The sequence below is a fragment of the Acartia tonsa genome, chromosome 8 (assembly GCF_053477335.1).
Source record: "Acartia tonsa isolate MP-2025a chromosome 8, ASM5347733v1, whole genome shotgun sequence".
Lineage (NCBI taxonomy): Eukaryota > Metazoa > Arthropoda > Copepoda > Calanoida > Acartiidae > Acartia > Acartia tonsa.
The window spans coordinates 22,047,514-22,624,229 of record NC_137267.1 but is presented as its reverse complement, the minus strand read 5'-3'; the positions used below and the strand labels follow the sequence as shown (position 1 = coordinate 22,624,229).

The 576,716-nt window shown below is 32.0% G+C and overlaps 16 protein-coding genes and 1 long non-coding RNA gene across 28 annotated transcripts; 9 read left to right on the top strand and 8 right to left on the bottom strand.

Moving 5' to 3' along the window:
* Nucleotides 1–22,713: 22,713 nt before the first annotated feature.
* Nucleotides 22,714–33,694, bottom strand: LOC145326311 (uncharacterized). Of its 2 annotated transcripts, none has more exons than XM_080169596.1 (17): nucleotides 33,621–33,694; nucleotides 32,957–33,022; nucleotides 31,977–32,063; nucleotides 31,569–31,655; nucleotides 31,312–31,407; nucleotides 30,923–31,012; nucleotides 30,666–30,753; nucleotides 29,681–29,734; nucleotides 28,978–29,114; nucleotides 28,533–28,682; nucleotides 28,080–28,166; nucleotides 27,801–27,869; nucleotides 27,354–27,452; nucleotides 25,009–25,098; nucleotides 24,614–24,692; nucleotides 24,052–24,105; nucleotides 22,714–22,813 (listed from the first exon to the last, which is right to left on the bottom strand). In XM_080169596.1, exons 1-17 carry the CDS (start codon nucleotides 33,657–33,659, stop codon nucleotides 22,749–22,751), a joined length of 1,437 nt encoding a protein of 478 aa, XP_080025722.1. In that variant the 5' UTR covers nucleotides 33,660–33,694; the 3' UTR covers nucleotides 22,714–22,748. The 2 variants fall into 2 exon arrangements, with proteins under 2 accessions (XP_080025722.1, XP_080025723.1); XM_080169597.1 differs by having other exon boundaries at nucleotides 33,574–33,665.
* Nucleotides 33,695–46,332: 12,638 nt separating this feature from the next.
* On the bottom strand, nucleotides 46,333–91,682 carry LOC145326310 (sodium-dependent proline transporter-like). 3 transcript variants are annotated; one of them, XM_080169594.1, is made up of 26 exons: nucleotides 91,530–91,682; nucleotides 89,444–89,481; nucleotides 88,937–89,020; nucleotides 88,603–88,658; nucleotides 86,706–86,787; nucleotides 86,123–86,234; nucleotides 85,960–86,002; nucleotides 85,698–85,808; nucleotides 85,214–85,280; nucleotides 84,160–84,200; nucleotides 83,959–84,042; nucleotides 83,427–83,501; nucleotides 83,113–83,231; nucleotides 78,571–78,640; nucleotides 77,842–77,956; nucleotides 74,799–74,884; nucleotides 71,312–71,420; nucleotides 70,960–71,017; nucleotides 70,624–70,678; nucleotides 69,743–69,842; nucleotides 69,050–69,135; nucleotides 50,763–50,821; nucleotides 50,287–50,404; nucleotides 47,932–48,007; nucleotides 46,989–47,062; nucleotides 46,333–46,642 (listed from the first exon to the last, which is right to left on the bottom strand). In XM_080169594.1, the coding sequence occupies exons 1-25, from the start codon at nucleotides 91,601–91,603 to the stop codon at nucleotides 46,998–47,000; spliced, it is 1,983 nt and encodes a 660-aa protein (XP_080025720.1). In that variant the 5' UTR covers nucleotides 91,604–91,682; the 3' UTR covers nucleotides 46,333–46,642; nucleotides 46,989–46,997. The 3 variants fall into 3 exon arrangements, with proteins under 3 accessions (XP_080025720.1, XP_080025719.1, XP_080025721.1); XM_080169593.1 differs by lacking the exon at nucleotides 46,989–47,062 and adding an exon at nucleotides 46,915–46,966 and having other exon boundaries at nucleotides 46,333–46,610; XM_080169595.1 differs by lacking the exon at nucleotides 46,989–47,062.
* Nucleotides 91,683–96,318: 4,636 nt separating this feature from the next.
* Nucleotides 96,319–109,780, top strand: LOC145326309 (uncharacterized). Its single transcript, XM_080169592.1, has 9 exons — nucleotides 96,319–96,473; nucleotides 96,856–96,894; nucleotides 97,395–97,481; nucleotides 98,617–98,688; nucleotides 99,012–99,107; nucleotides 99,324–99,413; nucleotides 100,905–100,986; nucleotides 108,299–108,352; nucleotides 108,841–109,780. Exons 1-9 carry the CDS (start codon nucleotides 96,444–96,446, stop codon nucleotides 108,906–108,908), a joined length of 618 nt encoding a protein of 205 aa, XP_080025718.1. The 5' UTR covers nucleotides 96,319–96,443; the 3' UTR covers nucleotides 108,909–109,780.
* A 7,745-nt stretch (nucleotides 109,781–117,525) lies between these two features.
* On the top strand, nucleotides 117,526–138,500 carry LOC145326265 (uncharacterized). 2 transcript variants are annotated; one of them, XM_080169474.1, is made up of 14 exons: nucleotides 117,526–117,877; nucleotides 122,008–122,165; nucleotides 122,690–122,747; nucleotides 123,222–123,278; nucleotides 124,894–124,968; nucleotides 125,857–125,978; nucleotides 126,555–126,623; nucleotides 133,557–133,703; nucleotides 135,302–135,372; nucleotides 136,160–136,199; nucleotides 136,406–136,444; nucleotides 136,843–136,873; nucleotides 137,529–137,581; nucleotides 138,052–138,500. In XM_080169474.1, the coding sequence occupies exons 1-14, from the start codon at nucleotides 117,847–117,849 to the stop codon at nucleotides 138,127–138,129; spliced, it is 1,029 nt and encodes a 342-aa protein (XP_080025600.1). In that variant the 5' UTR covers nucleotides 117,526–117,846; the 3' UTR covers nucleotides 138,130–138,500. The 2 variants fall into 2 exon arrangements, 1 of the variants encoding a protein (XP_080025600.1); XR_013881807.1 differs by lacking the exon at nucleotides 136,160–136,199.
* A 694-nt stretch (nucleotides 138,501–139,194) lies between these two features.
* Nucleotides 139,195–148,451, bottom strand: LOC145326266 (uncharacterized). The gene is made up of 6 exons (XM_080169475.1): nucleotides 148,354–148,451; nucleotides 141,565–141,619; nucleotides 140,989–141,099; nucleotides 140,587–140,639; nucleotides 139,733–140,102; nucleotides 139,195–139,382 (listed from the first exon to the last, which is right to left on the bottom strand). The coding sequence occupies exons 2-6, from the start codon at nucleotides 141,608–141,610 to the stop codon at nucleotides 139,306–139,308; spliced, it is 657 nt and encodes a 218-aa protein (XP_080025601.1). The 5' UTR covers nucleotides 141,611–141,619; nucleotides 148,354–148,451; the 3' UTR covers nucleotides 139,195–139,305.
* Nucleotides 148,452–183,170: 34,719 nt separating this feature from the next.
* LOC145326307 (putative ammonium transporter 1) lies at nucleotides 183,171–200,482 on the top strand. The gene is made up of 19 exons (XM_080169591.1): nucleotides 183,171–183,240; nucleotides 183,625–183,732; nucleotides 184,346–184,401; nucleotides 185,752–185,796; nucleotides 186,078–186,157; nucleotides 189,893–189,923; nucleotides 190,259–190,377; nucleotides 190,966–191,005; nucleotides 191,242–191,340; nucleotides 192,276–192,407; nucleotides 193,039–193,108; nucleotides 194,827–194,882; nucleotides 195,263–195,371; nucleotides 196,715–196,814; nucleotides 197,491–197,585; nucleotides 198,390–198,472; nucleotides 198,833–198,952; nucleotides 199,691–199,732; nucleotides 200,152–200,482. Exons 1-19 carry the CDS (start codon nucleotides 183,194–183,196, stop codon nucleotides 200,247–200,249), a joined length of 1,530 nt encoding a protein of 509 aa, XP_080025717.1. The 5' UTR covers nucleotides 183,171–183,193; the 3' UTR covers nucleotides 200,250–200,482.
* Nucleotides 200,483–201,136: 654 nt separating this feature from the next.
* On the bottom strand, nucleotides 201,137–263,345 carry LOC145326306 (uncharacterized). 2 transcript variants are annotated; one of them, XM_080169589.1, is made up of 23 exons: nucleotides 262,987–263,345; nucleotides 256,940–257,103; nucleotides 245,141–245,227; nucleotides 241,839–241,912; nucleotides 239,956–240,023; nucleotides 235,696–235,800; nucleotides 224,541–224,621; nucleotides 224,165–224,259; nucleotides 219,619–219,740; nucleotides 218,672–218,714; nucleotides 217,888–217,974; nucleotides 217,012–217,087; nucleotides 212,708–212,773; nucleotides 212,399–212,483; nucleotides 211,627–211,712; nucleotides 210,946–211,028; nucleotides 210,131–210,196; nucleotides 207,420–207,564; nucleotides 206,950–207,018; nucleotides 206,508–206,646; nucleotides 205,918–205,980; nucleotides 204,084–204,192; nucleotides 201,137–203,876 (listed from the first exon to the last, which is right to left on the bottom strand). In XM_080169589.1, the coding sequence occupies exons 2-23, from the start codon at nucleotides 256,997–256,999 to the stop codon at nucleotides 203,811–203,813; spliced, it is 1,875 nt and encodes a 624-aa protein (XP_080025715.1). In that variant the 5' UTR covers nucleotides 257,000–257,103; nucleotides 262,987–263,345; the 3' UTR covers nucleotides 201,137–203,810. The 2 variants fall into 2 exon arrangements, with proteins under 2 accessions (XP_080025715.1, XP_080025716.1); XM_080169590.1 differs by lacking the exon at nucleotides 205,918–205,980.
* Nucleotides 263,346–279,667: 16,322 nt separating this feature from the next.
* LOC145326264 (uncharacterized) lies at nucleotides 279,668–281,122 on the top strand. The gene is made up of 3 exons (XR_013881806.1): nucleotides 279,668–279,921; nucleotides 280,419–280,498; nucleotides 280,925–281,122. It is a non-coding gene; the product is annotated as an uncharacterized LOC145326264 (long non-coding RNA).
* A 141-nt stretch (nucleotides 281,123–281,263) lies between these two features.
* LOC145326263 (speckle-type POZ protein-like) lies at nucleotides 281,264–286,323 on the bottom strand. 3 transcript variants are annotated; one of them, XM_080169471.1, is made up of 6 exons: nucleotides 286,217–286,323; nucleotides 285,446–285,555; nucleotides 284,347–285,041; nucleotides 283,788–283,889; nucleotides 283,304–283,382; nucleotides 281,264–282,564 (listed from the first exon to the last, which is right to left on the bottom strand). In XM_080169471.1, exons 3-6 carry the CDS (start codon nucleotides 285,029–285,031, stop codon nucleotides 282,411–282,413), a joined length of 1,020 nt encoding a protein of 339 aa, XP_080025597.1. In that variant the 5' UTR covers nucleotides 285,032–285,041; nucleotides 285,446–285,555; nucleotides 286,217–286,323; the 3' UTR covers nucleotides 281,264–282,410. The 3 variants fall into 3 exon arrangements, with proteins under 3 accessions (XP_080025597.1, XP_080025599.1, XP_080025598.1); XM_080169473.1 differs by lacking the exon at nucleotides 286,217–286,323 and adding an exon at nucleotides 285,979–286,206; XM_080169472.1 differs by lacking the exon at nucleotides 286,217–286,323 and adding an exon at nucleotides 285,830–286,116.
* A 2,842-nt stretch (nucleotides 286,324–289,165) lies between these two features.
* LOC145326262 (sodium channel protein Nach-like) lies at nucleotides 289,166–393,655 on the bottom strand. Of its 2 annotated transcripts, XM_080169468.1 has the most exons (29): nucleotides 393,442–393,655; nucleotides 391,494–391,560; nucleotides 383,029–383,080; nucleotides 381,073–381,141; nucleotides 378,447–378,532; nucleotides 348,342–348,403; nucleotides 343,137–343,190; nucleotides 337,720–337,809; nucleotides 336,471–336,503; nucleotides 328,392–328,481; nucleotides 328,028–328,118; nucleotides 325,004–325,114; nucleotides 318,257–318,319; nucleotides 315,570–315,671; nucleotides 314,683–314,729; nucleotides 311,859–311,936; nucleotides 307,773–307,902; nucleotides 307,023–307,078; nucleotides 306,583–306,675; nucleotides 303,287–303,347; nucleotides 302,972–303,101; nucleotides 301,736–301,829; nucleotides 301,134–301,218; nucleotides 300,323–300,385; nucleotides 298,281–298,513; nucleotides 297,038–297,129; nucleotides 296,058–296,125; nucleotides 294,529–294,846; nucleotides 289,166–293,575 (listed from the first exon to the last, which is right to left on the bottom strand). In XM_080169468.1, exons 1-29 carry the CDS (start codon nucleotides 393,462–393,464, stop codon nucleotides 293,435–293,437), a joined length of 2,682 nt encoding a protein of 893 aa, XP_080025594.1. In that variant the 5' UTR covers nucleotides 393,465–393,655; the 3' UTR covers nucleotides 289,166–293,434. The 2 variants fall into 2 exon arrangements, with proteins under 2 accessions (XP_080025594.1, XP_080025596.1); XM_080169470.1 differs by lacking the exon at nucleotides 391,494–391,560.
* Nucleotides 350,129–363,601, top strand: LOC145325454 (uncharacterized). The gene is made up of 3 exons (XM_080168440.1): nucleotides 350,129–350,200; nucleotides 350,343–350,506; nucleotides 360,763–363,601. The coding sequence occupies exon 3, from the start codon at nucleotides 360,764–360,766 to the stop codon at nucleotides 363,014–363,016; it is 2,253 nt and encodes a 750-aa protein (XP_080024566.1). The 5' UTR covers nucleotides 350,129–350,200; nucleotides 350,343–350,506; nucleotide 360,763; the 3' UTR covers nucleotides 363,017–363,601.
* Nucleotides 393,656–398,999: 5,344 nt separating the features above from the next.
* Nucleotides 399,000–473,872, bottom strand: LOC145326305 (uncharacterized). Its single transcript, XM_080169588.1, has 18 exons — nucleotides 473,849–473,872; nucleotides 445,241–445,309; nucleotides 443,435–443,533; nucleotides 442,158–442,241; nucleotides 415,682–415,749; nucleotides 415,152–415,223; nucleotides 414,633–414,678; nucleotides 414,037–414,114; nucleotides 413,490–413,591; nucleotides 407,814–407,877; nucleotides 405,789–405,825; nucleotides 405,404–405,467; nucleotides 404,885–405,049; nucleotides 404,536–404,609; nucleotides 402,688–404,390; nucleotides 402,268–402,426; nucleotides 400,332–400,381; nucleotides 399,000–399,750 (listed from the first exon to the last, which is right to left on the bottom strand). The coding sequence occupies exons 1-18, from the start codon at nucleotides 473,852–473,854 to the stop codon at nucleotides 399,718–399,720; spliced, it is 2,973 nt and encodes a 990-aa protein (XP_080025714.1). The 5' UTR covers nucleotides 473,855–473,872; the 3' UTR covers nucleotides 399,000–399,717.
* A 17,432-nt stretch (nucleotides 473,873–491,304) lies between these two features.
* LOC145326261 (uncharacterized) lies at nucleotides 491,305–494,837 on the top strand. Its single transcript, XM_080169467.1, has 4 exons — nucleotides 491,305–491,704; nucleotides 491,918–492,046; nucleotides 492,244–492,437; nucleotides 492,723–494,837. The coding sequence occupies exons 1-4, from the start codon at nucleotides 491,308–491,310 to the stop codon at nucleotides 492,912–492,914; spliced, it is 912 nt and encodes a 303-aa protein (XP_080025593.1). The 5' UTR covers nucleotides 491,305–491,307; the 3' UTR covers nucleotides 492,915–494,837.
* Nucleotides 494,838–495,547: 710 nt separating this feature from the next.
* LOC145326260 (uncharacterized) lies at nucleotides 495,548–498,840 on the top strand. The gene is made up of 4 exons (XM_080169466.1): nucleotides 495,548–496,731; nucleotides 497,027–497,193; nucleotides 497,613–497,783; nucleotides 498,154–498,840. Exons 1-4 carry the CDS (start codon nucleotides 496,189–496,191, stop codon nucleotides 498,359–498,361), a joined length of 1,089 nt encoding a protein of 362 aa, XP_080025592.1. The 5' UTR covers nucleotides 495,548–496,188; the 3' UTR covers nucleotides 498,362–498,840.
* A 1,384-nt stretch (nucleotides 498,841–500,224) lies between these two features.
* LOC145326259 (uncharacterized) lies at nucleotides 500,225–517,726 on the bottom strand. 4 transcript variants are annotated; one of them, XM_080169462.1, is made up of 19 exons: nucleotides 517,083–517,726; nucleotides 515,776–515,818; nucleotides 515,224–515,330; nucleotides 514,741–514,814; nucleotides 514,355–514,414; nucleotides 513,373–513,435; nucleotides 513,073–513,166; nucleotides 511,507–511,582; nucleotides 508,983–509,042; nucleotides 506,953–507,072; nucleotides 506,582–506,626; nucleotides 505,906–505,977; nucleotides 505,178–505,270; nucleotides 504,705–504,845; nucleotides 504,115–504,180; nucleotides 503,932–503,997; nucleotides 502,653–502,703; nucleotides 502,155–502,254; nucleotides 500,225–500,399 (listed from the first exon to the last, which is right to left on the bottom strand). In XM_080169462.1, exons 1-18 carry the CDS (start codon nucleotides 517,181–517,183, stop codon nucleotides 502,159–502,161), a joined length of 1,428 nt encoding a protein of 475 aa, XP_080025588.1. In that variant the 5' UTR covers nucleotides 517,184–517,726; the 3' UTR covers nucleotides 500,225–500,399; nucleotides 502,155–502,158. The 4 variants fall into 4 exon arrangements, with proteins under 4 accessions (XP_080025588.1, XP_080025589.1, XP_080025590.1 ...); XM_080169463.1 differs by having other exon boundaries at nucleotides 502,181–502,254; XM_080169464.1 differs by lacking the exon at nucleotides 504,115–504,180.
* A 28,278-nt stretch (nucleotides 517,727–546,004) lies between these two features.
* On the top strand, nucleotides 546,005–561,203 carry LOC145326527 (uncharacterized). Its single transcript, XM_080169898.1, has 6 exons — nucleotides 546,005–546,550; nucleotides 557,914–558,151; nucleotides 558,524–558,610; nucleotides 558,977–559,044; nucleotides 560,489–560,578; nucleotides 561,006–561,203. The coding sequence occupies exons 1-6, from the start codon at nucleotides 546,005–546,007 to the stop codon at nucleotides 561,201–561,203; spliced, it is 1,227 nt and encodes a 408-aa protein (XP_080026024.1).
* Nucleotides 561,204–561,384: 181 nt separating this feature from the next.
* LOC145326257 (uncharacterized) lies at nucleotides 561,385–575,292 on the top strand. The gene is made up of 14 exons (XM_080169461.1): nucleotides 561,385–561,448; nucleotides 561,691–561,743; nucleotides 562,071–562,173; nucleotides 562,470–562,510; nucleotides 562,957–563,060; nucleotides 565,140–565,200; nucleotides 565,842–565,916; nucleotides 572,116–572,181; nucleotides 572,656–572,752; nucleotides 572,990–573,044; nucleotides 573,807–573,875; nucleotides 574,051–574,123; nucleotides 574,399–574,471; nucleotides 574,715–575,292. Exons 3-14 carry the CDS (start codon nucleotides 562,072–562,074, stop codon nucleotides 574,769–574,771), a joined length of 873 nt encoding a protein of 290 aa, XP_080025587.1. The 5' UTR covers nucleotides 561,385–561,448; nucleotides 561,691–561,743; nucleotide 562,071; the 3' UTR covers nucleotides 574,772–575,292.
* Nucleotides 575,293–576,716: the final 1,424 nt, after the last annotated feature.

Below are 576,716 nucleotides of genomic sequence, written 5' to 3'. Positions count from 1 at the left end.
AATGGATTATTGAGTGAGGGTGAGGCCAAAATTAAATTTTGATTGGAGGCAATTTAACGAGTTGGTGAAGAGGAAAGGGGGGGGGGTGGTGTACCTAGAGTTTAAGTTTTTTCGACCATTACAAAGTACTAGTCATTTTTTGATTCTTCAATTTATCAAGTTTTGATTTTAGGTCCTTTTTTCTTACCTTAAATATAATTTTATACCAAGTAAAACAGAAAAAATGCGTTTTGTTTAATCGTTTTAGTATCTAAATGTTTGTCTGTCCTGTTTTATTTTTTAGACAGTTAAATGCGCGTTTTTTTTATCATGGATGGCCAAATAAAGTATATCGCGCAGTAATATATTTATAAATGCAATCTAAATAGATACTATTTATATGGTGAATATACATGAGCTTTACTTTAACAAAGACTATTATATCCAAGATAATGAAGTGCTTACTTATGAAAATAATGAATATTCATTCCCATATAAACGACCCCTTTAATAGTGGATGTAAATATTCAATTATTTCCCCGGTATGATCATTTATATCCCTGGTATCATTTTTAGAAGATTTTTAATTTTTTTTGGAAGATTTTAGAATTTTTATTAATTACTAAAAGAAAGAAAAATGATACCAGGGAAATAAATGAAATTTAAAAACCAAAATTAAACCACATTTTAGCATAAAAATGAGTTTTTGTTTAAATGAGAATGATTTCCTATCCAGTTTTTAAGTTAGGAATGAATATTTCATATATAGGAATACCCCATTTCATGTGAAATGTATACGTTAATCAACCTATGCCGTTGGGTAAGTTGATTATCAATACATCAACACGAACTTTATGTATCAGGAAAGTAGATTTTGAGAAAAGTGAAAAAGTATTGGTACAAGGGACCAGGATTCTGGCGAGTAAATTAAATTAATTTCTTATTTCTTTGTTACATCTATAGCCCAGGTATAAGGTATAACCAACAAATGCAATAAATCTTAAATGATATTTGGTGGGCAAATGGAGAGGTCATCAATTTTACTATATGTTTCCCCCCTACGAAAGTTGAAAAAAAAACTTTTAGGTTTTGTGATTTTTTTGGAATTAATTTCGTTATTGGTATAAGCTGTCTATAATAAGTGTTATCCTTAGTTGATCCCGAAAAGTTGTCCAATTTTAAGATAATTTAATTGCTGTATCACACTAGAAAAATGCATTGAAATAACATAGCTGTATTTGTGTGTCATTTTGAAAAAAGTGAGGGGGGATTATATCAGCAACTTTGAGAAAAACAAGTAATGTTACCTCAACTGAGTACTTTAAAAAAATATATTTGGGATAAAACCCTCTAGCCACTTTTTAATGTAAGCAACTGATCTGCATAGAATTACAAAATAAGTAAAATGTTACAGTGTCCACTATTATTTATACATATATACTGGAGGCTGCAACTCTTAATGTTCAAAATTGATGAATATTTTTGATAAGCATATCATCTACCTAAATTATTAGAAGCCCTGCTACTCAATAATTTAATGTAATTTTCATCTGACCACAATGTTTGATTGCATGACATTTTCTAGTTGTCCTACCTTTGGTTATTAGTGAGTTGTAACAAGAAAACTAAATTAAAATTCAGCGAGGTAATGAAGTTAAAACTTCTAGATATTTTTTTAAAACGTCAGAGTTCACTCTTCCCCTCCCTCCCATTTTTATCCCTTTAGACAACTAAAGACTCATAGGTAATTTTTTGCAAGATATGCTGTTGGTTCATAATTAATTAGTTTTTTAGCTGCGCTACCAATATAAAATTTTGTTCTTTATTATGATACTTCAGCCCAAACCACTATAAGACAGATAAAGATTATTTTAGGCTTATAAAACTTACAGAAAAAAAATACGCTAAGCTCCTCAACGGTAGAAGAAAGGGTTAGAAATATTATTTTTAATTATAAGTATATTAATTTCACTACTTTTGTCTGATAGTCTTCATAATAGTATAGGGGTTTAGTCTTCTTATGAAAACATTTAGATAACCAAAATTTTCACATTTTTTGATGTCCTTTGTTATGACGCAAGTTAGGTCGAAATTTGAACAACTCCTGGACGAAAACTGTGCTAGAAGTCTATTATGTTGATCAGCAAATTTAAAATTCTTTTAATCAAATATAGTTTTTAAAAGCTCCCCCCCCCCCCCTTTCAGAATAAATATTATTTTTATATGATTTATTCTAGCTAAGCCTTTTAAATCTATTTGTTTTGCCGTTATTAAATTAGAAATATATCATAAAGAGGAAAATGCTTGTTTTAATACAGAACTAATGAAATAAACCTTTAGTTAATGAAGAAAAATATTTATATTCCAAAAGAGAAAATGTCAAAGCATAAAATTACAACTAAGCACTGGTATCTAAAAGTTCTGTTTCAAGTTAATACATTTTGAAACAAGTTTTTCTGTTAGTCTGTCTATAATTCTCGAAGAATTAAAGATGTATTTTTTTTACTATTATCGTTAGCTGTCAGAGAGGTAATAGGACCGAGTCTTGGGGAAAACCACGACAAACTAGAGGCGTTACTAATAGTTCATTTGTTGATATGTCAGGCTCATGACAATTATCCTTTTGTAATAGGATCGTGTCTGTCTGTGGGTGTACCTTAGGATCTCAGAGGCCTCTAGGAGCATAGTCACTAGTGTTAAATAAAGAAATAAAGAGAAAAGAAAGAGAGAGTAAAATTGAGAGAAAAAGAGGTTTTCAGAATAAGGCTTAATTGAATATGAATTTCCAATGCCTGACAAAAGTTAAAACCTTTGCTAACTTTGAACGTAGGTGTCCTAGTTTTGAATATTATAATACCCATTACATGCCTACTAATGAATTTAAACTAATTATACTTATCTAATAATTACATATATGGTTTAAAAATATATAGAATATTTGAATTTAAACAAAAAAGTTAAATTAAATTAAAGCAAAGAAGGTGATGTTGGGTACCACCTCCTCCCCCTCATTTTGATTGTAACCCCTCCATATAAATTTACCTCTTCCTTGTGGGTGACAAAGAAAATACTTATATTTTTTTGAAAGCTTAAACCCCCAATTCCAAATTTTGTATTAAAGGTTGAAGCCATTAGTTTTTTTAAAAATCAGACCAACTTTTTAAACAATTTAACCTGGCAGAGTTTCCATGTAAGCCATGTAAGTAATTATCATAAACATAGCTGTTTTCTATCAAGTATTCTTTGATTTTATTTTGGACGCAGTAGCACAACAAATTCAAGTTTTTGCAAGCAACGGGATCTATAAGGCGCGAGATTGCATACGCAAAAATGTAATATTTGAAGAAAAAAATATAATTTCGCAAGCATAATTAAGATATATTTAATATTTACCTTTTATTGTAGGGTATAATTTTACAATAATAAATTTACATTAATATGTAAATTACACAGGAACCCAAAAGTAAATAACCACTTTCTCTTATATGTTGGCTCAAAACCGTTTGCTACTTTTATCATAGAAACTTGTTTCCAAAATGAAAACTATTATTGTCGGAACTTTTTAAATTCATAATTGGATATTATATTAAAAGGGCAGTTTGTTTGTTTTGTCTACAGTCTCAATTAAAATTTCTTAAATTGCTTACAGATATTAAAAATTATATGCAGAAGAGATGACACACCATAGGAGACACCAACGGGGGATGAGGATTAAGGACATAAGGAAAGGGACCAAAAAAGGAGAGAAGGATTTTAATCGCAGTGTTCAATAATTTCAACATATTATCACATTTGCAAATTGTTTTATAATTGTAAAATGGCAAATTTATTAGATGACGGTACAGATTAAGAAAAGCTTGGAAGAATAGCTAGTTTATTTTGTCATAATGTTCTGCGGTTTCTGTTAAAACAATACCTGCGCGGAAATAAATAAACACCTTTATTTGAGTGGGTCCGATGCAAAGATATTAATACATATTTAAGTAAAGTAAATGATGATTATTTAGGACAACGCGTAAATGTTGCATACAAACGTCGTTGGGGGAGGCTTTAGGTTTAAATCTTGGCCAAACTATGTCAAAATATCTAACATTGTACCTACTGATTCTTTAGCAGATGTACAATATTAAAAGTATTGAGTTGTACGGGAAATGCTTTGACCGATAAACAGGAGCAACTCATTATAATGGTGAGTAAGAAGTTCCAGGAAAAAACACGTGCAATAAAAGGATTAGTTGTCTACAAAAGTAGGGATGTTATTGCCTTTAGACCTTCAAAAATGGTTATCAGCAATCAAAAGGTTAATATATATTATTAGGTTAAGTATGGAATGCAAAACAACTTTAAATTTATCACTAGAAAGTCTGACGTTCATTTCAGATATGATAAGTTTTAGCTTTTTGATGAATAGTTTACATGATTATTAGTCTTGAAATGTGAGTACTTCCATTTTCATTCAGATTACCATTGGATAAAAAAAGGTATCTTTTTTGATATTGTATTTATTCATTTTCGACTTCCAAAAAATCCAAAGACCTCTTCACAATCCGTTTTTGCAAACGTGTATATGTTAAATATTACGCAAAATATAAAATGTCAAATTGCGTATGTATTGATGTAAATGCCCCGCAGGGTCAGGCTTCCCCCGCAGTAGCTAGAAAAAAATAGTTCAAACCCTCAATTGATATTTTTCACAAGTAAGGTGCCGGGGTTTCTGTGGTCGATAAGCACTTTTAGGGAAATCGCCAATTTGAGATTTATAATGTCATTTAATGGAACACAGTAATAGTGTCTGACTGATTATGACGTAACAAAAAAAAATAGCCAATGAGAGGCCGTTATTGACCAATGGTAAAATTTATAGTGGCCTCTCATTGGCTAATTTTTTTTGTTACGTCATAATCAGTCAGACACTATTACTGTGTTCGATTTAATGCCATTATCAAAAAAGTTTCGCGATTGATCATGATATATAGAAATACTTGATAGTGTTGGTCATAGGGTCAACGTTAATATCAGACAATCGATTATTTTCCTAAGTTAGCACTGATTGCCTATTTGTTTTTACCTTATAAAAATGTTGAATGTATTTCTATTTTTGATAGGGAAGGGACACAATGCTGAAAGTTATAAAAAGTGTGCGAAAATAACAAAATTTAACGGACTGGAACATAAGCTGAATCAATTAAAATATTAGAATATCTATCCGACTGTCCAAAATCCTGATTTTTTCTAATGCTTCAGATTAATCTCAAGATCTTTGATTATTGAATTTTATGGTTTTTCAGTCCTTCCTAATTCGGTATCTATACTCTGAGACGTGAACTAAATTTGGGTCGTATGTCAAAATTTTACCTCCAACACTAATCAAATTCATAAATGTTTAGTGCTTTCTAAATTTACTTTTGACTATAAAGACAATGGACGATAAATTGATGTAGACCCATAATTATTCCTTCTTAAAATTGAAAATTTGGGTATAGTAACATCGCGCCTTATGGAGCGATTCTTCGTATTTTTCACAGTAGCTTTTCTCCTATTTCTAGCGCCTGCGGGGGGCTCTAACCCTGCGGGGCCAATTACCTAACCCTGTGGGGACATCACCTAACCCAATATAACCTAACCTAACCTAACCTATAAAAAACCATTTTAAAAATATGACGAACCGCCCCTTATGGGGAGATGTTACAAAAGGAACTATTCCCGAAACTTTTAGTGAAAAGGAATGAAGGTTTGTACAACCCAATTAAGATTTGATGAGAGTCCCAAAATTGTTTACGCCAACAAATAGTGTTTTTTTTATAAGTTTGGGGACAAGTATAATTTACAGTCAAATGTCCTAACTCTTCCTGTTAGTTTTTAACCTTGGACGTCTTAAGAAGCACAACCAATCGCTTGGTAATTGGTTTGAGTCTCAACCTTGATGATTGCAATAAATGCACCTATGTCAAGAGCGTTTTATAAGTGGTTAAAAAATTGGCAATGCCTTGGCAAGGTAAACAAAAACAGCATATTACTTTTAACAGCAACGTTGCAACTTCCAAAAAACGATTTTGCAATTAAAATTAGTATCACATTTTATTAATGAAAACTGACTTTAAAACATACAAAAAATTATGATTTATTGAGATTTAAAAAGCAAAATATCTTCTTTGCTTATTTTAAGATTATATGCAAAACGTATTGCGATTTGAAGTTAATTGCAATGTACTACTTTTCAGTTTTATGCAATAAAAGGATATGCGCAAAATTATGATTTATTTTAAGTGCAATGATAATCTTTAGAAGGTGTCCGCAAAAGATTTTATACTGAGGGGTAATATAATAACCCTCTAACATCAGGTCTAACAACCTTTTCTGTCCAAACACCCGGGGTATTAGGTTAAGTAACACCCATCAGACAACCAACTAACTGTGCATGGTAATGAGTTGCGCCTATTTTGGGTCAAGGCATTCCCTCTACTCTAACTATTTATGTCGCGCTACTGACATAGCAACAGTAGGAACCAATTTTAAGATGTACATCAATTTATTGACCATTGTCTTATCCATTGGGTCCATATTTTGTAATTCATACGTCTTATCGCGGCCATAGCTGCAGTTTCTGACGATCCTGCTTAAAACAGTAAATAATTTAAACATTTTAAAAAGGTTAGCTTATAAAGTCTTGAGATATCAGAATCAGATGATCTTTATGTCAACTCATTATTTCTAGCCATTAAAATAGTTTTACGTTGCTACAAATTTAAATAAAAGAATTTTTCGTAAGCTGAATTTATAAAAAAAATAACATATTTATCATTATGAAAGAACATATATGAATTCAATATTTGTCGTAAAGATCTCTGAAATTTTAGCAATCGCTCTATTATCAACTTTAAACTTAAGCCATTCACACATGTTTTACATTTCTGTGCCTTGCTACCTATGGAATTAATCACCATTGTTTAATTTAACCCTTAACGGTCGGGGGAGGGGGGGGGGAATTGAACGCCCCCCTCCGGTTTTTTCTATCTCATTTTCTATGTGTGAAAGATAAAGAGCTTAAACTGCGTGACTTTTTAAGTATGGATATGACACATAACTGAGAGTTGGAATTTTTTGATTATCTCCATCCTGGCGGGCACAGAGTGCCAGCAAACCTGGCAGGGTCATCCATGTAAAGAGCAAAAATATTTTTGACTAAAACAAAGCATTTTATCTTACCAAAATACTAAAATATCCTCTAGTAGTACATCTTCATATGAAATACAGGTGTTTAAGTCAATTTCAGATCCTGCAGGTCCTGATCCTCTCCAAAAATCTTTAAAAAGCTCCAGTGGCCTCAATTTTTAACTTTTCTTACATGTCTACATAACGTATCAAAATTTCATAAAGATCCGCCGCCGTTTTCCCGCCGACCGCCGACGGCGGCAGCTGCCAAGTACAGCTGCGGCCGTTGAAATTTATATTTTGATATTTCTAATATAAAATTTACATAAAGATAAACATTTTCTGTAAAATAATTGTTCTTCTAGTTTCAAAAATAAGAAAATTACAGCCGATTGAAATTTTTAAGTAAAAAAGGACCTAAAAATAAAGGTTGTTAAATAAAGGGTGAAGGAAGCTAAAATTGACTTTGACTTATAAAAGGGCGGAAATTCATTATCAAACATAGGAACTGAGATAATAGGGGGGGGTGGCATTTAACGCCTCCACCCCCCCCCCCCCTCCGACCGATTAAGGTGCGGCAAGGGGCACGACTGTTCAGGGTTAATAAAGACTGCCCAGTTCAAAAAATAAAAGTAAATTTAAACAGATCTATTATACTATGCATTAATGTAGCACAACTTTGATAAAAACATATCCATAAAAGCGAAGCTCTGAAACGGTAGGACAAACGAACATTAACACTTGTAGAGTGTCAGAACTGAATAACCAGAATATGAATGTATAAAAGTTAAACAAAATTGTAAGTAAATTTTTAAAAATGTTTAAGGACATACCTACATTTTTAGAACTTGATTATTAAGATGCTTCGCTTGTAAAATTGTACTTTGTTGTCCTAGACATCAGTATTCCAAAGATCAGATCAATCAGATAATTATATCATATAAAAAATTATTGTAAAAAAAGTTAAAAATCAACATGTTTAAATGGACGTACGGACATTCTAGTAACGATTATAGAGTTGCTACGCTTTCTAAATCGTACCTAACTACTGCAAGAATCACCATGCAAAGTTTGAAGTCGATAGAATAATTATAAAATAATATAATAATAATAGAATAAAATATGCCTAAATTGACGAAAAAGCTAACCGTTCCGGACGTACAGACGAACCGACCTTAATTATAGAAAAGCTTTGCCTTTAACAAGAAAACTGAAAAAGAAAGTAGCATAGCTACAAAACTTTTATGATAGAACATTGATGTAATTAAAGTTTTTTAATAATTTTTTTTGTTCAATTAATTTGATGAATACTATTTTTTGTTTGTTTTATAATTGATCTTAAACAAAAGATAATGTTTTTATTGCTTTAATTAATTTTTTTCTTTTAATTAAGAATTAATGTAAAATTTGAGGAAGGACAGGAATGCCGCAAGTAGCTTTCATTACAGATGGACGCTTAAATCCTATATATAGAGTTACTACGCTCCTAGAAATTGTTATCACTTGAATTGTTTCTACTTAGCAACACCTTATTAAAGTTTATTTGGTCAGATAAGCAAATTTTAAAGTTCATTTAAATTAAATTATTTCTAAAACAAATAGTAAAATAACAAATTATTCATTTTTTTGATAAAGTTAAACTAATTTTAATTAAGTAAACGATGAAAAAACTATAACTACTCGATTCAGTAGAAAATTCGACAGACAAATTTATAAAATTTCGTCCATTTGGTAGATTGTATTTATTACGCGAATTTTTTTTTTTAAGAGTGCATTTTCCTTTGTCATTTAACCAAGAAATTTCAAGCTTCCAAAAGCAGAAAAATGTTTACCTTAGGGTAAGCCAACTTTATAAACCCTTTCTCTCTTACTTTACGAGCTTTTTTCTGCACTATTACATAATAGTTTTTTTTATAAACTTGATTTTAGTAAATGTTAAAGAAGGGTAAATACGTTCAATCAAAAAAAAACTCTAAATAAAAACAAAATAGTGCAGGTTTGAATAAATCCAGCTGATACATACACACACCTGATATAGCAGCAATAGATGCTATATAAAATGTCTTTATTTTTGACACCGTTTTGGCTAAAATTTTAATCCAAAAATTATATTATGTTAATCCTAAAATAAAAGTAACAGGATGTATGTCAATCTTTCTATGTTCACATTAAGATCTCGCAAACCGCTAGAGCAATATCTTTCTCATTTACAGTGAAGCTTTGTATAGGTTCAGGGAAGGTTTACAACTATTTTAGGGGAGGCTAACTCCACCCTTCCAAGAGTAAATGTTATATGAAAATATTCTTCCCCCTTAAATAAATTTTATATTAAAAAAAAAATTAAAATGGTAGGGATCTTCTCCTTCTCAAGTGTCTTTCAAGGAAAGTATACGCTAGTTTGGATATATAGAACAACCCTTGCGTGTTAAAAGCTTAATATAGAAATCTTGTAAATTAAATAAGGTCACTTTGTATATGTATGTGTGTATGTATAATGTATATATATTTTTATGAAGGGTATAATTTAAGTAAAGGTCAGACTGACAGACAGATACATGCTTCTTTAACGGTTTATACGCACTCACCCAAGGGTATTTATAAAGATAGACACATGAATGGTTAAAAAAAAGGATGATGAAACTCATTGAATTTAAGTCAACACAATTACTATCTTTTGTGACTAAGGGAAGTGTAACCCTGCGGGACAACAGCACAGAAAGCTCTTCCAGCTCTTATTTTGCCTTAACCAAAATAACATCACAAATACAAATCCTGAACATGCGTGGTTCTAAACCCTACATAGCAACCCTCTCATTTCAAACAATACAGTAAAGGTTCACATCATAGAGTCAAAACTTTGATGAAGGAGGGGGATTGTTATTTGATTCATAATAATGATAATAATTTTGAAATACAATAAATATAATGGGGAGAGGCATATTTTAGCCCTAAACACTGAAGGGCTACCCAAACACATAAAACTCTTACAGAATTTTAAATCAGAAGGCAAGGGAGGTTCTGCGCTCCACTTGGCACTTGGAGGGAAACGACCAGAATATTTACATAACCTTGAGGAGCGCAGCAAGAATACTTGACCTGGTGATAGTTTAGTTTTACTGATATGAACATCGAGTAGGTACACGAGAATTTTCCTGAAATTTACAAGTTGTGACATGACATTGCCACATTTCTCTCAGATAAATAACTTAAGAGAGGGCGGAGTTTGGGGCTTACAATACTTTATTCTCCCATTTGAGTACTTTTTAAAATCTTTATTGGTTTTTTAAAGTCGAAGTGTCCAAACTTTTCAACCAACAATTTTGTTGCACAGAATCAATTTATCTTCCATTGTCTTACCCCTAAAGAATACATGCTTTTCCATGAATTTCCTACTAATAGAAATCTACACTAGTATGTATAAAAAAGTAAATTGTAAGTATAACCATTCTAACATGGTAATATATATCTAATTAAGGGTATCAAGACCTAGTTTAAGGGTTGCTCAAAACTTTACTTTTTATATAACGTCAGATCCCTATGTGTATTTAAAATTTTGCCTAGTCCTTAGATAGGTCCAACTTTCCGACAGATTCAGATCTTCTATATACAGATTTCAAAGGTTGTTTGTCTTTAAAAAATTTGTTCATTTTCCTTCAACTTTTTTTTGCTCATATTTCATCATCATATATAAAACTCTTATCATAATATTATGTAATAATTGTCCTTTTATGTTTATAAATTTACTGCAATTGATTGTAATATCTTTTGTACGACGTAGCTTGGAAAATATTTAAATGCAATACATTTTCCTATTAGCGAAATTGGATTTTTTTGTCATTTAATATTGGAAGCTGGCGGTACTAAAGCATAGGTGAAATATTCCGAAACAAAAAAATCTCGAGTCTGGAGGGAAGTCAAAATTGTCTTTATGGCCAAATCGTCTGAATTTTTGTATACTTTATTGACTTCTCATTAAATTTGGGGGATTTTCTTATCTTTAAAATAGTGTTTTTGGTTGTACAGATCCAAAACAGTTATCTTTAGATAGGGATCTAAAGGGATAAGACAATGGTCGAGAAATTGATTTACATCCCCAATGATAATACACAAAATTATCCTTTCTGTAGATTACAATTAGCGGTTGAAATATTGAATAAAAGTCTCTAAAGTTGTTAGAAGAAAACGTTGTAAAAGTTTGGAGACTAGTGTAATAAAGAGCACAATGTCTTTAGGTGAAATGTCTGTTGTCTATCAAATGTTAAGTGGCTGTATGTTTGACTTTATATATTCCCATTAAAATCTTTTAAACGGCTGATAGAACCACATTTTTCATGTAAGCTTGGGTTATACATAGGTTATTTTTATAGTAGCATATTAACCACTTGAAAAAGGTTATAGGCGGAAAATTCCTTATAGGCTAGACGCGAAACCACTTATAATAAAAATGCCAATACTAGCTATACTAACCTTCAAAAATAATAAACCAAGAATAAAAAATTTCATAAACGTGATTCAGACAATAGGACTAACGAACATTAACAAGTATTTAAAGAAGAACCAGACGTCTAGCCAAAAATGACATTGAAATATAATTATTCAAATCCATTATCATATACTTCGTTGTTTTTACAGGAATACTCATGCAAAATTAATTTCAATATGACAATACTAACTTGCGTTTATTTACAAATCGGATGGACATACCCTAAATTTGGAAAAGCTTCGCTTTCCAAAAGGGTTGTTGTTACTTGTTTGCCCTTATCTGATCAAAATATAACAAAATTAGGAAAACTGCTGAAAAAAAGCGGATTTTGATTTATGAAAAAACATTACTGTAAAATGAAAGAAACAAATATCTCGATTTCAGCTATTTGAGGGGTTCTGACTTTGCTTTACCTTTTTATAGAAAATTTTACTTATCGGTAGTTTATATTAAAGTACACAGTCGAGCATAGAACGCCCCCCCCCCCCTCCATCCCTTTAGTTCTGAATAACTAATTTTAAAAGAATGGGGGAAAACTGTGCATGCTAGGCACATCGATTGATAGCACTCACCAATAAATTTAATCTTATGGGTAATTTTTTTCTATAAATGGGGATGTACATTAATTTATCGTCCAATGTCGTATCCATTCACTCTGGTTTGAAATTTGTGCAATTTCTGTGCTGATTACGGTCCTTTCTTATTTCAACTTTGATATAGGAGAATCCCTTAATTCTTGCACAAAAATACTGCAAGTTTAACTGTTAATTTTAAGGTCAAGTTTGATTATTTACTAAGTATATTTGCGATAACTTTTATTTAATGAAATCTTCCAATTTTTAACATGTACAAAACGGCCTGCTTAATTGCTTCAAGATCCATGTCAGATCTATATAGGAAATAAATGTCTATAAACGAGCTCAAGTTTTCCAAGGAATATTTGTTTAAAACTCATAGTGCTCCAATAATCCATAATAAACTCTCATTGCCCAGAACGATAACACCCATTATTTTACTTTATTAAAAATAAATTCCTTTTTTTAATTTCATGTTGCTATTTACCTTATATCAATGTATTTAATTTCTAATCATAAAAAAGAAAATTTAAATTTATAAAATAATAAATGTAAGAAAACTCTGTTTTAAAAGAATTCGATTGTGGCGACACTTTGTGTGTTCAAATATTAAACTAAAATTGTAATCATCATCATTAACCCTTTGGTGATGGTAATGTAAAGAAAAAATATAATTAAAAAAAATCTTTTTAAAATCATTTAGATTATTAAATATTTACTTTCTTTTAGATAGTAATGCCGGGTTAGGAAAATATATTTATTGAGAAATAGATATGCATATAGAAAACTAGCCAATAGGGAGATAATTATATCGAGCCAACTCTAGTTTATTTATATTGGTTTTGTATTTTTTTCGGAAAATAGTTACCAAATAAATTATTGTTTTTGTAATTTTCTAGTAGTAGAGCTACTCTATTAGTTTAAAATTGGTACCTGTTTGGTAGTAATCTACTTGAATGGAAATTGTGTGATGTATAATCATTTACCAGAACATTTTATATTTTAAAAAAGCATAGAAAACACAAAACTAGTTCTTAAATATATAATCAAATATGAACAAAGATTACAACATGTGACAGGAGGCGACACCACTAGATGTTACAAATAACTTATGTTACATTCAGGTGCATAACGATGCCAAGCTGATAACCATGATAAGCTGTCAAATTTTTAAAAAAGCAAATATTTTATTTTTGAAATTAAACTGATTGATAATAAAATTATTCTCAAGAAAGATATTTTACTTACTTATTACTTACTTTCTTAAAAAAAAAAGCAAATACTTTATTTTTTCTCTTCCTCTATTTAACAATTTTTTGTTCTAACTAAGTTTCTATTCGTATCTTTAGCCCTCGACTTTTTGTAAGCACTTAATTTCTATACCAAAAAAATAATAAAACAGCATTTCTTTAACCTCAAATCTCAACGAGTAGGTTCCGTAGGAACCGACATACATACCTATGTATAGAGTAGCTTTAGCATAGTTTGTTTCTTATCCACTTTATTCATTTTACATTTTATATTTTGACTTTGACTTCTTCTATTATATTATATATTTTTTATCAAGCAACTAACGAATCGCGCAACCTCTACCTCTATTTTATCTAATAAAAAAATAACAAAGTTTTTTCATAATTTTGACCAAAAATATATTTATTTATTCAAATTTAGATATCGAAAATTTTGTTTAATATATGACTATCGCTGACTGGACTGGTTAAGCTCATGTAGTGGGCATAGCCATCTACTCGTCGTAGTCGCTGGAGTCATCGACGTCGTCGGGTTCCTGTTGGAGGAGCTCCTCCACAAGGTCCTGCTGGACGGTGACCAAGCGGTCCATGGTGGCGATGGAATCCATGTTGGCCTGGAAGGAGCGGGCGTACGTGGGCATTACTGAAATTAGCCTCACGACTAACCCATAGTTGGAGTACATCATGCGGAGGATCTCCTCATCGATGGCATCTTGGCGGAATCTCCTCCACATAAGTCTGTCGCCCTCGTACACGACGCCCATTAACCTCCTCTTGACCATAAACCAGAGGTCCAGACAGCGCCTGTCTACCCCCGGAAATGGGAGTAGATCAGGCACTGCCGCGAGGTTCAGCAGCTGCTGGACGCCGTGCACGGGTGCAGGATCATCGATTTCATCGCTTGAGTTCAACATGGCGATGAGCTCCTGCACCTGGTCTTGGAGGGGAACATCTTCTTCTCCTCCAGCCTCCTCCGGAACTTCCGGCGCCCCATCCGGTAAAGCACCTTGGCCTTGTCCAACTTCCTCTTCTTGATCTGACATTTCTGAGACAATTGAACTTTGACCCTACCCACCCCCATATTTATACCCCCCTTGTGTCTTAATACCATACATTATTCAATCTTAATTTAACTTATTAATTAATAAATAACTTTCCCTACTTCCGATTTCCCGCGTATTCCCCCTATGCTTTACAACCAATTGTCTCCCCCCCGCCCCCTCTTTTGCTTTATTCTTTTGCTTTATTCTGCCGTGCTTTACCGGAAAACCACTCTTCCCCCCTCCCCCTATTTTTCTCCCCCCCAGTATATACCAAACGATAGGCGCCGCTCCGTCTGTCTAGCTGGAAGTCACGGCCGCGCACAAACCACCCACCACTCCCCTTCTAGTTTTTTCCCCCCCTCCTCCCCCTAACCTGTTGAATTCCCTGACCCATCTCCCTTATTTTAACCAGTTTCTCACTTCACTTTTTTTTATGCTAATGAAAATTAATCCATAGCGAAATATTAACAGACATCCTATTACTCTATACATCCTTCATAAAAAATAAAAGTTCATAGCAAGATATCTAGGATTTATTAAACAAATCAATGAATTTATGATAATTTATGATATTTTAATACTTTTACTTTTTGGATAAAACTAAACTGTATTATTCTTCAAAACAATTTTATATTTCAATAGCCATATCAGTAACTTTTGCAGTTTTTTTCTGTTGATTCATTGTTGATTTTTGTTGATTTTTGTGAACATCATGTGGACATTTCCGCGGGTGTTTTTGCGGATATTTTTGCGGATATCTTGTATATAAAGTCGTAGAGAACTTGACCGTAACTGGTTCAAACCGGAAATGGCCAACTTCTGGAACTATAGCTGGAGACAGGCCCCCTCTTGAGCAGTTATCCGCTCAGCAATTTCACCCAATTTAGCTTCATGAAACTCCATGTCCTTGTTTGGGTTGTATAGTGTGAGGGCCAACTCGGTTTCTAAATAACCCTGTTGGTATAGAAGACGGGCTACCTCACGACGTACTTCGTCACTGACATTGTCACCATTAACTATATTGAGAAGTCGTTCATATGTTATTGTCAATCTATTGCGTAGCGGCTGCCACATTTGTGGTATTCTTCCTCTCCGAACATTTCGTGTCTAAACAATAGTAAGATTTAAACCTCACTAAAGCAAAGCTATAACCAAATTACGCGCGCAATAGCACGCCACAGTCTTTTTTAACATGACCCACTTTCACCCTTTTACCTTCAAAAAGGGGTGGAATCAATGGATTAATGATACGTTTTCGCCTTCCCTTAAAACCCCCCCTCCCCCCCCCCCCTCTCCTCTCCCATTTTGTTGCCCCATTCACAGCCATGCTGTGACCAGTTCTCAAAACACAAAAATCAGATTCCGGAGGAATCGAACCATACATATTTAGGGAACACACTCCCATTATCAAAATACCAAAATCAGATTCCGTAGGAATCGCATATGACCTATTCTTAGGATTTTTTATATCCATTCTCAAAAATAAAAATCAGATTCCGTAGGAATCGAAACCAACCATTACACCTTGTTCACTTAAGTACACGATATGATTATTATTAGGGTATTCTTGTCCTTTTTTGGACTTTTCTTTGGTTTTTTTTGGATTTTTTGGATTGGACCAAGTGTTATCGCGAAATTTGCCGTTATCCTGTAATTATTGGTGTGGAGATGTCCTTAAAACCCGGACAAAACTCCACTCTATAATGAAAATAATTTGATATAAAGGAAACTGTCTATTTGGAGCTGAAAAGGGATCTCAACGGGAATAGCGACTCCTTATGGAGGTTTTGGTTCCTTAATTGTTCCGAATTCACGCTTGGAGAAGTTGCAACTGATAGTAGGAGGATGTCTGAAATACACAGCAAGATATTGTTTCATTGTTAAGATTATTATTTATTTGCACATATAACATTGTATCGGCTTGGCAAGCGTCAAAGTACACCAGTGGCTCCACAACCCTTAAAGGGTTATGCCAACTATCTGGTACAATGTTGCATGGAATTTTTATTGTAAAATATTGTCTCCATTCAATTTAAACTGGCCTGGTAACTAGGTGGAGATGAAGTTCGGCCAATTCCATGCTAGGTACTTAATAATTGTTATTATGTATATTATTATCTAACCTGCACCAAACACAACAAACCAGATGAATCAAACAAATCAAGCATAGTAACATAATTTATAATATATATCTAATAAAATATGTTGTACCTTTGAGGAAAATAAATCTTATCTTATCTTATCTTAAGATCCATGCTAAGCAGTCAGGAGATACAAGTCATGATGATCATGTTGAAGAAGTAGAGTGGGAAGGAGACTTCTTCATTGTTAAATAAACTAGACCCCTCTCCTGAGTACGAAATTACCTACCCATGTGACAGGAGGCGACACTAGTGCACCCCTCTCCTGAGTACGCCAGTACCTACATATGTGACAGGAGGCGACACTAGTGCACCCCTCTCCTGAGTACGCCACTACCTACACATGTGACAGGAGGCGACACTAGTGCACCCCTCTCCTGAGTACGCCATTACCTACTCATGTGACAGGAGGCGACACTAGTGCACCCCTCTCATGAGTACGCCACTACCTACACATGTGACAGGAGGCGACACTAGTACACCCCTCTCCTGAGTACGCCATTACCTACCCATGTGACAGTAGGCGACACTAGTGCATCCCTCTTCTGAGTACGCCAGTACCTACACATGTGACAGGAGGCGACACTAGTGCAGCCCTCTCCTAAGTACGCCATTACCTACCCAAGTGACAGGAGGCGACACTAGTGCACCCCTCTTCTGAGTACGCCACTACCTACACATGTGACAGGAGGCGACACTAGTGCACTCCTTTCCTGAGTACGCTATTACCTACCCATGTGACAGGAGGCGACAGAGTCCATTCTAATTGGACTTTATCTTCACATTACAACTTACACTAATTGGGTCAGTTAATTTACACCAAGAATTGCAGGGAAAGGACAATGTACAGGAAATTGTTCGTATCCACTGTTATTTATTTAAAATATTTTATATGGGATATTGGAATTTTAAAAAATCAATTTACTATATAAAAATTGTTATTTTACCGTAAACATATTTATTAAGTTGGTTAAAATAGCTAAAAACCTGTAAAAACAACAAAACTTTTAGAAAGATTATTTAACATTTTCTGTAGATTCATAGATCTTACTGAAAATACAAATTAAACTTAATTGCTATTTTATAGTTTTCTACTAAATTATACGAAGTAGAATGTACTGAAATCCTGTTAATTTAACAAATCTTTTAACAAATACGGATACAGATTTTTTATATGTAGGCAAATTTAATGTATTACTCAGTTAGGGCGTGCTAGGATATTTTATAGGAGATGGGGATTTTAAACTTAGGATAAACAGAATTTCCATATTTCTTTGTATAAATTAATTTTCAAATAAACAATCTATAATTAAGAGCAATTTTCTAAAAATTATACACATGCATCGATTTAGCTGTTTTTATGATCTTAATTGGCAGTAACAGTAAATATAATAATAAGGGGATGGAATTTCTCAAAATATTATGTGGAATTATCCCCCGTGGTTAGAAATAGGCTTAAAATCTATTTTTAATAGACTGTTAGAGAGAAGTACATTTTTAAATAAGTATTATTCTAAAGTTATTTTCAAAATATTACTCTATGATCAAATAATCGATTAAATATATGGGATAATTATAACATTTTTGAAAGAAGCAAGACAATTATAGAGCAGATCTTTAGTGATTAATTAAAAATGTATTGTATCAAGTAAATCAGGAAACCCTTATTACAGAAAATTAGTTTAGGTCTGCTATTGCATAACCGACTGACCGACGGAACAAGTTAATTACTTACTGGATGCTTACTTGTCCAGGGAATCTACAATAAAATTTAACCCTTTTGATTTTAGCAATCAATTAATATCAATTTTCAACTTACTGTGTATCAAGCAATAGTAACTTTTACAAAAGTTTTCCCTTCAATATTTTTATCCTCAAATATCTATCACTCCCAAATCTAAAATAGTTGCTACCAGTATCCGTATTTAGAAAATTTACCATTTAAGGAGAATTAGAACAAAAATCAACTCAAGTGACGGCAACATCCCATAGGTATAAGTTAAACATTCCTAAGGCCCAACCCCTGAAAGACTTATTGAAGATTAGCTTCATTGTGTTGCCCATGCAACAGGGCAGGCAATAGGCTATTTAAAGGCAGATTGCATCCCCTTGGTTATTTTTCTTCATTAAGAAATAAATCAGAAAAAAAACACATTTCATCATATCTATTAAAGGAATCCTGCAAGAAATACCACGCTTTAACTGCTGAAAGACTGCCACAAGTAGACCAAATACCCCAAATTTGAAGCCTTCAGCTTCTATAACAAAAAAGTTCTAGGCATTTTAAAATGACATTTTATGTACAATGGAAATTTTGAAAGAATTGCAATGCTCATGTTGAAAACTTTAAAATTAAACTACGTGGCCTAGAAACAAAATTATAAGCTTATTTTTGTCATAAATTTAGGTTTCCAGTAACTAATTATATTTTTACAATAAAAATACCCATTTTTATAGTCAAAATCATTTTAAAAAATTCAGTTTTACTTGCGTTGTACCGAATGTACTGTAGCCAATCAGAAGGATGAATCAGCTTAACAACCAATCACAGCTAAGCTTGTATTTGTTTACCCCTTTGTTTCCGCTATGATTTTCGTTTAAAAATGCAATTTAAATCGAATTTTTTTCATAGATTTTGACTATGAAATGTGGTGTTTTTATTGTAAAAATGTAATCAGTTACAGGCAATCTGAGTTTCTAACAAAGACAAGGTTATAATTTTATGTCTAGGCAACGTAATTTAATATTGTTATTTCTTTTATGAGCATTGGAAATCTTTTAAAAATTCCATTGTACATAAAATGCTAAAATGTTATTGAAGCTGAAGGCTTATAATTTGGGGTATTGGGTCTTCTTGTGGCAGTCTTTCAGCAGTTAAAGCGTGTTATTTCTTGCAGGCGTCCTTTAATATATCCTCTAGAGACTACGTTTGAACAACTATGAGTAAAATAACTAAACAAACTACCTTAATAAGATATTCATTTTTAAAAATAAAAATAAAAAACAATTAAAGGGGTTCAAACTGAAAAATAGAAAAACTATAAAAGTCTGAACGTGAATGATGCCCACAAACTTAATCTGTCCTAAAAATATCGGGGAGGGGGGGGGGGTTGATAGGATATTACAAGATAGAAGATATTATTTTTTTGTGAAGTACAACCTTTGGTAGATAATAATTTTTGTACAGGCATGATTGTAAATTAATGATATTCTAGTATGGTCCCTTTCCTCCCTAGAATATATAATTAGAAGCGAAGGTTATATAGTTAACCAGTCAATAAAGATTCAGCTTTCACTTAAAAATAGGTTTATCTATTAGAGAGGAAGGGAGCATGGAATTTAAATCATACTGTAGCATCCAGTCTTGGAAGTGAAGAGGCTATATAACTCACTCAGAGAGGCTTGCCTTACTACAATACCATATCTAATTATATGGTTTAAAACTTTGGGGACATTATTAAATTTATATTGGTTTGTACAAAACCAGCAGTATCTGAACTTGTCCTTCAGTTGTCGGACATATTAATAAAAGGTTCCTATTGTTGTTATGTAAGTTTTTTTTTAAATTTATAAGAAGTGCATCAAAAGAAAATCTCTAAAAATTCTCTATTCTATATCTATCAAATATTATCACCACTGAGAAAAAATACCCTCTCCCATCCATTTTTTTTTTCAAAACAAAGATAAATGTGGTCCAATGTAATTATAAAATCCATAAAGGACCTTTCTATTGAATTAGAGTATAGAGCAGACACGCTATTCTATAAATCTCAAACCCTTCTATCATAGACGTCCATGGGGGGGGGGGGTAATGGGGCGATTACCCCCCCCAAACAATTTTGGGGGGTAAATACCCCCCCCAAATACGAATTACCCCCCCCCCCAAAAAAAAAAAAAAGCTTGGACGTATATGCCTTCTACTATTGCAAATCGGCACATGCATATTCTGTTAAACTTCAGCACAATTGTTGTATTATTATTATTCTTTTCAGTAGAAATGGCATTATTAGAATAAGAATTATTTTATATACCGATTTCCACATCAAGTATGAAGTGTTTATTTACTCTAAGAATATGCATTATAAATAATATTCAAACTTTCAATAATATTAAGTGTCAACACAATTCCTCCAAGGTTAACATGATGCATATCTGCCAGGTGTCCAAATTTGTGACGAGAATGTCAAAAAATGTAAAATTAAACAAATGTAAAGTTTTATCAGAGTGCTTTATGTCAGATGTATCTACAGATATCAACTTTAGCAGTACAAAATTAATATTTCAAATATTTGGTACCAGGGAATAATAAGTTGTTAAGTTTGACTCCAGTAAAGACGTGCAAATTAATGTAGATCCATTAGTCAAGCCATTCTTGAGATCATAACAGACATTAACAAAGAGAATAATGTAGTTAAAAAAAACATATATGACAAATAGGAACCAGGACCAAAATCTTAAAATCAAAAATAGTCCTTTTTAACTTAAAATAATTCCTAATCTTGCATTTGCAGCAAAACTGTAAACTTGTATTGCATAATATATAGCCAGAGATAAAGGGGCACATGGACATGGATCTTGCTAACCACTGAACTGATTTGGTTCTACTTTACAGTGAAGCTTCTTATAGGTCTAGGGAAGATTATAAAACATAAATATTGTAAAGTTATACTCTCTTAATCAGCCAATAGGATAGCAGTGGAGGAATAATCTTGTCATTTTATTGCTTAGAAAGCAGGGGCGTCCAAGCTTTTTTTTTTGGGGGGGGTAAAAAATTTTAGGGGGGGGGTAATTCGTGTTTGGGGGGGGTAAAATGGCGCGCGAAGCGCGCCGAAATTTTTTTTTACCCCCCCCAAAATTTTTACCCCGGGGGTAAAATTTGATTGGGGGGGGTAATTACCCCCCCTAAAGTCTGTTGGGGGGGGGTAAATACTCCCCCCAAATCTGTTGGGGGGGGGTAATTACCCCCCCCAAAATTAATTTACCCCGGGGGTAAAATTTTTGGGGGGGGTAATTTAATTATGTAAAAAAAGCACCTACCTAATCTATTAAGTTAATAAGTACTATCTTATAACATAAAGTAGTAAGTACGGTTTATTTGACTATAGCTTCAGATTTCATTACTTTTAAATACTGAGTTCTCCTTTTTAGGAAAGCTTCACATAGATCCCATGATGGTTCCACACTATTATAGGTCAATCCTTTGAGTGGTTTTAGGCTATTTTTCTCCTCCCTTTTTACCCTTTAGAAAAAGGGCGCCACTACTATTCAAATATATAGTAGTATCTCATTCTTTAGAACATAAAAATACAATAATTAACTCACTAACCAATGAACCAATATGATTTTACTTTAAAGTGAAGCGTCTTATAGGTCCTGGTAAGTTTTATAACTAGTTTTGAGACACCCTGACATCCTCCCAAAAGAAATCGCCTATAGAAATTCTTTTTCATTATTTAATGAAATATTTAATTTAGTTAGGTATCTATTTTATGGAATCTTCAGTGCTTTACAATTACATCATAGATCCCCGGGATGGTTTTAGCCCTTATAAAGGCCTAAGCAAATAAAACATGATCAAACTATTAAATTTTTTGTTATCATGGTTAAGAACTGTTTTAACTGGTTGGACAGTAAAATTTTTTTTTTAAGAACATTCAATTTGGGGGGGGTAAATACCCCCCCCAAAAATTTTTTTTTAAAGAACATTTATTTTGGGGGGGGTAATTACCCCCCCAAAATCGTTTGGGGGGGGTAATTACCCCCCCAAAATCGTTTTGGGGGGGGGTAAATACCCCCCCCAAAATCGTTGGGGGTGCCTACGGCACCCCCAAGGTAGGGGTAATTTTTTTTGGGGGGGGTATTGTTCACAAAATTTTGGGGGTGCCTACGGCACCCCCAAAATCGTTTGGGGGTGCCAAATGGCCCATTACCCCCCCCCCCTTGGACGCCTATGTTAGAAAGTGTACAGACTACAGTTAAAGGACGTTTATTCATTTTATTTGCTTAATGAGTCAGATATAGATAGTCGCTAAACACAGGACATAGCTTTACCATCATAAATCATATTGTATACAAATTATTAACACTTAATAACAAATTATAAATATTTATTAAAATTATTTATTCTAATCATGACACATTCCAAAATCTGTTTCATAACTAACTATTCGGTTCACACATTTTTTTTCTCCTAAAAAACAAATGCAAGTACAATATTGGACATTTTGTGAACATAAATCCTTATAATATAAAGTAACAGGATGGCTGTCTGTTTGTATGTACCGAATGATCTCACTAACCGCTGAACCTTTTACAGAGGAGCTGCTAAAAGGTACTGTGAAGGTTTTTTGCTATTTTGAGGGAGGGTACTGCCATCTTCGAAAGAGAAATGGCCTCTAGAAAAAAAATCAGTGTACCTTGTTGTAATAGGAATCAGTTTTCAAAAAATCAGAAGAATCAGATAATTTTAATATACAAATAATTTGTTGTCAAATGGACGTACGGACATTCTGGTATTGTTTATAGAGTTGCTACGCTTTCTAAATTGTACCTAACTACTACAGGAATTATCATGCAAAGTTTGGAATCGATAGGACAATTCTAACCTGTTGAAATTAACGAAAAGAGCTAACTCTCTGTGACGGACGGACGGACGGACCGACCCTAATTATAGAAAAGCTTCGCTTTTAAAAATAGTTTAAAGATTGGTACTGAAGAAAATCAAGTAATTATCAAATGATACACCTTTTTTCAGGTTTACTGCCAATATTGCTGTTTTAACGAAAGATAACTGTGCTGTAGCGGTAAAAGTTATTTTAATCTTGAGGATTTTTAAAAGCGAAGCTTTTTTATAATTAGGGTCGGTCCGTCCGAACGTCCGTAACGGATAGCTTTTTTCGTTAATTTAGGCATGTTAGAATTGTCCTATCGATTTCAAAGGTAGTTAGGTACGATTTAGAAAGCGTAGCAACTCTATAATCATCACCAAAATGTCCAAGCGTCCATTTTAAACATGTTGTTTTTTAATTTTTAAAAACAAATTTCTATATGATCATAATCATCCGATTGGTCTGATTTTTGGTTTACTGATTACTGGGACAACAAAGTATAATATTATAGGCGAAGCAACTCTATAATCAAGTTCTAAAAATGTAAGTATGTCCATAAACATTATCCTTTATTAAGCAGTTTTTCAACAAATGTACTTACAATTTTACATTTATATTCTAATTATTCAGTTCTGACACTACACAAGTGTTAATGTCTGTTTGTCCTAACATTTCAGTGCTTCGCTTTTATGGATGTTGTCATTCTTGTTTTATCAACTTTAGTTCAAGATCTCTTAAGGTTGGTTAATAGAAAATGCAATACAGACTTACTGACATTATATTATATTATATTTGCTTTACACGAAATAAATAAACTTACCATTTCCAAAACAAGAACACCTTTGTGGCTCCTTGTCATACATTACAAAATGAGCTAAATAAATGTATCATAAAATTTTTAAACAAGGGGTTCTTCTATCTACTACTTTGCATAGGTAGATAGTTTTTTTACTACTAAAAAAATTGTAGGTTTATTAGATCTTTTACTACTTTAAATATTTTCAGAAGTCTTGTACGACATAAATATGGCGTTAATGATAAATACTAATGAAACTTATTGTATGTAGTATTATATGTTCAGTGCATTTATAGGTCTTTAATTTCCAGGGAAGCTTCCTTCAAGAATGTATGTGAATTTGTATGGTGGTACAGGTGTACACATGATTTTCAAGTTATAATTGAAACAGACGAAAGATGAGGAATAAACTATTTTGTTAATATCTTGTCTGATAAAAGTAAAATTGAAAGATTGAGCCTTAAAACAAAAATTTGAAGTTCATGGACAAAAAAAATATTTAAAAGGCACAGAAGGAAAAAACAATCATTTCTTATTTGATAATCTAATGTTAACTTTTGATAAACTATACTATGGAAATGTTTACCTTCGTCATAGTCAGAACAGGATTTAATACAATCATCTAGACCAGTGACATCAAAAGAAACTATCTCACCCTCAATTTCCTATTCAAAACAACCTATTTGTGATTATATCTTCTTAGACAATTTTGGAATGTTTTAAAGATATATCTATTAAACATCAAAATTATTATTAGGTACTTAGATCTTAATATTCGATGGGGTAAAAAGCATGAAAGTCGTCTAATATCATATCAATACTTGAATTTAAAATCAAAACGTCTAAATCCTTCCTGGTACATTTGTAAAGCTTCCATAAGATGTAGAACTGTAGTTCAGTAATTATCAAATTGCCTGTACTACTTTCTATAATAGAATGAAATATATATAGCTATGTTGATGAAAAAGATAGTTTAATTACCTCACATTCAGTATGGATATATCCACCACATTCTTCGTGCAGACAATTTATACATCCTGTACACACTTCTTCTATATCTGTACACTCATCCTAAATTAAATAATTTATACATCCTGTACACACTTCTTCTATATCTGTACACTCATCCTAAATTAAATAATGTATACACCCTGTACACACTTCTTCTATATCTGTACACTCATCCTAAATTAAATAATTTATACACCCTGTACACACTTCTTCTATATCTGTACACTCATCCTAAATTAAATAATTTATACACCCTGTACAGTGTACACACTTCTTCTATATCTGTACACTCATCCTAAATTAAATAATTTATACATTAGACTATAAAAGTTTTAAAGATTTTTAATCAATATAATAGATTTGAAATCTGCATAAAATTTTAATAATTTTTTTAAAATTCGTTTTTTATATAATTCTTTATTTAAAGGCGCAAATACGATTTAAGTTAATAAATTTTGACCAATAGGATAGCTGGATTGGAAACTACCTACGCTCTAATTGGTTGAATGATGTACGTCACTTAAGCTTCTCCAATCAGAGCGCAGATAGTTTTCAATCCACCAATCACAGATCTCAAAATTATTTAACTAAATTTGTATTTGCGCCTTTAAATAAAGAATTATATAAAAAACTAATTTTATAAAAAATCCTTAAAATTTTATGCAGATTTTAAATCTATTATATTGATTAAAAATCTTTAAAACTTTTATAGTCTATTATACATCCTGTACACACTTCTTCTATATCTGTACACTCATCCTAAATTAAATAATTTATACATCCTGTACACACTTCTTCTATATCTGTATACTCATCCTAAATTAAATAATTCATACACCCTGTACACACTTCTTCTATATCTGTACACTCATCCTAAATTAAATAATTTATACATCCTGTACACACTTCTTCTATATCTGTACACTCATCCAAAATTAAATAATTTATACACCCTGTACACACTTCTTCTATATCTGTACACTCATCCTAAATTAAATAATTTATACATCCTGTACACACTTCTTCTATATCTGTACACTTATCCTAATTAAATAATTTATACATCCTGTACACACTTCTTCTATATCTGTACACTCATCCTAAATTAAATAATTTATACATCCTGTACACACTTCTTTTATATCTGTATACTCATCCTAAATTAAATATTTTATACATCCTGTACACACTTCTTCTATATCTGTACACTCATCCTAAATTAAATAATTTATACATCCTGTACACACTTCTTCTATATCTGTACACTCATCCAAAATTAAATAATTTATACATCCTGTACACACTTCTTCTATATCTGTACACTCATCCTAAATTAAATAATTTATACATCCTGTACACACTTCTTCTATATCTGTACACTTATCCTATTTAAATAATTTATACATCCTGTACACACTTCTTCTATATCTGTACACTCATCCTAAATTAAATAATTTATACACCCTGTACAGTGTACACACTTCTTCTATATCTGTACACTCATCCTAAATTAAATAATTTATACTTCCTGTACACACTTCTTCTTTATCTGTACACTCATCCTAAATTAAATATTTTATACATCCTGTACACACTTCTTCTATATCTGTACACTCATCCTAAATTAAATATTTTATACATCCTGTACACACTTCTTCTATATCTGTACACTCATCCTAAATTAAATAATTTATACATCCTGTACACACTTCTTCTATATCTGTATACTCATCCTAAATTAAATAATTTATACACCCTGTACACACTTCTTCTATATCTGTATACTCATCCTAAATTAAATAATTTATACATCCTGTACACACTTCTTCTATATCTGTACACTTATCCTAAATTAAATAATTTATATAACCTACATACAATGTACTGTAAGTCTACCTAACTGTAGCTAAAGATCTCACTAACCGCTGGATAGTTATAGGTCGATAGAAGGTTTATAACTATTTTAGGAGAGGATACCTCCATCCACCAACCAAAAAGACATTGTTTATGGAAAAAAATAGAGCCCCAAAAATGTATGATTAAAAGTAGAGGGTCTTCTTAAGCTGGGTTGAAAGTTTGAACGCAACAAAGTTTCTAGAGTAGATTTATACTTAATTTGATAAAATAAAAATAATAGTTTTTGTTTATTACTTTATTAGATATATTGGCATTGAAGGTATAGGTCCCCCCACAGGGATTAGGCAAATGAAAAAAAATTACCCAACTTATTTTCAATTTATTGAAGAAAAAAAACAGATGGGGGTGAGGGGTTCAGTGCTCGATATACACTTTGAGGTAAAGCACAAAATATTTACCTCAACAGCAAAACATGATCCGGAGTTGGAGTCAACAAGAGGAAGACCAATTGAGTTACAGTGTTCAATTAAATTTTCCAATGAATCATCAGCAAATATCTTAAATTAAACAAGAATCACTTCCAATATAAACTCACTGGTATTAGTTAGTCACTCTACACATGATTAATGTATATGTTTGTTTGTAATAATATTGTATATCATCTAAATAAAATTTAAAAAAATATTCAGAATAAGCATTGATGATTTTGAAATTTCAATCAAATATTTTGTTTAAGTCCAAAGATCACTAAATGTTAAATGATTAGTCAATTTGATGATCCTGTTTACAGTGAAGCTTATTGTAGGTCCAGGGATAGTTTATAAATGAGATAATTATGCCGTTAGTAAATAATATAGAATTGATAATGCAGCTTAATATATTGTCCTGTATCTCTCTAAACTTACCTCACAATTTTCGTCAATTACAGCTTCAGAATATTTATAATAAGAACAGGACCCAATTTCACCTAAGATCTGCAAAAAGATTAGAATGTTAATTTCTGTTAAATGTTATAAATGACGAGGACATCAAACAATGTACCCTTCAAATAGTGAGTGGCAGAGTTCTGTGTTTGGTTTGGCACTTAAGAAAACCTCTAATATTTAGTTTCTTTCTATCATATCTATTTAAGTAGTCCAAACGACTTGTAGCGTAGCTTTACTCCAATTTCATAATTTCATAACCTGACAATTTTCGTTACACATTTCCATAGTAGGAGCGTGTATAGAATCATACACAGGGGGGTACTTACAATCATTGAAGAATATATCCTAAAAAGATGAAAAAAATTCACTAAATATTATAAATTAACCAGATAAATAACTATAAATAGTTAAGTTAGTTATAACATTGGATTTTAAGGGTTAGGCGCTTATTTAGGTCTAGGAATGGATATATTACTTGGATCTAGCACCAGATTTTAATTTTCTTTAATAAAGTGAAACTGACCACTAAACGAGTTTCATGTTAGAAAGCTAATTTGACGACAATTTTTCCCCAGTCATGATATATTCTACATACATTGGTCTAGACAATATATTTGCCGTTATGCGGACATACCCCTGAAATTTAAAAAAAAAATACATATTAAAAGATATTTAAAAAAAACTATTATTCAACTTAAAGAGAAACATTACCCTACAAGAGTAAGACCCAGGTGATGATGGCGATGTTGTAGTTGATTTCTCAGCAGTTGTAGATTTCTCAGAAGTTGTAGTATCTTCTTTCTTGGTTGTGGTGACTTCTTGTGTTGTGGTGGTTAATTTTTCTGTTGTACTCGACAATTCCTGTAGTAAAAGGGTAAAAAATAGAAGGGGTAGTAAGTAGACCGAGGACCCTGTCCCGATAATGTATTGGGTTTTTGAAATCAGCGAATTGCGTTGAAATTATGAAGACAGCAAATTCACTATAAAATTAAGTATTACTCACCCCACCCTAAAGTTGAATACCAATGCCACTAACTTGATTTTTAACCCCACTAAAATCAAAACTTGGACGTCATTAGTTTTATTTCTATATTTTGTATTGAAACCCTGCACAACAGCAGTTATACTGAGCATAGATTAACTGTTCCAACTAAACCTGGGTGGTTGTAATTCTCTCAGTGGTTGTTGTTGAAGTTTGCATTGTGGTTGGTTTCATTGTTGTGGTAGCCTCTTGCAAGCATTGATCATAATCAGTCTCATAACTTATCACTTTGTTCATACATTCTCTTGAAACTAACACAAAATAATCATTGGATTAAAGAGCAACAAATCTATGGTCAGAAGATAAATTCTTTCTTATAGATTATTTGCAAATCATAAAAACATATCTTTTTTAGGTTTTTAGTAAAAAAGTTCCAGGACAACTTGTATACAGTAGCGGACAGACTAACTTGAAGAGTAGTTATGCGCTCTATAATAATTATTAATAATGTTCTTGTATAAATCCTGTGTAGATAAATCATGACTATTAATAGTAATTCAATTTTTGTATTTGCCATTCCTTCCACAAAAATATATAAAGGGAAGGAATCAATCGTCATCCTTTTTAACCCATCCTAATTCTGTAAATATTGAAATCAATATTGTTTTGTTTGTGTATAAATAAATTTGTATATATAACCTCGGTGCTATATTTTGAATTGAAGCGAAGCTTCTCTACAGTTAAACTGAGTATATTACGTCCGCGTGTTCCACCACTCACGCTCTGCAATCTAGATATACCAATCAGTCCGGCCCTTGATGTATTTTATTTGAACATACACACATCCTGCTACTTTAGGATCTATGACATTGTTTACCATTTTCAAAGCAGATACATTTCTGAGTATCATGAGCATAGGTCACAAAAGATGCTAAAATAATAAAGTTAGGTTATGGTATGTAAAAATTATTTAGTACCTTAAATTAGAGAATGATATTTTAGATCTTCAGTGTTCATATAAATTAAAAATTATGCCGAAAAAACCGGTTTTTCCAAAGTACTATTTTTGTTTCGTTTCTCTTGAAACACCCTGTAGTTAACAGAATGACAAATGATTAAAAAATTTTGATTAGTCTGTTCAATTTTAATCCATAGAAGGGGTAAATTTGTTAATAATCAATGATGGTGTTCATATTTATAATTCATTGTCTTTTCCCTTGTAAGATCTCATTCAAGCTACAACTGATTTTTTTGCTGGTAGTTGTCTAAGATGTTTTTTTTAATGAACCAGACACTTAATTTTTTCCTCTCTTATGTATATTGGCACTCCCGGACAGCTAGTGGATCATTATCATGTCCACTTAACTTAAAGGGGACTATGTACGAACAGGAGCAATGCATTTTATTTAAGCACCTTCCAGCAGTAATTATAAGTATTTTTTGTTGATTTTACTCGGTTTCAGTTTTTCATAGCTATATCAACTAAAAAAATATGCTTAACTATGGTTTTATATGAAAAAAAAATCAAATGTTAAGTATTTTTGAAGCAAGTCTTCTAATGTTTTGTTGAGTTCCAGGTGCAAAATAAATAAAAGGCAAAACAAAATCAAATGCTGTAAAATGTCAAATTACATAGAAAACGTATACTCCTGTGTCAAAGCATTTGATGGTTGTATTCTAATCTTGTTAGGTATAAATTATAAAAATTTTTACTTAACTTTTTAAAATCACTTAACCCTATATAGCAGAAACCTAGTATATCAACATAAAAAAATGCCCTATATCACTGCTGGAAAATAATTAACATCACTTGCTCTCATTCGCACATGGTCCCCTTTTAGGGTCACTGAATTTGTAATTACCTTCCTGGTGTCTAGTATGGCAAACTTTAATACAGGTATTTAATGTTGATGTTGTATAATCTCCTAACACATTGTCATGGCCAGTATCCTAATAATTACAATGAGAACATTAATTAATGTAAAGCTTGAAAATCATACAATTTGGCATACAAACATAAACACTTGCAGAGAGTCAGAATTTAAGAGTCCAGATCTGATTTATTGCATAGGAAATTATTGATTTTTTTTATGAAAAACTGATTTTCAATTATGTTCACCTTGCAATCAGACTGTACATAACCTCCACATTCTTCTTCTAAACATGAGGTACATGTAGTACATACTTCATCTATTTCTGTACACTCATTCTAAATTTAGATACAATTTAAATCACAAAATATGAAGATTTGAATTTGAATGCATCACTTATAGCCATATTACTGGGCTCCTGAGAAATGGAAGCTCATTTCTAAAATAATGACAAAATGATAATTTAATTGAAGTCAACTTTTGAGAACATAAAAGATGATTCAATTTTTCAAGGATAGGATTACAGTGACTAATGCTTATTATTACACAAAGAATTTATTTGATCAGTGCTCTGTCTAGGTCATATAATAATTTGCTTTGGTTTGTACATTCTAACCTTTAGAATACATATATTTACCTCAAAACTCAAACAGTCTCCATCTGTATTTAAAATAGGTAAACCAATAAGATTACATTTCTTCACAAAATCGGTAAAAGCCTTTTCTGCAATCAGCTAAATAGACAAAAATATTAAAGAATATGATAATTATAACTTAATTATTTGCACAATATATTATCTTTAAGCCTCTTATTAGACACAGTATTATAGAAGACTATTAAAACTTATTCTATCCTTTAAAATATCCTCATTCAATTACATTTTTGAATTGCTACCTTACAATTTTTCTCATCTATGTCATCTTGGTTGAATGGTTCATGGTAAGTATAGAAAGAGCAACCATTGTCTCCCTCTTCAAGGATCTAAATTTAAAATGATCTTAAGTCAATTTATTAGGTTAAGTCAAAGGTACACAAAATATTTTAGTTCTCTTGAAATTGTTTACAGGTGTTTTAGACAAATACTCCCAGTATGGCTTCAAACCAATTTATGTCCTGTGGATTAAAACCGGTTCTCATGTATAGCATCATGTTGCAGACAATTTTTCTGGAAAAATAAACTAAAACTTATAATATTAATAACAGTTTTATTAGCCTGGGACTTAAGCCCTTCGAGACTATCAAAACTGGATGTAACTTTTATTTAGATATTAGCGGAAAGCTGTGTATAATTTCCAACTATACCTGACAAAGGTTATGACAATCCTCTAGGTTGACTGAGTGGTGAGAAAGAAATGGTGTAGGTACTTCACATTCATTAAAAAATATGTCCTAAAAAGTTTATTTAACCATTGGACTTTGTTTCTTTAAAAATGCTTGAATATTTAGGGACAATAGAAAATGCATCTGGAGATGAAAATTTTCTTTCTTAATCTGAACCCTACTCTTCAGTATACCTACTGGTCCTGTGGTGGTTTTGAGCTATTTTCTTTGGGGGAAGTATACCCCTCAACTAACCAAAAAACAAAAAAAATCAACCCCTCTCCCCCCAATTCTTTAAAATGCAACTTAATTTCCTATAAAGAAACTTATTAACTCTAGTTCATTATCGGTTATGGGCAAAGCCCCTAGAGGCTAGGGGAGAAGCTGCTAGTAGTTATTATATTTTAAACATACATTTTTTTGTGTAAATAGCTAAAACAAATAAAGAATCAAATAATGATATAAAAAGATTTTTTGTTTAAAGTTTTAAGAGGAGAAATCTAAATATTTTTTTTGCTTTCTAACTTAATGGATATAGAATATATATAAAGGATTTATGACAGGGGGAGAAAGATTGTCGGTCAAAATATGTTGCAATAAAATTTACATCAATAACTGGTCACCTCGTTTATCTATTAGGAGAGGGGGGATGGGGTAAAGGGTGTGGATGGAGAAGGGGGTATCATTATCTTAGCCAGCTACAAGTTTCACTTTATAAGAGCACATGATAATCTGGTGTAGGATCCAAGTAATAAATCCATTTCTAACTTTAATTTGAATGAGTTTAAATTTATGTTGTGAATCCTGTGATATTGAAGCTATTTTGATTTTCAATTTGTTAAGGAAAATCTAGATTTAATGACGTACAAATTAAAAAAAAACTGAACCACAAGCCTGATAGATGTTACACAAATTGTAGGTATACCTAAAACTTTCTCTCCCTTAACTAAATTAGGCATTACCTTACAGGAGTATGAATGGTCTTTGTTTGATGAAACATTTCCATTGGTACTAGTGAACAATATAGCCTAGTAAAGAAATGAATATGACATGCACACATTAGCATGGAACCTTTAAGTAAGATCTTGAATTTTAATACTATTGGAAGGTCAAATTAATTCAGGTATATTTGTGGGTCTGCCTAAGCAAAAAAAATGAGGATGGCAAGATACAACTCCAAAGAGTTGCACCAAAACAAAAATACTGAAAACAGCTGATTTAGGCAAGGACATAGGGAATAAGAATAACAGCAATTATTTTTTAGAGTTTTAGCTGAAAGGTCATGAAAACCAGATTTATCCAGCAAATTCAAAAAATTTAAAAACAAACCTAAAAAATTTGTATTGATTATTTTCAATGAATAGGGTCTGCTAGTGCTAGCAATGTAACAAATTCAGCGGCATTATGTGCATTAGTCTCCAAAGTCTTTAAATTAACCAAAATAAGAGAAGTTGTTTCAGTCATAGGAAACTACGTCAAAGACAGCCAAGGAAATTAATTTTAGATTCATTGTCACATCCCTATATCCCTGAATGTAAGCCTTTCTCAGTCTTTAACTATAAGCAATTAACTACTTAACTATTTTTGATATCATTGCAATGGCTGTGAGATTAAAAAATGTTATACCAGATTACAACAGAGTAATGTAAAGTTTTTGGACTTCATTCTCAATTAAACTAAAGATAAATTAGATGTGAATAAATAAATGCATTATCTTTTGAACAAAAAAAAACTTATCTTCTGATTAAATACACCATGACGTAATGGAACTGTAAAAAATCCGAAGATAACTTGCTATTAAATCAAATGAATTTTGTCTTAGCATCTCCTTTGTCTTATTCTTTACATGGAGTTCCAAGTGAAAAAAAAAATCTGTAGCTGGCGGTGACGGTTGAAAGGGGACTATGCACGAATGATTCTAAGTGATTCTAAGCACCTTCCAGTAGTGATACTAAATATATTTTTGTGAATATACTAGGGTTATATTTGAAATAGTTAAACCAACTAAAAAGAATTAAGTTTCACCATGGTTTCCTATGAATAAACTTTAGTCTTTAACGGTTAAGCTTTTTTGATGAAATATCAAAGGTTCAAATATTAAACACGCCAAATATAATCAAATGCTGTAAATTACGAAAGTACACTTATAACGCTGTTTACAATATTACAAGTTACCATTCCTTTTCCTGAATTAACATTTTTAATTGAAAAAGTTTACTTTTGTGTTACAGCAGTTTGAACTCAACAAATCATTTGATGTTATCAAGTTAGAAAATGCCTGAATTTTAAAGTTTTTTCATATAAAACCATGGTGAAACTTGTTTATTTTTAAAATTGATATACTGATATTAAACATAGTCCAAGTATATTCACAAAAATAGAATTAGGAGAGAAGAAGTATAGTGTGAACCCCTTTATCGTAAATCTGACAAAGGAACTCCTCCAGCTGACAAACTTAAAATTTTTTCGAGTATATAATTTCTAGAAAGCTAACTTTATATTAAGGAATTCAACAATTCATAGCTAACTTATTAAAGGATTTGTAATATGCTTTACACTATACTAGAAAATAAATTTTAACACGATATAATTTACGTGAGAAAAGCTTTATTTTAAGAAATGCGACTATTTACAGCTGAATCTTTATATGAACAAAATGAAAATAATATGCCCTTTAGTACAACGCTAGGTCCTGTTGAAAACGTAACGAACGTACTGTTGTATTGCTATTTGTTGTTATTTTATTTTTATATAATTTATTTCGAGGTAAACATGAAACAAACTATAAATTTATGTATTTTAAATGTTTATTTACTAAGTATATTTGCGATTACTTTTATTTAATGAAATCTTCCAATTTTTAACATGTACAAAACGGCCTGCTTAATTGCTTCAAGATCCATGTCAGATCTATATAGGAAATAAATGTCTATAAACGAGCTCAAGTTTTCCAAGGAATATATGATTAAAACTCATAGTGCTCCAATAATCCATAATAAACTCTCATTGCCCAGAACGATAAGACCCATTATTTTACTTTATTAAAAATAAATTCATTTTTTTCATTTCATGTTGCTATTTACCTTATATTGATGTATTTAATTTCTAATCATAAAAAAGAAAATTTAAATTTATAATATGATAAATTTAAGAAAACTATGTTTTAAAAGAATTCGATTGTGGCGACATTTTGTGTGTTCAAATATTAAACTAAAATTGTAATCATCATCATTAACCCTTTGGTGATGGTAATGTAAAGAAAAAAATATAATTTTAAAAAATCTTTTAAAAATCATTTAAATTATTAAATATTTACTTTCTTTTAGATAGTAATGCCGGGTGAGGAAAATAGATTTATTGAGAAATAGATATAGAAAACTAGCCAATAGGGAGATAATTATATCGAGCCAACTCTAGTAATAGATACGAATTACGAATTAAAGATTATAAATCATGTACATTTGAAGTCCGAGATATTATTTTTTTGTTTTAATAGAAACTCAAGAAAAAAAATATGATTTTTATTAACTTAAATTCATAAAGGGATTTTTATTATTTTAAAACGATTGCAATAGATGAAGCATATTTTTTATTAATTCACAAATAAAACATAGTTGTGAAACAACAATATAAAGGCAGTACTTCATGTGATGGACTTGATTCGAGTAAAAGTTGAAAGAACAGCTCTAATTAACTCTAATGAGAAAACTTTAGTTTAATTCAACCAATGAGATTTCATGTATGCTCCGATGCGATTCATTTATTGGCTCAATCAGACATTACCTCTCTTTCTTAGAACCTTTATTTTCACAAAAAAAAACATTTAAAATCACTGCTGGAAGGTGCTTAGAATCACTTGCTCTCGTTCGTGCATACTCCTCTTTAGAAGAGAGAAAAAAATCGTCAAGATATAGTTAAAAGAACATCATCTAACTATAGATGTAGTTTAAACTATTGAACAGAAATAATATGCAGTTCACAAAATTAAAGATTAAATGCACTTCGTGCAACTACCACTCCATAGTACCCTAGCTGCAGGAGTTAGAATTTATAGATGCACTAAAAGATTTGTGTGAAAAAATACCCCTTAACCATTACTTAGTCACGTATGGGCCCTCAGATGTCAAAACTTTATTTTAGTGTTTGGCCAAAATGACTTAGCAATTGTATCTGTAAGTACGTCTAATAACATCCTTTGCTATTTTTAAAATCATAGAAAATTTTTTTTGCAAGAAAATTGCATAAATTCGCAACCTTTTTTAGAACCACTACATAACTCGAGTTTTAAAACTTTTTATATAAAATCCTTTTTACAAAAAATATCAATAATTACTTAAAATTAAACCTGAAAGAAAAAAAATCTCATTACACGTGTTAATTTGCATGTTTTAGGTCTTTTTTTGAGGAAAGTATAACTTCCACATTTTTGACAATAATATATTTTTTTAACATTTCAAAGTAAAATATAATAAAACTTAAACGATTTTTCTTGAATTATCAGTTGAAAATTTCATCAAACATGCAATTTAAGTGATGAAAATTTAATAAAATCATTTTTAGAATGTTTAGAATTACCAATTTTCTACATTTAAAACAAAATGTTAACATAATTTAAAAACATTTTAACATATAACTTCAAAAATCATTAACATTTAATAAAAAGATGTTTCAAAAAATAAATCATTAAAAGGTATTAAAATGCATTTGAAATTACTTAAAATTAAAACGAGAACATCTTTTTACACTGTATTCTATGTAATAGAGTTTAAATGACATGATTAGTGAATGAAATATTTCCTAAACTCATTAAGCCTTTTTGTGACTATATTAAAAATAATTTATTTTGTTTTATATTGCTTTTTTATTCAAATATTTGACAAAATTTTCCCTACGTCAATAAAATAAAGTCAGTTTTTTACTGTTTCCAGGTTTTTCTTTATAATTATAACAATTAAATATAATATAAATCTTCATTATCTTTTATTTGAATTATCATACACATTAAAATGTAAAGTATAAGCTAGAATAGCACTTTTTTCAACGAATATTTTAATGACATTATATCAAAATAATTCCTCTTAAATATCACACAACATATGATTGGGAAGTATAGCCATTTCTTGGAGGTATAATATTTACAAAAATACCATTAATTCTGTTTTTATCAGAAGTTAAAAAAATTGAACAATTCTAAAACAATGGTTGGCTGTCTAGATATTGAGTACACTAAGATTACGTCTCTGTTCTATTAAAATAACGTTGCAAAAAGAGGGGTTCTGAAAGTAATCTACCTAATTTTTTTTAAAGAACCAACAAGTACTGTCAGTATCTTTTTTCTTGTAATCTAGCAGACAATCAAATCATAACACAATTTTCATGATAAAATATTCAGGTTTCTACTTCACATTTTAAAAAATATACTGATCAATAAAATGTTCAAAATTTTACTTTGTACTAATTGACAAAATATGTTGTAATTCTTATTTTAAAGTTACATTTTTATCCCTGACAAAATCATAGACGACTTTTAAAGGCATCTTATCTAAACTTTTTGAAGAAAAACTTAAAAACGTTAATTAAGTATGAAAACTATTTTCTTCGATTTTTCTGAAGTTATTATCGCATTCTATGGGTTTTTTATTATCATTTACTTATATCGAAAGTGCCAAACATTGTACCCTAACTTATTCATTTAATAAAAAACCAGCCGTGTAGTATATATGAATGTTTTTTTAATTGACAAACCTTCAACCAGTTTCCTAAATATTTTGCTAAAACATAAAAAAGCTTACCATTATAATAGGACTAATATACCAGGAATAAGGTATAACAACAAGCGTTAGCGAAATAAATCTAAAATAATATTTGGGGGGCAAATGGAGAGGTTTTCAATTTTACGATTTGTTGCCCCCCCCAACGACAGCTGAAAAACACGTATAGGTTTCGCGATATCTTTCCGAATTAATTTCAGTGTTTTTAATTATAAGCTGCTAGTATACACCTCATCCAATTTGGTTGTCTTGTTCTATCCTGTGCTACTAAAGATTAACTTTATCCTGGTTAAATATTGTCCCCAAATTGAAAAAAAAAATAAAAACTTCTGGCTTGGCAACTTTTAGAGTGGCGTTAGTATTAAAACTAAATTGTATTTTACTTCTTTTCTAAAATTTTCTATAATACGTGATATATAGAGAGTTGATCAGCTATTCTAGATTTCATTGAAGTTTGTCTTTCTGGTACTATTTGAGGGAATCTAAGAATAAGAATGACAACATCAATAAAAGCGAACCTCTAAAACTGTCAGACATACGAACATTAACACTTGTAGAGTTTCTGAATAATTAGAACATAAATGTATAAAAGTCAAAACTAAATTTTAAGTAAAGAAGCACGTACATCTTGATTAAAAAAAAATATTTTCCCTTATAAGCATAGAACAGTTAATATTACAGGTTTTCTTGTACTTATTTTTAGCGTAGATTCAGTATTTCAAGTTAGATATTATGCAAGATTCGTTATTTTTGAGATATAAGACCTAATTAAGACAGGAATAAGGTATAACCAACAAGCAAAATAAATCTAAAATAATATTTGGGGGGCAAATGGAGAGGTCGTCAATTTTACGATGTGTTGCCCCCCAACGACAGCTGAAAAACACGTATAGGTTTCGTGATTTTCTTCCGAATTAATTTCGTTATTGGTATGAGCTGTAATTAAGAGCCCCTTATCGATAATTAGGAAATACCAACAAAACCTCATAAAATACACACTACAATGATTTAAAATTAGAAAACCGCATCCAATCTGAAGGATAGATAGATAGTGATCCAGAACATACAATTTATCTGAAACTTTTTCTCATTTAGTAAAAATATCATACCTTGCCCATTTTATTTGATGGGAAGGAGATTGAAGATTAAAGTCATCCCAAGTATTTAACCCTTACAGATCGGGCCCCTATTCCCACCTTAATAGATCGTGGGGGGGGGGGTCATATTGACCCCCCCCCCTCTATCTCGGCTTCTGTTACAGATAAAGACGTAAAATTTTTTTCTGGTGGTTCATGTGTATTTTTAGAGAAAATTACTTTTTCTAGACATAGCGGTCAGGCCGCTCCTTAGCCGCTTTTTAGCGGCCAGCCGCTAAATTTTAAAACAGCTGTAGAGCGGCCAATTTTGCAGCTAGGATGACCAAATTTTAGGACAAACTTTTATTTTTCATAACAAAAAAATTACTTTTTCTGATCATCGCCGAAAAACGGCAAATAACGGAAACCGCCATTTTCGGCGGTTACGGCGGTAAAACGGCGGTTGGCGGCGCTAATTAATATTTTTATCTGTTTATTGTTGCTCAAGGATTTACCAAAAAAAATTTTAGGTCTCTAGCTGTAATAGAAGCCACGATATTCATGATATATGTCTGTAGTAAAAGCCGGACAAAAATCGGTCATAAAGTCGGTCAGGGTGCGGTCAAACGGTCATAACACCACATTTCTCATAAGGTCATTGATATCTCAGTATTCACTAAAAAAAATTTAGGTTTCTACCTTATACACAAAAGTCATAATGTAGAAATTAAGATTTATTTAGAATATTTTTTTAAGTTTGGTGCTACCCAACCGACTTTGACCGGACACCACGACCGACACAGACCAGATATCCTAATAAAATCAACTCTTGCCGACGTATAATTACTAAACTTAAAAAGTCATGAAGTCACAGCTCTCCATCTTACCTACAAAAAAAATGACATTGAAAAAACTAGAGGGGGGGGTCAATATGACCCCCCCCCCCAATCTGTAAGGGTTAAAGGTCAAAGCTTCTATCCTTTAAGGGTTCTCAGTATTGTTCATATAAATTCAACTATTTTTCTACACTAGACCTAACAATCGGCCTCAAATTGTAAAATAAACTCCTATTTTGTGAGTTTGCAAGCCTATTGGATGCAATACAGACTGGAGTTGTGCTACTTTTCTATATTTGCTGTTTCTCAAAAAAGTATGTACTGTTGAACTGTTGTTAGACTTATATTTTACTGTAATTCTAATATTGAGGATGTTTAAACCCAATATCACGCAGCAAAAGCTTATTGTAAAGTAAACCAAATTATAAATATTATTTTTTTAATTGATACCATTAACTTAATAATTTTTACATCAAGCCTATATTGTTGGTATTATACTTAGTAGCTTTTTATTTTTTTATTAACCCTTACAGATAGGGGGGGGGGGGCTCAAAGAGCCCCCCTCTCTAGTTTTTTCAATCTCATTTTTTTTGTAGGTAAGATGGAGAGCTGTAACTTCATGACTTTTTAAGTTTAGTAATTATACGTCGGCAAGAGTTGATTTTATTAGGATATCTGGTCTGTGTCGGTCGTGGTGTCCAGTCAAAGTCAGTTGGGTAGCAAAAAAAATTAGAAAAAATTCTAAATAAATCTTAATTTCTACTTTATGACTTTTGTGTATAAGGTAGAAACCTAAAATTTTTTTGGTGAATACTAAGATATCCATGACCATCTGAGAAAAGTGGTGTTATGACCGTTTGACCGCTCCCTGACCGACTTTATGACCGATTTTTGTCCGGCTTTTACTACAGATATATATCATGAATATCGTGGCTTCCATTACAGCTAGAGACCTATAATTTTTTTTGGTAAATCCTTGAGCAATAATAAACAGATAAAAATATTAATTTGCGCCGCCAACCGCCGTTTTACCGCCGTAACCGCCGAAAATGGCGGTTTCCGTTATTTGCCGTTTTTCGGCGATGATCCGAAAGAGTAATTTTTTTGTTATGAAAAATAAAAGTTCGTCCTAAAATTTGGTCATCCTAGCTGCAAAATTGGCCGCTCTACAGCTGTTTCAAAATTTAGCGGCTGGCCGCTAAAAAGCGGCTAAGGAGCGGTCTGACTGCTATGACTAGAAAAAGTAATTTTCTCTAAAAATATACATGAACCACCAGAAAAAAATTTTACGTCTTTATCTGTACCAGGAGCCGAGATAGAGGGGGGGGCTCTTTGAGCCCCCCCCCCCGATCTATTAAGGTGGGAATTGGGGCCCGATCTGTAAGGGTTAAGGGGCTTCTTAATAGGTCAAATACAGGAATAAGGTATAACCAACAAGCAAAATAAATCTAAAATAATATTTGGGGGGCAAATGGAGAGGTTGTCAATTTTACGATGTGTTGCCCCCCAACGACAGCTGAAAAACATGTATAGGTTTCGTGATTTTCTTCCGAATTAATTTCGTTATTGGTATGAGCTGGGTCAAATATCTCAAAAACTACAAATCCTCTATTTAATTTGGCTTCAAATATCGAATCTACACAAAAAATAAGTTCAAAAAAAACCTATAATATTAACATTTCTATGCTTTTAAGAGAAAATAAATGTTCCAAAATTAAGATGTACATGGTTCTTAGTTGAAAAACTGCTTAAATACAGGATAATGTTTAAAGACATACTTACATTTTTATGACTTCATTATAGTGATGCATCGCTTATAATACTATATTTTGTTGTCCAAGGAATCAGTATTCCAAAAATCAGAACAATCTGATAATCATATAACATAAAAATGTATTGCTAAAAAAGTTAAAAATCAATGTTTAAAATGAACGTATGGACACTGGTAATGATTATCAAGATGCTACGCTTTCTAAATCCTACCCAACTACTACAGAGCTGGATCTTTAGATCGTTTAAAGGTGCGCTGAATCGGGGCGATTCATTTCAGCGCACCATCAGATTATTAATACCAATCTTTAAATCAAAATAACATGGGCGGTTCAGCACGGCCAGTGGCGCAGCAGGAATAAGGTATAACCAACAAAGAAATTAATTCGAAAATTGATTTGGGGTGCAAAATAACGCAACCTTTATTAAATTGCCTTTTTCAGCTGTCGTTGGGGGGCAAAATTTGAATTTCACCATCAAGAAATTCAAGGGAAATAGCGGCATTTTCTAAATATTGTGCTTTATTTGTAATCAAAAATCTAATTATTGCTGACAATGGTTTGTAAAGTTTTAAAAAAGGACTGTTCACAAGGAGAAATTTTTTTTAAATAAGATTATCTGTTGACATCCTCAAAATTAAAATTTTGAACTATTAGGTTATCCCACTTTTTTTTGAGCTCCTTTTGTGTTGTAGCTTTGTAGTTTTCTTTCCTATTTTTGCCTCTTACAACGCTAAATGCGCCCAGTGCACACTGGTCCGGAGGGGTCAACAATTCAATTTTTCCTACCCATCAATTTAGACAAAAGTTGACCTGCCAGCCTTCAAAGACATCCTGGGCCACCTATATTTTAAATATCAACCCATGTTGATAATATGTTTTTTGAAATAATTTGGGGCCAAAGCTGCAGAACTCTAAAATCTAAGAACGTATTATTGACATTGTTAAATTGGCTATACTTGCTTAAATCTGATAAAATCAAATATCCGCATGTTGGAAATTGTCCAACTAAAAGAAGTCCTATATAAGTTCAAAAATTATTTATAACACAAAAAATGGTACAAAATGCAAAAATGTGTTTTTTTTCTTAGTTTTTAAGTTAAGGGTAAGTTTGGCAAAATTTTCTTATTGAGTACTCTCTGAGCTTTTCGCATGTTTATTAAAGAGAATTTGTTGGTATTGCAATTAGCTTCATATTTCACGATATATATGGCATCCAGTTTTGTTCGTTTTTTGCATTATCTTAAAAACTAATAGATCGATTAAATTTCATCGATGTTGTAATTTAGAATTATTCCGACGCACGTAGAGGGGGGAAGGATCTATTTTTGCGGAGTAATATCTAATAAACAAAATGAAAACATACGAAATAGCTAAATAGTATAAAAATCTGTTATATTTCATGTAGGTTAGTTAAAATAAATTTTTAAATGTCAATTTTATTGTTTTATATTCATATAATTGATATTATTCTTTCAGCCTACTCTTTATGTTTCTTCGTGTGGTGTGTGTGTGTGTGTGTCTGTATGCATTCGCGCCTTATTATTCGCGTTATTTCGTAGCGTAGAGTGAGGAGAAACAAGAATACACACACACACATTCAAACACACAAACAAATGCATCCTTATAAAAATATGCCATAATTTTATTATCCTCTAGTAAGATGAAATAACAATGATTTAAAATATTTTCTAAATGGATAAAATCAAGAAAATTTAGATAAAATAATCAAGATATTAAAAATTAAAAACGCGCAAATTTGAAATTTGCAGCTGGTGAAAAACTGGTTATACTTACAAAAAATTTTACTTCACATGATATTTAGCTAATGCAATTGTCTACAAAAAAGTATTTCAGAGTCTTCTTGATTTGACAACTCCTTCCCGCCCTAAATGTCCAATAAAACCTCGGGAACGGCAAAAATCAGACTTTAAAGGTCATTTTAACGGTCTTTGACCTTCGAGGTCATGTATTTTTTTTTTCATAAATGGACTCCCTGACCCATAAAACCCCTAATTTGCTGTATTGGGCATTAAAATCGGCCAAAAGACGGCTGAAAACGAATTGTTGACCCAAAACTGCGTTTTCAGACCAGTGTGCAGTGGTAGAATAGTTAGAGGTTTAATTTTTCAAAGGGCTTCAATTGCCATGCTGTCATATAAAATCTGCTTAAAATTATATAGAAAACATAAGTTTTAGGAAGAAGAAAAGATTATTATAATGTCATTTTTTTTAATTGGACACTTCTTTAAAAATTAAAAAATCTAGTTATAGTTTGAATAGGCATAGTAGATCTAGATGGACATTCTTGCCTTTTAATCCGTCAAACTCAAAAACCTTTTTGTTAATTTATACATATATAGGATTCGTTCCATTAATACAAACAACGAAAAAGCTATATCATATGCCCCTTATTATACGAGGGAAGAAATGTTTACATAATATATATACCACAGCAAAGTGTTATCCTGACAAATGTGAATATTTACACAAAATGAAATTAAATAAATAACTGCCTTTTCGTATCAAAATCTGTACAGTTTCTAATCATTAATAGTCTGATTGTCCTTCAACTTGTTTCCTATTGTCTGATTTATAGAGTATTTATCTAGAACATATCCGTTATAGCAAATCTTCGCTTCGAACAACAAATGATAACTTACCACGTACATCATAATTCACCATAATGGATATTTATATGTGGATATATTGACAGGGGAAAATTGTCGTCATTTTTTTTTAGATTAGATTATATTTATAATTTTTGGGTGTACCTACATAAAAATAACAACAATAATAAATGAATTAATGAATATTATCTACATTTATGTATACAGTCAAATTTTATTGATTTTGTTATTTTATATGAAAATTTAGTTTTTCTTATATGGTACTCATTTATTGGGCAGTTTGTTCATTCAGTAGAAGAGGAGTGGATGTGATTTAGGATGTGGATGGGGAGTATCGTTATTTTAGCAAGTATTTTATTAGAGTACATGAAAATCTGGTGCAATATCCATGTAATAATACATCGATTACAATAGTATGAATGTTTTGGTACTAACAATTGTATCATCAAAAAAAACAGGTTTTATGCAAGTATGGTGAAATAGGGTTAAATAATTAATTCGCTTGTTGGTTATAGCTAGCTGGTGGCGCAGTACCGGCGCGCCAATCGTACTCAGCGAGTGGCATTGCCGGGCCAAACCGGGGTGAACTGTATTTAATAAATAAATATTTTTTATTATTTTATTGCAAAACTATCGTAAAAACATTTTTATAGTTATTTTTAAAGTAAATTATATATTGGTTTATATAAAACTAGCGGCTACGCTCCTAGAGGCTTCTAGAGGAACTTGAGGAGGGGAGAGTCGAATTTGTTAACCAAATTTATTATTTTACACTGTGGTCTAGAATTGAATCAAGACAAAAGTAAGTGCCGAGCCCTGGGACCTATGTATGGTGAAAATAGACATAAAACCATGATTATTCCAGGTAAAACCAAAATATTTCAGCGGGGCTTTTTGAGAAAAACAATTTTTTAGACATTGAATGATTGAACGAAGACAATGAAATTTCAACACAGAGTATACAACATAAGAATTCAAAATTTTAAAATTATTATTTTAGCCATTTGTAAGAATTTAAATATTAAAATGTCTAATACAACTTAAATCCATTTTCGTTGCATATTTATTAATGCATCTTTTTAGAACTGTGTTAGACATTATACAAATGGCTAAAATAATAATTTAAAATTTTGAATTCTCAAGTTGTATACCCTGTTAAAAACCTTATTCCATCTTGAAGATCAATGCCCCGTACGATTTTAACAGAGTATTCAACTTGAGAATTCAAAATTTTAAATTATTATTTTAGCCATTTGTATAATGTCTAACACAGCTCTAAAAAGATGCAAAAATAAATATGCAGCGAAAATGGATTTAAGTTGTATTAGACATTTTATTATTTGAATTCTTATGTTGTATACTCTGTGTTGAAATCCCATCGTCTTCGTTCAATCAATCAATGTCTAAAAAATTGTCGAAAAAACGCGGCATCTTTCAAAAACCCATCTCAGGAATCCCCAAGTTAGAAATCGATAAGACAATTCTAACATGACTAAATTGACAAAAAAGCTATTCATTTTGACATACGTACCCTAATCATAGTAAAGCTTAGCTTTTAAAAAATACATTCAAACTAATAATCTTTCTTACTATTAGAAACGTTTGTCAATTCAACTTTTAGCTTCGCTGCTTTTGGATGTCGTCATCCTTGTTATGAAGATAAAATAACAAATAACCATGCACCATTCTAATTGAATAAGTGATCTTACATTTGTTATGATGCGATGTTTTCAATAGATATCGTACATTTTTATAAAAAAAAAACAAGGATGACAACATACATAAAAGCGAAGCTTTCTAAATCGAACCTATATACTACAGGAATCACCATGCAAAGTTTGGAATCGATAGGACAATTCTAACCTATCTAAATTAACGAAAAGAGCTATCTATCTCTTGGCGTACGGACGGACGGACGGACGGACCAACCTTAATTATAGGAAAGCTTCGCTTTTAAAAACTACCCCATATTTTGTTTTGATTGTCCAACGTTTCTTTTAACTTGTAATTAAAACTAATTCACAAAAAACTAGCGTAGATGCCTCTAGGGACACTTATAAATATTGGTGGACGTGGTCCACTTTACACTGCAGTTTTAAATAGAATTTTTATTGGGTGGGGGGTGGGAATTTGCGATTGCACATGGGATGGTAGATTAGAGGAATCTTCACCAAATTAATTAAAAACCTGACCTAGGAGAAGCTTTAGTACAAACAAACAGACATCCTGTTACTCTTTTATAAGGATTAAACCTAGTATAATTTAAGTATTTTATTTGTGATCTAAAATAATACATAGAACTGTATGACTTATTTTTTTCATTCATAATGCATCTCTATATGACACCCTTTGTAGGGGATTGAGAACGGAGTGAAGGTGGAGGGGGTGGAGGAAAGGGAGAAGGGGGTGGAGGAAGGGGAGAAGGGGATGGAGGAAGGGGAGGTTTAGGGGCATTAGAAGAGCCAGGTGCCCGTGCCGGTTTTGGAATTTCTTGCTGCACATTTGGGCCAGGGCTTGGGGGCTGTATTTCTATAAGGCGTGTCAGTTTAATTAAATGTGTTTGTACCTTAAAATTAAAAAGTTTTTTTTAAAATCTGTTGAATTTATTTAGCTTTAAAGTTCTCATTCCTACAGTTACCAAAGCAAACCCAAGTGTAAAAAATACCAAAGACCTTCTAGAATAAAATGATAGTTAAAGGGTTAAAAGAATTTTACAAGAAATGTAAGCTGTGATATTATTTAGAACATACAGTATTAAAACACAACGCCTTTTACAAGAAATGTAAGCTGTGATATTATTTAGAACATACAGTATTAAAACACAACGCCTTTCCTATAGATGGCATACCAAGGTTTCCAAATATATCTTTGAAGGATTCACCCTTCAGAGCTAGAAAATATAAAAAAAGTACCTAATGAATTTAATTAACAGTCTTTCCTATAGATGGTTTTGTGGAAGTTTTCACATAGTAGAAATCATCGCTAGCTGAGGCAAAAGAAGGAATAAATGTTTTTTAGTTTGTTAAATGCAACCATCTCGTAATCACTGAGTAAATGGCACTTAGAATTCGAATTTCGATCTGAAATTTTGCATAAGTAATCCTTGGTAGGTCTATTTTCCCTACATCAAACAAAAAGTTGGAAAAGTAATGGCTGGCAGCTCACCCGTTTAGCTGGTTTTTACCTATTTTCAGGGCAAATGCATCATTAATCATGAAGGAAACAACTTTTTAAAGCATAATTTTGGTTTAATTCATGTTAAATGATAGCAATAACCATTTTTAAAATTTCTAGTACCAACAGCTACCAGCTAGAACCATTTGATAACGTTTTGGAGCGGCAAAGAGTATTATGCGATTAATTTGCCCTGAAGATGGCAAACGGCTGAGCCATTAGCCGTTACTTTTCAAACTTTTTGTTTGATTAAGGGAAAATTGACTACCAAGGATTACTTATGCAAAATTTCAGATCAAAATTCGAATTCTAAGTTCCATATAATCATTGATTACGAGTTGGTTGCATTAACTCCCCCCCCCCCCCCCTTATATCATGATAACATTGTATTTCATTTTTAAGGAGAGGAAGATAATTTTTTTTTTATATTTCCTTCCTGTCAGGCGCAGTATGCAAGCAAACCTGACGGGTTGATCCATATAAAAATATTTAAATTTTCCATTTGCAAATACCAGGGTTCTTTTACTGCAACGGACCAAACACTTATTGTTAGTGGGCAAATATTACAAAACAAAACAGCCAATCTAAAATAGCAGTTGAGTTTTTTTGCATTTACACTTCAGGACGGATGGATGGTCAGACAAGATGGTGATTGACTAGCTTCGCTACAAAAAATCTGACCTGAGCAATAAGGCGGAGGATTACCATCAAAGCTGACAAAAGAATTGTTGTCCGGATCAAGCGCCTTTAGATTTCCCTGAAAAATATAAGCGAAGCTTTTCTATTATACAAGTAGATCCATCTGTAACTGATAGCTTTAAGTAAGGTTAGAATTGTCCTATAAAAATTTCTGTAATTTAGAAAACTTAGCAAACCTATAATCATTACCAAAAAGTCAGTTAATCCATTTAAAACGTGATGGATTTTTAACAATTTAAACAATAAGAGAGGGGTAGGTTTCTGATAGAATCCGTAAAGGTTATGTGTTATTAGTTAAAAACAGTAGTAGAATGATAATAGTTATTTCTCGCATCGTATTATAAACGGCTTTCCGTGGATATAGAATGTACAATTATAAGATTAAGTCTAGTTTTTTTAGCCCCGAGGTGTCAAATGCTGGATATAATACGATGCTAGACATAGTTTTTTTTGTATGGATGAGAACCGGTTCCTATCCACTAGATTCGAATGAATACGAGAATAGTTATTTCTCGCATCGTATTATAAACGGCTTTCCGCGGATACAGAAAGTACAATTATGAGATTAAAACTAGTTTTTTTTAGCCCCGAGGTGCCGAAGGCACCGGCTAAAAAAACTGGTTTTAATCTTATGATTGTACATTTCTATATTCGTAGAAAGCTGGATATAATACGATGCTAGACATAGTTTTTTTGTTTGGATGAGAACCGGTTCCTATCCACCGGATTCGAATGAATACGAGAAAAAGGGGGGGGGGGGGGGGTTTAATGCAACCATCTCGTAATCAGTGAGCAAATGGCACTTAGAATTCGAATTTTGATCTGGAATTTTGCATGAGTAATCCTTGGTAGGTCTATTTTCCCTAAATTGAACAAAAAGTTGGAAAAGTAACGGCTAACGGCTGGCGGCTCAGCATTTTATCCATTTTTAAAACTATTTTCAAGGGAAATCATCACGAAATCTATCTCTACATAATACTCTATGCTGCTCCAAAACGTTTTCAAACGGTTCTATCCGCTAGTTGCTGGTACTAGAAATCTAAAAGTGTTTTTTTTTTGTATCATTTCACATGATTTAAAGCAAAAATATGTTTCAAAAAGTTGATTCCTACATAATTTATGGCAGATTTGCCCTAAAAATAGCCAAAAAACTGCTAAACGGCTGAGGCATTAGCCGTTACTTTTTCAACTTTTTGTTCGATTTAGGGAAAATAAACCTACCAAGGATTACTCATGCAAAATTTCAGATCTAAATTCGAATTGTAAGTGCTATTTGCTCACTGATTACGAGATGGTTGCATTAAACCCCCCCCCCCCCTTTATGTTAACTTATTGAAATTTTTTTTTGTCTACAGTTCTTTTCAATGAGAAATACACATATTTAGTGAATATTATCGTTCTACTTCTATCTATTTTTAAGCCTTAAAACACACACCTTTACGGATTCTACCAAAACCTACCCCCTTAACTTTAAAAAAAGATTTGTCTATAGTACTTTTCAATAATAAATACACATATTTTGTGAATATTATCGTTCTACTTCTATTTTTAAGCCTTAAAACACACACCTTTACGGATTCTACCAGAAACCTATCACTCTCTTTTTTTTATTATCCTATTAACCTTAATTCCAGAAAAACAAGGTACAAAAGTATAATCGATTTATCTCTATAATCAAGTACTTGAAGTGTGTCCTTAAACAATCTCCTTTATTTCAGCAATTTTGCAGCGTATACAATGTTGTTAAGACTTATAAATTATACTCTGACATTTTAAAAATGCCCTGCTTTAATCATAAAAATAACAGTTAAAAAGCAGAAAACAATAATTCATATCAAAATACTTTATCTGTAGAAATGTGGGGGGGGGGGGGGGGGTTAATGCAACCAACTCGTAATCAATGTATCAATGGCACTTAGAATTCGAATTTAGATCTGAAATTTTGCATGAATAATCCTTGATAGGTATATTTTCTAGCTGGTAGTTGCTGGTACTAGAAATCTAAAAAATGTTTTTTTTGTATCATTTCACATAATTTAAAGCAAAAACATGTTTCAAACTGTTGATTCCTACGTAATTTTGACAGATTTGCCCTAACAATAGCCAAAAAAAACAGCTAACCGACTGAGCCGTTAGCCGTTTCTTTTTCAACTTTTTGTTCGATTTAGGCAAAATAGACCTACCAAGGATTATTCATGCAAAATTTCAGATCGAAAATCGAATTCTAAGTGCCATTTATATTTTATACATTGATTACGAGATGGTTGCATTACCCCCCCCCCCCCCTTTATGAAATGAAAGGTAATTTTTATTATAGCCTTTCCATGAATAACTAACCTTTTCAGACTGGATTGATGCCTTTGGAGTCTTGAAAATTCCCGCAAACCTGCCCTGTGGTTTATCTTCTAATTTTAGGTTTTTCTTCACACAGGAACCTGTCATCTTGGCATCGGTTCTACAATTTAAAATTACTAGAATGTCTAGGTATGTTTTAGCGAAGATTCTCGCTGAACCGATATAGTTTCTCTCACCGTACAATAGGTCCAGGGCAGGTTTATAACGATTTTGGAAGAGGGTTATTCACCCTCTCAATTTAAATCGCCAAAATAGACCACTACCTCCCACCCCCCCCCCCCTCAATAAAAAAAATATTTTCACCTTTTCTTTTTTTAGATTAAAATCGAAAGTGGAGGGTCTAATGCATTATGCAACTCCCCCCCCCCCCCCTCCTCCCGTAGAAAAAAACATAACTCTTGTATTAACAAAACACGCACAGACACTTAAAGAGCAGCTTTAGTGTTAAAATAATTTACTTGGATAGCCATTCATCTGTTGTAGAAAATGCTGACCAGAAACCAAGTCCCAAGTATGCCTAAAATATAATTTAAAAAGCTTTTTATAGTGCATATAAAAATGACGTCATACTGGCCTAACATTGGTCAAAAAATGTATACTGGCCTGCCATTCGTTATTTCGTCGGTATATTTGTCTATCATTGGTCATTTGTATTGTTATAAGATTATTTCTGTCCTCGTTCATACATATTACAATTGAATATGCTTTAATTCCGAAGCTCTGAATAATGGCTATAATAAAAATAACGTCATACAATACAAATGACCAATGATTGACAAATATACCAACGAAATAACGAATTGCAGGCCAGTATACATGTAATTGACCAATGCACATTGGGGCATATCAGCTAAAAAGGGGATTTAATTATTTAGAGCCCGAATTTCTTGTTCAAAATGTCAAATTAGAATGTTTGAGGTCAGGGAATGCATTTCTTAACTTATCAGAGTAGTATGAAAATTTTTCAGTAGCGCAGCTACTCTATCACTAGCTTTTTGGGCCCTTTAAAGTGTATCTATTATGTCAATTGTAGTCCGATTTTAGTGTTCCAAGTGTCAAACTAGGGGTTGTTGGGGCCTGGGAATTCATTTTGGTAGAAGGGGAGGGGATGGTGTAAAGGGGGTGGATGGGAAATCCTTATTTTAGTCAGCTACAAGTTTGTTCAGTGATAATAAATCCATTATAAATGTAGGCATGATTGACATCAATTTTTATAAACTAATCTATATTTATAATGAAATTATGATTCTTGTTTACTTTTTATCTGTATATTAACCCTTAACAGTTAGGGGGAGGGAGTCGTTTCTGACTTAAACAAAGCCTTTTATCTTACTAAAATATCATAAACCCTTATGTAAAATATAGGTATTCAAGTCAATTTTAGGTTCCAGTTATGATCTTGAAGGTCCTGATCCTCCAGGTCTCTAGAAATCTTTAAAAGCCTCCTGTGACCGCAATTTTTGACTTAGAGACTTCAAATTTTAAATTTAAGCTTTTCTTGTATGTCTACATAACGTATTAAAATTTCCTAAAGATCCGCCGCCGTTTTCCCGCCGACTGCGGGGGCTGGCAGCTGCCAAGTACAGCTGCAGCCGCCAAAATTTATGTTTTGAGATTTATAATATAAAATTTACATAAAGATAAACATTTTCTGAAAAAATTGTATTTGTAGCTTCAAAAAAAAAAAATAACAGCTTTTTGAAAGGGGGGAGGCGGATGTGCCACTTTTTGAAACCAAAACTAAAAGTCAAAGGAACTCAACTAAAAAAAAGAGTTACAGGTCTGAGATTTTGCATGGCAGTTGCTTTATAGGGTTACAATATGGAACAGTGAAGAAACAGCGGTGCAACCGCCGAAAACCACCGAGAAATTGCAAAAAAAAATTCGGCGGGAAACGGCGGTTTTCGGCGGTTGCGCCGCCGTTTCTTCACAGTTCCATATTGTACCCCTATAAAGCAACTGCCATGCAAAATCTCAGACCTGTAACTCTTTTTTTAGTAGAGTTCCTTTGTTGTCTTTTAGTTTTGGTTTCAAAAAGTGGCACATCCGCCTCCCCCCTTTTTAAGTAAAAAAGGACCTAAAAACAAAGGTTGTTGAATAAAAGAGCGAAGTAAGCGAAAATTGACTTTGAATCACTTGTAGTCGGAAATTCATTATCAATCAGGGGACCTGCAAAAAGAACCCCCTCCCCCCCGACCGATAAATGTGCGACAAGGGGCCCAACTGTTAAGGGTTAATTAACAAACAGAAATCTAAGGGACAAAACAATGACCGATTAATATATGTATCATTGTATATTGTATATACCTACATAATATTGATACATCAAATTATATTACGAAATTGACTACTGTAGATGACAATTAGTGATTAAAATATTTCAACAATCTACTTAATGAACCAAGCAATAAAAAATCAATAAAACTTCCTAAAGTTTTTAGGCCAAAAAATATAAAAAATTTATTTTAAAACTTTGGGGACTAGTGTAATAAACAGCCCAATGTCCCCTCCCTTCCTCAATAAAACTGCAGATTTTAAAATGAAGACCAAGTAATTACATCATTTAAAAACAAAGCATTACCAATAGACAGACACATAACACTTGCTAATTCCAATTTCAATTAACTATAAGAACACCACGTTATTTGGATATTAACTTAACCTTTGGGACATTTGGCTGTTTATAACACTAGTCGCCAAAGATTTACAGTTGTGTGTTAAAATGTTTTGAATACTAATTTTTATCTATACAAGAGGTAATTTTGTGTTTTATAATTGGGAATGTACATCAATTATATTGACCTTTGTCTTATCCCTTTAGATCATTGATAATGGTAATAATCCTTAGAAACAATTATTTAGTTACATTAAAACTTTGAACATAAAGAGGTGTTGATTTAGGCTTAGCCCCTCCCCACCATTTAGTGCAATATCTATCATCTATCCATCTATCTATTCATTTATATATCCATCTATCTATCCATCTATTTATCCATATATCAATCCATCTATCTATCTATCCATCATCCAACTATCTATCTATCTCAACCTCTAAGGAAAACAATAAGGATGATACAATTCATAAGTAACGAAGCACAAAAAATCTACTGTGATAAATTGCGAATATGGTCAATTAAAGAGCAAATGCTTAAATTTAATAGTAAATTATATACTAAATAGCTTTTATAGTGTTTCCAATTTATCTAAAAACTCTAAAATAATAGACATAATATACATGGATATTATAACTGGGTAAATTTTGTTGTCAATTTAGGTTGCTAATTTAGTCCTCATTTATCGGTCAGTTCTTACGTCCAGTATGAGGGGAGGGGATATCGTTATATTAGCATGCTGGAAAGACCATTTCATTTTAGTTGGAGAAAATATGGTGCAACATGCAAGTAATTATATATCCCTTATTAAGATTCTAATTTCGGGTTGATACAATATTGACAGGAAGAATTATCTAATAAATTAGCGCAGCAATATCAAACTTGAAAAAACCCATATATTTTAGAGGTAAAATAAAGCAGGGATTTAATGAAATAAAACAACTATGTTATTAAATTTTGACTTTAAAAGCGCCTTTAAAAGCATTTTCTTACAAAGTTTTTGTGCACCCACCTTCAGAAAACAAAAAACCCCTACGGGGGCGCGGGGGGGTAAATGAAACCAGTACTGGCGATTATAATATGTCTTTTGGTAATCAAATATCGCCTTTTTAGCCGGTGGCACCCGGTGAAAACATGTTTCCTGATACTGTCTACTTAAATGTTGATTTTAAAACAAACAAAAATAAACTAAAATCTTGACTTCAACTAGAATTATGTAGGACTAATATCTTCAATTTGTGCTTTTTTCTTTTATATTCTCAATATACATGTAATGCATGACTCAACAAAAGTTATTTTGTCTAATTACGTTAATTCTAAGAGATTTTATAATACTTTTAAATTGTTGGTGAAACACACAAAATATGCCTTTTTCTGTAAGAAATTTTTTGCATTTCTTAACTTCCAGGCATTAGAAAGCTTACTTAAAAAGCGTAATTTTACGATTCCTTTGAAATCTGATGTAATATGGATATAATAATACTCATAGAATGATTAAAACTTGATTGGGGGGTTGTGAATAAAATCCCCTGGTTGCCCGTATGTGCAATGGTAGGCCAGTATGACGTCATTTTTGATAGGCACTATAAAAACTGTTAAAGGGGGATGTGGAAAATAACCATTTGGGCAGGGGGGGGGGGTTTACTCGAGAACCCTTAGAGCTAGAGGGAGCTAATTTTGGATTTAAGCTTCTATGGGGCCAAAGTTACTTTTAAAATTATCGTCGACCCCCCACCCCCCCCCAAAAAAATTTTTTTTTTGGGGGGGGGTAAAAATTTTTTTTATTGCATTTCTCGCCGAATTAGGCAATTTGAAATCATTTAAGACCATGTTATTTTTTTCAAAAATTTTTCGCCTTACAAGCAACCCTGCGGGGGGACTTTTTTTCATTTTTTTCAAATTTCTCGTTGAAGGTATATCTTAAATACAGTATGCTACTCTCTTAGTTTTAAAGATAATTGGATGAAATCTTTTTGATTGTGTCACTAATTACCCCAAGTTTTGGTATCTTTAAAAAAAACGGCGGCGGGACCGCCGCTCCCGCCGTCCGCCGCCGTTTTCCGCCGCCACCAAAAAAGAAATTTTTTATTGCATTTCTCGCCGAATTAGGCAATTTGGAATCATTTGAGACCATGTTATTTTTTCAAAAATTTTTCCCCTAACAAGCAACCCTGCGGGGGGGACTTAGTCATTTTTTTCAAATTCTCGTTTATGAAGGTATATCTTAAATACAGTATGCTACTCTCTTAGTTTTAAAGATAATTGGATGAAATCTTTTTGATTGTGTCACTAATTACCCCAAGTTTTGGTATCTTTAAAAAAAAACGGCGGCGGGACCGCCGCTCCCGCCGTCCGCCGCCGTTTTCCGCCGCCACCAAAAAAGAAATTTTTTATTGCATTTCTCGCCGAATTAGGCAATTTGGAATCATTTGAGACCATGTTATTTTTTCAAAAATTTTTCCCCTAACAAGCAACCCTGCGGGGGGGACTTTTTTTTTTCAAATTCTCGTTTATGAAGGTATATCTTAAATACAGTATGCTGATTGATTCAGTTATGTTTAAAAAAGTATTATTTAAAAAAATCAGGTTGATATCTTTAAAAATAAGCTCAGAACTCATATTTTTAGCGTTTGGGGGGTTTTTGTGCTCCACAAGCCCTAAGAAGGAAAGTCCCAAAATGAATCTGTAATGGTTCGTTGATTCAGTTATGTTAAAAAAGTATTATTTAAAAAAAATCAGGTTGATATCTTTAAAAATAAGCTCAGAACTCATATTTTTAGCGTTTGGGGGGTTTTTGTGCTCCACAAGCCCTAAGAAGGAAAGTGCCGAAATTTAATTTTCAAAGTTTTATGTGTACATCCAGTCGTATAAGAGAGCCTACAAAAAGAATTAGGTTGATAACTATAAAAATAAGCCCACACGGCCTTCCCAAACTTTTATACTGAATTTCATTTCCTATAACTGTACAAACTTCCCCCCCCCTTACCCCAAGTACTAAAGTTTGGGAGGGCCGTGTGGGTTTGTTTTTAGAGTTATCAACCTAATTCTTTTTGTGAGCTCTCTTATATGACTGGATCTACACATAAAACTTAAAAATTGAATTTTGGGACTTTCCCTCTAGGGGCTAGTGGAGCAAAAGACCCCCCCAAACACTAAAAATTTAAGTTCTGAGCTTATTTTTAGAGATATTGAGATTATTTTTTTTTCAGAAACCTTTTTTAACAAAACCAAACTAAGTAATCATTGGAGATTTCATTTTGGGACTTTCCCTCTAGGGGCTAGTGGAGCAAAAGACCCCCCCAAACACTAAAAATTTAAGTTCTGAGCTTATTTTTAGAGATATTGAGATTATTTTTTTTTCGGAATTTGGAATCATTTAAGACCATGTTATTTTTTTCAAAAATTTTTCGCCTTACAAGCAACCCTGCGGGGGGACTTAGTCATTTTTTTCAAATTCTCGTTTATGAAGGTATATCTTAAATACAGTATGCTACTCTCTTAGTTTTAAAGATAATTGGATGAAATCTTTTTGATTGTGTCACTAATTACCCCAAGTTTTAGTATCTTTGAAAAAAAACGGTGGCGGTACCGCCGCTCCCGCCGTCCGCCGCCGTTTTCCGCCGCCACCAAAAAAGAAATTTTTTATTGCATTTCTCGCCGAATTAGGCAATTTGGAATCATTTGAGACCATGTTATTTTTTTAAAAATTTTTCCCCTAACAAGCAACCCTGCGGGGGGGACTTAGTCATTTTTTTCAAATTCTCGTTTATGAAGGTATATCTTAAATACTGTATGCTACTCTCTTAGTTTTAAAGATAATTGATGAAATCTTTTTGATTGTGTCACTAATTACCCCAAGTTTTGATTCAGTTATGTTAAAAAAGTATTATTTAAAAAAATCAGGTTGATATCTTTAAAAATAAGCTCAGAACTCATATTTTTAGTGTTTGGGGGGTTTTTGTGCTCCACAAGCCCTAAGAAGGAAAGTCCCAAAATGAATCTGTAATGGTTCGTTGATTCAGTTATGTTAAAGAAGTATTATTTTTAAAAAATCAGGTTGCTATCTTTAAAAATAAGCTCAGAACTCATATTTTTAGCGTTTGGGGGGTTTTTGTGCTCCACAAGCCCTAAGAAGGAAAGTGCCGAAATTCAATTTTCAAAGTTTTATGTGTACACCCAGTCGTATAAGAGAGCCTACAAAAAGAATTAGGTTGATAACTATAAAAATAAGCCCACACGGCCTTCCCAAACTTTTATACTGAATTTCATTTCCTATAACTGTTTAAACTTCCCCCCCCCTTACCCCAAGTACTAAAGTTTGGGAGGGCCGTGTGGGTTTGTTTTTAGAGTTATCAACCTAATTCTTTTTGTGAGCTCTCTTATATGACTGGATCTACACATAAAACTTTAAAAATTGAATTTTGGGACTTTCCCTCTAGGGGCTAGTGGAGCAAAAGACCCCCCCAAACACTAAAAATTTAAGTTCTGAGCTTATTTTTAGAGATATTGAGATTATTTTTTTTTCAGAAACCTTTTTTAACAAAACCAAACTAAGTAATCATTGGAGATTTCATTTTGGGACTTTCCTTCTAAGGGCTTGTGGAGCAACAGACCCCCAAAAACACTAAAAATATGCGTTCTGAGCTTATTTTTAAAGATATCAACCTGATTTTTTTTAAATAAAACTTTTTTAACATAACTAGATCAACGAACCATTACAGATTTCATTTTGGGACTTTCCTTCTAGGGGCTAGTGGAGCAAAAGACCCCCCCAAACACTAAAAATTTAAGTTCTGAGCTTGTTTTAAGAGATATTGAGCTGATTTTTTTTGTCAGAAACCTTTTTTAACATAACCAAACTAAGTAATCATTGCAGATTTCATTTTTGGACTTCCCTTCTTGGGGCTAGTGGAGCAAAAGACCCACAAACACTAAACATTTAGGTTCTGAGCTTATTTTTAGAGATATTGAGTTGTTTTTTTTCAGAAAACTTTTTTAACACAACCAAACTAAGTAATCATTGCAGATTTCATTTTGGGACTTTCCTTCTTGGGGCTTGTGGAGCAACAGACCCCCAAAAACACTAAAAATATGAGTTCTGAGCTTATTTTTAAAGATATCAACCTGATTTTTTTAAATAATACTTTTTTAACATAACCGAACTAAGAAAGCATTACAGATTTCATTTTCGGACTTTCTTTCTAGGGTCTAGTTGAGCAAAAGACCCCCAAAACACTAAAAATATGAGTTCTGACCTTATTTTTAAAATATCAACCCGATTTTTTTTAAGAACACTTTTTTAACATGACCGAACTTGGTAACTTTTACAGATTTTTATTGTTTTTAGGGTCTTTTGCTCCACTAGCTTATAGAAGGAAAGTCCCAAAATGAAATCTGTAAAAGTTACCAAGTTTGGTTATGTTAAAAAAGTGTTCTAAAAAAAAGGAAGTTGATATCTTTAAAACTAAGCTCAGAACTCATATTTTTAGTGTTTTGGGGGTCTTTTGCTTCACTAGCCCCTAGAAGGAAACTCCCAAAATGAAAGGGGGGGGGGGCGAAAGTGACACTTTTTGAAACCAAAATTAAAAGTTAAAGGAACTCAACTAAAAAAAAGAGTTACAGGTCTGACATTTTGCATGGCAGTTGCTTTATAGGGGTACAATATGGAACTGTGAAGAAACGGCGGCGCAACCGCCGAAAACCGCCGAGAAAAGGCAACAAAAATTACGGCGGGAAACAGCGGTTTTCGGCGGTTGCGCCGCCGTTTCTTCACAGTTCCATATTGTACCCCTATAAAGCAACTGCCATGCAAAATCTCAGACCTGTAACCCTTTTTTTAGTTGAGTTCCTTTGTTGACTCTTAGTTTTGGTTTCAAAAAGTGTCACTTTCGCCCCCCGGCCCCCCCTTTGTAATGGTTCCTTAATTCGGTTATGTTAAAAAAGTTTTCTTTAAAAAATCAGATTGACATTTTTAAAAATAAGCTCAGAACTCATATTTTTAGTGTTTTTGGAGTATTTTGCTCCACTAGCTCCTAGAAGGAAAGTCCCAAAATGAAGTCCCAATAAAAAATCAGGTTGATATCTTTAAAAATAAGCTCAGAATGCATATTTTTAGTGTTTTTGGGGGTCTGTTGCTCCACAAGCCCCTAGAAGGAAAGTCCCAAAATGAAATCTGTAATGGTTCGTTGATTCAATTATGTTAAAAAGTATTATTTTAAAAAAATCAGGTTGATATCTTTAAAAATAAGCTCAGAACGATATTTTTAGTGTTTTTGGGGGTCTGTTGCTCCACAAGCCCCTAGAAGGAAAGTTCCAAAATGAAATCTGCAATGATTACTTAGTTTGGTTATGTTAAAAAAGGTTTCTGAAAAAAAATCATCTCAATATCTCTAAAAATAAGCTCAGAACTTAAATTTTTAGTGTTTGGGGGGGGGTCTTTTGCTCCACTAGCCCCTAGAAGGAAAGTCCCAAAATGAAATCTGTATTGGTTCGTTGATCTAGTTATGTTAAAAAAAATTTTATTCAAAAAAAATCAGGTTGATATCTTTAAAAAAAAGCTCAGATCGCATATTTTTAGTGTTTTTGGGGGTCTGTTGCTCCACAAGCCCCTAGAAGGAAAGTCCCAAAATGAAATCTCCAATGATTACTTAGTTTGGTTTTGTTAAAAGGTTTCTAAGAAAAAATCATCTCAATATCTCTAAAAATAAGCTCAGAACTTAAATTTTTAGTGTTTGGGGGGGTCTTTTGCTCCACTAGCCCCTAGAGGGAAAGTCCCAAAATTCAATTTTCAAAGTTTTATGTGTAGATCCAGTCATATAAGAGAGCTCACAAAAAGAATTAGGTTGATAACTCTAAAAACAAACCCACACGGCCCTCCCAAACTTTAGTACTTGGGGTAGGGGGGGGGGGAAGTTTGTACAGTTATAGGAAATGAAATTCAGTATAAAAGTTTGGGAAGGCCGTGTGGGCTTATTTTTATAGTTATCAACCTAATTCTTTTTGTAGGCTCTCTTATATGACTGGATCTACACATAAAACTTTGAAAATTGAATTTTGGGACTTTCCCTCTAGGGGCTAGTGGAGCAAAAGACCCCCCCAAACACTAAAAATTTAAGTTCTGAGCTTATTTTTAGAGATATTGAGATGATTTTTTCTTAGAAACCTTTTAACAAAACCAAACTAAGTAATCATTGGAGATTTCATTTTGGGACAAGTCCCCCCCGCAGGGTTGCTTGTTAGGGGAAAAATTTTTGAAAAAATAACATGGTCTCAAATGATTCCAAATTGCCTAATTCGGCGAGAAATGCAATAAAAAATTTCTTTTTTGGTGGCGGCGGAAAACGGCGGCGGACGGCGGGAGCGGCGGTCCCGCCGCCGTTTTTTTTAAAGATACCAAAACTTGGGGTAATTAGTGACACAATCAAAAAGATTTCATCCAATTATCTTTAAAACTAAGAGAGTAGCATATTGTATTTAAGATATACCTTCATAAACGAGAATTTGAAAAAAATGACTAAGTCCCCCCGCAGGGTTGCTTGTAAGGCGAAAAATTTTTGAAAAAAATAACATGGTCTCAAATGATTCCAAATTCCGAAAAAAAAATAATCTCAATATCTCTAAAAATAAGCTCAGAACTTAAATTTTTAGTGTTTGGGGGGGTCTTTTGCTCCACTAGCCCCTAGAGGGAAAGTCCCAAAATTCAATTTTCAAAGTTTTATGTGTAGATCCAGTCATATAAGAGAGCTCACAAAAAGAATTAGGTTGATAACTCTAAAAACAAACCCACACAGCCCTCCCAAACTTTAGTACTTGGGGTAAGGGGGGGGGGGAAGTTTGTACAGTTATAGGAAATGAAATTCAGTATAAAAGTTTGGGAAGGCCGTGTGGGCTTATTTTTATAGTTATCAACCTAATTCTTTTTGTAGGCTCTCTTATACGACTGGATGTACACATAAAACTTTGAAAATTGAATTTCGGCACTTTCCTTCTTAGGGCTTGTGGAGCACAAAAACCCCCCAAACGCTAAAAATATGAGTTCTGAGCTTATTTTTAAAGATATCAACCTGATTTTTTTTAAATAATACTTTTTTAACATAACTGAATCAACGAACCATTACAGATTCATTTTGGGACTTTCCTTCTTAGGGCTTGTGGAGCACAAAAACCCCCCAAACGCTAAAAATATGAGTTCTGAGCTTATTTTTAAAGATATCAACCTGATTTTTTTAAATAATACTTTTTTAACATAACTGAATCAAAACTTGGGGTAATTAGTGACACAATCAAAAAGATTTCATCCAATTATCTTTAAAACTAAGAGAGTAGCATACAGTATTTAAGATATACCTTCATAAACGAGAATTTGAAAAAAATGACAAAGTCCCCCCCGCAGGGTTGCTTGTTAGGGGAAAAATTTTTGAAAAAATAACATGGTCTCAAATGATTCCAAATTGCCTAATTCGGCGAGAAATGCAATAAAAAATTTCTTTTTTGGTGGCGGCGGAAAACGGCGGCGGACGGCGGGAGCGGCGGTCCCGCCGCCGTTTTTTTTAAAGATACCAAAACTTGGGGTAATTAGTGACACAATCAAAAAGATTTCATCCAATTATCTTTAAAACTAAGAGAGTAGCATATTGTATTTAAGATATACCTTCATAAACGAGAATTTGAAAAAAATGACTAAGTCCCCCCGCAGGGTTGCTTGTAAGGCGAAAAATTTTTGAAAAAAATAACATGGTCTCAAATGATTCCAAATTCCGAAAAAAAAATAATCTCAATATCTCTAAAAATAAGCTCAGAACTTAAATTTTTAGTGTTTGGGGGGGTCTTTTGCTCCACTAGCCCCTAGAGGGAAAGTCCCAAAATTCAATTTTCAAAGTTTTATGTGTAGATCCAGTCATATAAGAGAGCTCACAAAAAGAATTAAGTTGATAACTCTAAAAACAAACCCACACAGCCCTCCCAAACTTTAGTACTTGGGGTAAGGGGGGGGGAAGTTTGAACAGTTATAGGAAATGAAATTCAGTATAAAAGTTTGGGAAGGCCGTGTGGGCTTATTTTTATAGTTATCAACCTAATTCTTTTTGTAGGCTCTCTTATACGACTGGATGTACACATAAAACTTTGAAAATTGAATTTCGGCACTTTCCTTCTTAGGGCTTGTGGAGCACAAAAACCCCCCAAACGCTAAAAATATGAGTTCTGAGCTTATTTTTAAAGATATCAACCTGATTTTTTTTAAATAATACTTTTTTAACATAACTGAATCAACGAACCATTACAGATTCATTTTGGGACTTTCCTTCTTAGGGCTTGTGGAGCACAAAAACCCCCCAAACGCTAAAAATATGAGTTCTGAGCTTATTTTTAAAGATATCAACCTGATTTTTTTAAATAATACTTTTTTAAACATAACTGAATCAATCAGCATACTGTATTTAAGATATACCTTCATAAACGAGAATTTGAAAAAAATGACTAAGTCCCCCCCGCAGGGTTGCTTGTTAGGGGAAAAATTTTTGAAAAAATAACATGGTCTCAAATGATTCCAAATTGCTTAATTCGGCGAGAAATGCAATAAAAAATTTCTTTTTTGGTGGCGGCGGAAAACGGCGGCGGACGGCGGGAGCGGCGGTCCCGCCGCCGTTTTTTTTTAAAGATACCAAAACTTGGGGTAATTAGTGACACAATCAAAAAGATTTCATCCAATTATCTTTAAAACTAAGAGAGTAGCATACTGTATTTAAGATATACCTTCATAAACGAGAATTTGAAAAAAATGACTAAGTCCCCCCCGCAGGGTTGCTTGTTAGGGGAAAAATTTTTGAAAAAATAACATGGTCTCAAATGATTCCAAATTGCCTAATTCGGCGAGAAATGCAATAAAAAATTTCTTTTTTGGTGGCGGCGGAAAACGGCGTCGGACGGCGGGAGCGGCGGTCCCGCCGCCGTTTTTTTTAAAGATACCAAAACTTGGGGTAATTAGTGACACAATCAAAAAGATTTCATCCAATTATCTTTAAAACTAAGAGAGTAGCATACTGTATTTAAGATATACCTTCAACGAGAATTTGAAAAAAATGACTAAGTCCCCCCGCAGGGTTGCTTGTAAGGCGAAAAATTTTTGAAAAAAATAACATGGTCTTAAATGATTTCAAATTGCCTAATTCGGCGAGAAATGCAATAAAAAAAATTTTTACCCCCCCCCCCCCAAACAAAAATTTTTGGGGGGGGGTGGGGGGTCGACGATAATTTTAAAAGTAACTTTGGCCCCATAGAAGCTTAAATCCAAAATTAGCTCCCTCTAGCTCTAAGGGTTCTCGAGTAAACCCCCCCCCCCTGCCCAAATGGTTATTTTCCACATCCCCCTTTTCCTCTAAAATTTTCACTGAAAATGGTACCTCCTGCAAAACGGCTGCATTTTAGATTTTAATGAAAAGTGAAATGATGTACCTAACATAGGGTAATGAAATGCACTATGTCCCAATTCAGGTTCTGACACAGCTAGCTTAAGCCAGGTACAGGTTTACCTGAGCAGGCCAAAGAAACTAACTAGCAGGGGTGTTCTAGGAAGGTATTGTGAGTTCATAACCACTCTTACTTAAATTATAGCTATACCTTCCCTACTAAGATTTTTTTCAAAATTCATTTTCTTGGCTGCTGGGTTTCAATTTTTCTTTCTACTATAATTATGAAATGAATTGTTTATTTCAGCAAGCTAGTTTACAAAGTTTAAAGAGCAAATCTAACTGTTAACTGGATATTTCAATCATATAATCCAATCCATCAATGAAAAATGATAAAAAATTCATATTCTTTAACTAATTATAAAATTTTAAAATAAGATACTTTCAAAGTTATACAATCTACATTTAGGCTAATAAACCACCCTTATCTTTAATTTAATTGATGAAAGCAATGATAAAAGATTGGTGAATCTGTATCAGATTGTCCCAGAATATTTTTGAGACAATTCTGAAACACCAAGTCTATTTTTCATTTCTCTACTGCAAATTATATCTTTTAAGTCAAAGATATATAAGATTATTTTAAACTTAATCATTTAAACTATAATATGTCTGAAACAAGTAAACTGAAATAATCCTTACACTAACATTCAAATATGGCATAGTCTGTGTCCATTGTGGCAAAAAAGATAAGGAGAGTAGGTGATACTGAAATAGTTTACATAGTATAAGGGGGGGGGGGTTTAATGCAACCATCTCGTAATCAGTGAGCAAATGACATTTAGAATTCGAATTTCCATCTGAACTTTTGCATGAGTAATCCTTGGTAGGTCTATTTTCCCTAAATCGAACAAAAAGTTGGAAAAGTAACGGCTAGCGGTTCAGCCGTTCAGCCGTTTTTTGCCCATTTTCAGGGTAAATCCATCATCAATTACATAGGAATCAACTTTTTAAAACATATTTTTGGTTTAATTCATTTTAAATGATAGCAATAATCAATTTTAAAACTTCTAGTACCAACAGCTACCATCTAGAACCGTTTGAAAGCATTTTGGAGTATCATGTTGAAAGAGGTTTCGTGACTAATTTGCAATTTAGATATAAAAAAAATAGCAAAACAACTGAGCCGCCAGCCGTTAGCCGTTACTTTTCCAACTTTTTGTTTGATTTAGGGAAAATAGACCTTCCAAGGATTACTCATGCAAAATTATAGATGGAAATTCAAATTCTAAGGGCCATTTGCTCATTGATTACGAGATGGTTGCATTAAAAAACCCCCCCTTAATTCTCAAAAAATGCACTGTTAGAGCTATACTACACAACAAGAACAAACTTCTTAGTAGAAAATATATTTCACTTTATTCAAGCCATCTCAATTTTAATCATTTGAGAGTTTCTGTATATTTAATGAAAGTGAACTATAATATTAACAACCCTGTGTTTCCAACTGGCACATGCAGTACATGTTGAAATATCTTAAGTAGTGCCAAAAAATACTGGTAATTTAACTAAATTACTTGCTATGCTTAATTATGAAGATCTTATTCTGCAAAGAGATACCTGCTCAGATGATAAAACAGAGCAGAAATGCAATTGTAATATTTGATTGACTGCAAGATCCCAAAGATTGAAAAAAATACAGGTCTGAATAGATCATCTGAATTGATATATCAGATTCTAAATAATAAAACAAGAAATAGGTTTTGGTATTAATCATCAATGTAATTTGAGCCAATTATCTGATCAAATTGGTAACATGCACTGATATTACCTGTCAGAAACTCTCAAATGATTAGAATTAAGAAAGTTTAAATAAAGCAAAATATAATTTCTACTAAGAAGTTTGTTCATGTTGTGTAGTATAGCTCTAAAAGAATATGATTTTTTTATTATTTCATTGATGGATTGGATTATATGATTGAAATATCCAGTTAACAGTTAGATTTGCTCTTTAAACTTTGTAAACTAGCTCACTGAAACAAACAATTCATTTCAGAATTATAGTAGAAAGAAAAATTGAAACCCAGCAGCCAAGAAAATGTATTTTGAAAAAATCTTAGTAGGGAAGGTACAGCTACGATTTAAGTAAGAGTGGTTATGAACTCAAAATACCTTCCTAGAATACCCCTGCTAGTTAGTTTCTTTGGCGTGCTCAGGTAAACCTGTACCTGGCTAAAGCTAGCTGTGGACTCAAGTCAAAACATCTTCGAACGCATTGTGAATGATAATAAACAAAGAGGAATTGTAATTATCTTAAAAATCTCAATATCAAAGTATTTAATAATAAAGATTTTGACAGGGGAAAAATTGTTCTTAATTGTAAAAAAATTATTTCATTAAATAACATAAAGATCAAATAATTTTCATCCAAATACTAAACTTAATGAAAGAGATACATTCTCAAAAGAACATATAATGTAGTGAAAAAGTATGGGTTAACTTAGTATATTTAAGTATAAGAAGTAAAGAGGACTCTCCACGAATGAGAGCAAATGATTCTAAGCACCTTCCAGCTGTGATACTAAATATTTTTGTGTGAATATACTAGGCTTATGTTTTTATATATTTATACCAACTAAAAAAAAATAAGTTTTACCATGGCTTTCTATGAAAACAAAAATTTTGAAATGTTAAACTGCTGTGACTTTTGTGTCGCAGCAGCTTGAACTCAACAAAACATTTGATGATAAATAGCAAAAAACCATTTCATTTAAAACCATGGTGAAACTTTTTTTTTTAATTGATATACCTAATGATATTAAACATAACCCTAGTATATTCACCAAAAAAAATATTTCGATTCACCGCTCACGGTTAGACGCTCAGATGTCAAAACTTTATTTTAGTGTTTGGCCAAAATGACTTAGCAATTGTATCTGTAAGTACGTCTAATAACACCCTTTGCTATTTTTAAAATCCTAGAAAATTTTTTTTGCAAGAAAATTGCATAAATTCGCAACCTTTTTTAGAACCACTACATAACTCGAGTTTTAAAACTTTTTATATAAAATCCTTTTTACAAAAAATATCAATAATTACTTAAAATTAAACCTGAAAGAAAAAAAATCTCATTACACGTGTTAATTTGCATGTTTTAGGTCTTTTTTTGAGGAAAGTATAACTTCCGCATTTTTGACAATAATATATTTTTTTAACATTTCAAAGTAAAATATGATAAAACTTAAACGATTTTTCTTGAATTATCAGTTGAAAATTTCATCAAACATGCAATTTAAGTGATGAAAATTTAATAAAATCATTTTTTGAATGTTTAGAATTACCAATTTTCTACATTTAAAACAAAATGTTAACAAAATTTAAAAACATTCTAATATATAACTTTAAAAATCAATAACATTTTATAAAATGATGTTTTAAAAAATAAATCGTTAAAAGGTATTAAAATGCATTTTAAGTTGCTTAAAATTAAAACAAGAATATCTTTTTACACTTTATTCTTTGTAATAGAGATTAATCATCATTTGCTGAAAATGAAACATTTAATAAACTAATTGAATCTTTTTGTGACCATGTTTAAACTTTTTAATTTTTACACTAAGGTGTTTTTTAATGAAAATCTTTGTTGAATTCTCTTTTGCGACAAAAAAAGAAAGGGAATTTTTTACTATTTCTAGGTTATCTTATGTAATTTAAACTATATAATATGAAATAATTTTTAATTGTCTTTCTTTTGAGCCACAAAACACTGTAAAATGTAACATATATGCAAAAATAACAATTTTTTTAATGAATATTATAATATCCTTATATGACATTGCGTCAGAGCTTATTCTTTAGATCATATGTTCATGAAAAGTAGTCATAAACTTGGAGGGTTGCGCTATTTATTAGAATATTAAATAAACTTGAATGGTAAAAATATAAGCATAGTCTTTGTCAATTTAAATGCTTTAGGTATATTATTTGGAAAGTTAGTTAAAAAAGAGAGAATTTGCTGTGTATACTAGACTGGCCCAAAAAAAACATGAATTATTAAATCTTTACCATATCAATTTGCGGTTACCTTGAAGTTGTTACCGGCTCAAATGTAGACCTTTTAGTGAAAACTAGACGTCTCTACAATGAAAATTGATCTCGAAATTTCAATCTTAAGCTTTTTATCAAAAACTTCATATTTTCATGATTTTAACAAGAAATAATTAAAGAACTGCCAACCTAAAGTAATGTAGCAAGAGTTCAAATATGAAGCAATTATAAAAAGTAGGCAGAACCGCCATTCCTGTTGAATAATTCCGAAAAAACGTCTAAAAACATTGTTTTATCTAAATTGATAATTTGTGTAAGAAATTGAACTAAAACAGTAGCTATTAGTCTATGAGAAGAGAAATGATGAAAAACTCTAAAAAATATACATTTTAAAGACATAAAATAGGAAAAAGTGTTTTTAATAAATTTCATGGCTCAACAGACATTGTCGCCAATAAAGAGACAATTTACTAAAATAAAAAATTAAATGAAGGTAAAAAAATATGTAATATACTTATTCTCATATTTAACTTTAAAAAAAAGCATGCTAATAAAAAAATTAATATTGCAAAAAAATAAAAATAATTTGATTGTTTTTTATTAATCCAGGAATAAAGAGTAAGGCTTATCTTTAATTATTTTTCTTCAATGATTTTGCAGTGTGAATTAGCTTCCCCAAATTATTGTAATTGTACAAAAATAAATTTTTATACTTTCTTTCTTCATATGTTTATTCCTGGTGATTTTAATATTTTATTTTAATGTTTGTAAACAAACAGACAGAAAATTTGATGCTTTGCTTTATATTTGGTGTAAGGCATTCTTAATTTGGGGAAGTAAAGGTGAAAATAAATATGCATTTGACGAGATAGCGATAGATTTTTTCTTAAAATCAATTATAGGGCTAAAATCTACAAACAATACATAACCTATTTTTACATTCCGCACATTGAAAAGCGATTTAGACCTTTATTTGGGCCACACTAGTGTATACTGTTGAAAGACTTTTAAAAAATGTAAATTACAAAGCAATCCTAAAAGATCGGGTCGTAGGCGAGTCTTAGTCGGGGGTTTTCTGATAGCAAATATTGCGTTATTGGTATACAATGTAAAAAAAAAACATTTTAAAGAAATTCTTTAAATAAAACCCAACGTGTATTGGCAGTACAAACATCTTAATGCTAGCAGACATATGTTTATCAACATTTGCAGAAAACTATTTCCACAAGAAAAATTATTCAGGTTTCTACTTCACAATTTTAAATATTTCTTTCTGATAAAATGTTTGACATATATCGTATAATCATTTACCAAAAACAATATTTTGATAATTTAGATTTCAGAGAAGATTAATCCTTTCAAAAAACTAAGACGACATTTTGCATCTTCTGTCATGACATTTTAGAAAAAAATATAAAAAACCTAAATTTAGTATGAAAACTATTTTTATCGATTTTTCTGAAGGTATTATCGTATTCTGTGGCTTTGTTATTATCATTTACTTATATCGAAAGTGCCAAACATTGTACCCTAACTTATTCATTTAATAAAAAACAACCGTGCGCTGGAAGGTGCTTAGAATCACTTGCTCTTGTTCATGGATAGTCCCCTTTTGTTATCTCTTTGGCTTAAAAAACGAGATAAAGCTATTGTATTATTAAAGTTGTAATTTAAGATTACCTTTTTACAGCCTACCATTAAGAACCAGAGAGGTATTTGAATGATGGACACGAGGGCCAGTGCCATTCCAAATCCATGGGCCCAGCCTTAAAATGATAGAATGACATGTTAATATTCATAAAAGCTAAGCCTAACAAAGCAGTATTCTTATATACTAGTAACAGTATGTCTGTCTGTGCCAAAGAATCTCACAAATCTCTGAACTAATAGGATTTTCCTTATCTGTAACTATAGAAAAAGAGAGCTTTAAATAGTAAAGAAAGATTTTTTTATTCATAAGTCCCACCAAAAAGATTATGCTAATGCTATGCTAATAATGCATGCCTAATCGTCCTGGGCACTATGATTTCAAATTTTGTTAGACAATTGGCACAAAAAAATGTTGAATGAAATGAAATATCTACAAGGAATTGTCGAAAAACAAACAAATTTCAATCAGAGAGAGAGAGAGAGGAGACTATGGGATGTTTATTAAACTAGTCCCTAAAGTTTTATAATAACCTTTTTCTATTTGTTGGCTTCGCAACTTTGGAGACTTGAATTTTGATTGGTTAGATCACTAAGATGAGTGTTCAAACGTTTCAACCACCAATTTTAATTTACAGATGGGATAATTTTGTGTATTATCACTGCAAGAGATACATCAGGTATTCATAATTTGAACAATGTTCAGTAATAATAAAACAGGCATACCTGGATATTGGATACTTCCGTAGGAGGGCAGCTGCCAGAATACACAGGCAGCAACCAATATTCCTGTTAGTAAAAAGGGACAACAGAAAGCCCAACATATCTATGAATAAAGTTTACATTTTTGTTTGAAGATAAAGAACTCGTAAAAATGCTTTCCGAAATAGATTTTACTTTTCAGTGAAGCTTTTTTTATTGCATTGAAATGGTAATCGAAATAGTTTTTTTATTACTTGGATGTTACACCAAATTTTCATTTACTCTAATAAAATGATACACACAGCTGGCTCAAATAATGATATACCCCATACAACCACTTTACCCCATTATCTCCTCTCCTACAGGATGAACGAACTGACCAATAAATATGGTCCTTATTAGCAACCTAAAGGGGTAGTTTCACGAAATGCATTTGAACTTAATTTAGTGAACCGCATATTTTATCCTTGTTAAATGGTTAAACTACATTTATATGGCATATATTTGAAAGAATTTCAATTTTCTACCACGTAGTTTTTAAAATATCAAGACTTGAAAATCGTCTTTTTAAATTGCATATATCACAAAAAGATAATTTTCAAGTCTTGATATTTTAAAAACTACGTGGTAGAAGATTAAGTTTATTTTAAATATATGCTATATAACTGTAGATTAACCCATAACTAGGAAAAAATATGCGGTTCACTAAATTAAGTTAAAATGCATTTCGTGAAACTACTATTTACAATTTTCCTAAGTCAATATATCTACGTATATCCAGTATATTTGTCTATTTTCCTGCCCTCCTTCGCCCTACCATCGAATCTAGGAGCGAAGCAACTTTTATTTAATATTTAAGAGGTTTTTTGGCTATTCATCACAATTATATTATGGAAAAGTAATACCTTAAAATAATAATTTGGAGTAAAACCCAGCATAACATTGATATCCTCACAAAAACTAAAACAAAAATAATAACTCGAGTTAATTCTAAATCTTACCAATCTGGCCCATTTCTAACATTCGTGTTAGCGCTAGATTGCTAAAAAAAAATTCTATATGTTCGGATAGATAAAGAATTTCCGACTATTTTAGTCAAAGTCATATTTTGATCAACCTTTATTACAATATCTATGTACTTTTTAACCTAAAACTTTTCAATAGCTGTATTTTTCTATGTTTTGAAGCAAGAAGAATATTTACTTCTGGAACATGTTTTAATAAATAACATCTAAACTTACTTTTTAACTCCATAGATCCACATAACTGTTACCATTTCAAATACAGCAATCACCATTACTATAACAGAATACTTTTTTATTCATGTTAGATATTAATTTACATTATTAAAATATAAAATGAAATTCTTAATAATACCGATAAATTTGAAGAAAAAAATTTAATCAAGCGGATAATTTAAGTTTTCGGGAAAAGTTAAACATTGGTTACTACAGAAATATTTTATTATGCTAGCTCAAAAACCCTGGAATAATCCTAGGAACCAGGAAGCATTCGTTACCAATATTTCACCATGAACTGCGCTTGACCCTGTTTTTTCACATGACCCACTTACCTGGCAAAATATATATCTACCTGAAATGGAAGCACCATAGGTATCCATGATATCCAGAACAAACTGGCCTCTGGAGAAAATACATGGCAGACCTAACAGAAAACAGGCAAAAGAAGCTGTGGCTGTAACCTAAAATGCAAATAAATTCACGAAACCTTTCAAAATTATTTTACTTCATTGTAAACTCGAGAGAAAAAAATGGTTGGAAGATTATTGGGGATTAAAGGAATTTAACTAAAGAGGTTTATTATGCACAATTGTGCACACACAACCAAGGGGGTGGGGGGAAGTTTTGCCACTTTCGCTTACTCCGTGATTATTAGGCTTGGTATTAATGTGAGACTATAGGTTATTTGGGATAAAAGTTTACTTTTGGGTAGTACTTAACGTATATTTAATTATTTTTTGGATAACCCCACCCCCTAGCCCCCCGGGGCTCAAAACCCCTAAAAATGAACCTAACCTTAATTTTCTCAGAAACCATTTGACCAAGACAGATGATTTCTTAAACTTAAGCTTTTAAGCTTATAAAGAAACCCTAAAAATGCAGAACCTAACTTATTTTTCTCAGAAACCATTTGAGCAATAGACATGATTTCCTTATGCTTATAAACTTACTTTTAGTTTAGAAGTCACCCCTCTGCCACCAACACCTAGCCCTCCGGGGCTCAAAAAACCCTAAAAATGAACCTTACCTTAATTTTCTCAGAAACCATTCGACCAATAGAGATGATTGCTTAAACTTAAGCTATAATGCTAATAAACTAACTTTTAGTTTAGAAGTCACCCCCCTGCTGCCAACCCAAAGCGCTCCGGGGCTCAAAAAAACCCCTAAAAATGAACCACATTACCTTAATTTTCTCAGAAACCATTTGATCAATAGATATATTTTTTATACTTAAGCTTTTATGCTTATAAACTAACTTTTAGTTTAGAAGATACCAGTAACCACATTATTAAAAGTTCAGATATTTTGGACTAAAGCTTTTATGTGTATAAACTATTTTTGTTCGGCAGATATATGGTTATTGGTTATAAACTAACTTTTAGTTTAGAAGTCACCCATCCCATAGCCACCTTGGGCTCAAAAACCCCCTAAAAAATATACTTAAACTTAAATTTCTTGATAATTTTTTTATGTAGACTTTCAAAGGAATAACCTAACCTCAGTTTCATCAGGAACAGCATTATTAAATATGCAGATATCTTGGGACTTCAGCTGTCATGGAAGAAAATTAACTTTTTGTTAATAAATTAATTAGTAAAGATTAATTTTACTATTTTAGGAGAAAAAGGATGTCAATCAATTTTGTAAGAGTTGGGACTTTTTAGGGGGGTTTTGAGCCCCAGGGGGCTAGTAATTGGCGGCAGGGGGGTGATTTCTAAACTTAAAGTTAGTTTATAACCATAAAAGCTTAAGTTTAAGAAATCATCTCTATTGGTCTAATGGTTTCTGAGAAAATTAGGGTTAGGTTCCTTTTTTAGGGTTTTTTTTGAGCCCCGGAGGGCTAGCGGTTGAAGGCAGAGGGGTGACTTATAAACTAAAAGTTAGTTTATAAGCATAAAAGCTTAAGTTTAAGAAATCATCTCTAATGATCAAATGGTTTCTGAGAAAATTAAGGTTGGGTTCATTTTTAGGGTTTTTTGAGCCCCAGAGGGCTAGGGGTTGGAAGCAGGGGTGACTTCTAAACTGAAAATAAGTTTTTAAGCATAAAAGCTTAAGAAATCATCTCTATTGGTCCAATGGTTTCTGAGAAAATTAAAGTTAGATTCATTTTTAGGTTTTTTTTGAGCCCAGAAGGGCTAGGGGTTGGCGGCGGGGGAGTGACTTCTAAACTAGAAGTTAGTTAATAAGCATAAAATCTTAAGTTTAGGAAATCATCTGTATTGGTTACACGGTTTCTGAGAAAATTAAGGTTAGGTTCATTTTTAGGGGGGTAGGAGTAGGCGGCAGGGGGGTGATTTCTAAACTAAAAACAAGTTTTTAAGCATAAAAGCTTTCTATATTGGTTAAATGGTTTCTGAGAAAATTAAGGTTAGGTTCATTTTTAAGGGGATTTTGAGCCCCAGGAGGCTAGGAATTGGCGGCAGGGGGGTAATTTCTAATCTAAAATTTAGTTTATAAACATAAAATCTTAAGTTTAAGAAATCATCTCTATTGGTCAAATGGTTTCTGAGAAAATTAAGGTTAGGTTCATTTTTAGGGTTTTTTGAGCCCCGGAGGACTAGGGGATGGCGGCAGGGGGGGGGGACTTCTAAACTAGAAGTTAGTTTATAAGCATAAAAGCTTAAGTTTAAGAAATCATCTCTATTAGTCGAATGGTTTCTGAGAAAATTAAGGTTAGGTTCATTTTTAGGGTTTTTTTGAGCCCCGGAGGGCTAGGGGTTGGCGGCAGGGGGGTGACTTTTAAACTAGAAGTTAGTTTATAAGCATAAAAGCTTAAGTTTAAGAAATCATTCCTATTGGTCAAATGGTTTCTGAGAAAAAGGGGGGGGGGGTTAATGCAACCATCTCGTAATCAGTGAGCAAATGGCACTTATAAGTCGAATTTAGATCTGAAATTTTACATGAGTAATCCTTGGTAGGTCTATTTTCCCTAAATCAAACAAAAAGTTGAAAAAGTAACTGCTAACGGCTCAGCCGTTTAGCCGTTTTTTGGCTATTTTTAGGGCAAATCTGCCATAAATTATGTAGGAATCAACTTTTTGAAACATATTTTTGCTTTATATCATGTGAAATGATACAAAAAAAAACATTTTTAGATTTCTAGTACCAGCAACTAGTGGCAAGAACAGTTTGAAAATGTTTTGGAGCAGCATAGAGTATTATGTGGAGATAGGTTTCTTGATGATTTCCCTTGAAAATAGTTTTTAAAATGGCTAAACTGCTGAGCCGCCAGCCGTTAGCAGTTACTTTTCCAACTTTTTGTTCAATTTAGGGAAAATAGACCTACCAAGGATTACTCATGCAAAATTCCAGATCAAAATTCGAATTTTAAGTGCCATTTGCTCACCGATTACGAGATGGTTGCATTAACCCCCCCCCCCCCTTTTGGTTAGGTTCATTTTTAGGGGGGCTAGGGGGCGGGGTTATCCAAAAATGATTGAATATACGTGAAGTACTACCCAAAAGCAAACTTTTATCCCAAATAACCTATAGTCTCACATTAATACCAAGCCTAATAATCACGGAGTAAGCGAAAGTGGCAAAACTCCCCCCCCCCCTTAAATCAATCCTTTATCGTAGAAAATGGTAATGGTTTTTTTGTCCGTTAGGATCTTGCTAACTACTTACCTATCTGATCAGGGAAGCTTCACAAAAGTCCCGGAATATTTTATTTCATTTTAATATTAAGATTTCCCCTGATTCATACAATTCCTAATTTGTATGAGACTGATACTGCATGCCAAGGCAATATTTAACTCTTGATATCACAAGCCTAGCATAGCAGCAATGGGTATTTCATTTTTAGGTATTTTTTATAGTGATATTTTTTTTTTGCTTACCAATGGCTTTTTGCTTCTAAGTCTAGGTAAGGCATCATAGATAGAAACCAGAGCTGTTTCGAACAATGCAAATTCAGAGTCTAAACCTGTTACATAATCTATTATTTTCATTTTCAAGAATGTTACATTAAAACACAATAATAGTATTAAAAATTTCTATCCACATACAGAAAATGTTTAAGGGGGTAGGAACCAGTGGGTTATTTTTGTCTTTCAAGCGCATACTATTATTTGAAAAAGGTACAGTTTGGTGCAACTTATTATTTCATTGTTTTCAAATTAAGTTTGCCAAAATATTGAATTGACAAAAGAAATCTTCATTAATGTTTACAACTTACTAATAACAATAATGTACACTACCCCGTCCCGGATTTGAAAAATTTTGTTAAAATTTTTGCCCCCAGCCAAAATATGGTTGATTTATGCATAAAAATGACCCATGCAAAATATTTTTTCTGTAATGCAAAAATTGCGAAGGTACAAGCACTGCAAAGTTTTTAAAATCTGCAAATAACCCTGTTTTTATGGCTTTTTTGGGGCTTTTGTACCATCCCAATTTTAAAGATTTAAGATTTTTACAAAATTTCAATTCAAGTGTGTTGATATTTACCTGAAATTTACCAAAAAAAATGGGGGCAGTCTCAATTATAAGATATGAAGGTGTAGCAAGTAATCTTCCAAATACAAAATCGTCAAATTGCATACATATATAATAGGGTTGGGCTGATACTTTTTTGGACGGATATTGGATATCTGGCTGATTTATAATGCCGGATATCCGGCATCTGGCCATATATCTAGCAAACATCCGTTAATTTGGCCGAATATCTGGTAATTTGCCGGATACCAAATATCTTGCATTATAAATCATCCGGATATGCGGTATCCAGCCTACCTCTATTATATAAGTATGAAATTAGTTTGATACACAAAACTATCCCTTCTGTAGATAAAACTTAGCGGTTGAAACGTTTATACACTTAACTTAATAAACCAACCAATCATAATTCAATAAAATTCTCAAAAGTTGTTAACCTAATGAATTAGAAAAACAATTATAAAACTTTGGGGACAAGTGAAATAAACAGTCCAATTTCCCCTCCCTCTCTGAATTATACCAGAGTGTACCAAAAGTCTAATAATAACTAGGGAGGCAGAGAACAATGGGCTGTTAATTACACTAGTCCCCGAAGTTTTAAAAACTTTTTCATTTGTTTGCTAAACAACTTTTTAGATTGTTTGAAATTTTAATTGGTTTAATAAGACATTCCAACCACCTATTGTAATCAACAGAAAGGTTAATTTTGTGTATAATCATGGGGTATACACGTCCATTTATCAGCCATTGTCTTCTCTATCTAGATCCCTGTACCCAAAGTCTAATAATAACATTAACACTTTCATTTTTATTACATAAAAAGAAATAATATGTTACTCAAGGATGTTACTCAGGGATAAGACTATGGCTAATGAATTGATGTACATCCCCATTAATAATACACAAAATTAACCCTTCTGTAGATTAAAATTAGTGGTAGAAACGATTGAACACTCAAATCAATAAACTATTCCATCAAAATTTATTGAAAGTCCCCAAAGTTATTAAGTCAACGAATAAGAAAAGGTTATTTTCAAACTTATGGGACTGTATTAAACGACCTATTTTGTCCCATCTATTTATGATACTTATTAAAAGCAAATCTTTTCTATAATATGAGTCTGAACGAACTCCGTAAAGGTTAGCTCTTTTATTTAACCTAAGCAAGGTAAAATTTTTTAATTGAAAACTTTGGTTGATGATTCCTGTAACAATAAGGGTTTAGAAAGTGTAGCAACTCTGCAATCGGTACTTCTGCTTTATAGCATTAGTTTTTGATATATAGAAGACGTAAGTCTAATGCAAATTATTGCCAGTTTCCCAAGTGCCAAGTCGAGCACATACCCCCCCCCCCCCCATCTTCCGACCTTGAAAAAAGGATGGGATACTTTCTAGTTTGTTTCTTAATTATATAAGGTCAGGTTAGGATAGTTTATATTGGGTACCAGGGACCCAGTTAATATAAGGAGGGAGGGGTTGTCAGTGCTTAAAAGACACTTTGAGGGAAAGCACCGAACATCTTTTATAAGCTAAAACATCTTTTATAAGCTAAGACATCTTTTTCCATAAAGTCAATACAAAATTAACAGAGATAAACAATAAATAATGACACATAAAAAGAAAATGTTAAAAATTATCTAATTTTCACAACAAGAGCTTCTCCATAGTACTTTCTATCTAGCGGTAATGCTCCTAAAGGACTCTTGGGCACCTGAGAGAAGGGTCGATCCTCTAATTTTATTTAAGTGGTAATAACTGAAACATTTCCTGGATCTATCAGAAACTTTACTGTAAAGAAGAAACAATTGCATACATATATAATAGGGTTGGGCCGATACTTTTTTGGCTGGATACCGGATATCCGGTTGATTTCTAATGACAGATAATCGTTATATGGCAAATTACCGGATATCTGGCTGAATAAAAGAACATCGGCCGAATAACTGGATATCTGGCCAAATAACATATATTTGCCAGATATCCGGCATTATAAATCAGCCAGATATCCAGTATCCGTCCAAAAAAGTATCCGGCCCAATTCTATTATATATGTATGCAATTTGACAATTTTGTATTTGGAAGATTACTTGCTACACCTTCATATGTTATAATTGAGACTGCCCCCATTTTTTTGGTAAATTTCAGGTATATATCAACACACTTGAATTGAAATTTTGTAAAAATCTTTAAAATTGGGATGGTACAAAACCCCCCAAAAAGCCATAAAAACAGGGTTTTTTGCAGATTTTAAAAACTTTGCAGTGCTTGTACCGTCGCAATTTTTGCATTACAGAAAAAATATTTTGCATGGGTCATTTTTATGCATAAATCAACCATATTTTGGCTGGGGGCAAAAATTTTAACAAAATTTTTCAAATCCGGGACGGGGTAATGTACACATATATTTGTTGGAGCAGAAGCTCTATTGAAGATATAAATGTTTACCTAATAAAAAGAGCATGAAGAAGAAAATGACGCACCAGAAGTTAGCTCCAGGTAACATTGCTAAAGCCTCTGGATAGGCAACAAACGCCAGGCCTTGTCCTCCTTTGGCGACTGTCTGAAAAAAAAGGGATAGTTGCATGAAGTGCATTTAACAAGTTTGATTGCAAGCATAAGTTACAAGATCTAACATATATAATTTTGTATTACAATAAATAGCTATCAATTAGGCACCAACAAAATAGTATTCATGCTGTTTTTGTGAAAAAAGGACATATATATAAGTTGCATGTATCCAAAAAATAAGATTATTAAACCTATTAAAAAATATTGAAATTCTTTTAAATATATGTCCTAATAGATAGTTTATGTAGTTTAAACTAATGAACAGAAACAAAAACAAGACCGATTGTGTCAGAATGTAGCATTGCTGTTTAATTCATCCTTAAAATAAAGTAAAAGAATGTATGTCTGTTTTTCTTTCAGTGCGTTTGTATGTTTGTACCTAAGGATCTCCCCCCTCTAGTGGCGTATCCGCTAGTATTGAAGAAAGAAGAGAATGATAAGGAGACAAAGTGAAAAAAAGAGGATTTTGTATTATAAAAAATATTTAGAGTTCGATTCCTAATCTGGAACTAGCATAGATATTTCCCCCTTATGCAAGTAATGTAGACCAACCAACACAAGTGACATGTCGTATGAGTGACCATGCTACAAAAAAAGGTTAAATACCTCAATAGGTACACCAAGATTGTAGGCAGTGTGTCCAAGAGTTGAGAATATTACAACACTCGCAATTATACTAAAACAAGGATGAAACATTATAAACAGCATCCTTAGAATCCTTATAATGAAGTCAAAGGATCTCTGTCTGCTTGTCTGTCTGTATGTACCAAATGATCTCGCTAACCACTGATTAGAAATGGTTTTCCTTTACAGGGTAACTTCTCATATGTCCTTGGAACGTTTATAACTATTTTAGGGAAAGGTACAGACAATTAAAAATGTTGGGTCGACTTTCCCCTCTCTCAAGAGCCCTAGAAGCCTCTAGGTGCATAGCCGCTAGTAATATTTAAGGCATTATAAAGGCTGGACAAAAATTCCATGCCGATCAGGGCAAATTTCTACAGAAAAAATAATAATGTCACCAGGAGAGGGCATAATGTACTTGAGTGTGGACCTTGATAGCCTTTGTAGAATAATTACAGAATTTACAACTTTATGTACTCTGAAAGTATAGTTAAGATCAAAAGCGTGCAAAAGGTTAGTGTAGGGGTTGTTTACACCACCCTTGTAAAATTAAGGGGGTTGGATACACCTCCTTAGGTGATCACCCATGTCCACCCTCTTGACAAGAGCCTACACCCTCTGATACACCCCTCTATAAATTCCAATGGGGGTGTAAAGGCAATAAATTTACACCCCATAAAATGAAGGAGGGTGGGGGGTGTTTAAGGAGAGTGTATATAAATAAGCCACTGATTAAGATAATTATATCTATTTTTAAATAAATGGGGGGGGGGGGTTAATGCAACCATCTTGTAATCAATGATTAAATGGCACTTCGAACAAAGCTGCTAAAAAACTGCTAGAAACGGCTGAAAACGGCTGGCAATGGTCAAGAGTATTATTTTTAGATAGGGCTTGTGATGTGTCTTTAGGTAGGTTTTCAGGGGTGCTGAGCTCAAATATACCAACAAGAATTGTAACCGACTATCCATATGGCAGCTTGGAAACGGCTGGCGGCGGTCAGGAGTGTTGTTTGTAGATAGGGCTTGTGACGTGTCTTTGGGTAGGTTTTTAGGGGTGCTGAGCCCAACAGGAATTGTGACTGACCATCCATATGGCAACTGGGAAATGGCTGAAAATGAAATAAAATATTAAAATCACCAGGAATAAACATATGAAGAAAGAAAGTATAAAAATTTATTTATGTACAATTACAATAATTTGGGAAAGCTAATTCATACTGCAAAATCATTGAAGAAAAATAATTTAAGATAAGCCTTACTCTTTATTCCTGGTTTAATAAAAAACAATCAAATTATTTTTTGCAATATTAATTTTTTTATTAGTATGCTTTTTTTAAAGTTAAATATGAGAATACGTATATTACATGTTTTTTTACCTTCATTTAATTTTTTATTTAAATAAATTGTATCTTTATTGGCGACAATGTCTGTTGAGCCATGAAATTTATTGAAAACACTTTTTCCTATTTTATGTCTTTAAAATGTATATTTTTTAGAGTTTTTCATCATTTCTCTTCTCATAAGACTAATAGCTACTGTTTTAGTTCAATTTCTTACACAAATTATCAATTTAAATAAAACAATGTTTTTAGACGTTTTTTCAGAATTATTCGGCAGGAATGGCGGTTCTGCCTACTTTTTATAATTGCTTCATATTTGAACACTTGTTACATTATTTTAGGTTGGCAGTTTCATGAATCATGAAAATATGCAGTTTTTGAAAAAAAGCTTAAGATTGAAATTCCGAGATCAATTTTCATTGTAGAGAGGTCTAGTTTTCACTAAAAGGTCTACATTTGAGCCGGTAACAACTTCAAAGTATGCGCAAATTGATATGGTAAAGATTTAAAAATTCATGTTTTTTTTGGGCCAGTCTAATGTCCATACATAGCTGTTATACATCCAAAACTGCTAAAAATTGGCTAAAGAAATGGCTATGAAAATCTAAAAGTTTTAATAGTAGATAAGCTTGTAACATGTCTAGATATAGGTTTTTATGGGTGACAAGCCCAAAACTGCTACCAAAAATTGTGAGTGCCTGTCTCTATGTCAGCTGGGTAACAGCTACAGTTCAGCTGTTAAACCATTTTTTTGGTATTTTCCCGGAAACCTAAACATAGAATATTGCAGTATAAGTACACTTTTTCAATTGAAATTTTAGCTTTTTTCATCAAAATACTAATTATAAACCTGTTTAATTCTATATTTAGCTGTTAAATATTTGAAAACGGCTTACAATGGCTAGGTATAGCCAAAAGTATGAGGTGTATTTAGGGCTTGTGACATAACTATGGGTAGGTTTTTATGGGTGCTGAGCTCAAATATTCTACTAATTTTTGTGTTGGCCCATCCATATGGCATCTTCGTAATGGCTACAGCTAGTTTTGGTTATTAGATAAATCCTTGAATATGTATGTCAAATCTACCTTTCTTCAATAGCATTGAAAAACATGTTTCAAATAACCTGTACCAGTTGTTGAGAAAAAAGCTTGTCATTTGTCTATTTGCTAGTTTTAGCTCAGTATTGTGACAAAGTTAATTATCCAGACTAGTGTTTTCATATGTTCAACAGCTATATAGCAATTAAACAGTTTTATAATAAGTATTTTGATGAAAAAAAGCTAAAATTTCAATTGAAAAAGTGTTCAAGAATAACTGAACTGTAGCTGTTACCAAGCTGACATAGAGACAGATGCTCACAATTTTTGGTAACATTTTTGGGCTTGTCACCTATAAAAACCTATATCTAGACACTTCAACAGCTTATCTACTTGTACAACTTTTAGATTTTCATAACTGTTTCTTTGGCCATTTTTAGCAGTTTTGGATGTAGAACAGCTATGTATGGACTTTTAACTTTCCTATTATTGATATTTTCAACAATATAGGGTTAAAATTTTAATTGATATAGTTTGATTCTATAAAAATATTTGATGTTCACATATCCTTAATTTTCCACAAAACATGGCAAACAGCTGATCTGTAGCTGTTTTCCAGCTACCATATGGATGGTCAGTCACAATTTCTGTTGGTATTTTTGTGCTCAGCACCCCTAAAAACCTACCCAAAGACAGGTCACAAGCCCTATCTACACATTATACTCCTGACTGCTGCCAGCTGTTTTCAGCCATTTCCAAGCTGCCATATGGATGGTCAGTCACAATTCTTGTTGGTATTTTTGAGCTCAGCAACCCTAAAAACCTACCCAAAGACATGTCACAAGCCCTATCTACACATTATATTCCTGACTGCCAACAGCCGTATCTAGCTGTCATATGGATGGTCAATCACAATTCTTATTGTTATTTTTGAGCTCAGCACCCCTAAAAACCTATCCAAAGACACGTCACAAGCCCTATCTACACATAATACTCTTGTTTATCGCCAGCCATGTTCAGCCGTTTCTAGCTGTTTAGCGGCTGGTACTAGAAATTTTAAAAATGGTTATTGCTATCATTAACCATGAAATAAACAAAAAATATTTTTATTTTTTAAGTTGATGCCTACATAATTAATGATGAATTTGCCCTGAAAATAGGCAAAACCGGCTAAATGGCTAAGCCACCAGCCGTTAGCCGTTACTTTTCCAACTTTTTATTCAATTTAGGGAAAATAGACCTACCAAGGATTTCAAATTCTAAGTGCCATTTAATCATTAATTACGAGATGGTTGCATTACACCCCCCCCCCCCCTTAATTTCAAGACTATAATAAAAATAATCTTATTCTGTGCAACTATACTGTACAACTTTTACATAGTAAAAAAAAGTGATTGAGACAGGATAGAGCTCTCATACATATATATTAACTAATTAGAATTAGGCTATGCTAGATGAATCAATGAAATCCGAAAAAGAGGCAGTTAGACAGATGGACAGACAAGGGGAGGGACATACAGACAAAGGGGTATTCTCTAAAAACAGTTTTGCTGCAATAAGAATCATTAAAACCCATCATAAAAAAAGAAATTTACATTAGTTTCTTTATTTCGATACTCAACGTCCCTCCCCCCCCCCCCCCAATCTAAGGGGTTTATTATTTCTTAAAACCAATAAGTGACTTCACACCATAATAAAATTGAATATACTTTTATTTCATCAATTTATCTCAACTAGAACTTAATTTATAATCATTTTATCGTCTACATGCAATATGCTTTGAGTAAAACTCAACCAAATTGTCAGTAAAAACGTCATATTTATGCAAATTTAAACAGTAAATAAATTTTAAAATTGTATTTTATTGTAATGAATAACTTAAAGGGGGTTGTATGATTTATTAAAAACCTAAAAAAACTAATTTGGTTAAATTAGTCCAAGTAATGATAGATTTAGTACAGCACATATGAATATGGTATCAATTTCCTATCAGAGTTGCTGTGGGTCCAAACACTAAGAAACAATGGCTACACACACTCAAGGACTAAAAAGTATAAGGAGTATAAACAAAGTATAGAGTTCATTTGTTAGTATAAGACACAGAATGTGATAACATCCTCCCCCCACCGCCCTCACTTCTTTACCTAGTTAGAAAGTCTGCAGCTGAAACGATGTGAGCATCAATATGAACTCTTGCTGAAAAGTTATTGTAGCTTCCAAACATGATTATTCCTCCCCATGATATTCCAAGAGAGAAAAATACCTAAATAAAACAAATTTTTCATTATATGGATGGGGGAACAATAACTTTGATTTTAGAATTTATCAAACATGACCCCTCAAAATATTCTAAGAGAGAAAGCTTTCTCATAACAAAAATAATTATATGAAAAAATAGATAAATCATGTTTTCCGAAATATTAATTGCCACCCAGAGCAGCCAAATCTTTTTATTTACCTGACCAGCAGCAGCTCTCCATACGCTGATATCAGCTAATTTGGACCAATTAGGCACAAACAAAAATCTTAAACCCTACAAAAATATATCAACCAAGTTTAAACAGTTGCATGAATAGTCTAACATTATCCTTGATGACCCTTCTTACTCCTAAATTTTGATAAGCGGGGGGGGGGGGGGTATGCAACCATCTTGTAATCAAGGTACTTAGAATCCAAATTTCGTTATGAAACTTGGTATGTCAAGATGCAATATGAGGGAACAACAAACTAGTTTTTTATCGCTTTTTATAATTGAATTGAAGTTCAATTGATCTTTCCATACATAGGTTCAGAATAACCATCTATCTTTTTTCTTGGTCTAATTCTTTTTACATTTGGCGTATTCTTTAATATATTTTTCTTCTTAAGTCTTAATTAGGTTATATGTTTTTGTTGTGTTCAACCAGACTAATCATGATAATTGTAGAATGATTACTACTCTTATTAACCTTGCTTAAATGTATTATTTAATATTTATAAACAAATAAAACCTGAATTGCCCCCTCCAGGCATAGTCCTTGGACCAGAAGAATTAACAAGACAACATAGGGAAAGGTGGCAGTGAAATAGACAACCTGAAATGGTCTAGATTTAAGTATAAAAGCATATCAATAAAAATTTGAATTTTATTTCGCATAAGCAAAATTAAACATACAATTACGTGAATTATAAATAGACAATGTGTTATTTACCTTTCCACTTGATTTTACTCCTTTCATTACGCACAAACTAACTAAAAATATAATTGATGTCTTGTTCATATAATTCTAACTTGATATATGGGCATAAGGAAAAAGGATAAGAGGATGAATACTCACCCCTCTTTCATGGTAAAATACTACTTCCCCATCCCTAAATTTAGAAGCAGACGAAAATCAAAAACCGCCCAGGGCTTTTTGTAAGTCAATCATAAATAATAATGTGAATAAAAAGAAAAGCGATATTTAGCAAACAGCCGTGGGCGGTCAGAATCAGCTGAATGTTCATTATGAAAAAAAATTCCCCCTTTTTAGAAATAGAAGGATTCATCTTTCATGAACAATTTTTTTTAAATAAAAATAAAATTCTATGTAATTTTTAATTAAAACATTAAAACGAAAATATCTAATCTAATATTCTTGCTCTAAATATGGAAATAGTAAAAAGTAAAAAAACATTTTTAAAAATAATTTTTAATCCTCCCATTTGAAAAGTAGTGGAATAGCAATAAATTTTAGCACGGCAACAGCGCTAAGTAGGCCTCTAGGCCCACTGCCTATTTTCGTCTTCTAGTTGCTTCGATTCCTCTCTTATTTTTTTCTCTATGTATATGGGGTACTAGATCGATACCTAGATTTTAAGTTTTCTTAATTCTCTCGAATCCTATTCAAAATAGAGTGCTAAACTCTTTAGGGATTAAATAAGTTCATATTATACATCTTAATACAGTTTCATAAAGGCTTGTCTATTAATTGCGGTGCTAGATCTATTCATAGATTTTAGGTTTTGTGATTTTCTTTAATTATATTAAAGATAGAAGACTGTAATTTTTAGAGATAATATAAGTTCCCATTCTAAATATTCCACCAAGTTTCATTGAGATTTGCTTATCGGTTGGGTTGTTGATTTGGTTTAGATTTTTTAAAGGTTTTGTAATTTATTATAGTTTAAGTTTAATGTTTATTTTTTATGACATTACTCTTTTTTTTCCAGATGTCCATCCAAAACGTTTAAGCTTCGCTACTTATAGATGTTGTCAAGACTTACCTATAAACCAAGAAATCGCCAGACAGAAAGCAAGATGATATTGAAATTGTCCAAGATCCCCAAATTCCTACAATCAAACTATGAGAAAAAAAATTAAACAGTAAACAATTGTTATCTTTTAGTCATTATCATTTTTAAATTATTGAAGCCCATTTAACTTTTAGGATAGATTTTTCTTGTACCTTTAAATAAAAAAAATTGACTCAGGCAAAACAACACTCATAGAGTAGCTTTACTAGTATTCGGGGAAAAGGGATTGTGATTCTGACAAACAATTCTAAAAGAAAATTTCCCCTCTACACCCTAACCTTTTTTCTCTCCCTTCTTACCCACTTCCCTTTCAGTTACCCTAAGAACAATTTTTACTCCATCTTTACTCCAACAAAATACTTAATTTTCGGCAATTTCAAATGGAATTAATTGGCTGAATAGCAGCCCCTGCTAGTATTAAAATAGAGTTATGAAGAAAATAGATGAACGGTACCTGTAAGCCATTGTGATCAAAGTTGAGCACAGCTTTCTCCCAATATTGTTCAGTAGAGGTTTGCAGATTAGATTCCATACAACCACCAAGATCATCAATTATGCAATGCCCCTGGATGCAAAAAAAAGAAGAGTATTTAAAAATCTTCTTCTATAAATGTTGTGCAGAGTGAGTACTAAAATCTTATAGTTCTCCATTATAAATCATTTAATAATATATGTAGATAAATGACAATCAATATTTTAATACAAAATTTGTACACCTGTAAGTCATCTAAAGATGTATTTGAAGTTCTAACGTAACATCTGAAATTTGAAATTACTAATGTTATAAGCATCCTTTTTAGTGATATTTTTTGTTTGAAATGTTAAAATGAAAAGGAACATATTAGCCAGCAGTCTAAATTATACGTTTCAAATTCATACCTGGCATCAGCCCCCCATTCTTTGTTACAAACAGTCCACGGAAGAACGGGGTTTAATGAGTTGAACATGTAGTACAGGCAGTAAGCCATAATCACATTGTAGTAGATAGCAACTAAGAAAAGATTATATAAGTATGAACATTCATCTGTTAGATTTTTAAAAACGAAATGTACTTTATACTTGAATTATATGATAAATTCAATTATATTAACATCCTTTATCAATTAGTTGGTACATTCACATTGGTTTAAGGTTACAGTTAAAGGAATTCTCATGCATGGATAAGAACTTATTAAAGTAGTCCATAAATTGTTATAATAACGTTTTCTTATCTGTAGGATTAAAAACTTTGGTACTTTTAAGCTGAGAGTTCAAACGTTTCAACCACTAACTTTATCTATAGAAGGGTAATTTTGTGTGTCATCATTGGGGATGTACATCAATTTATCGGCAATTGTCTTAATCCTTGTAAAGAATGATTAAATGTTGTGTTTGATAAAAGCATAATGGTACACATGTATCTTGAAACTTGCATAAGATCTCTTCATTAATCCTGTAATGAAAAAAATTGGAAGCATCTTACCTATCAATGAAATTATGATCATAGCAGCTCCAATGCCCACGCTTCCAGGTAATAGTTGGCTCCACATGGCTAAAGGTCCAACCTTAACAGTTACAAATAACAATTGGGGAGGGGGGGGGGGGGTGTTAATGTAACCTAATCATAATCAATGCGCAAATGGCACATAGAATCCGAATTTTGTTATGAAACTTGGCATGAGTAATCCTTGGTAGGTCTATTTTCCCTAAATCAAATAAAAAGTTGAAAAGTAACGGCTAACTGTTGCCGGCTCAGCCGTTTAGCCGTTTTTGGGCTTTTGTTAGGGCAAAATTATCTATATTAATATAAATAAACTTTTAAATAATTTCTAGTACCAGTAGGGTTGGCAATCTGTATCCAAATCTGGGATCCAGAATCCGGAATCCGCCCAATTTTTGGTCGATTTGGAATCCGAATCTGAATCCGGAATCAGTTTTTTAATAGCGGATTCGGATTCTTACTATGTAGGCTAAAATTAGCATCTTGAGTTTTTTCTTTCAACTCCCCCTTTTTGATGGCAAAGATGATCATCATTAAATATAAAATCTTTTAAAATCTGGTTCGATTCTTGGAAGTGAATTATAGAGAACACCAAGAACATTAATTTCAAGGACATATGCAGCACTTAATTTTTTTAAGAAGTCTTTTAAATATTGCTAGAATCCGGAATCTGCCAAAAATAAGAATCTGGAATCAGTGGGAATCTGCCATTTTTCTGAGCTCGATCTTTAAATCGTTTATAGGTGATTTAAACCGGGGCGATTCATTTGGCGCACCATCAAATTATTAATATCAATCTTTAAATCGAATTTGCATGGGTGATTTGAATCGGGCAGTGGCGCGGGCCCGGCGCGCCAATGCCACTCACAGAGTGGCATTGGTGGTTTAAATCGGGGTGATTTATTTAATAAATAAATATTTTTTTTTAATTACTTTAATATTTTATTGCAAAACTATCGTGAAAACATTTTTATAGTTATTTTTAAAATAAATTATATATTAATGTTTTATATAAAATACTATACTGACACGGTATTTTATATAAAATACCTTACTGACACTGCTTAAGTAATAAAGTTGTACTGGCGCTGATCGATATTTTAGTGAGTGCGCAAGCGATTTAACAACACCGCACCGAAAATCTTTTAAAAATCAGGTGCGCTGTGGCTTACCACCAGCGCGCCTACGGTTTACCTCTGAATCGCCCCGATTCAGCGCGGCATAAAAACGATTTAAAGATCAAGCTCTGGACGGATTCTTGTAAGAATCCAGAATCCGCCATTTTTTTGGACAGATTATTGTGAGAATCCGAATCCAGTCCAAAAATTTGACGGATTCCCATTCTTAGGTACCAGCTGCTTAAGAGCTAGAACCGACTAAAAACAGCTAGTAGAAGCTCTAAAACGCCATGAGTTTCTTTCCAGACATTACTTTTCCTACTTTTTATTCGATTTAGAGAAAATGGACCTACAAAGAATCACTCATGGAATTTAATAAAATATATCTAAAATCTTTATTTCTGAACAGATATTAAAAAAATAAAGGTCTAGCAGCCTAGTTATAGGACCTGGAAAACGATTAAAGCAATCATTATATGCGTAGAATGAATCATAACAAAGATATTTAAAACCGCATGAAGATTTAGGGTTCGCAGAGTTTATAATTATTTTTTGATATCGAGGAAATAAACTTTTTAGATAAATGGCAATTAAAACCCTTAATTGTATTTATTATTTATATTCTTAGTTTATAAGATACAGAAAAATACCTATATAAGAAAATAAAGTACTTACTTCCATTTTTATAGATATATAAGACAATTGTGTCAAAGTAAGCGAAGGATGATAAACTAAACAAATCTTGAATAGTTAAATTATACCTGGGCATATTGGCCTAGAGATGCTTCCATAAAGTACATTGGCTTACCAACTAAGACTGAAAGAAAAAAAATATTACTAGCCTTTTATTCTTTGATTTTTTGCAGTTGAATGGATATTTTGAATGCGTTTAGCAGGTAAAATAAAACCTGGCTATTTTTGACAATTACACCTATTTTATGTTAAGTTTAAGATTTAGGATTTGAATTTTAATATTCTTAGAAAATTTTCTGATATATGATGTTATACATGATTATTTCATTATGGCTGAGAACAAGTTCTAAACCAGCAAATATTAATTGGTTTTGAAGCCATACTGAAAATTGAATAATTTACCTAGAATGATAATGTATGGGATGAGAAAGGCTGCCCCTCCATTTTCATATGCTAAAAATGGAAACCTCCACACATTTCCCAAACCTAAATCATTAATGACGTTACAGGTATTACATTAAACTTGTGGTATATATATACACAAGCGGCTTCGCCCCTTGCCTCTAGGGGCTTTGCCCCCAAAAGATGATAAAAAAAATAAGGTGAAATTCATAAAAAAAATAAGGACCAAGGAAATCTTCTACAAAAAAAAATGGGGGGGATTTTTTTGTTTTTGGGGAGGTTGGGGGTGTCCCACCTCCCTAAAAATAGCCTAAAACCACCAAAGGACCAGTAGGTATATTCCCTGAAGAGTAAAATCTGATCGGTTCAGTGGTTACGGAGATCTCAAGCTTCAGACGGACGGACGGACAGACATCAAGCTACTTTGTATTATAGATATAATGTATAAGAATAAGATAACTATAGAATAGAGCTACAAAGAATTTGTTCTCAATTTACAATATTTACCAACAGAGTAACCAACACAGGATAGAACAAATTCTGCCCTTAAAAACAAGAAAATTATTACAACAATTTAATGTTTGTCAAAATAAAAAATTTTTCAATCCAAACAAAATTAATTCAGGCGCAATTGATGCAGAAAGGGAGGAGTAGGTTGCTCTAAAAATCCGTAATGGTGTAAGTTTTATAGTTAAAAATAGTAGTAGAACAATAATATTCACTAAAGTAGTAAATATGTGTGTGTATTTCTTATCAAAACTCTAGTCAAAGTTCTTCATAAAACGACTCCTGAAGGGAGTTAATTAATGGCCATTTTTTATGGAGTGGAAACAAAACAGCAAATGTTACACAACAGCGAAATTACAAAACAGCGAAATTACAAAACAGCGAATGTTACAAAACAGCAAATTACAAAAGAGCGAATGTTACAAAAAGGCGAAATTACAAAACAGCGAATGTAACAAAACAGCGAAAAAACAGCAAAAATCTGCAAAAAATAATATACTTTATATATAATATAAAAAAAATCTACAATAAAAAAAATGTCCTAAATTTTAAATGAAAATCTTCCAAATTTTACAAGAGGGGGGGGGGGGGGGGTTTTAATGCAACCATCTTGTAATCAGTGAGCAAATGACACTTAGAATTTGAATTTCGATCTGAACTTTTGCATTAGTAATCCTTGGTAGGTCTATTTTCCCTAAATCGAACAAAAAGTTGGAAAAGTAACGGCTAGCGGCTCAGCCGTTCAGCCGTTTTTTGCCTATTTTCAGGGTAAATGCATCATCAATTACGTAGGAATCAACTTTTTAAAACATATTTTTGGTTTAATTCATGTTAAATGATCGCAATAACCAATTTTAAAACTTCTAGTACCAACAGCTACCGTCTAGAACCGTTTGATAGCGTTTTGGAGTAGAAAAGAGTAGTATGTTTAGAGAGGTTTCGTGACTAATTTGCAATATAGATATCAAACAAATGGCAAAACAGATGAGCCGCCAGCCGTTAGCAGTTACTTTTCCAACTTTTTGTTCGATTTAGGGAAAATAGATCTACCAAGGATTACTCATGCAAAATTATAGATGGAAATTCGAATTCTAAGTGCCATTTGCTCACTGATTACGAGATGGTTGCATTAAACCCCCCCCCCCCCCCCTTTTCTATATAAAGAATATCGAACCACTCTATCTACTCAGTTTCTACTGGGCATGCCACCAATCCTAACCCATTGAGAAAGGACAGGGGGACAGAGAGGCTGGACATGTTGAAATATTCTCTCAAGAGTTATAAGAGGGCAAACATGAAAGAGTTCCCAAAGTCATAAATTGTTCAAAGATTCAATGTATAATTTGTTTTCTTTTTGTTTGAATAATAAATTGAAAAAAATGTAACATTCGCTGTTTTGTAATTTCGCAGTTTTGCTTCCACTCCATTTTTATCAGTTGCTTTGAAAGGTTACAGAAATTCAGCCTCAAATGAATTATATATAGAGAGGTTTCATAAAAGACTTTATAAAAGCAAAGAAGTTCAAAATTTTAAATAAATAATCTTTGCTTTTCTTGTCATGATTTTTCGGTAACTTCCAGGGGATGAAAATTGAACTCTAAATTTTCAAATCTAATTTTCTCAAAAAGGCCTCATTTTAAGATTTTCGTTTATCCACTATATTTACATGTTCAATGGGACATTTTAGAAACAGTTGGCTTTATGTCTGGGAAATTATTTTTCTCTGACTGTTGCTTCAAGTGAACTGTAAAGACCTTAAAATTGTAAAAAAAAACTGAAAAATTCGCAAATACTTTGATTAGGTCAAACTGACAAATTCACATTTAACATAGCAAATTAAAGCAGATTTTTTTTTTTATATTAGAGACATTAAAGTAACAAATAACAACATATCCCCCGACCCCCCCCCCCCCCACACTAGCTCTCAGGGGGCACACAAATCCTAAAAATTGAACTAACCTTCGATTTCTTAGAAACCAATTGATTATCAAGATAATTTAGACTAAGGTTTTATGGATTCAAACTAACTTTTTATTTAGGAGTCATTAACTGCCCATCCAGTCTTAAGCTATTTGTAAAATTGTACCTGGAGCCCCAATGACCTCTTTCTTCTGTTTTATCAGCTGGAATTTTCATCATGGATTGCTTCTCCATACTCATAGTGGCTATTTTTTTGTGAAAAATGCAGTCATAACAATAAAATATGTGTCTGAAATCAAAACCCTGTTATGAAGGGATCTTCATATAAAAATAGCAACAACAAAAAATTATTTGCATTACCGACAGCAAGAAAGGTACTGAGAAAGACAGGTAATGTCTGATTGAGCCAATAGGAGAATTGCATAGGTACATACATTTAATCTCATTGGTTGAAATTGTGTACACATTTTGTTACGAACGCATGTTTTTTTTTCATTTCATACATAGATAAGTCAGCTGCAAACAGTATATTTTCTTAGTAGAAAGCTTTGCGGAAACAGAATTAATTGCCCGAAAATTCTGTCTTCAATTTGAAAGCTTCAAACAAAGGTGGATTCTTAAAAAAATAGGCTGGCTACTCGCTGGTGAGGCAAAATTCTTTGAGAAAAATCCTCCAAAATCGAATAAAAAAATTTACAAAAATTAAATAAAATCTTAAAATGGTTATTAACATATGATTTTGTTTAATTTTTGTAGATTTTTAATGTGCTTTTGGATGATTTTTCACAAAAATAATTTTGCCTCACTATCGAGTAGCGAGTATCATTTTTTAAAGAATCCAGCTTGAGTCGAAAGTAAACAATACTTTTGTCTGCTAGAAATGTTCCTTCTTAGATTTGACGAAAAAAAGGGTTCAGAATATGCTTCTATTCTTATATTTCCATTCTGACAGCTCAGTAGACAGAATAAGTTGTATATGTATGCGTAGTAGGTACTTGAAGGTATGTTTTAGCCATTTATCTAAAAAAGCAAAGTAAACTAATTTCTCTGTATAAAGGGGGAGGGGGGGGGGTTGGGAGGGGGTAATACAACCATCTCGTAATCAATGTATAAAAGGCACTTAAAATTCGAATTTCTATCTGAAATTTTGCATTAGTAATCCTTGGTAGGTCTATTTTCCCTAAATCAAAGGTGAAAAAGTAACTGCTAACGGCTCAGTCGTTTAGCCGTTTCTTAGCTATTTTTAGGGCAACAAAAACAAGGATGACAACATCCATAAAATTTCAAAGCAATGAAATGAAATAAACATAAGCAATTATATGAGTGTCGGAACTGATTCCTGAATAAGCAAGAAGTTGTTACAAAACTGCTTAATTACAGGATACTGTTTATGGAAATACTTACATTTTTAGAACTTGATTATACATAAGCTTTGCCTAGAACTTGAATTAGTATTCCAAAAATCAGATGAATATATATAATTGTATGAAAAAACAAACGTATAGATTTTCGGGTAACGATTATTGAGTTTTTGCGCTTTCTAAATTATACCTAACTGTAAAAGGAACATCATGCAAAGTTAAAATTATAACATGTCTAAATTTAAGAAAACAGCTTACCGTTACGGACGGAAGGACCGACCCTAATTATAGAAAAGCTTTACTTTTAACAATAGGCAAGACACATTCATAGAAGCCGCAAAATAATTGAATAAGGGGGTTTGCAATCAACAGAACCATCAGTAACACATAACATTAATTTAATTAACAGCTTTCTGTACAGCACCCAAACCAATACTAAACACAATTTTGTACTCTTTCTTTCTTCCAACCATAGAACAAATAGAAAAGAGTCGACAAGATTAATAATTTTTTCTTCCAATTATCTATGTTCTAAAAAAGTTGAATTTATTGAATGTAAGGAATTTAATTACATAAAAAAATATTTAAAAAGACCAAGCTTTGGATTTTACCGCAGGAACTTAAAATAATATATATTCCTATAAAATTATATTAGACAGAATGTACGTTACTCGGATTTTAAAGAAAATTAACCATTTTAAAAAGTTTGGAAATGAATTAGTGAAATTTTAATTGATCATTTTTTTTAAATTCCTCTTATTTTCTTTCTCTTTGAATTGTAGTCATTTATTGGTGAGTCCTTTATGAGTTTCAATGTTTTTTTTCTGTTTTAATGCATCCAATATTATTATTATGTATACATGTAAAGTTGTGTGTGTTTGAAGAACTTTCTAACCGCTAAATAGAATGAAATCTCTATTTTGGGAAGATTTACATAGGTCCCAGGACAATTGTATTATATTTTGCATTTAAGTTTAAGCCGTGTGATGATTTACGGCTAACGCTAACTACTTTTTTAACTTAAAACCGGGGATGGATTTTGGATATTTCATTTAAAAATGTAAGTCTTTAAGTTGGATTTTATACTAATTTTTGCCTTTTCGATGCGAGTATTTTCTAGATGGATTATAAGGGGAAAACAGAGGTATTCTTCTATTGAAATTGATTTTAAAAGTTAAAACCTTGACAGGGTGAACTATAGGTCTGTAAAGAAAGTCTCCATATGTCCGCCAAGTGAAATCTGTTGAGGAACAACACACACACATACATCCAACATTTAATTAGGAATACTAAGATTCAAGCTCAATGAGATAATTGGGACAATGGACTGTTTAATACACTAGTCCCCAAAGTTTTATAGTAACGCTTTCTTATTCGTTGGCTTAACAACTGGTTCATTAAGTTCGTTCAAACGTTTCAACCATTAATTTTAATGTACACAATGATTATCATTTGTTTATTTTTGTTTATCATTGTCTTATCCCTTTAGATCCCTGTTTAAGCTAGATTAATTTCCAACTTCTCCCATTTCATAATCAACATTTTTTGGAGGTTGTTCAAAGACATTTTTTGTGTTTATCTTATCATCAAAAATCACGAAACCTTGCCTTATTATCAATGAAACAATGACAAGTATATAATAAAAAAGGTTTTTGCATAAAGTGACAGTGTTGCAAATAATCTGATGCACTTCACGGTAAAATTTTCTTGGTAAAATTATCTCCGAAGATATATTAAGTTTTAAAGCTGCTAGCTGCCAAACAGCTGAAGTACATATTATGTCCTTACATCTAATGATGCACAGTGAAAGCTTGGCTTAAGAAAACACGCATAAAATAAGTCTTTTTGTGAATTTATATGAACGGTAAAATAACTATGCTTTATTGATTTTTGGCTATTAATTGTAGGCTTTCATTTATGAGAACATAATTTATACATATAGCCGTTTGGCCGCGAGCAGCTTTAAAAGTTTCTAGATTTGTCATTTTGGAGATAATTGATCTCGGGAATATTTACCGTGAACTGCAATAATCTCAAAAATCCTTTGCTGTAAAATTTTGTGTAGGTTAGATGTTTTCTTTATAATCTTGCCCAATTAGAAATAGAGAAGCGTTGATATTATTTATTAAAAACATTTAGTGGTAAAAACGCCATATTATTTGAATACCCTTGAACTACTTTATAAATATTTTATCTAACATTCAAATACGACTATATACTATCTATTTATAGCAAAACATCTTTACATTTATACCTAGTCAGTTGGTCCCTCCGTAACGTATTTTTCAAATGTGCGATAATTTAAGTTTTGGAAACCATTTGCCCTGAAAAGGGGTATCTCAATTCCATGCAAAACTGAATTTCCTTTTCCCTAACATGTAGAATAATTCATATTTGACAATGACAGTGTGTGTGTTTGATTTGGAAAAAACTCTTCGATTATGTTTCGTAACGTTGATTACTGACGAACATATCTATAATACAAAGTAGAACGATGTCTGTCTGTTTGTCTGTCTGTCTGTTTGTTTGTAGCGAAGGATCTCGCTAACCGCAGAACCGATCGGGTTCTCCTTTACAGGGTAGCTTCTCTTAGGTCCCGGGAAGGTTTATAACTATTTTCTTGGGGGGTGGGACACCCCGAACCTCCCAAAAAAATTAAAAATACCCCCCCCTCAAAAAAAATTTTTCTTTTTAAAACTAAAATTTAAATAGTAGGGTCGACTAATCCCCCCCCCCAAAAAAAAAAAAAAAAAATTCTTCCCCCCAAAAAATTTTTATTTTATTTTTTCTTTTAAATCTAAAATATGAAAAATTTGTTTGATTACACCTCTTGGGGAAAAAGCCTCTAGAGGCTAGGGGCGAAGCAGCTAGTACATCTATAGTTGAGTAGTATCTTTACTTATGCAGGAATACTATTTATAGCTCACTGTATGTTAAAAACAAACAAATAGTTTTTATCTTTAATTTCTTGAAACCCGTTCGTTTATGAGGAATTAGTTATTTGTTTCTTTCGAAATTAAGCTCCTCCAAAGTACCCAGCTCTTATCAACAACGAAATTAATTCCCCCCCAAAAAACACGAAACCTATACGTGATTTTCAGCTGTCGTTCGGGGGCAACACATAGTAAAATTGACAACCTCTGGTCTACCCACAAAATATTATTTTAGATATAATTTCACTTGTTGGATTTACCCTTTTCTGCAAAGAGGAAGTATAATCCTTTATCTAATATTCTTATCCGCAGAAACCTTGCTGCTAAACTCTGTAGTTTTATATAAAACACAAAAAAATATTGTTAAATTTCGTTTAAATGCACAACATTAGTCTGATATAGATATAAATATAATATAATATAAAACATAATATAATATAAAATATAATATCAATATAAATTTAAAGATAACCTTAATTCGAACTATATAACAATTTGATTTTTATAAAATACACTTCTATGTATAAAAAAAACCTATTATTTTTTTTTTTGGGGGGGGGGTTGAAAATATTATATTTTTGCTGCGCTACTTATGTACATAGTTATGTGTTTTTTTCTTTTTTTTAATTAGAATTTTAAGGACAATGTTTAACCAGTTCTAACCCAAAGTGTGAAAGATAAGCCTTTCTTATTAATCACTAAACGGATTATAGAAAAATAGGATTTAAGTCGAAGTAAAAACATACACAAATCAGTATTAAGAACCGTTTTAACATAGAAATTACAATGAAGAAATCTGTATTAATTTTACTTTTTGTAAGTAAATTGTTATTATTACGCTTTCTATAATATTAATAATGATTGCAATTCTAAATATCTTTAAATGTTTTGAGGAAAGGTTATTTTCTTAGTTGTTTCTAAAGTTAGTGTCATTATGATTAATTTATTTTATGATTGCTATACGGCTTTATTTTTAAAATACAATTATTAATTTTTTGATTTTTTTAAAAGCTAAGCTTTTCTATGATTAAGGTCGTCAGTCCGTCCTTCCATAACGGTTAGCTTTTTTCGTGTAACAGTTAGCTCTTTTCGTTAATTTAGAATTATTCTATTGATTTAAAACTGTGCATGATGATTCCTATAACAGTTAGGTACTATTTAAGAAGCGTAGCAACTCTATAAGCGTTAAATATTTTAGGTTGTTAACTCAGTATTTGGTGAACGACTTGGATGTCAGGTATGTTTTCCTTAGGGAGTTAGGGGACATTGGTCCGTAAATTATTCTGGTAACCAAAGAATAACACACTCTCTTATTCAATGGCTTAAAAACTTGTATTTTACTTTGATTAGTTGGTTCACACTAGCAGTTGCTAAAATTTTCAATCAAAACTTTAATTTACAGGGTATTTTTGTTAATCATCATTAAGGAAGTTCATTTATTTATAGTCCACAGTCTAATCCCTTAAAATCCCAGGTTTTCTTGTTTTATCAGCAGTTTTTAATTGCAAATCTACTCTGCAAGTATAAATGTATGAACTGTTTACCATAACTTCAATGTGTTTCTATTTAAAGAAATAAAAGTATTGCTCAATTTAATCCACCTATCATTGATATAAATTAGTAATCAATTTCTTATCTACTCCATTGCATTGGCTTGGGATATTTTTTTCTCGGTTCTTAGCGGCCACTGAACGCCAGCAAGCAATTCATGTATTGATGTTTCATGTATATTTTCAGGATATCTTTTTTAATGATTGTCATTATCCTTACGCTATGGACTCAGTACACAGGGAGAAGATTGAGCCATGCCATGAAACTTGTAAGGTAGGAAAAAATTACATAACCAATGACAATAATGAAGCTTTTTTCACATGATAAACATAGAAAAAGTATTATAATTGGAGAAAAAGAGGATAAAAGGGATTGATATACAATAACTGTCACTATTAGAGTAACTTTGCTTATAAAAACCGAGTGCTATAGTAGATAGTACCCAGTTGGCCTGGTTAGGTTAGGTAAAATTGGGTACTGGGTAACCCCGCAGGGGTTAGGTATAGAAACCCTATATTATTTTCAATAAGGGGCACTTAGAAATAACCAAAAATCGAGTAAATCCTCTAAAATAATGTTTTAAATTATCTACCAATAAAATATTAGATTACCTTGACAAATATTTTGGCATTTAAATCAAACTTATAAACCACACTTATATTTTTTTTTCTTATCGTTTCAATTAAAGACTTATCATAGTAAAACAATTGGAAAAATGTTACATGTAAGATAAATTTCTTTATTTGTTTTACTTATTGTTAAAAGCGAAGCTTTTCTACAATTAGGGTCGGTCCGTCCGTCACAGAGAGTTAGCTCTTTTCGTTAATTTAAACAGGTTAGAATTGTCCTATTGATTCCAAACTTTGCATGATGATTTCTATAGTAGTTAGGTACAATTTAGAAAGCGCAGCAACTCTATAAACAATACCAGAATGTCCGTACGTTCATTTTAAACATGTCGATTTTTAACTTTTTTGACAACAAATTTTTGTATGTTAAAATTATCCGATTCTTCTGATTTTTTGAAAACTGATTCCTATTACAACAAGGTACAATGTTATAAGCGAAGCATCTCTATAAACAAGTCCCAAAAATGTAAGTATGTCCTTAAACAGTATAATCTATTTATGCAGTTTTGCAACAAATTTTCTTAAAATATTGTTTGTACTGATGCATTAATATTCTGTTAATTAAGTTCTGACAATCTACAAGTGTTAATGTTCGTTTGTCCTTCCATTTCAGAGCTTCGCTTTTATGGATGTTGTCATCCTTGTTGGTAAAAATGTCGATAAGAAAATCAGAGGAAAATTTGACATTGACTAAGTGCTTAAGTTTTATTTAATCAGATATAGAGTACTTAAATTAATACTTAGTATTTTATAATTAATCCTACATTTTATCATTTTAGATATATGCAGACATAGGATACTGTGACCTATATTTATATGAAGAAAATAAAGTTGAAGATGAGAATTGTAAGGTAGAGTAATTTTTCTTTTGTGTACTGGCGGATTAATTTTGTACTAAATTTATAGATTAACTAAGGATAAAGTAACTCCTTTTCAGTTTACAAATTTATTTCCAATCAATGGTCAAAATCGTTTTGTACATAAGATTTTTTTAAGCGAGGCATTATTCATTCATTAAACAGTAAAATAGGAATGAATAACATTCCAGTAACACACCTTGTCTGTCCATCTGTAAAGAAATCTAGACTGCTATAAACTATTTTAAGAATTAATTGTGAAGATTCCCACCTACAATCGTGCTTTGCTACTTATAAAGTTTATATTCTTGTTATAGATTTATTCTGACGAAGACATATCCGTATTCAAGCGAGGCTGCAACCTTATTGGGATGCCCATTAGAGATGATCAAGACAATTGTCTTAGCTACTCGGTAAGCTTTGTCATGATTTGTCCATTGAGATCTCAAGTTTGGCTAAAATCTTGGAGATACATGGTCCTAAAAACATCTTTTTAGAATGATTAACCGTAAATTACTATAGCTTAATTTTTGTTGTTGATGGATTTAAAATTTTTAAAAAATATGTGAATTAAATGATTATTATTGATTTACTGTTTTTGTTGTTGATATAATTGATCCAATTTTTAGGATGAATGTTCCCCAATAGATGAAGTGTGCACAAACTGCATAGCTTGCGCCTCGGAGCCCTGTGGGGGTTTTATTAACACTGAATGCACGGTAAAACATGACTTATTCTGTTTTTACTAAGGCTCTGGAACCCCACGTCAGTAAAGAAATAAACATCCTAAAACTTATTAAAAATTAGCTGTAAGTAAAAAACCTTTTCACTAATTTGATATTCTGGTCGTTTTACAATTTTAAGCAACCAAATATGGGTTGTTATTATTATTATGGGTATATACACGACTGACTCGCAGCTAAACAAAATTAAATTAATTTACATCTTTCTTTGTGAATTTACATAAGACATTTTTTTATAACGTTAATTGCCCTCTGTTCATTCTATTATAACAAGGATGACAACATCCATAAAAGAGTCAAAGCAAAATTAGAGTAAATTTGTTGAAAAAATGCTTGATACAGGATAATTTTGATGGACATACTTACATTTTTGAACTTGATTATAGAGTTGCTTCGCTTATTACATTATACTTTGTTGTCCCAGGAATCAATATTCATCAATCAAAAATCAGATCAATCCGATGATTAGATCAAAGTTGTTAAAAAAGTAAAAAAATCAGCATGTTTAAAATGGACGTACGGACATTTTGGTAATGATTATAGAGTTGCTACACTTTCTAAATCGTACCTAACTACTAAAGGAATCACCATGCAAAATTTGAAATCGATAGGACAATTCTAACATGCCTAAATTAACGGAAAAAGCTATCCGTTACGGACGTACGGACAGACCGACCCTAATTATAGAAAAGCTTCGCTTTCAAAAACGTAGTAAGCTTGTTTCTTCGTTATCCTCACAGATACATTTTTTTCAATTTTAAAATTTTTTATACTCATAATACCTAATATGCCCCCCCACGACAGAACTAAGACTCTGGCAGAGAAGAACTATTTTAGATTAGGTTAGGTTATAGGGTAGGGAGCCGAGGGCTGCGGCTAGGCAGGCTAGGGGGCCGAGCTCTGTGGCTAGGCAGGCAAGGGTGCCGAGCGTCGTGACCAGAGGTTATAGTTCTGTCGGGGGGGGGGGGGGGGGGGGGAGTGTCATATTAGATCTTATGAGTGTAGGTCTTATGCCACATTAAATCTTATGTTACATTAGGTCTTATGAGTGTTGGTCTTATGAGTGAAGGTCTTATGAGTGTAGGCCTTATGAAGCAACACCCTCAATAAGTTCAGAAGTTGCTGAAATCTAAAGCTTAAGACAAAAAATTGTTGAATTTGTTTTATAATAAATTATACGTACTATGTCTTTAGGTCTTATGAGTGTAGATGTTATGTCATATTAGGTCTTATGTGTGTAGGTCTTATGTCATATTAAGTCTTATGAAGCAACACCCTGATTGAGTTCTCCTTTTTTTATGAGGCCTCACTTAGATCCTGGGTTGGTTTAAGGCTATTTTGACCTTGGAATGGTATAAGGCTGTTATTCAGCCTTCTTATTACCCGTTTGAATACAGAGGTCCTAGAGACTAGGGGCGTAGCTGCTTGTGTTTTGATTTTTTATGCATAATTATAACAATATTTTAGTATAGTGGACATGATTTGGAATCCTTTGCAACAACAAGTCTAGAAGAATGTATTCATACTTGCTTTACTCGTTATCAAAAAGGTATGTAATTGTACAGGGTCTTCAAAGTTCTAAAAACAGCATTTATTTATCTAAACAAGGATAACAACATCCTTTAGTAGCGAAGCACAAAAATCATGGATAGATAAACGGGTAAAGTGAAGTTATATAACCAATGATAAATTATCATAAAACAAGGATGACAACATCCATAAAAGCGAAGCACTGAAACTGTAGAACAAACGGACACTAACATTTGTATAGTGTCAAAACTGAATAATCAGAATATAAATGTATAAATGTCGAAGCAAAATTGTAAGTAAAATTGTTGAAAAAGTTATTATTATTATTATTTGATTCTTTATTTGTCTTTATCATTTACATACAAAAATTACATTTAAAGTTTATCAATATTATTTTAAAAGTCATTCCCAATATAAAAAAAATGGATATAAATTATTTATGTACACATATATTAAAGAATATCATATCAAAATTACATTGGTTATAAGAAAAGATTTTTACATACTGTGACATTCCCTTTGTTCAGTCATAATTTACGTCTTCATAAAATAATAATGGATCACATTTAAGATGTGATTAGCAGACTGAATAAGTAAGGGAGGGGCATGGACAGTTTTATTAACACTGTTAGGTACAAGGGTCGCCAGAGGATGACTGGTCCCTTACCTTGTTATTGCCCCTTTAATTTAAGTCAGATATCCTGTGGTATTCCCTGAGCCCAGTCATCAATAAAGCCTCAAAGAAATAGTGTATCACATATAAGATGTGCTTGGCAGACTGAATTAAGATGAGTGGGGCAAGGACAGGTATTCTGATAGTAGACAGCTCTGACCCTGTTAGGTTTAAGAGTCGCCAGAGGATTAATGAAGGATCATTATCGACTGGTCCCTTACCTAGGTATTTACCCTATAGCTGAATAACAGACAGAGTAGGAATAAAATTTATCCAGGGTCAAATTGAATTGTTGTTAATTTTTCATATCCTTGTTTATACTGTTTGTTTTTAAGCAAAAATTTCCTTTGAAAGGAAATAAATTCAAGTAGATTTGAATTTAATGGAAGCTTTTTTTTCAGTCTTGACTGAAAGATGAAATATAACACAAGTATAATTTCAATATTTAAAACAGTTATCATTTTACTTGTGAGCGTTTTTGGAACTCCTACTAACAGCCAGCTTGCGTCAAAATTGAGTTGAATATTATGTAGAAAGTCTGTAAAGTAGTTGGTAGTAATATCAGTTGTGACAGGACAGTCCAGATAAAAGTGCTGGGCAGTTTCTTTGGGTGCGGGTAGATTCCGGTCTAGTATACAAAGTGTACAATCTGGAGACTCTGGCCTAAAATTAGCGATATTAGCATTAAAATAGTTATAATTGTTTATAGATTTAAACGAGAATTCTCGTATATTTATTGGAATAAAGGACAAAGTCCATACTCTCTGCCATTTACGCTCTCTCTCTATGTCAAATTCTCTGATTTTCGCCCAGTTATACCTATTTAAATAAGACTTACACTTTTCTATCCTCTGATCATCATTCGATAAGAAGTAACGAAAATGTTTTGACTTTACTTTTGGCTTTAAAAATAGTGAACTAATTTTAGTTTGGGGTTTAGAAAGTTTACACCTATATATAGCAATATTGTGCTGAACAAATCCCCTAAGTCTCAAATATTCCATGTAATTGAAATTGACCTTTGATTTGATGTTAAAGTTTCTATAATCTAGACATAAATTATCAGTATTTAGAAGGTCTCCAAAACAAATTAACTTTATATCATTTTCATAGCGTAACCATGTTGTTTCTGTAAAAATTACCCTACTTACAATTTGTTTTTCATTATTGCAAAAAAAGTTATTTTTAAAAATTCTCATGTCTTTTATGTTGTCATGGTTTAGCCAAAATGAATTTGAAAATATTGTATATGATTCAATGATTCTAGATAAAATGGGATTAATATTCTTATCTAATTTTTCATTGAAATAAAATGGATCATTTGCTTGACATCTCGTATTTTTTATTTCTAAAGACCAAGTATCTACTATAGATAAAGATTTTTTATACATTAAAATATCTAAAGAGCGTAAAAAATCTATTACTTTTGGTATTCCTAAACCTCCATTTTCAACACTTGAAAAGATTTTAGATTTTGCAATTGGTCTACTTTGACTTAAGAAAGAAATAATGATATTTTCAATTTGTGAAATAATTTCTTCAGAAGGAAAGACAACTGCCCCTACATAATTCAGTAACGGTAACATGAATCCCTTAATAATTGCAATTTTTCCAGGTGTAGTAAGGTAGAAAAGTGCCCAAAAATTTCTAACTTTTGACATTTTAGTGACAATTTTGTTCCAATTATCTTGCATATTAGACAGTTTTGAATCAAAATGTAAACCTAAAATATCAAAATCATCAACCAATTCAATACCAATTGAATCCAATTCAAGAAAAAAATCATTTGGTGGCTTCCTACCTATAATACAAATTTTAGTTTTGTTAACATTGGTTCTTAAATTAGAAACTTGAGCAAAGTAGGTAAGAATTTGAAAAATAGTTCTTAAAGCAATGGCTGTAGGAGTAAATGCAACATTACAATCATCGGCAAATGCTGATTCAGGGTCTGGCTGTATATCTGTGTCGGTCAATTTAAAAGGTATAGCTCTTGGAATTGCAATTTCATTGTTAATTGAAATAGTAAGTAATAAAGGGGTTAGGGCAATTTTAAATATGTTAGGACTAGGCCTATCACCTTGCATATAACCAACTTTCATGGGAAAGTTAGGTGTTATTCCAGTGTCAGTAAGAATGTGGGCAAATCTATCATTCATGCAAGTTAAAATCATGTTTATCATATTGGGGCCAAAATTCATAAATTCTAATACATCTTTTAAATATTTATGTCCAATACAGTCAAAGGCTGAGTGAAAGTCAATTAATGCAATTGCTAGAGACGAGTTGGAAGCTAAAGTTTTAGAAATAAGTTCATAACTTTGAATCAAATTTTCCTGAATAGTGTATTTAGAAGAATAGGCTTTTTGTGATCTTATATTTATTCTGTCAATTACTTTTTTTAACCTATTGTCAATAACCCCAGAGAAAATTTTATACACAGTAGATAGACAAAAAATTGTTCTCCAAGATTTAATTTTTGAAAGGTCAGCATTTTTTTTGGCTATAAGTCTAATTTTACCACATCTTAGCATGCCTCTTAACTGTTTTTTATTAATCATCTCTTTAAAGCCTCTCAGTAAAGGATAGCTTACAATGTCCCAAAACTTAATCAACATTCTATAAGGAATACCATCTGGTCCTACACTAGAATTTAAATTAGCTGAATTAAGTGACTCTTTTAATTCATTAATAGTGATGTCCGCCTCTAATTTTTCTCTATCGGTATTATTTAATTTATGTTCTACTATTTTTGGGTGATTTACATTATTGCCTAAAAAATCAAAGAGAGAAGAATTGGAAATAAAGGCTGTGCCAAATTTACTTTTAAAGTGATTTGTTAAAAACTCATTTCTTTCTTTTTCACAGGTAAAAGATTCACCTAAGTCATTCTTTATTTGTGAGATAGAGTCAGCTTTTTTTGAATTTTTTAGCAAACTACTAAATGCCTTTGAAGCCTTTTCTGCATTTAAAATGTGGAAATACCCAGAATTCTCTAACCTACGATAATTCTCTTCATCCTCCATTTTGCACAGACTATTTTCAATATCAATAATTTTATTAAGTACAGTTTCATCCTTGACATTTCCACACTTCAACGCGTTTAATGATTTTGACAAATCTTTTTGTATTCTTCTACAGCTCTTAAGAAAGTTGGATTGAAAGCTTATTATAGAGTTTTTAATACAGTTTAATAACACTTCAAGGAAAGCATCATGACTAATATTTAAAGGCATTTCGTACAAGTCATTTAAAGGGGGAAGTAAATCAAAGAGATAATTTATAGCCCTATCTTTTTGTTCAATCCAGAATAATATTAGCCTATCGTTTTTAAAGTCTGTCAAACTTAGGTCATTCTTTAAAGGGCGAATATAGGTTCGATATGATATGAGCTTATATCAAAGGTGCCATTGCATAGTTTTAGAATATCTATGTTAAATTTAAAAATTCAAAAAAATCCTTAAGTAGATTTTACAATTTTCGTGTTTTCTTCAACATATAATAAATGAGATGGCCTACAAAATCGTTTATTTTAGCCCTTTACAAGACTTTTTTTGACTAGTTTTCTTAAGTTTAATTGATTATTTCATTGGCATGCATCTTAAATGATAATTAAAATGTTTATTTTATTTAATTATATAGTATTTTATTCAAATTTTAAATAGCGTCAAAAATTTTGCTTTATAGTGCATCATAAAGATAAATATTAAATTTTTAAATTTATTTTCTCTACTAAGATTTTAGATTTATTCATGATGAATACAATTTATTTATATAAAAATATATAATATGTAAAATATATTTACCCTTTGTAGCCTGGGTAAAGACACAAACATGATGCAACTTTTAGCAAACAAACATAATATTTTAATTTTGAAATATTTTTTTAAAATTAGTTTTCAGCCCTCCCTTTTTCAATGTACTTTTACAAAATTATGTTATGAAAAATTTATTTGATCAAAAGTAAAAGTTGCAGCATCCTTTTTTTTCCCATTCCTTTCGTCTTCATTATGACTATGATTGAACAAAAGCTTTATAATACAACCTTCCGACGCACCCTTGTGTGATGCAGGGATGTTTGGATTTCTTAGGGAACCACACAAGTTACGCGAAATGGCGTAATTATATCAACGAATCAGTTCGGTTTTAGGCTAGAAACGGACTTATACAGTTAAATATGTCAATGTCTTTAAGTTACTTATAATCTATATAATTGCACGCTTGAAATAAGCCCATATCATATCAAACCTATATTCGCCCTTTAATCTAAATGCTAAACTTATCTGAGAAATGATGTCTTGTAGATGTAGCTTGTTAGGAACATCACAGTGTTGTAGAACCAGCTCGTAAACATCGATTCGGACACACTCAGTAAGACCATCAATATCTAATAATGAAGAATTTATAGTACATTCACGTTTAGAAGTATTTTGATAAGTGTTGAAAAAAACTTGCTTGTGGTCAAATATAGACGCTTTTAATGGCTCATAATAACAACTTTTAAATATATTTGCAAGCTGTGGACAAATTAAAATGTTGTCAATTCTACTTCTGTTTTCCTTTGTTTTCGAGAAAGGAACATAACTGAATTCTAATTTAGTCGGATGAAGCAATCTAAATAAGTCTACACAAAAATTTTCTTCTACCCACAAAGAAAGTTCTTTACAATGCTCAAAATTTGGCAATGATTTTGTATTTATCAAGTCTATGTGCTCGAGACCTTGTTCTGGTTGAATAGTCGTAGGTATTGCATTCAAATCCCCTGCAATTATGTAAAATGTATTTCCAATGCTCAATATTTTTTCCCTTAATTGTTTAAAGAAATTTTTGTTGTTATTTTGAGTTGGCCCATAGCATGAAATCAATGAAATTCTACATTCATTTATTTTTAAATCTAAAATCAAAATATTTTCATCAGTGGAGTAAAAGCTTTTAATTATTTCATATTTTAGTGTTTGTTTGATTAAAATTGCTACACCCCTCTCCCCCTTTGAACTATTGCAATAAGATATATAGCTACCAGCCATATTAAAACGAACTTCTTTGCTAAAAATAATTTCTTTATTATTTAACCTAATATCCGATAGCCTGATATCTAGTTGCCGAATGTGTACGCAGTTTCCTGAGTGTTTCCTCATCCTAGCTCAATATTTACTACTAGCTAAAAAAGCTTCAAACTTCAAAAAAAAAAATCAAAATTTAAAAAATTCAAATTTATAATGTATATTGTATAAATCGTTTACACGTTCAAATTTTGATTTTTTTAAGGGAAGTTTGAAGATTTGTAGCTAGTAGTAAATATTGAGCTAGGATGAGGAAACACTCAGGAAACTGCGTACACATTCGGCAACTAGATATCAGGCTATCTAATATCCTGAATGAACAATATATCAGGTTTAGTTTTAAGCATTGCGTTAATTTTAAGTTTAAACTTGTTAATTGATGCTTTACCTACATTGTAAGTACTTATATTAATTGAATTGCAATTAAGAGAACTAAAATAAATATCCTTAAGTAAAGAAACATCTTGTGTTGAATTAACATTTTGAATATAAATCTTTTCAATGAAGCTTAAATTATTCATTAAACATAAATTTATAAATCTTAATAAAAGATAAGCAAGTAACTAAATAAAAATTAACTGAATTTAACCTGTTGTAGATAAGACTAAACCTTGTATAATTGTTAGACGATGGTTTAAAATAGGGGTAGAGAAAAAGAGGGGATAAATTGTTTGAAAAACAGAAATTTTAATTTTATTAGAACTTCTGTTCAATATATGATTATTGAATCTTACTAAGTTTATTTTAAGAGTTGAAAAAGTGCTTGATACAGAATAATGTTTATGGACACACTTACATTTTTAGGACTTTATTATAGAGTTGCTTCGCTTATAATATTGTACTTTGTTGTCCCAGGAATAAGTATACCAAAAATCAGATCAATCGGATTATTAGATCACATAAAAATTTGTTGTTAAAAAAGTAAAAAAATCAACATGTTTAAAATGGACGTACGGACATTCTGGTAATGATTATAGAGTTGCTACGCTTTCCAAATCGTACCTAACTACTAAAGGAATCACCATGCAAAGTTTGAAATAAATACTAAATAGGACAACTTTGACATGCCTAAATTAGCGAAAAAAGCTATCCATTACGGACAGACGGACGTACGGACGGACGGACCGACCCTAATTATAGAAAAGCTTCGCTTTTAAAAAGAGAAATAATATTTGATTATTATATAAGTATAAAATCACAAAACCTTTCCAAAAATAGATATTTGATTGTTTAACTGGATGATTTTTTGGTAAGAACTGGGGTCACTTTATCATTTAAATCTGTTGTCTATCCTTTAAATATTAGAAGAGACAATCAAATTTTCATCATAGCGTTACGGACAAACGGACAGACACTTGGAATTATTGAATAGTTTTCTACTGAAAATATCTAAAAAGAAAAAAATAAGTAGAAAAGAATGTTTTAGACGAGTCTACACTCTATTTATTCACCAAACCTCTTTATTTAGTTCTACTATAAAAACAAGGACGTTTAAAAGTAGCGGAGCTTTTCGAGATTACAAGCTTGACCTTAGAACACACATTCAGAGATAGAGAACGAAGGGAAAACAATGAAAATAATCTAATGAAATATTTCAGCTCAATTTATGACATACACCCGCGAGGAACAAATTTGTACTTGTTTGGAAAGTGGTAAGTTCTTTTAGATAAAATCAAAATAAAATTTATTTTGATTTATTATCATTATTGGCAACTAATTATAGCATGATGTTTTTTACATGATGTTTTACAATTGATTTAATAATTCAAATATTTTCTTGATTATGCACACAAAAAAACAATTGCAAAAAATATTATACAAAAACCGAGTACAAAACCATAAAAAAATATGTCCTGAATGATAAGCAAGATACATCATTTTGATTATCTTTTAATTACTTCATGTAACTTCAATCCTATGATATAAAGCAGTAAGATTTTTTTTGTCTGAAGCTTAAGATTTCAATATCTACAGATACGATTGGGATCTCTATTTTAGGCAAGCTTTGCATAGATCCTGTGAATTTTTAGACTTTTTTTGTTGTTAGCTAGCCGCTCTCTGCCCCTTTGAGTACAGGATCTCCTAGATGCTAGGGGTGTAGCTGGTACTCTGAAAAAACTAAAATTCTATAATTGTTTAGGTTCAAGAAAATGTCAGAACAAAGTGGTTTTGGAGAATACAGATTTAGAATTGTGTAATCAAATTTGAGCATTTTCAAATTCGAAAAAAGCACATATGCATTAGAAAAAACAATATAAAAAATATATAGCAATTTTTTGACGTTTTTAAGTTTTTTAAGTATAAAAGCTTAAATATAATTTCAATATCATAGAATTAAAACTTCTTAAACACCTTATTTGTTGGTTGAGTGACAGAATGATTGAGCGAAAGCTCATAATTTTTAAAAGCTAAGCTTTTCTATAATTAGGGTATGTCCGTCCGTCCGTCCGTCCGTCACAGAGAGATAGATTTTTCGTTAATATAGGCATTTTAGAATTGTCCTATCGATTTCAAACTTTGCATAGTGATTCCTTTAGTAGTTAGGTACGATTTAGAAAGCGTAGCAACTCTATAATCTTTACAAGAATGTCCGTATCTCCAAAACATGTTGATTTTTTACTTTTTTAACAACAAATTTCTATGTGGTCTAATCATCCGATTGATCTGATTTTTGGTATGTTGATTCCTGGTACAAAGTATAATGTTGTAAGCGAAGCAACTCTTTAATCAAGTCCTAAAAATGTAAGTATGTCCAAAACATTAGCCTGTAGCAGTTTTTCAATAAATTTACTTACAATTTTACAATACATTTATATTCTGATTATTCAGTTCTGACACTATTAAAGTGTTAATGTCCGTTTGTCCTACCGTTTCAGTGCTTCGCTTTTATGGATGTTGTCATCCTTGTTTTTATTGTAATTAATATGGCTCATAACCAGTTTTAACCCAGCGGATTCGTAGCCATATTAAAATAGATTACTATGAATCAAAGCATGTTTATATTATTGTGATATTATTTATCTTTCTATTTATTTAATATTTAAACATATTTATTAAAATAAACAAATCAAAAATATTTATGTTTTCTTAACCAAAGGTGAGATAATTGTCGCAATATGATAACGAAACACAAATACAATTTTACTTCAAGTATATTGAATTTAACATACAAATTAAAATAATGATTAAATGAATAATAAGATTAATAGGGTTAAAATAAACTAGGGTTAAATACAAAATAAAGATAAAACAAACTACAATGAATTATGGTCTGAACACCAGTCAGCCATAGCACAACATCTTGATCCAATCACAGCAACTGCAAGTGTAGGCCTCAGTGTCAATTCACAGGCAGGATCCACTCCTTTTACCATGAACAATAACACAAGACTCCAGGAAGCAGGCATATTTGTGTGCTCTGCAACATTGATGACGTAGGTATGTTTCATTATTTCCACATAATCATTAGCAGATAAATTTTCCGTACCCTAATTGCCTTTTTTTCTTAAATAATACTTATCTACCAAAGGCATAAATTTCACAAAGAAATTAGATTATCTTAGTTATACTTTTTAATAAAATTCTAGAATTTTCTAAAAATTATTTAATCATTAATTGAATACAAAATTCTACAGGGTTTATCGAATAAGAAAATTTAATATAAATTATCATATCGTCCTTATTATTATCTAGTATTTCATAATTAAGTTACTTTATAATTTAAGTGACATTATACATAGATAGATTCATCTATTAATTAAATAATAATTTTATTAAACAATCCAACCCCTGTAAATGTTCAGTGTACAGTGCCAGACGCATGACAATTGTTCTAAAATTAATCATCTGACCTCAACAATTAAAATTGAAAATTTTGTTATTGAATTAGACAATTAGAAGTGTTCTTGTGATTTGGCGAATATGTACATTGGTACAAATTTTAGCATGGCTTTAGTTTAAAAGTGACGCTTCACTTTTTAAGACATGTCCGCGTATCAACTCGTATTTTCTTCTTTAAGGATGGTTAGCTCTAAGTGCAAACTTAGGAATGTTAGAAACATCCTATTGATTTGAAAACTTAATCTATTAGAAAGGCTTAGTCAGGGAAGCGTAGAAACCTTTACAGCAATAGTCTGTGCGTCAATTTTAGGTAAGTTGATTTAAAGATTCAGATGAGAAAAGTCTGCTATGAAAAAAAAACAAGAGCTTTGAACTAAGATCCAAATATATAATTTGAGGAATTTCGAAGGTTTTACGATCAATTTTGTTCTTCAGTTTTGACAATTTTGTATAAACATATAACATATACGACGCTGCTAAGCAATTATAATGACCTAAACCGCATTTGGAATTTTCCTATCTATGAGGAACTAAACCACCCTGTGAAAAAATAACAATACTAAGTCTGTACATCATTATTGGGTCAGCTATGACTACACAAGAGGCCTCTAAGGGCATTTAATTTTGGATGGTGGGCATTTCTGGGCCTAAGAGAAGCTACACTGTAAAGGAGAGTGATAACGGCTTTAGCGGTCAGCAAGATTATTCGGTACAAGCATCTACAGATAGTTACACTACACACCTTGTAAATTTTTTTGAAAGATTTATTTTATTAAAAAACATTAATAAACAAAAATCCATTAAAATAAAAGTAAAATAAAGTTATACTGGGTGGTTTATGTCCAAAGGGGGGCTGGGGTTAATTTACTCCTGCAATAGGAATTTCCTACCGCACTATTTATCTTGATTGTTGGTTAGTAAACCAAGAGGAACTGTCACAACTATCAGGAATCTAAGGGATGAGAAAATGGTCGATAAATTGAAGTACATCCACAACTATGATACACAAAATTACCCCTTCTGTAGATTATAAGTAGTGCTTGCAACATTTGGACACTCAACTTTACAAACAACCAATTATAATTCAATAAAAGTCCCCAAAGTTGTGAAGCCAACAAATAAGAAGACGTTATTATAAAACTTTGGGGACTAGTGTAATAAACATCCCATTGTCTCCTCCCTCCCTGCACAACTGCAGTGATCATTCACTTTCACACTATATCACATTCGCACAGTATTTAAAAAAAAGACACAATAGAATAGTTATTTATCGCATCGAATTTTAGACAGCTTTCCGCGAATATTGAAATAAAACAAGTCATGTAATTAAAACCAATTTTATCAGATCCGAGGGTCCAAAGGCACAGGCTAACAAAACTGGTATTGATTTTATGATATATATTTAAATATTCGTGGCAAATTGCCTGTAATACATTAAAAAACAGTAAACTGAAATGAAGAATAATAAATGCCTCGGCAAAAAATCAGGCACGCACAACTTATTACCATGCACAGTTAGAACTTCCAAACAAGGGATTTGCAATCAAAGGGTTGGTTATCTACCGTAGTACTCAGATGTATAATGATTGTGAAGCAAAGGACAGTTTGTGCTGTTGAAATAAAATGCTGTTATAATCATTTGGTCATGTGATACGTCACTACGTGTTTGGAAGTAAATGGTCACTGTTATTTTTTTCAACAATAGAAGTTTTATCACACCTGCTATCATTCCAAGTATCACAGAGAAAATAATACAAGAGTAGACAGTATAATTCACTTTGTCCGTTGGAAATGAGATTTACTCAATTGCTATAAAGGCTAGTCATCTAAGTTTGATTGTCAAAATTTACATCAATTTGGGGAATTTTGATTAAATTACATCCATAGCAGTCAGACTATTTTACAGCAGCCTTTTAGCCATTTTTTCATCATATCTATGGTGTTTTTGGTCCGATTTTCAAATTTTTGTGCATCGCATGAAAAAAAGAATGCATTGGAGCGCATAATACTCAGCCAAAGTTCATCATTTGAAAAGAGATTAATTTCTCTTCTTTTCTTTTTACTCTATGTATGATGATATATTTCTTTATAAATGGTATAACATCACTTTATAAATAGAATCAAATGATTATAAAACTTATGATAAGCGCACATTTTAATACTTCCTTAAAATTTTTATATAAAAGAATTTGTCTTCCTTTTAAGAATGTTTTCTATAGTTAGGGTGAGTCTGGCTGTTGAGTGTTAATATAGATTTTTTTGTTATCAATTAAATGAGTATTTATATTGATTAAAGTGTAAATAATTGAATGTATCTATAAAATTCAACTTGTAAATACCTATATGTTTGATAAGCATACCTTTTTCTGATATGGTTGGTATATTTATACCTTTTTATGATTTCAGCCAATACAACTGCTAATGACCATGACAAAACTTACTTGAAAATTTTAAAATAATCGGTTATTTGTTAATTAGATCTTAGTTTAAAATTTATTTAGAGGTATCTTCTAACTTTAATATTTAATAATACAACCAACGATCCTATTTAATTTTCGGCTTTAATAACAAAAATTATGCATTAATTTCTGTATTATTAAGAGTATTGCTATTGCTTTCAATTATATTGTGATCCTTGTTTTGTTTTACTTTTGTGTAGTTCCTATTATGAAATAAATAGCATGTAATATTTTAATTGAAATCTGAGAGTGAGTAACAACAGTTGTTCTCTACATCTATTCCTCAAAAGTAATAAATTAGTATCAAACGTCTTTAAAGTCATATTTCACTTCTTCCCATTTACAGGCCTTTCTTTACAAAAAGAACGAGGACTTTTTTGCCTTTTTGTAGAGTGGCGATGCAGCTTATAGTGCCTAACAAAAGAAAAGTCATACAATACAAATGGCCAATAATAGGCTGGTATACATTTTAATTGGCTAATGGTAAAAAGAATACTGGCCTATCATTAGTCATTTGTATTGCCTGACATAATTTTTTATTAGGTACTAAAAGCTGCTTCTAGCATGGTTGTTTTATTTATTAAGCTAAAAGGAAATATAAAGATATTTGAAAGGAAGAATGAACAGATACGATCATTTACAGAGTTGATTCACTACTTAACAGATCACTTACGCCTTATTAAATTGGAAATTTATAGAGAAATTAAATAAAAGATTGTAAACACATTTTAGATTTAAAAGGATTTACAAGTCTTTCTTTAAATTAATGCTCGTTGCTAAACTTGTAGTAGTTTCGGCTTCGGCTGCAGATTGTTTCCGAAAGGGGATATTGATTGAGTTTTCAATTCAAGGGAAGCTTCAAAAAGGTCTCGAGATGGTTTTAGGCAATTTATTTTGTTTTTGGTGCTGGGCTATTTTCTATCCTTCGATTATAGGGCCCCCATAGATGCTAGGGGCACATCTGCTAGTTTTTTGAGTAATATAAATCTATTTAGACAAGGCCTCATAAGATAAAAGAAACTTAGTGGAAAATATATTTATGTGCCACAACCTTCTTTTTCGCCCCTATTGCAAAGAAGATCCTGTTAGAGTAGAATTATTATTAATTTGATCTAATAAAGTGAAAATTGTGGCTGGTTAGAATAACGATCCCTCCAATCCACCCCCTTTACCCAATCCCATCCCTTCCTACTGGATTAACTAACTGACAAATACGTAATGTCCAAGTTAGCAAGCTAAATTGACAACAATTTTTCCCCTTTCATAATATCCACGTATATTCTATATCCATTGCAGAAACAATAAAAGAGTTGCAGTTAGTTGTGATTACATTTTGAGTTTTGTGTGGATACTTCTAAAATGCAAATAATATGCAATATTCAAATACAAATAGAGAGTTTGGCAGATAAGTATCTTTTCATCAACTTAAAAAGCTAGATATTTACATTAAGTTTCTCCAAAATTGTAACTTTTTTCATCTAATAAGATGGTTTACTTTTTCAAATATAAAGCGATTCTATATTTCATGGTTTCTACGTAAAATGACTAAGTAGTATGACAAAAGATTCTAGAAGAGTAATACTAACTAATATATCAGGTAGGTTGACGAAAACGCACACCACTTCCCTTTTTTTGCTCTTATGTTTTTTCCATTTGACAAACAGACTCCAATATCAATGAGCTTTTAAGTTTGGCAATTTGCAGGAATAAGGGATAGGAAACCTGGCCATTAGTTAGGTCCCGGCCTAGATTCTAAAGGGATGTTGCAACTTTTACAAATTCCTAACAAACTGGCGGACGCTCCCAAGTAGCTTTCGCTCTAAACCAATAAGAATCAGCCTGTTTTGTATCAACCAATCACCAATTGGCGGATGAGAATATAATAAAACGCGGCAATGAAAAAAATTTATCTTGTCTGCTTCCTAATAAAAACAGGAATTAATAAGAAAAGGTGTTTTATCACTTCAACTTAAATATAAAATCTGCCCAGAGTTTACATTAAAAAATACCATATATAAAAAACAAAAATAGAGTGATTATTTTTGGAAAGTAGATAGCTACGAATTTATTCATTTGGTAGTTTATAAATGAAATGTTGTATTTTAAATTTTAAAACTTTATACGGAATTGAATGAAACAACTAATGTACTATTAAATGCTAAAAAGTACAAAAAACATTATTCTACTAACATAGAACAAGATTATTGATAGAAGGTTACCCAAGTACTTATTTACTTTTTGTACTAAATTTATTTATTTATTTCGAATTTTAATAAGAAATGATAAAATAATATTTTTAAATAAAATTTTTACTCGTTAATAAAAATGAAAGAGACAAAAAAACATCATAACTTGATTTTAACAAAAGCCATTAATAAATAGACTAGCTACCTGAATTTTATTCTTTACTTTATCTACACACACGTCACACACACACAGCTATTTCATTACTGTTTATAATGAACTACTGCGCCATCCCAAAACTAGTTTTTTAGGCCTAGGCTTGAAATAGGCCTAAAATAATATTTTCCTACGTTTCTTATCCCTTATCCCAGGGCAATTTGTGAGTCAAAATTCAAACTACAGAGGTAATTGTGACCGATTAATGATACGCAGGTGTCAATAAAGGGTTCCTACAAGCATTTTAAGCCAAGAAAAAAGTCAGTATCCACATAACTTTTTCAAATGTGCAAAAGTGTCAACAATTATTTTTCTTCCTTATACTTACAATGTGAAATAAAGTTTGTATATAATGTTTCTTATTTTTTAGAGCTTAGCAGTTCTATAATCAAATGTATACCCTATAATAGGTATAGAGTAGTAATTTTTTTTGTGTCTGAAGCTAAAGATCTCGGAAACTGCTGTTTCAGGAAGCTTTATATTTATCTTTGGATGTTTTTCCTGACCTCCTACGCCCTCCCCTAAAGCTAGGGGCAGGCATAGCAACTAGTGTTTAATATAAAGAACCATCTAGCTTTAGGCTCTTTAAATTTTAAACTTGAAAAAATTGTATATTTAATCCAAGGAATCCTTAACTATAAAGTAGCAAGATTTTTTTTGTCTGCAGCTTATGATAACTACAGAACTGATTGAGTTGTCCAATTTGGGGAATATTTACAAATTTTTTTGGTATGATTTTAGGCTATTTTCTGCTCTTCTTAACCTTTTCGAATACAAAGCTTCTAGATGCTAGTATGGTTAAAACGGACAGTATTTGGTCAGGGAGGAAGGGACATTTGACTATGTTTTATAACGACCCAAAATTTTATAATCACGTTCTCTAATTTGTTGGCTAATAACATTTAGGGCTTATGTTAAATCCTGATTGATTTTACAAACCAGGAGCATTCAAACTTATCACTAAAGATTGTGAGTGATAGTTTTGTTTATCATAATTGAAGGTGTATATGATTTTTTAGTTGCGCAGCTACCTTAGAATTTTTTTTTTGCTTACATGGCCTGGTGCATTCTAGGACGAATAGCTAGGAATGATGTTATACTCGTCACATCATCACAATTAAATTTTTTTACAACAAAAAAGCAACCTTACTCAATATGTGATAATTTGCCCAGCTGTATGATTTGTTTTGCTTCGCTTTCATGGATGTTTTAGTCCTTGTTTTTTATTTGCTGTAGGATATATTTGATCTAAAATTTGCCATTATCTATCATTGTTTTGCAGTAAGTTTTGCATCTGTAATTATATATTTTGCAAACTTGTTAGTATGATAACAATTTTCTTCCTTTTTCTTTATTTTTCATTCTCTCGCTTTTATATCTTTTCTTCCAATTATACATTTATTTTTATTTGATATCTATAATAGTTATTTATCGCATCGTAATGTTGATAGCTTTCCCCGGATATTGAAATAAAAAAAATATTTTTATTTTAATGTTTGTAGAAAATTGTCTGTAATACGATGTTATACATGATTTTTCAGTATGGCTAAGAACCGGTTCTAATCCAGCGGATATTAATCGGCATTGCAGTTATACTAGAAAAAAATCTTAATTTATGAAAACCCTTGGTTGGACGCTTGACTTTAGAGCAGTAGGGTTACAATCATCTCTTAGTATGACGCGATTTCTGCTAGCGGCTAAGGGCTTTAGAGGTGGTGGGGGGTTGAATTGCCCCCCCCCCCCCCATAATTTATATTCTAGATTTTAAAGAAAACGTATAAAAGATTTACGGGGTGAGTTTTTTTTGGTGGGGGGGTGCTGGTATCCTCCCAAAAATAGCTATACACCTTCCCAGGACATTAGCGGTTTGCAAGATCCTTCGGTACAGACACACAGAGATCTTTTTACTTCTATTACTTGGCTATTCATTGTCAGCATTATGATTTAAATCATTTACTTAATATACCATAATATTTATTACTGTCCTTTTAACCAATAATATTGTTAGCTTATTGTTGCTGCGCTACTTATGGTCAAAATTGCCACTGTTGAAATAGCATACAAGTGTTTTAAGCGGACGCTAAACAATTTTAATGGCTTACGAAGTTACGAACTTCAGTTGACGCAAACCATTGCAAGGGAAAACACACGGGATATCTCTCTCCCCACCCTCCCATATACATACAGTTCAACATATAATAAGACAATAAAAACAATAGTAAAATATTAAATAATAACAGTTATAAATAAATACAGACACAGAAGCATGCAATTAACAATTAATCGTTTTTAAATTAAAGCTGTGTAAGTGTTTGTGGTTTTCTACTAATTATTTGTGCTTAAAGGGTTATAAATTAAATCAAATACTAAATAGTTAACTAAAATAACACATAGTTAAAATACTAAAAATCTATTGATATACTGTGATACTTAAGTGATATGGAAAAATGTTGTTTTTTGCTTTTATCATCATTTTAGGTAATTGTTTTCTTATTATAACTTTGATTTTTGTCTTTTATAAAGATCATTGTTATGGCTGTTTGATTTGTGCTTTTAAAGGAAGCTAAATGAATGTCTTTGTGCTGTTTTATTCTATTTTCATGATCCCCTGTTTTTTAAAGCAAGGGGCGAAGCGCTAGTGCTAACATATTTCGCTAGTTTTAGGGAGTGTGATGCGTTCAAATTTCGACCTTAACCACTATAAATATGAAGACATTCAAATGGTTTCCACAGTTGCTATATCAGATGTTTTTAATAATTGCGGTAATGCTTTAGCTCACAAGCAGCTACATTTATGACATTCAGACAAAGGTCGTGGAAAGAAATTGTAAAAATGAGAAAGCATTTATTCAATTAAATGCTAAAAACAAAATGATTCAAATACTCAGTATCTACTCTAAGTCAAAGCTAATACGATTATATTAATGGAGGTAGAATATACGTAGATATTATTTGCTAACATGGAACTCATTTATTGGTCATTTCGTTCATCCAGCAGAATGGAAGAAGATGGGGTAAAGGGAAGAATCGTTATCTTGGTCCGCTGCAAGTTTCACTTTATTAGAGAACATCAAAATCAGGTGTAAGTTCCAAGTTATAATATATCCATTAAATAGATATTATCTATTATTATATTCAATTGTCAATTAACTTTTTTTTAAATAGGAAAAGTTGTTAATTACGCGACAAATGCTCTTGTACTTCTTATGTATCCTTAAACTTAATTGGGTATTTTCATCCTGTTTTGTTGTTAGATGAAATAACCTTTTTTTTAAATTGCTGAAATGGTTACAAGTAAATTCAATATTGTCATTCATGTAAACTTCCTTTTAAAAGTGATTAAGTTTTTCTACATTTACAAAAATCACTTAACATGGTAAATGAAATTAGTTACTGTTTTTTATGTGGATAAAAAGTCTGAAGAATATTTTATTGAAAAAAATTTTATCTTTTATTTTAAACTAAAATTTAAAGTGGGAGGAGGGTTACCTTCCTCTCCCCTTGAGTGCCTATAGAGGCCTATAGAGGTCGTAGCCGCTAGTATATATTGTAGCAAAGCTCCAAAATCAAACGGTAGGACAGACAAACATTAACACTTATAAAGAGTCACAACTTGAAATATATATTTTTAGGTCTAAACCAAATTGTATGCAAATTTTTTGTTTAAGACATTCTTACATTTTTAGAATTTTATTTTAGAGATGCTTTGCTTATATCATTGTACCTTGTTGTCCTAGGAATCATTATTTCAAAAATCAGATAAATGGGATAGTGATATGAAAAACTATTTTTGAACAAGGATAAAGTTGGTTTTTATTTATAATAAAATTTTTTTTATTAAAGAATAATTGTTGGTTTCTTTTTTTACCAATGCAAGCTCTTTAAAAGCAGCCCAGGCCTCTGGCCACTCGGGGCCAACACAACTGGTTTGAATTTTTGATTTTATTATCCTCGGTAAGCTGTCTTTATTTTTTAACAGTATTCTAAATTATTAAGTTATTTATCTTTCGCTGTATCCTTGATTATTATATGTCAACAATAAATGTCAACAGTTGATGTCTGACCTCTTACTTTACCTCTAGGCTATGGGTTTTTATAATTTTTAAGTAAGTATAATCAGGGAGGGAAAGGACATTGGCCTGTATATTACACTAGTCCCCATAATTTTTATTAACGTTGGATTAATAACTTTGGGGACTGTTATTGAGTTTTGATTGGTTGGTTTATTAAGTTAGGTGTCCCAACGTTTTTACTATTTATTTAGACTTTAAAAAGTGGTACTTTTGTGTATCATCATGTGGGATATACACCAATTTATCCATTGTCTTATCCCTTTAGACCCTGAGGTATACTATAAGAAAGACTCGACAGCCGCTATTAAACCGCCGCCATGATGCCGTAATGATTTCGATATTTTGTAATTAACTGGTTTTAATGTTTATCTTCCCCTTATGGCGGTAGGCGGTTAAAAGCCCTTTAAGTAATTTTTTTACCCGGGATAAAAAGATGGGAATAGAGGTAAAAAACATTCAAGTTAAATCAACTGCCTTATTGAGTATTTTTTTACAAAAAAAGAGAAAAGCTTGTTTTACTTTTGTTTTATACTTTTGATTTATAACATACTGGCATTACGTAGAAAATCTACGAAAAGAATCAAAATTTCAACCCAAAAAATTGTTTTTCATTCTCCTTGTCATCTAATTGTATATTATTTCAACTATTTTGGGGACTTTAATTTCACAAGAAATCATTTGTTTTTATTGGACTTTTAAGATTAAATTTTGTAGCAAATCTACCCTATAACTCTTACTAGGACAGTAATTGCAAATCGTGAAAAGCTGTTTGTAATGCTATTCATGATTTTTCCGTTTGGCTGTGAACCAGTTCTAATCCAGCGGATACCAATCGGTTTGAACCATAATGGAAACCACTTTTCTTTCTTCTGTTTGATAATACAATCCTTCAAAAAACTTAATTGCTGAATTTACTAAGGGACACATGCATTTATATTTCAAGTTATAGAGAAGTTACAGTTTAAAGATACGGGAAAAATTCTTAGAAGATAACTAGGTAATTTCCCTCAAAACGCCTAGTCGATCACAACACCCATGCCCCTTATTTTGAAATAAGTTTAATATAAGGAGTGTTAGTTTTTCATTTGTTTTATCTATTCCTTTCGGATAGGTTAAGTTAGTTTATAAGGGGGTTCAGAACTAAATAGGCACTTTGAGGGAAAGCAATGTGTGTTGTTTAAAAACAAGGATGACCTTTAAAACGAATTTTCATGATAATTTTTTACAAAGGTTTGCCCTTTAAAAGACCGTTTTTTACCTTTCAAGGCACAAACATAGAGATATGACGTCCAGTATGCGAAACACAACAAATCATGGATTGATAAAGTGTTCTATAGAGCAGATTTTCAATTGTCACAAAAAAAAGAAAAAAAAGAATGTCGATGTTTTTTGAAGCATCACCTACAAATTGACGGACAAAGTAAATTGTACACAGTATGCTCATTGGCATATGAAATCCTTATCCCTAATTTTAATTGTCTATCTTTAATATCCTCCGAGAAAATCACGTTACCAATAACATTACAATAGAACTGACGAAAAGACAAAAATAATCACAGAGTAGATTCGCTACCAAAAAGCTAACGTTCATTAAGAGCCCGTGACCTTATTGAAAAGTAACTCTTATCATATACAAGCGAAAGTTTCAAAAGAAACCTTTAAACAAGGGTAAATATACCCAAATAATTTTGAAAGAAAATTGTTAATAAACTAAATAAAGTTGATTCAGTTTTAGATTGACTGAGTGTATGACTTTAAATTGATCTAGTTCTTGCTTATAAATCAGTAAAAACAATTGGTTATTGACAAATTATGTACCTCTTTTTTTAATTTAAAGGAATAAACCAAACAAAATAATTATCCGCCTCCCCCTTCAACCCCCAAAAAAGAAATTTTTAAATTGAAAAAGAAAAGCTATTCTTAAAGAATCATTAGAAAAAGTTTTTGAATTAGTGAATTATAGAAAAGCTACTCTACTATGAAAAAAAACTCGCCCTACATTTGCATCAAATCTAAGTCTTATCCAAGGATATAGGAATATGCAAGTGTACCAATATGTAAAATAAAAAAACTATAATAATTAATGATATGCTTTATTTTAAGCAATATTCTTTAAGAAAATAGAATTGTTTCTAAAAAATGAACAGGAATCGACATTTATATCATAAAAGATCAATAAACTACTCTTAAAATTCATAATACTGCTGGAGGAAATAATTATATGGTTATCTTTCCTTATAGCTTATAACTAGCAAACCTTACCTCCTCCCCCTTTGCTGTGTGCTGGGGTGTTAGTTTTTTTTTCTTTTTACCCATCCCCTCCTGAATCCTAACCATGCTCTTTACATTGTAACCGAACTTAACCTAAAGTAAACATGAACCTTACAAAACTGCCCCCTTCCCCAATTGCTATAAATATAGGAATTCGAAAGATGATGGTACTGTGCTTAATTAGAAACTTTGAGGTGAAACCACCAATGTATGTATTTTCTATTTAAGTATTCCTGTATCCCTGCTTATCTCTCAACATTTCAGGCTGTATTTGTCAAGTTAAATCAGAGACGGACAAACAGACCACAGACAAATGGGTTACTGCTGCTAATTTGACAGTGAAAGCAAGCAGGCATCAGGACGTGTGTCCCCTGGCCTTTCAGAGGATTGGAAATAAGTGCTATTTTTATGGATATTTTAAGGTAAATCATTTTAATTCATTCTTAGTAGTTATTCTATAATTATGGTGAATGCATGTCAGTTGCAATTGTTACCATCTGTAGCTATAAAAGAAAATATTCTAACTGTGTAGCAAAGCCATATTAAAAAAAAGAATAATACGTATATGTTCATTATCTCTAACAAATTTTCTTTGACTTTTGTATGTCTCAGTGCAGCTCCTCTATAAATAATTCCCAAAGTGTGCTATGTTTATTTAAATATAATTTATTTCATCTTTTTTGCACGACTATACAATAATGATGTAATATTTTTGAGAAAGTGGGTAATTTCCCTCTAAAGGCTAAGCAAGCGCAGAAAATCTCCCGCCCCCCTATTTATTTTCGGAAAAAGTAACCTAACCTGGCATATAGTAAAATAAGTACATTTTACAAAGATTATTTTAAAATAAGATTTTTTTTCTGCTCTGCTAGGAACTTTAAGGGAAACCGCCAAAAAAAATATTTAGATCTCTAAAATTTTGCCTAAAAAAATTTGAATGGTTTAGTTAAACTGGTGGAGAGCTGCTGAATTTTGTCATAGCTTTGGTACTGGATCTGCTCTAGGTATTTATTATGTACTTTATGTAAATTTAGGCGATAGATATTTGAAATTGTAGGGTAGGGTAGAAAAATAGCCTAGAACCATCCCAAGCCATAAGTAAAAAATAAATAGCCTGGAATCACCCCTGGAACTTTGTAAAGATTCCTGAAAATAAAGAAATCATCGGTACTGTAGTTATCAAAATCTTAAGCTTCAGACAAAATACCTTACTACTTTATATGAATGGATGTATTTGCCCTGCCCGAAATGTATTTATTTTGTTTTTATTTATATATCTTTTCTATCTAAGTCAATCGATTTTCCCATTTTTGGGGTCTAATTTTATACTTGCTAGTCCCAATCGCCCCCCCCCAAAAAAAAATACATAAATAAACCACTAAATATGGAGAACTCCACCTGTCCCTCTTGGATTAAAGCTTCGCCTTCTAGTAAGTATAAAAAGTGTTTTGATTTATAAATTGTTATATATTTTTTAGCTTGTATAGAGAGTGAATCAGAGAATGAGATTATTGAAAAATTTCTACGAAGAGTAGGTATGCCTTTTATCATAAACAGCTTATAGTGCCCAATAAAAAATGTTGTCATACAATACAATGACCAATTATAGGCCAGTATACATTTTAACATTGGTTAATTAAAAACTATACTGACCTACCATTGGTCATTTGTATTGTATGACGTCATTTTTTGTCAGGAACTATAAGCTGCTTCTTGTTTATGTAACAATTTTTAAATTGATATTAGGGGTGCGAATGGGGTAATAATGTATGTCAAAGTGATTTTACCAAAATTTCTAAAGCTGTTTTAAGATAAATTTATACTTGCAACGCCCAAGGAACATTATTTGAATGCCGTAATTACATAATGAACACTTTATCTTACCAAAAGATCTACATTTCTACATTTTATAGCTGAAGGGATTGAGACATTTATTATGAAACCACGACAATTGTGTACATAAATAGCCGCCAATGAAATTATGAAAGGGGTTTCTTGTCAAAAGATTCTTAATTTTCCAATCAGTGAAGTAATCTACCACAATCTAATTTATCTCAACCTTTATCTAAATGTTCAAACCGTGCAGGATAGTTATTTTTAACTGCAACTGTCGCATCCCAGCTTTTTTAACCACAATTTCTTATAAACTGGCTCTAGAAAATAGGTTATTCCTACAAGTATTTCTATATCTTTTCCTAATTCCTATCTCAGTTTCTAATTGTATGGGTTAAACAATTTCAAGGTGACATATTTCTAACGCACGTACAACCATACACGTACACACACATCCGTACACAATACACATACACATACACACACATCCGTACACAATACACATACACATACACACATACAAACACCCAATAACAAATAAAAAGAAAAACTTCTTTACAACTTGGTTGATGAGCATCTGTCTGGTACTAATAATGATAATGTGATAGGTGATCCAAGTACTGGTACATGGGTTGGAGCATCTGTCTGGTACTAATAATGATAATGTTATAGGTGATCCAAGTACTGGTACATGGGTTGGAGCATTTGTCTGATACTAATAATGATAATGTTAAAGGTGATCCAAGTACTGGTACATGGGTTGGAGCATCTGTCTGGTACTAATAATGATAATGTGATATGTGATCCAAGTACTGGTACGTGGGTTGGAGCATCTGTCTGGTACTAATAATGATAATATTATAGGTGATCCCAGTACTGGTACATGGGTTGGAGCATCTGTCTGGTACTAATAATGATAATATTATAGGTGATCCAAGTACTTGTACGTGGGTTGGAGCATCTGTCTGGTACTAATAATGATAATGTGATAGGTGATCCAAGTACTGGTACATGGGTTGGAGCATCTGTCTGGTACTGATAATGATAATGTTATAGGTGATCCCAGTACTGGTACATGGGTTGGAGCATATGTCTGTTACTAATAATGATAATATTATAGGTGATCCAATCCAAGTACTGGTACATAGGTTAGAGCATCTGACTGGTACTAATAATGATAATGTTATAGGTGATCCCAGTACTGGTACATGGGTTGGAGCATTTGTCTGGTACTAATAATGATAATATGATAGGTGATCCCAGTACTGGTACATAGGTTGGAGCATCTGTCTGGTACTAATAATGATAATGTGATAGGTGATCCCAGTACTGGTACATGGGTTGGAGCATCAGAAAATGGCCACCAGGGCCTGTGGACATGGTTTTCTACAGGTAAAAAAAACACTTTGGTTTGTTGGTATTATTCAACTCTTCAAATCAATTGTATTTTTTTCAAGAGGCTCTGTCTTGCTTTATTTATTAAATTTTATGTATAAAACAAGGATGACAACATCCATAAGTTGCACGGTCCAAAGTAGTCATTAATTACAAACGGACCAAGTGAGTTGCGTTTTAGATATTTATTCATAAAAATGAGTATCTGTGCATTTCAAGCATGGTCGACAGACCAGTTATTACTAATAGTAGGTCATAAGTAAAGGGAATCAGCACCAAATTACATATAAAATAGCAGCCAGAAAATTTTATTTTTACCATAGAGTTATAGACCAATTTACAGACGGACGGACAATCAAAAACATATATTAAAGAGTACTTTTACTACTATTTGTAGAGACCTTAAGATATAAGACAATGGACTATAGATTGATGTACATCTCGATCCATTGATGATAAATAATTACCTGTTGAAATGTTTGAACACCCCTAGTTTGAATCAACCAATCACTATCTAAATGTTTTAAGCAAACAAATGAGATAAAGGGTTAATAAAACTTAAGATACAAGTGAAATTTACAGTGCTCATCCTCCCTGCATTATTGAGTATCAAAATTATGCAATTTTAGAACTATTAATTCTAAATAACAGTAACTGGACCTGTGTTTGTCTGTGTGTCTGTACTGAAGAAAATCACTAATCGCTGAACTGATATGGTACTCCTTTACAATGTAGCTTCTCATAAGGCCCTGGGAAGATTTAGTACTATTTGGGGGGAATATGCCATCATTAATACAAGAGAAATCGAACCTTAAAATTTATCACTAATTAAAGAAAAATTATAATTCTTTAATAAACTAATCTTACAGACATTAATTTATGAAGGTACTCTGATGTCATGGACAGATTGGGGACCAGGTCAACCCACAGGAGGAGACCAACATTGTATGTACATGGTGGGCGGAGACAAGGGATTTCAGTGGGCGGATTTTCATTGCGGTTATCAGGTATTATATGTACTTCAAGTACCATATTATATTATGGTAAGCACTTAGGGTCTGTCCGTCCGTAACGGATAGCTCTTACCGTTAATTTAGGCATGTCAGAATTGTCATATCAATTTCAATCTTTATTAGTTAGGTATAATTTAGAAAGCATAGCAACTCTACAATCGTTACCAGAATCCGTACGTCCATTTAAAGCATGTTGATTTTTACCCTTTTCGACAAAATTTTTTTAGTGGTATAATTATCCTATTCATATGGTTTTTGGAGCCTTTTTCCTACTACAATAAGGTACAATGTTATGAGCGAAGTATCTTTATAATTAAGACAAAAAAATGTATGTATGTTAAACAGTATCCTATATTAAACCAGTATTGCAACAAATTGACTTTTAAGTTTTTTTAGACTCATACATTATATTCTGCTTATTCAGTCTGACACTCTACTGAAAGTGTTATTGTACGTTTGTCCTTTTGTAACATGCTTCAGAGATCCGCTTTTATGGATGAGAACATCCTTGTTTTACTAGGATTTCCATTATATCTTATCATTCTTGTTTATTATTTGTTTTAATTTCAGATGACGTTTCTGTGCGAATACTCACTTCGTCCTGAAGTTTTATGGGATTCAGAACCACAATATTCAAAGGAAAACAATTCTTTTTTTAAGTTAAGTAGGTTAAGTAGTCTAACTTAATCAGACTTTTTATACCATCGTATGTCGATGAGACTTTGAGAAATTCAAGATTTAGACATAACTCAAAGCAGTTTAGCTTTATACTGAGCTGCAATAAGCTGCTATATTTTTTTCCAGTTTGGCTTCGAAACCGATTAATATCCGCTGGATAAGAACAAGTTCTAAGCCATACTGAAAATCATTTATATTATAGTATTACAGACAATTTTTAACGAATGTAAAAATCAAAACGAGTTTTGTTAGCCCGGGCCATCGTCCCTTCGGGCCTAAAAAACCGGTTTAAATCTTACAATTTTTTCATTTCAATATCCGCAGAAAGTTGTCTGTAATACTCTGCGATACTGTTAAGTAACCCGGAAAGCGTTATGATAAGTGTGTAATTCATTTATCTACTACTCCAACATGTAAAGTCATTATTGTGTTGCGTACGTCGGAAATCCTAATCTTTTTTGGCTTTTTATAAACTTAAAACGTTTGTCTAATGTAACAATTTTTTTTTAAAACTAGCACAAGTACCAAATCTTTAGTATGTTCAACTGACAAGTCAGCCCAAACGTTGAATATATCAAAACTGAAAGTTTAATGAAGGGTTGTGAAATAACATATTTCTGAACATTTGTCTCAAAGTTCTAACTTAGCATGAAAAAGACAGCAAGCTGTACCTGAAAATAAACCAAGGCATTTCTCCAAGTTTATAGTCTACATAATGCTACTTTTAATAGCAACTAGTCGATAGAATGCTCTGGGATATTATTTAATCGCTTAGTCATATTTTTAAACTTAAAAAAAATTGTTGAATTAATCAAACACTAAAATCTCCTTAACTGAGTGGTTAAATCATTGAATGATTTGAAAAAAAAAGCTTTTTTTTATTTTTATTTCATCACTTATCTTTTTTATCCTTATGTAATACTTCCTTGAAAAGACACTCCACGACTTCAGAAAAAAATATTTTTTAGGGGTTTTCTTTCTCACTTCACCTCTCGTCTCCCTCATTTTTATGACGTCACGTGTCTGATTTTTGAGTGACTTTCTCCCCCTACTTTTTCGTAAACCAAAGAAGTAAGATTTATTATTGTCAAAGTGTGCATCCGATAAAATGTCGCAATATTAAAGTTTTCAGGGAAGTTTATTTTTCGTCCAGGGGATGTTTTTAAGCTATTTGCAATCCAACTGAAGTTTGTACATGATTGATTTTAACTTGAATTTGCTTACAATTGATTCTAGATTGTATTATTAAACTTTGAAAATATTAAAGAAAGCTTTTGACTACTTTTGAACGTAGTTATTCAAAACAAATATAAAAATAGTATTGTCCTTTTAGCGTAAAATATAAGTTCAGTCACGTCTGCAAAAGTGAAGTATTTAAAAACAATTTTACATGTATCAACTAAACTAATAATCAAATACTTGCAGAAGCAAATAATTAAGTCCTACATATTCCTTAAAATATCTAATACAATGGATGGCCAACTCCCTAAATACCATAGAAAAGTTTAGAGGATTTTGAATCAAAATATTATAATATGGTTTAATGTAGTTTGGTTATGACAGTGAAATATTTACAAAGAGAGGGGTAGGTTTCTAGTAAATCCGTAAAGGTTATGTGTTATAAGTTAAAAACAGTAGTAGAACGATGAAAATGTAAGTTAACTTTTAAAATTTTTTTTGTCTAAAGTTCTTTTCAATAAGAAATACACAAATTTAGTGAATATTATCGTTCTGCTACTATCTTTAAGCCTTAAAACACACACCTGTACGGATTCTACCAGAAACCTACCTCTCTCTTTGTCGCTGCGATATTAGAAAGCTTCTTTGAAATTTGATACATTTTAATTTGATAATTTAAATATAAAGTCTTTTAGCAGATACACATAAACACCACACAAAAATGATTTTAAAGATTTGGTCTTTTTTCTATCTAACTGTCCAATAAAAACTGAAATGTCAACTTTAGGACTGCTTGTATTATGATAGATTTAGCGGATTAAGTATTTTAAATAATTTTGTAGTTGCAGGATTTATAAAGTGAAGCTTTTCTGTACTTATGGCCGTCGGTCCTTCCGTCCGTCCGTAACGGATAGCTCGTATCGTTAATTTATGCATGTTAGAATCCCATATTGATTTAAAACTAGGCCTAATGATTCCTGTAACAGTTAAGTACAATTTAAAAAGCGCAACAACTCTATTATCGTTACCAGGATGTCCGTACGTACGTTTAAAACATGTTGAATTTAACTTTTTTTTTTACAAAATTTTCATGTTATATAATTATCCTATTCTTCAAATTTTTTGAATACTGAATTCTAGGACAACAAAGTGAAATGTTATAAGCGAAGCATTTCTATAATCAAGCCGTAAAAGTAAAACTTTAAGTATATCCTTAAACAGTATCCTTTATTGAACAGTTTTGCAACAAATTTACTTTCAATTTTGTTTAGATTTATACAATTATATTCCGCTTATTCGGTTCTGACACTCTACAAGTATTAATGTTCGTTTGTCCTGCCGTTTTAGAGCTTCGCCTTAGTGGAGTTTGTTACATTTATGTTACGGACAAACTAAACGACACGATTAATTCGTAGAGAAGCTACGCTACTGATAATCTGTTATAGAAACTAATTATTAATTCGCCGGTAGCTAACAAAATCTTCCATTATAAACAATTGAAAAAACTTATTAGTTATGCACTGACATTATACCACATTTTCGCTTTAGATTTTTTAAATTAATACCTCTTAAAACCTATGAAACTCTTAAAAATGTTGTCACTTTGCGCCATGGATTAATGACTTTAGTTTTAAAATTCATGAAAATTATTTAAATTTTACACCCAAAATTTTACACCTTCAAAGAACTTATTAGGTGTTTTGTTACCCCCCATGTAGAATTTACCCCAGGTTTTATATTGTAGGGACGGGGTAAAAATGTTTCTAACTCTTACAGAAATGTAGAAAAGCTTCGCTCTTAAAAATCATCCATCAAAAATATTGAAATGAAAAATGAATTAATTTTTGTTAATGATTATTATGCAGACAAACCGTATTTGTTGCATAACTAATATTTACAATTTTTTTTCATGGGTAAGGCATTGCAAAAAAACACCCGGTCATATTGGTAAAAAACACAAAGAAACAAGTAATAAATCGATACAAAATGGTATAAAATATGATATTATCCACATAGCAAAACCAGGGGGGGGGGGGGGTGAAGCGCACTCTAAAATCTTAACACACCCTAACGATTTTCAACACTCCTTTAAACCAAAATCGAAGTGGGTGTAGAGGTGTGTGAGCTTGACATCTCAAGGGGGTGTATTCACCCACCTTAATTTTGCTAGGGGATCCAAACTCCTCCCTTATAAAACCGCTGAGCAAAACTTAGTCAAGGGAGAGGAGGGGGGGGGGGGGCGGAGGGGGTGGTAGAAGCGACAAAAATATCTGATTTTTTGATAAATTTATTATTTGGAGAGGTTCAAATTGTTTTATTTTAAAGCTGCCTAGGATTGATTTTAAATTTTGTACCTTAAGAATATTTCATTATCTATCCTTCATCCCGTTAATTTTGTAAATGAAGCATAACATTATTGCAAAATTCACCATCAAACTGTGCCGTTTATTTTATTTCCTTCTTCTACTAATCAGGTATACGGATAGTTATACCGAATTTCAAATTACCTTAACATTTTAAGTAGGGCTACTACTTTTTAATAAACTGATCCTTATAATAAAGTAACATGATGTATGTTTTTGTATGTTTGTACCGATTGTGTTCTCCTTAACAGGGTAGCTTCTCATAGGTCCCGGTAAGGTTTATAACTATTTTGGGGGAGGGTACGACCACAATCCTCAGAAAAATCGACAAAAATAAAAAAAAAATTGCTAAAACCATAACTAACACCAACTATTGGCGAATAAAATATTTTTGCTAAATAGCTGATAGATACAATTTTACGTGTCCCTGGATACCTTAGCTTAATTAATTTTTTTGGGTATAGTCCTTTTCACGACATCCCTCCATAAGGAGCGATTCTTCGTATTTTTAAAATGGCTTTTTATAGGTTATTTTAGGTTAGGTTAGGTTATATCGTGTTGGGTGATTGCCCCACAGGGTTAGGTAATTGGCCCCGCAGGGTTAGAGCCCCCCGCAGGGGCTAGAAATAGGAGAAAAGATACTGTGAAAAATACGAAGAATCGCTCCTTATGGAGGGATGTCGTGAAAAGGACTATACCCATTTTTTTTAACTTGCAGTATCAGCTAGGATGGCAACACCCATAAAAGAAAAACTAAACAAATCCGTAAGTTGGAAAACGACCTTATAACATATTAATTGTACCCCTTGGTCATAGGAATCACCATTAAAAATCAGGATATTTAGACAATTATACAATGTGAAAAAGGACGTAAAAACAACTTGTTGAAAAAGGTCATACAGACTTTATTGTAACAATGTATAGTTTGAAATTGATAGGACAACTTTCACATGCCTAAGTTAATTGTCAAAGACGTCAAATCAGACATACGGACAGAAACTAAACTTTATTTTTTGGAATATTTTTCCCTACTATAGTTCGCAAATTAATAATTGGTCAATTAAAGATTATAAATTTGAATTAACAGTAAGTTCTTAAGATTACAATGCTTTTATTATGGAGTGGCTTTTCCATAATTAACTTAGAATGTATTATTATACGTCTACATTATACAATACTCTATCCTTCTGTATATTTAATAGGATTTTTATGTTTGTCCGTTAAGATTTTCCTAACTACGAACCCATTGAGAAATTAATTTTAGAGAAGCTTTATACATAAACTGGGAAGGTTTGAACCTATTCTTTATGATGCAAGTGTTAGGATGGTTTATTCTGCCCTCCCAATCCACTTCCAATTTAGGGGCGCAGCGGATAATTATACACCATTAATTCCGATTGCAGTTTTATAAAATTATAAAAAGTAGTAAGCTTTTTTTGTCTGGAGCGAAGAATCTCTGAACCGGTATGGTTCTCCTTTACAGAGAATCTTCATGTCTTACTTTTTCTTCTAAAACTTAAATTGAAATTGGGGGATGCAGGGATGTCGACTTCTCTCCCTTCCCCCCACGTTAAGTGTACTTAAAGGCTTCTATGGGCGTAGCTGCTAGTGTTGATGTAAGATATTAGAATACTTTGTATAGTTATACCCACATAAAAACACAAAGTAGTCATAAAAATCACAACAATATATAAATATTTTTATTGCTGTGCTTCATACTAAATGTTTTATCCTGTTTTTATGCAAAAAAAAAACAATGAATTATTGCTTATTTTAAATTTTTACGATGCGGAAAGATATTTTAATTGTTTTAATTATGCTATTATTATTATTTATTTATGTAGTGTACTGTTCGTGTATTTATACATTATAGGAAATAGAGAGGTCCATAAAAATCTAAATCCGTAAGATCTCGTAAAAGTCAGAACAAGTTCTAGGCTAAGTGGCGACAATGTAATTAAGAAACCTCTTATTTACCTAAAGAGTAACTTTCAAAGTAATTATTTTGTCCTGATTTTAAAATTCATAAATGATTTGTTATGATGAACCTTTGTAAATTTACCATTTGCTTCCGGAATCAGTAGTATTTTCAATTAGATATGTTTATACCAGATGGAAACTGTTTAATTAACTATTTAAACCACTTATTGCCCAAAATACTTTTTAAAAGGAAAGCTTTCCTATAATAGGGATCAGCACGTAACGCATTGTTCTTAACGTTGTTTTAGGCACGTTAAATTGTAACAATTGGGTTCGATTTAGAAAGCTGAAATCTCTATAATCATTACCAGAAAGTCCATACTTCCATTTAAAACATACTGATATTTTATTTGTTTGACAAACTATTCATTTCATTTTTGTTACATTGTTTCCTAGGGCAACAAAAAATGTTAAGCAAATCAAGTCCTAAAATTATAAATCCACATTATAAAGCCACAGTTTAATTTTTATTCCCTTATCCGCCTGTCTTTGCTAAACCGGAGTCGTATATTTTTTAAAAGGCGTTTGAAATTGACAGAGCAATTATATTACTTATGAACGTTTGGACCCTTCCTAATCAAGAAATGCTGTTACTGATAATTATCAACAGACTATTTTTATTTTATTATAATTTATAAATTCTTAAAATGTAAAAGTCATGATTTTATAAATAATTATGCTTTTGACAACGTAAAATATAATTAGAATTAATTTTGTCTGTAGACGGTGAAGATAATTAATACTGTGTCTTTGCAATTAGTCTTTCGTAAAAGCTAAGCTAATATATAATTAATGCATGTGTGTCTTATTCAAGGGCATTATAAAGAGGCTCCTGTTTTTTATTGGAGTTCCGAGGCTGGTAGTAGAAAACCCAAAACTATTAAGATATTTTAAATAATAAAATTAAAAAGCCTTAAAACGACCATGGGAAGGGTAGGGGTTTGTACTCCCAAAATATTACTAGTATCCTGTGATTAGATAGTAGGAGAAGCATATCGGTTCAGTGGTTAGCATGATCCTCCAGACATACTTCTCTTACTTTATATATAGACTAGCGGCTTCGCCCCTAGCCTCTAGGGGCTTTACCCAAAGAGGTAATTAAAAGAAAAATTAAATTGGAAATGCAACCACTAATTACACTAACTGATTTTAAAAAATTGAGAGGGATTTTTTGTTTATTTGGGGTGTTGGGGGTGTCCCACCCCCCAAGAAAATAGCCTAAAATCACCACAGGACCAGTAGGTATATTCCCTAAAGAGTAGAATCCGACCGGTTCAGTGGTTACAGAGATCTTAAGGGACAGACGGACGGACAGACAGACATCAAGCTACTTTGTATTATAGATTGTTTTGAAATGATTTGTTTTTGGTAGAACCGAATAAGAAATAGACACAGAATAAAACAGGAAGAAAAAAATAGAATAAAAAACAAGGACAATGAAATAAATGTGGACAGAGACAATAATGATTATGATGTTAAAACTGTCAGTGTTAATGGTTTTAATATTCATAAACCACAGGTGACTAATTTCTTCATAAAATTAAGAATTAAAACACCTATAAAAGCCAGGGATAAGGGATGGGAAACCTGACCGAAAATTAGGTCTCAGCCTCCTTTTTAAAGTGATGGGGCAACTTTTCTTTTTTGCCTATAAAATCAACTCATTTTCGCCAGTTCATTATTGGCTGTAGGCTAATATCCAATAGCCTGAAACTTGCTTTTAGCATTAACCAATTATTAATAACAAACGCGTCCCCCAGTTCATTATTGGCTAAATTAATTCAAGCAAACATAAATTTCTGCTATTAGAAAGACAACAATGGAAAGTTTCTGCTATCAGAAGGACAACAATATATATGACGTTCAATCACATCAACTTATTATTAAATCTACACATTAATAAATGTCCATATAGCAAAACATAAATTGAGAGATCGTTTTTTGAAGACTGAGTAGGATTCAACATTTTATACTTTAGAACAATGTGAAAAACTCATTGTCTTTAGACAATTTAAAAGGTACATTTCATGTGGAATTGATAACCCACCTAAATGATTACAAATACAAAACTAGTTCAATATGTAAATAAAAGTGTACTGTGTTTTGTTAAAAAAAAATTTTCATTAATTTTGGTAAAAATTATTGCACACTTAATTGAACTTTTCTGTTAATATTTAACGTAAAATAAATTTTTTTAAAAATTCTTAATTTATATGTATGCTATGGAACAATTAGTTGATAGAATGTTACCCATGTACTTATTCAAATCTACTTAATTTATTTATTAAAGCTGGGGGGCTAAAGCGGTGTTTATTTATAAATACAAATTTTGGGATGAAGTAGATCCCCCCTTAAAATGTTTGAAAATAAATCAGATTTAACCATCTCAAAAAAAACTTTTTTTTTAAATGGGGGGGGGGGGGTTTGCGAAGTAATAACGGGATTCTACTTAAAGCCACTAACATATTGGTTCTTTGAAAAGTTTTTATTATATTTTATGATTGGTGAAATCAACTACCTGAATTCTATTCTATACTTTTTTTCTTTGCATTCATATAATAGCTATTTCATCATTGTTCATAGTTTTCAAATCTAACTACTGCGTCATCCCGAAACTAGTTTTTTAGGCCTAGTTGGAAAATAGGCCTGGAATAATATTTTCTTACGTTTCCCATCCCTTATCCCTGATAAAAGCTTAGCTATGAATTACAGGCTTTTTTTGTACAGTGTCAATTTATAAGTTTTAGCGCTTACAATAAGATATAAATAAATTAGATATTTTGATGCTTTTGTACTTGTCATTTTAGCGAATCTACTCTATAATTAACCTTTGTCTGTTTACAAATCTTCAGCTATTTTAGATAGACAAATGAAAATCAACTATGACATATATTAACCGTTTGTTCGTTCATTAACCTATAGGATAGCATGGATTTGTATGATATAAATGTTATGTTATGATCTACAATTATAAAATTTTGTGTAAAAAGTCCATGACCAACGACTTACTTTAACCGTTAGTCGTCCATCTTTAAGACCGGTACTCAGGAAAATTTTATATGATAATGAACATTGCTACTTTTTAACTTTAATGTGCTTATTTTTAATTTATCATAGATAAATAATAATAGAAGACAAGATGAGTATGACATAAATACAACAACAAGAAAATATGACCATACAGTCAGGTACTTTATCATGTTATTTCCATTTTTAATGTTCCTTTGAATAAAGAATAAGCTTAAGAAACATCATGAGAAAAAATCTCCGAACGTTGCTTTTAAAAAATATCTTAAAGAAAAGATTCAATAGTTAACTTCTACTAAACTAGTTAACTATATAATATAATACAATTTAACGTACACAAATATCATTTTTGCAGAACTTTGATTCATACTTATACAAGTTTTGCATTATTTTAATGTTTATTTTTTGAAATAATCATATTTAGGTACTTAATACCTCTTATAAGTGTTTTGTTTGTTCGGGCCTAGGGCCAAAAAAACTGGAATTTTACCCACAAATTTTCATTATACTCTTTCAATGCAATAAATAACTATTACATTTTAATTCAGGTTGCGTGATTATTTTGATTTAATGTATGTCTTGTCCTTATATAAAAGTAATAGGATATCTCTCGGAGTATGTCTCTGTACCAAAGGGAATAACTAACCAATGAACCGATGTGGTTCTCCTTATAAATATCAAACTTGGAAGGCTTTTAATTATTTTTGGGGGAGATTAATACCACGATAGATTGCCCCTAGAAGAAAAATTATCCCCCCTTACTAAATATTTTTTTCTCTTTTTTCTTTGTTAAAGTAAAATTATAAATGGCGGGGCTCTAATTTTCCCCTCCAAGTGTTCCTAGACACATTTAGGGCGTGTCCGCAAGATGCTTATATTTCATCGTTATGTGGGTGCTTTGTGTTTGTTGTTTTCTTTAATGTATACTAAACATATACTTTATTTTAGAAGTATTACAGAAGAAATTCCTGATAAATTTTACACCATGGTAGGAAATCAATTTTTAAAAAAAATCATTAATTATTAATGGCCTCGCTCCTAGACTTTATGCTCATGCAGTGAAGGGGGGAAGAATGTTGCTGTTCAATTATACCTTATAAGACTAGACATATACGATGATATATTTCCAAGATCATTTGTGTCGCATGTAATACAATCTTTCTACTCTAAAACCAAAGGATAATTTTTTTTCAGGACACATTATCAAAAAGTTCCAGCGGTATTATACTCAAGGTTCCAATTCACATATCTAAAAAAATCAAAGGAAAACTAACTATGTCAAAGCGTAGCACAACAATAACAAGCAAAAAAATATTTTCTAAACATTTCTGAATTGTTGTTAATTAATTTATGTTCTTACATTTTAAAAGTAATAATATTTAAGGTTATGACAAAATGTATAACTCACAATTAAAAATTTTAGTTTAAAACCAACATTAATACAAGCGAAAATCTTAAGAATAATAAGATCCGGCATTTTCTGAGATCTTAAACTTTAGACGGACGGATATAGAGATATCGTAAATATTAGCATCGTGCTTGTTGAGAAAAACATCATATTTTTTGTCTCTTAATTTAAGTTAACTTTTGTTAATTGTATTGAATAGTTAATGTGAATTATTTTGGAATAGAATCGAAACAGCGTAGTTTTAGATACTAGAGGTAAAGTATAATTTTTACTTTTATATAGTTGGATGAAAGGGCGTGTGAACAAGATTAATTAGGGGGGGGGGGGGGGTGTTGATGGGTGTTACCAAATTCAATTTTAAGTGGGCTAGCTGATAACCTTTTAAAACCCCCCTTTCGCCTGCCAATGTAGGATATTTGTGTCAGCTTGTGTCATATCAAATTTACTATGGTAGGGGTGGTTGTTACCTCCCAGAAGCCGAAAACTAGCTTTGAAATTAAAATCAATCTTTTTAAAAGATGCATTACTTAACATGGAACCTAATGACTGTAGCTTTAAAATATCTTCTAAAAAAGTTGTGCTGTTGAACTGGTACAGTTGCCGAAATTATGGTGCCTTTTCTAAAAGTGCTGTTGTGAAATTAATCAAAAAATATATAGGGAGGTTTATTTTCAACCCAAACCCATTTTTTTTTTTTTTTGGGGGGGGGGGGGCTAACTCGCCGTTGCACTACCCTGTAATCATTATAACCAAACCTTATTTGATCTAAAGTAAAATCCAATACATTCTTATTTTCTATTTATTTAAAAATAAGGCGTACTAAAAGTAAAGCCATCGCAAACTATATTTGACTCGAAAAAAGACTATTTTCCATATAATTGGATTAAAAAAAATTATGTTTATTTTCAGGAAAGGAGTTAAAATGGGATCATAGCCAATTTGATAAAGATATTACACAACAGGTCAATCATGTGAAGCTACTCATTAATACACTTTTCCTTCTGTCTGCCCTTTCAGCTAAAAGGATACATTGCTACATAATATAGATTTAAGAAATTTCATGTAAAAATAATCTTACCAAGGAATATTTTATTTTAATTTAGATTTCAACTTTTCCTTACCACTCTACCTATATATGTTAAGTTTTTGAACTAGACTATAGGAACTTATTCGCTATCAGTGTAAAAAAAATATATTTAAAAAAACAGGAATGAATTTGATTATTTGTTGAGGGTGGAATATAAATAAAATAGCAAATATTCCCGGAGAATCATAACAAATTCATTCCAGCAGTTTGCGAAATATTAAGCTTTATATGGACATACATCGTACTACTTAGTATTCAAAGTATAATTTTAAATTATAACATTTACCAAAGTTCTTTTCTTTGTACAAAACTTGCTATAAATGATTAATTTTCTTATTTTTTTAGGGACCTGAGGAGGATATAAAATCTCGAAGACACCAGTCAATACTCAGAATCATAAAACAGATGATTGAAAAAAATTAAGAAATTTTAAGCAAGGACAATTGCGTCATATTGCAGCAAAGCTTTCATATCAACACAAAATTGTATTGTCCATTTCTGAGCTTACATTTACGTCTTTTTGCATTACCTTAAACGTAGAGTGCATGTTACATTAACCTACAGAAAAAAAATGCAGAGTAGCTTTACTGCTAAAACTGTTTTTTTTTTACAAATATTTATTGAAACTTAGAGGCATTATTATTAACTATTATGACTGTTTTATGTATATTTTTTGTTGATTTTATTGTTATTGTTATTTATAATTATTTGTTATAAATTTTATTTTGTTTAAAATTATTATGTACTGTTACTTAGTGCTCTGTTCTTTTATACAAAATAAATAATTACATTATTATGATACTACAAATAATTTTAGTCGGAAATACGAAAGCATTTTTAACTTATTTTAGAAGCTGTTAGCAATCAAGAGGCTGACGTCATAGAAAATATTTTTACTTCATTTAACCGAATGCCAACAAATAAAAACAGGAATGACTTTAATCGAAGATGCACAAAACCCACAATAAATGCGGATTTTTTTTTAACTTTGCGCTTTGCATGCATCAATAGGCTTTAGCTATTCCAGAAAATTCGTAGTTATTAATTTTCCCATTCGAATTATATTGTTCGAAGCTAGGTGGACAGGTAGCTGTTTGAAAATAATTTAAAATGCCTTCAATTTTCGATCTAAAATATAAATTATAAAAATGCACAGAATGGATTAAGTTAAAAGCAATACGTTTAGGTAAAAATGTAAATAAAAAGATAAAAAACACTATACATAGTGAAAACAAAAGGGCATTATTATAAGCAGAAAACTTAATACTAATTGAAAGCAATATCATTATCACTGTATTTACATTTATTGATAATTGGTTTTAAAGAGGAACAATTTTTTTTAAACGTAAAAAAAATCTCAATCTGCTCTCTAAATTATGATTTTGTTGACTTACTTATCATTTACTTGATATTAACCTTATTGCAACTTCTTTCTTGTACACTTGAGAATAAAGCTGACTTAATTGGAATACAGTTAAAGAGGTCAAATAAGATTGTAGTAGTAATAGTTTATATTGGATATATTGTCGACTTAAATACCAGGCAAATTTTATGAAAACTATGTACATACATTATATTATTTTTCTTTTCACTGAAAAATTAAGCTGTTGGAGTAGTAGTTAATTCTGTTGATATTGAACTAGAAGTATCCTCGTTCTCTGCCACTGTCGAATTTTCTAAGTATACAAATAATAATGATTGATATGTTAGCATCGACGATTATGGCCAATGGTGAAAAATAATTATAAGATTGATTAGGAGTTAATTGATAGAACAATGGAAGATATATGTTTTACCCCCTAAAAGTTTCATGTGTGTAAATTTTAATTTAACATGGGGGGGGGGGGAAGTGTTATGAATATCTATTTCAGAGTCATTTTTTTAATGACTTATTTTAGGACACCAGCCTGCCTCAATTCTATCTAGGTTCATTGAAATAACAAGAATATTCATTAATGAGTAACTCTGCGCGGCTAACTCTATTTCAGGTTCAAATTTTAAAATAAATTAAAATTCTAAATTTTACCTGAGGAACTTGAAATAGTAGCTTCACTTGAAGACGCTGATACTTCTTCTATGGATGCTGAACTTGCTGTTACTGAGCTGTTGGCTGTTGCCTCACTGGATCCTGTTCCTTTATCATCATCAACAACTGCGGTTGAATTATCATCGGATGATTCTGTGCTTGTATCAAGAGTCTCATTGCTACTTGAATCAGATGTATCATTGACCAATGTTGTATTATCAACTGTTAAAGTATCTATAGATGTTTCATTGGCTTGTTTGGTAGAGTTGTCGGGTATAGCTTTGTCCAGGTCATCAAGCAAGGCAAGAATTTGACGGCGCAATTCTTCTTTTTGCCTCATTCTGTCAGTTAAATCTGAATCTGTTAGATTCTAAACAAAAGCATATCTTAATGTGTTAGCAAGGATAAATACATTTATAAGTAGTGAAGCTGCATTTAAATAACAATACAAGTGAATTTAGATAAACAAACAGTATACCTATACTTAGAAAGATTATGTGCTTATATTGTAGATAATAATATAAGTGAATTACTATATTTAAAAGGGGAAGGGTGTAAAGAATTGTTTACCCTCCCACCCCATCAAAAAAAAAATAGAAATAAATAAGACCACCTCAAAAAAAACTTTGAAATCAATCATTTTATTACTCTACCCCAAAAAGCTTGGATGCCCTTCTATAATTATTATTTTGCTTTACAAAGCCATTTTAGGTTTCTATCAAAAATGCTGAATTACGTAAAAAGCATTAACATATATGCATGAAGCTTTAAAAAATAGAAATGGGACATATAAAAAATAGGATAATAGTTACAAGATTTGTAAAAACTAACTATTTGTTCACAAAAAAATATACCTGGTTTGGTCCTATTGCAATAATTGGTTCTAATGTAGTTCCATTACTAGAATCTAAGATAAACTTCAGTTTTAATTTGCTTTACTTCAAAACTTAAAAAATATATTGAATCTTGATTGACATGTTCAAAAAAACAGTGTCCAAACTTTTCAACCAATAAGTTCAATTTACAGGGCTAATTTTGTTTATCATCATTGTAGATGTTCATCAATTTATCATCCACGGTTTCTCCTATAGGTTCTCTTGAATGTTGGTGAACATTAGTGACCTCCCCCCCCCACATACCTTTTCCTCTAATTACAATTAATTAGAATTGATTTAGCATTTGACCCTCTGTTATGTAGCAGTAGTTCTCAGAGGCTAAAGGTAAATGAAATCAAATTAAATCAAATTAAACTTAACCTGCTGATGATATATCAGTAATATTAGAAGCAGAATCATTTGACTCAGAAGTATTTGTTGATGATGGAGTAGATATATCTGATGAGGCTTCTAGTGGCACTGCTTGTATTCCTGGATAATAAAGACATGCATTATTATTTTCAAATCTCATTGAACTAAAGGAATGGATTGAGCATTGAATATAAAACAACCCTTCCCTCCTTTTTTAAATTCATTTTTACTTTATTTTAAGTTACTGTTGAATTAATGTAATATTTCAATAAAGATTTCAGTTTGACAGGTCTAAAGTCTTTAATTATCACTTTGTATGAGCGTCGAGCGATAACTACATTTTTAAATTGAATTCAACAACAGACCACTATGTAGCAAAATGACATAAACTTGTATAACGTCATCGTTACAAGAATTAGTACAACCCAACTCGGGAAAACTTTCGACAAACATCAGTCATCCATTTTACCCTCCCATCGAATTGAAACTGCACAAGCATCTGATATAGCAGCGGTATGTGCATGTCATTACTATAATTGGATATGTTTTAATTGGTCTTAGAGAATCCTAAAATAAAAATAATACCTGTTTGAAACAAAAGAAAGAGTATTCCAGATATAATGGTATTCATTCTAAACTACTGAAAACAAATGTCATATTATTATATAGAGTAGTTTTTTGTCTGTCCCGAAGGATTTCGCTAACCGCTGAACCGATATTGTTCTCCTTTTCAGTAAAGTTTCTTATAGGTCCTGGGAAGGTTTTAAACTATTTTTGGGGAGGTGTCTTGACCCCCCTCCATCCCAAAAAATATTTTTTTTTACAATTTTAAAACTCAAATTTAAAATGGGATGGAGTCGAATTTCCCCCCTCCTACCTTAAGTGCCCCTAAAGGCTTCTAGGGGGCGTAGCCGCTACTATTACAAAAAGTAGTAATAACTCACTAATAATAATAGGTTTTATGTAAGATTCACATATGTTCTAGGCTATTCTATTTTTAAGTCAAAGCCTAGAGATGGTTTTATGCTATTTTCTTCCCCTTCCTCACCTTGGTGGAAGAATGAGACCCATGTTACTTGGGCAAGGCCACTTATATTAGTTTTAGTTTTGTTTCAAGAAAGAAGTCATAATTCCTCAGTTTTTAAAGCATCTGAGAAAATCCTATTAATATGGGAATCTTCGCAAAAACTGTAAATATTTACATTAACTAGTGTTGACATTTCGAATTATGGAGTAGCTTTGCTGAAAAAAAACGTTTCACTAAAGTCTTTTTTTCCTTGAATAGAGCTACTTAAATACAGTATGATATCAAATGAAGGTAATTGTTGAAACTGAACTACTATTCAGGTTATTTCATATTTATTGCCGATTGTTCTATTTTTATTATCTACATTAAAGAAGATACATTTCAAGAGTCTGCAGCCGCGCGGCAGCCACCTGTTTAGGTGCCAAATAAGCCGTATTTTCTGCAACTATAAAATCTGTGGGCTGCTGTCTAAACTTGTTAATACTTGTCCATATAATATATTTTAAGGCTACTAGTCAAAACGGGTTATAGTGGCTTATGCGCGGTTGCCGACCCCTACTATGTATTTTTCTTTCTTTGATCATTTTCCTAGATGATTGGAGCATAAATTAACAAGGTTAAAAATATTCATAAGCAGCACAGCAATGAAATCATTGAAATAAAGACGAACGTTTTTTCTATGATACAATGTAGCTTGATGTCTATCTGTCCTTCCGTCCATCTGTTCCTGAAGATCTCGGTAACCACTGAACCAATTTGATTCTTCTCTTCAGGAAATATATCTACTGGTCCTATAATGGTTTTAAGCTATTTTCTCGGGGGTTGGTACACCACCCCCCCCCCCCCAAAAAAAATCCTACTCAATTTTTTCTCATTAATTTGAAATTAGTGGTGTCAGCACCAGAGGTACTTCATTTATTTATATTTTTTTGTAAATTACCTCTTGGGGCAAAGTCCCTAGAGGTTAGGGACGGGGCTAGTAGTGTTATAAAGTAGTTTCGGAGAAAAGTAAGCAAACTATTTGTTTTTGAAATATGAATTGTTATCAATGCAGTGAAAAGTGTAAAATGGAGGGACATCTAGGGATTGAACTTCATTTTTATATATTTAAACTAGCGGCTACGCCCCTAGAGGCCTCTAGGGGCATTTGAGGAGGAGAGAGTCGAATTTAATAATTCAATTTCTTATTTTAGATTTTAAAAGAAAAAGTAAAAAAAAATTTACGTTTGACAGTTAGGGAGTTGAATCCATTTTTATAGAAGCAGAAATATAATCTATGATTATGGTTTGGACCCTCTAAAACTGTAATCTACCCTTCCACTATCCCCTCTCTTGGTGAAGATATCTTCAACGCCGATACGATTTTTGAAATATAAGATTCCACTTTTGTCTCTCTTGTTAAAGATATCTTCACCAAGAGAGGCAAAAGTGGAATCTTAAATTTCAAAAATCGTATCGGCGTTGAAGATATCTTCACCAAGAGAGGGGAAAGTGGAATCTTACATTTCAAAAATCGTATCGGCGTTGAAGATATCTTCACCAAGAGAGGGGAAAGTAGAATCTTACATTTCAAAAATCGTATCGGCGTTGAAGATATCTTCACCAAGAGAGGGGAAAGTGGAAAGGTAGATTACAGTTTTAGAGGGTCCAAACCATAATCATAGATTATATTTCTGCTTCTATAAAAATGGATTCAACTCCCTAACTGTTTGATGTTTGTTTTTCGTTGAACTCTCTTTCTAAAATTGAGAAATTAAAAAAAAATTTATTTCTCTAGGGAGGGTGGTGGTACCCTCCCCCAAAATAGTTATAAACCTTCCCGGGACATATGAGAATCTACCCTGTTAAGGAGAACCCGATCGGTTCAGCGGTTAGCGAGATCCTTCGGTACAAACAAACACACAGACAGACACACAAACATCCTGTTACTTTAGTATAAGGATAGCTATTATAACAATAAATTCTAAAAAAAGTCACGAAACCTTATCAAGTGTTTCATGTAACTAAAGAGGGGTGGCAAAAAAGGGGAGAAAAAGGGGAAGGGGATTGTGGGGAAATTTTCCTTTTTGAATTGTTTATCAGAATATCATTCCCTGATATTCTAATATCAATTTTGAATAATTCTAAATATTCTATGTATTTTTTACTAAGTATATTTGCGATAACTTTTATTTAATAGATTCTTCCAATTTTTAACATTTATAAAACAGCCTGCATTATTGCTTCAAGATCCATGTCAGATCTATATAGGAAATAAATGTCTATATATGAGCTCAAGTCTTCCAAGGAATAAATGTTTAAAACTCATAGTGCTCCAATAATCCATAATAAACTCTCATTGCCCAGAACGATAAGGCCCAATATTTTACTTTATTAAGAATAAATTCATCTTTTTTATTTTATGTTGCTATTTACATAATGTTGAAGTATTTAATTACTATTCTTAAAACAGAAAATTTAAATTCATAATATAGTAAATTTAAGAAAACTTAGTTTTAAAATTAATTGATTCTAGCGCCTCTTTTAATGTGTTCAGATTTACAAACAAAAATTAAAAACATTTTAACCCTTTCGTGATGGTTATATAAAAAAATATATATTGGAAAATAAATTCCATAATTCAAATTGCATTTTTGAAAGAATGAAAAAGGCATTATTATAAATACGTATCTGAAGATCAAATAAAGAAATCAAAAGAAAAATGGAAGAAAAAGCAAGTGTGAGAGAGAGGTTTTAATAAAAAAGAAAACGCTAAGGCAGAATGTTATTACGTTCATAGTATCAAAGGCTTTTATTACAAAATAAATAACTAAAATCAACCGGACAGAAATTCTAACGTAAGTAGTTGAACTTGAAGTAATCTTTATGTGCAAGTTAATATATTTTTATTTATTTTCTAATATTTCCCCTGTGAATATACAGTGAACCCCCGCCCCCCCCCCCCCCCAAAAAAAAGGGCATAGGAATTGTCAGGGAAATTTTAACAAAATCCATATTTCTAATTCTGAATAAAAAAATGCATACCTAACGGATGCGTACCTAGCATCCAGGGGCTTTTTAATTAAAGGAGCAGAAACAGGCTAGAAAAAATAGCTTAAAACCATCTAAAAATGAAATAGCCTTATGCCCTCATGGGACCTATTTGAAGCTTACCTAAAATTGAGAACCCAATCGCTTTAGTAGTTATTGAGATTTTAACCTTCAGACAAAAAAACTTTATATATTATTAGCGTTTGCCCCTTTATTATCTACGGACTAGAAAAAAAGCTTAAACCCATCCCAAGACTTAAATCTAAAAATTAAATAGCCTAAAACCATCACGGGACCGATGTTAAGTTTATTTAAAATAGAGAACCCAATCAGTTAAACTGTTTTTAACCTATTTTTAAAACGTATATAAAAAATATACTATGACACCAGTAAAATCAGACTGCAGAGCCTAAATTTGAATTAAGTCCCCAATAAACTTTTTTGGGGGGATTTAAATATTAATTTTTACTGTTGCCGTAGTCATTTTGATCAAAGCAAAAGGTCTTTTTTTTATTTGGGTAAAATTCGTAGCTTTTAGAGTGTTTTGCTTCATAAATATTGTATTCTGGTATAGAGTAAAATTAGGCCTTATGATTTTACTATAAAAATTCACTAAAAAGTTAAATCTTTACAATATACCAATGAATTAACATTAACATGTTTGTGTTCGTTCACCTATTTTAAACACATAAAAATTGGCTGTAAAGGGTTAAATTTGATGTCAACATGACAAGATGTCAACAAATGTTTATGCAATACAACAAAATTATTTTTGACACATATACAAATATGATATAAAATAAGATTATTCAAACTTATTTTTTTTAAATATTTTTAAAAATTATGTATCTTTTACGTGTATAGTTTTCATTCTTTTCATTTTAATTAAATAAAAATTATTTAACTACATTGTAAATAAGTCACTTTGTGAAAACACTCTTTTTTGAATTGTAAAAAACAGAAATGAAACAAGACTTGTAATTGGTTCAGACTTCAGAATAATACGTTTTATTTTAATGTTAAATTTCTTCTATATAAATTATTGTTTTAGAAAAAAATTATTTGCATCGAACAGAGTAGAGTTTTTATTATTGTATTGATATAATCTGAATCACATCAAATTGTTCTGTAAGAAACAATTTAACCCCAAACTAAAAAATGCTTTTGCTTCCATCAAAATGATCACAGCAACATATAAAATTGATTTTTAAATCCCCCAAAAAAAGTTTATTGGGGACTTAATTCAAATTTGGGCTCTGCAGTCTGATTCTACTGGTGTCATAGTATATTTTTGATATATGATAAAAAAATAGGTTAAAAACAGTTTAAGTAGATTAGATATTAAGAATGAGACATTGAAATCAAATTGACAATATATTTACAAATAAAAATATTTTTATTAGTTATTTATTGTTGTATGTTGTAAATCATACAAAACTTGAATAGAAGATAAGATAATAAAGTCTTCCCTGGAAATACTAAAAGCTATACTGACAGACCGACGGCATATAAAGGGTAAAAATACATTTTTAATTTAAAATTAAAGCCGTATATCTTTAATAGCAGATGAAGAATTATGTTTTACCCTCAAACGGACAAGGTGCTTCGCGTATAAAATATATTTAATAATAATTAAGCAAGTGAGGTTTAGGGTGCTTTCCCATATTGAGTACATATCAAGCATTGAAAATACACTTCCATATTTTATAAACTAGCGGCTTCGCCCCAAGAGGTTTAATCAAACAAATTTTTCGTATTTTAGATTTAAAAAATATTTTTTTTTAAATTTTTTTTTGGGGGGGGGGGGTAATTGACCCTACTATTTTAATTTTAGTTTAAAAAAAAATTTTTGGGGGGGGGCATTTTACATTTTTTGGGGAGTTGGGGGTGTTCCACCCCCCAAGAAAATAAATATAAACCTTCCCGGGACCTATGAAAAGCTACACTGTAAAGGAGAACCCGATTGGTTCAGCAGTTAGCGAGATCCTGCGCCACAGACAGACATCGTTCTACTTTGTAATATAGATAAATTGTAAATTAGAAGGGATAGTTTTTTCCCATAAGCCTAATTCTTGCAAGGGGCCCTAACCCACCGAGGTTTACACTTGATGTGCCTTTACTCTTGATAGGATTAATTATAAGAATTTCTAAGAAATTTTAAAGCTTAACAAGGATGACATTATTTATAAGTCCTTAGTAAAACTAAAAAACATGGAAAGGTTTACAATAGATTTATACAATATCTTTGATAGTAGATGCATATCAAAGCTTTCCAACAGACGGACGGACAAAGTAAGTTATATACTGGATGTTCATCAGTATGGGGATGTTTTCTTAATTCCAGCCATTTATCTTTAATAACTGAAGAGAAATTCACGTTTACCCCTTTACGGTTTCTTACTGACAGACAGACATTTCAATTAGAGTACAAAGAAACATATGATAACATCCATAAACTTTGGAAGTTAATAAAAATCTAATAAGATAGACAATGTGGTTAAAACATTAGATTTCAATAGAAATATATACAGTAAACTTTAAACATACATCTCTAAAACCATAAAATCTAATTACTAAAACTTTAGCATAATGGACGGACTGACTGACAAAGATAATTGAATATATGATGCTTTTTAGTCAGCGAAATCCTCACAGACAAATTTGCTTTCTATTTTTATTTTAGAGTAAATCATAATTCTGAGTGTGTACCAGACAGACATATAAAGTTCATGTAAGATTTTCTGCTAAAATATTTTTTAGTAGAGAAGCTACTCTATAATTTGAAATGTCCCTCTGTTTTTTTCTAATAACTCGGACCCTAAGGCGGCCTAAGGCCGCTTCGTGACTAGTAATTAAATATAAGGCTTTGTAAATTGTGTGATTAGTTAGTCTGTTATTCTAATTATCAAACTTTTAGTGATCATAAAACACTTGCCAATCATCCATTTGACAACTTTAAAAGGCTTTCGCCTCATATTCTTGTTTGAATACGAAGAATTTATTTGACGAAGCCCAATCTGTACCACTTTTGCACCACTTTTAATTCCTGTGACGTCATAAAATGAGGGAGATGAGAGGAGAAGTGGGAAAGAAAACCCCTAAAAAGAGATGGAGAATATGACGTCAAAAGTGGTACAGATTGGGCATCGTCAATTATTTCTTTAAGTCTTAAGTTACAGCCAGAAGAGAGAATTAAATTCATAATTTATCTTATAGTTTTCACAGACACAATTAAATTAATCATCAATAAATAAATGTGAAAATATTTATAATCATATACCTACACATGCGAGAAAAATATAAAATAAATTTCTTACCTATATAGTACCAGGATATGAAACTATATTTCAAGCCATTATGCTGAGAAGGATATTGAAATTTAAACTACACACACCAATGCTTTATGATTCATTTCAAAAGGAATATCATATGCTCATAGAATATTAGAGAGAAAGATTATTTTAAAAATAAGTTATCATGACGATGGAGTAAAAGGTTATTTATATAAAAAATGTATCATTATTATGTCAAGAATAAGCATGTAAGGCTATTTTTATCATGTCATAATTCATTTCGACATAAATATTGTCAAAAATTTCGTTATATCTACAGTATGCCGATAGTTTGGACAGGGATACTTCTGAAATTATTAGAACCAATGTAAGATATCATTTTATTTTATAAAAACGATAGACGTTGATATTATGACAAAAGAAAAATTGTCGATAATTTAGGTTGCTATTTATCCTGTCATTTTTTGGTCAGTTTGCTTATTCAGTAGGTTGGAGGGGATGAGGTAAAGGGGGCGGAAGGAGCGGGTAGTTGTTTTAGACCGCTACAAGTTTTGCTTTATTAGAGAATATGATAATCTGATGTTAGATCAAAGTAATAATACATTTTAAAAAGGTACCTGACTATTTATCTCTAGTTGATAATAATCTATGGGAACAAAAAGAACTAGGATGAAAGTGAGAAGGATCAGTTTACATGTCTTACAAATCAATACAACACGTACAATTTTTTGCAAAGAAGGAAACCTTAAAAAGTACATTTTACTTCAGAATTTTGCAACATTATAATTTTTTTGCTTTGATTGGAGGTGTAGAAGATTAAAAAGCACCATGACAAAATTGAGGTTGTGTAATATATTTTTTAAACCAAGCAATAAGTTAGTGTTGATTAGGGAGCCATGATCCAAAGCTCTTGATTTTTAACATTTTTAACACCGAATTTGGGTTTTTCATAATTTTTTATTTTTTTATATTTATAAAATATATTTATTTATTGAAAAAAATATCTTATTTAAATGTATAAGAAGGCATTTAAAATATAAATATTTAAAAAAATAATATTTAGATACAAAAAATCAATAATAATATTTGCAAATCACTATGGCATAACCTATTTTTTTTTATAAAACAGTGATTTAGAATTCTAGCCTTTTGTTCAGAAAGATCTCTACACACCTAAAAGATAAAAGACACCTAAAATAAAAGTAGCTTATTGTCCTGTTATGAATAGAGTGGAATATAAACCTAAAAATACATCTTTAAAAAATAGTTAATTGTCCCTTTATGTATAGGGGGTGCCAACACCTTCCTTGAAATTAAAATTGGCAAGGCTTACTTTATAACTATCCCTAAGCTAATGGTTCCAACCCCTGGCGAATCGTTGTGTACGCCACTGCTTTCAACCTAAAAAAACCTGCTACTTCAATAAATTAATAGAAAATAATTTATTTTACAATTCAATATCTTTATTACACTGTCATAGCTGCTTAACATTTTAAGGTCATTATTTAGCAATGAAATTATTTATCCATATTCATTTACCTGGGTAGTTTTTGAAGCAAGTTAACCAAAGTTTCTGAATCCTCACTTGTGCTCGAGAATTGTCATTACTATTTAATATAAACCTGAAAAATAATATTGCAAGGTCAATAACTATCTCATATCTCATATCAGGCGAGCAGGGACATTGAAATGAAAATTACTCTGATTACCATAGTTTTAAAAACATGTTATCTTATACATTAACTTTAAAACTTTGGGGTTCACTATTTAAAATTTTTTATTGATTAGTTCCAAACCATCAGAGTCAAAACTTTTCAACAAATAATAACAGTTCCAAAAAGGGGTTATTTTGTTTATAATTCATTACTCGGCAAAAGTGATATCCAGTAAATGTTTTTTTTCCCACAGGCTCAACTGAAACACAGAAGTTGTTAAAAATGTAAACCTGTTTAAAAGAGTGAACAATCTCTGTAGACTTTTAGACTTTGCAAATGGCGATGATTTCGGCTGAACCAAAAGTGCCATCAAACCTTAAAAATAAAGAAAAATCATTTTCTAAGTTATATCCCCTTGGTGTCATCACGACAGGACAAAATGTAAGACAATAGCAATAAAGTTTATTATTATTGGGAGTTGTAAATTACTTTTCTGTAAAAATGTAAGCATTTTAAATTAATTGACAATACCTGCAATTCCAACTGCATTAGAATACTTACACAGCAAATTAAAAGATTAAGAGTAAACATAAATTTATTTTTTTCCTTTCAAATATTACCTACCTATTTGTGTTTTGATAGCCATCTTTTTCTTTTTTGTTTCTTCAACTGTTCCTTCCCGGCTGTAGGGCCTCACAACGGAAACTGGCTTTTTACCCTGAAAAGAAAAAGTGTTATTTAAATTCTAACCGAAGGCCTAGTGTATTTCTACTATTTAAGTACTATATGGTGAATTTACCTTTTCTTTAACTCTCTTTTTCTTTTCTTTGTTCATAACTTCATTAAACAATCCATCAATGTCAATGTTATCTTTTTCTTTTTCCTTAAAAATTATATTCTTAAGGATATTATTTTATATAAATAATAGTTATTTCTCGCATCGTATTATAAACGGCTTTCCACGGATATAAAATGTACAATTATAAGATTAAAACTAGCTTCTTTAGCCCCGAGGTGCCGAAGGCACCGGCTAAAAAAACTGATTTTAATATTATGATTGTACATTTTTATATTCGTAGAAAGCTGGATATACTACGATGCTAGACATAGTTTTTTCGTATGGATGAGAACCGGTTCCTATCCACCGGATTCGAATGAATACGAGAATAGTTATTTATTTCATCGTATTATAAACGGCTTTCCGCGGATATAGAATGTAAAGTTATAAGATTAATACCAGTTTTTTTAGCCCCGAGATGCCATAGGCATTGATAGTACTAACATTCATTAACTCATCAATTTCTTTGTAATCTGTAGGAACTTTATTGACTGTTGGGTAATTAGATATTTGTTTTTGCATTTGAAGATAATCATAGACAAACCTAGAATAATTTTAAAAATTGGTTAGAATTTAATTAAAAGGTCATGAAAATGAAGAAGTTCGTCCCTGAATTTTAAAATCAAAGCAAGGGGTTAGGGGGGGGGGGTAATTAATATTATCTAATCCCCCTTTAGCAGAATTCTGATACTTATCTGTGGGTGGGTGGGATATGATTGTAGAATAACAAACGAGCATTCAAAAGATTCACATATGTAGAGCAGTTTTTTTTTAAATAATAAACCCGTGCCCTTCATCATCTATAATACAAAGTAGAACGATGTCTGTCTGTTTGTCTGTTTGTTTGTAGCGAAGGATCTCGCTAACCGCTGAACAGATTGGGTTCTCCTTTACAGGGTAGCTTCTCATAGGTCTCGGGAAGGTTTATAACTATTTTCACTGTGGTAAAATATATAGCGGCCTCTCATTGGTTAATTGTTAATGTTTTCTGACGTCATAGTTCGACACTTTTACTGTTTTCATTCTCCCCCCCCCCATTTTTTTAAAAAAAAATTTCCTTTAAATCTAAAATACGAAAAATTGGTTTGATCAAACCTCTAGGGGCAAAGCCCCTAGAGGCTAGGGGCGAAGCCGCTAGTTCTGATTATATAGAGCTCCAACACTTTCTGGAATTTCTTGAACTGATGAAATTTCTTCAACATAAAATTCTGAATTTTTTCTTTGTCTGATGGTTTAGGTTCATTTGTGTTTACTTGGTGCTCATTTAAATTTGTAGTATTGTCATTATAATATATTAGATGCATCAAATGACTATCCTTTACCTAAAAATGATATGTTTTCTCCCAATTCTAATAAAACGTGCCAAGTTTCAGATTAAGAAGAGAATATCAACCAAGTTGAAGCCAATCTCCAACTCATATGACAAAGCATAAACTTAACTACCAAACTGAATAAGTTAAACGCAATCTTGTCAAAGTTTACAACATTTAGCTGGTTAGACTAAATTGATTCAAGTGATAGATGTGATAAACAATTCAACTTTGCCAAAGAAAAGTAGTTCAATTCAATACTTTAAACTTAAACTAAAATTATGTTATGAAGTACTTATAAGCTATAATTTGCAAGAATATTAAATAAAGCTAGATTTTCCAAGAATAAATAAAATAAAGATTTAGCCAATGCTTAATTAAACTCTAGCAAGCTACCAGATGTATTTTGCTTTTCTTATAACAATAGAAAATCAGAGTAAACTGCATAGTCGTCTTATACAAGTACAACTTGATGCGCTACCGTACCCTTACTCCAAGAATCTAAGCTATTAAGCTACAGAGCTGTACTAATCAGTGTCCCAAAATCTAATTTAGCATGTATTATACAACTTAATATTTCTTATCAAGCATCCTTAAAGAGAGGTACAACTATAGAGGTTCCCATGTTCCGGTGTGCTCTAGGGCCTCTAGAGTGTCAACCGGTGCGAGTGTCCCCCTAGGGCCGCGACCAATGGCCACAAATATACTAGCATTCTCTAGGGCCTCTAGAGTGTCATCTAGCTGCAATTGCTTGTACACAAGGTTCTCAATTGCATTTGTGTCGTGCGTTTCAGTCCCTAAAGCTCCAAACGCCTACAGATAGCTGTCCTTTAATCTCTAGTAATTCTACAAGACTTAAAATATTTGTATCTACTATATATGTAATTGCTAACCACGTTGATTCCTAACCCTCAACTAAGAATGATTCTATTTTTGCACTTGAATAATTCCTAATCAAGTTGGAGGAAAGAACTCCACTCTTTACTAACGTTTTCCAAAGGTACTAGGGCTTTCTAACAAGCTTTGATATTAGCAACTACTTTGAATTTCTAAATAAAAGAAATCATCAAAGTATTTTTGAAGTTACTTTATATTTAGACAATATAGTAGCAAAGGTCCTTTAATAAGTTGTACATGTAGACTATCATAACCTAATGAATATCAACTATATACATAATCACTAATCACGCTATTCCCTCCGCAGGAATAACTCCGCTCTTTACTAATCGCTTCCAAAGGTACTAGGACTTTCTAACAAGCTTTAAATTAGTAATTATTTTGCTTTCTAAGAAAAAGTCTATTAGATAAAGAATATTTAAATAATAAACATTTACCAAGATAATATAGAGGCAAAGGTCCTTTAGTAAGTTATGATATGCTTATAAGTTAAGTTTTTAAATTAGTTTTACTTTTACTCTTAAACTGCTTAAGTAATGGCAAAATTAATACAAAGACCTAAGTGTTGTAAACACTTCCACGCGAAGATCTCCTATTATTTATTAACTTTTGTGCAATAAAGAACTGTTGTCTCACAACTTCAAGTTCAAATTATTCAATATATACCAAAGTGAAAAATGTACTAAGTGTTTATTGTTTATACTTTATTGTTGATTAAATGTGAGTATCATAGTTTAGTATTGTATTCTAACATAAGTATAATAATGTTTTTTAAGTTATTTTCAATTATTTTATATAAGGTTAAATATGTTTTATGACAGTTAAAACATATCTTTGGATTTGCAAAGTGTAAACCATAAGTTCTTAATAAGAAAGTAAACTTTAAACTTATAATATTTGATTCTTTAAGATTTTCTTTACACTTGACATGTAATTGTTTGTTATCCAAATACTTTGAAAAATAATCATCAAACTTCATTATGTTTTGTAAATTTACAAGTCCAAAGATATAATAGTTAAACTTAGATAAATTTGCTAAAGATAATTTTTTTTAAGCAGCATAAGTATCTGATTTTTCAGAACTTAGACTATTTCTCTAGTTTTGAGCTTCATTTGATTTTTACAAGTCCCAACAGGGAACTTGTAAAATTTCTATAAATCTCAATAAGAGTAAAACAGAAATTAAGATAAATGAAAAATTGATACACATAAAAATAAACACCATTCTTATCAAAACTAACAGAATGGTTAGGAAAAGAGATAGTATACAGATAAACACATTAGATAGGTTAAACATTAAGAGATACAGAGGTTAAATAAAAGATTACGAGTGAATGAGTGTGCAAGGCTCATTGAGAACCAAATACTTTGCTGCTCTATTTATACTGAGATCTTAGAATGTTCTAGAATTTAGTTAATGGCATAATCTGATGCAATCCTAGTTTTTTGTGCAATAAAAAGTATAACAAAAACTTCTACATCAGTTTTTGTCATATAATAAAGAAGATTCTGGAAACTTACACATGATGCAATATTAGCTGTTTATGTCATAATAAAACTTCTACATCAGTTTTTGTCATATAATAAAGAAGATTCTGGAAACTTACACATGATGCAATATTAGCTTTTTATGTATGACAAAAACTTATTCATTGGTTTTTGCTTGTATAATTAAAGTGTTTCTAAGAACATTCTAGTATCTATATACAATTACATAATACAAAATAATGATGAAATTATTGAATCACAGTAAATAACTATACTCTTGTTTCCTACAAAAAGTCTAGAATATTCTAGATATAAAACACAATTATATAACTTTGAATTGTTGTGCAATCCTAGTTTTTGCTCTTGTAAAATTGTAGCAAAAACTGCACTTTCTGTGGGAAACTCAAAATATACTAATACTTGGTTTTTTTTATGTATTTTAAAACTACAATTCTTTTTATGTTTTTTTTTATTTTTAGAACTTTTTTTATTTAATTTACTGGACATTAGTCAAATTGATTTTTTGTGTATTTTTTAATAAAAAGTAAATCATCCTTCCCTCTCTGCATAAAAAACAAAAAAAAAATTTTCAATTGACGAGGGTGAAATCATTTTGTCTATGTTTCAAAACAAGGGTAAAAATTAGAGCAGGAGTCAGTCTCAGGATACTTCCACTTGGAAGAGAGACAAAAAGTAAGTTGAATCCTGAGTCACTGAACAAATTTCTGATATTAACCAGAGATAAATCCAGAAACCTATCAACGTTCATTTTTCCCTCCCCTGAGAATTTAGCTCTAATCTTTGAGCGAATCTCGTCTCTTGTATGGGGCATCCAAAAAATGTCCTCAGGGAAATACCCATACAATTTGAGACACTGGGCACTCATGTACCCAGAGTCCACGAGATATAACTCTTCCCCTTGACTAAGAAGCACATTCAAGTCTCTAGGATTGTCCACTGGTACAATCCCATAGACCTTATCCACGAAGGTACATGAGTCAAGAATTTCCTGATCTTGTGCTCCAAGGCAAATATATTGGGAGCTGGGTATTGTTGTAGGACAACCATACACTTGGATCGGGTTTGTCTTAGTCTCATACAACTTCTGGTAATAACTGCTTCTATAGTGCTGTCTAATTATTAATTGATTACTTTCAAAATCTTTAGCATTAAAGAAACAATAGTGGGGTGGGGGTGGTTGAGCAAAGAGATGGATATACTTCTTAGTCATGCTTTGTAATGCTGGCCTAAAACCCCCGCTACTTATGCTTGCCTGTTGAACTCTATGGATTCCCCAAGTTTCCCTAAACCTACTGAGAAGATTGAGTTCAACATTATTTTCGTCAATTCTGAGCATGCAAGGAAGTATAGCTGCTCTTTTTTCAACTGCCCCTGTGAGTACAGCAATTTTATCGTAGTAGAGATTGTGTTTGAACAATGTTTCACTATCTATGTCTGTCAACTTATAATTGAACTTTTGTGTACAAGCTAAATAGGGAGTTAGAGAATAACTTGCTTTAAAAATCAATGATGTGTTTGTAATTTCTGACAGTGTTGATTTCTCAGAAAAGGGGAGTGAGAAGTAAAAAGGTGAGTAAAGAGCCCGCCTATTCTGAATCTTTCTTTCAAGAAGATTTTTCTCAGCTGGGGTGGAAAAAGACGTATTATAATTATCGCTGATGAGGACAGGGAAGGTTTTTCTAATCAATCTTGGACTATCAAACTCCTCTAAAATTTCGAAGTCGTCGAAATCTTCAGCTACCTCATACGAATTTTCACTAACCTCCTTGTTCTCTGACTCTCCCTGACCATTCTCCTTGTTGACAACATGATGACCGTTTGTTGTTGCAGGTGTACAGACCTCCATGTCTTCAGTCACATCTGAGGCTTCAACAACTGCTCCATCCTCTGCATTCTCACCAACCTCATCAGCTTCTTTGCTTTCAGTAGGGTCACCCTTATCCTCAGCAACCACTTTAGAATCTGATGTCTGTCTTCTCCGTTGCCAACGTCCACAACTTCGCCTCCATCATCAAGAATGGTCTCATCTCCGTCCACCACGATGATTACTTCAGGTTCCGGTCTCTCAATTATCTCTATGTCTACCTCCACCTCCTCCTCTCTCCGGGTCTTGGAGGCAGATTCTGAGGAACTTTCTGAGCCTGAAATTCGAAAAAATTTTAGGACCCAAGAAATGGTTTCAACTCCTTTTAAAGAAGTGAAATTGGATCCTCTAACCACTTATCTACCAAAAGTTCCTACCACTAAACTACCTTCTCCTAAACTCAGTGGTAAAGTTACAAAAAAGCGAAAACTTAAATCTGGTCCTCAAACCCAGGTTGGAAACTTTACTACAAAAACTTATAGTTTACCAAATATTCCCAGTTTTACCCCAAAACCGAGTCCTGCCTATAACAAATCTATCCACCGTGATTATGGATTGGCTGCCAAGAATTCCTATCAGTCAATTTATGAAATAATCAGCAGGTAAATTTTAAAAGAAAAAAATTGTTTTACCTATCATTTTTAATAAAATGTATTTTTTTTATAGCCCAGGTTATTTCTCCATTTTGGTTATTGGTGGTACAATTCTAGTGGCCCTATTTCTTATCCTAATATTACTTGCTTTGCTTGCATTGGGTAAGATTTTATTTTATGCTATTTTATGAAATTAATTTGCAGACTTTTTTATTGGGTGCGAACGATTTTATAGTCTGTTAGTCTATATAGATTATATATATTTATGATACTATTATCAAAAAGATCAAATTTCAATTTTTAAAATGGCCAATATTGATCGCGTGTGTCCAAAAAAAATTGTAAGAATAAGATGGAAAAAATAAAATTAAACCAATAGATATTATTTTTAGACTTTAATTTGGTTTATTTTGCTTTTGTTATATTTTCTTTTACTTTAATTAAATTTCCTTATTCATAATGTCGTCTTCGTGTATAGGTTTCGCAATTTTCATTTTTCAAACTTCATAATTATCAGCGGCATTCTTAATTTCTATTGCGTATTTACTAGAACGGTTAAATTTAAAAGAAAACTTATTATTTTTGTTGTTAATTGATTTTTTATTCGTAGGTCAAAAGTGTACTAAAAAGATTAAACGGCGTTCCCAGCAGAGTCAAACGGCTAACTCAAGAGTTCATCGTGCTACCCAGAAAAACCTTGATCCTACCAAATATTTTAATACTACTAATTTTGGCCCCAATTTGTCTACTATCCCTCCTGACTCTGTTGTGAATAATCTGCAGAAATCTTTTTCAGTTTAATGTTTACTTAGTGTTTCCTATTGTTCTTGAGATAAACTAAATTCATACTTTCTATTACAGTTTAGAATTTTCATTTCTTGTGTAACTGAAAAGTACCAACTGCTAATAAGTTTTTTTTTACAGTAGTGTCAACATAACATTTAAGCCATGCAAGAACTATAAAAAATTGCCAACCTATGTTTTAACAAGGCGAATCCCCCTATTATACAGTTGTATATTATCCCAAAAAAAATGTTCTTTAAACACTATTATCTCTCTACTAATATTATCAATGCTTAAACTAATAAACACAAACATCAGTATGGATTATGCTTACCTATATATCTTTACTAATAATGTCAATAGATAAATTAATACCTATAATTATTGAGTTTAGATTTACTTACCTATTACTGTAAAAATTTATGATTTCAGATTTTTTTTACAACAATGAGTATCCCGGATGGAAGTTCCCAGATTATCTTAAATAAGATTAAAACAATTCTCAATTCCCTTCTGCAAGAAGAACGCGATGAGGCTACGACCGATAAGTTATTTCTTGGTGCTGTTGCCCTTGGACTTTTGGCTCTCGGGTAAGTTTATTATTTTATTCTCCCCCTCTATTTCATTACTAGAACCAAATCTCCTTTCTCCTCTTTCCTCTCTTAAATATTTTAATTCTGACATTTGCTTATTTGCATTCTCAGCCCCAAAACTGCGTATGGTTAATATTTTTGGATAGCAGCTTTTTAGAAATATCATTTGACCTATTTTTTTCACCCTTTTGGATGACATATGTTTTCCCTGATAAGTTATGAAGTATGAAATAAACATTACCCAAATAATCAGGATCTATGATCCCACCAGTGCATATTATATTTTTTAAACTTAAACTTGATCTATCCCTAAGCATAGTAAAATGACTTTCGGGTGCTTTAATTTGGAAACGCAAATCTATCTTGACGCAATTTCTTGGTAAAATCTTTATGAGTCCAGGACTATAAAAGTCCAGGCCTACAGATAGCTTTGTAGCCCGGGTAGGCTTTTTGATACTAGCATCCGAAGTAATTACAGCTGTCATTTTTTTTAGAACGGCGGCGGTATTGAGGTTATGTTTTAAGAAGAGAAGACAAAATATTTCCCAACCAGGTAAAGTTTTTTTTTATCTCCTTTCTAATATGTTAATGACAATTATAAAAAATATGAGTATAGTAGTATAGATTATAATTAGATTTTTATTTAGTTTATGGTATTGACAGCTGTTTTAAAACCCAATATTCGCTATAAGTGATGTTACAGGGATGTAAATATTCTTTAATAATCATTTAATATAGTTTAGTTAATAGTCTTTTTATATTTTAGATCCCGAACGAGTTGAGAGCCAAGAACTAGAGTTGCGTCACCATCACCAACAACCCCCTCGGACAAATCAGGCGATTGAAATGATGCCCCAACCCCCTGAGATAAATCTAGAGGTATATTAAATAAGGCTTTTATATCTTCTGAAAGAAATTATTATTTTTACTTTTATAAAAGTCATTCTAAACTTAAATAAACTTTGATATACAGTAGGCTATTTTTATTTGATTGCATAGAATCCCTGCTAATTATTTATAGGTGTATTAAACTAATTATTAGCTACCTAATTCATTAAGTTTTACTTCGCTTCTGTAACTTCAATATACTAAAATTTTATACTAGGTTTTTGGTAATTAAGTTTCTTAAATTCAAATGATTTAATTTACTTCCTTCTAATTTACTTTAAACTACTCAAATCTTAAATACCCTTTCTATAATATATACTGACTTTTTTTTCTGATCATATATACTTTCAGATATTAAAACATAAATTCCTACCTAATAAAAATTTTTATTTATAGGCTCGTCTATCTGCGGAACTGGGACAGTCAAGAAACCCTTTCTTGCTGCCCGTGAATAGAGTAAGAAAAGTTTTCCTTATAAAACAAATCTTAACTACAGTACCTAGCTTACTATATGTGTAATTACAAATTTTATCAAAGTTTTACAGTATTTTAAAATTAAACTTTTCACCTATTATTTTCTAACAAATTATTTGGTAAAGCTAGTATTGTTTTTAAGTTTTTAAAGTTTTTCATTAAAGTTTTAACTACGCTAAGAAGCATTGCCCTTTGTACTTGCTTAGCTAAACGCATATTAACTTCAATGTATTCAAAAAATGTTGATGACTTATTTAAATCATCAACTTGCTTATTCTTTCTAATGCAATATTTACTTTTTTCCTTATTCTTTAAGTTACTAATTTTCTGCATTAATCTTAATCGGGTTTGTTGAATAAGCCATAATAAAATTTCTTCCATGAGTCGTAAATCTATGTTGGAAGTCCTAACTATAATTTCATCCCTTCCCCTTAAATTAAAGGAGTTATTTCTAACTATAAGTTTATAGTTCTTTAGTTTGCACATCTTAAAGTTTTTTTTTTACTGAAAAATTATTTCCTTATTACAATAAATGAATGCTAATCAATTTTAATTTTGTTTCAGATGGTTCCAAACCCCAATATACACAACTGGTAAAAAAACTCTGCTTTTGGACCCACCTTTTCGGACTTTCAACTTTCGGACTCAATCTTTTCGGACTTTCAACTTTTGGACTCAATCTGTGATAAAAATTGTGATATACAAATTCAAAATTCTTTAAATTTCAATATTCATAACTGATAAAAAAAACTCTGCTTTCGGACTTTTTTTTATTCGGTCTTTCAACTTTTGGACTTATTCTGTGATAAAAATTGTGATAAAAATATACAAATTCAAAATTCTCTAAATTTCACCACCAAAAATCTCATAAAATTAGTGAAAAAAAAATTTCTTAAATCAAAAGAAATTCTTCATAAATTGTAACTACTCTAAATTTCACCACCAAAAATCTCATAAAATTAGTGAAAAAAAAAGTTTTTTAAATCAAAAGAAATTCTTCATAAATTGTAACTAAACATTTCGGTTTAAAGTTTCTGGCTTAAGTGATAAATATTATTTTTTTTAACTACCTCAATAATTCAAACATAATAAACTACCTCGTGTCTTTTCGTGATATTAAGTAAACCAAGATCTCAAAGTTTAAATACCTATTATTCTATTTTCTTATATAATTTGGCATGTATAATAAAGATTTCAAAATTTCAAAATTCCTCCATCAAATTCTTATAAAAACAGTGATAAAATTATAAACTAATTCAATTACTATGTAATTTATGAATAATGTTTTGTTTTAAAGTTTTTGGCCTAAATAATAACTATATTTTTTTTATTAACTACCTCAGAAAATTCAATTTTGATAAACTACCTTATATATTCTTTACTCAAATTTATACTTTAAAATTGTACATAACTTTTTTTTTTAACTAAATCTTTCAAAAATTGTAAATAATATTCAAACTTAACTTAAGTACAGTGTTGTTTTTAAAACGTGATTCTTCTTTACAAATATTTGACCTCCTCAGTGGTAAAAACTTATTATTTTTTTTAACGCAAACTTATAACTAAATGTTTCGGTTCAATCTTTCGATATAAATTTTAAGTTCCTTTTAAATTTAAAATTCCAATCATACAAATAATGTTAATTATGTAATAATCTTTTAATATACATCTTGTTTATAGGAAAAGTCTTAGTCTAGATAATTAAAGAATTAAGTTAAGCCTGCTAATTGGATAAATATGTTTATAAAATCTTGCTTCTTGATAAAATTTTCCCGCTATAATTATTCAAAATCTTTTTTTCTGTACTTCAATTCTATTTTAATTACCCTTTTATATCCTAATATATCTTAACCTAATCTTAATCTAACAAACTCAATATATAAAGTCTTATTTCAATAAACTTAATTAAACTTTCTTTTGGGAAGGCATTTAAGTTCAAACTAATATTTCTCTTACACTAGAATTTAGTTTTTAAAGTATTGTCCTCTCTCTTCCTTGTAGCATTTGTTAAGATCTTTACAACCTAGGTGTATTCAATCTTAAGTAGGTATAGATATTCTACTACGGCTAATCAATTTAATGATTATTATATAGTTGATTTTCATTTTCGAGATATGTGAACAATTTTATTTAACTAAAGGTCTTTACATCCTGGTGTATTTAACCTATAGATAAATGTCATTCTTTTTGTTAGGTATTCTTTTTGCCATTTTTAGAGGGAATATACTTGGGTTCCAAAATTGTACTGCTTAAAGAAACACTAGAATTTATACTTTCATTGCCTCAACATATAAGAGTTTAATTAAGATGCTTAAAGGTCCTCTATATATATCTATTTATTTAAAATCTTACTTTAATAATTACTTAGAAAAAATTCTTTTTATGTTTTCAACTAAAACTCAACAGTTATTATATTTGGAAAGAAAAACTGGCTTTGTTAAATTTAAATGAAATAAACTTTCCTATATTGCTCTTTAATTTGTTTAAGATCATAGAGAATATTACATTAAAATATTTTTCTAATTTTACCTAGGAATCTACAATTTTAAACGTAAATCTAAGGTCTTTTAATTAGGAGAAAAAATTAAAGGAATTTTAATAATATTTCAAAAAAAATTTCATTATGCAAAATTATGACAAAACTTAAGGCAATAGTTCTACAATTTTGTGTTACATATATCTAGTTCTAGACTCCTTCCTAAAACATAAGATTCTATCTAATGTAAGCTATATACTCTATCTTATAAAATTTATTGAAAATTTAGTTGATATTATAAAATAAAGCCTACCAAAAATTCTCTTCATTCTTTAATCACTTAAAGTTTTATGTTTCACCGACAAAAGTTTGTTGTAGACATAACTGCTTAAATAATTTTTCCGCCTTGTATATTAAAACCAAAATATGATTGAAACAAAGAAAAGTTTTTATTTGTAGTCTCTCTTTAATCGAGCTGGGTCTTTAAAATTCTATTACAATGTTGAAAACACATATGATATTAGTTTTAAAGTTACTCAATATTTCTGAAAGAAAACTTTTAAACGAAAATCCGAAAACGCTGATTACTAGTTAATAATAACAGTTGTTTCCATGTATAGGGATGAGATACACTTTACTTTGAATATTTTAAATGCATTGGAATGAGATACACTTTACTTTGGATATTTTAAATACATAAGGATGAGATATTTTCACCTTGTTAGATTACCTATTTTAAATCAACTGGTTTTTTTTTAATTATATTTTATATTTCAGAATAGATAATTTGCTTTTTAGGTTATCGACTGGAAGAAGAATTCTACTGGAAGGAGAATAACAAATGGTTAAAACATTGTTTTAACTAAAAGTTGTCAACCCCCCCCCAAAAAAATATTGTAAAATTTACTTTTAAAACTGATACTTAGAACTACTGTTCAACTATAACATTGCTTAAATTTTAACGTCTACTTCTAGATCTCAAAGGTATTGTTTCCAATCTGTTTATTATAAGTTTTTTAGAGCTATTTCGAGGCTTGTAATGTGCTTTAATTTTTTCATATAATTCCTTGGATCCAACTCCCAAAAACGCTATTGTGGTAAACACAAAAATATTAATGAATATCTGATAATATGAATTTTTGAAGTAGTTACTTATATGTTTAATAATTGTAGCTTGTTCCAGATTACTTCTGGTATTATTAACTTTTAATTCCAATAGATGTCTTTGATCAGATGTTAACGAGGAAGAAATTACTTTAAAATTAGATTGTCTTTCTATTACCACATCTCCTTTGTGAGGTAGATTAAATTCCAATTTCCCATTAAACATAATATGTACCGGGTAATTTGAACTATTTAAATCCTTTTGAAGCCCTAACACAAATGCTTTACCTATTGTATCATCATGTTTAAAAAGTAAAATTTCCTCGTTTGTAATTTGAAATAATTTTGTATTGCTAATAAAAGGACAATATTGAATAATAAGGTCAAATTTCTTATCATTTATGATTTTTAAACAAAAAGTTATAGCTTCATTTAGTCCTAATTGTTTTTCATCCTCAGTGATAAATTTAGCAATCTTTTGGTTTTCTGTATTGTAGTAATAATAAGCATCCAAAGAAATTCCCGCGTATGGTATCGCAATCAAAGAATTATATTTAATTTTGTTTGATAAAATATTTAATTCTAAATAGAATGTTGGTTTACTATCAACCAGACCTGATCCTATAAAATTGATATTTACTAAGTCAGAGTGTTTATTTTCAGGAGTCAATTTTCTTCTAAGATCATTTGTTACAACCCCTTGGAAACAATATTTGAAAGTTACAATCCAATTTTCCAGAAAACTTATTAAAATTCTTGCAGGAATATAGAGATTATTAAAAGTAAGATCTACCCCTCTAATAAAAGTATTATCTTTTCTCATTGCTTCAGTTATGGAAGGTATAGGTTGAAAAGCTTCCTTTAAATATTTTTGATGCATTTTAAAATTATCCAAATGAAAAGATTGTTTATTTTCATCTATTATATAATTTACTTCGAAATCTGAGTTAATTTGTTGATCTAGAGCTGTCATATGCGAAATTATTATATCAATTTCTTTTGGTAATTGGTCATATCTATTTGTAAGTACAAGAAATTTATTCAGACTAATAGCTATATTTGAACCTTTTGCTTCAATTTCAGCATTATCAGTATTTAGTTCAGTTTTTAAATCATTAAAAGATGTTCGGAAGAGTGTGTTTACATCCTTCATATTTTGGTTGTAGTCAAAAATAATCTTTACCACCGATTTAGTTGAGTCTAGGTATTTATCTCGGTTATTTTTTTCATTCTATCACATCATTTTTTTCATTCTATCACATCTTCCGAACATGAAAAAGTTATAAAAGTAGCTAAAAATACAAGATTCTGAATGATTGAGTTTTTAAAATTTATTTTGAGTCAAAAATATTAGTTGCTATTATGTTGCTCGTATGGTTAAAATAATTATATTTAAAGCATGACGCAATCTTAAAGGAAGTTTAAAACAAGAAATTGACACTTGTCATTTCCATTTCTGGTTTGTGTCTACTAGAGATATCACAAATAGAATGAGCAACAAAAATTTTAATTTTATCCTATTTTACTTTAATAGAACTAAATATTTTAAATATCATACAATGTACTTTTATTTACTTACTGCCTAAATTAAAACCTTTATTATTACTTAAAATTATAAAACTAAAATTTTGGACAGAAATTTAATTAAATTAGACTTAAGAGTAATGAACCTACTCTATACTTTTGCTCGTCTGTTTGTATGTCAAATGTTATTTGTTTTGGTGTTTCTTCAGTCTTTACAGAAGAAAGTAAATTTTGAATTAATTAGAAAGAGGTATATTTTTTAAATGATTAAATGGCCTGATAATAGTTAATTAATCTATAATTCTAGATATCCAGGCTGAGACTGAATTTAATTTTACAATAACAATAATATATGATGATAATATGTTTTAAGTGCTACACAATATTTTATTCATATCCTCAAAAAATTACATCTCCTGCTTGAAACGCTCTAGTGATTTTATTTCTATTGGCCTTTGTTTTATAATAAATTTTCTTGTAGTTTACAAACTTTTTGTCAAGCTTAATTGTTGTTTCACAGAATTGTACACTGCGAGAAATTATAGGATGAAATTTTGGTACTAAAGGTTAATATACAAAGAATTTACTAAAATGTGACTCAATACCAAAACTAATTGATTAGGTGTAAAACCTGTCTTTGTTATATGATTATAGTTATGTAATTGATCGATTATAGATGGTAAAAAATGTCCAATTTGAATTAGGCTGATTATATAATATCTTTTTCATTATTTATTTAACTAGCCCCACGTAGCTTCCTGCTGTTCAATTAGGCATTTTAAAGAAATTTGATAAATAAATAAATTGACAACCCAAAAGAGCTAATAATTTGATTGTTTTATTTGAGCTAAATAAACCAGCGTTATTTGCTGTTCCTAAACTTTTAGTAAAATCCATGTGTATCTATTTCAGAACTCTAGCTGTTTGTGGGAAAACCGTTAACTTTTTGCCCTTATAAAAACATACATGCTACACATATACTTGCATATTTATGACGCAATTTCTGTAAATTTGGATTACAGTAATTTATTTAATTGTCAATCATTTTCTTAGGACCGTCATGGTTTACAGATGTATAAACCATAGCTAGATATTTATCCAAAATACTATCAGGCATATCAATTCTGGAATTAAATACTGTTCTAGCATTATGTTCAGCTAAATTCTTTAAGAAATGCTAACCCAAAAAATTAAGAATCTAATTCATTTCTTATTATATTTTCCATCTATAATACAAAGTAGAACGATTTCTGTCTGTCTGTATAAAACTTAAGATCTCAGTAATTACTGAACCGATTGGGCTCTTTTCTTCAGGGAATAAACCTAATGGTCCTGTGATGGTTTTAAGCTATTTTTCTTTTAAACTAAAATTTAAAAAAGTTGCAGCCCCCACCGAAATTCTAAAATGCAAAGAATTATGTTTATCAAACTATTTAGGACAAGGCCCCTAGAGGCTAGTGGTGAAGCCGCTAGTTGCTTTTAAACTACTAATTTTATAATTAACTAGAAAATTGTTAAATTTTATTTTCTTCCCTTTTCTCTTATTTACTACATTACTTTCTATTGTTTTTCATTATTTACGATTTTACTTGGAACTGGGAACTGTTTTTCTGTCAATTTTGATCTGTCAATCTCAATAAATGGCAAATTATTTTCTACCCATACACGTCACTCTTTTCCAGTCATTATAATTTGTTTAGACCTGTAGTCATTTAAAGAATCTTTTAACAATATATGGCTATTTAATATGAGCAATGTCAGGTTTACTAACTTGAAAAACGCGACTTAGAAAATTCGTTGGATTATTTTCAAACTTTATGAAAACTAAACCTAAATTTGTCTGGTTATATTCTAGCTTAACCATCCTAATTACTAATTTTAGTATGACTGTCTTAGACATCTTAATTATACAGATAATAAAGACATTTATTGTCACAGGCTAAAGTAGTTCATAAGAAGTTACTATTTTTCTAGTGGCTTGTAATAACCCTAAAATTGCATATAAAATAAAACAATAATTAGAAACTTTTTATAGTCATTATGAAAATTGCTTTATACTGCCCTATCATTGGTCAATTGATATGTATACTGACCTACCATTGGTAATAAAGATAATAACTTTAGAAACCTTTCACAGTCATTATAAAATTACTTCATACTGGCCTATCATTGGTCAATTGATATGTATACTGGCCTACCATTGGTAATAATAATAATAACTCTAGAAACCTTTTACAGTCATTATAAAATTACTTCAAGCTGGCCTATCATTGGTCAATTGATATGTATACTGGCCTGTCATTAGTAATAATAATAATTTCGTATTATACTTATTGCCATTATGCTCAGTATCTAAAATATGTTTGTACATAATATGTTCTCTAATAGTTCAATACAAATGTTCTCAAATTTTGTTGCACAATTTTAGAGCTGCAACATTTGCTCCAAACATAGATTATTCTTGATACCCTATTATTATTGAGTAAATTTAGGTTATTTTGTATCGTTTTTTCAATAAATTTGTAGGAAAGGGCTTAATATCATGTACTTTAGTAGATAATGAATTTTCATAAAGTACGCTCTCTCTATTTCGTTTTATTAATAATACTTTATTGGGCTTTAAAATAATTGTCATTTGAGTTTTTTGAAAAGATTTGAATAGTAAAGAAGATTTTTCAATATGACTTTGATAAGCGCTGGTAGTAACCCAAAAAGGAATTGAATTTTCATCAAAATTAAAAATATATTCTCTATCTTCAAATTCAGGATAGATACCATTAAGTCTCATTGCTATATTTAAGGTATCTCTAAAATATTGGGCCTGTTGCCTTGGTAGTTTTTTCCTTTGTAAAATAAGGTCAGTCAAATAGTTACATACAGTTTCAATTTCCATTTTAAGGTGATACATTTCCATGTTTCGTTTTTTTCTTGATATACTGTGTGTGTGAGAGTGTATATAATTACTTCCAAGCTTGAAGATATATACGGTTTTATATATTACAGTATTAATTATTCATTTTCAAAGACTAGCATAGAATTATTAAAAAGCTACTATAAATATGGCGAGGACTTGGCCAATGGTTCCAAAAATTGTTAAAATTTTAATTTAATTGATAATGGAATATCATTCCAGTTTGTTTAGAATGACAATTGAACTGAATGTTCAACATTATAATAATCTTTAAGTTCATATTTTGGTATTACTTTTTCTTCAATGTTTATCTGCTAAAATGATCTTTGGATAATTTACAATAATATTTATTGCTGTATAATCTAATAGATCTGGCGAATAATTTGAAAAACTAATATCAACCTTATAACATTTTGATTTTATCTTTGACTTTTCTTTGAAAACTAGAGGTTCATTTATGACAATATTTTTAACTGGAACCTCTTTTTAACATTGGGTAATTTACTTTGTGATATAATAGATACTTTATCTTTTTTAAGTCTTTTCATTTATCATTTAACATGTTCTAAATTATCTTTAATAGGATACAATGTGTATTGATTATTGAATTAATCAATTATTGCTTTAATTACCCAAGAAAAAGTTTTATTACTTAAATTTTCAACTAAGGCATTTACTGCATACTGATATTGTTATAAATTTTTACTAAAGTTGCTATTATTTTTAGTCTATCCATTTCATTATATAGAACTTTATATTGTAAAACTAATGATTTGATTTTGAAAATACAGAAGCATTTAAATTACCAAAATATCTGTAGCATATGGACTGTTTATCATCCTATTCCCATATTTATTACGTTGAATTACTTTAATAGTATTTTCTAGACTACTAGGCATTAGTATAAGACCAAATAATGTTTGCATTCTTGATGCAATAGTAAAGGTGATTCAGTTAGAAATTGATCAAATTAATCAACTATAAAAATTCTATACTAAGTACTGGCCCTCTCGTAAAAAAAACATGGACATATAAACTGAGCCAATAACATCAATATTTCTATTTGTTATACCAGATACTTCATAATTATTTTCTTTTTATTTAAGACAAGATTTTTTGTTTACTTTATTCAGAACAAATTCTTAAAAATATGAGAATCTCATCATACAGGTGTCAGCTCCTGTATCATACATGCCTGTGGTTTGTTTAGATTTTGAATCTTTAAATGAAAATTTACATGATATATATATTTTTCGTCCTATATCTACAGAAATATTTACACTTTTCAACTCCCCAGAGGGTGGGTTTTGAAAAGATTTGTTTTTTAAATTTAGATATTTTTTTTGCTAAATTACCCCCTAATTGCTTACTAAGTTGCCACCTCTTTTCAGCATTAGGATCTTTCCATCTACCCTGCATTTTAAGTTGTTTTGCAACTGGCCTTATAAAACACCTGTAAGATGGATGAAATAAAGTTTTACCAATCTCATTTTTACAGACAAGACAAGGTTCAGAAATTGGGACCGTAAATTTTATAATTCTTTCATTATTTTTCATCTCATAGCAAAAATTGATGCTAGTGTGGGTGCCTTTACCACATAAATTACATTTTAATCTACCATTTTCTTTAATATGGTTTCCATTACCTTTACTGTTAGTATTTTTATCATTATTTCTGCTATTTTTTTTCAGAGCTATCTCTTAAAGGAATATGATTAGGATTTTGTATTATGTTATCTTTATATCTTTGCTGACTATCATTATTATATCTAGTGCCTGCAGGGCTTATATTGTTAAAAGACTGAGAATTAAAGTTGCGATAATTTCCATTCCCTAACAATTCTGCTTGTGATTAATCTTAGATATTTTTGCATGCATATTGTTTCTTGCAGAAAATATAGGTGCAGGGATATCACTTACTTTTGACTTCTCAACCATATTATACCGTTTTCTATTGTTATCTCTTTTGTAGTTTAAATCAATAGCACCAGCATACTTTCTAAGTGCTTGTACTAATTCAGAAAATGTTGGAAGTTTACCTAACTCTGAAACTAAATCAGCTCTAATCTTTACCCCATCATTTATTGATCCATCGGGTAATTTTTTTAATAAGTATCCAATAGCAGTTAAATTATAAATTTGAGTCCTAGCAGGCTCTTCATGTTCTAAACAAGCTCTTTGACATAGAGCCAAAATTTTACTAACAACTTTATTAAATGTAGGATCCTTAGGCAAAACAAAATTCTCAAGTTCTAATTGGGCATGCTCAGGCCTTAATCTTGTATCATATTTAGTTAATAACGCGTTATATATTTCAAAAAGTGGTATATTTCCATCTACCATTGTAGCTACACTATCATATACTTCTCCTGTTGTGCATCTTAGGAGTGTTTCTTTAAATGTATGCTCAGATAATTTACATTGAGCTTGTGCCGCATTCATATTTCTCAAAAATTCTACAACGGAAGGAGTGCCAAAACCGCTAAATTTATGTCTAGTAGGAAAAGTGTGATTGATTAGACCTAGCTTTTCATCAGAAATAACTGAGATAGAATTGCAATCAAAACTTGGGGGGAAAATTGTTTCAGCATGATTGATATAGTTACTAAAAGCTTTTTCTCTAACATGTTTCTGTAAGGCCTCATTAACACGTTGTTCTACTAAGTCTTCAATCTTACCCACTCTCCTATTGACATTATCATTAATACTAGTTTCTAAGTCCTTTAAATGTTCATTAAAATCATTTATTTAAGCAGTTAATTCAAGCAATATACAGCCTAAGTTATTATCAATAGTATTATTAAACTTAATATCTTGTTTTAGTATCTCAACAGTATCATTCATATCATTTACTAAGTCTATGTCTTTTGAATTTCTAGACATAACTTTTTCAGTAATATAAAACTCAGAGCTAGTTTCATCTTCTACTAAATCCTGAGATGAGATTGGTAAACTTTCTAAGTCCCCTTGTCCGTCAGACTTAATAAGATTTGACATATTTCTCAAATAGTCAATATATTTTTCCCTACTTTTACTATGTTTTCTTAGTGATTTCATTTTGAATAAGTATAAAAAGATCCTTAATAGATGTTAAAATATGACTGACTAAAACCACTATTGGTTTAAAAATTGTGGGGTCAAAAATTAATAAAGTAATGAAAAATATAGATGTTAATAAAATTATTAAACTTGAGATACAAATATAAAAATTAATTTTGCTGGCTAAAATTTCTTTTAATTAAAACTTGAGATACTAGATTTTAAAACTTGAGATACAATTATAGAAGTTAGTCTAACTGATATAAAACTTCTTATTAAAGCTTATTAAAGAAGCTAGTCTAGTTGATATAAAACTTCTTAAAGGATTCCTCCCAATTTTCTTTGGTACAATAATGCAAAAAGAACCCTTTACTTAAAATTCGCCGCGGACTTAATATACAAATGTAAAATTACTCTAACTGATATCAGAACTTTTTATAAGATTCCTCCCCAAAATTTTTTTTGGTACAGTAATGCAAAAAGAATCTATCTCAAAACTTGCGGACTTAAAAATGGAAATATAAAATTATTCTAATTGATATAAAACTTATTAGAAGATTCCTCCCAAAAATTTCTTTTGGTACAGTAATGCAAAAAGAATCTATCTACACTCCTTTTTTAAAATATTCTTACCAACCATCTGGTACAATAATGCAAAAAGAATATATCTATAAAAATTGTACTCTAGAAACATTCTTACCAATTTTCTAGTACAATAATGCAAAAATAATATACCTGGAAAAATTGTACTTTAGAAATATTCTTACCAATTTTCTAGTACAATAATGCAAAAAGAATATACCTGAAAAAATTGTACTTTAGAAATATTCTTACCAATTTTCTAGTACAATAATGCAAAAATAATATACCTGGAAAAATTGTACTTTAGAAATATTCTTACCAATTTTCTAGTACAATAATGCAAAAAGAATATACCTGAAAAATTTGCACTTTAAAATATTCTTACCAATTTTCTTGTAAACTATTGAAAAAAAATATATATGTATAAACTTCACTTTAAGATATTCTCACCAATTTTCTAATACACTATTCACTATTGAAAAAAATATATATGTTAGAATTTGCACTTCACTTTTTAGTTATATTACTTTGCACTTCACTTTTTAGTTATATTACTTTGCACTTGCACTTTAACCCTTCTGCATCTCCTTATAATGTAAAACCTGTTCAGCTTTAGTTTTTTTTTGATGTAAAAAACAAACTAATATGCACCCCCCTTTACACCAAAAAAAATATTGAACAACCCGATGTTGCACCAAATGATATGTTTTCTCCCAATTCTAATAAAACGTGCCAAGTTTCAGATTAAGAAGAGAATATCAACCAAGTTGAAGCCAATCTCCAACTCATATGACAAAGCATAAACTTAACTACCAAACTGAATAAGTTAAACGCAATCTTGTCAAAGTTTACAACATTTAGCTGGTTAGACTAAATTGATTCAAGTGATAGATGTGATAAACAATTCAACTTTGCCAAAGAAAAGTAGTTCAATTCAATACTTTAAACTTAAACTAAAATTATGTTATGAAGTACTTATAAGCTATAATTTGCAAGAATATTAAATAAAGCTAGATTTTCCAAGAATAAATAAAATAAAGATTTAGCCAATGCTTAATTAAACTCTAGCAAGCTACCAGATGTATTTTGCTTTTCTTATAACAATAGAAAATCAGAGTAAACTGCATAGTCGTCTTATACAAGTACAACTTGATGCGCTACCGTACCCTTACTCCAAGAATCTAAGCTATTAAGCTACAGAGCTGTACTAATCAGTGTCCCAAAATCTAATTTAGCATGTATTATACAACTTAATATTTCTTATCAAGCATCCTTAAAGAGAGGTACAACTATAGAGGTTCCCATGTTCCGGTGTGCTCTAGGGCCTCTAGAGTGTCAACCGGTGCGAGTGTCCCCCTAGGGCCGCGACCAATGGCCACAAATATACTAGCATTCTCTAGGGCCTCTAGAGTGTCATCTAGCTGCAATTGCTTGTACACAAGGTTCTCAATTGCATTTGTGTCGTGCGTTTCAGTCCCTAAAGCTCCAAACGCCTACAGATAGCTGTCCTTTAATCTCTAGTAATTCTACAAGACTTAAAATATTTGTATCTACTATATATGTAATTGCTAACCACGTTGATTCCTAACCCTCAACTAAGAATGATTCTATTTTTGCACTTGAATAATTCCTAATCAAGTTGGAGGAAAGAACTCCACTCTTTACTAACGTTTTCCAAAGGTACTAGGGCTTTCTAACAAGCTTTGATATTAGCAACTACTTTGAATTTCTAAATAAAAGAAATCATCAAAGTATTTTTGAAGTTACTTTATATTTAGACAATATAGTAGCAAAGGTCCTTTAATAAGTTGTACATGTAGACTATCATAACCTAATGAATATCAACTATATACATAATCACTAATCACGCTATTCCCTCCGCAGGAATAACTCCGCTCTTTACTAATCGCTTCCAAAGGTACTAGGACTTTCTAACAAGCTTTAAATTAGTAATTATTTTGCTTTCTAAGAAAAAGTCTATTAGATAAAGAATATTTAAATAATAAACATTTACCAAGATAATATAGAGGCAAAGGTCCTTTAGTAAGTTATGATATGCTTATAAGTTAAGTTTTTAAATTAGTTTTACTTTTACTCTTAAACTGCTTAAGTAATGGCAAAATTAATACAAAGACCTAAGTGTTGTAAACACTTCCACGCGAAGATCTCCTATTATTTATTAACTTTTGTGCAATAAAGAACTGTTGTCTCACAACTTCAAGTTCAAATTATTCAATATATACCAAAGTGAAAAATGTACTAAGTGTTTATTGTTTATACTTTATTGTTGATTAAATGTGAGTATCATAGTTTAGTATTGTATTCTAACATAAGTATAATAATGTTTTTTAAGTTATTTTCAATTATTTTATATAAGGTTAAATATGTTTTATGACAGTTAAAACATATCTTTGGATTTGCAAAGTGTAAACCATAAGTTCTTAATAAGAAAGTAAACTTTAAACTTATAATATTTGATTCTTTAAGATTTTCTTTACACTTGACATGTAATTGTTTGTTATCCAAATACTTTGAAAAATAATCATCAAACTTCATTATGTTTTGTAAATTTACAAGTCCAAAGATATAATAGTTAAACTTAGATAAATTTGCTAAAGATAATTTTTTTTAAGCAGCATAAGTATCTGATTTTTCAGAACTTAGACTATTTCTCTAGTTTTGAGCTTCATTTGATTTTTACAAGTCCCAACAGGGAACTTGTAAAATTTCTATAAATCTCAATAAGAGTAAAACAGAAATTAAGATAAATGAAAAATTGATACACATAAAAATAAACACCATTCTTATCAAAACTAACAGAATGGTTAGGAAAAGAGATAGTATACAGATAAACACATTAGATAGGTTAAACATTAAGAGATACAGAGGTTAAATAAAAGATTACGAGTGAATGAGTGTGCAAGGCTCATTGAGAACCAAATACTTTGCTGCTCTATTTATACTGAGATCTTAGAATGTTCTAGAATTTAGTTAATGGCATAATCTGATGCAATCCTAGTTTTTTGTGCAATAAAAAGTATAACAAAAACTTCTACATCAGTTTTTGTCATATAATAAAGAAGATTCTGGAAACTTACACATGATGCAATATTAGCTGTTTATGTCATAATAAAACTTCTACATCAGTTTTTGTCATATAATAAAGAAGATTCTGGAAACTTACACATGATGCAATATTAGCTTTTTATGTATGACAAAAACTTATTCATTGGTTTTTGCTTGTATAATTAAAGTGTTTCTAAGAACATTCTAGTATCTATATACAATTACATAATACAAAATAATGATGAAATTATTGAATCACAGTAAATAACTATACTCTTGTTTCCTACAAAAAGTCTAGAATATTCTAGATATAAAACACAATTATATAACTTTGAATTGTTGTGCAATCCTAGTTTTTGCTCTTGTAAAATTGTAGCAAAAACTGCACTTTCTGTGGGAAACTCAAAATATACTAATACTTGGTTTTTTTTATGTATTTTAAAACTACAATTCTTTTTATGTTTTTTTTTATTTTTAGAACTTTTTTTATTTAATTTACTGGACATTAGTCAAATTGATTTTTTGTGTATTTTTTAATAAAAAGTAAATCAAAAATTTATGATTGAGGCTACTTTGTCATATAAAAGATTTTGCCTTCTAATAATACGTCCTTCCCCCCTCAAAAAAGGGCAATAACACCAATTATGATAAACAAAATGCCCAGCTTACCATTAATAACAACTTGACCGTCAAGATTACTTGCTGATAGTGGTAGGAATAGTTCATTAGTTTAAGTTAGAGGATTCATGATATAAAAATCAGGTTGATTTTCATTATCTTATATTAAATTTTAAAAATGGGATGGTTATTAGCCATAGTCATAGGGATAATATTTCCTTAGTTGTATGTTTATTTGTATATTACTTTTCAACAAGTAAAAAAAGTCTAACAATTTTAAAATTTCAGAGATACGACAAAGAACAAGAAGTATACCATAACCTTTCTCTTACTGTGGATTTATTTGTGATCCATATAATTTTTATATTGAAATTTTGTCCATTTTATTTATGAAAATAAGTCTATATTATGTATTAGAAAAGGTTTTTGTTTTTGTAATTTGTAGAATATTGTATTGGAAAAACTTGTATAATTTAGACTGCAACAAGGATGACAATATCCAAAGTAAAGCAAAGCTAAAAAATTATGAATGGAAATCAAGAAAAAAATTACTATAGAGCAATGTTATACAATAAACATTAAACTTGGTAAAATATAGGGAAATCAAAAAACATTTAAAATCACGCAACCTTTAAAATCATGAAAACTAAAAATCTAGGAATCGATCTAGCACCACAATTGATAGACAAATTTTAATTAAACCACATGGAAATATGTAGAATATGAGTGAGCATCCCGGATTATTTCAGCCGTCAATCCTAAAAAGGAATAGAAAAATTCCGAAAACAAAAAATCTAGGTATCGATCCAGCACCCCAAACAATAAACAAATCTTAACAAAACTTGGTGAAAATATGTAACATGTAAAATTTTAGCCATCTCTCTTGAAAAGGGAACTGAGAAAATTACGAAAAGTTGAAAATCTAGGAATTGATCTAGACCCTAAAAATCCTTAAAATTTGGAATAGTTGGGCAGGTGAGCTAAGATCATTAAATTTATCCAAAGCTGTTGAAAAATATGTGTATATCAAAGTACAAAACATTTTGATGCAGGGAGAGAAAGTTTTGTCCCTGTGAAAAAACCTAAATAAAATCTAAATATCGCAACCAGTAAGCCTCTTTAATGTCATACCCTGTAAATAGCTAGTATTATTTTATATCATTTGTGAAACTTGTAAATATATTAAAAAATGAATGAAAATTGTGCCGAAGGACAGTCAAGATTGCCTTTAAAAGCCCTGTAGTTACCCTAGTTTTGTGAAAGTAATGGAATTAATGTAATTTAAAATGTCAGGGAGGAAGGGAGGGGACAATGGATCTAAAATTCATATTTCTGATAGTCTTGGACTTTGGGTACCAGAACACATGCAACTTTTATTATTTTGGCAAATTTTCAAAGACTTTGGGTACCAGTGCAGCGCAAAGAATGCCGCTAAAATAATTATTCCCAAAGCAGACAACTCTTACTGAATTAACCAATACAAATACTAGCAGACTATTTGAAAAAAAAAATTTGAAACAAGTTTATTGGGTTTTTAAACTAAATAGTTTTCTTGGTAGTGCGAATGGGGGCGCTTGTCCAAAATCTGTGATATGGAGATCGCTCTTCTATGGTTACTACTTAAATCCTACTTTTACTGCAATACACATAGACATTCTCAAAGTCGGCTTGTCAGTGAAGAATGCTTTTCCTTTTATTCCCACAAGTATAATACGAATTTGGTTGAACCTGTGGCAGTCCAACAAATACCCACGCATGGTATTATATTGCTTTAAACTAAGAATAAATGGCTGGTTATGATGTTCGATCTATAAAATGTAAGTATATCAAGTATAAATTAAGGAAGATAGTTTAATAAAGTGTATTTACATTACAAGTGAATCAATTAAGTATGAAAGATACAGGATAGGAGATAATACACACAAGTAGTGTAGGACAGGAGATTGCCTTAAGTCCAAAGCATCTAATTGTGCATAGTGTTAGGCCTCTAACATAAGACCTATGCACAATTCATGCTAAGTACTAAGGAACCTAAATTTAAACCACAATGCATGCTAAATTAACTAAGTTCATTACCTTTAAGCCAGAAGAGGAGAACTTTTTAGTTCAAGAGTTAGTAAATAACTGACTGATTTTAGAAGGTACAAGCTATAAAAACAACTTATTACCCAGATTTAATGTTCTGTCTGTTCATGACAGTGTCTGTATGTTAAGCTTATGACATAAATGTAGCAGTGGCTGTAGGTATACTTAGTTTACATAATTGTTACATGGTTATTTTATCAATAGATACAAAGTTCAATATAAACATATAACATTAGTCAATCACATATAGATTACCATAAATAGGCTAGTATTACCCATATATGGGAGTATATTGGTAATAATAGGCCTGAAAGTGCATAAAAGTGCATTAAAATTGCCTAAGGGTTGACCATTTTAGCTGTGTCTTGTGCCCTGAAGCACGAGCGATAATTACACTAAACTGTCAATCAAAGGTGGAATAATATCTTATATAGTACCAATCTATAGTAGGGTATAAATAAATTGATCTAGATGCGAAGCATTTCTATAAAAGATTTGTCTGTACGTTCAAAGTATTTTGAAACTTAGATCTTGCATCTCCATTCTTCTGCATGAGAATGGGTGGGATAAGCCAGAAATTCTACTGTGATACTTCTGTAATTATCCATTCTAATCAACCCCTTGTCAAATATGAAAACAAATTAAAATTATGGTATTATTTGTAAGAAACTGACAGTACTCAGGTCATACCTTTTATGATAAATTACAGACTATTTGCAGGGAAATAAGACAGAATAACCTAATGTTAAATACTTTTCTTTCAGTGTTTAATAATTTCTTATTATACAAATCTAATAAAGATTGCTATATCTAAATTTTTTGAATTTTCCAGATATATCTGGTTTTGAAGATATTGAGTTAGAACTCTAAAATTGAATTAATTGCCCATTTTCCCCTCCCTTACTCCCTGTTAGAATGTATTAAATTATTTGTAAAATTAATCTGTAACTTACTGCTAATAAATCATATCATATCATCATATTTGTATGATAAACAATCTAAAAACCCTAATATTTCAAGCTAATGTTTTTTGAATTTTAGTAGCAGTTATAATTTAATCATAAGGGGTAAACAAGTTCTAAGGTCAATTTTTCTATTGATAAATTACTGAATTTTACTTCATTGTGATGTACTGGTAACTTAATTGACAGCAATCAATAATTCGCCATTTTCAACAAGTCATACCCTAAAATTATAATTTTCTACAGCATATTTCTATATATATTTTAGAAAAGTTAATGGACCAACCCTGAATTCAAGGTCATTATTCTTACCAAATAACTTTAAATGCAGCTAGCTACCAAATTTCTGGCAGCACACACATCATTAGAACTGGAATTAAAAGATAAAAACAACAAAAAATTTGTTTAGAACTAAAAATTCACAGGAATGGCATTACAAACAAAAATATGCAAAAATGTAAAAATTTGTAAATTAATATTTCCAAAATCATTTGCTATGGAAAAGCAGGAATTTGGGGTTGAAAAATTCAAAATATTTGTTTCTTAAACAAAATGCTACAAGTCAACGAAGAAAGTAAGATATAAAAGAAAAAAAGAAATTTTTAAAAATTTCATAATAATCAGAGACTGAAAGATAGATTTTAATACAATTATTGAAAATATTATGATTTAATTTCTGTACAAAGCAAGCCTGCAACAAAATTTGGATATTTCCTAAAAATGAAGTTAAGTGTATATTTGAAATTAAAAATTAATTTTTCCCATATTTCTATGAAACTGATTAATATCCGTTGGATTATAATCGGTTCTCATTCATACTGAAAATTAAATTATATATAGCATCATATAATTTTAAATTTTTATATTCTTGGATATAATATGATACTATATATAATCTGTATACAACGAAAAATAATAATTTCAACCATGTACTATGGAATTTTTAGTACTTTAGTAAAGATAACTGGAAAGTTTTAAGACTTTAAACAAGCAAGGATGATAATATCATTTAAAGGGAAGTTAAACAAGTTATATTGGTAAACAAGGATGACTACATCCACAAAATGCCCATAGATCAGGAAAATCATTAAAGTCTTATAATAACGTTTTCTTATTCATTGGCTTAACAACCTTGGGGACTCGATTTGTTGGTTCATTTAATTGAGTTTCCAGATGTTTCAAACACTAATTGTAATCTAGGGTAATTTTTTGTATCACATCAATTTATCGGCCATTGTCTTATCTCTTTATATCCCTGCAATGCATTGCCAATAGACTTACGTACAGAAGGACATTACTAATTATAGAGTACCTTCGTTACTAAAAAGAACAATTTTAAATTCAGAGTAACAACATTTATTTAATATTCAATATAGTCTGAACCTAAATTCCTTAAAGATTTTTTTCCAAAATTACGTACTTTCCATCGTAATGATTATAGAATTGTTACTCTTTCAAAATTATACTTAACTTTTACAGGCATTGTTCTATTGTTTTGACTCTTTAGCATATTGATTCCTAGAATAATTAGGTACAATTAATCAAGTGTTATAATGTAAATGATAAGTATGTACAAATTAAGCATCCAGTATTTGAGTCATTCCGGGATAGATTTATAAAGAATTTTCTTTCAGAAATCTAAATAATTTCTACTAGTATATGCATTGATAATCGAAATTTTTAAATGTTCGCATATGTGGCCGACTTTTGTAAAACAAAATAGATGCATTTGAACGATTCGTCCGATTAGGTATTGCTTTTCAGGGAAGTGTGTATCTTTTAATGGTTCGACCTGACCTCCTAGAGGCTGTAGGCTCAGCCATTTGTAGGTTTTAATTTAAAGTTTGAATAAAATGCTAAGCGTCTAAAATTACAGAATAGTTATTTATCGCATCGTATTATAGACAGCTTTCCACTGATATTTAAAGAAAAAAATATATGCAATTAAGATAAGTTTTGCTAATTATAAAAAAAATGATACTTTTGCTCGTTAGATTCAAAACGCAAAACGAAATTTTTACAAACTAAAGAAAAAAATCTGCAAATGAAAGCAACAAAATCTAGGAAAACACGCATTGAACTCCTGATGCTAATTTGATTTTGGTAAAAGAATCATGAAGTTAGCTCATGATTGCTAAGGGTTGCAAGCGTGCTACGTGCTACTTTTTCTTAAACTGTACTTTTGGTGTCGGTGCTCTTGCATTCTTGATAAAATATTCTTTTCCATTTTTAAAAATATTTTCATACAGATAAAATACTTTTTCATAATCCTCTATGGTGAAAAACTAAACTTTTACATGAGACTTTGAAAATTTTATTGTAGGAATCTAAACTCGAATCTTTGACCAATTTATTGTTTTTTTTACATGTAAAACCTTTGAAGTATATACAAACATTTGTCATTTTGATAAAAACCGAAGTCTAGCTTTAATATTTTGAATAGGAAAAAACCCCAAGTATTTTAAATATTATGAAAGCTATAAGTATGTTATATTGATGAAAAAGTGTGGGGAACATGCCTGATGTACAATTTATTTTAATTTAAAGTTCTTTTTTTATCTAATTGTATTGGACAACTTCTGAAAACACCAGGGAGGGAGAGGATATTGGGATGTCTCTTGAATTTTGTTTGGTTGCTTTATTAAGTTGAGTGTCTAAATATTTCAACCACTATTAGAAATCTTCGGACTGTGTAATTTAGAATATCATCATTGGGAATATACATGAATTTATCGGCCATTGTCCTATGCTTGATCTCTGGAAAACACGATTATGGAAAAATGCAACTGCCGTCCTTTATAGGGGGTGCTATTCAGTTCAGGGTAAACTTTATAATTTATTTCTTAGTCAGCGCTGGAGAGTTGAACGGACAACATGAAAGGAGCTTTGTGAACTGAAATAAATATTTCATTGGTGATAATTTTTAGTTCAAAAATAGTTGGCATATTACAAAAAATCTTTTTATTTTAACATATTTACTTTATTTATTGACTTAATTAAAATTGATAAATTAAGAAGATACAGAAAATGAATTGAACTATAACTTTTAGTTTCATCGATTCTTCATTTTAAATATAAATAATTAATGTTTATATTGTTATATTATATTTGTTAGGATTTTTTATTGTTGATTTGCTATCTTTATATATTTAGTTATAAGCCGAACTAGGGTCTTTTTTTTAACTGCGTCTGCGGCCCTAAAGGTTTTAGGGCAGTAAATAGCCTAAAACCATACCGATTCATTTCTGGCCAGTAGTTATCGAAATTTTAAGCAACAGACAAAAGAAAACCTTACTACTTTATTAAACGGGATTACAATCGTTTGAAATGAATTGTATCCTATTGTATAAACTAGGATCTCGCTAACCGCTGAACCGAAATGGGTCTCCTTTACAGAGTAGCTTCTTATATACCCAAGGAAGGTTTTTAACTATTTTTGGAGAAGGGCGTGTCCACCATCCGAAGAGAAATCAACCCTAGAAACCCCCCCCCCCCAAAAAAAAGTCTTTCACTTTATAGAAATAGAATTGAAAGTGAAGGGTAGACCTATCCTAGAGGCCTCTAGGGGCGTATCCGCTAGTATAATGTACAGTACAATTAGTTGCAGTTTACAAAAGGGCGGTGATAGTGCTGTGGAGAAGAGGGTTATTATTACTATAAAAGGAAGGGGACTGGTTATTTCAAATTGTTATCAAAACGTGCATGTATGTCAACCAATAATAGAGTTTCTAAGTTAGCAAAAATCTTTGATTAAAATCTTAAAATTATTTATATAGTTTTTAAAAATTAAGTGCAGCTACTCTACATCTAGTGTTTGACAACAAGTCCGTAAGTTCGACTGTATAAACTATTTCTCATGTAGTTTATACGTATTTTTGAAGGAACATAGTTATCGCCGCGTTGAGCAATAACTTGTTTCAAATTCCTTCCATTTTCATCAGTAAGTCGGTATTACTTAACAATTATGCTACATTACTGTACTAAAATATAGTTTATTAGTTGTTTCCTCCCTTTTCTTTGGGCAGGGTACCTCCACCTTTCAAAGAGGATTCGAATCGACATAAAGGTGAAAAAAATACTTTTCTTAAAAAATGTTTTTTTTTAGTAGCAAAGCTACTCTTTAATTTGAAATTTCCGCCTGTCCGAAAGAAACATTTTGGTGGGAGAAACGTAATTTTCTCGGCTCCTATAAATAACTGAAATTTTTAGTGAAGATTCCTATGACATATGCCCATCTAATCTATACATTGTTTTGTTCATCTGTCTGTTATTTGGGTTGCAAGATTTCTAGATTTTCAAGTTTTCATGATTTTCTTAACTCCTCTTCAAGAGAGAGGGCTGAAATTATTAGGGATTAATCAATTTTACATTCTACACATTTTCACTAAGTTTCATTATTTAGATTTGTCTATTAGTTGGGGTGCCAGATCGATTCCTAGATTTTTAGGTTTTCGTGGTTTTCTCTATTTCTATACAGGATTTTCGACTGAAATCATCAGGGATTGAATATGCTCATGTTCCACATATTTCCATAAAGATTTGTCTTTTTATTGCGGTGCTAGATCCATTCCTAGATTTTTATTTTTTTGTGATTTTTAAAGATTGTGTGTTTTTAAAGTTTCCGTGATTTCCCTATTTCACAAGTTTGATGTTCATTGTATGACACTGCTCTATAGTAAATCTTCCGATATCTTTTCATAATCTTGGAGCTTCGCAATTGATGGATGTTGTCATCCTTGTTAATGAAAAAAAAATTAAAGCTCCTAAGTACAGTAAAGGGGACAGGCCTCAATTCTAAGACGCTATGCACGACGTAGTACAATAATGAAATTATCAAAAGTGAAAATCTGGTGTATTCTAGAAAAATTGACATTAAACGTTGGGCCTTGTTTCTTTGTCCAAAATGTATATAAATAAATCTAAGTTTTCTAAACTGAACTTAAAATCTGATCAAAATCTTACTATTAGTTGGATTCAATTGAGTGCACAAGGACTTCCAAGCTTTAAGAAGTCATGGAGTAGACTAAGCAATCAAATATAGCCATTACAGATTTTCAAAATACTTTCTTAGTTTCAGAGGAAAATCTTTAAAAATGGCTGACTCAACGATGGCTGCTAATATTACTGCATTAAAAGAGGAAATTCATTATTTTACCGTTTTATGTATGTAATAGTTAGTCATCAGATCTATTACAGACAGCTTTTCACAGATATTAAAATAGAAATTCTAAGATTAAAAACAGTTTTGTTTGACCCGAGGGGCTGAAGACATAGGCTAATACAACTGATATTAAGTCTATGATTTGTATTCTATTATTCGTAGAAAATTGACCTTAATACGATGCTATACATTATATTTCAGTATAGCTGAGAACCGTTTCTAATCCCAACGGATATTTATCGGTTCGAAGCCATACTGTAAAAATAATTATTTTTTAAGTGGTAAGATTTATATTTTGTTCTATTTTAATTAAATTATTTTTGAAAAATTATCCGAAAAAATAATGAATAAAATTGTACAGGATCAAGCTTTATTTCATGCCAGTGTTGACAGCTTTTTTCTCATTATTATATCAATTATAATTTTCTTCATGCAAGGAGGATTTGCTTTTCTGGAAGCAGGCTCTGTAAGGTCAGTGAATTCCGCGACTTTTGTGTAATATGCAGCTCACCTGTGTCTGTCATTGCGAGTTCGAATCTTGGCCAAAGCTTAGTCATAGTGAAAGACGTTAAAAGTTTTACCTACCGCTGATATTTAATGTTAGATGCACGACATTATTTGTATTGCGAAACTCATTACCCTGTATAGTTAGGCCCTCCAGACAAAGGTCATAAAATCAAAGTATCTGCAATAGTTGGAATGTAAATGCATTGGGACTTACTATAAAGGTTGTTTAGGAGTGATGCTCCTCTTTACCTAACCTAAGTTGCATTTTCTCTGTTTTGCTTGTTATCTTTTATTTGCCATCCACTTCAATTACTTTTCTCTCCTCTGTATCTCTTTTCGTTGTGGTGTTAGATCGGTTATTAGATTTTCACCTTATAAATGTAAAAGGTTTCGTGATTTATTTTAGTTTAATGTTTTTCATAGCACTGATCAATAGTTCGTTTTTTTCTGGATGTCTGTCTATAATTTTTTAGCTTCGCTACTTAGGGACGTTATAATCCTTGTTTCTTTCTTCTTAGATAATTTTAACCCACGAATACCAGTTTCATTCTTGTATACATTCTAATTTTTGTTTTAGGTCAAAAAATACAGTAAATATCTTAATCAAGAATATATTAGATTGTTTTATTGGAGGTAATTTTTGCCTTTATTTTTGTCAAAAATAAAAATACTACAATTTGATTTGATATCGTTGCTTGACACTTAATTATGCCCAGGTTGAATTTTCTACAACTTAAAACGTAAATTCGACAGAAAAACTAGTGAAACAGTAAAATTTTATGATTTTCGTGATATTTTATGTAAAATTAGTAAAAAAAATAATTAGCAACTTTTTAAATATTTTTTTTGTCGAATTTTACTATCATTTCTTTCAAATTCTACGGACAAAACTTATGAATTTAAGTTTTTTTAACCTCGTTAAATTACCTAGAGAATATTTTTGTTCAAATTTTACAATATGTTTCTGGAGGACAAGTGTCAAAAATCGGACTTTAATAAAAACAAAATTATTGTAAATAGAGTAAATTTTTATTTACTTTGTAGAATTTGAACTATTTTTAAAAAAACTTTTATTCTTTTAATTACATTTTTATAAGTTTCCCTTCTTTTGATATAATAATTTGGACATGTACTTGTATAAACTTATTATATTCAAGCAATAAAATAGTGTTTTACTAGGAAAATCTCAGAAAATGTTTAAACACACAAAACTTATATGTAGTTCATAATTTTGCCGCCAGATGATGTTTTTTAAAATATAAATATTTGTCTTCAAATCAGAATTAGATCAGAGGTGCCAGATATACCCTTTTGGGTGTAATTTACTAATTAAAAAAAATATTATATTTTACAGATTTTTTTTGTAAAGTTTTAACTAAATCTTTTGCGAATTTCAATTAAAAAAAAATTGTCTAATTTGGAAACAGATTCGACAACGTTAAGATTGTATAAATTGTCTAAATTTTAGAGCATTTTGTCTAAATTATGCTAAAAACGTTGTAAATTTTCCGACTTGGGTGGTAATTTTAAATGTACCTTTTAACTTTTTTTTTCTATTTAGGCAGAAGGAAATGTTGTTAGATTTGTTACTTTTTTGCTCTCAAATCCACGGAACAAAGATAACAACATCCATAAATTGCGAAGCATAATAAATCATGGCAGAACAAATAGACAAAATGAGTTTTAAAGCAGATATTTAGTTATCATGAAAAAATAGAAAGCACTCGTGTTAAAAAGAAATTCACAAAACCTTTATAGTAAATATACATTTTTGTCTTTGTCAGCTTGACAGACAGACCAACCGACTAAATGTATTAATACTGACAAAAATTATCAGCTGCCTTACACAGAATCCTAGACTTTTCCACAATATCTTTGACTGAAATACAGACTAACATTTCTAGTTATTAAGTAGCTTTCTTATATACTAACAACAACAGATATTGACAAATCATATCAAATAGGGAGCTCTTATCTGTTTAGGTGTGAGTTATTGGGCAATCGGTTGGGGTCTTGCCTACGGCCCAGGTATAATTTTAATTTGTTTAATCGGTTTTTTTAAACTAAAGGAAGCCTGGGCGTTCTTCTTTTAGAAATATTTTTTTCAATTTTGAAAATTCTATTCCACAGGTTTTTAACTGTTTTTTTTTGGAGGTTACCTTCACCCTCTTAAGAGAAACCCCCAATAGAAAGAATACCCCGCTCACAGTTTAGATTACCTCTTCTCTTTACCTAAAGTGCCCCTAGAGGCCTAAAGAGGCACTGGGTGCTGGCTAGTATTAAAACTAACAACTATTACATTTTTGTAGGAGGAAATCCATTTTGTGGCGGTTCCCAGTTTTTCAGTTATGCCATGCCTTATGATCTCTATCCGAAATGGTTCTTTCAGGTATTTACCAATAGATTGTATCAAGGAATTCAAAGCTCATTTTTTTGGATGGGATATGAATCAGCTTATACCAATAACGAAATTAATTCGGAAAAAAATCACGAAACCTATACGTGTTTTTCAGCTGTCGTAAAATTGACAACCTCTTCATTTGCCCCTCAAATATTATTTTAGATTTTTTTTCGCTTGCTGGTTATACCTTATACCTGGAGATGAATGGTAAAAACCCTTACTTTAGAGTAATGACCCAACAGATAAGGGATTCAAACCATGACTTAGACCATGGTTTTGCAGGTTTAGACCCCCTAATATCCGCGAAAAAATCTTTGGGGTAAATTGTTATGGGGGGAGGGGTGATAATTTATTTAACCCCACCTTCTTCCACACTCCCTCCCCCCGCCCTCTTAGATTTACTTACATGTCAAAACTGATAATATCCTTTAAAAAATATTTAGAAACAATCTAGAGCCTTTCATGACAGCATTTCTTTTGGCTTGGGGCAATATTTTATTACAGTTTTTAAAAATTTATTACTTGCTTAAAGTTTTGTAAACAAATAAATTCATATACAAAGTTAACAGGATGTATGTTAGTAGCTTAAAATCTCATCAACTGTTGGACTGAAATGATTATCCTATAGAGTGAAGCTTCTAATATGCACAGGGGAGATGATAACTATTTTGGAGAGGGTACCTCCATCCAAAAAAAGCTTCTAGAATAAAATTACCTCCTATTCAAATTTTTTCGTTTTTTTTTTCTTAAAACTATAATATAAAGTGAAGGGTTGAATCCTTACCTTCTTTCAAGTACCTAGCAAGATACCTCTAAAGGCGTAGTCGCTAGTAAATAAAATTAGAATTTTTCAAATACTACATGTATTTTTAAGTTTGAATAATGCAAGGAAAAACAGTCAATTTATATAACTTACTACATGGCGTAGTTGCAACAAACTGGGGTCAGAGTTCAATTACAAGTAAGAGTAAAAAGTTTTAAAAAGAAATAGTAACACCCAAGGGGGTGCGATGGAGATATCCTCCATAAAAAAGTTATAAACTTTTCCTGGATCTATATGAAGCTTCACTGTAAAGAAGAACTACATCAGTTCAGTGGTTCACGGGACTCTGCACTACAGAAAATAAACAGCTTTGTTACTTTTACAAAATAATATTTTAAATATATTTAAAAACCTAGCCTTTATATAATCCAAGATATTTTGTGAGAATATTGATTCCGGGTAACATATAATTACCAAATCTATAATTGAGCTCCAATAAGGAGAAAGATTCTTGAGAAAAATCACTACATGGTATTTTGATAATTAGATTCAGCAATAAATTAGTCTGGACCAAAAAAGGTCATTTAATTGTGTGTAGGGGGAAAGGGGGGGGCGTGGGCTGGGGGCGTAATGGTGCCCAAAGTGCGCAGAAATTCCTCCACCCAAAGAAATTGTTTAACCCAAGGGTAAATTTGCTTGAAGTGGAGGGGGGCTAATTACCCCCGACAAAATTTTGTTTTGGGTGTAACAAAACATTTCACACTCCCCTCTAGGGCGTCACTGGTGCAGCTACTTTAAAATTAGTTTATGTCAGTTACTACTGGACTTATAATACAAAGTAGCTTGATGTCTGTCTGTCCTTCTGTCTGTCCCTTAAGATCTCGGTAACCACTGAACTGATTGGATTCTACTCTTCAGGGAATATACCTACTGGTCCTGTGGTGGTTTTGGGCTATTTTTTGGGGTGTTGGACACCCATAACCCCCTCCCCCCCCCCCAACCTAAAACAAAACAATTCCCCGCCCATTATTTTTCTCTTTTTTTAATATGTGGTTGTTGCAGCACTAGAGGTTTTTATTTTTTTAATTATCTCTTGGGGCAAAGCCCCTGGAGGCTAGGGGCGAAGTCGCTACTAATAATATACTTCTTTATACTGTAAACAAATTGTCACTGCTGTATTTAAATTTTTCTTTCTTTTTATATTATCTTTCCATGTCCTTTGGAAGAGAGTATCTGTCAGTCAAAAAAACAGACTGGCTTATATTTAATTTTAGGCTACATATCCTATCTATAATACAAAGTAGTATGATGTCTGTTTGTCTGTCCGTCCGTCTGAAGCTTAAGATCTCAGTAACCACTAAACCGATAGGATTCCACTCATCAGGGTATATACCTACTGGTCCTGTGGTAGTCTTAGGCTATTTTCTTGGGGGTTGGGACACCCTTAACCCCCCCAAAAACAGAAAAATCCCTCCCAATTTCTTTGCTGAAGATTTCCCTGGTCCTTTACGAATTTCGCCTTAATTTTGTTTTGATCACCTCTTGGGGCAAAGCCCCTAGAGGTTAGGGACGAAGCCGCTAGTTAAATAAAAAAGTAGTAATTTTTATTTGTCTGATGTTTAAGATTTTATAATACTCCTGAACTGATTCGCGGTTTCTGTTCAGGAAAGATTTACATAGGTCTTGAGTTGGTTTTAGACAATTTTTCCTTCTAACCCTTTTGAATGTAAAGTCCCTATATAATAGGGACATAGCCGCTAGTATATTATAAATTAGAATGTTTACTGTCTAATGTTTATGACCATCCTCCAGAGGTGAGGGCCGAGACCACTTTTTGCAATAAATAGTGTCGTAATTCTACATACATTTTTTTGCGCGAGACTTTAACTAACGTACAGACCTATTGATTATAATTCTAAAGTAGCGAAGCTAAAAAATATCTCAGAGATTGCTTGCAAAATTAATAATCATGCCGAGTTTCAAATCGCAGACAATTCTTCCTTGGCTAAAATCTAAAATATCTAAGAGATGTTATGCCTTTAATGATTTTATTAACCCTTACAGATCGGGGGGGGGGGGGGGCTCCAAGAGCCCCCCCCTCTAGTTTTTTCAATCTCATTTTTTTGTAGGTAAGATGGAGTGCTGTGACTTCATGACTTTTTAAGTTTAGTAATTATACGTCGGCAAGAGTTGATTTTATTAGGATATCTGGTCTGTGTCGGTCGTGGTGTCCGGTCAAAGTCGGTTGGGTAGAACCAAAATTCTAAAAAAATTCTAAAAAAATCTTAATTTCTACATTATGACTTTTGTGTATAAGGAGAAACCTAAAATTTTTTTGGTGAATACTTAGATATCAATGACCTTCTGAGAAAAAATGTGTTATGACCGTTTGACCGCTCCCTGACCGACTTTATGACCGATTTTTGTCCGGCTTTTACTACAGACATATATCATGAATATCGTGGCTTCTATTACAGCTAGAGTCCTATAAATTTTTTTGGTAAATCCTTGAGCAACATCAAACAGATAAAAATATTAATCGGCGCCGCCAACTGCCGTTTTACCGCCGTAACCGCCGAAAATGGCGGTTTCCGTTATTTGCCGTTTTTTGGCGATGATCAGAAAAAGTAATTTTTTTGTTATGAAAAATAAAAGTTCGTCCTAAAATTTGGTCATCCTAGCTGCAAAATTGGCCGCTCTACAGCTGTTTTAAAATTTAGCGGCTGGCCGCTAAAAAGCGGCTAAGGAGCGGCCTGGCTGCTATGACTAGAAAAAGTAATTTTCTCTAAAAATACACATGAACCACCAGAAAAAAATTTTACGTCTTTATCTGTAACAGGAGCCGAGATAGAGGGGGGGGCTTTTGGAGCCCCCCCCCCCCCCCCCCGATCTATTAAGGTGGGAATTGGGGCCCGAGCTGTAAGGGTTAAAACTGAATTAACTATTTATTTATTTTTCAGTTTGTATTTGCTGCGACAACTGCCACTATAGGAAATTATTCTTAATATTAAAAACGTCTTTTTTTTGTTGGCTTCCAATTTACTTAAGGGAACTGTGCACGAACGAAAGCAAGTTTTGTTAAAACACCTCCTAGAAGTAAAGTCAAGCTTTTTGTTGTTGAATATATATACTAGTTTTCTGTTTAATGTTGACAATGTGTACCATCACTGCAGGAAGGTGCGTAACATCACTTGTTTTCTTCTGTGCATAGTCTCCTTTTTCTTGATTTATTTGGTCATAAGTAGTAACATCTTGGCCTTTAATACTGAGAATATACAAACTTTTGTATATTATAAACAAGTTAAGAATAATTGATCTGTAAACAGTGTCTGGTTCAGTAGCAGAGAGATGTCAGTTTGGAGCATATTTCACTTATTCTATCCTGCTGACCGCTTGTGTCTACCCGCCTGTTTCTCATTGGGCGTGGGACTCGGGAGATAGTGAGGTCAGACCTTTAATTTGATGTATCGCGGCTGATATATAAGTTTATGCATTTGAAAGATTATAAACTAAAAAAACACAGGATATAACGGCAGGCCTAGCATCAGAGTATATCAATGAAGAGCCAGGAAGGGAAGGGACATTAGCTGTTTTTATTTTTTACAATAGTTGGCAAAGTTTTCTAATAACATTTTCTTATTCGTTGCCTTAACAACTTTCAGGACTTTTATTAAATTTTGATCGGTTGGGTTGGTTCATTAAGCTGATTTTCCAAACGTTTCAACCACTAAGTGTATTCTACAGAAGGGGTAATTTTATGAATCAAAATTGGGGATGTACATTGATTTATCGTCTTTTGTCTTATCCCTTCAGATCCCTGATGAAAGGCAAAGTATACTTGCCATTCCAAACTGTTATTATTAATGTCACTCGCCTAACATTGCAGCAGAAAGTAAAACTTTTAACTCTAGTATAACAAAGTGTGGCTCGGACTAGAATGAGACACCTTCCCGACACTAAGCCGACACGTTCATTTGTAAAATTATTTCCTTTGATATTGTGATTTGTTAATTGAACATTTAAAAATATTTAGGGCTATGGACAAGGATGGCTAAACATGATGGGATATACAGGTATTGTATTAAAATTTGATTACTTTATGTTATTCTCATGCATCTAGAGGCCTTAAGGGGCAATTGGGAAAGGGGAAGATGACCATTTACTTTCAGTTTTAGCTCTAACAGAAAAAATATTCGGAGATGTTTTCTGTGGGCGATTTCTCTTTGGAACCAAAAATAGTCCTAAACCTTCCCTTATTAACATTTACTCTATATTTGTTCTATTGTTTTACATTATTTGAACATTTTAGATTTTGCTGGATCTGGAGTTGTGCATTTGCTGGGTGGTGTTTGTGCTCTTGTTGGCTGTGCTTTCATTGGACAGAGAAAGGGAAGATTTGATCTTAATGGTAAGATTCTATAATTAAAGTTATTAGGATTGGCAATCCGATTCCGGAATCCGAAATCCGCCCATTTGTATGACCCATTTGGGACCCAGAATCTGAATACGCAATTTGCAATTTAAATTGCGGATTCGGATTGTTAATTTTTTTTGACTTATGTAGCACTTAAAATGGGTAACATTAAAAGATTTTTTTTGTATTTTATTTTCACAGTAGCTTTTCATTGTTATTTTAGGTTAGTTTGGGTTAAGTAAGGGTTAGAAAATGGCTAGAATTTTTTTGATTTGCAAAAAAGACCTTTAAAAATATACTCAAAAAGGTATACATTTTCGCATGGCTTGACAGGTATTACGGCCAACTGTTTTAAGCAATTACTGCCATATGACGTACGTCTAGTCATGCTAATCAACCACAAATATATCTAACAAAGCTAGAACTCTGGACCCCTTCAAATTCTCAAGGGATCAGAAAACGGACGATAATTTGATGTACATCCACAATGTTGATAAACAAATTACCCCTTCCGTAGATAATATTTATTGGTTAAAAAGTTTGGATACTGAGCTGTTTCTTTGGATTAAGCTTTATTAAAAGTATTCAAAGTTTTAACCCTGCAAAGTTATAAAATCAAAAAATATATGTAAGATACAAATACAATTAAAAATACTATAGCAATAAACAACCTAAATCAAAATCAGTTCTGCCCGGGTAGCCACGAATAGATCACTGTGGATCTGGCTACTTTGCCCGAAATAGATTAATTGAAATGCTCGCCGCCTCTAGGTCTGTCTCAACAGTTTTGTATAAGTATAGATGCATAACTAGGGTCCCCTCCTCGTACGCGGACATACAGTAATTTAACCCCTATTCACCCCATTCTCTTTTTTTAATGTCACAGCCTTAATTAAAATTATTATGTTAAGATATATTTTATTTGTCAGGTAATGCTATGGAGATGTCTGGTCACTCGGTCCCTCTGGCCGCCCTGGGAGGATTTATTCTCATCTTTGGATTCTTTGCTTTCAATGGAGGCTCTCAGGGATCCATTTCTAATCCTGGAGATGGAGCTGTAGGTTTGTGCTTTTCATGTTTTTTTTCTTATTAGAATTTATATAGAATATACGTGAACATTATCACAGAGGAAAAATTGTCGTTAACAATTGCGTATCTAACATGGTCAGTTCGTTCATCCATTATTAGGGGAAAGGATGGGGTTAAGGATGTGGACGGGGGTCGTTATTATTCAGCTGCAAGTTTCATTATAATTAGAATACATTTTAATCTGGTTTAAGATCCAATCAATAATAAATCCATTATTACTAGTGGCACTATCTATTACAATAGATTTTCTCTGAAGATTACCAAAGATTGGACACAACGTTTTTAAGCCACAACGAGTAAGCTATCGTGTTTAATAACTTTGGTTACTTGTTTAATTTACAGCCCTTTGTCCCTCCCTCCCTGGAATAGAGAGACAGGAACAAATCATTAGGCATATAAACTAGTTAAACATCTCTTTGCTTGGTAAAAAATAAAAAGATTCTGATTATAATATTAAACCAAATTAGTAGCCGGGGCCACCGGTCGCTCGGGTCGAACAAAACTGGAGTTAAATTTATATAATTTATTTGTCATTTTAATATCCACGAAAAACTGTCAATAACAAGTTGCGATAAATAACCATTATAAACTTTAATCTTTAAGTTGGTTTGGCCATTGTGAATACAGTGCTTGGAGCATGTTCTGGAGGTCTTACTGTTCTTTTTGTTAACAGGTACAAAATAACAAGCATGAAAACATCCATAAATAGCGAAAAGGTCATGGATTGCAAACGGACTAAGTGACAAACCTATACCTAAATATATGAAAAATATATGATTTTGATTAAAATATATTTATATTTATATCTGTTTTATAGCATAAACTTAAATAGCAGCTGCTTTTGGTTACAAGTTTCCACTGTTAATTTTTTATTAATCAGCACCAATGAAGCACAAGATCTCAAAAACAGCATTTTGGGTAAAAACTGGTGAACCAAAAAGATATGCAAATCCAAAACAAATCAATGGAAAAATTATTTTTTTTGCACTTTTCTCCTGTTTTAAAGATTGATTCTGATAAATTAACAATTTTTAAGGGATTTATGCATTAATTATTATGAAATGTAGTATAAGGTAGATATTAATGATTTTTTAAAATAAGAAATATTAGAAAAAAAGAAATTCGACCCCTATCACTTTAGAGGACAATTGCTGACCTCCAGTCTTATGGATGAAGCTAAGTACATATTAAAAATAATAATAACTCCCACAAGTATACAAAAATGATTTTTAATGTGTTAAAAAAATCCATTTTAAAATCTTGATTTTAAGGATGATGGCCTTTAAGATGCTCCTATGGGTAGTGATGGTGAGCCAAATGTTATCAAAGTGCATGACCATGATGACAACTTATATATTGAACTATGGTCCAATTTTTGTATTCATAGCAGCCTCCAGCAAAGCAGTATTAAAAAAGAAAAAAATTGTAATTTTAATTACTCCATTGCATAAGGTAAATACTGTCGTTTTTAGAAGATGTTTATATTTCTTGTCATCAGGCTCCATTGGAGATTGCTATGACTACAAAAAATGGTACATAGGTTGATAGACAAGTTGTTGTAATGGGCATGTACTTAGATAACATTTGGCTCACCATCATCACCAATAGGAGCATCTGAAAGGATATCATCCCCAAAATCAAGATTTTGAAATGGTTTTTTTTAACACATTAAAAAGCATTATTGTATACTTTTCAGAGTAATTTTTATCTTTAACATGTATTAGGCTACATCCATTAAACTGGAGTCAGCAGCTGACCTCTAAAGTGACAGGGGTTGAATTTCTTTTTTTCTAATATTTCTTATTTTAAAAAATCATTAATTTCTACCTTATACTAAATTTCATAATAAATAATACATAAATCCCTTAGAAAATTGTGAATTTATCAGAATCAATCTTCAAAACAGAAGAAAAGTGCAAAAAAAAATCGTTTTTCCATTGATTTGTTTTGGATTTGCATATCTTTTTGGTTCACCAGTTTTTACCCAAAATGCTGTTTTTGAGATCTTGTGCTTCATTGGTGCTAATTAATAAAAAAAACGGTGGAAACTTGTAACAAAAAGATGCATCTACATATTATATTTACAGTAAATTCGTCCCAAATGAATAATGAAGCTGACATTCTGAAAATTCGGATTTGCCTATTTTTTTGGTTCGCAGTTTATTAATCATCTAAGAAGAACATTTTATTAGAGTAGGCGAAAAATTTGGTGCAATTTCCAAGTAATTATATACAGATTTTTAAAGTTTTATTTTTGATTATCAAATCATAACATCATTAGTGATTCTTTTGGTAGGCTAACCAACCCACTGAAATGCTTTCTTTTTTTCCGTTTTTTTTTAAATCAAAATGTTGCATAGCATTTTTAATATGATTTTTATTTAAATTTAGATTAATTCTGAATCAAACTTGGAGTTTTCTGTTCACCTTGAATGGAGCTCTAACAGGTAACAATATTCTCCCCTTTATGTTATCAACCTAAATCTAGAATAATCTTTCTGATGATATAAAAATATAAGATTAAAGTTAGCCTTAAGGGACAGAACATTAACTATTAATATTATGATTATCATTTTGATATTCGAAATGTGGCGATTCGATACACAATTTTTCAGTATGGCTTAGAACTGGTCCTAATTCAGCGGATATTAGGCAGTTTCGTAGCAAAACTGGAATATTTTTAGAAAAAAAGTACGACGTAATTTTCAATATTAGTCAGAAAAATTGTGAAAAAATGATTGGCCGAGGCATATTCATATATTTTTAGATGCGACAGATTGATTTAATTTTAATAAGGTTTGTATTAACTCAAGATTTTTCTTGCAAGGTATGGTAGCTCAGTGTGCTGGCTGCAATTTTTATGAACCCTGGGCAGCTTTGGTTATTGGTGTCTTTGGTGGACTTGTTTATATTGGTGTTCATTATCTTATGTTAAGGTAATTTTAAATATTTAATAATTTTAATTTGTATGTTTTTGGTGGACTTGTTAGTAGCGAAGCTACTCTATAATTCGAAATGTCCGTCTGTCCGTCTGTCTGAGACAGAGTGGGGGAAACGTGATTTTCTCGGCTCCTATCAAAAATAGACAGCTGAATTTTTTAGTGAAGATTCCCATGACATATGCGCATCTAATCTATATATTGTTTAGTCCATCTGTTTGTTAATTGGGGTGCTAGATCGATTCCTAGATTTTTTGTTTTCGTAATTTTCTCGACTCCTTTTCAAGTCAGACAACTGAAATTTTCAGGATTTAAGTAAATTTGCATCCTACATGTTTTTACTAAGTTTTATTAAGATTTGTATATTGATTGGGGTGCTAGATCGATTCCTAGTTTTTTCAAGTTTTCATAATTATCTCAACTCCTGTTCAAGATAAACTCCTGGAATTTTTAGGGATTAATTAAGTCAACATTTTACGCATTACTATTAAAGTTTTTTTTTTTCAAAAAATAATAATTGGTTGGGGTGCTAGATCGATTCCTAGTTTGTCAAGTTTTCCTGATTTTTTCGACTCCTGTTCAAGATAAACAGCTGGAATTTTTAAGAATTAAGTCAACATTATACATATTTTCATCAAATTTGATAAAGACTTGTTTTTTGTTGGAGTGCTAGATCGATTCCTAGAGTTTACGTTTTTATTATTAGCTTAATGCTTCAAATTCATTATACATTTTAAAAAGGTTTCGTGATTTATTTCATTTATATCTTTTTACCATACCCAAAAGATTATTTTTTCCTGATGTCCATCAATAAATTTTGAGCTTCGCTACTTATGGATGTTGTCATCCTTGTTTATATTGGTGTTCATTATCTTATGTTAAGGTAATTTTAAATATTTAATAATTTTAATTTGTATTGATTATTATAAGTAAGCTTGTCTTAATAACATGTATTTCAGGTGCCCTCTTACCTGATATTTAAGGCTTTTGTAAATTTTAGTTTTCTTTTAAGCACTAATGCACTAAATGGGTACTCTCCTTCCCTCAAAATGCCTTGTCAAGCACATACTTTCCCTCCATCCATTTCATAAAATTAAATGAAAATGAGGGGGTTTGATTGATTGATAATGTAAGGTCATGTTTAATTAGGTTCTTTGGGTAATGGTTAGCCCCACGGAGTTTGAAACAAGAAAAATTATCACCCCTTTACTTTATCTTATTTAAAAAATAAAGTGGTAAGGGAGTATTGTTCAGTGCTTGATAGGCACTGTGTCGGAAAGCACCAAAAACGTTATGAAATCATTTATTTTATATTTAACCTAACAATGTATCTTGTTTAGATTACGCCTTGATGATCCCTTAGATGCTGTAGCTGTCCACGGTGGAGGTGGTCTTCTTGGGGTTCTATGTGTTCCTTTCTTTATGGTAGCCAATCTTGAGGTAAACTTTGTTTCTAACACAGATGTAATTTATTCAGGGATCTAAAGGGATAAGACAAAGACCATTATATTGATGTATTTCCCTTAATGATGCAACATAAATTACCCCTTTCTGTAGATTAAAATTAGTGGTTGAAACATTAAAACACTCAACTTAATGAATCAACCAATTAAAATTTACTAGAGTCCTCAAAGTTGTTAAGCCAATGAATAAGAAAATTTTATTATAAAACTTTGGGGACTAGAGTAAAAAACAGCTCATTGTAACCTCTCTCTTTGCATTTATTGAATATAACATAATATCAATAACAGTTTAGTTTAGTTAGTGGATACTCTAGGGATGGATTTACCCCTCATGTTATTTTTTTGAGAGGGGGAATGCAAAATCTTCAACTTCTTTTTATTAGCTGAAAACCTTTCTTCAAAATAGTATTACGAACGATGTATATGTTTACAAAATCTAAGCAATCATACATTTTGGACTTATATTTTTTTACATTTATCCTACTATAATTGTAGCATGTCCTTCCGTCCAAAAGTAATTTAATGAAAATACCTGTATGCCTAGTATCTAAGCAATTAGTATGCTCCTATGTAGTGAAGATTTTGCTACACTATCTAACTATGCAAATTAGACTTCCTCAAATATTTCTTAATATACATATATATTTTTTCAGGTGGGATCCCGTGGTATTCTATGGGATGGTCATCTTTCCAGTCCTTGGGTCACCCTGGGTTACAATATACTTGGTGCAGTTGTCATAGCTCTGTGGTAAGTATTTCAATTTCATATAATGATAGCTGTTTCCCTAGTATCTGGAGGGGGGGGGGGGGGGGGAATAGTTGTCATAGCTATGTGGTAGGTATTTTATTTTCATATTATAACTGTTCTTTGCATCTAAGGGGTGGGGACATTGTCATAGCTTTGTGCTTGTTATTCTTTTTCATTTACTGGGGCAGTAAAATAGCTCAAAACTATCCTAGGACTAAATTTAAAAAAAAATAGTCTAAAACTATATTTAATACATATGAGATGTTTGCTTAAATAAATAATTAGATTGGTTAAAAAGATCTGCATGGACAGACAAACAAAAAACTTTTTTTTTCATTTAAAACTAGTGGCTACGCCCCTAGAAGCCTCTAGGGGCACTAATAGGAGGTGGATAAGTCGACCTCATCCTATTTTAAATTTGAGTTTCTAAAGAGTTTTGAAAAATATTTTTTTGGGGAGGGTAGTGAAGACATCCTCTCCAAAAATAGTTTTAAACTCCCCAGGACCTATAAGAAGCTTCGCTGTAAAGGAGAATAATATCGGTTCAGGAGTTAGCAAACTCCTTCGAGACAGACAAAAACGATACTACTTTATATAATAGGATGATTGTATAAGTAAAAATTCCCTACAACTCATATTGCTCGTCGTCTATACATTATCCTGTCCATACTTATAATGAGGAAACTAAGAGTGTTAAGAGATGTTTATATTATATCTTAAATATCAGATAAAATGAAATATAAAAAAAATTGTTAAACGCCAATTAGGTGTAGTTATTTTGTTTCTGATTTTTCTAAATTTCAGGTCCACCTTGTGGTCAGTAATGATCTTTGGTACTCTTTATTTTTTCAAATTGCTGAGAGTTTCTGAAGAATTAGAACGAACAGGTTTGATATGATTTATTGTAGTTTTATTAGTAGCAAACCTACTCTACTGTATCGGTCTTCTTAGTTTAAAGAAATGAAAATGTTTTTTTTTCAATCTTTTTTAAGATCAGCTGTTTACAAAAAATTATTTTTTGCCGCTAGATTGGATTAGTTATGTTTTTTTCCTTTCTTTGCGATTTCTCTTGGAAGTGTGGTGGTTCATTCCCCTAAAAATTCCAGAACCTATGAGAAGCTCTACTGTAAAGGAGAACTATATCGGTTCAGCGCGGCGGTTAGCGAGATCCTTCGGGGTACACACAGACAGACAGACAAACATTCAGAGATCCTGTTACTTAATCATGAGAATATTTTTAATAACAGGTATGGACATCCTGAAGCATGGAGAAGCTGCTTACCCAGCACAAGCTTGGATTGAAGAACAGTACAGGAAAAGACAACAGTCCATGTATGACAGAAAACCCTCTCATATGCAGGGTCCAGGTATTACTGTTCAATTAAACCAGCTGTAACCAACAATTGAATTAATTCGAAAAACTATTTGATAATTTCAGCAGATCTGAGTAAAGACCTTTTTATCTGCCCCCCAAATTTTACTTTATATTTTTTCGCCTGTTAGCTATACCTTATTCCTGAATTTAACTGACTTCATGGATCCATCGATTTTTGTTGAGAAATATTAGGATCTTAGATTGGTTAGAATCAGACAGAGCTGTGTGTTAACTCAAGACGTTTAAACTCTGCCTATTGCTTAAATATTTGATACATTACATTAAGAGTGAAGGAGGGAGGAGGGGGGGGGGGGATTCTGGCTCATGAAAAAGACTCAATTCACAGGAATCTAAAGTGATAAGTCAATGGCCAATAAATTAATGCATATAGCCAATGTCCATACACAAAATTACCCCGTAAGTAGATTAAAGTTAGTAATTAAAAGTTTGAACATTTAACTAATTGAAACAAGAAATCAAAATTTTATAAATGTCATAAAAGTTGGAAGGCAAACGAATAAGAAAACGTTATTTTAAAACTTTGGGATTAGTGTAATAAATAGCACAATGTCCTCTGTCTCCCTGCTCAATTCATTACCATGCAAAAATATAATTAGACTTTAATTCAGAGAAGTGTGTAATATTAGTGTTAGCTGTTTTGGAGTTAAAATGCAAATTAATTAACCATGAAGGTCAAATCCAAATATCCTCAGAAACACTTTTTTTTCAGGTTTTGAAACCCCGAATAATAATACTTCAACTGCAGATTCAGGTATAGTTTTTTTCATTTTTTTTAATGCCGCTACCATATTAATAGATAATGTCAGCCTGTCGATGCATAAAAAAAAAGAATATAACCTCTTCGCGTATTTCCTAGATTTTTAGAGTCCAATTTTTTAATGCTATAGAAGGAATGTGATTTTCTCTGCTACTATTTAAGATAGATTGCTATTTGTTCTGTAAAAATAATATTACTCACTAACAGCATATAACTTACTTTCGTCAGTCATTCTCAAAATACATCTAAATATATTTTATAAAGGTTTCGTGACTATAATCTATATTCTTACAATCCAAATTTTTTTTTGCCAACTAAATTTCCTCTGTATTTATGTTTGTCCATCCGTGATTTTGGGAGCTTCGCTACACATGGATGTTGTCATCCTTGTCAACAACACTTTGATATTTTAGAAAATGTTGAACTTGGAAAACTGAATGGACATGGAAAGTTGATTTTAAAAGAACAACAAAACGAAAGCGGCATCGATAACAGTGGCTTTTCTCATTAAATACAATATTTTAATATTTTAGAACTTATTTTAATATTTTTTATTGCTCAGCTGTTAACAACAAATCAAAATTATTTGGAAATTGTATTTTGATATGAAATATCATATCATATAGTATTTTAGTATGTATAGCATAACCCTGATTCTATGTACCTTAATAATGTATAAAATACCTCAAACACAATCATGTTAAATAAAAAAGTAATGAAATCAAATAAATTTGTATACTTATACATCTTAAAATGTTATTTTTTCATCTAATTATGTAAATTGTTAAGGATTTTATCATGTGCAAAAGAAATTCTTTATTTTAGAGAAGCTTTATTTAGGTCCTAGAATATTGGCTTAAGGCTCTTTATTCTTAAATTTAAGTCCTGGGTTGGTTTTAGGCTATTTATCTGTTTCTTTTCTTTACATACGAATAAAAGCCTCTATATGATAGGAGCGCAGATGTTAGTCTATAATACAAAGTAGAACGATGTCCGTCTGTCCGTCCGTCCGTCTGAAGCTTAAGATCTCGGTAACCACTGAACCGATCGGATTCTACTCTTCAGGGAATATAACTACTGGTCCTGTGGTGGTTTTAGGCTATTTTTTTTTGGGGGGGGGATACCTCCAACCTCCCCAAAACAAATAAATTCCCCCCTATTTTTTTTACGAATTTTGCGAATTCGTTATATAATCGCAAAAGTTTTTCCTGCTGGGTAGGGGCGAAAATTTGCGATCCGTTGTGCTGGGTAAGTAATAGAAGATGTAATTATACCTCTTGTGGCAAAGCCCCTAGAGGCTAGGGGCGAAGCCGCTAGTTTATTCATAAAGCACAAGACCAGTAGACAAAGGGACATTGGTAAATCATAAAATAGCTTTGCTAAAATAAAATAACACCATTTATAAAATATTTATTTATTTTTATATCGGACAGAAAAGAAACACTACTAAGAAGAAAATTAAAGCAATAAATGCGATTTTTTGAGCTTACAAATCATCAAAATCATACAATACACACATGGCTACAACTTTAAATGGCTTTCTATTTGGGTTGGGCCGGATATCTGACCAACGTTCGATATCCGGCAAATTATCTTATAACCGGATATTCGGCATTAAAAATCAGCTGGATATCCGGTATCCAGCCGGATATTGAAAATGGCCGAATATCCGGCCAAACCGGATCAACCCTAGTTTCTCTTTAAATAAGTCTTTATAACCCAAGAAGAATGGTATAATTGTAGAAATAAATGTATTCAAAGTCAAAAGGAGTCCCAAGAAATTTTCAGTGGCTGCAATTTCAGGGATCTTAAGGGATAAGACAATGACCAATAAATTAATCTACACAAAATTACCCCTTCTGTAGATTACAATTTATATTACACTCAACCTAATGGTCCCCAAAGTTGTTAGGCCAATGAATACGAAAACGTTATTATAAGAATTTTGGGCCTAGTGTAATAAACAGTCCAATGACCCCTCACTCCCTGCTACAAATCACCACCCCCTGAATTAGATATTTTATATATTTTTGATCAACATAAAGAAATCATTGCTATTGAAACTTTTAGAAAGCCAATATTTAGTTGAAGCCAAGTGTGAAAAGGTCGGATCTAATAAATATTATTATTTTATCAACTATCTGTCTTTTATACTCATTATTAATGTAAAAATCATAATAAGTTAGCTATTTTGAATTAATTAATTTCTTTTTAAAAATATCTTTTTATAGGGTAAGGTCAGAAAATCCTCTTTTTAAAATCATCTCTTTTGAAAAAAAAAGTTTTATTCCACTGAAATTTTATGTAAAAAATGTTACTTTGAAGAAAAAAGGGCAGTACCGCCGAAAAAAACTATTATTTCTAACCACCGCCGTTTCTTCATAGTACACATCAAAAACATTCAAATAACTGCCATGGTAATTCTCATTGATTTGTTTTGAATTTATAAGTGTTGGTTTCAAAAAGTAACATTTCCGCTGCTCCCCCATTGTTTTATAATCTTCTAATCTAAACAACAGATCTTTTTAAACAACAAAAATCAACAAGTTTTAAGATATGAAAATAAATTATATCTAACCCCTACGGTCATTGATCATAGTTTGACAAAAAGTTCACATAACAGTTTTATAGAAATTTCGGATTAAATGTGTGGCCGCGCAGGCTGTGTCCGCAGCTTAGACTTGGCGGCCGACTACATGGCCCTCAATATTCATTGAAAGACGGCCTTTCATGGCAAAGGCTTGATCCGAAATTTCTATTCGAATTTTAGGATAAAGCTCATGACATTTCTTACATACACAAAATCCTGACTTTAATAAAATTGAATAATTAAGAGTAATTGTAAATCAAAATAATCTAAAAAGGCTATTTTCTCAAAAGTTAGACAAAATACATTAGGTAAAGTAAAGTAGTGCTGTTTTCATTTAATTAAGTTTAAAGGTTATATTTATAGACACTTTTATAGTTTGTTAATTCAAATTTATTTTTTCAATGATACAAATTTATTTTCTTTGAAAAAAATCAAACTTTAAATAATATTATCAAACACTATTTTAATGTTAAAGTTACTTTAAAAATCAAATTCTCAATCCATTTTATAACAAAGGATATCTAAAAAAAACTAAATTTTCATTGCAAGCATCTTTTATACATTAACTATTAGATAAACTATTAAGATAACAAATTAAATTTAAATAGATATATACACAATAATTCTAAAAATATATCACCAAGTAGTGTCTAAGATACTATAATAATAATAATATATGTAGGACTAGGTATGGTGTGTATAATGTAATATAATCACAAAACTAAAGTGATATAAAATTTCTTGCAAAAATGAAGAAATACACTAATAACTACAGGATGGATGGATTAAGTACAGTATTACATATTTATACCATTAAACAAGGACGAGCATTTCCTCACATAAGATTTTATTCACACAAAAATTTATTGGCTTAAATTTTTGATTATTCATTTGAACAGTTACTAAAAAAAAGGACTGTGCAAGAATGAGAGCAATGATGTTAGGCATTTCTTAAGGACCATACTTGGATAAGATTACGATAGACCTTATTTTTTTCGTTGATTTTACCATATTTAACAGAAACCTTAATAAATCCACCAAAGAAATGTCTCACATTATTGGGGAAAGATGATTAACATCATTTGCTTTTGTACTTGCAGAGTCCCAATAAAATCAATTCTTCTTGATGTAATTTTTTTCCTTTAATTTTTTTTTTGGAAAATTCATCTTAGAAAATTTTCTTCAAAATATTTTGAACTATAATTAAATATGAAATTGAATATTTTTGAAATGATATAGTTTTTTTCACTATTGTTTTCACTTATTTTAAAAGAATTTTTCGCATTAACCTGTTTAAAATTGGAAAGTAAATTGTTAGATTATTATGAAGAAAGTAGTGTTACCAAATTATATGAAAGTTAATTAATTTGGGTACTACCAAAATTATTTTTCAGATATAACTATTATGTTATCAAGAATGAATTTATCATTTATTTGTTGACGAAGTTTCGTGATAGATTTTCAATATGACGGAAAATATTTTTAGAGAACATGGAGTTGTTTAGCAGATGTGGATGAAAGTAGATTGCTGCTGGCTAGATTACTCACCTAAAAATATTTCTCATTAGGAACACCAAGAAATTAGTTATAATTATCTATCAAGAAAATGGTTTTAATATCATGATTGTACTTTTCTTATCTTCGTAGAAAACTGGATATAATACGGTATGATACATGATTGTTCAAAATGGCTTAGAACCGGTTATATCCAGCGGATATTAATCGATGTCTAAGTCATACTAGAAATGTAATTACCTGACTACTGGTGCTAGCATTGCCACCGTTTAACTGTACAGACTGTACATTCTGGTTGAAGGGGGGAGGGGCTAGCATACCATTTGGACTCGGTTGGGGAGTGCAGCTACTAAAATAGTATATACAAGATTATATATAAATAGAAGAATATACATGGATGATATGACAGGAGAAAAATTGTCGTCAATTTAAGTTTCCAACATGGACCACACTTTTAAGCCAGTAAGTCCATCCAGTAAGACGAGATTGGGTGGATCTGGGGATCGTTTCTTTAGCCAGCTACAAGTTTCACTTTATTAGATAGAATATCCCAACTGAGAGAATATATTTACTTGAGATGAAATATCCCTACTTAGTTTCATCTATATAATTGTATAAGCATATCTAAATCACAAAAAAACTTATGAAATCAAAATATTGTAGCAAAAATCAGGAAAAATTTGCAGTTTAGAAATTGAACAATTTTAAAGATTATCTAATTTTGTTGATAGTAAATTGGTTAAATTGCTGTAAGCTAAATGAAGTTGCTTCACAAAATTTGTTAGGAAAACACAAGGTATTTGGAGATAGGGCAATGCAAGATTTCTCACTTTTCCTTAAAAATAAATAGTTTGTTAGCTGGTAAAATGTCGGTTTCCCTAGGAGTGTCTATTCGAGCATATAAAAACCTCTTTTTTGAAAATTACATTGAAAATAATAGGGGAGGCAGTTTTTTTGTGTGTTAGTTTTTTGCATAAGGTGAGGCTAGGTTATATTGGATACAGGGTAGCCTAAGAGGAATGTTGCACTTTAGGGGTGTTTGTAAGGAATAAAAAATACCCATTCATCCCCCCTCCAATGCACCATTTTTGGCTTCTGTAAGGCAAATGGGGTAAGGGTTACTGTGCTCGCTTTGTACTTTGGGGAAAAGTACTCTTAATGTTTTGAAAAGTTGAGAATTAATATTATGTAAAAAGGTACATATATATAAGATTAAAACTAGTTTTGATATTATAATTGTACATTTTTATATTCGTAGAAAACTGGATATAATACAATACAATACATAATTTTTTCAATTTGGCTTTAAACCGATTCTAATCCAGCGGATATTAATCGGTTTCGAAGACAAACTGAAAACATATTTACTTAAGTTCTTAACACAAACTAACAAAGGGTAAACACAGGTTTTTAAGGATGGGTAAATGGAAAATATATAAATCTCCCTCCGAATATTCAAACAAAACGAAATAATTTTTACTTTTGAATTCGAGGGAAGCTTCAAATTCCATATGACATGGGTAAAAAGGGAAGCTTTACAAAGTGACTCAAAACATCAGCTTTGTGACGTCATAAAAATGAGGGATTATCCTTCTCTTTTTAAAATTTTTTTCCCCCACTTCTTCTATCATTTTATGACGCCACATTGCTGATTTTTTAGACACTTCGTAAAGTTTTGTAAAAAAAGTTTAATTAAAACAGATTTCTTAAAAAAAAAACACTACGTCTCATCAACATATGTAAAATATTCTGGTTTTAACTAGATAGGTTATTTTAAATGTTAGTAAGGGTTTGGTAACTTAGGTTTTTTATCTGAAAATAATTGTTATGTAATACAAAAAGGTTTTTTAATCATTACAGCGCAGTGGTAATATTTTAGCATAAGTAAGGGTAATAAAAGGATAACTTCCAAGGGATTAAAACCTTTATATCATTGAAAAGCTTTTTTGAATAGTTTGTTTCAAATATTTTTCAAAAATATATCATTAATGAAAGAAAAATAGTTAATGAATAAACGTACATAAAACTACTGTTAAAAATCCTTTTCAATGATTAAACTTTTGGTGGAACATACGTTAGAATGATGAGAGGTGGTTCACCATTGACTGGAGTTATATTGATAGCTTCAGACTGGTTGCTAAATTTTGAATATTTTTAGTTAACCTTGTGGTTGATTCTGGTAATAATAAAAAAAAATTTAAAATTTAAAATCCTTTCTTGGAAAGAATTTTTAAAAATAATCAGTTAAAATCAAAGAATATGTAATCTTTTTTCTTAAAAATCTTTGAATAGGGCGGAGAGACAGACAGACCTATTAAATAATTTAAGGCAAATCATCAAATGCTTAGACTAATTATATTCAAAATTGCTATATTTAGTATATAAATTTCAACACATGATGTGATTTTTAATACATCATTAGAAAAAATAAATTTCTAATTGCATTTGTTTATGTTTTATCACGATTTAGTCTATTAGCACTTTGAACTTAACAAAACATTTAATGGTATTTTTACTCAAAATCTTGTTTTCATTGCTATTTCTTTTTTCTTCAAAAAAACTGGGATATAACTATATATTTTCGTTTTTACTTGCCCTCATTCACGCACAGTTCCATTTTCTTAAATATGTTTTTGCGTAGAAATTATTTAAGAAAATACTTACAATTTCTCTTTATCCAAATGGAAGGCAGGTGGGGAGTTGACAATGACCGGGGGTTGAGGGGGAGGTTGCTTGGTTTGTTTACCGGGCGAGGAGGGACGGTCAGAATGGTTACCTAACATCCCACCGGATAACTTCTCTTCTACAAATTGAAAATTGTTAACCATGGATTTTTATAAGATGTTAAGAAAATGAACAGTAAATTGATATACATCCCCTATGATTATAGAGTAAATTACCACTTCTGTAGATTAAAACTATAGGTTTTAAAGTTTGGACACTTCTAGTTTGGAACCAATCAATCAGTTAATACAACATATTTAAAAAAAGATATCCTAATCTACATATAAAGTAAAAATCTTAAGTAGCTTTGTTTCAAAATTATAAGGAAAGATCTGAAGTTTTAAAGCAATTAAATAAATTGAAGGTAAAAGTAAATAAAAACCTGGAACACCATTGGGTTGATTAATTTCTGTCTGAGCCTTCACTGTTATACAAGCTGCTGAGGTTGCTCCTGAAATGATAGATCATATTAATATTTAAGTTAAAGCTAATTATAGGGATAAGACAATGGACCATAATTGAAGTATATCCCTAATGGTTATAAACAAAGGCACCTTCTGTAGATTAGCTTTATTAGGGTACGAGTGCTTTATTCAATGTACCCTCCCTCCCCTCCTTGAGTTAATTAACTTTTATAACTATAGCACAGTGATAAATAATATAGCATTATGATTATTTAAGTTTCATATTGTCAACAAAAACATTGTATTTGTATGACTACACTTGATACCAGTCTTAACAGTATACACCTAAATTTTCGAAGGATTGAAGCTTTGGAGTTGTATAACAATTATAAGCAATCACTTATAAAACATTATTATTATTAGCAAGATGAGATAGATAGATATTAACCTGTGGTTGTAGCAGCAAAGTTGAGCAGCTGTTTAGAGTTAGTTTCATCCTCAGTATTCTCCTTGGTACCTCCGTTAGCAGCATCTCCCACCTTAGCTTCCTTCTCAGGACTTCCTGTCTGGGTGTCTCCAGAAGGTCCCTTCTCCTAACAATAAATAATAATTAGTACTTTCTACCAGAGTGCCTGTAGAGCATTGAACTCATGATACCCTGCAAAAAAAGAATTTAGGATTTAGGTTTAGAGACAAGAATCTATGAGAAGTTAAACTGCAAAGGATAATAATTTAGGTTCAGAAGTTATTCTTTACACATAGACAGTCTTTTACTTTTATAGAAGGATAAAGAAGAAATTGTTACTTTGATGACGGAAAATGGAATTTTTTTGTGAAATCATAAACATGATAAACTGTATTGAACTACAAGCAGCTGGTCCTTTACAGCTTTATATAACGAAAACCAGTTTTAATGATTCATAATATCATAATGTAAAAACTAAGTATAACTTTGTCATAATTTACTATTATCTTTTTTATGCCGCAATTTAAGTACTTTTTTTCCAGCAAAAACTAAAATTTTAAAAAAGGTGACCTCATCGACTTCAACAATTGCAGATAGCTTTCTGTCAATCTCTTCTGAACAATCATTGTCATTAGTAGAATGTTCATCAAATAGAAGCTTATCAATTCCCAAACTGATATCATCAGTGTTGCTGTTGTCCCCTGTGGGTGAGTGGCTGCAGTCACTTGTGGTTGCTTCCTTGTCCTTGGATTTTGTCTCATCAAATGAATCTTCCTTTGGAATATCAGCTTTGGAATCATCTGCATTTTCAGAGCCACTTTTGGTATTAGAATCTTTTTCTTCAAAATTTTTATTGGTTGCAATATCTTTAGTATCATCTTCACCAAGATGAATATCAGATTCACGGATTTCATTTTCATCCTCTTCATTAATTTCCTCCATAACCTCTTCGATGATGTCATCAATGGTATCATAAGATTTCTGTCTGGCATGATAACTTTCACATCTTTTATTGTTGTTAACTTCGCTGTAGGATGCACTCTTGTCCTCACTGACTAAATTGGAAAATCCACCTTCGCCAATGCCACCACTAGCAGACACATCGTTACCACCAGTCATGTCTTCATTGGATCCGGTAGAACCTCCATGGTTAGAATCCCCGCCAAATTCAGATTTATCTGACTTATGCTCATTGATTTCATTGTCATTTGCGCTCTTATTATTGAGGGATTTTTTGCGCTGCTGGGTCTTGGCGAACGTGGCTGTTTCTGAACAGTTTTGATCGCCGCCGACATTCTGCAAAATAAAGAAAAGGATCAAGCAATGCACACAAATTGCTTCTATGCAACTTTATTTTAAAAAATATATAAGATCTACATAAATACAGATTAAAAATATTTAATTTTTCTTCATTTTCAATAATTGAATAAAATTTCTAAATATTTCTTAAATCTAATCTGTACTTTTAATTAAATCTGTACTAATATCATTAACTCTTTTCATTCTAGAAATGTTTAGAGTTAGGTTTAAATTAGTAACTGTCAAGTATTTTGTGTGTGTTTCATTTAAGCAAAGGTTACATGGGCTTGAAAGATAATAAGCATGACTTTAAATATGTTTCATATGGTATAAAGGGGAATTTGCTAAGCCTAAATTCTTATAAAAACAGAAAAACAGAACAACTTTAGACATAATAAGTGCATTTAAAAGATAAATTATATTTCAGGATACCAACTCTATATGGAAATCTTGAAATAACTGACTTGAAACTTGAGTTAAGTCTGTTAGAAATTCAAGAAATCTGGAGACAGGTATATTCAGGGTCTGATCTTGTACAGTATACAATTTTACAATTTTCTCGAGTTTTATAAATATTTCTAAAAATGGTTAATTACGAAAAAGATATTTTAAAACCAAACATTATTAGAAAAAGTATTGAAGTGATTATTTGCCCTTGTACTCTTTGATAAACTTGTGTACATTATCTGACTCGTGGGTCCCTGTCACCAGATATCTGTTACAAAAAGAATGTTTGTAATTGATTAGTAAAAGTGATAAATGTCCTTAGCTCAAATATTTGACTCAAACAGGATTTATCCTGAATAAAAAGTGGAGTGCTTATATGGGTCCGCAAATTATTTTTTTTTTCTAGTAAAATTGATCACATTGAAAACTTTAAAAATGACCATAAAGCAAATTAGCATTTTGATTATATTGATAAAATAAATTACTAGGTGGATACCCATTCATAAATCGATTTCTTTGAGAAACCATAAAAACACCAGAAAATCCGTAAAAGGTTACTTTTCAATTATGTCTCAAGTATCAAATTTGTTAAAGAAAGCAAAACTGCATTTTCTAGTATGGCTTCGAAACCGATTTATATCCGCAGGATTAGAACCAGTTCTCAGCCATACTGAACAGTCATGTATAGCATTTTATTATAGAAATTTCACATGAATATTAAAATAAAATCATAAAACTGATTTTAATCTTATAATTTTTCATTTTAATATCCGCTGAAAGCTGTCTATAATACTATGCGATAAATAAATATTCTCATTAAAACTTTACTTTTTATATTTCAATATAAATCAAGTTCAAGCTTTAAAACCAAGGACATGTCAATACAAAACAAAGAAAACTAAATCTAAAAAAAACATAATCCAAGCACACAAAATATAACAACTCACGTCTTTTAGAAGATTCCAATCAAAGACATAATCATAGGTAAATCCTTGACGGTAGAATAAATTTCTACAAATTATCAAATTTAACTTTATCCTTTTTTAAATACTTTTGAAATATTTGTAATATTTGGAGAAGATTTTTTCTAGTATGGCTTCGAAACCGATTAATATCCGCTGGATAAGATACGGTTTTAAGCCAATGAGGATGTCTATAATACGATGCGATAAATAACTATTTTCATTCTTAAGGTTAAAGGTTATTTCCAAATTAAAATTTCTTCTAATTTTTAACCAAAATGAATGTAGAAAGTTGAACAAAATTAAAGACTAGTTGGTCTGATGAAATTAATATCATTTACATGATAGTAAGAAAAATATGTTACTGTTTAAAAGCACAGCTTCTTCACATTTAAGGCCAGTCAGTGTGTCTCTTATTACCCCCGTTAAGTTAAAATTATCGTTATCAAATTTGTAATTGTTTATTAGAAATTAATTTAGAAAGCGTAGTTCAGTGATCAGACGAGAACTGGTGCTTTCAACATGGTATGGCCGTAAACTAGAAAGCTTAGTTACTTTATAATCATAATAACAGGAAATCCGTATGATTTTTAGCTTTTAAATTGTCCCAGTTAAGCTTCCAGTATCTAGGTAAGTAATTTTGGTACAGTTTTATTATTTTTGCTGCTATTTCGTCTAGGTTGCTACGATTTTAAATGCGTTGTTACTCTATGATTGTGGAGCTTCGCTTTATGGCTGTTGTAATCCTTGTTAATGAGTACAGAAAAATTCTAGTTATTGGTGGATAAAGTTAAGTTCCTGATAAGTTGTCTAAGATAAGCATAATCTGGCTTTTCTTCAAATCTCAAGGATCTCACGTAGTTCTGGTAGGTAGCAAATTCAGCTAAATAGATAGAGAATTAGTTAGAATCAGGGATCTTGGGCGATAAATTAATATACATCTCCAATGATGACAATCAAAATGATAATTGTAGGTTGAAAAGTATAGACACTTTTAGTATCAACCAATAATACTTTAATAAAAGTACCCAAAGTTTTAATGAGTATGTGATTATGAAACTTTGGGTACCCGAATAATTTAATGTCCAATTTCCCTTCCATCCCTGGTATATGAATAAGTATAGACAGTGAATATTATGTGTGTGTATCCAGTAAGATCATGAAAAATTTCTGAAACAATCAGCCCACAGTTAAAAATTACACCTTTTTTCGAAATTCGTGGATAGAGCAAAATTTTACATTTTCTCAGGGATCTTAAGGGATAAGACAATGGCCGATGAACTGATGTACATCCCCAATGATCACAATGAGTTGTTGAAACACGTTTGGACACTCAAGTTAATGAAACAACCAATCAAAATTTTATTAAGTCCCTAAAGTGGTAAAAGACAAACAGCTCAATGTCCCCTCCCTCCCTGACATTTTGTTTACCTGGGGCTCCATCACATAATTCTTCAACAGGAGTTGATAATTTTGTTTACCTGGGGCTCCATCACATAATTCTTCAACAGGAGTTGATAATTTCGTTTCACTTATCTTCTCATACTTCTGTGCCTTCGTCTTAGCTCTAAAAATGAAAAAATATAAATGTTGGCTGGAGGAAAACTAGAAGGCAAGTATTTTTTCTTATGTTGAAATATTTTCCCCGAATCCTTTAATATAAAGTAGTAATGTTTTTTTTTGTTTTAAGCAAAATATCTCAGAAATTGCCGGTTTGAATGTATTGAACTTTTAAGGGAAGCTTTTCATATGTTTTGTTGTGATTTTGGGCTATTTTCTGACCTTCCCTGAATGAATCAACTAGTAAAAAAATATTATATAAGATTTATATTAATAGTTATTTTTCATCTGTTTTTAGGAAAAATATGTTTTTGAGATTGGAGTATGGCAATGATTAATATTACTTATGGAAAAAACAACTTCTTGACATTTTATAATGTTTCAGAGCTTTTTACAACAAAGATTGAAGCTTTGTAGATACATAATTTATTTTAATAGCATGGCAAAAATATATAAAAGAAATTCTAAAAAGCAATTTAGTTTGAGGTCATACTCATTCATATAAAAAAATCACGAAACCTTTGTAAAATAAGCATCTCTGTAATTTAAAGCATGCCCAGCAGATAGAAGAACCAATTGAATAATATACGAGATGCTCATCTGTACAGGAAATCACCACTCAAAATTCAGCCGAGAAAATCATATTTCCCAGACAAAGTAAATTATAGATTAGCTTCGCTATTAAAAATGTACCTTAGTCCTTGCCAGGGAAGCGTCCCCTTGAGGAAGTAAATAAGAATATACCCCAGGGCCTCCATGTCATCACGACGGGATTGTTCTAAAATAAAAAATTGAAAACAAACATTTTCTAAACTATAATTTGATAGCAGTTTACTGCTATGTATTTTTAAATATATTGCTTAATCTCGTCCTTGAATATTGACTTAGTTAGTTTGACCATAGCAAAGATTTGATACAATTTCAAGTCCTTTGTGAATATGAACCATCTTGGTTGATTTTCAATCAATAATCTTCAAGATTTTAAGAAATTTTAATATTTACCTATTCCTAGATGTGTGTTGATACTGGTATATCTAGCAGTTCCTGTCAAATTCTTATTTTCTCTGTTATAATATAATCATTATAATTTGTTATTATCGATGGAATCGTTTGGTTTATTTGAAACCTACTTTAAACACCAATTATATGTAAAAATCTTAATAATATATTATGTTCAATAACCTTTGACATTTAAGAACAGTAATTTTAAGGCAAATTCTTTGAAACAGCTGAAGAAAATTAACTTGAAATCTTTTGCGTCAAACATTTTTTCCATAATTTTGTCTAATGATTCGTCTCTTGACATTCCAAAGTTTGTGTTGTTGTGACGCACTACATATATCTTTACAACTTAATCCTTTACCTGAAACATAAATGCTTACTTTGATTAATACAAATTAATCAAAATTGTGGTTAAATGACAACTAATTTTCATATTACAAGTACATTGTATTTTATTTTTATTTAGGGGTATTTCAGGCACTATATTTTGTAAGGGGGATATAACCCATATTAAGCCTTTTACCTGTCAGTAAAATATAAAGACTTAGATACAGCTTCTAAAAATAGTACTATAGAGTTAATTGATTTAAAATTTTAGAGCGTAACAATCCCCCCCCTCCTTAAAAAAAACTTGAGATTTCTCAGCCAAAAAACTTCGCGGATAACATTAATTCTTGATTTTATGATACAAAGTAACATAATCAAATTTACTAATAAGTTAGTACAAAAGGAATTATATTTTTCGCACCGTTCTATAAATTAAGATACATATTTTGACACAAAAACATTAAATATAAATCAAACATTCAATTAAAATTCATAACTCTAAAAAGATGACGTATTTGTCTTATATTTTAGTTGAAGTAAATCATAGTGCATATAGGAAACTTTTTTTGTGAAATTTGTGGAAAACTACAGAAAATCATTTACCAGAAATTATGTATTTTTAGGGTCCCGATGATTTTGTCTTAAAGTAATAAACAAACCAGACCATGCATAAAAAACCGCAGAAGTTTTAAGGAAAATTGTGTCATAAATAACAATTTTAGGGACTTTAAAAAGACAAAATCTTTTTATTTAGATAACTATGCTACTAGTGATTTAATCATCAAATTTTGTATTCAGATTTCTTTACTGCAACATGTCAAAATCCATGGACCTTCTTATCTGTAGTTTTGAGAAAAGTATTCGTTTTTGAAGCAATGTGTCCAGTTTAGCCCAGGTTTGTTCTTAAAGGTGTCATCACAGTTGCGCTAATTTTGACAAATTTGCATAAAATATTTGTATTTAGATCAGGTTACGGCCTTAAGATAAGGGTATATAATTTCAAGGGAAGCTCAGTATTTGTTTTATTGTCTAATAAGGGGGGCGGGGGGGGGGGGGCGGTGAATACTTGAGGAAACACCAAAAACATATGGTTTCAAGGTAACCTGCACTAACGCCCCATGTTTTTTTTTTACTGTTAGTAGCGATGCCACTCATTAAGTTCAAATGTTCGTTTGTCCGTCTGAGAATACGTCAGGGGAAAAGGTGAATTATACGGCTGCTATTTTAGATAAACAGCTTTAATTTTTTTGATGTCTGTCAGTGACGCTTCATAAAACCAATTTATAGAATTTTTATTTATCTGATTCTGGGTATATGTTAATTGTTTTATTACGCTAAATAAATGCTCTTTAACTCACTATATGTTAGTCCATACACTTTTTTGTGCTTTGCTACTTATGAATTTTGTCATCCTTGTTTTTATCTTTTATCCAGATATAAATATTTAAATTCTCATGGTGCAAACCTTTTATTTTTAAAATTAATATCAAATGTTGTTAATTGTAACTTTTGTTCATAAATTCCAGCTGTTTTAAATGTTTCCTAAGTAATGACGCAAATCTGAAATACACATTTTGTCTCTTTTTTCGCTCTCTCTCCATCCATCCCCCAACCAAATTTAAGTCACCCACCCATCCCCCCCAAAAAAGTAAATTTCTATACTTCCTTTCTCTTAGTTTTAACCCCATTCTACTTTTTTTGATGTCGGAATGATGAACTAAAGTCTGTTTATTTGTATTTGTGTGTGTGTGTTGTTTGTGTGTGATCGTGTGTGTGGATGTATGTGTGAGTTTAAGTGTGTGTGTGTGTGTGTATTTGCTTGTGTTGCTAAGAAAGGCATGATTAGTTGATGTCATAAAATAACAACAAACTAATAATTTCATCTCATATTTCTTTATATTTTAAAGGTTTTGCTATAACCTAACTAACGTTGCAAAGCTTCCAGTTACACAGCAGTATTAATTATCAATTTATGTTAAATATTATGCTAAAGTCTAAACACCACAAATTGCTTTGATTTCTTTCCAGTCCAATTTTTCGAATTATTACTTTAAACAAATATTGGCGGCTATTTCACTCTTTGGAGAGTGTTGATACCATCCCTCTAAATAGTTTAAACCTTCCCAGAATCTATTAGACACTGTAAAGGAGAACCATATGGGTTCATCGTTTATATAGATCCTTCCATTCACACAGACATATAGAGATTTTATTACTTTTTTATTGGATATATTCATTTCATATAGGTAAAACAATTTAAAAGATAGATACATCCATGCGAGGATATTTAAATTACACATTTAAATATGATTTACATCAGCCGAATTTTCGATAATTTTATATAGACAGCATTATGAATATTAGATTATGATGCAATTTTTATCTTGTAAAAGGGCTTGTTCTCTTCAAGATTAGAAGTAAGATAAATTTTTTAACTAAGGCTTTTTAAATGAAAAAGCATAAACCTTAAAAGTTAATGTTACCAAACATACTTTTTAATACTTATATTTTTAAATATGGAATCCTAGGACTTTTGTTATTTTGTGTTTGTTAATGTTCGTTTGTCTGTTTCTTTACGCTTTAATTTTTTTCATCCTTGTTAATTGAAGTAACAACATTTTTAGAACGCATCTATTTTGACTCATACTTTCGAGTTGGTTAAGCATAAAGATTACTAAAAGATGCATAATCAAATAATATTTTAAAAGAATATCATTATACACATAGTAAATCTAAGATTTGTCATAATGTTGACTACAATATCAGGTCCTACAACAGTTATTTTCTTTTATTATAACAATACCAAAGATATAAAAATTAGAAGCTCTTTATAGTGCCCATAAAAATGACATCAGACAATACAAATGACCAATGATAGACTGAATCATAGACTAAACTACAAATGGCAGGCTAGTATACATTTTAATTGACCAATGGTAGAACAGTATGACGTCATTTTTTAAAGGGACTGTAATTAATTTTAATATCTTTTTCTGCAATTGTTTTTCATAATTTATATTCCCAGCCTCACAGGAAGTAAAGTGATAAAAAAGTATTGTTGTTTACCCACCAAATTTATTTTTCTATTTACGCGCATTTTACGTAGGTAGATGTTTTGTGTGTGTGTGTATGTCTGTCAGTCTGCAATTATTATACTTGTGTTGGCATATGTGTGTGTGTGTGTTGGGTGTGTGTGTGTTGCAACACGTATATAGCGCAGGTCGTTTCAGCTCAAATTTTCAACTTAAGACTCATAACCCAAAATAAACATTGCTTGACTTTAAAAGTTGGGATATAAAACTGCAATTTAGCTAATAATCTGAAGCCGTTTATAGTGCCTGTAAAAAATGAAGTCATACAATACAAATGACCAATGATAGGTTAATACACAGACTAAATTCCCAATGATAGGCCATTATACATTTTAATTGACCAATGGTAGGCCAGAATGACATTATTTTTTTATACGAATTACTTAAAATGCTTTAAATAGTATATTTTAAAAATATACGTTTTCGTACGATAATTTGTTGTTTTACAAAGAAAATTAAGATAAAAATGTATACTTTAAGCAAATTATAGACCAAGTAGTTCCATAATTGTGTTTAGTTTTCATCAATTAACTTTGGTAATAAATAAACTCTTTTTACAAAGACAATTACGTTCATAAGTAACAACAAAAAGCAGTAAAAGTAAAGTTTCGCTTAAAGCATTATATTTTGTTGTCCTAGAAATCAGTATTTCAAACATCAGACCAATCGGATAATTTTATTATACAAATATTTATTGTAAAAAAGTTAAAAATATTTTAAAATGGACTGTTAAAGAAATCATGATACAAAGTTTGAAATCGAAAAGACAATTCTAACATGTCTAAATTAACGAAAAGAGCTAACCGTTCCAGACGAACGGACAGGGCATGCCCTAATTATAGAGTAGCTTTGCTAATACAATATTTAATTTGATTATATTCCTGTAGGGTATGTGTTGATGTGTTCTCTGATCTCGAAACTTCTTGGCCAGACCAAAGTCAATCACATAAACTAAATTTCCCTGAAAGAAAAAAATAGGTAATAAGATAACATTAGATAAAATATGATTTTGCAGACCCGTTTAAACAAATAATGATTATAAAATATACAAAACCACTCCATTCAAAGAGATATTGCTCAAAGCAAAAATTCTTCTTCTCAAAACTTAAACTTAAAAGTGAGGCTCCCGCTTCATTATCTTTGAAGTGCCTTAGAGGCCTCAAAAGCCGTAGCCAATAGCTTATGATAAAGAGGGTATAACTGTTGTTTTAGAAAGAGTTAAAAGGGTAAATTGTGTTTGAACGTTTTTTTAGGATCTTCAATTGTATTATTTTGGCCATTGGCAAGACAAGCTAAAAAAACGGAGCCATTTTTACCCCGCAAGGATAAATAATAGCAGTTAATCTTATTGTTTGTATGGCAATTTTCAATCGTTTTTCCAAACAGGCGGCCTAACATAAAGTTACTAGGCCATTGGAAATTAGAACATTCATTCAATCCTTAGCTTATAGTTATGTGTGAGAATTAATTAGAGTGTCTGTATGTTTAAACATTTACAACAGGCAGATTTATCGTGTTTTCTTTAACATTCCCGCACAGAAATTTTGCTCAAAATTGCTGGGACTACATGGAAATTTTTTTGTTTCTATTTAATTTTGTTTTCCTTACCTCTTAGGCCAAGTTAGTAACAATATTACATACTTTTAAATGTGCCATTTTTCCATTTGTGAACCAAACAACCCACCATAACATTGGTGTTGAAGGTAGAGGGGGGGGGGGGGTTGTCTTCTAACTAACACATAAGAGATATTGCTGATTTACCTTTTTTCCGAGGCCCATGAGAAAATTGTCTGGTTTCATGTCTCTGTGGATGAAATTCTTCCCGTGAATAAACTCAATACGGCTTATCTAAAACATTAATTCATTTTCTAGTTTTTAAATTGATTTCAGCAGTAAACAATTTTTAAACTGTTATGTAAATTGTGTCTCCAGAAATCTTTAAAAGGCTCCTGTGGCCGCAATTATTGACTTAGAGACTTCAAATTTTAAACTTAAGCTTGTCTTACATGTCTTATAAAGATCCGCCGCCGTTTTCCCGCCGACCGCCGACTGCGGCGGCTGGCAGCTGCCAAGTACAGCTGCGGCCGCTGAAATTTATATTTTGAAATTTCTAATGTAAACTTTACTTAAAGATAAACATTTTCTGGAAAAAAGTTGTTCTTCTAGCTTCAAAAATAAAAAAAAATTACAGCCATTTGAAATTTTTAAGTAAAAAAAGACCTAAAAACAAAGGTTGTTAAATAAAAGGGTGAAGGAAGCGAAAATTGACTTAGACTTATAAAAGGTCGGTAATTCATTACCAAACAGGGGACTTGCACAAAAAAATTAGCCCTCTAGCTCTAATAGGAACTGAGATAATAGGGAGGGGGGCGAGGAATGCTCCCCCCCCTGTCCCCGACCGATTAAGGTGCGGCAAGGGACCCGACTGTAAGGGGTTAATAATGATAATAATATTTATTAGGTGCTGCAAGGTACCCACATTCATAAGAGATAGATATGCAATACAATAAATTGCTTCTATCCATCGACAATTAAATTTACTTACCAATTGATCAGCCAGAAGAAGAACTGTTTTCAAACTAAATTTTCTGAAATAAGAATAATGTTGAAATAGTTATTACAGACAGCTTTCCGTAGATATCAAAATGAAAAATTGTAAGATTAAAACCAGTTTTAAAACATAACGGGTAATAATTTAATGAATTTAGTTTTATGTTGTTGGAAATTGTCTGTAATACGATGCAATACATGATTTTATGGTATAGCTCAGAACCGGTTCTAATTCATCAGATATTAATTCTAGAAATTAAATTAATTTTAACTCTTAAAAAAGGTTGAATTAGTAATGCATTTCTTTGAAAGATTCTAAAGAATTGATTAAAGCAAACGAGAAAAATTTAATTATAATCTTCAAAATCTAATGAAATTTTAATTTAGTTTGTATTTTATCTTCACATAATCAAAACATTCAGCAGTTGTGCTTTTGTAGTTATGTAAACTTTGAATGATGAAATTAGCAGCTCAGCAGCCGCCATATTTTAGTGCATCAGCCCTTAGTTGTAGGCATGGCTTCCATGATCTGATTTTAGCTGTTTTACATGTGCATAGTAATGAGTTGCGCCTGTTTATGGGCCAAGGCATTCTCCCTACTCAAACTATTTATGTCGCAAACCTGACATAGCAGCATTAGAAATATGACGCGGTGACGGACCGAGATTCAAACCTTCCCGACGACGAGCAGATGAGCTGGATTTAGCAGTTAATTAATAGCAGACATCATTAAAGAGACAAAACCGATTTCCATCCAAACTTACAGGAAGAGAAGGTATTGCCAAAAGGCGAAATAAATATAAAAATATTTTGGGGACAGACAACAAGTTCGTTTTTACTATAGTATGTTACCCCCCCCCCCAAAAAAAAAAAAAAATAACGAAACCTTTACGAATTTTTCCTCGAATTAATTGAGCGGTTGGTTACAGCTGCCATATTTACCTGTTGCAGAAATTGAACAAATCCTCTAAGCTGGGACCAAGTAGCTCCATAACCATAACATTATAATCTCCTTCATTGCCATAATATTTTACAACAGGTATACCCACTCCTCCTTGCATCACCTAATAATATGATAATCTAATTAATAATTCAGTAAGTTTTTAGTTCTCCATGTTCTGCAGGGTATCTTTACAAAGGTTCTGGGGTTGTTTAAGGCTATTTTACTGCTCTTCCATACCCCTTTCAAATACAGAGTCTCTAGCACAGCTGCTAAATTGAAATTTACATTTTATTCCAATTAATTTCTTATCTTAGATTTTTTATATTCTGGTGTAAAAATATATAGAGTTCAAGGTCTTGTGCCTTTTATAATACATGAAAAAACAAAGGCTACAAACTCTAAAATATAGAACATACTACTATAAAAATTGAAATTTTGTAATAAATATTTTTGTTGCTTTAAATATATGCCAAAGCAGTACTATAAATTTTATTCCCAAAGTAATAACCTTAAATTTCTGATATGGTCCATAACATGTACTTGTACATACATATATATAAAAGATTCTAGGTCAATTTGATAAAATTCCTGACACATATAGAAAGATATTAAAACTTTGTAACTTACTTAACTTTGTCCTTCCCAATTGCATAACCCAAATTGCAGTGGTTTGCAAAAATGTGCAGTCATAATAATTTTGCGACTGCATTTACATACCATGGATATAGGCATAAATAAGGGTTTATAAAAAAAACCTTGAATGAAACTTAAATTTTGTAATTTTTTTTAAAAAGTACTATTTGACTCAACCAATTTTTAATGCTAAAAGCAATTTTTTTCATTTTTTTTGGCTTGAAAATGTCTCACATTAAATCAAAGTTGTCTACTAATATTTATTTCAATTTAATTTGATGTAAAGACAACTTTTAACATAAAAAAAAACAATATTGTCCACTATATGAATATTATTAATTTAACTATCACGTGTAAAAAAATAAATAAAACAAACCATACATCATAGTTTTTAGTTAGTGAAGTAACTACTTATACGACCTTTCAAAATATACAATAACATGAAATACTTTAGATTTGCTCATCCTTGAGAATATTTATTTTTATTTGTTATCCTGAAACTCAAAAGTTTTGGTATAAATTGACAAGATAATGTTTGTAACAAAAGCTAATAACATTATAAAAGATAATGCATATATGTATTGTATTTGTATTGAAAAAAATGTGCATTTCCTTTAGTATGAATATTTTTATTTTACCCCAAAAAAGACTGGGAAGCAACAATAATTGTATAAGTATAGACGTATAACCCAGACAAATACCTAGCCCAAGTGGAGGGAACATTTCTCGTCTGCTAGGAAATCGTTATTGGCTTATATGCAAAGACCCTATTAAAAGTAAGCACAGGATCCTAACCCCGTGGATAGTGTTACAAACAGCTCAGTCCCTCTACTAATCTTCTATGAAACTACCAATATGAATAGGTGAATAGTGAATATTGAGGTTATATAAATATTTATCGCATCGTATTATAGACAGCTTTCGTCGGACAATAAAAAAATATAAGATTAGTTCCAGTTTTGTTAGCCCCGAGGGACCGAAGGTCCTAGCTAACAATATTGGTATTAATATTACGATTTTTATTTTAATATTCATAGAAAACTAGCTATAATACGATATAATCCAAGATTATAAGTATGGCTGATAACCTGTTTTAATCCAGTGGATATTCATCGGTTTTGAAGCAATACTGGAAAAGTTTGTAATATACAGGGACGTCATAGGGGGTGGAGGAATAAGGGATGATTACACCCCCCCCCTAAAATAAAAAATATAGCTTGGACGTCCTTGCCTATATTATCTAAAGATTACCCCCCCCCTCCAAATGAAAAAGCTTGGACGTCCTTAATTACATAGAATGTTCCAATTTACTCATATTGATGATATGACGATAATGTTCTAGTATTTATGTTATTAAACTTGTATTCAAATATTAGCAGTGCATATAGCAAATAAAAAGTAATGACATGAAAAATTGAAATTACATTTTACTTCTGAATTTGTATTATCAATTTGTCCTACATAAACGTAGAGAGGATCTAATGCAGTTTACGGTTTTCGATATTCCTAGCAACGTTTTCAAAAATCTTTAAATTTAAAAGGCTGCTAAGTCTAACGGCCAAACGGTGCAACCTATATATTTTCCTCGCATAAAATTTAACCGACATTTGAGTGTCTACGAAAAATTTTAAAAATGTTATACTGCACAGTTATCTGGTAGTGCACATAAATGCGCGAAAAAGACTTATTTTTTCTTCCCTAAAGTTTTCCCTGTGGATCTTGGCTATTATAAGGGAGTGTGACACCCTTCGCCACGCCTACAGCCATTGAATTTAGTTTTAGAGGTTTGTCAAAACTGTGGGGTGCTCTTCGTGCACACTCCTAGCAAAACCCTGAGTGGATATTAAATTTTTGTATTAAATTGTATTTTTTTCACAAGATGTGTGACTTTTGCCTCATTTACTAAGTATATTTGCGATTACTTTTATTTAATGAAATCTTCCAATTTTTAACATTTACAAAACAGCCTGCTTCATTGCATCAAGATCCATGACAGATATATATAGGAAATAAACGTCTATAAATGAGCTCGAGTCTTCCAATAGTAAAGTGTTTAAAACTCATAGTGCTCCAATAATCCTCATTAAACTCTCATTGACCAAAGCGATAAGACCTTTATCCTATTTGTTTATGGAATGAATTAAGTTTTTCACTTCATGTAGATATTTGAATTACATTGAAGTATTTAATCCTTATTTCATAAATAAAAAATATACGCTCATAATAGAGTAAATCTAAGAAAAATGTATTTTAAAAGAATTCGATTGTGGCGACACTTCCTTTGTGTTAAAATATTAAAACTAAAATTTTAATCATATTAACCCTTTGGTGATGGTAATGTAAAAAAAATAAAATTGAAATAATCTTTTTAAAATCATTTAAATTAATAAATATTTACTTCTTTCTTTTAGATAGTAATGGCGGGGGAGGAAAATTGATTTATTGAGAAATAGATAAATAGATATGTACTTATAGAAAACTAGCCAATAGCGATATAGTTATATTGAGCCAACTCTAGTACTACATATATGTGAAGAAAGCATATCTATGTTAATTTGATATATTGATTTTTTGTGAGCATTTGTATACTACATGATTATCTGGGTCACTGCTCATTAATATTTGGTCAGTCTGCATCATATTAATATGCTTTAGAATATACTAGCGGCTATGCCCCCAGAAGCATCTAGGGGCCATTAAGATGGTTAAGGGAAATTCCAACCATCCCCCCCCCTTTTTTATATATTTTTTTGGAGAGTGGATATATCCTTCCAAAAAATAGTTAATAACCTTTCTTACACCAATAAAAAGCTTCACTGTAAAGGAGAACTATATCGGTTGAGAGGTTAGCGAGATCCTCCACTACAACCAAAATAAGCTTACTACTTACTACAGACAGACATCGTTCTACTTTGTATTATAGACTAGCGGCTTCGCCCTTAGCCTCTATGGGCTTTCCCTTAAGAGGCTTGATGAAACTAATTTTTCGTATTTTAGATTTTTTCGGGGTGGGGGGGGATTTTTTTGGGACTCCACTATTTAAATTTTAGTTTTAAAAAGAAAAGAAATTTTTTTGGGTGGAGTATTTTTCATTTTTAAGGGGGGTTTGGGGGTGTCCCACCCCCCAAGAAAATAGTTATAAACCTTCCCGGGACCTATGAGAAGCTACCCTGTAAAGGAGAACCCGATCGGTTCAGCGGTTAGCGAGATCCTTCGCTACAAACAAATAGACAGACAGACAGACATCGTTCTACTTTGTATTATAGACTAGATGCTACGCCCCTAGCATCTAGAGGCTCTATATTCGAAGAGAAGAAAAATAGCCTTATACCATAAAAAGACTTATTTAAAAAAATAATCAAATAGCCTAAAACCATCTCAGAGCCTATAAGAGGCTTCACTGTTGAGAAGAACCATGTTGGTTCAGCTGTTAGCGAGATCCTTCGCTACAGAAAAAAAAGCTTATCACTTAATATTATAGGATGATGATACATACATAGTGGACAGGGATCTTCAGGGATAAGACAATGGAAGGTAAATTTATATACATCCCTAATGATAATAAACAAAATTACCCACTCTGTAGTTTGAAACCAACCAATCAATAAAAGTATTCTAATATCTGAAGCAAACGATTAAGATAACTTGGTTATATAACTTTGGAAACCAGTGTAATTTGTAGGTCAATGTACGAAGGGTACACTGCATATTATAGGACTTAAGGATAAAACAATGATTACAACATCAATACGTAGGGAAGCTCCGACTAACAATAAAATAGACTATAATCACTATGGGACCTATGTGCAGCTTCCTAGATGTTGAGAACGCAATCAGTTTAGAAGTTATCGAAATCCTAACACAAAAAAACCTTACTTCTTTATAAAATGGGATACCTAACCAAAAAAATACCTTATAAAATTTGCACTCAATGTGTAGTTGAGGATGTTTGGTTTTGGTTTCTTCAAGTTTCACTGCCGCATCCTCGTTAGAATTCAGGTCAATGGCTGAAAAGAAAGAACTTTAAAATATTTCGTCCTAATACTTAGTATTTATTGTTTTACTTATATGACCTGTATGAAAACAATGTGTGAATACACATTACTGCATACTTCCTACCTTGTAGGAAATTGTCATTTGGAAAGATAATATCAGTTTTGTTATCCCGTGCCTTCGGCCTCTCGTCGGGGCTGACAAAACTAGTCTCAATATTATTTTTCTTTTTAAAGTCCGCCAAAGCTGTCTATAATAATTATAAAATTAAAATGCGATAAATAATTATAATTACCTTCATAAATATCTCCAAAAGAACCGGCACCAATTTTTTTCTTCAGTTTGTATCTTCCAGCTATTCGAACATCCAATTCATCTGAATAATATCAATGTTAAATTATGTAATAATAGCGACTAAGGACTTAGAATTTAGAGGCTCGTCATTTAAAGGTTTGATAAGGGGACAGGGAAATAGTTTAAAACTCAAAAAATAAAATATTCTATTACCATTCCGGGACCTTTGTCATTATCCCTCAAAAGGCGAACTCAAATAATTCAGCAGCTACTGAGATCTTAAGATTCAGACACAAAACCTCCTACCTTATATAATAGGATAGTATATATTAATTTTATGGAAGAATGGTGGCAACCTTCCAAAAAATATTTAGAAACCTTCCAAGGATCTTTGAAAAGCTACACTGTAAAAAATTACCAATAATATGATTTTAAGTTGGCAACAAAAACAGTTAGAAAAACTGTTCTAACTGCAAACCAAAAAAATCAGCCAAAACCACTTGCGGTAGTCTAACAACCACGTTGTGCTATCCTTACCTAACTTTAATAAACCCAACCAAAGGACAGACAACGACATTTTGTATTAAAAAGTAGCCTCGCTGCAAAAAATGTATATCTATCGCAACAGCATAAATCCGCGGAAATTCCTACTAAAAATTCTTTATCTTATTTGAACAGTAATTTACATTTAAATGGAGAACAATGAAATCCTTGACGAGATATGAAAGTTTCAAGTTTTTAAAAATTTATACAAACTAACAAAAATGTTAACACTTTATGCTGTCTTTATATCAAACTATTCGTAATAGCCGTTACAATTGCAAATCATGTAACATGATAACATCCATTAAAGCGAAGCCCAACGAAAGTTTTATAATAACGTTTTCTTATTCTTTGGCTTAACAACTTTTGAGACTTTTAATGAATTGTAATTGGTTTGTTCAATAAGTTGAGAGTTCATACGATTCAACCACACATTTCAATCTACAGAAGAAGTAATTTTGTGTATCATCATTTTGGATGTACATCAATTTATTGGCCATTTTCTTATCCCTTTAGATCCCTGAGTTGAATGTAAATATGTAATATATCCTTAAATTCATATTAGGACAATTTACCGGATGTTTTTGTCTAATTTACATTCCATACATGATTTTACAAACATTCTTATACAAGTTACGCTTACTTATTCTGCATATTTAGTTTGTAGATACTGCTTGAGTACACTCTAATTTGATTTACTTGTAAATATGAATTTGTTTAAGGGTCGCACAAAAACTATTTTTGATGAAACATTTAACCTTAAACACACTTTACTAACCATATTATTAATTCATTGGATTAAAAACTTAGAGTATTCTATAAAAAATAGCAAAATGTCCAGTCAATAATTATATTCTACAGAAGAGGTAAATTTGTTCAACAACATTGGGCATGTAAATCAATCTTTTGTTCATTGTCTTATATCTTAAAATGACTGTATTTTCCTCCATCCCAAAACAACAATAAAAAACCTTCGACGATATTTGCTAAATTTATTGATTATTGAAAAAATTAATGTAACTATCCCTTTTATTTAATTTCATAAAAGTAAAGTTATTTAAAATCTTAGTGTTTAAACAATAAAGTAAAATGATAGAGCAGGCTTTATTTTTGTAATGGGTCTTTAAAATCAGCTAATAGCGAATGAAATAAAAACGGAGCCTAGTCCCTACAAAAGACAAAAAGGGTCTCCACCGCTTGAGACAGGTAGTATCTCAATTTTACATCTATACTTTACATTTATTGTAAAAACTCAACATGTGCGCAGCTTTAAAATGAAATTACTCTTTATACTTCGAGCTAACAAGTCAAAAGCTTTGCAAAGGTCAAAGTGACTAAAAATAACAGGAAAGCATATGTGCAAATTTGAACATCATGTGTATTCATATTCATACTGTGTCGAAAAAATAACTTTGCAAGCAAAGTAGCTGGTGTTATGTCGACATTATATGAATATTTAGATTATTGTATTATAAGAATAGCGATATTGTAGATTTCTGGTAGAAAAATGTAATAATAGACATTATGTAAATTATAAAAACCAGGACGATTTTTCGCATAAAGGTATTATAGTTGACAAAACTATTGAAAGTGATTGTGAACAATCTGACTCCAAGTACAACATGGAAGTTTGTCTAGCCTTTCAAATAAACATATGTAAATTATCAAAATAATAACAGTTTAGCACAAACAGTATAAAATATCAGGAATCTTAAAAGGCAATGGACGAAAAATTTATAAAAATCCCCCATTATAATAAGCAAAATTACTCTTCTGTTTATCAAAATTAATTAACTTTGACACTGCTAATGTAAAGAAAAACATAATTCAATGCAAATACCCAAAGTTTTTAAGCCAACGTATTTATAAAACTTTGGGCACTGGTGTAAATTACAGGCCAATATTTCCTTCTTCCCGGATAAAATAGTGTATATGAGTCATGACTATATGAAACATATTTATAGAATGTACAGTATACAAACAATTTCTGCTCATATTGCAATTTACCTTTTTCTTTCTTTCAAGGGTAACAACAAGAATAACAGCATCCATAAAGAGAAAATTTTGACAAAATGTATATTAATAATATCGTAATTAGAAATGCTGCTAATTAATTTACATCAAAAATCTTTAATAGCGTTTATGGCTAGCTAGCGGCGGCGTCCCTAGCATTTAAAAGCTCTGCATTCAAAGTTGAATGTGAAATAAAAAATTTTTAATTCCTAATCGGATCAGTGGTGAGCTAGATAAATCAATAATTTGCCAATATATTTTTTTTTGACAGTGTGATATAGTTAATACCATAACCAAAATCTATATTAAAAGGGGATTTGCGAACTTTTAAAATTCAGATGACGTTAAGCTCTTTATAAGTTATAGCTTCGCTTCGAGAGAGAGAGAGAGAGAGAGATTGAGAAAAGATAGATAAGGTGAGAGAGAAAGAGAGAGAGAAACAAAGAGGATGTTTATCTAACACATTTCTAATAGAGACAACCTTGACTTTAAAATTTCCCCTCCATAATTCTTATGTGGAGAAGGGGGGCCCATGAGCTCTATCCTTGCTTTTCCGTGGGAGGGGGGGGGGGGCTACCTGTCTTTCATATAAGAATTACTCATCGAGTCGTTTAAAATTCCATTCTTTTAGGCTTCTACAGGAATTTTGGAATGTTTAATAATCTTATTATAAAAGAATATATTATTTAAAGACATTTAATTGCTTGTAGAACCAATTAAATGTCTTTAAAAGGGTTATTTAATTACAATTATAAATATAACAAAAGAATTTTTAATTTTTCTGTAGATTTTCTTTATTTTTAGGTGGGGTTAATGTAAATATTTTCCTGTTTTGTATATTAGACTTATTTAGTGGCAATTGCCGATAATTTGATGCACATCCTCTTATGATGATACACAAAATTATGTAGATTACACACAATTTAATTAACCAACCAATTAAAATGTTTAAAATCTCCAAAATTGTTAAGCAATCGAATAAGAAAAAACGTTATTGTAAAACTTTAAGGACTAGTGTAATAAACAGCCCAATTCCCTTCCCTCCCTTAGATGTATGAGTTCATATTTTGTACCTTTTCTTTGCCTTACATTTTTTAAAACTAAAATATTTGCTAATTATGAATATTTTGTTAATTCAAACAATAAAACCTTTGTTTAAACTCAAATATATGTAAATTGTTAACAACATATAAATATTTTATAAATCCTAAAATTTCCTAATACTTAGATTTGAAAAAAAAAAGTATGCCAGTATCCATAAGAAACACAAAACCATGGGCAAATGGATGAAGTAAGTAAGAGGTTCTCGTTTCTCGATTCTTATAAGTCTAGAGGGATGGTTTTCTTAAAACTATTTTTGGGGTGGTTGTCTCCGTCCTCAAAATAAAAAAATACCCCCCCCCCCCAACAAAAGATTTCCTTTCCTTTCTAAAACTTAAATTGGAAATAGGGGAATCCCCCCTAGAGGTTCTAGGGGCGTAGCTGCTAGTGTCAATTCTAAGGCACTAAAAAAAACTTGTCAACTCTGACTTAACAAATATTATGAAGGCTATCTTTTAACTACATATTTATGCTAACATAATAACTACAGGATTAACTAACATACTGTCGTACAAACATAGCTTTAATATAGAAATGCCTCGCCCTTTAAAAGTTATCCGCAAAAACTATGAAAGCGTAAAAGGTAAGAACTACCCAGTGTATTATTCATGTATGTAAAACACAAAAGAAAAACAATTGTTTTTAAATTATATGTTCTTGAGTAACTCAATAACAGGAATATATATTCTCTTTAGAGGATAGTTTGTAAATGTAAATAATAATACATTTTCCAGTATTTCTTCAAAATCAATTGATATCCGCTGGAATAGAACCGGTTCTTAGACATACTAAAAAAAATCTTCGTAATATAGACAGTTTTGTTAGACCCTCGTGAATTATTCTATTAATTTATCATTTTACTATCCGCGAAAAGCTGTCTAATATGATGCAATAAATAACTATTTCTCAATTAATTACCATAGATTGTTAATCAATGTACATTTAATTCCCCAGTTATGCTCAGCTGCTGAATATATTCTACTATTGACAGTCTAAAAGTGACATTCCAAGTGTTAATCAAAATTATAATTTTACTCATTCTGATAGTTCTTTGAATCCTTATCACTCACAATGGGGTGTCTAAAAAGTCAAGGGCATTAAATTTCTAAATACTATTTCGTAGCTAAGATAGAGAGGGAGAGAAAAAGAATGAGAAAATGAGAGAGAGAAAGAGAGAGAGAGAGAGAGAGAGAGAGAGAGAGAGAGAGAGAGAGAGAGAGAGAGAGAGAGAGAGAGAGAGAGAGAGAGAGAGAGAGAGAGAGAGAGAGAGAGAGAGAGATTAAAAGAACACAAAACAAAAGAAGAATTGTTTAATTTGAGGTAAATTTAAAGTGCATCAAAGATAAGGCGCCGCTGATTCAAGGCTAAGGGGCTCAAACAAAGTACACACGGTGTTTCTAGCAGCACAGCTACTCTTTAACTAATTATTTTAGTACGCCCACCAAATCATTCCTATGCTCCAGACTTTTGTAAAATTTGAATAGCCTTTAAAAGCAATTTTAAAGTTTTATACTGACTATTTATCAGTATGTACCTCTGGTGCTGCAACCTCCCATTTCTAATTAACTGTCTAAAAAAAAGTTGAGGGGGATTTTTTATATATTTTGAGGGGCTTGGGGGTGTCCCTCCAAACCCCCAGAAAATAGCTTAAAACCACCATAGGACCAGTAGATATGTTCCCTGAAGAGTAGAATCCAATTGGTTCAGTGGTTACCGAGATCTTAAGGGACGGACAGACAGACAGACGGACGGACGGAGAGACATCATTCTACTTTGTATTATGGATAGTTGACATTTTATCCACATGATATTAATCAAATTGTGTCGACCATATAGCAGTAGATCAAAGTGAATGTGACTGTCATATTATCGATATTGATGATGATCTATTTTTCTTAAGAAGAGCCTTTAGGCTAAAATTTATTCACTTGGTTGTCTTAGACTTTGGGTACCAGAAACAAGGCATCTTTTCTTATATAGTTTAATTATCAAAACTTTGGGTACCAGAACTGTAATACTTCCCACATTTGTTAAATATCATCAAACATATCATTCAGTTTTTGCATGGAAAAATATTGACGAGGTAATTGTTCCATTACTACCTATTTTTTACCTACAAAAAAAGCTTTTATGCAGACTTTGTACAATATATACACTTTTCAGAGGTCAATAAATATATGACATTTTATCAATAAATAAAAAAGGTGTAACAAAAAGGAAAACTATGTAAACAATATTATATGTGCATAAATGTAATATAATACTTTTTATAATAGATGAGACACTCCTTATTGGGAGTGTGTCTACTTTATAATTTGATAAAAGCAACTCAATATTGTTATAATGTTTTCGTGATTTTCGGTTGATTAGGAAGAAAAAAATTATAAAATTTTTTTTTTCAGATTTTTTAAAAACTTTTCAAAAGTGAAAAAAACTGCATGTAAAACTTTAGATTACTTAAAAAATTATAGTAATTTCTCTCATAGAACCTGTTTAGCACAGAATTCCCTTCCAACCGACTCTTTTCTTTTAAAGTAAGATGAGGGGAAGAAAGTCTTTTATAATCCCTGTGGGGGCCCTAACCCTGCATACAGGCAATTTGGGGGACTATGCCAAAATTGTATTTGATGTCTAAGTTATTTTTTATGCCAAAAATATTTACAGAATGGTTTAAAAATACCAAGATTTTCTTTTCTTATTTGAAAAATAATATTCAAATTTTGATATTTTCTTAAACATTTATGTCATTCTCGTAAGCATATCAGTAAGGTATATGAACAGATAGTTGTGTACTTGGAATGCTGATGTACTATCTATATTCATCTATGGACCTTAGTCCTGAGAAAATACATTTCAAATATGATCATTCAATATACCTATTTTATCCCATAAAATAAAGTAATGATATAATATCTAAATAGATTTAAAGGGTTAAGACAATTGCCGATAAATTGATGTACATCCCCAATGAAGATGCACAAAAAACTCTTCTTTAGATTACAATTAGTCATTGAAACCTTCGGACACTGAACATTACATACAAACCAACCAATGAAAATTCAATTCAATAAAAGTCCCGAAAGTTGTTAAGCCAACATTTAAGAAAACGATATTATAAAACTTTAGGGACTTGTATAATAAACAGCCCACTGTCCCTTTCCTCAATGAATAATTTACCAATAGCTTTTAATCTAGAATTATTTGAAAAAATATATTAATATAACCATCAAAACACAGAAATCCAATTATATATCTGACTGTATGTATATTACAACAGCTTTCAATCATATTATTGTTTCTCAGGATATACCAAATGTTTACCTTACCCATACTTCAGACAAGGGCGTATTTGGGAGTAATCTATTGGTTATGTAAAATATCTTTTCGAAATATTTCTCTAGGCTTGGCCATTGCCAATGGTCGTTGCTTTATTTGAGCAATAGTTGCATCGCTTCTAGCCTCTAGTAAAACGCCTAAAACCAACCAAGACACTAAAAAGCTATCCTACTTTATACTATAGGTTATTTTTTTTCTTATAATTAAGTTTGAAAGCAAACTAATTTATACACATTTTTTATCAATTAACCTCTGTAAATAACCTATTTAACATATAAAATATAAGAATGGAGACACCGGATTAGTCTCAAACTAATTAGAACAACAATTAATTCAAACAGGATTTAATTTCAAATTTAAATGTTTAGTTCACAGATTTAAATTTTGATTAAGAATACTTTATTTGTAAAGTTAATTAAAACAGCCTTAAAAAATTGAACAAAGAAAGATTCTACTCAAGAAGTTGGTCAGTTCATTTCTTCATTTATCCCGTGTCCTTCTCATGTAGATTCGTCATCGGCAGTCGCCAGGTCTAGGAATCTGGGCGTAGCAAGAGGATTTTTCCAGAGGTCTCTGACTGTGAGGTTCGTTGGTTTATTTGGACGGTTAAACAGATGAGTGGTGGTGTGGGAACTGTCACAGTTAGGGCATTTAACTGTCACAGTTCTGTCGCTGCGGGCCTTGTAACTGTTCAAATAGACACTAAAACCACTGGACGGAATGTTCTTCAAACTTTTAACGAAGTTTACAATTAAATTAGCGGTCCCCAAGACCCTATCCTAAATGAAAGCACTAACTGTAGATTCTTCCTGAAGTTCAATCTAACTTCAAATTGAAAGCAAATAAAACAAGCCAAACCCCAATGAAAGTTTTGTTAGTTTAAAGCATATGTAAATAAACAATAATGTCCACATCTATAGGCAGCAAAGCAGGAAAAATGTCTGGATAAACGGGCAAAGAATGTTATAGAGCAGATGTTCAGTGTCATATGATACAAAAATATATACTTAGAAGTTAAGAAATCAGGAAACTGACATAAAACATGTATCGTTTTTTTGCATGACCAACAGACCGCCGGACCATGTACAATATATTCTGAATGCTCATTGATAAAGGTAATCTACACAAACAAAATCGACCATAAATCTTTAAAAGCATTCGAAAAAATCACTTTCTCAATTCCATTTCTTAAAGAAGGGCAGACAAACGTTTAAAATTATAAAGTAGCTCCGCTACTAAAAAGATCGTTGACTAGTGCAAATTTTCTGCTGAATTAATTTTGCAAACATCATGACAATTAGAATACCCAGAACTCATTTAAAAGGACAAAGAAAATTAAATCGATTGAATTGATTATCCTCTGGTTACAAATTAAGATATTAGATTAAAGAGGCCCAAAATTATTTTTGAAAAAATATAAAAGAAGTCTGTAACTGACTGTAACATTCTTCTGCTTTTTGACTTGTTTTAAATCAAAACCTAAATTACTTAAAATTAAAAATATTAGATAATGTACATAATATAATACATAGAATATAATGAATTCAATGAATAAAGAAATTGATGTCTAAGAAAACAATCAAAATAGTTGCAGTTCCTCTGTTGATTGCTTAATGCATCGCCCCTTGCAGAGAGATAAATTGCTTTCTCAAAATTTTTATAAATAAAAAAATTGCAATTTTTGTACTCTGCCTGTACTTCATTCAACCTTTATATTGCTGTCTGTGCATTTCATTTGTTTAAATTAAAAATTAATATAAAATATAGGAAATCTGTTTTTGGAAAATACTCAAAACTATATATGACAATCGGTTTTGAAAATGTTATGGCAACCTTATGCATGAATATAAAGTACATTTTCAAATCATTCATCAGTATTTTGTTGCCTTCCTGTATTAGTTTGCTAAGATGGCATTTAATACCCCATAATCATAAAAGGACTTCAACACTACACTTGATAATGAGTTTAAACAAACTTTTAAAAAAATACTGTTTATTATCAATTATATAGGTTTCAATCCACTAACTAACACCTGATTAAAAGGGTTGTATAACTTTTCTGGTTTAAACAAATTCTAGACATTTGAGCTAAGTAAACATGCCTGAAACTTTGCAATATGCTTACATAAAGAACCTACATTGCAGACATACTTCTATACTTTTATATCACCATGTCAATTATTTCTCAATAGGTTCAGAGTCACAAAATTTGCTAAGTGATTTCACTTTCCTTCTTCAGTGTCTCCTGGGAAATTGGTAAATGGAAACGAAAGAAAAGAATTTCAAAATGTACAGAATAAGTTTTCAAATATGATGTTAGCAAAATTTTGTAATTTGAAATCTCATGCACTCACTTCTTATTTCAAGAAAAGCCAAAACACAATTGAAATATGAAGATAATGCCATTTTAAAGCTTAAGTTCAATATGCTTCTATTGGCATTTCAAGCATTAGTGCTTTGTATCATTATTTTGACTGTATTGAAAAGGTAGAAATAGAATCTGCAAAAATGCGCAAAAGTTTTGAAATTAAACATAAAGCACAAAATCACATGTCAAGTAATTTTTTCTCTCTAAAATTTTGTATTGTTTTCATTCCTTTTACAATTGTTTGACCTGATTAAACAATATAATTATCAAGATAGATACATTATTTTTAATATAAAGATTTATAATTCAATAACTAAAATATTGTGTTCATGTAGCAAATTAAAATGATTTATAGTAAAACCTTACATGTGAAGGAATTAATTAACCTAATTAGACAAGCTAAACATTTTCTTCGGGAAATAATAACATGTTTTAAATGCATGTTATCTGTTTTAATCCAGTCTCTTTATAAACTCTTTTGTACATTATAAATTGTATCTGATTAGAAACACAATTGCATAAAAAATGTACTTGTAAGACTTTTATAACTCTCAGCAGGATTGTTTAATTATCTATCAATGGCTAGGCAAAGTTTGGATAAAAAGGTGGAATTTAGTTAGTTATTGGGATAAAATGTATTGTACTATGTTAGGTTACATTTAATCTAGAAGTTTGTATTTTAAATTACTCTCGTAAATGAATATATTCTAAGACTTTGAACTGCATTTTATCATGAATTAAAGTTTATAAACATAAATGTAAACTACTTATAAATGAATCTTAAAATTCCAGCTGATTTAGAAGGATTCGATATTGCATTGGCTAGGCATGGCAACATGCCAATTCCCCATTTTCAGCCTTCTCTTAATATTACTCATTTCAGCTCTCACACTCCTTTTCTACAAGTTGCTTATAAATCCTTATATATGCTAGCTTCCTTGTTTTCAAACACAATCAGAGGCACAGTCCAACACATAAACATTGACAAACACATTTCTATCCCACTACAGACAGAGGTTTGTATCTCAAGACAGACAAACAAACATTTTATGAGGTCTATGTGGAAACACAAACAAAAGAAACACAATTTCATTTTGCGCGTTTGAGGCTTTAGGGAAAATGAATGGATAAATTGGGTTTTACATAATCCTGACAAATTTCTTTGATGGTGATTTCAATATATTTAAATATTTTAATATAATTTACATATTTTCTATACCAAACCAATGTTAATGCTTATCTTTTAAAATAAATATTTCTACTTTATATCATTTGAATATATTTGATCATAATGTACTAATGGCTTCACCTAGTTTTATTCTAGAAGATTATTAAAGTCCCTTAACAGATTATGACGTCATACTATTGAATAACCAGTGAGAGGGCAGCATAAATTTTACTATAGATCAATTACAGTGTATACTGGCCTTTCATTGGCTACTCTATCGTATGACATAATAATCTGTGGAGGGACTTTAATCATCTTCTTTTTCTAGTTTATTTGTTGAAAAAAAAACAATTTCTTTTAGAGAGGAGAACTAATTCTAAGAGGGTGAACTTTTAGTACTGAATAATTTTTCGATTATAGAATTTAACTTTATGAACATTTGTTTATCTTTAATAAGGAACAAAATTTCTTTTAAAGAAGAAAGTGATTATTAATTTTATTTATTTACAAGTAAAAATGAACTTTTATTTTGCTAGCTTTTTATTGGAAATTTGACTCTATATCTAATAATTCCATTAAGATTATTTGAGTGTTCCATTTTATAAAAAGAAATAAAAAATAACTTACCTATGGGTTTATTATTTGTAGTGAGCATAGCAGTGGTAAGCCTTGACTCCCCTGTGGGAGCTGGACACTCCCCAGGGCTCTCCTGCACCCCACTCAGTGGAGTCTAACAATAGTTTTCTTACATACATTTTCTTTTTTACAAATATTTTGTTATTTACAGTGATAGTAATATATGTTTTAGCCTTTAAAATTATTCGAAATTAATCAATTATCATTCTAATAATAATAATTAATTATTATTCTAATGATTAATAATTTACAACTCCTATCGCTAGTGAACTTTTTTATTCTTTTCATTTTTTTTGTTGCAAACTAAATAAAAAGTTTGAGAACAGAATTGCATATTCATCAGCCTCTGCATTCTAAAACGGTAGGACAAACGAACATTAACACTTGTAGAGTGTCAGAATTGAATAAGATAAACATAAATGTAACAAAATTGTAAGTAATTTTTTTAAATGGCTTAAAAAATTGTTTAAGGGTATACTTACAATTTTAGAACTTGATTTTAGAGTTGCTTCGCATTTAACATTTTACCTTGTTGTAATAGGGATCAGTAGTTAAAAGTAATCCAAAAATCAGAAGTATAGGATACCATCATTTAATTCATTTTAAACTTATCTGTATGTCTTTTTTTAAATCTAGGGGGAAAAGATTAATTTATCTGCTATTGTCCTAAACTAGTAACCCTGATAAATGGGAAAATTAACATACAAAAGTTTTTGGATATTGTATGTTCTATTCATTGTTAAATGTACAGGAAAAAGAGATAATAAACTTAGGGAGGGAGTTGACATTCATTTGTTTATTACACTAGTCCCCAAAGTTTTATTAGAACGATTTCTTATTTCTTGGCTTACCAAATTTGGGGACGTGTTTCAACATTGGGAATGTAAATTAATTTATCGGCGGTCGTCTTATCCCCTTTAGATTTATGTAATAAATGATTTATACTATGCTAAGATACATGATATCATTCTATAAAAAAGATTAGTATGATGTATTTGGATAGAAGATAAAGTTATCATAGAATAAAGAGGAAAAGAAATAATTTTTTTTATAAGCCAATATTTTCTACCAACTGTGATTCTGTAAAGGATAGCTTTAATTGTAAATTAATTCATGATAGATTTGTAAATCTGCCACTATATAAATGTTATATTTTTTGTCTAGATGTATAATTTACTGATCATTGCTTTAGTACATGTTTTATTTTGTTAGATTTTTATAATAAAAAAATTTAAACAAGGGGCATAAAGTGTGAATAGGTCAATATACTCAATTATAACAAAATTGAGTGCCTTTTAATATGATCACTGTATATTTTTATAATTCTAAAAATCAGACACTTGTTTAGTCTAAAACAAAAAAGTGGAACAAAAAATATTAAGTAAAATATTTTCAATAAATTACACTACAGAATTGAAGAATGCCTTCATTCATAAAATTTGTACTGTATATGGGAAAAAATAAAGATAATAGATTTTCTGACATATAATGTTTAGTAAAAAGTAATTTCTAGTTGTTTTGTAATAAGACTCATAAACTTTTAAGTAGCTTATTGTGTGTAGTGGAACATAGTGTCTCAAAAATCAGCCATGTGACGTCATAAAAATGAGAGATTATCCATATCTTTTTTAGGGATTTTCTTTCCCACTTCCCCTCTCATCTCCCTCATTTTATGACGTCACATGTCTTATTTTTGAGTCACTTTGTCCTTCTACTTATTGTAAATCAGTTGATAATTTTCTTTTTTTATTAAAAAAAATGTTTAAAGTTTAAATGTGTAAGAAAAATGAAAATTTAACTGAACTTTAGAAAAATTTTACTCATTCCTTTTGAAAATCTGTAGGATTATAAGTTTGTTGTATGTGGATTCAAAATTGGCTTTAAAAGATCCCTTGAGAGTTAATCATTTCACATAGTTTGTGCATTTGCTTCAAAGTTATTTCAAGAAAGGAATTAATGAAATTTAGATTGTTTTGATTAATGTTTAAATATTATTTTTCTCCAATATTGCCAATTAATCTCTGTTAAGAGATTAGAGTAAAACAATAAAGGGGGAAATGGTTAAATAACTTTAAGGACATCGAAAACACTGTGCTGACTTTTGATGGGGTCTTAGAGAGTTAACCAATAGCGTTGGGAATATTAACACATCCAAGACGCCATAAAAGAGCAGAAAACAATTTGCTATCACAAAATGGTCCCAAAAAAGAGAATCAAGGTAGTTGTTTGGTTATACATCTATATTTATAGATTTATTGTTTAGAGTAGTTTTGCTACTAAGAAATGAAAAAATCCTTCCTTGGTTGACAATTTAAAAGTTTCTATAATAGGTCACTAAAGATTAAATCTTTTTACACTTAACTTTGTATGTGGGTCATACTTTTTATGAACAAAGTTTGATTGGAATTTTACTAACTACAAGTGGACTTTTCTGTACTTCCTCATTTACATAATGTGTAGATTTCTATAGGAAATAACTTTGACCTATATTTTCAATGACAAAGTAACTCCAAATTTTTGGTAGGTTGGTAGAAATAGATTTTGTATTCTTGTATGTGTCATAACTTTATTATAAATTTAAACCAAATCAAGTTATCATTACATTAGTTTTATTGGATGTTCTATATTGCTTAGTCTCCCTTTCTACGTAACACAAAAAAAGTGTATATGTAGTTTGTGAATGGTACTTTTAAATATTCGAAATATGTTTTTTAAATTCACTTTGTCTGTCTGTCTGTCTTTCCCTAACGCTATGGGGAAATGTGATTTTCTTGGCTCCCATTAAAGATAGACAGCTGTCTTTTTAAGTAAGATTCATTTGACAAATACGCATATAGTCTATAAATTGTTTTGTCCATTTCTCTGTCGGTCTTGCTTTTTTTTTGTGTGTTCTCTCTTTCTTTTCTATAAATGACTTTGTCCATTCGTACTTTTTATGATTTTTGTGCTTCGCTACTTGGATTTTAGCTGTTGATTTGGTTGGTTTCTTTTCCTCATTGAATAAATTATAAATAAAATTATTTTGGCAAGGAAAATCTTTATAACGCCAATAATTGTTTCCAATCATAACCCAAATTGTTTATATAACCAATTAACATATAAATTATCTATTTTTATTTCTATTTGCTAGATGTAACTGTAACTGTATATACAGATTTCTAAAGATAGAATCATAAACATAAAACGTCATGTGTCTCTATTCATAAACATAAAAACAACTTAGTCAATCATTACCATACCTAGCAAAAAATTACATTATGCCATATCCTATCCTATATATAAAGTAGAAAGGTTTCTTTGACTGAAGCTGAACTGATTGAGTTCTATTTTTTTGGGATAGCTTTACATAGGTCCTTGGAGATTTTAGGCTGTTTTATTTTTAGATTTATTTCATGGAATGGTTTTAGTGTTTGTTAAATTAGAAGATGTATTTTTTTATGCTTTACATTTTTAGAGCCTTTGTAATTTTGTACTTGAAATAAAAATAACTAAGGCATGCGTAACTTCTTCCTGCTTCAAAATGAATGAAAATGTTTATAAACATATCTTTTTTGGGACTCTTAAGTGTGTGAGTGTGTGTGTGAGGGAGTGAGAGTAAATGTGTTTGAGCAAGTTTATTTGAAAACAAACTTTTCATTCAACAGATTTTCTAAAGTTTAATCACATTTACCCCAAAACGTTTGGCGCCATTTAACAAATTGTGTCTGTCTATGAAATTATACTAAACACTAAATAGGTATTTTTATAGCGTTAATAAAAATGGATATTATATTACTTGGATCTTACACCAGATATTCATGTTTTGTAATAAAGTGAAACTTGTAGCAGGCTATAGTAACGATTGTTTCATTCATCCCCTCCCCTTCATATATAAAATCAAATGCTTTGCTTAATTCAAAGTTTCATTTATTCCATAACATAATTTAAGTGGTGGACAGCCCCTCCACAGTAGATGTCTTTATTGGCACAGGCTTTAATACATAGGAAATGTATTGTAATATTTCGCAATGCTAACCGCTTGACTTATAGAATCCTCAAATGTAGGTAGCTTTAATATTGGTCCTGTATAGGGTTTTTGGTGAGAGTGTGAATTGGTAAACTTTTTGCTATTGCATAAATTATATGTTTCAAATTGTCATCTAAATACAAATAATATATACATTGCAGTCGATTTTTGTTTTGTTTATAAATTTGTTTACTTTCAGTAAATAATCTTAGGTTTATAATTATTGTATGTAAATTAACTTTCCTTGATGCCCCAGTCCCAATCTGTGTCATTTGGTGATATATCTTGGTCAGGTTCACTGTACGGCGTGTTACTGAAAGCAAAGTTGTTTAAATTATTACTTAGTAAAATATCTTGGTCAGGTTTACTGTATGGCGTATTACTGAAAGCAAAGTTGTTTAAATTATTATTTAGTGAAATATTGTGATATGGTTAACAAGATTCAACCAGGAATAAGGTATATCCAACAAGTGTAATAAATATAAAATAATATTTGGTGTGGTCGTCTTTTATACCCAACGTTACCCCCCAAAAATCACGAAAAAAAGCGGAAAATACAAATATTTTTTCGAATTAATTCCTTTGTTGGTTACAGCTGTAATTAAACAGTCTCGGTCTGACTATCATACGAATTTTTGTTATGAACAACATGTGTTTAGAGAGAAAATTGCTTAAAAAAAGCATTGAAAAGACATGTAGTTATTATCAAAGACAAAGACACAAAAAATATTGAGATTTTATAAAAAGGCCTGTACTAAGTCCACAACAGAAAAGGAATATTAAATCATTAACAATTATGTTCACAAGGAGCGCAGCAATAAAAAGAACATTAGTGTTGAACAAAGAACAGTAAAGTCAATTACAGAGAGAAAAAGTTAAAATCATTTTATGTTTTGATAAGACACCAAAAAATAGTTAAAGTTAACGTTAAGGATAAACCTTTGTTATAAAATATCTACATAATTAAAAATCTAAATTAAATATAAAATTTGTATCACTTTTCAAGCCTAGATGTATATAAAAATTCCTTATGATTTGAGTGAGCGTAAGAGGAGGTATGGATTTGCAAATAAAAGTCAGGAATGCCTGGAATTTGATAATTTCCTTGTTTACATCATATATCTTTCTTTATGGGCCCTGGGCTAAGCTAAACTAAAGGGCCCGCCATATATTACTCAGGCCTGTAATATAATTTGCCTTTAATGTCCAAATCTTTTCCCTTCATCTTTCTATACAAGCTGGGATCTTAAAGAATAAGTCAATGGACGATAAATTGATGTACATCCCTAATGATTAATTACAAATTAACCCCCAATGCAGATAAAAATTATTGCCTAAAAAGATTGTACTCTGCTAGTTTAGAACCATAAAATCAAAATGCAACAAAAGTAACCGATGTTATTGAACCAACAAATAGAATACATAAAAAACTTAAAGTACCAATGTTATTTACAGCCCAATGTCCCCTCTCTCCCGATATTTAAATTTCATAAACGCATGTTACGCAATATTAAATGTCAAAGTGTTATGGGGTAAAGTATTTAAAACCATATTATTCCGGATTTAAGAAAGAGAAATAAAAAAGCGGTGTTATTCTAGGGGAGGGAGGGCACAATAGACAGTAAATTACACTGATGCATTAAGTTTATCTTATTCTTTGGCTGAAAAAATTTGGGTACTTTTGATTGGTTAGTCCCTAACTAGTAGTGTCCAATTGTTTTAACCAATAATTAAGAAAAAAGAAGGGGTAATTTGGTTTATCATTATTAAGGATGCATATCAATTTATCCCTAGGACCCAAGAAAATATGAGAGGCATAGAAATCAAGGAAAGAGAAGAGAGAGGAAGGACTATGGTCTGTTTATTACTCTAGTCCTCAAAGATTTATAATAGCGTTTAATTATTACATGGCTTATCAACTTTGGGGACTTTTAGTGAATTCTGATTGGTTGGACTAATAAGTTAAGTGTCCTAACGATTCAACCATTAATTTAAATCTACAAAAAAAGTAATTTTATGTAACATTATTGGGGATTTACACCAATTTATCAGCTATTGTCATATCCCTTTAGATCTCTGCTTATAAGGAGTGTTATATTTACTTAAAAAATGATAACATTTCACCTACCTTGGATTGAGAATGTCGACATTATCAGCAAGAGCAGTCTTTGGGGTGAAGGCTCCAAGCTCCCAATCTTTTACCTAAGAAATTTAATAATATGTCAATAAAGGTTCACGTGAGACCAAAGACGTTGATAATGTACCTTCCTGCTTTATTTAACAGAAGACATAAAAAATTGTGATTAACGGGGAATGCCTTATTACATTTACATAGAAAATACGTTAACTTACAAAAAACACAATCAATATTTATTTCAAATCTGTGATTGAAAATTTCCTTTGATCCACAGAGAAAATTAGATTTCATTTAAAAACTTGGATATTGCAAGGAAATATAAACTATTTTTTGAAAGGAAATTTTTGTCAAAATTCATAGATTTTTACCTTTATATAATACAAACAACAATAATATAGACATTTATATCTTGTTTGTTCTAATGCTGATTTTTTTGGCAAATAAAATATTTCTTCAGATACCATATCTATGTCTCTAACTTTAATTCCATTGAACAGATTTTTCTCCTTACTCTAATTAAATTAGAATTCAAATGGATTAAAAATTCTTTCTTTACTAGATTTCTCTTTCTTTTACTTTAGAGTCTAAAAATAATTCCCTGCTTCCTATATAAAATTCGGATAATGGAAAGAAAACGAAGTAGTGGATTTCGTCGTATTTTTACAGTAGATTTTCTCTTGTCTCTAGCCCTTGCAGGGTACTTTTACCCTTTGAGGTAAATTTCCTAACCTTGCGGAAAATCATTAACATTTACCTAACCTAAACTAACCTATCAAAAGCTACTGTGAAAATTAGACGAAACCCGCTACTTCGTTTTCTTTCCATGATCCAAAATATAATTTAAGAATTCAATCAGTTCAGTGGCGAGATTTTAACACACAAACAAATAAAATCCTACTACTTTATATATTTTGTTATGTAAGTTTAGATGTAAAAAATGTAAAATTTATGAAAATATGCTATTAAAGCTAAAACAGGACATTTAGTCGAATTTGTCCTGTACTAAATCAGATTAATAGAGATATTTTTGGCGCGGGTCAAATAATAATATCAAGAATATAAAAATCAATGTAGCATAACAAACTGTTTAGAGGTGTTCTCAGGAATTGTATAACCTTTCTTGTGCAACAAATCATAAAAATTTTATGATTTGCTAAATGTATAACTATGTTTTTAATTTCTTAAACTACTGAAAAATCTATTATAAATAATATTAAAAGCCTTTTCTTGAAGGTTTTTAAATGATATTTCTTCTGTTCAGGAAAATTTATATTGGTTTGGAAAGTTTGTAATAGATTGTAATCGCATTGTATTAAAGACGCTTTCCACAGATATTAAAATGAAAAACCAGTTTTGTTAGTCCTGAGAAGCTGAAGGCCAGGTGTCACGCTTCTGCAAACGTGTTTCCTATGATTGTCCAATTGTTAGACATCCTAGGAAACACGCTTGCAGAAGCGTGACACCAGGGCTAACAAAACTGGTATCAATTTTTTATTTTCATTTTAATATTTGTTGAAAATTGTCTTTAGTTCAATGCTATACATTATTTTTCAGTATGGCATAGAGCCGGTTCTAATCCACTGAATAATATCTGTTGGGTAAATATTGAGAAGCTTTGCTACTAGAGCATTATTTGGACTCCCAGTGCCCACTTTATTTATTTTTAGTGCAGCACACTATTGAAATATTGACCAATCTTAGCGCGTAGAAAAACAATTTACAATACAATTTCTTTTCTAGTTTCAAGGCCATCCAATAAATTAGGGTACGAATGGCAATTAAAAGTTTTGTTAAAAATATATTACAAGTTACCTCCTCCCGAACAAATTCATCCAAGTTGATAGCACTAAACTTGCCGTCCCTACCATCCCTGAACCAATTTATCCCTAAGTATTTTTTTGGGTGGAGGATGGGTGAATTTTTTTTCCAGGGAACTAATTTGTTTTTTAGCATTCTATAATTGTCATTACTAAAGAAATAATGAAATATTTAAGAAAAAATAAATTAAACTGCCAAAAAAAACATTTACTGAAAGGGGGAAAGCCTAAAACCAAAAGGAAAATGAGAAATATATATTGTCAGGCCAAAATTAAAATCTATTTTTCTTTACTGAGAAAAGGAAAAATATAGTTATGTAATGTTGTATAAATATATATACATATATATTATTGTGCATATCTGGAAATCAATATTGATATATTAAAAGACATGGATATTTACTTAAGAATAAAATTTGCATAACAGTAGGGTAAAACTTTCTATACTTTTGTAATTTTTCTAAATATACTGTTATGTTCTTAAATGATAAGGCTTTAATTATAACTAGCGGCTGCGCCAACAAGAGGTGAGGAATTTTTTTCTAGGGTCAATTAGGAAAAAGAGATACCTTTCTCCAAAATATTAAAAAAAATCTTTCTTGGGAACTCATATAAGCTTCCTTGTAAAGAAGGGCTTTATCCTTCCATCGGTTTCGGTACAAACATCCTGGTTGCTATACATTTTTTCAGCATGTAATAGAACTAGTTCTATTCAAGCGGATATAAATAGGTCTCTAAGCTATTCTAAAAAAATATATTTTTGGTAAATATTGAGAAGCTTTGATAATCGAGCATTATATTTCGCCACAGGATATTTTGTGTGTACCGAAGGATCTCGCTAACCGCTGAACAAATATGGTTGTCCTTTACAATTGTCCAGGTAAGGTTTATGACTATTTTGGGGCGGGTACAACTAACCTCCGAAGATAATCACTCATGAAAAAAAACATTCTCATCCAAGAAAAGTTAGAAGTACAGAATAAATCAAATCTTGTCATACAAATTATAATTTATCTTATTTATAACTTTTGTTCCTTTCCATGACTAAAAAAGTATAAAGTAGGTAATATTTATAAATAAGAATGAGATGTTCAGTTTTTAGGAAATAATTAGTCATTAGTCTTGATGTGTATAATATGCAATATTTTACAAACAAAAATGTATTTCATTTTATTGCGAGGCTTTCATAAGGTTTTTTTTGCACCAATACAACTCAACGAATAAACCCAAAAACAAATGTTGCTAAGAAGTGGTGAAAAAAACAAAAATTAATCAACTCCTACAGCATAAAATTTTGTCGTGGTCTTTTTTGTTTAAAACTTACCCCTTCCAATATAAAAAAAGTCTAACGACCCCTTAAATCCCAGAAACTTGAGGTATCGTTCAATTTAACTGAATGTTTTGCTCTATTACCCAATGGAAGGCCAGTTTGACGTCATTTTTTATAGGCATTATTAAAAGCTTAAAGGAAGTTACCTTGCTGAGAACTGAGCAGAAGCTTGGGTTTGGAGACCTGGACTTTGCCCGAGGACCCCCCTTCTCACGATTCTTTCGAGTCACAACCTGAAAAAATTGTACTAAAATATAATGATAAGTGTGAGGGAAAGGGGATGTCAACACCGCCCTTATAATTGAAGTTGTGAAGACCTACATTACCCAACTTTTCTCCCGTCAACGATTACATCCCTTGATGACATCAATCATACACATATTATTAGATCTTTTTATAAAGGTATCAATATGGTTGGTTTTCTACCATCTATCAAGAAACAAATTAACTTCTAAGATTTTTATTTTGAATGTCCAAAACTTTCCGACAATAATTTGAATCTACAAAAGCATTAATAACTTGGAGTGTATATAAAACTTTCGGTAACTGTCTTATTCCTGAAGATCCCTAAATACTTACAATACCCTAATATTTCATCAAATAAAAATTTTTCTTGTAAAGTTTAATAATTTATAAAAGAACATAAATCAATCTGCTAGCAGTTGACAATGGTCTCCACCAATTGAGGCATTTAGTTATATGGATTATACATCTATACTTATACGTTCATATCATAGTGTCAGAACTCATTATCTCCCCAAAATATTTTCATTCTGATTTTCCTTTAGAATTTCATTTGTGTGAGACTATGCTTGTACAAAATAGTTTTTAGTCTACTTATATTTTAGGTATTTAAAAGCACAGCTTCTCTAGTAATTTTTTGTCTGTTTAGCTGTCTTTTCTATTTTACAAAGCTTGTTGGTAAGGAATAAGTCATCAGTAGATAAATTAATACAAAAAAAACAATAACGATAATAGTTATTTCCCGCTTCGCATCAATATCCGAAGAAAATTATCTGTACTGCGGCGCTCAGTTTTGATTTTTCAGTATTGCTGAGGACCGGTTCTAATCCGGCCTGATAATAATTGGTTTCAAAACCATAGTATTTTATTAAAATTTGATATCTACCTAACAAGAAAAATTGTTAATTATTCTCCAAAATAAGATTAGCAAATTAGATTTTATTAAAATATTGTAAATAATCTTCAAAATAAAATTTAAAATAATGTTAATTAACTTGTGATTGTTAAACAGGCTTTCATATAATTATATTTTGTACTACATCATAAAATTTTTAATCAAATTAGACAACCTTGCCAGCAAGAGAGGGGACAATGGGCTGTTTATTACATTAGTCCCACAAGTTTTATTATAACGTTTTCTTATTCATTGGCGTAACAACGTTGGCGACTTCAGTGAATTTTTATGTTTCAATTTTGATGGTGAATGTTTTAACCACTAATCTTAATCTACAGAAGGTGTAATTTTTGTATCATCATTGGGGATGTACATCAATTTATAGGCCATTGTCTTATTCCTTTTGGTCCCTAAATCCTTGCTCTTGAAAATATAAAATTTTACAAACAAATTTAATGAATCTTCGCAGGGACCTATATCGAAGCATAACAAAAGATGATAAAAAGTAAATGACAATAATAGAGTTGATTGTCTACAAATAACAGAGATAAGTAGTTAAAAAGTATATAAAGATAAACATAGATATATAAAATAAAAGCTTGAACTACAGAAATTTTTAGATATTGAAAAAGTATGAAAAACGCCAACATTAATAGTACCTTGATATTTAGTCCTCCTCCGTATTTATGTCTATACAAATTATACAAAACTGTAGTGAAATGTTTCAGGGATCACTGGGCGACAACTTATTGTACAGCCCCAATGATGATACACAAAATCACCCCTTCTGTAGATTACAATTAGTGGTTGAAACATTTGTACACTCAACTTAATGAACTAACCAATCAAAATTCAATAAAAGTCTCTAAAGTTATTAAGCTAACTATTCAGGAAACGTTATTATAAAACTTTGGGAACTAGTGTAATAAACAGCAGAATATCTCCTCCTTCCCTGGAAATGTATGACACAAGCGTCCAAATATTGTATGAAAGTGCGCAGGTATTTCTAAATTGTCCATATGAAGAGACAAAATATGTAGGAGTACAATATACAGGGTGATTATTAGTTTAAATGTGCTTTAATAAAAATAAATTACTAAAACCAGTTGCGTGCGGTAGGGGGGTGTCAAAACTTATCAACCCCCTTAAATTTGAAATTTGGAAGGCCAACAATCTTCTTTTTTCATTACCCCCCCCCCCCCCTTGGTGAATTACCACAGCAAAAACTTTATTAATATATAATGATTTTTTACATTTTAAGACTAGAAACAAACCCTACACAGCTGTTAGTTTTGTAATACAAAAAAAGATTACAATCATTATAATTAAACCTAAATTAGTTTTAAAGCTTTTTTGAAGCTATGTATATATTTAGAAATAAAATCCAAATAATTTTTTTGTTGAATTAGCAAACTTTTTCATAGTACCCTGTATATAGTAAATTTAAAAAGTATAACATACTATAGGCCAATTACTATTTTACTATATACATCTACCTATTTTACTATGTTTTTAGGAATTTTAATTGTTTTTGAGTGTTTCTTTTACTTTATAGTAAGAAATATGTTCAGGTGAAAAAGGAATTTTAGTTGGGGAATTTTCTAGTAAAAAGTTAGTATTTTAAATAAGTAGGACCTAAAAGAATTTACCTGTGTGTGTGTGTGTGTGTGTATGTCCCATTCATAGATTAAAGTTTTATAATTAACCAAAAATATTTTGAATTCATATATCTATTTCAAGACGCTTTAATTCATCTCAAAGATTTACCTTTGAATTAAACAAAGCTAAAGTAGCGATGCGATTACTTTTGTTTTAAAATTGTAAAAACAAGAAGATACTAATTTTGATACATTTATCATTAAATTTACAGCAATATATGTAGAACAACTTTAAAATTGATTAATAAATGATTTAGATGTAGGATAAGTACGTCTTATATTAGTTATTAGACAGTGGGATAGTCTAAAGATAAATCAATTTTATGACTCCACGATTCAAATATTAGGTATACCAATATTTGTTTTGAAATTGCAACACAAAAGGATTCTAACCTTACTTGCTTAACATCAGCTTATACAATGTAATTTTTCAAATCTAATTCCTTAAAAAATAGTTGATTGATCTAACTTGGCATAAAGCCAGGTATAAACTCTGGGTTACTAGCAATAATAGACGTATTGCCTTTAGATGGTAAATCAGATACTAATCCGTCAAAATTTGAAAAGGACTTTTTGCAATTAAAGTTCAAAACACATTTGTTTATTTATTTGGGATTTTTTTTTTGAAAAGAGCAACGATTTTTTTCTACCATATTATTTCCCAAAAGCTAGCTCTATACTAGGAATTTTCAATTATTTATAACAGACACTTTTACAATTTTATATAATTTACCCAAGAAAAGCTTTATCCTAAGATATTTGACCACAATTATAGCTTGCACTTTATTCCAATCAAAGAAAAGAAATTACTGCCCATTCGTACCATAATGTGTACACTTTCTAACTAAAGTGTAGATAGATTGTTCATCTACTGTTTTCCAATTGGCTGATTTACTGAGTATACATCTATATGTTCTTTATCTATTATAGCAACACTTACCTGGATAGGTATACAACCTGGAATCTTAATTTTATTTCATAGATAGGCTTCAAATTAAAGATTGCATAACATTAAAATTAGATTAAAGTTTTGATTCAATATTACAATATTATAAAAAAAACCATGGGCTTTACCTCAAAATGTCTAGCGAGCACTAGCGAGCCATTAATTGAGTATAATGAAAGAGGTATAAAATATTTTTTAATTATAAGGATGAAGAAAGGGTTTCTGAGTTCGACTATTCATTATAAGGAAAACCGCCGGAAACCATCCGAAATGTGTATAAGTTGTGACCTAAACCAATTGAAATAGTTTACATCAGGGGTATCAAAAGTGGTCTTGGCTGTCATATTAGCGACGTGCGTTAAAATCAAATTTAAAACTTCTAAGGATACACAGACATACTGCAATGGATATAGTATTGGTTATATTGACAGGAGAAAAATTGTCGTCAGTTTAGGTTGGACCTCATTTATTGGTCAGTTTGTTCATATCGGAGGAGGGTAGGGGATGAGTTGAATAAAGTGGAAGGGTGAATTGTTTTTAAGCCAGCTGCAAGGATCACTTTATTAGAGTACATGAAATTATGGTGCAACATCTAAGGAAGAATATACCGATTCATACTGCTCTACTAAAATTAAGCTAGAAAGATACTTAACTTACTTATAGAGATGCTACATATTTAGAAATACGAACCACAATATTTGTATAAAAATAAATTGAATTGAAAGCTAAGCAAAATCGTATCTGTGCTATTTATCCACAAAAAGCTTTTACATGGAATAGACATTCAATAGAGTAGTAAAGTTTGAAAAAGATAAAAAAATAAAGGATAAAGAACAAAATGTAAGTTGTTAAACTAAATATAGGTCAACAGGGAAAATAATAACAGGATGTCTGTGTATGTCTGTTTGTGGTGAAGGATCTCGTGAACCACTGAACCGATTAGGTTTTTCTTAACATAATACCTTAATATAGGTCCAAAGAAGGTTCATAATAATTTTTGGGGGATAGTACTTCAAACCTCAGAAGAGAAATCGACCCAAGAAAAAAATACACACCAGAATTTAATTTTTCTTATACTAAAACTGAACTAGGGGGTCAACTAACCACATCCCCTCAAGTATAGATGGATAGTTTATTTTTAACCCTTTACAGTCGGGCCCCTTGCCGCACCTTAATCGGTCGGGGGGGGGGGGGGGCGTTCAACGCCCCCCCTAATTATCTCAGTTCCTATTAGAGCTAGAGGGCTAATTTTTTTTGTGCAAGTCCCCTGTTTGATAATGAGTTTCCGACCTTTTATAAGTCTAAGTCAATTTTCGCTTCCTTCACCCTTTTATTTAACAACCTTTGTTTTTAGGTCTTTTTTTATTTAAAAATTTCAAACGGCTGTAATTTTTTTATTTTTGAAGCTAGAAGAAAAATTTTTTCCCAGAAAATGTTTATCTTTGTGTAAATTTTACATTAGAAATATCAAAATATAAATTTCAGCGGCCGCAGCTGTACTTGGCAGCTGCCAGCCGCCGCAGTCGGCGGTCGGCGGAAAAACGGCGGCGGATCTTCATGAAATTTTAATACGTTATGTAGACATGTAAGAAAAGCTTAAGTTTAAAATTTGAAGTCTGTAAGTCAAAAATTGCGGCCACAGGAGCTTATTAAAGATTTCTGGAGACCTGGAGGATCAGGACCTGCAGGATCATACCTGGAACCTGAAATTGACATGAACACCTGTATTTCATATAAGGATGTACTACTAGAGGATTTTTCAGTATTTTGGTATGATAAAATGCTTTGTTTTAGTCAAAAAAATATTTTTGCTCTTTACCTGGATGACCCTGCCAGGTTTGCTGGCATCCTGTGCCCGCCAGGATGGAGATATTCGGAGATATTAAAAAAATTCCAACTCTCAGTTATGTGTCATACCCATACTTAAAAAGTCAAGCAGTTTGGGCTCTTTATCTTTCACACACAGAAAATGAGATAGAAAAAAACGGATGGGGGGGCGTTCAACGCCCCCCCCCCCCCCCCGACCGTTAAGGGTTAATCTAATGTAATTCCTATTTCTATGTTTTTGAAATGTTTGTAGTTTTACACATTAGGATTTATATGATATTACAACCAAGAACAATAGAGCTCATAGAAAAAGCTGGCATTTAATTTTTTATTGATAAATGCTTATTTATATGGTTTTTTATGGACGTATTTGTACTTTTATTTTTTTTCATTAAAAGTTGTACTTTTTTAGAGATTGCTATGAATATTTGTAATATTATGCAACACTTTAAATTTTAATTTACTAACATTAAAATATTACATTCCTCTTTTATAGCAGAAAGTTATTAATAAATTATATTTCCTCATTCATGCAGCAAACCTACATGATACACATTTCAGGGATCTAAAGGGAGAAGACGTTGGTCGTTCAATTTTATGTACATCCCCAATGATGATAAACGAAATAATTCTGTTGATTACAATTATTGATTAAAACGTTTAGACACTCAACTTTATGAACCAACCAATCAAAATTCAATAAAAGTCCCGAAAGTTGTTTAGGAACTAGTGTAATAAACAGACCAATGTCCCCTCCCTCCCTGTGCATATTTGCTCAATTCTGGATCATAAAATAAATTTATACTCTACTTTATACCAAGGCTCGGCAGCCGCCTATTTTTTTAGGCAGTTTGGCTGAGGATACCTGAAAATTTTGGATCAAGCAGTTTGACTTGTCAGCGGTTTATCCGAATAGAACTGTGGAGCAACTGTTGAAAAACCGCGGCTACGGGTGCCAAGCCCTACTTTTTACATTGGAATGCTGCAAGGTTTACAAATTCTGATAAATTTTAGCAATAAATTGTGGAAGAGGCAAAATTTAAAGGTTACCATTTTTTCTTGTTTTGAAAGATTCTGTTTTGTATCTAAAAGTACTAAATGTACAATAGTTGCAATATTTCGTACTTTAATTTATGTTTTATTTTTTATTTCACTGTTAAAGTTTAAAATAACAAGACAAAGAGAGAATATACCGTACTTCTTTTAAAGTAATCTTGTGACATTTTTTATGATAATTTAGGTTCTGAATTTATTGAAATCAATTATTAAAAACGAAAGTTATGCCTATATTGCTCTAGAACGCTGCTTTAATATATGCTTTAATATAAGGATGACTATATTTATGAATTGGATTTAGTGCAGTTTACGGTAAATGTTTCTGGTAATGATTATCTCCAAAATCTATGAAGTATTCAGGCTGCTAGTTGCCAAACGGCTGAACGTACATGTCATGCCCACACATTTTTAAGCGGCATAGGAAGGCCTTTAAATAATCTAGAATAGCCCAGATCCATTGAAGCACAGGAAACACGTAAAATAAGACTTTTTCGCGCATTTATGTGCACTGCGAGATAACTGTGCATTATTCAGTAATGACTATTAAAGATTATTTGTAGGAATTCTTTTATCAGTTAAACTTTTGTGCGAGCACAATCTATACGTTCCACCGTTTATCTTCTAGCTGATTTTTAGGGTGGTATCCTGTTGGAGATAGTCGTTACCAGCAACACTTCACCTTGAACTGCACTAGATCCCATAAATTTAAAATACATGACGCAATGAATAGTAAGCCATTCATAGTTACGCTTCGCTACTTAAGCTTAGGATTCTTCTGTTCAAGCTAATGAATGAAAATCTGAAAGATCTGTTATAATTAAGAAATAGCTATAGCAGGTTAAATTACGATACTATCAATATCAAGTTAGGTTTATGACATATTTATCGTATGTTCATTTAAAAACACTTTTCTATTATATATAGATGTTTTGTCTAAACTTTAAGATCTCAATATCTACTGAATTTATAGGGTTCTTTATTTTATGTAAGGTTACAGAGGTCATGTGATGGTTTTGAGGATATATTATTTTTCATAGTAAAGCCTTGGGACGGTTTTAAACTATTTTACTAGCCACTCTCTGTCCCTTTAAATCCAAATCTACTGGGGGCGTAACTAAATAATCAACTTTTTTGTCGTTAATTTGAATCACTTTAAAAGATTTTTACGAGAAACTCTCAACTATACCTAACTTTTAAAATGTAAAAAATGTTAGTAAAGTTAGGTTAAAAGTAGAGGAATTTGTAACGGTCTAGTAGACCTACCTATTGATTAGTCTATACTTAACTCTGCGTATGTATAACAGGATTTTTATAATTTAGGTAGGTTATAGCCAGTAGATAACTAGTATTTTCAACTGTTTAAAAGTCTACAGAAAAAGAGCATACGTAATACGGTAATATTGTTATAATATAATTTATTTATTTTTCTTCTGAATAGATACCGTAATTTTCTTAAAACATGATCTTGCTAATCTAGAGATTTAGTAGGTAAACAAGGACGACAACATACAGCGGAAAAAAATGTGGAATGAAAAACGGAGCAGATATTTTTTTGGATAAACAAAATCACAAAACCGTTTACATAAAATATGTATTTGTGTTTTGTAGCATGTCTAGATTTACGGACTTAGTAAATAAAATACCGAATATTCATTTGTATGGGAAATCTTTGCATTTATTGATCAGTTCGTTCATTCAGTAGGAGGGGAGGGGATGAGGTAAAGAGAATGGATAGGGGGATTGTTATTTTAGCCAGCTAAGGGTTTCAATTTGTTAGAATACATTATAATCTGATTTAAGATTCAAGTAATAATAAATCCATTGATGTTAGTCTTACATAGAAATTCAATGATAATCAAATGTTTTGTAAAAGTCAAACATACGTAAATTATACTATCAAGCAAAGACATAATTCTATATAAACAAAACCGATTGGTTTTCCTTAAAATTTAATACAAAATAAATTTTAAGATTTATGTTTAGCCTTGCCTAATTAGCTTTGTGATGTGTGTTTTTAAGGCAACGCTTTTCTACATTTAGAAGTGTGTCCGTCTGCTTGTAACGAATAGCTTTAAATTCAGTATGTTAAAATCGTCTTATCGATAGCTTTTTTATAGTTTAATAGTAGAAATATACATTATAGTAGAAAAAGTGTTTATATACAGCATCTTAATAATAAAAAAACGTAATAATAGTCATCTTAAATAAGACAAAAATATTATAAAAAATGTTTCGAGAAACGTCTATATTATTCTCTGTTTCAATTCTCTCTCTACTTATTTATTTGTTAATCTTCGCTTTTAAGAATGTTTTCATCCTTGTTCAAAGTATGGAAATTGTTGCTGCAAAATTTCCTAATGAAAAAAAATTAATCCGAGGAAAATTAGCAAACGTACTTTGATTCATTAAGAAAAGACGGGCTGCCAAATGAATATTTTTTAGTAGTGAAGCTACCTTAAATATTAACATTCCAAGATTTTTATGCCATGATTTAGACTTTCGTTATTCTTCTAAAAAGTATTACATTTTTTCATATCTAGGATATCTACAAATATGATCATCATCGGGTTAAATTTGAATTCCCATAAAAAGTTTAGGGATAGTAAAATGATGATTTTTGTTAGTATCTAACAACAAACTGTTTTATTACTATCAATCATTAAAAAAGTAATATTTGGTTTGTTCATTTCTTAGGCTTATCATTAAAAATAGCACAAAATCAAACAATGACCAAAGATAAGCTTTCTAATCATCACAATGTAAACAGAAATATCAGAATTATTTTTCTTAGATATGGTAACCTTGACTTAGAGAAAAGGACAGTGTCTAAGTATTTTATGCAACAGAGCAGGCCAATACACAATTTACAAACATTTATTTGCTTAACAATTTTAACTTTAATTTTTAACGCACAATTTTCCGGGTTGAACATCGATTTTTTTTGCAAACTAGAAGGTTTATATCAGAAAAGCAAAAAAAGGGAATTTGACTAAAAACAATGTCAGCTATGGCATAGTCCATATAACCCATTAAAATTGCTTATCGATTCGACATAATGCTAACAGAGTAGATTGCTTCTCTTTCAAACAAGGATGACAACATCCATAAAAGCGAATAACGGAATAATCAGAATATAAATGTACAAGAGTCGAAGCAAAATTGTAAGTAAATTTATTAAAAAACTGCTTGATACATAATAATGTTTATGGACATTCTTACAATTTTAGGACTTGATTATAGAAGTGTTTCGCTTATAATATTGTACTTTGTAGTCCCAAGAATCAGTATACCAAAAATCAGATCAATGGGATTATTAGATCACATAAAAATTTGTTGTTAAAAAGTAAAAAAATCAACATGTTTAAAATGGACGTACAGACATTCTGGTAATGATTAAAGAGTTGCTACGCTTTTTAAATCGAACCTCACTACTACAGGAATCACCATGCAAAATTTGAAATCAATAGGACACTTCTACCATGCCTAAATTAACGAAAAAAGCTATCTGTTACGGACGGACGTACGGACGGACGTTCGGACGTACGGATGTACGGAAGGACCGACCCTAATTATAGAAAATCTTCGCTTAAAAAAAAACATATGAATATTAATTTTTTTAGATACTTACGTGTATTCAAGTTTAATTCATTTAGAGGAAAGTTTGGGCCTGCATTAAGTTTATCAAAATTAAATAAATTTTGCCTAAATTATATTTTAGATATAATTTATCATAAAAAAGACACTCTTAGTGAATATCATTTGTTTGCAGGTTACTAGAATTAGAAAAATAACACAATATAATGAATGAAAAACATTCAATATGTGTGGTTTACCTTCCTTCAAGTATTTATGCCTATTAGTTACCATTATGTCTAACTTTTATGTGTTTTTACATAATATATGTCAGAGCTCAGCAGCCGCGCGAAAGCTTCAGTTAAATCGTCATATTCTAACTTTAAAATGCCGCTGGCTGTCTAAACCTGTTACCACACAAACAAGCCGTCTTTTAGGAATCATTTTTTAAAGGCGGGTTTAAATATTAGGCTTATGCGAAGCTGAGTCGCGGCTGCCGAGCCCTAATATATATACAAAGAACTGAGTCCAAACTGTTAAATTCCCTATTTGATAACCTAATTATAAAGGTATTTAATTAGTTAGGCAAACAAAACTTGACAAGAGTTAAAACAAACTTTTACAATTTAATTAAAATTATTTAATTGTATAGGAACTTCATTAAAATTATATCAAAGATTAGATTACTCAATTTAAAAAAGGGAAAATTAAGAAACTAAATGGATAAATAAGACAATGTGCGATAAATCAAATTGATAAACGGGGCAAATTATGATAAACAAAATAATCCCATCTGTGTAGATCAAAATATTTGTTGAAAAAGTTGAACATTTCTAGTTTGTGCAATCCAATCAAGATTCCTTCAATTTGTCACAAATATACTTTAAATATTTAAACAATTATACTTTACATCAAAATATTAATCATAAAACGTTCCAATATACATAATTTTAGAAGAAATATTTTTTTCTTTTGTCATCAAATTGGATATTTTTACCATTTACATTAATGCATTCATTAAATAAATTAATTGGGCATGACACTAAAACCTTTATAGTAGCATATTTGTGACTCAATTTTACTATTTCTCAATAGTTCTATTATTGTCTACAATATTTTAAAGGAAAGCTAAACATAATTTTATAGTAATGAAGTCACCGCATTTATTTGGAAAATAAAAAAATACAAACCTTAAAATATTTACAAAATTTTAATGAAAGAAAACTCTTTCAAAGTATGGCTGTACGTTTTTTCCCTATAAAATTCTTAACAAAATCTGTGGTAAATCATCATAAGACAATTAACGCCTAATTGATATACAACCTAATTGATGATTATGGATTTAAACACTGCTAATTTGGAACCAACCAATAAAATTCAAGAAAAGTATCCAAAGTGTTTAAGTTTTTCCCACAAACCCCCTAAATTTAAGGGGACGTGACTTTAATAACCTTATCAAGGTGGGTGTAGGTGGGTGTATACTACCCCTTTCTGCTCTCTGAGATGTATATTATCAGGGACTGCTATTCAACCAATTCATTCCATTTGAAATTAACGAAAATTAAATATTTTGTCGGAGTATAGTTGGAGTAAAACTTGTTTTTTGGTGTAACTACAAGGGAAGTGGGTAAGAAGGGAAGAAAAAGGGAAGGGTGTTGAGGAAATTTTCCCTTAGAATTGTTTGTTAGAAACACCTTTTCCCTGTACATTATAAATTGTAATATACAACAAACAAAATAAAGTTTACCTTTGTTTTGGGTGCAGGAGATCTTGTCCTACTCGCGGGAACTGATAAATTTCTGGACATTGTCGTTCTTGTTTTCTTTCACTGTATAATTATAATTGTTTTATGATAAGAGTTTTGATGCTTTATTGAATCTTCTTTCTTAGCTGTTTGTTAAGGCTTGTTTTCTGTTAAACATATAATTTTGCTCTACTGTTGTATGTAAAAAATCATAAATTTGTTTTTCGTTTGATTGTTTACCTACAGCTTATACCAACAACAAAATAAACTTGAAATAAATCACGAAACCTATAAGTGATTTTCAGCTGTTGTTGCGGGGCAACACTTAGTAGAATTGATGACCTTTTTATCAGCCAAAATATCATTTTATATTTATTTCGCTTGTCGGCTATACCTTAACCCTGGTTTGATTATTACTTTAGGTAAGATTAGGTAAAGGCACAGAGTAACCTTGCAGGTGTAAGGTATAAGAAAACATTTCTCCACCTCTTTGTATTTAATTTATTTAAAAACAATGACCCAGAGTAATGTTCTACGTAAGGTTTTAAGATTTTTTTCTCCATTTTTTCAAAAATTAATTTTGGGGAGGACTTGAACACTTCTAGTTTTCCCTAGAGGTTTCAGTCGCGGCAAAGCCACTATAAAATATAAAAAAAAAACATTTTTGTAAAATTTATTTGTCTGATATTCTGGAAAATACGTTAAAATTATTGTGTAAGTGATTTTAGAAAAAAAGTTAAATTCTAAGTACATCATAATTCTGAAATAATCCTATAATAAGCTTCTTATAATGCTACTTGAAAAATTAATTAAAACGATGACTTATAGCCTTGAGACATTTTATAACTGGGGCAAACATTTAATTAAAAGAATATCTTATCTATTTATAAATATTTGTGAGTCGTCAAAAATGAAATACGTGACAAAAATGTCGAATTTTGCTTAATATTTGAGCTAGAAGCATGCCAATAATTTATATTTTCACAAATTGATGTATTTTTTTCACCATTACTATATGAAAAGAGAATTTTTTATATTTTTATTTACTGGGATAAAAATTTTCTAAATTTTTCAGCTTTCAATTTTTCAATCATTTATGTTTGTCCCTGCACAAAATATTATCAAAATATGAAAAGACAAAATAATAAACAATTAATTTGAATACCTATCTAACAAATCCAGGAAATCTAAACAAATTTAATTAATTCTGGACAAGGAAATAATTATTAAAAAGTCTAGACTGCCTATTAAAATGAATAATTGAATAAATTAATACAAAATTAGAATGTAGCCATTTTGATATCTAAACCAGAATAGATTTGTTGTTATGTTAACAATAAACAAAATTCTTTATTAAGACAACAAATAAAACGGAGGGGGGGGGGGTAAAGATATGTTGTTGTAAATTATCCTATTACTCTAGTACAAAACGAAAATCTAGAGCAATTTTTGCAGCTGTAATTTCAACGTTTTGTCTTGGACAGGCATAAAGTTTATAAAAATATTTTGTAACTTTAAGCAAATCATATCTTAAAAATAATTTTTGTAGTTAAAATCTCAACCTTATCATAATCATAAAGAACAAAATAAGATAGGTATATAAATATGGCATTTTTGGAGATTTTTTTCTTTATCCTGACGTAAATCTGTATGATCATGAACATTTATTTCACACAAAAATGAGAACAATTTTTGCAAACTCAGTAGAAAAAATGCAAAAAACAGATACACTGTGCATACAGGGTGACATAATAATGGTCATAATATGATGTTATAAATAGTTATAAACCTTCCCTGGACATAAGAGAAGCTACACTGTAAAGGATATAGATAGATACAGACTGTCATTCTGTTTATTTTAACATAAGGTTAAAATTTTACAATGAACTGTAAATACACTTCGAACCAAAAAAATAGGCAAATCTGAATTTACAGAATAGCAATCATGCATTTAGGATGATTTTACTGTAAATATGAAATGTAAATGAATCTTTTGGTTACAAGTTTCCACTGTTAATTTTTTATCAATCAGCACCATTAAAGCACAAGATATCAAAAACAGCATTTAAGAGAGAACCAAAAATATATTCAAATCCAAATAAAATCAATGTGTAAAAGTTTTTTGCACTTTTCTTCATTTTTTTCGGTGAGCCAAATGTTATCTAAGTAAATGCGTATTACAACAACTTGTCTATTAACCTATGTACCATTTTTTGTAGTCATAGCCATCTCCAATGGAGCCTCCCGACAAGAAATATAACCATCTTCTAAAAACTACAGTATTTACCTTATGAATTGGAGTAATTAAAATTGCAATTTTTTTTCTTTTTTAATACTGCTTGGCTGGAGTCTGCTATGAATACAAAAAATTAGACCATAGTATGATATGTGAGTTGTCATCATGGACATGCACTTTGATAACATTTTGCTCACCATCACCACCAGTAGGAGCATCTTAAAGACCACCATCCTCCAAATCAAGATTTATCACATCAAAAAACATTTTTGTATACTTTTGAGGCTAATTTATATCTTTAACATGTATTTAGCTTAATTAATAAGATTAGAGGTCAGCCGCTGTCTTCTAAAGTGATAGAGGTTAAAATTCATTTTTTTCTAATATTTCTTATTTAGAAAAAACATTAATATCTACCTTATACTATATTTTATACTAATTAGTGTTTAAATTCCTTTAAAAATTGTTAATTTATCAGAATCAATCTTTAAAAGGGGAGAAAAGTGCAAAACAAAATTTTTTCCAATGCTTTGTTTAGGATTTGCATATCACTTTAGTTCACCAGTATTTTCCCCAAATGCTGTTTTGGAGATCTTGTGCTTCATTGATACTGATTTATAGAAAATTAACAGTGAAAACTTTTAGCTAAAAGATGCATCTACATTTCATATTTTCAGTAAAATCATCCTAAATGAATAATTAAAGCTGCTATTCTGAAAAATCAGATTTGCCTATTTTTTTGGTTTGCAGTGTTAAGGCTACTAAATTTAACATTCGTTGCCTTGAATACTTTAGTTCATTAGATTGTATATTGATTGTTGTAAACTGTATTAGTGTCCATCTTTCCACAAATGATTTTATTCTATGGAAGGTAATTTTGTCCATCATAATTGAGGAGTACATTTAATATTTTATTTCTTTTTTTTATGAAAATCTGAAAAGTTTGTGAATTGAAAAGCCCCTCAAGTATTATCGTATCTGAATTCATCAATGGTAAAATCTAACCAAATTATTTTTTTTATTTTTAAACATGGGGCACCCTGTATTTCTATTCCACGTATTTAGACCAAGGTAACGAAATTGAATATTATTTACATCAGGATAAGTATTTTAACAATATTTCAAACTTTTAATACCAGATTAGGCTCAAAGATCTTTTGTGATATATCAAGAGCAGATTTACAAAATATGCCAAAACCCTTATATCTGTTTGTTACATTCTATTAAAAAAGGCGCAACTTGCAAGATTAAAATCTAAAAAAGTTTCAAAGGGTTTATTGTATTATATGCATAAACAATAGACATACTATATCTAGATTACGCATCTGACCCGATTTTACGTCAAATCTTAAAAGGAACATTTCTAGCAGACAAAAGTATTGTTTACTTTTGACTCAAGCTGAGGTGGATTCTTAAAATAAGATAGACTCGCTTCTCGATGGTGAGGCAAAATTATTTTTGTGAAAAATCATCTAAAAGCACATTAAAAATCTACAAAATTTAAACAAAATCATAAATAATTAACCCTTTTATTATTTTATTAAATTTTTGTAGATTTTTTATGTGTTTTTGGAGGAATTTTCTCAAATTTTTTTTTGTCTCAACAGCGAATAGCGAGCCTAACGCCTAATTTTTTTTTTAAAGAATCCACCTCTGTTTGAAGCTTTCACATTTCTATGATTGATATGAAAAATAACATGCGTTAGTAATAAAATGTGTACACAATTTCAACCAATGACATCTCTTGAACATTCCTTAAGGATTCTCTTATTGGTAGAATCAGACATTATTTCTCTTGAGTAATCTCTCTACTGCATAAAATTAACTTCCATTGAGTTGTATTCTATAACTTAACGTTTTATTTAGAATTTACCATTAAAGACTTGTCACAGTTATATTATTAAATCAACAGTAAAATAGCGAAAACAAAGATGAAAGCAATGTGTGTATTTTGTATGGCAAGATAAAATTAACTTCGCCACGTGCAAAACTAACTCTGATGAATTGATCCATACTGATGACCCCTAAAAGGGCGAAACACTGTGTCTATGGATTTCTATAATACAAAGTAGAACAATGTCTGTCTGTCTGACTGTCTGCTAACCACTGAACCGATCGGATTCTCCTTTACAGGGTAGCTTCTCATATGTCCCGGGAAGGTTTATAACTATCTTCTTGGGGGTGGGGAAAAGCCCCTAGAGGCTAGGGGCGAAGCCGCTAGTATTATATAAAGTAGTGAGCTTTTTTTGTCTGTAGCAAAAAAAATCTCACTGACCGCTGAACCGATATGGTTCCCCTATCAACGAAGCTTCTTATGGGTCTATTTACTTTTTTTTATAAAAAGTATGGGTATGGTTTCATGCTATTTTTCTGCCCTTCCATATTCCTCCCAATACAGAGCCCCAAGATGCTAGGGGCGCATTTACAAGTAGATTATAAACAGCTTAACTACTAAAAATACTTCAAATTCTAATTTTTTCTAATCAAAAATATATTTATTTTTTTTTATATAAGATTTATTGGTAATTTTACCTTATTGCTTAAGAATTTAATTTAAGAGAGAAGAAAAATAATAAGATTTTGTTTATTTATTGAGTAGAGGCAGCTGCACTTTAGTAAAAGCGAAGCTTTTCTATAATCAGGGTCTTCCCGTACGTCACTTTTTAACTTTTTTAACAACAATTTTTTTATGTGATAAAATTATCCGATTGATTTATTTTTGGAATACTGATTCCTAGGACAACAAAGTACACTGTTATAAGCAGGGATCGGAAGCCTCACGTAAGCCGCGTGTAAGCCTCAGTGAAATCGTGATTTTATCACAATAAAATTCAGCTGGATGTATAAAACGGCTCTTTAGCAGACAATCCTTCTTTCTGAAATTTTTTTTTCTGCTCACAAGCATGTTTAAAACTGAGGCTTATGCGCGGCTTACGTGAGGCTTCCGATCCCTGGTTATAAGCGAAGCATTTTCATAATCAGGTTCTAAAAATGTAAGTATGTCCGTAAACAGTATCCTGTATTTAAGCAGTTTTTCAACAAATTTACTTACAATTTTGTTTCAACTTTTATACATTTATTTTCAGATTATTCAGTTCTGACACTGTACAAGTGTTAATGTCCATTTGTCCTAACGTTTCGGAGCTTCGCTTTTATTGATATTGCCATCCTTGTTTATATACGATGCAAGAAAGATTAATATATTTTGGTACTTTCACACAAAGTATCCTGTTAAGCACTGATAATCCCCCTCCCCAATTATTCTTGAATTAAATTGAAATTTAGGGACAATGTAGTTTTTGTTTATTACATTAGATCAGGTTAGGTTAGGTTATATTGGGCTGCTTTCAGCTGCATACAAAAAATTAGCAACCCCCACCCTTTGTTCAACATTATCAATTTATTCCAAAAGTATGGGGAGGGGTTTCAGGGCTCGACAGACAATTTTAGAGAGAGCTTCATACATTAATATACTTTCATGAAAATTCAATAACATGTAAAAAAAAACCTGCAATGCTATAATTTTGACAGAAACCCATCAAACTTTATGAAATTTTTTGCTACAATTTTTTTGCAAAAAGCACCTACAAAAATAATGGCTGTAATATTAATTCTTTACTCTTTAATCTTTTCCCCCCCGTTTTAAGCAATATCAAAAAGAAATTGTCTGTATGTATAGAATAATCATAACATGAATTAGTTCCCAAAAAGATTGCTTTTGGGCTGCTTTTTAAATATTTCATAATACTTTTGTATTAACTAGTAATTTATTTTTGTCCAATGACATAAGATATTAACAATAAAGCAAAATAACCTTGTTTAAAATTGATGATTCCTGATTCAAGAAGGGTTGGCAGATGAAATACACTTTTGTTCCTTTAATCTTTTCTTCTGATGGTAACTTAGTTCAATCATTATAACTTTAAACCCTCATCATAATAGCTAAATTATGTCCTGCTTGTTAAAAAAACTTAAATATAAGCTGATTATTTCAATTTTTTTTCTGAAACAATTTACGAAGCGCACTATTAGTTTAAGTTTTAACTAACACAAGAAATTTGAATTCACTTTGTTTATTTCTATTTAATAGAAGCGACTAGAAAATAGATAATTTCTGAGGAAAAAGTATGTTTCACTGTTAACCTTGTTGAGACTATTATCTAAACTGTAGACTAAGGTAAAGCTAGTATAGGCTGGCCGGCCTAGGCTATACCCCGTATCTTGCATTCCTTACTTCCCCTTCCTTTCATCCCCCCCTTTCTCTCTCTCTCTCTCTCTCTCTCTCTCTCTCTCTCTCTCTCTCTCTCTATGTCGATTTCTTTCTCTATCTAACTCGTACATATCCTTAAACTGACCCATCACCTCTTTGCGTGCTGTCTCCTTGCTTTTTGTGCCTCCTTTCATTTGATGTTTTCTGGTAAGCCGAGCGTACTCGGCCCACGGGGTAACGAGTTCGGATTCAACGGGCCCTAGCCTTTAAGTATTCTACCAAACAAACAAGCAGGATTCAATCATACAGAATTATATATTTAAACTGAATAATATTTACAAGTTATGTTTACTATATATATACAACAAAAATATGACAATAGTTAGGTTTGAAGGGGGTGTGGGGCGCTAGGGCTTAGCGCCCGACGGTAGACAGGCTGTGGGGGCAGCGGTGGTAAAAGGGGAGGCAGTGCCTCCCGATTATATAAGTGCATGATGGACTCGTGATAGTTGCATGTTCAAGTCCCCTCCCCACATTTAGGCAGGCTTAGTTTGACCGCCGGGTGCAGGGTTAACAGCGGTCATGAGATGGATAGTGATATAATAGGATTAGTGCGGTGGGTTTGTTATCATAAGTCACAGCGAAGCAACTCTGTATTGGGCCTGTCCGTATGGGTGTCGTATTACCACAACCTCCCCTTCAAGGGTTGCGTGGCTCTTGAGACACCAGGCCTTGAACCTGGGGATACGACAGCCGGCTCATGCGCCGGACAGGCAGTTCCTGGGGCACAGCTCGATGGAGGACAGCTCGGGCTACACAGGCTCCTCGGGACACTCGTTGCTCGGTCTGACTGTGGTTGGTGATCAGCATTGTCAGCTCCTGGTTGGCTTCTAGGCGTGGGTTGGCCACGGCCAGGCCTCGCCGCTGGAAATTTTGCCTCGTCTGCAGGATCAGTTCTGTCTCGGCTGGTAACTGGACACGGAGGCCTAGGCAGATTCTGGTGGTTCCTAAGGGTGGAATGGTGATGGCAAAGGGCGCATAGAATTCCATGGGGGCGCCTGCTTGATTCAGGTTGCTTGGCCTCCTAGCTCCTACCCGGATGGGGATGGCTGTCATCAGCAGGGGGCACATGGCTTCTTCTTCTTCTTCTGGGGCGGCTTCTTCCATCGCAGTGGCTGGCTCTTCTCCTACAGGTCCGCTGCTGGCTGGCAGGTTCTCCATGTCTGCGTCAGGGTTCCAGATGGCATCTCTGAGTGGCTCTGGAGCGGGCGGCGGCGGCGGTGGTTCGTTGGGTTGCTCCTGCAGGTTTTCCTCCACTGGGTCACGATCTTGGCCGCTAGGCTGTGGGGCGGCTGCGGCTGGCTGGTGCACTGGGAACTCTCCTGGGTTGCTAGCTGCGGGCGCCGCCGCTCCAACTGGCAGCTCGGTGGCATCCTCGTCGCCGTCCACGTCAACTTGGATGTCTTCTGGGATCTGGTGGGCAGTCACATCTCCAGTGTATTTGCGCAGTCGGCCTACATGCGCGGTAACTTCTGAGATCCTGGCTACTGGAGAGGCAGGTTTGATGACATAATGGACTTCTGTAGCTTTCCTTACTACCTTCCAGGGGCCCGTCCATCTCTTGGTAATCTTGGCTGCCTTTCCTGGCACCAGGCGAGGGGCCAGGTACCAGACCAAGTCTCCAACCTCATACTTGGCCGTGCCTTCGTAAGCTGCCGCGCTCCTCCTGATGGCTCCCTCCTCCTTCTGCTGGATGGCATCATAAACTGCATAGTAGCGCTGCAACAGAGCTTGGACGTTGGCTGGAACTGAAGCATATTCGGTCTCTGGCAGCCGTAGCACCATGTCCACCGGAAGTTTGGCCTCTCTCCCAAAGAAGGCCAGGAACGGGGTCACACCAGTGGATCTACAGGCCTTGGTGTTGTAGGCAAAGGCGATGGCAGGCAGGTGGGGCTCCCAGTTGTTATCGTCTCTGTCTAGGAACAGGCGCATGCCTGTGTTGAGCGTCCTATGAAACCTCTCCACTCGGTTGGACTGCGGATTGTAGGGTGGTGGATGTGTCAGGCCAATCTCGAGCCGGGAGGCCAGTTCCTGGAATACCTGGCCGGTAAATTCCATTCCATTGTCGGAATGGATCTTCAGGGGGCACCCGAACATGGCCAGGTGGCGGTGCAACAGGGCTTCAGCCACCGTGAGGGTGCGCTTGTTGGGGATGGCGTAGAGGCTGACAAACCGGCTAAATCCATCTTGGCAGGTGAGGATGTAGCGGTTCCCAGCTGGGGTCTCTGGCAGTGGCCCCACCAGGTCGATGAATAGGACTTGCTGTGGATACCCCTGGCGGGAGGGCACGTGGATCCCCTGCTTCAGCCTCTCCTTGGTAACTTTCTGGACACACTCAGGGCAGGTTTGTACCATCAGGCGGACGTCACGGGCCAGGTTGGGCCACCAGAAGTGCATGGCAACGCGGGCGATAGTTGCGTCCATCCCAAAGTGCCCAGCCATGGGGGTCCCATGGGCTAGAAAGAACGCATCCTGCTGGAGGGCCGCAGGCAGCAGGTATCTTGTCCTCTCTCCTGTCAGAGTCTGGTCAGTGGTGGTGAGGCAGCCATGCTCGTCAAGCCCCAGGGCTGAGAAGCGGCTGGCGTACTGCTGCTCGTCTCGTTCCTTGCCACGCAGCTCAGCCTTGGTTGGGGCCTTGCCATCAGCCACCCATTGGCGGACACGGAGCAGGAGGGGGTCCTGTGTCTGGGCTTCCAATACTCTAGCTGAGTCCAGTCGGGCGGCAGGAGGCCGGCTAGCTGCGGGCTCCCCTAGCTGGGCCAGGTTGTGGATATACTCAGCCTGCTCTGCTAATTCTTCGGCGCTAGCCGTTGGCATGTTGGCATCTTCCCGGCGGCTGAGGGCGTCGGCGTTGGTATTCTGGGTGCCAGGCCTGTGGCAGACGGTAAAGTCTAAGGCCGCTAGCTCCTCCTGCCAGCGGGCCACCATCCCTGTGGATGTGTTCAGTGATTTCATCTGTAGCAGGGCAGAGGAATCAGTGTTGATCTGGAAGCTGCGGTAGGACAAGATGCCGTGGAATTTTCGGATCCCATAGATAATGGCGGCCATCTCTCCCTTCCAGGACGGGTAGCGCGTCTCAGGGTCGGTTGTCTTGCGCCCCACGGCGGCAATCAGCCTCTCCTTGCCCTCCTGGCATTGACTCAATATGGCAGAGATGGCGCGGCTGCTGAAATCTGTGGTGAGCTGGAACACTGCTGGTAAATCAAACCTGGGCGGCGCTCGGATGGGGGCCTGTCGGAACTTGTCCTTGAGTTGCAGCAGCTGGGCTTCCATCTCAGGCGTCCAGGTTAGGGCCTTGGCCGTCTTCTGCCGATTCATCTCGTATGTGAGGTCTGCATACTCTGGGATGAACAGGCGGTAGTATCCAAAGAAGCCCAGCAACGCCAGCAAATCCTTGGGGGTGCTAGGGGCTGGCCAGTCCAAGATGCGGTCAATATAGTCCTCTTGCATGGCTATCCCCTCTCGGCTGAGGGTGTGACCCAGATAATCCACCTTGGACCGGAACAACTTGGTCTTGGCTGGCTTGAGGCGGATCCCTCCCCTGCGGTGGGCTTCCAAGACCTCTCGGAGCCTGGCCAGGTGGGCCCAGGTATCCTGGTGGAAGGTCAGGACGTCGTCAAGGTATGACTGGAGGTTGGCTGTGCCTAGTGGGTTTAGGACCCCTGCAATAAACCTGGAATAGACAGACGGTGCCGTAGCCAGGCCAAAGGGCATCCTTTTCCATTGATACAAGCCCCTGGGGGTGGTGAAGGCGGTGCAGGGCCGGCTATCCTCAGACACACGGATGGTGTAGTATGCGGCCACCGCGTCTAGAGCACTGTAGACACGGTGCCCGCCAGCTCGTTCCACCAATTGCTGGATCCTAGGCAGGGGGTAGCTGTCCAGCTCCAGACACTTGTTGAGGGCCCTGTAGTCGACGGCCCAGCGGGTGCTCCCGTCCTTCTTCTTGATGGGCACCAGGGGGCTGCTCCAGGCGGAGTCCGACGGCTCTATGACTCCTTCCTGCAGCCAAGTGTCCAGTTGTTTCTCCAGTTCAGCCTCTTGCCGCGGGTTCAGATCCCTAAATCTCTGGCGGATCGGCTGGGTCCCTGGCTTGAGGCGCAGCTGCAATTCAACCACATCTGTGCAGCCGGGGGTAGAATTGGAGAAGACGTCCCTGTACTCTGACAACGTAGTCCAGACCTCCTTCTTGAGCAAGGGGTCCTTGCGTAGGAACTCATTGTCTTCCATCTCCAAGGCCTCCCACAACTCTTGCATGTCTATAGGCTCAGCAGGTTCTTGGACCGAGTGGAGACGCGGGGGAGGCGTATCAGAGACTTCCAGAATGTCAGGTTTGACCAGCTCCCCTGCCACTGGGAGGCCAGCATCCAGCAAGAGGGGCACCTCCCCCTCATTGACCACCAGTACTCTAAACACAGTGGCAGAGCCAGGCCTGTGGGCATACAGGCCCTCTGGAATAACAAGGTCCTCCCCAAACCTCTGTTCTGGGGCAGCTAGTTGAATGGCATCCTTGGTGCGATGGCCTACTAGCTCAACAGGGACTGCCATAACCCCGCGGCCAGGCAGGACCACCCGCTTGGCTGTGCGGAGCTGGGGTGGTTGACCGTCAGTTGGAGTGACAGCGCTCAGCCTATACGTGGCTGGTGAGGGGTCAGCCTTGGCTCCGGGACCCACCGGCCGCGACTTGACGGGCTCGGCTTCTGGAGAGGCTGACGTGTCGGAGCCAGGCTTGGCTCCGGGGGCGTCCGGCCACGATTTGACGGGCTCGGCGCTGGGAGAGGCCAAAATGCTGGGTCCAGCTTTGGCTCCGTGGGCGTCCGGCCGCGACTTGACGGGCACGGCGCCGGGAGAGGCTGGGGCCTGAGAGTTGAGTGTGGCTCCGGGTACATCAGACCGCGACTTGACGGGTCTGGACTCAGGCTTGGCTGGTGGACTGGCTGGAGGTCCCAGGTAGAGGGGGCCAGGGGGACACGGCTGGCCGTTGATAAAAATGTCGGAGGAGAAGATTGGTTCTGGAGGGCTGGCAATCTCAGGAAACGTTGTTGGCAGGCTCTCCCTTGGCACCTTGGGCACTGGGGGCAACCCCATGGCTAGCAGGTTAGCGCCCTTGTGTGCGTTGAGCTCAGCGTCCACCCAGTGTGTGCCTTTCTCAACCACACGCGGCTGCTCAGGCAGGGGGCCTGGCAGAGGCCCCTCATAGCTTAGCTCTCTCTCGGCTGTCTCCCGGTCAATGGGGACGCCACGGAGTGGGATAAACTCCCCACGCGCCCACAAGCAAGGTGGTTGCATGTCGAAACAGAGCCTAGTTCCGAACTCCTTGAGAAAATACCCTCCTAAGTTCAGAGGGTGGGAGAGATTTCGGACCACAGTCACGTGGTATAGATGGAGTATAAGAGTGTGTGAAACTGCCATATATAACTCTTTTAATTTTCCAATTACCTGGAGGGGCTGGCCTTCCTCATTAGCAGTCAGGATCTGGGTGTTGTCCGGAATCAACATGCGTTGTACGCCCATCGCGTGCATGAGGTGCTCAGAAATTACCGCAGACCCTGGTACACGGTTGCCAGAATCAACCATGGCATCAACCTGTACATGCTGGGCAGGGTCAGGAGTAGGAAACCTCACCCTGATATGGCAGGGGAAGTGGAGGTCCTGCCCTTGAGACAAGGGGGCCTCTCGTTCGGCTGGGGTTGGCAGAAACTTTGGTGGTGGCCGCACCGCAGCTATGGTGGTATCGCTTACCATGGTGGCTTAGACTGTAGCTTCGAATCACTAGAGCTTATTAATTATCACTTGGTCAACAATTTTATATTTATTTTTATCACTTGGTTGACTTTTTATACACAATGATGTGTTGTTATCACTAGGAGCTCTAGGTGTGATTCTGGAAGCACTGGCAGCAGGGAATGTCCGTCCTGCAAGGTTCAGAGGGGTGACGGCGGTAGGGAATGACCCGTCCTACAGCGCCGCTGGTTCGAATCCCGACAAATGGCGGCAGGGAATGGCCCGTCCTACAGCGCCTCGGGTTCGAATCCTGGGAGACAGCGGCAGGGAATGTCCCGTCCTGCCGTGCCTGTGGCTCAAAATCTGCTATCCGTCGCAGTGGTAGGGCTTACTTGTGTGCTGAAGCTTCGCAGCCACACATTGCCTTCTTAGGGAGACCAGCACACAGCTGTCTGTCTCGTAGGTTTGGCCTGGGTGTCCTGGGGCTTGTCCCAGCTACACTTGCCAATTTAGACTCAGTTTTGTAGCCGTCTGAGCTAAATTATCCGGTTGCCGTGGCTGCGCACCTAGCGCTACTCCTACACGACACGGACAAAGCGTCTTAACTGGCGCTTTTAGCAGGCTAAATCTGCTTGCCGTAGGCCAGAGGCCCACATATTGCGTTCAAAATGATGGAAATTCGACCTAAAAAGGCCGTCTCACGGGTCAGTTGGCTTCTCAGTTGGCGGCTGATTGTCCCCTTACTTGCCAAAGGGTCCAATCAGAGGTAGAATAGGCTAGTTCTGTAAGGCTCGATTGAAACACGCTGACACCAAGTTCTGGTAAGCCGAGCGTACTCGGCCCACGGGGTAACGAGTTCGGATTCAACGGGCCCTAGCCTTTAAGTATTCTACCAAACAAACAAGCAGGATTCAATCATACAGAATTATATATTTAAACTGAATAATATTTACAAGTTATGTTTACTATATATATACAACAAAAATATGACAATAGTTAGGTTTGAAGGGGGTGTGGGGCGCTAGGGCTTAGCGCCCGACGGTAGACAGGCTGTGGGGGCAGCGGTGGTAAAAGGGGAGGCAGTGCCTCCCGATTATATAAGTGCATGATGGACTCGTGATAGTTGCATGTTCAAGTCCCCTCCCCACATTTAGGCAGGCTTAGTTTGACCGCCGGGTGCAGGGTTAACAGCGGTCATGAGATGGATAGTGATATAATAGGATTAGTGCGGTGGGTTTGTTATCATAAGTCACAGCGAAGCAACTCTGTATTGGGCCTGTCCGTATGGGTGTCGTATTACCACAGTTTCTCCTTTTTAACTTCTCTCATTTTTTCCTTCCTCCTTTTTACAGCCTTTTTGGAAGAAGTGATTGCGTTAGTGAGTGTGTGTGTTTGTCCTGACAATTTTGTAGATTTAGAATATTATTCTAGAACTTGTATTACGAGAAATTAATCTACAAAATGCTGGGTCAACTTTCTGTTTTGTGTCTCTCTATCTCCAACTTTCCCCTTTCACTTCTTGTCAACTTAGAGATAGGAAAGGAATAGTTTATAATCCATTTAAATTTACTCAACAGCAAGTAAGGCAGCAAGAACGATATGATATGAAAAAAAATAATCATTCTTAATGTCTCATTTTATTCTAGACAATTTATAATTTGAACATTAAGTTTTTATATTTTCAATTATTTAAAAATGTAAAAGTTCTTTCTCGTCTGAACCCAAGGACCTCTAAAACAATGACTTCAAAAGGTTTGTCTTTTTTGACTGTTTGTACTACATTTAGAAAATTATCTTTAATATAGGATTTAAAATTTTCAGTCTCTTCTGTTTAGAAATTAGATGATGCATATCTGCCAAAGCAGTAGGATATATGATTGTCTCTGAATTTAAAATTTTTCGTTTTCTACTTTCTGTAAAACATTTGCCTTATTCCTGATAAAAGTCCACATCAATGTATAGTATATACATAATATCTATGTATTGACACAACATATATTATGTATAAGCTATCATGAGGGTCAACTTTAGCCTAGGATCAGCTGATTAAAGTCAGAATGCTTTTATCTTGAGTTTACGTAAATATCAATAGATTTGATTTTTATTTCTATTTAAATATAATAGCAGCTGCGCCCCTAGCATTTAGAGCTCTGTATTCGAAGAAGAAAAATAGATTTAAACCATCATAAAACTTAAATATAAAAATAAAATAGCCTAAAACAATCCCGGAACTTATGTGAAGCTTCCCTAAAATTAAAAACTCAGTCGAATCAGAAGGTATCAAAATCTTAGACAAAAAACCTTACTACTTTATATAAAAAGGACGAAGACCAAACTGCATAACTTTTGCACCACTTTTGACGTCATATTCTCCATCTCTTTTTAGAGGTTTTCTTTACACTTCTCCTCTCATCTTCCTCATTTTATAACGTCACAGGAATCAAAAGTGACACAAAGTTATACAATTTGGTCTTCGTCTATAAAAGGATTGAAGAAACATATTAACAATTTACAACCAATCTTAAATCAATACACATGTTTATACTTTATGATTGTCATTACAGCATACAAATTTTACTGGGTAAGATTTTACTTTTAGTTTGTTTATGCAGTGACAGGTTTCGTGAATACAAAACTTTATAACTTAATCTAAAATGCAAAAAAGTGTAAATCCATAAATGCGAGCCAAATGAATTTTTTTTAAATAAATGAAAATGTACCTGATTTGTTAACTTTAGAAGATGAATACTAAACGAGTTATTTGTCGCATCGAATTATGGACACCTTTTTGCGGATATTACAATGAAAAATTATAAGAATAAAACCAGTTTTGAAAGTTCCAAGGAGCCGAATAAAACATATATAAGCAATTTACTTTGTCCATTGGACATGCTATATATCTACAATTCTATGAAAAGGTATCTAGATTTTCAATGATTCATCATATCCTATCTTTTTTTGTGACTACTGAAGATCTGCTATATAACTTAGTTTCTCAGTTTGACTTTTTAAATTGTATGAATTTTGTTACTAATGGATGTTGTCATCAAAGTTGTAGAGATTGATCACTTGTTGATACCCAGACATAATTTACATGTTGTACTAAATGTACAAAGAATATACAGATGTGAAACAAGACCAAATTAATTATTTTCACTGAAAATGAGGTCCATATAGGTTTAGTGGTTAGCGAGATCCTTCGGTATATATAGACAAATATCATGATAATTTTATTTAAAATTTTTATTAAAATACTTATTGTACATTATTTTTCTTCTTTAACATTATCAATGTTTGTCCGTATGTTTTGTTTATAATTTCAAACAGCTTCGCTCTTATTGGAAAGTTGTAAGGTTTCTAATTGCGATTACCCCTCTTATCCCAGGGAAATAATTTGGGATTGTATAGGACACCCCATATATTAAAATAGTACAAGTAACTATTTTTTGGGTAAGAGGGGGGGGGGGGTCATCAATTAATCCCCCAATATATAAATTGAGTTTTTTACCTCCCCCCCGCCTTGCTAGTAACTACGCTTGTAAAAAAATAAAATAAGGAATGAGTAACAAGTTATTTCCCACAACAAATGTCGGAAGTTTGGACAATCAAATTAACTAAGGACATATATCATGGAGAAAAAATATCATTAGATTTTTTGTTAAACGGAATAAAAGGAGAATTAGACTAAAATATAGTAATTTCTTCAAGTAGGTTAAGTAGGTGTTATAATAAAACAAGGATGACAAAAACCATAAAATCAGAGCATTGAAATGGTAGGACAAACGAACATTATCTCTTGTAGAGTGTCAGAACTGATTCCTGAAAATTTTAGGTAAATTTGTAGCAAAACTGCTTAAATACAGGACACTGTTTAAGGACACTTACATTTTAAGGACTTGATTATAGAGAAGCTTCGCTTATAACATTGTACTATGTTGTCCTATGAATTAGTATTCCAAAAACTATATCACTTAAAAAATTGTTTAAATGATATCTACATATTCCTTCCTGACTTGTCCTAGTTGAAGAGGGTCATATTTTTCTTATCGTTTTGCCGAGGCAAAAAAACCTTGGAAAAGCTTATCAATGCTTTAATTTTATGAAATTTTCAATCTGAGCTTTCTATAATTCCAAATGCCTTTAAGTCCACCCATTTAAAACTCCAATTTCATTGTTACCTGTGTGAAACTTCGTCGGTCCGACAGTAAAAATTATGGGAAAGATATATTATCTTTTATAAAACTGTAATCTACTTAAGAAGCTCTTTATAGTGCCTGTTAAATAGTGGACAAATTAAAAATACTTTTGCCGGAAAATCCCGAATAAAGTCATATTAGAATAATAAACAATTCTAATTTGACGTAATTCGGGATACTTTGGCCAAAAATGTATATATATATAACCATTTTTTCATAGACACTATATTGAGCTTCTTTACTTTAAATTTTAAAGAATGTCTTTTCCCTTCCTGTCACTTATATTTACAGTGCAAATACGTCGAACGTCATATTTAAGTCACAAGAACACAATTTAAACTTAACCCGCAGAATATTTAATTATCGCATCGTTGTAAAGACATCATTCCGCGGATAGTAAATTGAAAGTATAAGACTAATATCAGTTAGTTGTCCGGGCCATATGCATTTATTTTAGGATTTAATTTTTATTATTGGTAATCTTTTTCTTGTAATGGAATACAGTACTGTTTAGAAGCCGTACTGAATTTTTTTACAGAAAAATCATGAATAACATCGTATTTCAGACAATTAAAAATTATCTTATAATTTTTCATTTTGATATCCGCAGAAAGCTGTTTATATTACGTTGCGATAAATAATTCTTCACAAGGCAGTTTCACTTCTTCCACCAATTAAGTTTTTTAATGCTTTCTAGTCATTTGTACGGCCCTTGGAAAATATTAATAAGTGGCGTGCACAGGCTTTTGTTTACACCTCTCTGTCGATTTATAAAACTCCAATCAAACCAAAAACGCAAGGGATGTTTATTGTATATACCTTAATTTTGCCAGAAGAGGGGTTGGGGTGATAACTTGGGAATAAGATTGGGTAAAATAAACATACAACTTTTAAAAGGGTAGGCTTCGTATTTGCTATTAAAGTTTCTTAATTAAGGTTACAATAATAGTTATTTCTTTCATCGTATTATAAACCGCTTTCCGCAGATATAGAAATGTACAATTATTAGATTAAAACCGTTTTTTTTAGCCCCGAGGTGCCGAAGGCACGGGCTAAAAAAATGGTTTTAATCTTATGATTGTACATTTCTATATTCGTAGAAAGCGGTTTCTAATACGATGCTAGACATAGTTTTTTCGTATTGATGAGAACCGGTTCCTGTCCACCGGATTCGAATGAATACGAGAAAAATTCTTTTTTCAGTATTTATCGGCGGCACTATTCAGGCTAATTGTGTCAGGTCAAAGCTGTTTCTAAACTTCTAATAATATGTATAATAGCACAATGAAAGATCTTTCTTGGTAAACAGTTACTGTATTTGTATGCTAAAGATCACCCTAGGAATCACTTCGAAATGTTTAACATATTTTCAATGAGATTGGGTTGAGATGATTTTATTTGGCCTTAATTGAACAGGTTTAAGGTGGTTTCAGTCTAGAATGAATCTTTTAGTTTCACTTTTTAAAAGCGTAGAAAGTTTTACAAAAATAAGTCCATACGTACATTTTAGACACGATGATTTTTTGAATGGGGTATTCCTGTCCAGTTTTTTGGTTAGGAATTAATATTTTTTACCCGAGGGAATAAATGATGGAAATGAGTAAAAAATAAAAGCTGCTATGGATGTTATAAATTCAAATATGCCCCATAATGGTGAATGTTTTTAAGAAATATTAGAAGCCTATCTTTAATAGTAATACAAGTATACCTTTTTAAAAGAGAAGTTTTTCTATAATTAGGGTCGGTCAGTCCGTCCGTCCGCCAGTCCGTCCGTAACGGAAAACTTTTTCGTTAATTTAGGCATGTTAGATTTGTCCCATAGGCGTCCAAGGGGGGGGGTAATGGGCCATTTGGCACCCCCAAAATTTTGTGAACAATACCCCCCCCAAAAAAAAATTACCCCTACCTTGGGGGTGCCGTAGGCACCCCCAACGATTTTGGGGGGGGTATTTACCCCCCCCAAACCATTTTGGGGGGGGGGTAATTACCCCCCCCCAAAATAAATGTTCTTTAAAAAAATTTTTTTTGGGGGGGGGGGTATTTACCCCCCCAAATTGAATGTTCTTTAAAAAAAATTTTACTGAAAATTTTTTTTGGGGGGGGGAGGGAGTAATCCCCGCCCCCCCCCCCTAAAAAAAGTCATGTTTTATTTGCTTGGGCCTTTATAAGGGCTAAAACCATCCCGGGGATCTATGATGTAATTGTAAAGCACTGAAGATTCCATAAAATAGATACCTAACTAAATTAAATATTTCATTAAATAATGAAAAAGAATTTCTATAGGCGATTTCTTTTGGGAGGATGTCAGGGTGTCTCAAAACTAGTTATAAAACTTACCAGGACCTATAAGACGCTTCACTTTAAAGTATAATCATATTGGTTCATTGGTTAGTGAGTTAATTATTGTATTTTTATGTTCTAAAGAATGAGATACTACTATATATTTGAATAGTAGTGGCGCCCTTAGCATCTAAGAACTCGTGTTTTCTAAAGGGTAAAAAGGGAGGAGAAAAATAGCCTAAAACCACTCAAAGGATTGACCTATAATAGTGTGGAACCATCATGGGATCTATGTGAAGCTTTCCTAAAAAGGAGAACTCAGTATTAAAAGTAATGAAATCTGAAGCTATAGTCAAATAAACCTTACTTACTACTTTATGTTATAGGATAGTACTTATTAACTTAATAGATTAGGTAGGTGCTTTTTTTACATAATTAAATTACCCCCCCCAAAAATTTTACCCCCGGGGTAAATTAGTTTGGGGGGGGTAATTACCCCCCCCAACAGATTTGGGGGGAGTATTTACCCCCCCCAACAGACTTTAGGGGGGGTATTTACCCCCCCCAATCAAATTTTACCCCCGGGGTAAAAATTTTGGGGGGGGTAAAAAAAAATTTCGGCGCGCTTCGCGCGCCATTTTACCCCCCCCAAACACGAATTACCCCCCCCCCTAAAATTTTTTACCCCCCCCAAAAAAAAAAGCTTGGACGCCCCTGATTTGTCCTATCGATTTTAAACTTTGCATGATGGTTCCTGTAGTAGTTAGGTACGATTTAGAAAGCGTAGCAACTCTATAATCGTTACCAGAATGTCCGTACTTCCATTTAAAACATGTTGATTTTTTTTTACTTTTTTAATACCAATTTTTTATGTGATAAAATCATCCGATTTATCTGATTTTTGGATTACTGATTCCTATTACAATAAGGTACAATATTATGAGCGAAGCATCTCTACAATCAAGTATTAAAAATGCCAGTATGTCCTTAAACAGAATTCTGTATTTAAGAAGTTTTGCAACAAATTTACGTATAATTTTGTCAAACCTTACATTTTCATATTTTGTATATTTAGTTATAACACTCAACAAAAGTTAATGTTCGTCTGTCATATCGTCTCAGAGCTTCGCTTTTATGGATGTTGTCATCCTTGTTTAGTATTTAATTCATTGTTATAAGAAGAAAGTGATATTTGTATTCGTTAAATTTTTTATCCACTAAATCTTATGATAGAGTAAAGATTTTTTGCCCAATTGACGCATTTTCTTCGTACGTATGCATGTTCTTTCTAATGCTTAATATATGCATACATTATCCATTACTTTTTACAAGGATGTATAGAAAGGTAGCACACATTTGGCACTTTCTTTCGAAGGGCCTATCGAGCAGTGAACCCACTCCTATATTTTTTAAATAAGGGGATCGAGAAGGGTAGTTTTACCTCCTATGACTAACCCTACTGACCTAACCTGAATTGAAGTAATAAAATACCCTCCCTTTTTGTCCAATGTAAATCACCCTTAGGGTTTCTGTGCTCAACTAGACACTTTCTGGGAAACCACAACAACATTTTATTATGCGAAATTTTAATAATAAGCCCTAAACACTTGAATAAGGCCTTTTATGTTATGGTGTCCTTTCTTTCCTCAATACGTTGGGTGGCAGTCAGCCATTTGCAGATTTGTTTTATGGGACGAACGAATATTGTCTAGTTATATAGGTTTTGTATTGCCAGGTAAAAGAATCGATCAAATATCTCGTTATCAAATGCCAGCGTTTTAAATTGAAAATAATTTAAAACCTTGACATATTTTGTATACGTATTAGACATTAGCAAACATAGAAGCTAAACAACTAGTATATACTAGAATTTTTTTTGTAGCGAAGCTACTCTATAGAAAACTATGTATTGTCAGTTTTTCTCAATTTTCATCGTGTATCATTTGAGGGAAATACAACGGGCTATATTTTTTTAACACAACAATAAGATCACACACTATAGGCCAGTACAATTAAAAATATATGTTTATTTTTCATATTTTATTTTTGCATCTTAGTTATTTGTATAAAAGCTATTACCTATACATCTTTCTTTTAACTTATTAACTTTATTCGTACTCTTTATATAAATGTAGTCTGTTCTTTAGAAGTGCAGGTACTCTATTTCTTAATAAGTATTATTTTTTGTAAATAGCCTAGAACCAAACAAAAATTCAAATAAAAAATAAATAGCATAAAAATAAAAATAAATAATTGTCAAAAAGGTTATAGGAATCTTAATTACATTCTAAAGATATTGGGACTTAAAATTGAGCTAAACAATTAATGACCAAAAAAAAATTAAATAGGTACTGAAATATCAAAATTCAACTCTTTTTTTGTTTGCTTAACGATTAATAATTTTTTTATTTTTGAAAACTAGTTATCACTCCATTAAAACAAACTATAAAAGAATATAAGAATAGTTATTTCTTTCATCGTATTATAAACGGCTTTCCGCGGATATAGAATGTACAATGATAAGATTAAAACTATTATGATTTTACATTTTTATATTCGTGGAAAGCTGGATATAATCCGATGCTAGACATAGTTCTTTTTGTATGAATGAGAACCGGTTCCTATCCACCGGATTCGAATGAATACGAGAAAATATTTTGCTTTATTTCAATTTATATAATACTAGTGGCTACGCCCCTAGAGGCCTCTAGTGGCACTTTAAATGTTTTTGTTTGTTAAAGTTAATTTTTTATGTACGATACCACCTTATTTGACGTTGAAGTCTCCCAGATTTTAAGAAAATTTTCAATTTTTTTGTCATTTCTTTTGGGAGGGTGGTAGTACCCTCCCCCAAAATAGTTAAAAACCTTCCCAGGACATATGAGAATCTACCCTGTTAAGGAGAACCCGATCGGTTTAGCGGTTAGCGAGATCCTTCGGTACACACAGACAGACAGACAGACACACAGACAGACAAACATCCTGTTACTTTAGTATAAAGATTTATATATATGAAATATTTGTTCTTAAAATTCTTTGTCGGTAACTGTGTACTCCACATTCATAATTTATTGCGACGCTTTTTCGTAATTATCTAGTTTACATTGATAGGTATAACAAGGACTATGTCAATGTCCACTAGAATTGTCATACGAAAATGGATTTAGAATATACGTAGATACTATGAAAGTAATGTTCTTCAATTTAGCTTGCTAACATGGAACTCGTTCATTGATTCGTGCGTTCATACAGTAATAGGGAAGGGGATGGGGTGGAAGAGGGGAATATTTATTTTAGCCCGCTGCGTGTTTCACTTTTTTTAGAGCACATGAAAATCTGGTGTAAGATCCAAGTAATAATATATACATTGAAAAGATCGAACAGGCAAAGAATTGTTTTAAAAAAGAAAAGTCACTGTCTAAGCTATGTGCCTTGCCGCAAGATGTCAATATAAATACCTATCAGGTTTATTATTTTATGTTAAGCAATTCATACTTTTCCATAAAGGATCTATCACTATCCCAATAAAATGTAAACGGATATACTGCATTTATAGAGTAGCTTCGCTACTAAAAGCCAATGCATTATCTGTTAATTTTCCATTACTTTGACGCGTTTTTGGTACTGGGTATTATCCTATCTATTGATTTCCGAAGCCTGCGTATAAATAGAAGTTAATAGTACAAAAACAACGACAATATACTCTGAGTTTCCAAAGTTTTCGCACTCGTTGGCTACAATAATCTACAATAATCATTAATTTTGTCTTGGAGGGAATTTTGAGAATTTTGCCCACCCCCCGCAAAAAAAGTCCCAGGACGTCCTAGGCGTTAGCAGGAGGGAACAATTGCTCTAAATTCCTAGTTTTGATATGGACGACAATTCCCTGGTTGTATAATAAGTAGCAACAAAAAAAGAAATATTTTTTTAATGTTTATTAGGTTTTGTTTTATAATAATTATTATTTTATGTATAATTATTATTATTAGCCATTGAACAGAAAATTAGGTATGAATGAACTTAAAAGTAATTAAGGTAGTATTTAAATTCAAAGAAAAAAAAATCTACATGGTTTATATTTTCAAATAAAAAATCTTCGAATAAAAACCTTAAAAAATCTAGGAACATAAATAAAAAAATCTTCGAACTTTGATAGTTTAATTATTTGTGAGGAAGGTATAATTCAAGGAAACAAAATGCCCAGCTCCCATGTTGAATCTACAGTGGATTTTGAAACTGGTGAAACTGAAGCCACTATGACCGTTAATTCTCCAGAAGGGTGAGTAAATACTATTTAGGTTTAACTTCCGACGACTATAATTATTTTAGTAGCAAAGATACTCTTTAAACAAGGCATTTTATTAACCCCCCCCCCCCCCCCTACCTCTTTGAATACAGACTACCAAGTTTCTGGTTGCTAGTAACTTGCATAGACACACATCCTTTAAACCGTTCCTTTATTGCAGTACTGTTTACACTCATTTCCCCTTATTTTGTGTTGAATTTCAGGGATCTAAATGGAAAAGACAATGGCCAAAAAATTGATATGCATCCCTAATGATGAAAAACAAAATTACCTTTTCTTTGGATTACATTTAGTGGTTGACACGCTTGGACACTCAACCACTTAATGATCCAACCAATCAAATTCAACAAGAGTCCCCAAAGTTGGTAAGCCAACGAAAAAAAGGGTATTATAAAACTTTGGGGATTAGTACAATAAATAGCCCTATGTCCCCTTCCTCCCTGGTTGAATTTAATATTCATTATTGTAAGGTGGTCGACATCAGTTGAGGTGGATGATGGAGAAGTGACAGTCAACCAGATGCCACAATATGTATACTATGCAACTGTAGGTAAACCCTAAATTTTTATAATTAGGGTCGGTCTTTTCAATTATATCAACATGTTATAATTTTTCTACCTATTTCAAACTTTGCATGATGATTCCTTAACATTTACGATTAGGAAACGTAGCAACTCTATAATCGTTACCAGAAAAACGGTGCGTCCATTTAGAACATCTTGATTGTTAAGATTTTAAACAACAATTTTGTGTGTGATATAATCATCCTAGTCATATGATTTTTGCTGACCGTAAGGGGCTAAAGGACCGGGCTAACATAACTAGTATTATTTTTTTTTTAAATAAAAATATTCGTGGAAAATTTTCTGTAATACGATTCTATACATGCATTTTCAGTATGGCTTAGAAACGGTTATTATCCAGCTGATATTAATTGGTTTCGAGGCCCTCTAGAAATACGTTTTTACTATCTTAGGTCTTGGAGTTGTCCTACTTGTTGGAATGAGTGTATACTTTGCAAGAAGAATTTTGACAAGTCCTAATCTAAGAAGAGACTGATATTTTTATTGTGGATTTAAAATTAATCATGTGGAAATGTAAAATAATTATGTAAGTATACTAAATAAATGATATGAAAATAAAAAGTAAAAAATAGAGTAGGTTCTAATAAATCAAGTCTCAATTCAGTTTCTAGTTAATATTAAGTTAAAAATGAAAACAAATGAAGGATAATAGCTATTCGTTATGGACAGACGTACAGACGAACCCACCCTAATGTAGAAAAGCTTCAACATAAAAAATACGCTATAAAAAGTTATACTTGTAATATATTTTCTGATTATAGTATTGTATAATATCAATATATACAAAAAATCATGGATGTTAAAATATTATACACTAGCGGCTGCGCCCCTAGCATCTTGGAGCTATGATTTCTAAAAAGTAAAATGGGCAGAAAATAACCTAAAACTGTCATAAGACTTAAATCTAAAAATAGAATAGCCTATAACCATCCTCGGACATATGTAATGGCTCCCTGAAAAGGAGAGAACCCTGTATTTTTAGACAAAAAACTTACTATTTTATATCAGGGCATGGCATCCGTGCGTCAGCTGCCTGTAAGCCTCAGTGAAATCAACCTTTTACAATTTAAAAAAAGCTAGAAGTTTAAACCTAACCATGATATGAAAATCCATCTAAAAAAATGTTTTCAATGCATCCAAACTGGTTTAGATTTAAGGCTTAGTTGTGACAAGCCATGCTTTATACAAATATATTAGGATACAGTACACACAATGATAACATATTAACGTTCAAGATCAATACAACTATTTAATTTAAATGCATAATCACAAGACAAAATTATTACAAGATCTCTGAACATATTACATATTAGGTTTACTTTAGATCTAGAAATTACAAGAAAATAATAGTTAAAATATACATCAAGTTGCGCATATAGCTGCTAATTACAATCAAAATCATTACAGAAAAGTTTAGAACAATACAAATTTTACCCCGAGGGGCTACAGTCCATGGTCACAAACAAATTGATAATAATTTTATTTTGTCATTTTTAGAAAAAAAAGTTGTCTATAATTCATTACGATACAGGATTTTTTAGTATAGCTCAGAAACGAATTCAAAGACATATTGTGCACAATTAAATTTTTTTTCATAAAGTAAAAAGTACAATAATGTCCATAAGAAGCAATCATTATTTTTATATAGAAAACTATGTCATCTCAGACAGGAATTGTCAATAAATCAACAAAATGAAAGCCATTTATGTGAGTGGCAGATTTTCAGAAGCTTAACAGTAAAGAAGAAACATATCAGTCCAACAGCTAGATTTTACACTACACAGACAGACAGACAGACAGACACATGGATAGACACTCATAGTGACATAAAAACTTACACTTATATAGACGCATAGACAGACAGACTCAATAAGATTTCTATTTAGGTTTGTTTCCCAATGCAATAGCCTCCAGTATATGAGATAGTAGCTCTGGATTTTTGGCAGAGTTCTGTTTCCATTCTTGCGTCTTCATCAACTCTGTTATGTTCTTTACTGCATAACTTACAGCTGTTGATTTCAATTCTTCAACTCTTAAAAAATTAATTCTGATTAACTAAAAAGGGGGTATTTTTTGCGTATTTTCCGTAAAGTTGGGTGTTGGGGTTCAGTCAAATGCTCTTATTAAGTCAAAATGTCCCGAACTATGATCAAATGTATATAGATGGAATTGTCATAATTAAGAACGGCTTGACTTAATAAGAGCATTTGACTAAACCCCAACACCCCACTAATCGGAAAATACGCCAAAAAATGCCCCCTTAGTAAAGTTTTCTCTTGCTAAATTGTTTAATTATTTTTAAATAAATATATATTTTAATTATATTGAGCTAAATTTAATTACCATCCCTTATTATTTGGATAGGGGGGAGAATAGTGCGGGTTTATGTACACTACACTATTAATACATAACAATGTGAATTAAATGATTGTATTGGTTTCAGCATTCATTTGCATTTTCTTTATAAACTTATATCCTTTAAATAAAGTAATATGATGTCTCTGTGTACCAAAGGATCTTGCTTACCGCAGAACGGATATGGTTCTCTTTCACAGTGTGGCTTTTCATAAGCCCTTGGAAGGTTTATGGCTATTTTGGGGGAGGGTACCAATACACTCCCAAGAGTAATAATAAAAAAAAAAATTAAAGCAACTCCCAGCGGATATTTTTTGCTAACAGCTGATCCTAACATAGATTGAAAAGAAATCATTATAGGTGTCCCTAGGCCTCAAGAGGCGTATCTGCTGGTAAAAGAAAGTATAAAATGTAACCTGTATAGAATTCCAAGTTCTGCATAGTACAAACAGTTTTCTACATTCGTGTTTGCCATCAGCTTTGTAACACAAGTATCTAAAAGTATTATTCTAAGATAACTGATAGATGTTGGAGTCAACAAAAATTTAGGTCCAAGATAATAAAAATAAAAAATTATTAAGGAAGGAGAGCTATAAAAAAATAGGTTATGGAATTCAACTACCCCCTCCACAAGTGCCCCTAGAGGCCTCTAGTGGCGTAGCTGCCAGTATGTAATAAAAGACCTGACCAAGACAGACGTATGGACAGATGGGTGAAGAGGCTTACAGACTGCCACTAGTTATAAAGTAGCATGGACTACAGATAAAAATATTGATGTAAGATTTCTAGTGGCCTGCTGCCACAACATTAATTATCACAGGTTCAAGAAATGATCCCTTTAACATACCAATGTATAATGGAATTGAATTTGTGGAAAAGGTTAAAAATTTAATAAGAGACCTTTCATCTGTTGGATTTGATATTTCTCTGCTATTTTTAGCAATTCTGCTGCGTTTTCTTCAATATTGGTCATTTTTCCTGTGTAGATGAAGTTCACTAACTCTTAAAAAAAAATTCAAAATGAAATTATAAATGATTTTTTTTCTAATAATTTCTTTAATTCATTTGTACCTCTTTAAATCATGTCTCTTGTATGAGACCACTAAAATAATATTTAATACTTAACTTCAACAATTTTGAAATAGATTTGCCCTGGAAATAGCCAAGAAACGGCTAAAGAGCTGAGCTGTTAGCAGTTACTTTTCCAATTTTTTGTTAAATTTAGGGGAAATAATCCTACCAAGGATGACTCATGCCAAGTTTTAAAACAAAATTCGGATTCTTTATGCCATTTGCGCACTAATTACGAGATGGTTGCATTAAAACTGCCCCCCCCCCTTATTGTAAAACCAATACTCATAAAATGATTTTTAATTTAAATATTTTACTTTAAAAAGGCTTGTACATGAATTGTAAATTGAATTAAATGCCCATTGTATAATTAACATTTAAAACCAACCTCTTACAATCTCAATAGTAAAATCCTCTATACATATTTCTCGTGTTTCCTTTTCTTTCAGTGGTTGAAACATCATGGCAGCTAAAACTGGAGACCTAGCAGCAAGAATTACAGCATGGCAGCTAATTTTCTGGCCTTCACATAGTATCTTGCAGTCAGACAGATCATCATTGAACATAATTTTGCTGATGTCTTGAATAAGTTGATCATTTACAAATTGGAACTCCTGCTTTCTTTTACTTTCCATTGTGTTGATAGCTCTAATGAAGCTTACTTGTGCTTTAATTTCAACTTTGAAAAGAGGAAAAAGCCTACTTTTTTTTATTAGCTGTGGAAATCCCTTCACGGTCTTTTCTCTAAATTCTGATGTGGTCGATCTACTGTAGGCATGGAAGATATTAATTTTGAAGAAAACTTCACACAAATTTCTGTTTAGACTCGCCAGGTAAACTGAAACATGCTTTGAATCTTGTTGTGAATTTCCTTTAGGGAAGGCAATAATCTGCCATGCTGTTGGCTTGTTTTCATCATCTAAGCAAGTAAAGATAGGAGACTTTATGAAGTCACCTGTATTTTTTAAACAAAAAAAATCACGAGGTTTAATTTTCCAACTGCAGGTCACTTTGTTTTTGCCTTCCAATACTCCAGGATAAGCTTCAATGGAGCCAACCACCTTTGAAGTCATACTTTCAGACCTTAAAACAGCCATACTTAAACAAACAATATTCATTTTTTAGAACATTTAGTACAAAAAGGGTATTCAAAACATGTTTAACAAATAATTTTAATTGAATCAGTTTCTTGTGTTGAAAATTTATGCAGGCACCCCCAAAATTTTAACTTTTTAATTTTTACCCCCCTCCCCCCAAATGAAAAAGCTTGGACGCCCTATAGAATATATAAGAAAGCCTAAGTGTTATGTGTGACGTCATAAAAATCCATCTCTTTTTCGGGGGGTTCCTTTCCCACTTCTCCTCTCATCCTTCCTTTTTAGACGTATTTTTTAGACGTTACACATGACACTTTAGGATTTCTCAGATTTTTTAATATTTTGATAACATAAAATGCTTTGTTTAAGTCAAAAAAAAATGTGTTTTACCTGGATGACCATGCCAGATTTGCTGGAATCCTGTGCCAGCAAGGAAGGAGGTATTAAAAAAAGTTCAACTCTCGGTTATGTGCCATACCAGTATATACTCAGTTATAGCCCTTACATGCATAAAAATAAGGTAGAATAAAACGGAGGGGGGGAGGTGTTCAATTCACCCTCCCAACTTTTAAGGGTTAATATTACAGATTGATGGTAGTAATAGTTCATTAGATTAATTGCTTAGATGTAAGATCAACTTAAAAGTTATTTAATTTTTAAGTTTTAACTTTTTTTATATAATAAAACACCAGTTTATGTACTTCAAATCCGGCCAAATATGTATTCAGCCCAGCCCTAGTGATAACGTATGCCTAATAACGGTTAAAAAAGGACCTTTGTAAGAAGTTTTCCCAGTATTGCCTCGAAACCGATTAATATCCGCTTGATTAGAACCATTTCTCACCCATACTGCATGTATAGCATCGCGTCGTATTACAGAAAATTTTCTACGAATATCAAAATAAAAATCATAAAATTGATACCTGTTTTGTTAGCCAGAGCCTCTGGCTCCTCGGGGTCAACGATACTGGTTTTAATCTTATAATTTTTCATTTTAATACCCGTGGAAAGCTGTCTATAAAACGATGCAATAAATTGCTATTATCAAGTTACTTTTTATCGACTGAATAAGACAAACAATTAGTTAAAGTACTTTTAAAATAAACTTGAATTTGAAATAGAACTTGGCTTGACTAACATTTACGTAATGTAGTAACATACCTGTTTTAAAGGTGTAATTTCTTTAGAAGTCAGCAAACAACTATGAATACATTTTTCTTCAGAAAATATAAGTTTGAGAAAGCAGTTGTGATAAAGGGTTTGCGGCTACTCTAAAACTAAATCTTGATAATAGAAGACACGATAAACCAATAGTTCTTATTTTAGTGTAACTCTAAACTAAAAATAGCTTAGCAAATAAAATGTAATTTTTCATTGCACAACCTTTGTCTGTAAGTCTTAACAATTTATGTCGCGCATCTGAAATAGCAGAAATATTTTTAATGTTTTGACGCGTTATTAGGCCGAGATACATATTAATTACCTACACAACAGGCTTAATATGCCTATGGCACCCCTAAAATGAATTTTTTTGAAAGGTTTGCAGGTGCCTACTATATGTAATAAATGTTTTTTATTCCTATCTTATTTGTAAGCTTTGCTTTTATTAATTATATTTCTTGTTTATTAGAAAGTTAACGAAGCTTAATATTGAAAAGAAAAACTTATCAACACACATATCAAATATCAATAATTTCCAAGAATTACTTGAAGCAATTTGATTCCTCAAGATTATATTTTATCTGGACTTGGACAAAGAGGCGTAGGCGTGCTGAAGAGGTGTGTGATAACAAACACATGTTTTTAAAAGTGAAGCTTTTCTTTAATTAGGGTCGGTCAGACAGTCCGTCCGTAACGGATAGCTTTTTTCGTTAATTTGTTAGAATTGTCCTATATATTTCAAACTTTGCATGGTGATTGCTGTATTAGTTAGGTACGATTTAGAAAGCGTAGCAACTCTATAATCTTTACTAGAATGTCCTTACGTCCATTTTAAAAATGTCGATTTTTTACTTTTTAAACAACAATTTTTTTATATGATAAAATCATCCGATTGATCTGATTTTTGGATTATTGACAATAAGCTAAAATATTTTGAGCGAAGCATCTCTATAATCAAGTCTTAAAAATGTCAGTATGTCTTTTGACACTACAAGAGTTAATGTTCGTCTGTCATACCGTTTCAGAGCTTCGCGTTTATAGATGTTGTCATCCTTGTTTTTATTAAAACCAATGGCAAAGCAACTATTTTGTTTTAACAATGGATGTAGATTAGAATTCACATGAATATTATGACATGGGAAGAATTGTCGTCAGTTAAGCTTGTTAACATGGAGCTAATTTATTTGTCAGTTCGTTCATCCAGTAGGAGAGGGGGATTGGGTAAAGGGGTTGGAAGGGAAGAATAATTATTTTAGCCCGCTGCGTGTTTCACATTATTTGATAATCCATTATTTTAACAGTGTCCGCTATTTCGACGCTACAATATTTTTGCTGAGCCTCCTAATTTCCAACATATTTAAAATAAAATTTCAGTCAATATCATTATAAATCATTTAAAATCGTTTAAAAAGTGAAAAAATGCACTTTTACAATTCAATGATGCACTTATTCTTTTTACTCTTACTTTCTTTACATTCTTGTAAATATAATGTTTATTATTTGACACAGTTCTAGTTGGATAACAGTCAATAATAACCATCTGTCTGCAAAGGAATTAGCCAGCACTGCACTGTGTTTTCTTCAACTCTACGTTTTTGAAAAAAAAATATTGGGCAGTTTCCCTCAAAGTACACAGTCGAGCACATCCAACCACACTTATTTTAAGATGCAAATTAAAAAAAGTAAAGTTTTTTTACTTTATTACTTTATATAAGATTATGTTAGGTTATATTAAATAGTGAGTATCCCTGCAGATTAGAGCCATCCGCAGGGGTTAGGCATACAAATAATCTATTCTTCCCATATTTATTAAAAACAAGGTGATGGGGGGAGAGGTTAATGCACGATAGATATTTTGAAGGAATGCATCAAATATTGTAATTTTCCCTATTATATCAACAGCACTTTATAGTTATACTAGCTGCAAGGCCCATTGAGGCCTCTGGGAGCACTTACGATTGGAAAGGGAAGTTTTAAAAAGAAAAAGTACATAAAAAATATTTTAATTTTTTTTTGGGGGGGGGGAGGTCTTTTTTATTGGGAGTGGTGAGATACCCTCCCCAAAATAGTTAAAAACCTTTCCTGTACCTATAAGAAGCTCCACTGTAAAGGAGAACCATATCGGCTCTACGGTTAGCGATATCTTTCGCTACAAACAAAATAGCTTACTACTTTATATAATAGGATACATACTGTACTATGTCAACTATGAACACTTTCTTTCAAGCCATATAGTCGACATAAATTATTGAAAATGAATGTAAAATGAGATTTCTCTAATCAAAAAAAGAAAAAAATTCACGTTTTTCCTTTTGGTTACATGTCCATGTACACTCTATGCTTTTTTGAAGTATAATGGGTATATTACTACTTGAATATTACACCAGATTCTCTAATAAAGTGAAACTTACAGCGGGCTAAACTAACGATACACCCCATCCACCCACATTACCCTATCCCAACCCCACATATTGGATGAACGATTTGACCAATGAATAATGTCCATGTTAGCAACTTAAATTGACGACAATTTTTTCCAGTCATAATATCCACGTGTATCTACATCCATTTGGGGGATATACATTTTGTTTTTATTTTATATAACAAATTTATATATTTCGTCGCAGTTACATATTTCAAATAGACATTGCTAAGATAAGAAGCAAGTTTATTTATTTTACAATTTTCTTATACTCAGATAGCAAACAAGGCAGATTTTGTTCATAATAACACATAGTTTTTATTTTGAGAGGTTAAAATTAGGGTTTTCATAGGTTTGAAATGCGTAATCTAATTTATTTTTTAGTTTGATGGGGTTAAAATGAGGGGTTTCAAAGTTCAAGGTGGGTAAAACCCCTTTAACCCTGCCCTCAGGCGTATATGCTTACTTTTGTCTGATTTATAGATTTCCAGTTTAAAGGATGTTTAAAGAAATCAACCCAAACACAGATGATAAATATATTTATTATAATTATACTTTAAAATCAAATTATAATACATAATTATATAGCATTTTTTTTATATTTTTAGCACGACATTTGACAAAAACATTTTTATTAATTCAAACAGACTTTTAAATATATATTTTATATTCATAGTATTAAGGCTTTACTACTGAGATTTATATATGAAATATCAATATAATTTTAGAATTAATAATTTTTAAAGATTTTTATAAACAGATTTTTTGCATTTGAAAAAAATCAGCAACAACAAAATAAAACCATTTTGTCTCAAATTTTTCCAAAACATTTTTCTTAAGTTGCTGAATTTCTGCCACTGCAATTAAGTTTTGATTTGGTCAATATTATATATTTATTTAGATATAGATAGAACTCTAATTAACTTTATGCTATTAATAGATCACAGACATAATGAAGAGTTGGAATTTTGAGCCTAAGTTTTAAATATTCTATATATTCTGTCCTTCTTGTTAAAAAAAGACATTTTGATTGAATTTTTTTTTAAATGTTGTTTTTTAATTAAAATTATTTTCTTAGAAAGGATAATGATATCGCAGAACCTTTATAGCAGATCTTAAGGAACTAACATCCCAACTATTGTAGACAATCAACCATTTGATTGAACGACCTTCGTTTGGAAGTTCTGACAGTGAATGGTATTAAGTTGCGCCTTTTTTGCGCCAATGCATTCCCCCTTCTCTTACTCTTAACCTTACACGACGAAGAGCCTAGTAAATTATCTATGGTGAACAGAAAAAATGTCTTGATTAAACTAAAGGTCAGCGCCATTGTTATTACATAAATTAACTAATATTGAGCTTTTAGGAAATTTAATATACAAAAATAATAGGTTTTTTTAATATTCAATTATCAAATTTGAAAGAAATAAGGAGATACGGAGAGAATCATGTGTGACGTCATAAAAATACGTCTAAATCTATCTCTTTTATAGGGGTTTCTTTTCCCACTTCTCCTCTAATTTTTCCTTTTTATACGTATTTTTATGACGTCACACATGAACCTTTCCGTATCTCCGAGAAATAAAATAGAATTTTATACATTTTTTTTGTTATATAGCAGTTTTATGTAATTTTCCATTCATATTTATCTCATTAACTATATTTTTGAAATGGATGCAGAATAAACGTGGAAGAAATACCAGAAGAAAAATTATCGTTTAGGTTACCATTTCCCCCCGTATTTATTGGAAGGGCCGTTTATCCAGTAGGCGGAAAGAGGATAAGGTAAAAGGGGGGGGGGGGTTGGTAGATCGTTATTTTAGTCCGCTACATCGTTCACTTTATTATAGAACATGAAAAGCTGGTGTAAGATCCAAGTAATAATACATCCATTATTTTAGAATGAATTAAAACTTATATAATTATAGTTTGATTACAGCTGACTACTTCAAAGGCAGATGATTATATTATTAAATTGACAATTTCAATTGAGCACAGTATCATATTTGTAGAAACAATTTTTAAATTTAAGATATTTTACCGTTTTCTTTCCTTGTTCTATTTATAGATAATTTTTAATAACGCAGCTACTCTATAACTAGTTTATGAATGTCATCACTCAACATACCACAGTGCACCTATACACATCCACCACAACACACACAAGTAAACGTTTCCATTCTATGCTGATATCGGCTACGCCCCCTAGAGGCCTCTAGTGGCACATGGAGTAAGAGGGGAGAAGTAAGGTGACACTTCACTTACAGCTTTAGTTTTTTTATTGTAAACTCCACAAAAAAGGTTAAAGACCTTCTGAACCTTACAAAAATATATCAGCAGTTGGCGAGATCCTTACCTACAGAGAGACAGACATATTCACAAAGAAATTACTTTTAAATTAATTTTTAAATATAATTGAGGTTGGTACGCTTCTTCTAGACATAATTATCCGTGTACTTTATATTTATTTACCTCAGAAATTACATCATTTTATTAAAGTATGCAATTTTTTTAACTTCTTTTTTTCAAACGCATATTTTTATTCAAATTTAAAGTTCAAAATTATAGGAAAATAGAGACTAAAATTTGAATATTAATTGTAAAAGTTTCTTATTAACTTTGCAAACTCCAACAATACATTTGATAATCGAATTAAAATTTTCAAATACAGTTTACACTCCTTAAACCTGAACAGTCTGGTCCCTTTCCAAAACTTAATCGGTCAGTGGGAGGGGGGGGGGGGGGGCGTCGAGAGCCCCTCTCATATTATCTTAGCTCCTATTAGAGCTATAGAACTAAAATTTTTTGTGCATATCCCCTGATATATAATAAATTTCCGACCAAAAGTGAGGAGTTTAACGCCCCCCTCTCCCCCGAACGTTAAGATTGAATGGAAAATCTACCTTTTCAATATCAAATATATGTTAGTAAAGAAATATTTATCGAAAATATTTCATTAGATTCGCTCTTTTTGCACGTAACCATGTTTGTTGTTATATTTCTTCAAGTTTCATAAAAGAAAGTTTAAAATTTCTTATTTAAGATTTCTTTTCTCGTTTAAAACATCAGCAAAATATTTTGCAGTTTCCAACCAAATTTACGTCTTTTTAAAATCTAACCCGCTTAGTTTTTCCTCGCTCTCACAATTCCTCTCTTAGATATGAAATTAATATATGTTCAAAGTAATATAATGGAATATTGCAGTATGGATTGCAAAATACTTATTTATATATAAGCATTTCATTTTATTTCTTAACTTTTATTTTATCTGTTGTCTTATGCTTGTTTATAGTGTTGTTTTAATGATAGATATGAAGAAAAAAGTCTGAAACTTGTAATAATTAAAGACAATCTTAAATTATGTGCTAAGAACTGTAGCCATAATATTATACATCGTAATATGTTTGACAAGACCATGCTATATATATTTGAATTTAGTATTGCCATTATAGAAATAAAAAAAACGTCGATATTATTTTGGCCGCTTATATATTTCTGTACAAAATTAAAAAGGCAAAACTTTTCTCGTATTCATTCGAATCCGGTGGATAGGAACCTCGGTGCTAAAAAAACTGGTTTTAATTTTATCATTGTACATTCTATATACGCGGAAAGCTATTTATAATACGATGCGAGAAATAACTATTCTTAAAAAGAATTTCCATAGTTATTAGTTCAATAGAATAATGGATGAATGATTTTAGAATCTCATAAAGACATTTTATTAGTTGGAGGTGCATGACAGCCGTGCAAATAATCACATAGGCCAACTAACTTAAACTTTTTGGCTGTTATTGTATTAACATATTAACGACTTACTCAGATAAAAAGATATAGTATTAATGCACAAATGAAAACGAAGAAATTAAAAATCAAGTTAAACTATATTAAACGAAGCAGCTAACAGTGCCTAATAAGAAATGACGTCATACAATACAAATGACCAATAATAGGCCAGTTTACATTTTAATATTGGTCAATAAAAATGTATGTATACTGACCTAACGTTGGCTTTTTGTATTATATGATAGCATTTTTTATTAGGTACTATAGGCTGTTTCATGTTAAACAGGATGAGATGGTACTTGCAGTGATGGTACTTGTTATTCTGCATCACCCAGTAAGGGAATACACATTGGACTGTACCCAATGTTTTATTTGTTGGCTTATAAACTTTGGATACTGTAACTTAATTGTGATTTGTTGAATTGAATTCTTATTTGTTGGTTCCAAAATAGTGGTGTCCACACTTTTCGACCAATCTACACATCAACACAACGAATTTTTTTTGTTCAGAAGAGAGTTTCATTTTGAGTGGAAACTGAGATAAATTCTGTTTTAGCAGAAATAATTCTCGAGTTGGAGTTGTGAATTCTTGTGTGACAACATCTGCGCGGAGATTGACCTGACAATAATAATTGGATATAATGAATAAATGAATTTTATTGGTTGGAAAAATCTTGAAATGCTTTAATGTTTGTTTATTCTCTTAGCTAAACTTAAAATGGTCCTTTTAACTATTTCTTGTAAGATAAAACTTAACCCCCCCCAAAAAAAAAAAAAAAACTACATAAAATTTTTAAGAAACATAAGTATAAGAGTTACACTAGGAGCGAAACCACTTTATTTTATCTGCTTGTTTAACTTTATGTTTAAAACCTTTATTTCACTAATGAGTCTTCAACTTCTTCAAGATAAACAGAGACTCGATCTTCCATCCCATGACAATTTTGAATCCACGTTTTCTTTTAAAGTTTTCTCTCCTGTCACAAATATCTTAAGGTTTAGATTTAATTTTATTTTATTATATCTTTTCCTGATCCGTTTGAACTAGCTGTTCCTCCGTTACTTGTTGCTGACGTTCCCTCTGGGAAGCGGTTGCGAGTGGTGGATGAGGTCCCACTGTCTTTGGCGGGTCCTGGCTGACCAGGGTACGGCTCACTGCAAAATTAAAGTGATAGATAACTTCAAATTTGCAAATATGGTTTTTAATACTTCAAACTTTGCTCATAAAAATTTTTTTAAAATTTTTGCGAAAACTTTAATTTCACCGTCTATTTTAAAGACCTTTAGGGGCGTAGTCGGTAGTGTCTAATATTGAATTTTCATAAAGGCTAAATAGTTGATTAAAGGGATGTTAATTCAAAATTTAAAGTTGATAAAGCGATACTGACAAAAAAGAGATATCATATTTTGAACGCAAATACACGCTTTAGATTTAGAATGGCTTTGCTTCCAAAAATATTTCAAACCATTCTAGATTTTAAGAATTTCATTTTATATTTGTTCAAAGTGCAACCAATGCATTTTTCACACTAGAAGAACAGTTTGGTTACATGCAATTACATGGGTTCTAAATACTTTTAAATGCTGAGCTTGCTCCTTTTATTTTTACTTTTTTCTTCTCTCTCTGATAGAGTATGAAAAATGCTGACATTACAAAAAAAAAATTAGAAATAAATATAAAGAACTGGTAATTTAACTTTTTTTTATTGGTGTAAAAGTTCTGTTAGAAAATTTGAGGGATAAAATATAACTGTTGACTAATTAGGTTTATGATTTTCAAAAGATTGTCAAATGACAAAAAAATTATTTTCAAAAAATTAATGCAGTTGCTCTGATTAAATTATTTCTATCCAGGGAGGGAGGGGACATTGGGCTGTTTTATTACAGTAGTTTCCAAAGTCATAATAACTTTTTCTTATTCGTTGGCTTAACAACGTTGTGAACTTTTAATGAATTTTGATTGGTTGATTCATTAAGTTGAGTGTCCAACGTTTTGACCACTAATTGTATTCTATAGAATGGGCAATTTTATTAATCTTCAATAGGTATGTACGTCAATTTATCGGCAATTGTCTTATCCCTTTATATTCTTGATTTCTATCACTTCCCTGTGTGTTTTTCCATTCATCCTACTCCACCATCTTTTCTTTGTTGTACAATTACCATCAGCTGATATTTTGGCCCCAAATTTAGGTTGAGTATCAACACAATCTGATTTCTTGCCAAAATTAGGAAAATCAGCTGTTAACCTGGCCCCATTTTTTGGGACGCCATCTGATGATGAGTTGGCGCCATTTTGTGTTGCTGTGTCATCTGACGAGTTGACGCCATTTTGACTGGTATCAGCTGATTCTTTATTAGCACCGGTATGGCTGGGGAGAGTTGGGCGGTCAACCAGGTTTAACATGCTCTCGGATCTTCTCTAAAACATAAGAAATATAAAATGTAATAATCCAAAGGTATGATATTAACAAAGGCTATCTCTTAAATAGTATAGACTGAACAAGAACTGCTAGATTGGGCTGAAAGACTTTAATTTTTCATTAAAAAAGACATGGGAATGGTAAAATATATTAATTTTTGGGGGGCGAACAAAATAAATGTATTAAACCAAACAGATAGTTTCAACCCCACTCCCCCCCCCCCCCCCCCACTAATTCTGCACAATCATAAAATAATCCTTTTTGGGTAAATTCTAGTAAAATTCTAGTTTTTTTAATTTCATTAAAAACTAATTATACTATATAAATAACCTGCTAAACCCAGTATAATCCCTTTTGTTCCAAATTTAATAATGGTTGTTTTATTACTTGGATCTTACACCAGATTTTCAAGTTCTATAATAAAGTGAACTCTGTAGCGGGCTAAAATAACGATCTCCCCTTTCCCCCCTTTACCACATTCTCTTTCCTTCTACTGGATAAAAGGCCCGACCTATAAATGCGAGAAGAATTTTCAACCTAAATTGATGACAATTTTTCTCCTGGTATATCATCCATGTATATTCTACATCCGGTGATTTAATCCTATTGTGATGTTCAAATATTTGTTTAGTTAAAATCTAATTAATTTTTCAAGATTGAAAGAATATAGAAAACAAAAACAAACAACAGATGAATTTCGTTGTAACCAATGCAACCCAATGGGTAAAAAAGTGTGTTAAGTAGTGATAAATCCGCGAATTAGATTTCCACTTTTTGCAAAAAAAAAACAGTACTGCAATGCATTTTTTAATTGAACTAAATCCCTTTTTCATTTTCTCAAACACCAGGTTTTAGTACGTTGTTGATCGATCATTGTAGTATTTTTCACCAAAGGGAGAAAAAAATTAACAGGGGGACTGAACAAAATATTATCAAAGAATATTTTGGTGGAATTATGTATATGACTTGTTTAAAGATAGCATTAAATGGATTTCATTTATATTTCTAGGACTTGGCAGGCCCCGGTGAAATCGTCATATCAAATTTTTAAAATTTAGGTGGATATCTAAACCTTTTTTTAAGCAGACAAACTATTTTTTTAGATTTTTTTTGACACAGGTGTGATTAATTGAAACTTTTGCGCGGCTGAGGCACGGCCGAACCCTGATTATTACATAGCATAAAATGACAATATTGAAAGCAGCTGTACCTGTCTGAGTTTAGCAATGATACATGGATTTTGTAGGGTACAGGATAAACACCAGTGATAATACATGTCTAAAAATATTACAATAAAGTGAAAGAATAGAGGAGTTGAGAGTTAAATAGCTATCACCCACCGAGCTGAAGAATAGTTGTCTGGTGTATACATTTTTATGTACATACAATACAACTTTAAATTTTACCAGCGGCTACGCCCATAGATGCATCTAGTGGCACTTTAGATGTTTTTATTTGGTAAAGTCTCTACGTTACTTCTTTATGTTACGATAATTCTCTTTATGTTACGTTGAAGTCTCCAATATATTTTTAAAATTTTCGATTTTTTTGTCATTTATCTTGAGAATCTACCCTGCTAAGGAGAACCCGATCGGTTCAGCGGTTAGCGAGATCCTTCGGTACAGACACACAGATACACAAACAAACAGACAAATATCCTGTTACTTTAGTATAAGGATTTTTTGGCATTCGCAATTTTGTTATTTTTTCGTAATATGTTGATAAAGTAAGGTTAAATATTGGTCATAAAATCAATGTAAAAATTCTAAACATGTGAATTATATTTCATCTAAGATTACTTTTATTAAATGTCATTTTACTGAAATAAGAAACAAAGAACTTTTAAGTCAAAGCAAAATTCTGGGATAGATCAATAGTTTATAAAATGTGACAACATACATTAGTAGCGAATCACCAAGACAAACAGACAAAAGATTTATAGAGCAGATGCTCTGTGGTTAAATAATAAGCTTTATTGAAAAAGAAAACGATAAGGTTGGAAAATAAAAAATCACAAAACCTTTACATATAAACATAGTCTATATACTGGATGCTCTTTGGTAAGGGTTATCTTTACAAAAATAAGCATTTTTTTAACTTCCTTAGTGTTAAGACCGGACTTACGGACAGACAAATTAAGTTATAGAGAAGCTTCGCTACTATAAATAAATGGTAATGTAAAAGTGATACCTTTACTATCTTGATGTTGATCCAAATGTGAAAGCAAATTTTGTTTAAACTCCTCCTCTCTCTGTTGTTCACAACTATCAAGACTCTGGGTTCTACAAGTATTATAGTTTTTAATGCTAAGAATTTAACCCTTTACAGTCGGGCCCCTTGCCGCACCTTAATCGGTCGGGGGGGGGGGGGGGGGGGGGGGGGCGTTCAACGCCCCCCCTTATTATCTCAGTTCCTATTAGAGCTAGAGGGCTAAAGTTTTTTGTGCAAGTCCCCTGTTTGATAATGAATTTTTATAAGTCTAAGTCGCTTCCTTCACCCTTTTATTTAACAACCTTTGTTTTTAGGTCTTTTTTACTTAAAAATTTCAAACGGCTGTAATTTTCTTATTTTTGAAGCTAGAAGAAAATTTTTTTTCAGAAAATGTTTACTTTATGTAAATTTTACATTAGAAATATCAAAATATAAATTTCAGCGGCCGCACCTGTAATTGGCAGCTGCCGCAGTCGGCGGTCGGTGGGAAAACGGCGGCGGATCTTCATGAAATTTTAATACGTTATGTAGACATGTAAGAAAAGCTTAAGTTTAAAATTTGAAGTCTCTAAGTCAAAAATTGCGGCCACAGGAGCCTTTTAAAGATTTCTGGAGACCTCGAGGATCAGGACCTGCAGGATCATACCTGGAACCTGAAAGTGACTTGAACACCTGTATTTTATATTAGGATGTACTACTAGAGGATTTTTTAGTATTTTGGTATGATTAAATGCTTTGTTTTAGTCAAAACAAATATTTTTGATCTTTACCTGGATGACCCTGCCAGGTTTGCTGGCATCCTGTGCCCGCCAGGATGGAGATATTCAAAAAATTCCAACTTTCAGTTATGTTTCACACCCATACTTGAAAGTCAAGCAGTTTGGGCTCTTTATCTTTCACACACAGAAAATGAGATAGAAAAAACCGGATGGGGGGCGTTCAACGCCCCCCCCCCCCCCGACCGTTAAGGGTTAAGGTAATTTAAATCTTTTTAACTTTAACAAAGTGTCCGACGGGTTGACAATCTTTAAATTAAATAGTAAATAAATATCACATTTTTGTGGACCACAAACTATTTGCTAAACAATCGCATATGAAAGTTTTGAGTGAAAGCAATGAATAACATTTTGGCCTCTTTTCCCTATGTATTAGTCCTCTTTTAACAATTTATTGAGATTTGAAAATGGATACTATTATAAGCATTAATATCCCAGGTTTTTACCTTTGATTATTGTGATTTCTCTCAGTTGCATGAACCCCCCCAGCTCCACCCCCTTCTGTGAAACAATTGGACTCCACCCGTGACATGAGTAGTCTACAGGTGGACCGGTCAAACGAGCTGTCCTCCTTGGAGCTATATAGACAGGAGGAGTTGGTTCTGTTGGAACAGAAACACTGAGACCCACTCATCTGTTCAGTTATGGTTATATCTGGATTCTCACTTCGCTTCACAACCTAAGGATATTTCGGGTATAGTCCCTTTCGTGGCAATGCCTCTTAAGGGGCTTTCGTCGTATTTTCACAGAAGCTTTTGATAGGTTATTTTAGGTTATGTGAGGTTAAGTTGGGTTATGTGATTGCCCCGCAGGGTTAGAGCCCACCGCAGGGGCAAGAAATAGGGGTAAAGCTACTGTGAAAATAAGACGAAACGCCCCTAAAGAGGCGTTGCCACGACCGGGACTATATTTCTTTGCGTAATTGGTTGGTCATTGCGTGATTTTTAGTTATTTGTGTTGAATTGATTATCCTATTATATAAAGTAGTAAGGTTTTTCTGTCTGAAGTTCAATAATTACTAAACTGCATGAGTTCTCCATTTTAGAAATCCTTCACATAGTTCCCGGGATGGTTTTAGACTATTTTAATTTTTAGGTTTAATGATTGGGATGGTTTTAAGCTATTTTATTCATTTTAGAATAATTAGCCTTTAGATGTTAAGGATAGAGCAACTAGTATATTCATAAGGTAGAAAGACCAAAAAAGTTATCTTTTGCTTTTTAATTCAGCTTCAAAAAGATAAAAAAAAAAGATCAAAGCTATTCTAGATGATAGAAAACCCAGGGATCTAAAGGGATGATACAATGGCCGACAAATTGATATATATCCCTAGAATGACACACAAAATTACCCCTTTAGTAGAATGAAATATGTAATTGAAATGTTTAACACTCAACTTAATAAACTAACGAATCAAAATCATCCAACGAATAAGAAACAGTTATTATAAAACTTTCGGAACTAGTGTAATAAACAGCCCATTGTTCCCCCCCTCTCTCTCTGTAGAAAACTGCCATGTTTTAATTATTTCTAGACAATAGGATGCCCTAAAAATATGAGGAATTAGCAAGACGTCAAGTACTATGGAAATAATCCACCAAAATTAATTTCTTATGAATGGGAAGATATGAATAACGTGTCATATTCTTTGAAAAATTATGATTAAACAATCTTCATAATGTGCAAAACATAACAATATAATTATTTTACAAGATTAACTTTATCAAAATGTGTTTTATGTCCTTTCATGTACAGACTTCCAAATTCCATGGAAACTATTTTTTGATACTTATAGCCAAAATATGAATTTCATATGAACAGATTACATTCTACCATTTTATCAGATAGATATACAAATAGGACGACTGAAAACTATTTTCTAATTCTTTCAGCAAAACAAAACCAATGGAAATCGGTAAAGGAGCAGGGCATTTTAAAGAATGTGTTACTCACATAGACAAATTTTTGGAGCCCACCATTTTGTAGGTCTCTGTTAGGATCATAAATATGACGAGAAAGCATTTAAAAATCTTAATTGATAAAAAAATTAAAAACTAGATGCACTTTATCCTTATACTAAAATAACAGTCTGTCTGTTTGTCTGTATGTTTGTGTGTTTGTACCGAAGGATCTCGCTGACCGCTAAACCGATCGGGTTCTCCTTAACAGGGTAGCTTTTCATAGGTAACGGGAAGGTTTATAACTATTTTTGGGGAGGGTACCTCCACCCTCCCAAGAGAAATCGCCCCTTGAAAAAAATTCCCCCCCACCAAAAAAAAAATTTATTTTTTAACTAAAATTAAAAATAAGAGTGGAGCACCCCCCTGAAAAAAAAATCTCCCCCCCCCCCAAATTTTTTTTTTACTTTTTCTTTTAAAATCTAATATAATAAATTGGGTTATAATATTCGACTCTCATCTCCTCAAGTGCCCCAAAAGACCTCTAGGGGCGTAGCCGCTAGTAAAAATATATAATATGAAAGGCCTACCTTAGATTTTGATTTGACAACCTTCCAAATACAAACAAGAACATAATGTAGCACCTCAAATACCTAAAAGTAAATATGTGTGCAAATTATTTCAAAACACTAACCTATCTATTTTCATAAAAAAACACGCGATTGTTTTCACGACCTTTAGGGGCCCTGAAGGGATTTTCAACCCATCAGCATAATATTATCTTTTTAATAGAGAAAAGAATTTCAATAGATTTTTTTGAGAAAATTTATTTAGATTGTCCCCTCCCTCAAAATTCAATTGATGAGACTATTACTCATACCTAAATGTGGAACATCAATAATTTTCAAAGATTTAAGCTGCTAATACTTTGGTACTTTTTCCCCTGAAAGCTACCATCCCACCTATTTATCTTGGAAAATTAAAATTTCTAGCGGACGAACCATTGTGTTTATGTTTATTGTTTAATCACAAACGATTTATTCCAATAATACGAGATACAATTTTTTTGGCCGATATAATTTCCTGAATGCTAGTTTCTCTAAGAAATTTAACTGTTTATAGCTGACTAACATATGTGGATTTAATTTAAAATAAAAAAAATAACTGCTTTTTCTTATCAAATTGTGTACACGTTTTAACCAATATTACTATTTCACTGTATAGCATCGTATTACAGACAGTTTTTCACAAATATAAAAATGTAAATCATAATATTAATAGCAATTTTGTTAGCCCAAGCCGTCGGCCCCTTGGGACTTGCTAAACTGGTTATATCATTACATTTTTTTTATCTTAATATCCGCGGAAAGATGTCTATAATAAGATAAGATAAAAACTTACTGTGACCATACTGAAACCCATACAAAGTCCAAGAATACCACCAGAGTTAGCAACAAACCAGATTATTGGAATCTTTTGATCTCGTCTGAAAATTATTAAAATAGATTAAATACATTTACATAATTAATTTTTAAAAATATATTTTTTTGTAAATGAATTTTAATTAATTTTTTGTTTACATGCCTACACTTTAAAGAATCGAAAATTAAAAAAAACAATAAAATTAAGTCTCTAAACATGAAATCGGCCAAATTGGATAAAAGACATCCTTATAATATAGTAACAGAAACTTTGTCTGTCTGTCTGTTTGTACCAAAAGATTTCTCTAACAGCTGAACCGTTATGGTTTTTCTTCACAGGGTAGCCCTTCATGGGTCCTGGGAAGATTTTAAATTTTTTTTTGACCCCCCTCTCAAGATAAATCTCCTATATAAAACATTTACACCCCTCCAATTTTAAAACAAGTTTTTCTTTTTAAATCTAAAATGAAAATTTGAGTTATCGAATTAAACCCCCCCCCCCCCCTAATGTGCCCATAGAGGCCTCTTAGGCGTAGCCGCTAGTCAAATTAAATAGAATTGTTATAATATATAATTACTTACTTAATTTTAGTGACAACAGGGTTCTTGATGTAAACATTGACAAGTGCAAGATTATCTTTGCTGTATCTGTAGATTTGTCTCTCTAATTCATCACCTATATAAATGTAAACATGTAAACATTAACAAGTACAAGATTATCTTTGCAGTATCTGTAGATTTGTCTCTCTAATTCATTAACTATATAAATGTAAACATTAACAAGAACAAGATTATCTTTGAAGTATCTGTAGATTTGTTTCTCTAATTCATTAACTATATAAATGTAAACATGTAAACATTAACAAGTATAAGATTATCTTTGCAGTATCTGTAGATTTGTCTCTCTAATTCATTAACTATATAAATGTAAACATGTAAACATTAACAAGTATAAGATTATCTTTGCAGTATCTGTAGATTTGTCTCTCTAATTCATTAACTAAATAAATGTAAACATGTAAACATTAACAAGAACAAGATTATCCTTTCTATATCTGTAGATTTGTCTCTCTAATTCATCACCTATATAAATGTAAACATGTAAACATTAACAAGAACAAGATTATCCTTGCTGTATCTGTAGATTTGTCTCTCTAATTCATCACCTATATATGTAAATGTAAACATGTAAACATTAACAAGAACAATATTATCCTTGCTGTATCTGTAGATTTGTCTCTCTAATTCAACACCTACATAATTGTAAACATGTAAACATTAACAAGTATAAAATTATCTTTGCTGTATCTGTAGATTTGTCTCTCTAATTCATCACCTATATAAATGTAAACATGTAAACATTAACAAGAACAAGATTATCCTTGCTGTATCTGTAGATTTGTCTCTCTAATTCATCACCTATATTATTTTAAACTTATTATTTTGTTTATGTTAATGTATAATATTATGCTGTTATTTTTTTTTAAAGAGAAAAGGGTATATTTCAACAAATATGAAGTTTCATTAAGAATTCTTTTTCTCAGACGAAATTCCCTTGGGGAAGGAAAGTTAATTTCCTTATTATTAGACAAGTTACATTTTCTGTAATATTTTCCAATCTTGTAGATAAGTAAATGTTAGATAACAAGGATAATTACGACCAAAATAAGCGAAGGACTTCGTTTCCATAAGCAGAACATTTAAACATAAATTGATAGATAGATAGATAGATACTTAGAAACTGGATAATAATCCTCCCAGGTAAGATCTGAACACAGCCCGACCTCCAAATATAGATAGATTAAAAGATAGATATACCTGTTCCATTAGAAACTGGATAATACTCCTCCCAGGTAAGGTCTGAACACAGCCCGACCTCCAGAGCTGACTGGATCCTGTTACAGATCTTGGGGTAGGATGCCTCCAGACCTTTGCGCTTGAATCCCTGTCATATATTCTTATATAAATTGAATCCAGGAAAACAAGATTTTCTAGTTAATATTGCAGTGCAGTTCAATTATTACAAAAAGTTAACAAATATTACTAATGAAACAATCTTTGGTAATTTTACTCAAAATGTCTGGCGACACAGTTAAAAATATATTTTGAGTGGCATATAAGAATAAGTTCCTGACAACTTTTGCTGATTCTCTGGATGATAAGGCAGAATTCTGGACGCAGGACAAGGGTTCTTCTAAAAATTAAATTTTATTAGATTCAGAAATTATTTTCCAGTATGGCTTCGAAACTGATAAATTCCCATGGATTAGAACCGATTCTCAAAATCATGTATAGCATCGTATTACAGACAATTTTACTACGTTCCCTTGGGGCTAACAAAACTGATTTTGATCTTTTAAAGAAAAGCCTAGGGCATATAAGAGTAAATTATTAGAAGTAATTTTTTTTTATAAAAGACCTTAAATTAATGGTTTGGGAATTACTCTCCCCTTCCCCTTCTTTAGGATAGGGGCGGAGCTGGTTGATTATGATAAGGCTATATAAATATTAAAATACTGCCAAGTACAGCTGCCGACGTCGAAATTTATATTTCAAGATTTCTATTACAAAATTTACAAAAAGATAAACATTTTCTGGAAATATTGTTTTTAAAATAAGAATTTAAATTTTTAAATAAAATAAGGACTTAAAAATCAAAGGTTGTTAAATAAAAGGGTGAAGGAAGCGAAATTTGACTTTTATTGTCCGAAATTCATTATCAAAGAGGGGACATGCACAATTTTTAGCTGTAAAGCTCTAATAGGGTCTATTATAATAATAAAGGGGGGGGGGGCTTAAACGCCCCTCCCCCCGTCCAATTAAGGTCCGACATTTCAGGGTTAAACAATGCACAAAAAGTGTCTAAAATATTTTTCTACGGGAAAAAACTACTTTTTTATGTTTATTATACAAGTTGAGTGAATTTTTCTCCAACAATATTGAGCGCTGGACATCAATCCTCATTTTTCTTTATTATTTTCAATATTGTTTGGTTTCCACTTTCGGTACTTTACCACAAAGTGCCAATCAAGCACTGACCTTTCCCCTCGCTGTTTTTCAAATAAGTTAGAAAAAATGGGGATGGGTATTTTTAACTTCCTCTGCCAAATCCCTGCAGGGCGCCTAAACCTGCGTAGCCTATAACTGCAGTGAACTAACCCTGCAGGAGCCAGTTCCCAAAATAACCTAACCTTAAGTAATGAACAAAGAAACGTAAACTACCCCTCTTCCACTTTCTTGTTAGATTTTTTTCCTCAAAAAATTATGTTGTTTTTTTTTTGGGGGGGGGGGCGATGCTCAACACGATACGTTGGGGGAAACGCCTAATTTTCTACATACTCAACACAAACAAGAAGTACACTTCAACTGCAACAATGAAAATTTATTTTTGATAAAACACAAAATATATTTTGTAACTTTAAATAAGTAAAAATAAAAAAAAAAAAACTAACCAAAATGTCAATAGCTATATTGAGCCAGAGTGTTTAAAAAGAAAAACAGGCCTTTTAAACATCTTACGTTTATTTTTAACTTTTGTATAGCATTTATATATAGTTTTTCTTTTACCTTATAATAATACCCTCAGTTTTATTTATATTTTTTTTTCTCAGAAACTTTATTCTAAATAATTCTTGGTAATAAATCAAACAGAAATTCTGATCTTACCTAACCCTACTTATACTAAGCATACAAAACTAACTAGCATGTACTAGGGTGAGGGGGTGGCGGGTAAAAAGGGGTAATCATAACTCCCTACCCTCAAGAAAATTTTTGGCGTTAAATTCCTTCCAATGTAAATCCTCCCTCTCCTAAAATAAAAAGTCTAATATGGATACTTTTAATATTTGTAATTTTGTGATGGTTATAACATAATATAAGGTATATTAAATGAAAGGTAATAAACAGAGCTCGGCAGCCACGCATCAACCTCTTGTAAGCCTCAGGGAAACCAACCTTTCACAATTATAGAAATCCTAAGTCTAAACCTGACCCAAATGTGGAAATATCTCTTTTCAAAAAAAATCTACAGCATTTAGACGGGTTTAGATTTGAGGGTTATTCAAGGCTGACGAGTGGTTGCCGAGCTCTGGTATGAAACGGGGAAGGTTTTTATCTAAAGATATCACGTAATAGGGACACATAAAAACACCATAGAAAGCTACCAAAGAGCTTATTTAAATTCCAATTAAGAAAATAAATATTCATTTTATTCTTGAACACTAAAAACCCGCAATTCATCGGTTTTGTCTCAATTGTTTTCCATGTATTGTTATCAAACGCGTCGAAAATGATTACGGTGGTTAGCCTCAGATGGCATAAGTTGAAGGGATAAACCACAAAATATTATTTTGGTGCATCAAACGCCTTCAGACAAAAAAAAACCTTTGATTGCATGATCTTTGTCTAGGACTGTGCATGAAGATGAGTAGTGGCTATTTTAGGAAAAGGCATTACCTCCTGCCCCCCCCCCCCTTCCCAATTTAACTACTGGCATAGCAGCAGCGGGAAGTATTTTCAACATCTTTAATTTTTTGAAGAGGTGATTTGCTATATGTTACACCACATTCGTAGGTTAGATTACAATAATTACGAAAACTCTACAAAAATCCCGCCCTCACCTTTTTTTGAGAAAAATATGATCGTTTCAACTTGACCTACTTTACTCTTATTTATGTTCCTAACATTTACTTATATCAAATAATAATATATTATATAGTATACTCTTTATTAGAAGCAGGGTAACAGAGATAGGACAATCGGCGATAAATTAGTCTTTTATGGAACCTTGTCTTACATTATTTAGTTTGGAAACAATTAAACGCAATTGTCACCCCCTTCCCTAAAAGTTAGAAGAGAGAGGACATTAGTTTGTAATTTATAGGGATCCACAATGCTAAAAATGCTTAAATCCGTGTTAGCTTAAAAACTTTGAGGACATATATCATATATTAATTGGTTGGTACAAACTTTCTGCCCAGAGTCTGCAGAAGGGCTAACCTTACATCTCGTAATTTAGGGATAAATAATTTCATATCAATTGGTCTTATCCCTTAAGATTCTAGAAAAATATAAAAAGAAATTTATGTCAAATACTTTGGTGATGTCAAACTGCTCAAAATTATGTTTGATGTTTTCCATAAAATATAAGGTTAAGTACCTAGTTTATAATAATAATATTCTCGTCCGTTACGGTTGAAATGCTTCAATTAATCTGTAAATTAAAACAGAATAATTATGTTTATAAGTAGGTAGACCATCATTATAGATCAACTATGCACTTTAGATGGAAAAAAACGAACCATTTATCAAAAAAATCTTGGAGAAATGTGCTTCTGTTTTTGAATGTGTGTATTTGTATGTATCATAATGTAGATGCACTACTTTTAAAACATCACAAAAAAGTTATTTTCTGATGTTGAAAAAATTACCTGTTAGGAAGCTGGCTTTGGGAGATAGAGATTGTGTTAGTTTGATCTTCACAAGCTGCTAGACAGGGCTTTGTCTCGTTTTTAGATAAAATCTAGTAAGGGTGTCTTTTATAACAACTGTATGATTAGGCTATAAACTAGTCTTTCGTCTATATCTTTAACTATATACTAATAGCAACTGCGCCACTAAAGGCCTCTAGGGGATATTTCAAGAAAATTAGCAGTTAGGAAGATATTACGATATAGATACTAAAACAGAAGAAAAAAAGAAAAAGCCCTGCTATGCAAAAAATAAGCATTAATATTAATAAAAATGTTAATAGTAAGACATAATTCAATTTAAATTAACAGACTTTTATTTTTTAAAGTTTTAATGTGTCAAACAAATTGCAAATTTTTACTGGTATAATTAATGATATAATGTGTATAAAAGACATCCCGTATTAAATTGTCCAATCTTGCCGAATATTTCATTCATACATGTCAGGTTTTCTGCCTAAATTAAAAATATTTAATTTAAAATTAAAATTCTGATTAAAAGATTTCGATACACAGTTCAAATATAAAAATCCCGAACAATATTATGACAGTTTTCCTCAAAGGTCATAGTTGAGCAAACCCTTATCATTTTCAATTTATTTCAAAATAAGGTGGAAGGGGGGGGGGTATTTTTCTTTTGTTTGTTTATTACTTTGGGTCGGGTTGATTAGGTTATATTCGGTACTGGATAGCCCCGTAGGGTTGGGGCTACATCGAGGGGTTTGGCATAGGAAAAATACAACTCTCCTTATTTTTAAAAACAAGGGAGCAAGGGTTTAAGAAAGCCCTAAATATTTAAATCCCGATCAATGTTATTAAATAAATCTAAATTGTAAATTTAAATTTTTGTGTACAATTTTCGAAAAGATATAATCACCATGTACAAAATTTGTGAAACTTAAAGCTGCACTGGTTAATTAAGAAAATTCAGAAAGTATTATCAAATCACTTTAATTACTTAACTATTTTTACCACCTTTATCCCAGTTTTTATTGTAACTGTCGGTGTAATTGTAGTATAATTAATTTCAAACTTCCGGATTTTTAATTTTGAACAACTTTGCTTTTTAGTTTGTGTTTTGCTATCTTTTATAGTTTTCGAGATAGCTGAATGATGGGTAAAAAGGTTTGAAATGAAATTAAATAACCTACCCTGCAGAATGGTCTCTCATGAATGATGTACTCTAAAGAGACAGGTCCCCAGTGGAAATATGGAGTGCATTTACATAACTCCAAAACTTTGTTGTAAGTTGCCTCAAATAAACAGTTACCAATGTCGTACCTTAAATATAATATTCATTTATTCGAAGTTATTCATAGGTGAAAGGAAAATAACCTAAATCCATCGCAAGACCTAAAATTAATGTTGTAACTTAAAATTAATATTTATTTATTCGAAGTTATTCACAGGTAAAAAGAAAAATAGCCTAAATCCATCGCAAGACATAAAACCAATGCCATACCTTAATAGTTATTTCTCGCATCGTATTATAAACGGCTTTCCGCGGATATAGAATGTACAATTATAAGATTAAAACTAGTTTTTTTTAGCCCCGAGGTGCCGGAGGCACCGGCTAAAAAAAACTGGTTTAAAACTTATGATTGTACATTTTTATATTCGTAGAAAGCTGGATATAATACGGTGCTAGACATAGTTTTTTCTTATGGATGAGAACCGGTTCCTATCCACCGGATTCGAATGAATACGAGAAAAATAATATTTATTCATTCAAAGTTATATAGAATGAAAAACGTCAGAGAAATAGCCTAAATCCATTACAAGACCTAAAACCATTCCAGTATCTAAATAAAGCATTCGAAAAATGGACAAGTTAATTGAATTCTTTACGGATAAACACAAATCCTCACTCCATTATATAATAGGATAGGTATTACTTTTTTGTTGATATAAGCAAACATTTTTTTCTATATAATTACATGACCTAATTAATTTACGTAAGTCTGTTAATAGCGGATAGTTCTTATATTTAATTAAGGAATGTTAAAATTGTCCCAAAATAAACATTATATTAAGTTAAAGTTTATTTCTTGATAAGTTATATAATCATCCAATAAAATCTTATTTTTGATGACAACAACTTTTTATATTTATCAAACCACATCATTTTAAATTGATTTAATAAATCAATGTGAAAGATATGAATGGCATTTAAGTATAAAAGAAAAAAACAATTTAAAGCAAAATTATTTTCGTCTAGGTTAGTTATTTTTTCTTTTTATATCCCATCAAAACTACTTCCTTTAAGTTTTATTTATAGATTTAAACAAAAATAACCTCTTTGGTAAAATTAATTAATTTTAAAAAGTAATTATTTTTGGTCTGAATATTAAAAAATGAGTACAGAACATAAGATACATAAAAAGTTATAATTAACTTTAGTTTTGTTTTCCGTCTTATTTATTTTTAGTAGGACATGTTTTTTTGTTAAAGCGTAGCTTTCTATAATTAGGGTCGGTCCGTATGCCCAACCTTCTGGAACGGTTAACACTTATCGTTAATTTAGGCATGTTAGGATTGTCCTATCTATTTCAAACATGGCAAGGTGATTCCTGGAGTAGTTAGGTGCGATTTTGAAAGCTTAGCAACTCTCAACATTGCAGTAATGTCCGTTTAATTTAAACATTTTCACCATTTTATATTCATCTGATTTTTAGAATCTTTTCAACAATGTATGATGTCACAAGCTAGGCATCTCTGTAATCAAGACTTAAAAATGAAAGTATGTCCTTAACCAGTTTAACCATTTAAACAGTTTTGCAACAAATTTACTTACAACTTTGTTTAATCTTACACAATTTATTTACATATATTCTGCTACTATTTGGCCCTCTACAAGTTTTGATGTTCATTTGTCCTACAGTTTCTGAGCCTTGCTGGTGTTTTCAGCTTGTGCAACGGCCAACCCAGGTTATGCAAGTACCAAACTATGCATAAAAATATGTGAATATGCGTAATAATCTTATTATAATTATTTTGTATGCTTATGTTGAAATACATATCTATCTATCTATCTATCTTGCTTTTATGGATATTGTCATACTTGTTCTAATCAATTTTGATTTGGTTTTCTGCCCTATTGATGCAAATTACAAATAATGAAATTCACATGGGACTGACAATTTTAATATAGTGTGGAAAATTTGCATAGATCATGGTCAGGGTTTTTGCCTACTTTGTGGAGGGATGGGAAAAGGTTAGGTAAACCCCTCCAAGCGATATATTTTCATTTAAACAAAAATTAAAAAGCGAGTTTTGGTACCAAACGCCCCCCCCCCCCCATAAAAAATAAATGAAGGAAAAAGCCACAATTAGAAAAAAATTACAGAATTAAATTGAAAATATGACCCAAAATTTTCTTATATAAGATAACCAGGTAGGGTATGTCAATGGACATTAAATTGAACTGGTAATTAAAGTTCTATAGGAACGTTATCTTATTCATTCATTTTTCGTCCATTGTCTTATCCCTTAAGATCCCTAAAGATAACAAAAAGTAATTATAAGTATGGTAAAGTGAAAATATATACATAGAAAATGTACAAAAAATAATAAAGATATGTGTTTATTGGTTGTTTTTTTTTGCTGATGGATTTTATTGAAGTACATAACAATTATTAACTGTCAAAAACACTTTGTTTTTTTCCTTTATTCACGCATATTCAGATAAACTCAGGGATATTAAGGGATAAGACATTGGACGCAAATTTATACATCTCCAGAAATATTTTTAAAAAATCTCTTTTGTAGATTAAAATTATTGGTTAAAAAGTTTGGACACTACCAGTTTGGAACCAACCAACAAAAATAGCCATTGAAATTAAAATCGTGGTTAAAAACTTTGAGTACCCGTGTAATTTACAGTCCAATATCCACTCCCTCCCTGGATATTCTAAAATATGAAACCAATTATTCATTTCTGTCATGTTCAGTAGTAGGATTCATTTGGTAATATGAAGAAAGCAATAATTTCATTTCTCGTATTCATTCGAATCCGGTGGATAAAAACCGGTTCTCATCCATACGAAAAAAACTATGTCTAGCATCGTATTATATCCAGCTTTCTACGAATATAAAAATGTACAATCATAAGATTAAAACCATTCTATATCCGCGGTAAGCTGTTTATAATACGATGCGAGAAAAGTATTATTCTCGTATTCATTTGAATCCAGTGGATAGGAACCGGTTCTCATCCATACGAAAAAACTATGTCTAGCATCGTATTATATCCAGCTTTCTACGAATATAAAAATGTACAATAATGAGATTAAAACCAGTTTTTTAAACCCGAGGTGCCGTAGACACGGGCTAAAAAAAACTGGTTTTAATCTTATAATTGTACATTCTATATCCGCGGAAAGCCGATTATAATACGACGCGATAAATAACTACTCTTTTGTTATTTATTTAGCAGTTTGTATTGGATGCATTGCATAGTGTAGATACAAATCTGCTCTAAAACTTTGTCTTTATCATAACACTATACATAACTAGGTATCTAAAAGAATAAGACAATGGACAATAATAAATATAACTAAGTGGTGTCAACATCTTATAATGATATATTATTTACCACTTTTGTAAAATAAAATAAATCCTCAAAAGGATTTAAGCTAACGATTAGGAGAACTTGTTTATAAAATTGTGAGTACTTCAGAACAATTTAAATTACATTGTTGCATTACTGGAGTACATTACAATTGAAGTTAGACTTTAAATTCTGTGGGTTTGCTTTTATTACACTATTTTTGCACTCATAGTTTCTGCACTGACTGAGAGCAAATACGGATGTCGAGAAATGCTATTTAAAAAAATGCTTCACAATTTTTATACTAAATTAGTTTTTTTTCATTTTTAAGATCAATATACGTAACCTTACATTAGTATTGATATTTCAATTGAACTTTACCTACCCGAATTCAACCTAAAAAACTACAACTCAGTCTCTAGTGAGTATAGACTCATAGAAAAGGCATCAGCCTATTTTAAATGGACTTACGGACTTACTGGTAACGATGACAAAGTTGCTATGCTTCCTAAATCATGCCTGACTGTTATAGGAATCATCATGAAAAGATTCAATTGATAAGACAATTCTAACATGTCCAAATTAAAGAAAAGAGCTAAGCATAACGAACATACAAGTTATAGAATCTATCAATAATTGTATTAACAAATTTTGTGATGAATAAGTTGCAGGATGATCCAATCTTTACCTGTACACTCCCTCTGGTAGATATTGTAAGACGACCTCTCCGTGTGCATAACACCCTCGCTCCTCAGGTGTGAAACGTCTAAAAAATATTAAAAGTAAAAAAAATTAATCTCAACATTCAAATACGGTCCTTTCCCACAAAGTTTTTAAATTCAAAATGAAGGGGGTAGTTTATTTTTATTTATTGTCCGGGCTCACATCTGCGGGTACTAAGATGTACCCACTATAGCCTGACCAATAGTAAAATACAAACACACAGAAGGGAAACCGCCATAAAAGCTTACATTGCTTATTTAACAACTCTTGATTGTAATGCCATAATTCTTAAAACCTAATTTATAGCTAAAAAAAATAAACTGACAGAATTTGACAAATAAAATAAAGATAAATATTGCATGAGTTTAATTTTAGTATATTTTAAAAAGATGGTAACCCATCTTTTTATTTATTGCCTCCATTATAATAATATAATAGAGTTTAAGTTTCTTTTACTTTAATATCAAGAAAAGTAAGGTTTCGATTTTTTTACCATTACCAATAAACCATTTCTTTCAATATTGACTGAGAAAAAATTGATGGAAATGTTTTTAAAAAGTGCAAAAGTGAAAAGCATAAAACTAATTTTATAGATTCAAAGACATCCAATTTGTTTAATCATGAAATAGTACAAACATCATTTCAAATAGATTTTTATAATACAGGGATCAAACGAGTTTTGGAGAATAAGATATTTGGTTGAAAAGTTTGAACACTGGTATATAATTCAAGTATTTTGCTTAATTCGGAATGTAGTAAAGTTTGCTAAGAATTTAGAATACCTACATACTTCAACTAATTGTGTACATCTATATTAAAATAAACGAGAGGAGGGTGGGGGGTGGTCTTTATGCCTCTCAAAGATGATTTGTTTAACATATACAGCAGTTTCCCTGAAGCTACACAGTCGAGCACATAACATCCGCTCCCCCCCCCCTCTTAATGTAGATTAGGTGGATTTGTTTACGGTGTGTTAGTTACTTACCTCAAGCCCAGTTAGAATAGGTTATATTGGATACAGGCTTGTATTATTATCCCCTATTGATTGATTCCGGGAATCCGGAGAGGTTAGGCAAAAAAGGTGTATAACCCCAATTATTTTTAACTGATTGAGAAATAAGGTGGCTTGTGGGGGTGTATATGCTCGCTAGGTACTTTGAGGAAAAGCACCAAATATTCAGTAGCATCTTGTTGTATTAATCATACGAAAAATGAGTGAAACAAGGATGACAACATCCATAAAAACGAAGCACTGACACGGTAGGACAAACGAACATAAACACTAGTATAGTAAATACTGAATAATCAGAATATAAAAGGATAAGAGTCAAAGTAAAATTGTAAGTATATTTTGTTGAAAAACTGCTTGATACAGGATCATGTTTACGGACATACTTACATTTTTAGGACTTGATTATAGAGTTGCTTCGCTTATAATATTATACTGTGTTGTCCCAGGAATCTATATACCAAAAATCAGATCAAACGAATGATTATAGATTACATAAAAGTTTGTTATTAAAAAAGTAGAAAAATCAACATGCTTCAAATGGACGACAGACATTCTGGTAATGATTATAGAGTTGCTACGTTTTCTAAATCGTACCAAACTACTACAAGAATGACCATGCAATGTTTGAATTATAGGACAATTCTAATATCCCTAAATTAACGAAAAAAGCTATCTATCTCGGACGGACGTACGGACGGACCGACCGACCCTAATTATAGAAAAGCTTCGCTTTTAAAAAAAGTTTTAGCTAAGGAAACTTAATTCACATGTGTCATGTTTCAAAGAAAGTATTTTGTGTGTGTGTGTGTTTTTGAGCGTGTGTTTGTGATTGTGTGTTTGTGAATTGTGTGTGTGTGTGTGTCTGTGTATATGTGTGTGAACTTGAAGCATGGACATACAACCAAAAAACTTATTTTCGGAAGTTTCCTACGATTTGCTAGTGGACCTCCGATTGTTCAAGATTTAGAAAACTATTTAAAAAGTTAGAAAAACAAGGACAATTTAAAACTATGAAGTTAACAAGTAAGGGTTCAAAGTTATATTTATAACTGTAAATACTAAATTTAGTGGGAATATATTACTAAAAATTACTTATTTATTTTAAATCAATATGTATAATTAGATCTTATTATTTTTTTTATCGAAGGAAAATATTATAATCTTTAAGATGTTCAAGAAGTTTCAATGTCCATTGATTATTTTTTTCTTATTTTCTTTAGAAAAAAAGTGTTGAAGACAAAACTTTAGAATGACAATAATTTTACCACGAACTATAAACTTTTCCTACAACTAATTTTAGTTTTTGCTATATTTTAAATGTCTATTTTTGCTAACATAATTAAAAATGCTTCAGAGTTTATTAGGGTTGCATCAAGTCTGGTAATTTTTAAAAATGTTATTACAGAATATATTATTTTTTTAAAAGTATGATTAAATAATAACAAAATTCGGATCATGAAAAGAAAACGGATTTGAGGGTTTTGTCGTATTTTCATAGTAGCTTTCCTCATATTTATAGCCCCTGGGGGGGAAGCTCCAACACTGCGGGACCAATTTCCTAACCATGCGGCAATCATTAACATTTACCTAACCTAATCTAAAATAACTAAAATACGACGAAACCCACTACTTCGTTTTCTTTCCATGATATATATTAAAAATTCTTTTATCATATTTCATTCTTATACTTTGTAAATTAATAAGAAACAGAGCAACAATGGTTACTTATAGAGTAACTTCGCTGAGAGTAAAAACCTAATTAAGTTTTCAAACTTACCTTGTTGCATCTTTTGTTGTTGTATACAGAGATGGTATCACAGCTACCTAAAAGTTGTTTAACAAAATGAGAATTTAAAAAAATAAAATTAAAATTAGTACTGATTTTAATGAAAGAAAAAAGAAAAAAATGAATACATTTGTACCAGGAAGGAAGGGGACAATGGGCTGAATATCACCATATTCCCTCAAGTTTTATAATTTTTTTTTATTCGTCTAGTTTACAACTATGGGACTTTTATAAGACTATGATTGGTTGGTTCATTAAGTTGGTGCCCGAACGTTACAACCACTAATTGTAATCGACAGAAGAAGATATTTTAGTTATCATCAAGTTGGATGCACATCAATTAATCGGCCATTGTCTTATCCCTTTAGATCCCTAAATTTGATCACAATTAAATTCAAAGTGTAGTAAAGCAACTAGTAATTCCAAGTTTTTTATGTAAATTAAAGTTTAGATGATTTAAATGTTTATTTGAATACTTAAAACAAAACTTTCTTTTCTTGTATAATATAATATAAGATATTCTAGCAAATTTTTGGAAGTAACACATCAGGGACGTCCAAGCTTTTCATTTTCAGCGGTATAAAATGAGACGTTTCAGAGGTTTGATTGGGATAATTGAGGGTTTTTAAACGGGATAATCTAATGTATTTTTTAAAAATTACGGGGATGCAAAATGAGTGGTTTGATGGGGCCGGGGTAAACACCACTTTACCCCCATCATTAGACGTAAATGAAAAACGTGATAAATTCCTTTAGGTTGAGTATACCAATAGAAAATATTAACGTGGATATGTTCATGTAATTAATAGTCCGGCTGTCCATCATTCCCATGTTTACAAAATATCTATAACTTTAACTTTCTTCAATTAATTAAAGACCTGAGATTCAAAGCCAGGACTGATGTCAATTTCATTGACTGACATGAGAGGCTGGTCTAGATGGTGCTGAATAGCCATCTTGAATCCTTCACTGGGCTTGATCTATAATAAAAGTAATATTGTTTTTTTTAATAAAACAAAATACCTTTTATAAAATAAAAAAATTAAGGATTTAAAATAGAAAAAGGACGATAACGTCCAATATGGTAGCGGGACAAAGTGTATCAAAAATCCGCCATTTGACGTCATAGAAATGAGGGAGATGAGAGGAGAAGTGGGATAGAAAACTTATTAAAAAGAGATAAAAAATTCCTCATTTTTATGACGTCACATGGCTGATTTTTGAAACACTTTGTCCCGCTACTCCAATATGAGCAAAGCTTTCTGTAATTATATAAGCAAAATATGTAAAAAGATATGGAGAGAGTTTGAGAAAGAAGGAGAAAAACTTAAAGTTTAAAGAGAAAAAATAAAAGAGTAGCTTTAATACTAATGTTATACAGAAGGTAAATAAGACATGTCAGATAGAAAACAAAAAATACTTTTAATAGCTTTGCAAAGTAGCAGCTTTCAAATTAAAATTTACAAATAATTCCATATAATGTTAGTTTGACCTCAGTATCATGTTTAATATATGTATATATAATTTTATTATTTCCTGTAATAAATTATTCCCTTTCGTGACATCGCGACTCTTCGTATTTTTCACAGTAGGTTTTCTCCTATTTCTAGCCCTTGCGGGGGGCTCTAACCCTGCGGGGCCAATTACCTAACCCTGTTGGGGCAATCACCTAACCCAATATTACCTAACCTAACCTAAAATAACCTATAAAAAGCCATTTTAAAAATGCGACAAATCGCCCCTTAAGGTGCGATGTCACGAAAGGGACCATTCCCAATTATTCTATTAAAAAGCAAAATAAATATGAAGAGAGAAAAGATATCTTTCTGTTTTTTAAAACATTTTCTGTAAAGTTTAGGTTCCCTCACACTGTCTGCATGTCTCTCTGTAATGAATTTCATGTAACGCATTCAAATATTCTATTTAGTAGCGAAGCTACTCTATAATCCAATATGTCAGTCTGTCAGTCCCTCCGTAAGTATGCATATATTGCTATGAAGAGAAATGAGATTTATTCGGCTGCTATTAAAGTTAGACTTCTCATTTCTCTTGTCAACATTGCCATTATTATTGGGCATATTTGAGTATATATCATCAATAGCAGATTGATTCAATTTGTCAGTTTTTGTACTTCGCATCTTATGGATGTTGTAATTCTAGTTTTGCTTTATGAAATACTAGCGGTTACGCCCCTAGAGGCCTCTAGTGGCATTTTAATGTTTTTATTTTTATTTTAAATATCTAATTTGAGAAATAATTTGTCTACGTTCAATCAGCTGTTAAATCAATGTCTCTACGCCGCGCCACTGTGCGGCGGGAATATTTCAATTTTTTTCAATTTTATTGTGATTTATCTTGGGAGGGTGGTGGTACCCTCCCTAAAAATAGTTATAAACCTTCCCGGGACTTATGAGAAGCTACCCTGTTAAGGAGAACCCGATCTGTTCAGCGGTTAGCGAGATCCTTCGGTACAAACACACAGACATCATATCCTGTTACTTTAGTATAAGGATTAAGGTTTCCTCATTGTAGCAACAACTTAAAGCCAATCTACAAATTTATCTATCACAATTATTTGTTCCTATACGCTAAAGTTTAAATAATCATTCAAAATATCATGCCCTTTCCATAAAGTAATTTATAAATATTAATCAAATAAAGATATTGTATAATAGTTATTTCTCGCATCGTATTATAAACGGCTTTCCGCGGATATAGAAAGTACAATTATGAGATTAAAACTAGTTTTTTTAGCCCCGAGGTGCCGAAGGCACCGGCTAAAAAAATTGGTTTTAATCTTATGATTGTACATTTCTATATTCGTAGAAAGCTGGATATAATACGATGCTAGACATAGTTTTTTCGTATGGATGAGAACCGGTTTCTATCCACCGGATTCAAATGAATACGAGAAAATCAAAGTTAATCTTTTTCTAATCTTCTAAGATACTTTTACAATTTAATGCAAAATATTTATTTCTATTTAATGGAAATAGCAAATATTTATCAAAACTTTGAATGTTTGTATACAATTTATGTTTTGAAATGCTTTTAAATATAAGTGTTTATGTATTTATTATTGTAAAATTTTCCTGTATTTACTTTGTTTGTTTGGATTACTAGATTTGTATGAAAGTACTTAGAGGTACAAATACACAGAGAGATATCTGTGTGTAGCGAAAGATCTTGCGAACAGGTTGAGCAATACCGCTATCAATTCCAGTTACGGTGCTAAAAAGTCGGATCATATAAAGTCCTTTGAAGGTTTTAAACTATTTTTTACACCCCTATAAAAAAATTAAACTATTCTCATTTATTATATCTAAAATTAATTTTAAAAGTACAATACAAATTTCTTATTAATTGCCAATTAGTTTTAGTCATTAGATTTGTATATTTTATTCATTAGAAAGTTAATCAAAATGAAAAATTATGTAAAAAAAAAATTATAATAGGTTTTAAATTAAAAACTGAATTTTTGTTTATTACTCAATTGTTATTTGTATTGCCTTCAGGCGATAAACAGGATTATTAGAATACCGTCGTCAGTATAATAAAGTTATACCTGGTACATGTAATCAAAAGTTTCAGCATCCAAAAGAATTGACAAGCCATTTGATTTTCCAACCTAAAAATAAATCACTATAATTCTGTTTAGTAAATAATCTTTTAAATTGTCGTTCGAGTGTTTGTAGGTTAAAAAGGAACCATTTTTTATCGGCTACAATTATAAATAAAAGTTGTAAAAATTTCAAACTAAATTTGTCCAATTAACTAACTCATCAACTTTGCATTATGCTCATATCATTTTTCGAGATAATTTCCATCTGCTCAGGTGATAACCTTCTATAATACAAAGTAGAACGATGTCTGTCTGTCCGTCTGTCCGTCTGTCTGTCTGTCCGTCTGTCTGTCTGTCCGTCTGTCTGTCTGTCCCTTAAGATCTCGGTAACCACTGAACCGATCGGATTCTACTCTTCAGGGTATCTACCCATTGCTCCTGTGGTGGTTTTAAGCTATTTACTTGGGGGGTGGGACACCCCCAACCCCCCAAATAACCAAAAAATCCCCCCCCATTTCTTTTTTTTTTTTTTTTGAAGGAGATTTCCATGGTCCTTTACGATTTTCATAATAATATTTTTTTTTTTCTCTCTTTTTTTATTATCATCTCTTGGGGCAAAGCCCCTAGAGGCTAGGGGCGAAGCCGCTAGTATTATATAAAGTAGTAAGCTTATTTTGTCTGTAGCGGAGGATCCCACTAACCGCTGAACCGATATAGTTCTCCTTTCCAGTGAAGCTTCTTATTGGTCCATAGGTGGTTTAAGGCTATTTATTTTTTTATAAGTAAGCCTGGGTATGGTTTTAGGCTATTTTTCTTCCCTTCCATATCCCTTCCAATATAGAGCCTCTAGATGCAAGTGATAATAATAAAGTAAATCCCATTAGATTTTATTAAGAAATTGAAAGAAATAGGAGGAGGGGGGGGGGGGGGCGGTTTTTTGTGGAACCTCTGCTAGGGGCCCTAATTCTGCAAGGCTTATACACGTGGAAACCTAACCATGCAGGGCTATCCTCTACCCAATATAACCTAAACTAACCTTCCCAGTAATAGTAAACAAACAAACGAAAAACTGTCCCCCACTTATACTTAAATACATTTGGGAGGGGGTTGATTCAGTACTCGACAAGGCACTTTGAGGGAAATTGTCCTAAATGTTTCGTAAATTTCCCTCTTTTCTTTGATCCCAAGAAATTTGAGGTTGATATGAGAAAGTAATCAGATGGTAAGCTGACATCGTTTCATTCATTTATCCCTTGGGAGTGCGGGATCATACAGTAGATAAGTGTCACATTAGGTCACAGTAAGAATCACAATAGATTTATTACCCTGGATAGTCTATCATATACCGACTAGAGATGGAATTTATAGGAGATGAACATTTTGGTTTATATTTGGTGTAGTGAGACAAAGTGACTAAAAAATCAGCCATGTGTAGTCATAAAAATGAGGGAGATGAGAGAAGACGTGGGAAAGAAAACCCCTAAAAAGAGATGGACAATCCATCATTTTTACGACATCACATGGCTGATTTTTGAGTCACTTTGTTCCACTAAGTTTCTGTACTACGTGTCTATTGGTCCAAGTAATTGAATGGGGATCTAGACTTTCTATATTGGTTTTACATACGACCAAATTATTCAGACCAATCCTGTCAAAACTGATAGCATAATGTTACCATACAATTTAAAGGGTTTATGTTGACTAATACAATTACTGCTTTATTCAATGATCAACGTTAACTACATGACAAACTAAGGTTAGGGCAATGAATATATGATATATGACAGGGCAAAAAATTTGTCGTCAATTTAGCAAGCTAATATAGACCTCATTTATTGTTCAGTTTGTTTATCCAGTAGATGGGAAGGGGGTGTGGGTAAAGATGGTAGAGGGTTTCGTTATTTTAGCCAGCAGTGAGCATCACTTTATCATTGAAAATCTGGTGCTACATCCAAGTAATCATATATCGACTGATATTCTGATATTATAAACTGGAAAATCTTAAAGAGTTATAGTTGACTCAGTTAGGTATTTAAGGATTTGTTAGGTTGTTTTGACCTATGATAGGATAAGCCTAAGAAAAAGAAATTTTGATACTGGTATCTTTTTATGGTTTTTGTTTCATTATTCGTAGAAAATTGGGATGAAAATTGACCATAATGCGATACATGATTTTTCAATATGACTAGAACTTATATGTTACTTAAAATACAATAATATCACCTTAAACGAGGTTATGTAGACATATGACACATATTTTTTCTTTCTTTTGTGAATATTACTAATTTTGTTATTATTATACTGTAACGAATTATGATCAATTTTATTGTTTGTTTGTGATTATTTCATGTTGTGTATGCTTTTTAAAAGCGAAGCTTTTCTAGTATTATGGTCGGTCTGTCCGTCACGGACAGTTAGCTATTTTCATTAATTTAAACAGGTTAGAATTGTGCTATCGATTCCAAACTTTGCATTTGAAATTTGGAATTCTGATTCTTAGAACAACAAAGTACAATGTTATAAACAAAGCATCTCTATAATCAAGTCCTAAAAATGTAAGTATGACCATAAGCATTATCCTGTATTTAAGCAGTTTGTAAACAAATTTACTTAAAATTTTGTTTCGACTTTTATACATTAATATTCAGTTCTGTCTCTCTACAAGTGTTAATGATCGTTTGTCCTACCGTTTCAGAGCTTTGCTTTTACGATTGTTGTCATCCTTCTTTTAAACATTTGTCATAAAATAAATATTTAATTTCATTAAAAAGAAAAGGAAAACCAAGAAAACAACGCACATTCCCACATATTCAAATGCAAACCGTAAATAATATCATTAGAAAGATATATTACTCTCAAGGGAAATAATTTTACGTTGGATTTGGATAAGAATTCAAAATATTTTTTTGATAAACAAGTAAGACATAATTAATGTATTTTTTAATGAAAATAAGTTCATTAAAGTTACTATGAAGGTACAGGGCATAATGATTAACATGATCCTTTGATGCTTTCCTTCAAAGGCAAGACATAATAACCCTCCCCCCTTATCTTTAAATCAAAGAAGGGTAGATTTTTTTATTCCAAACTCTTCATGGGCTACCCTTTACTCACATAAAGTAAAACACCCCCCCCCCCCCCTATCTTTAACTTATTCAAAACTAAGAGGAAAGAGGGGGTTGTGTGCTCGACTAGGTACTTTAAAGGAAACTGACCATCTTTTTCTTCTAATCAGAACTAAAATTAAGAATTTCGCATAGAACCAATGATAAATCATATTAAGTTGATGTATTTCTAAACAACATAAAGAATGCCCATATCTCCTCCAAAACATCTAAAAAATAAATAAAGATAAAGATATTTGTATTATCTTATTTTTCGGATATTGTTTTCTTATTTTTTCCACTCTTTAGTAGAATATGATTTTTTTATACTATTTTACCACATTATTTCAAAGCAAACATGTTTATTTATTTAGAAATATTATAAAATATTTCCTGCCTTTGATAGCTATATCCTTTAACCAATTATAACTCCGATGATGTGCCAGATTTTCATGAAGCTGGCTAAAATGACGATACCTTCCATCCACTTTCTTACCCCATTCCCCCCTCTCATGCTCGAGGTACTCACTCAACATGATTAACCTAAATTAATGACAAATTTCCCCCTGTCAATATATCCCTCATATTTTATATCCTTTATTATTTGCTACAGTTACAGCTGACAACTTTCTTGGAAGCTACTCATTTATTTTTTTCTTAAATATCTTACTAAAGACTATTTACTAATTATCTAGAGTTCGTCTGCAACCAGGGGTGAAGGGGACATTAGGCTGTTTATCATACTAGTCCCCAAAGTTTTCTCATACCGTATTGTTATGCGTTGTCAAAACAGCTTTGGAGACTTTTATAGAATTTTTATAGGTTGGTTTTATAAGTTTGTTGTCCAAACGTTAGAAGGGGTAATTTGGTTTATCATCATTGGGTATGACATCAATTTATTTGCCATTGTCTTATCCCTTTTGATCACTGGTCTGAAACAGCTTGTTTTTTTTGTTGCTCCTTTCTATAAACACCAAAGAAATGTTCCATTTGCATATTCATTGATTTTATTTGCTTCCATCAAAACTTATAGGTATTCTGGCAGGTGGGCAGGCAGGCAATTATGCAGTCAGTATTATGGCCAGGTAAATCGGCATTTTCCCTTAAAGTGCCTTGTTGAGCACAGCGTTCCCCTACCATAGTTTTCCAACAAATTAAAACAAGGGGGGAAGGACATGGATTTAAAGGGATAAGACAATGGCTGATAAAATAACTTACATTCCTAATGATGCTAGATTACAATTAGTGGTTGAAAGGTTTAGACACCAAACTTAATGAGCCAAGCAGCAATCAAAATTCAATGAAAGTCCCCAAAGTTGTTAAGCCAACAAATAAGAAAACGTTATTATAAAACTTTGGGGATTAGTATATTAATGAGAAAAAAAATACCCCTTAAAATTTTCATCAGATGCCATATAATCATAACTTTAAAAGATATAAAAGACATACTTTCATTTTGAGGATTTAATTTTTGAGATGCTTCGCTTTTAATGTTGGTCCTTAGAATCATTATTCCAAAAATCAAATTAATAGAGTAATTATATCAACAACAAAAAGTTGCTAAAGGCAGCATTTTTTAAATGGACGTAAAAACTTCCTGGTAACGCTAATTGAGTTGCTTACTTATTCTTTGAAAAGGGAGGGGGAATCTTCATTACCTCTTGTTATTATGTAATAAGGTTATGAAGATTTTGTTATTAATAATAATAAAGATACAATAACACACAAAAGAATGTCAATAACAAAAATTAATACTCGGAATTATTCAAGAAATTAAAAAAGGATTAATATAAATTATCAACTAACATTTTTTATCCTTTATATATTTTTTAGAGAAACTTCTCATTTTAAAGGTTTTGGATTATTTTTCTGCCCCTTTAGCACCCTTCAAATACAAAGCTTCTAGAAGCTAAGCAGGCACTAGTATTCGTATGACTGGAAAAGATTTCTATAAAACTAATTACCTATCTAATTATCTTAGCTCAAGTTTTAATTAAAGATTTTTTGTACATATAGGTCTAAACTTTTTTGTATCAGTCTGCCCATCTATTCTTTTATAATCAGTAATCATCATATATCTATATATTTATCTATTAATCCTCTTAACTATCTAGCTATGTGCTTCAGCCTCAGTTTTAATATACCAGCTATACATGTTAAATATGTGTAGGTATTAACCTATCATTGGTCATTTGTATTGTTTGACGTCATTTTTATAGGCACTATAAACAGTAGGGTGGGTCGATTTCGGAATTTCACATTAGAAGACATTGGCAAGGGTTACTGGGCCAATATAAAACCCTGTAAAACTTGAAAGAGGTTTTTTAATCCAAAAACAACGGGCGTGCGGGGGGTGTAAAATGTGCCCGCCCCTTATAAAACCAAAAATTTAAATTCCTTCAAACACAGGCATGTTGCATATCAAAATGACCGCATTGAAATGCTGATCACAGATCTGAAAATCGTTTTGAAAAATATTGATTCAGTCTGAAATGATTTTCAAATAACCTACTAAAATGAACAATTTTGACCAAATCAGCTGTTTTTAGGTACTTAATGAGATTTTATTCGAACTAGGAGCAATATTTTTCAAAACGACTTTCAGATTCGTAATCAGCATTTCAATGCGGTCATTTTGATATGCAACATGCCTGTGTTTGAAGGAATTCAAATTTTTGGTTTTATAAGGGGGTGGGTACTATTTATACCCCCCGCGCGCCGGTAGCCATAGAAGCCAAGTCACTTTTGAAACTTGAATGGGGCTTACCATACATATATATGACTTCCACAACTTATGATAACAGTAAAATCTAAAAAAAGGGTGAAATGGGCCCACCCTAATAAACAGCTTCATGAGTATTACAATAATAATCCTTAAACATATTTATTTATCTGTCTATCTACTATCCATTTATATATATCCATTTATCTAACCATCTAACTATCCATTTATCTGTCCATTTACCTATCCATTTATCTATCCATATATCTATCCATTTATCTATCCCTTTATCTATCCATTTACCTATCCATTTATCTATCCATTTATCAATCCATTTATCTATCTATTTATCTATGGACTTATCTATCCATTTATCAATCCATTTATCTATCCATTTATATATCCACTAATCTATCCATTTATCTATCCATTTATCCATCCATATCTATCTATTTATCTATACATTTATCAATCCATTTATCTATTCATTTATATATCCACTTATCTATCCATTAATCTATCCATTTATCCATCCATTTATCTATCCATTTATCTATCAACTCATCTATCCATTTATCTATCTATTTATCTGTCCATTTATCTGTCCATTAATCTGTCCATTTATCTATCCATGTATCTCTCTGTTTATCTATACATTTATCCATCCATTTATCTTTTCATTTATCAATCCATTTATCTATCCATTTATCTATCTATTTATCTATCCATTTATCTATCTATTTATCTATCCATTTATCCATCCATTTATCTATCCATTTATCTATCCATTTATCTATCTATTTATCTATCCATTTATCTATCCATTAATCTGTCAATTTATCTATCCATTTATCTCTCTATTTATCTATCCATTTATTTACTTGTCTACCTATTATCCATATATCTATCTAGGTATGTATGTACCTTAGCTCCGGTCTTAATATGCCAGCTATGCGTAGTATAACCCCCTTCCTCCGGTCCAAAGAAGTTTTTCTGTTCGTATGAAAGATCCGCTAATTCAGGATTGAAGGTCACCTAATAAAATAATCATGGGTTACTTAAGTAATTAATTAAATCGTGGGAGGAAGAGAACATTGGACTCTCAATTACACTAGTACTCATAGTTTTAAATGGCTTTTTTGACAAAAAAAAATTGGTACCCTTATCAAATTCTAATTTCATTAAAGTGAGTGTCCAAACTTTTTAGCCGATAGTTTTAATAGAAGGGGTAAATTTATTTAACATCATTGGGTTTGTATATCAATTTATCGTTTTAGATCACTGGTTAAGGCTTCGCAACAGCTCTTACAGATCGGGGTTAACAAAACTGGTATTTAATATCAGCGAAAAGCTGTGTATAATACGATGCGATATATAACTATTCCCATTTTTTGTAATTAGTATCAATATTACTGATTTATTAATTAATATGTACTATTTATTAGTCTAATGTACTGTAATATCTATTTCTAGTATATTATCAAAATTTAACTGTAAAAACTTTATTAAGGATTAATTAATGATTCTTAAGCGAAAGTTTTTTTACTAAAAGGGTTTGTACGTACATTAATTTAGGTATGTTATAATTGTGTGATCTAATCATTTATTTCAAACTTTCCAAAATAATTCCTGTTAGAGTTAGAAGTACGTCCACTAAAAAAAAAATCTATAGTATAGATGTATATACAGACAACTACCTCCCTTCCTTTTTCAAAGCTCTTTCGTCTGTATCTAAATTATTTTCTGCTATTTGGCTGTGTTAATATAAGCGACACCATTGGTTGATTTTCAATGACCCAATAGAAATGTTGCTCAAGTCGGTTGCGATGGGGAGATACAGTTATTTAATCTTTTCACACTCTAGTGTTTTACTCTAATACTAAAAACATACTTTTTATTATATAATTATCCTACTTATTTGATTTTTGGAATGATGATTCTTAGGACAACAAGGTGAAATATAATCAAGCCCTAAAAGTATAAGTATGACCTTCAACAGAATCCTGTATTTGCGGAATTTTGCACAAGTTTTATTCAATTTTGCTTCTACTTTTACATTAGTATTCTTCCTATTAAGTTTTGACACTATAAAATTGTTAATGTCCGTTCGTCGTACCGTCTTATTTTTGTTGTTGTAAAATTATAGGTAAATATAATAAATTTAAATTGCTGCGCAGAAGATTAATAAGATTTTTATACTAAAATCAAATTTAATTGGATACTAAATTTAAACTTAAACCATCCAATTAAAAATCAAAGTAGATTTAAAATATAAAATTAAAAATTATTATAAATTTTGTAAGTTAATTCACTCAAAAAAGCTTAATTATCCCAAGTTATAATCAATGAATGGGAAAAAACTCATAAAGTATTCTAAAAATCGCTTATAAAACACTTTTTAAAATTATATTTATTTCTTGTACAGTACTATTGTTCTCTAAATTAAGGTTAATTGTTTTATTGTATTTTATTTCATTTTCCTATTCTATAATACAAAGTAGAATGAAGTCTGTCATTCCGTCTGTCTGTTCCTTAAGATCTCGGTAACCACTGAACCGATCGGATTCTGCTCTTTAGGGAATATACCTACTGGTCCTGTGGTGGTTTTAGGTTTTTTTTCATTGGGCAGGTTAGGTTAGGTTATAGACTAGGGAGCCGAGCGCTGCGGCTAGGCAGGCAAGGGGGCCGTGCGCTGCGGCTAGGCAGGCTAAGGAGCCGAGCGCTGCGGCCAGAGTTGTTCGTCGTCGGGGGGGGGTCTAAGAGGATAATAACCATTTTTTTTTTTTTTGGGGGGGGGGTATGTAGAAATTTAGGTAGCTACAAATTTTTTTTTGAATTACTGGCTGGGGGCGAAGCCACTAGTATAATTAAAAAGTAATAGGAAGAGTATGCAATTTATTAAAAACAAGAAAATCCCAAATTTTTTGACATTTGTCTGTTGTAGAATGACCTAAGGATGAAACAGCAATAGATACTATTTTAACGTTCTTCGCTCCTAGCCTCTTGAGGAAGTTTGGGCAGGTAAGAGGTAAGAAGTATAGCTTAAAACCACTCCAATACATTTGTAAAGCTATCTTGAAAAGTAAACAAACATACATATATTATGGATGAAGTTATACATCGTTTTTTTGCCAAGATTCAAACACCTAACCTTCTGACAAAATTTAAACTTAGTGTAGATTGTGTCGCGGTCACTTAAACGAATCCAATGCCAAAAATGAACAAGTTTTTCTCGTAGTTGACTGCCAAAGTTTTTCCAATCAATATAATAAATGAATTAAGTTTTATCCAATTTTGAGGAAAGCTTTTGCAACAATGAACAATATAAGCAATATCAACAAATGGTTTTTAAATTGGTTGATATGAAAATGCATAGCCCCTTAGTACATCAAAAAAGTATTTTCAATTATGCATCGGGAAAGTAGATTTTTTAAAAACGCATACCCCTATCACCATAGAAATATCTTTAAATTATAGTATACTCAGCTGGGATATCAACTGAGTATCTTTCAGAGATCCCAAACCAAAGAGACGTACACAACTTATTCTATGATGTATTTTGTATATAAATTTTAATTAATGAAAAAACTGCTTTTTAATGGTGTAATTTTTTTCCTTATTCTAATATTTGTCCTTAGTCTACGCTGCTATTGACCGTTATCATCATTGTTTACAGTCTACTAAGATTATCATTATACAGAGAGAGAGGGGACATTGAAAAGTTTATTACACTAGTCCCCAAAGTTTTATGATACTGTTTTCCTATTCGTTGGCTTAACAACTTAATGACTAAACTGAACTTTGATTGGTGGGTTCATTGAGTTGAGTGTTCAAATGTTTCAACTTATTATTGTAACCTTCAGAATGGATAATTTTGTGTATCATGAGTAGGAATGTAATCAATTTATCGGCCATTGTATTATCCCTCTAGATCCCTGATCATTATACCTGAGGTTTTATAATAGAGCAGAAACCGAAATCAGTTCCAAAGAAAGGAAGAAAACTTGTTGTGTTCAGTGGCAGCTCTAAAGATCCATATCTAAACGTTAAAATTTGTTTAAAATATCTATCTACCTATCAGTCTGTCTGTCGGTCTGTCTGTCTTTCTTTCTGTCTGTCTTTCTTTCTGTCTGTCTTTCTTTCTTTTTGTCTGTCTTTCTTTCTTTCTTTCTGTCTGTCTTTCTTTCTTTCTGTCTGTCTTTCTTTCTTTCTGTCTGTCTTTCTTTCTTTCTGTCTGTCTTTCTTTCTGTCTGTCTTTCTTTCTTTCTGTCTTTCTGCTTGTCTATCTATCTATCTATCTATCTATGCATACCTGGCAGTTATAATAGGAGAGTCCCCAGGTTGCTCCACGGCCAGATCTCGAATGTAATCAAAAGTTTCAATGAAAAGTTTCCACTCATCTCTAAAAAAAAAGAGTGTAATAATAATTCAACAACAAGGATGACAAAATTATGGAAAAAAATCTACTTTTAAAATATTTTTATTAGACTTTTTAGTTGTTTGTAAAGTTAATTGAAGATTTAAATTTGTTTTCAGATGATTAAGTGGATTTTTGAAAATTTATCAATATCTTTTTTTTGGACGGGGTAATGAAATATTTTTTTTAAAATAAAGATTATTTAAATATTTTATGTTTTAAAAAGTTAGATATTTTTAATGTAGGTGAAACTTTTTGTATAATCCTATATTTAAAGTAGTAAGGTTTTTTATCTTTATAATAAGCTAAAATATAAGAATGGGATGTGCTTTTCAGGAATACTTTTTAAATGTCTTAGGATGGTTTTAGGATATTTTCTGGACCTACCCAGACTTCCTCTAGATGCTATGGGCGAAGAAACTAGATTGTAATAAAAACGGTATAGCCTAAAGAAAAGTTGTGATCGAAAGTAAAAATGTAATTATAACTTCTTTGGTCCACTTTTAAGCCAGAGAGAAAATGTGCACAAAATAATATTTATTAAATTGGAATTTTTATGCTCTATGATTAATCTTTTATTGTGAGGATAGTGCCAACCTTCAGAGGATGAAAACAATTATGCCCCTGGATGTAACAATGTATATAAACAAAATTACCCCTTTTGTAGTTTTAAATAAGTGATTGGCAGTTTAAATAATGAATCAAGATTTGATAAAAGTACTTAAAGTTTGGAGCCAACTTATGATAGCACTTTTAGTATATCTTATGATATTTTACAGTCAAATGTTTTTTTTACTCTAGAATTTTAAAATTTTCCTTTTAAAATAGTGATTTTGTTTCGGCAGAAATGTTCTATTACTTATACTTATTTAATATTTAAGTATTCCAATATTTTTCAGTCTTTTATAACGGTACCTAATAAAAAAACATAATTATTCATGTTTATCTTAAAATGAACCAAGTGAATATTAAAATATTATTGTCACCTATCAAAACCATTTTGTACCGGGGAGGACGAGAACAAGGAGTGTAAATTTTTATCAGTATCCAAAGTTTCATAAACATGGTATCTTATTTATTGGCTTAAAAACCTTGAGTACTTTTATTTAGTGATGATAGGTTTGTTTAAATAACCAATGCCAAATTTATTGAATCATCAATTCTAATACAGAAGTTGTGATTTTGTTTGTTATAATTGGATTTGTAAATCACTGTATCATCCATTGTCTTATCCATTAAGATCCCTGATTTAATATACATTTACAAATGTAAAGGGAAGATTTGAAAATTCTTATATTCAACGCAGCATGCAAATTGACCAAAGTACCAAAATATTCTTTTATAGTAGCACTATGAAATATAGAGGTCCAAGTCATTTCTATGTTCCAGGTTTCATCCTGCAGGTCCTGATTATCAAGGTCTCAAGCTACTTTTAATTAGATACTTCAATTCTAAACTGAAGATTTTCTTCATCTTAAACCGAAACTTTATAGTTTGAAAATTCTCAAAACATTTTTCGGGTATAGTCCCTTTCGTGGCAACGCCCCTTAAGGAGCGTTTTTCGTATTTTCACAATAGCTTTTCTCCTATTTCTAGCCCCTGCGAAGAGCTCTAACCCTGCGGGACAATCACCTAACCCAAGAAAACCTAACCTAACCTAAAATAACCTATTAAAAGCCATTTTGAAAATACTACGAATCGCCCCTTCAGAATCTTTGCCATGAAAGGGACTATACCCCATTTTTTTCTTGAAGTTAAGTAATAAAGAAGTCATGACCTTCACTGTATTAAAGTCCATCAATCTTAATGAAACAGTGGAACACCACAAAATTATCTAGCCCTCTATCCCTATTAGAAGCTGAGATGATATTTATTTTTGTATCTATCTATCTTAAAGAAAGTGAAACTGTCAAATAGAATGCACATTGCAAACTTAAAAGGCAACAGGTTTCTAGAATAGCAATGTACAAACAAAAAAACAGTAGGTTATTGGTTAAAATTATTGTATTAATACATTGTAACATCACATTATTAAATACTAAAAGAAATCACCTTACATCAGAACCCAACTTAACATTTATATTGGAGCTGAAACCTTTTAAAAGGCTTCGCAAAATATAATGGATGAAAAATTGATGTATGTACCTAACAATAATAAACAAAATTACGACACAATAAAAACTGTCCCGAATTTGTATTAATTTTGAGGAACACGACTCCAGTGACGTCATATTTTTCTTTCCCGAAAAAGGGAAGGGGGGAAGAAAATCTCTTCAAAAGAGATGGGGAAAACCCCCTTTTCTCCCATCTCTTTTTTCTTCCCCCCTTCCCTTTTTTCTTTCCCCCTTCCCTTTTTCGGGAAAGAAAAATATGACGTAACTGGAGTCGTGTTTCTCAAAATTATTACAAATTCGGGGCAGTTTTTATTGTGTCCAAAATTACCCCATCTGTAGATAACAATTATTGTTTGAAAGGTTTGGACACCATTAATTTGTAACCAACCATTAAAAAATTAAACAATGGACCCACCGGTTTTTTAGTCAACGAATGAGATAACCTAATTATAAAACTGTCGAAACCTGAGGTGGATTCTTAAAAAACTTTTTGGCTCACTTCCTGTTAAATAAAATCATAAAAGGGTTATTAACATAAGATTTAGTTTAATTTTTGTAGATTTTTAATGCAATTTTTGAAGATTTTTCACAATTTTTTTTAGCGAGATTCACTAATTCTAGTGAGGCAGTGAGCCAAAAAGTTTTGAAAGAATCCACCTCTGATTATTTTACAGCCCAATGTCCCTTCCCTGCAAAAATCTTAGGGAAAAACAAACAATTCAGCACATCTTCAAGGTAGCTTGTCAGAAAAACCCCTGAAAATTCTTTAAAAAGAATAACTTATTAGTATAGTCGCGGAAAGCTGTCCATGATGCGATGCGAAAAATAAGTATTAGTTACTTCATCCAAAGACTAAAAAAAATTTTTGGAAAATTTTGTTTTGCATGGATTCTATTTTCTGCAAATCTGATACATCGGGATGAATAAATAAATAAAGTTTGGTGTCCATTCACTTCCGCAGAGGTGTAGAGGGACAAAGTGTCTCCAAAAATCAGCCATGTGACGTCATAAAAATGAGGGATTATCTATTTCTTTTTTGGGGTTTTCTTTCCCCCTTCTCCTTTCATCTCCCTTATTTTTGTGACGTCACATGGCTGATTTTTGAGATACTTTGTCCTCTTATGCAGAGGTATTAAAAGGGGTCGAAGTAGCGACGTGAATTAATTATTACTTGAATCTAACATTAGATTATCAACTACTCTAATAAAGTAAAACTTTCAGCGGGCTAAAACAATGATCCCACTAGGGACACTTGTCATATTCGATAAGGGTGAGATAATAATAATATGCTCGAACTTAGAGCCTAAGCTTGCTCTAGGGACTGGTTTTTCAAAAAAAAAATATTGTACTCGAATTACTATTTGGGAATAATCACTAAAACTGTGGCCTAATACACAATTAATATTGAATATTATAATAACAGTTCAAAAGATTCTTTTATATTGTGTTATTATTAAAATGGCTCTCTCATTTAGGCTTATTTATTTGTTATTGTACACTACAGGGAGGCAGGGAACATTAGGCTGTTTATTAAGCCAGTCTACAATGTTATATATTAACGTTTTATTCTTTGTTGACTTAAGGACTTTGGGGACTTTCATTGAATTTAATTGGTTAGTTCATTCAGTTATGTGTCCACACGTTTCAAGCACTAATTGAAATCTACAGAATGAATAATTTTGTGTATCATTATTTGGGATGTAAATTAATTTACTGGCCATTGTCTTACCCCTTATATCGAAAATATTTACGAGTAACATCATGCATATGCAATGTGTGGAAATGAATGCACACCAGAAAGTTTTCCAATAACTTTATATACATTCAAAGTTTTACTTTCTGTTGTTAGTCGTTATTTTTATTTATTATTTATATATATACTAGCGGCTACTCCCCTAGAGGCCTCTAGTGGCACTTTAAATGTTTTTTTTCATATCAAATATATAATTATTGTCTATGTTGCCTTCAAGTCTCTACGTAATTTTTCGATTTTTTGGTGATTTCTATTAGGAGGGTGGTTGGTACCCTCCCCCAAAATAGGCATAAACCTTCCGGGGATCTATGAAAAGCTACACTGTAATAGAGAACCACATTGGTTTTGCGGTTAGCGATATCTTTGATACAGATGACAAACAACCAAACAAACAGACAGAGCTCCTGTTACATTTATATAAGGAATTGTGTTAGTAACAAAGATACTCTAGAATTGCAATATTTTTTTCCAGTAAGACCCGGTTCTCAGCAATTCTAAAAAATTATATATAGCATCTTTTTATAGACAGTTTACAACGATTATTAAAATAAAAATTATGAAATAAATACCAATTTTGTTAGTCTGGGCATTCGGCCCGTCGAGGCTAACAAAACTTCTTATAACATATGATTTTTTATTTTTAATATCCACGGAAAGCTGTCTATAATACGATGTGATAAATAACTATGGCGTTTTCCTCTTTTCCTAGGCAGGCAAGGGGGCCGAGCGCTGCGGCTAGGCAGGCTAGGGGGCCGAGCGCTGCGGCTAGGCAGGCTAGGGAGCCGAGCGCTGCGGCCAGAGTTTTTCGTTGTCGGAGGGGGGGGGGGGGGAGAGACTCAAATTTTTAAAATTGAAAAAAAAAAATTCTAAGAGGATAATACCATAACTATTTAAAGATACTTCTTGGAAATGAGTATCCATTTTATTACTCACTATGGGTGAATATTAATTATATGGAGATTTCTTGTGAACATTTCTTTAGACCAATGAGCATCTGTTTTGCTCTCTGTGTTTTTGGATGAATTTTGGGTGGTTAGCTAATCTTGTAAAACAATCGAATTTGGCAATAAAATCTAATTGAATATTGTACAGGATGTGCCACGCAAAATGCGAACGCTTATTACTTCCCTAATATTTGAGCAATCTTGGTAAAATAAAAACCTGCCAATGACTGTTTTATAGGATAATGATGAAAAATCCACAAAATTAAAAAAAAAATCTATGTAATACATAAGAGGTTTACTTTATTAATTTTAGACTAACCCACAAGAAAATATTTGCTTTGTTAACATTAAGATGAGTTAGGGGCAAACGGCTGGTCGCAAAGACTTTCAAAGTACACCAATAGAACCAGCTTTACATGACAAACAAAAAATTACCAAAATTGAAGAATCTGAGTTGTATATTCAAAAAAACCTTGTAGATTTTATTCTGTTAGCTTTGCGGATTTTCATCACTATACCATAAAACGGTCAGTGGTAAAACTTTATACATTTCTTCCTAGTAAACAATCAATAAGAAATAACAAGTTAGACATTAATTCCTGTGAAAAAGAGTAAACGGGATGTAATACGGGATAAATGGATGGTACAATTGAACTAACATTTATTCTTTTGGCTTTCTTGGAATAAGTAAAACAAGCGCAGCTTTTCCTTATTTGACTAATATATAAACTTCGGGTGCAGAATGCTGCATAAATATTTCTTCTTAGAATAGTTTTGTAGTTAACAATTTTATTAAGCCCCATTGCTCTATCCCTATTTTGGTATTATTTAAAAATGCACGGTCTTGTTTAAAAGTCATGGCGTTTTTTGGTTATTTATTTTAGACTATTTATAGCATTTTAAGGCTAAGCTAATTTATGTTATGTTAAATATTATTTATATTACTTATTTCTGTTTTTCCCAATAATAAGATTTGTCCTTTTTTATTAGTTGTAATTTTTCAGTTAAATCTTCTTTGATTGCGGTGTAAAGCGTACATTCGCCCCATCAGACAACCAACTCTCTGAGATACACAACCTTTGTCTGAGAAGTCCCAACTGTGCATGGTAACGAGTTGCGCCTGTTTTGGGCCAGGGCATTCCCCCCATTCTAACTATTTACGTCGTGCACCTGATGCGCTACGTGCTGAGCCACGGTCGGGGGTTTTGGGCGTCTGACATAACAGCAGTAGTAAAGTTTAAGCATAATATAAATAGCTACTTTGTTCTATACAAAAACAAAAATTCTTTTGAATTCTTGCAAAAAAAGATGAATTCACATTCAAAAAGAGAGCTGCTTACACCTACTCACTTTTCAAAAGAAAAAAATCTTTTCATTTATACAAGGATGACAACATCCATAAAAGTTCAACAAATGAGACGGGCATACAAATAAGAGAAATAAACATTTACTTATGTATAGTAAAAACACGTTTAATATTAAACATCACATAGCAGGCTTAACGAAAATTCAATATAAATCTACGCCCTTAAAATTATGCCTAATTGTTTAGTGTTTAGACACTCAGTATTTTTATGGGTACTTCCACACTCTCAAGAGAAATCCCCCCAAGAAAAAAGTGAAAACCCGCCAACTTTCTAAAATTTAAATTTAAAGTTGCGAGTCGACTTCTCCGTTTCCCTTCAAGGGTATTTAGACATGTTAGAATTGTCCTATCGATTTCAAACTTTGTATGTTGCATTCCTATAACAGTTTACGATTTTTAGATATCAACTCTATAATCGTTCGTCGCAGAAAGTAAATTCTTTTTATGTTAATAGGGCATACAGACAATACATAAAGTATGTTACAGGAATCATCATTCCTTGTGTGGCAACAATAAAAATATTAATCTTAGAAAGAAAAAAAAATATTTTAATGTTTGTTTGTGGTATAGTGTGGAAATAAATTATTCTGAACAAACCACAAGAGAATAAAACATTTTTATTTATAACACAAGGACAACAATTAAAAACATAGCAGGGCTATTATTTCAACGTTTATTTTGGTAGCTCCACTATAAACCAGTAAATCCTGGCTTATACTAAAGGCTTAAATTTTAAGATTATTTATTAAATATAATTTTCATATTCGCGCACAACTCTCTCTAATACAATGTTTTAATAGTTATTTATTGCATCGTATTATAAACAGCTCTCCGCGGATATAGAAATGTATTATAACTTGTTTCAATCCTATGATTGTACATTTTTATATTGATAGAAAACTGGAAATAATACGACACGATACATGATTTTATACTATGGATTAGAACCGGTTCTAATACAGCGGATACTAATCGGTTTCGAAGCCATACTGTAAATGTATATTATATGCTTTCGCTTTGATATATTACTTTAGCTTCGACCTACAGGAAAACTTATAGAATAGTGTCCTTTCTGAAAATTCTTTACTGTGCAAGAAAATAAATGCGAAATTTGGGGCTAAAGTGAAAATTAATGTATTACGACTTTACACAAAATAAAAAATAAACCATGGTTTTATTTTTAAGAGAATTAAAATTCGAAACATATTCATATTTCAAAAGTAAACTTTAACGTTAAGCAATTTTAGTTCATTACAATACCTATAATTTTGTATTCTTGGGGGGAAAGTGTGGGACTAAGTTTTTAAATTAGATATTCAATAGTCTAAAACCATTCCAAGAAGCTTCTCTAAAGAGGACAACTAAATCAATTTATTGCTTAGCGTAATAACGAGACGGGGTAGATTCAATTTGTGTGAGAAATGTAAATATAAATAGAAATAGAAATTCGGATTCTGAAATTTAGCAAGAAAAAAAAACTTTGGTATATACTTATGCTTTATACTTTTTCAGTCTGTTTATTTGAATTTACTTCTTTTTCAATATATTTGTGCTTCGCTACATTGTTTATGGTAAATTCAGTAATCGAAAGAATTTAATTAAATCTATTCATAGTGTCTAAAAAAAATGACGTCATACAATATAAATGTCCAATGTTAGACCAATACACAGACTAAATTATCAATGACATGCCAGTATACATTTTAATTGACCAATGGTAGGCCACTATGACGTCTTTATTTGTAGGCACTTAAAAAGCTACAATTTAAGAAAATGAAAAAACTTTGGTAGATTTACCTGAAATCTGTCCAATTTTCAAATTTTTCCCTGTTCATTATACATTTTATACATTAGATAAAGGATAAATACACAAAAAAATCCTATTAAAAAGATTAAAAAATTACATTTTTCGTTTTTAAGGGTAAATTGATTATATTTACAGAGTTGCTGCGCTCATAATGAAGCTTGTACTTTCTATGAAAAGATGAGTGCTTAATTAATCCAATCATCCTGTTTTTAAAAGCGAAGCTTTTCTATAATTAGGTTAGGTGATAGGTCCATCCGGATCGGTTAGCTCTTTTAGAATTGTTCTATCACATTCAAGCTTTGTAATGATTCCTGTAACAGTTACCTACGATTTAGAAAGCGTAGCAACTCTATAATCGTCATCCTATTTTAACATATAATTTCTAAAAATATTGATTCCTATTACAACAAGGAACAGTGTTAAACATCTCTATAATCAATCAAAAGTCCTATATATGTTCTGCGTTTTCAGTTCTGAGACTCTACAAGTGTTAATGTTCATTTGCCAAATAGTTTCAGAGCTTTGCTTTTATGGATGTTGTGATTCTTGTTATAATTGGATTAGGATTATACAGATTAATTACTAATATACTTATACACCTAGCTATTTAGAGCATTAATGGAATAAATATGTTAAAAATGTTTTATAACATCTGATGTACTGTAATATTTATGAATATGTCCGTTTGAATGTCCATTAAAATCTCGTAATCAGCAAAACTAATTAACTAGGAGGTTCGACATTTTTTCTAATCCTAGGCAGGTTTAAGGCTATTTGGCGGGGAGGTAGTTAAAACCCCAATAATACAAATACCCCAAAGAAAAAAAATAAAACCCCAAAAATACTGAAAAATCAGAGAAAAGTAATTGTAATCCCTTATATAAGAAGATAAAAACCGAGTTTTTTTGTTTAAGTATGCACTATTGGTCTCGAATCTCTTTTGAAACATATACATCTTTCATATTAAAAATATATGAAAAGTATAAGAGCAAAATTATATTAATTTAATTTAATTTTGTATTCAAATGTTTTGCTGAAGTTAAACTGCACAAAATTAAGTTATTAATAGATAGTCGTTTTTTTAAAATTTTAAAAAATAAAAAAATCCGGGACCGATCTTTATAGAGAAATTACTATACAAAATATTCGCTGGTTTCATTTAAAATGCCTAGCCAAGCATCGAAACTACCCACCCCAAAAAGTACGTATGTATAAAAAAATTAATGTATAATGTCCCTGATATTAGCATTTGAAGGGTCAGCCATGTCCAGAGTGTTGGTATCAGAATAAAGATGCCAGTGTAGGATCAACTTCTGTACAACTTCCTTCCTAAAATAAAAAAAATAATGATTAAACACCTTTTAGATTATACAATTACTGCCTTCAGCCCGTAGGGTATAACAAATCTGTTTTTTTTATATTATTTTCAATTTAACTTCTGCGGAAAGCAGAAAATTTCTATAATTCGACGCGATAAATGACTATTATAGATTAAATCTTTGGTGGAAAAGAAAATACTAAATGACTTTTTTTTTAAATGAATAAAAAAGCCAAAAAAGCATATATGAATGTCACAAAATGTGAATAAAACTGGTAAAAAATGGATATTTTCTATTTCCCTTTTAGATTGATCATCCATTTTCATTTTATTCTCTTGCCTTCAGCAGACGTTTTAATCAAAATAAATGTTTCTTACCACACAGTGGGAACATGATGCCATATTTTTAAGCAAAGTTTATCTATAACTAGGGTCGGTACGTCTGGCTAACCGTTTGTATAAAATGAACCATAAATTTCTTGGCTAATGTTAAAGATAAACGCCTGAAATATTTTCTTTTATGTTTAGATTTTAGATTGTCTTCGATCATATGTATATATCATTTTTTTGTGACACTGAAGTTTGAACATAAGCTCTATATTTGATATAGTCCGTCTGTCCATAAATAATTTTGTGCTTTGCTACTTAAGGTAGTCGTCATCAATGTTTTTAGAATCCAGATAATCTTTAACTAGAGTATATCTGTATGTCTTTCATATGTAGTTTATACTGCACCATGAACTATATATTTATATTTCTATGCTACTATTTTAAAGATTCGAAAATACTTATTTTTGGCAACTGGATAAAGTGTCTCAAAAATCAGCCACGTGCGTCATAAAAATGAGGGATTATCCATCTCTTTTTAATCTCTCATCTCCCTCATTTTATGACGTGACATGGCTGAGACACTTTGTCCAGTTATATTTTTGGTTTACTATTGTGTTGCATCAGATTTAGAAGGTTAAGGAGCATTCGCTAAAAAAAATATGAAATCCTCATTTTATAAAAAGGTTTTAGCTTTTATGGGGATAATTTAAGGAAAATTCAAATATAGATATTTGAGTAAATTGTAAAGTTTCATCACCAATAAAATTTCAAAGTGTAATTAAAATTTTAGCATATGTTGTAAATTTAACTACATGAAGCTTTAAGTTTTATTAATCTGTTTAATATATGGAAAGCTTAACTTTCGCTGTAAAATTTACTCACTTAGAAGAATTAAAATCGTTTGGAAATATTCTTAATTTTGTTTGAACTATACAATGATGCCAAGAAGAAAGATATTGATATTTTTATATACAACATCCATAAAAGGCAAGCTCTTAAATCAGAAGGAAGGAAACATTAATAATAACTCTTAACTTATTAAGCAGCACATTAATTTGTTAGAATAAAATAAATTGTACATAAATTTGTTGCAAAGTTGCTTGAATACGGGATACTGCATAAAGACAAAGATTTATTTTTAGGATTTCATCATGGAGATGATTTGCTTATAATATTGTACCTTGTTGTTCTAGAAAATTTTATTAAAAAACTTTAGATGAATAGGAAGATTTGGTCGGACCTCCACGTGGTCCAAGCGGGAACATCCATCCGGATGGCTAACCGACCAGGAGGCCAGAGGAGACAAAACTGTAATGTACAGGGCAACCTGGAACCTGCAGCCGTCTTTTTTTTGGCAACGGAGGGGGAGGTCAGTAGCCGAGTTCTCTCTCTCCTTAAAAACATGTAGGCCAGACACTGTTAGTGCAAACGCACGAGCAGTAGGCAGTGTACTATTGGTACAGAACGCCCTAGAAGAAGAAGAAGTTGTCAAAAAAATCTAATTTAAAATGTCATGTTTTAAATGGATGTAGGACTTTCTTGTAAGGATTATATAGTTGCTAAGCTTTCTAAATCGTACCTAACTGTCATAAGAATTATCATGCAAAGTATATACATTATATGCACATCAAAGTTTATATTTTTAATTTTCTTTTTTAAAGGAATATATATGAAATATCAAATAATGTTAAAAGTAAAAAAATAGACCGTGTTAATGTTACTAATATTCTGTGCTAATTTTCTAAATTAAAAAAAATGGGAGTATTAATTATTCTGTCTGTATGTTGAATAGTTTTAATTTACCACTTTTTTTAACTGGTTTTATCATGTTAACATGGATGATTTTAGAGGTCTTATTTAGCCCAATTATCTGGAGAACACGACCAATCCTCCAGACAACCAACCCATTGGTTATACGACCTTTGAATGGCATTCCTTACTGTACATAATAATAAGTTGCTCCTGCATTAGTCCAAGGCATTCCTCTTACTATAACTATTAATAAGAATAGGAACTATAACTAGGTATGGCAATGTGATGTTATGACAAAGACTTTTTTATCCTATAATATTAAGTGCGCAGTTTTTTTGTCTAAAGGTAATAGTTTTACTTTTCAGTGCATCATTAAAAAATTCTGGGGTGGTGATTTTAAGCAACTTTTTTTTACCTTCCCGACCATAGAGACTAGGGGTGAAGTAACTATTTAAAGTAAAATAAGGAATTGTTTTATCGATTACAAAGATCTCTAAAATAGTAAAGCTATTGTTAATTCTTCAACTTTCCAAAGTAATGATATTTTCTTTCTTGTTTTCTTTTAATACATGTCAATTTTTTCTGTTTATGTGATGTTTTGCAATTTTTATACATTTTTCCCTATTGTGAAAATGTCAGAATTATTCTGACTTTTTTTTATCAAACAATGATATTTTTCTAATATATTGAGCATCTGAAGAGAAATGTGAATCATATATTTTTCTATTAAGAAATCATATGGAAATCAAATGTATGCCCAAAATGGCTGAATAAATTACAGCAATCTGTAATTTCTATTCCATTATGGCTTCGAAATCGATTGATATCCGCTGGATTAGTACCGGTACTCAGCCATACTGAAAAACCATGTATAGCATCGTATCACAAACAAATTTCCACGAATATTAAAAGGAAAATCATAAAATTGAATTATTAATACCAGATTTGTTAGCCCGGGCTTCCGGCTCCTCAGAGCTAGCTAACAAAACTTGTGTTAATCTAATATTTTCTTTTTCTTTTGATATCCGCGGAAAGCTGTCTATAATACGATGATATAAATAACTATTTACTTAATTTTGTTGATGTAGAAATAAAAATTTATAATTAGCCAGGATGACCACATGTAGAGAAATATTTTGTTTAACACTTTTGTTACAAATTAATTAAAACGTTGATTATAATTTCTAAACTTCAAAGTTTGAGTTTTTAATATCAGTGGGATTTTTTTCAAAACTAGAACGTTACCTCATAAATTACCATATACGGGCGTGGATGCTGTCCATGACACTCAAACGCCAGATCCAACAACCTAATGCATTACCCCCTACTCCAACTATTAATGTCGCGCACCTGACATAGTAGCAGTAGGAACCATTTAACGTCTTTAGTTATGATGCTGTGTTAAGCCAATCAATCACCTCCCCGACGACGAACGGATGCGCCAAGTGTTGAGCCACGGATGCGGGCTAACTTGAACGTGTCTATGACTATAACCATGATAAAACAACCTATTTAAAGAGTACAAGAAAATTTGTGTATAATTTATACTATGCATGTTATTCACTGTCATGTCAAAACTTTACTTTTATCTAAAATGATTAATGAACAGTTTAATACCGAATTTTGTTTTTTATCCCTCTCTTTTCCAAGACCACTAAAAAACTGCTCTATAACTCATTTTGTTCTTTTGAACTGTCATGATTTTTTTGTGCACTGGAAAATATGCAGGGAGGAACGGGACAATGGGCTGTTCATAATAACGTTTTCTAATTCGTTGCCTCAACATTTTTGGGAGCTTTTTTTAATTTTGATTGATTGTTTCATTAAGTTAATAAGTGTCCAAGTGACCGTTTTAACCAGAAATTTTAATATACATATGAAATAATATTGTGTAAAATCATTAGGGATGTACAATGTTCATCAATTGATCACCCATTGTCTTATCCCTTTAGAACCCTGATAATATGTCTGTTCGATAGATTTTATGAGTTCCTGTCTCCACTAAGGCCTAGACCTTAAAAGGGCTCTGTTGTCATAAGTGGACAGAATTTTAGAGAAAAGATAATACTGGTAGCAGCGAATCTTCTCTATAATTCACTTTATTCGCAAGTCTACAAGAGAGCATTCAGAACACAAATTAATTGGTCCGAATGTCATGCTAAAAAAGACATTCATTATTATATGATAAGTAAAGGTTACGTTATTTTTTCTTTTCTTTACATTTCCCTCATTCTTATGATTACCATCTATTTTTTTGTCTGTTTGTCAATTCATTATTTATTTGAGTGTCGCTTCTTTAGGATGTTGTCATTTTTGTTCAATTTCTAAATAAATTATGTTCTAAGCTTACCTAGCTTACTAGACCACAATCTAAACTATCACATAATTGATGACCTGCGTTTGTCAGGGAGGGGGGGAATTGGGGAGGCTTGTAAATAAATTTGGTGCTCAACCCTTTATAAACAAGTTCTCTCAAACGTTGGCTTTAAAATTTTGGATAATAAAAATTGTAATTACAACCAATAATTTTAAGGGATAATTTTGTTTCTCACCATTGAGGATGTACATAAATGTATCGCCCATTGTTTTCATTGTCTTATCCCTTGAGATCCCTGGATTTTGCGTGCCAAGAATAATCTAGTCGCATTATTGGTTAATTTAAATACACACAAAAATCTTTGTATGTTAGAAATTTATTTTTTAAGTTGGCCTTATTGTGTCTGATTGACCATCTAGCTAGGGCAACAGCAACAAGCCCTTTTTACTCCATAGGGGGAGCATTGGCCGCTGACAATTTGTCAGTGTTTCTGTAACAATATGGTTGTCAGTCCTAAGCCCTATAATTGCGGCGTAAAGCATCCATTTGCCCATCATCAGACAACCCAACCCTTTGATTGCAGGACCATTATTTGAGAAGTCCTAACTGTGCATGGTAGTGAGTTGCGCCTGTTTTGGGCCAAGGCATTCTCCCTACTCTAACTATTTATGTCGCGCACCTGACACAGCAGCAGTAAGAACCATTTTTAACGTCTTTAGTTATTAACGTCTTTAGTTATGACGCGGTGTCGGACCGAGATTCGAACCTATCAACTTCATGAAGACGAGCGGGTGCGCTACGTGTTGAGCCACGGACGCGGGTTTTAATCATCTAGGGTAATAAATCAAAATATTTAATTTAGGGACAAAACGACGACTCCATTTTAAAAGTACTGTAAGTAGAATTTATTTTGGAAAAAAGATTGTTTTAAAGACGTACCTCAAAGCTAGCTCTTGAATTATCTGCTTCTCTTCTGAAGTTAGCTTCGTAGTCCTGACATAAAATAATATTAAATAAAATTTAATGAGTGTTTTCAAAGGTTTAGATTCATTAAACTACATCACTTCAAATCAACAAACTTGGTATTAAGATATTTTAAGGTTTTGAATAATTTTTTTAAAATTTTCTGTTATGAATTAAATATTTTTCTAATAAATAGCACGAATTAGTTGTTAAACTAATTAATTATAACAATTATCGGCTTTCAGACTGTTAAAATTAAGCTATTAAATTAAATGAAGAGAGTACATTATATGAAATGAAGATAAATTCAGTCCTTAATATAAACAGCTTTAATTAGGTAGCCGTTTTCATTGCAGATTAAACATAATTTTTAGCAGATGAAACTAGAGATTGACCAAAACCAAAAATAGTGTGCATTTAATCAAATTGTGCCGGAAACTGCGGATTGTTTTAGGTTGTAAAGCGACCGCGGTTGCATTTATATCTTATAAACTTAGTTATAGTAACAGAAGATCTGTCTGTCTGTATTTATGTCTGAGGAGATCGATTATTCAAACTTTTCACAATAGGTCTCCAACCCCCTAAGAAAACTAAATTTTTCAAAACTAATATACTAAAAAGAGAGGAGTCTATGACATCTAGGGACGCAGCCCCTAGAGTCCCCCCCCCCTCAAAAAAAATGTGGTGATTCCCACTCGTTTTGATACAATATAAAACATTTATTGATATCTAGATTATTTAATCACGGATTGTGTAGGATTAAAACATCTTTCTTTACATTGTATTTACAAAATTTAAATCAAAGACTGTTTTACAAAACAGCAAAAATTATAGTAAAAGTTGTTGATGTTGATAACACTGTCTTAAATATCTTATGTCTCTATATATTGTTTTACTAGCGGCTTCGCCCCTAGCCTCTGGAAGCATTGCCCCATGAGGTAGTTTTAAAAAAAATAAAAAGAAATTTTGGTGCATCGAACCATATATACTCTCACCCACAATTTTTTTTATTTGAGTGGGTGGAAAATTTCATTTTTTGGGGGGTTTGGGGTGTCCCACGCCCCAAGAAAATAGCTTAATACCATCACAGGACCAATAGGTATATACCCTGAAAAGTAGAATCCGATCGGTTCAGCTGTTACCGAGATCTTAAGGGACAGACGGACGGACGGACAGACAGACGGACGGACGGACGGACGGACAGACATCAAGCTACTTTGTATTATAGATAGGATTGTTAAATGTATTATTGAATTTAAATTGTACTTAATTGCAGGAACACTATTGTGGGTATAAAGAAGATAAATGAGGTTGGTCTGTAAAAGAATTTTTGTCGCGCGGGGGAGATTAAATATGCGGATAAAACTTTTACACTAGTAATATCCTAAAGGGATAGGACAATGGACGAAATGAAAATACACAAAATTAGCCCTTCCGTACAATTACAATTAGTGGTTGAATTGTTTGGACACTCAACTAAATAAACCAACAAATCTAAATTCAATAAATTCCCCAAGGTAAACATGTGAACGGTCTATATTTTGCTAAAGATTGACTGGGTAGAAAAGAAAAAAGTTATAACGGAAGTTCTAAAAAAGATAGTTAACTTTAGACATTATAGTAGCATTAGCTTCAGGATGTGTGTGTCATATTTTCCAGGGAGAGAGGGGACAATGGGCTGTCTATTAGACTAGTCCCCAAAGTTTTATAATAACGTTTTCTAACGCGTTGGCTTGAAATTTTAGGAGTCATTTATTAAATTTTGATTGGTTGGTTTAATAAGTTGAGTGTCCAAACCTTTTAACCAATAAGTGATTTACAGAAGGGGTGGTTTTATTTATAATCAAAAAGGATTTACATCAATTTATTGGCCAATCCCTTTAGATCCCTGTATATCTTCAGTCTAATGTTTTTGATAAATAGAATACTTCAACCCAAAATTAAAACCAAAAAGCTGATAATAGTTATTTCTCGCATCGTATTATAAACAGCTTTCCGCATATATAAATGTACTTTTATAAGATTAAACCAGTTTTTAGCAGAGTAGTGTTAATTCAGTTTAGCTGTTTACGAGATTTTAAGCTTCAGACACACAGACGGATAGATAGACAGACATACAGAAAGGCAGAAGGACATACATTAAGCAACTTTGTATTATAGATTGATAAACACTGAATGGGGGAAAAACGCCATGCCAAGATTTCCATAATGTTTATTGCATATAAAAATAAGTTATTTTAGATAACCTGAGCTGGATCTTTAAAAGCGTAGCCGTTGCCGTAGTCGTGGTCAGAGTTACAGCCACCAACCTAATAGCGATCTTTAAATCATATTAACCACGCGTTGTCGTGGCCACAAAAAAAAATGCGATCTTTAAATCATATTGGCAACGCGTGGTCGTAGTCGTAGCGTGGTTAACCACGCTAAAAGTGACCACAGTCCGTTAGTGTGGCTAAAGCGTTGCTAAAGCCACAGCCATGACTACGGCCACGGCTACAGCCACGCCAACGGCTACACATTTAAAGATCCAGCTCTGATTAATATTGAAGGCAATGATGCATTTTCATAAACGCATTTATTATAAATTTATCGTATGTTCCAAGGAGGGAGGGACATTTGGCTGTTTATTACACTAGCAACTAAAGTCGTATAATAACGTTTTCTTAGTCGTTGGCTTAACCACTATGGGGATATTTATTAAATTTTGATTTGTTAGTTAATTTAATTGTGTGTCTAAACGGTTCAACCACTAATTGTAATCTACAGGAGGGGTAAATTTGTTAGTTTTCCTTTCCTTCATTTAAAAGATATTAAGGGATAAGACATTGGATGATAAATTAATTTATATCCCCAATGATCATGTTTAAAATTGCCCCTTTTATAGAATAAAATTATGTGTTAAAAAGTTGGGACATGAGTAGTTTTGAACTAAGTATCAAAACCAGCATAAGATCTTAAGATTTTAATCCTACTAATGATATAATATGGCTTTTACAGGGTGTTATTTTTTAATGGAATCAAAGTATTGCTTAATATAACCCACTTGCCATTAAAAGAAATTAATAATCTATGTCTTAAATTCTTCATTGGGTTGGGGAGTTTTGTATAAGAAAAAAATGTTTAGCAATTCTCAACAAATTATGCCTCAAAAACCGGTTTTTCCAAAGTACCTATTTTTGGAAGATTTTTGGATCATGACCAATTTAAAGAGTGTGCAAAAATGTGTACATTTTTAAAAATCAAATTGCACGGCTTGTGTTAATAGTAGAAAATTGTTACGCATACCGTTAGAATTGTCATAAACTCTAGTTTTTGGAAATACATGTATCGTATTCATGCTATTTGTAGTATAGAAGCTACGTTGGAAAATGTGAGAAAGGTTTAAAAGTTTTCAGAAAGTTTGGACATTTTACCACGTAGCTCCTGAACTATACGCAGCACAGGAATACTTCTTAATCACCCAAAAACTAGAGTTTATGACGATTCTAACAATATGCATAACATTTTTCTACTATTAACACAAGCTGCGCAATTTGAATTTTAAAAATGTACACATTTTTGCACACCCTTTAAATTGGTCATGATCCAAAAATCTTCCAAAAAAAGGTACTTTGGAAAAACCGGTTTTTAAGTCATAATTTGTTGAAAATCACAAAATATTTTTTTCTTATACAAAACTCCCCAACCCAATGAATAAATTAAGATATAGATTATCAATTTCTGTCAATGGCAAGTGGGTTATATTAAGCAATACTTTTGTTCCATTATAAAAAAACACCCTGTATACTTTGGATAAGGATGTAATTTACAGTCTAATGTCCCCTCCCTCCCTGCTGCATGTATTCATATCTGTTGCAAGCATGTAATGCTCGTTTAACCTAGAATAATTCCTTTCAGTAAGATAAATTATTGAATGTTCACCCAGGGAGGAAGGGGCCAAAGGACTGTACATTACACTAGTACCCAAAGTTTTATAACCATAAAACATTGTTTACTTTATTGGTTGTTTTCAAACTAGTAGTGTCAAGGCTTTTCTAAGAATGATTTAATCTACAAAAGGGAAATTTTGTTTATTATCATTGGATATGAATAGCAATTTATCATTGAATATCTTATCCCTTAAAATCCCTGATGTTTCTGCCTTTTGTCATTTCTTTATCAATTTGGCTGTACAGTCATGCCAAGAGATAACAAGTTAATATACAGTTTGGTGCATTTACGTGCATTAATAATTATTTCCCCGTTAATTTTCATGGTTCAATAATCATTGTTGTTTATAAAACATCTAGGTTACGTCCGTCAGTCTTTGGCCTAGATGTTTAATAAGGCACAACAATCTGTTAACCTTAATTAAATTTTTTATCAGACGAACATTTTTGTATACATTTAGTAATAGTCGTATATTTTAAACTAGAGGTGGCTCGATATAATTATCTCCCTATTGGCTAGTTTTCTATATGCATATCTATTTCTCAATAAATCTATTTTCCTCACCCGGCATTACTATCTAAAAGAAAGTAAATATTTAATAATCTAAATGATTTTAAAAAGATTTTTTAAATTATATTTTTTTTTACATTACCATCACCAAAGGGTTAATGATGATGATTACAATTTTAGTTTAATATTTGAACACACAAAGTGTCGCCACAATCGAATTCTTTTAAAACAGAGTTTTCTTAAATTTATTATATTATAAATTCAAATTTTCTTTTTTATGATTAGAAATTAAATACATTGATATAAGGTAAATAGCAACATGAAATTAAAAAAAGGAATTTATTTCTAATAAAGTAAAATAATGGGTCTTATCGTTCTGGGCAATGAGAGTTTATTATGGATTATTGGAGCACTATGAGTTTTAAACAAATATTCCTTGGAAAACTTGAGCTCATTTATAGACATTTATTTCCTATATAGATCTGACATGGATCTTGAAGCAATTAAGCAGGCCGTTTTGTACATGTTAAAAATTGGAAGATTTCATTAAATAAAAGTTATCGCAAATATACTTAGTAAATAAATTAATTATCTAAGTATTAATTGTATGATTTTTATTAAATTTTCGTGGAAAATTGGTTGTAATACTATGCTACACATTATTTTTCATTATGGCTGAGAACCGGTTCTAACCCAGCGGATATTAATCGGTTTCGAAGCCATTCTGTAAAAGATGCTTACCTGCCCGTGTAGAAGGTTTGCAGTAGTAGATTAACATGCGAGGAATTAGATACTCCAAGGCTCTGAAAAAAATAAATATTTTATGTAAAAATACCTAGCTTGACAACTGCACTTTAAAAAGTAGCTGGAAAAAAGATGGCCTCAGCTCTGTATTTAGTATTCAGCCGCCAACTATCACCATAGTGTCGGCGGCAGTTACAATTATCTAAACTTACGAGAGTCTAACTGTTTTGTAAGCTTGTTTGCAATGCATACTATGCATGTAGTACGGCAACAGATAGCTAAAACAAATACAAATACGACCGCTTGCCCAGAGAAGAACACAAAGTTTTATTGCTTCATTATGAATTGCATAAAAAGTATATTATGCAAAGTGCACTTTTATATGTCTGACTATTAACAAAAATACCTATTCTCTTTAATGCATTGAAAAAAAGAATTTTTATGATTTTCTATTAAAATTTAGGCAAATTATTACAATATCTAATTTGGATAGAAGGGGGAAAACTTTAATTTAATTAATAGGATATCATAATAGGGACGTTAAAAATTGTGCTAATTTAGACAATAGATATGCAGCATCAGACAAAGAAGAATGATAAATGCCTTATTCCATAAACAGCTGCAACACATTAAATTTCTCAGTTAAAATTCCCAATAAAAGTATGTGCAATCAAAGGGTTACATAAATTAATTAATTTAAAAAACTAATCATAATCATAATGTTGAAACGATTAGGTTCTACTCTTCAGGGAATACCTACGGGTCCTGTGGTGGTTTTAGGCTATTTTCTTGAGGTTGGGACATCTCCAGCCCCCCTCAAAAAACAAAAAATCCACCCTTTTTCAATTATCTATTGAGGCAAAGCCCCGAGAGGCTAGGGGCGAAACCGCTATTTTACATGGAAGAAGTTAAAAATACAGATATATTATAAAAAAAATCGAAAGGAAACCTGGAAAAATAAGATATTAGACATTATAATATTTGTATATGTTTTATTTTTATTTTACAAATGACAACTCATATATTTTCAGGAAAAATAAAAATATTCCAGCAAGCATGCAGCTATTCATAAGCTAATCTTTTCTATAATAAAGGTCTGTATGACAAGACATTAGACCTCATCCAAACGTTAATAGGTTCATATATTAAAGTAATAGGATGACTGTTTATCTATGTTTCTCAGAGAGTTTTCTATTTTGGTTCAAATACAAATATATGTATAAATATGTAGCCAAATAAAAAAAGAAATCTTATCCGGCCTTCCCTCCCCCCAAAAAGAGAAAGATTATTTTTACTTATACTTTTAGAAATATTTAAAGGGGTGGGTCGACACCCTGTCTCCAAAGAGTTCTCTATGGGAGGAGCCAGTAGCTTACAAGATAATAATAAATTGTGACGCACAAGGAGTCAATAATAGATTTACCAGCGGCTGCGCTCCCAATATCTAGAGTAGAATAGTTATTTCTCGTATCGTATTATAAACGGCTTTCCGCGGATATAGAATGTACAATAGAAGGCACCGGCTAAAAAAACTGGTTTTAATCTTATGATTGTACATTTCTATATTCGTAGAAAGCTGGATATAATATGATGCTAGACATAGTTTTTGTCGTCTGAAAGGGGTTAAATTGAATAAAAATGATTAAAATAATAAAATATTGTAAAAATGTATTAAATGATATAAAAAATGATTTATTAAGTATTTCCTTTAAAATAAGGGTTTTATTAGAATTTATGTAAAAAAAGTGTACAGCAAAACAAGTTTGCCTCTTTTGATTAGCGTCAGTATATTATAAAAGCTGTTGCGTGTAAGATCAAAGTCGCATTTTAAGTTAATAAAGCAGATTTAAAATCAGGTACATATATTCAAATTTAATTTATTATTTCATTTTTAAGTGCTAATTTTCAATATTTCTTAGGCTTTTTCTCTCTTTATTTTAATAGGGCATTTTTATATATATTGTTTGTACAATTTGTAAGATTGTCTTAATTTTATAGAATTTCGGAAGCCGTGTATTGTTTCTGTTACCCACTGTTGTTTTGACTGGTGCCTTACTCAATACAGGCTGTACTGACAGCTAGTTTTGGAGTTAAGTGTTTGTGTCAACAACTTGGGTCAGCCCTGGAATTGTCCTGGAATTCCCCCTCATTTGTTCAAACAAGTATGTTTTTATTTGTTATGTTGTTTTAATGAAATATATGTGAAAAAGTTTATTTATTGTTTTTGTTATTTTGGCAAGTGTCGGTTAATCTGTAATATCTGATTAGGTCTGTTAAATGCCCATTCAACAATTCTGATTTTAAAAGCTTGACTACAAGAAGCTATTTTGAATTACTATTTATTGACAATAGTTATGCTCTCTTAGTAGTATCTACAAGAAATCATTGCCAAAATAACAAAATCATTCACATATATATTTGGAGTAAACTAAGCTGAATTATTTATAATTTAAGTGAAAGAAAAAAAATCACAAAACCTCTTCTCAGAGATAAAAATATCATTTTAGATAAGTTATTTCAGCTTAGCAACTCCTTTCCTTTCGTCGACTTATTTTAAGTTTGCAAGATTAAGAGAAATTTGTCGTATTGTTCGTCGGAAATACGTAGCGAAAACTTTAATCGAAGCGTATATTATAAAATCTACGGAGCTTAATAGTTTGTCTGCTATTCTAATTTCTAAAACTATTGTTCTAAAAGGCATTTGAAACTTACAAATTAAAGTCATAAATGTATTACTTTATAAAAATAGCCTAAAACCATAGTATCAATTTATTATTATTAGTTGAAATATCATAGTATCAATCTATTATTATCATTATTTGAAATATCATAGTATCAATTTATTTTATTTGATAATATCATAGTATCAATTAATCATATGTTATATGTATCTAATGAATGTTTCTTTACGCAAACACGATAACCCGCGGAGCATGCAAAAATTTGGTTGTCTCCGTGTATGTAGGTTTCTCTCTGTGTGTAAAATTTCTCTCTGTGTGTAAAATTTCTCTGTGTGTGTAAGTTTTCCTCTTTGTGTAAACCCTTTTTTTGGTGTGTGGGTATAAATAAAATATTTGAGTTAACACAACACAGCGGGACTGTAGAAAAAACGCGCGGGCGTACGACACGCGTATTACTTCTCTTATTTAAATTATTTTAACTCGTTGCTCAATTAAGTGTTGCTTAGTATCTTACACATTATATAAAATACACACTAAAACTTCTTTAAATAATCCCTTAGAGTTGATGCATGTGTTGATTAAATACATAACTTGTACTTTAAGGAAATAAATATAGTCAATGCATGTGTTGCTTAATACATAGATTGTACTATTAAGGATCAACATTAATAAGCAATACTTAGCATCTTACACACAATGTAAAATACACAGTAACAAAATACACACTAAACTTCTTTATATAATCCCTTAGGGTCAATGCATGTGTTTATAAATACATAACTTGTACTTTAAGGAAACAAAAATAGTCAATGCATGTATTGATAAATACATAAATTGTGCTATTAAGGAACAATATTAATAAGCAATATTCAGTAACTTAGGTTTCATTATTAATTGAATAACAGCATAAATACATAAACATATTTTCTTTCTATAAATATTTCAACAAACCAATAGTGATTTAAATTATATCACATACAGATTATACTATGGAAACCCGGTCTAAATCAAAGAAGGAAGGGATAGGTGTTCACCCAAATCTCTTGCCTTCTGACCAAGGGGTAGGGGAAGGCCAGGGAGGTTCTTCCCAGGTTTTGCCCAACCCATCCACTATTAATGATTCTCAAAATAGAGTAGAAAGGGGGGCAGAAAATCAAATTTTGGATCAAAATAAGCCTCCCACAAACATTTTGTCAAAAGCATTCTCACTATTAAGCAAAGGAGGGGAAACCATGCTTAACTCTTTTCAAAAATCCCCTCCTGTAGAAAATCAATCACAATCATCTAGAGCAACAAAGTCTCTAACCTCACATTTTCTTGATTCATCTGGAACATCACCAAAGGTTTCTTCAAGGCTATTAACAGATCCTATTGCTTCCTCATCTAAGCAAGCAGGAAAAGGTATTGTTTTGGCTTCTCCATTGTCCAGCTCTTCTCCAAAAAGACCTGTATCAGTCTTGGGTCGTATATTTCAAAGGAATAAGATTCCTACAGCTTCTTCTAGCAGTTATGTCCCAAATACTACTGCCAATACCTTTCTCCCAGAAACTCCACTGCATTCTCAGGAACATGAATCTCATCAAACTCCTAGGCAAAGGCTTCCTCTTGTTGCATCTTGTCAACAATCACTGGAATGGGACAATAATGATGTTGTTATTGAAAATGAGGTCTTTAATGAGAGCTTCACCCCTTCAGGTGAGCATGAAAAACATGAGCTTCTTGTCAACTTCAGGATTAAGATAAATGAGCTTTTTCAAGCAATTGAAAATCCAACTCTTGTCTCAAACTTGAGCACCTTTCTTGTGCTGGAAGAATTGAGTGATCTTCAGGATTGGATAGGAAAACTTCCTTCCCACATGATTCCTGAGGATATGCAAATTGTTGAGGAGTTGGAGGAAAAAATCCCAAAATTGATTGAATTTTTCTTGTCTGCCCACAAAAATGAATCCTCATCTTATTCTTCCACCAGGACAAAATCTTCTGAGGTCAAATTTAGATTTGACATTCCCAAACAGGCAAGAAATAATACTTATGATCAAGATCACTTCCATAGTTTCTCTTCACCTCCCCTTGATAACACAGTCCAAATGGAAAAGGAAAATGAAACTAACTTGGAAACTGATAACTCTGGTAAGTTAACTTCTTCTTACACACAAAATCCTCATTCTTTATCCAGTAAAGTATATCAAACTAGTTTTGACAAAACATGGTATGAGCAAGAGCTTATTAAGTGCAGGAATGACTTAGAGGATAAAATTTCTTCTGTCCGTAGCGATTGGAGAAAAGAGCTCTCCTACTTCTCTAAGCATCTTGAGTCAAAATTTGAAGGAACATTGCAAGACAGGATATCTCATGAGTCTAATTGTGTTAGGATCAAATGCATTGAGGCAAAAAATGAGATGCGAAAAAGCCTGTTAAGTTTCCAAAATGCTGTTGTCCAGGAATTCAAAACTCTTCATGAAAATAACAAAATTTTCAAGGAAAGTCTCCAAACTTTATCTGATCAGGTTCAGGACTTAAGATCTGACTTTCTTAATTCTTCTTCCAATATCAAACATGGAAAACCTTCTTCTGTTATTGCTTCAGAATCTATCATCAATGATGATCATGATTCTTCCAGAGACTCTGAACTAACTGAAACTTCTAGGTTAGGTAAACCAAAAATTCCTAAGGATATATTTCCCTCTAATCAGAATGTTTCTGCTTCAGTGCAAGATTCCTTTGAAAGCTTTGATCAAAACGCCTCCTTATCCACTAAGGATTCAAGCAGACTAATGTCTAGTCGTTCAAGACTTTCTAGGAAAATTCAAATTTGTTGTCAACAAATAAATGAAATTGTACAGGAGGAAGTAAATAATCACACTCCTCGTGCAAGAGTAATTGAAATTCAATCATTTGAATTAATTACTCTTAGAAGCCTCAAGAAAGAGCTAGAAGATCTTGAAATAAGGGCTGAAAAAATAGGTCTTGCAAAAAGTATTGAGCAAATTGATATAACACAGGAAAAAATTAAGCTGTGGGAGTTATCTGTTACTCAACAGCGCAAGGCAAATCATCTTCACTTATCTTCAGAAAAAAATCTTCTTAAATCTGTGAATCTTCCTAAATTTGATGGTTCTCCATATGGTCAGACAGTCTATACATTCCTGTCAACTTTCTTCAGATTTGCTGAGAAAGCATGCAGTCCAGCTGATCAAGCATTGTTAATTTACACCACTTACCTAAGTGATCCTATCAGAAGGGAAGTAGAGTCCTTTCAGGAAAGTATAGACAGGATAAAGGATTATCTCATTGATCGTTATGGAGACTTAAGGACTATTGCTGAATCAAGGTTACAAGCAATAGCTTCTCTGAGACATCCGTCTCCTTCCTCTGAGCAATCTCAAATTGAGTATTATAAAAAGATTTATCAATGTCTTCTTCAAGTTGAAAGTCTTTGTCAGGCAGATCTTGTTAACAAAAATGATCTAAACAGTGTAATCTTCACTTCTACTTATGTCAAGCAATTGGTATCAAATATGCCAGATCCTATTATAGATTCCTTTAGTGAAAGAATTGAGAAGGAAAAATCACTTGATAAATCTAAAGGAGAACTCCATTTCTATGTCCTTAAGGATATAATAGATCACAAATGGAAAAAACTGTCCACTAAATCCAGCATCAAATCTTTGAAGGAAGGTAATGGTCCTTCTAAAACTAAGGCTGTAAATATTGTTGAAACATGTGAGATCACTGCTCATGCTGTTACCACTCCTAATCGTTCTCTTGTCTTTCCCTGCCCTTTTCATAAGGACAATAAACATGAAATTGGCTGTTGTAGATTATTCATGAATTCTTCAAATAAGGAACGTCGAGATCTTTGTATAAAAAACAAAATTTGTTGGGTGTGTTTTAGAATCAATTGCTTTAAATCTAATCCTAAGGCATGTGTAACACTTGCATCCTTACCAGAAGGTTTTGTTTGCCCTGAGTGTCAAGCACACACCAAAACAAAACCATCCAATGTTTTGACTTGCACAAGACAGGATCATAAAAAGTACTCTTCTGATGAGATTGAGAAAATCTCAAGATCCTATTTTAAAATCATTGATGTTGATCTTCTTTCTAAACTTTCAATGAAATTTAATACTGTTGTTTTCAACAAAGTTAAAACAAACAGCTTCTCAGGTCCAGTACCAAAATCAAAATCCTCATTTGATGCTTCTATGAAGGTACCATCCTTTGATACATCCACTGGAAATGCTGTATCCCCTGAGTCCACTCGTTTTGAATCTCCAAATGAAAGTGTTTATATTCTTCAAACATTATTGATTGGGGGTCAGGAATCGCTATGCTTCTATGACAGCGGTGCAAGCGGCAATTTAGTAAGGGGAGCACTTGCAGAAAACGCTGGTTTCAAAACCATTGATCCTGAAAATCAGCGCATCAGTGGGGTAGCCAATGTAAACATGTGGACTAATTACGGAATTTATTCCTGTCAATTAGGTCCTGATCGTAATGGAGACTGGTGGCAACTTGCATTTCAAGGAATTGACAAAATCACATCCCCTATTCCCAAATATCCTTGGGGTGCTATCAATAAGGAAGCATTAGAATTTAATCTAGTTTCTGAATCAGACGTCCTTCCTCCATTTGTAGGGGGAAAGGAGGTTGATATGATATTAGGCTTAAAAACCCCTGAGCTGATGCCTGTTCTTGAATTCTCAATTCCATCTGGTCTCGGAGTTTATCGCTGCCCTTTCCAGGACATTCACGGTTCATATTTAGCATATGGAGGCGCACATCCAATGATTTCTGCTATCAATAAGACCTTTGGTCATGTGTCTGTCAATCATCTGGCAATCTTTTTGGCACAAACTGTAAATGCATATCAAGGTTCCCCTTGGATGACATTACTAGAACCTCCATTACCTAAAAAACCATTGACAGTCCAAATGTCTGATTCAATGTCTCACAAATTTGAGACAACTCCATTGTCAAGTCAAGAAATCTCTCTATTGCTTCCAAAAAATGAAAGCAAAACACCTCTTCTTCTTGAACCATCTTGTAATCACACCCCTAAACACATTTGCATTAGTCAGTTTAAGGCTAAGGTACCCCTTGCCAAACTTAGACAACTTCTTGATCATGAAGAACCATTGGTTTCATACAGGTGTGAAGAATGTGAAACCTGCCGCAAATGTATAGGTTCACCAACATTGAAATCTGCTTCTGTTAGAGAAAGACAGGAATTCAGGCTAATTAAATCTTCTATTCACATAGACTATCTTCAAAGAAAGGTTTTCATTAGTCTTCCATTCACTGTTGACATTGATAGATTCTTAACTCAACACTTTCGTGGTAATACCTCAAACATTGATCAAGCTATGGCTGTCTATAAGCAGCAAACTAGGAAAAGTGAAGATATGAAGGAAAAAATACGCAGTGCCATGAATCAATTAATTGATCTAAAGTTTGTTGAAAAACTTGATGATTCTGATCCTGAAATCATTGAGAAAGTTAACACTGCTCCTGTTACTCACTTCCATATCTGGCGGCCGGTATTTAAAGACTCTTTAAGTACCCCGGTTCGCCTCATAGTAGATCCTTCATCTACTATGTTAAATCTTGCGGTTGCTAAGTCTGATTCAGGCTTAAATTCAATGTTTTCTATTTTGCTTAGATTTCGCTCTTCTAAAGAAGTCTGGTCCTCAGACGTGAGCAAGCTTTATAACCAGCTTCATTTGGATCTTTCTTGTGCCCCTTACTCACTCTTTGTTTATCACCCAACTCTTGATGAAAATACACCACCTGACAAATACCGAATGTGTCGTGGTTGGTATGGAATTTCTTCTACTGGTCCACAGGCAGCTGAAACTTTAAGAAGAGCTGGAGAAGATCATGCTCTTTCTCATCCACTTGGTTCTGATGCTCTCTCCAATGATCTTTTTGTTGATGACCTAAATCCTGGTCAAGACTCCATTGCTTTGTGTAAACAACAAGTCCAGGAGGTAAAGGAGATCCTTACAAATATAGGCATGGATCTAAAATACATTGCATTTTCCAAAGAGGATCCTCCACCAGAGGCCAGTAAGAACGGTGTTTCCATGAGTGTTCTTGGCATGGCTTGGTCTCCAAAGGCTGATAGAATAGGTCTGAATCTTCCAGAAGTCAATTTTGGAGTTAAAAAACGCGGGGAAAAAACCCCAAATGTTATTCCTGCTAACTCAGATGAAAAGGTAAAGGACTTGTGTGACTCTCTTCCTATCATGACCCGCAAGCATGTTGCCTCTAAAATTGGAGAATTTTATGACATAACTGGTTGTGCAGAGCCTGTCAAGGCATTTTACAAACGTGCTGCTTCTAGACTAAATCATCTTGATTTTAAGGATCCTATTCCTGCTGATGAGCGTAAGTTCTGGACTAATCAGTTCATGTTATGGCCACAGTTTCTTAAGATTACTTATCCCAGAACAACAATACCTGATAATGCTTGTGTTCCTTACCAAGCAAGACTTATTGTATGTTCTGATGCTAGTGATCAATGTGGTGGAGCAGCAGTTTATGAAAGTTATCTTACAAAAACTGGCAGTTGGTCAGTAAGATTATTGACAGCCAAATCTCAGTTACTGAGAATGTCAGTCCCAAGGAACGAACTTCATTCTTTGGTATTAGCAGCTGAGTTGTGCTATGCTGTTGTTGTTTCTCTCCAAAGGAAGAAATATCAGGATATTCTGTTCATAACTGACAGTCTTGTTTCTCTTTGCTGGGTTTGCAATGAAAATGCTAGAAACAAGGTTTATGTCTCTAATAGTGTGTTAACTATTAGAAGATTTTTTGATTGGATAAGACAGGTGTGTGGTGGAGAAACTAGAGTTGAAGTTGCTCACTGCAAGGGGACACTTAATCCTGCAGATTATCTTACAAAGGGAAACATCAGTCCTGAAGATATATCTGAAAACTCTAGATGGTATTCTGGGTTTGATTGGATGACTAAGAATATATCTGAAATGGAATTGACCAGGTTCAAGGATGTTTCACTATCTAAATCAGAGATCTCTGATTATCTTGATGAAGTTGCTTTAGCAGATCTAGACTTCATTGGACAAAATGGTGTTGATACCACTAATTATATAATATACAATGATCAATCTGAGCTAAACACTAAGGTCATGTGTGTTATAGCACCAACATTTTCACCAGTTGTTGAATCAATCCCTGCTAAATGTTACTCCTCACAGTACATTGCAAAACAATTGTATCTTGTTGATATTGTTCACCAGGGGTGGCAGAAAGGAAACTCTATTCTGAAAATCTGCACAAAATTCTGTCATAAGTTGTTTCACAAAACACACATTAACACCAGGAACATTGCAGTAAAGTCAGCCATGAGCTTACGTTGCCTGGTCTGTATTCTTAATCGTGAAACTGTTGGTCAATTGGACAACCCTGCTTTTAGATTCTTCAGCTTGAATCAAGTAGACATTGTTCCATATATACCCCCTTCATCCAGGGAAAGATTCTCTCCATCAGAAGATTTGTTTTCTGATAGTTCAGCAGTTGGATCTGAAGTATCTTTAGGCATGGCATGTCATGACTCTTCAAAGGATGTAGAATCACAGATTGATTCTACAGAACTCATTGTCTCTAATGACTCACTCACTCATATTGCTAACCTTGAAGCAGTTGCAGAAAACACCCTAAACACTTACTGGGATAAAACTGCAACAAGAGAATGTCTTGAAATTTTAAACAACAAAGAACTTGTACATTATGAGCTGAATAATAACATATTATTCTATAAAGGAAGAATATCTAATGAACAATCTGTCAGCGTTCATGATTTAGATATGCTTGAAATGGAGTGGTTAGGCTCCAAGCAGCTAAGCTTTCATTCTCCTTGTGTCTTACCCACTTCTGACATCTTCTACTCATATTGTATCTTTGCTCATTTTAACTTATCAATTCATGGTGGAGTAGAAGCTACATATCTTGAAATTCAAAAAAGATTTCATGTCATTAATGGCAGGAAAATTATTGCTGCTTTAATCAAGGATTGCATAAAATGCAAACTCATAAGAAGGAAAACTTTAAACCAAGCTATGAAAAATCATAGTTCACTTAGACTAACATTTGCTCCAGCTTTTTTCATTTCAATGTGTGATCTGGCACAGGATTTTCTCACAAAAACCAGATTTCAAAGCAGAGGTAAAGACACAATGAGATGTCCAGCTTTAGTGATTGTATGTGTTGTTACAGGTGCCACAAACGTCTTAATGTGTGAAAACTGGTCAACACAAAGTGTCATTTTGGCTCTTACTAGACACAGTAACAGGTATGGTGCACCAAACATTTTGATTGTAGATCAGGGATCTCAACTCAAAAAGTTGAAGGAAGTCACATTTAGTCTTAACTCCTTTGTGAACTCTGCTTCTTCAAAAGTCTCTTGTACTGTTATTGTTTCAGCAGCAAAACACCATGCCTCTCAAGGTAAAGTTGAGCGCAGAATTTGTCTTGTCAAAGATTTGATTGCCAAACTAGGTAAGGGAAATGCGCTAATGAGTTTCTTAGGCTGGGAAACACTGTTTTCACAGATCTCCAATCATTTGAACAGCCTACCTATCTGTAGATCTTCAGCCAGGTCTGTAAATTCACCTGAGTACACGGTGATTACTCCAAATTTACTATTATGTGGATACAATAGTAAACGTTCATTAGCTGGACCTTTATTCTTAGACACAGCCCCTACAGCAATCATAGACAAAATTGCATCAATTCAGGAGACTTTTTTCTCTTTACTTGCAAAACAGCTTCACCTTCTTGTTCCTAGACCAAAATGGTTTGAAGATTCTATGGTTATGGTTGGTGATCTTGTGCTCTTTTACACATCTGAGAATGCTTTTCATACAAGATCAATACCATGGAAGTATGGTATAGTAAAGGCTATATCAGGCTCAAAACTCACTATAGAATACACAGTTGGTGAATCTTTTGCCAAGAAAAATATTGAAAGACAAAAGATGCAAGTAGTTAGGATTGCTCATGAGTCAGAACTTGATTTCAATTCCTCTAAACACAAGGAAAGAGTAATTGAAAATGTAATGTAATTTGACTCTTTCCTGGATTTAGTTTACTATTTCAAGTTAAGATTAGCATAAGATTTTAGCAAATCCTATATATATTTATGATTCTTTGTCTCCCAACATATATGAGTCTAGAAATAGATCAACTTACTATTATAATATACCTTTATTTATAGTTTTTATTATGGTACTCCATTAGCAAACTGTTGGATTTGGTTTGCAAGATTATTTAGAATCATAATCAAACTAGATACTTTTGTTTTAAAATATTATGTTTATGTTATATACTTACTGTACAATTTGATTAGCAGTCATGGGGTAGTAATTTATTCCCTTAAAGTAAATAAAACTATATTGATACTATGATTTGCAATTTGAGTAAATCATATGTGTTAAATATTGATCAATAAAATGATATTGATACTATGATTTGCAACTTGAGTAAATCATATGTTTTAAATATTTGGTTAAAATGAAATTTTATATTGATACTATATTTGCAATTTGAGTAAATCATATGTTTTAAATATATTTGGGTCATTAAAATGATATTGATACTATGATTGGCAACTTGAGTAAATCATATGTTTCAAATACTTGATAAAAATGAAATGATGTTGATACTATGATTGGCAATTTGAGTAAATCATATGTTTCAATATGTATTTTTTTTAGGATGAGCATGGATGAAAGAATTGCCTCCTTCCATCTCAAGGTGAGACAGTATGATGAATCCCATCAAAACATCAATCTAAATTCTATTGATCCTGAGGCAATGGGCACCACTCCCTATCCTTCAAAGGAAGATATAATTATAGCAGCCAAAATGAGTACTAACCCTGAAAATCTGTTGTTCAAATCAAATATGAATCCAGGAGGAGAGGCTTTAATTCAACATACCATCATCCATCTAAATTCACAATCTGAAACTGTTGCTGGAGGCTCTTATAAGAGCTTTTTGGGTGACTATGTTCAAAGCCTAGCAGATGACAGCATCATTGTAACTGAAAAATTTTCTTTATTATTTCATGAAGATGAGCCAACCAAAGTAAAGATGTTTATAAAATCCTTTAATGATGCTATTGAAAATCAAATAAAACAACCTGTTCCAACATCATTCTACACTTTCAAGATCCAGTATATTGAAGTTAAAGGCCAGAATGAAGCTACAGTTATAAGAACTTTCAAGTTTGGGGAAGATAGAGTAAGAAAGTATTCCAACACACTGCTGCCAGCCAGAATACTTCTTACTATTGGGCAAAATCAGTTTCAAATCATATTCCCATGGGTAGCAGTAAATGGAGGAGTAAAATTGCATATATCTGGAAAAACACAAGATATCTTCAAGAAATTGTTCATACAACTCAAAGGGACAGCTGTTTGTTTTAACCATGCAAAGGAATTAAGAAATCTTAATGAGTTTTTATCAGCTAATTATACATTTTTGAACAGGAATGATCCTTTGTGTTTAAGGGGAGTTGACATTTCTATCCTGTTAATGTTTTCTGGAATCTCCAATGTTCCCTACAGTGTAAGTGCACTTGCATATAATTTCCTTGCCATACATCTTATGGAATCATATATTCAGAAGGGAAATGTGGATTATGACAGAAACAATAAAATGTACCTAGAGCATGATCAAAAAACTGGCACAATTCTCTGGAAAATTTCTGTAATATGCCAGATTTTTTTTACTATGAATTTAGCTCCAACACCTGGTATGGGAGTTCTAATCACTAGAAGAGATCCAGTAAAATTTTTGACCTGGGTCAATCTTTTGTTTCAAAATATGGTGGATGGAGCTGTATTGCCTTGTGAAGCAGACTACATCAAGGACCCTAGAATGTTGATATCTCTAGTAACTTATTCCAAGGAATCATATTGGAATTCAGACTTGGTGTTGTTACTAATACCCAGATGGAGAAGCATTACTGGTGGAGGTGCATTAACTGATAGGCAATGTCTGCAATTTATATCCAGATTTGTTCCAGTACTAACCTCAAAGTTGTTACCCATGAATTTCAGGATTGCTCCTCCAATTGATATTGGAGCTGTTTTGGGTTACACATTTGATGATGCTATAGTTTTTACTCCTGGGAACTTTACAAATCTTGGTATTGCTTATGATCATATGTGTAATGTGATTCCAAATGCAGAACAATTGGAACACCAAGCCAGTCAATTTGTAAAAAATGGTGAGATGGAGCTAATTGCTAAAAATATTATACCAAAGTTGAGAATTATCATGTTTGAAACAGAGATTATTGTTGGTTTGTCACCAAATGATGTTTATGTTATGCTGTGCTGGAGGCATATGAGGTTAGCTGAATACTTAATCAAATTTTGTCTTCAAGAATTAGATTCAGTTGATTTCCTTTTTGGTAGTTGTTTTCTTTATTCTACAGCAAAGTTTATTGAGAAGCCTTCAAAGGTTGTCATGTGGGAGGAGAAAAATCTTGAATCAATTAGGGTAGTTCAAATAATGAAGTATCAAAAGATTCTTAATAACCCTTCTACTGATATGTCAAGTAAGAGAAAGGCCAGAAGGGAGCTTGCAAGGGTTTGTAAAAAAATTGGAATATCTGTTGAGCAGGCTACCAGGTATGTTTGGAAGAAACTCAAAGATGGTAATGCCAAGAATAGTTCCAGAGATGCTAAAGCTGAGGATGACCTTCCATTTGATATGGAGTTGGATTTGTGTGGGTTTACTGAAGAAGGTGACATGATAGTTGCAGTTGATGTTGATGATTCTGCTCCTGATGATACCGGCAATCCTATTTCTGTTGATGATTCTACTCCTGATGATACTGGCAATCCTTCTTCTGTTGATGATTCTACTCATGATGATGCTGACAACTATTCTACTGTTATTGATACCATTGATGATGCTCCCAGTGATGAACAGAAGGATATTTTGGATTTTTTTTAAAGCAGATCCTATTGATAATCCAATTCTAGATTATGAGTAATATCTTATATTATTTGTTGTTGATAATTTTTTTTTCTTGTGATTTGGATTTGAATAAAAATAAAATGCAATTTCATTGATTTTTTTTTTGTTTCTTGTGGGGAATGTCGTCTGAAAGGGGTTAAATTGAATAAAAATGATTAAAATAATAAAATATTGTAAAAATGTATTAAATGATATAAAAAATGATTTATTAAGTATTTCCTTTAAAATAAGGGTTTTATTAGAATTTATGTAAAAAAAGTGTACAGCAAAACAAGTTTGCCTCTTTTGATTAGCGTCAGTATATTATAAAAGCTGTTGCGTGTAAGATCAAAGTCGCATTTTAAGTTAATAAAGCAGATTTAAAATCAGGTACATATATTCAAATTTAATTTATTATTTCATTTTTAAGTGCTAATTTTCAATATTTCTTAAGCTTTTTCTCTCTTTATTTTAATAGGGCATTTTTATATTTGTCAATTGTCCTGGAATTCCCCCTCATTTGTTCAAACAAGTATGTTTTTATTTGTTATGTTGTTTTAATGAAATATATGTGAAAAAGTTTATTTATTGTTTTTGTTATTTTGGCAAGTGTCGGTTAATCTGTAATATCTGATTAGGTCTGTTAAATGCCCATTCAACAGTTTTTTCGTATGGATTAGAACCGGTTCCTATCCACCGGATTCGAATGAATACGAGAAAAATAGTTATAACCATCCCAATAATAAATTTTAAAAATGAAATAGCATAAAACCATCCTTGGACTCATGTTACTCTTTGACAAAAGAGGTTAAAAAACCGTTTTAACAATTATCTCACTGGTAGAGTGCCTTCACTACTAGTTGAAAAATTGTTGTTTGTTAGTCGAATTCTGTTTCTTAAAAGTAAGGATTTGGAATTGCAAGGAAAATGGAATTAGTTCTTGGAACACTCTTCATTTAGGTCTTCTTATGCTAGAAAAAGAGTAGATTGTTTATATTTAAGTAAGTCTGTTTGTCCCCAGGGTTCTATAAGGGTAAGGCAATGGCCAATAGATTTATAAACATCCCCAATGATGATAAACAAAATATTAATTATCTAGCGTAAAATTAGCGGTTAACGATTGAACACTGAACTTAATAAATCAACCAATCAAAATTGAATAAATTTCCCCCAAAGTTGTTAAGCCATCAAATAAGAAAACGTTATCATAAAACTTTGGCGACTAGTGTAATAAATAGACATGTGGTAGTATTCTTTTATGGAAGCTTTTTATGGTTGCTCTCAGGACGTTTTTTTATATAAACTTAGCAGGATGATGGTTTTAAAAGAAATCTTTAATATTTCTTATTTTACATTTTTACGTGATGGTTTTAAGGTATTTCCCATTAAAAAGGGAGTGGAACACGCCCTTCCATTATCTTTTTACAGAAATATTTTTAATTCTAATTTCATCAACTCTTTAATGTTAACTACAAATGATAAAACGCCCATAGAGTTAGTGGAAATTTTACATACATATGAAAATGTACAAGGTGAACAAGGCCAAAATGTATGTATATCTTTATTTTCCTGAATAATTTTAGAGAGAGAGGGGAAATGAGCTGTTTATTACATTAGTCCCCAAAGTTTTTAAATCACGTTTTCTTATTCATTGGCGTAACAACTTTGGGGACTTTAATGAATTTTATTGGTTGGCTCATTCAGCCATAGTCTTATCCTTTTAGACCTTGAAATAATTCTGTATCCTTTTTTGACGGTACAGTTGACATGTTCACATAACGAATGAGACATTTTTCATACTTTTTCATTTAAACTTCTTTTATGCAATGTTTTTATGAACAGTTTTATTACTAAAGCAAAAACATAAACATAATTCAACAATGTAAAAGGTAATATTTATGTTGGCATATTTTATTTAGAATTTGTCAATTCTTTGAGAAAAGTTCATATTTGTCATACATCCTATTATAAAAAAAAGATGTATTTTTTTTGTCTGAAGCTTAATATACCAATAACTACTGAACCGCTTAGTTCCTCTATTTTAGTAAGTTTTACATAGGTCCTAAGATGGTTTTAGGCTGTTCTTTTTTAAGATTTAAATATTATGATGGTTTAAAGTGATTTTTCAAGCCCTCAAATTAATTTTTCAACTTTTGACCCCCCCCCAAAAAAAAAAAAATGTACTTAGAGGCACCTCCAAATTTTAATTCTTCAACTTTTTAGCCCCCCCCCCCCCAAAAAAAAAGAAAAAGAAAAAAGCTTTGACTTCCTTGGAGGGAGTGAGGGGACATTTAACTGTAATTTACATTAGTTCCTATGATTTGGCGAAAAAATTTTGATGGTATATTTCAAACTAGTATTCTTCAAACTTTCCAACCAATAATTTAATCTACAAAAGGTGAAATTTTGTTTATGAACATTAATTTATATTCCAATGTCCTATCCTTTTGATCTCTGTAAATATGTATATAAAATGTGAGGGTCACCTTGTGAGGAGGGTAATTGCTAATTGGTAATCTACAATATCTGATTATATCCTCTTACATAACATCCACATAATTATAAATATACATTACATATGTGCACCCACGGAATTTGCATGTTGTAGTTAAGAAACCAGACAACAGCATAACATATATATGACTAAGAAGGCCCTATATTAAGTATTCAGAGAAAAAGAGAGATAACAATTGGCTGTTTATTACACTAGTCCCTAAAGTTTGATAAAACCGTTTTCTTATTCGTTGGCTTAAAGGGCGAATATAGGTTTGATATGATATGGGCTTATTTCAAGCGTGCAATTATATAGATTATAAATAACTTAAAGACATTGACATATTTAACTGTATAAGTCCGTTTCTAGCCTAAAACCGAACTGATTCGTTGATATAATTACGCCATTTCGCGTAACTTGTGTGGTTCCCTAAGAAATCCAAACATCCCTGCATCACACAAGGCTGCGTCGGAAGGTTGTATTATAAAGCTTTTGTTCAATCATAGTCATAATGAAGATGAAAGGAATGGGAAAAAAAAGGATGCTGCAACTTTTACTTTTGATCAAATAAATTTTTCATAACATAATTTTGTAAAAGTACATTGAAAAAGGGAGGGCTGAAAACTAATTTTAAAAAAATATTTCAAAATTAAAATATTATTTTTGTTTTCTAAAAGTTGCATCATGTTTGTGTCTTTACCCAGGCTACAAAGGGTAAATATATTTTACATATTATATATTTTTATATAAATAAATTGTATTCATCATGAATAAATCTAAAATCTTAGTAGAGAAAATAAATTTAAAAACTTAATATTTATCTTTATGATGCACTATAAAGCAAAATTTTTGACGCTATTTAAAATTTGAATAAAATACTATATAATTAAATAAAATAAACATTTTAATTATCATTTAAGATGCATGCCAATGAAATAATCAATTAAACTTAAGAGAACTAGTCAAAAAAAGTCTTGTAAAGGGCTAAAATAAACAATTTTGTAGGCCATCTCATTTATCATATGTTGAAGAAAACACGAAAATTGTAAAATCTACTTAAGGATTTTTTTGAATTTTTAAATTTAACATAGATATTCTAAAACTATGCAATGGCACCTTTGATATAAGCTCATATCATATCGAACCTATATTCGCCCTTTAACAACTTTGTGGACTGTATTGATTTTTGATTGGTTGATTCATCAAGTTGAGTGTTATAACGTTTCAACCACAAATACAGAGAGGGTAATTTTGTGTATCATCATTGAGGAAATACATCAGTTTATCGGCAATTGTCCATTTAGATACCTGCAGTATGACATAGATACAACATTAGAAGTCCCTTTATAAAGTATTAGACTTATAAATAATATTTAGTTCTGAAATGTTACAAAATTTATAGGCGAATCTTTAAATATAATAATATTCTTGCTTTTAAGTCTTTAGATTTTGAAAGGATTATTTATCTTACTACTTTTTGATTATGAAATATGATCTAGTTTATGTATATCAACATTGCAAAACTCATTGATCTTTTAGTGTACAAACTATTAATAATTACTATAATAATATTATTCTGTCTCTTTTACTATTTGTTTTTACCTAAAAAAAAAGAAGAAAAAACATTAATATGGGAATTGTTAATAGCAGTTTTGTATTTTTTTTACTTTGACCCATTTGGATGGCTCATTTTTGTAAAGTAAACAAGAGATTTTTACTTAGAGACTTGCCTATCATAAATTGATTAAAAATCATTTGGTATATTCCTTGAAAAAATTCGAAACCCAATCGGTTTCAGTTAAAGAGATTTAAAGCATCACATAAACCAGTTAGGGAGTTGAATCCATTTTTATAGAAGCAGAACTATAATCTATGATTATGGTTTGGACCCTCTAAAACTATAATCTACCCTTCCACTTTCCCCTCTCTTGGTGAAGATATCTTCAACGCTGATACGATTTTTGAAATATAAGATTCCACTTTCAATAGGGGCGAAACTGAAATCATACATTCATGTTTACATATCAGCATATTCATAAACATTGATTTCCTTATTTATATCAACATAATAGTAATGTATCATTCTACTTTCAATAGAGCCAAAACTGGAATGATACATTCAAGATAACATATCATATCTTTGAATCGACATAGTAGAAATGGTACATATTAGTTGGTTTTTTTTATATTTTTATTAGTTTGAAGTTTGCTGAAGTTTGAAATAAAGGTTGCTAACACTTAACAATCAGTTCCATTTCCGGACCTTAATTGTTCAACGCTCCTCCCCCCCCCCCCCACATATCATCTCGGCTCCTATTAGAGTTAGATGGCAAAAACAACTCATTTAACAACTTTATTTTTTAAGGTAAATTAAAATGTTAAATGGATGTAATTTCCTTATTTTTGAAGCTAGAAAATTTTTTTCAGAAAATGTTTATCTAATAGTTTTTTTATATTTTTTTAAAAATTACCTCATGGGGCATAGCCCCTAGAGGCTAGGGGCAAAGCCGCTAGTACTTAAAAACCTAACCATTCAAAATCCAATAAAAGTCCCCAAAGTTGTTAAGCCAGCCACTTATCACTTAAAAAAAGTACATGCAAAAATCCCAAAGATTATTTATTCTATGCGCGTCATGCGCCACTTACTTGATAAGAAACACTTAAAAATTTTGTATTCCAGCTATATTAAGGCAAATGTCGAATACTGCTGCCTTCTTTTTACAGCCTGTCCAGCCTATCTTTTAAATCCAATTTTGAAAATCCAGAAGGCAGCAGTAAGAATTATAGAAAACTTACCTAGTAAAGCACACACAGCAGAATATTTTAAAAGTAATGGGATTTTACCCATTAATCTATTAATTAAATTTAATGTCTGTAAATTTATGTATAGGTACCTACATGGCTTACAGCCAGAAATTTTTAATAATACCTGGGAAATCTCTCGTGATCGCCACAGGTACAACACAAGAAATGTAAATAATTTTGCATATGCAAATGGAGCAAATAGAAATTTTTTACTAAATTCACCCCTTCATTCATTCCCCACAATTTTTAACAGTCTCCCCAATAATATTAAACAAATAGAAAACGAAAAAGAATTCAATAGAAAATGTTTCACCTACTTTCTAAACCAAATTGATTTTACGTAGGTACCTATAAATCTAAAAACACATATTTTTTTCATAAATGGTAAGTGTTCTAATATCTACAATCATTTATCTATGCCTTACACTCAAAAATCCAAAAATAGGATCTGTAAGATCCGATTAATCATCCGGGTAGGTAGGGGGGGGGGGGGGTATATAGCAACGGTGCCAGATGTACGCATTTTGTGCGTAATGTATGCATTTTTGACCTGATTTTTGACAAATGTACACATTGGGCAAAACCGATGAGGATGTACGCATTTTCAACATTTTAAAAAAAATGTACACGTGTACACACAAAAATTGAAATTTTCCTTCCAAAAATGGACTTTTTACCCCCTAAAATTGGCTTCCTTCCTCGATTTTCTGGTTATAAACATTAAAGTTTAACTGAATATTTATATTTTTTTGTAGTAACTTGTAAAATTACAACTAAAAGTGTGAGGTTGACCCCCTCTTCTCCCTTAGGAGCTCCTAGATGCCACTAGTGTAATTAGGATAGCATAGCAAATCCCCCTCGTACCCCATCCCCTTCTCCCCATTCCCCCCTCCCTTTACCCCCTTCCCCCCCCAAAATGTACACATTGGAGGTCCAATGTACACCTTATTTGTACACTTTGATCTGAAAAATATCTGGCAACTATGGTATATAGTGCTTTTACAAAACTTACACCAAATTTTTTAATTTTAACTTATATTAACTTATTTTATCTTATATACTAATATTCATACTCATTATATTCATTAATATCTCACCAAGACTCTTTTTCTCCATCAATCATTACTTTCATCATTTCCATTATCATTTATTTATTTTTATTTTATCACCTTTATCCGAACAGGCCATACCAATATCTCTGTCTTTGCCAGTAAAAAATATCTTATATTACACATGGAAACATCCAGTTATAGAGTAGCATTGACGTTATTAAGTTATTAAGTTATTGGGTTATTGCGAGGTTAAGATATTCTTCGACACAAAGACGCAAGTTATTTGCAACCGCAATTACGAAGGGTTGTTAACATGATTAATTAATCCATTAAATTGGAGAGATTATTTATTTTAACAATTTTTCACAAAAAATCAAATTTTTCAAGCACTCTTTATTCATTTATTAATGCGGTTACATAGGTATTAAGCAGTGAGGTAAGTGACTCTAGCAGATTCTAACTAAAATATTTAAGGAACGATTGGTTGATACATTTTTTCATCCTCCTTTGTTTTTCTTTTTATATATTTTTCTTTTTATATATTCATCACTACAAACTAGGCGTTAATATAAACAAGTGTTCAACCTAACTTAATCCATTCACTCAGTCTTTAGCCTCTAGCTCACTCTCTCCTTAATATTCTTCTTTCACCCTTCTCACTCATTCCTCAGCTAAACTGTCGGTCAGTTTCTCCTCAGATCACTTAGTCATTTAATCCTCATTAGCGTCAACCACTTCTGGTAGGTAGGGCGATCGGCGCCGCGCACTAAGAGTCTGAGCGCATCTTTCCGCGCACACTGCAAGTCTTCCTTCGACGATAAGGATGGCGGCCTGTGTGCGCCGCAAGGAGCACAGCCCGGACAGGTGGCCAGTCAAGCTGCGGGGTTGCCTGACAAAAATAAATGAGCGCAGCTCATTTATCTCGTCATAAATCCCAGCCAATTCGAGGTAAACTTCATCCTCAATTTGAACCTCCCAGAGATAAAACTCTGCTAACAAAGAAGCGTTTGTTAAACGCTCAGATAAGATACTCCAAGGACTGGCCGCCGCGGTCAGAACTCTGGTGCGCAGCCGCTCGAGCGCCGTACCTGCCATCTCTATTCTAGTCCTTGTCCTTGCTGTCCTTACTCTCTTTCTCCTCAAAAATCACCGTCTACAGTCAAAAAACTTCTCTATGGTCAAACTTCTCTTCTTAACGTCTTATAAATCCTTATACAAGAATCTTCACTTGAAGAACAATAGTAGTAAACTGATGTGTTTCTAAATAATAGTTTTTATCCTCCTTTAAATTGAATTATACAAAAAAAGCACAATCTTAATACCAAACTTAAATAAGAATTACATCTCAAAGTCAGCAAAGCCACTCTATAACAAACCTAGCTCAAGATACTCACGCACGATATTAAAACTGTCAATGCACGTCGCCACTTAAACACTTAAACAAAAAATCAAATTAAGTCAGTTTTTCTCTAATACTCATAATCTTTTTTACTTCCTTTTTACTTAACTTTTCAGATAACTTTCTTCATTTTTTTCATGCTAGGTACATATGCACGCCCATTGTGAATATGTAATCCTTGTTATTGCAATGTTTAAATGTGGCTAAAAATCCATCAAGCCCTCAAGTTTTTACCTAACGTAAAACATAAATATGCAAATTTATTCTTATATAATAACGCCACCAGGGATGTAGGAATAAAGTGTCGGTTCGGAAATAAGTTAGCAGGTATCAAAGAAGTGTGGGATTAAATCCCACGGGATTAAAATACTCAGTTCTTGTAATCATTTAATCCGGGAACGATAGGGCGGTGGGGGTCGCAGTTTATAACGGGAAAAAAAACATGGCTAACTTCCATGGCACCGATAACCTAATTGTATTGGTCTTATTTTTGGAAACCCCGTATGGATTCTAGTGGAATGATTGTTAGATGGTATATTCAGCATACCTTAGTATAGTAGTTTTATATATGTCTTATATATGTCTAGTTATGTAACTTAATTGATTGTTACAACTATTTCTTAAGCTCTGAAACGACTTGGTAAGCGCCGCGCAGAACTGCGGTTCAACAACCCCGGCCGGGGTTAAGCCATCCACTCGCTTCTCAGCATGCTCAGTGTTCAATTATATATTAATTGTATAGTAAAAAGTAAAATGTAGGTGAACGGGGAAGGAGAAGTTCACTACAACCCTGAGCTAGGTACATAAATAGTAAATGTACTTTAGAAACTTAATATGCTAATAAATTACAATTTGGATATTTATTACTGCAATGAAAGATATGTTCTATAATATGTATTTATTATCTTACCTGCAATCTCTTTCAGGAAGAAACTTAGTACCTTATTAATATGCATTCTCTTTCAGGAAGAAATCATATAGTCAAAAAATTGTAACCTTTATTAGTAACTCGCCCTAATTATATGCACCTTAGAGGAAATAAATCTTATCTTATCTTATCTTATAAAAAAACTTTGGGGACTAGAGTAATAAACAGTCCATTGTCCACCTCTCTTTCGGCTAGTTCCCAAAGTTTTATAATTACATTTTCATTTTTGTTTGCTTAACATCTTTGGGTACTTTTACTGAATTTTAATTGGTTTGTTTATTTAGTATAGTGTCAAAACCATTCAACCACTGATGGCAAATTACAGTAGGGGTATTTTTGGGAATGTACATCCATTTATCAGCTATTGTCTTATCCCTTTAGATCCCTGGTGGCGATAATCTTGAATTAAAGTACCTAGAGGTTTTGGACCAGCTAAGAAGGTAATTTCAGTCCATTGTTCCCTACCTCCCTGGGTACAGTAAAAGTTGTCTACAGACTTCAGACTTAAAAATATTGGTTGCTTACATCATATTAATACAAAATGAATTTCACCACTAGGCTTTTAGTAAGTTAGAGTGCCAGCTATATCACCATACTGAAAAATCATAAAAAATCATGGACAGATTGACGGACAGGCAGAAAAGTGAATTGTAGAGTACCATCGCATTTTATTCTTTCTTAGTTAGTATTTGTTTCCAGAGAGGGAGGAGATAAATAATTGACTGCTTATTACAATAGTACACAAAGTTTTACAATAAAGTTTTCTTATTCGTTGGCTTTGATTGGTTGATTAAATTGTGTTTGTAAACGTTTGAACCACTAATTTTAATCTACAGAAGGGGTTATTTAGTGCGTCATCATTATGGATGTGCATTAATTTATCGGCCATTGTCTTATCTCTTTAGATCCCTGATATGTTCCATAATTTTATTTGTTATAGGGTGTGCAAAAAAAATGCAGACATTTTTAAAATTCAAATTGCGCGGCTTGTGTTAATAGTAGAAAAATGTTACGCATATTGTTAGAACCGTTAGGAAGTCTATTTTTTGGAAATATAAAAACGATTCCTGTGCTACGTATAGTTTAGGAGCAATGTGGTAAAATGTCCCAAGTGCCTTAAAACTATACTTGCGAGTAAATCATTAAAGAATAAAGTATATAAAAAATATGTACCTTTTTAAAATTCAAATTGCGCGGCTTGTGTTAATAGTAGAACAACGTTATGCATATTGTTAGAACCACTATGTAGTCTATTTTATGGAAATATAAGAACCATTACTGTGCTACTTATAGTTTAGGAGCTACGTAGTATAATGTCCCACCTGACTTAAAACTTGACTTGCAAGTAAATCATTAAAGATAAAAAAAGGGTGTGCAAAAATGCGGACATTTAAGACAATCAAACTGCTTGGCTTGTGTGAATAGTAGAAAAATGCTATGTATATCGTTAGAACCGTCATAAGCTCTATTTTTTTGAAATATAAGTACAACTTTTGTGCTATTTTTAGTTTAGAAAAGTGGAAATTTTTTTTTTGAGTTTTAAGTCAGTTGGGACATTCTACCACATAGCTCATAAATTATCACAAGATCATAAATGCTGAGCTTCTAGAGCGCAGTGATATGTCAGACATTAAACTGACAATAAAACAGAGAAAATGGAGATGGTTGGGGCACACTCTAAGGAAAGGTCATGATGATAAAACCAATCAAGCCTTGACTTGGAACCCCCACATAGGAAAGAGGAAACCAGGTAGACCAAAAACAACCTGGAGGAGGAAACTCTTAAGTGAACTGAAAGAAAAGAAAATTCCATCTTTCAGCAATGCCTCAAAATGTGCCCAAACAATGGAAGATTGGAGAACCATTGTGCATGGCCTACGTTCTGCCGAGAACTAAAAGGCAATGATGATGATGACATGAATAGTTCTTATATTTCCAAAAAGTAGACTTTATAGTGGTTCTAACGGTATGCTTAACATTTTTCTACCATTAACACAAGCTGAGCAATTAGAATTTTAAAAATGTACATATTTTGATTTGCATACCCTTTAATTTAATCTTTAATGATTTACTCGCAAGTCAAGTTTTACATCAGTTGGGACATTTTAACACATAGCTTCGTAACTATACGTAGCAGAGGAAACGTTCTTATATTTTCAAAAAATAGACTTCCTAACGGTTCTAACGATATGCGTAACATTTTTTTCTACTATTAACACAAGCCTCGCAATTTTAATTTTAAAAATGTCTGCATTTTTTTTGCACACCCTTTAGCTTTGATTAAGTGAAAGCTTTTCATTACATTAAGTTTTAAGTCTTAACCCTTACAGATCGGGCCACTATTCCTACCTTAATAGATTGGGGGGGGGGGTCATATTGACCCCCCCCTCTATCTCGGCTTCTGTTACAGATAAAGACGTAAATTTTTTTTCTGGTGGTTCATGTGTATTTTTAGAGACAATTACTTTTTCTAGTCATAGCGGTCAGGCCGCTCCTTAGCCGCTTTTTAGCGGCCAGCCGCTCAATTTAAAACAGCTGTAGAGCGGCCAATTTTGCAAATAACGGAAACCGCCAATTTTGGCGGTTACGGCGGTTAAAAGGCAGTTAGCGGCGCCCATTAATATTTTTATCTGTTTTTTATTTATCAAGGGTTTACCAAAACAATTTATATGTCTCTAGCTGTAATAGAAGCCACGATATTCATGATATATGTCTGTAGTAAAAGCCAGACAAAAATCAGTCATAAAGTCGGTCAGGGTGTGGTCAAATGGTCATAACACCACTTTTCTCATAAGGTCATTGATATCTCAGTATTCACCAAAAAAATTTTAGGTTTCTACCCAACCGACTTTGACTGGACACTTCAACCGACACAGACTAGATATCCTAATAAAATAAACTCTTGCCGACGTATAATTACTAAACTTTAAAAGTCATGAAGTCACAACTCTCTATCTTACCTACAAAAAAATGACATTGAAAAAATAGAGGGGGGGAGGTCAATATGACCCGCCCCCATCTGTAAGGGTTAATTATGTGTTATAACATATAACATAGGCCAAAGTTAAACTTTATCTGAGAGTGATAGGACAATGGCAGATTGGTTATCATACCTTTTTACATAAAAATGAAATGGTTTGGCAAGGATAATTAATATTCCATTGTCCTTTACTATTATTCCAAAGTTAATTAAATCTATAAGGCCTTTGAATCTAATTTATTAAGCTATTTGAAATATATCTAAATCTATTTTTACAGTTTTAAAGAATCCTGAGATAAGAATTACCTTTATATAAATTCAATCCACCTACAATGAAAGCCAAAATAGACAGGCAAAATTTCTGGATTCTATTTTGTACTTCAGTATGAATTTTCATTGGTTTGAAATAAATGCACATTTAAAATAATCTTTGTCTAAGAATAGATAATTATACCATGCGTGATTTTATTTTACTTTTTGGGCTAATTATTATCACTGAGAGAAAAGTGAAAATAAGTATTTTTTTCTGTTGATTTTTTGGTATCTGTGTATATAAAAGGAAACGGCATTATCCTCTTAGGAATCTTTTTACCGATTTTGAAAATATGGGTACTCCCTCCCCCCCTCCTAACAGAGTCTGAATTCAATCTAAGGCAAAGTCTTGGTGAACTAGACTTTCATTTGACCTTTTCTCCCTTGCCCCGTCCAGACATACAAAGGCAAGGGTAATAGTAGGGGGGGATTAAGTATAAAGGGGAAGAAAAGGGGGAGGCGGAAAATGTTTAAATTTCGAGTGCTGTGGCCAGAGATGTTTGTTGTCGGGTGGGTACTCAAAATTTCAAAAAACTATTTTAAGTTAGGTTAGGTTAGGTTATAGGCTAGGGAGCCGAGCACTGCGGCCAGAGATGTTTGTTGTTGGAGGTACTCAAATTTTCAAAATTTCAAAAACTATTTTAGGTTAGGTTAGGTTATAGGCCAGGGAGATGATACAACTGATACAAGCACTTTTATTATAAATGTCTAAGGATTTATTTACTCCATCCACTTTTAACTCACAAATCAGACCAAATTGTTCAGTAATTGATCAGTAATTTACCACAAAAATGCACAATTAAATAAGCAATTAATTTCTTAGTGCTTACTTACACGATGAGAGATTACTAGGGAAATATTAAGATGAAATAAATTGAACAAAAAAATTACAAATATGTACAATTGAATTAATTAATAAACGACTTTTTAAAAATAATTTTGAATACTCATTTGATACCCTTTTTAAAGTATTATTTCAAAATAAACAAAACATCTTTTATATACGCTCTTTGTATGTTTTGTTTATTTAATTAAGAATATACAACAATGTTTAAATTATATATAAAATCTATGCTTTTTTCAGAATTAACATAATTTTAAAATAGTATGGTACATTTCTATTATGTCGATGTTAAAAAAGGAATGGAAGATTACAGAAACATAGATATTTAAAATGTAAACCATGATTCCAGTTTCGCCTCTATTGAAAGTGGAATCTTACATTTCAAAAATCGTATTGGCGTTGAAGATATCTTCACCAAGAGAGGCAAAAGTGGAATCTTACATTTCAAAAATCGTATCAGCGTTGAAGATATCTTCACCAAGAGAGGGGAAAGTGGAAGGGTAAATTACAGTTTTAGAGGGTCCAAACCATAATCATAGATTATAGTTCTGCTTCTATAAAAATTGATTCAACTCCCTAACTGTAAACCGAGATCCTTCCACTTCACAAATAAGAATTAAACAAATAGAGGAATGGTTAAAAAAAATTTTGTTGCAGATTTATTCAATTAAGAATTACTCTTCTTGTGTAAAGTTTAGGAGAAAAGTTATCTTTCTGTAAGTAAATAAAACTCTTAAACATCACAATCTGTGAGAAACCCTTTTAAGCATTGCTGGACCCCCCTTAATTTTTTTATAGGATTTTTGAATTTGAGGGATGGGGGGTGGGTGTCTTGATCGATGTCCATCTGCGGGGAGCACAAACCTTGCATGGTTACATAGTTTCCAATAATGCATACCCTAAGCTAACAATAACAGAAAAATATTAGTCTTCATGGTCATGGGGTTCTGAGTGGTACTTTTTTAGTTTTGAGGGGAATTGCCCATCATATTTTTCATTGCCATTTAGATTTATTTGCACAGTTGGGTTCACTAAGAGTTTCCGCAAGAAGTCTTCTCTATATAAGTTTAGGTTTGATTCTATTCTCATATTTAGGTCAATTTCAAGAAATTTAGAATTATGACTTTTGTAAGCAAAGCAAAGCTTTGTTACAACAAAGATGTTTATGTACGTTGTGTCTAATTGGAGTTCTAGGCATGACAAATTATCTGATTAAATTGCAGCAATATTTATAAAAAAAAATACTATAATAAAGTTTAATGTCAATTTTATGTCTTACCCTTATTTGTCAATAAATTTAGTTTAAGAGGAGGGGGGGGGGACTAGTTTATCATATTTTTAGGTTACCTTAGGATAGGTAGCCTCGTCGGGTTACAACACCGCAAGTATAGGCCCTGCATAATTAGGCACTCCTGCAGGGGTAAGAAGAAAAAGAGTTTTACATTTTAGAGAAACTTTACATATGTCCTTGGGTACTTTTATGCTATTTAATTTTGAGATCCTATTTTTTGGTATGGCTTTAGGCTTTTTTATGCCTATCTCTTCCCCATGTTCATTGAAAAGCAAAAAATGACAAAAATATTACGAAACTTACTTTTATTGCTCGATTCTTTGAAAAAGCATCATCATCAATGATTGGGAAATTATTGGCCAATGAATTGGAGATTTTTTATTTTACTTTTATTGAGATCAGTGCGTGCAAGAAGGTTGTAAGGGTGCTTAAATCAGACACTAAGAGGTGTGCTACTTTTTTTTCACATCCCTCTTGAGATTAAGAGTGTTTTTTTTCACTTGACACCCCCTTTGGCTATTTTAGAGGTTTAGACTATTTTCATAAGGGGGAAGAAAGCCGGGGATCTATTGGGTGCATCCATAACCCTTGAATTTTTTTCTTGTGGGTTGATACTCCAAACTTCAGCACGCTTCTGATTGAAACCATCTTTTTATGATTGTTCAGATTCTTTTTATAGACTTTAATGGTCATGGTTAGTTTTATATATTTCTAGAATGCTCGTAATTTTTTTTTTTACTAAATCTTTAGGATTGTTTTTAAGTTTATTTAACCATGATCAACACCAAGGGAAAAAAATCCTTTAAAAAATTAAGACAAATTATAATCTATAATTCGTTTAAAATACTAATCATTCTAAAACTTCATCATATTTTTATCTTCTATGATAGGATAAAAATTTAATGTTTCTAAACCATCATGAATCATAAAGAAATGGATATTAAACTCTGCCGTACGATAATGTTTGTATTTTATCACACCATACAACTACAAGATAAGATACGAAAATAATACAAGTAGATAACAATAAATTCAGTGCTTTTATTCCAACATATTTCTATCCCACCGCCCCCCCCCCCCCACTATCTATGTACCTTATTTTCAATTTTTGAAGATATCTTTTTTAGCGCTATCCAAGTGGGGCTATTCAAATCTTTAAAAAAATAACCTATTCTAAACCAAAAAAAACTTTTTTACGGTTCAGATGCTATGTTAGTGTTATTTTATATTCAACTTGAAGACTAAGCAAAACAAAACAAAAGCTTTGTTGCAACTTATACAGAGTTGATAAGCTGCATATTTTGAAACAAGAATAAACTTACCCTAAAGAGCGACTGTCTAATCTGGTTTATGCTGCACAGAATTACCGAGGGAAAGTATACTTCTCGCAGCGGGGCAGTTGTGCTGTCTAAAATATAAAACTTTTAATTATGAAATTTTTTTTATCTAAACATTTTTTTCTGTATCTGTATGGAATGACGTTGGTCTGTAAATTACAAAGGTACTTTAAGTTTTATAACCAGGCAATCTTATTCGATTAATTTACGCAATTTTACTACAAATTTATGTACAATTTTGTCTAGACTTACAAGTTAATATTGTGATTAAGTTCTGAAAAGAGTTATTGTACGTCTGCCTTTCTTCTGATTTTGGATCTCGCTTCATAGATGTTGTAATCCTTGTTTGTTTATTATTTACATTAGTTAAACTTTAAATCAATATAATTAAAAAGTTAGATGTGATAAAGGAAGACAAATATTATATTATCAAATGGTATACACAAACAAATATGAAATTAAACCCAAGTTAAACATAATTATTTAGATTATTTCTTTCACAAATTAATTTATATCGTAGATTTATAACCAGACAACTACCTGGACCCCCCTGTTAAGGACATTTTTCGTCTGCTAGAAAATTGTTTTCTGCTACTTGGCTGTGTTAATATTTCCGACACTATTCCGACACCGAATGATTTTCAAAGAACCAATTGAGAGTCGACACAAGGCCTTTGGGATGGGGACATACAGTTATTTAAACTCTTCCCCCCCTAGTGTTTTACTCTAACATTTAGATCATCCTACCTAATAACTTAATTTGTATTTCTCTGACTAAAGCATAATCTATAATACAAAGTAGAACGATGTCTGTCTGTCCGTCTGTCTGTCCGTCTGAAGCTTAAGATCTCAGTAACCGCTGAAACGATTGGGCTCTACTTTTCAGGGATTATACCTACTGGTCCTGTGATGGTTTTAAGCTATTTTCTTGGGTGGTGGGACACCCCCAACCCCCCCAACCCCCCCTAAAACATAAAAATCCCTCCCCCATTTTTTTTTATTGCAGAAGATTTCCTTGGTCATTTTTTTTTTTGCAGGAGATTTCCTTGGTCCTTTTACGAATTTCACCTTAATTTTTTTGTGATCACCTCTTGGGGCACAGCCCCTAGAGGCTAGGGGCGAAGCCGCTAGTGTTTGATAAATAGTTAAGGAAAATTCACAGAACTTCAGAAGACTTTTAAATGTCGACTGGTTTTTTTTCTCTCCAGAATTCAACTCAAAAATGGACAACCAAGACAAAACGTCATGTAAATGTTGGAACCAAATTTCAAAATTCTGTTTTATGGTAAATCATTATTGTAATTTGTATCTTTTAAAAATTCATTAAAAAATTACATTGACGTATGAATGTATAGATGTCAATTAAATAAAAATTAATGCATGCAGTTCTCCAATTTAATTTAGATTTTTATTAGCAAAGCTACTTAAAAATTTATTTGTGTGTCTGTCCGCCAATCGTTAATGGTTTGTGGGATGTGATTTTCTCGGCTGCTATTTAAGATTGACTGCTGTTTGTTAAAGAGCATCCAGTACACAACTTACTTGGTCCGTCAGTCTGTAATTTATGCTAAAAAAGACAAAAAGTTAACACAAGTTTTTTGTAATTTTCTCTCTTTTGTTTTCTTTCTCTTTATTTTTAATGACCAATGAACAAGTGCTTATTTTACATGCTTTTGTTATTCTTCGCTACTTTTTAACGTTGTTATCCTTGTTCAGTATTAAAATGAATTAAATGAAATTGATGTTCTTATGAATACAATTAAATAATTATAGACAAAGGATATAAAAATGAAATTAATATTATTTGGTTATTGGAGTGGAGCAAACAAGAAGCCTCGGAAAAAGAGCATAAATCAGTGCGATAAAGGTTCCAAACAGGGGGATCCAGTTAGTTGTCTGGTTATACAACTATTTATATTCATATATTCATTGTATGAATCCAATTAAGAATGTAGATACAGAGGAAATTAGACAGTGACATTAGGTTGACATTTTCATTCAAGATTATTTATTTCTTTGACACTATCTTTGATTGGACATATCATTATGCATATAATATGTAATGTTCAACAGGAATGGAGGGAAAGTTGTCCCCAAAGTTGTATAATAACGTTTTCTTATTCGTTGCCTTCGCAACTTTTAGGACTTTTATTGAATTTTGACTCATTGAGTTGAGTTTACAAACGTTTCAACCACTAATTTTAATATACAGAAGGAATGATTTTGTGTATAATCAATATATAGGGATATATATTTTTATCGGTCATTATCTTATCCCTTTAGATTGCTGACTATTGGCCCATCCACTAAAATGAATAAACAATTAAATGATAATGTCAGAGTGAAACAAATAAACTAAAAGAAATATAACATCCCTCAAATTTCAAATACCCCCCCCCCCTCCTGTATTTTAAATGAATTAAAAATAAGGAGGGGGGATAGTTTTTGATCTGTTTGTTTATTACATTACGTTAGGTTAGCCCCGCACTGTCAAGGCCCCAAAGGGATAATGCATAGGAAAAAATTATTTTAAGTATTAGAGTGCGATTAATAACATATAAATTGAATTATAGAGTAGCTACGCTACCAAATTATTTGTTGTAAATGTTACCTATAGTTGTTACAACAGTGCTTGAAGTAAAGTCTATGATTGAGGCATGCAGAAATAGCGTTGCTACACCTAAACAAATCAAAATAAAATAAAATTATAGTCAGTAGCGTTTTAATGGATGTGAAAACCCTCACCCCCTTTCCCTAAAATAAGATATAAGGAGTAACCTTTGGTAAAATAATGTGCACGACACTAACTGTAGTATTAATCTCAAAAATGGAATAATATTAATTTAGTTTAATTAGAGCTATATATAACCATAAAACTCCAAAAATACATATTTACCGCCTAAATAAGGTAGAGTTTAGATTTTAAAAATTTAAAAGTTAACTTATTCTTATACTTAGCTATTTTGTTGTAATAGTTTTTATATAATCTTTCAATTAAAATCTTAATTAGGAACTAAGGATCTATTTTTTATCTTCATAAAATAACGAGTTCTTTACTATATTAATTTTGCTTATCAATTACTGGTTCTGAATATTTCTGCCTAATTATTTTTCAAAATTAAGCTGGCCCTGTAGAATTGACATAATATATCTAGATGGTTCATCTGACAATATTTTTCGTCCAACTTAAAATATATTTTTTTAGACAAAAACCTTTGTATACTTATTGATACATACTTGCGAACCAAGATATATAAAATGTTTAAACTAATGAATTGTCTTGAATGTACCTTTAGTTTTATCCTATTGGTTGATTAAGAAATTATGTCTCTAGGTTATCTCTATTCCCTGTGGTTTTTGATAAATATATCAATATATTATATGCGCAATCTTAACATAATTTATCAAAACCAGATGGTTCTTGTTACGTATTCATACGCAAAAGTTGAAAAATAAGGACATTTATGTCCATTTGTAGCCCAATAACAACAATCTAACAATAATTTGGACGAAAAATATAAGGGTAATTTTTTTAGGAGTAATACTAGTTATTAATCGCAGACATTTAAATTTAAAGATAGAAACAGTTTTGTTAGCCACGAGAGGCGGATGGCAAGGCTTACATTTTGTATTTTAATTGTTGTAGAAAATTGTCTGTTATACGATGTTAGGCTTAATTTTTCAGTATTGTGAGAACCGGTTCTAATTCAGCGGATATTAATCGGTTGCGAAGCAATACTAGTATAATAATTTCATTTCCTCTTACTATACTTTTAAGAGGGTATAATAAACTCTAATTCTTCGAGATGTCCTACTTTTCAAAACAAAAACAAAACTGACCAAATCCTATCAATTCTTAGGCTAGGCTAGAAGGTAAGGTTTCTTTGGACTTACATAGTTAAATGTAAGACTTGGTAGGCCCTAACTCTTAAGTTAGAAATCAACGCATTAGTTTCATTTTTGTTCTTTTCTAGTTGCAAAAGAAAGAAAAAATAGGTTCCATATTTCTTTGTGCACCTAGATGACAGCATCAAAGCTGATGTTCTCAATTATAAAAATTGATATGACACTTTTAACCTTTCATACATTTTGTTAAGTACGGCAGTAAAATATGAATAGTCATTTATTATTATTTAGTATATATAAAGCAAATCTGCGCCGCAGTATTATAGACAGTTTTCCGCAGGTAGTAAAATGGGAACGTTTCTTATTCAAGAATATATGATACATAATATTTTATAATTGCTCAGAACCATAATTAAACAAAATAGTATTATAACACCTTCCTTGGATCTATAGGAAACTCTAAATTGTAAAGGAAAACCCTATCTTTGCAGTGGCTAGCGACCCACACACAGATAGTGTCTTGTAACTTTTTTATTAACATTATTGGATGTTTTCCTAGGAGGATTTTTTTATCAATGCTTTTATGTTCGAAGATTTATAATCTTCATGGGAATCGTTAAAACCTTCTAATGCTTGTAAAACTATTAATGTTTTCAAAATTCTTCTACGGACTGAACAAACAAGAATATTGATATTGATCTGTAATGCTAAAAAAACTTACCCAGTGAGGCAATAACAATGAGTAGCCATAGTATTTTCCCTCCAGACTTTACCTAAATAAAAATTATTTCTGCAATTTTAAGGAAAAAACACAAATTTAGTTATACCTATTTAGTTTTTATGGTTAAGAAGTATTATTTACCAAACTTTAAAGTGTTATAATATTATTTAAATTGTTTGCAAATAAAAAAAGTTTACACTTAACCATGGAAAGCTTTTTGGTTTATTTAAAAGTTCTGCAACAATAAATCATTTAGCTTCATTAGTTTAACGTACTTTTAGTTTATAAATCTGCTTTGTTTAAGGCTTTAGGGAGGTTTTCAGCATTATCTTTGGGCATGAACTTTTTGCTAAAACTTGTTTAAACTTGTTAAAACTGTATTATATAATGACAATCAATTAAGTGTAAAATCTGTTGACATAATGTGGTTGAACTATTTACAGTAGAATTTATTTGCTTTTTAAATTTAATTTAAATGATTTCATTTTTTAAAATATGGATCAATATTAATGTTAATTATGTGTATTTGGTAGATAGTGCAAATAAATATAATGTGCATTTGTTAATTATTAAAAAAAAATTTAATAATAAAAATTATTTACACAAATGTATTACAAACAAATCTTTATAATTGCTTTTTTTTAAATACTAGGGGCCCTCTCCAAAAATGATTATAATTCCTCACAGGTTCATTGTAAATGAGATCCATATCGGTTCAGCGGTTTGCGAAATCTTTCGTTACAGACAGACAAAGATCCAGTTACTTTCATATAAGGATATCTTACATTGGGAAAATATGTCCATAGTCAATTGAGACTTTTAGTAAGTATTACACACAAAATTAAAACAGAGCACCAAATGACAGATAGTTTGGATCTACTGCAGTTCACGGTAAAATATTGCTGGTAAGCAATATTTCTAAATATCTATGAATTTTAAAGGCTGCTAGCTGCCAAACGGCTGAACGTACAGATCATACCCGCACACAATTTTAAGCAACATAAAAAGGCCTACAAAAAATCTGGAATAGCCAAGATCCAATTATGCACAGGAAAAGCTTCACTGAAGAAAAAACGCGTAAAATAGGTCTTTTTCACGCATTTTTCTGAACTGCGAGATAATTATGCATTATTGATTTATGGCTATTCCAGTTTATTTGTAGGCCTTTTTATGCCACTTAAAACAGTGTGCGGGCATGATCTGTACGTTCAGCCGTTTGGCAGCTAGCAGCTTTTAAAATTCATAGATTTTTGGAAATATTGCTTACCAGCAATATTTTACCGTGAACTGCAGTAGATCCGATTGTTTAGAAAGAAAATTAAAATCGATAAAAGAAGTACCTGGGCTTATTATTTTTTTTTTTTTTGGAAAGTGGTGTGATGTAATTTATATGTTCGCTTAATATGAAAGTTATTTTTCTCATATGGTCACTACTTACAAAGTATTTTTCACCATCTTTACTATGGCATTTATTTTAATATGACAGTAAATTCAAGCAATAACAATGATTGAACATGCATAAAAGAAGCTATTACACTAAAACATGCAAATAAATGTATGCAAAAATATGAAGAAAAAGTATGGATTCCTTCGCGTAACAAAAATGTTCACAACATATTTATGAGATGCAACATACCTACCTTTTTCAGAATTTATTATAACTATTGTATGAATTCAATGTACATATACAAACTCGATAATATCAAAAGACATTTTTCACTACACCAAATTTTTTCTTGAAAAATATGCTTTCGATCAAGCTTTGAACATTGCCACCCCTTACTCTTGAAAAAGAATAAAAGTAAGAGCGAGATGGTGTGATCCTGCGGGGCTTGTACTGTACCCTAACCCTGCTGGGCTACCCAGTAGCCAATATAACATACCCTAACCTGACCTAAAGTAATAAACATAAAACTACCCCCTTACCCTTATTTTTTTTATTTATTTTTAAACGGAAGGCGATGGAGTTTCATAGAACACAATATGGACTTAAAAAACAATGTATGATAATGCTGCTTTATAAGAAGTAATTAATAAATGAAAAATACACGAAATATGGAACAGCTCATTGAACATGGAGTAATAGAAGCTAAATAATTTTACTGTTACCTTCGATTAAATCAACAAATAAATCTAAAGTAAAGGCATTGTTTCTTCATTTTCTATCGTTGTCTATCTGCTGATTAAATTATATTACCCTCACATGTCGCATATTTGTTTTAGAGTATCTTTGTCACTGTTTCAATTTGGTGTATAACAAAAATCACAACATCCATAAGAAGCAATGTAAAAATAAATCATTGATGGTCAAACGACAAAATTGTATATGTATATTTCAGTTGTAAAATTTTTAAAAAAAAATATAGACATAGATAAATAATAGAAAATCATGAAACCTTTTTCATGAACAATATACAATAGACCGATAGTCTTTGGTAAGGATATCTTCACAAAAAAACATTATATCTTAAATATTATTCGAGAAAATTACATTTCGCAAATATCATTTCAAACTGATAAATAGACAAAGTGAATTATTAATTAGCCTCGCTACTAAAAAAGAAGACTTATAACTTTTTTTTGAATATCAAGTATCATGAATATATTTGAATTTGCAAATTCAGATTTCCTCTTTGATTGAAATTTCTTGTTGCTTTATTCAATCCAATAAAAAAATATTTTTGTAGGTTAGACTTAACTAAAGCGTTTAATTCAAAAAGAAGACATGCCATAAAACAGTTTCAGGATCATGGTGGAAATACTTAAAAAGGTAACTCGTAAAATGACTTTTAATTGTCATTTTGAGAAGCCCCTTCATCAAAATAAATAACTAATCATAAACAAAAAATGGAATTACCGCTTGATTTTTTTCTCTATAATAAAATACAAAAAAATTAAATGTTCAATCTTGATTGGGTAATAATTTATTAACTTTTCCACCATTAACTTGAACTTAAATATATATATATATTTTTGGGGATAAACTATTTTATCGCTCATTGTTACATCCCTTAAATCCTTGGTTATAAAAATTTAACAATGAAAATAATGGGCTCAAACTTTCTTGTTTTTCTTTCAACTTCATAAAAAGTTTTATCTTTTAAAAGTGTGTATTTAAGCATTAGAAATAAAAAGGTTTTCATAACACACTGCAAAATGAGAATTAAAAATACATTTGCTTAATTATTTTCGGTAAAATTTGTATTTTTCATAAACTTATTTCACCAAATTATTTTTATTTTCCTTCAATCTACAAAATTAAAAAATTAATTTTACGTTTGAAATAAAAATAATTCTTCTTCAGATTTAAAATGTTTTCAATATATTTTTTTCATTCAGCAATCAGTATTAATCTTTTAAATTTGTATTAAAAACATGCTTTCCTTCATTTAGAAAAGATTTTAGTCATGCTCTTGAAAAGGTCAGGAAGGGTGATAAATAGCAAAACAAAGTTTTAATCTTAGAAAAGCCACCTTTTCCCAACTTTCCCAAAGAGAATCAGTATCTCGTATCAGTGATCTAAAGGGATAAGACAATGGCCGATAAATTGGTTTACATCCCCAATGCTGAAACATAAAATACCCCTTCTGTAGATTACAATTAGTATTTGGAACATTTGGACACTCAGCATAATGAAACAACATAACAAAATTTAATAAAACTTGTTGAGACAACGAATAAGAAAACAGAATTATAAAAACTTTGGGGACTTTGTAATAAACAGTCCAATGTTCCCTCCCTCCCTGATGCCGTATCTGCTGTGTGTACCCTGGTAATGAATATTCGTTGTTAACCATTATATAATGTATCACTTCGGTACACAAACAATAAGGTATTCCCACCATGTAACCAAAACAAATTTGGGGTATAGTACCTTTCTTGGCAACGCCTCTTAAGGGGTGTTTCGTTGTGTTTTCACAGCAGCTTCTGTTAGGATATAAATTCAAATAAGGGAAAAGCTACTGTGAAATTTCGACAAAACGCCCCTTAATAGGCGTTGCCACGAAAGGGACTATACCCCAGATTTGGAATCTCTAAAATTATATTATTGTTGTATAAATTTAGCAACTACAAAGTAAGACAATAATATAATTGGTAGTAAAATTTTAAAAGCTCGAGATTCGCCTTTATAATAGTGGTCTTCTTTATCTTAATATAGATACACTAGCTGCTTCACACTTAGCCTCTAGGGGCTGCCCTTGTAAGTTAGTCGAACACCCCCAATTTTTAATTTAAACTTTAAAAAGAATAATAAAAAATATTGTGGGGGAGATATTTCTTTATTTGCGGGGATTTGGGGTGTTCCATCCTCCAAGAAAATAGCTTCAAACCACCACAGGACCAGTAGGTATATTCACTGAACAGTAGAACTTAATCGGTTCAGCGGTTACTAAGATATTAAGCTTTAGACAGACAGACATCGTTCTACTTTGTATATCCCTTTAATTTTCCCTATTTTGTTCTAACTCCATGGTATATGTATGCAATTACGGATGACATATTCTTGTCAGAGGGGATAGTTTCAGGGAGGGAGAGGACATCAGATTGTAAATTATACTAGTACCAAAAGTTGTATAACTGCATTTTCCTTATTTCATTAATTGGTGGGTAGTGCAGTGGTGTCCCAATCTTTCAATCAATAATTTTTATCTACAGAAAGGGTATCCTTTATTAAACCACAACCATCTTCAAAATTTTTACCAATTTCAAATTTGCTAAATCACAGCGCCTGATTAAAACTTATTAATGATGTACATAAATTTTCTGTTCATTGGCATATCACTGAATAAGTATCCTTGGGTATGTTTGCATACACGCCCACTTTCTCTATCAATAATCCAAGTTCCCTGTCAATCTGTGTGCTGTTATTATACGTATTAACTTAAAACTATAGTTATATTATTGTTATCAAGATAGCGTTATATGGTGGATGAATGTAAACATAAGTAAAGCTGAATGCAATGCTGATCTAAATATCCACAACAATATTGGCATATAAAAAATGTTATTTCAGCCTTGGCCTCATTTATAATAAGCCATTTTTCGACATAGTAAAATCTTCATTATTTATAATTTTTTTATCTTGTATTGAAAAATTTCAGTAATGAATAAACCAAAGTATCATTGTCTTTGCCCCAGACTCTAGGGGCTTTCACACCAAGGGGTCAAGGGTGTACCACCCTTCACCCCCCCCCCCTAGAATTTTTACTTAATCCCATGATATGACCAGTATGTGCATTCACTGAAAAATTAGAGCCCAAACGGCTCAGCAGTTCTCATTTTATAAAATAATTTTTGTCAATTTTGAATTAAATATTAGTCACTGTTACAATTCAACTTAATATCTTAGATATACACACATTTTATGGCAAGTGACCTTCTAAATGTTGCAAAACGTGAAGATATATCTAACTTTAATCTAATGTGAAGCATTTTCAAACTAATGTGTGTATTTTTACAAGCTCAACATTAAATCTGTGCATAATAAGATCTTGTAAATGATCCTTTTTGTCCCATTAAATTTGTTAAATTACAATTGGCTCAGCAGTCGTTAAATTAAGATTAAGCCAAATGGTGTCCGCTTTCTCAAAGTGTAGAGCTTGCAAATAGTATTGTGAACAGCTCTCCGCGGATATTAAAATGGAAAATTATAAGATTAAAACTATTTCTGTTATTTCCTCTTAAAACTGGTACTTATTTTATGACTTTAATTTTAATAGTCATGAAAAATTGTATGTAATACGATACTATGAATGCTGGTAGAGAACCGGTTCTAATCAAGTGGATATTAATCGGTTTCGAAGCCATTCTGGAAAAACATTTCAATCTTTTGCAGCTTGTTTGTAATTAAAACAAGGGTGACTTGTTCTATTAAAGTGAAGCTTAAGAAATTGAAAAGTCAGCCATTAATGCATCTAACATTATTTTTAAAAATTCCTAATAAATCCCAAAACTGCTAAAATACATGATGCTTAATATGGACATACTTACATTCTAACACTTGATTGTAGCTTTACTTCAAATAGTATATAGAGTTGCTACGCTCTTTCAATTGTACCTAACTGTTACAGGTATCATAATGACAAGTTTAAAATTCTAAAGGACAATTTAAACTTGCCCAAATTACCACTAGCATCGATCCGATACGGACGTACGGACATACCATCATAGTAGAAGAGCTTCGATTTTAAAACCAATAAGAAATTCCCACCGAAAAAATTTTGGGCAGCGGCTGCCGAGCCCAGAACTACATAATGGGAGATTATGTGCAATTTACATAGAAATTAAATAGTCTATACACAAATGTTTTAACTGCAAGAATAATAAACTTTATTGTTCCTGCAGTGAACATTAAACGACTTTGTTAGTAATTATCATTCAGGGATATTACGGGATAAGACAATGGGTAATAAATTGATGGGATCTACTGCAGTTCACGGTAAAATATTGCTGGTAACAAATATTGCCAAAAATCTGTGAATTTTAAAGGCTGCTAGCTGCCAAACGGCTGAACGTACAGATCATACCCGCACACCATTTTAAGTGGTATAAGAAGGCCTACAAATAATCTGGAATAGCCAAGATCCAATGATGCACGGGGAAAGCTTCACTGAAGAAAAAACGCGTAAAATAGGTCTTTTTCGCGCATTTCTCAGCACTGCGAGATAATTAGGCATTATTGATTTATGGCTATTCCAGATTATTTGTAGGCCTTCTTATGCCGCTTAAAACAGTGTGCGGGCATGTTCTGTACGTGCAGCCGTTTGGCAGCTAGCAGCCTTTAAAATTCATAGATATTTGACAATATTCGTTACCAGCAATACTTTACCGTGAACTGCAGTAGATCCAATTGATGTAAATGTATATTCCCAATAATAATTACACAATTGCTAAGTTGTTAGACCAACGAATGATATAACTTTGAGTACTAATGTAAGTTACATCCAATGTCCCGCGCTGCCTGGTAATCTTTTACAAGTTTAATTATACAAATTTTACTCTAGTATCCCCAAAACTTGGAATCAAAACAAGAAATAATTGAACCTTATTCGAAACTGATTAATATCCGCTGAATTAGAATTGGTTCTCAGCCATGCTGAAAAATAATGTATAGCATCGTTTTAAAATCAAAATCATAAAATTCCTCACTTTAATATCTGCGGAAGCTGTATAAAACGCTATGCGATAAATAATAGATTAGATAATGAGGAAACGTAGTAAAACACATTAAAAAGTAATATCACTTCTGGATAATTCATAAGGTTATATTATTAGCAGTGAGCCCAGAGGCGTCCAAGCTTTTTAATTTGGGGGGGGGGGGGGTAAAATTTTGAAAATAAAAATTTTGGGGGGTAATCTTTATTTCATAGAGGCATTTCTTTTTATTTGGGAGGGGTGTAATCACCCCTTTACCCCCCCCCCCTTGGACGTCTATGAGTGAGCCTTACCTGGTTTGGTTCAGTGACACATTAAAGCTAATGCATTGATGAAGTTATTAAGCCAGCCATTTACGAGATCTCATTAGACAAAAATGCATACAGCTTTAGAAGTGTATAAGATACAAATTTATAATACATATACAATTTTTTAGATTTAAATGTATTTTCTTTTGTATAATTCATGCATGTACATTTAGTTAGTTTATTTAATTTAGCCTCTCATAGACCTGCATACACTAATTAACCAGGTTTGTTTGTCTGTTTGTCCTTTTAAATACAAACCCATTTTATTGCTAAAAGATCTGGACATACTATCTGGACATACTATATGTTATACTATCGGCTACGCCCCTAGAGGCCTCTAGGGACACGTAAAATTGTTTTTGTCAATCTATGTTAAAATCAGCTATTTACCAAAATATTTTTTTCCACTAGTATCAAATTTTTTGGCGATTTATCTTGGCAGGGTGGTGGTATCCTCCCCAAAAATAGCTATAAACCTACCCTTGACCTATAAGAAGCTATTCTGTTAAGGAAAACCATATCGGTTCAGCGGTTAGCGAGATTCTTTGGTACCAACAAACAAACATCTTGTTACTTTATCATAAAGATTCACAAAACTTAACTATATAGTTTGATTAAGTCAACACAAAAATTTAGTTAAATATTCTAATACATATTTATAATGTTTAACTGGTTTATGAAGTATTTATTTTATAATGTGTTTGGGGAAGTGCTTATTATATTCTTTGTTGCAAAGATAGGTGATAAAAAAACCATTCAACAGCCGCCGAGGTCTTTACAAGGACTATGCTAGAAGCAAAAATAATATATATCCAATATATTTACATTCAAATTTTAGAATTTAAAATTTCATGCATAGTCCTTTCGTGTCATGCACACATACATCATCCAGATTTCGTCCTATAGATGGCGGGCAGGCTGTTTTGGGGTAAGGGTTATGTTGACAGGTACAAGCACTGACTCACTTGACCGGCGGGCGGCGTCTGCTCGCGTCACACTGACCTGGCTAAAGTAAATCCACCCTGTCAGGCCAAAACCGTGGGTTTGCTCACAAATACCCATTATCCTACTGTAATAGAAAATCACTGGGATGGCTCGTAGCTGTTAGTGTGATAAGGCCCTTGTGGGTAATTCATTGGTTTAATATTAGTTTATAGTTTACAGGGAGGTTTCTACAAAGGGTTGTTTTGGCTCCTGAAAGATTAGGTAAAAAGAAAAATATACCAAGTAAATATTTTCAAACTAGCCCTAACCTAACATTACAAAATTGATAATAACTGTTGGAATCATTGAATATTCTTTTAATTTTACTTGGACAAATGTTACCAACCTGATGTAAGTATATAATATAACTTTTTTTTTATAATATTAGACAAAGAACCACAACCCCCTGTAAAAGTACTCAATTAATTAAACATTATCAAAGCTTTCTAAACTATCAACCTGACAAGCAGAAAATGACATATCACAGATGACATTAGTAGTTGTGTTTAGTGCCCTAGGAAAATAGGGATAGATGCCACTGCTTTTGTCCTACCCATTCTATTGACATCATAGTACAGGGAAAGAGGAAGGGAATGAGGAAAGACTCTCTAGAAAATAGGTGGTGTGTAGGGTATTTTCTGACGTCAATAGAATAGGTAGGCAGTGACATTTGTCCCCATTTTGCTAGGGCACTATAGACAGCTACATGACAATATTGAAAAATCACCAACATCAAGATTCCATTTTATAGTAGAATTTTATTTACAAATAATTTGTTTAGGAATTTTTTGGGGCATAGAAAATACAAAATAATAACTTTGAATGTTTCTTTTCTAAAAAAACTTTTGATTTTAATTTAAAAGTTTTGGAACAAAACTGTTTAATTAGGTATTAATATTATTTATTATTTCAACTTTAAAAATATTGAACTGCTACAGATCTAATCAGTAAAATAAAATATATTTATAAAGGTAAATAAAATTGATTATTTTGAGTTTTTCTCTAATTAGTAATTAAGAAAGCGTATATATGGGTTTAAGTAGCTGAAATTCAGGTTATTGATGTCTTTCTGGTTAAATAAAAGATAAATAACAGGCTGAATAATGAAGCTCTAAATTACTTGATATTAATTTTGTCTACATTTTTATCTACAAAAAATGCTTGGAACAAAATGAAACATTTATTATGAGTTATCATAGTTTAATCATGCCCTCAGATTAGATCATATTGGTATTAGTTCAGATCTGTTTTATTTTTCATTCAAATATATATGGTTGTATTTTTTAAATTTTTTTTTCTGAGAATAATCTGTACATAGTATATTAATAATTTTACCCACTAACCCTTTTTAGAAAATGATTATTAATTTTACTGTGCTTCACATTACAATTTTAAAAATTTCTAATAGTTAAACGGGTGCCTTAGCATGCAAACGACCGTTTGTCATATAGCAACTGACAAAGTTATCCTTTTGAAAGAAAGAATTCATAATTTGGTCTTGATTCCTCTACTTTTTAATCATCATATACTTTACCAAAATAACTGAAGTTGAAAAATTGTAACTTTGTAAAAAGTATAAAATTTTAATAAGATAAGACTTAAATTTGCTATTTATTCATAAATTGGGTTATTAAGTTAAATTAAGCAATATTTAAACACCCTTTATAAAATTGTTTTACAGATTGATTTCGTGGAAAAATAAAAAAATTAAAAACAGAATCTGAGCAAAACCAAATGCTGGCATAGAAATATAAACTATATACTTTTAATAGATAAACACACAAGTAAATTCATTTACATTCTACTCCATTTTTAGATTAATGTGTCAGCCTTTTAATTTCAAATAAAATAATTGACTAAAATACATTATTTATCAATCAAAAGGGATCAAATATATTAGCAAAGGGGTTTGTCTGGCTTTTAGTACTTTTAGTCAATTATGAGAATAGATGATTGTTTGTCCTACCTTAGTAATATACTTCCAGCCATGGAGACCTGTGCTTTCACAAAAATCTTGAAATATCATTGGCACAGACAAAGCTGATTTATCCATTCATCCGACTAGCATCACATCTTTTAGTAGGAAGTTAGAATTAAGCTTTCAAGCTCAACTTTTGTTCTGTTATATTAATTAGAAAGTTATTAATAAATCAACAGATGTTGATATGCATTATTTTTTTTATTCTGAAATGGTTATTTTTTTTACTTTTTCACTAATTAGATAACGATTTTGAACATCTCTGATAAAAATCTCTTATTAAATATTATTTATTGTAAAAATAAAAATGATAACATCTATAAAAGTTAAGTTTAGCAAATATGACAGACAAGCCCAGAGTAACTATACTTTAAATATAAAAAGGAATATTTTAATGAAATCTAAACAATCAATTATGTTTAGAAATATGTCAATGAATATTATAAATAAATATCTTCATAGTATAAATTTTTGCTCAGTTCATAATAGTCCTGGAAATTGACATTAAAAAAAGCACAGGGTTATTGGACAACTACGTGAACAAATAAACAAACAAACTATTTGTTATCCTATTATCTATAATACAAAGTAGAACGATGTCTGTCTGTCTGTCTGTCTGTCTGTCTGTCTGTTTGTCTGTCTGTTTGTTTGTAGCGAAGGATCTCGCTTACCGCTGAACCGATCGGGTTCTCCTTAACAGGGTAGCTTCTCATAAGTCCCGGGAAGGATTATAACTATTTTGGGGGAGGGTACCACCACCCTATCAGGAGAAATCGCCCCTAGAAAAAAATTACCCCTCCCTAAAAAGAGACTCCAACGAAACATAAACCAATTATTTCTGTAATTAGATATTTTAAATAAAAAAAACATTCAAAGTGCCACTAGAGGCCTCTAGGGGCGTAGCTGCTAGTTATAAATATAAAGTGGTCGGAAGATTGGCATCTCAATATCTACTGAACTGATTGAGTTTTCCTTTTTAGGTAAGCTTCACATAGTTAATGTGATGGTTTTAGGCTATTTCTTTGTCAGCTTTAAGTCATGGGATGGTTTAAAACTATTACTTTAGCGTCTTCGAATGCAGAGCCCCTAGCCGCTAGGGGCGTATCCGCTGATAAATAATTACAGAGTTAATGGTACTCTCGTCCTAGATAAATAATGCTTATTCTCGTATTCATTTGAAACCGGTGGATAGGAACCGGTTCTCACCTATACGAAAAAATTATGTCTAGCATCTTATTATATCCAGCTTTCTACGAATATAAAAATGTAGAATCATAAGATGAAAACCAGTTTTTTTTAGCCTGTCCCTTCGGCATCTCGGGGCTAAAAAACTGGTTTTAATCTTATAATTGTACATTTTATATCCGCGGAAAGCCGTTTATAATAAGATGCGAGAAATAACTATTGCAACAAGATTAATAATAACTAGAGGCTTCGACACTAGAATCATGGAGCTTCTTATTCGATGGGAGTAGCTAGAGGTAGAATATATCCTAAGATTATTCCAAGACTTTAATCTAGAAAATTAATTAGGATAATTCCCAAATATAGAGAATTCTATCAGTATGATTTTAACGAATAGACAAAAAATCAATGAAAAAGTTATTGGATAATCTTGAATCAATCCAAAATTGCTTTGACATGAATAGAAGATTATTTTTTAAAATTTTCCGAACATTAAATTTTTCTCTTATTAGGTTTGTATTTGACTAAATTAGAATAAAACTATGAATTGATTAAAAAAGAAAACATGATTTGATATTTAAAAGGATATGTGTTAACATTTTTGAAAGGATGGTATTTTTATTGGTTGATTTAAGAGATTCTTCAATCATTAATTTTCAAATGTTTTCATTGCTTCAATATAAAGAAGTTCATACACAACAACGATACATTTATGTGTTACTTCGTAAAACCACATCTTATAACTAACTCTAGAATATGAAATCTCCGTTGATATTGGTCCCGGAGCCTATACTCTCTACCTAAGGATTTCTCTCACTGCTCCGAGAGATTTTTCCCGCATTTTGTGTGTGTGTGTTCGTGAATGTGTGTGTACGGTTTCTTCCTTCAAAATATCTCTTTATCCTCGTCTAATAAATTAAAATCACATTGTTTTACATTAACTTATGCTATTTAAGTAATATCCATGTAAATGTTTGAAATATAAGAAGCAAGGATAATAGAAAATTACTAATGCTTTTAATTGTTGCTAGTATGTCATTTTTTTTAGTTTGAGGAAAACTAATTATAGAGTAGCTGTACTACTAAAAAACTATCAATTAATCTGATTAGCTTGTTTGTTTCTTTAGAGATAATTTTTATTTGTTTATATTGTTTTTATTTATTTTCTTTGTCGACATTGCTGACTATTTGTCCTCCTACAGTTAGGAGGTTCAAACCAGTTTAATTTCCTTATAAAAAAATAACAGGATGTCTGTCTGTATCGAAGGATCTCACTAACTCTTAAACTCATGTGGTTCTTCTTACATTCTTCTTACATTGGAGATAATACCCCAAGAAAAATCACCAACCCTCCCCTTAAGTGCCCCTAGATGCCTGTAGGGGCATTGCCGCTAGTATCCTTATATAAAAGTAACAGGAAATCTATCTGTGTGTCTGTATCGAAGGATCTTGCTAACCACTGAACTGATAAGATTTTTCTTTAAAATGTAGCTTCTCATAGGTCCTGGAAAGTTTTATAAACATTTTTGGGGAGGATAACACAACACTAAAGGTATAAATCGCCTTCAAGCAAATTAACACCTCAAAAAAAATTGTTACTTAAACAAGGATAACACCATCCATTAGTAGTGAAGCTAAAAAATATTAACCCTTACAGATCGGGCCCCTATTCCCACCTTAATAGATTGGGGGGGGGGGTCATATTGACCCCCCCCTCTATCTCGGCTTCTGTTACAGATAAAGACGTAAAATTTTTTTCTGGTGGTTCATGTGTATTTTTAGAGAAAATTACTTTTTCTAGTCATAGCGGTCAGACCGCTCCTTAGCCGCTTTTTAGCGGCCAGCCGCTTAATTTTAAAACAGCTGTAGAGCGGCCAATTTTGCAGCTAGGATGACCAAATTTTAGGACGAACTTTTATTTTTCATAACAAAAAAATTACTTTTTCTGATCATCGCCAAAAAACGGCAAATAACGGAAACCGCCATTTTCGGCGGTTACGGCGGTAAAACGGCGGTTGGCGGCGCCAATTAATATTTTTATCCGTCTATTATTGCTCAAGGATTTACCAAAAAAATATATAGGTCTCTAGCTGTAATAGAAGCCACGATATTCATAATATATATCTGTAGTAAAAGCAGGACAAAAATCGGTCATAAAGTCGGTCAGGGTGCGGTCAAACGGTCATAATACCACTTTTCTCATAAGGTCATTGATATCTCAGTATTCACCAAAAAAAATTAGGTTTCTACCTTATATACAAAGTCATAATGTAGAAATAGAGATTTATTTAGATTTTTTTTAATTTTGGTGCTACTCAACCGACTTTGACCAGACACCACGACCGACACAGACCAGATATCCTAATAAAATCAACTCTTGCCGACGTATAACTACTAAACTTAAAAAGTCATGAAGTCACAACTCTCTATCTTACCTACAAAAAAATGACATTGAAAAAATAGAGGGGGGGGGGTCAATATGACCCCCCCCCCCCGATCTGTAAGGGTTAATGGATATCAAAAAATAACTATAGAGCAACTAAAGACGGACGAACAGACGGACGGACAGACGGACGAACGGCCGAACATTTTGAATTATAGAGTAGCTTTGTTACTTAAAATATTTAATTGAAAATAGAGGGAGGTTCTGAAGAGGCATAGACGTTAGTAAAAATATATAGGGGTATTAGAAATTATTATTCACCCCACTCTCCCACCAAAATTTTGTTTAACTCTTTTGAAACTCAAATTTAAAATAGAATGAGGTCGACATTTCCTTCTCCTACCAGTGCAGTGCCCCTAGAGGCTTCTAGGGGGCGTAGCCGCTAGTAGAGGAAATAGTTGTCTACGTTTTATCTCTTGTATGATATTCTTTTTTGCATACCCCTTCTATTCTGGACCCTACATTTCCATAATGATATTAACTTATCAACATGACTTTCAAGAAAGACCCCATACTAGTTTAGTCTCTCTTGAAAGTATATTAGGGTGTTACAAAATTGAATCGTATCGGACAAAGCGATAGCATTATGAATAGAGGGGAAAATATACGTGTCTACTACCTTTCATTATATTTACAAATGAGTACTCATTTCTACTTTTATGAAACTTGTTTCAACCCCCTAACATTTTCATTTGATTTATATTTATATTTACAGAAAGAAAATCAACTAGTTTCTACTAACGTATAAGGTCCTTGGATATTGATTTGATTGGATGGTCAGAAATTAGCATTTCCTCCTACGCTAACTAACCATTAAAAATTTATTTTTAGAAAATGTTTATGTAGCAATTAGGTTCTGGGATGAAAATGGAATATTCATTTTTTCGCCTAAAATTTTTTCTTAAATTTTTGGTTTAGACTAGCGAATGTACCCCTAGCATCTACGGGCAGAGGGTAAACAAAATAGCCTAAAACCTCATCCAAATACATACAGTTTAAATCAACCAGCCTTAAACTATCAGGGATCTGTTTAAAAATGAAGAACTCAATCACAGCTTATACCATCAACGAAATTAGTTCGGGAAAAACCACGAAACCCATATTTATTTTTAGCTGTCGTCGAGAGGAAACACATAGTAAGATTGACGACCTTTCCATTTGCTCCCAAATATCATTTTAGATTAATTTCGTTTGTTGGTTTTACCTTATGTCAGACTCAATCAGTTCTTTATTTAACAAAATCTTAATATACTGACAGTATTCAGAATTCAATATGTATTGCTATAATGCAAGATTCTTAGAGGGCAAAATTTGAATGGCTCAGCAGCCGCGACAAAGCCTCAAATTTAAAGCTATATGGATGTTTTGAAAATGTTTTTATAAAGAGGGATTGTCATATTTGAGTCAGGTTTAGCCTTTCAGCTGTGTTTTTATTTGTTAAAGGTATATTTCTGAGAGGTTTACAGATGGCGGACGACGTCTGCCGAGCCCTGGGAATTGTTGTTGTTGTTGTCAATTCGTGTGTACGAAGAATTATACAAAAATGAAAATATTGGTCAAATGACAGGTTTGCTCCAAGCATCCTAGTAAATATGCATTTTAGCTTATAATTATTCTCAAATCAAAAGAATAGCTGTTCCATAATTAGGGTCGGTCCGTCCGTAACGGTTAGATCTTTTCGTTAATTTAGACATTTTATAATTGGCCATCTTTTTATGTGATATAATTATCCTCTATGTCTGTTTTTTGGAATGCTGATTTCTAGGACAAAAAAAGTACAATATTATGAGCTAAGCATCTCTATAATCAAGTCCTAAAAATGTCAGCATGTCCTTTAAACAGTATCCTGAACTTAACAGTTTTTCAACAAGTTTACTTACAATTTAGTTATTATTTTTAAATTCATTAAGAAATTAAGAATGTTTTAATTGTATATTTATCTATTTACATATAAAATTACAAAAACTGGCATGCATATTAATTACAGACTAGAAATATTTCATGCAACAACGATGGTAAAAGACAGATGTGTTATGAAGCTCTGTATAGTGCCTATAAAAAAATTACGTCATTCGGGATACTTTTATTTATCTCCATTTTTATGGGCACTGAAAAGAGCTTCATGTGTTATGACTAAGTTAAGGCAGTTTCTTACACAATTTAATAGAAAAAAATAGATTTATACAGGCTTTAATTGATAAAATATCTTTTGATATTTTAATAAAACACAGGAAATACGTTTGATGAAATTATATTTAAAGCTAACACCATTAAATAATTTTGATTATTTAAAAAAAAACAGTAAACTCAAAATCTTGTGTTTGTACTTTTTCATGATGAAAGTTCATGAGATTAAAACATTGTTGACTTATTTAAAAAAGTTATTTATTAACAATAAAGCAAATAGAAGGATATATTTTAGTATGAATGAAAAGACCTTTCTTAAATTAAAATGTACTATCTAATAAATTTATGAAATCTTGCTATATAATTAGATCCTAGTTTAAAAGTAAAATTTTATGTTCTATTCAATGGCTCGTTTAATTAGATTTTGAAAGAATAATCTTTGCTATTGTAATATTGTACTTTTTATCTGAGATAATTAATTAATATTCTTGTAAAATAATTATAATTATTTAATTTAAATCATCACTGTCTCCTCCATCTCCCTAAAAAGAATAATTAGGTTTCATTTAGTCAGTGATATATAACTTTTCGTATGAAATTTTGGGTATAGTCCCTTTCGTGGCAACGGTCCTTAAGGGGAGATTCATCGTATTTTCACAGTAGCCTTTCTCCTATTTCTAGACCCTGCGGGAGGCTCTAACCCTGCGGGGCAATCACCTAACCCAATATAACCTAACCTAACCAAAAATAACCTATTAAAAGCCTTTTTAGAAAAATGACGAATCGCACCTTAAGGGGCGTTGCCACGAAGGGAACTATATCCGAAATTTTTAAATTAGTTTGGGTATTTGATAATAACTGGATAAAAATTTGTTTGCCATTTTCAAAAAGCAAATGAATAAGGCAATGGACAATAAATTGATATTCATTACAAAAATAAAAAAATTTAAAAGTTTAAACTCCCTTTCTTCATAAAAATAAAAAAGTAAATGTAGATAGACAATCTAAACGTAAGGCAGATCGACTGTCCTATCAACCCTATCATCATTGGGAATGTTCATCAATTTATCGGCCATTGTCTTATCCCTTTAGATCCCTGACAACTAAGGAGCTGGTACCATACCTTAAAAGCAACTGCGCCAAACAAAGCATCAAACTGATCCGGACAACATCCTAAACAAATTATCAATAAACATTCTATTTCATTAACTATCTTTTCAAAACTGGTTTTACTATTTTGTAACGTGACCGACCGACCAACCGACAAATTAAATTATATACTTGATGCTGTTTGTTATAGGGAATCTTTTTTAAAAAATCGCTGACAATCTTGGATAGCAGCAGAGAAATTAACGTTTTATCAATAGCGGACGGACAGACAGAAATTATATAGTGGTAGCAAAAAAAATAGAACTTAATTTTAACAAATGCTTTGTTAAAGTCAAAGTAACAATATACCCTATCATATAAAATAGTAAGCGTTTTTTAGTCTGTCCCGAAGAATCTCGCTAACTGCTAAACCGATATTGTTCTCCTTTACAAAGCAGCTTCTTATATGTCCTGGGAAGGTTTTAAACTAGAGGCTTCTAAGGGGTGTAGCTGCTAGTATTTAATAAATAAACTAGATTCCTAAGGTTTCCAATGTTTTAGTATAATATTTTCTTATTCGTTGGCCTATCTACTTTTTATAGAAATATGATTGGTTGGTTCATTATGTTACGTTTCAAGCACTATTTGTATTATACAGAAGGGTTAATTTTGTGTATCATCATTTGGAATGTACATCAATTTAACGGACATTGTCCTATCTCTTTAGATCAATGAAAAATGCTCCATAAGTTACTTGGTTTTAGTCTATTTTTGATAGGGATTGTCAAAACATATAAAAAAGTCAATTTTTGCAGTAGAGAGGAAATTTTTTGTTGACGTTCAATGCATTAAAAATATTCTTTTCTTTTTTTTCTATTTCTATTGCTCTTTCAAGCATTTATGACAGTTTTGACAAGGATATTAGATTCTACTCAATCTCTCTTTACAATTAAATGTTAGGCGGTTTCCCTCAAAGTGCCTAGTCGAACACAGATATCCCCACCTTATTTTGAAAACAATAGAAAATAGGTAAAAATAGGGTGGGTATTATTTGTGGGGTATGGAGAAAAAAAGCAAGGGGGTGGGGGATTTATGTTTTCTCTAGCCTCTTTGAGAGAAAGCACCAGTTGTTCTCTTTAGAAGCACTGGACTATCTTTTCTACTGTCCACTAAGTCAGATAAAGTAAATTAAAATAAGTCTATCTAAAATATATATGATGTCCAGTTTCAAAAGTTTAATGAGAATTTTTAAAAATCCTTATACATTGAATTTCTTCAGAGAAACCGTTGGAAATCTACCTGTAAATAAACAATACGTATTCATTTATACAACCTGGTTCTAATACATATATATTCACAATAAAATACTTTGAGTAAACAGTAAAAAGTAGCAATGCATAAACCTTTCCTACTATTAAATTAAGGATATAATAAGTGAGTGAATATATTTTACAATTATTTGAATTTAAATGTAACTGTAAAATAATAACATTATTAAAATAGAAATTTACTGTTTGGAAAGATATAAACCTTGTTTCAGTAGTAAATTTGAGTTAACAATCAAGAATCCAAAATGGAAAGTAAATACAAAAATTTGTTCAAATACAACTTGATTAGGAAGCAGCTTATAGTGCCTAATAAAAAAATACGTCATACAATACAAATGACCAATGATAGGCAATCATTAATTTAACCATCAGTAAATTAAGATGTATACTGGCCTCTCAATGGTCATTTGTGTTGTATAAGTAATTTTCTATTAGGCGCTAGTAAGTTGCTTCATTGATTAGCTACAAAATTGGAGTACTTCTGCTGCAAGCTTGCTTTTATGTGTTTATATGTCTGTAATTTTGAATTGTGTGTGGGATTTTAAATTGTGAATGTGCATAGACTGTAATCTAAATGATAATTTATTTATTTATTTACTAATACCACCAGCATATGAATAAAATCTAAACATGTGACTCTACCTGGAATATTGTTACATTCTGAAACACCCTTGGCCGCGCAGGATCCTCTCCTTCTGTTTGTACACTTGGGTGGACAGGTTGGGGCACAGCAGTTTGGATCTCCTTCATATGGCTTACATGTTGAGGAACAGAATCCATACTTGGCCTCCTCAACACACTAGTTAGTCATATAAGTTTTTATATCTCAAAGCTAGAGAAAATAGTTAGGCATTTATTAAAAATTAATTATTAACTCCATTCATGTTAATTGTTCAATCTTTAGCTACATTATAGTGTTTCATAATTAGGCAAAATGCAGTTTTGTTGCTAAAGAAGGTCATTAAACAGATAGATTTAATATTCTTAAATAACTTAAAGATTGTTTCTTCAATTTTTAGTAATAATTGATATCTAAATTAAAAGTGATATAAAAACATTCCTTGGCGGGACATTTCGAACAGCATTTTGGATTGTTATAGCTTTCACACTGAGGCAAACACTCCCCTTTGGCAGCTGCCTCCAGGCAAACATCAGGACAAGGGGGAGGTGCACAACATTCTGGATTGGACTTGAACACCTGGCAGGCTGGTAAACATTCTCCTTTCTTGGCGGCTTCAAAGCAGTCCCTAGGACAAGGGGGTGGGGCACAACATTCAGGTTTGTTATCATACTTTCTGCATTGAGGCAAACATTCTCCACGTTTAGATGCATCAATACATGCTTGCTCACATGGAGGTGCTGGTGGGTTGCAGCAGTTTTTGTTTCCTTGGTACTTTTGGCATTGTGGTAGACATTGACCTCTAGCAGCAGAGTCAAGGCACACTTGTTCACATTCAAGCTGTGGTGGATTGCAACATTCTCTATCACCTTCATACTTTCTACATTGGGGCAGACATTGACCTCTGCTAGCTGATGTAAGACATTCCTGTTCACATTTGGGAGGATTGCAGCAGTCTTTATCACCAGAGTATTTCTGACATTCAGGTAGACATTGACCTCTTCTGGCAGCATCCATGCAAACCTGTTCACATTTAGGAGGGTTGCAACATTCCTTATCACCTTCATACCTTCTACATTGGGGCAGACATTGACCTCTACTTGCTGATGTAAGACATTCTTGTTCGCATTTAAGAGCAGGAGGATTACAGCAGTCTCTATCACCTGAGTACTTTTGACATTCAGGTAAACATTGACCTCTTCGTGCAGCATCTAGACATACTTGTTCACATTTAGGAGGATTGCAACATTCCTTATCACCTTCATACTTTCTACACTGGGGCAGACATTGACCTCTACTGGCTGAAGTTAGACATTCTTGTTCACACTTAAGAGCTGGAGGATTACAGCAGTCCCTATCACCAGCGTATTTCTGACATTCAGGTAGACATTGGCCTCTTCTTGCAGCATCCATGCAAACCTGCTCACATTTGGGAGGGTTGCAACATTCTTTATCACCTTCATACTTTCTACATTGGGGGAGGCATTGACCTCTACTGGCTGATGTAAGACATTCTTGTTCACATTTAAGAGAAGGAGGGTTGCAGCAGTCTCTATCACCAGAGTATTTCTGACATTCAGGTAGACATTGACCTCTTCGTGCTGCATCCATGCAAACCTGTTCACATTTGGGAGGGTTACAACATTCCTTATCTCCAGCATATTTCCTGCATTGGGGCAGGCATTGACCTCTACTAGCGGATGTAAGACATTCTTGTTCACATTTAAGAGAAGGAGGGTTGCAGCAGTCTCTATCACCAGAGTATTTCTGACATTCAGGTAGACATTGACCTCTTCGTGCTGCATCCATGCAAACCTGTTCACATTTGGGAGGGTTGCAACATTCCTTATCACCTTGGTACTTTTGACACTGAGGAAGACATTGACCTCTCCGAGCAGCAGTCAAACACTCAGGCTCACATTTCTGTGGTCGGCAACAGTCTCTATCCCCTTCATACTTTTGACACTGTGGTAGACATTGGTTATTTCTGGCAGCAGCTATACATTCTTTGGGGCACTTAGCACAACATTTGGAGTTACCCTCATACTGTCTACAACTGGGTAAACATTCGCCTTTAGCAGCACTTTCAAGACATTCATCAGGACATTGAGGTACAGTTCCATAACACCAAACTTTTATCACAGGTCTAAAATTATTTAGAAAATTGATAAACTTATTATTATATTATTATCTCAAAATACATAGGATACAAGAAAACTTAAAGATTGTGTGAGTACAAAGTGTTGAGAAGCAATATTAAAGTTGTATGGAGAATTGAGAAGTAATCTTACTTTTGAACTTTTCTTGGGTTTCTTCTTGATCTGACACACAATTCTTTGGGAACATCTACACAACTTTCCTCTTCCTTTACAAATTAAAATCACATAATATCAAAATATTTTCTTACTAATTGTATTTCTATCTAACTAAACCTCTAATCCACCAATTTTATTACTTTTTAGGAAAGTTTTATGTTATTTATGCTTTTTAAATTTTGATTAAGTATTCTCAGTGTCAGAGCCTTAGAGGCTAGGAATAAATTTGCTATGATTGTGAAATTCTTTAATATCAGAGAATATCAAATATTTCTATTATATTTGTTTTTTTTATGGCCAAACAGAAGAAATAAACATTTTATACCTGGAGGAAAGGAACCAGCTTAGTTACATGTTTACATGAAGTTCTGGGGTCCAAATTACAAGTTTCCTCAGGGCTGTCATGAACAACTGTTACAGTCTTTTCCTGGCACACTTCTTCACCCTCCTTGAAGCCACAACCAGCTGGAGCACACAGCTCTACCGGAACCTGTTACATGAATAATTAGATATTTGCTTAGTTAAGCATGTTTCCTATTTCCTTGATAAAAATTTTCTATAATTTTACATCCCTTAAACTGAGATTCTTCTTAATATTTCATTTTAGTCAAATAACAAATGTAATATAGTTTTGCATATTAAATAAAAGTCAAACTAAGTTAAATTCATCAAACTTGGTCAGATTACCATTTTTACAAAGTTCAAGCTAATATTTTTCCTTTGTGTTTTTTCTATTTATTTATTGTTAATATCATTAACCTAAAGACAATTTGAAGAAAAAAAACTTTTAAGGTCTTTTTGTGAATTGGCAACAAAGAAAATAATGTAACGTGATAAAAATAACCTTTTCACATTTTGTAATGGGGGTATATTTTATCTTGGTCTCTTGTTTCAGTGAGCAAACTTCCCTGCAAAAAAAGATAAAATAAAATGAAATGCATTACCCTTTTTAAGTTGATAATGTCAACATAACATGACAAGTCTGATGGAAATTATCTAATTTGCCAATTATACATTTTTTTAGATCTTGCTGGCCTACAATTGGTCAACTAAAATGTATACTGGCCTGCTATTGGTAAATTTGTTTGTGCATTGGCGTATCATTGGTCATTTGTATTACATGACGTCATTCTTTATAGGCACTATAAAGAGCTTAACAGAAACAGATAGACATCTTGTTTCACATTAGAAATATATTTATTGTACAACGTAGAAATAAATAGTCTCACCTTGGCCATGTAGAACAGTCAGTGAAGGCTGTATAACCTGAAATACAAACCAGAAAACAATAAAAAATAAAATACAAACACACTTCTCATTGCCCAAAACACTCTTATAACAATTTTGAGTAATTCAATAGAAAATATATAAGGAGGAAAAGTTTACTGAATAAAGATAAATATGATGTTGAACTATACTAGTTGACGATTCAATGATTTATTGCTGGAAAATTATTGATTCTTCTAACCAGTTACAGTTTGCTTCAGGAAGGAAATGTAAAAAAGGAGGACAGATGTGATGAGGAGGTAATCAGGATTCCTAAGGGATAAACAATCATAGATCATTTAAGTTAAATTTGTAATGATTAAACACAAAATTACCCCCCCTTCTCTAAATTAAATTGTTGGTTAATCAGTTTGGTCCCAAGATAAGTAGCTACCTACAGATTTTGAGTCAACAAATAAGAAAGAGTAATCATCAGACTTTGGGTACCAATTTAATTTAAAGTCCAATGTCCCTTCCCTCCCTGTAGGGAAAAGGGAATGTGATTCTGACAAACAATTCTAAGTGAAAATTTTCTTTCAACCCCCTTCCCTTTTTCTCCCCTTCTTACCCACTTGCCTTACAGTTATACAAAAAAAAAGTTTTACTTCGACTTTACTCCAACAAAAATATTAAATTTTCGGCAATTTTAAATGGAATTAATTGGCTGAATAGCAGCCCATGCCTCCCTGGAGCTTATGGAAATCAAGGACAAGGGACAAATCTATAGTTTCTCCTCTTCCTACCCACCCTCTTTACATTAAAAAATAAAGTATACCCCAACTTAACTCCTGAATAATATAAAATTTTCTATATTTTTTAATTAAATTGATAAAAACATTTAGGTGATATTCAACCCAATGTTTCATTAATTCATGTTCTGCTATACATTAGCCTAAGAATTTTTGGGTTTAATATTAAATTTTTTTATTAAAATAAAATTTAATAATTAACTCAAATTGTTAAAAATGAATAGCAAAAATAAAATAAACAGTGAGATAAATTTTTTTTGGCCCTCAGTAAATAGAAACGGAAATAACGGAAATAGACACAGTCTAGCTTCGTGAAAAGTAAATTTATTTTATCTTCTTAAAAAATGCCAGGGATGAAAAGGGATAAGACAATGGACGATAGCTTTATGTACATCAACAATGATTAAAAATAAAATTAGCCTTTAACTAAAGATTTTGAGCCAACAATTTAAAGAAAGTGTTTATAAAACTTGGGGTACCAGTGTAATTTATATATTTAAATGTTTACTACCTCCCTGAAAATTATACTTTCAAATTTGTACATAACATCTTTACACGAAGGGAAAGAGAAACATAATGTAAACATAAATCAATAGGACAACATTGTAAAAGCAATCTGACCATACTATTGGTTAGAAAGTGTACACATTCTTGTGATTCATTTAGTAAGTAAGTTATGGAAATAATATCATCAAAATTTCATTGTTTGTGTTATAGGATTAAATCATATGTGACCATTACCAAATACAAGCAAAATTCTGCTAGAAATTACTTTTAAATTAGACGGATTACTGACTTTAGTTTCTTTGGGGACCTCTTACACTAGAGATGGGGCTCTAAATAAACTGCATGTTACTTTACTTAGTCTTATCTAACGTTGTCGCAAATAGGATTCCAAAAAAAAGGATGAGGTTTGGGTGTGGTTCCTTGGCGATGTGATGTTTTTGCGGATAGGAAAATATAAAATTGAAGAATATGTGAATTAAGGATTATTAGAAAGGAATAACATATTAGAATACAAATAATTTCCACTGGAAAAAAAATCAGTTCAGAGAAATACTGGAAAATCGTGTATTATGGAGAATTTTACCCAAGAATGTTAGACCGGGCCTTCGACCTTCACAATTTTAATTTTTGCAAAATAACTGTCTATAATTCGATGCGCTAATTATTTGTTATTAATATCATACTTAAAGCCAAGAGTTCTTAAAATACTAAAATAAATATTTATAAAAATGCCTGAGGTGACGTCTTTACACTTCTCTTCTTGTATAGTCTGGCACTCGGGGATATCATCTACAACCTAAACACAAAAGTAACAAATCATCCAGCGAATCCAAGAGCATCATCCCAGGAATAGGGTATAACCAACAAGCAAAATAAATCTAAAATAATATTTAGGGGGCGAATGGAGAGGTCGTCAATTTTACGATGTGTTGCCCTCCAATGACAGATGAAAAACACGTATAGGTTTCATGAATTTTTTCCTAATTATTTTCGTTATTGGTATAAGCTGGCATCATCCGCTTGTAATGATTTTTATGATAGTAGGTTAAGTAACATCCAACAGACTGTGAATGAGTTGCAACTGTTCACGGGCATTTCCCCTGCTCTTACTGTAATGTAAAGGGCAAGACATAACAGCAATGAGTACCATTGGTAACGTCTCTATTATGATATAGTGTGGTTTAGCTAAAATCTTTACCCCCATTTATGTTGCAAACTTGACAGAACATAACTAGGGTTCATTTTACGTCTTCTCTTTAATTTTGTCATATTTACCTCAAGTCTCTCTTGAGTAGTAACACACTCACTCTCATACTCTGTGGAGTAGAGAGTATCTCCAGTATTTATTATATTTACCTCATGTCTCTCTTGAGTAGTAACACACTCACTTTCATACTCTGTGGAGTAGAGAGTATCTCTCCAGTATTTATTATATTTACCTCATGTCTCTCTTGAGTAGTAACACACTCACTTTCATACTCTGTGGAGTAGAGAGTATCTCTAGTATTTATTATATTTACCTCATGTCTCTCTTGAGTAGTAACACACTCACTTTCATACTCTGTGGAGTAGAGAGTATCTCCAGTATTTATTATATTTACCTCATGTCTCTCTTGAGTAGTAACACACTTACTCTCATACTCTGTGGAGCAGAGAGAATCTCCAGTATTTATTATATTTACCTCATGTCTCTCTTGAGTAGTAACACACTCACTCTCATACTCTGTGTAGCAGAGAGTATCTCTCCAGTATTTATTATATTTACCTCATGTCTCTCTTGAGTAGTTACACACTCACTCTCATACTCTGTGAAGCAGAGAGTATCACTAGTATTTATTATATTTACCTCATGTCTCTCTTGAGTAGTAACACACTCACTTTCATACTCTGTGGAGTAGAGAGTATCTCTCCAGTATTTATTATATTTACCTCATGTCTCTCTTGAGTAGTAACACACTCACTCTCATACTCTGTGTAGCAGAGAGTATCTCTAGTATTTATTATATTTACCTCATGTCTCTCTTGAGTAGTAACACACTCACTCTCATACTCTGTGAAGCAGAGAGTATCACTAGTATTTATTATATTTACCTCATGTCTCTCTTGAGTAGTAACACACTCACTCTCATACTCTGTGTAGCAGAGAGTATCTCTAGTATTTATTATATTTACCTCATGTCTCTCTTGAGTAGTAACACACTCACTCTCATACTCTGTGAAGCAGAGAGTATCACTAGTATTTATTATATTTACCTCATGTCTCTCTTGAGTAGTAACACACTCACTCTCATACTCTGTGGAGTAGAGAGTATCTCCAGTATTTATTATATTTACCTCATGTCTCTCTTGAGTAGTAACACACTTACTCTCATACTCTGTGGAGCAGAGAGAATCTCCAGTATTTATTATATTTACCTCATGTCTCTCTTGAGTAGTAACACACTCACTCTCATACTCTGTGTAGCAGAGAGTATCTCTCCAGTATTTATTATATTTACCTCATGTCTCTCTTGAGTAGTTACACACTCACTCTCATACTCTGTGAAGCAGAGAGTATCACTAGTATTTATTATATTTACCTCATGTCTCTCTTGAGTAGTAACACACTCACTTTCATACTCTGTGGAGTAGAGAGTATCTCTCCAGTATTTATTATATTTACCTCATGTCTCTCTTGAGTAGTAACACACTCACTCTCATACTCTGTGTAGCAGAGAGTATCTCTAGTATTTATTATATTTACCTCATGTCTCTCTTGAGTAGTAACACACTCACTCTCATACTCTGTGAAGCAGAGAGTATCACTAGTATTTATTATATTTACCTCATGTCTCTCTTGAGTAGTAACACACTCACTCTCATACTCTGTGGAGCAGAGAGTATCTCTAGTATTTATTATATTTACCTCATGTCTCTCTTGAGTAGTAACACACTCACTCTCATACTCTGTGTAGCAGAGAGTATCTCTAGTATTTATTATATTTACCTCATGTCTCTCTTGAGTAGTAACACACTCACTCTCATACTCTGTGAAGCAGAGAGTATCACTAGTATTTATTATATTTACCTCATGTCTCTCTTGAGTAGTAACACACTCACTTTCATACTCTGTGGAGTAGAGAGTATCTCTCCAGTATTTATTATATTTACCTCATGTCTCTCTTGAGTAGTAACACACTCACTTTCATACTCTGTGGAGTAGAGAGTATCTCTAGTATTTATTATATTTACCTCATGTCTCTCTTGAGTAGTAACACACTCACTCTCATACTCTGTGAAGCAGAGAGTATCACTAGTATTTATTATATTTACCTCATGTCTCTCTTGAGTAGTAACACACTCACTTTCATACTCTGTGGAGTAGAGAGTATCTCTCCAGTATTTATTATATTTACCTCATGTCTCTCTTGAGTAGTAACACACTCACTCTCATACTCTGTGTAGCAGAGAGTATCTCTAGTATTTATTATATTTACCTCATGTCTCTCTTGAGTAGTAACACACTCACTCTCATACTCTGTGAAGCAGAGAGTATCACTAGTATTTATTATATTTACCTCATGTCTCTCTTGAGTAGTAACACACTCACTCTCATACTCTGTGGAGCAGAGAGTATCTCTAGTATTTATTATATTTACCTCATGTCTCTCTTGAGTAGTAACACACTCACTCTCATACTCTGTGTAGCAGAGAGTATCTCTAGTATTTATTATATTTACCTCATGTCTCTCTTGAGTAGTAACACACTCACTCTCATACTCTGTGAAGCAGAGAGTATCACTAGTATTTATTATATTTACCTCATGTCTCTCTTGAGTAGTAACACACTCACTTTCATACTCTGTGGAGTAGAGAGTATCTCTCCAGTATTTATTATATTTACCTCATGTCTCTCTTGAGTAGTAACACACTCACTCTCATACTCTGTGTAGCAGAGAGTATCTCTAGTATTTATTATATTTACCTCATGTCTCTCTTGAGTAGTAACACACTCACTCTCATACTCTGTGAAGCAGAGAGTATCACTAGTATTTATTATATTTACCTCATGTCTCTCTTGAGTAGTAACACACTCACTTTCATACTCTGTGGAGTAGAGAGTATCTCTCCAGTATTTATTATATTTACCTCATGTCTCTCTTGAGTAGTAACACACTCACTTTCATACTCTGTGGAGTAGAGAGTATCTCTAGTATTTATTATATTTACCTCATGTCTCTCTTGAGTAGTAACACACTCACTCTCATACTCTGTGGAACAGAGAGTATCTCTAGTATTTATTATATTTACCTCATGTCTCTCTTGAGTAGTAACACACTCACTCTCATACTCTGTGGAGTAGAGAGTATCTCTAGTATTTATTATATTTACCTCATGTCTCTCTTGAGTAGTAACACACTCACTCTCATACTCTGTGGAGTAGAGAGTATCTCTAGTATTTATTATATTTACCTCATGTCTCTCTTGAGTAGTAACACACTCACTTTCATACTCTGTGGTGTAGAGAGTATCTCTCCAGTATTTATTATATTTACCTCATGTCTCTCTTGAGTAGTAACACACTCACTTTCATACTCTGTGGAGTAGAGAGTATCTCTAGTATTTATTATATTTACCTCATGTCTCTCTTGAGTAGTAACACACTCACTCTCATACTCTGTGAAGCAGAGAGTATCACTAGTATTTATTATATTTACCTCATGTCTCTCTTGAGTAGTAACACACTCACTTTCATACTCTGTGGAGTAGAGAGTATCTCTCCAGTATTTATTATATTTACCTCATGTCTCTCTTGAGTAGTAACACACTCACTCTCATACTCTGTGTAGCAGAGAGTATCTCTAGTATTTATTATATTTACCTCATGTCTCTCTTGAGTAGTAACACACTCACTCTCATACTCTGTGAAGCAGAGAGTATCACTAGTATTTATTATATTTACCTCATGTCTCTCTTGAGTAGTAACACACTCACTCTCATACTCTGTGGAGCAGAGAGTATCTCTAGTATTTATTATATTTACCTCATGTCTCTCTTGAGTAGTAACACACTCACTCTCATACTCTGTGTAGCAGAGAGTATCTCTAGTATTTATTATATTTACCTCATGTCTCTCTTGAGTAGTAACACACTCACTCTCATACTCTGTGAAGCAGAGAGTATCACTAGTATTTATTATATTTACCTCATGTCTCTCTTGAGTAGTAACACACTCACTTTCATACTCTGTGGAGTAGAGAGTATCTCTCCAGTATTTATTATATTTACCTCATGTCTCTCTTGAGTAGTAACACACTCACTCTCATACTCTGTGTAGCAGAGAGTATCTCTAGTATTTATTATATTTACCTCATGTCTCTCTTGAGTAGTAACACACTCACTCTCATACTCTGTGAAGCAGAGAGTATCACTAGTATTTATTATATTTACCTCATGTCTCTCTTGAGTAGTAACACACTCACTTTCATACTCTGTGGAGTAGAGAGTATCTCTCCAGTATTTATTATATTTACCTCATGTCTCTCTTGAGTAGTAACACACTCACTTTCATACTCTGTGGAGTAGAGAGTATCTCTAGTATTTATTATATTTACCTCATGTCTCTCTTGAGTAGTAACACACTCACTCTCATACTCTGTGGAACAGAGAGTATCTCTAGTATTTATTATATTTACCTCATGTCTCTCTTGAGTAGTAACACACTCACTCTCATACTCTGTGGAGTAGAGAGTATCTCTAGTATTTATTATATTTACCTCATGTCTCTCTTGAGTAGTAACACACTCACTCTCATACTCTGTGGAACAGAGAGTATCTCTCCAGTATTTATTATATTTACCTCATGTCTCTCTTGAGTAGTAACACACTCACTCTCATACTCTGTGGAACAGAGAGTATCTCTAGTATTTATTATATTTACCTCATGTCTCTCTTGAGTAGTTACACACTTACTCTCATACTCTGTGGAGTAGAGAGTATCTCTAGTATTTATTATATTTACCTCATGTCTCTCTTGAGTAGTAACACACTCACTTTCATACTCTGTGGAACAGAGAGTATCTCTAGTATTTATTATATTTACCTCATGTCTCTCTTGAGTAGTAACACACTCACTCTCATACTCTGTGGAACAGAGAGTATCTCTAGTATTTATTATATTTACCTCATGTCTCTCTTGAGTAGTAACACACTCACTCTCATACTCTGTGGAGTAGAGAGTATCTCTAGTATTTATTATATTTACCTCATGTCTCTCTTGAGTAGTAACACACTCACTCTCATACTCTGTGGAACAGAGAGTATCTCTCCAGTATTTATTATATTTACCTCATGTCTCTCTTGAGTAGTAACACACTCACTCTCATACTCTGTGGAACAGAGAGTATCTCTAGTATTTATTATATTTACCTCATGTCTCTCTTGAGTAGTAACACACTCACTCTCATACTCTGTGGAACAGACAGTCTCTCCAACATTATCACAATCCTTCACTAAACCTCGTCTACAAACCTAGAAAAAATAATCATAATACAAAGTAGAACAATGACTGTTCGTCTGTCTATCTGAAGATTAAGATCTTAGTACCCGCTTAACCGGACTGAAGTAGTTTAAAGCCGTTTTCTTGGCTTGTGTGACAAACCTAACCCTAACCCATCTCCAAAACTTCAAACCCAACTATAAAGAACCAAATACGGTCTTTATCAACTGCAAACAACAAACACCTGTCATTTTAGGTCAATAGTGTAGCCATATATCAGATAGATCTTATCAATTCACAGATGAACCGATGCCTATTTTTTGTGGAAAAACTTTTGATGCCAAAAACAGCCTTTGTACATTGAATCGATGACTACAAGACCCTTTTATATCCTGATTCAGTTGCGGACATATCATTCAAAATATATTATATAAGAAAAACGAATGGCTGGCGTTTTTGTGGTCAACTGATATGTACCTGAACAGTCTGATTTGTGGCAAACTTTGAATACTCAATGAAACAATTCTTGACATAATTATCTTCACATTCCTCCTCCTATAATAGTTATTTATCGCATCGTATTACAGACAGCTTTCCACGGCTATTAAAAAGAAAAATTGAAACCATTTTTGTTAGCTCCAAGGGGTAAAAAGACTCGGGCTAACATGTTTGGTATTAATTTTATGATTTTATATTTAAAATCGTGAAAAATTGTTTGTAATACAATGTAATAGAAATACATGATTATTCAGTATAGCTGAAAATCCGGTTCTAATCCAACGGAAATTAAGCCATACTGGAAGAAAAATGTTAAATCTTTTTTAACACTTTTGTTTTTTTATTAGTGCCTATAGAGCACAGAAATGTTTAGATAAATTTGAAAGTTTTAGAGAGGGGGGCTTTTGTTCAATTATGCCTAATCCATGCTAGGGGGTTTATACCTGCGGGGCTTTCCTGCACCCAATTATAACCTAACCTAACATGAAATAAAGAAAAAAATCAAACACACGAAAAATACCCCCTTATGATGAACATATTTCCCCCTTAAACGGAGTACTAATAACATATTTTACCTGTGCAGCCGTGTACTTGGTAATGTAGGAAGTGGTGCACCGTCTAGATACAACAAAATCAACAAAGTTTGTCTAACTAAACTTTTACTTTATAAAATGATTTATCTAACATCCAAGCCAAAAAAAATGCCAATGACAAAGTATTTTTTAATGTCACAAAAGTATTACTTGATTGAAATAACTTATAGACAGAAATGAATTAATAATATATTATATTATACATTAACTTGTGGTGTTTTGAATCAGTAGAAATATTTTACGGTTTTCAACAAATTACTGGATCTAATATTGATTTTGGTAATATTAATTGATCAAGACCAAATTACAAGGTCGTTGTTTTCGCTAATAATTGTAAATAAAAGCTAGCTTCCAAATGGCTAATAATGAAATTAAATGAATTAGGAGAAAATGAAAAGAAAAGAGGTAGTCAAATAATAAATTGAAAAATTTCTTTTCCTTGAAGATAAAACTTTTATCCTTTATTGAATTCATAGATAAATATGATTTTGTGTATTCCTATGATAAGAATGATCACACTGAACAAATTCTTCAAAAACAGTTTCTTCCTCCATCACTACTTTCTCAATGCATCTAAAAAATTAATTTTCATATTTAAAAATACTATTTTTCTCCTTATAATTTATATAAAAACCAGTGCTTTCCCTCAAATTGTCTATCAAGCATTGAAAGCCCTCTCCCTTATTGCTTAATGGCACGGGAGTATTTAATTTTTACAATATAGCCAAATTTAAATTGGGGAGGGGTGGATTACTATGTTCGGCTTGAATGTTATTTAGTAGCGAAGCTACCCTATAATTGTAATTGTCCGCACTTCCGTAATACACGAATTAGGAGAACCGTGATTTTCTCGGCTTCTGTTCAAGATACACGACTTAAACTTTAAGTCAACATTCATATCTATCTATTATTGTCTACCTGTGTGGTCAATCCTGTCTAGAACCAGCTTTAGCTTCTGCAACAATGATGATCTATCTATCTATTCACTTATCTCTATCTATCTATGTATATATAATCTATCTAGTGTCTACCTGCGAGGTCCATCCTGTCCAGAACCAGCTCTAGCCACAGCATCAAATGATGTATCTTCTTCCCTTACCTGAAATTTTTTGAAGGTAATGAAAGAGGAACATAGTTGTGCATTATTTCTTTTGTATTTATCCTTATATAAAAGTAACAGGATTTTTGTCTGTCTTTCGGCGTCTGTTTGTATGTACCAAAGGATCTAGATAGGTCATGGGAAGTTTTATTGCTTTTTTTTGGGAGGGTACAAGCCTCCTCCTGAAACATAAGTCTCCACCCCTCCCCTCCCTCCTTAAGCACCCTAGAGGCCTGTAGTATCAGAATCTGCGTGTCTGTCTGTGTGTATCAAGAATCTCGATAACCACACAACCTTCATCTTTATTGTGGAGCTTATCATAGGTCCATGGAAGGTTTATAACTATTTTCGGAGAGGGTACCACCATCCTCCCAAGAAAAATCTTCCCTAGATAAAAATGAACCCCCCAACTTAAATGCCAATAGAGGCCTCTAGGAGCGTAGCCGCTAGTTTGGATGAATTTCTTGCAAAAGCTAGCTCGTTTAAATACTTTTTGTTAATATTATTATGGTATTTTCAAAAAATAATATTATTTTCATATTAATAAGATGCAATGATTTTAAAGTTTTTATAATGAGTCATTTTAAGACGTGCACATTTTTTAGCTAATTTATTCCTAACCAAATTTTTTTTATTTTATAATAAATGCGATAGTATATCTAAAGTAAATTATATCTATTAAAATATGTATTCTGTATTATTTTTGTCTAAACTGTGTTTAATATCTATAAAAACATGTCTTTTTCCTGAAGAAAAAAAACTGTACTACTGTAAACATATATGTACTTGTTTTGTTGTAATATTGAAGAAACATCTCTCGAAAGAAGATTAGCGTAAATAATTTTGCATGTAATTGAACACGGAATCTGCAAAAGAAAAAGCATTGCAAATTTTAGAGAGGAATTATTACATCATATTTTAAATTTTGCCGACTATTTGCCATTTTTATGTACATTTTAATCATATATTGCCTAGTTTTATGAAAAATAAGGATGAGTTTTCTTGGCAATATTATTTTAGAATTTTTTAAAAATTAAAGAAGTCTACTTTACATGTTGTATTTGTATGTAGGTCGTTTTTATTATAAAGAATTGTGAATTTATCAAAGACTAACAGCTTGGCCCCTAGACTTTAAGTCTCACGGGGCCCCTTGAGGGGAGGAGGCGAGTTTACCCATTTAATTATCCAATACCCTACTCGGGATTCAAAAAACTAAGATTTCAAAAAAATATTAAACCAATCAGACTTTCCGTTTAGGAGATCTTAATGACATACATCTAGCCTACACATGTATAAATATTTAAATGGATTATTATGTTTTTTAGACATTAAAATTGATTTTTTTTCAACAAGTTTTAGACTTTTAAACAATAATTAAGCAAATATCCTTTTTATTTAAAAAAATGCAACTTAATTTGTATTCATGACCCAACAGAATACTAATTCAAAATGCAAACTATGCTTTATATGTAAAGTTTTTTTTTGTAGACATAGCTAATTTTGTCTGTATATCTAGACAATACAAAGAAAATATATAAAGAAATTGTTAATAATATGTCTGTGTGTTTATCTCAGGGAGGGAGGGGACATTGGGCTGTTTATTACACTAGTCCCCAAAGATTTATAATAACTTTTCTCGTATTCATTCGAATCCGGTGGACAGGAACCGGTTCTCATCAATACGAAAAAACTATGTCTAGCATCGTATTATATCCAGCTTTCTACGAATATGAAAATGTACAATCATAAGATTAAAACCATTTTTTTTTGGCCGGGCCTTCGGCACCTCGGGGCTAAAAAAACTGGTTTTAATCTTATAATTGTACATTCTATATCCGCGGAAAGCTGTTTATAATACGATGCGAGAAATAACTATTAAAGTTTTTCTTGTTCTTTGGCTCAACACTTTTAGGGAATTCGTTGGTTCATTCGTTGTCTCAACCATGACACTTTGGTTGAGCTTGACTTCCGAATTAGCGGGAAGTTCACGAGATCAGTTGGCGAACATACAAACCCCCAATACCAGGAACCATCAAGTTTCAACAGCAGGTTTGAATATAGATTTATTGATGAAATTATTTCAAAGACCTGAAATTACAATATCAATTAGTTCATAATTCCAGTTATTTATAACCACGTAATCTTATTTGCTTTTTTTAAAAATCATTTTTCTCTACGGTAAAAATCTTTGGGAACTTTGGCTTTAAAGGAAAATTATTTGGTTTAATAAATCATTGTTAAATGCAAAAATAAAGGCACATAAAAATTACTAAAACATATATTAATCATAATTAAGTTTCATGCTTAGCTGGCTAAAGCCTTTTTAAAACTACATATAATCGTCCTATACACCATACTTCCCAACAAAATTAACAAATTCTACCTGAAGCTCTTATGGTTTCAAATCCCTGATATACTAGGGTCGTTCACACACAATGAGACCAATGATAGGCCCAATTTTGTTCTCCGAAATCTTCACACTCTCATATCTCATTCAAAAGTAAAGAACGTGCGCATCCAAAATAAACAAACACTCTATGCCGCGCCACATTATGAAAGGAAAGCCCTAAAAGACGACATTTGCGCTTTGTTTTTGGTTAATGATAAGGAATTTAATTTCGAACTTGATAAACACAAAGCTTCCTCGAAAAGAGGTTAAGACACACCCCCCGTTTGAAAGTCAAATTAACTTCCTTAACGAGATTCAAGGTTTTTTTTGCGCTGAGCACTAGCAACATTTCTCACTAAACTCAACTCACCATAATCACATGAGAATGGCCACATCCCGAAAACGTGACAATTTTGCTCCTAACTAAATGAAACCCCGTGAAATGCATACACAATATTACACTCCTCACTAGGACTCATAATACCTCACATTTTAGGATAGAAGGATGGGGATTGGTTTGTACCATACAACATTCCGTGCACATGACAATCACAAGATCACATACACAAATCCTAAAATAGATAATCCTATTAATCATGATGTTGTAATATAACAACTATACTAAATAATAATCATTTCATAATCAATAGGTAATAAATCATTATTAATAAATCAATAAGTACCTACGAAATCAGGTTGAAATGTAAATGTAAACAAATAATGGTAAAAATAAAACGAAATAAATCTTAGACAAGAAAATTAAGATTTATAGGTACTTAAAACTAAATTTGTTAAGCATCAAAAAGAGTAGTAAGAAAAAATTTTTCAAAATCCTTGGGCAGAAAGTTTTTCAAACCTAATGAATAAGAACTGTAATATCTTAATCAACAATAAAACTTTTTAATACTTAAAGAATAGCAAAATAATAATATCTTCGTTAGAATTTTCATCGGAATTATAAAAAAAATTACCAATTTTTCTTTGTAAAAAAATATGAGACTTTAAATATGAATTTTCAATCATTCCTTGATCTGAATAAAAATGTTTTACTTGGTTGAAATTCATATATAATTTTTAAAAAAATCTGCTAAAAAAATACTTGATTTTTTTCTTAGAATAAATATCGAATCACGCAACCTCGACACATTTATTCCTTTTTGTTAAACTTTTCAGGTAAGTTTTAAAATGAATTGTACTTTTGAAAAGAAATTAAACTCAATAAAATTAAATTTGAGCATATGAAATAGAAGAATATTTAATCGCATTTCATTTGATTCTTATTTTAGGCATAAAAATAGGCATATGAAAAATGTGGCTTTTTTCTAAAAAAAATCTCAATTTCCATAAAATAAGAATCAATTATTAATCATAATTTTTAACAACTGCCTGACTGATACAGCATGTTCTTCTAGGGGAGATTTATCTGTCAGTCTGAACAAGACTCTTGCAGTCTTTCTCCCATCCTCAATTCTCGTCACTCGGCCCATCCTCAAACATCTCATCAGCGGATTGGTACTCGTAACCAGAACTATATCTCCGTCAGCTAGTGGCTCCGCCATCTCATCCTTCCACTTGGACATCCGTAATATCTTCGGTAGGATCTCCTGGCGGTAGGCAGTCCAAAACTGGGCAGACAAATCTTCCAACAACTTCAACCTGGAGGAAATTTGGTCCTCCGGTTTCATCGCCACATTGCACAACGGCTGGCGGTCAACATTTCCCAGCAGCTGGCCAGGGGTGATCAGCCGCCAATTCTCCACGTCGTTCGCAGCTTCAATCGTCAATGGTCTGCTATTCATCAATTTGCTAACCTCCGCCAACAGCACCAGGAGCTCGTTGAAATTAACAGAACTATTCACCAACTTCTTGGACAGCAATCTCTTGGTTAATCCCACCATTTTCTCCGCTTGCCCAATATAATGGTGGGCTCGGGCCGGGATCTGAGACCAAGAAAACTCTACCTGGCTGCCCAACTTCTGCTCTAAAACCTTGCGAGCACCGGATAATTGTGTGCCCATGTCGCTTACTATGATCTTCGGCAGACAATGAACAGCTTCCAACTTGCGCAGGGACAACAGGATACTGCTGGTATCATACTTTTCCAAGGCATCTAACCACAACGCCCCTGAGAATCTGCAGACCACCACGAACACCCACACCTTCTTCGTTGCTGTCTGACTCCTCGTTTTGGCGGCAGCTCTCCTCGTAACCAGCGGACCCATCAGGTCGACCTGCACAGCTTCAAAAGGCCTGCTCGGGACCAACTTGTCAGGTAACACGTCCTTCATGGTAGTACGACATTCCTTAGCCCTCTCAACACTGCAGGGCCAACATTTCTTCACTTCCATGATGGCCAACCTCCTTGCCTTCACAATCCAGCACCAACGGCGGCTCTCAGCTAAAGTTCCACGGACACCAGAGTGAAGCTCAACATGCGCTTCTCTCATAAAAACAGCAGCTAACCAATTACCAGGCTCCAAAATTATTAAACCTGGCATGTCTTCAAATATCATTTTACGGCCGCCAGTAATGGCGTCAATGACTGGCTGTCCTCGACCAACCATTTTAAGAATCCTCATCTCCCTGGTCATATAATTTCCACCGGGACCAACGACAGGCCAGGTCAATGATACTTCATGCACTAATGGATTTAATGACGCATAATTGCCTTTAGCGTCATTTATCCACTCATCTTCTTGGCTTCGTGACACAATGAAAAGTTCCGCCGCCGCCATAAAATTGTACAAAGACGGCTTGTACACAGAATCTGCGGCTGCTACATGACTACCAGCGGCTGTAGTCTTACTTTCTTGTCTGCTCTTTAGCTTCTTCAACCAGGTGTTCGCAACTTGCAGGACAGCTGCCATAATACGTTTGGCCTGTCCAAATGATCTCCTGTGCTTAAACCTAAAGACATCTTCAGCGGCTTCTCCGGCAACTTTCATTGAACATAACTTAACCATTTTGGTATTCAACTCCTCTGGGGGTAAAACCTGCTTGACTTCTTCGGCAGTTTTCACCGGCCACGCACTTTCATCCTGGCGCAACCATTCTGGGCCCAATCTGTACCTGGAACCTGGTCCCAAATCTGATACCTTGCAGGTGCTTCTGGTGCCCAAATCTGCAACGTTTTGCGTCCCCGGGACCCACCTCCAGTCATCCTTGTTGGTTGCAGATTGAATTTCTCCAATACGATGAGAATTAAATGTGTTCAGCATAGCACTGTTGGAAACTATTTGTGATAAAACACACGATGAATCAGTAAAGTACATCACTCTGATAATATCAAAGGGCAGGGCATCTCTGACGGACTTTGCCAACCTTGTGGACATTTGGCATCCCATCAACTCAAGGCGTGGAATGGACTCACACTTGACCGGCGCAACTCTTGACTTAGTGGCTAGCAGAAACGTTTCAAATCCTTGTCTAGTTGGCCACCTCAAATACGCATTAGATGCATAAGCCTCTGATGACCCATCCGAAAACATCATCAAGGATGGAAGGCCAGTTGGTTCATCCGGGACCACACAACGGTCAAACTCCAATTTAGCGACCTCAGCTCTGTCCTCCAGCGACTGAACAAGTTCATCCCGTAGACTTTTTGGAATGAAATCTTGCCAGCCCAAATTCAGCAAACATGTTTTCCGCAGGACAAGTTTAATTCTCAACAGAATAGGGCTGCAAAGCCCGATCGGGTCGAAGGTTTGGGCGGCGAACCTGTAGACCATCTTCTTTGTCAGATTCTCGTCCAAGGCGTCCTGGAGGTTGTACAAATCAGCATCCTCTTTCACCTTCCTTCCCTTGACTTTACCATCTTGGTTGACTCTTGTGGCGATGGACAACACATCGGTGGCTGGCTTCCATATCAGCCCGAGAACCTTGGTAGGCTGGCAATCATCTCCAGAATAAATGACTTGTTTGAAGGAAAAACTACCTTTACCGATAATCCTGTCGGCCTCTTTCATCATCTCCTTGGCTTCTGGCTTCGATCCTGCTCCCGAAATAACGTCATCTATGAAGCTGTGCTTCTCAAGCTTGACTGCAACTGGAATCTGAGGTAACTTGAATTCCTCATCAGGGTAGGTAGGTATTTGTGGCTCCTTCCATAATTCAGGTTTAGCAACAATTTCACTACCGTTTATTTGTCCCTCTCCATACATCTCCTTGACCTCTGCTTCACTCTTTCCGCCGAACAGGCGGGACGTCAACTTCAGGGCTGTAACTGCCAAATTTCCCGCAGCTAACTCGCCGAAATTTACAACTTTGGTCAGGTAAATTTCAAGTGGACCATCTGGCGTCGGGGAAAATAAAACTCTCTTCATCTGGCTGTCGAACTCTGTGGCCAGGATGGAGTTATAAAACTTGGAGATATCCGCGGTTATACCAACCTTGTAACCGCGGAAAAGCATCAAATGATAAAATATCTTCTGCATTGGCGGCGGGCCTCCCAGCATTATGTTATTAAAACTGGTACCCTTGAACGTCAGAGAACTATTTGCACACAATCGCATGGGTGTGGAACTTGAATCCTCCTTGAAAGCAACCACTATTGATGAACAAGACTTAGGTCCTTCATACTGCAATTCTTCAGGCGTGGCTTTTTGAAAAACGCCTCTTCTTATGGCGTCGTTGAATACCTCCACATACATTCCATAGGTACCTTCCTTGACCATCCTGGCACGATCCTTTTCAGCAATTTTGCGGGCTAAACTCTCATTGTAAGGTAAAGTGTGAGGATCTTCAATATAAGCATATTGACCTGTCCACTTGTTGGACTGCAAGTCTAGTGTTAAACCTGCCTCAATTATCCTCTGCCTCTCACGCTGGTCCCAGGTAGTGCCGTCGGCCATAGCCTTGCACTCTTGACAAGCAGTACATCCTGGACAAAGTGCCTGCGGCTGTACGCCAAACGATTCAGACGTCAGAAAGTCTGGCAAAGTGCCTCCACTGACACTGACAGCCTTATAAGCCGACTTTTGATCTCCAGCTCCACCATCAGCACTCGTACAGATAAAACCACTACCAAAAATGGTTCGCCACAACATAGACTGGCCCACTTTCTGGTAGGTTGAAGGAAACACGTCAGGATGTGTATTTCCAATGATGATATCTAAGCCTCCACTAATATATGTAAACCTTTCTGGCGGCATTTTAAATATCTCGGCGGCAGTTTCGGGGTGGACCGAGCGCATCTCGTTGGCCCCGCCGAGGGTAGGCATGACAGCTGCCTCAAACTCCCTCAGATTGCCGTCCCTATCCTTCAGATAAAACACAACGTTGCGGCAGGAAGACTCACTGCCATCAGCTACAGAAATAGTTGTATATCTGCCAGTAGATTTCAGCTTCAACTTGTTGGATAACTTCTCAGACACAAGTGGCAAATTTGCCCCGGAGTCAAACATTACCGTGGCGTGGCAGGTGCTGCCGCCAGGTGCTACAACAGGAACTAACTGAAGTAAGAAGGTACAGGGGCTGGGTGCAGAACTTGACTTGTAAACTGTATTCACACCAGCACTAGCCTCATGGAGTAACCTGGAATGGTATCTGTCGCAATTATTGGTACCACAAACACCAAGCTTATCCGATTTATTACATTTGTCAGCAGTATGGCCGTCACATAGGCAAAGTTCACATAATTTCTTCTGCTGGACAACTTTCTTTCGGTCAACCACGTCCATCTTCTTAAACGTGAGGCAACGGAAAATCGGGTGTTTCTCCTTGCAGCTCTCCACAGGACATGCACTGTTCCACTTGGAAGCCTTGTCCTTTCCAGCCTTTCCATTCTTATTGTCGTTGCGGCCAGATACTTGCGCGGCGGCAGCTCTGTCACGATTTCTCTTGCCGGCGCCATTGTCATAGGACATATCACCAGCCAACATGGCACCCCTGGTCCTCTCCAGCAGTTCTACAATCTTCGGGATGTTTGGTTGGTTCATGCTACCTAGCTCCATCATAATCTTGTCTTTCAAATTTTCAGGGCACTTGTCTTTAAAAATATGAATAAGAGTTAGGTGGTTGTAATCCTTAGCTGCAGAACCAACGATGGCTTCTACCTCCTGCATCATGCTCTTGAAGGTAGCAATTGCGCTAACCACGTCCACAGGTTTATCCACAGGTTTCATCTTGTTCAACTTAGTTAAAATCCTCATGAACCGGCGAGTGTTTGATAAAAACATCTGATCAAGAAACGCCCATTGTTCATTATGATCTCTAATCGCTGACACTTGCTTGCGTAGTTCCGGGTTGGTTATCACCTTCTCCATACACAACATCAGACTTAACCTCTGGTCAGCAAATCCATAACCAGAGCATAGATCCTTAAAGACCTGTTTAAAGTTTGGGTAATCCGTGTCAGTACCGTCGAACGACGGCAACAAACTGTTGTCCCAGCGCCCATACTGCGGGTTGGAACTCCGAATATCCACAGCAGACATACTTCTGGAGAGCATGGCAGGTGTCCCACTCTCATCCAGGTTAGATGAACGACGTTCCATCTCTCTAAGCCTTCGGTACATATCACGTACTTCTTGGCGCAACTCCACGGAAATTTTAAGCACTCCCATGTCCATCTTCACCTTCTCAATGACGTCAAGGTTCCTGGCGACAGTGCTTGACCTCGCGTCATCTGAATCATTGTCAAGCCAGTACAGAATTTTTGTACACTGCTCCAACGACGCATAAACTTTATCTGCAACAGTTTTCTGCTCACTAGCTTCATCCAAATCACGCTTGAACTCGCGCAGCTCACTAGTCTCCACGGCAGGTTTTAGACTTTTTATTAGGTCAGATTGGTCCTTGACCTCACTAAAAATGTCACGAATTGATTTTACAGTCACATTTTCACATGAACTAAAACTTTGGCAGGCTTTTAGATTGTCATAAAACACTTTTAACTGTTCATCAAAAACTTCTAGCCTTTCACTGCCAATAGCGATAGCTCGCTCAATTTTCTGCTTTTTGGTTAGTGGCATATTGATTCACTAGGTACTTATTTCACAGAAAAATTGTCACAGTTTATTGCATCAATAATTCACTAGATGCTATTGATCTCTTGATGAATGCTAACGCCTATCCATCAGATACTTTGAAATTGTCTCAACCATGACACTTTGGTTGAGCTTGACTTCCGAATTAGCGGGAAGTTCACGAGATCAGTTGGCGAACATACAAACCCCCAATACCAGGAACCATCAAGTTTCAACAGCAGGTTTGAATATAGATTTATTGATGAAATTATTTCAAAGACCTGAAATTACAATATCAATTAGTTCATAATTCCAGTTATTTATAACCACGTAATCTTATTTGCTTTTTTTAAAAATCATTTTTCTCTACGGTAAAAATCTTTGGGAACTTTGGCTTTAAAGGAAAATTATTTGGTTTAATAAATCATTGTTAAATGCAAAAATAAAGGCACATAAAAATTACTAAAACATATATTAATCATAATTAAGTTTCATGCTTAGCTGGCTAAAGCCTTTTTAAAACTACATATAATCGTCCTATACACCATACTTCCCAACAAAATTAACAAATTCTACCTGAAGCTCTTATGGTTTCAAATCCCTGATATACTAGGGTCGTTCACACACAATGAGACCAATGATAGGCCCAATTTTGTTCTCCGAAATCTTCACACTCTCATATCTCATTCAAAAGTAAAGAACGTGCGCATCCAAAATAAACAAACACTCTATGCCGCGCCACATTATGAAAGGAAAGCCCTAAAAGACGACATTTGCGCTTTGTTTTTGGTTAATGATAAGGAATTTAATTTCGAACTTGATAAACACAAAGCTTCCTCGAAAAGAGGTTAAGACATTCGTCATTCGGTTGATTGACCAATCGTTTCAACCACTAATTGTAATCTAAACAAAGGTTAATTTTGGGATGATCATAAATTTCGCAAACTTTAGGTTTAGATCCCTTGTACATCTAAACAACTTCTGCAAAACTGCTTTACTGCAGATAGTTTTTAATTTTCAATTAAGATTGATTTTGGACAGGTTTTCATCTATATTAACCTCCTCGTTTGAATTTCAGGGAAGCAGCCGCTTTTAAACAACAAAGAAAAAAACTTTTTTGTTAAAGTTTTATATGTATAGTAGTGTTAACTTAAATAGATAATCTCTATTTATTTATTACATTAACATATTATTAATTAGATAATTAATGCATTTAATAAGAAGATTAGTTACCATAATTTGTATTTCATATGAGAAAAGAAGTGTATACTTTTTAGGGTAGACGGAAAAAAATCCCGTAGGGCTCGGCATCCACCCAGTAAGGCTCAGCCTCAGCCTACACACTAATAAATAAGCCACCCTAAGCCTAATTATTGTTAACTTCTGAAAGATAAAATTAAGTTTATAAGGCGACTCGACAAAGTGGATGAAAAAAAGGAGCTATGTGACGTCATAAAAGGGAGAGATGAGAGGAGAAGTGGGAAAGGAAACCCTTAAAAAGAGATGATTCGGGAATAGTCCCTTTCGTAACATCACCCCATACGATTCGTCGTATTTTTAAATGGCTTTTTATAGGTTATTTTAGGTTAGGTTAGGTTATATTTGGTTAGGTGATTGCTCCACAGGGTTAGGTAATTGGCCCCGCAGGGTTAGAGCCCCCCACAGGGGCTAGAAATAGGAGAAAAGCTACTGTGAAAAATAAGGTGCGATGTTAGGAAAGGGACTATACCCGATGATTCTATTGACGTCACACGGCTCATTTTTTGTTTGTTTATTAAGCAAAAATCTATCTATCCAACAAGAAATAAGACAAGCAACCCCCTCTCTGATTTAATTTTAAGGCTTGACAGTACAAACGCATATGCAAAAATAAACAAGCCATTTCTGCAAATCATTTTCGTGATTTTTTGTTTGTGGTATGTTTATGAAAATTCTATGCATTTTGCATATTTATCTTTACATGTTTTAATCACAAACAAAGCTTCTATATAATTCACTTTGTCGTCGGCCTTATAGTCCAATTCTATAAAACTTAAAGAAATAAATCGAAGAGAAACTTTAAAGCACTTTAGGAAAATGGATCAAAAGATTATCAAGTAAGACGAATGGTTAACGGACCCAACATGTAAAATCCTCAGACAGAAAAACTCAAGGCATCAAATTTTTAAATTTATTCAACGTTTCGAGGGCAAAACTGCCCTCATCATCAGGAATTTTTTTCGTCCATGTACATTATTAACAAAACACAAATTGAAACGATTGAAAAGATTATCAAGGTATCCTCCTACCAAAAATACATCACTACATCATTTACACTACAAGATATGGAAACTTTTATATCAGCTAAATATTAAAGTTCAAATACATAAGGTAGATTTGTACTGAAATGGCTACATTTTACCCTACATATGGGGATGTTTTAGGCCATTTGGATCTAGTGCAGTTCACGGTAAAATATTGCTGGTAACGAATATTGCTAAAAATCTATGAATTTTAAAGGCTGCTAGCTGCCAAACGGCTGAACGTACAGATCATACCCGCACACCATTTTAAGCGGTATAAGAATGCCTACAAATAATCTTGAATAACCAAGATCCAATGGTGCACAGGGAAAGCTTCACTGAAGAAAAAACGCGTAAAATAGGCCTTTTTCGCGCATTTCTCTGCGCTGCGAGATAATTATGCATTATTGATTTATGGCTATTCCAGATTATTTGTAGGCCTTCTTGTGCCGCTTAAAACAGTGTGCGGGCATGATCTGTACGTTTAGCCGCTTGGCAGCTAGCAGCCTTTAAAATTCATAGATTTTTGGCAATATTCGTTACCAGCAATATTTTACCGTGAACTGCAGTAGATCCGGCCATTTTTTAACCCCTCACTCCCCCTCGAATACAGAGCTGGGGTGAAAGAAGGGATGGAATGTAAGATAAATTAATCTTAATTTCAGTTTAACAATTCTCGAATATGCCTCCATCTTATAGTCATCTACTCCTATTGTTGTGATTATGAAAAATTTAGCTCTGGAGATAATTGCCCTTGTTGGCCTAGTATAAAAAAACATACTATACAAAACAATGCGTAATCAAGGACAATTATGTACATAACAAGAATAAAAATACAAAGCTAATAATATAAAATGAAACTAGTATTCCTAAAATATAATGATTTTGCAAAATTTCTATTAGAATGGAAACAATTCATATTCAAAGCTCTTTAAATCAGGCAATAATGAAACTAAAATTATTTTACTATGTACTAATTTAATTTACTAAGGAATATCCTAATTTCAAACCTTATAAATACCGCTTGAGACGATTGTTAACAACTAAGGTATACAGTTTCCAAGAAAATAACTTCGACGGCCAGCCCTTTCAATGCACATCCTTTATCTGGAAATTCTAACTGTGTGTTACTCCTGGATCGGGCCAAGAAATTCTCAATACTTTTACAATTAATGCCTTGCATCTGACATAGGTTCAACTTTTAACGTGTTTATTTATGCTACAGTCGCGGACTATATCTATGTTGTATAGTCCAAAACTCTGGGCCAGGGTGATGTAACATTTGAGTAGCTTCCATGAGAATTTCGTGTCAGCTTATAACGTAACATAGAATATACAATACATCCAGCTAGCTGTAGGCGAAGCTTACCAATCTACGATTCTAACTTCCAATCTCCATGTGCAACTTAATCCTAACTTCAGATAATCAGGGCTACATACATACATGTTGTAGAGTAGACGCGCTTGTAAAAAGCATTTTGAAGATATAAATAGGGAGTGTAGTTAATTTAAAATGAATTTAAGATTAAACTCAGATGCACTTCAATTGCATTGCACAATAATAAAAGAATTAATAAAATATTGTGGCTTTCAATTATAAACATAACATAATATAAAAACTTACATTTTTTGGCTGTCAATTTGTTGCTGTATTAACAAAACACTTTCAAAGGGTCAACTGTTACCAGAGATAGGCCATTATCCCCTTACTCTTTGTTATCTATTAATTTGGAATGCAATGGGTGGTACTCAAATTTTCAAAATTGAAAAAAAAAATTCTAAGAGGATAACGCCACTTTATGTTTTACTGTTATCATAGCAACAAGGGTTTTATAATAACGTTTCTTAATCGTTGGCTTAACAACCTTGGGGATTTTGATCAAATTTTGATTGGTTTGTTCATAAAGTTGTGTGCACTAACGTTTTAACCATAAATTGTAATATTCAGAAGGAATAATTTTGTTGCATCAGCATTAAAGCTTTTTAGCTTTCACCCTTAGAAAATGAAGCTTTGCTTTTAATAGAAATTAGGTCGCTAATTATATAAAAAATTAAAATATTTTTAAATGCGAAGCTTTTCTATAGTTAGGATCGGTCCGTCCGTACGTCCGTCCGTCCGTAACGGATAGCTTTTTTCGTTAATTTAGATATATTAGAATTGTCCTATCGATTTCACACTTTGCATTGTGATTCCTGTAATAGTTAGGTACGATTTAGAAAGTGTAGCAACTCTATAATCATTACTCAAATGTCCGTACGTCCATTTTACACATTTTTTACTTTTTTAACAACAAATATTTATGTGATGTAATAATCCGATTGATGTGATATTAGGTATACAGATTCCTGGGACAACAAAGTAAAATATTTTATCTTCGAATCAACTCTATAATCAAGTCCTAAAAATGAAAGTATTCTGTATCAAGCAGTTTTTCAACAAATTTACTTACAATTTTGCTTCGACTCTTATTCTGATTATTCAGTTCTGACACTATACAAGTTTTAATGTCCGTTTGTCCTACCGTTTCAGTGCTTCGCTTATATGGATGTTGTCATCCTTGTTTATTTATAAATATTTACAATAAAGTTTACCCAAGAAAATCCAAATTTAATGCAAAAAAAAGTTTTCCATCAAAAGAAATCCTCAGACTTTGTCAATATTGTTTGTTTAGCAAATATTAAAATTTCTTTGTGCAAATATTTGTATGAAAATATTTCTAAAGTATCGCTAGGGGCATCAAATCATGTCAATATCAATACCTACAGGGATACATGGATGGTTAAATGGATATGAAATTATTAAAACTAAAATTATTTTTTTAAAAATGAGGGGTAACATTATCCCTTTTAAATAAGAAAAGAGAAATCAAACTATATGGGTCCCTAAATCATTATACACACAGTCTCGCATTCGTTGCCTGTAAAACAGTACCTTAAAATCCTCATTGCACGGAATAAACCAGCTTAGAAAAATATCATTCTTTGTACAATCTATTTACTGTGAGTTTTAATTTACAAAATATTGGTTAATTTTTATTATCATTGTCGGTGGGAGTGTAAATCAATATATCATCCATTGTCTTAGAATAATTTTTAAGGAGGTTTCAGCTTTCCTGACCATGGAGAACCATATCAAGCAAACTAAATTGACGACAAAAATTTTCCTATCGCAATAACCACGTATTCTATAGCATTGTAGTAGTTTCTTTACAGTCAAACTTAGTTCAATACCCCCCCCCCCCTTTACCAAGAAAAAATGCTTGAATGTTCGCATAATATATTATTTTAAGCTATTTTCCATGAAGGTTCGGACAAAATGGCCCTTTGAATCTGATTTTAATTCAATGCCCAATTACATTTCCCTGTAATCGATAAATAATTATTTGGATATTGCGTCAGATTTTAGTTTACGCTACTAAATTGGTAAATCCAGCTGGCTAATACAACGATTCCCCTCCGCAATCCATTTTCTCTATCCCATCCCTACTTGTGGAACCTACTGACCAATAAATGAGCAATATTTTAGCAACTAACATTGACGACAAAGTTTCCCTGTCATAATTTCCACGTATTACATATCCATTTTCCCTGTACACCATGTTGAAGATTGGCACATAGATTAAGGGATAAAAGAAAGTGTCAACAAAGTTAAATTACTTTAATAACATATCATATGTGAGATTTACTTTATATTTTTTCACTAGCGGCTACACCTCTGGAGGCCTCTAGGGGCACGTAAATTTATTTTTGTCAATGTATGATTTCTCTTGGGAGGTTGGTGGTAACATCCCTCATAATAATTACAAACCTTCCCAGGACCTATGAAAAGCTTCTTTGTAAAGAAGAACCATATCAGCTCTAAGGTTAGTGAGATCCTTCGGTAAACACAGACCGACAGACACTCATACAGACAGAGGTCCTGTTACTTTTGTGTAAGAATGACTTTTAGGGCCTCCTTTTGGACGCGTTAATTAAAATTATTGAACGAAAAGTTTGAACTAACTAATCAAGATTTTCAAATATAAACGAGTGTTTTTTTAGACCAACGAATAAAAGACTATAAATATTATGTTGTATAGATCTTTTGGTACCAGTATAATTTACAGTCCAATGTTCCCTCCCTCCCTTGCGTTTAATAGATGTTGTAATCTTAAATTTGTTTTTTAAAGTGAAGCTTTTCTATAATTAGGGTCGCTCCGTCCGTATGTCCGTAACAGTAAGCTTTTTTTGTTTATATTCTGCTTCCCTACAAGAATTAATGTTAACTTATCCTACAGTTTCACAGCTTCGCTTTTATTTATTTTGTCATCCTTGTTTATAAGCAATTACGTGTATTGAATATATGGAATGACTTGGAAATATTTCAGAGAACATTTTACACTCAAATTTGCTGTACTTTTTGCTTATTAATAAACAAGGATGACACATTGACAAAGACAGAGAATGAGTGTTTTTTGTGTGAAGTTTTTGTGATATGTTTATTTACTAGAAGCCCACCAAAAAGTAAAATTTTTCTTTATTTGGTTAATTTCATTTTGATCTAATCATTTGTTAATATAGTATGGCTTTAGGCTATTTTCCTGCCCGTCTAAAAACTCTCGAATGTAAAGCCCCTTAGTGCTAGAGGCGCAGCCCCTAGTTGTTAACAAAGCATCAAGTTTTTCAAAAATGTCTCAAGAACTTTGCAAAAAAAAGTACATGATGCAAATTGTTGGAAAATTACAACATTCATAGCAGCGTACATGGATGACATTCATAAAAGCGAAGCAAAAATTGTATGTAAATTTGTTGCAAAATTGCTTAATTGAAGGATATGGTTTAGGGGCATACTTAAATTTTTATGACTTGATTATAGAGAGGGTTCGCCCATAACATTTTACCTTGTTGTAATAGGAATCAGTATTCAAAAATTTAGATGAATAGGATAATCATATCACATAAAAAAAGATTATAGAGCTGCTTCGATTTCTAAATCCTACCTAACTCTTATAGGAATCGTCATGCAAAGTTCAAAATCGATAGGACAGTTATAACATGCCTAGATCATGAAAAACAGTTAACCGTTACGGATGGACGGAAGGACCGATCCTTTTATACACACATGCAGCGGTTTTTATATCGGCTGCCTCCAGTTGTCTATTGATTGATACAAAACAAGCCGATCCTCATTGGTATAGAGCGATAGCCTACTAGGAGCTGCCTCCAGTGGCGTCATTTAATTAGGAAATGGTAACAATTGCAATATCCCTTTAGAAACTAGGCCGGGGCCTAATTTATGGCCAGGTTTCCTATCCCTTATCCCTGTTATTATAGAAAAGCTTCACTTTCAGAAATACTCTATAGCTAATCTATAAATATCAAAAGTGCAAAGAGTTAATTGTAACTTGAGAAACCTATAACTACCTATCATCTCGGTTTCCAATTAGGTTAAACCACACCAGAGGTGGATTCTTAAAAAAAATTGCCCCACTGAGCGATTATTGGGGCAATGTTTTTTTTTAATAATCCACCTCAGGCATTTACATTGTGGCTACAGAGAAAAGATTTATTTAAAAAAAACAATTGTTATATATTTTAACTAGCTTTTTCACTAATATTTATAAGATTTTTGTTCCCTTTTCAAAATTAACCTAAGCAATTGACATACAAAGCTTTCCTGTAAGTATGTATGATGTATCCTTATACTAAAGTAACAGGATGTCTGTGTGTTTGTGTATCTGTGTGTCTGTACCGAAGGATCTCGCTAACCGCTGAACCGATCGGGTTCTCCTTAACAGGGTAGCTTCTCATAGGTCCCGGGAAGGTTTAAAACTATTCCAAAAAATGAAAAATTCCCCCCCAAATTTTTTTTTAAATTTTTTTAACTAAAATTAAAAATGAGGGGGGCAGTCACCCTCCCCCCCCCTCAAAAAAATTTCGCCCCCCCCAAAAAAATTTTTTTTTACTTTTTCTTTTAAAATCTAAAATAAGAAATTGGGTTATTAAATTCGACTATCTGCTCCTCAAGTGCCCCTAGAGGCCTCTAGGGGCGTAGCTAGTATCTAAATATTGTATTAAAGAAAGTATCCTAATACTTTATATACTAGAAAATAGTGACTGCCCCCTAAGCATGATTGGCTTTGTCCCTAGATATATTTAGGTGATTTCCTCATACATTTTTTTATAACCTTCCCTGGACCAGAGTAAAACTTCCCTGAAAATTATAGATACAAAAAGAAAAACACCATGTTATTTATTATTACATATAAAAATAAATTAGAAAAAATCCAGTAAAAATCTCAAAATAAGTAAATTCAATAAGGTAACTCAATATTAATTAAATTTATTTACAGAAAATGAGCTCCTTTCCTTGATTGTGGTAAAATGAATAAGATATGGTGTCAAAGCAAATAGTGTAAAAAGGGATGTGTGTGTTCATATAGATTTTCTGCAATTTTGACTACACTTAGACAGAGACGTCTAGAAGGGGGTGTTTTTCCCTCATAAACTATGAAACCCCTAATTTTACCCATTTCAAACAAAGCTTTGACGTCCTTGCACCTATAAATTTTACTATAACATCATTATAAAATTGTATTAATTAAGTTTTCTAGGTTTAAACAGATAAACTAGAATTATTTTTTTTTAGATTGATAACCAGCCAAAAAATCATGATCTTGGGCTATTCATTTGGACCAGAGTAATTACAGTAATAAGACAAGAATGACAACAGCTATAAGAAGCAAAGGTTATAAAAATAAAATAAAAATATGAAACCTATAAGCATTACCGATGACCCAAAAATGTATACTTTGGATGCTCATGGTAGAGGGGAAAATTACAAACGTTTTCTCAAATAATTTGAATTGGAAGCCGAAGAAAATCACGTTTTCCATAAAAAAAATTTCCCAGGCAGATGGACAGACGGACATTTTGAATTATAGATTAGCTGCACTTCTCAAACATTAAGATAAGATTTAAGTTAATTTATTTAATTTAGTTTTTATGGTTTCTTCAATTAGGTTTTATCTATATTACTTCTTTTTATAGACATGAGTATTTTTTGGTTGAAAAAGAAATCTTTTAGTGGCATGCAAAGGATTTTGCAAGGGGGTGCGCGATTTATCCCTTTAGATGTCCAACACCTACCCACTCAAAAAAGTCCAAAATAGCGTTCTTGAATATTTTCTTACAACCCCCAATAACTTTTGGGGCGGTGTAATTTGGTGTTTTCAGTATTCAACCTCAAAAACAGCGTTCTTGAATTGGTAAATTGACGCACAAAGCCAAGTTTTTTTATTACACCCCCTCCCCCCTAACTTTAGGAGGGGTGATTGCTAAGGGGGTGGATATAAACTACACTTCTGTACGCCTCTGCTTTAATTTCATGTCTGAAATTAATTTAAATTACAAGAAAGAGACATAATTAAACATTCTTAATCTTAGATTTATGATTCATCCTAAATGTCTAAAGAATTTAATAAATATGTAGATATTATTTTTTAATTTGATTCTTCTTATTGATTAGGTTAGGTTGGTCAAGGGTTAGGTTGGTCAAGGGTTATAGGGGAAAAATATCATTTTTTTAATTGAAAATAAATTTGATAATACAAAAAAAACTTTATGTGTAAAATAAATTTCAATTGTATATTCAAAACTTCTTAGAAATCAGAAGCATACTGTTTAAAAAACAAGCACAACAAACAAATATTCATAAGTTGCGAAGTACAAAAATAAAATTCTCCGAATCTTACAATTAGATTGACAGACAAATTATCAGTAGACATCAGGGAGGAAGCTGACATTGGAATGTAAATTATACTGGTACCCAAAGTTTTATACACACTCTTCTACATTCGGTAGCTAAAAAAGTTTTAGTACTATTATCAAAATTGGATTGGTTGGTTGAGCAATCAGTGTTCTAATACTTTAACTAAATATTTTAGTTCAAATAAAAGCATTTTTTACGGAATAAGTTTAGATGTCCAATAGTCTTAAAAATCTTCTTGAAATATACAGACAAACGAACAAATTAATCAAAGAATAGCCTTACGAATAAGAAATATATATTCACAAAAAGAATTTTAGATTTTAAATAATTCTAAGATAAAAGGCTGAAAGCTTCTATGTGTAAATATTTTGGTAAAAATGTAAAATATGTTAACCGGTCTAGGAGTGGGAATATGTTAAGTGAACTTTTTACCAGGGAGGGAGAGGATATTGGGATGTTTATTACACTAGTCACCAAAGTTTTATATTTATAATAACATTTTCGTATGCGTTGGTTTAACAACTTAAGGGACTTTTCTTGAATTTTGATTGGTTGATTTTTAAGGTGATTGTCCAAACGTTTCAACCAGCAATAGAAGGGGTAATTTTGTGTATCATTATTGGGGATGTACAATAATTTATCGACCGTTGTTTCATTCCTTTATATCACTGCCTTTACAGTATATTGTAAAGTAAATTGAAAACAAAGCAGTGATAATATAATTTAATTATTTCTAACTAGCGACAAAGCCCCTGGAGCCCTCCAGTTGACCCTGCCCCCACTTTTAATTTAATAAAAAAAAATAATTTATTATAGGCGAAGATATTTCAGCGTATTTTCAATATACAAAGATACAGCCGCTACAATACATTTATTGCGGCTGCAGCTTTTTTTCCTTCTAAAAAATCTGTATGAAATTGTTTCATTCATCTTTTGAAGACAATTCGATGTTAATAGTTGAAGAAGTGTTTAAATTGAAAGAGGCTTTTGTTAATTACTGTTGAAACTTGTATCAAATAGAATCAAGTATTTGTCAAAGGCGTGCTTTTAATACTAAACATAACTGAAGTTAACTTGTGAAACTGGATAATTTTACCATGATCTTAAAATTTAGCATATGCAAATTTTGATATTTTGCCAACACAAATACTGTTCGTATAAAAGCTCGAGCTTTTTTCTGTATGTAATAACCCAACCTGTCCTAAAATAAAAAAAACAAGAAAACTACCTCCTCCTTATTTTTTCAATTGGGGGTTTTTATGTGCTCGACTAAATGGCATATTGATGGAAACTGGAATAAAAACTTTAAATTTTGGTAAGATTACCAGAACACTACAGCTATGGGAAAATGTTAAGTGCTCCCTATAAAACAGAGGCCTACTTCACGGGAGTGGTCGGTCAATTAGATAAGCTGTAAAAATATTTTAGAGATGAACTATAAACTACTAAGATTAATTCCAAATGTCGATTTAAACTTTTTACAGTAGAATTAAAGACAACAAACTTATTTCTGTTTTTAACCTTTTGCAATGTTTTAAAAGTTGTTTTAATGGATATAGAATATAAGTGGATATTATGACATGGCCGAAATTGTCGTTAATTTAGGTTGCTAACATGGACATACGCATTGTCCAGTTCCTTCATCGAGTAAGGTGGGTAGGGGATGTGATGAAGGAGGTGGATGGGGGGATTCGGGAAAGTTAATTTTAGCAATCTACAAGTTTCGCTTTAGAGTACATGATTATCTGGTGTAAAATCCAAGCAATAATAAATTCATTGTTAGTTTTCATTCTAGTATAACTAGCAGCTGCACTCCCAGCATCCAGGGGCTCTATTCTTTATCTATAAAAATAAAAAGCCTAAAACCACCTCAGGATCTATAAAAAGCTTCACTGTACAGGATAATCATGTCGGTTCCTTCGCTACAAACAAAAAAGCTTACTACTGTATATAGTAGGATTGTATGTATTATGAAATATATATTTTTTCTAAAATGACTGTCTCAAGAATCTATCTAACAATAATAGCAATTGACAATTCTTGTATTTGATTTACAATTTTCCTCTTAAAGAAAATAGCATCCATGATTGGTCAATTTTATATATTACATACTTTTAGGTAGAAAATTTGTCTTAATGTAAACGAAATAGGCGGCGGTTGAGCCTCTTTAGTTTGTTTGTTTTATCTCTAGGGCAGGTAAGGATGGGTTATTTTGGGTAATTGGTAGCTGTTCAGGTTTAAGGCCGCTGGATTTGTATATAAAAGTGTTGATTTTATTGCTCCATATGCACTTTAAGGGAAAGCGCAAAAACTCATAAAACAATTGAAAATTCACGTACTTTTGGCAGTAAATAATGTCTAAAGAGATTTCACAGCTAAAAGTATGCACAAAATTTTAGACTCAGAACATTAAAACAATCCCAATCCCTTTAACTATAATGCTGAAGAAAAGCAAACATTGGAAACGGGAGGAGGAATTGTTTATTCCCCTTTAACCTTAATTGTATTAGTAAATTTCATCAAAAACCTTAAACGAGCACAGAAACTCCCTCCCTTTTATTTTAAATAAATTGGAAATAAGGTAGTAGGTTTATGTGTTTTACCTCATTTAAGTTAGGTTTCAACTGGTACAGATTAGAAAGCTTCACGGGGTTAATTCCATCTGCAGGGTTAGTCCTACAGGAAAAAAAATACCCCTAACCTCCTTATTTAAAAAATAAGGAGGCGATGGTTGTGGGGTTTTAAACGTACTAGGCCCTACGAGTTCTAGCACCAACATTACTTACTATTTCTATATTCTTAGTTTGAATTTTTCTATAAATATGCATGCCTATATTTCTGAGTTTTGATGGTAAAAAGTGTATTGCCATTGGAATTAAGGGCAGTAAAACTTTAAAAATGTTTATTTATAAAAAAAGATCAGAATATTTTGCTATAATATAAAGTAGTAAGGTTTTTCGTCTGAGTTTTCCATTTTAGGGAAACAAGGGTCACGGGATGGCAATTTTAGTTTTTATAATACCAAGTACAACGAGCTATATATACATTTGTTTGTTCATCTGAAGCTTAAGAACTCAGTAAACGCTAAATGGATTGGGCTCTACTATTCAGGTAACAAAACTGGTACTTCATTGGTTTCAAGCAATTTATCAGGAGGGGCCGGGGGGTGGCGGTTTGGGGATTTAATTTAAACTTTCAATTGTTTACAAATTACAAGGTATCATTTCATGGGGCTAAGGCTTTAAGAATGATTTTACATAGAAGAGAGACCTCACATCCCCTCAGCTCCTATAGACTAGGGGCGGGTCCACTAGTTCATTAAAACGCTTGTTTGATTTTCATTTTCATAGGTAAAGATCGCCTAATTTAAAATGATGTCTCTTCGTCTGTCTGTCCGTCCGTCTGAAGCTTAAGATCTCGTTAACCGCTGAACTGATTGGATTCTATACTTCAGTGTATATACCTATTGGTAGTTTTAAGCTATTTAACCCAACCCACCAAAAAATGAAAATTACCCCTCACCTAAAAAATTTATATCTTTTATGTTTTTATTTATATTTTTATATTTTTAACATATTTTATATTTTTCATTGATTTTTCTTTTATTTTTAAGTTTCTTTTCTTTTTTAAAAACTTTTTTAAAGATTGAAATCAAAAAGATTGTGAAACCTTCCTTCTTCTTTAGGGGCGAAGCCACAAAAAGGCTAATGGCAATGAAAATATTAGAAACATTAAAAAAAGAAAAAAATTTAAGGTGTTAATAGTTCTTTTCAAACGATTTCTATCTACAATTATCCCATTTAATTTTAGTTGCAAAAGATAGATCTTTAAAAATAAGCATAGAGGACGATTTCATTAAGTGGGATGACAACAATTTCTATGCACACTCTATTCTTTTATCTCAATTTACTTGTAAACTCCTTCATAATGCTGGCTTGAATAACAATATAATATATGATTTTATTAATTTCATATCAAACTAAGCCTAACATACACATTGTTTCTTTTATTCGTTCTATGTGGATCGATTTATGTCTTAATTTTATCTTTTTATTATTATTATGTTTTAACTATGTTTGTATATTATTTCGTATTGGAATAAATATTTAAATGTAAATGTAAATAGTTATTTCTCGTATCGTATTATAAACGGCTTTCCGCGGATATAGAATGTACAATTATAAGAATAAAACTAGTTTTTTTAGCCCCGAGGTGCCGGAGGCACCGGCTAAAAAAACTGGTTTTAATCCTATGATTGTACATTTCTATATTCGTAGAAAACTGGATATAATACGATGCTAGACATAGTTTTTTCGTATTCATGAGAACCGGTTCCTATCCACCGGATTCAAATGAATACGAGAAAAATATATATCAATATAAAAAAATTATAAAAAGTTATGAAACATTATACAGAATTATAAAATATCAAAAATATCTAAAAAATATAAAAAAAAAATTTTTTTAATTTTACCCTGAAAAGCTCCTAGAGGCTAGGGGCGAAGTTGCCATTATAAAATAAAACTATATAACAGATATCCTAAGGAATTAAACAATTTATAATAAATTGATTATTAATGACAATAAACAAAACTACCCTTATGTAAATTTAAATTGTTCAAAAGTTTTGATCTTCTAATTTTGAACCAATTAATTAAATCAATAAAAGTGCACAAAGTTTTTGGGTCATGCATAAAGATAACGTTGTCATAAACCTTTTATAATTTACAGTCCATAATAATAATAAGTTTTAATAATATATTCTAATAAAAAAGAAAGTCATTTGTATCAACAGTATAAATTTCTGTTTAAAGGATTGGCCGTAAAGAGATTTTATATTATTGCCTAATTGATATATCACAAAAAAGAGGAAACATTTTTTATTTTGCGTATTTTTCATTTTGTATTGCCGTATATCAGTGCAATGTAGTGCGAAAAAATTGCCAATTTCCCAGTTGATTAAATAGTACAGTCTTCTTTATTTTATTTTTTATTTTTTTTTGGGGGGGGGGGGGCTGAAGGCCAGGTCTTACAAATTCGTATTAATCTTTGATTTTTATTCTAATATTTGTGGAAAAGCCATTTATTACGTTTCGAAGCCATACTGGAAAGAAATATAAATCTTTATTGGCATTCATAACCATAAAAACAAAGCAATATTTAAGGGGGTCCAAAAAGGGGCACTTTTGAAGTTGAATAAATGATGTTAAAAGATTATGTTAAACTATTGCAATAGACAGCACTGTAGACTTTGTTAAACTGTTTTATAGTGATACAAAATAAAAATAAAAATCAAGGATAACAACATCCATAAAACCGTAGCTCTAAACTCATATAGTAGGATAAACGAACATTAACACTTGTAGAGAGCCATAACTCAAAAAGCAGAATATAAATTCATTACTTTTACAAAAAATATTTTTCATTTTGAGGCCTTGATTGTAAAAATGGATTGATTATAAAACTATACCGAAAAGACGCAGGAATCATTATTTCAAAAATCAGCTGAAGAGAAAAAAATGTATAAAAAGTTTTAAATCGAATCCAGACTTGTTTTAAATCTATAGGACGATTCTAACATGCCTATATTAACGATAGGCCATCCGTTACGGAAAACTTTGCTTTTACGAATTATAGAAAGACAGTTTAGAGACAGCATGGCTGTAACTGTAAAAGCTTCAGCGGATGATAAAGACTTAGAAATATTGCCGATTTTAAGCGGTTACAGTTGCGAATTGGAAAAAAAAGAACGGCTGCAACAGCCGAGCCAATTATATTTGCATTCCTTTCATATTGAATTTTATCAATTTTGAATTCCATTGCTTAATTTGTAGCACCATACCAAAAAATTAGTGCCACCCCCTTTTGTTTAAAATGAAAATTTTTCTTCTTTCTTGGATATTTGTATAAAAAATAAATGTATAAGTATAGATGTATAACCCAGACAATTACCTAGCCCAAGCAGTGGGAACCTTTTTGTCTGATAGCAAATTGGTTTGTACCCTTTTTTTTAGCGACTTGGCTGTGTTAATATTTCCGACGCTATTGGCTGATATTCACAGACCAAATAAAAGGGTTCAAACCCCGTGGTTAGAGTTACATACAGTTTTTGCCCCCTCTATTCTTTTACTTTAATTTATAAAGAGCAGGGAGAAATTTTTTCTACTCTTACATAATATTTAATCTTGCTAAATTTTATGCAATATTTTCAAAATTTGGACAATGCAAAATATTATCAATTTGCAATGATATTAATATTTAATAACGAATTGAAAACATCTAATATAACTTAAAAACTTTTCATACACATTAGTTTTCATTAAAATATTGCTTGATTTTTTCATTATTAGCTCATCGTTCGTGTCAGTTAAAGTAATTTGATCACCTTTTGTTTATTTTTCGATAAATTATAAATTAAGCTCAAGATGATAGGGGCTCAATTAATTTTTAAAAAACATGTTTCTTGACCATAACTAATTATTAAGAATTACTCGTCTAACCATTATCTAACCTAATTTTACCTATAAAAACATTATAGCGCATTTTCCTATAAAAAGGATGTTGCCGTAGTTTTTAACTTAAATTTTAGTAAGTGTGTTACTAGTGACTGAAAAAGACATAAATCACCTGAATATAAAATTCAATCTATATTTAACAAATCTATGATTTATAGCCTCTGAGGAGTAAGTCTCGAAGTGGTTTTGGTGTTATATATATTGCTACTAGCAGCTAAGCTCCCTAGAGGCCTCTAGGGGCACTTATGGTGGTTGGGTGGGGAAGATTTGACCACCATCCCATATATTTTCCTTTTTAATTATATGTTTTGTCATGTGCAATATACTAGGAAAGAAATTTTTACGCGACATAATTTACCCAAGAAAAGCTTTATTTTAAGAAATGCTACTTTTGTATTTGACTTATTATGCGATCAAAATGAAAGATTATGCCCTTTCCTACCAGAATCTGTACACGATTTCAACCAGTGCCATGGCCCGGCTGTACTTCCACTTAGAATCTCTTACCTGCTTTAAATCTAAATCCAGAGAAATATCCTGTTGTAAATTGAATGGAAATGTGTTGGCCAATGACTTTCCAACTCGAACAACCTAAACAAATTAGTATTTTAATTAAAATTTTAATAGACAGAAAAGACAGACACAAACACGAATTCCAAATTACTAAAAATCCTTTAGAGTAACAGTGGTTCTCGTGACATCCCCTAATTCAAAAAAAAACAGGGGGAAAGGGGTAAATATTGTGTACGTTCCATGAAAAAATAAATCATGAAACCCTGAAGTTAAAAGGATTTTATTGAAGTTTAATAAATATTTTCAATTCAAAAGTAAACTGCTAAAAATTATGATTCTTTATTGGAGTATCATACGATAACTATCATTAATTTCTTATTTTGTGTAGTTCAAATAAAATTTTCATAATCCTGAAAATCAAAACAGTTTTCAACATATTTACTATTTAATTCTTCAATTTTGTAGAATCTTAAATTAAAATTTCGCTGGAATAAAAGATTAAATTTTAAGAAAATCTGAAATATAGAGTATGACAACATTCATATGTAGCGAAGCGCATAGATTATTTATAATTTTTGAGAGTTAGACTGATAGACCAGTAAAAAAAGCATGTTTTAAATTGACATATGGACTTTCTGATAATAGATTGCTACGCTTTCTAAATTGTGCCTATGGAACAATTTTGACAAACCTAAACTTACAAAAAGCGCTAAAGGTTATGTACAGAACCCAATGATTGAAAAGCTTAGCTTTTATAAAGAAATTGATTAAAGCCAGCAACCAAATCAAGTAGTGTATATAAGATACACAAAACTTAACAGAAGTTAAAGAATATCTTTTTGTAAACTTTTCATATTAATTTAGGGGAAAAAACAAACAAATTACAATTTAATTTGACTAAAATCTAATGGTAATTGACCATTTAATTTTTTACATCTTCTATCATTCATTTTGAGTTATGAGAAAATTAGGAAAATAAAAATGAAATTATTTTTAACATTTTTTTATAAATATTTTGTCAAGAATACGCGGTTGTATAAAATCCAGTATGACTCCAGATCCTGTTCTAAGCCATACTAAAAAGTCATGTATCGTATTGTGTTTTATGAGAATTGTCATGAATAATGAAAAAAATCTCATTGGCCTTTGCCTTCGTTCCGTTCGTGCAAAAAGTTAGAATTTATTTTACTATATCCAAAACTGTATATAATTCAATCAAAAATTAATATTTTAAGCCAATTCAAAGTTTCCTACTTGTCAAAAACAATTACCTCGAATGGAAACTCGAAATCATCCCTAATTCCATCGTTGTTAGCATCCCTAGGTCTTGATGCCTTGGAGTGGGTTCCCTCTGCACCATGCTCTGCCACCTATATATAAATATATTTATATAACAAGGATGACAACAGCTATATTTCCATTGTTGTTGGAATCCCTAGGCCTGGATACCTTGGAGTGGGTTCCCTCTGCACCATGCTCTGCCACCTATATATATATATATGTATATATATTCATAAATAACAAGGATGATAACATCCAAAATTCCATTGTTGTTGGCATTCCTAAGCCTGGATACTCTAAAGTGGGTTCCTACTGGAACAGGCTTACCTGACAAGCAGAAATAGTTAGTTATATAGCAAATATTAAGTTTTATAAAATCACAAAACCTTTTTACATAAGAAATATATTGTTCTGTTGTAGAATGATCGACAGACTGACGGACCGAGTAAATTGTTTTCTGGATTCTCATTGATCAAAGGAATCTACAGCGATATTTTCAATCATCTATCTTCAACATCAACTAAGAAATTGACGTTTTCTCAATTCCGTTCCTTTCAACAACTTTACTTCATAAATTTGTTGCCAGTGTTTAATCACAAAATAAACATGAAACAAGAGGATCTGTGAATGTCTGTGCTGATTGCTTAACCGATTGCTATTTCTGTGTATCTTCTCTTAAGCTTTAGAAGATATTAACATTTTATAGGAGGGTACCACCATCCGTAAGAGAAATCGCTCCAAGAAAAAAATGATCCCCCCCTCAAAAAAAAAGGGGTGTAGCCGCTATTATTAAATATGCAGAGTGGTAATAAGGACAGACAAAAATACAGTTATCGCTATGTAAGTTTTAGATTACCCTTTATTGACAATGATATATATAATACTGTTTATTTGCTAATATCAACAATTGACAGGTACATAAAAAGCTATTTATAAAGTACTTAACTTGTATATGAAACAAGGATGACAACATCATAAGTACCTATGCACAAAAATCATGGAACGAAACAAAGTGAATATAAAATAGAGAAAATAAAAAATACACAAAAAATAAAAAAAGCTAATAGTAAATTCATCTACAAACACATAATTTCTGGAAAAGACAGGAAATTTGATTTAGATACTATCAGATCACTTAAAAAATATTCTAAAATAGGACCATAAATACCAAAGATGTGTGGAAATCATTTTTTTTTAAATGTGGTTAAATTTTGTTTAACAGCATGGTCGGACATTATATGGATGTTATATACCTATTATTCTCCACATTTCTGGGAATGATGACAAGAAAAAACCAAAGGTCTAGTTTTAATAGCGGCCGAGAAAATTCCGTTTCCCCCATTTCGTGTCTCACGAGTGGGCCGACGGACGGACATTTGGAATTATAAGGTAGCTTCACTAAAAAAAAGCTATATATATCTACTGCACAAACAGAAAGATAGAGAGATAATTTTTTACAGAACACTAAATACAAATATGTAAATTGCTATGTAAAGTACAATAAGCATGGAGTATTGTCCAGATTTATAAATTATTTTAATAAAGGTTTATGATTAAATAGATGGATTTATGAAGAAATAGCTTAAAAGATTTAAATGAACTAAGAAAGACAGACATAAGGAGTGGTAGATAGGCAGATACGCAGACATATAGAGTAGTAGAAAGATAGATAATTGTGTAAATTGATGTATAGATTCATAGTCAGAAAAGATAGATAGAGTAGTGAGTTGTTGGATAGGTGGATAATCTTATAGAAGAAGACTGACATACTGATTGATGGATAGAAAGACATTCACCTGAAGGCCATAAATTCCATTTAGCTTGGCAGTCACTAGTAAGAGCAAACAGAGCTGAACCCAATTGGCCTGAAACAAGCAAAATTAAATCATTTTAGAAAATAGCAATTGCCAGATGGTAATATTATATAAAAAAAATAATAAAATGTATTAATACAATTTTAACAGAAAAAAAGTTTTTTGCATATTATAATTCTGAAAATTATTGTGCTGACATTAGCCATAACCCTTCGGGTCTACCCTGCACTAAATACATTTAAAAGTTAAGAAATTGATGGGGGTTTGTATTTGCTAGGTATTTTCATGACTATCGCCAGATTTGTAACTGTAATTTAGTAAAATTACAAATCATAATCTAAATAATTCTCCTAGCATATAAAGTAGTAGAGTTTTTTTTATGTGAAGCTTAAGAATTTGAAAATTACTGAACTGATTGAAATCTTCTTTTTAGAAAAGCTTCACATAATGGTTTTAGGCTTTTAAGATTTAATCCTTTGGATGGTTTTAAGCTATTTTTTTTCTGCCCATTCTTACCCCTTTGAATACAAAGCCCCTAGATTCTATTGTAGCATTTGCTAGTGATAATATGAAATATTATAACAATTTCAACTATTATATAGAGAAAACAAAGCGGTTAGTATAATGGCCATTTAGCAAATATTATGTCCAAGTCTATCTATATAATTTATTATAATCCAAAGTAAATTGCATTTTTAAATTTCTTCTGGACCATGGTTACAGGGATGGGATAATTGGCAATTTATTTAATTTTCGAGTTCTCGATGAAAGGCCGCAACAACAGAACTAATTCAAAAACAATTAGACAGGAGTTTGAAATATGCGGAGTTTTTGTTGTCTACTAGATATCGAGTTGATTAATTTCATTGAGTATGTTCTGCTTGGATCGTAAGAAAATCAGCGGCATCTAGCATTAGCTCTTGCCCCTAAAGTCTTTAAAATTAGAGAAATTAAGAAAAGCTGAGTTAGTTCAAGTACTCAAAGTGTAAGTCAAAGTCAGGAAAATTTATTTCAGATTCATTGTATCATCCCTATATCCCTGCTTCAGGACCCATTTCAGAATAATTGCTCTACAATGATCTAAAAGTGAACAATTGACCAAAATTTAAAAATGATTTTATACTAATTACTTCACCTTTAACCCTGAAAAATATAACTCATTTAGACCAGAAATTTCCGGGATCTTTAGCCTCAGACAAAAGACCTTACTACTATATGTTATAGGATTTTAAAATGTATTCCTATTATATGATTTTTAAAAAAAGATTTGAAATAATAAACAAGTATGAAAACATCTACATATATATACAAAAGCACAAAATAGACACAAAAATAGACACAAAAAATTTAGAAGACAAATAAAATTATAGAAAATCACGAAACTCTTATATCTAAATATATCTTTTGTAGCAAGTATTTATTTTATACACATTATGATGATTGTGAGATGAAACTACATATAATTGTTGTATTTAAGGCTAGGCCGATGACAATTATACACTATCTTAAAAAGAAATTAGTCCTTTGAATTATAGCAGGTAAGAATCTCTGTAATTATATGTATTTAATGTTTAAATTATTTGATGATTTGTACTTAAATACTATTTTTAAAAACTGAGATGTAAATAGTCAATAAATTAAAGTGCAATCCCAATGATAATATACAATATTACCCTTCTGTAGATTAAAATTAGTGATTAAAACATTTGGGCACCCAACTAAATGAACCAACCATTCAACAAAAGTCTCCAAGGTTCTTTAGCCAACGAATAAGAAAACTTTATCATAAGACTTTGGGGACTAGTGTGTTAAACAGACCAATATCTCCTCCCTCTCTGGTGTTCAAATCGGTTTAATATCTTATTTATTATCATTGTCTTATTCCTTAGGTTTCCTGACTCCTAGTCTAATATTGATCAGAGAAATATGCATTTACATAATATGATTGTGTAATAATTCAATTATAAGATTAAACTTAGAGTTTAGCAGCCGCCTGCAAATAGCCGATTGTCAAAAAACTTTTGGTTTTTAATATTATTCAATAGAGGAAAATATGTAGTTATTAAAGCTTATCATTTTCAAAATAGCAGGTATAGGGAAATAAAGCAACTAATTGGTAGAAGGTATAGGGAAATAAAGCAACTAATTGGTAATAATACTGCTCGAGGGTGTATCGTCAATTTAATATTGCTTCCAGTATGGCTTCGAAACCGATTGATATCCGCTGGATTTGAACCGGTTTTCAGCCATATTAAAAATCATGTAAAGCATCGGTTACAGGGTTTTTTCATGAATATTGATTTAAATATTCAGAAAATAACCCAGTTTTTTGGCCACACGGGGCTAACTAAACTGGTTGTTTTATTTTAATATCCGCGGGAAGCTGTTTATTATACGATGCGATAAACAACTATTCTGGCGCGGCAACGGTTACACAACCCGATTGAAATTCTTATAAAAGTCTGGATTAGAATGCAGAACAGAAATTTGAAAAGTGCACTAAGCATACAATTTTTTTTACAATAGTTGATTTTTAGTTGACTTTAAGGAATGTTTGATGAAGTAATTGTTGTCATAATTATGTACAGATTTTCTTTTCAAATCATTATAACATTTATTTCAAATAAAACCAGAAAGCACCCCCCCCCCCCCCCTTAAACATTATAATAGTAAACTACATTTCCTTATTCAATCCCCAAAAGGTTACAAAATCCCCAGGTAAAATTCTGTAAACACCACTTAATAAAATATAGGTCCACAATGTTTTTTTTTGTAGACAATTACAATTTAATTTAGAACATATGAAGTTACAACAAATACAAGGATGACAACATCCATAAAAGTGAAGCTCTGAAATGAAGTACTAACCAACATTAATTATTAAATGAATATTGGAGTAGCCCCACAATAACATATTGCAAAATGTGCAATTTAACCGTGAGCAGAGACTAGAAACTTATTTTTTGGCTGTAGTCAGCATTCCAAAAATTTGGTAGAAATTTCAATTTCTCCTCCGGCGTTATTATATAATTATTTGGTGTTAAGTTGAACAGATTCTGTATGAAAATAGTTCCTCTATGAAATATTAAAATTCAACAATAATAAGGGAGGTAAAAAACATTGGACTATCCATAATACAAAGTAGAACGATGTCTGTCTGTCTGTCTGTCCGTCTGTCCGTCTGCCCGTCTGTCCGTCTGTCCGTCTGTCCGTCTGTCTGTCTGTCTGTCTGTCTGTCTGTCTGTCTGTCTGTCTGTCTGTCTGTCTGTCTGTCTGTTTTTCCGTCTGTCTGTCTGTCCGTCTGTCTGTCTGTCTGTCCGTCCGTCTGTCTGTCTGTCCGTCCGTCCGTCCCTTAAGATCTCGGTAACCACTGAACCGATCGGATTCTACTCTTCAGGGAATATACCTACTGGTCCTGTGGTGGTTTTAGGCTATTTTCTTGGGGGGGTGGGACACCCCCACCTCCAAAAAACAAAAAATCCCCCCCCCCCAATTTTTTTTTTTTAGGGGATTTCCTTGGTCCTTTTACGTATTCCGCCCAATTTTTTTTTATCACCTCTTAGGGCACAGCCCCTAGAGGCTAGGGGCGAAGCCGCTATAAATCATATAGTTATCAAAGTTTTATAATAACGTAATTCGTTTGCTCATAAACTTTGGGTACTTTTCATCAATAATTTCAATTTTCAGAAGGAGTAATTTGGTTAATCATTATTTGGGTTGTATATCAATATATCGTTCTTTGTCTTATCCCTTAAAATCCCGGCAGTATTATGCAGTAAAAAATCCAAAACCTATGCGTAATTTCTGCTGTCGTTGGGGGCCAACACTTAGTAAAATTGACGACATTTACATCTGCTCCCCAATTATTATTTTAGATTTATTTCGCTTGTTGGTTATCTTATTCCTAAGTCTTTTTACAGTGTAGTATAGACAGTAAAAATAAGCAATGATGTAGTTAGAAATTATGTAGTAACAATGAGTTTAATATTTTTCAAGATCATTCAAAATTGCATTAATCATCATTTTGGCATTTGCTCTTTAAACATCTTAAAGCCCTTGCATATATAATAACAAGGATGACAACATCCATAAAAACGAATTTTCTAGAGTATCAGACATAGACGTCCAAGGGGGGGGGGTAAAGGGGTGATTACCCCCCCCCCCCCCAATAAAAAAAATGCCTCTATGAAATAAAGATTACCCCCCCCCCCAAAAAAAAAAAAAAATTTTATTCTCAAAATTTCCCTCCTCCCCCAAACAAAAAAGCTTGGACGCCCCTGGTATCAGAACTTAATCAGTAGAATATAAATGTATTAGTATAAAAAAAATTGTAGATATTTTTTTTCAAATTGTTAAATACAGGACTTACTTACATTTTTAGGACTTGATTATAGAGTTGCTTCGCTTATAATATTGTACTTTGTTGTCCTAGGAATCAATATACCAAAAATCAGATCAAACGGATAATTAGATCTCATAAAAATTTGTTTTTAAAAAAGTAGAAAAATCAACATTTTTAAAATGAACGTACGGACATTCTGGTAATGATTATAGAGTTGCTACGCTTTCTAAATCGTACCTAACTACTACAGAAATTACAATGCAAAGTTTGAAATCGATAGGACAACTTTAAAATGTCTAAATTAACGAAAAGAGATGCACCGAAGGAAGTCTGGACCTACCCTAATTATAGAAAGGCTTCGCTTTTAAACCAGCACAAGTTTAGCCATAAAAAGTATAGAGATATCTAAAGATGAAAACAACATAATGTTTTATATAAAGAATACTGAAAACAATTAAAAATGGTGGGAAAAGTTTAGAAATGCACATGAAAAATTATAATAGACAAATTCCAATGTATGCTTTAAATACTATAAATAAATAAGATTAACATAAATCTTCGAAAAAGATTTATGGTTGAAAGATGAACAGACGTTCAAATTAATCTAACTTGAAGAATAAATAACTAAGAATTATTACATCACTACTGATTGTAAAAATAATTCTAAGCTGCTAAATAAATTTAACTAAACCTTTCCTTATTGATTAAGTTTTACTTTTATTTTTTGCTTTAATATGATGCATGTCTAATAATTACATTCAAATTTGAAAAAAAAACGAACTCGATTAAAGTTAGTGGAAAAATTATCTTGTATTTTATTGATATTAAATGTCAATTTTCTAAAGCAAAACTTGATTCATCATATAGTCGCTTTACTCATCGCTATTCATCTAAAGGTCCTGATCCCTTTTCAATTGATTATTCATCCAATCATGGTTCTCTTGCAATATTGAGTTGCTATACAAACAATAACAAGGATGTGTAAAGCAAAGAATTGCATCGTAATACAGACAATTTTTCACGAATATTAGGATACAAATCAAAATATTAGTACTAGTTTTAGTATTAGACCTTATAGCTGGCTATAATACGAAGCGCGAAATAACTATTATGCCCGAAGATAAAAGACTAAATAAACAATTTTTTGTTTTTTTTAACAAAAATGGTAAAGGTGTATGAATGATAGATTAAAAAACGTTAATAACTTTCACTACAACAAGGACGATCAAGTCTTTTTAAGAAGCGAAGCTTTGTATTATTTATCGCATTGTATTATAGACAACGGATATTTAAATGAAAAAATATAAGATTAATACCAGTTTTGTTATCCCCGAAGGCTAGTGATAACAAACTTGTATTAATTTTATGATTTTTATTCTAATATTCGTGGAGAATTGTCCGTATTGCAATACTTTTCAGTATGGCTGAGAACATGAATGGATTTAGAATATACATGGATATTATGACAGGTGGAAAATTGTCATCAATCTAGGTTGATAACATGGACATCACTTATTGGTCAGTTTGTTCATCCAGTAGTCGGGCAGGGGATAATGGGGTTAAGGGGTAGTGGATAAGGGAGGGGGTGGGGTGTCGATATACCAGCTACAAATGTCACTTTATTTGGGTACCTGATAATCTGGTTTAAGATCTAAAAAAATATTAATCCATTATAACATGCAGAGTTGCATAGACAAAGAAATAATTAATAGTTTAAGTTTTAATTAATAGCTCACATATATTTCAGAAAATAGTTTTGACAATTCATGAACTTGTAATAATCTAGCAATAAATTAATTTTATAGCAATGAGAGAACTATTTATTTCATGTACTAGACAATATATATCAAATTAATTCGCAATTAATCAAAATTATTTTATTTTCTTCGAATAAATACATTTTATTTATATAGAAGAAATGAGTCCTTTTTGTATTAATTGATTTGACCTTTAATCTAATTAATTTAAAGCGAAATATAAAACTGTGTTTGATAGAATGTCTTAATATAATTTTCAAATAGCCTAAAACCTGTAGTATCCTATTAATTTTGGTTCAGACGGTGATGTTTATTGCGTTATGCTCTCATAGACATCCAACTACTTTGATATCTAAGATTTGCCCCAAAATGCAATTAGGAATCAAATGAACCAAAATTTAAATCTTTGAAATTAGATTATAAAAAACATGAAGACCATATCAAATCTGTTTGACATGTCGCAATCAAACTCAGTATTTTATCCTAAAACCAAAAAGTTTATTGCTACCAAGGGTGGATTCTTAAAAAATTTAGTGTCGCTGCATCGCTTCCTCACAAAAATTGTTGTGAAAAATCCTTCAAAATCACATACAAATCTACAAAAATTAAATAATATCATGGGAGGTTATTCACATAAGATTTTATTTAATTTTTATAGATTTTCCATGTGATTTTAGAGGATTTTTCACAGAAGCAATTTGGTGAGGCAGCGATGCAGCGACCCTATTTTTTTCAAGAATCCAACTCAGGACTGTATTCTTTTACTGTGTGTACAGTTACTTTATAATTGACATCAAATGTCTGGTTATTTCAAGTGCTAGGTAGAAACGGTATTTTGAACTAGGGTCTGAAAGTTGCCAGATATGTCAATAAACATGTCTAAAACGACCTTTCTGGTAATTGATTATAGAGCTGCTACGCTTTCTAAATTGCACATAACTGATACAGGAATCATCACGTCAAGTTTAAAATGGATAGGACAATTCTAACAATACTAAACTAACGAAAAGAGTTATGTTTTACGGAGATTAGTACTTATTTGGGGTTTCGATCAACACGAATTTATTCAATAACTTATTATTTTAGCATCCGTAGAAAATTGTTTGCAAAACTATGTGAATACTATTTATTACAATCTTCAGCACGTCATATTGTTTTGGTTAAATGTATCCTTGTTTGATTATTCCAAACAGATTCAGATAAATTACAATTTATCCTAATTGACCTGGCACAACCCTCTCCTTCAAGCAATTATTTCTTTATTTCAAACACAGAAACTCATTTTAAATGCAATTAAATGAATAAAATGCATAAAAAAGTTATTTTAAACTCTAATGAAGATAGTTCACTTAGATGTATTTTTTAAATCTTAACTTTTCTATAATTAAGGTCAGTCCGACCGCACTTACGTTTAAACGTTCGTAACGGAAAGCTCTTAAAAATTAATTAGGCATGCTAGAATTTTTAAAAATCTTCAGAAATGCATATAAAACTAACATTGTGTAATATAGCAACTAATATCTTTATAAAAACCACACCTATATTAGTTATTAGCATCGTATTATAGACATATTTCCGCGCATTATTTTTTTATATCTATTTTAATAATTTTCGAAAATTGTTTGTAACATGATGCTATACCTGTTTTTTTTTCAGTAGTGCCGAGAACCGGTTCAAATCCATCGGATATTAATCGGTTTCGAAGCCATAAGTGAACTGCAATTCCAATGTACATGTTAAATTGCTTTTCTTGCATGTGCAGTAAATCAGACATATTATTAAGTATTCATACAAAGAATGAACTTTTTAAATTTAAAATGTTTCCAAAACCTATTATTATTATTGCTATTAAAAATCTACAATGAAAAAATCCACTGGAAATATAAACTTGTTTCCTAACATGGCAATATTTCAGTTCAGTAAATAGTTATTAATCGCATCGTACTGTAGACAGCTTTCCGCGGATACAAAAATGAAATATTATAATATTAAAATCAGTTTTGTTGGCCCCATATGGCTGAATGGTTCGGCTAACAAATCTGGTAATAAATTTAGGATTTTTATTATATTTGTAGAAAATTTTCTGTAATAAGATGCTATACATAGTTAATCATTATGGCTGAGAACCAGTTCTATTGTACATAAAGGTTGAGGAAAATGCAAATTATCCTTGTTTGATATTTTTAAGGTTCCATTACAAACGCAGGAGTGACAAGCATTGGGGTAAACAAGCGCTGGCGTGTTTAAAATATTAAGTTAATCAAATTAAGTATTTCTATTCAGGTTAGGTTAGGTTAAGATATGAATATACAAATAAGCCCCCCGAAGGATCTAGGCATTTAAAAAAAAATAGGTTTGGTTAGGTTAAGTGTCCACTCCGACGTTTGTCACTCCTACGTTTGTCCCTGGTCCTTTTTTAAATGCCCTGTGTAAAAAAATGGGCAGAAAAACTTGTTTACAGGGGTCAAAATACTTCCTAAAATTTAATATTAAATAAAATTAGTTGACTGCTAAGTATTAGGTATGCATTCAGATATTCATACCTATTTAAAAAAGCATTTATTTAAATAAAATATTTTGTATCATTTATTTGTTGTTACCCATTTAAAAACCTGACGCATTTTTGGCGTCAGTGAAAAAAAATGCATTTTTACTATTATGTCTCTATAAATCAAAATGTAAACCCCAACTTGTGTTTTTTTGTTGTTATCAGTGTGTATACTTGGATTTTAAAAGATTTTTTTTCGCAAACTTTATTTTGAACGAAAATGATTTTTTGTATAGAGCAAAACATTTGCAAATGTTTGATTTTTTTTAAAGAAGGACAATTATGTTTATAAATAGCAGAGGAAAAGCTAATGAATTAAGATAAATTTCAACAACAACAAAAACAGTACCAAAAAAATGGTTAAGGCTAAATTTATAACAAAAGTTTAAGGGTTCAAAAATGGTAAAAAATTTCAATTGACCTTTAAATCCTAATTAAATAAAGTATTGTAGTATTTTTTTTAATCTTAAAATTTCAATAACTACTGAAAACTTATTGAGTTATCCTATTTTAGTTAGTTTTAGGTTGTTTTATTTCTAGAATTACGCCTTGGGATGGTTTTAGGCTATTTTTCTGCTCACTTCTTACTAATCCCATGGAATACAGAGCCCATAGAAGCTAGGTGTGCATCCGCTATTATTGTCTAAAACACACAGTACAACTTATAGATGATTGATTAGTTGAATTACCAAGGTGTATTTATCTGCATAAGTTCAAGTGTGCCTATTCTACAAATTATGAGTGTCCGTCCATTCAATTCAAACTATTCATTAAGATTCATGTAATAATAAGGTATAATCTAGGACGGGTAGTAAATTGATAGTTATTTACAGGACGTCTAAAAATGTATTTGATATTTGATTTTATGTCATAAAATCAGGGATCGGAAGCCTCACGTAAGCCGCGCATAAGCCTCAGTTTTAAACCTGCTTGTGAGCAGAAAAAAAAAATTTCAGAAAGAAGGATTGTCTGCTAAAGTGCCGTTTTATACATCCAGCTGAATTTTATTGTGATAAAATCACGATTTCACTGAGGCTTACACGCGGCTTACGTGAGGCTTCCGATCCCTGCATGATAAAATACAATGATTATGCCAATTAGGCACTAAGTAAGAAGTAATTTGTCATTAAATACATTTTGTTTAGATTGTTCTATAATTATAAATACCCGTTCTTTCATCTGAATAGCTGGGCTTCGCTTACTCAGATGCTGCTATCCTTGATTTAACAATATTATTAGTTATGCATACTAAAGATGCAACTTGATTGGCAAGACCCATTAGAAAAGGTTATAAGGGCTCAGTCACGACAGCAAAAGGACTTGTTTTCATATTATCAAAAAAGTTCAAGATAAGACACTAAAGCGGATATGATATAACATTTTTTAAAAATTTTGTTAAAAATTGGTATTTTTCCCTAATTTATTGCAATATTTTCTAAATCTTTTAGATTCAATATTTTAATTAATAAGAAAATGATAAAATGTTAAAGTCAAATTCGTATAAAAATTCATAAAAAAATCTCAATAACTTTTTTAACAGTGTAAAATTTTAATATTATCTCATTTTATTTAATCTTATTATGTGAACACTGTAGATTAGACTCTAGTGGTGATTACGCGCTGCGCCGCCAGTTACTATAGTTGCCGTGTGCATTTCAAGAAGAACCAAATGCAACACATAGGGTCTGAGAGTTACGCCTAACATTCTATTTAAGGATAAATTTATCCGAAAATATTAACACAAGTTAGTTTAAGAAAAGGATAACATAGGAAATTTATATAAAATATAATGATAATTTATTGTTTAACCCTTCCAGACCCTTTTTGGTCGGGTTAAAGGGGGAGGGAGCACTTAAATTTTAGCTTGTAATAGAGCTAAAGTAGTATTAACTTTTGTAACGATCCCCTGTCTGATAAATTACCTGACTGTAACACAGTCAAAGTCATATTATGCTTCCTTCACCCCTTTATTTAGCAACCTTTGTTTTTAGGTACTTATTTTCTTACAAACTGAAAAACAGCTGTCATTATTTTATGTTTTAAAGGAAGAAGGCAGTAGTGTGTACAGAAATTCATCAAGGTGGGGAGGGGGGGACCATTATGGGGTAAAAAATTAATTTTAAACACCCTTCTTCCTGGATATATTTACAACCATTATTAGTGAATATCAGTAATTGTATAGAAAATCCTGTATTTTGATTGATTTTATATTGCATGTATAGAGTTGTTAAAAATGTTGCAAAATCACCAAATTTGCACTGTCATAATTTCCCAATAAGGAATAATTAAGTGGGTATCATTGGTGAAGTCGAAATTTAGATAATCATTTAATTTTGCCTCATCATTCATTGATGCTTGTTTGATATCAAGGTTTTAAGGAAATATTAGTTATGAAAAACATCAATGTTTTTATCTAAGCATATTGTGTGTCATTTGGGGTTAATTTTTCTTTCAAGGGGGGAGATACTAGTACTCTTTCTAAAAAGTTATAAACCTTCCCTGGACAAAAAAGAAGCTTCACTGTCAAGAAGAACTTTATCTCTTCAGAAGACCCATACAGACGCACAATCAAACGGACATTTTGTTGAAAAATAGCATCACTTTTGCACAACGCTCAGTCTATAAGTTTGCAAGATCTAATATTCGAAAAATTACAACTTAATAAAATAGCATAACATCAGTCCTTTCCTAAGGTGGCAAAAAATATATTGGTAAAAAACTGACTCGCAAGTAACTATTATCGCATGTATCCTTAAGAATGACCTTATCAAATATGCCAGTTGTGCCTGTAGTGAAGGACATGTAGGGAGTGGAAACTTGTCATGGGATAGGTATCTTAAACAGTTAGATACACGAATATATAACTGTGTTTTGGGAGAATTTAATTTAAATTTTTCTTTTCTGTTTAGATTAAATTTTCTTATTAAGATTTTCATCTTTAAATTTCTTTTTATGATGAACTCTATAAATCAGGGATCTAAAGGGATAAGACAATGCTCGATAAAATGATGTACTTACCCAATGTAATACTTAAAATTATCCCTTTAAAGTTTATTATTAATTGTTGAAACGTTTGGACACTCAACTTAATAAACAAACCAACCAAAATTCATTATTAGCCCCCATAGTTGTTAAGTTAACTAATAAGAAAAAGTTATTATAAAACTTTGGGGCTAGTGCATTAAACAGCCCATTGTTCCCTCTTTCTTCTATAAAATGAACAATATTTTAACCAATGAAAGAAGTACATAAAATTTCTTTATACACAATGATCCATTCGTAAATCTTACTGTAATATTTTTTTCTGCAGATAGGGTCGCAAGCCTTTATCTTTTTATCCTATCTTAGACCAAAAGGCTCTCATACAATTAATATCAATTTAGTACAATTATCTTTTTAAGCAAGAAGTAAAATAGTTTTAGAAAAGAAATTTATAATCAAATTTGCATCAGTTTATTTCTTATAAAATTTTCTCATATAAAAAAATCGTACTAATGAACATAAAAAATGTCGAGGGGTTCTGCTTAAAATTCTATGAAGTCTATGTTAATCTATTTTGAGTAATGGGACAATAGAAAGTATATTATGCTACTTGAACACTTATAGGCAAAATTGAATATTGATTGGTTTGTACAAAGTTACAGTGTCCAGACACTACCACTGATAATTTCAATCTACATAAATCTGTTCATTATGGATCTTACGAAACATTTTGCCTATTTATCATGGTTATCATCTTTCAGGGGTTCAAGGGGAAGGGGGAGAAGTAGTAACCACCAATTTTAATTTTAGTTTAAAAAAAACAAGGAAGTGAAATTTTTTGGAAGGTGCTCTTTTCTTTGGTTGATTTCATTTTAGAGGGTGGTGTTGCACTCCCCAAACAAATTCATAAACCTTTCCATGACCCATGCGAAGCTAAATTGCAAAGGAGAATCATATTGGTTAAGCGGTTGGCGAAATCCTTCAAAACACACAAACAAGAACAGACAGAGAGACTTGCATACATCTTGTTACTGTTATATAAGGATTATATTTACATTTCTGTGTTATAATGTAAAAACAGCACTGAACATGAAGCAAGGACTTGGGGAATTAAGACAAAGACTTGTCAAGGGTTTTTATTTATATCTTGACAATGACCAGCAATTTAAATGTTCAGTATTCATCCGGGATCGGCAGCTGCCCAGTTTAGGCCAATAACTGCCATATTATGCATAGTGCTTCTAGTCTGAGGCTTCGGATGAAATTCTACGGATTATACCACTGTGCTGCGACTGGCCTTAACAAGTTGCGGCAGCCGAGCCTATGAATATAATATTTCAGTGGTTCAAAGAGTTTTGCCTATTTGCATATTTATGAATGTGCACATTTATTGAAAATAAGTTGCAATAAATTAGCTAATTTTTTTCGGTAATTAGTTTTTTTCTGCCATTTACATTTGATAGAAATCCCTTTGACCATAGAAAAATCAACAGGAACTGATAGGGCTAAATGAAATACACAATTGTTGTCTTAACCTCTTTTCGAGGAAGCTTTGTGTTTATCAAGTTCGAAATTAATTCCTTATCATTATCCCAAATTAAGCGCAAATGTCGTCTTTTTTGACTTTCCTTTCATAAAGTGACGCGGTATGGATTGTTTATATATTTTGATGCGCCACGTTCGTTACTTTTGAATGAGACATGAGTGTGTGAAGATTTCGGAGAACAAAATTGGGCCTATCATTGGTCTCATAGTGCGTGAACAACCCTAGTATACCAGGGATTTGAAACCATAAGAACTTCAGGTATAATTTGTTAATTTTATTAAGAAGAATGGTGTATAAGACGATTATATGTAGTCAAAAAAAAAGGCTTTAGCCAGCTAAGCATGAAACTTAATTATGATTAATATATGTTTTAGTAATTTTTTATGTGCCTTTATTTTTGCATTTAACAATGATTTATTAAACCAAATAATTTTCCTTTAAAGCCAAAGTTTCCAAAGATTCTTAACCGTAGAGAAAAATGATTTTTAAAAAGCAATTAAGATTACGTGGTTATAAATAACTGGAATTATGAATTAATTGATTTTGTAATTTCAGGACTTTGAAATAATTTCATCAATAAATCTATAATCAAACCTGCTGTTGAAACTTGATGGTTCCTGGTATTGGGGGTTTGTATGTTCGCCAACAGATCTCGAGAACTTCCCGCTAATTCTGAAGTCACACTCAACCAAAGTGTCATGGTTGAGACAATTGTAATGTTTAATTGCTTTCTACTAGCACAGTTACTTTTATATAAGCTTAACTGAAGTTTGTCTGAAGACTATGACATCTCTCTCTCTCTCTCTTCCTCTCTCTTTTTCTCTCTCTCTCTCTTTCTCTCTCTCTCTCTCTCTCTCTCTCTTTCTCTCTCTCTCTCTCTCTCTCTCTCTCTCTCTTTTAATTGTTACTTGTAGGCAAATCTACAGTAATGAGATCATTTTGATTAGAGTAGTACCAGGGATCTTAAAGGACGGGGCATTTTAGGACAAAATAATGTTGGTCAAAATTTTTTGACATCCTAATATTATACCTTAGTACAATTCGATTGAAATATATTAATACCCAAAGAAAGTTTTTCAACTAATAATTTATATCCCATTGTCCCCTCTCTCCCTGGGTTAGTTCACACATTTTTACAAATTACTTTTTCAAATGAGAAAATGCATTTGTAAAAAAGTTTTAGTTCTCAGTGATAACTATATTTATAAGAGCTTCTCTAATTTACTTTGTTGTTCGAGAAAAAGAAATTTTGGAATTTTTGTCGTTCTGCTGAGATTTAAAGTGAAATTAATAACTCAAAATAATCTTTCAACTTGTAAGTTTTGAATTTAATAAAATCTCGGAAACAAATGGCCTTACAGAGCTAAAAATGTCAGGGAGGCTTTATATTAGCTTGTCAGGTTTTAGGCTATTTAGCAGGGTAATTAAGTCAAGCTCGGGAATTGATACAGCCTTTTTGTTTCCACTCAATGAATATTTTGAGAATCATAGAATCGGAAAGGAGGATGGGGGGGGGGGGAGTCTAATACTGAAATGATATAAACGAAGTAATAGTGATCTAATTTATTAAAAAAATACCTTTATTGATAATATCATCTTTGTTTTGTTGAACTCTTAAGAAGGCATTTAAAAAATTGTTATGCTATTATCACGAAACTTGAAAAATGAGGGTTAATTACCTTTTTTGGGGGGGAGGACACTTCATGATTAAGTTTGTGATTAATTATTGTCAATTATTTCATTTCAAATCAAAATGTTCATAAAAATCACTGTTTATGAGGTGCTTTATGTACAAGTCAATTGTAATTTGAACAGCGAAGCTAAGCTATAAATGTTTGTGACCATTTGACTGTATTACTGGAGATTGAATAGCTGAAGTCCTTTTTAATTTCCTCCCTCTTTCTCTCTTTTTTCCTCATTAATTCACAAACTATTTGTCTTTTTTTTGGGAGGGGGGGGGGGCCGGGTAATAAAAATATAAATTTTTTGGATGCCTACGGGGGTAAATCATCCCTTTAACCCCCCCCCCCCCCCCTCCCTTTTGGAAGTCCCAAGTCCTTGTTTTTGAAAAAAAAGATAGGTTTCTTTTAAAAACTTGTGCATATAAAATGCATTTTTAATCACATACACATTGTCCATTACTTTAATGAGAAAAATTTTTTTTATTGTCAATAAAATCTCCTAAGTCTAACGGAACTTTTTTATTTTTTATCAGCTTTTTAAAAAAATCCTCTCATAAGAATATTTGGTGATTTCTCTGAAAATGCGTAGCGAGCATGGAAAAATCATTTTCTTTCAAATAAATAAAAAATAAGGGAATAAGGGGGGTAGTTTATTTTCTTTATGCCTAGCCCTGTGGGAGGAGCTACACTGTACCCAATGTAACCTAAACTAACATTGCCAAAGGTAACATTTAAAGGACTATACCCCATTTAACACCTGTAAAATACTATACCCCCTTATATAAAAGTATTGGGAGGTATTCTGTGCTCGTCTGGTATTACTGAGGTAAGATTTACGTTAAACAGAAGGAAAAAGTAAGTTGTACAAAAGTTGCTTTTGCTTAAATTTGTAGATAAGATAATTTTTCAAGAACGGAATTAGTAATCTACAAAAGAGATCTACGACTTCAAAATTATCTAAAAGTACTTCTCTAAAAAAGTATTAAGCTAAATTTGAATAAGCAAACAGAAAGACAAACATCCAAATAAGGAAAGTTCTTAACAAATATGATTAGATAATGTTTATTACTATTTTTATCCAAGCCCAAAGAAACTTAGTTATTTAAAGTTATGTCACTACTTATCAGGAAAGGAGGAGATATTGAAATGTAAATTACACTGGTACTCAAAGTTTAAAAAGCAAGTTCTCTAATTTGTTGCCTTAAAACCTTTGGTACTTAAATATTGATACAAAATAACTTATAGACGTAACTGTCCTTATCTTACAACATTAGAAGTTTTTAAACAAAATTGTTGCTCTTAATCCTAAAATGTCTATTGTTGTTAAAAGCTCTAGAAGCCCATCCTATTTATTTTTTTTAAGATTGGGGTTGGGTTAAAAATTGCAACTGCTAACCGGTTTATTATTGACCTTAGATTAAAAGGATGCCTATTAGCATTGAGGATTTATATAAAAGCCAAGATTTTCTATATTTAAATAAAAATATTGTTTAATTTTTAAAATAATTTTCAATGTATAAGAGCACTATTAGTCTATAGTTATTAATTGGCGTTTTTTAATAATCTTTGAATACACTAATGGCTATGCTATCCATAACGCCTTTAATAATATTAGAGCTTTTTAAAGGTATCCTATTGTATAAAGTAGTAAGCTTTTTTGTCTGTAGCAAAGGATCTTGCTAACTGCAGAACCGATATGGTTTTCCTTTACAATGGAGCTTCTTATAGGTCCAGGAAAGGTTTAAACTATTTTGGGAGTGGGTATCTCCACTCCACCCCTTCCCACAAACTTAAAAAATATTTTCTTTTCTTTTTTTCTTTTTAAAACTCAAATTGAAAAATGGGGGAGGTCGAATTTACCTCTCCTCTGAATTGCCCCCTAGAGGTCTGTAGGGGCAAAACCGCTAATAATAGATTTATTACATTTGAAATCACGACATTTCAGTTTATGAAGATCAGAAGGAGATATAAATCTTTACAAAGTGTTAATGTCTTTTATTGTAAGCATTAAATTCCAGGGCTCGGCAGCCGCGCCTCAGCCGCACATAGGCTTCAAGTTTGAACCCGCTTAAGTGCAAAATAAAAATTCCGTAAAAATAGATTTTCTGTTTAGGAACAAGTTTAGACATTCAGATGAATTTTAAATTTATAAAATGACAATTTCACTGAGGCTTACACGCGGCTTTTGTGCAGCTGCCGAGCCCTGATAAGTTCAAACATCAATTATAATTTTCCCATTATAAAATTTTTATTCTTCACTTTTTCTTTGCTTTTTTATTCTTTTTTGGTTATGCTTTAATTAAGTATCAATAATATTAAATTTCCCAGTGTGGTTTCAAAACCGATTAATATCTTCTGGATTAGAACTTGTTCTCAACCATAATACATGTATAGCCTCGTTTTATAGACAATTTTCTGAGAAAATGAAATAAAAAATAGTATTTTAAAAAAACAATTTTGTCAGTCTCGAAATAACACAAAGAATTTAAATTTTTTGTCTGAAAATACTTTTATGAATATGAAAACTTTCTTTTCTCAAACATTTGGAAATCTCTGTAGAAAAAAAACTTTTTTTTTCAATATGTAATATTAAAATAGTTTAAGAAGCAATATTGAAAGAAACTTGCATGAGAGTATTTTTTCTAACTTGAAGCAAAGTAGCATCTTTGAAGATTTTAATTCATGTAATTTTGATTTTGTAAACATAAAATTTGCAAACTTTCATCAAAATATTCGAGGATATTGAGGGCTTTTATTTTTTATTTGCAGATTCATTTTTGAAAATTCCTATTGCATTTTTCTATAAGTATAACCTTCTTTCAAAGAGATTTGCTTCCATTTATAATTTAAAACATGGTAAGTCCAAGGTCGTACGGAGGGTGAATGGTGGGTAATTAATCCCTAAAATTAAGTTTTGCCGCTTTGCGTCATATTTCAAATAAAGTAAAATTTTGTCATTTCACACCCAGTCTATGGGTTTTTAAGAAAGTAATTACTCTTCTTTCATGAAAATTTATCCCCTGTGTAAATTATTTTTAAATGGGCGTCATTTTACCCCAATATAAGTGTGACAATTTAAAATTGAATGAAATACTGCAATAGAAATATTATGTACAACCTATATGAATAAATACTTTGTTTTCTTTTCCAATATGGCTTCAAAATCAATCAATATTCGCTGTATTAGAACAGGTTCTCAGTCATATTAAAAACTCATGTATAGCATCGTAGTACAGACAATTATCGACGATTACTAAAATAAATTATCATAAAATAAGTACCAATTTTGTTAGACCAGTCCTTCAACCCCACGGTGCTAACAAAACTGGTTTCAATCATTCAATTGATCATTTATTATCCACGAAAAGCTGTCTTTAATACGATGCGATAAATAGCTATTACTTGATCCATCTTTTACAAACTCATATTTTCTTTTGAATTTGTTGTCATAAAACAAAAATATTTTCGCATTAAATTAAATTGCCAATGGCATTATTGTCATAAAAATGTTCCGAACTAATATTTTTCCCAATAACCAATTACAATTTAAAGACGCAACGATTATAAAAAGATAAAAACATATAAGAAAAATGTGTATACAGTGATTTGAATTGTTTCATAGGGCTGCACCTAAAAGCGCGTAAACAGGGGGGGGGGGGATGAAGGGAATAAATGCAATTTTTATAATACTATAATATTTTATTTTAAAAATGGATATAGAATATAGTTGGATATTATGACAAATATCCAGAATTATGGGAGAAAATAGTCGTCAATTTAGGTTGCTAAAATGGAACTCATTAATTGTTCATTTCGTTCATCCAGTGGGAGGGGAGGCGATTGGGTAAGGTGTGTGGATGAGGGGTATCGTTATTTGAGCCCGCTGCGAGTTTCAGTTTATTAAAGTTCATGACAATCTGGTATAAGATTCAAGTAATGATATATCCATATATCTAAAAGCTTCAAATTAATGTCAAACATTTAATAATCTACAGAACTCTACAATATAAATACCAGTAGATGTGGCCCCAGCATCTATGGTCTCTATTTTATTTATAATAGCTTTAAACCCTCCCGTCATATATGAAGCTTAGGTATATGATCTTTATATGAAAAAAAATATTGCGGAAAAAGGATAACCAAAGATAAAAAAAAGATGAAAAATATGTGAATATAAAAGTCATATACGTTCATAATATTTTTATAAACACGACAGACGTAGTAAGATATATGAATTATAGACCTACCCTCAATGCAGAGTAGCAGCACTCCAAGGAAAGTGAATTTTTTCAGGGACATGGGACCAGGATTCTGACAAACAATTTTAAGTGAAAATTTCCCCACAACCCACTTCCTTCTTTTCTCCACTTCCTTTCAGTTACAGAACAACAACAAAAGTTTAACGCCAACATTACGCCACAAATATATAAGAAAAAATCAGTAATTTCAAATGAAATCAATTCGCTGAAGCACAGCCCCTGATTTTTTATGAATAAGTAAAAATTTCATTTAGGATTTAATTGTCCCCGTAATAAATTTACAGTATATTAAACTTATTAAAGACAAGAGGATGAATTAATTTTTACAAGTGAGAGAGGAAGGAAAAAGGTGCAATTGTGCTGCAGATTATGCAATCTAGGACTTAGGTCCGATACTTAAAAAAGTGTTATAACCCGTTACCCTAATATAGATGAATTTTTAATTAAGGAATAAGATAATATAAGCTCTCTTCTATAATACAAAGTAGCTTGATGTCTGTCCGTCTGTCCGTCTGTCCGTCTGTCCGTCTGTCTGTCCCTTAAGATCTCGGTAACCACTGAACCGATTGGATTCTACTCTTCAGGGTATATTTCTATTGGTCCTGTGGTGGTTTTAAGCTATTTTCTTGGGGGGTGGGACACCCCCAACCCCCCCAAAAACAAAAAATCCCCCCCCCCATTTTTTTTTTTTTTTTTTTTTTTTTGCTGAAGATTTCCTAGGTTCTTTAGGTTTTGTAGAAGATTTCCTAGGTTCTTTAGGTTTTGCAGAAGATTTCCTAGGTTCTTTAGGTTTTGTAGAAGATTTCCTAGGTTCTTTAGGTTTTGTAGAAGATTTCCTTGGTCCTTTAACGAATTTCGCCTTAATTTTTTTAATCACCTCTTGGGGCAAAGCCCCTAGAGGCTAGGGGCGAAGCCGCTAGTAGTTTAAAAAGTAAAAAACATTAAAATTGTTTTGTAAATTGGGCTGATAATAATTACTTTTCCTTGTACTTTGTGTTTTAAAAATATTTTTAAGTATTGAACTCTCGTGGAAGCAACCATGCAGCTCTAGAAATCTGAATTTGAAAACAAGGGAAAAAATACCTAGATTAATTGGCAGGTACCGTTTTAAACATATAATTGTTGGCGGCTATGCCCCTAGAAGCCTCCAGAAGGTTGGAGGGGTCAAGTTTCCCTCCACTTTTTATTTAAGTTTTAAAGAAAAGAGAAAAAAAAATTATTAGTCAAGGCTACGTTATAAGAAAGATCTTATAAAGCTATAAAGACAGGCAGACATCTTGTTACTTTTATATTGGGATAAAAAATAAAAAATTTTTATTTCATTTCTCAGTTTTATCCACAATTTCACGCAGACTGACGAATGTTCACCAAAATACCTTTTCAAAATAAATCATTTGAAGAAAAAACTTTTTTTTACTCCAGCGAATTTTTTATTTTTTATCACTTTATAACATTACTAGCGGCTGCTCCCCCTAGAAGCATCTAGGGGCACTTAAGGTGGAATGGTGTAGATACCTTCCCCCAAAATAGTTTAAAACCTCCCTAGTTCATATAAGAAGCTTCACTGTAAAGGAGAACAATATCGGTTCAGCGGTTAGCGAGATCCTTCGGGACAGACAAAAAACACTTACTACTTTATATAAAAGGATACTCAAATTTCTTAACAAATTAAAATTAGTGACATTTTATTTTTTTTATTAAAAATGAGATAGACATCAATTTTGGAATGAATTGAAACTGCAACACATGCAGTGACCGAAGATTGAAAATAATGTGGATGGGGACCTTTATACCTAACCCCTGTGGGGATCCCATGACAAGCTAAGCCTTTACCCCTGCATTAACCCTAACCCAGTAAAGCTACCTTATTCCCAACATAACCTAACCTAACCTGACCTAAAAAGAAACAAATACACTTATTTTGAACGAAACCACCGTAAAAATACGCTATGTAGATGTAGTATTAGATTAGAGTATTATAATGTCAGTCCTTACTTTTGTGAATATTAATCCTTGTTTGTTTACAAGTGTATTCTATACAACTTCTTATTCAATGATAAACCTTTTTTATTTAAGAAGCGGATGTAGAATGGCTTGAAAGCCCAAGTTTAATAAATGCAAGTTAACAAGGAAGACTGCAACCATAGGCAAAGCTTACTAAAATCCTTATTATAAAAAAAAAAGTTTTAACAAATCAATAAAAAAGTTTAAAAAGTTAAATTTCTTATTTAAGAAAAAAGCTGTATTAAATTTATGATTCGTTCGTCAAAATCGAATTGAGATTATTTTAACTAAAAGCGTAGCAACTATATAATTATTATTAGAGTGTCGTTGAATGCAAGGATCCAGGAATAAGGTATAACCAACAAGGGAAATAAATCTAAAATAATATTTGGGGGGAAAATGGAGAGGTCGTCAATTTTACGATGTGTTGCCCCCCAACGACAGCTGAAAAACACATATAGGTTTCGTGATTTTTTTCGAATTAATTTCGTTATTGGTATAAGCTGGCAAGGATCTAAGACAATGGCCGATAAATTGATGTAAATTCCCAAAGCTTATACACAAAATTACTTCTTCTGTAAATTACAATAAGTGTTTGAAACGTTTGAAAACTTAACTTCATGAACCAACCAATCAAAATTGATTAAAAGTCCCCAAAGTTGTTGAACAAGTTTAATATACAGCTAAAGGTCCCTTACCTCCCTGCAATGAATGCCCATATACACTAGTAATTGATAAGAAAATCAAATATCTCTAATGATTTTACAAAAAAAAAACTTATTTCAAATTGATTAAGATAACTCAGAAAAATATGTCTATTATTTTTTTAAAATCACAAACAATAAATTTGATAAAATATTTAAATTAAAAAAAAAAATGTCAAGTGTGGAAGGTTAAGTAAGCCCTTTGAAATATGCCCCTTAGTTATTTGATTCTACATTAGTAGGAAAAGTACAAATAATGTTAAAATAATAGGTAGTGATCAAAAGGAGGAAATAGTGTACGTTAAAGAAAATTGATGGAAATAAACTGCAGAAAGATTACAAGACAAATATATTTAGAAGTAGCGCAGCAACAACCAACGGTAGTTTATTTAGTTTTAGACAATACACAATGCAATGGTCAGTTTCCCTCAAAGTGCCTAGCGACCACAGAAACCTTTCCCTTTATTTTGAAAGTAATTCAAAGTAGGGTTTTGGGCTTTATCTTATATTAGGTTAGGTTATGTTGGGTATAGGGTAGCCCCGCAGTGTTAGGACCCCCGAATGGATTAGACATAAGGGAGCAAATTACTCCCCCCCCCCCCCCACCCACATTATATTTTATTTTTAGTTATACAAAAACAAGTCGGGTCTGTGCTTTATAGGCCAAAGAAAGAACCCAACAATATTAGCTAGTTTATATGCAGTGTAAAAAGTAAAACTATTTCATATGGCAATCTATCGGTCGGACGTATAGACATACCCTTGTTATAGAATAGGTGTGCAAATAAAAACAATATCAAATAGATAAAGACGCAGCAAATAGGTGATTAATGAAACTTTTTCCATTTATAAATATCAGGTGACAAGAAAAAAAAATAGGTTTTATGTTTTACCAAGAAAACGGAAAAACGATTGCTTAGAATAAGTCTTTGGTAAAATTCTAAAATAAAATAGCCGAAAACCATCCCGCTTCGCTAAAATGGAGCTCTAAATCGGTTTAATGGTTAGCTAGATCTTAACTGACAAAAAAAAGACCTTACTACTTTATATAAAAGTTTAAAGGACAATCTTAGAAAGATTAAAAACAAGGATGACAACATCCATAAAAGCGAAGCACTAAAACGGTAGGACAAACGGACATTAACACTTGTATAGTGTCAGAACTGAATAATCAGAATATAAATGTATAAGAGTCGAAGCAAAATTGTAAGTAAAATTTTTGAAAAACTACAGAATAATGTTTATGGACATACTTACATTTTTAGGACTTGATTATAGAGTTGCTTCCCTTATAATATTGTACTTTGTTATCCCAGGAATTAATATACCAAAAATCAGATCAATCGGATTATTAGATCACATAAAAATTTGTTGTTAAAAATGGAAAAAAATCAACATGTTTAAAATAAACGTACGGACATTATGGTAATGATTATAGAGTTGCTTAGCTTTCTAAATCGTACCTAACTACTACAGGAATCACCATGCAAAGTTTGAAATCAATAGGACAATTCTAACATCCCCTAATTAACGAAAAAAGCTATCCGTTACGGACGGACGGACGTACGGACGGACCGATCCTAATTATAGAAAAGCTTCGCTTTTAATAACGATAGATTTGTATTACTATACGGAAACAACTTATATCATTAGTAAAATATCTGCTTTGCATAATGCGACATATTTGTAAAAATCTTGCTGTTTAATAATTCATTCTCTAAGAATCAGGGAGATTAAGGGATAAGACAATGGAATAGTTATTTCTCGCATCGTATTATAAACGGCTTTCCGCGGATATAGAATGTACAATTATAAGATTAAAACTAGTTTTTTTAGCCCCGAAGTGCCGAAGGCACAGGCTAAAAAAACTGGTTTTAACCTTATGATTGTACATTTTTATATTCGTAGAAAGCTGGATATAATATGATGCTAGACATAGTTTTTTCGTATGGATGAGAACCGGTTCCTATCCACCGGATTCGAATGAATACGAGAAAATAAATTAATGAACCTCCCCAAAATAATATATAACTGTATTGAAATTTATTGTTAAAAAGCTTGAACACAGCTAGATTAAACCCAGAATTTACCAAGTACCAATAGTTTTTAAGCCAACGAATCAGAACATTTTTTCTTATAAAACTTAGGTACTAGTGTAAGTTACAGTACAATTTCCCCTTCTCCCTGTCGGTGAAAAACTATACATAACTATTGAGAGTGGTGACATTTATTATAATAGTCCCCAACGTTTTTTAATAACATTTTCTTATTCGTTGGCTTTGGGTACTTTTGGTGAATTTCGATTGGTTGGTTAGGTGAATGTTTAAACGTTTCAACCACTAATGTTAATATACAGTAGGATTATTTTTTCATTGGTGCTGTACATTAATTTATCGGCCATTGTCTTATCCCTTTAGATCCCTGATATATAATATGTACGTACATACAGGGTGGGGCAAATAAGACCGGACAAACTTTAAACGGCCATAGCGCCAAAACTACTTGACTAATCAGGACGTTTGACCATACTATAAAAAGCTTAGGTAATGACCTTTTAGCACAAAAAAATCTTTGGACGAAGATGGACGTGAACAACTAGCTGGCCGCGCATATGTTCAACAAGGCAGATTCCAAATGCGCCGGTGGTTTAATCTGGATTTTCGACTAGGGCCCACTAAATCTGACCTCAGTCTATCTGTAGGTGAGGTAGAGTTATGCAACTTGCTGGGGATACTGTTAGATACATAAGTAAGACACTAGAAAAGACTAGAGCTCTCTATCTGAAATGGCTTGGCCGTAGTACTCCAGTAAAGTGAAACGGGGCAGATTTTTAGATGTAAAAAAAGGCAAAAACCGTGTAAATTCGTGAAAATTTCTCGGTTCTTGACTTCAGGGACCCATATTGAACTTTAAACCTCATTTTAGACTATGGGTTGCGCTGACAACCCTAGCTGAAACTTCATGCCATTTCAAAAAAGGTAAAGAACGTCGTTCTAGCTCAACTGTGGTCCAAATAAGAGTCTCTGTGTATAAGGGTAGCTTTAAAGTTGGGCGAATTTTTATCCTGCGGTTACTCATGTTCCTAAGAAAATGTGGCCTCCCAGCAGCCTGATCTTAATTCAATGGACTTTTGGGCCTGGGGCTACTTTCAAGCATGCACCAATAGATGTGCCCATACCACAAAGACCTCCCTCATTGCCACTATCAAGGAGAACTTCGCCATCTTGGACAGGTACATTTTGACCAGGACCTGCCGGCGGTTGAGGAGGCGGGTAGAGGCGGCGATTTTATTTAATAATCTAATAGTAATATATCTATTTTGCTTGCCAGTTTTTAAAATTCAATAAAATCTTTAAAATTGAAGATATTATGTTCATTTCTTTAGAAGTTAGAATTTGTCCGGTCTTATTTGCCCCACCCTGTACATATGCATAATTGGGTCATAGCATTACACATTCGTTTGATCACTGTTGGCATCATATATTATTCATATCCAAGTGTTTTACTATCATAGTGCGAGGTTAGTTACCCTATATAGTTTCCAGAAAAAGAAAAAAGATATCATATTATTTTGTACTAGCAGTTGCACCCCTAGCATCTAGGGTCTATCTTAGTATTGGAAAATGATGGGATGGGCAAAAAATAGCCTAAAACCATCCCAAGACTTAAATCTAATAAACAAAATATGCTAAAACCATCCCGGGGACTTTGTGGTGCTTTTTTAATATCGAGAAATCATGCGGTTCAGAAGTTCTAGAAATCTTAAGCTACAGACAAAAAACCTATCTACTTTATATAATTGAATGTAAAACAAGGAAGGGGAGTGGAAATTATCTTGGTAGTACACAAAGTTTTATAACCACGCTCTCTCATGCGTTGTCTTATAACTTTGGGCACTTTATTAATCTTGATTGGTTGGTTAAAACTAGCATTGTCCAAACTTCTAAAATAATAACTTTTTACCATGGGATGTATATAAATTTATTTTCCATTGTCTAATCCCTGAAAATTTCTGATTTAAATTACATGTAATGCATCTTTTACTTTTTTGTCTGTGAGCCTAAAAAAATATTTGTGTGTCTGTCTTTTGTTTCGCAATCGGTAAAACCGCTAAAATTATTTGCATGTGCATTAATTTATTTGCCATAGTCTAATCCCTTAAGATTTTTTATTTAAATTACATGTAATGCATCTTTTACTTTTTGTCTAAGAGCCTGAAAAAAAATTATAATTGTGTGTCTGTCTTTTGTTTCGCAATTGGTAAAACCGCTAAAATTACTTCAATGCCAAAAAACAGCCCATTTTTGTATGTCCATACAAAAAAAATATAATATTAATAGCCACGTTTTGGATACTTACTTTTTATTTCTTTTTCTATACTTCTCATAAAAAAATATATTTGCTGTTTTTTTTCAAACACTTTTTATTATTGTTATAGTTCTCATAGCAATTTTATGCCTATACTCATTATGTGATATATAATATATAAAGGCTTTTGTACTTTTTTATCTTCTTTATTACAAATTAGATCTATGTCTGTCCGTCCGTCTGTTGTCTGTCTGTTTGAAGCTGAAGGGCTTCATAACCCCTGAACCAATTGGGCTCTTCGCTTGAGGGATTAAACCTGAGGGGAAGGTAGTTTACCCAAATTTCTTATCATAGGAGGGGGGGGGGGGGATTAACAGCCATAAACCCCCCGCCAAAAGCCACATGTTAAAAGCGAAGCTTTTCTATAATTATGGTCAGTCCGTTCGCCCGTCCGTAACGGGTAGCTTTTAATTGAACGGTTAGCTCTTTTCGTTATTTTAGAAATGATGATTCCTTTCCTATAACAGTTTCATACAGTTAGAGATTTATGGATATTGTCATCCTTGCAGTAAAATTTTATAAAAACAAATTTTAAGGTAATTTCCATGTTTAGAACAATTAATCTTTTTTCTTCCAAATGTGTGGTAAATCCAACCATCTTCAGGGATAAGACAATGTCTGATAAATTCATATTCATCCCTTATGATGATAAAACAAAATTGTCCCTTCTTTAGATTGTTAATAATGGTCCAAAGAATTAGACACTATCGGTGTCAAAGGTTTAATAAAATTACCCAATGTTTTAGAGCTAAAAGAAATAGAGTAAATATTACCCTTCTAAGTTCATTTTTTAGAGGGGGGGGGGGGGGCGGGGTCATCAATACGTCCCTGTACATGATTATAAAACTTTGGTACACTATTAATTTAAAGTCTAATGTCTCCTCCCTTCCTCACTGGGTAAACCTTTATATTCAATTCTATTTTCACAACAATTCTTTTCCATCTCAAATTCAATTTTAAACCAATTTTATCTGAATTTTAAATATTAGAATTATTGTTTAAACATTTAGGAACATATATTGTATTTTAAGTTACCCTTAAGTGAAAGATTTTGGAAATTTATGTTTCTTTTTAAATAGAATTAGAACGTAGCTTAGTGCCGAGGAATATTTAGATAGATGTAACAGCTTTTGGTCTACCTATTCTATTGACGTCATGGTAGAGTGAAAGAGAAAGAGAAGGGGTTAAGAAACCCCCTAGATAAGAGATGGGATATAGGGTATTTCCTGTCGTCAATTGATTAGGTAGGCCATAAAGCAGGGACATCTATCCCCATTTTGCTAAGGCACTATAGACAGCTTCGATTAGTAAATTCATTCTTATTTTAAAAATTTGTTTTGTAGAGGCTGTGCCCAAATAAACCTAGGGCTAATTATATACAAAAAAATAGCTTAAAGCATATCAAATTCATACCTACATGAAATAATTTATTTAAAGTTTATATTATGTAAGTACATATATAAGTCTAAAACCCCCAAAGCTTCATTAAAAAGATCATAAAAATTAAATCATAATTTCATCATTTCTCATAATTTTTGGATTAGGCAAAATATGCTTACAGCTTTTTAAAAGCGAAGCTTTTCTATAATTAGGATCGGACCGTCCGTACGTCCGACCGTCCGAGATAGTTAGATTTTATTCGTTAGTTCAGGCATGTTAGAATTGTGCTATCGATTTCAAACTTTGCTTATGATTCCAGTAGTAGTTAGGTACGATTTAGAAAGTGTAGCAACTCTATAATCGTTACCAGAATGTCCGTACGTCCATTTTAAACATGTTGATTTTTTTACTTTTTTAAAAACATTTTTTTTTATGTGATAAAATAATCCGATTGATCTGATTTTTTGATTACTGATTCCTATTATAATAAGGTACAATATTATGAGCGAAGCATCTCTATAATCAAGTATTAAAAATGTCAGTATGTACTTAAACAGAATTATGTATTTAAGAATTTTTGCAACAAATTTACGTATAATTTTGTCAAACCTTATATTTTCATATCTTGTATATTCAGTTCTGACACTCAACAAAAGTTAATGTTTGTCTGTTTCTAAACCCAAAGAACATAATGGACTACGGAAATGGAAAGAAAAATAATAAAAAAAAACCCAGTCATTTATAAAGCTTTCAAAAAATTACAGTATTTTAGAACTATTAATTTTTTAATTATTTAGCCTAAGACAAAAACTTTACAACTTTATGTTACAGGATAGTGTCCTTGTTATTCATTTACTCATTTTTACGCATTTTTTTAAAATGTTCACCTTAAGTTACTTTTTAAAAATTGTTTATATATCATATCAGAAACAATTAATTTTCACTGTCTACAAATAAATATTAACATTAGACTTAAAATTTCTGCTGTTATTGTATAAAGCTAAAGGTTGCGTCTCACCTCCATCTTGGCCAAGGAATCGCACTAAACTAATCTGCGAAAACTTCGCCAATTTTGTATTTCATCTTCTTTTTTGGGTGCATCCAATCCTGATTCAATTTTTTTTACTTTTCAAAAACCATTTTAAAGCTGACTCTCATCGTCATTATATATTTTTAAAAAACTATATAAAATTCCATTTTGATTTATTTATTTCATAACACACCAGTAAAAATTTATAAAATAAAAGTCAGCTTGTTTCATTAAATATGCGAAAAATTCCGTTCTATGCGTGTAAGCAAGTAAGCCGTCACAGTGCTTTGAGAAAAATCTTCTATTCTCCAAAGATGGTTTGTTGTCACGGAAAGAAATGCGCGAAGGGAAAAATTGCCATTGTTGGCGAAAAAATAAGTTTACGTTGCTTCCGAATATTATTATTGCAAATGTTTTCTAATTTTGGGCTTTTTGAAGTAATTATAATTATTTTTTTAATTTATTGTAAATTGCTCAAATATTTTTGAACATATTTTTTTCCAGAATATATTGTTCATGTTTTATTATATTTCCATCATAAAATTAATCTACAACAAATACAATATAATTACCTCAGAGCAATATTCTTTTTGTAGATTTAAATTTTTTTTAAAAGTAATCTGAATGTGGTTTACTAGTGTGACTTCGAAACCGAGTAATATTCGCTGGATTAGAACCGGCCCTCAGCCATACTGAAATATCTTGTATCGTTTCGTATTATAGACAATTTCCGACAATCATTAAAATGAAAAATTTTAATATCAATACGAGTTTTATTAACCTTTCACCCCCTCCCCTTTAAGACAAAACAAAAATTAAGTCAACCAAAGGGAAAAATACTCACAAGTCTATGCAGTCTTTGTGGAGTGGGGGGGGGGGTCCTTGACACCACATTGACCCTCCCATCTCTTAATTGATTAATTTTAATTTCTACAGATATTTAAAGTAGAATAAAAAAACAAGACTGTTTTAACCCTGAAATCATTTTAGACAAGTAGTTTAATTATCTATTTAATCCTCATCTAATAGTGGCTAGATGTATATCTATGTGTCTTTTTGTCTTTAGCGATGGATCTCGCTAATCGCTGTGTTAATGTTAATGTGTTAACAACTAGTGGCTGCGCCCCTAGCATCTAGGGGATTCGTATGCGTAGAAAAAAAACCTAAACACTTACCATCTCAAATAGCCTGAAACCATTCCAGGACTTATGTGAAGATTTCTGTAGTTAACGATAATTTAAGCTACAGACAAAAACATTACTACTTTATATTATTCCTGACTTTATAAAATAAATGTTTTGTATAAGTAATAATTTAATAACACAACTTATTTTTTTGTCAGAACTTAATAATTAGAATATAAATGTATAAAAGTCGATAAAAATTGTAAGTAAATTTGTTGAAAAACCTCTTAAATAGAGGATAATACATAAGGACATGCTTACATTTTTGGGAATTGATTATAGAGATGCTTCGTTTATAACATTGTACTTTGTTGTCCTGAGAATCAGTATTCCAAAAATTAGGTTAAACGTTTTATTATATCACATAAAAAATTGTTGTACCTAACTACTACAGGAATCATCATACAAAGTTTTAAATCGATAGGAAAATTCTGACATGCCTAAATTGACGAAAAAAGTTATCCGTTCCAATCGTACGGGCGGACGGACGTGCGTACGGACGGACCTACCCTAATTATAGAAAAGCTTCACTTAAAAAAAACATAACTTGTAAATGGTGGAAAGTAAATTGGAGGTGGTTGAACTCTTTAAACCAAACTTTAATGTTTATACAGTAAATTGATATAAACTTGCAATAAAAAGAATGAAAAAAAGTTTTGTCAAATCATTCAAGTTGGACCAAAGCAATGTGAAAACAAATTATGACTTAATCTTTCTAAGCAAATATTGTACTCTTCAAATGGCATTAATAAACATCAGTCAAATGGAATTAATAAACATCCGAAATCTGTATGTTCAACCTGTCGCATGGCTAAATTCTTTTTAAAAATTTAGCATTGCCTAAATAGTTTCTTTAGTCTTACATATTCATTTAAGGAATGCAAGTTCAAGAATAGTTATTTCTCGCATCGTATTATAAACGGCTTTCCGCGGATATAGAATGTACACAATTATAAGATTAAAACTAGTTTTTTTAGCCCCGAGGTGCCGATGGGGTTTGGATATACCCTCCTTGTCCACGCCTCTGGTTAAGAATGATGCGCATACTTGTTCTTGTTGTTAAATTTTCAAAATGCTTATTGATTATGTACATAAAATCAAAGAACCGTTTCAAGATATTTATTATGTCATTGTCATTTCCTTTTTGCTCGATAATTGATTTACTTGCTACAATTGTGCGCATTTATTCACAAAAGGTACAGGCAAAGAAATTTATAATCCACGTAAATTTTTTATCAATTGGTATAGAGAAGTTAGGGTTACACAAACCACCCTTTTAAAATAAAGTCTAGTTTTTATTTCTATCATTCATCTATTTCATAATCTCGGCCGCACACCTAGCATCTAGTGATTGGAGGGGCAAATATGATAGGCTAAAAAATCCTAAGTCTAAACTTTAAAAATAAATAGCCTAAAACCATCTTGTGACCTGTTTAAAGCTTCTTGAAAATGGAGAATTCAAAAGGCTTAGTGGTTAGTGAGATCTTAACGGTCAAAAAATACTTCTTTACATAATAGCATCGTTACAAATTTCTACTCTTATAATCTTTTAAAGAAATCTTTAAACGTTTAAATTCAATTTTGACAACTCATTTTATGAAATGAAATTATAATTTTGGCACATAATTTAAAATACAATAAAACAAGCATGGCAACCTCCATAAATTGTGAATTATATAAATTATTATTACTTTGATCATACACCAGATTATCGAGTACTCTAATAAAGCAAACTTGTAGCGTGCTAAAATAACGATATCCAAATTCTCCGCTTTACCCAATCCCCTCCCCTCTTAATGAATGAACGAACTGACTAATAAATAATGTCCATGTTAGCAACCTAAATTGACGACAATCATCCGTCAACATATGTAATTAATTTTACATTTCTCCTTTAGAACAGACTGCATGATGTTGATTAATTATACGTAATCACTAATACAGATGCTTTTCTCCCAATAAACTGAAAAAATTAGTTTGTTTTCTTGTCACGTATTTATCCGTATTTATTTTCAAGAAGGGAATGGACAATTTAACTTAAATTTAGCTACAGCAATATCGTTCTTTAGTATTTACTGCTGTAATTAAGTCAAGTTTCAAATCAAATATCCAATTGAATGGGAGAGAAAATTATTGACGTCATTTGTCATATCCTTGTCTCCCTGGCAGTCTCGCACTTCAATTTTATTGCTTATTGTTATTTGTTCTTTTTTCAATAGCTGCAGCTACTATATAAATAGGGTCGGTCCGTACGTCCGTAACGGACATACAATGCTTGCTAGAATTGTTAATCGTTATCAGAATGACCATTCAAAACAAGTCGTTTGGATTTTTTTGACAAAATTTGTTTATGTTATATAACTTTTAACTATACAATTTATCTGATTCCTAGTACAACAAAGTGCAATGTTATAAGCTAATCATCTCTATAATAAAGTCCTAAGATGTAAGATGTAGTATTCTGTATTTATGCAGTTTTGCAACAAATTTACTTATAATTTTGTATAGACTTTTAAATTTATATTCTTTTGAATCAGTTCTGATATTCTACAAGAGTTAATGTTCGTTTGTGTCCTTTTTGTTATTTAATCTTTTTTTAATAGCTTCAGCTACTCTATAATTCAATTTGTCTGTGCGTCTGTTGCGTCAGTCTGTATTTATCGATAGAGTAATGGATATAGTATAACTTGAATCTTACACAAGATTTTCATGTTCTCTAACAAAGTGAAACTTGCGGAGGGCTAAAATAACGATTCCCCCCTTCATGTGAGATGGTGAGATAAAAGAAGTTGAAACCACTTGGAAATCGTTATATATTTGTATTTTCTTGTGTTTTATTAGCAATTATCGCACCGTATTATAGACAGCTTTCCGCGGATAGTAAAACTAAAAAATATAAGAAGGATATCAGTTTTGCCAGTTCCGAGGGGCTAAAGACCCTTGTTAACAAAACTGGTATTCATATTATGCTTTTTAATTTACTATTATAGAAAATTGTCTGTAATACGATGCTAGACAAAATTTTTTAGTATGGCTTAGAACCAGTTCTACTCCAGCGAATATTAATCGGTTTCGAAGCCATACTAGAAAAAAATTTATGCACACACACATTCATATTCGTACAAAACTGCAGTACAGGGACGAGCCTAAATCTTGGCTTTAATTACCGATATCACTGATAAAACTGCGCATTGCATGGCAATGACAATCATTGCTGCATGTACTAATATTATAAGAAAATATACTGTGTATAAAGTACATCTTTCTTCTTTGTTTTATAATTCTGTTGCATTTTTTATTATGCTTTAGGCAAGGAGAAAGATAAACATATCCCATGATTTAAATTAGTACGGGGCTTTTTGTCTCAAGTTTATGAATATAATAACTACTGAACTGATTAAGTTCCTTATTTGAAGGGGAGCTTCAATATCTCGAGATGTTTTAAAGCTATTTTACTTTCAATTAAAGCCTCTAGTTGTTAGGAGCGCAGCCTCTTGTTAATCCTATAATATAAAGTAGTAAGGTTTTTTTGTCTGAATACAATAACTAATGAACTGATTGAGTTCTCCTTTTAGGGGAAGCTTCACTTAGATCACGGTATGTTTTAAAGCTATTTCACTTTTTATTAAAGCGCATTGCGCAGTTGCTAATCCAATTATATAAAATAGTAAGCTTTTTTTGACTGTAGCCGAGGATCTCGTGAACCCCCGTACCGGTATGTTTCTCGTTTCCAGTGAATCTTCTTATGGGTCCTAGGAAGGTTTATAACTATTTTGGGGGAGGGTACCACCATCCTCCTAATAAAAATTGCAAAGAAAAAATAACTAACTCCATCTAGAGGCAAAAACCATTTTTTGCTTTACAGCTGATCTTGACATAGATTGAAAAGAAAACATTTTACTTGCCCTAGAGGCCACTAGGGGCGTATCCGCTAGTCAATCATAATGTATAAACAGGTTGATTTTAAATATTTTGAAATAAGAAACCCATCATTTTTATTTTAAATGTTGATTCCAGGGACGACTCATCTACATCTTTGATTCATACATTTTGAAAATTTGTCAACCAAAAAATTGTCTACTGTTTGTAAGTAAAAAAAACACATTTAACACCTAATAATTAAAATTTAATTTACGTTTGTTGCATTTTTTAAGGCTTCAGCAATTTGCACATTTATCAAAGGTTGCATATAACATCATGTGTTTACTGATATAGACATAATATATATGTATACAAGAATGACAACATCCACAAAAACGAATCGAAGTTTAAAGTTTTAAATTGAAAAGGACGATAACTTCCATGTAAGCGAAGCTGAACAAAATCTGACAAATAATATTTAAAGTTATTCGTGGGACAATACTGCCAGATTTTATTGAAAAATTGGAATGTTATTCGAAAGACAAAAGAAATAAAATAAGATTTGTTTTTGCTTAAATCCAGAATGCTTAAAAGCATATCTATAATACAAAGTAGAATGATGTCTGTCCGTCAATTCGTCCGTCCGTCCGTCTGATCTTATGATCTCGGTAACCACTGAACTGATCGGATTCTACTCTTCAGGGAATATACCTACTGGTCCTGTGGTGGTTTTAGGCTATTTTCTTGATGGGTGGGACACCCCAAACCTCCCAAAAAACAAATAAATCCCCCTCCCTCTATTTTTTCTGAAGATTTCCTTGGTCCTTTTACGAATTTTGCCTTAATTTTTTTTTTATTGCCTCTTGGGGCAAAGCCCCTAGAGGCTAGGGGCGAAGCCGCTAGTCCTATTATATAAAGTAGTAAGCTTTTTTGTCTGTAGCGAAGGATCTCGCTAACCACTGAACCAATATGGTCCCGCTTAACAGTGAAACTTCCTATAGGTTCTAGGATGGTTTTGGGCTATTTTGTTTTGATGAATAAGCTTGGTAGGGTTTGGGGCTATTTTTCTGCTCTTTCATATTCCATTGAATATGAGCCCCTAGGTGCTAGGGGCGCAGCCGCTAGTACATTTGTTAGTATAAAAAATAAGGGTTTAAAAACTTTAGATCTCTTCTATTGCTTTGTGTAAAGTAAAGACTTTAAACTCCTCCCCTCCCCTCTCTTCCCCTGTATCCCTGCATCCTCCCCTCCCCTCTCCTCCCCTGTATCCCTGCATCCTCCCCTCCCCTCTCTTCTCCTGTATCCCTGCATCCTCCCCTCCCCTCTCTTCCCCTGTATCCCTGCATCCTCCCCTCCCCTCTCTTCCCCTGTATCCCTGCATCCTCCCCCCCCCTCTCTTCCCCTGTATCCCTGCATCCCCCCCTCCCCTCTCTTCCCCTGTATTACTGCATCCTCCCCTCCCCTCTCTTCCCCTGTATCCCTGCATCCTCCCCTCCCCTCTCTTCCCCTGTATCCCTGCATCCTCCCCTCCCCTCTCTTCCCCTGTATTCCTGCATCCTCCCCTCCCCTCTTTTCCCCTGTATCCCTGCATCCTCCCCTCCCCTCTCTTCCCCTGTATCCCTGCATCCTCCCCTCCCCTCTCTTCCCCTGTATCCCTGCATCGATGACGGGTAATAAAAATCTGAAAATTGAAATGACGCAAATGACGCAAATTCTGACGCAAATTCTGAACGCAATTCTCACGTTTATCTAAAAATGCAACATATAATAATAGCTATTAAAACAATTTTCAAGCATAACTTTTATCTTATTAGGATAACAATTAAATAAGAAAAATATTTTTACCATATGAAATTCGTGATCAAACACCTAATTGAAAAAAATGCAAGACATAGCTTTTATTTTAAGAAAGACTAGGGGCAACGGACGCCCCAAAGAAGCCTCTAGGTGTTCTTAAGGTGGGAGGGGGATAAGTCAATCGCCCTTCTACTTTTTAACTGAGTTTTAATAAGAAATATTCAGAAAAAAATTTGGGGGTGTGATTTTAAATTGGGAGGGTAGAGATACGCTCTCTCAAAATAGTTAAAAACCTTCCCTGTACCTAAAAAAAAGCTTAATTGCAAAGGAAAACCAAACAGATGTCATTTTTTAACAATTTTATAAAAAAAAAACATTGGCGCACTTGTATAAACACCTTATCGCTATCAAGTTTTGAAATAGATAATCCAGAAAAATCCAGTTCAAAGGGGGATGCATAAAGAGATGGGGCAAATCGAACCGAAAATAGTTATGATGGACATCTTCCTTCATCCCTGCATCCTCCCCTCCCCTCTCTTCCCCTGTATCCCTGCATCCTCCCCTCCCCTCTCCTCCCCTGTATCCCTGCAACCTGCAGGGTTTTTCTTACCATTACTACACCTCAAATATCATGGTCCACTGAAAGTTGAAAGGAAATTGAAAGTGCAAGATAATGTATTGTTATTTTTCTGACAGTTAATAAATGAGACATGTGCAGATTTGCATAACCTGTCTGAAGGTTTTTTTTGCGCATTTTTAGCAATAACTGAATTATTGTAGAAAATTAAGAAACCATTTTCCAGAATCCAAAATATTTTTGTCTTTGAAAGTTGTCAAAAGAAAAGCAGCTCAAAAGCTGCTCAAAAGCAGTCAAAATACCATAGATTGTTTATAATTTCATTACGAAGGGAATAATGGCAAAAAAACAGGAGCTGAGAAAATTAGTTGTTAATAATAATAACGGCTAAAAAAGCAGTCAGACGACTACGGATGTTTTATACTTAATTATGCTCCATATTGATGGAAATGTTGACAAGAAGTTATAGCTTTCTATCTTTTATAGGAGCTGAGAAAATCAAGTTTCCCCTAATACATAGGGACAGACAGACATTTCGAATTATAGAGTACCTTTGCTTCTAAAAATTTTTTAGCATATTTAATAGTTATTTCTCGTATCGTATTATAAACGGCTTTCCGCGGATATAGAATGTACAATTATAAGATTAAAACTAGTTTTTTTAGCCCCGTGGTAGTTTTAATCTTATGATTGTACATTTCTATATTCGTAGAAAACTGGATATAATACGATGCTAGACATAGTTTTTTCGTATTCATGAACAACCGGTTCCTATCCACCGGATTCAAATGAATACGAGAAACAGTTTTCCCATATTCTTACATAATACAATTCATATATTCCAGTTTCAATTTTGAAGCATAATTTTAAACAAATAACATTCATTAATTTAAAAATATTGAAATCAATTAAATAAAACGCATCAGAATAATACATCCGTAATAAACACTATTCATAAAAATGTGATCATTACAAAAGAATGAAAAAATCCTGAATTTTACATATCTTTGCGATTTTTAAATATTTGAAATAAAAATAAAATTATTTTTTAATTCTTAAATACCTTCTTTTTCTTGAAGTTTTTCAGAGAAGGTTTTCTATCTAGAGTATGTCCTTCTGTCCGAAAAAAAGATATTATAGCTGTGTGTTTTAATAATCTATTCATCTGACGAAGAAAAAATTATACATTACGTATTTTGGTTGTTTGTAAGATTTTTTGTCTGTTAAGAAGGTTGACTGCTGAACAGTGAACCTACTTATAGGTATAGAGAAGGTTTTTAACCATTTTTGGGGAAGTTACCACCACCAACTAAAGAAAAAGTTCGTAACAAAGAATTTACCCCTTTTTATTTTTTAAGTTGAATATAGGTGCGGGCTTTAAGGCCTTTAAGGGGCGTAGCCATTTGTAGAGCATAAAATTTAAATTTTGAAATTGAAAACTATATACAAATAATAGAATTACCTTTATTATACAAATACAAGATTAAAATTATGTTTTCTAAAACATTTTCTCGTGTATCATTCAAAACCGATTAATATCCGGTGGATTAGAACCGGTTTTCTACGCATATAAAAATGTACAATTATAAGATTAAAACCATTTTTTTGGCCCAGGCCTTTGCCATCTCGGGGCTAAAAAAACTGGTTTTAATCTTGAAATTGCAAATTTTATATCCGCGGAAAGCTTTTTGTAATACGATGCGAGAAATAACTATTCTTTTATTTGCTCTGTCAACATTTGTTTTTTTTTACACAGAATTAGTTTTTGGTTAGAAATGTGTGTTTTCTCTGTCGCTTTTGATTAAACCAAATGTCATTATTCCTTATTTTGCGAATATTTTTTGAAATAAACATATAACATGCATGCACAGGGAGGGAAGGGACATTGGGAGGTTTATTACACTAGTCTCCAAAGTTTAATGATAACGTTTTCTTGTTGACTAAACAACTTTGGGGAACTTTTGAAGTTTGATTTATTGGTTCATTAAGTTCAGTGTCATAACGTTTCAACCACTACAGATGAGGTGATTTTATGTATCATCTTTGGGGATCTATATCAATCCATCGGTCATTGTCTTATCCCTTTAGATCCCTGATCACAAAAAAATAAAATAAGCAGCCTTTCTTAAAAAGCAGCTTAGAAATTATCTCATTTCCTGCATAGCGTTACGGACTTAATGACGGGCAGAAAAAGTAAATTACAGAATAGCTTCGCTACTGAAAAAAGAAAAGAAAAAATAATTATGGGTACTCTACGTAAAATCCTTTAGGACTTTACTATTGTGTACGATTTTATTTAATCCATTCAGTACTCGGTCATTAATTTGTTTTCAACTGAAATGAAAAACCCCATTTTTTTTGTTATTAGTTTATGAATAACTGGCCGGCTACGCACTAGAGGCCTCTAGTGGCATTTTAATTGTTTGGTGTTTAAAAAAAAATAATACGATACCTTGCAATGTTGCGAAGGAGTCTTTATCAAGATGCTACGATACTTTTCAATGTTACGTAGGAGTCTCTATTTGAGAGGGAAAATTTCGATTTATTGTTATTTCTCTTGGGAGGGTGGTGGTACCCTCCCCCAAAATAGTAATAAAACCTTCCCAGGACCTATGAGAAACTACCCTGTTAAGGAGAACTCTATCGGTTCAGCGGTTAGCGAGATCCTTCAGTACAAACACACAGACACACAAACAGACATCCTGTTACTTTAGCATAAGGATTGGTGGAATGGCTTTTAAATATAGACAGCTGCACAACTAATCTGTAAATTATTTTGTCCGTCTGTTTGTCGGCCATGCTTCAAAAGATGTAAACGCTATTTTTGTAATTTTTCTTTGTTATGCGTACTGATTATCTGCACTATAACTCACTTTGTCTGTTTGTTCCATGGTTTGTTTGTGCTTCGCAGGTTATGGATGTTGTCATCATTGTATTTTTGTAAATTGTGTTTGTGTTGATATGTTGTAAACCTAATTTATTAGATAAGGTATGACACTGCAAAGCTAAGTGTTTTCTCATATTCTTTCAATGGGTGTGAGTTTTGTAATGCAAAATATAAAAAGCATTTTTTTTTCAATTTAATACTGGTTTTATCATGCTTTTGTGATAAACTGCATGAAGTTGCACCAATTTTACCAATTAAAAGAAAACACATAAACATTTAGCCAAATATACCCAATAAAAGAAAAGTATTAAGATTTAAAATCCTAATAAAATTGTGGGTTACTATTTTTATTTTTAACTCTACAGTATGATTCTACAGGTGTCAAAGTATATTTTTGATACCCCTTTCAAAAATGGTTAAAAGTTAAAACAGCTTTAATTCTTACAATCTGAAGATATACATAAATGTTAGACGTAACAGTTATACACGAAACTATATATAATCAAAATTGATTTTTATATTGCTAAAGAATTAGTTAATTTCATTTTTTAATATTTTAATAATTTCTAACATCACTTTTTTAATGCCAATCTTTACTTTTGTGGCTAAGCTTTTATATTTATACTGTAATAAAAATTTTCATGCAGTATAAAACCCACTTATTTGTTTTTAATAACCAGATTACCCATCTGAATTGTCGGTAAATTATTATTAACCAATTATTTTTATGATATTAGATTCGCCTGAAAATAATTTCTATAATAGCATCTGCAAATACGGAACAAAAATATTAAACTGTTAGTTAGGAGACTCCAGAGGTATTAAAAACAGGGAGGGAGGGGACATTGAACTGTTTATTACTCTGGTTCCCAAAATTTTATATAACGTTTTCTTTTTCGTTGGCTTAGCCACGTCGGGACTTTATTGAATTTTGATTGGTTGATTAATTAAGTCGAGTGTTTCACAAGTTGTAATCTACAGAAGGGGCAATTTTGTGTATAATAATTAGTGATGTACATGAATTTAACGACCATTGTCTTATTCTTTTAGACCCCATAGGGATTGAAAAAATTTAAGGTTATGCAGGTTGGCAACTGTTGGGTTAACTTAAAAAGGAATTCTAGCTTCTAGTGGAATTTCATATTTTTTGTTCAGTAAACGTAGTCTATAATATTCACTTGCTTTTACATATTTTTTTCTTTAAATATCAATGAAATTGTTTTAGTTTATCCTAAGTCAAAAAAACAAACTTCCCCTTCAATGCAATGGCTTTAACAATTATATTTTATCCCTTCCCAATTTGCATTTAGGAGGTATGGGTGAATACTAGGTATTACCCCCCCCCCCCCCCCAGAAAAAAAGACACTTAAAACTCTCAATAATGATTCTTTGGTTTTGAATATCAGGTAAGTATGGAACATTTCTCCCTCCTCCCCCCCCCAAAAAAATGTTAGATGGGTTAACTTAACACTCGGGTTAAATCACTTAAGGAGGTTGAAAAAAGTCAGAGATTTTGATGTTTTTACCACCTTTCCGGCTTATTCAAACAATCAAATTAATTCGAGAAAAATATCACGAAACCTATACGTTATATTCAGCTGTCGTTGGTGGGCAACTCTAGTTTATGACCTTTACATCTACCCCCAAAGATTATTTTAGATTTATTTCGCTTGTTAAATATACCTTATTCCTGCCCCCTTGGCCTTCCCCTATTTAAAAAGTTTGGACGTTCTTCTAATTTCTGACTTTCACACATTGTAATTACTAATTAATATATATTTTCGTTTAAATTTTTGCCTCGCACACAAATACAATCATCCTTGTTACCAAGAAGGCAACAAAAATTGGTTTTACTTTTAAATGTTTTTGCCCAAAACTATTTTTAATGTTTTCTTCTGTAATGGAACGTCGCGTCATTTTGGCACATTTTTTTTATGTCTGGCTTTATAAAAGCGAAGCTTTTCTATAATTAGGGTCGGTCCGTACGTCCGTAACTAATAGGTTTATTCGTTAATTTAGGCATGTTAGAAATGTCCTACCGATTTCAAACTTTGCATGATGATTCCTGTAGTAGTTAGGTACAATTAAAAAAACAAAGCAACTCTATAATCTTTACCAGAATGACCGTACGTCCATTTCAAACATGATTTTTTAACTTTGTTAACAACAATTTTTATGTTGTTTAATCATCCGATTGATCTGATTTTTGGAGTACTGATTCCTATTACAATAAGGTACAATATTATAAGCGAAGCATCTCTATAATCAAGTCCTAAGAATGTCAGTATGTCCTTAAACAGAATTCTATATTAAAGAATTTTTGCAACAAATTTTTTAAGGGCTAATGTTCGTCTGTCATACCGTTTCAGAGCTTCGCTTTAATAGATGCTGTCATCCTTGTTATTTTGCAACTAAATGACCTTGCGTGCTAAAAATAACTTCACGTATTATTTCTTCTAAAAAAACGAAATCACACCAGATTTGCAGTTTTCTATGGATAATATCGTTGTATAACAATTAAATATTAGAAGAATCTTATATTGTCTTGTCTTATAAGGTTTTTTTTGGTAATTTGTGAGTATTATAATTGCTATATTTGTTTTTAACACGGTATCTTTATATCAATTATATTCATGAATCATCATTTTCGATTGTACCTAAAGTCTTTAAGTCACATTTCTCATTAATTATCCCCAAAAACGAACCAACGTAAAAAATAAAAAAATATAACTCTTATGGAAGAAAATATTGTCGTTTACCACGTACCTGACATAGCAATAGTAAGTACCATTTATATTAACGCTTTTAGAATGACGCGAATTGGTTAAATCTCGAGCATCCGGGTAACTTACCACCAAAATAATCTATTCGAGACTATTATGCAGGGATTTAGAACTATTTGATTTACAAATTAATATTACTTTTTTAAAAGGTGACAAGGTGTTTAACTGTGTGTGTGTGTGTGTATGTGTGTAGCAAAGGATCTCGATAACCATCAAGAAAAATTGTCCCTAAATGATTTATTTTAATAAAAACCTAAAATTGAAAAATGACTCCTAGACTCCCTTCCCCCCCCCCCCCCCCCACCTAACATTAAAGTGTCTCTAGAGACCCATAGGGGCGTAGTCACTAGTATAAACATAAGATTATTATAAATGTACATTTTTGAAGGTTGTCCAATGTCCATTTATTTCAGGGCTCGGCAGTCGCGCTTAAGCAGCAATTAAGCCTCAAATTTAAATCCACTTTTAAATTGATTTTTTAAAAAAGGAATTGCCTTATTTGGATCATTTTTAGACATACAGCTTATTTGTAAAATTGTAAATGGTTGATTACCTGAGGCACAGCTGCCGAGCCCTGATTTATTTCTATAAAATTCTCGGTTTGCAAATTCACAAATATTTGCATAAAAGGTTTAAAATAAAAATAATACAGAGACCTATGGAAAAGTCTATTTCCAATTTTGAAATCAAAGCAAATTCGGAGGTGTCCCTCAACGTACCTATTGAGCACTGAACTCCATCCTTATTTTTTTATAATGATGAAAATAAGGAGGGGGGTGTTAATTATTAGTTTTTACCTGTGGCTTTGCCTTATCCCAGCACTAATTCTGCGGAGTTCATAGTATCCAATATAATCAAATCACCAGGAAAATGAAAAGGGTGAAGGCAGGCCTTCCAAATTTTAATTTAGAGTGGGGTAAATTTTACATGTTGTAGCCAATAAAACGGCTGGATTCTTTCGCTTTGATGATATGGATTCACTGATTAGGGATCTAGGTATACTAAATCTATTCCTTTAGAATTAATATTCAAGCTTTTATTTGCCTCTCTCCCTGACTGACGACTGCTGCACACTTTAGATAGAAAATTTATGAATACATGCAGCTCCATCAACCAGAGATCTAAAGAAATAATACAATGGCCAATAAATTAATACACTGTACATATCCAATGATATGTACAAAAAAACACTTCTGTAGATTACAATTAGCGGTTGAAACGTTTGAACTTAATGAAGCAACCCCCTACCACAGTGCATTCGGTTCTACTCGGGGATCTAAAGGGATAGGACAATATCCAGTAAATTGATGTACTATAACTTTCCAATGATGATACACAAAATCACCTCTTCTGTAGATTAAAATAAGCGGTTGAAACGCTTGAACTTAATGAAACAACCAATCAAAATTTACTAAAGTCCCCAATGTTGTCAAGTCAACGAATAAGAAAACGTCATTTTAAAACTTTGAGGACTAGTATGATAACCTTAAAATTGGACCATTTATTTATGAATTTGCTTACCCTTGTTTATTTATACATCTCTTGTGTTTTCTTACACTCATCTCCGGCAATAAGTGGTTTCTTCCTCGCGTATTTTAGATGTAAATTTGGATCCTACTCTTTTTAGAATTTCATAGTTTTGTTTAAAAAACAAGGATGACAACATCCCTACGTAGGGAAGCTCAACATTTATGGATGGATAAACTGACAGTAGCAAACAGACTAATGGATCAAAAAATCAAGAATAAGATAGATGCTCGTTGGTACAGCGAATCTGTACGGAAAATTTCCCTACTAGCGTTACAGGCTGACGGACAAACAAAGAAAATTATAGAGAATCTTCGATCCTAAAACATGATGCTGTAGTAGCTCCAGGAATATGTAGTAGCTAACGTTTACTGGTTTGCTGTAGGGATTCAATGGATCTACAGGATTTACATGGATATATTGACAACAAAAAAATTGTCATCAAGTTAGCTTGCTGATATGGACCTTATTTATTGGTCAATTCGTTCATTCACCAGAAGGAGAGAGAATAGGGTGGTAGGTGGTAGATGGGGTATGGGAGAGTACCTTTACCCATAAACATGTTAACACTTTAACAATGCAAAATTTTAGGTTATAGGGGATTAAACAAGTCTTGTTGTTAAAAGGAACTTGATCCTCTAATTGCATATCAGACATGCACTTGCGAATAAATCTTATTGCTTTTCCTTTCAGTAAAATTGGAAAAAATTACCTTATTTTATATAGGGTGATCAGTTTTTCAACAATTTAATGTTTGAAAAAGTCCTTTCGCTGAAGACAAACCGGTTTTAAAATGTGAATAATAGTTATCTATCGCAACGTATTATGGACAGCTTTACGCGGAAATTAAAATGAAAAATTAAAATTTTAAATGCAGTTTTGTTCGACCCGAGGAGCCAAAGCTTACAAAACTGGTCAAAAATTTATGTTTTATTTCAATATTCTGTGTAAATTGTCTGTAATACGATGCTATACAGGGCGTTTCAAAAAAAAACTGCGTTTTCCAAATTTGGGAAACAACCATTAGGAGTTCAAAAAAAATAATTATATGTCAATATTTTCTATAAAAATATGCATCGAAATTGTTACAGGTGTTTTTTAATATCTCTGAAAATAACGGCGCATTTTAAAGCATAAATATTTCAAAAGATGCGTATGATGCTTTTTTTCTGGTAGAATTTTGTGCCTTAAGGTTGGTTTTCAAAAATTTATTCACTTGAAAACAACATCTTAATACGGCAAATAAAATTTTCTACCAATTACACTAAAAATTTCATTTAAATTCCCTCCCTGAAAACAAATATTCAGTTTTTCTTTTTGTATTGGCCATTTTTTGTTGAATTAAGAGGAATATTGATATTATTTTATTGATCGATTGCTGAAATACATCACGGAGCATTCTCGAAAATTGCGCGTCACACGTTTTTATAGCCTGCCGGCACACGAGTTGAAATCTCCTAAAACTTTCTTTAAATCAAAACGTTTTTTATATTCTCATTCGTTTTCATTCCACCGATAGAGCTAGTACTCTCTCTTACATCGCTTTTTTAATACGTTTTCAACAGTAAGTTTTAGTTTTTTAGTGTATTATATATGTTTTTTCAACGTATTATTTCATTTACTATTTTCAGTTGGGGATTTTATTTGCATTTGGGATTATTCAGGAGAATTTCAATAGTAAATGGAGATTGGTTCCTAAATACTTATCGAATTCTTCGAATTTTCCCAATATTTAAACTCTTTTAGCTTATTTTCGACGGATTCTTTAGTGATTTATGGAATATCGATCGATAAAAAATATTAATTGTAGCATAAGGAAACGAAATAAGACGTTTTTAATGGAATAACATGAAGTTACAAAATGGCCATTTTTTGTTGAATTAAGAGGAATATTGATATTATTTTATTGATCGATTGCTGAAATACATCACGGAGCATTCTCGAAAATTGCGCGTCACACGTTTTTATAGCCTGCCGGCACACGAGTTCAAATCTCCTAAAACTTTCTTTAAATCAAAACGTTTTTTATATTCTCATTCGTTTTCATTCCACCGATAGAGCTAGTACTCTCTCTTACATCGCTTTTTTAATACGTTTTCACCCACCCTCCCTAACCCTTTATTTTATTATTGAAAATTTTTTACTTTTTTACTTTTCTAATTTCTGTATTTTTTATATTAATATTGGTCATTCTAATTTGACATATTTAACTATTCATGTCTCTACATTTTTTCAGATCAACGTTTTTTAAATCCTCTGTGATCATGACACCATTCGAGTACTATAAACTCAGGAATGTTAAGACATTCCATGCTCACAATATCCGTACCTATAAGCAGATTTTAGGTTTAAACCTGCATTATTATGTCGTTTATCAAAGTGAAACTGATAGACATTTAGTAGTCAGAGAAATGATTAATCGTGTATCTCGTTTTCGTGATCAATTAGAACAAATTAATCATAATTTAGATGATAGTTTTTTATCCGCCAAATCTGTTTATGATAATTTTGGCCAGTCCTTCAAAGATTTTGAAGCCGAATGTCGCAACACCTTGTCACTTCTTGATTGAATTAAGTTACTAAATTTTTTCTTTTTCTTTCTTATCCAAACAATTCTTATTTTTCTTCATTTAATGTTCAGACACTAATTTTCTTAAATTAATTTCAATTTCTTTCTCTTTAGATTTTTCTTTTCTTAAAAAATAATGATTGTTAAATTACAGCATGTCTTATTTTTTACATTTTTTGCATGAATTTTTTCATGAATGTTTTTTAATTTTATATTGTTTGTTAAATTTTCTTTTAAATTTAATTTCCTCTTCAGACCTAAAATGCCTGTTCCTACAGGACATTCGCACAACTCCTCAGATGAGGATAATTCCCCCCCCCCCGCATCTTCTACAGTGGTTCCTACCACAAATTTGTCTAGATCCTATTCGGCTCCAGTAAATACCTCAGCTCCCTCGTCGGTTGTAGCTCCAGGTCCTTCATCAGTTGCACAAACGATTATTCCCCAGGATCCTAAAGATCCATTGGGGTTAAATAACCTCCCTCCAGCCGGCTCATATTTGCCGGGGATAGGTTTTGTGCCACAAATTAATCAGCCGCCGAAAATGACAGCGCGACTTCAAGAGTCTGCAGCTCCAGCGCGACCATCAGTGTCTGCAGCTCCTCACATTGAATCTGAGAAAGTTAAGATGCCTGTCAGACATGCTTCAGTGTCTTCAGGTAAAATTCATACTTAGTACTCATGATTTTGATTCAATGATTTAGAAATTGAAGTTCATATGAATTTTGTCTTCTTGGCAGTTTTTTACCCTTACAAAAATTTTTTCTTTTCTAAACTTTAAATTTTTTCCCCCCCCCTTTTTATTCTTTCTTTTTTTACAGCTATAAACCTTTTTCCGCTTTATTTTATTTAAATCTTTTTATTTTTTTTAGACGATTTTTCCCCTAAACGCAAGAAGTCAAAAAAGAAGAAACGCTACTCTAGTAGTTCCTCTTCTTCCAGTTCTTTCTCTTCATCTTCGAGTTCTACGGAATCAGATGAACCTAAAAGGAAAAGAAAAGGTACTTTTTTTAAATACCTAGACAAAATCCTTTCTTTCTCACATTTATGAACTTTTTAAAATTTTTTATGAGATTTATCACAGAAATTTATTTTTTGTTCAATTATTTGAAATATAAATTTCTTGTTTCAATGAACACCGACTGAATATTTGACGTTATTCTTCGGATTATCATGTCTTCATATATTCTTTCTTTAGGAAAGAAGAAGAAAAAGAAGAAGAGCAAGAAGCACTCTTCCGATTCTGACAGTAGCAGCCAACTAGTAGGCGGCCGGAAAGCTAGACGTCGCCTCCGGCGAGCAGCTGAAATACTGTCAGACCCACCTGCTTGGATAGGTATGACGTCAGCAGACATACATGCCGAGCGGGAACGCCTCTTCGAACATCTCAACGTAAGAAAAACATTTTTTAAAAAAAAAAAAATTCTTTTGATCAAGCATATATTTTTTAATATATGTAGGGGTTATTTAGTCCATTTAAACAAAAAAAGGGCAGTTATTTTGGGTTAAGGGCATTTTCTTTTTCTAAATTCCTTATAAAATTTTTCTCTTTTCAACATTTTTGAATATTTTTGTTATTCAGAATATTAATTTTTTGTTATTTCTTTATCCATGTTTATCTTTTTTCCAATTTAAAATTCTTTTCTTGGAAATCTCACAATAGTTTTTTCTATTAAGTCTTTGGATGAAAAGAATGACGTCTCTCTCACATTTTTAAAATGCGTCTTAAGAGACACCTGCCGTTCGAAGAATTATGTTGAGGATGCTGCGAAGCGTCTTGTGGCGTTGAAGGCCCCCAAGAATTTGTTATATGACCTACAGCAGTCGTTGCAAGCCTGCTATCAGGCAATAAAGGCAAGAAATTCATAAATTTTTTCTTCTTTTTCGTCTTATAATAATTAAACCTATGCCATTTTTTAATTTTCTTATTTTACGTGCAAAATTCGATCAATAGAAACCGTTTCTTGTCTATGAAACCTATTTAGTTTTTTCAAATTTGTTTTTTAAAAAAAAGACGTGCAAATATTTGATTAACACCAGTTTTATTAGCTTCTGCACCACAGAAAGGATTTTTATAATATATTATGTGACATTTACATTATTTTTCATTTCATTTCAGTTCATTATTTGTCATGTAAAAGGAAAGAATAATTCCTACGACACCTTTCTTTTCATAGAGCTAGATATCAACATATTTTTATTACAAAATTATCAAGATTTTCATTTTATCTAGATAGCTGAAAGCTCCATCGGGTACATCGAACTGGCTTTTTCGAAAAACATCGGCCACGCCAACCGGGTGGCTCTAGCAGGTAACAGGCGCTACCTCACCACCCAGCAGCAGCGTATCTCAGATTCCTTACCTGACTTTCGAGGAGACTATAGCAGAGGAGCACGTGGCGGCTTCTCTAACGGTCGGTTTAACTCAAATGGAGGCTCAAACCCTAGGGGCAGAGGATCCCGAGGACGAGGTCGAGGATCTCTTCGCTGTCACGGATGTAACGGCGAAGGACATAAAGTCGACGACTGTCCTTCCGCCAACCCTAAATAATAATTCTACCCCTCTTTACGCTATTCAAGATTTAAACCTACCGATACCTACCTCAGATATTCCAACTTTTCATATCGCTTCTCTAAAAAATTTTTGTTTTACAGAAGATTATGAACATTATAAACGTTTATATGACATCCAGTCGGATTTTTTATCTAGTTATTCTCCTGCTTATTCTATTCATTCACTTACAGCAATTAATTTCTATAAAAATATTCTTAATGCACCATCTTTTGTTTTGCAAACCCTTACTTTTGGATATCAACCAGGTAGATTATTGAGAATAATTCTTTCCACATTTACTTATATATTATTTTTTGTTCAACAAAACTTTTTCTTTTACAATTATTCTCCATAATCTATCTTTTTTAAGTTTTTACATCTCCTGTGTCACCGTATTTCGAGAAGAACAACAATAGCGCTGTCCGCAATCCAGAATTTGTTCGTCAAGAAATTCAATCTTTGCTAGACAAAGGTATTATTGCTCAAATTGATCATCAGCCTTATTGTTGTTCACCTCTTACGGTAGCTAGTAGAACATGTAGTTTAACTAACACAACTAAACTCAGGAAAATTTTTCGACACATAAATATTATTTCAAATTTTTCCTCAATTCTTTTTTTTGATTCCCCTCTTTTTTCTATCCCTTTTATATAATATTCTTTCTTTTGCAATTTTTTTCACTAACCCTCGAAATATTTTTTTTTTTTTTTTTTTGTTTTCATTTTTCAAAATTTTTCATATTTACCCCCCCTTTCAAATTTTTCGAAATATTTCCTGCTTTTAGATTGTGCATCGACTTATCCCGCCACATTAATCTACTTCTCCAGCCTGAGAACGTCTCTTTAAATGACATTAAGACAGTGCTGCCTCGCATTTCTCAGGATGTATTTTTTACATCTTGGGATTTGCGGGGTATGTACCATCAAGTACATCTAGATCCTGCCATTACTGAACTTTTTGGTTTTTGTTATAAAAATGCTGATAATTCCTACTCTTTTTACAAATATTTAAGGCTTCCCTTCGGGGTTGCCTCAGCCGTGTTTTTAGTTGATGCTTTGATACGTCCAGTTAAACATTTTTGTCACCGTCACAATATAGACGTGAGTGTCTATATTGATGACGGCCTGACTGTCGAATTAAATTATTTTAAATGTCTTCTTAGTACACACTTTGTCCTATCAGTTTTACTATGTGCAGGTTGGCATTTTCAACTTTCTAAATGTCAACTAGAACCTGTTCGTCGCATACAATATTTAGGTTTTATTCTTGATAGTAGTAAAATGATAATTTCTTTGCCCACAGTAAAAATTCAGAAAGTTTTATTTCTTCTTGATAAAATTTTACTTGCCTTTGATTCTAATGACCCTGTAGATGTTACAATGTTAGCCTCTTTTTTAGGCAAACTATGTCATGCATATTTTAGTCATGGAGATTTTATTCGTGTTGTAGCTAGAAACTCTAATCATGCTCTTGGTGTTTACACCTCACAGTATGGCTGGAAAGGAGCTTTGTTTGTCAATACAGATATGTTTCAAGAATTGTCCCTCTGTAAAGAACATTTTGTTTCTTTAAACGGACAACCCATTCGTACAGAATCTAAAACAATAGAAGTTTTTTCCCCCCATCAAACATCTTTTTTAATTGACAACATTGATCCTAATGACTTAAACAAACATTGTAATATTTTTGTGTCAGACGCTTCTGACCACTCAGCCTTTTCATTCAAAGCTGGAGACTGTAAGATTATTTCTGATTATTTATTTACTCCACAAGAGGCTGAATTATCTTCAGGCCATAGAGAACTTTTAAGTATTATTAAAGCTTTTGAACATTATAGCAATTATTTTGCCTCCCTCAAAGGACAGTTGGTTATTTGGATAACGGATAGTATGTGTCTTTACTCTTTTTTGCGTATTGGAAGCCGTAATTTAGTTATTCAGAAATTATTAATTCAATTAAAAATTCTAGAGTTCCAATACGCAATCCGTATTTTACCTAAATGGATGCCCCGAGACAGCTCACTCATCACTTTAGCAGATTTAGGCTCTAAGCTTTTTAAATCCTCTAATGAATTTGGGATTAGTTCTAACGATTTTCAATTTCTTCAAAATTATTTTTCTATCAAATTTTCAATTGACTGTTTCGCAACATCTAAAAATTATAAAGTAGAGAAATTCATTTCCCCTTTTCCACAACTAAATTGTTTTGATATTGATTTTTTCACAGTTTCTCTGACTAGTTCAGAATGTTACTACATCCACCCCCCAATTTCTCTCCTTTCTCGTGTTTTTAATAAATTAAAATTGTATGAGGATATAACAGCAGTGGTAGTTTTGCCCTTATGGCCGACATACCCTTTTTGGAATTGTATTGTTAAAGGATCTTCTTTTAATTCTTTTGTCAAAAATTTTCTTCTCTGGGATCCTTATTACATTGCTTCTACACCTAATAATTTTTTCAACGGTCATAAGACGTTTAAAACTCTAGCCTTATTGATTCATACCGGTAAAGACTATGCAATTCCTTTACCGAAATTTTAATCAATATGTTTTTTAATGAATTGTACAAAATTTTTTTCAGCATTTTACAATGAGAACGGCTTTCAAACATTCAGCTGTAAATTATCATAAGTTTAATGCTCCGTTACAAACTTTCAAAGACAATAGGCCTCTAGAAAAGAGAGGCCCTCTTTATTTTCCTTCAGTTTTAGAGAAATACAACCTTACAGAAAAAAGGAAACGTCATATAAAATTGACAGCGTCTTCAAGAACTAAGTCCACGCAACTACTCCACAACCGTACTTTACGCCGTTTTGAAATTTTCTGCGAAAACAGAAATAAAACTCTGTTAAATTTTTCAAAAAAGGATTTAGCCGCCTACATAGAATACTTAGAGGACTCCGCAGCTAAAAAATCCGCCGTAGTCGGTTTGGCAGGCGCGATAGATTTTCTTGCCAGTGCATTAGATATGAAATCCCCCTGGACCCCCCAAATAGAAAGAATGTATCAGGGTATTACGAGAAGAGCCTCTGCAGAACAGCCTTTAACCAAGAAAGCGCCTAAACTGCCCATAAAATACCTGACCTTGGCCATTGATAAGCACGTGACACCTTTTCTAAAGAATCCAGATCAGGTAATCCGTTTTCATATGAATCATAAATCTTTTTTTTTTTCGAATAAATTTTTGATTAATACTTACTACTTAGCTATTTAAAGTTTTTCGGACCAAACTACATTTAATATACGGAGTTTTTTACACTTCTTTCTTTTGTTTCGCATTCATATTGATCCCTAATAGAAATCTTAATTCTTAAAATTCAAATTTAGTTTTTCGGACCAAACTATTTTAAGATATGGAGTTTCTACACTTTCTTATTTTTCCATTTCACATTAATATTGTTTTCTAATAGAAACCTTGTTTTCTTAAGATTCCAATTGTGACCCTCCGAGCAATCGTGGCTCAGCACCTTCAGTACAGCTTGTGCGCGCGCATATCTGACCTGTTGAGATTGAGAGCTTGTGATCTAGCGGTTACCACACTAGGAGACACGCCAGCAATGAGCATAACCTCCAGATCTTCTAAAACTGACCCTAGGTACTTATTTTGACAAGAAAAATCTTTTTTAAATTCTTCTTTTTCCCAAAAATTTTTTTAAAAAAATATTTTTTTTTTTTTTCAAGATTTTTCAAATATCATACAACATTCTTTTCTACCTATTTCTTACTTTCTATTAAGTTGGGCATTACAGTATAGTTGCAAAATAATTTCTAATTATCTTAAAACAAATTCCTTTCAAAGTTTTTTAATTTCTTAGTTCGAAATTTTTTAAAAAACTTATAATTACAAACGATTTCTTAGCTATTACCTACTTTCCTCTACCTTAAAAAATTGTTAAAGAAAATTCCAGAAAAATCTTTTTTTCAAAATTCCAAATTTTTATAAATTCTTCAACTCTGTATTTCATCTAGAACATCATTGTTTTTTACACAAAAACATAAACATTATTTTTCTAGATTCGAGGGCTCCACCAGTTACGTGATCTTCAACGGATCGGAGTATTGTCTTTATTCACTGCTGGTCCTGTATTACAATAGGCTCCGGTTATATTCATCAGATACATCCTGTTTGGATACTAGCTATCTGCTGCCACGTACAGGGAATGGTACCACTTCGAAATCTTCTAGGCGAGTTTTTTAAGCATAATAACTTCACACATTTCTTTGTTCCTTTTTTTTTAAGTTTTCACAAAATTTTATTGGTAATTATATTTTTTTAGAATCCTAGTCGCAGATGGACGTTACGCCATTTCAGCTTCCACCTTAATGAAGGATGTAAACTTAATTTATAGTAACTTAGGACTTAAGCATAAAATTACATCTAAATCTGCTAAAAGCTTAGGAGTGTCATCTGCCTTTAGATTAGGTATGAGCGATGATCATATCCGAGTCTTAGGCAGATGGCGCTCCATAGCTACAGCTCAACATTATCGAGCTATTGATGACACAACGCTCATTGAAATTTTTTCCAAGATTATGCTAAAATCCTCGAGCACAGCAGTCCCCAGGTCTTTAGCAGCCCTTACAGACCAAGCCTCCAATTCCATCGCTTCACGGACGACTCCTTCTTGGTCCTCAGCCCATTCGGCACCCCTGAACCGTGCCCTTATCTTCCAGATTTTGTTAGCTTCGGGCTATCTAGACCCCCAAGGATGCCCTCTCAACAACGAGGGTTATCCCCTCCCTCAAGACGTTCCGGAGGTTAGAGCCAACGGCGAGGAACTCCTAGCCATTGAGTCCTCTCAAACTTTCATAGTAACTCTGCCGAACTAAGTTATTATACACTTTGTATTATTTTTTATATTTATGCTTTTTCATTTTAAAATGCTTAAATAAACAAAATTTTTTAAAATTGCATATTAGTTCTTTTCTCAGTATTTTTTCAGATTACTTACAATGTTTCTTTTTAAGAAAAAAGAATTTTTTAATAACTACCTACCATAAAATTTATTAATCTTTCGATTTCGAACTGGTTTTATTTATCCGATTATTCTCGCGAATTTCTTCGTTTTCATTTCGATTGGTTCCTAAATACTTATCGAATTCTTCGAATTTTCCCAATATTTAAACTCTTTTAGCTTATTTTCGACGGATTCTTTAGTGATTTATGGAATATCGATCGATAAAAAATATTAATTGTAGCATAAGGAAACGAAATAAGACGTTTTTAATGGAATAACATGAAGTTACAAAATATTAAGAAACATGACCTTAAAAATTGCTCATGTTCGTAAATCCCCACCCCTCATTTATTCCTATAATCCTTTAATTTGATTGACAGGTTAAACTCATAATTTATCCATAATTTGTAATTAAATGCTTTAATAAAAAAAATTCAAACTTCAATAACTTTTTTGTCGTTAGAGATTTTTTTGTCAAATAAAAAGGAGTTTTTTTCTTTTTACTATAACCAACGTTATTAAAGAAGATTCTTTTACTGCAAATGCATCACAATCAAGAAATGTGAAAAAATGACAAATTGCAGTTTCTTAAAAATGCTTTTGTGAGGAGCTAAAAAGCATTTCACCTTTAAAACTCATTAAGGTACTTTTCTTATACCTTTTTCTAAATTAATATTGAAATTCTACGATTTTTTTATACACAATAGAAGAGTTATTTTAATTTTTCTTGCATAACATTTTTCACATAAAGCATTTTTGGAAACTATGTACCTATCATAGAGGCCGTATTTTTAGAGATAATGAAAAACACCTGTTATAAATTTGATGTACATTTTTACAGAGAATAAGGACATATAATCGTTTTTTCTGTATTCCTTCTGGTTGTGTCAGAAAAACGGAAAACGCAGTTTTTTCTGAAACACCGTGTACATGATTTTTCAGTATGGCTTATAAACCGGTTCTAATACACTGGATATTAAACATCTTCAAAGCCAAAGGTTTACTGGAAAATATACCTTAGTATATATAACAAGCAAAATAAATCTAAAATAATATTTGGGGGGCAGATACAAAAGAAAAGGAAAAACATATATTGTAAAAACTGTTCACTACAATTGTTGCTTTAAAAGAAAAGAAATTTGAAGAGAAATGTATAAAAAAAGATGAAAATCTGGAAGTTGCCGTATTTATCACAAGCATGAGTGGTAGATTTTTTCCTACTTTCTTGCGAGCGCGGGAAAGGGGTGTGTTAACTGTTTAATTGTGGAGCATAGCCACTATAAGAACTGATTTTTATATGCATTCGTACATCTTGGCTCAATGTATTTAGGAAATACGTGGATATTATGACAAAGAAAAAATTGTTATCAATTGTACATTCTATATCCGCGGAAAGCTGTTTATAATACAATGCGAGAAATAACTATTCTCAATCCGATTAATATCTGATGGATTAGAACCGGTTCTCATCCATACGAAAAAACTACCAGGTCTTGCATCGTATTATATCCAGTTTTCTACGAAGTATTTTTAGCCCGAGCCTTCAGCAACTTGGAGCTAAAATCTGGTTTTAGCTCCAAATTGAACATTTTATATCCGCGGGAAGCTGTTTATAATACGAGATGCGAGAAATAACTATTAAATCTAATACCTATATAACTTAATTCATTTTAACAGTATTATTAAAATTCTTTATTAAAATATAATTCATAAATATATAAATAGGTTAAATAAATATTAATTGTATATAATATCACATTAATGAGATAAATTTTACATATTTCATATTATCACATATGATCTAGGATAAATAAAACTAGCAGTTTAAGCTTCTCCTTTGCCCCTAAACAATAAGAAATTTAAATTAAAAACAAGGATGACATCGTTCATATGTAGAAGAAAAAATATCAAGAAATCTCCCCATAACCACATGGAAATATAATTTTGTGTCTGTTATCCACAAAAATAATAGTTGTGAAAATGTATTTTTTAAACTTTAATCTTACACCAGAATTAAATGTTCTCTAGTAAAGTACAAGGATCAAGCGGGCTAAAAAACGATCTTTCCCTTCCCTTTTACTGGATAACAAACTGACCAATATTGACGGCAATTTTTCCGCTGTTGAAATATCAACGGATATTCTATATTCATTGTAGTAAAAGCCTAAAGATTGGACGGATTCAGATATCCAGGCGATTTATAATGCCAAATATCAAGTATTCCAGGTTTGTCTTTAATCTTTATCTTTAAATTCGAGATGGAACAAAGCTTTGAAAACGGTCATTTTGCAGATTTTAAAAATTTTGTACCATCTCAATTTTAAAGATTTTCACAAAATTTCAATTCTAGTGTCTGGCATTATAAATCAGCGGGATATCCGTATCCGTCCAATCCGGTCCAATATTTAAGTATACAATTTGACAATTTTGACCTTGGAATATTACTTGCTACACCTTTCATTGACGGCCCCCATGTTTTTTGGTAAATTTGAGGTTTATATCGACACACTAGAATTGAAATTTTGTAAAAATCTTTAAAATTGAGATGGTACAAGAGCTTTAAAAAAACCGGGCTTTTTGCAGACTATAAAAAAATTTGCATGATTGTACCATCACAATTTTTGCATTACAGAAAAAATATTTTGCGTGTGTCATTTTTTTGCGTAAATTAACCATATTTTGACTGGGGGCCAAAATTTTAACAAAATTTTTCTAAAACGGGACGGGGTAATACAGGGTGTCCCTGGGCAACTTTTTAAAAAAAATGCTTATTACTCCCTTAATTTTTGAGCTGTCTTTGTAAAATAAAAAGTATTTGGTAGCCTACTACTGACCATTTAATGATATCGTGATGCAAATTGCAAAATCCGCAAAGTTAACAGAAAAAATCTACAAGGTATTACATAACAGGCTGATTTTAGTGAATACAAGACTAATCCACTAGAAAAATATGCCTTAGTTAACTTTTAAAGCAGCTGGTGGTCAAACGGTGGATCACAAAGACTTACTCCAGACATTACGAGAACTGGCATTATAGTCTAATTTAAAAATCTGGTATATTTCAGTTTCTTGTGTGCATTTGAAGCGAGCTCTCATGAAGAATTAACAAAGAAGATCAATATTATGCCTATTTTTACTTATTGTTCACTTATATTACACTTCAGATTCTTAAATATTGGGAATTTCTGTTATGCCATGTCAAGCCTGTTTTATTTTTGTGCTTATAAAGTCTGAGCAACCAGCCGTTTGGACCCTTGCTAAGTTCACAAAGCAAATATTTTCTTGTGGGTTAGTCTAACTTCAATAAAATGAACCTCTTATGTAAAACCTCGTAGATTTTTTCCTGTTTATTTTGTGGATTTTTCATCATTAACCCATAAAATGGTCAGTAGTAGGCTGCCAAATACTTTTTATTTTACTAAGATAGCTCAAATATTAAGGGAGTAATAAGCGTTTCAAAAAAATTCAGTTTCCGACGGACACCCTGTAGTAGCCTTCAATGTCTTTAATTATGATGTGGTTTGGGCCGAGATTCGAACCCATCACCTTCCCAACGACGTACAGATGCCTTCCTTCTATATGATATTAATCATCATACCTTGCTAAGTGCGGCCAATAACTGACCTGAAAGTTGGATCATCCGGGTAATCAATTAGACCTGGATCTACATCGTAATCCTCGGTTCCAGGATAAACACCCTACAAAAAATAAAATTACCTATTAAACAAGGACGACACCATCCATAAAAAAAAAATTAGAGCACATATTTTGTGGCATAAAAAATATATACTTAGAAAGGAAATAAAGAAAGAAATATTTATACATAAAATAAGTAAAATAATTTTACGTTCATCATATTCAGCTTCTAACACAGAGGCGGTCGAAGGGACAGATACAGATATTTAATATTGGAGAGTAAATTCGCAATTAAAAAATGTAAGTTTGAGGATTTAATTGACCAGATTTTATTAAATGGCTCAACAAGTGGCATGCTCTTGGGTTCAAGGGTATGTATTTCTTTAGGAAAATTTTGCAGTTGCGGGTAGGAAAAATCACCCCAAGACTATATTTCTAAATAATTTCAATCATGTTTTACCTCATTTTCATTTGTAGAATCAGCAGTAGGGGCTGGAACAGGAACTTCATTCTAAAATTAATTCAGATATCTACAAAACTGCTAGTTATCAGCGACTCGGCCCATTAAAGCCTATAGGGTCTCTTCAGGGAAGTTTTAATTTAAAGGGGTAGTTTCACGAAATGAATTTGAACCTAATTTAGTGAACCGCATATTTTATCCTGGTTAAATGGTTAAACTACATTTATATGGCATATATTTGAAAGAATTTCAATTTTCTACCACATAGTTTTTGAAATATTAAGACTTGGAAATAGTCTTTTTAAATTGCATACATCACAAAAGACAATTTTCAAGTCTTTATATCTTAAAAACTACGTGGTAGAAAATTGAATTTATAACAAATATATGCTATATAAATGTAGTTTAACCCATGAAATAAGAAAAAATATGCGGTTCACTAAATTAAGTTCAAATGCATTTCGTGAAACTACCCTTTTTTAAAAGAAATTGTAGTTTTCTCGGACCTAATTCTCTCGGAAGGGTGGAGAAACTCTCCCCCAATAGTATTAAACAAAATACGGGCCAATAAGAGTTATTTAGTAAAATTAAACTATCACCAGTTAGTATAGCAAGACCCTCCTTTCAATATAAGGATAAGGATAAACATAAATAAATTGAAAATGGCAAAAAAAATCTAATGTAAACCCATATGTTATTTTAAAGAAGTTTCGTGATTTTAGAAAAAGAACAAGTTATTTGAATTAACAATTATTTGAATAAATCTTATCAACTATTTGATGATAGAAGACCTAGAAAATGATAAACTTTGATGACTATATCCATAATAACCAAGCTCTGAAACAACTCTTATTAAGCAGAAAATTCTTTTATAAAAATTGCATAATTGTTATTTCTCGCAGAAAGCTGGATATAATACGAAACTAGACATAGTTTTTTCGTATGAATGAGAACCGGTTGTTATCCATCGGATTCGAATGAATACGAGAAATAAATTATTGTTTAAGGGCATGGTAACATGTTTAGACCTTGGTCTTAAAGATATTTTGCTTATAAAATTGTGCCTTGTTGTTCTAGGAATCACTATTCCAAAAATCAATTGAATAAGATCATTCATTACATCATAAAAAAAAATTAGAAATCAGCATATTTAAAATTGACGTACAGACTTTCTGATAGAAATATAGAGTCGCTACGCATTATAAACCATAACGAAATATAAAAGGAATCAAGCAAAGTTTTTAAACGATAGAACAACTAACAAATATATCAAGTTTACCTTCTTAGCTCTCTTAGCTTTACTTTGCTTTTGTTGTGGTAGGTCTTTGGTCAAAGGGTTCTCAATCTAAGAAAATTCAGTAATAAAAGGTTTCTTCAAGGAAAAAAAACAAGAAAAAAATTATAAGAAGCGACGCAACTAAAATCATAGATGGAGAAACTTTGCTACTTAAAAGTATTCAACCTTTGTTTTTGGTTTCTTTTGATCAGTTTTTGGTTTTTCTGTGGTGCCTGTTTGTAATACAGGAGTCTTAATTTAAAAATCATTAAAGCATTGTAATTTTAAGCCTATTTGTTATTAACACATAATACCATGAAATAACAATTGGGGAGATTATTTTAAGACTACAAGCTTGTCTAAGTTAAATCTTTTTTTTTTTGGGGGGGGGGGGTGGTAAAAAAAGATGGGAGTAAAAATGGTAAAACCCTGCCCCTCAACAAATTTAATACGGGGGGTAAAGTTAACATTTTGGGGGTGAACTGTATTTACCCGATTCCTTAAAACGGAAATATCCCCCTCAAAACATTTAAGGATGCTTAAGGCGTCCCCAACTTGAGTTAGAATTTTTATGAGTGGGGGGATAAATCTAATCTAAAAATATTCGTTTAAGGAGAGTATAACCATCCCTCTTCCCAACATAGGCTTTATAGGCTTTATATGCTTTATATATTCGTAGTTACTGTGATTTAAATTTACACATACCAAACTTATTGAGTATTCATAATAATCATGAGCTATGTGTGTAATAACAGATTAAAGGATAAAAAAGATACCTTTGTTTTAGCAGCTTTCTTAGCGGCTGGAGGAGCAGCTTTAGCAGCAGGAGCCTGTGTGACCACAGGTTTCTCTACCTTGGCAGTTTTCATTGGCACAGGTGTGGGTGCAGCTGGTGGACTGTTTGGCTTACCTTTCACCTGTATAAAACACAATATCTTAAAATTTTAGACAGAGACCAATTTCGTTAGGCCAACATATGGATCGAAAGGACAATCTTTCTTTGAATTAATTAAGAAGGTCGACCCTCCATTTCATAAATCTATTTTGTAAGGGGTGAAAAAATTGTGATTCATTTTGGGAAGGTTGAGGTACCTACTCCCAAAATTAATTAACCGCAAGCTATAAGAAGCTTCACTATAAAGAAGAGCCATTTCGGTAGTCAAACGATTTGCGAGATCTTATGACACAAGAAAAATATACTAACTCTTTTATATTAGGATAACCCTTTCTATAATAAAACAATTTTCACCTTTTCCATAAGTTTTTTCTTCTTCTCCTTGAGCTTGGTGAGCTCGTTGTCGATGTCCTTCTCCTCGTTCAACTGGGCAGTCAGCAGGTCATCCTATATCATAGTTATTAAGATGGATAGGTAACAAACCAAAGATGACACTATCTACAAGTTGCTAAACACAAAAATCATGGAATAAACAAACAGACAAAGTGAGTTATAGAGCAGAGGTTCATTTGTCATACCAAAAGAAAAGAGACAATATGAAAAAAATGTTTAAAAATCACGAAAACGTTTAAGTAATTTTAAGCGTGACCGACAGATCAACGGACAAAACAATGCAAAGAATATATGTGAATATTTTGATGCGCGTATGTTATGGAAATCTTTACTGAACATTTAAGTTGTCAATCTTCAATAGCAGCCAGGAAAATGATATTTCTTCTGTAGAATTGCGGACAGGCTTACAAACCGACAATGATTATTAAAGAGTACCATAGCAACTAAAGCCACAGTAAATTATAGCGCGAGGTTTTATTGTCTGTAGCTTAAGATTTCGATTACTACTGAACAGATTGCGTTCAGTTTCCTGAAGAGTTTTAGACAATTTTTGTCTTACATCTAAGTTTGGTTTTAGGCTATTTTCCTACTTTTCTTACTCCTTCTAACACATTGCTTCTAGATGCTATGAGCGCAGCCTCTAGTGTTGTGCAATAGAAAATATAAAATATAAAAATTATAATTCTAACCTGAAGTAATATGTTGAGTTCATCAATCTTACGAGACAGTTCAGCCACGCTTGGACCACCCTCTGATGCAACCTGAACAAAAAATACAAATAGTAAGAACGCAATGGATATAGAATATACGTGGATATATTGACAGGGGGAAATATTGTCGTCAGTTTAGGTTGCTAACATGAACCTCATTTATTGGTTCGTTCGTTCTTCCAGTAGGGTGTAGGAAATCGTTATTTTAGTCAGCTGCGAGTTTAACTATATTAGAGTAGATTATATATGGTGTAACATTAAAGTAATAATATATCGATAAGAATACATGGATATGTGGGGATATATCATTCTTGGCACTAAAAATCTTTAAATGTTAGGGTAAATTAGGGTTTGTTCTCTTTATGCATAATAGAAGGAAAATGTAAAGCCAATTCACTCGAAGCGATAGAAAAAAATGTCCAAGACTAAAGGCCAAGATGTAACTTTTAGTAAAAACAAGAATATCATTAAATGAGCCCTTTTAGAGAAAAAGTAAAAATGTTCTTGTGATTTTTATGACGAATTATTCACTGTAAAAGATAGAGGGAGGATAAAGAATTATAGCACATTTGATAAAAATCGGCCCACCCTAACATTACAAACACACAAAAACTTGTAGAGAAGCTCTGATAAGTGATATTAGAAATTATATTACCGGGGCTTTCTGAACAACCGGCTCTTCAACGGTTGTTCTCATAACCTAAAATTCATTTACAAAATTCAGAAAAACAGATTTACAATAAAAATACTAAGAGCTTTCAAGGGCTTCAGTATCTATAAACATAAACAAGGGAAACAACATACATAAGTAACGCAGCACATTTTTTTTAAATGTCAAAAATTAAGTCTTGAGAGAAATGGTCTTAAATTATTTTCCTATATAAACAGCTGCTGCACCTGACCTCATCGGACGCTGTTTTATGTACAGATCAACCTAAACCCACATTGTGTTAAAGTATCTAAAACTTTGGGGACCATTATAATTTCCAGTCCATTGTCCCTTCTCTCCCAGCACACAATATTTACCCTGGGTTGAACTTCATTGTCAACTCTTCTGACAATGGTTGGCTCTTTATTTGCAGCTGCAGTTGCCCCAGCCGCTTCCACAGTCTCTTTTTTGGCAGCATTCACGTCTCTTCCATATTTCTAAACAATACACGGTTGGACCCTCAGATGTCAAAACTTTATTTTAGTGTTTGGCCAAAATGACTTTGCAATTGTATCTGTAAGTACGTCTAATAACACCCTTTGCTATTTTTAAAATCCTAGAAAATTTTTTTTGCAAGAAAATTGCATAAATTCGCAACCTTTTTTAGAACCACTACATAACTCGAGTTTTAAAACTTTTTATATAAAATCCTTTTTACAAAAAATATCAATAATTACTTAAAATTAAACCTGAAAGAAAAAAAATCTCATTACACGTGTTAATTTGCATGTTTTAGGTCTTTTTTTGAGGAAAGTATAACTTCCACATTTTTGACAATAATTATATTTTTTTAACATTTCAAAGTAAAATATAATAAAACTTAAACGATTTTTCTTGAATTATCAGTTGAAAATTTCATCAAACATGCAATTTAAGTGATGAAAATTTAATAAAATCATTTTTTGAATGTTTAGAATTACCAATTTTCTACATTTAAAACAAAATGTTAACAAAATTTAAAAACATTTTAACATATAACTTCAAAAATCAATAACATTTTATAAAAAGATGTTTCAAAAAATAAATCATTAAAAGGTATTAAAATGCATTTCAAATTACTTAAAATTAAAACGAGAACATCTTTTTACAATGTATTCTGTGTAATAGAGTTTAAATGACATGATTAGTGAATGAAATATTTCCTAAACTCATTAAGCCTTTTTGTGACTATATTAAAAATAATTTATTTTGTTTTATAGTGTTTTTTTATTCAAATATTTGACAAAATTTTCCCTACGTCAATAAAATAAAGTCAGTTTTTTACTGTTTCCAGGTTTTTCTTTATAATTATAACAATTAAATATAATATAAATCTTCATTATCTTTTATTTGAATTATCATACACATTAAAATGTAAAGTATAAGCTAGAATAGCACTTTTTTTAACGAATATTTTAATGACATTATATCAAAATAATTCCTCTTAAATATCACACAACATATGATTGGGAAGTATAGCCATTTCTTGGAGGTATAATATTTACAAAAATACCATTAATTCTGTTTTTATCAGAAGTTAAAAAAATTGAACAATTCTAAAACAATGGTTGGCTGTCTAGATATTGAGTACACTAAGACTACGGCTCTGTTCTATTGAAATAACGTTGCAAAAAGAGGGGTTCTGAAAGTAATCTACCTAATTATTTTTAAAGAACCAACAAGTACTGTCAGTATCTTTTTTCTTGTAATCTAGCAGACAATCAAATCATAACACAATTTTCATGATAAAATATTCAGGTTTCTACTTCACATTTTAAAAAATATACTGATCAATAAAATGTTCAAAATTTTACTTTGTACTAATTGAAAAAATATGTTGTAATTCTTATTTTAAAGTTACATTTTTATCCCTGACAAAATCATAGACGACTTTTAAAGGCATCTTATCTAAACTTTTTGAAGAAAAACTTAAAAACGTTAATTAAGTATTAAAACTATTTTCTTCGATTTTTCTGAAGTTATTATCGCATTCTATGGGTTTTTTATTATCATTTACTTATATCGAAAGTGCCAAACATTGTACCCTAACTTATTCATTTAATAAAAAACCAAGCGTGAATAATAAACAACTTTGCACAAGGACTTCTAATACAGCTAGGAATAATTACGTCTACATTTCATGCATATAAAATTCTACTACCCTTATTTTAACTAAATTCTTTATTTTCATTATTCAATGTCATATATCAATTTTTATATGGTGACTCTTACGGCGATTGGGAATAATGTTACATGTATTGTAACTCTAAAATCAACTCTCATATTATATTGTAACAATTTGGTTCATTTAGATTAGAAAATTACATATTTTTCTCATTGTCTTCATCCGTGTTTTTTTAATACTGACCTTTTCATAAGCATACTGGATTGCAGCTCGTTTTCCACCAAGAACATTTCCAAATTCATCCTAGTATTTATAAAATTGTATCATCTTAAGAGTTCAAGGTGGTACATATCAATTAGCTCATACGGGCGAGGCTACTGTCCAGGACACTAATTTTAACTCTTTTCTGTCCAAATACACAGTGTATTAAGTTAAGTAACAGACACAAACAATCCTTGTCTGAAAGTCCAAACTATGTATGTATATCAATAATGTCACGCACCCGACATAGCAGCAGTAGGAACCATATATAAGTTAAGACGCGGTGTTGAGCCGAGATTCGAACCTATCACCTCCCCGACTACGATTTGACGCGCTACAGCTACGTGTTAAGCTTTTAAAAATTAAAAGTGCTAAGTATGATGATAACATTTTAATATATCAAAATCCAAGATTTTTCTAAATTTCAAAAAAGTGTATACGCATACATTTTTATGATGTTTGTTTGTCTTCTCATACATTAAGCCTCGCTTTTGTTAGTTGTTGTCATACTTGTGTGGTAATACGACAACCAGACGGACAGGCAGTTTACAGAATTGCTACGCTGTGACTTATCATAACAAACCCTCTGCACTAATCTTATTATATCACCATTCATCTCATGACCGATGTTGACCCCGCTATCCAGCGGTCAAACTGGCCTGCCTAAATGTGGGGAGGGGCTCAAACACGCAGCTATCACGCGCCCCTCACGCGATTATACAACCGGGAGGCGCTGCCTCCCCTTTTACCACAGCTGCCCCCACAGCCTGTCTACCGCCGGGAGCTAAGCCCTTGCGTCCCACACCCCCTTCAAACCTAACCATTGTTATAATCTGTTGTATATATATAGTAAACATTCATTGTAAATATTATTCAGTTAAATATATAATTTCTGTATGACTAAATCCTGCTAGTTTGTTTTGGTAGAATAATTCAAGGCTAAGGCTCGTTGGACTCGAACTCGCAACCCTGTGAGCTGAAACGTTCGGCTTACCACACTTGTTTACATTTTACGCAATTACAAAAAAATAACCAATAACAAAATATTGTTATGCATAACCAGAAAAAAAATCATTTTCTTATGTTAGTATTATCAATATTCCGAAATTATAGACATTATTGGCGAGAGATACAAAAAAGGTACATACACAAATATAATATTTTTGTAGCAAAACTACTCTATAATTTAAAACGTTCATCGTCTCCTCAATCTGTACATAAGTTATAATCAAAGTAAATTGCTATTTTTTTATGTGCTATAATCGTAGTTATTATGAAAGAGGAAAAATTGTTGTCAATTCAGGTTGCTAACATGGAACCCGTTTATTAGTCAGTTCATCCAGGAAGGGAAGGATGGAGTAAAGGAGGTGGATAAGGGGAATCGTTATTTTAGCCAGCTTTGAGTTTCACTTTATCAGAATACATGAAAATCTGGCGTAAGATCCAAGTAATAATATGTACATTGCTGTTGCAAATGTGTCCAAATTTCTAGATTAAACATACATTGTTTTATTCTCTTTATTCGAAGATTCAAACATAGGATTGTTGACATCCTTGTTTACTGCATAGATACAATTTTCTTTCAGTTTAGCCAGAATTATGCAACAATATATCATATTATGTAAAGTAGTAGTCTTTTTTTTGTATTTGTCTGAAGTCTCTTATCCAGATCTTACTAATCATAGAGTTCTCACTTTTAGAGAAGCTAAACATAACCCCGGGATAGCTTTTAGGCTATTTTAACTTTGAATCGAAGTCCAGAAATGGTTAACTGCCCTCTTCCTAAATAAATATGCCCAGAGGCTAGTTTGAGACAAATTAAAACACAAAAGAGACCTAAGGGGTTAGTGCTTCCCCGCAAAACCTCTGAAACCCAAAATTTTAATGGAGGCAGGACAATCCCCGCCCCCCTAAAAAATATAGGGGGGGGGGGGGGTTAATGCAACCATCTCGTAATCAGTTGCTCAGCCGTTTTGCCATTTTTTTATATTTATATTGCAAATTAGTCACGAAACATATCTTCACATAATACTCTTTTTCACTCCAAAACGTTATCAAACTGTTCTAGACGGTGGCTGTAGGTACTAGAAGTTTTAAAAATGGTTATTGCTATCATTTAATATGAATTAAACCAAAAATATGTTTCAAAAAGTTGATTCCTACGTAATTGATGATGGATTTACCCTGAAAATAGGCAAAAAACGGCTAAACGGCTGAGCCGCTACTTTTGCAACTTTTTGTTCGATGTAGGGAAAATAGACCTACCAAGGATTACTCATGCAAAAGTTCAGATAGAAATTCGAATTCTAAGTGCCATTTGCTCACTGATTACGAGATGTTTGCATTAAAAAAAAACCCTTACCCACCCTACTAAGATTTGCTGCCCCCCCCCCCCCCTCTCCAACCCCTAAAATATTAATATTAAAAGCTTGGACGTCCCAGGCATTTGTTTTTCCTGCAAGCTGACAGACACAAACTTGTAATTATATATCTGCGCTTTATTTACCTTGATATCATAGTCAATAATTCTTCCCTCTTCTCTCAGGGTTTGAACTCTTTTCTGGAAACCAAACTCAATAGATCTAACAAATATTAAATTCTAAAAATTGTTTTTAAAAGTACAGAAACTGCGCTTGATAAAGGGAATAGTAGCTTCTCCAATATTCCGTAAAATTGTGAGCAAGCTTCCAATCAAATGAGCTAATTAAGTCTAATTGTTCTTAATGTTGACCAAACGCGAAGTATAATTAAATGCATATATAACAGCTTGACCTAATAAGTGCATTCGACTAGAAGCTTGCTCACAATTTTACAGAAAATTGCGGAAGCTACTATTCCCTTAATCAAGCGCAGTTCCTGTATTCTTAAAAGCTAAGTTTTTTATGTTCAGGGTCGGTCTATACTTCCGAAACGAAAAGCTCCTTATAAATCCACATATGAGAATTGCCAAGTGACAGGGGCGTCCTAGCTTTTTTTTTTTGGGGGGGGGTAAAAAAATTTTAAGGGGGGGGTTAATTCGTCATTGGGGGGGTAAAATGGCGCGCAAAGCGCGCCGCAAATTTTTTTTACCCCCCCCCAAAATTTTTACCCCGGGGGTAAAATTGGCTTGGGGGGGGGGGTAATTACCCCCCTTGAAATCTGTTGGCAGGGGTAAATTTAGTTAACCCCCCCCTAAAATTTACCCCCGATGTAAAATTTTTTGGGGGGGGGTAATTTAAATTGTATTAAATATATGGTATTAAAATTGTGCGCGAAGCGCGCAAAAATTTTTTTTAATTAGAGATATTTTATTTTGGGGGGGGTATTTACCCCCCAAAAATTGTTTGGTGGGGGTAAATACCCCCTCCTAAATGGTTGGGGGTGCCTACGGCACCCCCAGGGTAGGGGTAAATTTTAAATGAGGGGGGTAAAATGAAAAAAATTTTGGGGGTGCCTATGGCACCCCCAAAATCGTTTGGGGGGGGGGGGGTAATCGCCCCATTACCCCCCCCCCCTTGGACGTCTATGCCAAGTGATTTCAAATTTGGCATAATAATTTCTTAAACTTTTAGGTACGAAGAAAAAAGTGTAGTAAATCTCCCAAAACGTCAATTTAAAACTTTAGATGTGATGTAATTGTACTATATTCTGCTTATTAAGTTTTGCCACTTTTTCTGCAGTTTGATTTTAGAGCTTCACCTTTCTTATGATCTATTATGTTAAAAGACCAGGTTTCATGATTTTTCTATGTTTAATTTTTTTAGAGTGTCTCGATTTTGCTTTTTCAATCATTTTGAGTTACTCCTCTCCACCCAGGAAAAAAACAAGAAGGTTTTATCCCTAAGAGATGACAGATCTTTAGCTTCAGACAGACACATTTCGTTCTAATCCTTATGGTAAAGTAAAAGGACCTCTGTCTGCGTGTCTGTATGTATGTACCGAAGGATCTCGCTGTGCGCTGAACCGATATGGTTCTGATTTACCATTTAGCTAGGAAGGTTTATAACTATTTTGGGAGAGGGTACCACCACCCTCCCAAGATAGAGGTCTCTAGGGGTGTAGCTGCTAGTTTTGAATATATTGATATTCTAACCTGTATTTACCATTAGTAGCACCAGAGGTATACACATGAGCTCCAATATAAACAGAAAAAATAATACTGCTGAACATCACCACTCCAAGGCATGCTAAAACAGGGTATTCTTTTTCATTTCATAATATTTGTGATAAAAAGAAATCTTAGAAAATCATTTTACTTCAAAGATTTAACAATTTTTTATTTAAAAGGTCATGAAAGTTTAGTGATCAAAATGGTTTATCTTTGTATATTTATTACAAAAAGAAACAAACATTTTTATTTACATATTTTCTTTAATAAATAAAATAAAAATACCTATGACTAAAGTTTCAAAATTCAACTTTATCTTAACTTTATCATCGACAAAGCTTGGTCTACCTTAAAAAAAATAAAGATTAACATCTAACAAGGATAACAATCCATTATAGAAAATCTCGATAATTAAAACTAACTATCAACTAAGAAAAACTGAATATAGTTTAGTAATCATAGAGAAAAAAATAAAAGAGAGGAATCGAAGCAACTAGAAGACGAAAATAGGCAGTGGGCCTAGAGGCCTACTCAGCGCTGTTGCCGCGCTAAAATTTATTGCTATTCCACTACTTTTCAAATGGGAGGATTAAAAATTATTAAAAAAAATATTTTTTTACTTTTAACTATTTCCATATTTAGGGCAAGAATATTAGATTAGATATTTTCGTTTTAATGTTTTAATTAAAAATTACATAGAATTTTATTTTCATTTTAAAAAAATTTGTTCATGAAAGATGAATCCTTCTATTTCTAAAAAGGGGGAAATTTTTTTCATAATGAACTTTCAGCGGATTCTGACCGCCCACGGCTGTTTGCTAAATATCGCTTTTCTTTTTATTCACATTATCATTTATGATTGACTTACAAAAAGCCCTGGGCGGCTTTTGATTTTCGTCTGCTTCTAAATTTAGGGATGGGGAAGTAGTATTTTACCATGAAAAAGGGGTGAGTATTCATCCTCTTATCCTTTTTCCTTATGTTAGTAATCCATACAAAATTAGATATCAATGTCGCAAAGTTGTTTAAATACACAAAAAAAATCTGAAGGCCGTACTATCATTTTATTTTAACTACAAAATACAAATACTTCGCTGTGGCATAATCGTCCCAAGAATCTATAGTTCAGAAATTAATAGAAATAAAAAGACAAAGTAAAAAATCTTATAAAGAATAGCATAATAAAATTTATTACATAATCTTTAGACTGACTGGCCGACCCTAAATGTAGAAAATCATTTAAATTAACAACTAAATAAAAACTTACTTTTGAAGTGTCCTTTGAGTTCAAATAGAGGCGAGGCAAAAGATTCCCATAATGAATCAACTAAGTTACAGTAAATGTCGTCTTATTAATAGTAAAAATATAAAATAATTACAATCTAAAGTTTTCGTAAAACCAGCAAGTAGGGTTAGATTAAGATGGAAACAATTTTCATTTCAAAATCTCATAATATTGGAGCAAAACACTGCCCAAATGTAGCTCAGTTAAAAAAAAAGTTTTAGCGTCTCAAAGAAGTATAGAATGAGACAAATATTAAACCATTTTTTTTGAAAATGACTATAAGTAGGTATATTGTACTATAGACTTTCTATGGCTAAAGAGAACCTACGCCAATAATATTAATTTAATTACAAAGACGACATTTGAACCTGGCTTTGCTAGAGGAGTTTTGTAGGTTGTATTTGTATAATCAGATCTTATAGAATGGATACTACTCTCATTTCTAAATTAAAATAATTAACACAACACTGCATAACACGTAAGCATTAAGTAAAATATAGTGAAAATTCAAAACAAAATTACAAAGCATCAATTTGTGGGTAGTTTGTTAATATCAAACCTTGCTTATGGCACCCAAATAGGTTTCAAAATTATTTAATTTTATCTAAAACAGAACCTATTAAAGAAAACTAGGCATTCATTAAGAGAAATATTAAGAAAAAAACGTAGGACTTATTAAACATTTTGCCTATTAAAATATCTAAACTAAATATATTGCTAAAATATATGTAAAAGTAAATAGTTTCTAAAAGCACAGTTATGCAGAATCATACCTAAATGTAAAAAAAACTAGTTTTATAAAGCTTTGTACATTCTTTATATTGAACTTCTGGCGCAACCATAAAACATACCTGGAGCTTCCAATTGACCAGTCATCAAAGCCAGAATCTACGGTGGTTTCCAACTTTTCTTTCAACTTTGGACTGGTAGATTGGACAGTAGGTACTTTCAGTGTGTCCTATACAAATATATGTTTAATAATCATTACTGAAAACAAAGTTAGTTTGCTTTAAAACTTAATAGATCTGTTAATAATCAAAGAAAAAAGTTTGACAATCTTTGATTATTGACATTCTAACAAGAACGCCTATAAATTAATTGCTAAAGCAAAAAAATTAAAGCCTGAAAAATTTTAAAAAGTTAAGTTATAAATTTAACCTTAAAGTAAAAGAATAGAGAGAGCACGAGCTTTATGCAACTTTACGCTGTGCCAACTTTCAATTGTGTCTTTGAGTAGAAGCTAATATCGTCGGATATATAAACACAGCCAAGTCGTTACAAAATACAGAAAGCAATTTGCTAGAAGACTAGAACGGTCCCCCACCACTTGAGCCTGAGCCAGGTAGTTTTTTGGGTTATACATCTATACTTTTACATTTATTGTTTAAGAGTGATGTTTGTACCTGGTATGGAGTACTGTGTCTAACCAGACTAGAAGATCTGTGCCTAAAACAGATAGTAATAGATACAGGATATTATTGGATATATTGACTGGGGAAATTTACTTAGCTAATATGGATCTCATTTATTGGTCAGTTAGATGGATAGATGGAGGTATCGTTATTTTAGCCAGCTGCGAGAATCTCTTTTTCAGAGTACATGAAAATCTGGTGCAACATCCAAGAAATAATAATTCTATTTATTAAGTATAGTTATCCTACTTAAAGATTGATTAAAGGGCGAATATAGGTTGAATATGATATGGGCTCAAAAAACCGTGCCATTCCATAGATTATATGTAACTTAAAGATATTGACATATCTAATTGTATAAGTCTGTTTATAGCTTAAAACCTGTCAAACTCAAGATAATATTATGTAATCAGTGTGGTTCCCTAAGAACTCAAACACCCTAGCATCACACAAGGCTTCGTGGCAAGGTTGAATTAAAAAAACTTTCATTAAAGGATAGTCGTAATAACGTGGAAACCAATTAATCAGGGGTAAATATACCCATCTTCTACCTTCATACAAATTATATAAAGTAAAATATTTAAAAGTTTAAAAAAAACGTCAAATAATGAAAAAAGTAAAATAAAACAATCGATAAAATTTTCTTGGAGGAAGAATGATTTCAAATCCCTGTTTTTTTAAGGTTCGTGTGTGTGTGTGTTGAAAATGCGTACTTGAGGATATTTATATTTTCCAGAATTATTCAATGATCTTTGTACAGAAAATAAACTTTAAGACGTATTATTTACCCTAGTCAATACTATTGGCGCACTTTTACGCAAATTATTTTTACGCTTTTTAAAATTGAATTAAAGGGTATATAATCTAAAATAATAAACATTTAAATTATCATTTAAGATGCGTGCCATTGTAATAGTCAATCAAACTTAAGCAAAATAGTCAAAAAAAAAAGTCTTGTAAAGGGCTAAAATAAACGGTTTGTCGTCAATCTCATTTATCATATGTTCAATTGAAACAGCAAATTGCAAAATCTACTTAAGGATTTTTTTGAATTTTTAAATTTGGCATAGATATTCTAAAAGTATGAAATGGCACCTTTCATATAAGCTCATATCATATCGAACCTATATTCGCCCTTTTTAACTAAAAAATTATGTATTGAGGACAGGACAGCTTTCAAATTTGAAGAGAAATGACATTCAACTAAATTGCCTTACAATTAAACGTATTATATTTTTAAAATCTGGCGCTTTCCCTCAAAAATCCTAAATGGCATAGAAACCCCCTTAAAGACTTACCTCACCCCTTCTTCATTTTCCACAAAAACTTCCGGCAGAAAGTAAGGCTTTTTCTTCTTAATATGTTTCTGTCCTCCCGTTACAACGAAAGTCTGCTCCATTTTAAAACTGAAACAAAGATGCAATTTTAATAGCAAAGTTACTCTTTAATTCACCGAGTTTGTACATCTGTCATTCCTTAGAAATAAGAGGAAAATGTTAATTTACGGCTCCTATTTGATTTAGATAACATATAATATGTGAAAATACCACATTCGTCCATCAAACAACTATCTTGGTCAGTCAATCATCAAAGGTATATAAATAATAATTTATCAAATTTTTTAGATTTCCTAACATTCTTCTATTTTATAATATCGTTTTTCTTTTTCCACCCTTTCCTTATGACCACTGGACATTTGCTCTACAATTCACGTTATTTGTTTATACGCTGTCACAGATAAGCCGCCAATTTTTAATAACCAATGACCGCAGCATACTTAAATGATATACGGCTGAAAATCTATTTTTTGCTTAAATTCTGGGATAAAATACACAAATAGAAAATACTTATTATATTAATATTACATTTTACCAAAACTTTAAAAAGTCCCACTATAAAAAGAAAACATACTAATGGACTTCACTCATGAGACAAATATGCAACCCGCTCTAATGACTTTTGATTACTGGCACAAATGCTGTACAAGTGTACAGCAGCTCTGACGTAACTGACCATAGATTTGTTAGATATAGATCGACCTATTGCAGTTTGATGGAGGCAAAGATTATTTAAATTGTTAAAGAATTAAATTTTTTCCCTTCAATAATTTTTTTAAAATTGCTGTTACTTTTTCCGCAATTCTGTCTTTTAAAAAGAGTTAATTACGCGTTCTCTATAACATGCTCTTTTTATTTAGGGATCTAAAGGTACATCCCCAATGACTAAACATAAAATTACCCCTTCTGCAGATTATATTTAGTCGTTGAAACGTGTGGCCACTCAATTTAATGAACAACTAAGCAATAAAAATATAATCAAAGTCCCGAAAGTTGTGAAGCCATCGAATAAGAAAAATTCTTATAAAACTCTGGGGACGAGTATAATAAACAAACCAATGTCCCCTTCCTGCCTGCTCATTACTTCTGTTCAATGTTGTTTTGTTTCATCTAAACCAGTAGACTTTAAATCAATTTGAATAGCTGATTTAAGATTAATCATGAGGTTTAATTTTTCGCTTGCAGTTTTAATGCTTGTTCTTGTTTTGTTTTATTGAGTTGACCTCGCTGATATATTTAACTGAAAGAGTTCATACATAACCAACAGGCACAATTTAGCAAAAATCTAGTTGGCTAAATAAGATTTATGTTACATAAAAGGATTATTATTACTTGGATCTTACATCTATGTATGTATAATGTATTTTAATAAAGTGAAACTTCCATCCACCCCTTTACCACATATTAGGCAGGTTATAAGCTGTTTTAATCTTACACTAAATAAGATTGTCTGCTAGAAATACCTTTTAAAATTGGGCAGATAAAATCATAATGAAAGAGTGTTCAACTACATACAAACAAACAAAAATTAGTAGCTCATTATTTCTTACACATTACCTAAACACCTTGGCTTGAAAAATGTAAGTGACGGGTTAAAAAAAAGACATTTTTCATGTTATCTCGGGCCAGGGTAAACAAATTAATTTTGTCTCCTGTGAGCTCATACAACATTTAAGCAACAAGTCTCGGCTCATAGCAAACAGGGAGGTATGGGACATTAGGCTGTTTATTACACTAGTCCTCAAAGTCTTATAAAAAGGTTCTCTTATTCGTTGGTTTAACAATATTGGAGACTTTTATTTAATTTTATAGGTTGGTTCATTTAGATGAGTGTCAAAAAGTTTCAATCTCTTACTGTAATCTACAGAATGGGATATAAATTTATCGGCCATTGTCTTATCCCTTTAGATCCCTGCATAGCAAATCATATCTCTAAGCTTTAGCTGTTTGTCTGTCTGCCGGGGTTAAAAAATGATCCCCCAACACAAAATATATTTTGTTTAAAGATGTAAAACAATAAACAATAATCAAAATACTAAGAACTGATGTTATATTCTTGACAATATATTATTTGGATGCTATTCCTTAGAGTTCCTTGCTTTATTCCATACCCCTTCGGGAGGCCCTAACCCTAAGAGACCTATACCAGCAATGCCCAATACCTGTGGGGATACACTGTACCTAACATAACCTAACGTAACCAAACTTAAGGTAAAATACAAACACTCGAAAATTTAAATCCATTAAATAATAAGGGGGCGAGGTTTTCTGTGCTTGACTGGGAACTTTGGGGTAAACTGTCACTGTTTGTGTGGTTTAAAGAAACCTAAACAACGGCTAGCGAAGCTTTCAGTCTCAGGTGTCCAGCTTTAGAAGAAACTAATTGTAGAAAAGCTTCGCTTTTAAGAAATCAAAACAATAAAAAATATTTAGATATTTTCCAAAAAATGAAAATAAAACAAGGATGACAACATCCATAAAAGCGAAGCACTGAAACTGTAGGACAAACGGACATTAACACTTATATAGTGTCAGAACTGAATAATCAGATGAATATAAATGTATAAGAGTTGAAGCAAAATTGTAAGTGTAAATTTGTTAAAAACTGCTTGATACAGGATAATGTGTATGGACTTACTTACATTTTTAGGACTTGATTAAAGAGTTGCTTCGCTTGAAACATTATACTTTGTTGTCCCAGGAATAAACATACCAAAATCAGATCAATCAGATGATTAGATCAAAAAAAAATTGTTGTTAAAAAAGTAAAAAAATCAACATGTTTAAAATAGACGTACGGACATTCTTGTAATAATTATAGAGTTGCTACGCTTTCTAAATCGTACCTAACTATTAAAGGAATCACCATGCAAAGTTTGAAATCGAAAGGACAATTCTAACATGCCTAAATTAACTAAAAAGCTATCCGTTTGTGACGGACGGACGTACCGACCGACCCTAATTATAGAAAAGCTTCGCTTTTAAAAAGGTAATATGAAAAATGTAGCTTCTCATAGGTCCTGTGAAGTTTTGTAACTATTTAGACATAGAGTATCTCTATAAACAAGTCCTAAAAATGGCAGTATGTCCTTAAACAGTATAATTTATTTATGCAGTTTTGCAACAAATTTACTTACAATATTGTTTGTACTTTTGCATTAATATTCTGCTTATTCAGCTCTGACACTCTACAAGCGTTCATGTTCGTTTGTCTTTCCATTTCAGAGCTTAGCTTATATTGATGCTGCCATCCTTGTTACTTTATATTTTAGATTGTGCGACCATTTGTTGAGCTTTGCTTTTATAAATGTTGTCATCCTTATTGAATTCAAAGAATACATTATTATAATCAAATTTACCTCAAATTGGTTAATGAACTTAATTATTTTCCTAAAATCAAATTACTTTAAGAAAATGTTATTTATTTTGTAATTTAATTTCTAAGTAGTTCACCTCTATAAATTTATTAATATCTTATTTCTTTATTGGGAGATCATAAAATAATTATTATATGTCTGACAAAATTATCATATAAAGTAATTTATTGGCAATACGAATAACCTTTGTTTCATTATTAATTTCAGTACGTAATTATTTGTTTATCCTATTAACTATATCAAGCAGTAAGGGTTTTTTTGTCTGTAGCTTAAGATTCCGATAACTACTGAGCCGATTGAGTTCTCCATTTTATGGAAGCTCCAATAGGTCCCTGGATGGTTTTAGGCTATTTTATTTTCATATTATATTTACTCCTAAGACACCAGATATCCTAGATGCTAGGAGCGCAGCCGCTAGTTTCTCTGAAAGTTATTACTTATTGCCTTGTTAGGGCAAGAATCATTTTTACTTAAAACAATCTTTCCTTTGGACTAAACGTTGCTCTATCACCAAAGGATATTAGGCTAGGTAATACCAGATAACCAACAACCCTTTATTTCACGAACCTTTGTTTGAAAGTCCTAACAGTGCAAGGAAATGAGTTGCACCTGTTTACAGGACAAGGCATTCCCATTTTTCTAACTATTAATGTCACATGTGGAACATAGCAGCAGTAAGTATAATTTATAACGTCTCTTGTATAACTTGGTGTTGCCTGGACTCGATCCCGACACTTCCCCGACGTAAGGCGGCCGGCCACGCTAACATTTTCGCCAAAGTTACGGGTTCTCTATTTGTTACACTGTGTATTTAGAAATATTTAGGGTTTTTTATTTTCTGTTTCACACTTTCTTGTTCTTTTCCGTATAGAATTTTTTTCATTGCTGCGCTAGTTATGGAATATATAAAAATGACTTTTTTCATTCTTTGTTTTAAAAATAGATTAGTAAAATTCGTGATTAATTAATAAACGTATCTGTCTATATTTACCCCCTCTTGAGAAAACCCCCCAATTCTTGCAAACTAAATGTAAAAGTCATTTTACCCCCCAATGTCTAAAAGAAATTTCCCCAGAAGACGTTTTAACTGTTTAAAACGCGTTTTCACGCATAGAAAATTAATTTAAAGCCAAATTATTTAAAGCGCCAAAGACTGGGGTTTTGAATTTTGTATTTGAATAAAGTCATAGTAAATCAGGGATTTTAAAGATAAGAAAGTGGACGATAATTTGATATTCATCCTTAATAATGATAAACAAAATTATCCGTTCTGTAGATTTATATTATTGGCTGATATTACTGACTAATTTAGAGCCAACTAATCAAATATCAATAAAAGTACCCAACGTTTTTAAGTCAACGAAGAAGTTAAAGTAATTATTAAATTTTGGGTACCAATGGAATTAAATTTAAATTCTAATGTTCCTTCGCTTTCTTAACGTTGCAATCAGGGACAAGGGAAGGCTATTCTGGCAAACAATGCTTTAGAGCTGATTTCATAGATTTCTAGTTAAAACTAGATGATGAGATTATGCAACTTTTGGCAGAATTTGATAAGAATCTCAAGCATTATTTTATTCGTTTTTGCTCACTTTACTACAAGCCATGCAAAAATGATAGTCAGAGATTAGTTCTACGTTCAGTTTTGAGATGAACGAGTTGAATAATGCTTTTTACATATTTTATATATATTATCTAAATCATAGACTACTCGTAAATTATATGTTTAATAGTGAATAAAATTTATTGAAAATCCCAAAGAGTGGATAGCTGTAATATTTTCAAAATATTTAAGATTGTTTAGATATTTATCTCATCTAAAAATTTTACATAAAAAAAGTTTTTACGACACCTATCAATAAAATTCTGAACTACATAACTATTCTTTTCCAAATCCTAAATTTTATAATATATTTTGTGGTTTAATTTGGTATTTCTTGCCTCTAATTGTAAAACAAGTTGGAGGGAAGTGGCGAAATGGGTAATGTAAATTAGAAGCTTCCCTGAAATCATGATTTATTACTGCAATACTAAAAACAACTAATCTTCTCCGAATATTAAAATTTACAAACTTTTTACAGAATTTAAAATATGGGTAATTTCCCCCATAGTGCCTTGTAGAGCACAGAATCCCCACTTTCCCGACCATTAGTTTAAAACAAATTGTAAACGACCAAAGGGGAGGGAGTCTTGGTATAGCATTAAAGAAACCAAAAGATATAATTCAACTCTATAATCATTACTAGAAAGTCCGTACGTCTATTTAAAAGAAGCTTTTCTATAATTAGGGTCGGTCCTTAAGTCCGTCCGTACGTCCATCCATTACAGTTAGCTTTTTTCGTTAATCTAAAAAGGTTAAGATTGTCCTTTCGATTTCAAACTTCACATGCTAATTCCTATAGCAGTTAGGTACAAATTGATAAGCGCAGCCACTCTATAATCATTACTAGAAAGTCTGTACGTCTATTTAAAACAAGCTGATTTTTTACTTTTTTTACAACAAATCTTTATATGTTCAAATTATCCTAGTCATCTGATTTTTTTAATACTGATTCCTATTACAACAAGGTATAGTGTTATAAGCGAAGCTTCTCTATAACTAGTCTTAAAAACGTTAGTATGTCCTTAAACAGTAACATGTATTTAATAAGTTTTGCAACAAATTTACTTACAATTTTGCATAGACATATGTTCAGTTTATTCAGTTCTGTCACTCTATAAGTGTTAATGTTCGATTTCCTTCCAATTCAGAGCTTCGCTTTTATAGATGTTATCATCGTTGTTTTAATAAGTAATGAGCAAAGGATTTTATTTTTGAGCTTTAAAGTAAGATGTTTTTAAGTTATTGAATCAATTTGAAACTTTTACTTTAACTTGCTCTAAAGGGTTAATTAGGAAGTGTTTGAAAATGAGCCGAAATAAAAATTTGTCAAAATATTTTGTTTTTCCTCTTTAAACAGTTACAAATTTTATGGGTAGGAAAAATATTTAAAGATTTTATTTTTAGGAAGTATTTAAAAATGTTTTTTTAATCTCCCTACTGTGTTATTTTTTTTAAATCGGTCTGCTAATAACATTTATAATCAGGGTTCGGCAGCCGCGCCTCAGCCTCACTTTTAAACCTGCTTGTGAGCAGAAAAAGAAATTTCAGAAAGAAGGATTGTCTGCTAAAGAGCAGTTTTATACATCCAGCTGAATATTATAGTATTAAAATGACGATATCACTGAGGCTTACACGCGGTTTACGTGCGGCTGCCGATCCCTGTTAATAATCTACAAACATTTGATGAGGTTTAGTGAATTTAGATTAGCGAATTTATACTCTTACATAATTACTACAAGCCCCTTTTAATAATAGTTGAATCATTGATAATATTACACACTCATAAAGGTTTCGTGATTAGATTGCGTGATTTTGATAGACTTTTTGGTCAGAGAAACCTTCCCTTGTCCCTGGTTGCAATGAAACTATTAAAGTAGAGTGCATAATAAAAAATGAAATTTAATTGATTAAAATCGTCCAAGAGTATTGTTTGCCAGAATCTTGGTCATTTGTCCCTGTGTACATTTTTAACTCTTATTTTTATTCCAGAATGGCTTCGAAACCGATTGATACCGTTCAATTAGAACCGTCATAAAGAAAAATCATGTATAGCATTGTATTACAGACAATTTTCTACGACTATCAAAAGAAAATTATTAAATTAAAACTATTTTTGTTTGCCTGGGCCTTCGGGCTTAACAAAACTGCTTTTAATCTTATGATTTTTCATTTTAATATCCGCAGAAAGCTGTCTACAATGCCAGCAAACCTCGCAGGTTTATCCAGGGACAACAAAATTGAAAAAAATATTTTGAAATTGAAAAACAGGGAATAAACTACTGAAAAATATTTTAAAAATACAAAATCTAGGTGTCCAACTTTTTGAAGGGTTTATCTCTAATAGTATGTTAATTATTGTATAGATTGGTATTTTTAAGTCTAACCAGTCTAAGGCGTCCAGAATGACAAATAGAAATAAGATTTGAACAGTCGCCGCTGCATGTGAAAGAGTTACGCGTATTGGACAGAATTTTAGACGCTATCCACATTTTATTTTGCTCCCCACTGACGACAGTTTTGTCGGAGACGGTATTTTTAAAATGTAACTAAAATTAATCCTTATTTGAGATTTTTTAACACTCTCTATGTTGGCTTTTTTCTTAAATATATTTTTAAACTTATAGAATTTTTATGATTTTAATGATTAAAGTAAAAATTTGTACTTTTCCCACAGAGTGCCTGTCGAGCACTGAACCCCCCTTTTCCATAATTTTTTTTAAAAATTGAAAATAAATAGGAGGTAATTTTATGCCTAACCCTGTCGGGGGGGCCCTGCATGTTTGTCCATATTAATTTTTAAAGAAAGATTAGAATTTGTCCAGGGCAGGTTTTAAGTGGTCTTGTGAAATCAAAATAGGGTTCCATAAAAGAAACAATTATAATTTTAATTTTAGAATAAAATTATTAAAATGAGTTACAAAATATAAAAAATTTAAGAAACTCATTACAATTTAAAGCAAGTTTTGCTATCATATTTCCTAACATATTGGTAAAATGTATTGACACCGACGGAGCCACATATACTTAAATAAGAGTGGCTCCGTTACCGTATATATCGGAGTAAACTAGGGTTTGCCAAAATATAAAGTTTATAACAAAGGTTTTTGTAAGGTAGAAACTAAAAAAATGGTATCCCTACAAGGATGATATTGTTAATAAGTAGTGAATTAACTACAAGATAAAAATGCTCGAGTCTAAAGCAGTAGTATAATCTAATACATTACAAAAATGGGAAAAATTATATTTTTTTGTATATCGCCATCCTGGCTGGCTCAGGATGCAGGCAAAGAAAGATTGCAGGGTCATCCTGGTTAAGAGCCGTAATATTTACTTGACTTCAACAAAGCTTTTTAAAATATAAATACTTAAATATCTAATAATAGTACAAACATAATGGAATAAATGTGGGTAAGTCAATTTAAGGTTCCCGGTATAATCAATCATGTTCTGGTCCTGTAGGTCTCCAGCAAGCTTTAAATGCCTCCTGTGACTACATTTTGATACCTCAAACTTTGAATTGTAAAAAACTCATTTTAACAAAAATTTACGATTAAATAAATAAATATTGGACATATTTGAACAACCCTAACTTTAAAATTGTTTTAAAATGGACGGTTTAAAAATGAGTTAAGTTGATGTAAAGAAGTTTACTATAATAGCATTTAAAAGTGATCTTTCCTTATTTAATTGTTTGAAAAGTTAAAAGCTGTGAAAACTGAAGAAAAATAATTAAAATATGTGTTGTGGATAATTAGGTAAACACAATTTACTTAATAGTTTATTTTCTAAATTTTAGTTTGAAAATAAACTAGGATGAGGGTATCCGTAAAAGCAAAATTGATATAATAATAAAAAAATTGTATTTTGAAATAATTTCGGGGGAGAGGGTTGTTTTTCTGTGTGTGTGTTGTTTTTTTTTATTTTGGGTTAAAGTTTAAAATAAAACTTTTTTTTCCAATTTAGTTAAAAATATGAAAATGTGACGGGGTTTCTGTGCTCGCAAGGCAATTTAAGGGTAACCAGCATAAAACATTATTTAAAGATCTAAAGAACATTATTGTAAAATGTTTGATACAAACCATTTACAATGAGCTATGGTTAATGTTAAACAATTGTGCCGTATTATCCTGGTAATCATAATCATTTCATATTTCTTTTAAATAAATTTCTAGATTACAACTTATTGTTACATTAATACTTTTAAAAGTATTTTTTTTATTTTTAATATAAAAAAATTTCTTTTACAGATGATAATAGTTATTTGTCGCATTGTATTTTAGTTAGCTTTTGCGGATAGTAAAATAACTAAATTAATCCCATTTTTATTAACCAGACCGACATGATGAGTTAGTTTTCAACATGGCTCAGAACCATTTATAATCTTGCAGAATGGTTTCGAAGCCTTTATGGAAATCAGTGGCGTGCGAACCGAAGGGGGCATTTGGGGCAATCGCCCCCCCCTAGCGACCAAAACGCCCCCCCCCTGCCCCCCCCCCCCCTAGCCACCGCCCCCCCTGCACCCACCTAAATGTTGAAAAATGCCCCATTTTGCCCCCCCCTGGTCAACAAAAATGCCCCTTTTTGCCCCCTACCCTACAAAAAGCAAAAAACAAAAAAAAAAGATCAAGAAATACTCAAAAAAAAATTTTGGCGCTTCGCGCCAAACAGACAGTTACTATTCATTTAACCTTACCAAATTTTTTAATTAGTGTAGAAATTAGATTATAATCTTTTTTCACTGAACATAACAAATCAGGTAATAGGAAGTATTTTATTTTGTCTAATATAAACTTTTTACCAAAGAAATTTTGAACATCCCCAATGATGATACACAAAATTACCCCTTATATAGATTACAATTAGTGTTTGAAATGTATGGAAACTTGACTTAATTAACCAACCAATCAAAATTCCATTAAAGTCCCCAAAGTTGTTGAGCCAACGAAAATTTTATATGAAATATTGGGGACTAGTGTAATAAATAGCCCAAAAGCCCCTCCCTCCCTGCATATTTGAAGAAAAAAATTTGCGCTTCGCGCCCTTCCAAATGGTTTCTGCTTTTTATCACATTGTGTAACATGTGTAAACAACAAATATTTAATCAAAAAGCTATTTTATATAAAAAAGAAACAGCGTTGATATTTATCTAAGCCTTTTTCTCAACACTGTATGTCTGTCTAAATAGATAACTATATATGATATCATATTATTTTCAGGATAAGTTTATCATTTTTTTTGTGTACATACCCTTACAAAAAGACATGTTTTTTTATGGCAATTTTCATTAAAAACTCTTAATACTAACTACACTCTATATTCCTAACTTGATAAAATACTCCACTCTTGTTGTCTTTAATTGATTATAGTTGTTATAAATCCTTGGAAACACCACTTAATCAAAAATTAACAGAGTTTTAAAGTGCCATTTAAAGATAGGTAGGATGGGTAGGATATGTTGATATAACTTTTTAGCTTCTCCATAATTCACTATGGCTGTCAGTACGTAATGCTAAGGGGGAAATGTGATTTTTTCAACTGCAATTAAAGATAGAAGGCTAAAACTTAATGTTAACATTCCCATCATTATGGAGTATAATTAACTATTAAAAATTCATGGAGGTCGGACTGCTTTTCAGGACGTTTTTGGCTATTTTGGTATCTTTTCAATTTCGGGTATAGTCCCTTTTGTGACATTGCCTCTTAAGGTGCATTTCGTCGTATTTTCACAGTAGCTTTTCACCTATTTATAGCTCCTGCGGGGCCAATTGCCTAACCCTGCGGGGAAATCACCTGACCTAACTTAACCTAGAATAACCTATTAAAAGCTACTATGAAAATACGAAGAAATGCCCCCTAAGAGGCGTTGCCACAAAAGAGACTATACCCCAAAGTTTCTAAGAGATTTTTATATCTGTAGATGAAAGGACAAGTAATTCTTTTTATTTTTTGCATAGTTTTTTATATCTTTGGTTTTTATGGTACGATAAATTTTTTTGTGGATTATAATATTAAAAAAATAAAATTTCTTGCTATTTCGAGCATCTAGTATGTAATTTACTTTGACTGTCATCACACAACATACATGAAAAAAGATTTTCTACCTAAAATATATATTTATTTCAACAGATGCTCTTTAAATCTACTTGTCTGTATTCTTATTAATGATTTTTTGTGCTTTGCTACTTAAAGATGTTGTCATCCTTGTTGTCATACAATAAAGAAATATTTAAAATCAGTTTTACATATTAGGTTAATTTTTGGTAAATTATTTCCAAAATGAGTGTTTTTATCTCCCCCCCCCAAAAAAAATTTTTAATGGGGTTATTCATCCTTCCTGCTGAGATTTTATAACATCCCCTTCCACCCATAAAAAATGTTTTGTGGTGGGGGGGGGGGGGAGGTTAAATTATCTTCTGTACTTTTTTTTCGAAGATGCTTTCTAGCTCCCTTCCCTTCGGTCATTGCAGGGTGGGGAGAAGGGATGGGGGAGAAGAGATGGGGGATATAAATGGGAAATAGGGATAGGGGAAGGGATAGGGAAGAAGGGATAAGGACTAGAAGGCCCATAATCAAATAATCCCACCCCTTAAAACGCCCTTATTTAAAATTAGTATATATAATCAAAATGCCCCCCCCTAAAGCAAAGTGCCCCCCCGGGGCACTTTGATTTAGGGGGGGGCAAAATTTTACAAAATCTTCAAAATGCCCCCCCCTAGACAAAGTGCTTCGCACGCCACTGATGGAAATAATAGGCTAAAACTAATATAATGACAACATCCATAAAAGCGTAGCTTTGAAACGGTAGGGCAAACGAACACTAACACCTGAAGTGTGTCAGAACTGAATAATCAAAATATAAATGTATAGAAATCAAAACAAAATTGAAAGTAACTGTATTGAAAAACTACTTAAAGACAGTAAAATCAAACCAATCGGATAGCTTTATCACTTAAAAATTTGTTACTAAAAAAGGTAAAAAATCATAGTGCTTAAAATGGCCGAACGAACATTCTAGTAACGATTATACAGTTGCTACGCTTTCTAAATCGTACTTAATTACTACAGGAATTACCATGCAAAGTTTGGAATTTGAATTAACGAAAAGAGTTAACTGTCTGTGACGTACGGACGGACGTACAGACGTACGGACGGACCGATCCAAATTATAGAGAAGCTTTGCTTAAAAAATATTAGAATAATATTACGCATTATTTAACATTAAACCTTTATTAAAAGATTTTTTAGTAGCGAAGCTACTCTATAATTCGAAATGTCCGTCTGTCAGAGACAAAGTGGGGGAAACTTGATTTTCTCGGCTCCTATTAAAGATAGACAGCTGAAATTTGAAGTGAAGATTCCTTTGAAATATGCGCATCTAATCTATACATTGTTTTGTTCATCTGTTTGTTAATTGGGGTGCTAGATCGATTCCTAGATGTTTTTGTTTTTGTAATTTTCTCGACTCCTTTTCAAGACAGACGACTGAAATTTTCAGGGATAACGTAAATTTGTATCCTACATATTTTTTACTAAGTTTCATTAAGATTTGTATATTGATTGGGATGCTAGATCGATTCCTAGTTTTTCAAGTTTTCATGATTATCTTAACTCCTGTTCAAGATAAATGGCTGGAATTTTTAGGGATTAATTAAGTCAACATTCTACACGTTTCTATAAAGTTTTTTAAGATATGATAGTTGGTTGGGGTGCTAGATCGGTTCCTAGCTTTTCAAGTTTTCATGATTTTTTCGACTCCTGTTTAAGATAAACAGCTGAATTTTTAGGGATTAATTAAGTCAACATTCTACATATTTTACCAAGTTTAATGAAGACTTGCTATTGGTTGGGGTACTAGATCGATTCCTAGATTTTACGTTTTTCTTCTTATCTTTTTGCTTCCAAAGACATTATACATTTTAAACAGGTTTCGCAATTTATTCCATTTATGCCTTTTTAACATACTCAAAAGATTATTTTTTCTAGATGACTATCAATAAATTTTGAGCTTCGCTACTTATGGACGTTGTCATCCTTGTTTATGAATCGTTTCAACGGCGTGGTATAACCATTTTTATAGAGGTTTCCAACATAAAGGTTTTAATGAGATAACCATACGATAATTTGTTTTTGTGTTAAAAAAGGTCTAAAATAATAAAATGTTATTAGTATTGGAAGTGTAGTATTGAAAGCGAATTCGGTAGTTTCCATCAGAGTGCATAGTTGAACATAACCCTCCCTCCCCCCCCCCCCACCTGCCTTGTTTTGAATAGATTGAATTAAATTTTCAAATGGTAGTGTAGCCCTATCGTATTACGAAAAACTACCCCCCCCCCCCCCCTCTTATTTTTAATTTATTTAAAATTAAGAAGGAAGCGTTTGGGGGATTTTCTGGTCTTGACCAGGTATTTTGATAAAAACCTCTGATTTGTTTCAATAATCAAACTGATTTAAAGTTCAGAATAAGAAAATTTTAAAATGATTTTACTGCAGATACCGTTATTTTGTGTAAAAATAATGGTAAAATGGGAAAGTAAAGAAGATGCATAATTTTTTACCGTAAAACAACGCTAAAAATCGGCGGACAAAATATACAATTTTTTTTTAAATTTCAATAGATAAACTAAACAATATGTGGTTTATGAAAAATATATAAAATTTGACATGGAATGTTTAATTTTAATGTGCATGTTTTTCGCTTTTTTCCTTAATCTAAATATATTTTATGATACTCTTTGTATAAATTGTTTCTGGGAAATACCAAAAATAAATTTAAAATTGGATAATTTAAATTTAATTATTTTCTTATAACTATGGATAATGCGTGATAATATCAGAAGTTGATAAAATTATAATAGTTTTAGGTTAGAATGTTTTTCAAACTATTTTAATAAAAATGCACTAATCTAAGATATATTTCGATTTTAGCAATCATTTTCAATTCATTTTGCCTAAAGAAATATAGGTATGAGACATTAGCTAACATCAAAAATGATCACAGATATACTACATAAACTTTATTTTTAAAAAAATAAGTCACAAATTATGTTTAAATGTATAAAAGTGTTAAAATGAAAACTGAAGAAATATGAATGAATTTTTTTTTAAATTCATTCTGCATGATTATGATGCTTTTATCTATATTTTTTTGTTAAATAACGCTAAAGTACAACTACACAAAAAAGAAGAGTCTTTACAATTCAAAAGTCTATCTCTTATGTTACACATTGCCCACGATGTACCGTAACACGAAAGGCATCCGCTAGTTGTCGGTATGGTGATAGGAACTTCGAATCTTGCCCAAACTTAGCTGCACAAATAAATACGTAAAAATGGTTCCTACTGCTGCTTTATCAGGTGTTCGTCATAAATGTTAGAGAAGGAGGAATGCCTAGGCCCATGAAAAAGGCGCAACACATAACCTTGCACATTTGGGACAAAAATCGTGCAATCAAAGGGTTCTTTAGAAAGTTAAAAAAAGATAAAAACAAATGCTTTGTTAAACTCAAATTGCTGTAATTTTTGTTTTTTTACTTTTTCTATATTCAAAAGAAGTTTTTTTAAGTTAAATATTTTATGGTTAAAATCAAGTAGATTACATTTGAAGAAAGATATTTAGCCGTCAAATTTTTCTAAAGAACAATAATATCTAATAAAAACACCATCCCTGGACTTAAAAGAAGTTTCACTGTAAAAAAAAGAACAATATTTGTTGAGCGGATAGCATGATCTTTCGCTAGGTACAGGCAGACAGACATAATGTTATTTCATGTATAGGGATTGCATATTAAAGCTTTATAAAGACAATCTCACGTTTGTTGGCACTAGAGTAATTTTCTTGAATCTTGACTGCTTTGTACATTCCTTCTGTTTCAATCTTTTACACTAATAATATTGTTCTAAATTTAATTGTTTGAGGCAAAAAAGTGAAAACCTCCCTGAAATAGCCCCCCCCCCCCCCCTCCATAACACAGAAGTAGGCCTATTTTATCCTTTTAAAAGTTAAAAATCATTTATAATTAGGGGGGGGGATAAGGGATACACCCCCCTAGGTGTCCAAATCTCTACACCCCCTAATACAGTCCAGAAGGTGTCAAGGTAAAAAAGCTAGAACTTCCTTGAATTTAAGAGTGGTGAAAAAAAATTTTAGCTAGAGGGTGGACACCTCCCAAACACAAAAATACACGGAGATTTTAAATAATAATTTTTTGAATTCTTTAAAAACGATGAAAACATAGAGTAGCTGCTCTGCTATGATAAATAAATCTAAAAATAGATGAATAGTGTTTATGTGCATTGAAAAAAGAACTAGATCACCGAAGATAATTAAATTCAAATTTCTAGACAAAGTTAATGATGCTGGGGTGCATAACAATATTGACAGACACGGATATAAATCAGGAATAGTTATTTCTTTCATCGTATTATAAACAGCTTTCCGCGAATATAGAATGTACAATTATAAGATTAAAACCAGTTTTTTAGCCCCGATGTGCCAAAGGCACGGGCTAAAAAAACTGGTTTTAATCTTTTGATTGTACATTTTTATATTCGTAGAAAGCTGGATATAAGATGATGCTAACCATAGTTTTTTCGTATAGATGAGAACCGGTTCCTATCCACCGGATTCGAGTTAAAGTTAATTACACTTGTACCTAAAGTTTAAAAGATCTGTTTTATTCGTTGGTATAAAAACTATTGGATCCTTTGTTGAATTTTGATTCGTTTGTTCTAAACTTACTGTGTCCAAACTTATTATTTTATTTAATATTATACTTTTATTTATTATCACTGGGTATGATATGTACATCAATTTATCGTCTATTGTCCTATCCCTAAGATCCCTAACTCAAAGCTAATAATCAAAATATATAGTTGAATAAGAAAAAGCTTTCATTTTGTCTATGTGTACAAATGATCTTAATTTTTTTGACAACAATTTAAAGATGATATGACCATTCTATTCACTCGATTTTTGGGAATTGATTCCTCAATCATTTCGGCATAATGTGTAATAAAATGAAAGTGATTAACATGATATATTTAAGTAATTTTGGGATGGATTTATACTTTTTTTTGTTCATAATTCTTATTATGTTGAATATTAAATGTTTTTCTATATTTGTGAATCTACGCTCGTCTTATGACAGAAACTATTCAGCTTTGCTGTTGTGGATGTTGTCATCCTTGTTTATTAAGTTATAGCTTAAAAACAAACTATGCTTAAAATAACATCTCTTTAGTTAACCATGTTTTTTGCTATATATTTTCAGAAATTTAAACCAAACTTAGTTTAGAAAGAAATGAAATATCTGGACTGTTTTTTTATCTTTACTTTTTAGAGTAAATAGTCCCTAGACAATCACAATAATACATATAAACAAACACATTTAACATACCCACAAACACATACACACACACACTCACACACCCTCAGTTGCAATTTTAATGACTTTTAAGGTTCGAAGGCCACATAATTAATTAATAGAGAAGAAAACAAAAACTGTAAATGATGTGTTTTTCCTACATATTTCAAAGTACTTTTTTGTCTCTTTGTTTTATTCGTTATCATTTTTTAAAAGTTTAAAATTCGAAATTCTATTAATATAAATTTTTATAAAATAAGTGTTCAATATAGTACATTTAGGGGCGTTTTCCTTCAAAGTGCCTAGTCAAACACAAAAACCCACCCCCTCTCTAATTTTGAAATTGATAATGATTAGGTAAGGGTGGCAATTTAGGTTAGGTACCGCAGGTATAGGCCCACCAGAGTTAAGGTCCCCTGCAGGAGTTAGTTAGTTTCTTTTTTCTTATCGACTTGGCACTTTGACGTAATACCAAATTTGGAATATCTTTCTATTTTTAAAAGCAAATCTTTTGTATAATTATGGTTTGTCCCGTACATCCGTTAATTTAGACATGTTAGAATTATTCTATCGATTTTAAATATAATTAGAAAGCGTATTAACGTCCATGATGATTTCTAACCTCTTTAACAACAAATTTTTATGTGATATTATTGTCCTATTCATCAAATTATTGGAGTACTGATTCCTATTACAACAAAGTACAATGTTTTAAGCATCTCTATAATCAAGTCTTAAAATAGTAAGTTTGTCTTTAAACATTATTCTGTAATTCAGCAATTTTCAACAAATTTTCTTACAATTTTCTATCGACCTTTATGAAACAGCGTAAAGTGCCTCCAAATAATGACGTCATACAATAAAAGGACCAATGGTAGGCCAGTATTCATTGTAATTGACCAATGGCAAAATTCATATTGGCCTCTCATCGGTCATTTTATTATGACTTCATTTTTGGCGGCACTTTACACTGTCTCGAGTTTTATACATTCATATTCTGTCTGTTCAGTTCTGACACTCTACTGCTGTGTTAATGTTCCTTTGTCCTACAGTTTCGGACTTTTGATTTTATGGATGTTGTCATCCTTATTTGGACTACATTGAAAGCTGCAACTAAAAGCTTATTTTTAAGGTACACATCCAAACGATTGGCGATTTTATGGTTTGCGGTGAACCAAAAATCTAAATCCTAGCTTGAGAAGACCCGTGAAATAATATTTTAATCCTGCACTTGCCACAACGGATTTACTATTGCTTGATTCTTACACCAGATTTTCATTTTATCTAAAGAGGTTTAACACGAAGCAGGCTAAAATAACAATTAACTTTTCCAAATTCCACCCCATATATATTCCATCTCCTCCTCTTTGCACTGAATGAACGAAATTACCAATAAATGGGTTACAAGTTAGCATATTAAATTGCAAATTTTTTTGTCATAACATCCACTTTTATTCTACATTAAGATATATAAGTTTTCCGGAATTTTAAAGTTAGGGGGAGATTTGAAATCTGCTTCAAATTTTGAGGATTTTTTATAAAATTCGTTTTTTCTATAATTCTTTATCTAAAAGCGGAAATGCAATTTAAGTTAATTAATTTTGGCATCTGTGATTGGTGGATTTAAAAAATCTGCGCTCTGATTGGATGTCATACATCATTCAACCAATCAGAGCGAAGGTAGTTTAAAATCCACCTATCCTATTGGTCAAAATTAATTAACTTAAAATGCATTTCCGCTTTTAGATAAAGATTTATACAAAAAACGAATGTTATAAAAAATCCTTAAAATTTGATGCAGATTTCAAATCTCCCCCTAACATTAAAATTCCGGAAAACTTATATATCTTATTCTACATCCCATTACAAACACACTATTGGCGATTCTTCGGTTTGTTGTGAACCAAAAATCTAATTCCTAGCTTGAGATTACCCGCGAAACAATATTTTTGTCCTGTTTTGCCAAACTGTAATAGTTATCTATCGCATCGTATTATAAACAGGTTACCGCAAATATTAAAATGAAAAAATTACAACGATTCCTATATGACGTCATATAAAGGGAAAAGAAAAAGGGAGGGGGAGGGGGAAAGAAAATCTCTTCAAATGGAATGGGAGAAAAGGGAATCGTCTTGCTCAAAAGTGGGACAGATTGGGCTTCGTCAACATGAGGTTGTATCAAGTTAGAACAATGGATTTTTTTATTTTGATCTTACATATTATTTTTCCTTATTATCTTAATTATCATGAACTCTAATAAAGTGAAACTTGTAGCTGGCTAAAATTACGATCCACCCAAAACACCACATTTACCCTGTTCCTCTCTTTTAATGGATGAACGAACTTACTAAGAAGTGATAAACAACCTAATTATTAATTGAAGATAATTTTTCCACTGTAATCATATCCTCTTATATTCTATATTCATTGTTAGTGCTACTACTCAAGAAAAGCAGTTGAGAAAAGTAAGTTAAAGATATTAAATAGTTTATTGTTAAATTTGTTTTCAATGGTATTAATTGATAAGGTAGATAATTCGATGTGCAGTACACCTTCAATGATGACAAAATTACTTCTTCTATAGATTTATTTATCGGTTGTTAAAAGCTAGATTAAACCAACCAATTAAGATTCAATTGAAGTAACTAACGTTTTTTGGCAAACTCATGACAGAATTTGTTTATAAACATTTTGGTAACAATATAATTTTCAAAGTTTAAACTCCCCTTCTCTGGTATTTTACATTTTATAAATTAAGAAAAATCTCCCAACCTAACAAAATAATAAAATCACGAAACCTTTTAAACAAATTAACATCACGCAACCTTTGCCGCCAAAACCACCCTTTCAATTTTCAACCCCCCACCTTAAACTCCATCCCTTATTTTAGATCCCCTACCCTCCCCCCGTAAATTTTGCCGCCAAAACTTTTTGTTTTTAAGTACTGAAAACTGACAATAGATGAAATATTTTTAGCAAAACAATGAAATATATATTTCAAAAAGTTTTTTATAAGAAAATTTATATTCCTAATGCAAATCGATATAGATCCGCTAAATAAAAACCGGTTTTTTGTCTACGGACCGACAACTGTCTAGCCTGTATTAATAAATAAATATTGTATCAATATTGCTTTTGAATTGCTTCATTCCTAATTTTCTATCTTTTATTGTAATTAATGGTTGAAAATTTTGGACACAACCAAACAAAATAGATTAAAGTACCCAAAATTTGTAAGCCAACAAATAAGATAAAGCAGTAATGAAACATTTGTTACCATCATAATTTACTCCCCATTTTCCCAGTCATTGCTACGCTATTTATTCAAATACTTTTTCTTGTTTTATTCCTTTATTTATTCTATATAGCATTGTTTAGATATGTAATATGTTAATATGTTTAGGTTTATACATAGAAAAATAATATAGAGTATTATTCAGATATGTAATATAATAATATGTTTAGGATTATACATAGAAAAATAATATAGAGTATTATTTAGGAATATAATATGTTAATATGTTTAGGTTTATACATAGAAAAATGATATAGAGTATTATTTAGCTATGTAATATGAAACTATTGATAGTGCCTAAAAAAATTACCTCATACAATACAAATGACCAATGATAGGCAGTATAATTTTAATTTACCAATGGTAGGCCAGTATGACGTCATTTTTTATGTTAGGTCATTTCTTTAGATTAGGTCAGGCAATATTAGATACTGGTTAGCTCACCAGGGCTAAGGCAACGCAAGTATGGGCCCCGCAGGATTAAGGCCTGGCGTAGAGGTTAGGAATAGCATAAAAAACTACCCCCCTTTACTTTCAATTTATTAAAAAAATTGTCAGGGTGGAGTCTAAGTGCCCGACAGCACTTTGAGGGAAAGCACCTTGAACCCAAACAAAACTAAAAATACAGCCCCAACATTCTATTTGTATTTGTTCTCAGATAAAGTAATTGTTTATGCATATTGCATACATATTACTTGGTATTTTGGCTCTATCCTGCTCTTGTTATTTTTATTAGAAGCGCAGCTTCTCTATAACTAGGGTATGAATCCGTCACTACGAATGCTTTCACCTGCTAGAGAGGGGATAATGGGCTGTTTATTACACTGGTCCCCAATGTTTTTAAATGACGTTTTCTTATTCGTTGCTTAACAACTTTGGATACTTTGGTTCCTTTGGTTGAGCGTTAAAACATTTCAACTACTAATTGTAATCTACATAAGTTGTAATTTGGTGAATAATCGTTGTGGGTTTACATAAATTTATCGACAATTGCCTTATCCTTTTAGATCCTTGTTTAATAATCTTGTTTTTCATATATTGAGTGTAAATATGTTACACAGTTTTATTATCAAATTTTTTTTACTAAACTGTTTAAGTGTTTGCAGTTGCTTTCATTAGCATAATTTTGATGTACTATTTTTGAACAAAATTGTCCCAGTTTATTATCTGTTTATTTGGAGCAATACTAAACATACAAAAAACAGAGTTGTAACAATTTACATAAAAAAGAAAGGAATAGTTATTTATCGCATCGTATTATAGCATTTTCCGCGGATATAAAAATGTACAATTATAAAATCAAATACTAATATATACTATGCTTTATATCTTTTTTCATTAGGGTTGAGATCGGTTTTAATATAGCGGATATTAATCGGTTTCTAAGCAATAATGTGAATAATCGTAAATGGACCAGGACCAGTAGTTATATTCACTGAAAAGTAAAACATAATCGGTACTAAGACTAGCAGAGGAACAGGCAGAAATACAAACTAAATTCTATTCTATTCTATTCTAAGTGTTATGTCCATTAAGATCTTGCTAATCGATGAAGCGATTGGATTTTTATTTTAGAGAAGTATCAATAGGCCAAAAGATGTTTCCCTGGCAAATATGTTTTGTTTTATATTCGATTTTCTGGATGGCTTAAGGCTATTTTTGTATTATTACAAATCTGCTCAGGTCATTTTTTCTCTGTCCATTAAAATCTTGCTAACCACAGAGTTATGCGAGTTTCACATTTCAGTGAAGCTTCGTAAAGATCCTGAACAAATTTTCATCTCTATTAAAAGGCTAATTCCAAAAATTAAAAAAAGAGGTTTTTTTGTGGAAAAATTCTTTTTCAATTGCTTCTCAGACATCTAGAAGGAAATAAGTTAAAGAATAGCGTCGCTCCTTTCGGTTTGTAGTTTGTGTGGTGTACTTCAGAATATAAGGTATCTGGCCTTTAAAAATAAAATTAATAAATTTTAATTTGATCCAATAACTATAACATTTATTTTGTACAATAGACAATTTTCCACGGATATTGAAATGAAAGGTTTTAAGATTAAAGCTTGTATTAATTTTATTTTATTATTCTCAAAAAATTGTCTTTTATACGAGGCTATACATGGTTTTTCAGTTTGGCTAAGAGTAAGAACCGGTTCTAATTCAGCGAATATTAATCGTCTTCGAAGCCAAATTGGAACATTTATGAGTTTTCTTAACTTCTCGTTGTCTGTATATTCCAGATGGTTTAGAGTGAGTGACATCCTGTGAGAGTAAGAGTCATCAATCATTCCACGGATAACAAGGATGAACAAAGAATAAATAAATATTTTTTGAAAATTACTTAAGTATATAGTATTATAATTGTTTGTGGTTCTGTAAGGTTCAGGAGACGAGTTAATTAATAGATTAGCATTTTAGGAAAGAATCTTTTATGATGGGCATTTTAAGATTCAAGAACGAAATGATCTGACAACTTTGGGGTGGGGGGTGGGAAGGGGTTGATGGGTGTTTATCTACCCCCCCCCCCCGTCCCTCACCATAAACTTGTATACTAAATCCTCATTCCCATATAAACAACCCCTTAAATAGTGGATGTAAATATTCATTTATTTCCCTGGTATCTCATTTATATCCCTGGTATGATTTTAGAAGATTTTTAATTTTTTTTGGAAGATTTTAGAATTTTTATTAATTACCTACTAAAAGAAAGAAAAATTATACCAGGGAAATAAATTAAATTTGAAAACCAAAATTAAACCACATTTTACTAGAATAAAAATGAGTTTTTGTTTAAATGAGAATGATATTCCTGTCCAGTTTTTTGTTTAGGAATGAATATTTCTTACCCTCGTGAATAAATGATGACCTATCGGTCCATCATCTATTCCCTCAGGTAAGAAATATTCATTCCTAAACAAAAAACTGGACAGGAATACCCCATTTTACATCCCTTAAAATTTTGAAGAATACATTAGATTATACCTTTAAAATCTTTTAATTTCATTTCTCATTTCCCCCCCCCCCCCTCAAAAAAAGCTTGGACTTCCTTGTCACCCATACGACATACCTATAATCCCTGAAAGTCTTTTCCTCCTTTCCCTTTTCTCTTTTTACTTAAATCGTATATTTGCTTTTTTATTATCTCTTTTTCTCTCTATCTTTTAAGTTTTATTTTCTCTATATTATCATTCTATTACTTATATCTTTTTTATTTGTGTTAACCTATTATATAAAGTAGTAAGATATTTTATTTGTCCGGGTTTCGTAGTATATTCATAGAAGTTTTTGCTAGGTTTTTTTTTAGGTTAGGTAAATGTTAATGATTCCCCCACAGGGAGCTAGAAATAGCAGAAAAGCTACTGTGAAAATACGACGAAACCCGCTATTTCGTTTTCTTTCCATGATCCTTTAATTTTTACAATTATATCTTTGGATAGTTTTAGGGTTTCTTTTTAATACAGGACCCCTAGCTGCTAGGGGTGAAGCCGTTAGTAATTGTTTTTTTATTAACAAATTTAATTGTTCTTTTTCTCTTTCTCTTTCTGAAGCTTAAAACATTTTTTTTAACCTAAAACAAAAACTGTATAAATGCTTAAAAATAAACATGTAAAATTTGTATAATTGGTCCCTCTATGTAAATTGGACTTTTATCATAACAATAACTGGGTTCATCTCAGCAAAATTTAAACATTTAAGAGATATCAATCTTTCCCACAGTATCCTTTATATAAAAGTAACAGGATCTCCGTCCGCCTATCTGTCTGTCTGTGTGTACTTAAGGATGTTGCTATACACTGAACTGATATGGTTCTTCTTTAAAATGTAAAGAAGCTCTTTATAGTGCCTATAAAGAATGACGTCCTACTGGCCAACCATTGTTCAAAAATACATACTGGCCTGCATAGACGTCCGAGGGGGGGGTGATGGGGTGATTACCCCACCCCCCCCATTTAAAATTTACCCCTACCCTGGGAGGCACCCCCAACCATTTAGGAGGGGGTATTTCCCCCCCCCCCAAACAATTTTAGGGGGGTATCTCATTTATATCCCTGGTATGATTTTAGAAGATTTTTAATTTTTTTTGGAAGATTTTAGAATTTTTATTAATTACCTACTAAAAGAAAGAAAAATTATACCAGGGAAATAAATTAAATTTGAAAACCAAAATTAAACCACATTTTACTAGAATAAAAATGAGTTTTTGTTTAAATGAGAATGATATTCCTGTCCAGTTTTTTGTTTAGGAATGAATATTTCTTACCCTCGTGAATAAATGATGACCTATCGGTCCATCATCTATTCCCTCAGGTAAGAAATATTCATTCCTAAACAAAAAACTGGACAGGAATACCCCATTTTACATCTCTTAAAATTTTGAAGAATACATTAGATTATACCTTTAAAATCTTTTAATTCTCTCATTTCCCCCCCCTCAAAAAAAGCTTGGACTTCCTTGTCACCCATACGACATACCTATAATCCCTGAAAGTCTTTTCCTCCTTTCCCTTTTCTCTTTTTACTTAAATCGTATATTTGCTTTTTTATTATCTCTTTTTCTCTCTATCTTTTAAGTTTTATTTTCTCTATATTATCATTCTATTACTTATATCTTTTTTATTTGTGTTAACCTATTATATAAAGTAGTAAGATATTTTATTTGTCCGGGTTTCGTAGTATATTCATAGAAGTTTTTGCTAGGTTTTTTTTTAGGTTAGGTAAATGTTAATGATTCCCCCACAGGGAGCTAGAAATAGCAGAAAAGCTACTGTGAAAATACAACGAAACCCGCTATTTCGTTTTCTTTCCATGATCCTTTAGTTTTTACAATTATATCTTTGGATAGTTTTAGGGTTTCTTTTTAATACAGGACCCCTAGCTGCTAGGGGTGAAGCCGTTAGTAATTGTTTTTTTATTAACAAATTTAATTGTTCTTTTTCTCTTTCTCTTTCTGAAGCTTAAAACATTTTTTTTAACCTAAAACAAAAACTGTATAAATGCTTAAAAATAAACATGTAAAATTTGTATAATTGGACTTTTATCATAACAATAACTGGGTTCATCTCAGCAAAAACAGTATCCTAGTATATAAGTAACAGGATCTATGTCCGTCTATCTGTCTGTCTGTGTGTACTTAAGGATCTTGCTATACACTGAACTGATATGGTTCTTCTTTAAAATGTAAAGAAGCTCTTTATAGTGCCTATAAAGAAGGACGTCCTACGGGCCTACCATTGGTCAAAAATATTTACTGGCCTGTCATTTGTAATTTAGTCTGTGTATTGGCTTATCATTGGTCATTTGTATTGTATAACGTAATTTTCATAGTCACTATAAATTGCAATCAATGTAGGTTCTAATAGAGAGAATACTACCACCCTCCTTATAGAAATTGTCCCAAGAAAAATCAAAAAATTACCTCCCCACTCAAATGAAAGATTAAAGCTAATATTAAGATTTTGTTGTGATATTCCGAAACCCCAAATTTGCCCTAGGGATAAAAATAGCAAAACAATTGGTTGTCTCTTCTTTTCTCATGGAGAAATAAATAAGAAACTGGAACTTTGATTGTATTAGCTTTGATTGCAAGTCCTAATAATACATAAAAATAAAATCTGCTTATTCTTTGACTATCTCTATCAGTATAGAAAAGAAAGAGGATATCTGTATGTAGCTTAAGGAGTTCTTTAATCAAAGGCGTAAGTTTTTTTGTCGTTAGCTTACCATTGGGATAAGTATTATCAAAGCTCCATATAGGTCCCAGGTTGGTTCAGCCAATTTGATTTTAAGACTGAAGTCTTGGTAGGTTTAGGCAATCAAAAGTAAAATTATCACTTGGATAGGTAAGGAGAACAAAAAAAATTATGAGATCAACTTTTTAAGTCATACAGGCATATTCACTTCGTATTCCTTTCCCTTTACAGCTGAGGTTTTTCCTCACTGGTTTTTAGGGTTTAGCCCCGAGGTGACGAAGGTTTAACAATTGGAAAGTGTGTCTACATTAAAGTTAAGTTTACACCAATATCTTTTAGCTATATTTTATTTGAAATTATCTTACAAAATATTATTTTAACCCGAATAAGAGAAAGGTAAAAAGGGAAGGGACAATTGGCTATTTCTTACAAAAGTCCCCAAAGTTTTAAAATAACCACTAATTACATTATACAGAAGGAGTTTTGTGTATCGTACATTAGATTAGATCCATATATAGTAAAACAATGCCAAATACATAATTTAAAAAACTACCTCTTTATATTTAGGGACATTCATTGAATATTATAAAAAAATAAATTGAAATTACAAGCTTGTAGATTGCTAAATGTAAACAGTAATACTAATAAAGTTAGGTCTTTTTTTCTTATATCGTTGACATTCTTTATTTTTTTATGCCCCTATCTTAGCCATTAAAGTCTACCGAATTAAAAAATACCCCCTTCGCCATTTGCATATGGATTGAATAAGTCAAAAAAGATAACCTTATGGTTTCTCATCCTACAAGCTATACAAAAACAGAATAAAGAATAAATCTTCGAGTAACCTATCCATACATGTATATTATTTACTGGAGTGTTTAATATAAACAATTATGGTTCTGGCTGCAAATATAAATTCACATAATATTCAAACACAGTTTTTCAAGGAATAACTTTTCATAGAGTGTGTTGTAATGTAGAGTTAATGTAACAAGAAAATATGTTGTCAAAACAAATTCGCATCAGGCTAAACTTAAAGTAATATAGAGGACATAATGAGCTATATGTAACTCTCTCCAACAGGCGGAGACCCTGTAAGACAAAAATGGTGTCCATCATTTGAGCCAAGTATTTGTTTGAATTAAACATTTATTAGGCAAAATACCAAATTTCTAAGTAAAGTAATCAATGTCAGACAAATAACCTTTATTTGTGGTACCTGATGTGCTAGGTAACACTTTGTGCATGTTTCTGGGCGAAATAATTCGAGGAAATACAAACTGTCCCAATTTTGTATAACTTTTGCGGAACAAGTCCCAGTTACGTCATATTTTTCTTTCCCGAAAAAGAGAAGGGGAAAACCCCCTTTTCTCCCATCTCTTTTTTCTTCCCCCCTTCCCTTTTTTTTCTTTCCCCCTTCCCTTTTTTGGGAATGAAAAATATGACGTAATGGGAACATGTTCCGCAAAAGTTATACAAAATTGGGACAGTTTGTATTTCCTCAATAATTCTCCATACTAAACCAAGATATATTTTTATAGAGTATAAAGGTTTTATTGGTTTCTCCATAAAAATCTTGCTTACCACAAACCAGTTGAGTTCACAGAGGTTCAAAATTTTTGGTTGTTTTTTTAAATATAAGTCTTGAGTTGGTTTAATGCTATTTTTCTGCTAATCCCTCCCCCTTGTAATGCAGAAAGCAAGATCACAAGTCTTCAAGTTGTAGTAGAAATCATGTTTTGAGGTCTATTGATTTAGACAGAGACTCAAACCAAACACCTAATTGATATTTAACATTTTAAATATTTATCATTGTATTTAAAAACATACTTTATAAGTTCTCTTTCAATAAAAAAAAGCTGTGTTTAAAATTGTTGTTAATTTTTTTAATTAAAAGAAACAGGTAGTTAAAAATAGTATTTTGAGCTTGATTAACTGGAACCTCTATTATGTTATGTTGCTAAGATACTTTTATTTTCTTCTTTCAGACTATTAAAAAAATAACCTTTTCACATTAGTCATTTCGATTGAATAGATTAGAAGAGGCTTGGATTAAGAGGTAACTATCAATTTTAAAAAAAACATGTTGAGGTAAACAAATCATCTTATTTAATATTATAAACATTTATATGGTATCACTGTATATTCATTAGATTAAAGGAAAAATAAGAATTAGTTCTATTCATAGAGTTTAAGATACTTATTGATTTGTTAAACCCAGCTAATCTTGCTATTTAATTTTTATCTGAATAAAATCTAAGGAAGGTTTTTTGGTTTATCATACCTGTATTGATAACAAGCACCAGCACATTGAAAAGAAGAGAAGCTGTTTGTGTTTCAAACGCAAGAAAAGTATTATATTGAGAGAGTAAGAGAAAACTGAAAACTAAAAGTTAATGGAGAAGAGAAAATAGAAATTAAAAAAAGATTTAAACATTTTGCAAGTTGCAGCATTTTTAACATTGGAAGTATGACTTAGACTCATGAGAGTGTTACAATTTCTTTCAATTTAAAAAAAATGATGATATGTTGTAGTAAAGGGTTAGCAAATGGGGAATAGAAAGAGGAAAGATAATTTTAATAACAGGAAAAGTTAATGTCAAAAGTAAAAAATGGCAACCACCTTGTATAACATAAGAACAGACCTTCACAATAATAGACAGACAAATTCACTTATTGCATGGGTTTGCTATTAAAAATTAGAGCAAGGCTAATAGTTTAGATAAATATAATTTTTAATCAAAAATATTTTCATGGAGGGAATCAAACATAGACGTCCAAGCTTTTTATTTTCGGGGGGGTAAAATTTTTTAAGGGGGGGGGTAATTCGCTTTTGGGGAGGGGTAAAATTTGCCTTGGGGGGGGTAATTACCCCCCCTGAAATCTGTTGGCAGGGGTAAATTTAGTTTACCCTCCCCAAAATTTACCCCCGGGTAAAATTTTTGGGGGGGGTAATTTAAATGTCATTAAATATTTAGTATTAAAAATGCGCGCGAAGGGCGCAAAAAAAATTTTTATCGGAGATTTTTTAACATTAAAATTTAAAAATCCCATGGCACCTTTTGATAGTCAACTTTTTGTTGAAAAACTATTAGATCATTTGATTTTTAACTGATATCTATAAACTGTTTTTTGATTAACATATTTGAATGTCACACTTTCATAATAGCAGTAACTTTCCCACTACTAGGCTCTTTACACTTCATTTCAATGTAAACTATTAGTCAATATTCTCACTCTTGAAGTAGTTACTCTATGAAAATTGTGGAAGGAAATGTAAAATTTGTGTAAAACCTAAACTATCATAATAGCTCTTATTATCATTATAATTACATCCAGTTTAACTTTAGATAACAATTTGTAATTAATAACTAGCAATTCATTATGCTTTGTGTTAATGTCCCCATCCACATGGTTGTGTGTGTTGATGTCCAAAACCATAGGACTGTTTGTGTTGATGTCTCTAACCCCAGGGTTGTGTGTGTTGATGTCCCCAACTATATGGTTGTGTGTGTTTATCTCCCCAACCCTATGGTTGTGTGTGTTAATGTCCATAACCCCATGGTTGTGTGTGTTGATGTCCACAACCTTAGGATTGTTTGTGTTGAAGTCCCTAACCCCATAGGCGTGTGTGTTGATGTCCCAAATCCTATGGTTTTGTGTGTTAATGTCCCCAACCCCATGGTTAAGTGTGTTGATGTCCCCAACCTTAGGACTGTTTGTGTTGATGTCCCTAACCCCATGGGTGTGTGTGTTGATGTCCCCAAACTTATGACTATTTTTGTTGATGTCCCTAACCCCATGGTTGTGTGTGTTGATGTCCCCAACCCCATGGTTGTGTGTGTTGATGTCCCCAACTTCATGGTTGTGTGTGTTGATGTCCCCAACCCCATGGTTGTGTGTGTTGATGTCCTCATCCGTATGACTGTTTTTGTTGATGTCCCTAACCCCATGGTTGTGTGTGTTGATGTCCCCAACCCCAGTGTTGTGTGTGTTGATGTTTTCAACCCCATGGTTGAGTGTGTTGATGTCCCCAACCCCATAGTTGTTTGTGTTGATGTCTCCAACTCCATGGTTGTGTGTGTTGATGTCTTCATTCCCATGGTTGTATGTGTTAATGTCCCAATTCCAAGGTTGTATGTGTTGATGTCCCCGACTTCATGTTTGTATGCATTGAAGTCCCCATCTCCATGGATGTATGTGTTGATGTCCCCAACCCCATCGTTGTGTGGTTGTATGTGTTGATGTCCCCGACTCCATGGTTGTGTGAGTTGATGTCCCCAACTCCATGGTTGTACGTGTTTATGCCCCCTACTCCATGGTTGTGTTTGTTGATGTCCCCAACTCCATTGCTGTGTGTGTTGATGTCCCCAACCCCATGGTTGTGTGTGTTGATGTCGTCTACGTTGTCCATACTGTCCAAGGTGATGGATTACTTCTTTTCACCGGGAAGGTGCTTATCAAAAACTTCAAATATTTATAAATTGAATTAGCATGTACAAGGAACATATACAATTATTATAAATTCAATATCATTAAAGACCAGGGCCCAAAGACCAGGTAGTTTTAATTCAAATTTTGCCATTTAAATCTACTTAACAAGTTCACGAACTCTAAAAAAGTCTGTATTTTTGGTTTTGAGGGAACACTTTTAATTCAGCTATTATTTGTATTAACATACTGTGAGCGCGCTACGGTGCCAATGGTAGAAGCCATACAATTGATATGCTTTTTAAACATTTCAACAGCGTAACTACTCTTCAAATAGAATATGTGGATCTGGCGCAGTTCACTGTACTTCTTTAGCTTCAGATTATTTGAAGGCAATTATGTTGGCTATAACAAACAGAAGGCATAATATTTACAAACAGCTGTTTAACTCATACCAGCATCATTTTTCCGTTAACGACATCAGATACGAATATGTTAGTAGTACATGGAGGGAGGGGACATTGGGCTGTTTATTTGACAGGTCGGTCCCCAAATTTGTATAATATTTTTTCTTCTTCGTTTCAACCACTAATTGTAATCTACAGAAGGGGTAGTTTTATGTATCATCATTTAGGATGTGCAACAATTTATCGGCCTTGTCCTATCACTTTAGATCCATGACTTCTGTCCACAGTCAATCTTTAAGAACGACAGCAGTCTCTATGAAGTCTGCTGTTTACCCTGTCTCTATGTAGTCTTTTAATACCTTTTACAATATTTTATTTCTCTAATATAATAGTTTAATCTTATTTTCCATTTATAGTATTGTCGTTGCTTAGTCTTTTTTTATTCAAAAATGTCCTTGTTTGAGTAAATCTTGTGTTCTACGCATTTTTTAACAACAGCTTTACTATGAAAAAAATTAAATAGGGAATTCCTTGATTTTAAAATAGGCTAAAACCTTCTTAAAATAAAAAGTAAACCAATAGACATTTTAACCATTTTTAACTGTTTTCAACAAACATATTATTGGGCGATCTTCTTTTCCCCCCTTTTGTATATCTTTCAGCCGTTTTTTTCTCACTTTTTTGAGGGGGTAAAAAAGCGCCGATTTCATAGACTTTTTGATATATAGATAACTTTAATAATTTGTACTATGACTTTAAAACATCAATATTTATTGGAAAATTTATTAAATAAAAGTAAAAAAAAGTTTCAATATCTTATCCTATTTTATAAAGTAGTGAGCTTTTGTTTTATCTGTAGCAAAAAATCTCGATAACCGCGGAATGATATGGTTCTCCTTTACTGTGAAGATTCTTAGAGGCCCTCTGAAGGTTTTATACTATAATGTGGGAGGTGATCCTCCCCATCCTAAAAAATGCCTCTCCCCCCTATTTTTTACTTTTTCTTTTTAAAACTTAAATGGAAAATGTGTGGTGGACATTCCCTCCACCTTAAGGGCCCCTTGAGGCTACAAGAAGCGTAGCCGCTTATAAAAAATAAAGTAAGAAGATAGTTTTTAGGAAAGCTTTACCAATGTAGTGGAGTGGTTTTAGGCCATATTTCTGACTTTACCACCCTCTCCTGAAGCAACCATAACCTATTTTATCATTAGAGCATTTTTTTTTGACAAGAGACTTTTAGAGCAGAAACAAGAATTTTTATACCCTTTCATATTTTAGGAGGCTCAAAAAATACAAATAAGACGATTAAGTCCAATTTTAAGTCAATGATACTGGTACTCAAATTTTAAAAACTCGCTTACTTATTAATTGGCTTAAAATATAAATACTTTTATTGAATTAAGATTGGTTGGTACCAAGCACGAAGTGTCAAAAAAATTTTACCAACAATTCAAATTTATAGATGGGTTAATGTTTTTATTATCATAGGAGATGTACATAAATTAATCACCAATTGCCTTATCTAATAAAGAAAGCAAGGTGTCTGTCTTTTTAACTAAAAGTTTTTTTTTAAACTCCCCAATATATTATGAGACTATTTAAATTCTTTTCTATGCATTGAACAACATTGATATAAAAATATAAAAAGAATTTTTCCGCGCCTTTTCAATCATTCTCCAATGTGTAGGGTGTCAGCTTTAAGAATAGAGAATATGGATAAAAATGCATAATTTAATAAAATGTTTGGTAATGATTTCCCCTCATCTCCTAAACGAGCACTAACCCCCCTCCCCTTCCAAACACATGGTTTGAAAATAAATTTAACTAATGAAAGTATTTTTTCGTTATGTCCTGCGGGGCCTATACATGCAATTTCTTCATCCTACGATATTACCCTTTTCCCTAACCTAACTGGCATTGAGTGATAAAGAATAAACTGTTGAAAAATCATTATACTCCGTTTCCTTTTTTCAATTTTTTCAAATGGGGGGAGGGGGGGGGGGTACTCTAGAAGCTTTTCGAGAAACCGAATGTTTTTTTAATGTAGCCTTTTAGTGCAATTTATATTTATTTTGATAATATTATAAGCGCAGCTACTCTTAACCTTATCTCTATAAATTGTGAATAAAAAAGGTGGTTTCATGGTCTATAACACATTTTTAGGCGCAGTTATTTTGCCAATTTTCTTAAGCTAAGAGCCGAATTAGAATTATAAAATCTATTTTGAGGTCAGGTGATCAGTCCCACCTTCTTTCCATCCAAAAAAGATCTTGAAAACATATCAGATCTTTCTGATATTTTTATTAAACTAGATTTTGATGTTGTACAGTAGCGGGTTCTTAAATGGCCCTAGAATCTATGGGTTCCGCCACCGTCAAACAATAAAGTAATACATTTTAATCCTTTGACAATTTTATTCCCTCCTTTTTGAGGATAAAAGTTTGGCGAATGAGTGTACTTCCGTATTCTTAAAGATATTGTTTTGTGTTAAAAAAAACTTGCCTTTAAGAGAGGCCCTTTTTTTTGGCTTTTTAAAGGGGTATATATTGCCTTAAATATAACTCATTGGTTAAAAATAAGGGTCTAAGAACATAGAGCTAAATGCTTTAGGGCGAATGGATTTTAAAAATCGATCGAAAGTTCCATACTTATGCCAAAAATGGTAGAGTTAAACAAAATAAATTTATCACATAAGTAAACAAAAGCAAGTCATATACCCAACTCTAAAAAAATATAACTAATCTAAATTTAAAGATATTATCTCTGTAAATTTTTCGCTTACTAATCTAATATTTTTTACGCTAACAGAATTATAAATTTTCCCCTGAAAATCCCCCATTTTTAAAACTCCGACAAAATCAGAGTTCAATAATCATAGAAAGGCCACCTCTAAATATTTTTTGGGGTTTTGAGCTTTTTTATTCTTGCATACCTTAGCCGTTTTTGTTTGATTTTTACTTTGGTTTCTATTAAATCCTGAAAATCCCCCATTTTTAAAACTCCGTCAATAATCATAGCAAGAACACCTCTAGATATTTTTTGAGTTAATATCCATAATACAAAGTAGAACGATGTCTGTCTGTCTGTTTGTTTGTTTGTTTGTCTGTTTGTTTGTAGCGAAGGATCTCGCTAACCGCTGAACCGATCGGGTTCTCCTTTATATGGTAGCTTCTCATAGGTCCCGAGAAGGTTTATAACTATTTTCAAACCCCCCAAAAAATGAAAAATACCCACCCCAAAAAAAATTTCTTTTAAAAACTAAAATTAAAATAGTGGGATCGACTACTCCCCCCCCCCAAAAAAAAAAAATTTAAAAATCCCCCCCCCCCCCCAAAGAATTATTTTTTTTGAATTTTTCTTTTAAATCTAAAATACGAAAAATTGGTTTGATCAAACCTCTTGGGGCAAAACCCCTAGAGGCTAGGGGCGAAACCGCTAGTATGAAAATAAAGAGACAAGTAGCGTTTATTAAATTTATACATATCTTTACCGTTTTTGTTTGATTTTTACTTTGTTTTCTTTTAAATATTCTTAAATTCTTTAAATATTTTTTGCTTAGCTACTTAAAGATGTTGTCATCCTTGTAGAACAGATTATTATTGTTTGATTGCTTATGCTACACTTCTTATGTAAAAACATTCGTCCTTGGTTATTTAACTAAAGAGGAAATTGATTTGTAATGGTCATAATGAGATGTTAGTTGTAATTTGGAAGTCTCTAGTCTAAAAGTATCCTGAATTTTCTCTAGAGGACGAGATTTACCATTAGGTCATAATTTGGTGTATCTCTGGACCAAATCTTGCTAGAAAAGTACTCGATTAAGCGACCAAATGGTATTTAGGCAATCGACCCTTTGATTGCAGGTCCCTTGTCTTGAAGTCCTAACTGTGCAAGTCTAAAAGTCTAGCCAATGGTTTTTACAGTGGTGTCACTTTAATTTCACTTTATAAACTCTGTTGGATATGAATTTAGCATTTATTTATACGGGGAATAAATATCTGTGAAACCCAGGGTTCGGCGGCCGTGATCAAGTCTCAAATAATATTGACATAAATACACCGAAAAAAGAAATTGATAAAACCACACCCACTTTTTGTCAAAAACACCACAACGTATTTTTGCTAGTGGTTCAAGTGGCAGCACCCCAAATAAGCCTATACCAATTTTACCCAAGAGGGAGGAGACATTTTACTGTGAATTACACTGGTACCTTGCTATCTCATTAATTGGCTAAAAGGTTTAGACACTTTTTGAAATTTATCCAAACTTCTCAACTAATAATCTTAATATACAGATGGAGTAATTGGGGTTTACATTGATATATCGTTCTTTGTTTTATCCCTTGAGATTCCAGATTTTTTCTTCTAAAATCAAGGATTTGATATTCAGCTGATCTCTTATGTTATGAAACGTCAATTTTCCTACGGTGTATTAATGGCTTGTAAGCGGGTGCCGAGCCCGGATGAAAACCACTCTAACAAATCAATTTTACATCCATGGAGAGAGAATTTTTTTGAAAAATACTTATGGCTCCAACCTTTCTACCATTCATTTATTATAGCTCCTCTCAAAAAGTCTTTATATAATAATAATTTATCCTAAAATATAAAGTAGTGAAGTGTTTTTTTTTGTCTAAAGCTTAAGATTTTTAATGACTACTGAACCGATTAAGTTTTCAATTTTTAGGAAAGCTTTACGCAAATCCCGGGATGGTTTTAGACTCTATTAGTTTTAGATACAAGCCTTGGAGGGGTTTTAGGCAATATTTCTGCCCCCCCCCCCCCCCTTGAATACAGAGCCTCTATATTCTAAATGCGCAGCCGATAGTAATTTATATCGTGCTAACCTCTTTAATTTATTGACCCGCGACCGTGGCTCAACACGTAGCGCATCCGCTCGTCGTCAGGGAGGTGATAGGTTCGAATCTCGGTCCGACACCGCGTCATAACTATAGACGTTAAAAATGGTTCCTACTGCTGCTATGTCAGGTGCGCGACATAAATAGTTAGAGTAGGGGGAATGCCTTGGCCCAAAACAGGCGCAACTCACTACCATGCACAGTTAGGACTTCTCAGACAAAGGTCGTGCAATCAAAGGGTTGATTGTCTGATGGGCAAATGGATGCATTACATCGCAATCATAGGGCTTAGGGCTGACAACCCTATCCCATATCCATAAAAAAGCCACATTGTTACAGAAACACTGACAAATTGTCAGCGGCCTATGCTCCCCCTGTGGAGTGAAAATGGCTTGTTACTGTTTTAACCTCTTTAATTAAGGATATTTTTTTTGGGGGGGGGGGAATTATATAAATATAGTCTTAACTAGATAAAAAAACTACTGATGACATTATGCCTAATCTACCTAGGAATTATGCATTCAACATTAACAAAAAGAATTGTAGTGAAACATGGTAAAAAAATCTAAATAATTTAAAATTTGACTACGGCCTTTCTCACAATAATTTTTTAATTTTGCCTTACTGTTAAAGGAATCTTGTTGCAAATTTTTAGAAGAAAAATGCAGAGCTCCGCCACATTCTTAATTAGATATCCTTGTTTGTTATCTTACTTGTTTATAGATCGTAAAAGCTAATTTACTTGAAAAAGATTAATTATTCTGTGTTGAGAAAAAAACGAATATTTACTTTTTTATAGACCTTTAGTCTTTTTTTCAACTTAAATTGTAAAATAAACCTTTTAAAGTAGTTGTAAAGTAAAGATATTCTACGTATTATATAAATCCGTCAGTTTGTTAAATAAAGTTTATTATTTAAACATAAACAGTGGCTTACACAGGGTTTTGACACCCCTCTTTAGCTAAAGTCGAGGTGGGGTATAAAACAGACAATAAAATGTGGATGAAGGGCGATTTGAGCCTCAGGGTGTAAGACTTATATTTTGGCGTAGAGCAGAAAAACTAATATGCTATGTATTGGTTGTTGAAGTATATTTTTCAAACAGTCATACAGATGATTAAAAACATAAGATTCTATATAAACATTAAACACTTAGGCTATTTCAATCAAAAAATAAAAGTTTTTGCGAAGTTTCGTCATATAGACAAATTGGTCTCCAATTGACAGACAATAAACAATTAAAGTTGTAAATTGGTCCTTTAGTTGTTTTTAAACCATTAAGAACAAGGTTTTGTTTATTGGAAAGAGATGGAAGTATTTAGTAGCAAAGCTACTCTTTAAATTGATTTTGAATATAATTTAAATTAACAAAACTGGCCCATTCGTGAATTTAATAATAATTATTTATTTACTAACATTTGGACATTCTATTTTTATGATTATTTATTTTATTAATTTTGAAATGTAGAACATCAAAAAATATTTTACTTTATTACATATTACACTTATCAGTTATGCACGTAGGGCGAACGCTAGATGTAGAAAGACTTTGCTTTTAAAAATGCGTACTGTAATCTATTTTGCGTAACTGCAACGTCTTTTTTGGGGGGAAAACGCATCTTTTACAATGAATATTTTTCCCCAACTTTTACTTTCATTTAAAAAGAAATAAGTTGAAATAATAAAAAAATATGAAATTTATTAATGATTTTTGAATGTATAACTACCCCTGACATTATATAGTATTGATGATGAGACATAGTGCTTATGCAATTAAGCCAACAATAATGTTTTACTGCGGTGCATTTGAAATAAGGAAACAAGGTTGCTTTTATTTACACTAGCAGCTACTCCCCTAGATGTTTCTAGGGGCACCCGCAGACACACACATCCTGTTACTTTTCATTCCTTCTATCAACAAAGTTAATTTTAATCCAATTTCATTTTTTTCATAGGTTGTTTTAGAAGTCATTTCAATTTCGTAAACCATCCCTAACTACATATCTTTGAATTAAAGCATTTTACTTTAAAATTACCTATTCTTTATACTATTAATTTTGAAAAATTTTTTTGTTAAGTATAAAATAATTGTACTACTCTACGGGGACACTACTTAGATCTGTATAGTGAGTATAGCAGCCGAGTGATTGATGATCATATTTAGACTCATTATATTACAATTCAGGGTCAATACACCCCTTCCTCCCCTCCCTTCCTCTGCCTAAAAAGTCATTAAAATTGCGTACACATCTTTTCTGTAATGATCTGTTTTGTCACATTTTATGCAATTTTCGTTCGCGCATTTTTTACATATTTTTTGCGGATTTTATATGTAAAAAAAAGAATGGCGTTTTTTAGTTCGCGCGAAATTTACGAGTGGCGTTTTAGGGGAGGTGTAAGGGTGGGGGTGGTTATGTCAAGGGAGGGGATGTACAATTGAATTACCTTGCCTCAAAAGAATCGAGGGGGGGGGGGGAATTGAAAATAAAAGAGGATATAAAATAAGCCAATAAGAGGCATTTTAGAAGTAAAGACTGAAAAATAATCTTTAAAGAAAGGTTTAAATGTAACAAAATAATACTTTTGATTTAAGAAAGAGAGAGAAAAAATTAGAATTAAAGAAAATCGTATAGGAAATAAAAAAAAGGTGAAAATTATCTTTTTGATAACTTTTAAACTTAAAACTTATAATTTTGTTGATTTATTTTGGCAAATAAAATCATTTTTAGGATTTCTATTCTATATCTTTTACAAATTAGAAATTAAATGTATATGTATCCATGAAAAAATATATTTATATTTATGTAAAAAATAAGAAAATATACAGGGCTTCCCTTATGGTTTTAATTCATAGAATATGTCTTTATAAAAGCGAAGTTTTTCTCTATGTCAATAAATACGTTTGAGTTAATGCACCATATAAAGTATCAATTGATGCTTTACTTAAAAACAGACTTCCAGTATGACTTCGAAACCGATAAAAAAAACCTCTGAATATGAACCGATTCTCAATTAAAAAGTATGTCTAGCATCGTATTACAGACAATTATCCACGAATATTGAATTAAAAATCATAAAATCAAAACCAGTTTTAAAACCAAGGGACTATCAAAACTGGTTTTAATCTTGGAATTTCTAATTTTAATATCCGCTGAAAGCTGTCTACAATACCATGCGACAAAAAATATTAAACATTACATTTTAATAAACTAGAATCTAAATTGTCAATTGCTGCACATCATATAAAGATATTTATCCTTGTTTGTTATATTTGTCTCATTTCTTACAATAATTATCTCTTTTTCTCTCCGTCTGGCTGTATGTAGAATGGATATAGAACATGTCTGGATATTATTGCAATATGTAGGTTGCTAATAATATGAATACAGTTTTTTTGGCCAGTTCGTTCATGAAGTAGGAGGTACAGGGGATGAATTAGAGATTTTTATTTTAGCCATTTACACGTTTCAGTTCATCTAGAGTTAGATCCAAGTATTTGTAAATCCAGTTATAAATAATTTTGTTCTTTTTTTTCACTTTTTGACTTTGCTCTCTTATAATTTTTTCTCTCCTTTTCTCTCACTCTCTCTCTCTTTCACACTCTCTCTCTCTTTTGCACTCTCTCTCTCTCTATCTAACTTTTTATGACCAATTAAAATTTCATTTTAAGATAATATTGTCTAATACTCACTCTGTTATTTCTGCATAACACTTAACTGTTTTTCTTCTTCAAAAATTGCTCTATTATACTTGTTCAACTGTAGTATGTATTTTCCGGCTTCTGAGATAAAAATCAAAGTGAACAAAAAATATTTTATGTACGCACGCATGTTGCATAAATGGATATATTAATACTTGGATGTTACACCAGAAAAAAACTCACAGTGTGGGCTAATATAACGATACCCCCATCCTCTCCCCTCCTACTAAATGAACGAACTGACCAAAAAATTAGTTCAATGTTAGCAACCTAAATTGACGACATTTTTTCCCCTGTCATAATATCCACGTATACTCTATATCCATTGATGCATATTGTAAGTTTGTTAGTTGAAACAAGGATAATTTTTTCCATGGATCATCCATTCAATTTAATCAACGAGAGAGGGATAGTTCAATGGCTTGTAAATGCCTTCGCGCTAACCTATTATATATACCCTAACCTATCCTATCTATTATTTAAAACATTAAGGGATTTTTGACTGAGGCCAAGAATACCGTTAACCACTGAGCCGATGCGGTTCTCTTTTACAGTGTAGCTTCTCGTATGTCCTGGGAAGGGGTATAGCTATTTTGGGGCTTCGTATCAACCCCCCCCCCCTCCAAAAAAATAAAATTGTCTCCCTAATTTTACTTTAATGTTTCTACTTTTTCTTTTTGTGACAGGCACATTACACATATATTATTGAAGAGCAGCTTTACGCCAAAAAAGGGGAATTTGTTGTTATCTGTTACAGTATATTTTGCCGTTCAATCATTTTTTTTTATTTGAAACAAATTCATCTTTCCTAAGCTTTTTATGTGTCAAATATAATTTTATATTAGCATTTTTGTAACATTTCATTCAAAAAATCACTATGAAACAACTTAAGGAATTGTCAATTATAATTACATCTCATTTGTGAAAAGTTTCACCTATAAAAAAAATATATAATACTATTTTCTACGCCCCTAGAGGCGTCTATGAACAACTTTCAATTTCAGTTTTTAGTGGGTAGAGGGGGGTTATTCTAAGGGATTTCTCTTGGGAGGGTTTAAGTACCCTCCCCCAAAAAGTTAAATACCTTTCCTGGACTTATTGTAAGAGTCACTGTAAAGGAGAACCATATAGGGGTGTGAGATCCTTACACACAGACATACAAACATGTGAGGATAGATATCTATTTAACATATGGTTTTATTTTAGATGGGGTTGAAAATATTTTATGATGGAGGAAAGCACAAAGACAATTCCTAGCATCATAGACAAAGGTATTTCTAAACAAGGATGATAACATCCATAAAAGCGAAGCTCTAAAACGGTAGGACAAACGAACATTAACACTTGTAGAGTCACTCATAACTGAATAATGAGAATATAAATAAATAAAAAATTTAAAACACAGTTGTAAGTAAATTTGTTGAAAAACTGCTTATATCCAGGAAAATGTTTAAGGACATACTTACATTTTTTGGACTTTATTATAGAGATGATTCGCTTATAAGATTGTACAATGTTGTCCTAGGAATCAGTATTAAAAAATCAGATCAATCGGATAATTATAAATATTGCATAAATATTTTTTGTTAAAAAGTTAAAAATCAACATGTTTAAAATGAACGTACGGACATTCTGGTAACGATATGGAGTTGCTACGCTTTCTAAATCGTAACTAACTACCACAGAAACCAACATGCAAAGTTTAAAATTGATAGGACATTTCTAACATTACTAAATTATTGTTAAAAGCTACCAGTTGCGGTTGGGCATACATACAGATACAGACGGGACACTTTAAAACGCTATAAAATCAAATTTTAAATCCCCCAAAAGCTAAGGGATTGGTAACTTACTTTTTCAGATAATCCAAGAAGGGAAGAACACATTGCAACAATTTCCAGCAACCATGATTTTCATAAAACTCAGGAATTTTTTTTTTTACACTTTATTTTGAAGCCTTGCTTTTTCTAAATTTTAAACAGTTAATTTTACAAATGATCTTTTTTTATAAAGAACTGTTTTAAAAACTTTAGCAACAGAAACACATTCATTTAAATGAAAAACCGTAAAACAGTTACCCAGCCGACACCAAGCACCCCAAAACCCATATCATTTCCATTCTGATATTCCTCCACCGCCAACTTTGAAGCCGTCCCCATCCACTCTTGAACAGTATCAACATTCAAGATCTGCAACAAATTTTTGGCATTATAGCAGTTTAGGAAGATCTGATATGCAGCCTCATGGTGGCAGTGCTCCTTACAACTCTTCTTCTCCCACCATAGCTGCCTCACATGGTCCATCCCCAGCAGGTTAACATAGATCATCACTGGGGTTGGGCTGGATATCTGGTCGGATACAGGATATTTAAACTATCCGGCAATAAACCCTTTTATACAGCATGAATCCCTGTGAAAACAATCACTAAAATTATTTCATACAATCTTGGCACTATCTAGCAATAAGTAACAATTCATTAATATTACAGATTGACGGACTTGGAAGTAGGATCAACGTAATAGATACTTATTTTGAAGTTTTAACCTTTTATATATAAAAAAACACCATTTTAGGGAGATAACTTTTTTGCTATTTCAATATCCAGATGTTCGGTATTATAAATCAGCCGGATATCCAGTATCCATCCAAATATGTGTCCGACCCAACCCTAAATTCATGACCAGTAGCAGGTTCACATGGATCAATACCAGTTGCCCATGCATCTTCATCATTAGTAGAACAACAATATCCTTCGGATTATTCTTCTAAAGGTACTGCCTCTAACATAATAATATTTCGTTGCATTCCCTCAAACTATTTATTCAAAACTATCCCATTCCCCCCTTGATTGTATATATAGTGCCTATCCCCTGCAGGGGACCCTACACTGTGGGCCCGTGGGGTCTATATTTAAGGTGCCCTAGCCCTGCAAAGCTATCCAGTACAAATTTTAACCTTCCTAAACCATTCCAAAGTATTAAGAAACAAATTAAAAATTTGTGTTTCATTAGGCATTATGAGGAAAATCACAGATGTTTCTAATTCTAATAATATTTTCTTTTTAATCTTATGTTAAAGACTCTAAATGTTTTTTAGTATTCCAATCTAAAAAAAGTTATGACATTTTGAATTATAAGGTTTCTTTGTACCAGCTCAAGAAGGACATTCCATTAAAGCTTTTCAAGAAAGAAGTAGAGGTGTCCAGGTAAATATTTAGCATTAAGGGGGGGGGGGGTTTAATGCAACCATCTCGTAATCAATGTATAAATGGCACTTAGAATTCGAATTTTTATCTAAAATTCTGCATGAGTAATCCTTGGTAGGTCTATTTTCCCTAAATCGAATAAAAAGTTGGAAAAATAACGGCTAACAGCTGGCGGCTCAGCAGTTTAGCCATTCTCCACATCTCCACATAATACTATTTTCTGCTCCAAAATGTTTTCAAATGGTTCTAGCCGGTAGTTGCTGGTACTAGAAATCTGAAAATGTTGTTTTTGTATCATTTCACATGATTTAAAGCAAAAATATGTTTCAAAAAGTTGATTCCTACGTAATTTATGACAGATTTGCCCTAGAAATAGCCAAGAAACGGCTGAGCCGTTAGCCTTTACTTTTTCAACTTTTTGTTCGATTTAGGGAAAATAGACCTACCAAGGATTACTCCTGCAGAATTTTAGATCAAAATTCGAATTCTAAGTGCCATTTATACATTGATTACGAGATGGTTGCATTAACCCCCCCCCCCCCCCCCCCACCCTTTATATTATTTTTTTCTGTAATGTACAAATAGCTTGACTTTTAAATACTAATTTTATTATACAGCAACTACGTAACAAGTTAAGATAAAATGTAAATGTGCTAACATAATTCTTATTTAAAAAAAAAAAGTAGACTATAATTATAAAAAATATTTTGGGTACTAAGAGAAAAATCTTCTCTTAAAAATAGTAAAATATTAAATTATATGTATGTATTTTACATTAAAATAGACAATTATGACAACATCCTTAAGTAGCAAACCACAACAAATTGTGGATGGGAATTACCCCGTCCCGTATTTGAAAAATTTTGTTAAAATTTTTACCCCCAGCCAAAATATGGTTGATTTATGCAAAAAAATGACCCATGCAAAATATTTTTTCTGTAATGCAAAAATTGCGATGGTACAAGCACTGCAAAGTTTTTAAAATCTGCAAAACCTCTGTTTTTAGGGCTTTTTTGGGGCTTTTGTACCATCCCAATTTTAAAGATTTTTACAAAATTTCAATTCAAGTGTGTTGATATATTCCTGAAATTTACCAAAAAAAATGGGGGCAGTCTCAATTATAACATATGAAGGTGTAGCAAGTAATTTGGCGTATTCACCAAGAGTACCCCAGCAAACAAAGAAAACCCTCTCCCCTCCCCCTTAAATGAAGAAAATGGTAATTTTTTTGTTTTTTAATATACCCAATTCCTTCGGGGCCTATACGTGCGGAGCTGTGTCCAATATATACAATTATCTATCTTAAGGTAAAATACAAATACACAAAAAAAATCTCCTCCCCTTTGATAATTTCCAATTCACTTTTAAATAAGAGAGGGGGGGGGGCTGAGTTTTTTGTGCTTGACTAGGTACTTTGAGGAGAACTGCAGGTTATTTCTTACAGGCAGATTATCATGATCCTACAAGTTCAGTTACATTGCCACCCAACTTTAAAGCTGGAACTGAGTCATCTACAAGGTCAAGATTTATCCAGGTAAATATGTTATTGGTTCTTTCTAGTATAAATAAAAGTATTAAAATGTCTGTGTGTGTATACCCTGCCAATCTCTGAACAGTTATATAGAATCTTATTATAGGGTTCAGAGAAGGTTTATAACAATTTTAACTCCACCCTACTAAGATAAACCCCTCCCCCCGTATTTTTTTTATTTTCCTTTTTGAAATTAAATATAAGCAGAGGGTCGACATTCTATTTCACCCTTCCCTCAAGTGACCCGAGAGACCTCTTTGGGCATAACTGTAGTAAGGTGCAAGTCTCGCACGCCCTCTGTCTGAAGGGCAGGGAGGGAGGGATTAACCCCTAGAATTGCCAATTATCTGTAGATATAGTATAAATTAATTACCACAAAACCGCTAGTTTAGTTGAAAAATGTGTGTGAAAAAATCACTTATCACCAAAGGAGTTTCCAGCTAATGTGGAGAAAAGTGAAGAGGCAATAGCTCAAGATGAAAGTATGCCACCACAACAACTCAGAAATTTACCTGACCTACAATCTTTGCGTGGTGGTCAGCATCAAGAGTTTGAATCAGCATCCTCCAGATCTCTTTCGCATGTTGAACCACCATTGTCTTCAGGAATATCTTTTAAAACATTTTAGAATGTCAAATACCTGCAAGTTTATCCTTATATAGAAGTAATATGATGTTTGTGTCTGTCTGTAGTTTAAGATATCTTAAACTGCTGGCTCTTCTTTAGGTTAAGTTTCTCACATCTATAAATATTTTGGGGGAGATTTTTTAAACCCTCCAACAATAAAGTGATTAAAAGATATTTTTAGAAAATGTTATTCCACATCAACATCATGATCCAACATTCTCATCAAGTTGGGCTTATCCACATCAGGTAAAACAGGGAGGGAGAGGACATTAGACTGTAAATTATGCTAGTACCTAAAGTTTTATAATCATGTTCCCCAATAACTCGAAAACTTTTTTGTTTGGTGCCAAACTTCTTGTATCCAAACTTTTCAACCAATATTGTTAAATTTTAAAAGGGGTAATTTTGTTTGTAATTATTTGGGTTGTATATTAATCTATTATTGATTATTTGATGCTCCAGTTTACCAGATAATTATATGTTTCTAGATCCATCCGTACCTGTATGCAGGACACAGATATCCAGCTGGTTATGATCCCAGGTATGCTTCTGGACACTATACAATATTTTCAATAATCATCTAATTTAACTGTCCGCTACGCCGCCCCCTAAAGGCCTTTTGGGGCACTTGAGAAAAGTATAAGGGTTGGGGAATTGGATAAGTCGATTATCCATTTATAGTTTTAAAAAAATATGAGGTTAAATTTTTCCAAGGGAGATTTCTCTTGGGAGGGTTGAGATACCCTAAATATAACGAGATATAACGAGATCTTAAGCCACAGACAGACAGACATACTTTTACTATTATGTAAGGATTTTCTAAACAATTCAAAGAGAGAATTTTTTAACAGAATAATCAATGTTATAGCATGTACTGGTACAGAAATCCAAGCAATGTGCTCAGCGGTCAACCCAAGGATGATGTAAGACTTGATGTACAACCTGTACCCCCACATTTCATGCACCAAGGGGTGAGGTTCTTTAATATTATTAGATATATGTAAATTATCTAGATGGTCAATCTGGCTATATAATCCGATAAGCTAAAAAAAAGGATTCCTTGCATATGAACACCTTTTTTTATTTATAGTTATTACCATTCATTCAATTAATGCTAACGGCAACATTTTATGACAAAATAATAAAATTACCGGAAGTTGTTTAAACATGCTCTCTCATTGGTTGGATCAAAAACTTTCATTAAGTTTTGATTGGATTTATCGTCTATTGTCTTATACCTTAATTTAATATGTCTTTATTTTTTCAGACTCCAATATATCCTTGGATGAGAGACAATAGAAACTTCAGGTAATTAAAATTTTGAGTGCTTTCCCTTAAAGTGCCTAGCGAGCACAGAAAACATCCTCTAATATATGAAATTAAAATGAGAGGGGGGCAAATAGTTTTTTTTCTTTATGACTAACCTAACTCCTTAGAGGGGTTTAATCCTTAAGGGATACCCAGTTTCTAATACATTTATACAATTAGTATTAGTGGATTTTGGTTCATAATTAATTTTTTAAGATACATTTCTCTTGAAAGACCCTAACCTAACCTAAACTGACTTTCGTGTCTATGTTTTTTTTACATGTTTGGCCAGGATGGGTTACGTTTTATTATATAACAGGGAGCCCCTGCAGGGTTAGGTATAGGAAAAACTACTCGCCTTTTTTTTTAAATTTAGTTTCAAGGGCGCTATAAGGAAAAAGTGTTATTTTAGTGTTTTGGCCAAAAATTTATTTGATTGTAAGTAGATATTCTTTATCTGGACGAGGAGGTGGTAGTGTTGCTGGATATTCTGGAGGTCACCAGGAGGCCACAGGTCCAACATCATCCTCCAGTATTGATAGCCAGTCAGGTAAAATCACGCATTATAATATGATGTCCATAATATGATGCAATGAATAACTATCATGTATAATTTGTAGCGGAATATTTTTCTGTATATAATTATCCAGTAAGATTTCGGAAACAGCTTGCCTTATAAATATTACATATACATGTAAAAATTTTATTTTTATATAACTTACTAAAAACCTTCCTTACTTATCTCCCCACCACCACGGGCTATTACAAATTTTAAAAATTGGAATTAAAAAAGAATTCTGACCCAGGCTAACTCGGAAATATAATTTTGCTTAGTATTGTAAAATTTAGAATTCTGGCACAGTCTACTTGAAATTATAAGCTTATTCAGAATTTTTAACATAGGCTAACCATAAACTTTATTGGTATTGTAAATTTCAAATTCTGACACAGTCTAACTGAATTATGATACAGTCTATTTGAATTGTGACGCAGTTCAATTTAATTTTGACACAGTCTAATGGACTTTTGACCCAGGCTACTCGGAATTATAAACTTGTTTAAAATTCAGAATTGATTGAATTCTTAATGTTTGAAAGATGTGCGCTCTAAAGAGAATCTTGAGTTCATTACTTAATTAAACGTATCTAAAACTGTGTCAACTTATTTTAGTTTTTTTTATCGAGGCTATGACTTTCAAGGTTTTTAGGGTGTAAAATTTAACATATATAAACTATTCATTCCCCCTTTTAGAATAGCTTTATATAGATTATCCCAAAGTTTTTATTTTAAATTTAAGTTGTGGATTCTTTTAGACTATTTTCTGTACCTCCATCTCCTTTGAATACAAAGTCTTTATATTATAGGGACGAAGCTGCTAGTATCAGTACATTGTAACAGTTTTTTTTATCTAAATTATTGTTGTCCTACTGTGGGCATAATTGTCCTTGCTGATTTATTTTTTTGAAGTATCGGACCGAATTCCTTTAGAATTCCAGATATTTGGCTCACTTGTCACAATACGTGTACAAAACAAAACTTTTTTGGTCAAATATCACTTCCGCAAAAGCAATCCGTTCCATTATTTAATAGAACAGCACAAACTTACCGGTCTTTTGACTTTACTAACATCCTGACGGTGGTTTTCCTCAACTCGTCCAGCCGAGCATAGGAACCCACACCCCCATATTTTAAAATAAATTTAAAATAAGGAGATGTGTTTTTTTTTACTCGCGGCGGTAAAAATACTCTCTCCCTCTTATTTTAAATTGATTTAAAAAATAAGGAGAGTGGACACCTTGAGGGAAAGTTATGAGAGTTTTGCAGAAGATATGACACCCCAACACATTCAATACCTGTATATTTATATTTTCTTTATTAAGACTAAAAACGCACATTTTTTTTATATGCAGTATCTTAATTAATTTTAATTTTGTGCTTCATTTGATAATCTAAAACTTTAGTGAGGAATGGGACATTGGACTGTAAAATCCTTTATATAGTTTTATAAATATGTTTTTTTTCCATTCGTTAGCTTTAAACTTTGAATTTTTTTAATAAATCTTGATTAATTGTTCTTAAGGGGTACAGCTATCAAACTTTTTTCTTAGCTCCAATCTTTAACTTAAAGGAAGCCTTCAGGAAATACACCGCTCTAACTGCAGAAAGCAGACCACAAGTAGAACCAATACACCAAATTTAAAGCCTCCAGCTAACCAGTACTGGATCTACTTGTGGAATCTTTGAGCAGATTGAGCAATAAATATAAAAAAAATTGATCTATAACCCATACAACTATCTGTCCCCTGTATTAATGATATTTTTCGTCTGCTAGCAAATAGCTTTCTGCTCTTTTGTAGCGACTTGGATGTGTTGATTTTTACGATGCTATTTGCTGATGTTCAAAAACCCAATTGAAAGTTGGCACTGCGTTTAAGGAGTGTGAAAATAAAGCTATTTAATCCCTTTCTCCCCTTTTTTTTATTTTACTCTTGTGTTAGAGCAGTATACTTCCTGCAGGCTTCCTTTAATTGTTGAGAATTAGAGCAGTGTATTTGCTGCAGTGCAGGCTATCTTTAATTGTTTAGAATTAGAGCAGTCTATATGCTGCAGGCTTCCTTTAAATGTTTAGAATTAGAGCAGCCAGACAGCCAGGAGGGAGCAGAGGAAGCAGATGCGGGTAAGCGAGCCAGGTATAGAAATTAATTAGATAATTATTACTTGGATGTTACACCAGATTTTAGTGATCTCCAAGAAAGTGAAAAACGTAGCGGGCTAAAGTAACGATTTCCCCCTCACCCCTTTCACATCCTACTGGATAAACGAACTGACCAATAAATGATAAGGGAAATAGCAACCTAAATCAACGATAATTTTTTCCCCTGTCATAATATCTACGAATATTCTAAATTTATGGGTCAGACCTCCCTGTTTTTAAAAAGCACATGATTTTTCTTGTTTTATCAGCAAATCTTTTCTACATATACGGTTTGTAAAAAATGTATTTTTTGTTTTTTTTTTGTTTCTATCTGTTACAAATATCTTTTTCAAAGGTTAAGAAACAAACAGATTTCAAAAGTCAAATATATCCAGAGCTAGATCTTTAAATCATTTCAATGGTGCGCCAAATCGGAGTGAGCCAACTTTTCACCAATGAGAGAACAGCATTTTACGAAATGCCGTGCCTTGATTGGCTGAAATTTTGCGCACCCCGATTTGGCGCACCATTGAAATGATTTAAAGATCCAGCTCTGTACATTAATCATTTTTGAAATTCATTATAATTAATTAATTTCTATTGATTATATCATCCTTGTTTTTATAAATATTTCAGAACAGCCTACACATCCTCTCAACTGGTTGAACTAGAAAAAGAATTTCATTTCAATAGATATCTGTGTCGTCCCAGGTAAGATAGATAGATAGATAGCCAGTGAAGTAACAAGATAAAGGGTAAAAAGAAAGAAAAAACAATCGCTCACAATTTTCATTATAAAACCTACAATTTTGGATTGGTTAATCTAATTCATGCTCAAACAATAACAATAAAAAAAATTGAATTGTGAATCTATCCACCTCTACAGAGTACCACAGTTCGAGACCTAGCCCTCCTGGAGAATTTTTCTCTTCCAGGAGAGTACATATAGAAATAAAGATGGGTTTGTCTTTTTTCTAAAAAAAAATACCAAACCAGTTTAAGTATATAAGTTTTAATGCTTTTTATAATATTCGCATGATTTCAATCGTATACCGTAAAAGTACAAAAAAAATTGTTATCAATTACTTTGTGACTACACTTTAAAAATCTAAATATTTAATTCATGTTTTATATGTATTATGTAGTCATGGTCATGCGTAGATTTTGCATTTGTGTAGATTTTCTGAATAGTAGTATTTCTGAAAAGGTCTAATCATAATCTATTCATAACAGTTCTAATAATATGCGAAGCAAACCGATCATAATTTTAAAGAAATTTTATTGTATTAAATACAACTTTTTTCTCATTTTAAGAGTAAATGTAGTTTTAAAGGTAAAAACAGATATTTTAAAAATAATTTCAGATTTTTTTAAAATTAAATTTTTGCAAATATTTATTTTTTTATATTTTTTTAAAAACGTGATAGTATCTTGGAGTACTATAAACAATTATAGGTCACTAAATGATAACATAATCAACCTTTACATTACAAGAAAACTTTATTTATAAAGATTTAAATTATTTTAGTGGAAACAATTTATCTTAATTTACTTATCCCTGTATCCCTGAGTAAGGATGAAATTACAAGAAACAGGTGCAGACTGCAGTTTTCAATAATTTATACCATCAGGTTAAAAATTAAAAACATACCTTTCATGCAAACTCAGCACTTTTAATTATAGTGCTTCAGAATTAGTTTTTTTTTAGTAGAGTATTTTTTAATTAGGTTTAAAAAAGATTTTAAAAATAAAAACAATTTGGGATATTTTCCCTCACATGGACCAAAAATGTTTCTGGTACTTTCAATAAGGCATTTACCCTGCAGGACCCTATGCGTTATTTTGTGTTCACATTTAATGTTATTAACTTTTAAAACTTGTTTGTTAGTTATCCTTGACAGAAAAATTTTGGACAATAAAACACTTCCTGTATGAAAATTAGAGTTGGGGAGTTAATGTAATTAGGAAAAGCAGATGAATTTCAAATAAACATATATATTACCATAATTTCACAGCGTAAACAAGCTAAAGATAATTTTCTCTTTATACGTTTTTAAAAAAATTATTATTTTATGAAAATCAAATCGAATTATAATTCAATTAAAGTTTTAGCTAAGATTTTCTAAATCTACGGATCGACTTTTCTATGAAAATATCTAAAAAAAAAAGCAGTGGCGTGTACAGTGCTTCGCCAGGAGTTGGTGCAACCGTTAGCGATTGAAAAAAGTCGAAGACAGGCCTTCCCAATATTAGTTTTAAGGGGGATGTTGACACCCTTCTACACAATCCTAACACATGCCACTGATATCGCGTATTTTCCACATTTTTCCGACAAATTAAAATAAATTTTTTGTTCAGATCCTTAACTTTACGAGGGGGAGGAGTAATGTAATTGACAAGGAGGAGAATACCAATACAAGATATTATGTTAAGTTGGCAGCGCAGCTACATTATAAAAATGATCTTTAAACAACATAACATTTAAAAGTAAAATAGGAGAAATTTTGATTTTAAAACTTTTACAACCAAAACTAAAATTTCTGCCTCTTGAGCCATATTTTAGTACATAAATTATCTTAAAAATTGTGTATTATTTATGTGATTTAACATCTCATCACACAAATTATTATCCACGTCCATGAATTAGGAATGTCCTTGTTAATTTGTCTCATTTTACTCTGCACGTCTATTGACATTTTTAAATGTGAAGCTTTTCTATAATTAGGGTCGGTCCGTCCTTAACGGATAGCTTTTTTTTGTAAATTTAAACTTATTATAATTTTTTAACAGATATCAAACTTTGTATGATTATTTCTATAAAAATTAGGTATGGTTTAGGAAACGTAGCATTTCTATAATCGTTAACAGAAAGTCAGTACGTCCATTTTAACATGCTATTTTTTTAAATTTTGACAGCAAATTTTATATATGATATAATTATCCTGACCATCTGATTTTTACCCATTACAACAAGGTACAATGATATAAGCAATGCATCTCTATAATCAAGTCCTAAGAATGTAAACATGGCATTACACATTATCCAGTATTTAAGCATTTTTGCCAAAAATATACTTACAATTTTATTTAGATTTATACATTTGTATTAAATTTATTTAGTTTTGATATTCTACAAGTGTTAATGTTTGTTTGTCCTATTGTTTCAGAGCTTCACTTTTATGGATGTTGAGAAAATTAAACAAGTTGAGTTTTTATTTAAACAAGGATAACAACATTCATAAAAGCATAGCTCAATAAATCAAACGGATACACACACATAAACACATGTAGAGTAATAGGACATTAAATGTCAAGTTCGGACAAAAATTAATTAATTAAAGGGTAATTATTATGGATATACCAATTTTTAAAGCTTGCTTGTAAATATGCTTCGCTTAGAACATTAAAAAAACGACGGGAGGGGACATTGTGCTGTTTTTAAACTAGTCTCCATTATAATAATGTTTTATTTAATTTTGGAGACTTCTATTGAATTTGATTGATTGGTGCATTAAATTAAATGTCCGAATGTTTCAACCACTAATTGTGATCTACAGAAGGGGAAATTTTGTGTTTAATTATTGCATTTTTATAAAAATTTATATTTCATTGTCTTATCCCTTTAGATCCCTGACAAAAAAGTAGGAGTTACATTATAAAAGGCGGGACAAAACAACCCATACAGATTATATTTTTTGGGGCGAAGCTACTTTAAAAATAAGATTTTAAATTACAGTAATCAATGATATGTATTAATACCCTTATAAATAAATGTTATCCTATGCAAATATGGACGATAGATTGACGTACATTCCAGATGATGATTAAACAAGGATGACAACATCCATTAAAGCGAAGCTCTAAAATGGTAAGACAAACGAACATTAAAACAAGTAGAGTGTCATGATAATTTAATATAGGAATATAGGAATCATCATGAAAAGTTTGAAATTGATTGGACAATTCACACCTGTTTAAATTAACGAAAAGGGCTAACTTATTAAAGGACGTTTTATTTTGACATACTTTTAAAAAAGCGAATCTTTTCTATAATTAGTGTCGGTCCGTTCGTAACGGATAGCTTTTTTCGTTAATTTAGGCATGTTAGAATTTTCCTATCGATTTCAAACTTTGCATGGTGATTCCTGTAGTAGTTTGGTACGATTTAGAAAGCGTAGCAACTCTATAATCATTACAAGAACGTCCGTACGTCCATTATAAACATATTGAATTTTTTACTTTTTTACATTTCTGAATTTTGGTATATTGATTCCTTGGAACAGCAAAGTACATTATTATAAGCGAGGCAACTCTACAATCAAGTCATAAAAATGTAAGTATGTACATAGACATTATTCTGTATCAAGCAGTTTTTCAACAAATTTACTTACAATTTTGCTTCGACTCTTATACATTTATATTCTGATTATTCAGTTCTGACATCATACAAGTGATGATGTCCGTTTGTCCTACTGTTTCAGTGCTTCGCTTTTATGGATGTTGCCATCCCTGTTTTTAAAGTCTTGTTAGTAAATATGCTTCGCTTATAACATTACAAAAACAAAGTGGGGGGATATTGTGCTGTTTTTAAACAAGTCCCAAAAGTTTTACAAAAACACCCCAGGAAAACCATCCTTTTCTGTCCAAACACCCAGGGTATTAGGTTAAGTAACACCCATCAGACAACTAACTCTTTGATTACACGACCTTTGTCTCAGAAGTCCTAACAGTGCATGGTATGAGTTGCTCCTGTTTTGAGCCAAGGCATTCCCCCTACTCTATCTATTTATGTCGCGCACCTGACATAGTACAAGTAGGAACAACTTTTGATGTCTTTAGTTATGACGCAGTGTTAAACCTATCACCTCCCGACGACGAGCGGATGCGCTTTGTTTTGAGCAACGGTCGTGAGTTAAATTGAAAACTACTAGCAGAGAAAAACCTCTCCTATTTACCGACGGAATGATCGACGATCAAATTATTGAGTAGCTTGACACAAAGAAAGAGAGTGGGGGGGGGACTATGGGCTATTTATTACACTAGTCTAAAAACCAAAAGTTTTATAATAATGTTTTCTTATTCGTTGGCTTAACATCTTTGGGAACTTTTAATAACTTTTGGTAACTTTGTTAAGTTAAGTGTCCAAACGTTTCAACCACTAATTATAACCTACAAGAGGGTTAATTTTTGGGTATTTATATTGGGGATGTACATTAATTTATTGGCCATTGTCTTATTCCTTTAAATCCCTGAGCTTTCTTAGACAGGTGAGAATTGTTTCTTATGGTGTTTTATTCTTACAACAAAATAAATTTTCTTTGAATTAAAAGAGATAAAGTATATAGTTCTATGAGAATTTGTGAGCAGTTATAGAAAAATTAATAAATAGAAAGACAGCACAAAATGATTAGGTATATGCATTAAAATTTAGCAATAAGACCTATAACATATCGGTAAGAAATTACTAAATTTGTAAAACAATAATACATGACTATTTGCTGTAATGTTTATTTGTCGCTGTGTATGAAATCCATATCAAGTTACTGGTCAACTGAAAATAGTTGCCGAATGTGTACGCAGTTTCCTGAGTGTTTCCTCATCCTAGCTCAATATTTACTACTAGCTAAAAAAGCTTCAAACTTCAAAAAAAAAAAATCAAAATTTAAAAAATTCAAATTTATAATGTATAATGTATAAATCGTTTACACATTCAAATTTTGATTTTTTTAAGGGAAGTTTGAAGATTTGTAGCTAGTAGTAAATATTGAGCTAGGATGAGGAAACACCCAGGAAACTGCGTACACATTCGGCAACTACTTTCAGTTCATCAAGTTACTACTATTATTGGACATTTAGTGTGAATTCGAAACAGTCCAGAAAAACATTACTGGATATTATAGACTTAGAGTTGACTAGTTTAGCCAAGGTCTTTTATACTTTATATAAGAAACAAAACATTGAAAATAATAACATTTCATTTTGGTATTCCTTAAATTCGTTGGAGGCCCTTCAATATTTTGACTAAAAGATTAGAAGCAATCTTTTCTAAGCAAGATTATTAAGTATTGTAAGATAATTTTCTCGTATTTATTTGAATCCGGTGGACAGGAACCGGTTCTCATCCATACGAAAAAACTATGTCTAGCATCGTATTATATCCAGCTTTCTACGAATATAAAAATGTACAATCATGAGATTAAAACCAGTTTTTTTAGCCGGTGCCTTTGGCGCCTTGGGGCTAAAAAAACTCGTTTTAATCTCATAATTGTACATTCTATATCCACGGAAAGCCGTTTATAATACGATGCGAGAAATAACTATTATCTCTTTTTTACACAATTCTATTTATTATCATTTGCCAATAAAAAAAATGGAAATTGTATAAACACCGTGTAATATCATATGACTTCCGTTCACCAATGTCGATTAGGAAGGATGTTTACATGGGGCGTAGATGGGGATTTGAGACCACCTTTTTTAGAATTCAGGATTGGTTTAACTTCCAGAATACAACCAAATTGAATCTTCAAAATTTTAAATAACATTGACAAGAAAGGTATTTTTTAAAGGTTTTACCGTTTTGACACTTAAAGGAGAGAGTATATTCGATAAAAAAATATCCTAAATTGGAGAGAACACCGAAAAAAAAGTAAATTTTGCCAATTTTTTTTCTATTTAGCTTAGATCTGAACTTCCTGATATCATTTTAGAATTTTTTTGTTGATAAGTGATCCTATCAAATAGCCCCACTTTTATTTGATTTTGAATATTCCCCTGCACCCACGCAGTCTATACGTTTTTTCCACATTTATGTCCATTCAGAAAATCTATTTCAGAAAACCTATAGTCAATCGTAGTCATGTAATATTCTTAAAAATATGATTTTCATACACTTTTTGTTTGTATTTAGACGCATAGAGATGGCTAACATGCTGAATCTTACAGAAAGACAAATCAAAATTTGGTTTCAAAACAGGTCAAGTTTTTAAGTCATTCCCTCGTGTTGTAGTAAGTTGGCAAAAAGAGATGCAATAGAGTTAGATTTTACCTTTCTGCAGTCATATCATAAAAAACTCTTGTCCTTTATTAATAAGGAAAATTAGGTGCAATAGAAGTTAAGATAAACAAAAAATTCAGACCTTCTTTACCGTGGTATACAGCGAATTTTGGGAGATGTGTGATTGCAGTGCACTTGCAAAATTTGACGCCCCCCCTTAAACCTAAATTGAGGGGGGGGGGGGAGATGTTGATTTTTAGGTTGACCTCTAGGCGAGTGTATCCACTTTCCTTAATTTTGTCATGGAAGTGGATACATCATCCTACTCCCCACTTCTGCACGTCTCTGGTCATGTATGTTAGTGTATCTGGCCCAACAGACGTACAAACCAACTGTTCATAGAGTATTTTTTTAACAAAATTGAATTCAGTTTTAATTTATTTCTATATCAAGGCGAATGAAATACAAGAAAGAGATGAAATTAAAAGGAGTCGACGTAGATACCAGTCCAATACAGTCAAGACATTGCTCTTCTACACCTCTGTTACATGTTAGTAGATAGATAGATAGATAGATAGATAGATAGATATATATATAGATAGATAGATAGATAGATAGATAGATAGATAGATAGATAGATTGATAGATAGATAGATAGATAGATAGATAGATAGATAGATAGATAGATAGATAGATAGATAGATAGATAGATAGATAGACAAATAGATAGATAAATAGATAGGTAGATAGATGAATTGATTGACACAAATTCTTTATATTTAATCAGGGAAGCAGTTTAATGAGTAGTTGCTCCAAAGGACACTCCGTTCCAGATTCTAAAGGTTATCATTTTTCAACATTCTTATTAAACAAGGATGACAACATCTATAAAAAGAAAGCTTTAAAACGGTAGGACAAACGAATATTATCACTTGTAGAGTGTCAGACCTGAATAATCAGAATATATTTATGCTCATAATAACGAGGTTAACAGGTCAATTCGAGGAACAGTATATAAACATTAAGGAGGGAATAACTTTGGGCCCAAAGTTTCACACGTTCTGCTATTTGTTAGATTATAGACTTGGATCATTAGGGGGACTTTTAATAAATCTTGATTGTGATGTATCAAAGTACAAACATTCATTAATAATTCTCATCTACACAATGAACAATTTTATTTATAGTAATTGAGGATGGACAATAATTTATTGTCCATTTTCTCCTCCCTTGAGACTATATAAATATACTAGCCTCTATTGGCTTTGCCCCAAGACGTAATTTTAAAAAATTAAGTACTTGCCTGAGAAAAAAAATCATATGAGTATGGAAATTATTACATATTCTATTACCTACCCAGCGGAAAAAAAATTGCGAATGGGTTGCCAATTTTCGCAAAATATATGCGTACAAAATTCAAAAAAAAAGAAAAAAGGGGGGGTTGGGGGTGTCCCACCCCCCAAGAAAAAAGCCTAAAACCACCACAGGACAGTAGGTATATTCCCTGAAGAGTAGAATCCATTCAGTTCAGTGGTTACCGAGAACTTAAGCTTCATACGGACGGACAGACATCATTCTACTTTGTACTATAGATATCAATTTAGATTGGGAGCTAAGATCAAAATGGTTGACAAGACATTTGGAGAACTACTCAAATTATAATCCATCAACAGGTACAAAATTTAATTCAATAAAAAAAATTTCTCTATAGGGGAGGGGGGATGATTTTCCATGTCATAAGTATCCGAAAACCTGCCCTGGTGGATCAATACCAAACTCATTTAAAAAGTTTGAATAGCATAATGATCATTTCAAGTACAATATTATTGAGACATTGGTATTTTTTAGGTTCTCGAGAAACTGTGAGTAACAGTGGGGCATCGTCAAGTAGCAGCTCTGCCCACTGTCATTTCAGTTCAGGGTAAGCCTATTTCAAACAAGAATGATTAAATTTAAAAAAACAACCTTTTTTCTTTATTTAATGTTCCACATAGGCACCAGACTTCAAGTTACACAAACCTGCAAAAAAATTTTATCAAAGATCTTTAGAAACTTTACCTAGTTCTGCAAATGTATGTCATTTAGAGTAACATGTTTTAGTCTAAGTCAAAAAAAATTGTAGCTTAAATTTTCTGTACACCTGTCAATATTATAACTGGAGTTACAATTTTTAATTTACTAACTTCTTAAATTTAGACAACACAGGCATTCACACCCATTGAGCACACCATCCCTAACTTCTACTTCATCTCAAGCTCCTTCAGCAGGGGTAAGCATAAAGATCCCAAATGATTATAAACAAAACTATCCCATGTGTACTAGTTTGTATTAAAATTATTGATTAATTGACACTGCTAGTTCAAACAAAACAATCAAGATCCATAGAACTTTGAGTAATTTAACAGTGTGTTTCGTGTACGAGGGTCTTGTATAATTGCTAAAAATTGTCAGTTTCTGTGTTGTAAAAGTTGTCGCTAATATAGGTATTAAATAATCATATTTTTACTTTTAGGATCAAGAAGCCGAAACAACAACAAGAGGTGATTGGAATAATCAACAAAGACCATAGACAAACCAACAAATTGGCATAGCTTTTAGCTTTTATGATTAGTGAACAGTCAATCCATATATAAATTATCTAATAGATAGTACTACAAATAGAACATAGATGGAACACCAAATAGTTTTTACCATTTATTAAAAATTAGCTAAGATCATAGACAAGTCGTTAAATATTATAGTTTTCAGTAACTACATGAAGTAATTGAAGTTATAGGCCAAGAGAAAAACATATCAATAATCCTTTAATATAAGGTAGTAAGGTTTTTTTGTCAGTATCTGAAGATTTCGATCTACTCAACCGATTGAATTCTCCATTTTAGTGATGCTTCACAGATCCCGGGAGGTTTTAATGCTATTTATTTTTAGATTTAAGTCTTGGGGTGGTTATAGCCTATAGGCTATTTTTCTACCTTTTATTACCCCCTTTTAATCCAAAGTCTACAAATGCTTGGGGCGCAGCAACTAGTATTAATAAATAGTGGTCAGCTGAATTTGAGTTGCCGAATGTGTACACAGTTTCCTCGGTGTTTCCTCATCCTATCTCAATATTTACTACTAGCTAAATAAAAAATAAAAATTTGAAAAATAAAAATTTGAATATATAATGTATAAATCGTTTATACATTAAAATTTAGATTTTTTTTAAGTTTGAAGTTTTTTAGCTAGTAGTTAGTATTGAGATAGGATGAGGAAACACCAAAGAACCTGTGTACACAATCGGCAACTCAAATTCAACTGACCTAAATAGCACCAAAGAAATATAAAAAAAATCTTATTGTAATAGAAAAATAGATAATATTATTTAGTGTTTAGTTTCATTTTTTCAACTTTAATAAATGTTAATTATTAAAAAATATTGGTTTCTGAATTTTGTAGTAGCTTTCAAATGTGCCGGTTTATTTGTTAGTTTGTACACACACCAAATCATGATGTTTGACGTTAGTTTAGAAATTAAAGAACAAGTACAGAGATGGCACGAGATATATGTAACTCTACCTACAGGGTGGGGACCCCGTGCCGATTTTTTAATCAGAGCTGGATCTTTAAATCATTTTAGTGGTGAGCCAGATCGGGCTGAGCTAACTTTCGACCAATGAGAGCACAGCATTTTATGAAATGCCGCGCTGTGATTGGCTGAAATTCGGCGCACCCCGACCTGGCTCACCACTGAAATGATTTAAAGAACCAGCTTAGGTCATTTGATATTATCTAATAGTATCAGAAATATAAACACAGTCAAGTTGATACAAAAGAGCATAAAGCAATTTGCTAGCAGACGAAAAAGGCCTCCACCACTTGGGTCCGGTAGTTGTCTGGGTTATTGTTTGTAAACATGTTTGTACACTGCTAGTTCGTATATTGACTCTGGCCAAGAACGATTAGGTTAGATTAGGTTATAGGCTAGGAGGATAATTAGGTTAGATTAGGTTATAGGCTAGGAGGATAATTAGGTTAGATTAGGTTATAGGCTAGGAGGATAATTAGGTTAGATTAGGTTATAGGCTAGGAGGATAATTAGGTTAGATTAGGTTATAGGCTAGGAGGATAATTAGGTTAGATTAGGTTATAGGCTAGGAGGATAATTAGGTTAGATTAGGGTATAGGCTAGGAGGATAATTAGGTTAGATTAGGTTATAGGCTAGGAGGATAATTAGGTTAGATTAGGTTATAGGCTAGGAGGATAATACCAAGATTTTATTATAGACCCTAAAGTGTTCAGCCAACGAATCAAAAACGTGCTAATTTATCTTTTGGGGATAAGTATGATTTACAATCCAATGTCCTATCCCTCTTTAGCTACTTTATCAATCATGGTATAGTTTTAATAATAAATATACTTAATAAAGTTTTTATTTAATTGATATTAACACACTGACGTGTAGTAATAGCAAGAACAAACAGCTAAATATTCTAATAAAGTGTATTAATTCAAGACAAGTTAAACATACAAT

What these genes read in the sequence shown, in the direction of transcription:
- LOC145326311 (XM_080169596.1), bottom strand. Translation starts at nt 33,659, where the DNA reads ATGAAGTCCAAAAACTTTACATTACTCTGTTGTAATCTG. An exon ending in AGAGAATTACAACCACCCAG is followed by an intron (nt 28,683 to 28,977) that starts GTTTAGTTGGAA and finishes CTTTTACTACAG; the next exon opens with GAATTGTCGAGTACAACAGA. An exon ending in ATATCCATACTGAATGTGAG is followed by an intron (nt 24,693 to 25,008) that starts GTAATTAAACTA and finishes TGTTTTGAATAG; the next exon opens with GAAATTGAGGGTGAGATAGT.
- LOC145326310 (XM_080169593.1), bottom strand. Translation starts at nt 91,603, where the DNA reads ATGAGTATGGAGAAGCAATCCATGATGAAAATTCCAGCTGATAAAACA. An exon ending in CTGTGTTGGTTACTCTGTTG is followed by an intron (nt 89,021 to 89,443) that starts GTAAATATTGTA and finishes TTAATGATTTAG; the next exon opens with GTTTGGGAAATGTGTGGAGG. An exon ending in GGAAACCTTGGTATGCCATC is followed by an intron (nt 46,611 to 46,914) that starts TATAGGAAAGGC and finishes ACTGACACGCCT; the next exon opens with TATAGAAATACAGCCCCCAA.
- LOC145326309 (XM_080169592.1), top strand. Translation starts at nt 96,444, where the DNA reads ATGAAGAAATCTGTATTAATTTTACTTTTT. An exon ending in GTGAACGACTTGGATGTCAG is followed by an intron (nt 96,895 to 97,394) that starts GTATGTTTTCCT and finishes GTATATTTTCAG; the next exon opens with GATATCTTTTTTAATGATTG. An exon ending in TTGAAGATGAGAATTGTAAG is followed by an intron (nt 98,689 to 99,011) that starts GTAGAGTAATTT and finishes TTCTTGTTATAG; the next exon opens with ATTTATTCTGACGAAGACAT.
- LOC145326265 (XM_080169474.1), top strand. Translation starts at nt 117,847, where the DNA reads ATGTTGTTTTTTGCTTTTATCATCATTTTAG. An exon ending in GTGGACATGGTTTTCTACAG is followed by an intron (nt 124,969 to 125,856) that starts GTAAAAAAAACA and finishes TAATTTATGAAG; the next exon opens with GTACTCTGATGTCATGGACA. An exon ending in ATAAAGATATTACACAACAG is followed by an intron (nt 137,582 to 138,051) that starts GTCAATCATGTG and finishes TTATTTTTTTAG; the next exon opens with GGACCTGAGGAGGATATAAA.
- LOC145326266 (XM_080169475.1), bottom strand. Translation starts at nt 141,610, where the DNA reads ATGAATACCATTATATCTGGAATACTCTTTCTTTTGTTTCAAACAG. An exon ending in CTTTCTTTTGTTTCAAACAG is followed by an intron (nt 141,100 to 141,564) that starts GTATTATTTTTA and finishes TTTATTATCCAG; the next exon opens with GAATACAAGCAGTGCCACTA. An exon ending in TTGCAATAGGACCAAACCAG is followed by an intron (nt 140,103 to 140,586) that starts GTATATTTTTTT and finishes GCTTTTGTTTAG; the next exon opens with AATCTAACAGATTCAGATTT.
- LOC145326307 (XM_080169591.1), top strand. Translation starts at nt 183,194, where the DNA reads ATGGCTGACTCAACGATGGCTGCTAATATTACTGCATTAAAAGAGGA. An exon ending in TGCGACAACTGCCACTATAG is followed by an intron (nt 189,924 to 190,258) that starts GAAATTATTCTT and finishes ATCTGTAAACAG; the next exon opens with TGTCTGGTTCAGTAGCAGAG. An exon ending in ACTGTTCTTTTTGTTAACAG is followed by an intron (nt 193,109 to 194,826) that starts GTACAAAATAAC and finishes ATTTAAATTTAG; the next exon opens with ATTAATTCTGAATCAAACTT.
- LOC145326306 (XM_080169589.1), bottom strand. Translation starts at nt 256,999, where the DNA reads ATGTCCAGAAATTTATCAGTTCCCGCGAGTAGGACAAGATCTCCTGCA. An exon ending in CTCCTGCACCCAAAACAAAG is followed by an intron (nt 245,228 to 256,939) that starts GTAAACTTTATT and finishes CAATTTTTTCAG; the next exon opens with GTTGTGACTCGAAAGAATCG. An exon ending in ATGCTAGCACCAGTAGTCAG is followed by an intron (nt 203,877 to 204,083) that starts GTAATTACATTT and finishes AAATATTTTTAG; the next exon opens with GTGAGTAATCTAGCCAGCAG.
- LOC145326263 (XM_080169471.1), bottom strand. Translation starts at nt 285,031, where the DNA reads ATGACTTCAAAGGTGGTTGGCTCCATTGAAGCTTATCCTGGAGTATTG. An exon ending in TCAAATCCAACAGATGAAAG is followed by an intron (nt 283,383 to 283,787) that starts GTCTCTTATTAA and finishes TAATACTTTTAG; the next exon opens with ATACTTGTGTTACAAAGCTG. An exon ending in GAACTTGGAATTCTATACAG is followed by an intron (nt 282,565 to 283,303) that starts GTTACATTTTAT and finishes TAATTTTTTAAG; the next exon opens with AGTTGAAGAATTGAAATCAA.
- LOC145325454 (XM_080168440.1), top strand. Translation starts at nt 360,764, where the DNA reads ATGAGCATGGATGAAAGAATTGCCTCCTTCCATCTCAAGGTGAGACAG.
- LOC145326262 (XM_080169468.1), bottom strand. Translation starts at nt 393,464, where the DNA reads ATGGCTGGAAGTATATTACTAAG. An exon ending in ATTCAAGAGCTAGCTTTGAG is followed by an intron (nt 337,810 to 343,136) that starts GTACGTCTTTAA and finishes TTTTTATTTTAG; the next exon opens with GAAGGAAGTTGTACAGAAGT. An exon ending in AGAAATCACAATAATCAAAG is followed by an intron (nt 297,130 to 298,280) that starts GTAAAAACCTGG and finishes TAATACTTGTAG; the next exon opens with AACCCAGAGTCTTGATAGTT.
- LOC145326305 (XM_080169588.1), bottom strand. An exon ending in CCACAAATCAGACTGTTCAG is followed by an intron (nt 413,592 to 414,036) that starts GTACATATCAGT and finishes TATTTTTTCTAG; the next exon opens with GTTTGTAGACGAGGTTTAGT. An exon ending in AACCCAAGAAAAGTTCAAAA is followed by an intron (nt 404,391 to 404,535) that starts GTAAGATTACTT and finishes AAATAATTTTAG; the next exon opens with ACCTGTGATAAAAGTTTGGT.
- LOC145326261 (XM_080169467.1), top strand. Translation starts at nt 491,308, where the DNA reads ATGCCTGTTCCTACAGGACATTCGCACAACTCCTCAGATGAGGATAAT. An exon ending in ACATGCTTCAGTGTCTTCAG is followed by an intron (nt 491,705 to 491,917) that starts GTAAAATTCATA and finishes TATTTTTTTTAG; the next exon opens with ACGATTTTTCCCCTAAACGC. An exon ending in ACCTAAAAGGAAAAGAAAAG is followed by an intron (nt 492,047 to 492,243) that starts GTACTTTTTTTA and finishes TTCTTTCTTTAG; the next exon opens with GAAAGAAGAAGAAAAAGAAG.
- LOC145326260 (XM_080169466.1), top strand. Translation starts at nt 496,189, where the DNA reads ATGAGAACGGCTTTCAAACATTCAGCTGTAAATTATCATAAGTTTAAT. An exon ending in TTCTAAAGAATCCAGATCAG is followed by an intron (nt 496,732 to 497,026) that starts GTAATCCGTTTT and finishes TGTTTTCTTAAG; the next exon opens with ATTCCAATTGTGACCCTCCG. An exon ending in TCTTCTAAAACTGACCCTAG is followed by an intron (nt 497,194 to 497,612) that starts GTACTTATTTTG and finishes TTATTTTTCTAG; the next exon opens with ATTCGAGGGCTCCACCAGTT.
- LOC145326259 (XM_080169462.1), bottom strand. Translation starts at nt 517,183, where the DNA reads ATGGAGCAGACTTTCGTTGTAACGGGAGGACAGAAACATATTAAGAAG. An exon ending in TGGTCAATTGGAAGCTCCAG is followed by an intron (nt 514,815 to 515,223) that starts GTATGTTTTATG and finishes ATTTTAATTTAG; the next exon opens with AAATGAGAGTAGTATCCATT. An exon ending in GCTACTAATGGTAAATACAG is followed by an intron (nt 511,583 to 513,072) that starts GTTAGAATATCA and finishes AATATTTGTTAG; the next exon opens with ATCTATTGAGTTTGGTTTCC.
- LOC145326527 (XM_080169898.1), top strand. Translation starts at nt 546,005, where the DNA reads ATGGTTGTGTGTGTTGATGTCCACAACCTTAGGATTGTTTGTGTTGAA. An exon ending in ATGTCTTCATTCCCATGGTT is followed by an intron (nt 546,551 to 557,913) that starts GTATGTGTTAAT and finishes ACCGTAAAACAG; the next exon opens with TTACCCAGCCGACACCAAGC. An exon ending in TTCGGATTATTCTTCTAAAG is followed by an intron (nt 558,611 to 558,976) that starts GTACTGCCTCTA and finishes TTGAATTATAAG; the next exon opens with GTTTCTTTGTACCAGCTCAA.
- LOC145326257 (XM_080169461.1), top strand. Translation starts at nt 562,072, where the DNA reads ATGTACTGGTACAGAAATCCAAGCAATGTGCTCAGCGGTCAACCCAAG. An exon ending in AGAGACAATAGAAACTTCAG is followed by an intron (nt 562,511 to 562,956) that starts GTAATTAAAATT and finishes GATTGTAAGTAG; the next exon opens with ATATTCTTTATCTGGACGAG. An exon ending in CTTCTACACCTCTGTTACAT is followed by an intron (nt 572,753 to 572,989) that starts GTTAGTAGATAG and finishes ATATTTAATCAG; the next exon opens with GGAAGCAGTTTAATGAGTAG.